Below are 576,716 nucleotides of genomic sequence, written 5' to 3' on the forward strand. Positions count from 1 at the left end.
ATTAACATTAATGACTTAGACAGCAGAGCTGCTGTCCCTTTGACCTGATGCACGAATCCAATTAAATGATACACATCCTATTTCTTTCTCAACCGTTTAGACGTAACAACTATGTTTACGAGACGGGTATTTTGATATTGTGTGTATGTGTCCGTTCAAGCGCAAGGAGATGCAAAAGAGTAGTCAATTCTGTGAAACTCGGCATAAATTGAGTACTCTTTCCCCTCTTCTTGCGCTTAAAGCAAGTGACTCACTGCGTACGAAAACGCATACTGTCTGAGTAGGTACTACATTTGAATTTGAATTTACTTTGCAACCATTAAAAAAGTATGTTCTTTATAGTATGAATGTGGGTAGCATGAATTAAATTTAGACGTACTACATCCGTCATATTGTTACTGTCATGTGACCTAGCGTCGCTTTCCTGCCATTCATAAATTATCTCCCACGTCCTCATGGGATAGTAAAGTGTCCATCGAATGCGCACTTCAGAATCTCGCCGGAAGTAATAGGCCATCTGGGGGCTTTTCGCCTACAGTTCTTCGAATACTATGTATTCAGGCATACTACTCTTTTAGTGTACTGTTTTTGCATAATATATAGTAGGGAACAATTTGATTTCGGATGCAGCGATGGTCTTTATGAATGGGTCATTGAATCATTGACTCACCTGATTCGTTCAAAAAGACAGATTCATTCATCAACGAAACATGCGCAAGCTTAGCTGTGACTTTGATGAAATGGAGCAATATCAGACAACATTGTGCCTAAGTCACTTAATATTAAATTATTGTTTATTAAACAGTTGTATAAAACTAACAGCACATTTGCAATCGTGCTGATATTTGGGTCAGCAGTCTTGCTCATGTGATATTGCTAAACCATATCATATATTATAAATATAATAAACAAGTTAAGTGGCTGTTGGTCCTTTTAGTAGCACAAAAAACAAAACTTTTCTTCAAATTCTGAATGGATTATGTATAGCCTAGAAAGCGCGTAAAGAGTCTCACAAACTTCCGGTATAATCAATGAAGTTGTCTACAATGACCCTCTTATTTACATGGTCTCTACACTTTGTTTGTTATAATGAGAGGATTGATTCGTGAGTGTGCAGAACTTAGCATTGGACAAAAACTTGTGCGTTTTGAGAAGTGCGTATTCTGAGGTGCACCCCCGTAGAACCTGGTCTGATCGGGTCAGTCGCACAATTGCTCCTATAAATTTTTACCCAGTCGCACACAGTCATTTTCAGTAGCAGATGCGACCGAAATGGTCGCACTGTAGAGCCCTGTGGCCCTATAGTAATTACGATTCCGATCTCTTTCACACTGGCCCTAGGCCTTTCCTATTGTTAAGCACTGTTATGCAAGTACGTAAAACTCTCAGTCCACTCAAGCTAAAAAAAAAAATTTTAATAAAGCAGCAGGAAATAAACAGAGATGGGAAAGGAAATGAAAACCTCTGTGGGAAAAAACTTCATCTGAATGACATCTGTTTCAATGCACACTCTCCATTCTCAGTTACAGAAACCAAACGTTATGAAGTGATACATACCGTCTTGGAGTCTAATTCGTGGTGTGGTTGAGCTAAGACTTTATCTACACTGGAAACATCTGCAAACGTGATGAAGCCAAACCCTCTGTGGAACAAAAACACAATGAAGGTCAGGAGATAATTTCACAGGAGAGGCAGAAAAATTGTGACAGCAGACAAAGCGCTCTTGTATATTTGTTGATACGCTCAGTGAAGGCGGGGAGTTGCAATCATTATGACACATTTAGAAATTTCCACTTGTTGTGAGATAATTATAACTATTCAGTGCCTTGATATGTCGCTGCTACACTTTGCCCTTGAATAATGTATCACAAATAGTATATCCTGGTACAAAATACAATACATTGTCTGAAAATTTTGGCCGGTCTGATATATTTATACAGGGAAAGTGACCCTTTAAACCCACCCAAATCTAAATTTGAAAGATTATTATTATAAATAGAACAGAAAAAGATGTTATACTCGTCTGTAATTTTAACATCAGAAACGGACTAAATTAAATTAAAGACACTTTTCAGCACCCGTTAAACTTTAACCAAACATATTTCTTGCTAAAGCAGCAAGCTTGTGAGGCCTTATAGCCCTGGTGCCTTATATCTGTATTTTTTTTTTCCTCGGTTTAAGTGGTTCAAGTTCATTATGTGTTCTGAGCACAGTGGATTCAGTTAATGCTTTTTATAAGAGACTGAATGGGTTCTTAATCTAGGTAGGTTTATTAGGAAGAGGTCAATTGCAGCCTTCCTAAGAAGCTCAGCTTGACAAAAATAAAATTTATGTTAATTAATTATACGGAGTCAGGCCATTTGTTTTTCATTTAATATGGTTACAAACACTTTTAATTCATTTCAGATGTTCTGCTGCATCTCCTTTTGAAACCACCATTCCAGTGCTATATATTCCAATACAGATCTTATAGAATATTCCTTTAAAAATATGAAGAAAATAAAAAACAGGTTGCATTTGAGTTATTAATCTCCTAATTTTAAAATTATTTTCAATACTGAGACACTTTTATCACTAGATTCTATAAAAAACATCTCAGAACAGCAAAGTTTTTATGCTACTTCTACAGTATCAGATAGAAGCAACGATTCCTGAATAACTGAACAGTCAACTGGCTCCAAACAAAAAGAAAATCAGAAAATTTTGCATTTGCTGAGAAACTATTTCTCTCATGCTTTGAATTTTTGTATTTCAAAATATAACAAAAATGGGCTTATATGGCTTGTGGCTTTATTAGGGTCACTTCTCCAATATATGGATGCTATGGATTCCCCGCTGCAGAATTATGAAGAAAAGACTGATATACACATATAATGTGCATTGCCTGGCTCTGTCACATATTTGCAAATGTACTTTGTCTTTTGAAATATAATTTAGAAAATAGGGAATCTCTTTCTAGCAGTACAGTCCTAACTCAATGTCAAATTGCATTATGAATCAGCTTTCTGTCCTGTTCTTCTTAATCTACCCTTAACGCATCATAAGACAGCAGAATAGAGACAGCAACAACAACAAAAAACGGAGAAATTGAAGCACGTGTGTTTACCTGGAGCGTTTGGTGGTGGGGTCGCGCATCACCATACATTCTCTGATCTCCCCGAATTTACTGAAATAGTCTCTAAGGCTGTCTGAACACAAACACAAGGACACAAGAGGGTTAACACCGTGTCTACACTTCAAGTGAGCGACGCGATTAAGCTTGCACGCTGCCGTTATAATCAACGAAGGTCGCGCGCTTCACACTTCGTTGATTATAATGAGAGCGTTTAAGTTTTGTCGCGTCGCTCGCTTTAATGTCAGATGACTGAAAATCACAATAACCTTGTGCGCAGTGACACACATACACACAAACAGCTTCCAACGCGTGCGATGGATAAATATGACGCAAAACAACTCCAAAACAGAATAAATTATCCTTACCTGGTGAGGTTTGCCAGCTGAGGCCACCGATAAACATTTTACTGTAAGGAGAAAAAATGGTATAAGTGACTCCAGATGTCAAAACGGCCATTTTCGTTGTAAATACCTCATAAAGAGCGAGCTACGAACAGCTTGAGCTGTGTACCGGCTGATATGAGCCTTAGATATGACCTGTCAATCAAAACATCAGCAGAACTGCGCGAGGAAGGACATGCGCTCGCTCGCGCTGAAAACAGAATCAAACTCCAAACACACACAAGGGCGCGCGCGCACTTGTCCTGTCTTCTTACCCCGGGTCGTGTAGCGAATCACTCGGGCTTCCAGAGGTGACTTGACTCGCGTCCGCTTCCATAGCTCAAAGCCCAACCAACTCCAAACACACGCATACACACACACACGGGCACTGCAGCCCCAGCTCAAGGAATATTACCGAACCGGGAGCGCTAGCGTCACACGTGGGATCAGCGCGCGCTCCCGCCCCTCTCAGGAGGAGGCGTGACTGAAAGCATCAGCCAACCAATCCGGCGGGGATCTGCGCCTACCTATCTATGGAAACCACGCCCCCTGTTGGTTAGCAGCGTTTGACAGGAACCACGAGAGTGCATTTAGATCTTCAGTAAGCTTTTTAAACCCTATAAAGTTTACATTTGCGCCACCTTCTGAATAAATACAACCAAGAGGCTTTCTGGAAAGGAAAACGAGTATTTAAAACTAAAATGAAGCACAATAGTTCACAAAATTGAACTAAAATCTAGTGTTTCATGTTTGTCGTTTTAGTTTGACAACTTATTAATAGTGGCAATGTCATAAATCCCCACATAGTTAATAAGTGAATGTACATAGTGCACAGAGATAAATACGATTTATAAATGATCAAATTTGGTTTGGAATTCAATTTTTTCTCTTAAAAGTCCTTTCATTCTATTGGCACCTTTCAATACTGAGCTTGGTTATTGTTAACTAAAAATAAAACCATTTAAAAAAATAAATAAAAAACATTTTCATTAGGCTACTTGAAATAAAATAATCATTAACTAAAATAAAGTCAAATATAAAATATATACTTTCCTTTATTTTATTTCAGCTAGTTGCCAGGGTGACATTTCTCTTTTTCAGTTAGTTTAAATAAACTAAAACCTAATAAATAAATAAAATGTAATGGAAAAAAAATCTAATTTTAAACATCAACAAAAGTAATATATAGTATATCAATACTAAAATAACACTGGAGCTTACTGTATAAAACACGGACTGGTGGGGACTTTCCAGTTATTCTGTTTTTATACTGAGCTGATAATATTGTTTATCCCTAAACATAACCCAAAGACATCATTTGGTATGTATTTTAATTTTCCTGGAGGGTTCTGACACCCCCACGCATTCAGGCAATGTATTTCTGAGCCTTTCTCCGCTTCACTTTGCTGAGTGAGCATGTAGAATGGATAGATCAGTGTTAGTGTGGCATCTGCTGACTTCATTGATATGGAAATGCTCAAATAGGACGTTTATCAAATGACTGCAGCTCTAGTTTCACAGAAGCAGATTACTGTGGAAAACAAGAGCATTGCTTCTCCCACTGTGGCCAAATAAGAACTCTTGAACCAGACAATAATTTCTTAACTCACTTAAACACAACAGGTCATTCAGAGATCATGCTGCTAACGTTCTAATAAACTTTCTCAAACCCATTCCAGTCCCGAAAATCAGACAAAAATTGATGTTCAAACTCTGATATTTGATATTACAATGACTTCTGCTGGTAAAGGGGACATTGAGGGGAGTTTTTTGATATTTGGAGTCAAGAGTATTTTTCTGTATCAAGGAAAAGGAACTGCATCAAGTCAATCTGTGAGGGAGACCCACAGTCACAGCGGCATCTGTGTTTGATTAATGAGTGGATCTTCTACTTACTGAAAGTCTCATTTTTTAATGCTGTGCATCTGTTAGCTGCCTAACAGATCACTGCGCCTCTTTAGGATAATATGCATTCATCAGGGCACTCTGGGAAATGAGAGAATTTTCTGCTTAGAGAAATAGAAATCTCAAAGTTAAGACTGGAGAATATGATACATGCAACAGTATCAGCTGTGGCATTCAGATTCCTCAGAGCAAACCAATCAGACCCCCTGCGGCAGGCAGATATGAGAGCAGGGCCAAATACAGGGGCTTCTCTGCATGTTTATTGAAGAATGTCACCACTCACTTTAAATATTCAGCCCATTTTAGCACACTTTCCCATGATATTTCATGCAAATTATTGCAATAGAAGTCACCTTTTCTCTACAAAGTGCTTTGCTGTGGGATCTTTCACATGGTTGCACAGCCATGTGACATTTATTCAAGTCAGCTAGATCCGTTTCTCTGTTGAGCACCACAGGGATAGTCGGGATAGTGGTTATTTTTAGAACCAAGGATGTAAATTAATAATAAAAAAATCTTACAAAAATTGTATTGTCTATATATATATATATATCCATGTTGATCACATCTAATGACTCTACTTGTGTGGTAAATAAACACACACATATACATACATATATATATGTATATGTGTGTGTGTGTATATTTTATATATATATATATATATATATATATATATATATATATATACACACACACACACACACACACACATTATTCTGCTGCATAACGTATTTATCACACTTGTAGTCGTTAGTGATCAACCTGCATACATATGCAGTATATATAAAAAATATGTAAATTTTTTCCCACATTATTTGTTAGAAGAATATTATCAGTTTATGATATTGCTTTAAAAATAAATACTATCCCGACCACCTACTCATAACCAGCCATTCAAAGCTTTACACTGAGTGACATCTATTGGCCAGAAGTAGTAGGTGCACGTAATTTGTTCTAAGACAGCCAGAGTATGGATTTCTTAAACTCCTTTTAACTATTAGGGAGATTTTACAATATTTTGAGGAAATCAGATATGGTTTAAAACGGGTGTCCAATCCAGCTCCTGGAGGGCCACTGTCAGTTCAGCTCCAACCCCAATTAAACACACCTGAACCAGCTCATCAAGGTCTGCATCCGAAATCGCAAATCTTCCCTATATAGTATGTGAAAAAAGAAGTATATCTGAATTCAGACAAAGCAAATACAAAGTTACCCTTATCTCACAAAATCTGTTTTGCAGGTTCTTCAGGGCAGAAAAAAAATCAGATCCTAGAAGTGGTTTGTAAACTTTTAAGCTGCATATTGATTTAAATGTAAGGCAAAGTCAGCATCAGCACAAGGAAGAGTAAAAAGCACAGCATGTTCGTGATACCCACAGACCTTTTACTCAGTGAGATGTTTGGCAGCGTCAGTGTGAGAGTACAGAGCAGTGAACCGTACAAGTTCGTTTCAGCAGGGTTTCATGATGCTCCTCACTGCCGCAGTTCTTTAAGGCTTTACAGTCAAAGAGACCCACAACAAGATACAAAGACCAAGAAAAGAACAAATATTTGTAAATTACTTCATTATCAAAATACCTGAGCACAACACAATCTTTCAAACCATCAGCATTCAAGAGACAATCTTAGAAAACAGTACAATATTAGCAACTGTTCACATAAGCAGCTGGTTTACCATATCACATTTACTCTGCAATGCATTCTGGGAAAATAACTTAATTTAATTATCCTTTAAATAACAACAAATAGCATAATATGAACCATTTAAAGAGAATGTTTAAAAAAAAAAAAAAATCACCATAAAAAAAACAAAAACAAAAAACAAATGGAAATCAATGTACTGTGCGAAGGAGTTCAGGAGAGGATAAGCGAAAAGCTGTGACATCACTGCGTCTCAAACCAGGTGCAAAACCCTTGTTCAGCCAGTAATCTGTTCAGCAGAACCACCTGCAGACACACAGAGCACACACACACACACACAAGTTAAAGCTGAAATTTTAAGGATCTAGTAAAGAAAAATTAGCCACACACACCTCATCTCCCATCTGTTTCCACATGTGCACCAGAGGAAGGCCGTCTTGACTGCCTGTCACCTGACCATAGACAACAACATCTGTCACGTTCAGAATTCTTCCAAAAAAAAAAAAGTTTTTCTCTCTGAGCTGTTTTTGATCGCCCAGTGCAGAGTTTCTCAAACTGTCAACTGCGACTCGATGAAAAGCAATTCAATTTTAAATATTTTATTTGTTAACCTGTATGTCATGTGACCATAAATTGACCGTGAAGATGTGAATGTGTTGCTAAATTACTAAAATTCAGCTGACAAAGAAGTTTGAGAATCCGCTGCCAAGTGAAATAATACAATACAGTGGAAATAATCTATATACAGAATATACAGGAATAAAATGTGTTTGTTTGTTATAACCTTGATGATTAAGGCCATATTTGCAGTTAATTCGTCCAGTGCTGCTCTGGCCTCCAGGGAAAACTCCTCTCCTATCAAAGCAAATAAATTGCTTTTCATTTTTTTTCATAATTCATTATTTATGATTTGATTGGATTCATTTAACAGTTAAAAAAATGTACATACGAATAATGATATACAAGTATAGTACATATCCATGAGCAGCAGCACATCACAGAAAGTAACACGCTTATGTTTTACCTGGCAAAGGTGTGATATTGTCCAACAGAACCTCTGCTGCCTGGAACGGTAATGTCACAAAGTCTGACCTGTGAAAACGAAATCTTCAAATATCAGATTCAGATCAACAATCACAGACAAAGGATCAAACCAAACTTGAGCGACCTGACCTGATCTGCCTGAGGGTGGCGCTGTTCACGGTGTCATAACCTCCATTATCCACATATCTGATATGAGCCATGCCAGACTCAATGCAGTACTGGATGACCTGGGCTCTCTGCCAGCCACCTCCTGTTACTGGAGCGGCACAGACCACCCCCACTAACAGAGAAAGACAGAAAATAGACAGACTTCCTCAACTAGATGACAACAAGCAATTCTAATTATTTTGGGAGATGATTGGCCTTCATAACCCTCAATTATAATTGATCTTGCCACAGTTTGAGAAACAATTCATTACATACAGCACATTTACTATCAGCGATGCCGTCTGTTTGTGTGTGTGTGTGTGTGTGTGTGTGTGTGTGTGTGTGTGTGTGTGTGTGTGTGTGTGTGTGTGTGTGTGTGTGTGTGTGTGTGTGTGTGTGTGTGTGTGTGTGTGTGTGTGTGTGTGTGTGTGTGTGTGTGTGTGTGTGTTCGTTCAGATTTGGCTATACATGTAATGGCCAAAAGTCAATAAATGTCCTTATGTAGTGAAATCTAGTGAGGACATTTTACTGGTCCTCACTAGTTAAAAAGTCAGGCAAAACATGTTTTTATTTAAATCTAGTGTTTTGCACATGTTTCTGTGAGGGTTGTGTTTAAGGGTAAGGGTTGGGTTAGGCAATAGAAAAGATCATTAACCTGATATATAAAAAAAATATATATAAAAAAAAAATCAATGGAAGTCTATGCATTGTCCTCACTGATATAGTGAAACAAACGTACATGTGTGTATATACTGTACATACACAACTTTAAAGGAATTAATGATAAGACTGGAGTAATGGCATCTGAAAATTCAGCTCCATCACAGGAATAAATTACATTTTAAAATATATTAACATAGAAATCAATTTAAATCATATTAATATTTCACAATACTGTTTTTAATACAAATTAATATAAATAGAGCTTTGGTGAGCAAAAGAGAATTATTTCAATACGGTGTAAAAAACGTCCCAGGATAGACGTGATGAAGTTGGTCACGACATAATTCCCATACTTGTGTCATTTCCTAGTGTTTTAATTTACTAATATTCAAAAAATCTGAAAGTCATGCCAGTAAAGCTTTGCTGGTTCTAAAAGAGAGAAAAAGCAAAGGAAGACCACGATAGAAAATAAAAGACAAGCTAACAAGAATAAAGACTACACTATAGTGGAGACAGATGTTGCGTTGTTCCTAGCCAAAATAATAAATGTCAATGTGAATATAAAACATTTACCCCCTGTTTCACAGACAAGGCTTAAGCCTAGTCTCAGACTAAAATGCATGTTTGAGCTGTTTTAACTAAAAGCAGCCATACCATATATGCAACAGCACCATTGTTTTGTCTTATGATGCACACCAGTAATGTTTTTTTCTAAAGCAAATTTATATAAGCCTAATCCTGGCTTAATCTGAGCCCTGTCTGTGAAACCGGGCCTTACTCTCAACATGGAGATCTGTGTGTTTAAGTAGGGGTCTATATACCTTCGACAGGGGTGGGCAGGCTGGGACATCCCGGCTGAGAGTAGCAGAGCTGCATGTGCTGAATGAGGGTGGGAAGGGCCTGATAAGATGGATGCCTGTGTTGCTGAACGAACAGGTGAAGACCCGCCTCCATCTGCGACACGATCACCTCCACAAACACATCCTGAGGCAGCAGCAGCTACAGAGACAACAGAACAACACACACAAGGCATACATTAAGATTTACCACCTCAAAACACATCATGTCAGGATATTTGATGTTACTGGCACATATTTTCCACTTAAATTTCAGTCTGTTCCTCACACAGAATTTGGAATATACAAAACTGAGCCTCACACAAAACTTGACATATAGCACATTAATCATAAGAACTTAATTTGTATGATGCTCATGATGTCAAGATTTTAAGAGTCCTCACCCAGGATGTGATGGGCAGGCAGGGCAGAGGGATACAATTACTCAGATCCAGATCTTTAAACTTCTTCCTGATGAGTGAGAGAGCATCATCCACCTGCTGCTGTGAGCCTGGGCGAACACAAACACATTAATTCAGCGCTAGGCTTTAGTATTGATTAGGTAGCCATCATCATGGGAAAACTCACCATGGATGTGGCAGATCTGAATCTCCTGAGTGAACGGCAGGGTGGAGACGTAGATCTTTGCTCCAGAGCTCTGCTTGAGGAAGTTCACGAATTTCCCCTGCTTCCCGATCAATCGACCAACCAGATGCTGCAATGACAGTTTTAAATCTAGGACAATTCTTCCTCATACAGAAAACAAGTCTTCCTGTCACTCTCCTTATATCAGTAATACAATCCTCAATGGACAAACACACACAGTATAAAGGCCTTCATATGTCCTGTAACTTGAGCTCTTCTGCAGTGAGTGTACTTCAAGATCACGTATCTTTTCTCTGCTGTGGTGCATCTCCCAACACGTTCATACACAAATGTAATAAATGGGCTAATGCTCCATCAATATCAGTATGTGGGTGTGTCTGTGTGTGTGGGGCTCACCGCTGGCACCTCTATGTCCCAAAGAATGATGGGCTGGGCCGGAGGTGGAGCCAAGCTGCTCACCTGAGTATCGGCACTGATGCAGCTTACACCTATATCACCTGAACCTGGAGACAAGATCCACATGAATGTAACACACCGAGATATTTTTACTGCTTTGTGATTGAAGCATCTGTCTGACTTAAATATGTGTTTTATATCCTTTTTTTTTCAGATAGCTGTAACAGGCGAATAAATATCAAAAAGGTGGTCAAAAGTTTGGAATCAATAAGATTTTTAAATGCAAGTATCTTATGTTTACCAAGGCTTATTCATTTGATAAAAAATACAGTAAAAACAGTACTATTGTGAAACACTGTTTCAGTATATATTAAAACATAACTTATTCCTGTGATGGCAAAGCAGATTTTTTTTTTTTTAGCATCATTACTCTAGTCTTGTGTGCCACATGATCCTTCAGAAATCATTCTAATATGCTGCTCAAGATATATTTATTTCCTATACTGAAAACAGTTTTTGCTGCTTAAGTTAATTCATTTCACTATGATCAAACAGGAGCAGAATTTCATGAGTTTGAAAGTAAATGTCTCACGTACCTCTCCAGGCCTCCTCTTCTTCCTCCGCCACTCCGTGGATGCTGGGAATCATTTTGTTCTCAATGCTGATTGTGTCCGCTTCTGTGGGGGTCATCGAAAAGCCTCTACCCTCCTCAGACAGCTCTGCACTGGATGCATCCTCTGAGAAGCAAGAACCACATCTAGAATCATCTCCAACAGAAGCTCCTAAATGGCTGAGTAGTTTCTCCCTGAATGAGACGGCGTCCTGAAGAGATGCGTCACTGCTGATGCTTTGCTGCTGAAATGGTTTTTGGGCAGCAGACTGAAATTCAGCCTCCAGAGGGCTTGAAACACCGGCAAGCTCATGTGGATCAATGGGTTCCTGGTTTTTCCAGTCCTCTGCCGCTGCTTCAATGATCTCTTGGACCGGAACAGAACTGATCTTTTCCAAGTTCTCTGGGTTCAAGCCTCTATCAGTGGAGAAATCAGACAGGCTGCTGCTATCATGACTGCCAAAGTGGACAGAACCTGGCTGTTTCCCCGTTGAAGAGTGAGAGTCGTTGGAAAGGCAGTTTGAAGAGAGACAAACCAGATCAAACTCAAGCCCAGAGTCATCTTCACTAACTTCTCTGCAGTCTGGATGACCTTCACCAGCAATGTTGTCCTTTTCTTGCCCAGTTTGGAGAGTCTCAGGGAAACGAACAGATACTTCTCCTTCTGGCTCGGGTCGAACTCCCTTGGTGAGGCCTGTTACGGGAGAGGTGCAGGTAAGGTTGCACATGTCCAGAACTGGTGAAGGATCTGTGAAGTTGCTGATTTCAGAGGATCCTGAGTTGTTGTGGTCCATTTTCAGGTCACTGTAAGAGAAGAAAAAGAAGCAGTCCAGTGTCTGTCTTCACTCTGGAAAAAGCAAATCTGTCCGTTCTCTGAAGGTGACTTACTTTGACAGGTCAAAATACATTTCAGGATAACTTGGCATAAACCAAGATTTTCCATTCTTCAACAATGGAAACATTAGTCACACTGCTAAAAGGATGATTTAGACCAGAGGTTTTGAAATATTTTGCTGTAAAAGACCCACAAATATAACCCCTTTCCACAATAAAAAGGCAGCTAGGCTATATGAACAAAATGAAGAATCTGCTTCCAAAATTAAATACTATATATTTTTTTATTAAATTGACAGCATATTTGAGATGATCATTTTCTATGCTAAAAATGTAGCTGTTTTGGAATAATGTGTATTGTGGAAAAATACAATGAAATAATCATAATTAATCTCAGGCTAGTCTCCAGAAAGCAAAATGAAATGTTACTATTATTAAATTTGGGAAAGGTATATATATATAAAAAAACATTATGTTAAATATATTTCATTAATATCTTAGGGGAACATTCCCTAAATATATATATTGTAAAATATAATAATAATCTCAACATTTGCAGACATTACACCACTTGTTGTGACCTCTTGGGGGTCCCTGGAGCCCTGGAGTTTGATTTAAAGCTCAAATAACACATATTTGTAGAAGACTGTGGCTAATCAAGTACACAACCTTCAAAAAAATAGGACTCAAGTCATGAATGCTCTGCTACTGACCTTTCACCCAAAATACTGGAGTCAGCAGGGGAGGAGTGAACAGATCTGCTTCTGTCCGAAAAACACACCTCCTCTTCAGTCCAGAGAGGAGCTGTCGTCCTCCTCCTCCTCCTAAAGCTGTACCAGCACCAGCCTAGCAGAGTCAACACAGAGACGGAGGCCAGCGGCCTAAACGACAGCAACATCCTCTTTCCACTGATCCCACTGAGAGAGAGAGAGAGAGAGGTAGAGAGAGAGAGGTCAGCTACATCTAATAACCATCCCTAGTCTTGGGTGGCACTAGTCTGTAAGGAGAGACGTCTGAGCTCAGAGGGGGAGTGAGTCTTGACACCAACACTCCAATAGAAGACTGAACCAGAGCAATCTCATTACCAGCTCAAATATCCCGGCAACACACAAACACATGCAGCCCTCTTAAATACAGCTGTCACCATGACATTCACCACACATCTTATTCTCTGTTTGTATATAAATATCAATATCAATATATAACATTAAAACGTGTTTGCAGTGTAATCTACAATGTGTCTGCAATCACAACCCAAATAGCAAAGAAATGCAAGAATAAGAAGAACATCACAATTTTTGTTCGATTTCTTTTTAAAGTGAACATGTTAATAAGAGATATTATATTACATATAAGTAGATATTATAACATTTTTATGCTCTATCAGTGAGATCAGCCATAGAAGCAAAAAGATGGGTTGAAAAAATATGAATGGGGGGTTTTATGGGGACTTTCCACAGACATAATGATTTTTATCCTAAACAAACTGTATATTCTATCCCTACCTATCATAGAAAACTTTCAGGATTTTTACATTTTCAAAAAACATATATAAAAAACATAAATAGTATGATTTATAAGCCGTTTTCCTCATGGGGACCAAAAAATGTCCCCACAAGGACAAAGATTTCAGATATTGCCCTCTTTGTGGGGACATTTTTGTCCCCATAGGGTTTACCAGGCCACACACACACACACACACACACACACACACACACACACACACACACACACAACAATCAAATTCAGAGCGAACATGAATTAAGAAAACTTTTAGGTAGACGCAGTTACATCGGCGTTTCAATCACGCTGAAATTTCAACTTTATGGGATCTAAATCTGTTTTGTGTTGTTGTTTTTTGTTTTAGTGTGAAAGCATGTTAAAAACCAATTGATGCATTTAAATCACAAGCGAACAAGTCAAGAAGGAAGAGACCTTCATTCCACATATATAATAAAAGAAGCCGGTGTTTGATGTCTCTCTGCTCACCGTGAAGCTCAGCAGCGCTGGTGTCGTGGTGTGTGTATGTGTATGACGTCACGGGAGCGCACGTGTGTTCCTGACAGATTAATGAATGAATTTATCCAACAAAATTAAAAACTTGACTAAAAAACATGTGTTTCAAGGCAATGTATAATCTAACATTCACAGTAGTTAGTACATAATAAAAAATAAATTAAAACAATTACACTACAATTACAACGCTGAACAGTTTTAATTGGTCAAGTGATTGAGAAAGTGTGTGGCCTGTTGTCATGCGATCTCCCGCTCAAGCTGAAAGGCGGGAAATTATTGATTGAGAAGGCTGTATCATTAACAAAGTAACCTTTATATTGCTGAGTTTAACATTTTGATTTCATATGTAAACAGAATGAAAAGTTTAGGCTATGTACTGTTAATGTATGTATCCATATGAATGTGAATAAGTTGTCACACTGAGGTGCCTTTTGTCTGCACGCAAGTTATTTATCTTTACTAAATATAAAAAAATACCCAGTCCAGATTTATTTTTTAAATTTCTAGAAATTACAAGTATTTTCATTTTAATGTGAATATAATTCATGTATAGCTCCACACACTACACATTCACAAGTCAGGAATCTTCAGTGTAGTCTTCAGATGTGATCTGGATATAAGCAGGGAGCTTTTTACCAAGCCATAAAACATACACAATGATGGACAGAAATGGACTTTATTAGTGTTACATCTGTGAATATGAAATCAGATGATAACAATAATGTATTATAAAGAGGGTCCGGGTCAGGACACAAAGATTTCGATCTTCAGTGCAACCCTCAACATTTCCTCCATGTTAATTGACATAATGCAGTGAACATGATTGACAGACAACAATTCATATTTTATGTTGTACATATTCAGTAATTAACTGCTTTACAAAAAGCAAAATAATACAATGTCATAGTCACTTGTATTTACAGTGTAGTAAATATACTTTTTCTATTTTTACACAAAAAAATATTTACAGAGGTGAAGCTCTCGGCATAAAAAAAGGAAACTAAAGGAGAACAATTAGGTAAAATTTTGCATAACCTCAAGTCAAGTGCCAAAAAACGTAGTGTTTGAAACCTCCATCTGTCTGCCATTACTAAACCCATTCGTCACTTGACCTTTCTGACATTAAGACGTACCAATGTGAAAGCAATTTAAGATTGAAACAGAACAGGAAAAAATAAAACTGCCCCCAATACACACATTTCAACATGTCCAAGAGTCAAAATGGCACCATTGTATATGGGGTAGGGATAAAAGTTAGGTTTCAAGCTTGGATCTAAATCGAAAGAAAAATGAAACAAAAACACAAACATCAGCACACATGGCATAACATTTACACGAACAGTAAAGAAAATCTGTTGCATTGGACGGTACAGTCTTGCGGAACCCAGAATGTTACAGTTCACCGACCAAAAGAAAGAAAACATTAAGAAATTAGGTGAAAGTAAACTTTGAAAAGAGATTGAGCATTGTCCCTAAAACAGCATTTTCTAAAATCTCTCTTTGTTTAAGTTGCCATAACATAGTGTAACCCAATGAGATCTTGGTTGTCGCTCTAGGTTCTTTATATCTGAATGCTTTTTCAGATGATTGTTATTTTTGCTGTAAAACTGTAATTAGATTTGATCTTCAAACCTTCCCCTCTAATCCAAAACTGACAGATTATCGCCACCACAAGAGTTGTCGTTGATTGAGTGGTAATAACATTTCAGATAGAACAGGCCAATCAGAATTCAGAAATTCACACAAATTAATTTGGCAAAGTAAGTGGGGTTTTGGAAAGACAGTCCACACTGAGAGATCACAGTTTGGATGGATCGGAAACTTAAAGTTTTCCCTCTGTGTATGTTTTTCTTGTACTATAAAGTCCAAAAGGGTAAATTCTTGAAATATTACATGAACGATTGTACATTTTTGTTTTAGGGGAGAGCTCGCATTAGTGCTGACTCTCCAGGAAGAAAAATCATTCCTGCCCTAAAAGAAACAACCACAAAAAAGTGAACACAGTAGGAAAACAAGATCAAATACAACTGAACAAAGGAATGGCACTTGTTTAATACTTTCATCTATTACATTTAAGAAGGAAATTAGTGCTTTTAAACATAATATACTTCAGGCCACCTTCAGGCAATGTCTGTGATTCCATCAAAAAAAAAGGTTAATGTTCTATTACACACAAAAAAAAAAAAAAAAAAAAAAAAGAGACTTCCTCCCATGTGTCAAACAGTGACTGGTTTAAACAGAGGCGTTCAGTTTATTTTGATCCTGGCAAACACGGCTGAACAGTTTTAGAAGAACCTAAAGATTACCGTAAACGCTGGGTTTAGTAGGCGTGAGGAGAAACCGCATAAAATGCAGCGTAATGCATGTCAGAGGTCCAGCAGGGGCTAAACCCTGCTGTGCTGCAGTTCTCATACAATCTTTTTGATGCTAGGTCTTTTAAAACTGCCGGTGCTGCGTTGTTTCTGGACCTGGCTGGCCGAGCCGTGGCGTGTGCGTCCGCTGGATGCCAGACCCGTGGTAGGGGACAGGTCCACCTTCTCTTTATCGATTCCTGCTCGAAGCAAAAACATACATGCATGATTAAACACATGAAAATATATAGCCTATATTTGATCAGTCATTCAAAGCTTCTGTTCCTGAGGTTATATTAAGTGTAAAAGTTAAATCGACCATACAGACCAACCAGATATACCATTAGATTTATCATGTTCAGATGATACAAAAATTATAAAAAGCACACACAAAAGGTGGCAAAGCTGTTGCTACACACATTGGCAGTGTTTACTGTCTAATATGGGACAGACATTACATTTAGAGCATACATAAACCGCATCGCAAAATAGAAAAAAAAAAAGATTGGTATGATCATACTAACCCACCAAAAAAACCAGAAGTGTGTCAGCCTGACAGGAAAATTGCAAAAGAAGCAAACTCAACTGATTTTGTATCCTCAATATGTCCTGAGTAAGGAAAAAAAAAAAGCCCAGAAGAATCCCATTAGGGGAAAGTAACGAAAAAGACCCAAATATAGCCTATTCATACGCCTATTCATTCTTTTTCTCACGTGAATAGGGTAATTGGAAGAAGTACTTTAGAAACCAGCCTTTATTAATTATTATTGCAGAGATGGGGTTTGGGGCTGGGTCCGTGGGACTGTTTCTGGGGATTCACTTTTTATTTTACTTACCTTTTGTCTTCTGGATTCTCCTTACCATTGTCTCCTGTTCTTCCCTCAGACTCGTCCCCCAGAAACAGTCCCACGGACCCAGCCCCAAACCCCATCTCTTAAAAATGAATAAAGGCTGGTTTCTAAAGTACTTCTTCCTGCCTCTATGTATTAATGCTCATGGGTAGCCTAAATGGGTTCCATTCAGACCTTAATATTAAGTATTTTACTGTTATGTGTCAACAAGATTCAACAAGACGTTTTCACCTGGCTATACCCAATGTTTAGATCTGTTGTGGTATTTATGCAAATTAGCACATACGTAATTAGATTATGTACAATTTGTCCATGTTAACAATTTAAAAAAACTTGTAATACATTTTTTGTTTGTTTTGATGTAAGTAAATCAACTCAGTAATTTTCATGATGATATCTAAAGGTTAAAATTTGTACCCAATTCACGTAAGAAAAAGAATGAATAGGCTATATTTGGGTCTTTTTCCCCTAATGGGATTCTTCTGGGCTTTTTTTTTCCTTACTCAGGACATATTGAGGATACAAAATCAGTTGAGTTTGCTTCTGTTGCAATTTGTTCAAGGTTGACCCCCATTTTGGCTTAAAATGACTGGACTAGTGGTATAATGCCCTTTTCACTTGATGTAAAATAAGTCTTTGATGTCCTCAGAGTGTGTATGTGAAGTTTTAGCTCAAAATACCCCACGGTTATTTTTATATAGCATGTCACTTTTCGAGGGTGAGCAAAAACGCACCGTTTTTGTGTGTGTCCCTTTAAATGCAAATGAGCTGCTGCTCCCCGCACAGAGGGCGGAGCTACAACACCTCCTGTGTTAGCAGCTTCAATTACCTCACACAGACAGACATGTCTGAAAATGTCAAAAAACTTTCAGCCTTTTATGTTCAAACCGGTGTCAGACAAAGATGGAGAGACTCGAGAAGAAGTGACAACATGTAGACAACATTTCTGAATGGTTAGTTGATGAATTTATGTAGCTTAAGAGTAGTTATCTTCTAGTCATTGATTAGCATATTCTGTCTTGATAATCTATAAATCGTTTTCCGGGGGCGGGGTTTATGTGAATTTTAGGGTTTGTGATGTCACTAACCCGGGAGGAATGTCGTGTAGTCCCTACCAGCCGTTTGTTGTAGTCCTTAAAAAGCAATTTCTTTAAAAGAAAATATCTCCCTTTGCTTTGACATATGAGTGTCGTAACTTTGCAGATGTTGTTTAAGCTCAAACAGCAACATTACACACTAACTAAAGTTAGAAAAATGAAATCATAATCAACCACCCCTTTAAAACAATCAAACACTTTGAACCATAACTGTAAACGTATAAAAGCAAGACAAGAAGTCATAAATGAGTTTAGTAATTAAAACATTGCTTTTAAATGTTTGTCTCTGTAGGTTCATCTCTTCCAAACCAACCACAATTGTTTCCAGTGTAGACAGAAACGTATTGCATCTGGTTACAACACTGTTTATGGGTTCCTCTGCTACAAAGTAAGGGTTTAAATATAAACTACAAAAGTTTTGAGCAGAGTGCGGTTAAAATGAAGCAGGAAGTGTCAACTTCACACTCTTTGAACAGCTACTTTTCTATAGACAGCATGCAGCCACAGTGACACTTGGAAGAACTGACATCATCATGCTTTTATCTGCGTTAAACATCTGTGAACAACAGTTGCTGACAATCTCGCAGTTGTGACAAAGAGACAGACAGTATGAGTGAGAGGCACCTTCAAATAAATAGTCTCATGTACTTCAGTACAGACCTGGTGCATGCTGGGAGGTGGCCAGTGAGGTCATTGAATTCGAGAGGTTGAGGTTGGCAGTGATGCTGAGCTGGCTCTGGGCAGGTGGAGGGTATGGAGAGGTGGGTGTTCGCAGACCCTCCTCGCTCGTTTCCTCATCGATGCCGGGCAAATAGGTGTCAATCAATCCATCCAAAAACTTGACAATCAGCTCTGCATAGTCTGGGAACTGAGTTTGCTGCGGAAAACAGAGAGCAGCTCAAGTTTATATATATATGCATAATAACAGATTATGGTCAATGTTTTTCTCTTGCATTTTGAGAACAAATTCAGTGTCACTCACCTTAGAGAAAGGACCAGCAAACCTCCAGAGTCCATTAAACCCAAAAGCTGTGGAGGTAAGTAAAAATTATATACAATCTGAGTACTTGCTCACTACATTCATTGATTACAGGATGATTTTCATAGCTTCTCATTGGACTCTGGCAATCATAGATCAGAGTCCCTCGTCTGCCCATCAGACTCTGACATTTACAGTCCAGACTCTCACATCAGACTCTAGCATTCACAGATCAAGCTTTTACATCCACTCATCAGACTCTGGCATTCACAGTTCAGACTCTCACATCCACTTATCCTGCATTGGTTTGGAATATAAAAAAGAGATGTGAGCTGCTTTACTTTGCAGGTAGGATGTTTGGTATTGAGGGGGCGACTCTTCATGATAAACTACACTCTGCACAATTCCATGGACTGGGTTCAGAAGGTTTGGGTCCTGACACAGTGACAACAAAGTATTAATCTTTGAATCCAGGAGGTTGTGACTGAAATAAAAAGCAAAACACAACAATGAGAGTCTCATTTCATCATTCAGTGTCATGTGTACTGAAGAGCAGGTACATTTGGACTTACACAACAGGAAAGACCTTTGGGAAGACAACACTGGCCTCAGCTAGAAACTCATACAGGACCCTCTGCTCAAATTCATCTGATGTGTTTTTCACCTGAGTGGCCTGAAAAATCATTCAAGAATACAGATCAGTCAAAATTCAGAGGATGAATGGATGTTTAAAGGAAATGGCAGGGTGGGGGGCAGAAAGTGACACGCAAGACTTCAGAGGAACAGAAAATGACAAAAAAATATTTCAATTATAAATGCAAATATATCTGTGAATGAGGAACTGAAAAATATCTTATTTTTCTTATTCTCGAACTTATTCCGAGAAAGAAAGAGATTACCAGCACAGTCAAAAGCAGCGCCTGGATTTTTGGATCTGTGAGAACTTCCTCATTAAGCAGGACATTGGACTCAGACACAGAGACCTTCCGCAGGTGGTGATGGGAGATTCTTGGGGTTTCTTTCAACAGGAAACAAAAAGTTATAAATGGATGCAAACATTGAGAATCATTTCACGTCTTTGTGACCCTCACCAATTTCGTATTCATTTTCAGCCACTCTCCTCATTTTGGGCGGCGTTGTGATACCCGATTCCATTTCAGGCCTCTTCGGTGCTTTGCTGTCTGATATAAGGTGGTCAAAGCTTTTTCTGGTGCCTAAGGGAAACATTTTAAGAACATTAAAACCAATAAATACTAATCCAAAAGTTAAAAGCATTAAGTTTTTTATATATATACACACACACACACACAACCCAGTAAAAATTACCCAGAAGCTTCTTGGTGTTAACCTGGGAGGGTTGCCCCATGTCCAGACTCATGGATTTGCGTGTTCGTGGGCTGACCTGCCCCACTATGGGGTACTGGGCCATCAAGTACCGCTCTGAGACCTTTGGGGATGTCCACAGCTGGCTTTCCCGCAGCAATCTGAGTGACAAAGTTCATGATTTATGAACTGGGATGCAAAAAGTTAGCATTTTACAAAAGGTGATGGTGTGAAGTCACCCTGATCTTCTAGGTGGTACCTGCAGGTGGGGTCCTCATGATGTCCAGAGTACGTATCCATGGAAACATTCTCCATGGTAACATCAGAGAGTAGCAACTTCCTGTGTTTCAGGCTGCAGCGGCTACGCACTTCTTCTGACACTGGGAGGAGAGCTATACAAGTGCGCATACACAAAATGTACTCACTATACTGAGTCCTAAATAACCAAAGTGAAGAGAAGACAGTAGGAAAGGGGAGATAGCAGTGGTTTCCTTACCTGCCAGATACGCCACGCTCTGTGTGTTCACCTCAAACTTATCACAGTTCAGGTGCTTTCCTACTAAGGCCAACAGCATGTGCAGGATACGGATGGTCCGTGCCACGGTGGTGGGGGAGGGGTGCCGGAACCCTGCAAAAACAAAACAGAAATGTGATAGTTTTCCAACCAAAACACAAAATGTTTGAATATTTTTGCATAAAACCCATTTATTTACCTTTCAACAGGTGCCCAACCAAAGCAAAATTAAAGTTGGAGTTGAAGTTGAGACCAACAAAATGGTCCATCTGTTTGCAGTGCCATTCCAAAGGCTGACGAATCTCCATAAACACCTCCTCAGGACTCTGAGAGATAGACAGGACAAATCCTTTTTGCTTTCAATAGTTCTTTATATTTGATCTTTTAGTTGTTTTAATCACATATCGGCAAAATATTGTTTGGAATTGTTTTTAGACGTATGCTACAATGTAAACTACAAAATGTCAACTTCCCACAAATCTTTATTTTCAAGTACCCAAAAGCAACCGTTAGAGCTATCCTATTTGCTAGTGTACCCATGATTCATTTATTCTGCAACCGAAGGTGGCTAATAAAAGGTGGTTTCCGATACAGAGTCGGCCTACGCATGTTTGTACTGTATATGTGCTGCAATGTGACGTGAGAGTGTTATATTAAAACCTTGTCGTTGAAGACTCGCAGACTATCGAGTGTGTGTAGGTTCTGTTCCAGCAGAGCGGTTCCGGCAGAGTACAGATTCACCTCATCCAACTGCAGCACAGCCACAGCCACCCAGAAGAGTGCTTTGTGCATCGGTGAGTCCTGGACGACACCCACACAGTTAAATAAGTCGTACACACTCTCTCTCTCTCTCATTAACACACACATTTTAGAAGAATGCTGTAATTTAACACCTTGTTGAGTAGAGGCTGTAGTTTAGTGAGCGCAATGACGGTAGCTTCAATCAGCACCTGGCTATTACAGTTATCAGGACTCTTTAGGCAGCTCTCCAAACCCTGAGGAAAAAAAAAAAAAACAGTTCTTCTTAAATGACAGAAAACATCAGTGCAAAGCTAGATGGCAACATTATCAATTGAGATGATCAGCACAGGATCATCTAATACTTTCTAGAGAAGAGCAAAAACAGTACACAATGCAGCTTATGGATTGAAACTTGACTCATTTTCATGGGTAGCCCATGTTTCTGCTTTAAAAGTAAGACAGTTTAGACAGGTTCTGACCCGGTCGATGCTGAGGAGAGGGCTGGCCTTGCTCAGGATCCGTATGATTTGTTTCATTTGGGTGTGTGTGACCCGTTTACTGATGCAGCCAAATACCACAAGAGCCCGCGGTTGCAAGGATGGATTATATTGAAAAGCAAACCTGCACATTAAACACACACATATGTGCATCATGAATCTGCCTTGAACACACATCAGTAAACTTCAACTTAGTTTATTAATAAATTAGTTCATAATTCAACTGTAAAGAGCACAGTTTGCATACTTCTGTGCGAGATCGGTCCACTGGTCCAGCCATTTACAGCCTGGAATGTCCCTCATACATGCCTAAAACACAAAGGGAAAAACCCAGTTAAACCCTATGACACACTTGTAACCAGAACGTGATGCTTTATAGCAAACACGGAAATATATAGAGAAATGAAACAGGCATTTTATCTTTATAAAGGGTCTTACAGCACTAATTAAACAACCGTTTCATGTGAACATGGAACAGTAACTTCTAACAGACCTGCTAGCACTTTGTTGAAAGAACATTGCAAAACCATCTCAGGGCTACAAGTGTCCATGCTAAATACAAAATGCTGTGCAAATCAATACAAATCTAATATTAAAGTACCCCTATTACGCTATTTTAAAGTTTCCTAATGTTGTTTTGGTGTCTCTTACAACAGGTTTACATGCATCAAAGGTTTTCTCATAATATACATTTGCACATCACCACATTTTCAATGATTCTCAAGCGACTCGTCAGAGGAATCAATCTCTCTAAATCCCTCCTTTCCGTGAGCTACTCTGCTCTTATTTGGTCAGACAGCTCAGTCTGTTGTGATTGGTCTACATGCCCATTGCCATAACAACGTCAGCTCTGCTTGTCCTGAGGCTTCCTACACCGTAAACTAAAGACAGTAACGAACAATGACGTCGGTTTTACCATATCATATTAATGTAGCGTGAGTCCGATGATGATACGTTGGAAGAACTATTCACTCAACCCGAACCTCCATCGCAAACTTGAGCAGGACGTTTCTCAGTGATACACTACTCAGTCTGAGGTACATTATGAGATGTTGCAACTGTAATTCCTCACCATCAACATTAACAAGTGCATGTCCATCCACAAACCGATTATTTTACTTGTACTTATTTATTTACCGAGTATTTTTCTAATATATTGCGGTGAACACTGTATCAATACCAGTGCATGTAGCCAATACATTAGCCGAGCTCTAGTGTGAATGATCTGATGTAACATAAACGTTGGTAAAACAAATCTTGCTCCATGCTTAATCTTTCCTCAAAGTAGTAGGAACGACAGACAATCTGCATTAATAGACAGTTATAGGTAATAGTGGCCCACAACTGATTCGGAGAAGTATTAATAATGTGAGTTAACCAGTTAGCAGGAGACCTTCACAATATAAAACTCAAAACTAAGTATTTTGAACACCATCTTTCAAGAGCAAGCGGTTTGCGAATCCTGCATTGAACTCCGAGATTTGAAAAGCAGTCGTCAGTAAAATAAAGGGAACACTGCAAAAGTTTGGGATTATACTGCTGGTATCGTGGTAAAGATTAATTTTAACCACTGATTCTTCACATGCTCGTCCTTGGGCAGTGAAAAAAAAAAAACTGGCTTTACCTTCACATTATAGAGCACAGCGTCTTCCCAACATGATGCTATCCAGTATCCACAGGAATCAGCTGCAGTATCTGAGGTTCAAGTTTTCCCTGGTGTCAGCACTCGCAATAAGTGGGCGGGCAATATGCTAATGTTTCATCTTGACGTCACAATGAAACCGCTTATAAATCGTTCGAAAAATTGACTCAGTCAACTCTTACTTTTGAAAGACAATAACTTTTTATACAGTGCACTTTCAGATTTAAAACTTTGCAGGATGTTTTCATTCACTTAAAGCTATGTTACACACTACATTTTCAAAAATCCATAATAGCCACTTTAGATAAAAAGCTATATTGAGAAGGATTTTGTACCAATGAGATTTCTCTTTAGCTGGTAAATGTACAGCTATATGAAGTTTGAAAGTCTTTCCATCTCGGGTTACAAGGTATAACGTACCTCCATGATCTCCAGCAATGCCTCGGTAACCGTCTCCAGGGATGACAGAGCAAAGGTCTCTCTCTCATAGGAGCCCGGAGAGAATGAACGATCCCTGTAGCTGGAACGAAAGGCAATAACCGCAGCCGATTTGACCTTGCTGATGCCGAACAGCAGGTAGAACTTTGGCAGGGAGAACTCTGTCAGACTTAGACGCAACACCTGCTTGGTCTCCTCTGCACAGCAGAAAACCAAGACACTTCAGTAATCAATAACTCACTGATGCATGAAGACATCTCTCTAGGACATAGACATCCTCTTACCGCTGAAGCACAGCTGGGAGCATGTGCAGAGGGAGTGGATGATGTTGATAACCAGGCCATGCGTGGATGCCCGCAGCGACAGAGGCCCCGTGGCCACCAGCAGGGTCACGACATGGAAGAGATAGGGCAGGTGGGCGGCTACATCCAGAGAGTTGTTGAAGGACAGCATGAGCATGTACCTGGCCAGGATGGCGATGTCATCCCACATCAGGTGCTGCTCCAATGTTGGTGTGGGTGACAGACACGTCTTATCGATGATTTTACACATCCGAATGATCACCTGTGGGTAAGTTATTTTTTATGAATTAAAAAAATAAATAGTTGAAAAACTTAAAAACTGAAATAAAGTAAAATAGAAACATAACACTGATAAAAATGACAAAAGCATATAAAATGACTAAAACTTAAACTAAAATGAAAATGGAAAATATAGATATTAAAGCTAATTCAAATGATATATAAATACTATAATAGAATATATAAATAATACTAAATGACAACGGACAGCTCAATCTATACAGGAACACTGAAAAAATTTAAATAAGAAAAAAAAAACCACATTTCCTGTAAATTGTTCTGCTTGAGGATTAAGAAGTTGTTTAAATGAAATATTCTTAGGTTAAGTCTGCATTGTTCACAGAACCCAGCTGAGCTCAATGAACCAACCTCAAGTCCATGACCTGAGCACCATTAACTATCTCTCATAACAAAGAGAGAGAAATAGAGACAGGCAGACCTGAGTGGTTAAAGAGAGTAAGAACAAGAGCGAGAGAGGAAGAAACCAACCAAACCACATCTGTGAGTCACACTGTGCTCATATAATTACAGCATCACATTTAACATGTTGGGTTGCAGTTTTACATGTTCAGAAACATTCTCAAATTTGGTCCTTGGCCTGTTCAAGTTTCTCCTGGTCTAAATGTAATGTAAAGAAACGTTACACTTCTTAGATGATTTGCACTTATAAAAGCTGAACTTTTTCAGCTACCATTTATACCGGTAGTCACTCTCACAAAGTGTGTGTGTGCATGAACATCACCTTGCTAGACACCAGTTTGACGTTGCCAGAGGCCAAAGCCACTGCGGTGTCTGCCATTACTTCAGCTTTGATAGATCCGAGACCTCCCGTCGCACTGGTTTTAATAAAACTGTCCAGAACTACATCAAGTAGATCTGTTATCTGTAGACACAGGAAGCTGCCATCAACTCAACATTGACATGAGTAATGCTCTCTAAAGTTAAATTAATTGCAAAAACAACAATGCAAGTATGCTACATGAATACGACTGGGAAACCACAACACCTCCCGAGCAAAATCCCAAATAAGATGCCTTCAATTCTGTGTCAAATGAATACATTTAAGATTAGTTCTGTTACCTGTCCCAAGCTCCCCCAGATCTTGGCCTGAATGGATGGATACATCTGCTTTTCATTGATCGTCATGGTAATGAGTTTATCCAGAATCGCAGTAACTCGTTGGCGCTTGCCATCGTCGCTGTGTTTGCAGAAGCGTACCAGGTTCAGCAGCCAGGGAGTCATGTACTCCAAACACAAGTGCTTTAATTCTATACCTGCATACATGGAGGAAAGTCATTGGTTACCAGAAGACTTCTTTACTTGAGCGTTCCTGGACCCTGTTGTGCTAAACACTTCACATTCTTATCTCTAGACAAACCATTCATTCTTGTAGACATAACTGAAAAAAAAGCAAATACACAATCATGATGCCTTCAAGTAGCAGTTGAAAGTAGGCACTATTAGGACTTCAAGGCAAAACAGAATGTGAGTAATGATCCGAAACAGCAGGAGGATCACCAGGGGCTTCTGAGAGTTTAATTAAGGGCTTAATGGGGCACTAACTGGACTTGCTGAAACCAGAGATACACTCCTCCAGGAACTCCAGGGTCAGGTGAGGCTCATTAGCTGCTAGAGTCTTGCTAATGGACACGATGAAAAGGGTGTTATTGGCAGGGATGCAAAGGCCAGAGGTTTCCAAAAGTTGGCCTTCAATCTTCAGGTTAAAGGTGCAAGTTAAGGCACACAGGAGGTTATAAGCGGCAGACCTTTTAACAAAACAGAGAGAAACATAAATATTCAGGCATGAAATGCCAGGAATACACTGGTAAATATTTGACCACTGTTGATTTAAGGAGGATAATTCATCACCTTAAACTGGGGTCAGAGCTGCCCAGGTTGAGGAGGGCGATGTTGAGAAGAGTTCCCGGAACATCTTTGGGCCTGATCTTGGTGTGCTGGGGGATGGAGTCGGGCTGGGAGAGCTCCCAGCGTGTACGGATGTGGATAATCGAGTGAACTATGCTTTCACACTCCTGGTGCATGAAGGTCAACGGCGTACCCTGGTTAGCGATGGTTAGCGTGAACTGATTTTCATCCACTAGGCAGATCTCTTCAATCTCCGAGGCGTAGTAGATGTCGTTGAGGAAGACAGACTGACCCAAGACTCGTGTTCGTTCGGCTGAGGTCACCTGCACTGCCGTACTGCCCACCTGGAGCAAAGAGAGAATCAAAAACATTGAGATAAAACATAAAAAGTGAAACTGAGCTGTAAGAAGTATTCATGTTTTTTCACACACCTTAATGGAGACTTTGGTGTCTTTGTGGGCCAGTTTTAGGGCATTGTGAAAGACCTTCAGGTCTTCTTCCAGTGCAAGAGTAGCTGCCGGAAGCTTCTGTTCCTCTGGTTCCACGTGCTCAGCCAGCCGTGCGGGCGAGTCGATGAACAGTAACTTCTTACTGCCCTTGAGGCCCGTCAGCAGTCTCTCATGGTATTTGGTGTATTCTCGTACCCATGTGTTACAGTTATAGATGTAGATGGCGGCCACGTTCTCGTAAGCAAATCCCGGAAAGACAACAAACCATTTGGAGAGGAAGTCGGTCTTGAAGCGATTGCTGGGGCCAGCATGCGTCAAGTCAACCACTAGCTCGTAGGGTTTAGCATAATAAGGTTTGAGGGTGAGAAGCACGTGGTAAATGAGCAAGTCCCCATTTATCTGGCCTGTCTTGAACCTGTGAGAGTAATGAAAACAGACAGTCAACGAAAAAAAAACAAAGGCCTGCAATCCCACTGAACACTGTTATTATTAGATTAATAACTAGCAAAATGAAGAGAAAACTTTGCTTGACAAAGCCAGAGAGTGTTTTCAGTTAAGCTTGCATTTTGAAGGTTACAGAAACCAAATAACAAAACGTCTAGTCTAAAATCTAGATTTTAGGGTTTTGTTACTGAATGAATCAGTCCATTTGAACGAATCAGTTGAATAAATGATTCAATGACTCGCTCACTAAGAAAGTTAAATGCTTAGTTCCTGAAATTATCAGCCTTTAGAACAATTAACGACTCAATGATTCGCTCATTAACAGTGACTTGCCGTCACCTGCTGACGGTTTAGTTTCAATTGAAAGTATCTTTTAAATTTTAAAATAATTTAGTATATCATCAATATATCAGGTTAACGGGATAGTTTAGTTTTGTTGAAAATTTTCATCATTTACCAGACAGTTGACGGTAGCCATCGACTTCCATAGTGTTTAATATTTGTTTTCCTACAATGGAAGTCAATGGCAACCATCAACTGTTTGCTTACCAACATTCTTTAAAATATCTTCTTTTGTGTTCAACAGAAGAAAGAAACTCATACAGGTTTGGAACAACTTCAGGGTGAGAAAATGATAACAGAATTTTCATTTTTGGGTGAAAGCTGAGCTGCAAAAAACAGTCTGTGTTAAATACATCTAAATGCCACTTCAGATACAGCTTCCATGTTTTGCAAAAAAGGATTTTGTTCATACTGATTTTATTTGATAGGTAACAGTTACAGCCCTGTAGTGTCTTATTATTCTAATTGAATTTAATTAAATGTAATAATTTGACATAATAAATGATGCATAGGCTAAATGTAATTAGATAAGAAAAAAAAAATGGTAAAAATGCAGATAAAAGTTAAAAAATCTATTTAAAATTATTGGAGAATTTAGTTTCCAATAAAACTTTACGAATCAGCTTTCCACGGCAGTCCTAAATCTGCCAAGGTACTAGCACAACACACTCAGCAAAATATATATCCTGATCAGCATATATATATATATATATATATATAGATAGAGAGAGAGAGAGAGAGAGAGAGAGAGAGAGAGAGAGAGAGAGAGAGAGAGATATTTTGTCACGCACACCCCAAGTCTTTACACATATTACTAGCCTTGATTAGATGTGACAAAAGCCACAGTGGCCCTAGCCACACACTGGTTAATGTTCATGTCTAATATAAGAGCCCAAGCAGAAGTGAAAGAACAGACAGGAAACTTGTAGCTGGTTAATGAGTGTGTGTGCACCTGCAGGCTCAGCTTTAAAATGACCACTTCTCAAAAAAAGTGCACACTTCTCTAGTGCTCAAATTGACAGTGTGCACACATTCACAGAGTTATTCAAGCCTCTTCAGATAACAGCACCTCAGAGTAAACCAGTAACAGACCGAAAAGGTAAGAAACCATTTACTTTTTATTTATGAGCTTCAAGCTCCACAATTTCAATTCAGTAATTTTATTAAAAAAAGCTCGAAGTCTCACAAAACTAATGAAAATTTGTAGATTTAAGTGGTAAATTGTATTTAAATTAAGATATATACAATTATATGTAATTATTTTCTTGCATACTAAGTTTCATGGACTTGTTTCTGACTTTGTGGATGTCTGAAAGATAAATGAAAATGTGTAGATTTAAGATCAATAATATACAATAGTGGCCAAAAGTGAAGTCTGGAGGGAATATTTATTTTTAATGACCCTACAAGTTTGATTAAACCATGAAAATATGAGGAAAAGACTGTATATTTAAAAAAAAAATTTAAATATGAGGGAAGAACAAGACACTAAACTTAAGGTTAAGGTATTCATCTGACAAAATTATTTGTAAAAAAAAAAAAAAAGTATATATATAAAAAAACACATACACATACATACATACGTATATATACACATATATACACGTATGTGTATATATATATATATATATATATATATATATATATATATATATATAAATAATGCATATAAAAGCATACATTGAACATAATAATTATTTTGTAGATTCTCTCTTGTTTTTGCATGTGTTCATAATTTATTTGTATGACAGCCTGGCCAAAAATTATTGGTATGTTTCATTGCGTTATTATCACAAATAAAACAATTGACTCCAAACACATCGCAATATGCTGATGAAATATCTTACACATTTTTAATAATATTTGGATAAAGAGTGAAGATGTCAATTTTCTTAGGCCAGTTTTATATATATATATATATAAAATTTCAAAGGCTTTTTGAAATGCTTTTATTTGAAAATAATTTACATACTGCATATTTTTCATATTTACATTTTTGTATTCAAAGTATGGTAAATAGTGGTAAAAATGTACGAACATCACATGGCAAACATCAGTCACGCGGCTCTTAGACGGTAAGCTTTTCTTTGACTGTTTACGTTTTTAAGACGCTTTAAGTTTGCTTTTTGCGCTCACTATCTTGACTCGCTCGTTTTATGCGAATTTGGCACCACCTATTGTTGTGGGTGTATTATTGACATGTAAAAGTCTAGACCCTGAATATAAGACGGTTGTTTTATTTGTATTTCTAAGAAAAAAACACACATTGTCTTATATTCGTAACAACATACAGAAAACTAGTATATTAAAATTAAATAATTTTTACATATTAAGATGTATACACTTGTTTTTGTCACTGGATGTCCCATGATGTAAAATATCCAGAAAAAGTGGATTAAAATACTAAGGAACACATTCATTTGATTTTGAAAATGAATTTCCCTGCAGCAACTGATTTTGGCAGAAAAATTCAAATATATATATATCAATTATGTGAAATGGTAGCCTGACGTCGTCATACTCAATTCTAGTCAGAATGTGAGTCTGATACTTTTCCATAGAGATTTGATTATGGGGCGTGTCTCAACCAAACCAGGAAAAAAAAAAACTCTGCACTCAATTGGATAGACCTACAACCAATCAGAGCAACGGAGTAAATGACGCATGTTCTTCATTCATATTTTCAACCAACAAAATGTCGCGGCTCTCTGTTCCTCTTTTAAAATGAATGCGCTGTCGATATAACAGACGCGATGGCGGAATCTACACATGATGTTTCATAAACAAAGTTCGGGAGGAGCACGTACAAATAATCAATCCAATATAAACTTGTCATCAAACAATACCATGTCTAACGTTACCCTATCTATCAGCATGAGGAAGCATATTCACTCTGTAAACTTACCTAACACTCCTTGACAGTTTTTCAGCATCCCTCCACCACCCCGAATCCTCACTCTTGTCTTGTTCTCTCACAACCAGGAATACGGGGGAGCATGGCTACCGAGCCCACAGCCCTCTCCTCGGACAGCACGTCATATACGCATTTATTCTATCGACTTATTTGTGTGAAATCTTATAAACGCATTTATTCTATCTGACTTATTTGTAAATGTGAACTCGTGAAATCTCAATTCTCCAGCAGCAGTCGTCTTTGTTGTAAACAATAGGCTTGTTCGACTTCATGCAGCTCTGCGCAGACCGATCGGCGGCTGACTTAAAGCAGTGCATGCCGGTTAGAAATTTTGTCCGACTTGATACAGCCCCGACACCACGTGACTGTGACGTATGCCATCAAAGTACCGCGAGAGGGATTCGAGAGTAGCCGGAGAACTCAGCCAGCGCAGCTTCTCAAGAGCGGCTGCACTGGGCTGCACGAGGGCTGATGACGACACAGCTGTTCCACGATTGGCCGGATTCACTGCATGACAACGATCACGTGTGTTTCGTGTTTATTCGAACAACTTTAGTTCCTCTAAAGCTCACAAATCAGTTTTTTATAACAGTAAACACTCTTCATGTCGTTGCGATGTTATATTGTGTCATGTTTATCAAATGAAAACTGATTAAAAAACGTAGACTCTACTTCATTGATAGTAGCTTATGTTGACCTTTATTCTTGTTCAAACAGACGCTGTATGAAGCAGTAGGCTACATAAAGTATTGAATGAAAATGTCTCTGAAACATCAGTGTATTATTTGGCAAATATTGCATTTATTTCACTTCAGCTGTGGTAAATTATGCAAACACCACGTGAGCGGCCACTACGGGAACCAAAAAAAGTGTCCGACTTCACGTCTCCGTTTGCAGCTCCTCCCCGCCTGCACGCGGCTGCTCTCGCCGATCGGGTGCATCCAGCCGCAGCCGATGTCGAACACACCTTAATTCAAATCAAGCGCTCTTTGGTGACGTGGACGATTACGTTGCATTGCTCATCTGTCCATCATCGTATAAAGCCCGCCCTGACAATTTGATTGGTCCGAACAATTTTTGTTCGGGCATAATAGCTCCTCAACGGAGCGAGTCCAGACCGAACTTCCCGACCAAAAAATATTGTGGGCGGGGTTCGGGCTGGCACCCAGGCTAGTGAAATGGCTTATAGCTTTAAGAAATTGAACAGAAAATCAAATATCTAAATTTCTCCTTTCTCTTATATTTCACAGAACCATGGCAAGTCCCAGTCCCAGAACCATTTGTTTTGTGTACTTTGCATTGCTCTTCGGAACGGCACATGCTAACACCACAAATACCATCACCGCAAACTCTTCACTCACTCAAGGAACATCCACGAGTGGAATACAAATGACAACTCCAATAAACAACAAAACAACAAACAAGACTTCTGAGAATACAAAACTAGCATCTGAAACAAAAACCTCTCAACCATCAGTCTGCACACCGGCCACTCCTGAACCCACTAAAGGACAGTGTATCTTCTTACTGCCAACTGGAGATAAACTGCAACTGGTTGTGGTTGCTCTCGTAGTGGGCTGCTTTGCGTTGCTGGTGACCACACTGATATGCGTCTGCCAAGTTTGTCACCTGAGAGGAATCATTTCTAGTCTCCAGCTTCATCACAACAACAACAACATTAACCTACGTGCCATAAGACAAAAGAGTGAATCGCCAAACAGGGATGAAGGCCAAGTGAACGGGCAGCCAACTGAGACCTGCCTTATGCTATCAGAGGTCATCACAGCACAAGAGGAGAGTAGAGAGGATGAGGAGAGAGTTCTGGAGAACAAGGACACAGAGCAGCCCAGTACAGTGAAGGATCCGAGTGGAGACATCACCCAGGAGAACAGTCATGAGCCTGAAGCAAAAGCACCAGAGAGCTCCGACACAGGGGTGTGATCACACTCAGACAATTAAACTTGGGTGTCACAAAACTCCCCCTGCTGGCAATGTCTGCACCTGCTTAAGCTATAACTGTTATCTTCTGCATAAGACTCAAAAAGGGGGTCTGAAATCTGAAAGTACGGTTCTAAGACTGTTAGACTGGGGACATTAAATTTAACATTTAATTTAATATTCAACAATAATATTGATCTGCCAGCACTGACGCCATTATAAGAGAACTGAACTGAGCTGGACGATGACATCACGGTTTTCTCCAGAGCGGCTATTCATATAAATTAACTAAATTAATAACTTTTTTACAACAAAAACGAAACATCACTGAACTTACTTAAGCTAGACTGTGACGCTATTTTCTTCTGGAAACAGACTTTGTTGCATTATTTTTCTGTTATCTCTGTAAAGCTGAATTGTAACAAGCGCTATATAAATAAATGTGACTTGACTTGACTTTTATTAGAAAATTATATAAAAATGACTAAATGTCAGCACTGAAAATACAGCAAATAAGCCTTTGTAAACTCTCAACATTGTATGACCATGCATGTTTCAACAGCCAAAAGCATTTATGTTGTCTGCATTTTAAATAATATGTCTGTATTTTGTTCATTCTGCCAAAAATCGTTTTCTTATAAAGTCTAAACATCCTTAAATTAGATATTTATACTTGAGAAACAAAAATATGTAAGAAAATTGTATTATTCCTAATTAAAGCTATATTCTCTGAAATCAATGAGATGCATCTAGTTTTGTTTCTCGAGTAAACATCTTGTTTTAAGGACGTTGAGATATTTTTTTTGTGGATAAAAAAAAAAAAAAAAGATTTAAAACTGACTGTGCAGTTTTGTTTTTGAATAAAAAAAAATATATATATGTTTTCTTAAAAACTGGTGTTTCTCCTCTGAATCAAAACTTTGGTAACATTAAGATCAGTTGAATCAATTACATTTTGCAGCATCACAGCACCGTGAGAAAATACATCATTTTACAGACACACCCAACACTTCTGCTGTTCATTCACACTTAGCACGATATCACATGATCTAGCGGAATATATTCTCAGCCTACTATAAATAGAAAAACAGCAACCCATCCAGGACAGTTGATGAATGGATCGCCTCATCTAACTTGTGCTGGTAGACACAGGAACAGCCTTAAAATGGTAAGAAACATTTTGTCAGAGAAACTTTAATATTTGAGAGTAATTAGTCCCAAAAAAATGAGGTTAGAAAACTTTGTAACCAGCATTGAAGTCAACATACCGTTAAGTAGTATTTTTTTTTTAATTAATAACTTTTTTTAATAAGAAAAAGAAATATAATCATTACACTTCACAAGGATAATGCCGGGAGTTTAACAGTGCTTCAGTGAAGTATTTGCAACATTGATGATGTTTAATTGATGAAAAAATGATTATAATAATTATAAAGGTTGCACTTTATTTTACAGTCCCGTTCCCCATGTACATACTATGTATTTAATATAGTAATTGCAATAACTGAGTGATAGCTAGGTACTAACCTTGTACCTACCCAAACCTAACCCATGTAGTTACCTTATATTTCTCAGTACTTTCTTAGGTAAGTGCACTGTAAGTGCCCGTACTGTAAAATAAAGTGCAACCATTATAAAATATACATACATATACAGTAGTGATTAAACTAAAGCACAGTAGTTTAAACTTATGTGAATGAACAAAGTTATTGTATACGTACTGTATTTCAGGGATAATCTCCCATAGAAACAATATTTTACTTGAAATATAAACTTTTTCAAACATCTAAAAAATAATGGAATCTTTTACAACTTTCCCCCCTCTCTCTAAAGTGATCAAATTTAAAATATTTGCTGTCACTGAGCTTACACACACATATAGTAGTAATTAAACAAAAGCAAAGTTGTTGGTTATATGAATGGACAAAGTTATTGTATATCTACTGTATTACAGGGACAATCTTAGATATTATATCTTTAATATCTAAGATATGTGTTTTACAACTGTTTTCTTTCTCTACAGTGATAAAATATCATATATTTAACATGGAGCTACTGATACGTTATTTGTTCATTTATCTGTTGGCCATTTTGCTGTCACTCAGCATCTCTTCGACCACAAACTCTGACCACACCAATGCAGGAATAGAGTGGAAGGGTGGAGATGGTGCGAAAAGGTCACGAGTGAGAAGGCAGAACTTACACCCACCAGATGCATTACGTTTACCAGAAAAGGCTTATGCTTTGTTTATTTTTTGGAGACTTTTGAATGAAGTTTCCAACGATACAAACACCATCAGAGCATTAACGAAACCAGACAAACTGGAATCTACGACATCGGAAGGGCCAAAAAACACGGAGATCGTCTTCAAATCTTCAGCTCCCACGCAGGAACAAAGCACTCATTCCACTGAAATTACAGTTATGGCATCTTTCCCCACTGACCCATCATCACCAGATTTACAAAAAACAACTCAATCAGGAGATTCACAGCTAGTCAAACAATCACCTCGACAACTCCAGACAATGCAAAAAATACCAGAACCCAGTCAAGTTACAGAGCAACTCATCCCTGATTCCACAACATTGACAATCAACATTTCCTCCAAAGCAGTTGAGGAACCCTCCTTAGATATCATTCAGGAAGAAAGCACTCGTTCTACTGTTACAAATAATTCTACAGCTATAACGTCTTTTCCCACTGAACTGCCACCACAAGAGCCACAAAAAAACACTCAGTCAGGAGCATCACGTCTATTCACACAACAATCAACTCAACATCTCCAGCGCTCCAAGCAGGAAATTTCAGATCCTAGTCATGTCACAGAGCAACACATCCCTGATTCCACAACATTAACAATCAAAATCTCCTCTAAAGCAGCGGCGGAATCTCCAACTATCATTCATGAACGAATTGGCCATTTCACTGGTATTACTGATACAAAGGACTCTACAGCCATGCCATCTTTTCCAACACACTCACCAGACTCACAGACAACAACTCAATCAGGAGATTCCCAACTAGTTGGACAATTAACAATCACTAAACAGAAAATTACTGAACCCAGTCAAGCTACAGAGCAACACATCCCTGATTCCACAACATTCACAATCAACATTTCCTCCAAAGCAGTTGAGGAACCCTCCTTAGATATCATGCATGAAGAAAGCACTCCTAATGATTCTAGAGCAATAATGTCTTTCTCCACTGAACTGCCACCACAAGAGCCACAAAGAAACACTCACTCAGGAGCACCACATCTATTCACACAACAATCAACTCAACATCTCCAGCGCTCCAAGCAGGAAATTTCAGAACCTAGTCAAGTCACAGAGCAACACATCCCTGATTCCACAACATTGACAATCAAATTTTCCTCCGAAGCAGTTGAGGAACCCTCCTTAGATATCATTCAGGAAGAAATCACTCGTTCTACTGTTACAAATAATTCTACAGCTATAACGTCTTTTCCCACTGAACTGCCACCACAAGAGCCACAAAAAAACACTCAGTCAGGAGCATCACGTCTATTCACACAACAATCAACTCAACATCTCCAGAGCTCCAAGCAGGACATTTCAGATCCTAGTCATGTCACAGAGCAACACATCCCTGATTCCACAACATTAACAATCAAAATCTCCTCTAAAGCAGCGGCGGAATCTCCAACTATCATTCATGAACGAATTGGCCATTTCACTGGTATTACTGATACAAAGGACTCTACAGCCATGACATTTTTTCCAACACACTCACCAGACTCACAGACAACAACTCAATCAGGAGATTCCCAACTAGTTGGACAATTAACAATCACTAAACAGAAAATTACTGAACCCAGTCAAGTTACAGAGCAACTCATCCCTGATTCCACAACATTCACAATCAACATTTCCTCCAAAGCAGTTGAGGAACCCTCCTTAGATATCATGCATGAAGAAAGCACTCCTAATGATTCTAGAGCAATAATGTCTTTCTCCACTGAACTGCCACCACAAGAGCCACAAAAAAACACTCAGTCAGGAGCACCACATCTATTCACACAACAATCAACTCAACATCTCCAGCGCTCCAAGCAGGAAATTTCAGATCCTAGTCATGTCACAGAGCAACACATCCCTGATTCCACAACATTAACAATCAAAATCTCCTCTAAAGCAGCAGCGGAATCTCCAACTATCATTCATGAACGAATTGGCCATTTCACTGGTATTACTGATACAAAGGACTCTACAGCCATGCCATCTTTTCCAACACACTCACCAGACTCACAGACAACAACTCAATCAGGAGATTCCCAACTAGTTGGAAAATTAACAATCACTAAACAGAAAATTACTGAACCCAGTCAAGTTACAGAGCAACTCATCCCTGATTCCACAACATTTACAGTCAAAATTCCCTCCAAAGCAATGGAGGAACTCTCTCCAACTACCATACATGACCAAACTGCAGGTTTTACTGGTAAGACTGGTAAAACTGATCCTACAGCCATAATGTCTTTCTCCACTGAACTGCCACCACAAGAGCCACAAAAAAAAACCCAGTCAGGAGCACCACATCTATTCACACAACAATCAACTCAACATCTCCAGCGCTCCAAGCAGGACATTTCAGATCCTAGTCATGTCACAGAGCAACACATCCCTGATTCCACAACATTAACAATCAAAATCTCCTCTAAAGCAGCAGCGGAATCTCCAACTATCATTCATGAACGAATTGGCCATTTCACTGGTATTACTGATACAAAGGACTCTACAGCCATGTCATCTTTTCCAACACACTCACCAGACTCACAGACAACAACTCAATCAGGAGATTCCCAACTAGTTGGACAATTAACAATCACTAAACAGAAAATTACTGAACCCAGTCAAGTTACAGAGCAACTCATCCCTGATTCCACAACATTCACAATCAACATTTCCTCCAAAGCAGTTGAGGAACCCTCCTTAGATATCATGCATGAAGAAAGCACTCCTAATGATTCTAGAGCAATAATGTCTTTCTCCACTGAACTGCCACCACAAGAGCCACAAAAAAACACTCACTCAGGAGCACCACATCTATTCACACAACAATCAACTCAACATCTCCAGCGCTCCAAGCAGGAAATTTCAAAACCTAGTCAAGTCACAGAGCAACACATCCCTGATTCCACAACATTGACAATCAAATTTTCCTCCGAAGCAGTTGAGGAACCCTCCTTAGATATCATTCAGGAAGAAAGCACTCGTTCTACTGTTACAAATAATTCTACAGCTATAACGTCTTTTCCCACTGAACTGCCACCACAAGAGCCACAAAAAAACACTCAGTCAGGAGCATCACGTCTATTCACACAACAATCAACTCAACATCTCCAGCGCTCCAAGCAGGACATTTCAGATCCTAGTCATGTCACAGAGCAACACATCCCTGATTCCACAACATTAACAATCAAAATCTCCTCTAAAGCAGCGACGGAATCTCCAACTATCATTCATGAACGAATTGGCCATTTCACTGGAATTACTGATACAAAGGACTCTACAGCCATGCCATCTTTTCCAGCACACTCACCAGACTCACAGACAACAACTCAATCAGGAGATTCCCAACTAGTTGGACAATTAACAATCACTAAACAGAAAATTACTGAACCCAGTCAAGTTACAGAGCAACACATCCCTGATTCCACAACATTAACAATCAAAATCTCCTCTAAAGCAGCGGCGGAATCTCCAACTATCATTCATGAACGAATTGGCCATTTCACTGGTATTACTGATACAAAGGACTCTACAGCCATGCCATCTTTTCCAACACACTCACCAGACTCACAGACAACAACTCAATCAGGAGATTCCCAACTAGTTGGACAATTAACAATCACTAAACAGAAAATTACTGAACCCAGTCAAGCTACAGAGCAACACATCCCTGATTCCACAACATTTACAGTCAAAATTCCCTCCAAAGCAATGGAGGAACTCTCTCCAACTACCATACATGACCAAACTGCAGGTTTTACTGGTAAGACTGGTAAAACTGATCCTACAGCCATAATGTCTTTCTCCACTGAACTGCCACCACAAGAGCCACAAAATAACACTCACTCAGGAGCACCACATCTATTCACACAACAATCAACTCAACATCTCCAGCGCTCCAAGCAGGACATTTCAGATCCTAGTCATGTCACAGAGCAACACATCCCTGATTCCACAACATTAACAATCAAAATCTCCTCTAAAGCAGCGGCGGAATCTCCAACTATCATTCATGAACGAATTGGGCATTTCACTGGTATTACTGATACAAAGGACTCTACAGCCATGCCATCTTTTCCAACACACTCACCAGACTCACAGACAACAACTCAATCAGGAGATTCCCAACTAGTTGGACAATTAACAATCACTAAACAGAAAATTACTGAACCCAGTCAAGCTACAGAGCAACACATCCCTGATTCCACAACATTTACAGTCAAAATTCCCTCCAAAGCAATGGAGGAACTCTCTCCAACTACCATACATGACCAAACTGCAGGTTTTACTGGTAAGACTGGTAAAACTGATCCTACAGCCATAATGTCTTTCTCCACTGAACTGCCACCACAAGAGCCACAAAAAAACACTCAGTCAGGAGCACCACATCTATTCACACAACAATCAACTCAACATCTCCAGCGCTCCAAGCAGGAAATTTCAGATCCTAGTCATGTCACAGAGCAACACATCCCTGATTCCACAACATTAACAATCAAAATCTCCTCTAAAGCAGCAGCGGAATCTCCAACTATCATTCATGAACAAATTGGCCATTTCACTGGTATTACTGATACAAAGGACTCTACAGCCATGTCATCTTTTCCAACACACTCACCAGACTCACAGACAACAACTCAATCAGGAGATTCCCAACTAGTTGGACAATTAACAATCACTAAACAGAAAATTACTGAACCCAGTCAAGTTACAGAGCAACTCATCCCTGATTCCACAACATTCACAATCAACATTTCCTCCAAAGCAGTTGAGGAACCCTCCTTAGATATCATGCATGAAGAAAGCACTCCTAATGATTCTAGAGCAATAATGTCTTTCTCCACTGAACTGCCACCACAAGAGCCACAAAAAAACACTCACTCAGGAGCACCACATCTATTCACACAACAATCAACTCAACATCTCCAGCGCTCCAAGCAGGAAATTTCAGAACCTAGTCAAGTCACAGAGCAACACATCCCTGATTCCACAACATTGACAATCAAATTTTCCTCCGAAGCAGTTGAGGAACCCTCCTTAGATATCATTCAGGAAGAAAGCACTCGTTCTACTGTTACAAAGGATTCTACAGCTATAACGTCTTTTCCCACTGAACTGCCACCACAAGAGCCACAAAAAAACACTCAGTCAGGAGCATCACGTCTATTCACAAAACAATCAACTCAACATCTCCAGCGCTCCAAGCAGGAAATTTCAGATCCTAGTCATGTCACAGAGCAACACATCCCTGATTCCACAACATTAACAATCAAAATCTCCTCTAAAGCAGTGGCGGAATCTCCAACTATCATTCATGAACGAATTGGCCATTTCACTGGTATTACTGATACAAAGGACTCTACAGCCATGCCATCTTTTCCAACACACTCACCAGACTCACAGACAACAACTCAATCAGGAGATTCCCAACTAGTTGGACAATTAACAATCACTAAACAGAAAATTACTGAACCCAGTCAAGTTACAGAGCAACACATCCCTGATTCCACAACATTAACAATCAAAATCTCCTCCAAAGCAGTGGCGGAATCTCCAACTATCATTCATGAACGAATTGGCCATTTCACTGGTATTACTGATACAAAGGACTCTACAGCCATGCCATCTTTTCCAACACACTCACCAGACTCACAGACAACAACTCAATCAGGAGATTCCCAACTAGTTGGACAATTAACAATCACTAAACAGAAAATTACTGAACCCAGTCAAGCTACAGAGCAACACATCCCTGATTCCACAACATTTACAGTCAAAATTCCCTCCAAAGCAATGGAGGAACTCTCTCCAACTACCATACATGACCAAACTGCAGGTTTTACTGGTAAGACTGGTAAAACTGATCCTACAGCCATAATGTCTTTCTCCACTGAACTGCCACCACAAGAGCCACAAAATAACACTCACTCAGGAGCACCACATCTATTCACACAACAATCAACTCAACATCTCCAGCGCTCCAAGCAGGACATTTCAGATCCTAGTCATGTCACAGAGCAACACATCCCTGATTCCACAACATTAACAATCAAAATCTCCTCTAAAGCAGCGGCGGAATCTCCAACTATCATTCATGAACGAATTGGGCATTTCACTGGTATTACTGATACAAAGGACTCTACAGCCATGCCATCTTTTCCAACACACTCACCAGACTCACAGACAACAACTCAATCAGGAGATTCCCAACTAGTTGGACAATTAACAATCACTAAACAAAAAATTACTGAACCTAGTCAAGTCACAGAGCAACACATCCCTGATTCCACAACATTGACAATCAAAATTTCCTCCGAAGCAGTTGAGGAACCCTCCTTAGATATCATTCAGGAAGAAAGCACTCGTTCTACTGTTACAAATAATTCTACAGCTATAACGTCTTTTCCCACTGAACTGCCACCACAAGAGCCACAAAAAAACACTCAGTCAGGAGCATCACGTCTATTCACAAAACAATCAACTCAACATCTCCAGCGCTCCAAGCAGGAAATTTCAGATCCTAGTCATGTCACAGAGCAACACATCCCTGATTCCACAACATTAACAATCAAAATCTCCTCTAAAGCAGCGGCGGAATCTCCAACTATCATTCATGGACGAATTGGCCATTTCACTGGAATTACTGATACAAAGGACTCTACAGCCATGCCATCTTTTCCAACACACTCACCAGACTCACAGACAACAACTCAATCAGGAGATTCCCAACTAGTTGGACAATTAACAATCATTAAACAGAAAATTACTGAACCCAGTCAAGCTACAGAGCAACACATCCCTGATTCCACAACATTAACAATCAAAATCTCCTCTAAAGCAGCGGCGGAATCTCCAACTATCATTCATGGACGAATTGGCCATTTCACTGGTATTACTGATACAAAGGACTCTACAGCCATGTCATCTTTTCCAGCACACTCACCAGACTCACAGACAACAACTCAATCAGGAGATTCCCAACTAGTTGGACAATTAACAATCACTAAACAGAAAATTACTGAACCCAGTCAAGCTACAGAGCAACACATCTCTGATTCCACAACATTTACAATCAAAATTCCCTCCAAAGCAGTGGAGGAACTCTTTCCAACTACCATACATGACCAAAGTGCACATTTTACTGATATGACCGGTAAAACTGATTCTACAGCAATAATGTCTTTCCACACTGATCAGCCATCACAAAGAAAGCAATCAACACAGCATTCCCAGAGACCCAAAATTCCACTCATATCCACCCCAGACATATCCACAGAATACAGAAATGAAAAGGAAACTCCACAACAGACTGCTATAAACTCACACATTACAAACCATGGCATGCTTGCCTCAACAAGGGAAAATGACAGCCTGCAACCAACTTCACTTCTACAAACAATGAAGCATGAACATCCAAGAAGAGTCATCACTGGGATGGTGAAAGGCATTTCAAGACCCACTCTACCTGCAAGGACAAAAAACCCAACTTTAAGTTCATCAGCAGTCAAGCTTGAAATTCTAGAAACTGCTACAAACACACATTCTGTAACTTGGCACAATGGGAAGCCCAACCAGTTTGTGACGGCCACAAGTCAGAGAGATCCAAAACCTACACCACCCGCATTCACACTGAAGCAACAAATCCAAGACTCCACTTCACTTCTGCTAACAGTAGAAAGCCCCATTTCCCATCTCAATGGGTTCACGTCAGATCCAGAACCTTACAAACCCACACCGGCAGAAGAGCCAACAAATCAACACACTGAACAAAATGCAATTAATACAGCAAAATCTTCAAGAGACAGTTTAATGCAACACTTTATGACAACTCGCAAATTAACAAATGGTTCATCAGTAAGCAGAAAACCAGATTCCACATCACCTCTTCCTAGCCTGACTGAGGACCATTTAGTTGACTCAAGAGAACCAGGGGACACTTCTGTGCCAACAGACATTAGTCTACATGTTTCCACATCATCTGCTGCACCATTCAGAACCTATCAGATTAATCCAAAAACACAATCACAGAGCATAACAAACAAATATCCAATCCTTGGCACAATAATGTCCCATACAAGTGTCCTGTTAGTAAAGGACACATCAACTCAAGCTCCCAAAGATAGAGTGCGTTCGTTTCAAACTATTCCAGTCTTCACAGAAAAGCTCACTGTGACATTCCCTCCAAATTCAAATCCTTCAGAAAACCATATTCTTACAACATCAGTCGTGAGACATGGATTTCTGACATTAAGAACACAGGAAATTCCATCCTGGATATCAACAAAACGGTCCAATTTACAGCCCACTGAAACAACAGAGCCTCGACCAGACTTGACAAATCAAGAACCTACAGCAGATACAGTGGCAAAGGAAAATTACACCAGTAATGATCTGTTAGCTGAGATGGAAAAACCAACGCAAAGCACAATTGGGCGCAAACTAAGTAAGACAACTCGTACAGCTACAACAAAATTTCACATGTCAAAAAAGGTCTCAAAAAATTCCAAGAAATTTATTTTTCCAACACACAAATCAGCTGATACTGCAATAGGAGATGACAAGCAAACCCGCAGAGGAAGTTTTGGATTACTTTTCACTCTTGGGTGCCTCATCTTGCTGATAATTGTAATCTTGCTTTGGGTAGCATGGAAAAGATGGCAGACCCGGCATTGGAGGAACAGCAACATGTGGGTGGCAGGTCACCCTCTCCTGCGGGGAACATATCATTCAGTCTTGCAGAGCAGCAGTCCAAACACTGCAATAGAGATGACGAAAATGAACACCCAAAAGAATAAGCAGGAAAATAGTGATGTTTATGAGAGCATCGCCCCTCAAGCAACAACACAAAGACCTTCATTAAACACAAGGATGTCACCAAACACAACAAGGAACACTCTCTAATACTTACCCTCAACTAAACAAATTCTGAATTAACAAATTCTTCAGACTCCTCTGTGAGTCAAAAACTTACAGACAACACCATCGTGTCCTGCATATGCAAACACTGCACTTTACATGACTTACATGAACAAATGAGCGATAATATTGTGTTATATAGAGATTGTGTGATTGTACTTTTAAAGGTCATTTCAGTGATTTTATTAAATTATTTTAATAACAGTTTTTTTTCCACATGTCTTTTAAGTAACAATAACCTGGTTCATTTAAACAAACAAAAAACTATTTTTGAAAATGCAAATGGAACAATGGAAAGTTGATTACATGTGAAAAGATTATACTTCATGTGGCAATAACAATCTTCTCTCGTCTCCGGCTGGCTTTCTTTTCACATCCAAATCTGCCTGACTAACATCCAAAACAGCAACAACACTGTGGTCCACTAAAACAGTGTTAGATGAACATATCATTAAACTAAGGGAAAGAAAGAATCTAGACAGCACATGTAAAATTAGAGCTGAGCACAGGTGGATTAAGCTAAACAGTTTGACTATGCCATTTCTGCATTATACACACAAACACAACACATATAGAACAACACTCACACACCGAGCAAAGCTACATTAGTAAGCAGAGGATGTGGCATTACTGGGCAGCATTAGCAGGCTCGGAAAGAATGAAGGGATTGAGGAAGAAAGAGGGATAGAAGAGGAGAGAAAGATGGAGAGTGGCACTGAAAAGGTTCTGTACTAGCGCTCTATTGTTCAAAACACACTAGCACACACACCAGTCCTGGCAAAAACATGATGGTGAGGTTACCAAAAAGCGTGCTAAGAATTGTACTACACTTAACTAAGAACTGTTCCGGGATCAGGGTTTTAAATAATGAATTTTAGGTGCATTTGTGGTAAAACCTGAATGGAATGGGTTTAATTGTTGCCCAGCACTAGTATATAAACATCTTCAGATCCAAATTACAGGTTAAGTGTTGCTTAATGAAAAAAAAGAAGAAAAAATAAGAAAGAAAGCAGGAAAGAAAGGGGGGGAGGAGAGAGAGAGTGCAGAAAAGAAAGAAGAAAGCAAAGGAAATGGATGCTGAATGAGGGAATCCTAAAGAGGAAACGAGATGTCAGCACCCCCCCAATCTCTCTCTCCCCCCCATCCCACCCCACTCTCTCTCTCTCTCTCTCTCCCCCCACCTCTCTCTTTCTCATTCTGTACCAGAGCAGACTCTACTACATCTCCCCTCCCCGCCTCTTCCTCTCTCCTCCACTATCTTAGCGATCCCAGAAAGGGACCCGCACAGAGAAAGACAGGATTTGGACTTTACTGCAGCATAAAGCACAGAAAGAATAGAAAATAAGAAATTTGAATCGTGCAGAGACCAAGCAGAAAGAAAGAGGTGAGGGATGGAGAGACACTGAAAGACAGAAAGAGGACAGGAAAAAGGAGCACAGAGTGATGACAAGGAGAAGGTAAGTAATTCACAATGCAGCACTGTTCACCTGAAGAAATATTATAGTCACAATCAGTTATTTACAGGTTTTGTGGCATGACATGAACAAGCATGTAAGCACATTAGATATAAATGCTGTTTTTGTCTAAGCACATGCTTAGAGAGCCGTGCAGAACTAGGTGCAGGCAGATCTGCAGAGACACTGCATGAAGACCTTCAACATCTCTGCTGCATGCGAATCAGAATTCATGCATGACTAGCCTCACAACTGCAAACAAATAAGGCAGAACACATAGACACATTTTAAAAATGAAAAACCAGAGATCATAATGATAAGACTCACAGCCAAATAAAATTATATAAGTGTCTCACAGCCATCACTAACAGATTCATTATCATCACTAACGATAATGAGATTACCTGATCTCACACCATTAATCTGATTAAACAGTCAATTTAATGATTTACTCTATTCAGATTCAATAAAGTTCAGACTTGCCATCATTACATAGCATCAGACTCACTAAGGTAAGGTCAGACACTAACTTTCATCTACATAATAATCAGGCACAAAATCACTGCCATTACTTATTTATCAGACTTTCTGTAATCAGACTTAATCACCCAGTATAATCAGACTGTAATCAGACACAAATTTCACTACTCAATATAGTCAGACTCGTTGTCATCCCTCACATTCATCATACATACTGTCATCAGACCCAATCAGTCACTCCATATTCAATAGATTTGCTGAAGTTTGGACGCACCGTCATTACAAAACATCAGACACAGTCATCAGACTCACTAAAGTTACTAACTCTCATCTGCATTAAAATGAGACTGTTTACACTTATTACAATCAGACCTAGATTGCATTAGTCGTCGATCGTTATTCATTGATCAGATTTCTGCAATCAAACTCAATCAGTATTATCAGACAGCGATCATGCACTGTAATCAGACACAAAATGCATTACTCCTAGTCATACTCATCTTTACATTAATCTGAATTACTGTCCTCAGACCCAATGTCACTCAATATAATCAGATTAAACTATAATCATTACACACTGTCATCAGACTCATTGTCATCTACATTATCATTAGATTGTTATAATCAGACACAAATGACTCAATATAGTCAGATATTTATAATCATCATTATTTAGACTCAGTCCTTGGTCTCTATTATCAGATCCTATGAATTTCAGATCCACTAAATCAGACACACACACCCAAAGGACACACATCAATGCCAGTCATGGACACTAGTACAATACTATAGACAAATAGCATTAGATGCATTCTGCACGCATGTAACAAACAAACCTCTTGCCGTTGTCCACAGGAACACCATGAAGATGCTCGTGTGTTCTGTGATGTCCTGCCTGCTCTTACTGTGGTTTACGTGTACATGTGTACATGCAGAATGTCCCGCTGCCTGCTCCTGTAGCGAGAGCCATAGGACAGTTGACTGTTCCTGGAGGGGGTTTCGGCATCTGCCGATGGACCTGCAGAGAAACATTCAATCCCTCAACCTGACTCACAATCGGCTATCTGACCTTGACCACCGCCTAAGCTCCTTCACACATCTGCGCATCCTGGACCTCTCCTATAACCGTCTTCTTCATTTCCCAGCATCACTGCCACGGGCGCTGTGGGAAATCAACATCTCAGGAAACCGCCTTCGTGTACTTAACAAGGATGACACAGCATTCCAGTGGAACCTCAGAGTTCTGGACCTGTCCGTCAATAAGCTGGAGCGTGTGGTCTTCATCAACAACACGCTCCCCAACCTGAAGGCTCTCAACCTCAGTCACAACAAGTTCTGGACAGTGCCTACCAACATGCCCCAAAACCTGGAGGTGGTGGATCTATCCCACAACACTCTGGTCCAGATTCTGCCGGGGTCCCTGATCCGGCTACACAGGCTGGCTCAGTTCTACCTGCATGCAAATCACTTTACTATGGTCAGTGAAGGGGCATTCGAGCATCTGCAAGGTCTGAAGCTCATCACTCTAGGGGACAATCCGTGGGCTTGTGAAGAAACTGCCAACATCAGCCACCTGTTGGTGTGGACCAAACACACTTCCGCCAGAGTGTTGGGCTGCCCCTGCCACATCTGGCACACCTGCGGAGAAGCTCACCTGTCCAGGACAGGGAGCTGGCACTTTGGCACCTACACGCTGTCCCCATATGTCTTTGGAACAGAGGAGCCAAGCCATCCATATGTACAAGCAGTCACCACACACTCCTGGACAGGGACGTCACTCCTAAACACCAGGGATGATCAAACAGGATCTCGAAGCACCAAGAAACAGGAGTCTTACAGAAAGGGTCTTCTCTCTACCTCGACTTCAGAGGTTTCCGATTCAAATATTCACTCAAGTACAGAAAGCCCAATCATACCGGTCGACTTCTTCACCACCATCTCCACCACCCGCAGGACCACCACTCTCCGCACAAGGAGCGTGAAGAGACCCAATCAGAACCTCAGCAGAAACACAAGCTCAGGACGCAGTGCCGGCTCACTCTACACATCAGTCTGCTGTCTGCTCCTCCTGGTGGCCATGACACAACAGCTCTGAGGGACACCAGAGTCACATGGTGCTTCTAAACTGGAACATACTAAAAATCAGGTTAACAAACGGATATCATACTTTGCATTTTCATTTCACTTTTGTGTTCAACATATCATGAAAACTTAAAATGAACTTCTAAAACAGAACAGTCTCACAGTATAACCTCCATCTGCTGATGTAGAGCAGCAACAAGCAGGATCATTGAACATACAAGTTTATATGGAATGGATGCAGATTTCATATGTTACTCAGATTAACTGACAATCCAATTAGTTTAAAAAACATTTCTATTAATTTAAATGCATGAGTGTTATTACTACAATAAAACTAAAACTAAAATAATAAACATGAACAAAAATAATCTTGTTCTTTGTGGGTTATATTATATTTGCATGTAAAGTTTCATTTAAACAGATAAATCAGTCACTGAAATGCCCAGAAATAGACCTACCATGTTATAACAGCTACTGACAACCAGCAGGGACACTTGATCAAGATGGTCTAAGCACCTTCAGGTCACAAATAGTTTGACAATCACTTAAACTAGTCTGGAGAAACCACCGATCACGTTCTAAAAACACAGCTTAAGCTGATGTTAACAGGATTTTCCAGATGGGAAAGCAGTTTTTTTCTCTCTCACCATAATGCATTCACTATCATGGCTGGAGACATTTTTGAAACTGATAAACTGTCAGGTTTCCCAGCTATGTAGGAATTAAACTTAACTATTTGGAAATCTTTTGCCATAAACAAAGAAAAATCAAGCCAGTCATCCGTGATGTTACCAGGATACCTCATGAAAAGCAAACACACAATTTGTTAAACAAAAGGAAATCTTGTGAACATGATCTTTCCATCACTGACCCTCCTTTTTGAAGAATCATGTGACTCCTTGCTCAGGTGTCATTATTAAAAGCATCTGCATCTGTCTAGGGACACTGCACATCACCACTCGCAGAGATAAAACATTTATGCTGAACACTGGTGAGTATGCGGGGAACGATTTCAGCTTTAAATTATTTCTTTGCAAAGTGTTAAACATTAAATTCTGATTGATGCTTAACCTTCTATGAATATAAATCTTTTTTTATCTGAAAAAAAAATTAATTTGATGATATTTGTGTTAAACACAACTGTGGAGCTAGTAAGAAAAAAGTGACATGATTTTTGTGGTTTGGCATGTTGTTCTCAGATCGGAGAAATGGCTCTAAGAGTGGACAGCTGTGTGGTGCTGCTGGTTGTGATGTCTGGCTGTATGCTGGTCCAAATGCAGACTACTAGTCCACAGAACACGACTTCATTTAACAACACCAGCAACAGCACAATCCAACAAATCAATGGTACTACTTCACCCACAAGAGTCCCCCCAAGGAACGTCACCAACCAGAACACGAACGGCGCTAGTTCAGCCAGCTTCAGCAGCAGCACAAACCAGAATGCTAAAAATGCAACGGTCAGCACCTCTCTTAGCAGTTCCTCCTCTTCCTCCATGACATGCTGCATCAAGCTTCTGCTGCCTGTGTTCATGGTTCTGCGCTTTCTACAGATCATACAATGACCATCAACCTCCCTTGTGCTTCGAAGGTAGACAATCATGTAAGATTCTTCAGAGACTTAATAGAGCCTGTTTCTGAAATGCTACAAAACTTTTAGAGATGTTGTGCAGCTTGTAACGAACAGCTTTTTGCTTAACATTATGGAAGAATGTTTCAAATATGAAAAATATTGTTACTATTAGCAACCATTATTCAGCAGGGAGTCAGGGTATTTTTAATTTATTGTTGTAAAATGCTGTAATATCTTCATAGATTTCCCTTTGTTAATTAAATGATCTATCTGTTATTAGTCAATTGGTTGTTCTCAGAAGCAATAAAACTTCGAACAAAAGAACGTTTGCTTTTCTAATTGTTTTGCAGTTTGCACCATGTCAGGTATTATGAAGGCTTACCTGCGAGTCACATAGTAAAACACAGGGTTTCCGTTCTTTGAGGTTCCCGCCTGGTAAAAGATGTTAAGAGTCTTCAATGCTTTAAACTCTTCTTTCTCATGCACCTGGTGTCTAAAGAAAAAGAAAAACAGTTCAGAACGGCATCATTTACTGACACTGCGAGAAACTAATATATAAAAGAACTTGGAAACTTGAAGGGAATCATATATCAAATGTGCAACACAATCTGACTGTTCCACCAACTTCAAAGAAATAAAATAAAACAGACTATTTTAAATAAAACAGTAATATTATTATTATTTGGTCTCATTTTCCAATAAAAAACAAGTCATGCCTAAAACAAGATGCATTTACAAAGAAAAAAATGTATATATATATCCTTTTTTTATTTTTTTACAGAAAATGTGTGTGTATTTTTCTTACTCTAGTGCCAAATAGTCATTTCTGGGGTTTAAGTATAAATGTAAAAAAAAAAAAGTAATCTATTTTAAGATTGTTTAGATGTTTTATTTACCAGAAAACAAGAAAAAAAAAAAAAGTACAAGCAATTTTTACCTGGTCATAAACTCCTCAAATTTGGAGCTGGTGAGATTCAGGCTTGACCAATGAGTATCTGCCACAGGTTTGTGTTCTGGGGGACCCAGGTAAGCAAGCAGGGTGGCCATCTTATCGAAGGGCCTCCTTCCAACAGCTTTATGATCCCTGAAGATTGTGGAAAATGATACTCTGATTGGCTGAAACTTCATTGAGAATCTGAGAATCATCAATAAGTCTATTGCTTATATTACAATATTTTACTGATGGATAAATATGAAGCATGACAGAAAACGTACAACCTAGTTTAGATTAATATTTTTACAATAAATCAAGTTCTGTTCTTTAAAGACAGCATCTTTCCAAAACAATCAGATCAGAGAGAAACAAGTTGAGGGGTAAAAGTGAAATCGAAGTGAAATTTTGAGATTTGAATGAGCCAAAAATTGATTCCAAGAATTAATTCTAAGAAATGCCCAAACTGCACTTGCACTTTCAATAACAGTCTCTTAGATGTTGGCCCTATGAGCTGGATAACAACACTGGTCACACACTGCCCTCCTTCACCTGTTACTAGACAAATACTGGCCGATTTTCTCTTGGTTGTTCCACAGCAGCCTGTGCAGGGCCAAAACGTTCCCATCACTAATAAAGGACAGGCTGTGGTTGAGCGAGTCACTCGCTGGGCAGTCAGAGGCGATGTCGAGGAAAAATCTAGAAGAAAACCCAAAGGTTACCCCTTGCTGGTGGCAGGAATCAATTCCTGAAGCCCACTGATTGCTTTCTTACCTTCTGGCTGCATCAAAATTACTCTTCACAAAGTCATTAAAAGGCCGCATGTGCTCTTCTTTTGTGAACAAAACGTGGTTGGCAATACTTTGGAGGATCTGCAGACAGGTGAAAAATGAACGTGTCTTTATTAAACAGTCCAAATCTTTTTGTTTTGTCTACAACTTTATTGTACATTGATGTCTTGCATCACAAGATCTTCAAGATCATCATGCTTCCATAAAAGTAAAGTACAGTTAAGGCCAAGCATTAAAGTCAAGTGGGTTTTAGGCATTAAACAAACCCTGCTAGAAGGTTGATCAGTTGGCTTTCATTTTGGACCAGCAGCAAAGACCATCTCTATGCCCAAAACTCTCACCTTTGACATGAGTTTGAGGCCTCTTTCTATCCTGGGCGGAGGTTTTTTGTCGAGAATCCCAGCCTCATATGGAGAGACTATAGCCGGGTTCACGAAACGCAGGAACATGGCACTACCTACAGCTCCAATACTGTTCTGAGGGAAACGCTGACTCACAACCTGAAACCAAGACACACAAACACACATAGGAACATATAAGGCTGGTATTATGGCTGGGGTAACATGGCACCATTTCATTAAGATAGTTATAAGCCAGAACCAAAATCTCTTAAATTTAAACTTAACTGTGTGATTTTAAAGTCAAATCACACTAAACTCTGGATTAGTGGAGGTCTAGTTGATCATATGATGATATCTGTTGATAACATGAGGTTCTGTGAGGGAACTATCTTAATGAAAAGGCACCAGAGGCTTTAGAGTTAAAGTGTAGAAAGCAGTTTGAAGCCATTAAACAGTCTAATGATGGCGGAGGTCTTCACCAGTGAGTGACCTTTAAGAGTGTTAGAGAAGAAAAAAGCAAAGCATTTAAAATTGCACTACAGAGAAATGCCTTTGACTCAGAATTAACGTTTCAGGTTGAACGATCAAGCATAAAATCATTCTGGCATTCAAGAAGGGGTGGACTTTGTTACCAAATTGTATTACCCACAACGCATCACTGCATTCAATGGCCTGATAATTTCCAAACCTCAGTCCTGAGAGTTACGGCCCATGCAAAGATGATGCCTGGAGCTACAGAGTTTGTTGTGTTTTTTTGGTGTTGGTGCTAAGAGGTACATTCAGTGAAATCTCAACTTGCCAAAAATCGGGAAATTAGTAGATATGATTTGATGTAATGACAGTAATGCAGGCCAGAGGTGCACAAGAGTCTTAGATTAATGAAGTGAATCGGGACAGGAAGCAGATACATCCGCCATTCACACTTACTGCTTTCCTCACTTCCTTTCTGTCTTTGACAGATGCTTTAGACAGCAGAGAGTGACAAGTAGCCTACAGGACAGAAATGAGCACAAACAAGTCACGGCACAAGCTAACACACACACACACACACACACACACACGATCCCTTACTACCAGGCTCGTATGGAATGGGCTTCTCCAACTTGAACCGCTGGCAAAAAAATGTTAACAAACTTGAAACAAACTATGTTTAAACAAAAAGCATATTGTAAATAGTTTTATCTAATTTAACAATGCTGTCAGCTATCAATGAGTATATACATTACTATTCAAACATTTGGGGTTGAACTGGAGTAAAAAAGTAAATAAATAAAAAAGGTTATTTTTGATATTTAGATTTTTTTACAGGATTCTTTGATAAATAGAAAGTTCAAAAGAAAAGCAATGATTTGGAATATAAATGTTTTGTAATATTATAAATGTGTTTACTGTCATTTCTGATTAATTTAACACATCCTTGCTGAATAAAAGTGTAGATTTCTTTAAAAAAATTAAATTAAATAAAACTGACCCCAAACGTTTGTTTATTCAACCTGTTAAAGCGTGTAACCATTTTAATTTATGCTGCAGAGTTCCACAGATTATCCTGCACAATTGGCTTCATTTATGAAACACATGTAGACTGAATTTCTTTATAAATCATTAAAAACTATACGTAAAACTATGGGTTCACGCAAAAATGAATCTGAGAATGGTTTACAAACCAAACAAATTCGTTCAGTACAGAAAATGACAAAAAGGTTTGCAGATTCTGCAAGGGCGTTCTCATCACACACTGGAAACTTACGTCAAATATGTATTTGAAATAAACCACTTCAGATTTTAAAGTCAACATGATTTGCCGTTCACATGCCATTTTAAATAAGTTATTACATTTCATTTCATTTTTTGGTCTTATTTGTGATAAAATGTGCCAGAAAAGTAAATTTTGATTTCATGTTGACTTTAAACTGTTTAATTCAACAATCAGTCTTCACAGCAAAACCGAAGCATATTTGACATTAGTGATATCATCATACACATTAACACAGACATCCACAAACTGCAAACAGAAGAAACAGCTCATCGGGTTCTTCAGTCTCACCTGAAAGAGACAGTGACAGACGCTGCGGAGCTGAGGAGGGAACTCGCCCGATGAGCTGATTATGGCCTGAAAGAAGCGATCGGTCATCCGTAACAGATTGCGCTGGTTCTCCTCCAAATTCTCACCGGTCTCGAGTCTGAGGGAAGAGCACAACCGAATCATCTCCAACTAGAAGCTAAACATCACAAGTCTGCTATATTTACTGGATAACATCACTGCTATAACTTATTTTATTCTATAATTTACTCACCCTCAAATTGTTCCAAACCCGTATGAATTAGTTTTCTTCTGCTGAACACAAAGGAAGATATTTTGAAAAATAAGGGTAACCAAACAGTCTATGGGCCCAACTGGGTTATTGAAAGGACTGGAACAACTTGAGGTTGAGTAAATGACATAATTTTCATTTTTGGGTGTCACAACACCAAAATACCAAAAAATACCAAATATTACCAAAGTACCAAAATAGTTCATTTCTTACACAAAAGTCCACCAAAAAAATCCTTAAAATCAAACATTAAAATATAGTAATAATATGCATAATTATTAAAGGGATGGTTCGGAGTAATTTCAACCTAGCCCATAAAAGTCCTTTGCAAAACTTACAAGTCTAAGGGAAAAGCTAGTGAATTTAACACTCCATACAAATTATTTTTTCTGAAGTGTTGACAACTTAGTGTTAACTAATAATTGTTGAAAACTGGTACTACCAATAAAATATTAGTGCATTCCTGGAACTGGGAGTTGTTACACTACATCCTTATGCATCGCTTTCTGCCAGGACTTTTACGGGCTTTTCCCAAATCACGGAAGTGACCTCGACGTCCGGGTTAGCGGTAGCATAAGCCATCAGGCAAGTGTTATTTAAATAAACTCCTGATGTACTTACAAACTTTCCAATGCCTTGTTTTATGAGTACAGAACCTATTTGTACCACTGTAGAAGTTTGGTACCATTCCAGGCATTATTAGTGGGGAAATTTATGAGATACAACCTTAGATCTGTTAGCGCCTGCACTAAGCCATTCGACTGATATCTCTAAACAAGCTCTAACTTTAATAATGTTCGACCAAGGGAAAAAAAGCTTCTGGGCGGTGTTTGGCTCAAGGTCATGGTGCAAAGGACCCTAGGTTGAAATTACTCCGTCCAAACCATCCCTTTTATATGCTTAATGTAGATTTCTTGAATTTCGAGGATTTTGTGGCTCTCAGCAGCCATTTATTCCCCACACGAAACACACGAAACCAGTTTATTCTCGTCACAAGTTAAACTCTATTAAAATGAGTCTGGGTTAAATTCTTTCACTTTGGCTAGTTTTGTACATGGTTTGAGAATGACACCATGTTGTGCAACCTGTACATGATGCCTCTGCCTAATTTGACTAGCTTCTATCAAGTGACAGGTGAATTTGCACCAACACACCAGTTGAGAAGCACTGATTTAAAGGGTCTGTCGGACAGATACCTGGTGGGATCCACCTCAAAGCTCAACATCTGCCACTCAGCACCAGTGATCACTCCCCTGAGCAACGGCTCCAATAACTTCTGCAGATACGTGGCCCCATACACCTGAAAGAAGGAGATTCCATGTTACTCAGAGGGAAATTCACAGATAAACTTAATCCGGATCATTTGCCTCTGTGAATGGTCATTTGACTTCAGTGCATGCCAGGTGAAGAGTAGAGGCACCTTAAAGCAGAACGTCATGATTTTACTAGCCAGGCTGTTTCCGCGGAACAATGTTTGCATGGAATCTGCCAACTCCACCTCCTTGGAGAACATATTCCACAGAAGCTGATACAACAGATGTCTCGAATCGAAGAGAGACACCAGAACACGTGCCAGTTCATCCTGAAAAGACCAAACACCAGACTAACTAAAGAAGCACTCAGAACGAGTTTACAGTAAAATCATACACAGATTGATATTTAAAAAAATAAAATGGTGTGTTGAGTGTTAATAGTTAATATTAATGCATTTACAAACGCAATTTATATTTGGTGATGATCCACTTTAGACATTCTACTACCTATAAGAAACTTTGCAACTACATGTCTACTAGCAGTCATTAGAGTATTAGTAGGCTGTTTGATTAATATCTGCTAACACTTTATGTTGATAGTTCCCCAACAGACATTATACTAACTTAAAAGTTATAAGTAACTTTGTAACTACATGTCAACTTATTCTAATAACCCTAACCCTAACACCTAGTCCTAACCTAACAGTCTATTAAAGTCAAACAATACTATATTGAGAGTTAGTTGACATGTAATAGCAAAGTTACTTAAAGTTAGTAGAATGTTTAAAGTTGACCATCAAAATAAAAGTGTAAGGCTAAAGTCTAGTCCCAGACTAAAAATTAATTATTGAGCTGTTTTAACTGAAAGTAACTTTCATTGACATATCTTAAAATATGTCAGTGCCATTGTTTTGTCTCAGACGCACACAACTAATGATTTTTTCTAAGGCATGTTTAAAAAATTCCGATTTGAACTAAGGCCTAATCCTGACTTAATTTAAGATCTGTCTGTGAAACGAGGCCTATATCTTTGGCCCTAATAAATAAATAAATAAATAAATAAATAAATAAATAAATAAATAAATAAATAAATAAGTAAGTAAGTAAATCAAAGATCGGTATCAGGGCCAATTAAGCATTTTTTTAACTGATCGGTATCCTCTATCCTAAACCTGATCCTTTATTTTACGTCAGATGTATACAAGAAGTTTATATCAGTAGTCCCATACGCATAATTGTGACCACACAGTCTCTTTACAATGTCTACCATTGTAACAGATGTTTACATCAACCAATGTTTTATTATTAGAATTGAATTATTAGAATAAACTGTAGTTATTGTTATATTGGACAGTGTAGTAATAGATGCCCCTTTTTTTACATTTGATTATCGGCAGATACTCAATGACTAAAAACTTGATTGGGACATTCCTACATTTTATAAGAAGCTTTTTTTTAAAATATTTTTCATAATAAGTTGAGCATTTTCTGGAGGAAAAGCAAGGGCTTGCAAAAAGTTTTAAAAAGTTTAAGTTACAGGTCATTTACTCTCAACTAGGGAGCCTTGACAAGAAACGATAGGTCGATAGAACGATAGATAGAACAATAGATAGATAGATAGATAGTAGAGATGTGACGGTGATAATATTCTCCCACCGGTTAATCGAATTGTGACAACACCGGTATTACCGGTTTCATCGTGGGGGTGGGGGGTGTTATAGAGTGATGTAAATTTTTTTTTACATGGCGTCAATTCATCATTCGTATTGAGTTTGATTGACATGCGATCTGACCAATCAAATTCCACCATTTTTGTGCGACAAAGCAGTCAGAAGAGTTATTGATTAACTTCGGTGGATTTGAACTTGGCTTTAACTGAGGCAATCTGTCACGACACATTAAAGAGCCAAAAAACGGTAGGCCTATTTTATTTTTGTTTGACTGACCAAATTTGAAAGTTAAGACTTTGTTTCATATTAAATATTACCTGCTCGGTCCTGTATTTCAGCGCGTTGTCAGTGTCCTCTATTTTTCACTGCTTGAGATCATGTTGAGAACAATAACGCCCGATTTGAGGGTATAGGGCGCGATTTCGGATTCAACCACAGTGTTTTGAATGGTGGGTTCGTTATTATTCGTTATTATTCATGAAAAACGCAACAACAAAACGGACATTTTGGCATAATTTGTGTGTGTTATGTTTTGTTCAAGGCCGAAAAGAGAACTCGATACTGACGCGCGTCTTTTCCGTGTGTGCGCACGTGTGTGTAATAGGCAGGACTTACAGCGCGGTCTCTTGTTTTGTCGCGCTTGAATGGTTGAGCGTGATCATATAACGCTAGTCAACTGGTGACCGAAAATACGGATACTGCGTAATTGCTTTAAAAAAAATTTTTTGCGGTGCTGCGGTGGGCAAGTGATGAAACCGGTGTTGCGACTGAACACCGTGTAACACCGGTAACACCGACTATCGTGCCAAGCCTAATAGATAGATAGATAGATAGATAGATAGATAGATAGATAGATAGATAGATAGATAGATAGATAGATAGATAGATAGATAGAGATATCAATATATCAATACTCCCAGTTTCTGTTAATAAATATCTTAGAGCCTATATGGGGGGGCCTTTGAGTCAAAAAGTTTGAGAACCACTGGTCATGGTAAAATGAAATGAAAAATGTTACTAAATATGATATATAGAGAAAGAGAATGATGATGATGATGATGATGATAATAATATAGATGGATAAATAGAGGTAGGAAAAAAGCTATTTAATATGTAAATGTGTCTATTAAAGAATAGATCACAGCCAAATCAGTATGCAAATAATCACTGTTTGGATTTGACTAGCAAACATTTTTATTGTAAGTCACTGGAAGATTTTCAAGCTTTAACGTTACAATTCTAAAAATTAAAAAGTTGACGTTTATAAAATAATAAATATATGCTGCATAGTGAATTGTGAAGAACACAGTTTGAATTGGAGCTAAATTAATTCTTCATCTTGCACAGATTTGCATAATGTACCCACCCACTGGGAACAAGGCACCACACTGGCCAGCGCCATGGCGATAGGCAACTCCCCCTGGTCCCCCATCATTGTGACAAGTTCCACAAGTCTCTCAAAGCGATCGGCCAGAGCAGTTTCTGCCAGCGTGTCAAACTCTGTCCCCTGCTGCAGGATCTTAGTGAGGACCTCCATGAAAGTAGCCCTGGTCTGAAGGTCCTTATGATAGCCCAGCCCTGCAGGAGAGCAGCAGACGCATAAAGCTTGATCATGTGTGTTAGAAAGTGCTTATTATATACCGTGAGAGATTTGTCACAAAAAGCCATTTTATGTTCGGTAGATTATAAGTGACGTGGCGTGGATTATAAGGTCAAGTATGGTAACCCATACTCAGAATTTGTCCTCTGCATTTAACCCATCCAAGTTAGTGCATACACATTAGGAGCAGTGAGTAGTGAACACACACACCCGGCACCCAGGGAGCGATTGCTCAAGGACACCTCACTTCCCCATCTACATTTTTCCTGCCAGTATTGAGAATCGAACTGGCAACCTTGGGGTTACAAGTCAAGACTAATATATATATATATATATATATATATATATATATATATATATATATATATATATATATATATATATATATACACACACACACACACACACACACACACACACACAGTATATACATATACACTGTATATATATATATAACATGTACATGTATGTATATGTGTGTGTGTATGTATATGTGTGCATATACATACATGTATGTATGTATGTGTGTGTGTGTATATATAAATTTACATATTATAATTTAGCAGACACTTTTATCCAAAGCAACTTACAAATGAGGAATACAAGCCATAGTACAAGAAGTGCTAGCAATGCAAAGTTTGAAAGATCATTCAGAATAGTGCACGCTAGAACAGGGAGGGATTAAGAAATAGTGAAACCATACACAAAGATTTATTAACTGGACTGCAAGTTTAACTAAAGATTAACATTTTGATATATGACCCTTTAAAGTGTTTAATGGGTAAAATACTTTTTTTTATTATTAAATAAAGTAAAATTATATAATTAAAAGGAAATAAAAAATAAAATAAAGTCAAAGGAAAAAAATAAAAAATAAAATAAGGCTGGTTTAGTGGTTTATGAATTTAAAGTGTTAGTTGAGAGGTTTGTGGCTCAGTTGTCCCACCAATAGAGTGCATGAGGCCGCTGTCCACATTGGCATTGAGCAGGTTGGACATGGCCAAGACGGTGCAGTGCCGTAAAGACGCCAATCGCCTGGACATCCCCCGTTTGCGTCCGACTACCTGCTGACCCTCGTCCTCCACCTCACTGCAGTCGTTCAGCAGGTTCATGAACAGAGTAAAGTACCTGAGGAGTAAAGCAGGGGGCAGGGTGAAGTACAAACCTAATGGAGGGACAATATAAGGCGAAGGGTTTGACATGGAACTTGAGAGTCTTACTTTAGGAAGAGCTGAGATTTGGCCTCCATCAGTTCCACACCGTCCCCTTCCTCTGGCTGGAGTGGCAGCCCGGCTAGAAGAGACACCACCGCTTCCATACTCGCCTGATCCAGATCCCTGTCAATCAAAACCACAGAGCTCAGAGCAAAAAAATCCATGTTTCGATTTGTGCTACACTAATGTTAATAAAGGTCAAAGTCCAATGGAAGTTGCTTTTTGTTGGGTAAACTAACTTAAAAATAATGCTGTCTGAATAAAAATCCAATGTTACCTGGTGAGGCATTTGACATCATCATCAGTGGCCTGGTTGGATGTTCCCATCACCCAGTCTGTTAGATACTCCACCATCTTATTCCTGAGACAAACAGAAATCTGATGCATCTCAAGAGCAGAAATAAAACATGCCAGATAATCTGACAATAAAAAAAAAATTTGCACCTGAACTTCATCTCTTGGCAGAAAGAGAGGTCATCTCTGCGCTCCATCATGATCTCTACCAGCTGGCACAGTTTGGTTTTAATCTGGATGGCATGAACCATGTTGCCAAGAATACGTACATACCTGCCAACATACCAATGGGCACACAGGAATCAACGATAAGGATAACATAGATGAGGCTGTCAAAATAGCACGAATGACTTCTGAAGTCTTGGTAGCATCAGTAAAAATAGGTTAGAAATTACAAACTAATCAGTATAGGTTTGTCTTGTATGCCATCATTTTCCAGCAAAAATGTATATATATATATATATATATATATATATATATATATATATATATATATATACAGTGGTTAAATTGGGCCGGGGCTCTCCGGGGCTCAGCCCCGGCACATAAGCCTGCTCGTTTGCACTCATTTGCCTACTGGAAATTATGTCACATAAAATTTGATGAAAGTGACGCTTTTGAAAACATATTTCTGATTATAAATGAACGATTTTGAAATGGCATGTCTATTTTGTCTCGGCGGAGCTGAGATGAGAACAATCGGGACACGGCCGTACTCTTGTTCAGCTGCTTAATCTCGTTGTCAGTCGACCATGATCGCGCACCGCTCGCGCATGCCATGCGCATCTACAGATAAACTACTACTCAGAACTCCGACATGGATAAATGTACGCAGCAATAATGAATGTTCCTGGGAGATCCGTGGTTGCGCGGGATGTGGAAGCGCGCAAAAGTTCCAGAACCTTCTACTGTCTTAAAAAAAAAAAAACCTAGCTGCTGACCGCTGCTGCAGCAACAGATCAGTTTTGTCAAGTTCAGCACAACGTTGGTTGTACAAAAAGTGCCCTGGCCTTGAATGACAAGGTAAGGAAAAATGTTTGGCACATTGTGGGTCACTATCATAACAAGGTAATACAGTGTGTAATCAAGCGTTTTATATTTAATATGAGGGAAATAGGCTACACATGCCGTGGACGTGACACAAAAAATCTTTAACTTTTAGGTGGCAAAATATGTTTTTGTAATTCTGTGAATTACACTGCAAACCAAAGCAATACTACCCACCGGATGAAGAAGGGTTGGCTCTTCACAGAACATAACATATTCATTTTATTTTATTTTTCATGTTCGCATTTATGAGGAAAAAACAATGTTACGGACGTGAGCGCTCTGAAAGCGGCACTAAAAGACTGTTTAAAACTTTCACTGAGACCTCAAACAGAAAGCACAAAGCCTTTCTTTAAAATGAATTTCGTTTTGTATTAATTGTATCTTAATTTTAATCAATGTTTCATCAAACAATTGCCTGTAATAAACAAGAAGTAAAAATAGTATATAGACAATAGATAATCACGACACGGACGCGCCGGCGAGTGAACTGGACTCTCGTCTCATAAATGAACCGAAACTCAGCGTATAAGGGAGCTATACTTGCCTGACAGACATGATAAATATATCTATAGAAAGCTTGGAAGGTCTTCTTTTAAACAGAACAATGCAAAACGAAAGAAAACAGACCGCTGCTTGAGTAGCCTAATCCGTATGAAATGTGCATTTCTCTCTGGCGAGTTCACTACTGCGAAGATTGCGAGGATAGCATCGTCAAATTCATCTATGCAGGGCACTGACACAGAAAACTCTTGTTTATTAATAAACAATTAAAATGTCTCCTTGCTATAATATTTTACATATTAATCATTACTTTTACCGGTTCTTTGTGACAGCTTTTATGTGCTTTATTGGCAGCGCCGCCCTCACATGTTACATGAACACGTCACCACCGCATCAGCACCGAAAACAGGACATTTTTTTCAATCCCTGTTTTGGCAGGGGAAAAACTGATCAGAAAATGTAACGAAATGTTGTAGAAATGTAGTGGAGTAGAAAGTATAATAATTGCTGCAAAATGTAACGAAGTAAAAGTCAAAAGTATGCACTATTGATTCTACTTAAGTAAAGTAGGCCTACAGAAACTTAGTATTTGTACTACGTTACTTCCACCACTGCTGATTAACAGTAATGTAAATGCTAAATGTCCTAATACCTGTTGATACTACAACAATGCAAATATGCTCTTAACCTTGCAGTTTTTCACATATCATGTAAGACTCAATTTCTCCATTTCTTTGCACAAAACTCTCCAGAAAATGCCATTTAATAGTTTATTTTTCAAAAAAATTCACGGGGGGCATACCCCCGGACCCCCCTAGGGAGAGCCCCCCCACATAATAAATCCCAATTTAACCCCTGTATGTATATATATATATATATATATATATATATATATATATATATATATATATATATATATATATATATATATTTTTTTTTTTTTTTTTTTTATATAATTTTTACAATTATATTTAAATAATTATATTACTACATACAGTACCATTTAAAAGTTCCCACCATCACAATAATAACTTACAATTTTAAAATAGAAAACAGTTCATTGTAATATTTCACAATATTACCGTTTTACTGTATTTTGATCAAATAAACATTTTTAAAATCTTACCAACCCCAAACTTTTAAATGATTTTTTTATTTTTATTAAAATCAATCAAATTATATTATATTATAGTAGAAATATAAACAAATGGTATGATTGGGCAAGCAAAAAAAAATCTGTGGGACAAATTCTCAAATTCCTCTTTCTCAGTGAAGACAGACAAACATATCTGGAAACATTAATTAAGAGAATGATCTTCACAATAAAGTTTATTATAACAAGCAAGCAAATGCCTTACCTGACCAGGTTGAGCATCATGGTCTCAATGCTGGCTTGACCTAGATGCTCCGAGCTTCCCTCCGTGTGGTTGTCCAGTAAGTTCTTCATGATGGCGATGGTCTGCTCCACAAACTGTGTGTTGGTCTCATTAATTGGCACCTAAACATAGAAGCACAGAGGCATGAGTACCAATGACGTTTGATGTTGTTGACATCCAACCTGCTCATAACTTATTACCACAATTAACTGTGGCTACTAGCTGTCTCACCGGCCCCTGGGCATCAAAAAACCTGCTGATGCTGTTCTTGAGTTTGTTGAACAGCATGGGATAGAGCGCTGGACTGAGCTCCAGCCCCACCAGGTCTTTGATGTTAGTGCGGATCTGATGGCCCTTCTCATGACTGCACACCATCAGCGAAAGAAGGCGGTCCAGGAATCTACTCAGGGGCGTCTCTGGGCTCCCCTCACACGAGGCCATGGACACCATGGAGCTCTTGCGATCGTTCAATGTGCCCATGGGAGGACTGTAGGTGGCAAGAGCAGGCGCGTTCCTCTGCTGCAAACACACACCACCCAATGCACACAGGAAGCCAGTCATATTGATCCATTCCTGAGGGATGAGACACAGGATTTAGGAGCTTAAAGGTAAAAAGCCAACATTTTGTCATGTTATGTTTTTTAAGTCATAATTTATTTGATCTTTTTCATTTCTTTGTCTAATTTGTAGTGTAGATAAGTTTTAGTTTTTCTAAAAATGTGAGTGTGGGAGTATGTTTTTTTATTTTATTATTTGAGACAATTTAGAATTTTAATTCAGTTTAATTCAAACATTTTTTAGGTTTAGCTAGTTTTTATTTAGTTATTAATTTAGGTTTAAATACATTATTTATATATAGATTTAGCTAGTTTTTATGTAGATATTAATTTAAGTTTAAGTTATTAATATATGAAAGTTTTTAAATAATAATACACATACATAATATACATATATACACATATACATATATATATATGAAGAGTTCAGATGCAAAAACCTCTAAATTCCATCTGAAATTTCCTCCTAGAATGATCATTTTTATGAAGCTGGTATATTTAATTTCAATAATTTCACTTAAATGGCAATTAATAGGTAATTTTCATTGCCATTTAAGTGAAATTACTGAACTTAAATATACCAGCTTCATAAAAATGATCATTCTAGGAGGAAATTTCAGATGGCATTTAGAGGGTTTTGCATCTGAACTCTTCATATACACATATATATACACACATATATATATATATATACACACACATACATATACATATATATATATATACACACATACATACATATACATATATACACACATACATATACATATATATATATATATATATATACACACACACACACATATATATATATATATATATATATATATATATATATACACACATACATATATATATATACATATATATATATGTGTAAATAAATATATATATATATATACATAAATATATATATATATATATATAGAAATATACATATATAGATATAGATAGATAGATAGATAGATATAGATATATACACACACTTAAATTAATAACTAAAAATACTACTAAAACTAAAAAAATTATGTTTTCACTTCAACTGAATTAAAATTCTAAATTAAAATTCTCAAATAATAACTGATTTGATAATGACAAAAAAAAAAAAAAAAAAACTCACCTTTTTGTGAAACAAATATTTCCTACAACTTTTTAACACTACAAATTTGGAAATGGTATTTTAAAAGATCAAATAAATTACACATTCTCTGTTTTATAATTAAAATAGGATTTTTTTCTTTACAAAATAACCTAATGGGACAGAAATGTCCCCTAAATTGAAGAATCAAAAATGTAGACAAAACTTTATTTTCTACTGTAAGGCCCTTTATTGGTGGTGAGTGTTAGTGTGTCTGACCTGACCGTCTTCCAGTTTTGTTTTCGGGTGGCTTAAGATTAATCTGGTTGCATGTTCCCATTTAGCATGTGTGTCTTCCCAGGCCTGAAATGACCAAACAGAGCAGTTAAATGTTGTCATCCATGTTATCTTCAAAATCAAATTAGACCAAAAAAATAAAGTTGACTTTTTACGCAAACAACAGAAAAAGCTGTTACCAAACTGTGAAAAAACAAGTTTTACATAAGCTAAAATGACTCGATTCAAAACAATAATGTTAAATAATACAATAGCTCACAATCAGAACAATGCAAATGTGCTCGCTAAACAACCAGAATGACTTTACTACTGTCCAATGGTATTAAATATGTAAATGTGTGACCTCTGACCTCTGTGTTTCCCGGAGTGGGCAGCTCAATCCTCCGAAGCAAAGCCATTACTCTCTTCTGTAGAGCCGAACGACCTGGAAAAATGAGAAAGATCACACAGACTATGCTGACCCCTTGTGGCACCCACACCAAATCTCACAAAACTAAGGCACGTATCTGAATCTCCATTCAAACTAGTTGATCAGACAAACCTGTAATCATCATGTTACTGACAGATGCAAACTCCATGAATGTGTGGTAATTTGGCAGAAGGGACTGCACAGGGATGTCTTCTGCATTGCAGCGGATGTCTGTCTCCTCACACAGGTAGCGGAAGCAGGACATGGCCACCAGAACTGCCTCCATGTCTGGACTCCACAGGAACATGTAGAGACAGACCTCCAGCTTGGTCTGGGCCTGTCGGCAGTTGGTGATGTTGCTGCCTGCGGTGGCCCGATCCTGTAGGAGAAAAACAACAGAGAGTTAGAAACCTGATATTAAAATGCTACGTCCATACTAGAATACTTAGAATACTATTAGCTATACTAATTTTACATACTATGGTTTTATAACCTTGCTAAGACAAGTTAGTATGTAGTCAATTACCTTAAATTAAATATCATCATTTTAGTAATTTTTATGTATATAGAGATGTATATATTATATATAGTGTATATATAATCTTAAATTAAACAAAACATTTACTAAAATGTGTACTATTAGCTACAATACATACTTTTACATACTACTCTATTTTAAAAATACTGTTAAATATTATGCATTAGATAATAAATATTTAAATTAGTGCTGTCAAATCTATTAATCACACCTAACATAAAAGTTTGTAAATATGTAATATATGCGTGTGTGTGTGTGTGTGTATATATATATATATATATATATATATATATACACACACACACACATTATATTACTAATATATATTATATATATTATAATATATATGAATATATTACATATTTACAAACTTTTATGTTAGATCATGCAATTAATAGATTTGACAGCACTAATTTAAATATTTATTTAGTACATATCTTAACCATTTTTCATGTATAATCAACTGAGGGGCATTCTTTTATCATATCACAAATAAATACAGTTATTTCACAATATTTTATCAAATTCTGTGTACATTTCCTGGTTGATATCCTGCTTTTTTTGCTACACTGGAAGGTCAGGTTGAGCACACTGAATTGTGGGATACAATACTCCATGCAGTTTAGTTTGGTTGTATACTTCACATTTTGGCAAATAAATGAATAATGATAATAATAATATTATAAAAATATATAATAATTTATATTTTCAATATTACCCCACGCAGTGTGGTTTGGTTAATTACTTCACATTTTAGCAAATACAGGTGAGAGTGCCGACTCACCTTGTTCCTGAGGAGAAATTTGTTTCTGCAGATGAGAATCTCTCGCAGCCACTTCAGAATCTCAGTGCTGTTGATCAGCTGATGACCATTCTTACAGATGAAGTATAGCACCTGAGAACTGGACCAACAACAAATACGCAATCAGACGGGCATTTTCATTTCTATCAGCACCAGTTAACTGGAATCGAGTCCACTGAGGAGCTACCTGATGTCCCAGAAGGTTTCCATTGGAGCGTCTGGGTTCCACAGCTCGATGCTTTCAGGCTGATGCAGAACCAAAAGAGCCTAATATAGAGATAGATTATGATCGATAACTCACACAAAGGCTAACTAAACTCACGCTGAATAAAGAAAGAGAAACAATGATCTCACCTCCATGGCCTCCAGGGAAATATCTCCCATGTTAGCAAGAGGCACAAGCTGCATCAGGCCTGTGATGAGTTCTGCTGTGCTGCTGTGGACCTCCAGACCCTGTTTACCAGGATTCTGATCACGAACACACAAAAGTGACATTAAATGTACAGAAGAGCATCTTTATAAGTATCACACTGAAGCCAGAGAGAGGTAAACATCCTCACAACTCACATGAAGCATCAATTTGGGATCTGCATGGATGAGTTTCACCAAAGCCAAGAGCAGATACTTATGAATCCTGGTGTCTAGATCAGTGGTTTTCTCTTTAAACTTCAGACTGCTCATTTTGTCCTTAAACGTCCAACTCTGAGAGGAAGACAGAGAGAAAGAAGTAGAAACGTGTACAAAAAGCTCTGAACAAAATACTTGAGATCAGTATTATTGTTGTTTTTTTTTAAAGAAATTGATACTTTCAATCAAAAAGGATGCATTAAACTGAATCATAATGACAGTAATGTTCAGTAACATTGTAATAATATTTCACAATATTACTGTTTTCAATGTGTATGTGTGTGTGTGTGTGTCACACCAAGGCTGCATTTATTTGATATATATATGAAATATAAATATAAATATAATATAATATATTATATATATATATATATATATATATATAAAATGTATTCTCAAATTAAGATAAAGTTTTTAGTTTGACATTTATATATACGTATATATGTATGTATGTATGTATGTGTATGTATATATATATATATATATATATATATATATACTGTATATATGAAGAGTTCAGATGCAAAAGCCTCTAAATGCCATCTGAAATTTTCTTATAGAATGATATTTTTTATCAAGCTCGTATATTTAAATTCAATAATTTCACTTAAATGGCAATGAAGATTACCTATTAATTATCATTTAAGTGAAATTACTGAACTTAAATATACAAGCTTGATAAAAATGATCATTCTATAAGAAAATTTCAAATGGCATTTAGAGGCTTTTGCATCTGAACTCTTCATATATATAAAAAATGTCAAACTAAAAACTGTATCTTAATTTGAGTATACATTTTATGCTTCTCATAAATTGTATTTCATTTATTTATAGCCCCCTTTAATTTTTAATGTATATGTATTATTTGCATATATTTTTTTATCTGTGATTTTTTTTAATCTCTTGAGTCATTATGAAAATAATTTTCAACTAAAACTTCTGCATTCATTTCTGAGATGACTGGTCACCCCTCTGAATTAATTATATATAAACAAAGGAGATAAAAATATTTATAAATTTATATATACATATATATTATACAACACAGTGATCACGTCATGGACTTTTTATAGCATACTGTATGCTGTTTCACATACTGTCTAAAAATAGTAGGCTACATGAAGTAAACTGTGCAGTATGCTAGTATTCCATTCCAAACGTCAGCCTAAGAAAGCTAGCAGGACACTAGAGGAGGCTCTCTCATCTCGGAGAGGTTTTGTGGGCGTCTCACCGGTGTCATACGGAGGGGGGCGTGACTGCTGCAGCCCTGCACCACTCTCCCAAGAGTCTCAGCAAACATGAGCCGCAGCTCTCCCGAGTAACCGTACACGGTATCGATCTTCGGCCACCAGTCCAGCGGGGACTAGATCATGACAGAAGACACACAGAGGACATTTGGACATCCTGGGAGTGAATCAGACATCCTATCTCTCTGAGGTGAACTAAGGACATCAGGAGCTCTTACATTAGTGATGATTCGGTGAAGAGAATTCACCAGCACAAAATGAAAGGTAGGAGGCGAGGACGGGGCCAGACACACCTTACAGAAAAAGAAAGAGATTTGGTGCATGTTCTTTGGACAGTGTATAAATGTAACAAAACATTGCAGGTTTCATAATTCTCAATATCAACTTTATCCGCATACATAAATTACACTTATTATGTAAAGCGATATATATATCATATAGCACATCTTAACTGCCTGATTTGTTATTTCAGCTTGAAATGTAACTATATTATTGCCTAGCTCTTTATAAAAAGTTATATATATATATATATATATATACACATACATACCTGTGTAGGGTGATAATACTATATAGGATATCTCTGCTTGATCGCTTGAATTGTCGCAAAATTTAAACTATATTATCGCCCGGCTCTAATCTCATAAATATAACCGAGGCAAAAAAGTTTTAAGAAATTATAAATCATGATTTTCTGTACCGCTGCTTTTTACAAAGTTGTATTGTGAAAAGTGCTCCATGAATTCATTTGAATTTGACCTGACTTGTCCACACACCTTAAACTGCTGATTGTTGTGTGGGTTGATTCTGAAACAGGAGACAAAACAGTCGATCATTAAGTCCACGTCTGCACTCTGGCTTCCTGCGCCTCTGGAAAACGGCTTAGCTGGGTTAAACAGCAACCCCTGGAGACAAAGAGACAGCCATCAATGAGGAGGACAGCATCAACAAGAAAGATTCAGACACCACACTTGGGATTCTGTGTTCGTCCCTTCTGTAATCTGAAAAGTTGAGCTGTGGGGTTTATGTGGGTGATGCAGGTTTAAGTCCTGCCTGTGACATTTCCCAAACTCCATTCCCCTTCTTACTGCTTAAGCCAGGGGTGTCCAATCCTGCTCTTGGAGGGTCACTGTCCTGCAAAGTTTAGCTCCAACCCCAGTTAAACACACCTAAACCAGCTCATCAAGTTTAGTTTGTTTATTTGTTTAGCACATGTTTAGTACAAGTACAAAACTATGCAAGGAGGGAACAAAGCCACTCTAGGCTTGTACAGAGTTCCACTCCTGAGAGTGGTCTCACTAGGCAAGGTCTCACTAGGCAAACTAGACTTAAGCCTACTGTATCTACAATATATCTGTATCTGTATCTGATATGCAAAGGCTTCTAAATTATCAACATGATTAAAAGTTTGCTGGAAAAAAAAACTGTTGTACACAATGTATTTGCATGCTTTCTGTCGTCTGATGGATAGTTTATACTTTTTTTATCAAGGAAATGTAAGAATAACTTGTATATTGTTAGCAATATTTGAAAATAAACTTGACTGAAGCAACTTAGGTTTACTTTATTATCCATACATCATTTTTATTTTTAATTGTGTTCAAACGTGAGCATCAAATATGATACATCAGGCCTTTGTCTATCTCTCAATCATCATTGTATTGCACTGCATAATATGTTTTGCCCCTACAATAAAAACTACTGAGCTTCGATCATAGAACTAAGGGGCCGTTTACACGACACCGTTTTCAACTAAAAACATACAACTTTTTATGCGGTTTGGTCATCTTCCTAAGACATATTATTGAGAGATATAGAAACTGATTTTCATATACATGTGTAAGTAGTCTCCTATAAAGATTTTTACTGATTTACAAGCTATTATAATTTCATCTTACTTTTTAGCCAAATAAATATCAGCAACTGCACCAAATTGCATATTTTTGCTCAGTTTCTTTGGACCTCTGAATCTAATTTTCCTCCTTGAGTACGAGCGCCTTATTCTCCTATAACATACTATATGGGCCATAAACGCCTGATGTGTCAAATATGAAACTCAACAAAAACACATATGCAAACTATATTTTTTATGTATAAATATATATTTATCTTTTATAAAGATTCAATAAACTGTTTTATTTTTATTTTTATGACTATATTTCATATGTCAAGTTTACAACGTTAATAATTCCCTGACTATACAAACCAACCCAAAAAAATAAATAATTATAAAATAAAAAGGTCCAAACTCTACCTTTTTTAAGAGCCATATTTGTCCATACCTTCAGATCCATGACAATGGACTGCACCAGCAGGAAAATAACAGAGTGATCCTCCCAGTTGATATACGTGGACGCTTTGCACAGTTTAACGCAGGCGATGGCTGCGCTCTCTGTCAGCTGTTTGCTTCCACCGTGGCCGGTCAAGGCTTTCCGTAGATTCTCCAAAAACAGTTTCTACAGGGAGAAAACAACAGCATATTAATAGTTTAGGAAGAATCTAATTATAGTTACTAGTCTAATATTAATTTGACAAAAAGTATGGCCATCAAACTGTTTATAAACTGTTTGAGCATGTGTGTGTGTACATGTTTTTACTATATTAGTGAGGCTCAAATTCCTGATATGGCTTTTGTCTGTGGCTGATATAATGCTATATACAGTGCTATGCATAAGTTTAGACACCCATGCTAAAGTTGACTAAAAAGAGGAATAAAAAAATCATCTTTTGGAAATTGAACTTAATGCCTTAATTAAAACAATTAGGAAAAATCCAACCTTTAAGGACACCAATTTTCTTTGTGAATGAATAATGTATCGTAAATAAATAAATGTTCTTCCTTAAAATACAGGGTGCATAAGTTTGGACACCCCTATGTTAAATTCCCATAGAGGCAGGCAGATTTTTATTTTTAAAGGCCAGTTACTTCATGGATACAGGATACTATGCATCCTGATAAAGTTCCCTTGGCCTTTGGAATTAAAATAGCCCCACATCATCACATAGCCTTCACCATACCTAGAGATTGGCATGGAGTACTTTCCATAAGATCATCTCTCAATGCAAATCAAACCAGCTATTAGGCTAACTGAAATAAAACCATGCCAATCTCTAGGTATGGTGAAGGCTATGTGATGATGTGGGGCTATTTTAATTCCAAAGGCCAAGGGAACTTTATCAGGATGCATAGTATCCTGTATCCATGAAGTAACTGGCCTTTAAAAATAAAAATCTGCCTGCCTCTATGGGAATTTAACATAGGGGTGTCCAGACTTATGCACCCTGTATTTTAAGGAAGAACATTTATTTATTTACGATACATTATTCATTCACAAAGAAAATTGGTGTCCTTAAAGGTTGGATTTTTCCAAAATTTTTTAATTAAGGCATTAAGTTCAATTTCCAAAAGATGATTTTTTATTCCTCTTTTTAGTCAACTTTAGCATGGGTGTCTAAACTTATGCATAGCACTGTATGTATGTGTGTGTGTTCATAAATAACAATATTAAAATAAAATAAAAATAACATTCATTAATTCACATTTATTTCTATAGCATAAAATGTGCCATAGAAATGAAAATAACCTAAATCATTTGAAGGTGACTAAATTTACTTTACTTTTTAAATTTGCTTAACACAATACTACAATATAATTGCATATTTAATCTGTCTATCAGTGGGTATTATAATTTAAGAACAATAAAAATCAAGAGAAGATCTTCACAAGTTCACGTTTTTTTAAACTTGCCTTGTTGTATTTAGAGTCATCTGACGTGTCTCTGGACATGTCTTGCGTGATGTTAGGACAGAGGATGAGGAGGATGATCTGCAGAGGCCAAACAGCTGCTTTCCTCTTCGTACTCTCAGCAAAACTATCCACTAGATCAAACAGCTTCTCAGCACAGTCTAAAAGACACACACATCAGATTCACACGTCCTCTCTGAAGCATATTGTTATGGTACAGTTACAGTGAGTTTTTCAGTGGACGCACCAGCCATGTCTGCCTGAGGCCTCTGGTACAGCCTGGTGAATTCATCAGGATAATTCTCCACCCAGTTCCAGAACGCCTACAAATCCAAGCGATTTTTTATTTTTATTTTTTAAAAACACATTGCAGATGTTTGCTGCACTGAGACAGGACAACACTAGGTGGCAGCAGAGTGAATTTCATAAAAACACCACCAAATCATAAAAAACACATAAACATTTAAACAAAACATTTAAAGGTGCAGAAAGCGATTTCTGAAAAACACTGTTGATATCTGAAATCAACCCCTCGCTTCATTGCTCTGCCCCAAAAATGCACACTTTTGTGTCTAGTGATATTCCTCTGACCATTTCTCTTTTGTAATGTCTCTCTTTCTATAGTCTATCTTCAAATCTCCCTCTTGCTCACTTTCTCTCCTCCATCATGAGTGGACACGCCCCCTGCTGCTGATTGGCTACAAGTGTGTTGTGGCGCTCGTTTCCGACAGCGTTTCTCAGAAATCACTTACTGTACCTTTAATTCCATAAATGTGAGAAATGTATTCATGTATCAGGTGACAGGGAAGTTGGGAGTAGCAGTTTGGACCATAATAGTAATGCATAAATGATAATACTCTTGTTTTAATATTTATATTGTTATTAAGGCAATAAAATGCAATTTATAATATAACACAATTTTAAATAGTAATTATATTGTTATTAAAGAGTCACATAGCTGCAATGTGTTTTCATTTGTTAATAATGATAATAATAATTCCACCTACCTTCTCTAAATTGTAAATGACACTCAACTGGGCTGGCTTCTTCAAGGTTTTAAATTTGAACACAGTTTCTGCAAGGAGAAAAGGTTTACTCTAACAATTTTACAGATTTTTTTCCTTCTGCCTCTAATATTTTATAGTATCAGAGCTTGAGTTTGAGTCTATCAAACCTTGCAGTAGGCGTTTGAGTTTACAACAGTCCACGTTGATGTACTGGATAAGCTCGATGTCATGCACGTCTACGTTATCCTCAGAGCAGACGGTCAGCTCCTGCAACCTGCAGAGAACCAGACAGACAGAAGTCAGAGAAAGATCAAATCCATTACGGATACATTCATTCCTTCATCCAGTCACAAGCACCTGGTGGAGATGCGGCTGAAGACAGCGCTGAAATTACTGCAGCTCAGAGAGAACAGAACCCCACAGGCTGAGTTCCTCAGCTCAGCTGCGTGCTGGTTTCCCTCACGGAACGTGTGGATGAAATGACAGATCTCGGGTAATAACTGCTTCACGAGCATCGTCTCGTCAAGACGCATGCTGTCCTTTGGTTGCTAATAGAGAAAGAGACATTTTTGGGATTCATCAACATCTAGATGTGCTTCTCAAAATGATGTTGAAAAAGCAATAATGGCACAACAGTGACAGATCACGGATGATGAGACACAATGAAAGGGTCTGCAGCCGTCTCTCACCCCTGCCAGGCATTTCTCTAGTGTGTCCATGATGATAAGCTGGGACAGGTAAAGGTTCTTCTCCGCAGTATCCCCAAATATTCGCTGTAAGAGAGAAAGATGACAAACTAAGCGAGAGAGAGATCCCAACATTCTCTGCCATAGAACTCCAGCTAACAGAAACATCTTCGACAGTCTAACAAACGCTCACAGTATCTCTGGCCTCAATATTTTTTCAATAGCCATCATAAATATCTAGAAAACTTGGAATAATGTTGATATATAGGATCAATAAAGATATAAGAAAATAACTAAAAAAAAATTCTGAAGGATCATGTGACACTAAAGACTGAAGTAATAATGGATGCAGAAAATTCAGCTTTAACATCACAGGAATAAATGACATTTTAAAATAAATCAAAACAGAAACCAATTCTTTTAACTTGTAATAATGTTTTCCAATATTACTGTTTTACTGTGTTTTTTTTACACCAAACACTGACTTTTGAACGGTACTGTACATTTTATAAAAAATGTAGTGCTGTCAAATCGATTAATTGCATCTAACATATATATATCTCAAGTCTGTTTGTAAGTGTTTATTGTGTGTATGTACTCACCATGTTATTGACGTTCTTCAGTATGTTGGTGAGTCCACTGATGACCAGGGAGAATTTGTACCTGGAGATGTTGATCAGACATTCCTTATTGTGTTCTGTGCTGATTTTAGTGTGTGTGTTCTGCAAGCCGACTTTCACAGGAAGCTAAAAACAAACAAACATGCACAGTTAAGACTGTGTTCATGAACAAACATATGCATTCGGAATGTGAGAAGTGAATACCAGAGTTAATAGTGACTTTAATTTATGGTCTTTTAATCACACAAAACTATCAATGGCTTCCGAAGATTTGTAATACACTGCATGCGTCATATGAACCACTTTTAATGGTTGTCTTTTTTTGTCATTTTGGAGCTTGACAGTCCAGTCACCATTTCTTTTCATTATAAATGGTCAAAAGTTGGAATAATTTTTTTAAAGAAGTCTCTTCTGCTCACCAAGTCTGCATTTATTTAATCAAAAATACAGTATAAACAGTAATACTGTGAATTATTATTTAAAAAAAATCTATTTTAATATATTTCAAAACGTAATTTATTCATGTAAAGGCAAAATAAATTATACTTTATTTAACAAGGATTCACTAAATTGATTCCAGACAAGTGAAAGTAAAGACATTAATATTACAAAAGATTTATATTTCAAATAAATGCTGTTCTTTTGAACTTTCCATTTATCAAATAATTCTGAAAAGTTTGGATAAGATAATAAGCAGCAAAAACGGTTTTCAACATTGATAATAGTAAGACCAATTATTAATAATTGAGCAGCAATCATGATTGATAATAATTGACACTAAATAAGCATATTGCAATGATTTCTGAAGGATCATCTGACACTGAAGACTGGAGTAACTATGCTGAAAATTCAGGTTTCCATTAAAGAATACACTCAATAAAATAATAGAATAGATTAAAATATTTTAAAATAGAAAACACAGGTATAGTGATATTTCACAATCATGTTACTGTTTTTATCCGCATTTCTGTATTTTTGATCAAATAAATGCAACCTTGGTGAGCAGAAGAGACTTCTTTTAAAACATAATTATTCCAAACTTTTGACCTCCAGTGTATGTAAAAGAGCAGCCAGGATATTCTTCAAACATTCACATGAGAGTGAGCAAATGATGACAGAATCATTTAGAAGGTGAAAATATTTCTTTAATAAATATGAAAACATAAAAAAAAAAACTTGCTTTCTGGGATACAACAAAGTAAACACTAGCAAACATCTCGATTTCAAAGAGCAAGTCTGGAACTTGCTAAAAACCAATCGGTGGCACAAAATCTCTTTTGGGGATTATCCAGAGTTTAGGCTTAGCATCACTAAACACCCCTAATCTCCGCTGAACCTCAATCAAACTGCAATGATCCCAACAGCCCACAAGCCACCCTTGACCCCTTCAACAAGACCCCTCCGTCTCCACCTGCTGTCTGAACGCCCTCTGAAACTCTCAAACCCTCTGATCTGTGTGTATATACTGTAGTACGCCACCAAATCTGGTATTTAGCACCCAAAAGTAATAAGGCTAATTTAGCTAAGACTCATGGAAAGACCGTTTTCAAAAGCGTTTGTTGTTGCAGTACCTATAGCAACCATTGAGGGGCAGAAGTAACAGCAAAACTGAAGTAAACTGATATATTTTTCATGTGTTGCCAGTTTAACCTCCTCATAAACATCATATTTCTCCTGACTCTCACAGACTTATGCTCTCAAAGAGACAGTTCGTAAAAGCTGTCAACATTGACCCACAACTTTTTGAAGAAAATCCTACCAGAAACTCCATTAAGTCACATGGGTTTGAAACAACATGAGGATGAGTAAAATAATGACACGATATCTTTTCAAAACGACATCATTCTGTTTCAAAGACGGCAGTCTGTTAAGTCTGTCAATGTTTATTTGGTGTCTAGTCGAATTTTAGTCAAAAACTTCAAGACATGTAACAGTTTCTGCACACAGAGGCCAAACTACCAAAATAAGATGAAACGAAAACATACTAGTTTAACCATTCACAGGCTTTCACCTATCTGTGGTAAACAATGGGTTATATTTCTAACTTAAAACTTGTTTCATAAGTACGATTGCAGGTTTAAACCAGTAGAATCCACACTAAAGAGGGAGAGTCATCATTGCATAAGATACTACAGCTATCACACTTAACACCACACAACATACCTCACTGAAACCATCTGAAGTAACCTAATAACTCTGAAGAGATATTAAACTGACGAATCAGCTTTTCAAATGAGAAAGTGAAGCTGTGTGGATCAATCAAGGGTCAGCAATGAGGTTGGTTCACTTGTGGGACACAAAAAGTATGAACATATACACAACATAAAGTATAAAAATAGTAGTATGAACGCTAACCTTCATCTCACACGATGTGATGACGTTCCTGGAGCAACAAAACAGGACATGTTCAAGCAATCTTAGCCGTAATTTGACCCTCTATAGCTAACGTATGTCAACAAGACATCTGTTTCATACATGCATTTTTATCTGGAAGATTTTGTAGTGTTTGTTCAGCATTAAAATAGTCCCTGACTTATGAATTAACCTTATTCACATGTTTTTGTGACATTTACTATTTAGTATGCATGTGAATACACTGTTTTTATGATATTTGTACAAAAATATAATGTTTAGACAAAAAAATCTACCAAATGTTAAACCAAAGATAAATATTAACTATCGAAATTTACCTCCTGCTCTTTTTGTGATGCTTTGTCCAAAACTATAAGTAAGAATTGCTCTCTTTAAGCAAGAATTGAATTTGTATTTAGGTACAATCTCAAAGTCTATTATAAGAAAGCAATCAAAACATCTAGAAAATGTATCATGTTTGACTAAATTTCTTCATATTTTTCATCCTCATGTTTACCCTCTCCTTTTTTCACTTCTTCTTTTCTTACTCTTCAGTAGTCATGTGCTATCATAAATCAAATTACCTTCCCCTCCCTCTTGCAGTGACATCTCTTCTCTAATGACACGTTTACTGGCGCGAGGGCGGGGCAAGCTGTCACTCACATGACATCACAGCAATAGCAAACCACAACAAACTAATAATCAAATCAATTCCTGATGGACAAAATCAAGTCCCAGAATAATTTGTTTTCTTGTTTGAGAAGCCTTTTCATTCGCTTGCTATCGCGACTTCAGTTTCATGCCGACATATTTTATTGTTATTCTTCTCACTTTTACACGACACCATTTACAACTAAAAATGTAAAACTTTTTATGCGTTTTGCCCGTTTAATTACACGACAACTGAAAACATAAACTTTTGGAAACGGGTTTCAAAGCGCTAGTTTTTGAAAACGATACCGTTATTATAATCTCTGTGTAAACTACAAAAACACGAATTTGTGAAAACGGTGAAGTCATGCGCATGCGTATTACGTGTTCAGGCGTACAGTCTTTCTATACAAAGTGACATCGCCATCTACTGGCCTGCCATGAGTAATACAGCGTTTTTAATTGTTTTCGCGGATCTGTGTGAAGGGGATCGTTTTGACGTAGTCGTCTGTACACAAACAACACAAAGGAAAAACGTTGCTGTTTTTACTACATTGTTGTCATGTAAACGTACCCTTAGAGGCAGAGTACAATAAAATGTGTCAAATTTTGGCTTGGGGGGCACATAGTCCAAGGACAGTGATTGGTCAATAAGATGTTCTTCCAATCGTTGCTCTCTGATTTTTTATAATGATTTTTTTTTTATAATAATTGGTTGACAGGCATCCAACTCTAAACCTAAAATCAGTGGTCAGTTATTGGTTGAAAGGAAAGATTTCCAAAATGAACCCTTGCCCTCTGATTTTAGCTTAGTAGGGGTTGTTTAGGTTTAGGGTTGACAAGAATGTGGTTCCAGGTTTAGAAAAGGATCCTGAGCAACATGTCCTACTAGATTAGTCCCGTCCCATGCCTTTAACGTTGTTAAGGGACATAAACATGACAGCATCAGAATGAGTTTCTGCACGGATGCGCTGCGGCGGCAGCTGCGTAAATGCGCATCCGTGCAGACGAAGCGTTCAGAGATGTTTAGATGAGCTCTGACCTGCTCGTCGAATCGGGTGATGACGGCCTGGACCCACTCCACGGGCTTCTGCGCCGCCATGGCCGCTCACGCCTGCACCTCCGCCACTGATGATGATGAAGATGATGATGATGATGAAGTGGAGGAGGAGGAGGAGGAGAGGACGCCTTTTCCGCGGTCCGCGACCCCTGCGCTCCTCGATCCGCGCCGCGCTGAGGGCCGAACGAGGGGCGGCTTGGTATTCGGTCTGGTCGGTGTCAGAAACAGCAGCATGCCGCCATGACAGTGCCGGAAGTTTGAATCCTCAGATCCAGCGAAGCAGCAGCAGCACAGCGGTGCAGATGAGAGATGAGAACACGAGTGCGCATGCGCCAGCAGAGGGAGCGAGGGAGCGAGAGAGAGAGAGAGAGAGAGAGAGAGAGAGAGAGCGAGAGAGAGAGAGAGAGAGAGATTGTGTATTTATGTATTTTATAATTTTTTATATATGTATACATATTTATATGTTTATATGTTATTACATTCTATATTTTTTTTATAAAACTATAGGCCTCCTATAAATATTATGGTATTGCCATGACTATTGTTTATAATAAGAATAACATTGGACGTGAAATTAATTAAGAGAGAAAAAAATTATACCATAAAATTCATTATTCATTAAAACTGAGACTAAAATTCAGAGAGAGAGAGAGAGAGAGAGAGAGAGAGAGAGAGAGAGAGAGAGAGAGAGAGAGCAGTCACAAACCAGAAAATGACTATTTTATTTAAATACATTTTCATAGTATTTTTTTAGCTCTAAATCTAACAACCCCTCGTTTCACATTTTCTGAGCAGTGTTTTTATAGGACCTAATCTGAAAATATACAAAATAAGTAAACAAATAATAATGTAACATGAAGCTTGTGCGTGTCATTTCTTTTTTGATGTTAAAAATAAAGTAAATGTTAAATAAAGCCACTTTATAGGTCTAAACTTGGAAAGTAAAAGATGTTTTAGTTTGAGTAAATTTAAAGCAAACACTCCAAGTCTCTTCTTTCCAGTCACATGCTGTAAAGGAAACAGATTCACGAATCTGGGGAAATGCAGAGAGAGAGAGAGAGAGAGAGAGCAGAAGAAAGAGCAGCTTGTTGCAGGCAGTGCGAGGCGCTGTGTGAGTAAAACTCAAAGAGATGCCGGAAACAGCATGGTCGATGCAGAACAGTGAATGCTCTCAGACACAGAGAAATTAGAAGCTGCCTCGAGACACAAAGCAAACCTTTGTGAAGAGCCCTGAAGCTCAAACCTCCACAGTGGAAACAGTGAATGGACAGTTTCTCAAGAGTCTCCAGATCTAGTAGTCATGGTATTCACAAGAATATGGACTGCTGGCAACAAGCTGCTGGGTTCACAGGGTTTTTGACAGTTCATTTACTCACTGACAGTTGAATGCCCCGAAATAGGCTAAACATGCAAACTTCACCGCTCTTGAATGATAGGCCATATTATTAAATAAAAACAAAACGGTTAATCAGTATACAAAACTGCAGGGTTATATCTTTCATAGAAACCGAGGGAGTTCTGTGACTGTCACCTATTTTTTTAATGTATATCAATGGCAGAACGGTCTTAAACTGATAGTTGCATCAAATTCTGAATATATGCTTAGTTACAGTCTTGAAAGAGGAAAATCCTTTTTAAAGAGCTATCAAAGCAACTTTTTAAAGAATACGTGCAAAGGCAAGGGCTTCACTATGCTAGTTAAGTTGTGTGAACTTGTCCATTGATACACTTGACCCCGTTTCCAGTTATGGAATGGACTTCCTGCAGTGAGACAGTGTAACACTGACCCCTAGAGGTCAGTACTGGCATAAACACTGTCTGTTTTCCCCCGCAAATAAAGTCTCCAACGACACGAGTTATTTTCATCATTATAAATGTATAAAACTGTCCAAATTAACCTATGGTTATGTGCTTACAATGACAGTCTCTGAGGCAATTGTTGTATATTTGTCCACCATTCCCCACTAAAATGTAGGCTCCAGATTAGTGGTTGACAAATACAGTTTTTTAACTATTATTTGGTTACACGCTCTTATATTTCATGTAGGATGTTGAAACACAAACGTTGTTTTCATGTTTTATGAGGACTTTTCATAGACAGGATTTTTATACTTTACAAACTGTATATTCTATCCCCTTACACTAACTTTACCCATCTCAGAAAACTTTCTACATTTTTACATTTTCAAAAAACATCACTTAATATGATTTATAAGCTGTATTCCTCATGGGGACCAAAACATTTCCCCAAAAGGACAAGGATTTTGGATATTGCCATCTTTGTGGGGACATTTTGTCCCCATAATGTAGGGTTTACAATATGGACGGTGGCCTACACATGCCCAAAATTGTTTACTTCAGGTGTCTACTGCGATATGAGAAACAATTTAGACTTTTCCCATTTCAAGTCTCTGCAAATCTCCGGGATCCTTTTCAAAAATGTCGAACGTGTATAGATCTGAACACAGTCACGTGACAAGCTCGATTTTATTGTCTTTCAAGGATGAGAACAGACACTGTGTACAGTAGCCACATGCAATACAAAAATATGACTGTACATGACATGTATCGACCCATTCTAAAAAAAGTTTCCATGTTTTTTTTTGTTGTTGTTGCTTTTTTCTTTTTTACATGAAAAAATATAAAGAATATTTACATCTGGGATAGCACAGCAGTACCTATTCAAAATGTCATGATGTACAGTATATATATATTTATTTATATTTATATAAAATGTCCATATAAATATTAAAAGAATTCTGTTAATTGAATGTACAATAAATAAACCATATTTATACATAAATATTTTACATTGTCATTGATATTTCCAAACCACAAAGTCCAGTCTTTCACAAAACAAACAAACACGCACCCTTCCACATACACAACGTTACAAACACGCACGTTACACACAAACACACATGAGAGTTCATGTTTACACAACTTAAGGAACACTGTTCTGCTGGGTTCATCGAAATCTCACTTTAATGCAAGCGTTCAGCATCTTCGCAGTGGAAAATCAGGACCTATAGTCTGGTGAGAAGATGCACATGCTTCTCTTTGGCTCATTTTCGCAATCTGTACTCAGAAATGGCCCTTCAATAACCCACACCACATTTTGTTAGAACCTCACAGCTCAATCATTTTTCATCAAGAACATTATCTTTTGCGAAACAAAACGTCTACTATCGGACAGCATGTAGAAGGAGTGACAACTAAAGGTGTGTTAGTATGAACCAGGCGAGCCAATCAGAGACAGAATCAGCGCATGTCACACAGGACTAAGAGGCACCAAGAGAGAGAGAGATAGAGAGAGAGAGAGAGAGAACAAGGAGAAGGAGAACATCTTCATTGCAGTGTCATTGAATCCTCCGAATCTAACAGGAAATGCGTCACGTGATGTCACAAACCGGAGCAGGATGGGAAGAGAGAACCAGTCGCACACTCCGAAAATAATAGTAGGAATAGGAATTTTAAAAAGGCAAAGCGTTTTCATTTTACGCATCGCCACGGCAGTCCCCCATCCCACCACCCACAGAACCAAAGAGAGATAGAGACGGAACAGCAGGCGATGTTAGTTTGTAAGTCCAGAAGAGGTCAGGCTTTCAGCAGGCATGCAAGGCAGGGCCAGGAATTGTGTTTTGCATTGCTCATGTTTCAGGCACGTGGCTACAACCTACGACAACAAGAAATAAACGATAGACAAAAAAAGAAAGAAGCAGATTAGAGAGAGAAAGCAATAGTTCTAGAGTTATGCATTTACAGTAGGAGAGGAAATCAGCAGTAGGACAGAATTTGATAAAGGTGCACTAAGTATGCTGGAGGGTACCGGGGGGGTCCAGGTTTGGCTCCATGGGGGGGGGTTTACAAAATTAGCAGTCATCTGCTTTCAAGATGGCAGCTACATTGATGGACCACCTTTATATACACAATACAACAGATTACAGATATGACTGGAGTCTCCATATAAAACAAGCAAGCTTCATTTTAAGTGGAAATACATTACTTAAAGGAATAGTTCACTTAAAATGAAAATTCATCATTTACTCACCCTCAAGTTGTTTCAAACCTGTATGAGTTTCTTTCTTCTGTTGAACACAAAGGAAGATATTTTGAAGAATGTCGGTTAACCAAACAGTTGATGGACCAACAGTTTTTCATCAACTGACATTCTTCAAAATATCTTCCTTTTTGTTCAGCAGAAGAAAGAAATTCATACAGGTTTGAAACAACTTTTGGGCGAGTAAATCATTTTAAGTGAACTATTCCTTTAATGCACCTTTAGGATTAATAAGGAATGTGCTGAAAGTATTATAATGATTATTATTATTATTAGCTGGCCATCCATCCAGGGTGTTTCACTGTTTCCTTGTCACGCTACATAAGCAGTTTAAAGGACGGATGGATGGATGGAAGGATTATTATTATTGTTGTAATTCATTATTATGAATAATAATAATAATTAGTATTGTTATTTAAATAATAATAATAATATTTTATCAGACGTCCCACCCAGCAAAAACTCATTTCCAGGAGATGACGACAACAACCCCCCTCCCTTGTTAATATAAAAAAATATATATATTATGTGCTAATTTAGTCATTCGCGTAAGACGCCTAATATACGTTTCTTCATTCTGTTCGTGGGCTGGAAGTGCAAGTTATGAAGTTGAGTATGACGAAAAAAGATTCCACAAAATGAACACAAGTGGTTACAGAAGATGCATTTGAAACACGTGATAATACCAGGTTTTACGGTAATGTGTCTTGGCTGACCACTTGTGATCGGGTTCACCTAAAACGCATATTAATACCATATGGAAACAGGCTTTCTGTCTCGCTTGCTCGATTTCTGGGATATTGTATTTAATTTGCAGGCGTCAGGGAGCCGCTATCAATATGCGGGAGACTCCTGGAAAAAATCTGTTTTATGATTATGGATTGATTTTTCCAATTAAAAAGTTACCAGGGCTGATACTGCTCATCTGAACAGAGACAACTGAGACATGTGCTGCCTGCTGATAAAAATACTCCTAGTGAAGAGAAGACCAGGCAGGAAGTAACCAACCAAACAACACTCATGAAGTGTGTTGTCGTTTCTGCAGACTGTGCAGGTTTCACCTGTTTGTCCTCTTTTTACAGTGTGCCACATTCTAGGATACATACTCTGCAGACTTCCAGAAGTGCCCCGGGTGAGAAAGACGGCGGTTGAGTTTGGGCAGTTTCTCCAGCATGTCGGCCACCTGTGTGAACGTGGGCCGATTACGGGAGTCATATGACCAGCAGGCAGACAGAATCTCCTGTGGGACAGACAGGAATTGAGCAGTCATGGTTTTTACAAGGAAAACTTCTGGGATACCTCATTTTGTATCCTTCGTGGCTCACAGAGCGCTGTTGTAACATGAAATTAAATATAAATAATTGATCAAACACAGAACTATTTTCACAAGGACTAGCAAGAAACAAGATGATGAATGTTAAACTAAATGTGACATGTTTGGTTCTGTGTTTCAATGTTATTTCTGATGCGGTTTACTAATCGCTTTCAGGGTAAGCTATAGTCAGTTCAAATGGGAGGGCTGAAGGGTGATATAGAAAATATTATAAAAATATTATTTATATAAACAAAGTAATGTCAAAGCAATCTTATCCTTCATTAAGAAGAAACTATGAAATCATAAAAGTGGGATAAATTAACCTCAGTGATATTTTGCATTGATTGACACATTCACCCCCAAAAAATATTTTTGATATTATTCTGTGATATATACTATTCTCTCTTTCTTTTTTTGTCAGCTTTTTTTGTTGTTGTATTAATCAAATTAATTGTATTAATCTGACTGATCAAGTTTCCTTGAGCTGTGGAAAGACACCAAATACATAAATAAATAAATAAACAAATAAATAATAAAAAAGAATAATAAATAATAATAAAAAAGAATAATAAAACAATTTTTATTGTTGTTTAATATTTTTATTAAACAATGTAATTATTAATTGTTGTTATTTATTAATTATTACTTCTGTAATACAACATACTATTCTTTCATTTGTATTGCCAGCTATTTTTTCTCTGTATTAATCAGATTAATAGTATTAATCTGACTGATCAAGTTTCCTTGAGCTGTGGAAAGACCCCAAATAAATAACTACATACAGTACATAAAAAAACAAAAAAAAACAAATTAAGAATAATAAAACAAGTTGTATTATTGTATATTATTTTTAAACAATGTAATTAATTGTTTTCATTTATTACTTATTACTTAATTATAATATGTTAATAACTATAATGATTAATTATTATAATATATTATTATTCTTTGTCCCATATGGTCTAGCTGTTACGTAACCTTATTTTCATCCAGGCAGCCTGGGTTCGAGTCTTGGCGTGGAAAGTGATGTGGAGTAGCAATTTCACTGTATCCTACTGAGCACGTGTCAGATAATAAATAAACTTAAAATGTGGCACTCACCGTGACCTCTTTTCCTAGGCTGATCTCTGCCAAGACCCTCCGGATGCCCTCTCCGCTGCCCACCTGCCAGATGGTGGCCTCTACGGGCTGACAGGTGATGGGCCAGTCTCTCGCCTGCAGCTCGTACCAGATGGTGCTGAAGAGTGCGGATGAAGGCAGAAGGTCAACGCTGCTCTGTTTGGGGGCCATTTATGTCTAAAGTCAAGTATATTTCTCACCCAAAGGCATAAACATCAGCAGCATTAGAAAACGGAAGTCTGTCCTCGTTGTTTCCGGGGCTCATTTTACGCACGATCTCCGGAGCCAAATAACAGATCCACCCGTGAGGAAGTTTCAGCTCGTTTTCACGTCTAAAAACACAACCGATCCGGTTATCAACTGATTTATGAAAACAATCCACATTATCAAGAGTAAAGGTGCGGTCACATTAGCAAAATTTCACACTGAAGTCACTTTCAAACCAAGCAGCTTTCTGTTAGTCAGTGTGGCAACTTGACCATCAGTGAAATCTGCACGGGGAACTTTTTCACATGAAACTCCCAAACGATGGGTTCCTAGTCCTACACAGTAAATGTGAACGCACCTTTAACGCAGTGACTTACCGGCCCTCCTGAACCACTCCAGAGATCCCAAAAAGGCCAAAGTCAGTGATGACGACTTTATTTGTGTCATGAAAGACATTTTTCGATTTAAGGTCTTTGTGAACGATGCCCTTAGCATGAAGGTAGCCCATCCCCTAAAATACAGGAAACACAAGCAAGACTTTAATCGTACGAAGCCGTACAGATGTACAACATCCACCAATGAACACAAACGCTACCTTCACAATCTCCTGCGCAATCTGCCGAGTCTTATTGATGTCCAGTGTGTTTTTCGTGTCCCTCACGACGGAATACAACGTCCGACCTTTGCAGAAGCTGTGGGGAAATTAAAGACATGCTTGTCAAAGATCATCTGTTGACCGGTTTGCCACCTGTATGGACTGATACTAGGGCTGTGCAATTAATCACATTTTAGTTTCTGATTTTTTGGGGCTAATTTTCAGCACAATATACTTGATAAATATCACTACCATAGACAGTAAAAAAAAAAAAAGATGGACAGCACGTCTCTTCAATATTTCCACTGCAGAAAAATGACACAGCTGTCAAGCACAGCTATCAATCATGACGTTACACACCCTTTTTAGAGCAAACTAAAACCAAACTTACTGGAAAAATTAACACATGAACATACTTCTGTGTGATAAGAACTACCTAAAATGACAGAAACGATCCTTGGAAAAAAATATTTGAAGTGGAATTGGATTTTTTTGTTTCAATTACATGGTGAGGGCAGGGTTTATGAGCTGAACTGCAGCCAGCCACCAGATGGCGATCAAAATGCTTTGGCGTCACTTTTCAGGACTTTTCGGCACACTTGATCGCTACCAGAGCCCGTCTACGGAGAGCCTGGCCACTCCCTGGCCAATTTTGGTTGTAGTTCCACCAGAGTTCCACTGGGGGCGATCGCCCATGAGTGCAAAATGAATGGGAGTCTATAGAGCTAGATGGCTAAATTTGTCTCTTTCACCCGATTGCCATTTGATTGTAGGTTTTGCAAGTTCAACATGGGTTATAGGTCGAAAGTTGAATGAACGAGTACTTACGTCCTTTCGATTTCTTACAGGTTGAGTTGATGTTGCCTATAACACGCTAGCATTCTGCTAATGAACGCTGATTGGTCAGTGAAGGACTGATTACGACCAGAGATACCGCTTGATGGCATCGTGTGTGTGTGTATTTTCGGCATGGTCTTTTAAAACAACAAAACAAAAACTCTTCTAGCACGTGTATGTACCTGTTTCAGCTGTGTTGTCGATGCCTCGAGAGAAAAGAAAGTGCAGAGCGCGAAAGCACCAAAGTGACTGAAGGATTGCCGTAAAGCAGTATCTCTGGTCCTACGATGTGCATGACGTCATTGACATTTTAAAAGACTTTTTAAAGCAAATAAGTGACTCTTTTGAAGGGTATAGCTCCATAGACCTCCATTCATTCTGCACTCATCCTGTGAGCGCCCTCATTTGGAACCAGAGTGGAACTGCAACCAGTTCAGAAGCCGGAAGTTTACTAAGAGTGGAAGTTCTCCCCTTATTAGACATTCTCTGTCGCTACCATGAAATAAATTACTCATATAAGGTTTTGGTCATATCGCCCACACATAGGGACAGATTTACCAAATGCTTGCGCCAGCACAAACCCTCTTTTGACGTTCACTGAAGATACGCAGTGAAAGGTTACCGATGAAAAGCCATGAATAGTTATTTTTGCGGCTAACCTTATTGCATATGCTTTTATAAGAGTTTCCCTTTCAGATGCAAAATTTACAGGACAGTATAAATAAATCACGCAACATGATTTACTAAGGTTTGGGTAGCCAATTTACTGGTATTTGCGCCATTATTTAATGCCGAAAAATGCATGTCTTAAAGGGATAGTTCACCCAAAAATGAAAACTGACTCTATGTATGACTTTCGTACATATTCGGAACACAAATGAAGATCACTGCTTCTTGCTGAAGCTCAAAAGTGCTGCGTAACACAAGCATGAACCTCATTGGTTCCTGGGGAAGCTCAAACATGCTGCGTAACACGAGAACGAACCTCATTGGTTCCTAGGGAAGCACAAACGTGCTGCGTAACACGAGAACGAACCTCATTGGTTCCCGGGGAAGCTCAAATGTGCTGCGTAACACGAGAATGAACCTCACTGGTTCTCACACATAAAGCAAACATGCTTGAGCTTCCGTTTACCATAACTGATGTGTGAGTTTATGAATGTCTTACGGGTTTGGAACAACATGAGGGTGAGTAATTAATGACAGAATTTTTAATTTACATTTTTGGGTGAACTATCCCTTTAACCCATCTTGCGCTGAACATGGCTGCATCTGGCCTTTAGATCACCCGTAAAACATTCCACTCCCATCGGTGCTTTTATGTGATTGCAGTGCAGTCTCAAGCCAATTTGCCCTGTTTTTTTTAATCTGACCCATAATCCTGTTGAATAATCATGATTACGATATTGGCCAAAATAATCGTGATTATGATTTTTGTCATGATCTGGCAGCCCCAACTGAGACGTTACCTAGTAATGATGGCGAGATGAGGCGGGGCCATGCAAGCTCCCATGAAGAGGACGACGTTCTCGTGGCGCGTCTGCCTGTAGTTCATCACCTCCTTTTTGAAGAGCTTCAGGTGGTCCTGGTTGTTTCCGTCAATCTCCAGGAGTCGGATGGCCACCTCTCCGTGCCAGCGTCCGCGATGAACCCGACCCCATCGGCCCTTCCCGATGAGCTCGCCGAGATCCAGCTGCTCGAAGGGAATGTCCCACTCCTGCAGGTACACGCTGGTCTGGCTGGCCTTACGGGAGATGGGACCCTTCCAGTGGGTTCCTCCTCGCGTGCTGGGCAGGTCGTCCAGCTCGTCTCCTTCATACTCTCCTTCTGAGCTTAGGTTCAGGTCTTCCATATCCTCCTCCTCTTCATCCTCGAGCTCTTCCTCTTCTTCTTCCTCTTCCACCGCTACATCCTCTTCCTCCTCTGCTTCTATTTCCTCTTCCTCCTCTTCCTCCAGCTCCTAGACAAGAGGAACCAGCCACTATGAGTTTTCTAAGCAGCGATGGGAGCATTATCATATCAGAATCAGCTCCACACGCGTCTCACCTCTCTGTCGTCATCTTCGTCTTGTTCCGCATGCATCTCCTCCACCGACGGATCGATTTCATTACTGGGCACAAAAATTAAACACTATCTGAATGCAGAACATGCAGCAGGATATTTATGCTTCTGAGCAGTACATTTCACAGTTGCTTACACTGTGTCTGGGAGTCCATCTGAATGAAGGATGCTGGGACTGCACACATCTGTGAACAACATGAAAATATTGAACAACTTTTCACATTTGAAAGAATATATTATACACGGTCACTGTAGGCAAGGCAAGGCAAGGCAAGTTTATTTATATAGCACATTTCATACACAATGGCAATTCAAAGTGCTTTACATAGAAGAAATTAAAATAATAAAAAGAAATAAGAATAATTAAAACAGTTTAGAAGAATACAAAATAAAATACAGTACAAACAGTCGGACGAACAGTGGCACAGTGCTCATTCAGTAAATGCATAGTTAAACAGATGTGTTTTGAGTCTGGATTTGAATGTGACTACAGTAGGAGCACGTCTGATCTCCTCTGGAAGCTGGTTCCAGCTGCGGCTGGCATAATAGCTAAAAGCGGACTCGCCATGCTTAGAGTGAACCCTTGGTATTTCTAGCTGATATGATCCTAATGATCTGAGTGATCTGTTGGGTTTATATTCAGTGAGTATATCTGCAATGTATTGAGGTCCTAGGCCATTGAATGATTTATATACCAGTAATAATACTTTAAAATCAATCCTAAATTTAACTGGGAGCCAGTGTAAAGACCTGAGGACTGGTGTGATATGTTCATATTTTCTGGTTCTGCTCAGAATCCTGGCAGCAGCGTTCTGTATGAGCTGCAACTGTCTTATGGTCTTTTTGGGAAGTCCAGTGAGGAGTCCATTACAATAATCCACCCTGCTGGTGATGAAAGCATGCACAAGTTTCTCTAAGTCTTGTCTGGAAACAAAGCATCTTATTCTTGCAATATTTTTCAGATGATAGTATGCTGATTTAGTTATTGCTTTGACATGACTACTGAAACTAAGCTCTGACTCTAGTGTCACACCAAGATTCCTGACTTGATGTTTAGTTGTTTGACCCCTAGAGTGAAGGTATGCGTTCACCTTGAGAACTTCATCTTTGTTTCCAAACGCAATGACTTCAGTTTTGTCTTTGTTTAACTGAAGAAAGTTTTGACACATCCAACTGTTGACTTCATCAATGCATTGGCACAGGGAGTCAATGGGGCTGTAATCGTTAGGCGATAGGGCTAAGTAGAGCTGTGTGTCGTCTGCATAGCTGTGGTAAGCAATTTGGTTCTTTCTCATTATTTGGCTCATTGGGAGCATATACAGGTTGAACAGGAGTGGTGCAAGAATTGAGCCTTGAGGGACTCCGCATGTCATGGATGTCCACTCAGACTTATGGTCTCCTATACTCACATAATAACCTCTCCCATCTAAGTATGACCTGAACCATTTTAGGACTATCCCAGAAAGCCCCACCCAGTTTTCCAGCCTGTCCAGAAGTATGTTGTGATCGACAGTGTCAAATGCAGCACTGAGGTCGAGTAGTACCAGCACTGATAATTTGCCTGAGTCAGTATTTAAGCGAATATCGTTTATTATCTTTATGAGCGCTGTCTCTGTGCTGTGGTGCGGTCGGAAACCAGATTGAAAATTGTCAAAGGATCCATTCGAGCATAAGAATTTGTTCAGCTGATTGAAGACAACTTTTTCAATGATCTTGCCTATGAAAGGAAGATTTAAGATCGGTCTATAGTTGCTTAATATGGTCTTATCCAGATTGCTCTTTTTCAGGAGGGGCTTGACAACTGCAGTTTTTAGGGAGTTTGGAAAACTACCAGAGAGAAGTGAAGCATTTACCACTACTAGAAGATCTGCTTCTAAACTGTTTAACACACTTTTGAAAAATTATGTTGGAAGTGTGTCAAGAGCGCAGGTTGATGTTTTAAGGTGCTGTACGGTTTCTTCCAAAATTTTGCCATCAATTTCTTTGAAATCAGACATAGTAACTACTTTCTCAGGTGGTTTGATCTGTCTGACCCCAGCGCAAGTCAAGGATGTGCTGATCACCTTTCTGATATTATTGATTTTCTCAGAGAAGAAAGAAGCAAACTCACTGCACTTGTTGTCTGAGAGCATTTCACTGGGAATCTGGCTTGGGGGGTTTGTCAGTCTCTCTACAGTAGCAAAAAGAGTGCGTGTGTTGTTTAAATTGCTGTTTATAATATTTGAGAAGAAAGTCTGTCTAGCTTTGCCTAGTTCCATATTGAAAGCATGAAGGCTGTCTTTGTAGATGTTATAATGGACTACAAGTTTTGTCTTCCGCCACATGCGCTCTGCTTTTCTGCATTGTCTTTTCATATTTTGCACTGCTGTTGAGTTTCTCCAAGGTGCCTTTTGTCTGCCACTCTTCTTCCTGACTTTAACAGGAGCAATATCATCAATTACACCTTTAACTTTTGAGTTAAAAGAATCAAGGAGAAAATCAACAGAGTCAGCAGATATGCTTGGTGTTAAGGATATAGCCTTCATAAATAGGACACTTGTGTTCTCATTTAAGCATCTCTTCTTGACAGACACAGATCTCGCTTCAGTGGCAGGAGAGATCAATATATCAAAGAAAATACAGAAATGATCAGACAGTGCTACATCCTTAATAACAATCGATGAAATGTTTAGACCCTTACTGATAAGTAAATCTAGAGTGTGTCCACGATTGTGTGTGGGTCCATGTACATGCTGAGTCAGATCAAAAGTTTTTAAAACAGTTTTGATTTCTTTTGCCATATTGTTTTCTGCATTATCTATGTGAATGTTAAAATCTCCAGCAATGGCAAAACAGTCAAACTCTGAGGTAATTGTTGATAACAGTTCTGTAAAGTCCTCAGTGAAGGCTGGAGAGTATTTTGGCGGCCTGTAAATAATGATAAGTAAAATGCGTGGAGCTGTACACAAATCATTTCTTTCTGAAAGGATACAGAATTACTGATATTATTATTGCTCAAATGTAAAATGCAGTGTCATAAATCACCAGCAGGGTGCAGCTCATCTCTCACAAGCACAAACTACTCTCGAGCAAAAACCAAATCAGACACCAGCATGCAAAACATGCAAAACACATTACTTTAGGCACTGCTCAGATTTGTAAAAGTCAGTTCAGTTCACTGCAGACTACATGAAAATACTCTGCTAGCCATTTTGGAGCTGCAGATCTGCTGAAAGTCTTTGTTTCTTACAGGGAATTCACAAATTTATGGAAATAAGTATAAGATACTTTTATTTAGGCCTTATACCCGCAAATGTGGTGTTAATGGATCACCAGTGACTTTTCAGAATCATTTTCGTTCAGTGTTATTTTAGTATTATTTATATAATATTATAGTATTTATTATTATGTTGAATTCGCTTTTTTTTATATTTTCAGTGTTCAATTTTTAGTAATTTTAAGCGCTTTTCTTATTTTTAAGTGTTTATTTTTTTATTTCAGTTTTAGTCATTCTAGTATTTCAACTTATTTTACTTATGTTAGTTGCTCATTTCATTTCTAATTGTCATTTTTTAAGTTTAAGTTTTTCATCCAATACGTATTTTATTTTATTTCAGCTGTATTTCAATGAACAAATGACTACACAACAATAACATTATTACTTTAAAATGATAGCTAATTAATTTGAACAATATCGGACAAAATATTTATTTATTTATTGTCCTTTTTGAATAATTGTATTTATTTAAAGTTATTGGAATATGGTTTAACTAATAGACATTTTATTAAAAATAAAAATAAACTAACATTGACTAAGGATATATTTCATCCTCTGATAGCAAAATTACACAGCAAGAATGGAAATGTACTATACTGGATATGTGCAAGAGTGCATATTATAGTGCTTTATACTGTATATGATGCATTTATATATTATGATGGATCATTTGATCACCATTTGAAGAGTAACTGCGCTGAAATATTTAACAACTGTCTATTGAATTTGCACCACTGAGTCCTCAATGTCATTATGAGGGCTGAAGAACATTACAGACTTTGTGTTTGTTAACTCACCAGGGAAAATAAACTGCTGTCGGTGCTGAAAATAACAGGCAGCTTTGCCACAGAGGAGGAAGACAGGAAGAGAGGAAGACAGGCAGGAAGCCGACAGAGAGACAGTCTGAGGTTAGAGTTGAAGTCCCATTATGCTTTATGCTGAGTTAGAATGTTACATGCAGATACAGTTCTGAATATCAGCTTTGGATTAATGCAGATGTCTTTTGTGTATTAATCAATGCATTAGTTCATTGCAGTGTCAGTGTTTACAGGTGCTTACCTGGAAAGTGGAAGCGGTTGTCACGGTGAACCTTTGGGGAGGGGTTTGGGGGCGGGGTTACACTGGGAGGGTTGCTGTGCTGGAAGGGGGCGGGAGAGGAGGGCGTAGAGGAAGTGGTGGAGGACGGGTTACTGCTGGAGTCCAGTTGATTCAGCGCTGGCGGTTGATCCTGCCAGAAAGAAACCAACTGCTTTTAATGCTCTATTACAAGAATAACTGATAAAGACTCTATGCTAGTTTGTCATTCTGTCACAGGAATCAGTACCTTCTTTGTTATTGCCTTCGGTAGTGTCCCGAACTGTGGAGCTTCAGGTGGACGGTCCACAGGGTTGTTGATGTCTGAGGGTACAGACTCCGTCCTACGAATCTTTGTGACTGAGAGACGCACGTGAAATTGTTAGAAAAACACGTCTGTCATGATCGATGTTCTTATATACGAGCAACGAATGAGATCGACTTACTGGGCAGGAAGGAGATTCTGCAGGATGGAGCTTCTTTAGTGCATTTGTTGTGACACTTTAATCTAAAAGTAGAAAAGATGACACATGAGGGTGTGATGTTTACATTTACATCCGATTCACGAGTGTGGTTTCCTTGGGTGAATCTCACAAAACTTGTCAAGAACAATTCATGTGCTCTCGTAGTCTTCAATCAAAATAACTGTCTTTTGAAATATGAAATATGACTAATTTCTTTGTGAGATTCACCACTTAGTATTTGTTTTTCTTTTTCCTCACCTGCAGTGTTTACATTTCACCCCAAAGATCATGTTTTTCTGGCACACTTGACATGTCTGGGAGAGCCAAGACTTTGTAGAGAACCTATAAAGATAAAAACAAACATCTTTATGTCTCCAGGACATAATTCAACAAACGTTTTTTTTTACACTTTATTTTAAGGTGTCATTGTTACAGTGTAATTATACATTTAAGTACTGAGTAACATGTACTTACTATAGGGTTAGGGTAGGATTAGGATTTGGTTGAGGGTTAGTTGCATGTAATTATGCATAACTTACTGTTATTACTATGGTAAGTACATGTAACATATCTAACAAGGACACTGTAAAATAAAGTGTTTATGATTGGTGAATTAAGCCCACAGGGGCGTGGTTACCTGTGAGTGACGGCCAAACCGATGTCTCTCTGCAGAGCCTGAGGTGAACTGCGGTGGACAGTAACATTATCTAGAGAGAAACAGAACAGAGACAGTTTGAATGACTTTAATTTGATTAAGTATTTCTAAACAACACGGTTTAATGCCTTGTTTACACCTGGTATTAAGATGCGTTTTAGTCGATCGGATCACAAGTAGATGAGGGAGACACATACTCACAGGTTTACACCTTGTGTTTTAATCCGTCTCTTTTGTCCACTTTCAACCACTCCTGTCCTGATTTCTTCCAGGGGAGGGTCTATGGGTGGGTAAATGTATGGGATTTTTCTGATCTTTCGATCTAATGGACAAAATAAGCTCGCGCAATTTACATATGAACAGCTTTCGTTTCTGCTCTGACAGCCGCAAGACCAGCCGAACGCTGTGAGGGTGTGTTAGAAATCAGGAATGGTGAGAGAACATTGTGCTTGGTATCATCAGATGTTTGTCATCTTCCATAAAAACTTGTTTAAATCAAAGTTTAAACCCCATCTGGCTAGTGCGTTTCACATAATGTTGGCGGTCTTTTGTGGCTGTTCGAACACGTTCGATCACATGAGCGTTCACACTACGAAAGCAATCCGGTCGAATGCGCTTTCGATTACCTCTGTAAGAGGTTGAAAGTGGACAAGCTCAAAACGTTTAAGGGGCCGCTTACACGACGCACGAAACGGCTCATTTACAATCGTTTACACGGCAACTGCGTTTTGGGAGCCTGAAAACGCAAACTTTTGAAAACTGAGAGCAAGTTTTTGAAAACGATACCGCTATCATCTCAGTGTAAACTATAAAACAGTGACGTCATGCATATTACGTGTTCAGTCTATAGGCACATGTGTTTCTTTACAAAGTGACATCGCCATCTACTGGCCTGGCAGCAGAATACAGCAATTTTAATAGTTTTCGCAGATCCATTTGATTGGACAACGTTGTCGTCTGTACGCGAAGAAAAAACGTTTCCGTTTTAAGTACATCGTTGTCGTGTAAACCTACTCTTTGACCCTATATTTACACCTATATTTAGCGTCATCCACTTGTGATCCGACTGAACAAAATGCATCTTAATACCAGGTGCAAACAGGGCCTTAGACAGAACATAACCGCCACCTCAAACACAAACACTGGTCTAGACTCAGCAGCAAATGCTCAGTAAACAGCTGTGCTTTTACAAAGTGCTGCTGGTGAATCATTTACTCCGCTCCCTGCAAACCGCCAGTGATCGCAGGAGTATTTGAGTGTGTAGAGCAGGTGAGAGCTTCCTCTTCACTCTGAGAGGTTGAACTGTGACCTCAGTCTGATCAGCATTCAGCAGGCACTTCACTGCAGTCTGGTCTATTTGAATTGAAGATCTTCTCCTCAGTCAAGAACTATGAATGTGTCTGAAATGCTGTAATTGTGCTGTTGAACTCACTCCTCAGACCGATGTGCTCTTCCTGTAGTGTGGGTGTACCAGGCAAGGTGTACGGGGCCGTGGCGGGTGCCGCCCCAGGGGTCCGTACAGAGAGAGTGGGCGAGCGTGATGGAGAGTCCTCACAATTGTTCCCATTAATTTGGACATTCAGAAACAGCTTGTTCTTCTTCACACACCTAAGAACAACAAAAGTCAGTGTGATCTCAGAGGGATCACAAAGTGACTGAGCGATATATCGGTCAGACCGATTAATCGGCTGATATCTGGCTATTCTGGGACTATTGCATTAATCTAGTTAGTATAACTGTCCTGACCATGTGCATTTCCGGTTTTAAAATATATATTTGTCAATTTAAAGGGAACAGTGTGTAAAATAAACATTTATTATAATAATAAAAACAATTTATATATTATATTATATTATATTTCCATTACTATGTAGTCAAACTCAACCATTTAGTACAATTCACGTAATCATTCAAATTCATTAATTTAATAGTTTATAAAGAAATTCATATGCAAGCATAATTTAATTCATTTATTATTAATAATTTTTATTTATTGACAATTTAAATTGATCTAATACTAATTACTAATTTTCAGCTTTAAGCATAAGTGTTCAGATCAAAAGGTTTTTAAGATTATGAGACATTTTAGTCAAGTGTGTCCAAACTTTTGACTAATTTACTGAACTCTAAAAAACAGACTCAGCTGTTGAAACACCCATATTGGGCAATGTTCATATTGTTGGTGCAAATGGTCACGACATCATCACAGATTGCTATTAGTCACTGCACAGAAAAATGCATGACTCTAATGACTGTAAAATAATTCAAATGATTTAACCCTGTAAAGTCTGACAAATGTAATAATGGCCTGAAAATTGTCATTTTTTATTGTTTGCATATGTTTTTTTTGTGTAAATTATCATATTTGATACATTTAAGTGGCACACAAAGTATAATATAGGAGAATATGGAGCTCATACACGACTCGTGAAGGAAACAGCACCTCAATCTTATCCAGAGGCCCAAACTGAGCAAAAATATGCAATTTAGTGCAGTTGATGATATTTATATGGCCAAAAATAAGAAATTCTGATAGCTTGTAATGTAAACCAGTGAGATCTTTATAACAGCATAGGAGACTACTTGCATAAAATGCATATAAATATCAGTAGTCACTCTATATCTCCCAATAATATGTTTTTGCAAGATGATTTTTAAATCTATAGTTTTATGATCAAAGCTCTGTAGTTTTTATTGTGGGGGCGGGCAAAACATTTAATGCAATGCAATTCAATGATGATAGAGAGAACATTTCTCAAAAGCCTGAAGTTTCCTATTTGATGCTTACAGTTTAACAAGAAATGTGCGTATCAAATATGATAAAGAAGGCTTTATAGTGTTAAATACTTTACAAAGTACATTTGACGTCCCTATTTGTAGTACGTCAGTGTTTGTACTCTGTGGTTCATTTCCTCATGACCTACTTGTTTGTGGTCGCGTCTTCGATGCGGTGGCCGAGCTGACTCTCGTGGCTCTTGCTGCGGGTCATCGAGATGTTGGGGAGGAGGTGCAAAACTTTTCGGGAAGGAGGAGGAGGGGTGCAAGGAGGCTTGAGGCGGTGTCTCCTCCGTGAGGGCGGGGTTATGGGCGGAGTTGAGGTGTGTCCGGTGAGTCTGACGGGCCTGGAGGTGTAATACGGACTGGGATCGGTCAGACTCTCTGCGTAACCGTGATAGATGTGAGCCTCGCCGGCTGACAGGATGTAGCGGGGGTACGGGCAGGTGGTGAGGGGCGTGGAGGGTGTGTTTGGGGGTCGAGCCAGAGGGGAAGGGCTGTGGGGTCGCAGGGAGCCACCTAGTAATGGAATCTGGTCCACCGGAGTCAAGCCGCCACTGTCCCGCCTCATGGGCTCGGAGAACCAACAGCCGCTGTCCTCTTTAAACTCCCCTGAAGGAAATAAAATTATAGTCAATTAAGAAGAAATCTATTATAATGAGATTAGGGCTGCACGATATGTCGAAATATGGCTTAGTGCAATTTTGAAATCATGCAGACTTCGATTTAATTAAATAGATATATGCGCTACCGGCTCATCCACACATGTACAGCCCATGATACAGTGCTTCACCAGACAAGAAGCTTTCACTCTGAACCTTTCAGTGTATGCATCCATTGACCGGAAACCCATCAAAATAAAAGCTCAAATGTTTAACATTTAAAAATGATGTTATTAATATTAGTATTGTAATTTCACAGTTTACTGTATTGAGCAAAAACAGTGAGAATGTGCCCTATGCAAACGTAAATGGAGAGATTTTTGTGAACTCTGTTCACTTTATGGTTTGTGTTAGTTCCTGTAAAGTGTAAACACCAAAATTACAGCCCTAAAAAAAGGGTTTCCACTCAAAAAAATGTCTTCAGGAGTTAAAACAATATAATTTTCCAGCTTTTTAAATTATTTTTATAGTCCACTCCCCAACAAAATCACCCCACTCATTTTACAACGATTAATTCTTTCCAAATATAGCTATTCAAGTAAACATTGGATTCATATCATAATTGAGCTTTTTCAATTACTTTTGTTTGATTCGTTCATCGCAAAGAGCTGAAAGTCTGTACATTTTGCCAATAAACCTGATTCGCAGTGGGGGTTGAATAATTTCGATTACAACTGTAAATGATTTATTGCATTTCATTGTATGCAATTTATATGCATATCATTATTTATTTTTTAATCTTTAATCAAAATAACTTCCCCTCCATCTTGCAGTAACATCTCTTCTCTGATGACGTGTTTACTGCCGCGAGGGCGGGACAACCTGTCACTCACATGAGATCGACCAATAGCAAACCACAACCATCCAATCAATTCCCTACGGACAAAATAAAAGTCCTACCAAAAATGTTTCCTGTTCGAGAAGCCGTTTCACTCGGATAAACGTCACAATAGGGAAGAAAAGACTATCGCAACTTTGGTTTCATGCTGACTTTAAGTGCGTGAATCTCAGGGAAAGAGCACCCACCGGACTCAGAGGCACTCTTTAAACAGTTGAGGGCCGCACACAGCCTGGTGCACTCCTCTGAACTGGAGCCCAGCCGTCTCATGGTTTCCTTCACCTGACTGATGGGCATCTGCAGCAGAGCATCCAATGACAGCTTCACGTTCACTGCCTGAAGAGAGCGGGAGGGAGAGAATGACAGTGAGTCCTGTCTAAAATACCCTCTGCGATGTGAAGAAAAACACTCTTAAAGCAATCAGTAAGATGCTGACATGATCCTAACAGACATAGGGTTATTCAACAGGTGATTTACGGTACCATACACCACGCACTCGCAGTTCATTCTCTTGTGAATAAAGCTCTCCACCTCTTCAAATTCCTAGGACACATGACCGCTTAGACTAATTAATCTGAGTGCCTAATTACAAACCTGTGTGTGATTGATTTTAAAAGAGGGACTCCTGAGACTTGACTGATATTAATATCATAAAAGCCCAGAATTATTCACACAATTATACTGTAAATGTGTGATGAATCTCACAAACTGATATTTTTTTGCCATGTTTAATGCCACTTATAATGGAGAGAGCACATGATATGATGTTGTGGAGAGGAGTCAAGGGTGATTATGAAAAGATACGATACAGCTAAATGTGTCGGATCATGTATGCTAACCTCCAGGCCACAACTTATTTTTAGTTTATTATGATGTGAAAGAAAAAATAACTGCTCTGTTGACATGTATGTGACATACAGTATCATACTGCACATATGCAACTGATCTCGATGAACAGAAAAAAATCGGAAAAGAGGAGAATTCACTTCTCCGTGAGACTGGATGAAATGTAGGAGTAGAGCAGTGTCAGAGAGAGAGAGAGAGAGAGAGGGAGAGAGAGAGGCTGACTCAGCATGTTGGGTAATTAGAGTTGGTATATCTGGGGTCTGCTGGGAAAGTGGCTGTGGCCAAACTGCCAAAACACAGCAGATTTTCTAATTCCTCAGCTTCACTCAAGGATATTGAACTACAAAGCATAAACACACACACAAACATTTCCTCGCTCTTTAACTTTATCAGTGCCATGATTACATTTTTATTTGCAAATTTCTAAGAAGATTTGGACCAAGTGTCCCGCATCAGACATTGGAAGACCTGATATTGTTTATTTGGACACCTGATCTTTTGTTCTTATATTTAATATGCAAGGAAGGTGTCTTGGTTTTGTGTACATAAACATATATATATATATATATATATATATATATATATATATATATATATAAACATATGTTAGAAATAAGTGTATAAGTGTTAAATAAGTATAAGTGCAAAATAAATATAAAATTTTAGAAAATAAATCAAATTCAAAGTCAAATATACAGTAACTTTATTCAGTCATACAACATATACACTTTTTTTTTTAATATCAAAATGTATTATGTCAAGTGATCCAGTCAAATTTGACCATTGACTGGCTTTGTGAGAGTCATCTTGTTCCATTTATAATTTGAATTTCTGGTAATCAGAAATATATATGATAGGTCACATTATATAAACAGACAATATACATTATCAAAGTACCTGATAACACCTGATATGGATTTAGCTGAAAATGTATGATTTTTTTTTCTTTATACAAAATATAAAATAAAATAAAAATATTCAGTTTTGGTGTGAAATATTATCCGAACAAATATGACCATTTATTGGCTTTGTGAGATTCAACTTATTACATTCTTGAATTGTTTTTTATGTGTCAAAAATGGGTCACGTTACCAAAGTCCTGAATATTTACAGGACAACCACCTGATAAGAATTTAGCTGAAAAGATAAATAACTATTCCCTCTTCTTCAAAACACACACACACACACACACACGCGCATAAGTTACCTCTATGAGCTCAGGTCTGGCGTTGATGGTGCGTAACCAGTCCTCCAGCCGTGGGTAGCTGTTCAGGGCCGGCGGCCTTTCTGTGTCTGGCACCTTCTGCTTACACTGCAGCTGTTTACAGATGTACTTCATGAGCTTGACCTGCAGGGGGCAGCAGAGCACAAAGCAGATGAGGGAGGGGCCAGTCAGAGCAGGGGCGGAGCCTGAGAGAGGCCTTTATTGGGTTTCACATACAGCTGTGTGAACTTAGACAACTGTTACAACATAAGCATGATGGATATCACAAAGGACACCAAGAAATGCAAAGTGCATTGAATTGTAATGACAGGCCCTAATGACGTGAGTGTGAAATCTCAAAGAATGCATGTTCTTTCAGGATGGAAGGTACGTCATTTAATCAAAAGTCACAAATACGTTGAAATCAGCACCGAACCACAGCTTTGCATTACCACAGTGTCTCTCATCAGCCAGATTTCAGCATCAGTCGCACCTGCAAGGCTAATAAATAACACGGCATCAGAGCGCACACAGTTTGAAATCTGACTGGATTTTCTCTCCCTCTTTCTTTTTTGTGCTCCCCTTCAGCAAACAGGGCTATAAATAACTGTTATTATATGGAAGGGAGCTGCAGCCCTCCTCATGGGGGCGACTGCACTGCTGGCATGGCAACCGAGTGTCATCGGAACACTGCTGACGGTGGGAGCGTTCTGACATCACAGCTCCACGAGACGCAGAGTTCACACGGAGGCTACACGTCTCGTCCAACGCGGCCGTCGCGTTGCAGTTTGCACTTGCACACGCCGCCGAACTCGCCGATTTAGGGTTGCAGGATTTTTCCCCATTCCAGCCTATAAGGATTTGGGATGTGCGAGAGATGCTGTTTCACTCGGATATCCGTCACAATAGAGATGAAAAGACTTTCGCAACTTCTGTTTCATGCCAACTTTAATGTACAATGATCATACTGCAAGACAAGAACAGAGCATGTATATGACTTATTCAGTGCATTTTCAGGAGCATTCAGAGTGGGATTTGACTATTTGACTGTTTGGATTTGACTATATGGATTGCTTATGCTACTTCTGGGGGTTACAAAATTTCTGTTTAAGCGTTATGGAAATTTGTCTTGGCACACATTCCTAGTAAAGACCGTTCTGGATAATAAACGCAGTGGGGAACGGTCCCAAATCTTGCACAAACAAACTGCACTGGCTAACGCTGGAGGAATTTTCCAGCTCGGTGTAGAATGCTGACCCACCTCAAATTCACTGATGCACTCAAAAAACCACACCTATTCCCTCGTTCTGCCTGTATCCAGCTTCCTGGATGGGCCGCACGGACACCTCAGCAGAACAGAAGCGCTGATGACGCAGTGAGACAGAAAGAAGGGAAGGGGGGAAAATAGAGGGAGAGAGAGAGAGAGAGAGAGAGAGAGAGAACGAGGGTAGGGTGAGAGGAGGGCTCACCTGCTGTGACAGTTCAGGTCAGCGGCTCACTGACGCACAGAGGCCCGTTACCATGAGGCCGGCGGCCATAAAACGAGTCATCCTTTCACACGTCCCCCTCCGCCGCCCCCCATCCCACTGCTGCCGCCTGCAATCACTGCTTTAATGAGAGCCGCAACGCTTATACATGCATTAAACAGACACTTAATCCCTCTATCATCATTACCAGATACACCAACAAATACATATAGACTATTTAAACTGATCCCTGCATAATCAAACTGATTACTTGCCTATATGTTCAATCTGATCTCTGCATACTAATATACTCCATATGAATTTAAACTGATCCCAAAATAATATTCAAATTGATTGTTATATATTTAATTTGCTCCCTCAGACACTATATGTGCAAACTGACCCACATATCGAAACTTATCATTATATACTTAAAATGATCCCCACTGATCCCTGCATACTCAAACTTATCCTTTCACTCAATCACTATATACTCAAAATTGATTCTTATATACTTAAAATTATGCCCTCATAATTAAATGGATCCCTGCATACTCAGACTGATCACTATACACTCAAATTGATCATTTTATACCTAAAGTCAGCATTAAACATAAGTTGTGATAGTCTTTTCTTCCCTATTGTGATGTATACCCAAATTAAACAGCTTCTTGAACAATAAAAAATGTAGGGCGGGACTTGATTTTGTCCATAGGGAATTGATTGGATGGTTGTGGTTTGCTATTGGTCGATCTCATGTGAGTGACAGGTTGTCCCGCCCTCACGCCAGTAAACACGTCATCAGAGAAGAGATGTTACTGCAAGAGGGAGGGGAAGTTATTTTGATTAAAGATTATGAGGGCACATGAATTGAAAAAAAAATATTTATATTTAATACGGCAAGATTCTATAAAAAACAAGAATTGTCAATTTTAATTTAATGGTGATTTAAAATGATGCCCACATATTTAACCTGTTCACTATCAGATTGATCACTATAAACTCAAACTGATCCTTATATACTTCAAATGACGTCCACATAGTCAAACTGATTCCAAAAATTCCAAAATAAGTCAAACTTATTCCTTAATTATGCTATATATGCAAACTGATTCCCACATACTCAGATTCATCCCATAATTATACTCAAACAGAAGCCGAATACTCATACTGACCCCTGCGTAGTCAAAATGATCCCCACAGACTGATAACCATCTCCTCAAATTGATGTTTATATACACATTATGATACCCACATATAGTCAAACTGATCTTGGCATAATCGCACTGATCCCACAAACTCTTTAACTTGATCCCAAAATACTACCATGTAAACTATATATCCAAACGGATTCCCACAAACTTGAACTGATCTCTACATCTTCAAATGAAACCGATCCCTAATATATTCAAAATTATACATAGGCTACATCTTCAAATCATTATCTGTTATTCCAAATGATCCCTACATTCTCAAACTGTTCCTTACATAATCGTTCCTTACCAAACTACACTCAGTATGCGCACAGTCTGAAGCCTTTTGCATTATGATCAGATCTTTGTACTGGGGAATTTCTGACTGAAAATTCTTGGTCTTTATCTCCATTACGCACCCGCACACACGTCCCTGAGAAAAACCAGCACCTCAACAGGTGAATCAGAGCTTCAATGACAACCTCTCAAGAGCCAAACGGTCTCTCTTTTGTACACATACTTCAGCAAAAAAGAAAAAGACCTTGAGTACTGTGTCGCGGCTGAAGCCAACAAAAGCCCCGCGCACTGCAGGCGAGCATCTCGTAGCAGACGGCAGAACAAACACCAGTCGGGGTCAGGGGTCACACGCGTAGGAGGACAGGGAACTGAAAACACCTTGTGGGAGGTCAGAGGCGATAAACAAGCAATTAAAGCTCTATTGCTAACAGCTAAATGCTAATTACACAGAGGACAGTGAGCACTCCACTCAGTAAAGCTCAACTGCCATTCAAAAGCTTTTAGCCATCGCAGTCAATAGAAAAATTTGTGTCAAGTGCTTGAGGTCTGCGAGTTTTCCACAGCGCTCAGATTTCAGCACAACTAAAAAGGCTTACAACGCAACGGTTTAAAACTACAAGGTCTCATCCGATGCTCACACACTGCACACTTCACACAAGAAGAACTTGAACCATTTCACTAAGCTAAAGAGCTCTATTTTATTGCCATTCTTAAGGTGTAATGCAGTTTCTGAATCTGGATATTGGGCCTACTAGCACTCTTCTGGTTTTCCTTTATTCCTACAGCTACATAAGTTGTAGCATCTATTGTTAGTGCAGATTTTCATATGCTAACATTAACATCCCCCTAACTTTAGCGCAAGGGTTCCTGTTTGGTTATTTTTGGAAACCAACATTCTAGGTATTTGGTCTCATAACCAAATAAGAACTGATCCAGAACATTATGTAATGGTTATTTTAAAACTAATTTTTTTTTTTAACCAAAGCCACAAATATATTATTCAACAATGATGGATTAAATTGATATAAAAGACATTTATAATGTTACAAAATATTTCCATTTCAAATAAATGCTGTTCTTTTGAACTTTCTATTAATCAAATAACCCTGAAAAATGCATCACGGATTCCACAATAAAGCAGCACAACAGTTTTCAACATTGATTATAATAAGCACAATGAGCAGCATATTAAAATGATTTCTGAAGGACATGAAAAACGGCTGCTGAAAATCCAGGTTTGCCATCGCAGGAATAAATTACATATTAAATAATTTACAATAGAATAGTTATTTTAAACAGTATTATTTCACAATTTCACAGTTTTTCCTGTATTTCTGATCAAATACATGCAGCTTTGGTGAGCATAAGAGACAAACTGACCACAAACTTTTGTTCTGAATGGTAGTGTATATGAAAAGTGATCAATACATTATTTATTTATCCTCTATCTTCTATAACAAATACCATAGATTGCTGCTTAATTGAAATCATAGTTATATTGATCTAATGAGGAGCCATCCACCTACTAGAATATTCAGCTTCTGATGGTTTTTACGTGATCTCCAGCTAAATCTCCAGGTAAATCACCCTGAAACAGCAACAAAACAACTACCACATCATACAAAACCACCTGATCACCTTAAGCTGCAATGACTTAGTTTGTCCAGCTTTTAACTATAGTTAAAAGGGTAATCAGGGTACAATAAGAGAAGACTATGACCATTTTCTTAGAAGATCTTCACGATTCTTGGACTAATCGTGGTGTCCACCATAACGGCCACAGCACTGGAATGATTCCTGGTTTTCTAGTCTCACAGCTCGGAGGAAAGCAGAGAAACACCCACTTTCATGTTCTTTTGTTGGTTTGTCTCTGTGAACATTGATTTTGGGGCTTGGCCAAAGCTAGATGGAGATGAACAGGACGATTCTTTGCTGTTGGTGTGAAAGTTAAGGCCGCAGTGTTTTAAAGCCAGCAGAGACACACCAACAGCCCATTTTTATTTCAGACCAAACAACAAAGCCCACCATCTCAACTCCTATCATCTCAACACAGGAGATCCTAACAATGCTAAACACTTCATTGTTGCAGGTTGTGCTAGTGATGTATGTCTCGAGACCGGTCTTGGTCTTGACTTGGTCTGTCTTGGTCTTGGTCTTGGTCTTGGTCTTGTCTTGGTCTCGATACCCTCTGGTCTTGGTAGTGTCTTGGTCTCGGTTTAGGCGGTCTTGACTACAAGTCTAGGTTGTGCCACTGTCTGATAGCAGATTTGAAATTGTGTGTTGCACTAAACGTGCAACTGTAACCGGTCATACTCGACCTGCTCCGAACGGGATTATAACCGGGGTCTCCGGCGTGGGATGCTAACAAAGACGCTAACAAGGACTCAGCCTCTAGCGCCTCTTGAGGCCAGGGGAGTGAGGTTTACACACACAGCTCTTACTGGCCTACGTCCGTTACACTCATCCCCCTAAACCTCACTCCCATTCGGGTCACGGCACCAAATGTAACCGATCCTACTAGACCCGCTTCAAGCGGGATTTGAAAGAGGGTCTCTGGCGTGGGAGGTGGGCGTGCTAACAAGGACGCTAAAGACCGCAGCCTCTAACGGACAGGGAAGTGAGGTTAACACACAGCTCTTACTGGCCTACGTCCGTTACACTCACCTCCCTAAACCACACTCTCATCCGGGTCACGGCACCAAATGTAACCGGTCCTACGGCTCTGAGCGGGTCAAGGACGCTAACAAGGACGCTAAATACCGCAGTGTATTTAGCGTCAGTCGCTAGCATGCCTCGAGGCCAATGGAGTGAGGTTTACAACCACAGCTCTTACTGGCCTACTTCCGTTACACAACTGCCATTGAGATGAATGGGAATGTCAAAGGCCAGCTTTCTCCAGGTATTATAGAGCTCCTTGGAGCAGCTACAATTAAGGTCTAAATATCTTTATACTAAATCTTCTTTATTACAATTGTCTAGCAGGATCAAATCTGTCCATTTCAGTCTTTTCAATTTAATTTCTCATATTCATAGCACATGCATGCATGACCCAGATGAAACACACTGGTTCTGTTTGATGACCGCACCAGGTCCTGAGCCTGCCCTGCTGTCTCTGCGCACACACACAAACACACATCACTGATAACAATACACTGGTGAAAGTGTGACGTCAGGTTTCCTAGCAACTACACTCCTGGGTCGTCAGTAACGTTTTTTCAGAGTGGGATTTTCCCACAGACAGAAAACATGGTGAAAGCTAGACATCTTTTCACGGCATGGTCATCTGTCTGTAGTCATAATCTACAAATCTGTATTTAGAATTTGTTGCATCAACAACTTGTTGTATCATCACATATAAACTGATAATATTTTTAGCTTACTGAAGAATAAGCAACTTGTTATTACTCATCTCATCCCTGAAGTAAATGTTCCTGCTCAGACTTAAAAGGATATTTCTCAAAAAAAAATTAAAATAATAATAATTACTCGCCCTTTATGTTATGTCAGATCTCAAAAAGACCTTAAAAATAGATCTTTAGAAGAAATAATTTTGTCCATCCAATGAAAGTCAATGGGGTCCAAAACAACACTGAACCTCATTGACTTTCATTGTATGGACAAAACAAAAAAACATTTTTCATAACATCTTCTATATTTCAACTTTCTTAAATACCTTGGTATCATGTGAATATATGAATTCAGAAAAATTACTAGAAGCAATAATTTCAAAGTACCATGATAATACTAATAGCATCTGAACCATGATACCAGACTTTTTATCGGATAGTTGCTAAGTAGATGAGGTTTTTAATCTTACTGAGGAATATCTGGGGCAACCTGTTCTCAGATAGCAACACAACATTAGGAAAAAACTAAAATGGAGCCATACTTGAATTTGTTGTTCACATGTAAAATGAACCAAAACACTGTCATTTAACGATTTAAATGTTATGGTAAGCAACACTGGTGGTATTTGGAGGTGGCGTCACACCTGCCTGACTGCAGATGAGGGTAAACACAGGGACGAGGTTGCCATGACAACGGCTCAGTGAGGTCAGCAGGCGTGATTGACAGCCAAAGGGCAGGAACACACCCAGCTGCTCAGAGAACACAGACAGATCTGCAGAAAACCGTCAAACAATGTGTCCACAGATACGAGATGCGAGGTAACCACCTGATCCACATTGATTAGCATGTATCTATGCAATTTCACCTGCCACCCTGGTGTAATGTGCTTAACGCCAATCCCTTCATCTCTTCTTACGAGCTGCCCACCGGCCTCAACTTCCTGCACAGGAGTTTAATGCCGACCTCAGACAATCCCCAACAATACGAGAGATTTACTAAAACCTACAGCTAATCCCAGCATTGCTTCACAGACGTTTACACATGTAAAGTGTCATGTCACGTGTGGGTCATGTGTCTGCGTACATGCTGACGCTGCCTGACTGATAATCTCATTAGATACAGGAGTATTAATGAGAGTGTATGAGGGATTCTTTCTAGAAGATATAAACATAGATGGACTTGCTCACCCATTCCCAGCTGCTAAATAAATAGGAAAAATAATTATGATTATAAATACTTATTATTAGTAAAAAAATCTTATTATATGTATAAAATGACATGGACATGGTCAATACGATCTGATGAAGTTCAAACTTAGCATCAGAATATGGGGAAGAAATGTGATTTAAGTAACTTTGAACATGGCAGGGTTGTTTCAGAAACTGCTGATCTACTAGGATTTTCACGTACTACCTTCTCTAGGGTTTACAGTGAATGGTCCGAAAAAGAGAAAATATCCAGTGAGCGGCAGTTCTGTGAGCACAAATGCTTTGTTGATGCCGGAGGTCAGAGGAAAATGGCCAGACTGGTTCGAGCTGATAGAAAGGAAACATTTACTCAAATAACCACTTGTTATAAAGGAGGTCTGCAGAAAAGCATCTCTAAACACACGACGCATCAAACCTTGAAGCAGGTGGGCTTCAAGAAGAAGTTCACTCCGGTGTCACTCCAGTCAGCTATGAACAGCAAGCTGAGGCTAGAATTTGCATGGGCTCACCAAAACTGGACAACAGAAGATTGGAAAAACATTGCCTGGTCTTATGAGTCTGGATTTCTGCTGCAACACTAAGATGGTAGGGTCAGAGTTTGGCGTAAACAACATGAATGCATGGATCTGTATCAACGGTTCAGGCTGGTGGTGGTGTAATGGTGTGGGAAATATTTTCTTGCCACATTTTGGGTTCCTTTAGTTCCAATTGAGCATTGTATAAATGCAACAGCCTGAGTATTGTTGCTGATCAATACCATTCCTTTATGACCACAGTGTACACATCTCTGACTGGTTTCTTGAACGTGACAATGAGTTCACTAAACTCAAATGAGCTTCACAGTCACCAGATCTCCATCCAATAGAGCGCCTTTAAGATAAGGTGGAACGGGAGATTCGCATCATGGATGATCAGCCGACAAATCTGCAGCAACTGCGTGATGCTCATGTCAAAATGGACTTAAATCTCTGAGGAACGTTTCCAGCACCTTGTTGAATCTATGCCATGAAGAATTAAAGGGTTAGTTCACCCAAAAATGAAAGTTCTGTCAGTAATTACTCACCCTCATGTTGTTCCAACCGCGTAAGACCTTCGTTCATCTTCGGAACACAAATTAAGCTATTTTTGATGAAATCTGAGCCATGTCTCACTCCTCCATAGGCTTCTATGTGACCGAAACTTGCTGGCCCAGAAAAGTTATTAAAGAGATCGATAATATAGTCCAAGTGACTCCAGTGGCTCAATCTTAAGTATATCAAGCGACGAGAATACTTTTTGTGTGCAAAAACAAACAAAAATAACGACTTTATTCCACTTTTCATTTCCTTCTCTCTGGGCCTCGTAGTGTTTTTGCGCTGCGCGTCTGTGTTGCACGTCATCACGCATCACACACATGACCGGCGTCGGCCAATAGTGAGCCTACGTGGTGACGTGTAACACAGACGCGCTGCGCAAAAACACTACGCGAACCAACTAGAGGTCCAGAGAGAAGGAAATGAATAGTGGAATAAAGTCGTTATTTTTGTTTGTTTTTGCGCACAAAAAGTATTCTCGTCGCTTGATATACTTAAGATTGAGCCACTGGAGTCACTTGGACTATATTAACGATCTCTTTAATAACTTTTCTGGGCCAGCAAGTTTCGGTCACATAGAAGCCTATGGAGGAGTGAGACATGGCTCAGATTTCATCAAAAATAGCTTAATTTGTGTTCCGAAGATGAACGAAGGTCTTACGCGGTTGGAACAACATGAGGGTGAGTAATTACTGACAGAATTTAAATTTTTGGGTGAACTAACCCTTTAAGGCAGTTCTGAAGGCAAAAGAGGGTCCAACCCGGTACTAGCAATACCTAATAAAGTGGCCGGTGAGTGTATAGGATTTTCAGGACTAGAGTTCATGGCTTGTCTCGATCTGTCTTGAACAGACATTAATGCAGCAGCTCGCAAACCTTGAGGAAATGAGGAAGGTTTTTTGAAAATGTGCCTTAAATGAAAAAATGAGTGATCTGACAATCTGGCCATGAAAGAACATTATTTAGACCTAACAATCATCATGTTACGTGATTGCTGCCAGACACGATGACAGCTCCTCATCGGGCCTCAGTGACGCAGCTCGGATGCGCTGGAGAATATCTAGGGAAGAGCTCAGCACTGAGACAGCCACGAGTAATGATGGAACATCTCTTACCTGCTCTGCTTGGCTGAATCTGTCACCCCCCTCCCCATTCCCAGTCTATTGGGAGCCCTCAAACAGGCGCAGGCTGATTGGCTGGCACTCTCCCTCTCCCCTCCCTCCCCCCCCTCGCTCATCCTCTTCACGTCATTATTTTCTTATTTAACAACCAACCCTGAAAACGCGTAGGGAGGAAGACATCTAAATATAGCTCCAGCCACGACAGCACACGACACCAATGCACTGCAAAACTCTCAAACATCACAGCGGGGGGGGGGAGCCCAGACTGATGAGGGCTTCAACAGCTGACCGCTTGAGTCCGCAAAACAGAAACCCTCTGGAGCAAAGCTAGCTCTCCTTTTTTTACCATCAACAAATGTGTTTATCCACAGAAAGATTGAGGATCTCTGCATATAAGTAGGTCACTGCTTTCCTGAGACGGCATCTAATGCTGTAGGAATCAAACATCACAGTTCATCAAAATCTGCACTAAAAGAAGATGTGAGGAGACATACGAATCTAACTCTGGAGGACACGAACAGTCCCACAGCAGCTGGGGAAACAACTGGCGCAGGAGTAACATTCCCTAGTCTTGAAGCAAGACATAGTGTATGAGCTGATTTGGTTTGGTTTGATTATTAAAGACGATTTAAAGTGATTTAGCAAATTTCACACATTTCGAAGAATATGGAACACAATTACTATTGACCTAGCAGGTATTGTTAACTAAAACAATATAAACATTTTTTGTAAATTGAAAGAAAGCTGAGATAATATAATATGTAAATATTACACACTGTAAATCCTAATGGTTTAAGTAGGGTAAAAAAATGAGTTCGATCAAATTAACTTTTATTAGTATTTAGAACTTTCTTTTTCTTTTGAGTTCACAAAACTGACACATTTTAAGTTATCGGAATTGTTTCATTGCTTTGAGTTTTATGAACTTGTCTCTTTTAATTTAGACAAACTTAAATTTAACTGAAACTGGGCTGGGATTTCTATTTCCCAGCATGCTTTGCCATGACACTCGAAAGGGAGAGTAAATGCTCAAATTAAGTGTTAATGCTAAAATTAAGTGTTATATAATGTGTGTTTTTTTGCGCAAGATTAATGTTAAGTGGGAGATTTAGTGGGAGATTTAGTGGGAGATTTAAGTGAGAGATTAGTAGTGTTTTGCTGTTAATTTAGAAGAGTTTCAGTTATGTGAGGGTTTATTTTGTGTGTGTGTGTGTGTGTGTGTGTGTGTGTGTGTGTGTGTGTGTGTGTGTGTGTGTGTGTGTCCATCACATCATGGTGATGAGTGAAGCATGAGCTTAGATAACAGATATGTGTTTAAATGTTGTATATTGTCTTTCTCATTCAGCAATTTGCTAAGCTATGATAATGCTATCAAAGCATTGTGTTACCAATTAGCAAGTTAGCATTTACTGAATTAGCTAGTTAAAGCTAACCTAATTACCACTGTTAAAAATATTTACCAACAACACAATACCGGACACTGCAGCAACAACAGATGCCTGCATTGACAAGCGCTTGTGTGAGGGGGTTTTGTGAAAGCCGCAACTTTAGTTTAAAAGAACACAAAGACATTTATATCGGTCATAATTTCTGGAGAATAATAGAACAGACACGGGACAAAGATGAAACTTTCTAGAGCGCCTGCGTTAGTAAACTTCAAAGTGTACTTTGAAAGGCTTTGCATTTGACCTTACGCATACACTGGCATATAAGCGTTAGCATATGTAAGCAGATGCATATGTAAAATAATGCGATCATCAACATTAAACAGCATATAAATCAAAACTGCCTAATTTTAGTGAATGAAATGTCAATCCAGGACGAGATACAGGCTTTGATGGACTCAGTCTACTCCCTTTATGTTTTGATCATCGTTGTGAATCCGGTCCAGACAAAGTCTTTGAGAAAAACACGGTTTTCTCAGCTTTTTGCTCAAAATGTTGCTTTTTTTAATTAAACTTACCCACATTCAAGTGTTGATAAAAATAAAAAAGCTAGAATAAATCTTTTTATTTAGTGTTTTTTTTTTTTTTTTTTTTTTTAAGCAGAGGCTCTGTTCTTTATTTTGATATATTGCATATATTGCAGATATTCACACAACAAAATATTCTGGGGGCCATGGAAAATGTGTGATAATGATCAAAAATGCTGATTAAATCACAATATATCCCACCTTTTTTTCCATATCCCGGTTAAGGTGGAACGTACACCGTTTCATGCTGACTCTAACACTAAAATCCGACTGGTTGATAACAACGTTGGTCCAGTATCAACAATAATGTTTATCCAGGAGCACGTCCTACTTGCGCAAACCAGCGCAGTCTATGCAAAATACGAATCGGAAAAAAGTGCCGATCAGCAGAACGGCAGCCGCAGGAGAGAGTTAGAACGTTCGGTCAAACATAACCACACGGTACTTCAGCCGGAGAGACCGAGAATAATTATCTCCAGGCCAGAATGGCGAGCTGTTAAAAAAAGACGTGAAGTGGTGTTATAAAGAGCTTTCAGTGAGAATCTAATGCGAGTTCAAGCGTCTCTTGATTGCGCTGAAGTGTACGGAAAGTGGTGGGGGTCTGAATGTGGCCACTTCAAATCTGTTGTTCTGTACAGGAATTAACAAGCATCCAGGGCCTGTTATACTGCCTGCGTATTGACGGGCTCCATCTGTCCCTCAGAACGACGCTCATAAGAGCACGCTTGCAATACATCAACCTGTTCAGCTGGGTTAAACAGGTACTGGCTGCTGAGGACTCAAAAAACTCTGGCGAGCAGGGAGAAACCTGAGCTGCATACCTGAAATATGAGATTGACCACCTAGTATTTATTGCAACTAATCAAAAACATGTATTAAATGCTCTGAAGGGGGAGATGCAGTCAGAAAGTTCTGCAATACATAAAGAGGAAGCAGGCCGAGCAATCTCTCGCCGGCGGTGACTCCACCATTTCCTGTAGACTTAGGCCCAGTACTGACTGATTTGGAACGCAGGTAGAACATTCGACTTCCTGCTAGAGAAGGAAGCGGAACTGAAGGAGTCAGTTTGCTGTTCTTGCACTAAATTGTTCTAGAATGATTTCTGAAGGTTCACGTGACACTGAATACTGGAGTAATGGCTGATGACAATTCAGCTTTGCGTCACAGAAATGAATTATATTTGAAAGTATATTCAAATAGAAAACCATTATTTTAAATTGTAATAATATTTACTGTTTTTTTTTTCCTGTTTTTTTTACCAAATAAATGCAGGCTTGATGAGCATAAAAGACTTCTTTCATAAACATAAAAAAATAGTACGTTTTCCAAACTTTTGACCCATACTGTGTATACATACGTACACACACATATATATTTATATATATATATAGTATATGTATTTATATATGTGTGTGTGTATATATATATATATTGCTAAAACAGGAAGTAGAATTGAAGAAGTCTGTTTCCTGTTCTTTCCCTAAATTGTTCTAGATTTTTATCTTTGGTAGAAAAAATGTCCTATACTCAAATAGAACGAACAATATATCAGCACCATATTGGTTATCAACCAATAACTTCACAGTATTCTTTATATTGAATATTTAATTGTGCATGCTCATTTCCCTACATTTACAGCCATTTAACACTCAGAAACTATTTAACAACACTATTAAATGTAATATTTGGCAAGTCTGAAAATTAATATCTATTTTTCATGTTGTGATGGTTCAATTCACTTGTAGCATTTCAATTATTTATTTTAGGTTTTTATTTTTTTCATTTATTTAGACCGTTTTTTAAATGATTTTTTAATAATGTTACCCTCGCACAAATAAAATGGCCAGTCATAACGGTTGACCAACAATAATAATTTTAAATCCTCAGTGTCATCAAGCCTTTTATTGAGGTTCTAACCCCAAATTAGGCCTAATTTCCTTTTAGATCTTGAAACACAGATCCATAACACTTCATAAAACCTCTAAAGATCTCAAAAACAATCATTCTGGTGCATGCGGTCACATTCTCACCCAATACTCAAACTACAGGCCCTCCGGGGCTGTTCGCACACCATCCACCCCCTGGATGTATTGATTCCTCATTAATTACCCATACCGGTGGAACAATGGGGCACTTTCCAGGTGGAGCACACATCAATAATGACACCTAACCGCCAATGTTGTGGAAGTTAGGGTGAGACGTTATCGGCAAAACATCACACACACAGAGCGGCAGACAGTTCAGTGAAGGCCTTTACTGTCAAAAATATCAGGACTGCTCCTGGAATGGAGATGCTGCAGGAATGCTGTGCTTTATGCAGAATCTCACTGCCAAGAATATTTCACCTAGTCAACAGAACCAGGTCAAATAACCCTCCACTGGGTTAGTGTGCTGTGAACTCCACACATAAGCCAAAGCTCAATGTTTTCCCTTACAGAAGTGCACCATGGTATTAGTGGTGTTGCTTTTAGATTGTATTGACATGCACTTTGTCAACCCTGTACAAAATTACCATGGTGCTTCCAAAATAGCATTGTTTCTACAATAAAGAAGTAACTTAGTATTTGTACTGTGGCAGCCTGTACCACTGTATCAAATGGTTTTACCATGTTGCATTGCTATTGTGCTGCTATATGATTACCATATTCAAGCATTGTGGTATTTACATCCAAGCCTACTCCAGAAACCATGGTATTGTTATCGCGCTACCTTGTCATGGTAATAGCTACTGTCATTTTTTGTGAGAGAGGTTCAAACCCCATCCCTGTGCGTTTCTAAAAATATAGCATTATAGTAGAGTCAAATTCCATTGTATTACCATGGTACCCTGTGCACACATGGTAATACCATAGTACTTTTTTTGTTAAGGATATGATCAATTGCAATAAGGGGGGTTCGTTCCAAGCCCTGTGCGCATCTATAATGCACCACAATAAACAGCTGCAGTGCAAAAATAGGAAGAAACGGATAAAGCGCGCGCGCGAGAGCGGATCCGTTCTTTCATGACGCTGCACTTCGGCCCCTCTCGTCGTTATTACCTCTAAAGTGCGGATCTCCTGCTGTGTGAGATCGTTGGACGCCGCGCATTTGGTCCGGAGCCCTTGCAAACTGGAGATGGAGATGTCGATCATGTTCTGGATCAGTTCGCACTGGTGTAGCGCGGCCATCTCTGCGCCACCGCTGCTGTCCCTCTGTTCATCACTCTCCTCCACCATCATCAGCCCCACTCTAACACCATCCATCCCACTGCATCGGGCTCGGCGTGGATGGAGAGATGAGTGCAACTACAAATAACAATTCAATCCACATGCACTACTACAGACGCATGCCATCAGACTGTCCGAACAGGACAATAGAGGAGGTCTATACTGGGATCCACAAGGGAGATGTGGTTCAAGGTAATCCCAAATCCAAGTGCGCTTTTTGAAGCCCGTCGTGCGAGATGCGCGTTCTGCTGTGAGACTCTGCTGCTCACTGTCTGTCAGCTGTGGGAAACATCGGACGACGCGGTGCGCGCTGGGAAATGAAGTCCGTGCGCACATGTCTGTATGCCAATGCACGAACGATAGATAGATAGATAGATTTTAATTTATTACAATAGGCTTATACTATAATTAATATAGGCCTACATTTTAATTTATTATAATATGTATGTAACATTATAAATATATTTTGGTTTTTATATTTAAATTTATTAAAATGTTTACCATGTGTTTTTGCTTTGCTAACTCTGATTCTGAACAGTAAAAAATAAAAATAAAACATTCATATTATGAATGATATAATAGGATTCAGGATTAGGAAAAGTGAAGGAAAGATACTTCAGCCAATTATTGTTTTTCCATTCACAAATCAAATTTTAGGTTTTTGACAGATATTACATTTATTTTGTGTAGTAATTATTTTCTTTATTCATCGCTAATTTTGTGTAAACATAACCAAAGATTAGTTTAATTATGTTTTTTTTTAAATCAATAAATAGGAACATTTCATATTATTATTGTGATTTCATTATAACCCTGTTCATGTCTTTCCAAAACACATGCAGTCCATTACAGAGGACACTGAAGAAATCGGTGTCTTTGAAAACTCATAAAATGTTTTTTGAGTTGTTATTTGAATGAAACTACTGTAAACCAATTAAATACTAATGATGAACTGCAAAATAATCCAGCTAATGTTACTCTTTCCGTACAATGTGCTGAAATGTCAGATATTTATAAAGCCACTTTATAGCAACTTCCAGCAAGTCCTCCTTACGATACACCAGGACTTCAAACTCTCTGAGAAATAAAAAGGAGAATATTTAATATCTTAGCAGATCTGGGCACATTGAGACATTGTTGAGATCTCTTCTGAAACTTCAGAGGAGACACGTGCAAGATTAGAAGGCCTTTTTTCCTTAAACAAACAGCCACATTTGTTCTAATTCAACTTAATTACTGTTTAAGAAAAACAACAGCGATATTAAAGAGATTTCATCTGTGTTTTTTCTTTCCTTAAGGTGTCCTCGCCTCAACCAGAGGGCCTTTCGCATCTTAGGGATTGTAACAAATGAAAATGGAAATTCACCCTTTTCGCCTTGTACTAAACTGTGTTTCTCCGTATGAGCACGAGCTTGTTTAATCACATTTATTAAAATAATTTGGGGGGTGTTAGAAAGATTTCTCATCTCACTGAGGGTGTGATGTTCCCTCACATCAAACGCTCAATTTGACTGCTGAGTCACTCTCCAAACCTCACCTCCTCTTCCATCTGTCCTCCATCTCAATCTCTCTCTCTATCCTTCCATCTGTCCTCCATCTCTCCATCTGGGTGCTGCATAACACTCTACGTCCTCCCCAACACACATCTCAGTGACAGAACATTATTCAAAGTGTCCGCTGAGGTCCGGTTTGCAAGGACGGATTACATAGTCCAAATCGCGTGAGTTAATGTCCAAACAATGAGAAAGTCATCGCAATTGTAAATATATGAGAAATAAAGTCGCAGTTGAGTAAAATAAGGCCTCAAATTATACATCATTAGTGTAATGCATTGAAAATGAGACATCATAATATGTCCAGATTTGTCATTCTTTTCTTTCACAAATTGTGACAATATTGTATTGATTTTATCTATATCAATTTCACATCTGATACGTTTGGAAAGCACACACATACACAACTTATGCACAGTTTTTCCTCATCTCACATTAAGCAGACTGACTCAAATAATTAATTGTGATATCAGGATTACACTTACTGATTTAGCAGGTGATTTTATCAAAAGCAAACGAGAACACACATAAGTAATATAATTAAGGTGTCAGAGCAGTACACATTTTAAATTAAAAATTTAAATTCTGTCATAATTTACTCATCTGTTGTTTCAAGCCTGTATGACTTTCTATTTTCTGTGAAACAGAAAAGAATATAATTTGAAGAATATCTGTTTTTGTTCATACAATGCAGTTGCTTTAATATTATTTATATACTTGTATATTTATTAATGCTTTGAATTAGCTTTTTACCTATGTGCTTTTGTCATTTTTATTATTTAAAAAAAATGTGTTTCTTAATTTTTATATCAGTTTTAGTCTGAATCATTTTAGTACTTCAAATTAAACTTATTTATTTCAGTTAGCTGCCAAGACAACATTTCAAATTTCAACAACACTGATCCGATGGAAGACAATGGGTTTCCAAAACAACATTGTAACGTTACCTCATTGAATTTCATTGTACAGGCCAAAAAACATTTTGTATGAGACAAATACAATACATCTTCTTTTGTGTTCAGAAGAAAGAAAGTCGTACAGGTTTGGAACGACATCAGGGTGAGTGAATGATGACAGAATTTTCATTTTTGGATAAACTTTCCCTTTAAGAGTTATCTAGAGTTGTACAAAGCTAAATCAGACGTTCAAGTAGAGATAAAAATGAAAAAATAAAAGGTGTCTAAATGTCAAATTTGAATTTCTCTCACCAGTTAGTGTGTCAGGTGAACATCCGCTCCATGCTGATGACCACAGGAACCCCATGCAGACAGAAGAATCTTTATTACCGTAACCTCTTCCAAAGCTAGCATGGCAAGTTTAGTGTTTAGCTAATCTTATTGCATTCTTAAGACTCTAAGAGTAAAAATAAATAAATTGAAAGTAAAGCAAGTTCTAAACTAGGACTAGGTCATTTATGTGAGAAAGTTTCAGAGAACTAAGCCATAAAAAATAAAAAACTAACAAAAGTCCTACTACAGACAAAGTGCAGCTTCCACCTGGCGACGGTGTCCTCAGATACTGACACTCTGTTGGTCAGACTGAGGAATCCCTTCCTTGGAGACAGCAGATTAAATTGGATTGTGGGGGATCTGATGGCAGAGATCATCCGTGACACAAGCTTTCAATAAGTACCTGAATGACTCGTCTTTTCAGTCAGACTTCAGACTGTTTGTGTGTGTGTGTGGGGCAGGTGGTGCGGAGTGTGCTTTTGTTCTATTTTTGTTTTGTGAGATCAGATTTTAGATTATTTTAGAGACCTAGGTAAAAAGGCCACCAGTTGCAGGATCTGGGAGTGGTGCATTATGGGGCTTTGAGGTAGACAGGCATGGCTATAAATAAATCCCAATCTGCAGACACCAGACAATGAGCAGAAACACTCGGACACGTGAGCACCCACAGCTACCTCTCTCTCTCTCCCAGGCCCTACAGGTATTTAGGCTGTTTCTAGAAACAAAATTGTGGTCATCTATCACAGGAATGACAGATTGCGAATGAAAAATAAAAATCAGTTTGAGATGAACAAACATTGAGCAGGAGAACTGGTGTATAGCGCCATCTACTGGACAGTTACAGCAATTTCCACAGCGTAAGCTTGTTTGTCATAATCATTTATAATAGGCTACCTGATCTAGGTCAAATATGATGGCGCAGTAAAAATAGTGTTACAAACCATCGAGTTCATCAATATACCAAAATTAATTTAAACTAAATTAGGTACACGCATTTCTATCAATAACTTTAGGCCTATATTTAATCTATGCATGTATATATACATTTACTGTGGTTTGTTACTGTTGATTTTTCCATCCGTATCTTCTTTTGTGTTCAAAAGAAGAAAGAAACTCATACAGGTTTGGAACAACTTGTAGTTGTAACTGACAGAATTTTCATTTTAAAGTGAACTATCCCTTTAAATTACATCCTTCCTCAGAGTTTACATGTCTATTAAAGGAGAACTCCGGTCAATTTTAACATTGAGCTCATTTTTTTGTACATTTGGAGTGCTGTCAGTACAGAGAACAACGACAAAAATCGGTGTTGCCTACACCGTGTTATCCTCTTTTTAAAATGTGCACCCTGTTGACTTCAATGGGGCAAGTTTTAAACCTGCTTTTAGGCTCTTAACATCCTTGATGTGTCATTACAAGTGCACAGGTCATGTGAGTGATTCCTTCGGAGTGAACGCGGGTGAATCTGACTGCAGTAGATGTGAAAGATATTAATAAAAATGATGTTTATTCAGCCAGCGCACATACCTGTATTTACATCCTGTTTTCGGTCGAAGTCCATAGTAATCGATTGTCGAGTTCACGCGCATAGGTTTAGTACCTATGATCACGCGCGTGAACTCGACAATCGACTACTGTGGACTTCGACCGAAAACAGGATGTAAATACAGGTATGTGCCTGGCTGAATAAACATCATTTTTTATATATTTCTTTCACATCTACTGCAGTCAGATTCTCCCGCGTTCACTCCGAAGGAATCACTCACATGACCTGTGCACTTGTAATGACACATCAAGGATGTTAAGAGCCTAAAAGCAGGTTTAAAACTTGCCCCATTGAAGTTAACAGGGTGCACATTTTAAAAAGAGGATAACACGGTGTAGGCAACACCGATTTTTGTCGTTGTTCTCTGTACCGACAGCACTCCAAATGTAGCCTACAAAAAAATGAGCTCAATGTTAAAATTGACCGGAGTTCTCCTTTAAGTAACGAGTTATAATTTACTTCGCCATTAAACTAGACTTGCTAGATCAATGTTTATTACTCAGTAAGTCAGTTTTAGCTTTACTTCTTAAACATTGGGTTAAAGAAGTGTTGTGGCGTCCTCTACTGGTTCTTACAGGAAATACAGAATCAGATTCAGCTGTAACAAACAAAATAAATGTACAAAACCATTTTTCATCCTAAATATTTGACTCCTGAGTAAATTTGTGGATATGAAAAGCTTTATACTGAAACTTTTAATGTTCTGGCAACGGTTTAATAATAAAAACAAACATGGACGTGTTGGTTTCATAATGTAATTTATTTAATAACAAACAAAACGATCATTTGAAAATCAATAGCAATTTACAGTGAGCAAACAGCCCTAAACTTTGAAAATTATTACAATTTAGTTTTAATATGTACTATCCCACCGTAAATACACACAACCAGATCTTACTTCACACACTAAGAATAAAATCATGAATGTTCATTTCAGGAATTAATGGTGAAATGAAGTCTTGAAGCATGATTTTAGATAGTGAGCTGGTTGAAAAACATATCAACATTGCAACTAAATCTGAGAACTAATTTTGAATCAATCACCCAGGTATCAAAGTTATATCTTATCAATCAAATAAGATCATAAGAAATGGAAAGAGCATTATCTCTAAAACATGGCATGGGCTCCGTGCCATTTAAATTCTCCTGAGATAAACACAGATTTTCTTATCAAGCTGACTAATGGGGTTTTGTGCTTGTGGATGTTCTGACTCCTGAGTCCCAGCACAGCGTGAGCACCGACCCGACAAAGCAGTCTTCTTAACACCACCTGATCTGCTACACCGCATGCCAGACAGAAACTACAAGAGAGACTGTTGAACCAGAATATTACAAACAATAGAACTACGATGATTTCATGGCTCAGGTTTAATTAAGCATTGCAGGAAACTAATGAGTAAAATCTTGATCTTCATGATGCTTTAGCTTTTAAATGCAGAGAAAATTGGCTGCTCCGGCCATTATCCATCTGTAAAAGATCATACAAAAACATGTCAATTTATTTATATATATATATATAATTTTTTCAAGATTCTTTAATATATAGAAAGTGTACAAATACAAATACACCGTTGTAATCGAAATTATTGCAAATCAGGTTTATTGGCAAAATTTACAGACATTCAGCTGTTTGCAATAAACAAATCAAACAAAAGTAATTGAAATAGCTCAACACAACAAATGTTTTCCCCAAATTCAACTTTTAATGACTTATGCAGTCTCAAAATTATTCAACCCAGAATTTGTTACATTTATACAGTGCTTTTCTCAGCACTCAAAGCGCTTTACATAGAAGGGGGGAATCTCCTCAACCACTACTAATGTTCAGCATCCACCTGCGTCAGAACGCCCACCACACACCAGCTTATTGGTGGAGAGGAGACAGAGTGATGAAGCCAATCAGTATATATATATAGGGATGATTAGGAGGCCATGGTGGATGGGGGACAATGGGCAAATTTGGCCAGGATTCCGGGGTTACACATTTTTAATGACCACAGAGAGTCAGGACCTAGGTTTAACGTCTCAAACGGTGCTTTTTGACAGTATAGTGTCCCTGTCCCATACCCTGCACCCCCTCATTAACACCTCCAGCAGCAACCTAGTTTTCCCAGGAGGTCTCCCATCCAGGTACTACCAATACCAGGTACTCAAATCCCACCAGAGATTTTCTATGGGGTTCAATTAGGGGTTCTATAGGACTTCCTGACACTTCAATGAATCCATTTTGCCTTCCACACGCTGCAGGTTTCCAGTGCCAGAGGATGCAAAGCAGCCCCAGAGCATCACCGAGCCCCACCATGCTGAACTGTAGACAAAGTGTTCTTTTCAGCAAATGCTTAATTCTTCTTTCTCCAGACATACCACTGATCCAAAGGGCTGAAAAGTTCCGAAATGTTTCATTGCTTCACAGAACAGAATCTCAAAACTTCTGTGGCTTATTTATATGATTATGAGCACTTTTCATGTGCTTTTGCGTCAGTAGTGGTATATGTCTTGGAGTTCTGACATGGAAACCGCATGCGTTAATACGGGCCTTACTGTGCAAGCTGAAACTTCACACTTCACACTTCAGCCACCAAGTCTTGCTGCAGGTCTTTTGCAGTCACTCGAGGGTTTTTCTGAACCTGCCTTCTCAGAAATCTTCCTTTTTCTGCCCTGTCCAGGTAGTGAAACCAAGGTTCCTTTCACTTTAAACTTGTGAGCTTATCTTTTTATATCCTGTTCCTTGTTTGTGAAGGGTGATGATATCTTCTCTTATCGTTTTGGACCACTCTTTTGACTTTGTCACATTTGACTGCATGTTAGAAATATGTCTCTCAATCAAACCTAGCCAGTTCAGATATTTTATGTGCTCTAACTCAAGTACACCTGTTGCAACTAATGAAGCCCTTGATTAGTTGCATCAGGTGTGCTTGAGACAACACCTGTTTTGCAGATTTGTGCTGTTGTGAGGGATTCTATTCAGGGGATTGAACAATTTTGAGACCGCAGAAGTCATTGAAAGTTGCATTTTCAGTTGAAACATTTGTTGTGTTGAACTATTTCAGAAAAAATCCAGCAAAAATGAATCAGTTTCCACAAAAATGTGACACTGAATCCGAGAGCATTGGAATAAATTACATTTTAAAATATAGAAAAATAGAAAAACAGTTATTTTAAATAACTATTACTATTTTTACAGTATTTTCGATCAAAAAATGAAGCCTTGGTGAGCATAAGAGGCTTTCAAAAACATTACAAAATCTTACTTGTTGATCAAAATAGAAAAAATATTGTTATAACTTTAATAGCAATTATCTATATCTAAAGTGTAGTGATCATCAATGAAAAATGTGTCACTTAATAAAAATGAACAACTTTCTGAGAATTTCAAAAGGGGTAAAGGAATAAAACATTTTATTATATAGCTGTAATTTATGCTAAGGTGGACATAAATATATTTTACATTTTATATATTAACTTATTATTATCTATAAATACATTTAATACCAATTATCTACAGTGCTATGCATAAGTTTAGGCAACCATGCTAAAGTTGACTAAAAAGAGGAATAAAAAATCATATTTTGCAAACTGAACTTAATGCCTTATTTTAAAAAATTAGGAAAAATCCAACCTTTAAGGACACCAATTTTCTTTGTGAATGAATAATGTATCGTAAATAAATAAATGTTCTTCCTTAAAAAACAGGGTGCATAAGTTTGGGCACCACTATGTTAAATTCCCATAGAGGCAGGCAGATTTTTATTTTTAAGTTTTTTTTTTTTTTTTTTTTTAGGATACTATGCATCCTGATAAAGTTCCCTTGGCCTTTGGAATTAAAATAGCCCCACATCATCACATAGCCTTCACCATACCTAGAGATTGGCATGGTTTTATTTCAGTTAACCTAAAAGCTAGTTTGATTTGCATTGAGAGATGATCTTATGGAAAGTACTCCATGCCAATCTCTAGGTATGGTGAAGGCTATGTGATGATGTGGGGCTATTTTAATTCCAAAGGCCAAGGGAACTTTATCAGGATGCATAGTATCCTAAAAAAAAAAAAAAAAAAAAACTTAAAAATAAAAGTCTGCCTGCCTCTATGGGAATTTAACATAGTGGTGCCCAAACTTGCGCACCCTGTTTTTTAAGGAAGAACATTTATTTATTTACGATACATTATTCATTCACAAAGAAAATTGGTGTCCTTAAAGGTTGGATTTTTCCTAATTTTTTAAAATAAGGCATTAAGTTAAATTTGCAAAATATGATTTTTTATTCCTCTTTTTAGTCAACTTTAGCATGGTTGCCTAAACTTATGCATAGCACTGTAAATCTTTGATGGTGTTTAGCGTGTATGTGTGCACTTACCATGACATCACTTCCTTTGATTCCTCCCTTTCCTCTCTTCCTGAAAGCCTCTTGAGTTGGTTGTTGTCCTCAGCTTCCAAAACACATACACATATTCACTTTACAAGGTTTCACCAAATATTATGCATCCATGCAGTGCCACTACATTGAGATAAGGAGAATATTTACCTGACAGCGGCCCCTCTATTTCATCCAGGAGATTGATGGTAGAGTTTGCAGAGCCCAGACTGAGAGGAAGTCAAGGAACAAACACACTACAGGTTTAATACTACAAACATACTAGCTAATTCTAAGATGAATTTGAAAACTAGCACTTTCAACTTCGGGCATTCGTACAATAGGCTACATGATCAAAAAATCATATTCAGACACACACATTAGCATGAAGCTAACAGCTAGACTAAGAAAGATCCAGAAATACAAATGTATGAACTCCTCCTTTACACAACATACATAGATGCTAACTTCAGGCAGCGACTGTCTGGGCTGGACATATGAGGATATGACTGATGTTTGGGCAGAGCTCGCTTTTTGGACTTCTTCCTTCTGGTCTTCTCCGAGAATGATCTAGCAATTTCAAAAAGCTTCTTCCTTGTAGCTGTGGGTAATAATACAGAGGTCAGAAGGGGGTGAGAGCTTAAGCAATTTGATAAGTTTTACGCTTTAGGTCTGCGTTCTCTTACATTTGCCCATGTGCTTGAGTTTCTCCAGGAATAAGGCATCATCAGAGACAGATGAACAGGCCTCCTCAGACCCCGAGCCACAATTATCACCTACATCAAGAGTCAGACATGAGCATGTCAACGTTTGTTCGTAAAGAAGGTTGAGTAAATGATGACAGAATTTTGAATCTATTTCTTGAACTCTTTTTTAAAGGTACAGTAGCAAAAACAACCAAACAATTTTTTTCTTTTTACACATATTATACATTGTAGCAGCACCTCTCTTCCCAGTCTGTCAGTAATGCTCTGTTTATCTCTATAGAGAGCAACAGTATTGATCATATCACCAGGAAATTGATTTTGAACAATATCTTACTAGCCTTTAAAGACAGACCTACAATGAGCTACGAGGTAATTTATCCATGGTATTTGCTTTTGGTGAATATGTCAGCCCGCATTATTACAGCTTTTTTATTTATTTTTATAATCGTATTTAACAGCAGAATTCCTAGTGAAAAACTACATTACCCATAATGCTGTCAGAAAATTTATTACAAATATTTAAGTATTTTGAGAGCTTAGAGAGATCGACTCAATTACGTCATTCGCAGTGCTTCATGGGAGTGGGTGGAGCTTAAGAGATCTTTTGGCGCATGTTGCTTTTTTCGACTCACTGATTGGTGTAATTTTCTGACAGCATTATGGGTAATGTAGTTTATATATATATATATATGCATATTTTGCAATAAACTTAATATATATTGTTTATATATATAAAAAAAAAAAAAAAAAAAATCAACATTTGTACATTTCTCCATTGTTTTTTCAATTCGGTTATGCTGTGGGATTCATGGGATTGTAGATCTTTCCCTCACTAAAGCCATTAAGTACACAGGAATAAGCCTTATTCCTTGTACCTTGATATTTTTGTCCTGATTTTCTAAAACTTTTTTGCTTCAAATCATAGGTTGTAATGTTATGATTCACCTCGTAGCTGATTGGCTTGGTTCATTGCTTATACTCTTTAGCATGACTTTTTTTTTTTTTTATGCATATGGGAAGAATTAATGGAAAAAATACCAAAGGGGGGGGGCGGGAACTGTTGAACTCTATGAAGCCCCTCTTAAGTGCCACTTGATCTGATTGCTCGGCTTAGCTGAATTAATGTGTTGTGATTGGTCAACTGCTTGTTTTGGAAATGTCACGCCCCTTACTATAACCGTGAGTTTCAACACACTACTAACGCAACTCAACCAGGCCATGCCCCTTTTGCGTACGCCTTAGGCGAGAATTACTTAAATGAGGAATATTGTGACGTGTACGTTCCTGGAAGAAAACTCAAGGCTATAATCGAGGCGTTTCAGGGAGTTCAGAAACAGTGCGCACTGAGAATAAATCCCTTTAGAGTGACTTTACAGACCTTTTTTAAGCTCAAACAGCATTACACACTAAAGCAGGTTTGAAAACGCAAAAAAGCATAATAGGTAGCATAATAGTGGAGAATATGACCCATCTAGGCCATTATCTGAGTGTTATGATTTATGTGGCGGCACAAACAGGTTGTGATGAAGCTTCCTGTCCGTGTACGTGTGGGAGAGCGTGTGGCTGATGGATGAAGATGAAGGGAATCTACCTTCGGTGGAGTTCTCTGTGCAAGCGGATGAATGACCACACTTTGTTTTCTCGCACCTCTGACGATCTAAAACACAGCAGGCAACAGGGTCACTGAGGGCAGGTGAAGATCAGCCGCTCCAGAGTGAGTGGAGACGGTGGACTGAACAACACAACACTGCACACTGTGTGTTAGGAATGAAAGCTGTTCACACACACACACACACCTGGGGTTAATTCAAAATGCATTTTAGCAGAATGACAGAAGCGATGGTTTACAAATATGAGAATGAAAAACATTGCAAATCTTTTTGCAATGAGAAGGGAATAAAGTACAAAATGTAGTACTTGATTACATTTATTTTCATTTTATTTGTATGGCACTTTTCATATTAGAAATCATTACAAGAAGCAGGAAAGGTGAGGAAGAAATCTGGTACCAAAAAATGGTAAAGACTGCAAAAAAGATGCTTGACTGCAATGTTGGCTTATGAATTCTTTACCATGAAGAAATCCAAACATTATTTCATCCTAAGTGAAGTATGTTTGAAAAATGAGTGTTTGTGTGACAATGTGTTTTTTTCTGTTGTTTCTGACCTAGTTACAATACAGCTTTTGGGTGGTAAAATATCTGAAAAATGGCCCACCTAGCTACTAGAATAATTTTTTAAAATAAAAATCCACTTTATTCACTTAAAAAATTGCTAGAAAATTTGAATTAGGTTTAGTCTATAGTAAGCATAACTTGTATTTAAATTAGAATTTAATTAAATATAAATACATGAATATTAATATAGTAACATAAGTGAGTAAAATTTAAGTATACTTTTCATTTAATTGTAATTTAAAGTCGACATGAAATTCATCCTATTTTGTAAATGCATATTATTGATCTTAATGTGAGCGATTTATCCATGCATATTCATCCATGTTTGTTTACTTCTTTATTTATTTGGCCTTGTTATTTTTTTTATTGAATGTCATATCCCCCAAAAAATCAGTTGTCACTTCCGTCACATTGTGACTTTAAGAACAATAGAAGGCAATATGAAATTCACATTGAGGTCCTCATATCATATATATATGTGTGTGTGTGTGTGTGTGTGTGTGTGTGTGTGTGTGTGTACCTATCTCCAGAGCTATGAGGAAGTCTCTGTTACGCTGTAGCTCTTTCATGAACTCCTGATTCTGCAGGAAAAGGGCGATTCTCTCGTCCTCCAAGTACTGTTTCAACTTCCTGTCCTGTTCAGATGACCAAACACTGCCTGACAGGGCACCACTGCTGGACGAGAGCTGCGTCAGGGATGACAGGGAGGAAGAGGAGGAGGAGGAAGGAGGCTGAGACAAGCTGCTCTGAGAACGCTGTGGGTGGACAAAATTCACCAAGGACATTTTTTACTGAAATGGCATAAAAAAAAAAAAAAATTCAACCATGAGATGATTGATTTGCTTTGTCTGGCCTTAAAGCTAGTGAATTAAGACATTAACGGAGGTATTAGAATCAAGATGTAGTGCTTGTTTTTGTAAACTCGTGATATTTGTGTATTTTATTGAAAGATATGGTGCATGAAAAAATGCTACAAATGTATTATATGTACTGTATTGTTGTTGAATCTGCATCTGAATCTAAATCAATATCTTTGAATCTGGATCTAAATGCCCGTCATTGTAAACATGATATTTAGCCATGATTTGCATGCTAGTAATTTGTAAATCTACCTGAATACTCTCTGACTGCTGAGGCAGGATCCGCAGGAAGTCATCGGGGAGGTTGCCTAGTAACGGTGGATTCCAGTTCCTGTATCTTCCGACCTGCTGATGCCCAGTAGGGGGATAATCATCAAACCTGGAAAAATTATAATAATAATAATAATAATTCTTCTTCTGAAACACACACCTGAAATTAGAAAGGCCTGATGGGATCCTCAGCTTGTGATTTATATAATTTATAAGACACTGTTGTTTATTGAGTTCACACACTAGTAGATAGCTATGTTTCCATCCACACTTTTTATCACATACAAAAGAACAAAAACGCTGCATGGAAATGCCAAGATGTGCATAAAAACTTGTGCACTCAATTGAGGTGGATACATTTTTATGCAATAAGAAGACATGCGCATAAATTACAACTGGAAACACATTTGCCAAATAAAACCCTTGATGTGCAAAAAGAAAAAATAGATGTGATTGGACTAACAATTGGACCAATCGCATTAATCGTGCGCACATTGTTTTAGTCAGACTTTGGCTCAGGCATTTCAGAATGTCATTAAAATGATTTAGTATTATTACCTCACAAAACTGTCTCACAAGATTATGTTCCCAAACATCAGGCATCTACCTCTGACATGACAGCATTTCTTGTAGGCTATTTCGTCTTGTATCAAGTCATTTCTTATGTAGGACATACAGAGTGACAGTGGCTTCCCCCTTTGCAGCAACTTTCAATTTTATTATTATTCATTAGTGCCAGTTTCCCAGATTTTTTGTTCTCTTGAACACATGAGAAATGAAAACGGCGCTTTATTCACAAATGATTTATGCAATAATCGAATTTTCCGCATAAATTCAGGAAGCAACTTTGAATGGAAACATAGCTAGCAATGTCAGTTTGGATTTCATGCGTAGTTACTGTAAATACCACTCTGTAAAACGTCATCTTCAAGACTTTGATGGATTGATGTAGTAACATCAAACTAACAGCAAACATAAAAACAGTTTATTCGCAAAACAAAGTGTAAATTTAAACTGTTTTTAAAACTAAACCGAACAGCAGACTAAACTAGAGAAGTAAAGTTCGTCAGGACAAACATTGAGGTTGGCTTCACAAAGCCTTGTCTGAAAGTTTAAAATATTTTTTTAAAGTTTGATGGTTATATATATACATTAAGAAAAACAGCCAACTAGCATGCTAGGCAGTGATAGCATGTTGCTAACATACTTTAGCATGCAGCTAGTATTGACATCATGTTACTAGTTATTGTTAACATGTTTTAACACATTGCTAGAATGTTTTAGCATTTGGCTAGCGTAATTTAGCATGTTTTAGTATTTTGTTAGGCATTCTAGCACATTAAACTTTAAATTAAATATTTTAGCACGTTGCCATATGTTAGTGGTTACGCTTTGCTAGTGATATGACAGCTTAAAGGGTTAGTTCACCCAAAAATGAAAATTCATTCTGCCGGCCCAGAAAAGTTAGTAAAGACATTGTTAATATAGTCCAAATGACTACAGTGGCTCATCCTTAAGTTTATCAAGCGACGAGAATACCTTTTGTGCGAAAAAAAAAAAAAAAACGTCGTGGCGCTCTCGTGAACTCACGTCAGAGGCCCACACAGAAGAAAATTAATAGTTGAATAAAGTCGTTATTTTTGTTTTGTTTTGCGCACAAAAAGTATTCTCGCCGCTTGATAAACTTAAGGTTGAGCCACTGTAGTCACTTGGACTATTTTAACAATGTCTTTACTAACTTTTCCGGGATGGCAGATATCGAGCCTATGAAGGAGTGAGCCAGCTCTCAGATTTCATCACAAATATCTTAATTTGTGTTCCGAAGATGAACGAAAGTCTTACGGGGTTGGAACAACATGACGGTGAGTAATTACTGACAAAATTTTAATTTTTGGGTGAACTAACCCTTTGAGACTCTTTATTATATAGAGGAAGTCTATGGGAATTTGGGCCTGTCTGAAAGTCCGATATGGGAATTCCATAAATCAGATCAGTTAGAAAATATATAGCACACAGAGTCAGAACAGCCTGAAGGTCTGTGGCGAGATTGGTGGTCAAATAGCTTGAAAATTTATATTAGAAATTTGGTCTCAGAAAAAGAAGAAAGGCTTAAATGGTAGATCAGCCAAACCAACATAAGCCACAAAGTGAACACAGACGAACTCTCACAGATTTGAGTCTATTAAACTATTATTAGTAGTAATTTCTTCCACCAGAAAACCCGGTTGGATGTTCTTCTTGCCTTGGTGGTGGTGTGGATGGAACATCTGCGGGATGTTTTCTGTCATAGATGTGCATGTCATAGGAGGGCGGAGCGTAGACGGGCGGAGGCTCCTCATCTGAGCTGTTCGGCTCCAGCGTTCTCCCCAGGATCTGCAGGTTAGAAGGAAAGATTATTTTGTGCATCAAGATCTAAAAATGCCAAACTTTTAGTCTCAACAGATCTAAACAGAAGTTTTTAGACTAACCTCTGGAGGAATGCTGTCCTCAGAATCCGAGCTGTCATCCGTGGCTTGGCTATCCAAGCTCATCTGCAGGAGCTGGTCAATGGTGGAGTCGACAGCACCTTGGTTAGCCCTCAAGACACACTCGATAACCTCATGCTCCATGCTGGGGAACATGGTCTTAAAGTCATCCATAGCCTGGCTAAACTCCAGACGCCGGACCTGACGTGGAGGCCTCCTGTTATTGAGCTCCCCTGAGGCAGCGTCGCCTCCTCGTGTACCGCTGCCATGGTTACTGTTCGCGTTACTCCGGCGGAAAAGGCTGGTCATCGTTTACAGAACCTCCCTTCCACTCAAAACTGCCCATCCACTGCAGTGGCTCCACCCCTTGACCTATGCACCGCCTCCGGCCACGCCCCTTATCCACTCATGATGCCCCTGGAGGTGAGCTTCAGTATATAGAGGAGCACCATTGGATAAACTTTTCTTCGGCTGCCGATAGCTGAGACTCAACCACATCCAGGACTGGCTGGGCTTCCCAGAATGCCTTGCTCTCACTCTCTCAATCCCCCTCAAGTCAAAGGACGAACAGCGGCCCACTCCTGAAGACCTACATCAGAACAGCAAAATGTTAACCACTGATATTTTATTCAGTAAAAGGATAGTATAAAGTTGCATTAAGATTTATTTATATAAATGCATAAGGGATAGTTTACATACTGTAACTGAACATAACTTTATCAATATTTTTGTTTTCACTAGTATTATAAATGGTCCAGCAGTGTGAAAATGTATTTTTTTAAGGATGCAAATATTCCATTAAGTTTAAAATATTTAGACTATTATAATTTTTATTACTATTTAAATGAGCTTTTATTTTTATATTTTCAGTTTTCAATTTGGTTTAAGTTTTAGTAATCTGGTATGTGCTTTTGTCACTTTTATTTATTTAAAAAAAAAAATTCTATATAATTTTCATTTTAGTTATTTCAGAACTTCAACTTGTTGCCAAAACAACATTTCTAATTTTCATTCTTTGTTTCCCATTATTTTATTTCAGCTTTATTTCAATTCAACACACTGTTTAATAGTTTTAGTTAACAAAAACAACACTGAATTTGATATATGTACATATATTTTATTTATTTACCTTTTGATAGATTCTACAGTATTCGTTGGTTTTAACATCACATCAGTGCAGGAGGGATTGACAATTGTCTTTGATTTTCAAATAATTTAATTTGAATGAATTCACATAAAGGATGAACAAATAATACATTCAACACATGAAATATTGTCTCAAAATTCATATTACCCTCAAATTATTTCAGGGTAACATGAACTGATTCTGAAACATTTTAATTAATGTAAGAAGATGTATTATTTTAGATCACGAAGCATAGACACACACACACACACACGAACAGCATGAGTCATACATGTGGACGGCCCTCATTGGACATTAAATGGATCAGGATCATTAACAAACAAGGCTTCCAAAAAAGACAGGATAGGTTTTAAACTCTTTAAAGAGCACATTTTTCCCTCACTCAATGCATGGCCGGACATACATCATCATATATGTGCAGTGTGCTTCACGTGCCCAAATATGTATCTATTTCCTACCTACTGTCTGTCTGCAGAGGAGATGCAGGCTCACACCAAAAGATCCACCAGGAAGCGACTACAGCCAGCAAGATAAACCTTTAGCTTCCATCACAGGCTGCGGGCTCCTCCATAAAATCCATCATCGGAGAGGTTCGGATATCCCTCGCTCCCATTTTCATCTCTCCACATTAATCTGCACCTAAAACCAAACAGGCAGCACTAAATATAGCCACAGACTCTGGCACAGTTCGCCAGCGAGCGCAGGAACTGTAGCAGCTTAGTGATGTGTCTCTGAAGAAGGGAGGCTGTGCCCTTGTGAATAACATACAGCAGAGAGCTGACGTCATCCATAGTTAATACGCCTGCTGAGCTGATATCTGTTAAGCAGGGGTCTGTGTGACCCACTGAGACGGATTAGAGACCCGGAGGAATGCCACACAGTGCCGGATCTGATTGATAACAGTGAAACAGATCTCAGCACGGCAGATGTGTCATGGTAATGGGGGCAATCATCCTTCTAGAACAACACAGGAAAGCTTGTTATTTGAAATTACGGCTATCATCAACAGTCAATATGATCAGAGCCTGCTGGTCTTGTATCCATGGCAACCCTCACGACTATCAATCCCGCTGTCGTTGGACCCTCAGAGTAAAGTGATTTGTTAAACGAGCTCAGAATAAACAACAGCAGTGGTCGCCAAAATGGCCGAACCCAATTAAACGCTTCGATCAATCTTGCAGTTAGTCAGATTAGAAACACTTGATACGAAATCAATAAAGATTCAGATACAAAACTGAAACCGAATTGAATCAGATGAAGGTCAAACCTGGGGTCAAGACGTCATTCCCACTACAGGTCATTTAAAGAGGACCTATTGTGCTTTTTTACATTTCCAACTTTGTTTGGTGTGTAACGCCTCGATTAGAGTCTTGAGTTTTCTTCCGGGAACGTACACGTCACAAAAAAGTTAGTATTGTGTTTAAATTTGTGGTTATGGTAAGGGGTGTGACATTTGCAAAACAAGCTTGAGTCTAAGAGATCGACCAATCACAATACACTAGTCTAGCCGACCAATCAGAGCACATTGCGCTTTTCGGACGTAAATAAACAGAGCGTTACTGACAGACTGGGAAGAGAGGTGCTGCAGTCTGCAATGTAAAATATGTGAAAAATAATGTCGTTTTGAATATTCAAGAATGAAAACCTATTCTTGTACACCCCCAAAATCCCCAAATCGTAGTATGTTGAAATGAGTATTCCAAAGATACCCGGATTGTCTTCTGTTTCCTGTTAGTGCACACTCTAACAGCTAATATTGCCCACAACCCTTTGAAGTTTGCACGCTGGACAAGGATTCGATTAAAACTACAAGTACATAAAAAGTGTTACAAATTTACTACAAACATGGCGGATGTGCAAGACCGATGGTGAAGTAGTAAGTTTCCTGGTTAAAAACTGGACATGAATTTACTACCATTTTTCAAGCCGTATTTACTACTTTTTCTACAACAGCTACAGTACATCGCCTTGTCTTGTTGTTAAAGTAGTGCATGATTATGTTTACATATATGAATAATAATTTGAAGTGTATTGTATGTTATATGCACAGCAGTATTTGACAGAAATAACAGAATTGTCAGCAAACTGATGATCTAGATAGAGTGTGCCGGGGGAATATTTATGGTTGTCAATTATGGGATGCTAAATATCATTTTGGCTTTAATAAGATTTTCTCAATAAACCTGGTGTCCTCCATAGCCCCTTTCACACAGAGATTCCGGGAAATACACGGATAAAGTGACGCGGAATTTGACCCGGGTTCGTTTGATTTTGGTTCATTCACACTGCCAGTGATTTTCCGGAATCAGAGAGTGCGTTCACACACAACCCAGTAAAGACACGTGACATCGCTGTGACTTAATGTCTCATCAGCGTCTTAAGTTTGCTTATGAGCTGCGATTTCTCTCTCGAGAAACCACGCTTGTGCATTTTTTTTTTCTCTGATTCGATCATAAACGAATGGGCATTACGTACATTACATTACGTAGCTGGCGAACGATCCCGGCTTCAGCGTCATCACTACGACACGGCATTATTACGGCTTTTGTTCACACAGCGCGCGTTCCGGGACTGAACACGGCATCAATCCCGGGTCGTGTTTGCGTTCACACAGAAGGCGTTCTGGCAATTTCCCGGCAATTTCCCGGGATCATCGCGTCATGATTACTGTTCTTTCCGGCAACAAAGTACTTGAATGCAATGAGCTCGTTAATCACAACTTCAGAAGTGGGAAGTAGGTCATTTTCAATCATGATGAATCGGATCGACCAATTTGACTCAAAATAATTATTCATATGACTTAGGAAGACTTGACTACTTTTATAATACTTTTATGGTGCTTTTGAAGCTTGAAGTCTCTGTCTCCATCAATCATTGTTATACTGCATGGAGAAAAAAACAAAAACAATTAATTATTCAACATGTCACATTTTGTTTTTATGAAAGAAAATCTGTCGCACATGTTCAGTTTAACATAAGTGTGAAAAAAACAATATCAGATTTTTTCATTTTTGGATGAAGTACTCCATTAAAAGGATGAACGAACCGTTCTTGGCTCCTTTTGGCAGAGGACATAACTGTGAAGCTGGCCCTACCATTAATAACAAGCTACAAACAACGTTTTTAATGAAATTTAGAAAGTTGTCCCTGCCAAAATGCCTTACTGTATTATGCCAAATTGTGATGCTTTTCTGGCTGATTCAGCATCCAAGAGGAGAGAGAAATCCAAGCGGACAGATTGTGGTGTCTGACAAGAAGAGCTGTTATCACCACAGGAGTCGTCTGTGGGTTAGTGCTTATGTCAGAACACACGCCTGCTGTCTATGTATAAAAGTAGCAGCATGTTCACTGGCACCTCTCTACACTATGCTATCATTAGCCCTAATTGGCCCAAACCTCATTGGCCTCAATTCTAGTAGTCGCTTACACATTTTTAATATTTTGTTTGAATTAATTTTATTAGAACAGAATGCAAAATTAATCTATTGCCGATTTTATTGCAAAGATGCATGCATTTCCTCCAAATATTAATAGAAGAGGGCCCAACGAAAAGGGGAACAGTTGCATATAGTGTGCACTGAACCAAACGCACGAGCAGGGCTTTGACACTGTACTTGCTCCTGACCTGGTTCTGCTGAGATGGAAGGAGAAAAGAGAAGAAGAGAGGACAGGAAGGAACAGTGCAGAGGGGAGGGGATTTGAAAGTCCACTATTTTAACAATGTCATTTAAACTATTGAAGGCAAGCAATCAAGTCACCTCAAATAAGAACAACAGAGACTTAATAGGATCTCTGATCTCAGCCGAGCTCTTAAACTAAGCCCTAATTTAATGAGACTAAATCAGATATTAGAGGCATATGGTGAGACATTTGGAAGTAAACGGATCCCATCCCAGAATCCTTTGGGAGGCCAAACATCAGTCTGCCATCAGCTAATATGACACCACAAGCAATAGTACTGTGGAAAATGTCAACGTATCACATAGAAGAAATACTGTTCGTTATTATTTATATTAACCTACTGGGTTAACGTGATTTCACCAAGTAAAATCCTTGATCCTGGAACAACATTCCAATCAACTAATCTGATTTGAGGGATAGTTTTATTTTATTGAGGGAAGTTCATGTCAAGTTTAGGCTTACAACAAGGGTTAGAGGCTTCTACACCATTCTTATCCACCTATCATTTTCCTCTGATTTTAGGGATAAATTATGGGTAGGGATCTTTTTTTTTTTTTTTTTTTTTAAGTAAAAACAACTTCACACTTAAAGAATGTAAAAAATAATAATAAAAATTAGCATGTTAACCTTTAGTAAACAAAAATGCAAAATGTTGGACAGCTAAACGCTTCATCATATAATCATATTTTTTTGGATAACATTTTGAAAGATCAAAATTCTGGCCCTGTATGATTTTAATTGTTACATATAGACATAAGTGGACCAGAGACACAGGTGAGTTTTCACAAACTATATCACTAACAGCACCTGATTTAAGAGACCTGCACTATATATGGCGTGATTATTAGAGCATATCCGCAGGGATAGATTCATTCTTGAGGCCTGACTGAATAGAATTTTTACTGAACAGCGCTTTCAGTAGTAAATGTATCTAAATAAAGGCATAATCATCTGGCAGAGACACGAGCGGTCCAGAATGAGGATGAGATCTTACCAGCTGAAGCGATCGTCTCTGATCACATTACTCGATGCTCCATTCCTCCATGTTGTGCTATAAACAGTGATAACAGCAGACGGTGTCGTTCACAGAGCGTCAGATGGCGAGTCTTTATCGGCTCTTGAGCGCTTGAGCTGTGGGCAGATTATCCTCCTCTCACCGCGCTCAAGAGCATCTAGTGGATACAGGTGAGTAAAGCAACTCAGCATTACCAAAGATGAAATCAACTCCTGAGTTTGTAATAAAATATTATATTCATACTTCGGTTATCCTCAATTTCTTAAATATATGGTTAACTTAATGCTAAGTTAATACTAAAAATATCTAAAAAAAGATTTTTGGAAAGAAACTAATATTAACATTTTTATTCAGCAAGAATAAATGAAACTTCAAAAAATGCTATTTTATGAACGTTCTATTCATTAAAGAATCCTGAAAAATAATATCAAGGTCTCCACAAAAATATTAAACAGCACAACTGTTTTCAACATTGATACAATTTTAATAATAAGAAACGATTCTTGAGCAGCAAATCAGCATATTAGATTGATTTCTGAAGGATCATGTGACTGACGACTGGAGTAATGATGCTGAAAATCTGCCATCACATGAATAAATTACATTTTAATATTATTGTATTTTGATTAAATAGACTACATTTCTTTTCAAAACATACATATATACACACACACACATCTTTAGAGATCAATTATATTTCTTAGTTTTCATTTATCACAATAACAATTTTTTTTAGAATAAGAATATTACTGTTTTTAAACCAATTAATACATCGTTAGCCTAACGTTTACAGATACAAAGCAATTTAGAGAGTTTATTGGCTATTTTATGACGGTTTCGAACGCGGCTTTTCTAATCAGGATTTAGTGTTATTTTTAATAAATATTTTTGGCTCAATTTCCAAATGTTTACACACAAAACCCCTGTCTTATTGACTTATATAGGTGCTGGATGTTGCTGAAATATCTAAATGAGATGTTTTCATGAATATGAATGAACGAACAGAAATGCTCTTCAAATACTAATACAGCTGCCTGTACTTACAGACACGGGCAGATGGTGAACAGCGGCGCCCTGAAAAAAGCGCAATTGTTCTTTCAATGGGTCTCATTGTCTTTTATCCCCGTTGTGAGGCGACAGTGAGGGGTGAAACAAAAGACCTTGAACCCGAAGCACCTGCTCATGGACACGAGATTAAACCCAGGGCTGATTGTATTGGGATCCCAGGGGCGCGTCACGCCTGATCAAATGATGCGGCAAGCGTGAGGCCGTGAACGCGCACCAATGGAGCCAATGCACATGGAAATGAGTCCTAACGACCAATTTGAGATTCCGCGAAGAAAAGAAGCAAGCATGTAAGATTAAGGAACTAGTGTGGGGGGAGGGGGGCATTTAAACAGGGCCAGATGGAGAGCCATGAATTAGAGATGAACGATTTTTTTTTTTTTTTTTGTGGTGAAGATCATGGATTGAGAAAACTTTCCTATATGGGATGTGCAATGCCTGATTGTTGAAAATGTTGAATTGACACATTATCAAGTGCTGAGCCAAATATCTGTCCCACTGCCTGAGCCCAGAGTGACTGCTGGTCTTCTGCCTTCCCATTGGCTGAACTCAGAATTCCTTGTGTACCTTTACAGATTTTTTTAGACAGACTTCCAGCAAAATATCTTACTCATGTAATCATGTGTATATATATATATATGGTCCAAATAAATAAATAATATCTCTGATATTAATAAATATCTAGGCATAACTAGAAAAACTATATTCCATTTCAAAAAAAAAAATTCCATGCTTAAAAATCTCAAACTCAAATCTCAAAAGTTTTCCATGACTACAGGGAATCAGGGACAAGGGGCGCAAATTAGCTTTATGCTATAGGCCTATGTACACGGCATCGGTTGTCTGTGTAATAATGCCTCGTGTATTGTCCCTGTTAAATTAACAAACAAAATAAAACAAGGTACATTTGTTGTTCTCTTCTTTTTTTCATGAATCCGATTGTTGATGGAATATATTTCTATATATGTGCATTATCTTTCATTATGTTTGAAAAACAATAAAACATTTTGGTCATAGAAAACCCCAAACAAGGTACATATGTGTGAAGAGGCCAAGAATGTAATAAAAGATTAAATGTTAACATTAGGTATCAGTTAAATATTCATAATTATTGACAAACGCTGGTAGATCTCGCTTAAATGCACATACAGCAATCATGTTTTACAGTTTTTTATTTAGACAACCCAAATAAAAAGGCACATAAAACATTGCGCATGTTTACATAATTATTTCTGACAAACTTACATTAAAAAAAATGTAGGAATGTTTTTCTTTCTGCTACTCAGAAAGCCTAGCCTTCGTATATACAAAATTACCATTGTTAATGTACTAATACAAAAGTTTTTATAAAAGGTTATTTTGCTTTTCTTCGCTCACATGTCTATCGGTACTCTAAGATCCTCTGAGCTAAACACTTCTGTACAAACATATACATTCAACCGCTTTCACAGGGGCTCCAAAAATCATCCAGTTCATCAACTGAATCAAAACAACATTAGACTCAATTCAAATATCTTCACTTCATTGGATTTCATAATTGGTTTGAATTTGGCAAATAAAAGGCAATTATAATGCATCTACTAAAGAAATGCATAAACGCTCATTCTGACTCTCCCCCACAAACTAAACTATGGAAACATGCTTTTGTTTGTTCTAGTGTGACGGGAGAATCAAACGGCTCACGCGCACACACACGCACGCACGCACACACACACGGATCAGGGATTCATTGTGTCTGATCAGGATAAAGCATCCCCTTCCTGAGACTCAGTGCTGGGGTGGACGGAATCCATTCAGACACTCCAGATCATCACATCACAGGCTGTGGCGGGAAAACTACCCACAAAAAATTGCATACAAGTCGAATAATTAGTGTTTTCACTACAGCAGTCTCTTCTCTCTGGCATCTGCTCCATCCACAGGAAGCATATAGAGGAAGTGGCCGACATAATGTACCTAAATTTCCATCACATTGGCGGCAGATCCGTGTAGTGAGTGGCAGCTCACTCTTCCTACTTATACTGTTAAGTAAGTGTGTTCTCATTAACACAAAATCATAAAACTCTTCAGTTTGAACAGATCGGCATGTAACCACCCACCACAGTGTAGAAATTTCCAGAAGCAGTCTGTAAACATTCTTCTTTATTTCAGACTGAAGACGTGCTTTTATGGTAAATGGTGCTTCTGGGCTTTAGCTACAGCAAAATACAACCAACCTACAGAGTCCAAACCACTGAAAAAAAAAAAAAAGATTCAATATTAATCACCGGAAGCAAATAAAATGAGCAGGATGGTGCCGCTGTGGAAATAACAGGTAAAATAACTACAAAACAAAAACAAACCTAATATATAAATAAAAGAAAAAACTAAATAAAACCTAAAACATACAAAAACATTAAACAAAAAGATCAAACTAACGAATCAAAAAGCAAAATAAAACCTAAAACATACAAAATACACAGAAAAAAAACAAACAACAAAATCTAAAAACAACAAAAAATAAAAGCTAAAATAAAGTGAACTATATTTACAAACAAACATGAATAATTCCCAATCAGTTTCCTGGAATTATTCATGTTCATTTCCTATTCTCAGCCTATTTCTAGAACAGGGATCTTACAAAAATCATATAAAAATACAAAAAACGAGGTTATAAAATACTTTTAACGACAAAATCAGGCAACAAAAGTCCAAATTAAAGGGTGTCAATGCGTGACTCGAACCTCTAGATGGCTCTGTTTTGAATGAGCTGGTTATCTACAGTTCATAAACCCTGTCCCAAATGGCGTACTTGACTCCTCAGAATCCACACTTTGGTGAAGTAATGCTCCACAGACTTAGTGGTATGCTTGGAAGTCTGCACCAGTGTGCAAACGGGGCGCTCTTGAGCACCTTTCTCACCCATAAAATTACAAAGGGGACACCCTACGGTCTTCATGGACTTCACGGATGCGTGCAAAAGAAACCGCAGCATCCACATCAAGTGCGCAATTTTGGACAGGGCCATACTATCATGATATTTATATTTAGATAATACTGCCTCTTCAGACTAGGGATATGCTTTCAGTGCAAGACTCTCTTTCCTTCCTCCAAACGTTTTCTTTTGTATGCAAAAGCTAACAATGGCGACGTAAACAATAAGAAAAGGAAGCTGCCCTCCCCTCAGACAAACTAAAAAGTCGTAAACCGTGACCTGCCGAACACTATTAATAAAGAAAACAAAAATTGTTCTCGACCGTACCTCTTCAAAGTTGCTACACGGATGTAAATAATACAAAAAATATTTTTAAAATCCTCCCTCCCAATGGAAGCTAAAGTCACTTTCTAATGAATTTTCTTAAATACTGATCACGCCTCAACATCATTGAAGAACCCATCGGCACTCTGCTTATTAAAAAAAAGTGTTCGAAATGCACATCGATTATTGCATTTGTCCTTAAAAACATCCGTCGGGGTTTTGAAGTGCTCAGAGGAGCTTGCGAAATGCCCCGCTACCGAGCTGCTCACCTTGTGCGCAAAATGCAAACGTATCCAAAAGGCCAGAGAGAGTTGGGTCGACCCGTGCTACTCTTCCACCAGAGCTGCCACGGGATGGGTTTGTTCACGCCACACAGGTGTCAGTCACACAGAGGTCAGGGCTAAAAAGGCTGGTCAGGGGCCGGTTCTACCAGGGAGAAGACGGCAAGACTTGGGACAGGAAGGACATGCTGTCCATTGATCTCATGGCGATGTTGAGCGGGCCGCCGATGTTCATGGACATGGGTGTTGTGATGGCCACCGGGTGGGCGATGTTCATGGGCGCTGTGGCTGGGATGTTGACGGAGGCGATGTTCACAGGGCCGGTGATGGTGACCGGGTGCTGCAGGCTGACGGGAGATGTGATATTGACCGTGTTGGTGGAGATGTTCATCTGGGCTGCTATGGTAACGGGGTTGCTGGTGTGGCCACGGTTCATTGCAGTGGTGATGGGGGACGAGACCGAGACCGGTGTGGAGGAGGCAGAGTTGCAGACTTCAGTGTTGTCTGTAGAGCATGGAGAAAGAGACAGGAGAAGCGTTTAATACGTGTGTTCAGGGTTCGTGTGTATTCCGCTCCCAAACTCTCTGGGTGTCTAGACTGGTGTGTCAAATGATGTAAAGGAACCTGTAGACATATGTGAGCATTTGTGATCGAACTTCGTTTGGTAACAGCGGAGACGGAAGAGAGCAAACTTTTAATGTGTGTGTATCTGCTTTTCCACCTTTTTGGTTTTGTTTCATTTTTACCTTTTCGGAGCCCTGAGTGGTTCCACTGCCAGTCTCCTATTTAGAAATAGACAGAGGGTTATGATGGGCAGGCAGCTGCCTGCAGTGATGCATTATGGGACTTTTAGCAACGCAGGGTTGCAGTATTTATGCTTAGTGTGAATTCAGACAAGAGATATTTGTTCATTATCATCATAAACAGATTCAAGCCTTTTTATCCAATTCAACAGAAACAGAAACAATTTCATGTAAACGTTGCAGGTTCAAAACAGGTTAGACTCTATTGACAGCATGAATGGCATGTTGACATTTAGCACAGAAAAAAATAACTCGTCCATCATTTTGCAAAAATCCTTCGTAGAAAGCCTTCAAAATGACTTGCTCCACAGATGTTCATTGTAAGGGCATTACAAACAATTATTTAAAATGTATTTCTATTAAATATACAATAATAAAATAAATATATAATATAATAAATTATATTATATTAATAATATATATTTTTTAACTGAAAAACAAAAGGCAAAAATATTTGTAAACGGAGGTGTAATATAATTACTATAATATAATAAATTATATAATATTATCAATATGTCTTTGAGGCAAAAGACAAAATTATTAATATACTCATATTAATTACAAAAAATATATAAAAATGAATATATATATATATATATATATATATATATATATAAAATTTGCAAACAATTTGAGGTGACAATTTTTAAAATATTATAAATATACTTTTTAATATAATAGAATTACAAAATAATATTATGTGGTAATCAACAGCATAGTCACAGATGCTGTCAATAAAATGTGGCAATTTGTTTTGAAACCTGTACAAATTTACCTGTAAATAAACCTGTACAAAAACAAGTTTTGGCTATTAAAAAAATTAAATAAAAAAATCTACAAGAATCACAGTAAAAAATGTTTTGCTAATCACTTTCAAAGCAGTCAGAAATGTAAAAATAAAATGACTAAAACTACATGACAGAGATGGATCATGGAATGGGGATCAGTGGGTTAATTCATGAAAAAGATCCTAGCAAACATAATGGCACCTATCACTAAATAGCACAACAGTTCTGAGACAAACTGAGACCACAGGTATCAATTTGAGGTCCACTCCTTAAATACTAAGTAAATGACAGTACAAATTTCCCGAGTACTGCTGACTGCTTTACATCCTTGCATTAGATCTAGATTAGACCTTTTCCTGACCCTGTTGTCCTCAGAAAGGATCCGGTTCTGTCAGAGCAGTTTCTGCCTAAAGCAAAGCATTGGCCTCCTCCACTGATATGCTTGACTAATTTAATCTCTGAACATACAAATCAAATGCCATGACCAATGAAATATGATGGAATGCACAACCAAAGTTCAAAAAACTTCACAAAAATAAACGCAATATTACTGGGAAAAGGCTTCTGGCTCAAGAAATCACATCAGCCATGTTCAAGTATCATTCCAAACAGAAGTACTCAAAAATAATTGCTTTAAATGCCCACTTTACAGAGACTAAACTCCCACGATTCTTTGTGCCATTTTCCACCAACCTGAACCATTCCTCCATCTCAGAAAGAGCTCTGGGCTTAAAAATGGACTCCGCTCTAGCCCCTAAAGTATGTTGTTTCTCAAACCAAACTCAAAAGTAAAAGGACCAAGCAAAAATGTTTTCAGAATAACCTGTGATATCATGAAAACACTGAATTAAATATACTTTGGATGTTAAAATATGTTCTGAAAGAAGTGTAGGACTCAAAAAAAATTACAATGGGGTATAATTTATTGTAGGCATTATTGTAACGTTGTCATTCTGGCCGGTTCTCAGTTTTTCAGAGATTTTGTTAAAAACACTCTGAGCAGGATAAAGTCACCTCTCACTAGTGCACTTGAGTTATGTGTAAGAGAGTTTGGGAGCTGAAGGGACATAAAAGAGCTTGGAGAAGAGAAGAAAGGATGGTACAGAGTATTAGTAGAAGGATGTTGGTGCTAGAGCAACATGAGTCACCCAGAGAAGCTGGGAACGTCCTCGTACAGACTACAGGCTGATTGGCTGTTGGGGCAACCAATCATGTTGCACTTACCTTTATTACAGGCATTGTTAAAGTTGGTCTGGCCGTGTGTTTTTAAGTGGCTGGTGATGTAGGCAGCGCTCAGCATCTTTCCGCACACGTTGCACGTGACTTTACCCTCGTGCCGAATCATATGCGACCGAAGTCTGTCTTTGGTGGCAAAGGCTGATGTACAGGCCTATTATGGACACAAGACATGTAGATTTACATCATTTACAGCCAAAATTCTAAGTGTTCCTTGAATCACTTGTTACTAATCAAAATTTACATGTGTGATGTTTTAACTTCAAGAAGTCCTCGTTATTAACCCTTTATGAGTACCATGTTTGGGTACCAGCAACTAGCGGCGCATTGTTAGATGCCCAACTGCATAAATGGGATGAATGGGTTCTGGTTCTTACCGTTACTTGGCATTTGAAAGGTCTCTCTGAGGAATGAACATGCTTTACGTGGCAGCTGAGATGGTCAGGCCTGAGAGGAGAGGGAAAAATTAAAAACATGGCAAAGAAGAAAACAGCATACTGTCTGCTGTACTTTGCCTCTGAGAGACAGTTTTGACGAGTTTGTCTCTAAGTTGCAGATTCATCAGATGCCGTGACCTAGAAAACCTAATGCAGGTGTGGCTTACAGTAAACACTGGGCTACAGCAGCACTACTCACAGTTAATAGAACGCAAACTGTTGTTGCTTTACCACTAGAGATTTTGGTTTGGATGCAAGTTTGATTGCCTATAACAGGGATGTCCAAACTCGGTCCTGGAGGGCCACTGTCCTGCAGAGTTTAGCTCCAGCTTGCCTCAACACACCTGCCTTCTAGTGTGTCCCAGTAAGACCTTGATGAGCTGGTTCAGGTGTGTTTAACTGGGGTTGGAGCTGAACTCTGCAGGACAGTGGCCCTTCCAGGAGCTGGATTGGACACCTCTGGCATATAATATTCGGTTTATTGATAGATGTGAATCATCTTCCAAAATCGAGGTGCACGGCAATGAATTGTGCTGGAGTCCATACAGAATTCGGTTCATGTGAAGTGCAGTGCAACTTGCGATTGTTGTGAATGCAATCTGAATATTAACAGATTTTGTGGGGATACACTACAGCTCCAAAGCTTGGGGTCAATACGATTTTTTTTTTTTTCAGCAAGGATGGGGTCATGAAACCCTAAAACACTTTTCTTTTTTTATTGAAATAATAACAAATTAAAAAGCTAGAATAACAGCACAAATACTGGAAAAAACAACAACAACCTAAAACACATTTTTTAAGATGTTGACATATGTACAGGCTCCACATAGCACTCATGTTTATTATACCGGGAAAAGAAAAAGCCATTTCGCTATTCCGGTTTAAAAAGCAAAGTTAAACCAACGTCACGAAAAGTGAGGTATATGCGTTCATTTGGAGTGGTGATTGACTGCCGTGGCTGGAGACTACGTGTCTACATCATCCGTTTCTGAGCTTTCCTCCGCATTATTTCTAAGAATTAACTCTTTTAATCCAATCATTGTTCTGCATTATGCATGAGATCGCATTACAGCGGAGAATACGAATAGCGTTCAGCTTTGCATTTGGATGCGTTGTAAGTGTGTTACCTCAGAACAGTAACAAAAAAGTGTTGTTTGCATTCTCCCCACGATGCGGTCAGAGCATGTGTTTGACTACCAACACATGGAAAATATGACAGCGCGTCTTCAAATGTAATATATGTTCAAATAAGAACACTTTGAGGTATTTATTTCTATATATTTCTAAGAATAATTCATCACAACGTATTTGGTTTGTTCATGATAGTTGTTAATGGTCTCTAGTGGCACTATATCAGCATATTAGAACAATTTCTGTATGATCATGTGACTCTTAAGACTGGAGTAATGATGCTGAAAATTCAGCTTTGACATCACATTTTAAAACAAATGGAGTTTTGCTGAGCATAACAAAAAAAAAATCCTACCAACCCCAAACTCTTGAACGATAGAGTTTCTCCAATAATTTGTTTGCAACAACAAATCCAAAGTAACATAAAATCTAAGTAAAACAAACACTTCTAACCAGGGTTATTATAGTAACAAACTTAAAACTATAAAAAAAATGTGTTCTTGAAATAAAATTACCTGAAATAACATTAACAAAAAAAAAAAAAAAAAGAATTTTTATATATATATATATATTTTTTTTTTTTATATATATATATATAAAAAATTTCATTTTTTTTTTTTTTTTGTTAATGTTATTTCAGGTAATTTTATTTCAAGAACACATTTTTTTTGTAAATGTTTTTTGTAAATATAATATATATATATATATATATATATATATATATATATATATATATATATATATATATATATATATATATTTTATATAAGCTAGTTGCCAAGGAAAAATTTCACATTTTCATTTAGTTTAATTTGATGTACTAAAATAACTAAAAATAAAACAAAAATGAATGAAAACTATAGATAAAACAAAAAACTAAACAAAAAGAAAAACTTTAAAATGAAATGGAAACCATACAAATAAAATCTAATTCAAACAATATGAAAACTAAAAACTATAATAGTATCTCGATGACAGTAAAATAACCCTGCTTCTAATGTTTAGACTGAAAGTTTTGCTACCTCAGTCACAACTTACAATTATATTACACCATTATAACAAAAAAATATTTTTTGCAATCGCACTTTTGGAACAAAATCAGCAGCCTAAAATGGACATATGGAGGAGAACAATTGAATTCGGGTTTACAAAACACTAAATATGAACGTGACAACCTGCCAGAGGAGACTGGGACATTTTGTTTCAGGTTATGTTCTCAGGAACAGCCAGAGCTCTAAAAACAGCTCTTTTCATCTCTATGCTTTGACTTGTGTCAGTGCGTGATTAATAATCCGAGGATTAATTTCAGGGATAGTGAGGCCTCTCTGATGCTTTTCTGGATATTCAGAGACATTATAGACGAGACTCCTAAAGCAGCCGTGTGTCTGTGGCCCCTGAGTGACTCAAAGGAAACCCCAGCACTGATCCTCTAAGACAGAACAAACAGGAGGGAATAACAGAGGAATAAGAGCACCCCCTCCTCCTTCTGTTCACGCAGACCCTCGGCATGCTGGGCCCTACAAAGGAAGCCAGTCAGATCCATTCACAACAACTATAAATCAGCCAGCGGCAGCCAATAGGAACGAGATGAAATTAACATCATCAGAACAGCAGATGGTGGATTCAGCTCGAGCCTTGAACACATATTTCAACAGACAGTATTAAATGCACTGACATCATCAGAACCCACAAACAGCATCATTTTATGCGGTATGGAAAGGAGTTATTACTACTTTTAACATTTGCTATTAATGTATAGTACATTTAAGCATTGTTGAAAGCGAAAATATGGTGTTATTTGTAGAGATTGGAATCAAGAAATGATATTTTCATAATCATATTTAAAAATGATTTCATGATGTTCCGTTTCATTATAGATTATACTGAACTACTAAATCTACCATGTAAAATTATGCTTTTTTTGTCTCTTTTTAGCTTGTAGTCTGATTCAAATACGGGTTGAATTTATGCAATGAGAATTGAAAAACAACAACAAAAAAAATTCGTAGAAAATTACAGTGACCAGTAGGCCAATACGCAATCAAATGAGCCGGGTCTTTTCAATCAATCAGTCAAAAAGACTCTAACCAAACCAGTTTATCGTATAAATCTGTATTTTAAAATGTACTTTATTCCTGTGATTTATTCCTGAATTCTGATATGCTGATTTAATGAAAACAGTTGTGCTGTCTAAGAAATATTTGATGACTAGAAAGTGCAAAAGAACAACATTTATTTGAATTAGAAATCTACTGTAAGATTATAAATGTCTTTACTGTCACTTTTGATTAGTTAAATGCATCCTGGCTGAATAAAGTTAATTTATTTAAAAAAAAAAAAAAAAAAAAAAATCGTACAATCGTACTCTTTCGATTATCAAAAAGGAATCGATAATTGTTCACTGGAATATGAACCAGAATCATTAAATTCATTATAATTCTGAACCCCTAACTTCTAAATCAAACACACTGATTATTAAATCTAAGCCAATTTACAAGAAATGCAAAAGCCCCACATACCTTGAGAAGCCCTTTCCGCACACAGAACAGACGTAGGGTTTGTGGACGCCTCCGTCGTGTGAGCGCACATGGTACGTCATGCGATCTTTCCTCTTAAAGCGCTGCTGGCATATATGACACTCGAACGGTTTTTCGTCCGAGTGCGACAGCTTGTGACGGTTCAGATGGTAAACGTCCCGGAAGGCTTTCCCGCACATTTCACAGCCGTGGTTCTTTTTTACGGGCTTGGGTGGCTTTTTGGGAGCACTGTGCTGGGTCACGTTGGACATGGACGTCGGGGACATGACCGTGGAAGCGGAGGACGTGGAAGTGGTCGCCGTGGAGAGGATGCCAGCGACGGTCGAGATGTAGGAAGGATCACCCGTGGTCTCGCGGGGCAAGGTGGAGATGAGCGAGACCATGGTGGGCGCCGCCTGCGCCGTCTTCTTGGGTCTGGACACCATTTTGATGCCGGTGTGGCAGGACTCATGGCGGCGAAGGTGGTAGCTGTCACGGAAGGCCTTGTTGCAGTAGCCGCAGATGAATGGCGTCTTGCTCTTGTGCTCTTTCTTGACCACTGCCATCGGACCGCCCCCTCCAGCGTTCCCACCCCCTCCTCCCCCCGTCCCGCTGGCTACATTGTCCTTGAGGAGCTCGGCTGCGCTGACAGGGGGCTTGTGGTCCAGCGGAATGGGCATCACAGGCTTCTGGTCCTGTGGCTCAGAGTTCAGCAGTGGCAGCAGGCTGTTTGGGGCCACCTGGTGCTGGTGGTGAAGGGCTTCATTAGCCTGCTGGAAAGAGAAGACAGGACCGGGGCAGGGAGGTTAAAGACTGTGATGTACTGACAAAAAAAAAAATTTAATTACAGCATTGGCCAAAATTATGGCGGATAACAATTGGGATGACATTATAAATACAAATAAATGCAATTAAAAATAATAGTATAAAATACTAAAAATAAATAAATAAATGAGATAACATCATAATAGTAAAAAATAATAAAAATAAAAATAAAATGCAAAATGATAATGAGATGAATTAATAAAAATTATATAAAATATAAATGTCAGTATAATAAAATAATACATTAAATATTAAATAAATCAATCAATCAATCAATCAATCTCAAATGTCATGTGTGCCGAGTCCCGACCCCCCCCCAAAAAACATAAAAGATAAAAAGATTAAAAAAAAAAAAAACACACACAAAAAAAACCATGTCATCCAGGGACATTATAATCTATAACTGTTTTACAACAGGTTTAAGTATTCCCAATTTACATAAAGAATTTTACATGCTATAATTAAAGTCAGCCAGCAGCAAACATGGCATAATCTTAAATTAGAAAAAAAAAATCTATATATTATTTACTATAAATAATAATATATAGCCTAATAATATAATAGGATACATATATGCACATATTCGCAATGCAGATGCACAGATGTGAAAGCTGTCTCATACACCGGTCTTCACATTTATTTTTCTTTTAAGATAAAAAAAGAATTCTCGAGAGAATTTTACTCTGGGGCTCCAGTACGTTTGAACAGAGATGAAAAACTCTGATCTCAAGGATACATTACAGACGATATAGCCTGAGCCCATCCTGCACAGAGTTGCTGTGTGTGTGTGTGTGTGTGTGTGTGTGTGTGTGTGTGTGTGTGTGTGTGTGTGTGTGTGTGCGTTCTTCTGTGTTCCCATCAGCCCTTCAGCAGCCTGTGGGGTGACTAACGATGAGCAGAAGTTCAGGAATGAACACACACACGCTCGCGTTACATACATACAAACGCACACTGGACACGACAGCTGGCAGGAGGAAGAGGCAGTCCATTGAGAAACATCTCATTAAATCAAATGAGTCAAGTTTCTCCTCTTCAAACACAGAAATTCATGCTGGGCTAATGACTGGATTCAGAATTCCTGATTCAGAATGATTCACAGTGTTATCAAAAGTGTCATCTAGGCCCCAAACTAATGACACAGATTACGCTGCAGTCGTGATAGAGCACATGCTGGCATGAACACAGGGTACAGGACAGAGCCTGTGTGTTCTGCTCTCTCTGATTAACTGAACTCAAAAACAACGCCGGGCCGCTGAGGAATCTAAATCTGTCCGGCGTAAACCGATCTGCCGAGATGCTCCCGGTCCTTCATGTGACTGCTAAATTAACCGTAACGCAAGAGAGATGATTCAGCGGGTCAGGAACAAACAAACTAAACCTGTGAATGAGATGACAAGGACTTGGGAGAGATAGAGATTCAGCACTTAGACAACTCTTGATTGGTGGACGGGAATATGAAACATTTATTTCGAAATTGATAAGCAACACACTGACTGATATTAGATAAACAGATCTCTATGCATTTCAAATGACACCAAGCTTCATGTACCATGGCAAACTGCTTTTATGCCAAACTGCAGCAAATGTAGCACTGTATGGGTCAGTAAGATTTTTTCTTAAAACAATACTTTCATAAATAAATGATTAAAAAAAATATTTCTATTTCAAATAAATGCAGTAATGGACAAAATCAGCACGTGACACTAAAGACTGGAATAATGGCTGATTGCCATTACAGGAATAAATAAAATTTTAAAATACATTAAAATTTAAACTGTTTTAAAAGCGCTTTAAGAGGAATAAATATTTTACAATATTAATGTTTTTACTAAATTTTTTATCAAAGTAAAGGCAGCCTTGGTGAGCATAAAATATTGTAAAAACATTTAATTTAATTTAAAATGTAACCCCAAATAGTAATGTATATTATAGAAATGGAAAACATTACTTTCACATATACAATAAACAAAGAAATGGATGAATTTTCAAAGTCTAAATTTTGGCAAATATTACCCTTAAGATGTATAAGAACAACAAGGAATGCAATCCAGAGTAGTTAAACATATGATGCAATTTTATGACGTGCGATACTGACGTACAACATTCTTAAAAAGCGCATACTTTCCTATTATAAGCAAATTATTTACTTTCACAGAGTAGAAGTGTGTGAATTGGGATGCAGCCAACATGAACAACACACAGGGAAACCCAGCTCGCAGGCCTGGAAACAGAGGTGGATGTTTGTTTGTTTACTGAGGCTTTTGGGAGGCTGGACACACTCCTTCAGTTCTCCCTTACACACACACACACACACAGCAGCATGAGGGATTTGTTTACACGGCCAGGGGCAAAAGCTTACAGACACTCGCTGCTAACCTACATCACAACCACCTGCCCCGGCAGACACTGATCTTCTCTGAGCCACAGCATCAGCACAAACGAATATACAGCAATCACAAACACGTACATTGAATTAATCTATGAGTGAACAGCCCAAACGAACTGATTCGCTAAAACGAATCAGACTTCTCAATGCTCCCACAGCCTGAGGCCCTTAGAAGACCCAATAAAGTGCGGCGAACACACTGTTCACCCACTATTGATGTTCAATGGAGCATCTAAAACAGGCACAGCCCCCAAAAACTGAGAAACAGCCCCAAACCAGCTCTGTTGAAAAAAAAAAACACAAAAAACTCACTCACTGCACACAACTAATGAGCCAAAATCGTATGTAGATTTTAAACCAGAACAAAGTCAGCAAAAGGTCAAAGGTGGCATTATTAGGGCTCGGGCCCTGAGGGCACGTCTTCCCGTCATGATAAAACAACAAGGCCTGTCAATTCTCAGAGGCCAAGGAAACACACACACACAGCCTGAGGGCATCAGGAAGGAGAATGGGTTGATTAGTCGTCCTACAAGCCAATTGATTAGTGAGGCAGACTAATTCATTGACAAAAAAATATCTTTAACATCATAAAGACAGTTTCAGCATGCGCACAGTGGGGAAAAAGTAGAGAGTAGGGCTGCACGATATATCGAAATTATAAAAATATCCCAATGGTATCACTTGACACTTAACACTCCAAAAGATTACTAAAAAAGTCTAACGCTGCGCCCGAAATCGAATACTTCCCTACTATATAAGCTAGTATGCCAAAAACAGTACGCCAACAGAGTATGTCCAAATAGCATCCAAAAAACAGTAGACGAAAATTTCCCGGATTATACTACTTCCGGCGAGAATCTGAAGTGCGCATTCGATTGACACTTTACTATCCCATGAGGCCACGGGAGAGGATCTATGAATGGAGGTGAAGGGACACAACTGACGCTGGTAGGTCACATGATAATGATAACATGGCGGATGTAGTACGTCCGGATTACAGTCATACTACACACATTCATACTATATAGAACAGACTTTTTTTAACGGTCGCAAAGTAAGTTCAAATTCAAACGTAGCATGTATCGATTTCGGACGGAGCTCTAGTTTTAGGTCGTTGCAGACAGCAGAGAGCAGATTGGACACATAGCTGTTACATAAGTGTGACATGCGTAATGCTATTAAACCATAGACTGTAAAAAAACATGGACGTAGTGTCCGTGACGTCACCCGTAGGTTTCTGAAGACCGTTTTTGAAGCCTAAAGTGGGCGTGGCCGACCGTCGCCATCTTGGCAGCGCGTCACTCCCGAATTTATTTATTTTTACAGTCAGACAATTAGCTGAGGTAACGTGACGGCTAACAGACAGCAGACAAACGGCTAATGATGACTAATGACCACAGCAGCGGGAATCCACCCGTCACTCTAAAGTGGACACCCTTAATTATGCAGAAATTTTAAGGCTTAATATAATTTAAACGGATGAGTTATAAAAAAAATAATAAAAAAATCACCCCCCTCACAGTTGTCATGAGGGGAAAAATAAGCTATATAGACCAAAGCCACTTTTTGCACAAGGCTGTAAACATGTTTTTTTTTTGCTGTAAAGTTGGGCATTTTAACATGGGGGAGATACAGATTTGACTCACTTCTGCATCCAGCCTCAAGTGGCCAGTCGATGAATTGCCGTTGAATTCACTTCCGTGTTGGTTTCAAGAGAGAGACAGGGAGGTTGCCGCTTGTATTAAAACGCAATAAACGAAGTACACGAGCACACAGGAAGCCGCCTCTCGGGCAGTGCGTGATCCCTAATTCAGTTCTCTTACATAGCCAAATTTATGTCAAAATGTCCGTCTTGGTGAGCATTCATATACACAGTCAGTTATGTCTGAAGTGGACCAAACAGTTGAGAAAGACAATATCAATATATTGGATCCGTGCAGCTCTTAAAGTGACAGCAGCCTAATAAACCTGCTGCCGTCTGTGTGCTTAATGTTAAACAAACAACAAAAGACAAAGAGAGAATCACTCACTGCTCTTGACTGAATAACTTTTGTAGCTTTAATAAGAATCAGTATATGAATTCATACAGTGAAGACTAAGCAGTGTTTTATTTTTACATTTGATTATTCAATTTCTGTTGTTAAATAAACCTAATATAGGCCTAGCTGAAAGCCTAAACCCCCTGGTTTACACTGACATTAAAACTGTAACACATACTTTTTATGTAATGCTGCAGTAAAAAACTGCTGTTCACTTTCAGAAGTTGTAGGGACGCTTTCCTCTCACAAAAAGAATGTGAAACATGTATGTTGGTTTGGTTGTATCATTTTTTAAATATATTTAAATATAATTGTGCAGCCCTAGAGACTGATTGCGTTGGTCAGAAGAGAGAAAAATGTCAAAATTGCCATAACTCCCCCAGCTGTTGTGTTAGAGATACTCACACAGCAGTGTGTTTTATTTAATGGCAAGGTAATATAATACAAAGTATAGTATTATAAATGTACATACCATTTTATAAAACTGGAAAAACAACTTGGACTAGTTTTATAATGTTAAAAACTGTGGAAATGCATTATCACAGTCAGTGAAAATATTAAAATATTTCATTTTGCATATGCTTAATCAAGAGCAAGAGATGCTGTTGGTCTCTGCAGACACAGTGAAAAGAGGACACTGCAATTAAGATGCGTGCTTTCCTGCAATCACGAAGAGGGCAGGGTTAAATACCTGACCTCTCGCATTCAGCGTCATCCATCCATCTCGCAAGACTGACCGCGACGCAGGCAGACGCAGGACAAGAAAAACGAATGCTTCTTTCTGCTCCTTATTTCATCTGCTCTATTGTGATAGACACAAATCGGAGCGGGGATGCCCTCACGGATCCGCAGGGGGTCTTTGTACGGGAGTCTTCTCCGATTTGGTTCCTCTATTCATGAGGAGAACTGCATATCTCCACACACACACACACTTCCTATAGCATCCCAGTCATCATTTTACTGGGTACGTCTGGGGATGCGAGTCTAGACTAGGCCGCTGTGTGTGTGTGTGTGTGTGTGTGTGTGTGTGAACTTCACGAGCATGTGACGCAGAATGACTGTAGCCCTGCTGTGTCTTCACGCCACTCTGACAATTTTGATACAAATCGGCTCTGAAGGCTGAGGTCAGTGTAACGTAAATAACAGAGAAAACGAGTTCAGCGAGAGAATAAGGAGTTTTGAAAAGCCAGCGGCCGCACAATGGAGATCCGCAACGGGCCAGGGCTGGATGCTGAAACACATGGTAATTCATTTTCGAGTAAAGCTTTCTTAAATTTGAATTTGAAAAGAAACAGCAAAGAAGAAAGAGTGATTAAACGGGCAAAATAAAAGTACAAAAGGAACAGGGTGCTTGTGGGAAGGCAAACAGCTCATAACACCACACAACCCAGCTGTTTACAACTATTAGACCCTAAAGGACAAATCCCACAGCATAATCTCCCTGCAGTTCACACATTTTCACAGACACATGAAGGTTGCGTTTTACTGGGACTAGGGATGGGCGGTATGACCACAATCTTACATCATGCTATGAGTAATTGTATATCACGCTAACTGTATACATTAAAAAAAGAACATGTTGTTTTGTCTTTATAAACGCATTTATATAAATAGATTCATATTTTACATTTAATGCTGAAATATACATTATGGGGTTGAGTATAGAGTATTTTACATATCTTTATATAAAAAATTGTGTTTGTGTATGTATGTGTGTGTGTATACATATACATATGAAGAGTTCAGATGCAAAAGCCTCTAAGTGCCATCTGAAATTTCCTTCTAGAATGATCATTTTTATAAAGCTTGTATATTTAAGTTAAGTAATTTCACTTAAATGACAATAGGTAAGGGAAATTATTGAACTTAAATATACGAGCTTGATAAAAATGATAATTCTAGAAGGAAATTTCAGATGGCACTTAGAGGCTTTTGCATCTGAACTCTTCATATATACATAGATTCACACATAAAACGGCGCGAGGCCGGTGGCGTGATTGATAACGAGCGACACCTGTGAGACGCACCGGTCTCGTATCTCTCAAGCGGAAGCATAAAGGATCATAAAATCTGTTATTTAAATAACATACACACACACATACATACACACATATATTAGTATTGAAGTCAATAGACCATTAAAATATAGGCTATAAATTGAAATTTTATTTAAAAGGAATTAAATTCTTTTTTTTTTTATAGACTTCACAAACAAAAGATGAATGATAAATTTGGCACCAGTGCAAATGCAGTTCCACATCATGTTTCATCAAGTTCAACAATTAAAAACAGAAGACTGCAAAACTGAAAATACAAGACATATTTAAAGTCACTATAAAACAGCTGATTATTTGATGTTGGATTTTAAAATCACACATTTGGATAAATCGTTGCATGAACAATAAAACAGACTGGTGTGTTGACACATTTAAACCATTTGCCGATATAAAGCATCATACCACCCAGCCCGTAACTGTGACGCCGCAAGAAACGCATAGAGTATCCCAGCAAACATTTCCACTCCGGTGAGTCGACAGAGGCACTGACTCCAAAAACATTCTCGAATGAGCAACACTCTCATCCCAGACGGTCGGACGTCAGCACATTCATTCATCATGAAAAGTTAATCTTCCGTACAAGTAAGAATGAAAGTCTAAAGCTATTCTGAACACCGAAGGCAATGTGATGATGGGCCCCGGGGATGACGGAGCAGGTCTGTGTGTCTGATCAACAAATGAAGGACCTTTTAGGAGTCAGTCACTCATGATGAGTCACAAACTTACATCAGCTCGTGATAAATGGATTACAGGAATTCTTCTTTCTCTAGGCTAGCTGTCGAACAAACGATCAGTGGTCAACTACTTTATCAAGAGTCATGTTAAAAAAAACAGGTCAGCTTCTAAAAAGAGCATCTTGAGACCTGAATGATTTGCTCTGTCACTAAACACCTACTGAAGTGATTCACCCTCAAACTGAAGTTTACTATCAGAACAGCTTCTGCAATCTCACCAAGTCCATGACTAAAACCCAAAGTCACCACATTCATTCACTATGATGCTCTACCAAACACACAATCAGAGTGAAACAGCCGCCACAGGTTTCAGCCTGATCTATATCAATCGCAACCTCTTTTCATTGAGAAGGAGAGAAATAGACATTACAGAAAGAAACAGGCTTTGTGTGGTGGCATGTGTCACATTAGAAGGATCGAACTTGTCTAATCTCACTTTCCAAGTAATGACTGCGAAATGACTCAGTCAGTCGTGCAGAACTTCAAGGGCAAAACAGGCCTCCAAACATCCATTGCTTATGGAAATATTATATCAGGTTTGTTAAAGCAAACGTTATAGCAAAAATGTTTCATATATTAATGTATGTTTCACACTTACAAGCACAATTACATAGGCAATAAAAAATAAAAAAGATAAAGAAGGCCTGCAGAACTAAACTCATCCACCAGGCAGCCCACATATGGCTCAACATGTGCTGAACACAAAGCATGTAATCAAACACACAACTCTTTCACTGACATGTTGCCCTACAGTAATTTATAGTAGAAGAACATACACGGACATCAAAAACACATGATATGATTTTCAACAATAACACACAGAGGAACCAGGTGCAATAGTCAATGCACATTATAGACTGTATAGGCTAATGAAAAGCAGAAAGTTAAACTTAAGCCTGGAGGATACAAGTGACTAAGAAAGCAATCCAACTGAACACCTCATAAAGTGAGTTTACATGTGAACTAGTCCTCAGCATCTGAGTCATCAGAGCAACTCATTATACTCAGATTTACTGCTACCCCAAAGCTGATGAGATAGACACGTTTACACACATTGTCCAAATGAAATGTATAAAATATTTGTATTTAAAAATTAATAACATATAGACATTTCATAACTTTTTCAGATATTAATTTCTGTAACTTTTCCAGAAAATGAGAGAGAGAGAGAGAGGAATTGATAATTGAGAGATGATAGACAGATCTAGAGAGGGAGAGTTAATGGAGAGATGGATGGAGGTAGAGGGACGAACAGAGATAGTGACATATAGGAGCAAACAGAGTGAAAGATCTATAAAGGAATGAATACAGAGATGGATGAACAGATAGAGAGACAGAGGAAAATATCCACAGAGGGAACGATAGATAGAGGACAGAGACAGAATAACAAGAGAAATAGAGCGGGATAGATGGAGTAAAGACAGATAGGGGGACATAAGGAAAGATCAAAAGAGAGAGAGATAGAGTAACAAACTGTTTGATAGAAGGCTACATCTAAAGAGATAAGAGGAGGAAACAGGGATATGGTGTTAGATCTACAGAGATAGATGTGTAAACACTGAGATTGAGTGTTACTACTACTACTACATCTATAGAGGGAGCGCAGCTGGGCGCCCGGGACTCATCTACTATTGTTTTGCTCCAACTGCTCTGTTTCAAATATCTCAGTTCATAAAGCAGACTGAAGCAAGCTGGCCGGCAGCATGAGTGAGCGGCGCGCGGGCTGCGTGTGAGTGTGAATGTGCGTGTGTGCTTAAGAGAAAGAGTTTCTCACCTGGAATAAGAAAGAGCTCCAGCTCTGCTCCATCATCGCGTCTCACTCACAGAAACAAAGCGCTCAACATGGCAGAGCGAGACTTCCGCCACCCCGCGGACCGTACCACTCGCGGGACGGGGGAATACAACAGCAGTCTGAATTGTTTCATCAATAAAATACCGTTCAGTTCTACACTATGGTAATATATGAACATATCTATGTACACTTTTCGGGCCAAGGCACTCTGTCTATGCTCTCGGGGGCGAATGTCATGAAGTTCTGAATTTAGTGGTTTTCAGAACACCCCTGTTTTTCATCTCCATCTCGATAAACTCTCGGGACGCTCCAAAAAACAGGATTGATGAAGTTGATGAATAGCGCGGAACTGTCGCGAGACTCGTCATAACTCACTGCGCGAGACTGACTGCAGGGTTTATCTGCATTTATACGATTGAACATGCTACATCTGCATCTGTACATTTAATATACATTTTTATACTTTTAATGCAGCGTTATGCATTTTAATGGATTAATCTAAAAGACTTGACTCTTTTGAAACTTTCAGTAAAAAGATTTGTTCATAGTTCCTTTCAGTGTCCCTAGCTGTGTTTGAAATCACACCCTATACCCTCATTAACTATTATTCCCTACATGAATGCACTAATATAGTCCACTTGAGTGAATGCAAGCGTGTGAGTGCTTAAGGGCTGCCGCTTTTGCATAGTTTGTGCTGAATTATTTGAAACTTAGAAAACTGGCAGCTCCAGTAGATTTTTTTTCTTGTACTCTGTTATGGAAACTAGCATGTATAAACCTTAATTAAACAATTTAATAATCCATTAAAAAGGTATTTATACCTGTATGATATTACGCTTTACACAACATTGGACAAGCGGTTTGGAAAATTGATGGATGAATGATTCTGAGGGCGCTATCTTCTGGCAAGATACGGAATTCATTCGGCATGACCCTCACAGTGCATTATGGGTATTCTCTAGCTGTTGAGTGTACGTATATCAGTTGTACACTGTTTATTGCAGTTGTACACTATTTATTACACCACTACAAATGTTCCCTCAAATAATTCCCTATGTAAAGGCCAGGACACACTAAGCTGACGGTCGGCCATCGGGCAAAGTTGGGTCGTTTTTGAACATCGGTCGACATAGTATTTCCGATGTGTTCCCTACGGTTGGCTCTAGTCGGATGCCGTCTGGGTTTTTGGGACTGATTCAGCATGTTGAATCGGCGTCGGGCCATCGGTGAGAGAGTGAACTCTGATTGGCTGTTCAGCTTAGCGAACAAGTCAGTGCACGAAAAAAAAGCCAAAGTGAAGCAAAGAAGTCAAGATGGTAACAGACTGTTATCATTTTACGTCATCTTACCTGAGCATTCGAATGCAGGAATATTTTTCATAATAACATGGAACGACTGGATTGAAGAAAGTGATCAGCATGATTGATTTTCAAAATGGTTTAGCGCTGCTTTGTTTATGGGTTGTATAACTGCAGTCCTAGTTTCGGACTCATCATTCCTTGGTGTGTTCAAGCCTTTTGGTGCGTTCAAGTGCAGCTTTTTCTGGCTGAGACGCAGCCGACAAGAGGCTTTGAAGTCTTTGACGTCGGCTTGGTGTGTCCCTGGCTTAAGGGTATAGGGGGCGATTTCTGTATTAGTTAGTGGCAATGAATAGGTGTGTTCGACTTAAAGCGGCACTTCACGGACCTATCAGTGCATGACATCAAAGTACAGCTAGAACAATTAGAGAGCAGACGGCTCTGAATGCTTTCGAATCACTCTTGCTGTACTTTGATGTCATACACCGATCGATCTGCACAGCACCGCTTCAAGTCAAACAAACCTGATTCATTGAATCATTCACTCAACCGAATCGACCGAAACAAGACCCCGCAGGATGATGCATGCTATGTGTATTCAGTTCATTCGTGAACGAGATGTCCTGGCTCAGTTCGTTCACAAACAAGATTCGCTGAGATGTAACTGCGTAGAAGTTAACAAAAAGGCTCATTCACTTAAACGATTCATTCAAAACACTGAAACACCAGATATAAGTTGTATCTGCCATTTTACCTGCTAAAGGGGTTGTGCAATGAAACTCTGGTCAATGTTGGAGGTTTCACACCATGGATGGGCAACTTTGGTCCTGGAGGGCCACTGTCCTGCAGAGTTTAGCTCCAACCCCAATCAAGCAGACCTGAACCAGCTAATCAAGGTCAAGAAAGCTATAGGTAGGTGGTTTTCTATTCAGGGTTGGAGCTAAACACTGCAGGACAGTGCCCCTCCAGGACTGAAGTTGGGCCCTGTTTCACGCCTTTATATGCGCAACCTGGTGGCCAATCTTCACTGATTTTACATTCCATTCCGTCTCACTGGCTCGTCTGTGACCAAGACAGCAAGTCTTTGTGGTGTATCGAGAGCTATTTCCAGGGTAATGTTGGCATACCACCATTTAGGACGAACCACATCCAACAGTATTAACTGCCGACGCAAGAGGAAGCTGTCTGAAAGGGATGTGTCCAGGTACTAACCCTGATTGCATCCAAAAAACGTAAAACTACAGCTCCCCAACTCACAGCAGAATTAAAGGTGCACTAAGCGATGTCACGCGTTTTTTAGGCCGAAACATTTTTTGTCACATACAGCAAACATCTCCTCACTATCCACTAGCTGCCTGTCTCCTGAACACACTGTAAAAAATGCGGTCTCTGTAGACAGCCCAGGCTCCACAAACGGCAACAAAAACAAACTGGCCCAGCCTGGACCACGAAACATAACGAACAGTGTTCCAGCCAATAACCGACAAGAATGATTTGGGGATGGGGGTTGAGGGGTTAGTGCGCGTGCACATGAAGGGGGGTGTGGGGAGTGGAAGAGAGAGAAGCATGAAGAGGGAAGTTAGCTAGGAGAGATGTCCTAGACAACGACTAACGTTAGAATTATATTCTCTTGAATTTTGATATGGCCGACACACGACCAAAGAGACGACGTTCCGATGAACAAATAGCAAAGAATAGGGAAAAGGAGAAGGAACACGCGAAGTCCCGAATTTACATTCGACTCGTTCATGACTGTTTCAGGAAGCACGGAAGGGAGGGGGGTGGGGTGATGGGATGAGGAAGAGGGAGGGTCGAGCTAGCCTCCGTTTTGTTTGACAATACTTCGAACATCAACAAGAAGTGACGTCACCCAACATCGCTTAGAGCACCTTTAAATGCACACCTTGATTCTCCTGTTTTCACCAAAACAATTTCTCGGGAGCTTATAGCTCCAAAGTCAATATTCATTGTTGGGCTGTTATACCCAAACATTTTGTCACTCGTGTCAATGGCAAATGTCAGTTTCATTGGTGCCAACAGGGACAATCTTGAAATGTGAAACATGTATTGTTCTTTGATGAGTCCACCTTCACTGTCTTTCCCACATCCATGGGAGTTACGGTGTGGAGAAGCCCCAAAGAGGCGTAACACTGGACTGTTGCTGCCCAGAGTGAAGCATGGTTTCAGTGATGGTTTGGGCTGCAATATTATGGCCTTCCCTGGGCCCACTACTTGTGCTTGATGGGCACGTCAATGCCAAGAACTACCGAACCATTCTGGAGGACCATGTGCACCCAGTGGTTTAAATATTGTACCCTGAAGGGGATTCCGTGTGTCAGATAAGTTGAACGTCTCCCATGGCCTGCACAGTACCAGATCTGTATATTATTGAGTCACTTTAGGGTGTCACATCGTGACCTGGCCACTTTTCTGGAAGAGGAATGGCTCAAAATCCCTCTGGCTGCTTTGAAGGACTTATATCTGTCATTCCCAAAACAACTTGATACTGTATTAGTTGCCAAAGGAGACCCATCTACACCATACTAATAAATTATTGTGGTCAAAATCCAGGTGTTTCAGTTTCATTGTCCAACCCCTGTATTTCTATAAATCCCCCTGCAGACACACAAGAATGATTAGCTGAAGACACAGAGACAGCTTGGTCTCCTTTAGGATCGTTTTATAATGAAGAGCGACATACAGAGCGAGTCCTGAACTGAATTAACCTAATAACCCGATTTATTATCAGCGGGGTTCCCATCTAAGGTCACCGTCACAGAGAGATTAAAAGGTCAGGCTTTATAAGGGTGTTTTTTCCAGAAGTAGTGTAACAGTTATTTTTGTGTGGCTGTCAAACATTAAACCCTGGTTTCACAGACAAAGCTTAAGCCTAGTCCCAGACTAAAATGCATGTCTGAGTTGTGTTAACTGAAAGCAACTTGCACTGGTATATCTTAAAATCCGTCAGTGCCTTCGTTTTGTCTCAAGATGCACACCAGTAATGTTTTTTTTTCTAAGGCACGTTTATAAAAGATACTTAAATGTCCTAATTAAACTAAGGCCTAATCCTGGCTTAATCTAAACCCTGTTTGTGAAATGAGGACTATACAGTATGTTAAAAGATAAAATAAGTTTTAAAGATTACAATATATCAATCTATAATGTACAATAAATGAATTAAAATAAATAAAATAAACATTATAAATAATTAAATGAAATTAATTAAAGGGATAGTTCACCAAAAAATGAAAATTCTGTCATCATTTACTCACCCTCAAGTTGTTTCAAACCTGTATGAATTTCTTTTTTCTGTTGAACACAAAAGAAGATATTTTGAAAAATTTCGGTAACCAAACAGTTGATGGACCCCATTGACTTCCATAGTAGGAAAAAAAAATACTATGGAAGTCAATGGGGTCCATCAACTGTTTGGTTACCGAAATTTTTCAAAATATCTTCCTTTGTGTTCAGCAGAAAAAAGAAATTCATACAGGTTTGAAACAACTTGAGGGTGAGTAAATGATGACAGAATTTTCATTTTTGGGCGAACTATCCCTTTAAATAAACATTAATTATTATTTTGTATTAACTATATTAATTACATGTTTTACTTTTAATAAAGCAAGATTTTCTGGTATTTTCTGTTTTGAAGGAAATGACCTATAGCTGTTTTTTCAGAAAGGATCTGTTATATTTTACCAGCTATGACACTGTGGTTGCATCAGGATCAGATGATTCGTACAGTATGTTCTTGCAGTGAACATGATATGAAATGTGACCTGAATGTAACCCTCATATAGGCATTTTAGTTGAAAAAAAAAACTCTTCTGCCATGATGATCCTTGTGTATAGGGACCTTTTAAACTGTTGGGATTGAAGGAAGTACAGTGAGGTCAGGTGTGAAGAAACGGGCAAAGCTGAATTTCACACATAAAAAAAAAAAAACACTCTAGTAGTAAACCCAGACTGGTTGCTATAATTATGATGTAGGTAATTATCACGAAAGACTTACATTCTATATATATATATATATATATATATATATATATATATATATATATAACATTTCTTATATTGAACACAAAAAGAATGTTGGTTAACCAGACAGTTGATGGTAGCCATTGACTTAGTGGGGGGAAATGGAAGTCAGTGGGTGCAGTTCTTCAAAATATATTCTTTTGAGTTCAACAGAAGAAAGAAACTCATACAGGTTTGGAACAACTTGAGCGTGAGTATGATGACAAAACTGTAATTTTTGGGTGAAATATCCCTTTAAATGCATGGACCCACTATTTTTTTATTGTAATTTATGCCACTAAACCCACTAAAGCTTTGTGCTTTATGGATTTATTCAGGCTCCAAGACAAGAACAAGAGACGTTGTATTAATATGAATTTAATATAAAATGCATCACAAATGTGCAACAGATGGAGATTTTGTAGATTATTGCGTAACAGGAGAATCATAAAAACATGCAGGAGGGATTAATGCTGTCAGAGAGTTGGTCCATAGGAGGGCGCTATGGCCATGCAAACGAGTTTGAACCACTATCACTATGCCATGTTCAATAGAATAATGCAATGCAATTTTTTTTTTATAAAAGGGGATAATTATATGTATATATAATATATATATAGGAATAACATTTTAAATATATTTAATGCAAATTATTGTCTTTTCAAAACAATCATGTCCTTTACATGAATTTATAGAATATATATAATGTAGGCCTATATATATAAAATAATGATAATTTGTTTGTAAATTTATTTAATATCATATTATACAGTATTTGTATACAATGTGAATAGTGTGCACTCTACTCTTATGGCCTATTTATACTTTTTATTATTCTTTTTAGGGCTACTTGATTACTACATAATAATAAATCGTATTCAAATGATCAAATTCAAATAATACAAATTATTATCTTTATCTTTTTATCTACTATTTGTTTAATTTTTATTTGATTTGTTGCATTTTTAAAGTGCTATGCTGTGTACACCAGACAAATTAAACTTTTAACTTATTCTAAGTATCTCTCAAGCTAAAAGTCTCTTAGTCATGCAGAAGGGGATCCATTGATTTGTTCAAATCTTCTTGAAGGGATCATATCCAGCAGGGCTCAGTGAGCCGGGAGCGCGCTCAGCTGGTGCGCGCGTCCCACTGACAGTCCAACACTGTTTCCACAGGACCGGTGCTGCAGTTCAGTGCGCACCGGGGATCGCCAGACTATTTCATCAGTTTCAGCGGTAAGTATGTTTATCATTAGCGGTGTTTGTCTTTAGTTCACTGTACAGGTGAACAGACTGTCTGTTTGCTTTTATGCGGAATTAAGAGGCTTAGTGAAGCGCATTACGCGAGCCAAAACATTCACCTTAAAGCCATATGATGTGTTTCACTTTATACAAGATTAAATAAATTATATAAATGCAGGCATGAGTATGTGGTGTAAATACTGCATCAAGGGGCAATATATTAAAGTCACAAATATATTAAAAAATATATATAAAAAAAAACAGGTTTACTTTCAGAGCTGAATCAATGAGAGTTTCTGCCGGTAGTTTATTTATAGAGCCGAATTCATCATTACATGATAGACACGATTCTGCAGGCGAGGTCAAGTGATTTCGTATCATAAATAATGTGTTAAATAGTTTTGAGATTCCAAAATAGAGTTTAATTTAATTCAAAGAGGAAGCGTGTAGGCGGAGATGAAATGAGGAGTTTCAGGAAGTGGTTCATTCTACTCGTTTTGTTTGGATAATCGGGAAAACTGATCGATTTAAGATCATCACGAATTTATGGTTCTGTGTTTTATATCACGTTTATGTCATTGTTTTATTAAATGTATAAAATTGTATAAACCGTGATATAACTGTTGTCGATGATTAGAAGCTATACGACTCTTTTTTTTGTACCTGTCAGGAAAGGTAAGAACAGCCAATGAGAGTGTGTGACGTCACACAGTGGTCCTCCGTCACATGTCCACTTTTTTACTCTTTTGATTAATAAATTATGTGGGTTATTAAGCTGAGTTAACCCATGAATTACTGAAATGACTGACATGAACATTGTTGCTGTCTTGTGCACAATATCATACTTATATATATATATATATATATATAGCCTAAAATAAAGTAGGCCTATATACTATATGCTTAAATTAGGCGTACTAATATTATACTGGAAGTAAATCTACAATACTTTTAATATATAGTGTGTACAGTATCTAACAAAAGTGAGTAGGCTACACCCCTCACATCTTAGTATATCTTCTCAAGGGACAGTAGGCTACTATAGAAATTAAACTTGGATATATTTTAGAGTATTTTAGTACTCCGTTTTGTTGCCAGCTATTTTGACAATAATGGCTGTATGTTGAGTTACTTTCAGAGGACAGTAAATACATACTGCTATACAAGCAGCACATTGACTGCTCTAAAATATATCCAAGTTTAATTTCTATAGTATTGTCCCTTGAGAAGATATACTAAAATGTTTGCTGAAATGTGAGGGGTGTATACTACACCCCTCTGTGTACTACTAACTGTAGTAACTACTACTACAGGCTACTGCAAAAGGAAGGAAGCCTTAAAAATGTCTTGTGTTTGTCAATCTGTTGTTTTAGAGGAGGGCTTCACCTGTTGCTGAGGTGCCCTTGGTGCTGTGGAACTGCTGCTGGTCATGACTGAACGCTTTTATTGATCTCTATGGTGTGAAGAGAACAACATCTGGCCCAACCATGTTCCACTTGATCAAGAAAGATAAAGACAAGGAGAAGGATGGATCAAAAAAGGAGAAAAAGGAGAAGAAGGAGAAAAAAGAGCGAATGTCTCCAGCCGAGCTGAAGAGTCTAGAGGAAATGAGCGTGAGGAGAGGTTTCTTTAATCTTCATCGGAGCAGCTCTAAACGGGAGTTGAAAGGGAAGCTGGAGATATCCAGCCCCATTCCCATCAAAGTTGTCCGAAACACAGAGCTCAGCCTGACGGATGCGGACCTCAGGAAACTCTACACTCAGGGTACCGTAACGCCCTCAAGCTCAAGCGACGACATTAAGGTGGAGCAAGATGTCCGCCGGAATTCCGTCAAAGAACAGGTGGCCAAGTTTGACTCCATGACGAAGCAGAACTCCCAGGTAGAACAAGTCTTAGAACCTTTTTCTTTCTCACAGAAGAGCAAAGAGGAAAGCCCCTCAGGGTTGACTGCACCATCAGGCCAGAACTCCACCGTTCCCTCGCCTCAGTTAGAGGTCAAGGTATTCAGTCCATCAGCCCTACATATGCCCCACCAAACCAGCCCTGTAAAGAATGTCCAGGTCCCAGAGATAGTGGACCGAACATTCCCTGCAGACTTGCGCTTGCCTGCTTTGGCGCCTCCTCAGGTTCCTGCGCCAAGGGAATTGGAACTTCAGCGCCGCAACACTGGCGATTTCGGCTTTTCCCTTCGCCGTATCACCATGGTGGACCAGAAGCCCGATGGGTCGCCCTACCGAAAGGTGGTCCACTTTGCTGAGCCCGGCGCTGGGAATAAGGACCCGACTTTGGGGCTGGTGCCAGGTGACCGTCTGGTAGAGATCAATGGGAGGAACGTGGAAAGCAAAAACAGGGATGAGATCGTGGAGATGATCAAGCAGTCTGGAGACATGGTGCGTCTGAAGGTGCAGCCCATCGTGGAACTGAGTGAGCTGAGCCGCTGCTGGTTGAGGAACACCAGAGGCCCGTACCATGAGGTGAGATACGCAAGTTTGTCACTTATGTGGAATAGTTGTGATGTGTGAAATCACACAATGAGGACTTTAACACAATGAGCCATGGAGCCAATGTGGAAGGCATGGGTTTGAGTCTGGTTTGCATTATGTGCTTCTTCTTCACATCATTTTCTGTTGTCTCCCCACTATCCACTTAGGCCAATAAAACTCAATGAAATTGTGTCAGTATAGTCTGATAAATAAAGTGTTTTTTAGCTAAAAGTGCAATTTGGATGGCATGTGTTTGCCGTTTCTCAGGAAAACCGAAGGTACATACTGTTTCAGCACATTTTCAGATGGAAGATCAGTTACAGCCTTGAGGTATTCTGTGAATTCAGAGCAATATGAGTGTTTCTGTTGACGTCTGAAAAGACCGTTGTGCAAAGAGCTGGTGATGATGTCAACAGTTTCAGTGAGACAGCTCGGGGGGGTTTAATAACCTGTCTTATGGTGTTTTGTCTTACCCATAATGCATCTGGATTTGTGTAGAGTTCCATCTGAGTGGAACGAATAGCAAACAAGCCTCTGACGTCCATACTGTTATGATGTTAAATGAAGTTCCAAGAACGAGAGAGTCTTTTATTTATTCACTGCATTTTTTGTGATATTTCCCCTACTTAAGAAAGCACTCCTGTAGCTCAAACAGTAGAGCATGACACTAACAACGCCAAGGTCATGGATTCTGCTCACAGAGAATGCATGATCTGATAAAGAGCATACCTTGAATGCAATGTTAGCATCTGCCAAATGCATAAATGTAGAAATGGATTAGACAATATTCCTGTAGATCTCATCTTCTGAAATGGTAAAGATCTTTGTTTCACTGTTTGCAGCAGCTTTGTCTGCTCTCTTGGCTTTGCTGTATTCCCCAGTTGCTTTCTGACACATTTTCATCGCTGTATCCTGGCACAGCTGAGAGAACGGCCCCGTTTCAGAATGTGGGCGACTCTGTTGGCCCTACAGCCCTTTTAGTATATTTCAGTCTTATGTCGTAAAGCGTTGATGGGTCTTTTGATAACAGAGAGGAAAACACATAAAGTGAATATTTCTGTTAAGGTCAGGTGACACGGGTCAAAGCAGAAGCGGTCAGCAGCGATTGTTTTCTCTTAATTGTCTGTCATTGTGATTCCTCGGATATTTCACAACATCAGCTGCCATTATCTCCGACAATAAATGTCACAAGCACGAAGTCACAATGATGGTTACATTTCCCCAATTATTACATGCTTGATGTTTAAGCACAAAAAGACCAAACCCTTATGTAATGTAGACTGCATTCAGTTGTCTTAATATAGCATATTATTTATATTCATATATGTATATGATATTTTTTCTCACAGGTTTGTTTTGTTTTGTTTAACTTATTTTCTACACATTTCCATTCACTACAGAAATAAAGCCCTTATATATATTTAAGTGTAAGGCCTTTTTTAGATAACAACATATTTTTTTAGATAAAAAATATTTATATATATATTGTGTAAAAAATACTTTTATTTTAAATAACATTCATTTAAAATAATTATTTGTAAAAGTTACAATTTAAATGATTAAAAAAAAATAAAAATTTTGGAATGAAATATAACCTCGAAATATGTTTTAACATCGTTATTTCCAATGTGACAGCAAATGATTTTGTATCAAATTCATCGTAACAAATTGAGAAAAAAATGGCCAAAAACAAATACTTTGTTTAGGCTGACGTCCAAAATTTGATCTAGCTCAGCACGGAAACCAGAGCTCAGTGAAGAGATTAAAGTGCATTGAGTGATTTATTCGTGATGTAGAATAATGTGGGGGAGGTAAAAATATAGAATATTGTGTTTCTGCACTGTAACGTTTGGCTTTTTAAACTGTAAGAGGTTTATCCTGGTGCAGCTAAGAGCATCTGGCCTGATCCCACAGAGCAGCTCTTCACACAAACAGCATTTCATCTAATGGTGCGAAAATATGAAGAGACAGGTGTTTACAGAGAACGTTTTGGTCAAGCTAATCAAATGAGTGTGGCGTGGATCACATGAGTCAGCGATCACTCCTGCTAAACCTGTTGTTCTGTTTGAATAGGAGTGTGTGTGGAGAGAACTCAGCCCTTTATATGCTTTCTGCTAATGGATAACCAGAAAAATCTCAGTGTCAAAGTCTAAATGTGTTATTTAGGAACACCATTAACAAGTATGCCAGACCATTAGAAAAATGTTATAGCCAACCCAGTGAAAAAAGGCACTTTTTATAGTAAAAAAAAAAAAAAAAAAAGTTTTAGGGGTACAACTTTAGAATAACTTTCTTCATGGGTCCTCTTTAAAAATCACTTGTTGATATCGGTGGGCCTAGTTGCCTACATGCATAATACATTTATGCAGTCTAGATGCCTCTGGGCAAATTTGCCCCGACAACACTGAAAAATCGGAGCGCATCAGTCAGAGGAGAGGCTGAGAATCTGGGGCATTCAAGTTATCTTGACCAAGTTTTCTCCTAATTCCTGCTACCAAATACCAATAATACTCGATTTAATGATACCAAATGCTTATCCTCGTGCAAGCCGTCTCAAATTATAATGTTATCAGATCTTATCAGGTTACCTGCTGTAATGAAGTGCACCCTTTGTGATAAAGTGGCCAGTCTCACCCACTCCTGCCCCCCGCAGGAGTCCCACCGGGGTTTTTACTGGCCCACTTTAAGCCGAGTACAGAAAAAGATATGACACATTTGGGATTGGCCTAGAAGCGATTATTCTATATAAAGATTGTGATACAAAAATCTAGACTATGCCACTGTGGAGAGCTCTGTGTTGAAATGTGTTGCTTGTTGCATCTATTGATGAAAAAATGTTAAAATATTGACGTAAAAGTTTTTCAGTATTTCAGTACAAAAAAAGTTATTTTCATTGTAATTCTTGTAATCCAGTTTAACCAGGTGCTAAATGTGCTAAAATAGCGCTGCTGCATAGTCACTCTAATTCTTCACACTGCAAACACTCCTTTCAATGCAAATTAGGATCTATAGAATTAATTAACTAAAATTATCTCTATTTGCCTGGTGCAACTAATTTGACCTTATTCAAAAGCAAAAACAAAATTAAAAACTATTTTTTCCCCATTCATATGATATGCATTTCATTTGAATTGGATGCTAAAATGAATTGGATACAAATAGACAACATTATCAGCAGTGTTATTTTAGTATTATTTACTATTATAGTATTTATTAATATTTTGAATTAGTTTTCCATTTTTATATTTACAGTTTTTATTTTTGTAAATTTTATATATATATATATATATATATATATATATATATATATATATATATATAACAAATTTACTAAAATGAAAACTGTAAATATAAAATGGAAAACTAATGATTCAATAAATTAAAGCCGATAAGAAATATATATATATTTATTTATTATCGGCTTTAATTTATTTTAATTTTAGCATTAGTAATTTTTTTACTTTAACTCAAACTTACTAATTTCAATTAGTTTCCGAGGCAACATTTATAACTTTATTTTGTGTTTCATCTTGTTTTTAACTTAATTTCAGTTTTATTTCAATTATTCAATTATTATTTTGAGATAACCAGTGTTAGGGATATTTACTTTTAAAAGCAATCCGTTACAATATTGCCTTACTCCCTATTTTTATGGAAAGTAATGCGTTGAAGTGTCTTTTGCATTACTTTTTCTCACCTGGGCTGGGCTTGCTTGCTTGTATAATAAAATAATAACAAAAAAAGTTCTAATGTAAAGAGAAAAGCAACCTTTCAGCTGTGCTGCTATTCTGGATTACAGAAGATAAAGCATACGGGAGAAGAAAGTTCAACCAGAGATGGTTTAATTGGGAGATATGAGGGTCTTGAATCACTTGTGCCTTTATAACCAATCACATTACAGCCTTGACGTCATTAAATTTCATTCAGAGTTGTGCGACAGTCAATCACTGTTGACGGATAGTACCATAGAAATGAATGAGAAACTGAATGTAAACTGAGCTGTTGCGCAATTGTCTCTGACTTCTCTTATAAAACAGCATTTTTCAGTGTAAAATCTATGAATAGATCAATCCAAAACAAAAGTTTAAGAGCAAACATGTTGAAGATTAGCCAATAGGCAGTAGATTTATTAAATATTAAGCTGTTTTCCCACAATTCAACGTAGTGAAGCCTCTCCTCCATTGACATTGACAATGGCCTCTTGTCTCCTTCCCTTTGTATCGCAGCGTTACACTATTTTTTGCAAACTTTCGAGGCTTGCCTTAAAGTGGATTTGGTTCAACACTCTTCCTTCAGCAATAAAAACTAAAAATGAAACACAAATGTGATGTTTACAGTATCTAAAGTCATTTTTGCTTATTAGTATGATTGAATTGGATCATTGAAGGTCAGCAGCAAAGACATTGGTTAATAAATTGAGATTAAATTCATTTGTATTATTTGACAAGTTTAATTATTGCAGGTTTGCATACAATTCTGATAGTCTAAAACTAGTCACAGCACACACAACACCTCTGCACTTACACCCAATTTCTCTCAACATGGAGACAAAAGAGGCATTAGTCAATGAATGGGAAAACAAAGTAACTTGCATTACTTATTTAAAAAGGTACCTCAGGTATTTTGTTGTAAATTTAAAAGTAGCGTGTTATTTTTTTTAAAGTAATCTGATTACTTGTAATGCATTACCGTCAACACTGAAGAAAACAATATCAACACGTCACTGACTATCAGTTGTCAATTCCCTCCATAACTGAAATGCTCAGGGAAGGCAGATACTCTTATGTCATGCAGCATGTGTGCCTTTTTTTTAACAATAGAATGTTTGGCATTTGTTCAGTCATAGTGTCTGTGAATGTGACAGGAAGTCCTTGTACATTTTTTTGACAGGTATGATTGTTTGTGCTGATAGTTTTCCAGATAGACAGGTTTTGGCTGCATTACTGTACTGAGAAGAACAACACTTAAAGGCACACTGTCACCTCACACCCTCTCCGGTCCTCTTAACTGAAGGATTGGCATCTGAATGAATGAATAAATCAATCAATCAACATGCTCTTCTTAACCTTTTGTGTGTGACTTCTGTTGAGAAATCTGAACACACAAATGCTTTCAGGGCTTTTTTGACTGAGAGTTACTACATGAGCATGCTTCAAAAATGCAAATAAAGGCAAAGTTTTTCCTTGCTCTTTTGAAGTAAAAGAGTTAAATGTACAATGTAGACGTTTGCTAACCTAAAACCACCCACGCTTTATATATCGAAACCTATTCAGTATCAGTATGTCTTGGCCTGCCCTGATGAACTGTGCTGATACATAAAGGTTAGCCAATCATAGCTAAGCTGATTTACATTTACATGTAGTCTTAAAGTGTTAAAGGTTTTTTTTTTTTTTTTAAGTGCTATTATGTATTTTATGGTCAAACCTTTTAAAATATGAAATACACTACAATTTCAAAACTTTGGGTCAGTAAGATTTTTTTATTTTTTTTGGAAAGGAAATGAATTCTTTCATTCAGCTAGGAAATACTGACTTAATCAAAAGTGAAAGTAAAGATATTTACAATGTTATGAAAGATTTCTATTTCAAACTAATGCTGTTCTTTTGAAAAACTCTATTCATCAAAGAATCCTGAAAAGAAAAAAAAAAGTATTACGGTTTCCACAAAAATATAAAGCAGCAAAAACTTTTTCAACATGACAAACCGACAGTCGATCAGTCTAACAGTTAATTATCTGCATGGCTTTGTCAGTCAATGTTTGCATTCTAGTTCAGTTTTGGCAACACTGTCCTGTATTTTTATTTATTTATATATTTTTGGGCTCAATGGCTCTCTTTTTTCGTCTGCTCTGCCTCTGATAGGGTTCAACAGCCTGTGGACTATTAATGTCCTCTGACTGCTCTGAAACAATCTGTCTGTGAATGGCTTCATTAACTAGTATCAGATTAGATTATGTAATAGATTAAGTTGGCTGCACATCAGGCACTGAATACAGGAAGTGTCTTTCGTCTGTCATCAGTGTCTGCCGTCCCTCCGTCCTCTCTGTCAAATCTCTCTTTATGTCTCCACTTTGTTTCCTGGCCGATGACCCAGAAGTCTTTCTCGAGCTGTCAGTGTCGCCCCAGTGCTGTCGTGGGATTGAGAGGGCCTTGAGATTGACGCTGGTCATTGGACTGACTTGGCCCTCCACAGGGGTCCAGGAAGTGGCTTTATTCAGGCTGATAATTATGGACTGTTGGGTCAGTGTGACGACCAGCTGTGGTTTTTGGGCTGATTTGCACTGGTATTTGGCAGTAGGATTGTGTGAAGCTGTCCAGTATTCAAGCTCTTACTGTGAGCATGTTGGCACAAGGATGATTCCAGCTCTGCCAGTTTACCAGTCCATTAAATGTGGATTGGTTAATGGGAGCAGCCAGTTAGTCACTTACCTGCCGGATAGTCACACCCTCAGAATACGGCACAATGCATAGAATCAAAACAATGACCAAAACAATGAAGTTGCGATTAGTCTTTTCTTCTCCACTGTGACATATCTCCAAGTGAAACGGCTTCTCTAACAAGAGAAAATGCTGTTGTGACTTGATTTTGTCCACCGGTAATTGATTGGATGATCGGATTATTTCTATGATCTCATGACAGGTTGTCCCGCCCTTGCGCCAGTAAACACATCATCAAAGAAGAGAAGTCGCTGCAAGAGGGAGAGGAAATTATTTTAACTACTTGGGTATATGAATTTTAGCAAAGAAAAATAATAGTCAATTTTGATTGCATGGTGACTTTAATGCTTTATGGAAGTGAAATGCATTTTGAATGACACTTTTGGTGTCGTCATAGCATACGCAATTTGATTTGGGCGTGTAGCTTTAGTTTTCATAAAGGTGAAAATTGATTTATTTTTAATAAATAGGTTTGGGAATGTTTCATTTTATTTACAGAATTTAATCCATCCATAATTATTGTGGCTTTATTGTATAATTTCCTTAAGATTCTGTTTACGTTGAGCATGACACTTGTATTCTTACATTTTGTAGGACCTTTTCCCATAGCCTAAACATTATGGAAATCACTATGCAAAGAGAAGCAGCAAGACCAGACATGCTGCTGTTTCTGTCCGCAGGGCTCGTGCCTCGTGCCTCGTGCCCTCTGGATGTTTCTGAATGAGAGAAACATCTGTTTTTTTTTGTGCATCTTTGCAATATGTTATGAGTTTGTGGAGCAGGTGTTTAAACCAGCCTGTAGTTTGGCCCGTAGAAGAATGTCTCCACCTCCTCTTGTATAGTTACAACCTGTGTTTTCCAGTTTTTAGAAATTTGTAGAAAGACATATTTTCAATGGCAACTGAATGATACGACATATTGAACATTGTAAATACAGTATGTCTTATTCTTTAACTAAGATCTATGGCTTGGATTCACCTCAGAGATCAAATTATGCTATGCTAATCATTTACATGCTAGCTATGCTTTAATCCTAGATTTAATCAAATCATTTATGTATAGCCTATATATTATATATAAAAATACAGCTTATATGTATTTAAAAGTAGGTGAAATGCACAGTTTTCTGCTCCATTAGCACTTGGTATTAACAAACATAGGATTAGCAAGAAGAGCTAAGAATAACCAGGCTTTGAAGGAAGGAGGTGCTACGTTTTCTAACCATAGCAACGAATAGGCTTCTAGGTGGGGCTTAAAAAGTCTTTAGACCTCCCACCATGTGACATTGTGTTCTTGTTTGGAGACCCTCCTAAACTCCGTATTCATCATAACAATAATGTAAGTTTTGATGTGTGTTTGTGCGTATGTGTGATGTATGCCATTTAGTCCTGCCCCCTGTTTATGCATACTCTAATCATTTGCTATAGTTAAGAAATGAAAGAATGTTGGATAAAGTTAACATCAGTCTTTCATTGTGTCCATTTAAAGCATTGAAGTCCTGAATGCAGAAGAGTTGCTTTCAGTGAAAACAGCTGATAAGATGAAGAAATTCACTGATCCATGAGGATTTTGTAGAAAGACCACACAGAGACAAGGGATCCATCTGCGTCGGGGAGCTAATCAGATTAAGGAGCCCACCGCGTCCTCCATAGACAACTCCAGCCTGTTTGTGTCCTGTTTGGGAGTGCTGATATGATACAATATGACAGGCATGGACTGGTCTACAACCCCACCAGAATAAAAGGCCTCATGGTGGGTTTGTAGCGGTGTTGTAGTTAGTCACAATAATATTGTGTTATTTCTTCTGTGAACATTCATGCATGTTGACGCAGAATCATTTAATCAGAATATGTTTTAAATTGATTAATTTAGTTGCAGCACATCCAATCAGAAATCACCCCGTTCCCAACCTTGGCCAATCACAGAGGCTCATTGCAGCTCTGTAAAGTTAATCTGATAAGTTTTTACCAGAATGAACAATTACTTTTACTGTTTACTTTTGAGCTGAAGACTTTTTAATCACAGTGAATCAGTTAAGCTTGCTATTTGTTACTGAAAATAGATCTGCACATTTTCTGGAAGCAAAACTGGTCATTACCGCAATGCTAGGATGTTTGAAGTGGTTGCTAGAATGTTTCTTTCAGTTAAAACAGCTCAAACATGCATTTCAGTCCGGGACTAGGCTTAAGCCTTGTCTGTAACTAATTAAGTCAGGCTAACAAAAATGAACTCATCAAGAAGTGTGCACAACGTCTCTCTCTGGTGGATCTGTGTGGAACAGCAGCATTTTGTTTAGTCACATGTTGCTGCCCCCTTGTGGTGGGATTCAAACAATCATCAACAGAGTTGTCTCTTGATGAAGTTTGTGAATTGAGTTTGACTGGATTTTCTGAAAGGACAGTTAAGCTGTTTGAATCCAGTTTGTTATGTGTGTGTTTATGTATATGTGTGTGTGTGGGGTCAGGGGGTACTGGGGTCTACATGGTTATTAATATCCTCTGTGTCCTGCAACAGCTGCTATCCCCCCCTCCCGAGCACGAACTCCGGCTCGACGTCTATGTCGTAATGTCCTGTCCCACGTTGAGCTCCGCTCAAGACGTCTGCCCATGGATGCCTACCTGACTAACTGGTTAACATAACAGAGGGAATCCGATGTGTCTGCTTTGTGTTTGACAGGTATAAGAATCAGGGTTGAAAGCTTGCGGGACAGCTGTGTGTGTGTGTGTGTGTGTGTGCTTGTCACTTCACATCGTGACTTCTTCACATGTGCTCTATTTATAGTGACTGTGTGTCATGAAAGCTCTGTTGCCTTAAACTGCACTTTCACTTTCAGACCGGTTCTTTTTGCATTACAAATGTGCTCTTTCAGCATGGTTTTTTTTTATCCATGAGAAGCTTGATGCTTTATTCTTTATTTAGATCTTTGTTTGTCCATCTGTCATAATTTACTCACCCTCATGCTCTAAATAACAACTTAAATTTCAATTTTTTAGAAGGCTTGGAATATAGCATGAGTCATATGATTGAGCCGTTTGTCATTTTTGAGACTGACAGCCCCAGTCGTCATTCACATTGATTTGTTTCGGAAAGCTGCATCATTGATCTCTAGCCTTGTTGTTTGACTAAGCGAGTGTCATGCTGTAAACCTAAATTATGCTTCTTCTTTACTCTTTACTCTTTACTCCATCTAACAGATTTGATGTTCATCCTTTTTTCTTCCCTTGTAGCTGTTCATTCTACCCATTCACCGCAGGGTCCTAGTACCCCCAAAACTTCAACCGAGAAGACTGCCTGCTTCTTCCCGATCCTGTATTCTGCCTCTCATCAAAAAAGCCTTTCTTTCCTCCCCTTTCCTTTCCTCTCCTCTCCTCTGTCTGTTTCTCCATGGCCTTCTCATCTCGTTTCTCATTTTGGGAGAAAAAGGGAAGTACAGTTTTATGCTGTTTGTTAATTCATAATTTATTAATTTATTGCCCGCTCAGGACAGGTGAAATATTGAAAAATATTGACCAAACAATCAGATATCTTACTCTGTAGTAAAATCGTCTTAAAGTTTAGAAGATACAGTTTAGACTACAGAGTAAGATATATGATTGTTTGGTCAATATTTTACAGAGCCCCTAAATGGGACTGCAAAAACTATAAAATGGGAGGAAAAACTATATTTCAGTGCTTTTACATTCCCTGGCAAAATGTTTGTGTTCCGCAAGAAACTTTACATTTGCAAAAAAAAAAAAAAAAAAAAAAATTCCCCATCACCATGTTTTATCTTGTCTTAAATGTCAGTCTGAGTTATATTACAGTAATAATGACAAAATGCTAAAAATAAGCAATTTATTTGAAAAAAAAGGGATATTAGTAAACTTCGAAGGCCGTCACAAAATGTATTTTTCAGTTAAGTACTAGTGGAAAAGGAATTATACATTGTACCTTTAAGATTTCTTCTTTGTCGACATTCAGTGACTTGCTAGTTAGGTCCATGTATGTGATAAATTAGCTGTACCATACTTTAGTAAAGTAAAGACTGGCATTAGAATGTATTCTTACAGAGGGATAATGAACTGTCTGACCTCATCTCCGCCTCTATGAGAATCCCCATTGCCTAAACTGTAGAATGGGAGAATAGAGAGAAAGCAGGGTCAGAGGTCACATAAGACATCAAGCACAATGTCTCAGGTCAGAGGACCTGATCTTTAATACTGTCTCCATCTGCCTCCCTTCAGGTGAAAGATGAAAATGTCCCAGGTGCAAAAGTAAGTGTTTGAGCAGCGTCGTATTTCTCGTATTTCACATGGGTGTCTGTTCTGAGATCAGACGAGATCACATCTCCCAGCACTTAGCATTTGTTATTGTGGCTGTGGTTCACTCTAAAACACATTCTGTGTGTTTACTTCACATATATCATCAGGAGGTGCTAAAGATGGGGTTTGTTTGGAAAATGTTGGACTTTTTCCTTTAGGACAGCTGTTGGCTTCCAGCCTTACACTTTGTCTATAATTACCGTATGAAAGGAATTCAACTGTTTCTGATGCTCAAAAGTGAAAAGAAGCAGGAGTTAAGATAATCATTGCAGTTGGAGGTGAGAGTGATTGTATGTGGATGTTTGTTTGGAACTGTACTGCTGCTGTGCTCGAGTGGGCAGAGTTTGCTGACATCACACCTTGCCCTTTTTGTCCTCCAATCACTGTTGTAGTGGGAGGGGCAGCTGGAGGGAGAAAGAGAGGGAAGGAGCATGAGAAGGATGCTGAGCTGAGGATGTGTGTGTGTCTGAAGCAAATGTGTGCGAGGTTTGCAAGTCATCATGGAGGTGCACAGCTGGAAGAGCACCAGTATCATCACCTTCAGGATAGACATGAAGGTCTGTCTCCACATAAGAGCTCATTACTAGTATCTTATAACTAAATGTGCACTTTAAACTGTCATTTTATAGTGTGAGGTGATTGTGAGGTCTTCGCAATACACCGGTTCTGAATTGTGCATAGTGTGCAGAAGAGACTACAAAAAGGCTGTGCGGTTGATCCTGTAGAGTTGTGTTTTAGGGATGTAAGCCAGCGTTACACTGCAGTGAGCTTAATTACAGGGTTTGTCTGTTAACCTGCCTCACTGTGCTGAGAAAACAACTGCAACGTGCCTGACCATGTGGAAGAGAGCAAATCAAAGTGTGTTTCAGATTAACTTTCAGTACTTCTTGCTTCTGGGCTGGAGAGCGTAATGACCCTCTGATATTCAGAACGGCACCCATTTGTTGGCAAATTCAGGAAACTCCAAAAGATTGTTGCTTGTTGAACTTCGAAATAGTACTGTTGTAGGTTACAAGGGATGTGAACCTTGCTGCTAGTGGGGTTATTTCACTGGTGTTTACTTTGTGGTGACCTGTACATGTGTGTTTTGGGTTGTGTGAACAGTCGGACAGTGAGGACAGCATGAGTCAGTCTCAGACGGCGGTAAGTGGCCCAGCTGAGAGACACGGAGGTGAACCGTCAACAGCGGTGAATCCAGAGCGGCCACTGATTGTAGACCAGAGAAGCAGTGGCTCCATAAATGGACGTCATGGCTGCGTGGAGTCGGACACGTCGGCAAGGAGAGGAGTGAACCTGGCGCACAAAGGTAGATCAGAGGAAAAGCCATCGACAGCCACTTCTGTTCCCAAAACAAGCCGTCCCCAGCAAGCCGGCAGCTCAGTGGATGGAGATGCCCTCTCCTTTGGGTTGACCAGCCTAATGGGCCGTGCAAGGACTAAAGAGCATCGCTCCCGCTCGAGACCTGCCGAACGGAAAGAAAACCAGGAGGAAAGCAAAGAAAGGATTGGGGAAAGTGAGACGCCCTCAGAGGAACCCCAACCATCCGCCCCTGCAACCAGTCCATCTCCTAAAGCTGACCCTCTTGCCCCTCCTGTTGGCTTTTTACCTTCTAAGCCGAATCCTCTTACCCTTCTTGCTGGATTTATGCCAGCTGCCAAACCCAACCCATTGGCTCCACCTGCTGGTTTCGTCCCAGCTCCTAAACCAAATCCTTCCACTCAACATACACCCAAACCCGATCCTCTGGCACCACCGACGGGATTCATTCCGGCTCCTAAACCAAATCCCTCCACTCAACATACACCTAAACCCGATCCTCTGGCACCACCGACGGGATTCATTCCAGCTCCTAAACCAAATCCTTCCACTCAACATACACCCAAACCTGATCCTCTGGCACCACCGACGGGATTCATTCCGGCTCCTAAATCAAACCCTTCCACTCAAACTATGCCCAAACCTGATCCCCTGGCACCTCCAGTGGGATTTGTTCCTATCCCAAAGCGAGACCCGTTTGCCCCGGTGGCAGGATTTATCCCCAAGCCCAAAGTTGACCCATTAGCACCCCCCGCAGGCTTTATTCCTGTGCCACGGACTGCTGCTGTGCGAAAGCCAGAGGTACAGATTGCATGTGTTTCTGAATGATTTGCAATGCATGTAATTGCTCAGCAAGCCAATGGTGTGAAACTCCTCGAGGCTCACGGCAGAACTAATATCTCGCCATATCTAATGTCAAATGCTTTTTCTCACCCTTGTGTTAAGACTTTGACTGCTGTCTCACTTTAACTCTCTGAAGTGGATTGCAGCTATAACTCTGAAATCAGCTGTCGCCTACAAGAATTCAGCATGGCAAATGATGATTGCTGGAAGCAACTTTTTGTGTCAAAGCTTTTCCTAAAGCACACCATCTCTTTAAACTCCCCATTGGCTTTAAAACAAGTAGAAATCCTATGGAAATATTAGAAACTTTGCTGGCTGTATAATCAGACTAACATTGCATTGGTGCGGATCATGTCAGTCGCAGAGTTGTAATTCCTGACTGTGGTGGTTCCCATCTTGCTCATTTTTTGGCATGATTGTAGACCGTCTGCTTGCATACAAGGACACTGATTAGTGCTGTGTCTGTGAAGGTGAAGGGAGTGTCAAAAACTTCTACGGCTCCTGCTGAAAACCTTCCATCTCAGATTTCTACCGTCGCCAACCAACAGGTGTGTGTGTGTGTCCCGCAACTGCCAAGATGTTTGTGTAATACAAAGGTGTCCAACAGTGAGAGTTGGGTGTTGAAAGTGGATATGTCATTGTTGCTTATGTCTCACTGCTGATATTCAGATTTGACCGCTGTTAACAGTTGTTTGCTGTTACACTATTGTGTCAGACTTGGTCTTGCAGTGAACTTAGTATGAGCAGGCCTGTAGGTTTCAATGTTAGTATAATTTTATTTAATCTGAAGCAGGTGGTTTGATAATAATCACCTTGCTCAGGGCCACTTGGACTCTTCACTGATCCTATATGATTTCATCTGTAGGGGTCTCCAGTGATGCCAACCCCAGAGATTCTTTCTTTCTTTCTTTCTTTCTTTCTTTCTTTCTTTCTTTCTTTCTTTCTTTCTTTCTTTCTTTCTTTCTTTCTTTCTTTCTTTCTTTCTTTCTTTCTTTCTTTCATGAAGTGTAATTAAAGGGTTAGTTCACCCAAAAAATGAAAATTATCCCATAATTTACCTACCCTCAAGCCATCCTAGGTGTATATGAGTTTCTTCTTTCAGCCAAACACAATCTGAGTTATATAAAAAAAATCCTGGCTCTTCCAAGGTTTATAATGGGAGTGAATGGTAACTTGAATTTTGAAGCCCCCAAAAAACGCATCCATCCATCATGAAAGTAATCCATACGGCTTCAGAGCCTTATATAACTGTATAAACTATCATCTCTAGCTTCTGGTAATGACCATTCGCAAGTCGAGTTCCGGCACAAGAGTGACCTCTGACCTGACGTATGATGTAGGATGTAGGATGTAGGATGTAGGAGTAGCGTAAGCTTAGGTGAGAGTAGATGCATCTTGCGGTTCAAACAAATAGTGCTGGGCATCAAACTCAAGCTCCTCTATAATTTTTCTTTAAACATTCTCATTTTAGACTTCTAATTTGTGACTAGAGTTTTGGTTTGCTCTATACTCTGCAATTCTGCCGTCGTCAATACGTCATGCGTCGGGTCAGAGGTCTATCTTCAGCTGGAACTAGACTCGCGTATGGACGTTACCGGACGGCAGGGATTATAGTTTATAAAGCTATAAATATGGATATTTTTCTTACAAAAACGCATCGCTTCACCCCTTTATTAACCCCCTGGAGTCGTATTGATTACTTTTATGATGGGTGGATGCGCTTTTATTGGGCTTCAAAATCCAAGTTACCATTCACACCCATTATAAAGCTTAGAAGAGCAAGGATATTTTTTTTATATAACTGAAAGAAGAAAGTCATATACACCTAGGATTAAAAAGGAGTAAATCATGGGCTATTTTTCATTTTGGGTGAACTAACCCTAGTGAACTAACCCTATATTAAGTACATAAATATGTAAATGTATTTGTAGTATACTTGGCATAAAATAAATGTATTTCAAATACATTTTAGTATATTTTTCACTAGGGACCCCTTTAAGACCTGTTGATTTCTCTTCAGTTCACAATAATTTGGGGGTTTGACTAATGTTCATGTAAAATATAAATCATATAAGGTGCATTATTACCTGCCTCTTTCCCTCTTGTTTATTTATCTTTTGAGGATTTGTATTTACGACATTTGATCTCTTGGTTTTCCCGGCCCTTTGCAGGCCAAGGCAGCCGAGGACCCTGTGGCAATCCTGCAGGCTGCACATGAAGCTGCCTGTCTGTCTAAGGTCTGGCCACTGCATTGCCTGTGTGAAATTCTGCTTATGTGTACAGCTTGGTAGAGTCCCATAGTGCCATTAGAGGAGTCAGATCACCTCAGAGCTCCTGGTTGAACCGAAGCATGTTTCCCATTCAAATTTTAATTTGATCTATGTGTGCACATTTGATAATTCGGTTAATTTTGCCGTTTCTGTGTGTTATAGATTTTATTTGTGGTGTGTGAAGAGAACTTTTTATAATTTTTCTCTCTTGACGTAATGGGTGGAGTTTGACTTAGTCCAGCGCCACCTCTGTGGACCAAATGGGTGGAGTTTTTGTTTAGTGATAGGGTTATGGGTTGGGTGTGGTTGAACCATCTAGCTCCACCCATTACGTCCAGCGATTGGGTGCTGGATGTCAAGCTCCACCCATTGGCTCTGCAGTGAGCAGCCTCTCTATAGACTTCAACCTAATGATGTGCATTGCTCTGCTGTATTCTTTTTTTAGGTTAGATGTGTTTGTCTCCCTCTATTATGCACATCTCCAGCAGTTTTGTTGTGTGCAGATGCTTCACTATAATTATATTCAGATGCTTTATTACCAATATATTCATCTCAGAATTGTGCTAGCAGTGTTCACTTTATAATATCACAAACATAACAGACTGAAAAGCTGAACTGAATCACAATCAATCCAACACAGAGTTACGGGACATCTACATTACTCGCAGTTTGTGTGTGTTCTGACTATCTCTCTCGCTCTCTACTGCAGGTGAAGACGGAGGAGCAGCTTGCTGCAGAGAAGGCCTGGTACAACACTGAGAAAGTCTGGCTTGTCCATAAAGATGGCTTTTCTTTGGGTTAGTGAAGTCATAGTGTTCATTAAACACTCCTATTATGATCTAGATCCTCAAATGCCCAGTAACAAATGTTCATTTTGTCTATATAGCTACACAGCTCAAGACAGAGATGGGCTCTCTCCCAGAGGGGAAAGTGAAGGTCAGACTGGAGCATGATGGGACTTTACTGGAAGTGGACGAGGATGATGTGGAGAAGGTGGGTGAAGTCACTAATCACATGGATGATGGTGACCCATGCAAAACCCAAGCAACCTGTTTAAATACTGTCATCTATCGTTTTATCTGTCTCTCATCAGGCGAATCCTCTATCATATGATCGAGTGGAGGATCTCTCGTCTCTTCTGTACCTCAATGAGTCCAGCATCCTTCACACATTGCGTCAGCGCTATGGTGGAAACCTCATTCACAGCTATGCTGGGTCAAATCTGCTGGTGATCAATCCTCTCAGCACCCCTGCCATGTACTCAGAGAAGGTACGAACTTCACAAAAAGTTATGGTCACCTCAGAGTTATGTTCAAAAGAGATGGAGTGACATGGTCTCTTTATATCAGGTGATGCAGATGTTTAAGGGCTGCCGGAGGGAGGAAACAGCCCCTCACATCTTCGCTGTTGCTCAGTCGGCATATCATCAGCTGCTGACAACGCGTCAGGACCAAACCATCGCGCTACTGGGCAGGAGCGGCAGCGGAAAGACCACCAGCTGCCAGCATGTGCTGCAGTACCTGGTTACCATCGCAGCCGGCAGTGGAAAGGTGTACTCGGGTGAGGAACAAAATGAGGACCTCAAAAAACATTGTTGCCTTGTTGTACACTGCTTCTGTGAATATGAAGCAGCATGGCCTGCTTTTTTCTGTTTGTGCTTCTTGTACTTTAAAGCCTTAAACTTTGGAAGCTTGTTTCCGCCACAGAATAAAAATATTTGTAATAAAAAAAAATTGGTTAGTTTTAGTAATTTTTGTACTTCAATTAAACATTTATTTCAGTTAGTGACCAACATTTCTAATTTTCTAATTTTCTTTTTTAAATGTAAGTTATTCTTGTAATATTATCGTCCATATTATGAGTTCCTCAAGGCTCAATTCTTGCGCCACTCCTGTTCAACCTGTACATGCTCCCACTGAGCCAAATAATGAGAGAACAAAATTGCTTACCACAGCTATGCAGACGACACACAGATCTACTTAGCCCTATCGCCTAACGACTACAGCCCCATTGACTCCCTGTGCCAATGCATTGATGAAATCAACAGTTGGATGTGTCAAAACTTTCTTCAGTTAAACAAAGACAAAACTGTCTTTGCGTTTGGAAACAAAGATGTTCTCAAGGTGAACGCATACCTTGACGCTAGGGGTCAAACAACTAAAAATCAAGTCAGGAATCTCTGTGTGATTCTGGAGTCAGACCTTAGTTTCATTAGTCATGTCAAAGCAATAACTAAATCAGCATACTATCATCTGAAAAATATTGCAAGATTTAAATGCTTTGTTTCCAGTCAAGAGTTGGATTATTGTAATGGACTCCTCACTAGCCTTCCCAAAAAGACCATAAGACAGTTGCAGCTCATACAGAACGCTGCCGCCAGGATTCTGAGCAGAACCAGAAAATATGAACATATCACACCAGTCCTCAGGTCTTTACACTGGCTACCAGTTAGGTTTAGGATTGATTTTAAAGTATTATTACTGGTATATAAATCATTCAATGGCCTAGGACCTCAATACATTGCAGATATGCTCACTGAATATAAACCCAACAGATCACTCAGATCATTAGGATCACATCAGCTAGAAATACCAAGGGTTCACTCTAAGCATGGCGAGTCGGCTTTTAATGGAACCAGCTTCCAGAAGAGATCAGACGTGCTCCTACAGTAGTCACATTCAAATCCAGACTCAAAACACATCTGTTTAGGTGTGCATTTACTGAATGAGCACTGTGCCACTGTTCATCCGACTGTTTGCACTGTAGTTTACTTCCTTTTTATTCTAAACTGTTCTTATTTCTTTTGATTATTTTAATTACTTCTATGTAAAGCACTTTGAATTACCATTGTGTATGAAATTGCCTTGTCTTGCCTTGAAATTGATCAAGATACTGTAAATTCTATGATTTTTACCGAGCATCATGAACTATTCCCTCCCCACAGCTGAGAAATGGCAGGCGGTCTATTCGGTTCTAGAGGCGTTTGGAAACTGCAGTACAGCAATGAATGGGAACGCCAGTCGCTTCTCACACATAGTCTCTCTTGACTTCGACCAGGCAGGACAGGTGGCCTCTGCATCCGTCCAGGTAGTGTACAGCGAGGGCGATTATTCATCATTTCACTGGGGGATTTATCTTTGATTTGCTTTACTGTATGTCTCCCATACAGACCATGTTGCTGGAAAGGTTCAGAGTGACCAGGCGACCAGAAGCGGAATCCAGCTTCAATGTGTTTTACTATCTGATGGCCGGAGCAGATGCATCTCTAAAGTGAGTGAGAGACTGTTATTAAAAAACAAAAAGCGTGCATACTAAGTGCATACTTGTGGCATAAATCAATCCAGCCATCTTTTGTCACAATAAATAGTAAGAATAGTGTGCAAACTGAGATTCATCCATAGCAGGAACATATGTAGATTAAAGTTGATCGTCATTCCTTTCAGGACTGAACTTCATTTCAATCACTTTGCTGAGAACAACACGTTTGGGCTCCTCCCTCACTCGAAGGTAAGAAATGCCACACATGCAATCATAAGGCAGAGCTAGACACATATTTTATCTCTTTTATCTGTACACATTGTATCATATCATCTTTTCTGTAGCCCGAGGACAAGCAGAAAGCCACTCAGCAGTTCACTAAGCTGCAGGCTGCCATGAAAGTCCTGGGCATCTCTGCTGAAGAACAGAAAACAGTGTGGCTGATTTTAGGAGCCATATACCATCTCGGTGCCGCTGGGGCCACCAAAGGTGAAGCTACCAGCTTCTCCAGTGCCTAAACCAACACTAATATCTGAATGCATGAGAACACTGTAGAATACAGAATGCCTGATTGCACAGAGTGTATTTTAACATCTGTCCACTAAGAGTCAGTAGAGTCTTTTCACTCATGTGACTGAGAAGTGTATGTGCTTGATGTCTAAAAGACATTTGTCAGTGTTTAATACTGTTTGTACAACAGTTGTTGTGTTTGTGTTTTATTCGTTGTAATCATGTGTTTTTATTGCATATTGATGTTGCATGCTGCCCCCATCATAACACAGAAACAGATGCAGGTAAATGCAAGTCTCTCTCTCTCCCTGTTTCTGTTTTAGACTGAAGGCAGGTGGTTTTATTATTTTTATTTGATTTATTTAGCTTCTTAATAGAACTGTGCCCATCTTTCATCTGCCTGTGTGCTTGTTTCTGCTCTCTGATGTCGAACGCCAGAATGAAAATGTTTGTTCTCTTTGATCATCAATCCAGGAGATGAAAGTTTCTCCTTGTTCTTTGGACATTTGACCAAAGAGCTTTCACAGTAGCTGGAAAATCTATTCTAGTTCAGCATAATGTGACGGATGTTTTGTGGTAACACTGTTTTTCTTTCGCGAACGCGGCTTTTGACGCTTCAGCGGGCCGAAAGCAGTTTGCCAGACACGAGTGGGCACAAAAAGCAGCGTATCTCCTGGGCTGCACGCTGGAAGAGTTGTCGTCCGCCATCTTTAAACAGCAGGGAAAGAGCACCCTGCCCCGCTCAGTCAGCGTCCGGCAGAGTACGGATGATACGGACAGCTCGGGTATATTTTTTTGTTTGTTAATATTCTTAAATATGTCATAAATGCTTTCCTATTTTATGTTTAACCCTCATCCTTCCCTTTGGTGATTTTGACCCGAAACTCATTTAGAAAAAATTTTTAAAAAAATTGAGTGTTCATCAGAGGGGTCCAAGACCCTGGGACTTTTGTCGCACTTGAACCACGAATACACACAAAAATTTTAATGGATTCTGTGGTTGAAATTTAAACAAGGAAGAAATCCTTCCCTCGCGGGTCAATTTGACCCCTTAGGAATGAATGGAATGCGAGGAATGCTTCAGTACGCATAGAAAAACCTAAAAATGCTCAAAATTCTAACTAAAATTGCTAAACTTTACCAAAAAAAATATAGTTATAATGTCTACATTTGTATCTGAATGCATACTGAAGAGAAACTGACTTTAGGACCCACCGGAACAGCTCATTTGCTCTAAATAGAGCTATAAGACCATCTAGTGGCAAGAGTCATGAAATATCATGTTCAATTATTATTTTTCCACAAGAGGATGGCAAAGACACCCAATGTAAGAGATTTTGAGCTGAATTAAAAGGGTTATGCATGAAATTGTGAGGTTTTTTTATTTATTTAAGTTGAAGGAATGTGATGAATGTGCTTAAATATATTTATTTATTATTTATTGATCAAATCTAGTAATTTAAAGGTAAATAAAATAAAAAATCTCCACCAAAAAAATGCATTAAAAATAGAAAAAATATGATCAAAATGAAATAAAATAAGCTTTCTGGACAAAAAAAGAATAATTTGTAAGTATAATTTTAGGGCTTCAGGTCATTATGACCCGCGAGGGAAAGATGTGTCACAAAGTGCGAGGGAAGGATGAGGGTTAAAAAGAGTTTTTGTGTGCGTTTCAGTGTCTAAAGCAACAGCAGCAGAGTGTTTGGAGTCCATGGCATCTGGTTTATACTCTGAGCTTTTCACGCTCATCATCTCTCTCATTAACAGGTAATCAGTGATTACCTAGTGCAGTATGAACTTATTTACGCAGCACATGTATCTTTCATAGCACATGTGTTTTTCTCCTTTCAGAGCACTGAAGTCCAGTCAGCATTCTCTCTGTTCTCTGCTGATTGTGGACACACCAGGGTTCCAGAACCCTCGTCAGGTGAAGAACCAGCGCGGTGCCACGTTTGAGGAGCTTTGCCATAATTACGCTCAGGAACGTCTACAGTTGCTTTTTCAGGAGCGGACATTCGTAAAGGAACTGGAGCGTTACAAAGAGGTGCAGAAAAAACACACATCCTGAGCCAATGACAAGTCAAAATCTCATGACACTCGACTTCTTATAAAAGCTCTACATGTTAATATACTACAACTTAAATGTACATTTACAAATACATTTTTTATTTATTTGCCATTTGCCTGTATTAGATGGGTCAGTGGAGAAATGCACTACTACTCTGACAGGTTAATAAAATAATTATAAAAAATAATGCAATAAAATGTTGAGTGGTTCCAATTGAGTGCCTTTTTGAAAACTTTAAACTACTATTAACTTGACATAGCATCTTAAAAACAAAGCTCATGACACAAGATTACCAAGATGTCTGATGCATTTGTACACAGACAAACAATTAATCACAATCGATTAACGATCCTATATGAATGGCCTTCAAGTCTATCTCAATACAATACACAATGTTCAAAAGTTTGGGTCAGTAAGATATTTTTATGTTTTTTATGCACACCAGGACTGCATTTATTTGATCAAAAATACAGAAAAAAATGTAAAATTGTGAAACATTATTAGAATTTAAAAGAACTGTTTTCTATTTGAATGTATTTTAAAATGTAATTTATTCCTCTGATGCAAAGCTGAATTTTCAGCATCATTCTATCAGGAATAATTCTAATAGGCTGATTTGTTGCTCAATAATTATTATTATTATTATTTATTTTTAAATACGTGCTGCGTAATATTTTTGTTGAAGGATTTTTATTCAGAATTCTTTGATGCATTGAAAGTTCAAAAGAACAGCATTTATTTGAAATATTTTTTTTTTGTAACATTATGAATGTCTATACTGTCACCTTTGATCAATTTAATGTATCCTTGATGTGAAATGGGCAAAGAATGGGCAAAGAATTTCTTTAACAAAAATGTGTACTGATTCAAAACTTTTGAACAGTGGTGTATATTGATTTCTCAGGCCACTTTTTGCCATTTCTATTCAATGTTTTATTCATCTTCCACAGTAATATGATGTCTTATTATTTTCATTTTTCACGACAAACATTGGCATATTCAATTATTTGCAGTTAAATTAGTTTCATTAATTTGCAATCTAATTGAAGCAATGCATTATGAGTCAATGTTCATCCAAACAAATGAACCGTCTCTGTGTTTCCATAGGAAAACATTGAGATCACACTGGATGACCTGGAGCCCAGCCCTTCTCGCTCATTGGCTGTGATTGATCAGTCCTCCAGTCAAGCCCTGGTGAGACGCACTTCCAAAACAAATCAACTGCTATGGCCAATAATTCAACTAATGTTTAAAGTTTGTGTGATTTCTATCAAAAAGAGCTCTCTGGATAATAATTATTTAATGTAATTCCCATCTCTGCATTTGTGTTTAATCAAAAACACATGATGTTTTATTAACAAAGTTCGGGAGGAGCACGTTCAAATAATCAAGCAATCAATCAATCAACTCATCAAACAATTACCATGTCTACCCTATCAGCTTGAGAGGAAGCATATATATATTCACTCTGTCAACTCACCTAACTTCCTTGACAGTTTTCAGCATCCCTCCACCACCCCGACTCCTCACTCTTGGCTTGTTCTTTCACAGCCAGGAATACGGGGGGAGTACTCTGGGTTCGGGCCAAATACCGAGCCCGGAGCCCTCTCCTCGGACAGCACGCCAAATACGCATTTATTCTATCTGACTTATTTGTAAGTGTGAACTCGTGAATTAGATGTTGAAGATTGAAACTGGAAATGACAGACTGTCAATGCAGGGCAAATTTAATCCTACATTAAAAGTCATTGTTTGGCCAGTCTTTGTGATACACTTTTTTAACCGTGTTTATAAGTACAAGTCAAGAACAGAAGAGCTCAATGTGAGAGATCTGAAGGAAAAGTGTGTGTATTATTTCTACGATTGTGATTATTTGACAGTGGATATTCATGTTTCAGGCACGTACTCTGTCCCGTACAGATGAGGCCAGAGGTCTGTTTTGGCTGATGGAGGAGGAGGTTTTACAGCCGGGAGGGTCCGAGGAAACACTCCTGCAACGACTCTTCAGTTACTACGGCCCTGCGGAGGGAGAGAGCACAGGTCACACACACACACACAAACATGCACGAACACAAACTCACACACTTACATTCTGCCCAGGACCAATTTATGTCTTGTTTTTCTGCAGGTCGCACAGTGGTGCTTAAAAGTGAAAATGCACATCACTTCCTGCTCGGCCACAGTTATGGGACAGATTGGGTGGAATATGACACACGTGGTTGGCTGAACCTAGCCAGGCAAAATCCCAACCCCCAGAACGCTGCCAATCTGCTGCAGAACTCCCAGAAGTAAGACCTGCCTTCAACCATTTGCACTTGTCACTTTAGCAAATTAGTCAAAAAACATATTATACCTATTATGCTTTTTTTCATTTGACCTTTCCTTTATTGTGTAATATAGTTGTTTGTGCATGTAAACAGTCTACAAAGTTACAAAGCACAAAGTCCACGACAAAAGGCACTCCACGACTCCAAGAGAAAACACCTGCCTTAAAGGCCTTGTTTGTATTCCTGCCATTATTTCCGTGTCATACCTATGCCACCATGTAACACATTTGCATAATCCCCGCCTGCTGGCTATTTTATATTTTCTACAATGGTAGTTATAAGGCTAGGAAGAGGTTATCACTCCTCTATTTGAAAGAAAAAACATGATTACATGGACTTCCAAAGGCAGTGGAACTGAAGAACCAGTGATTTTTAACAGCACAACTACAACCTTTGTATAGTAGTGTACCTTTTGGCATTAAAAAAAAACACTGTCAGGATTTACTAAAAACATGCAGTGAAAAATTAGCACTGAAAAGGTGTTATTTTTGCAGATGACCTTATTGAATATGCATTTGTAGGAGTTTCCCTTTCAGACGCAAAATTTATAGGAGGAGAGTGTTTAAATGAATCACGCAAGGTGATTTACTGAGGTTTGCTCTTGTCAGTTTACTGGTATTTGTGCCATTATTTACCACCCAAAAAAAAGCATGTCTTAAACCAGACGCTAATTTGCGCTGCTCTTGGTAGATTGCGTTGGTCATTATGGAAATGATCCGGCTGTGTTTGCGCGGCGGCGTAAGTAGATCAAGCACAGAACTTTCTTGCCCTGTTTAGTAATCATGTAAACTTGTTCTATTAGACCTCCTAAACAAAATTATGAACCTGTAAATGCGGATAAAAGGGGCGTTTTTCATTCAAGAACAAACTGTCTTTCCTACAGAAAGAGCATCAGCGGGATGTTTGTAGGCCGCTCCAGCAGTGCTGCGGTTCTGACCGGCTCAATCGCGGGACTGGAGGGCGTTTCTCAGCTCGCCCTGCGCCGGGCCACCGGCATGAGGAAGACCTTCACCACAGGCATGGCAGCGGTCAAGAAGAAATCTCTCTGCCTTCAGATTAAACTCCAAGTGGTGAGTTTTCAAGAGGATCCTACACTGAATAGTAGTTGTTGGATTGGATGTTTCTTCTAAAATCTTTGGGGAATTGTTCAAATTCCCCATTAATTCGAAGAAATGGCTAATACTACTCATTATATGTTACCTCTTTCGATCAGGATGCACTGTTGGACACCGTTCGCAGATCCAGGGTTCACTTTGTCCACTGTCTGCTACCCCGAGCAGAAGTTCTGAGGGCCGCAGGATCCTCAGAGGAGAGTTGCGACCCTGGACTCATGCAGATGGATGTGGCTTTGCTCAGGGCCCAGATCCGTGGCTTCAAACTGCTGGACAGTTTGAGGATTTACAGACAAGGTGAGAAAAGAGATTGAAAGATCTAATCAAACAGATACATTGAAGTACTCTCTGTTATTTCCTGCTGAATACCCGCTTGCTTTGTGCAGGTTACCCTGACCACATGGTCTTCTCTGTGTTCAGAAGACGCTTTGACATTTTGGCCCCTCACTTGACCAAGAAACTGGGCCGAAACTATATTGTGAAGGATGAGAAACGAGTGAGTAGCTATTTAAGAGAATAATGAGCATGGAAATAATAGTACAAAAGCTTTACAAATGACTGAAATTAAGTTTTGGGCTCCTCTCGCTCTTGTGTTTCGTGAGTCCGAGACAGAAATGAACTCTGGGTAATCAGGGTTATTGTGACAGCTTAATCAAGAAACCCCAGCTGGGTCGCTGACTTGAATCAATACGCAGAGCAGACAGGAAAAATGTAGTAATTGCTCTGGGCTTTAGTGCTTACTTAATGCCCAAATGTACTGTAATTATCAGCTAGAAAAATGTCTCCATCCAGGGGCCTCCTAATCTCTTTTTGGTCCTGTGATTAGCCGGGTGGAAAGGAGAGTTTTATACAAAACATTTGCACTGTGGTCCTGGGCATGTAAATGGCAAAGTTAACATTCGCCAAGTGCCAAATGCAAGTACAAATGGGCTTTGTAAAGTAAAAAAAATATTCATGAGTTGAATTCATGAGCATAATGCATAGTTTAAAAATGACACCGTGAATCTCACTGATACAAATAACATGAATATTCAACTATTGAAACATATTCTAACAACTTTCCCTAAGTGGAAACATTGTAATAGAAAGTTGCAATTACAATAAAGTCGTACAATAAATGACAAAAAATATACATACATCAAATGGGATATAACATCAAAAAGTTCCTCTCTTCTGCTGAGACTTTTTGCAAGCGTTGTGACAGAATTGTGCACTGTTGTGAGAAATGAAGTTGCAATTGTGAGATACAGTATAACATTGTATATTAAAGGGATATTTCACCGCTGGAAAGATGAATGTGTATTTAAATTGGGTCATTTATGGAGTAGAAATGTGAAATTATTTTAGAAGTTGGTGCATTCTAGACTGAGAAAAGCCAGAAAATGTATTTTTGGCTCATGTGAATGAAGACAACAACTCCCAGAATGCACTTGCTTCGCTGCCCTACAAGACCACTCCCAAGCCACGCCTACCGGTTACAGAGGGCAGTATCGGAAGAAATGATACAACTAGGCTACTAGTTGACTCGAAACTGAAAAGACACCGTTTTATCGTGAGATCCCCCTATGGGCGGGTTGAAAATATGCGGAACTAGCTCCTCCTACTGGCTGTAGTCTCTCGCCTCTGGCCAAAAAAGCCTCCGATTACGCAAAATTATGATATTTGCGTCGTCTGAGGTTTTTTTCCAGACACACAATACAGAAATCTCTCATCTCAGGCGGACATGAGGGAGGGAAGCACGGTCATTCGAAAATACTACCGGGTTTCTACTGATACAAAGCTTAATGCTAATCGGTGAAGTATCCCTTTAAGATAAACGCAATTGTGAGATAGTCATATTGTGAAATATAAAGTCATACTGTGAGATTTTAAGTTGACTTGTACAAACCTATGCTGTAAAGAATGAACAGCTAAACAGTCACATTGTCAATGGGACTAAATATATATTTTTTTGCAAAATACAGTTAATGCCCCGTCTAAAACATTAATTGCTGGTAAATTGACAGGTATAGCTAAAAGTCCATTTTAGACACCTAACACCTTCTTTTAGAGTAAAAAGGGTACAGAAAGATGCCCAACCTCTTTTTGTAACACAACAGAGAAGGTCAGTGGTGTTTCAAGTCCCAGAGAAAGTAGAAACGATGCAAAATTGGAGATCTAGAGAGACACAACGAGAAAGAAAAAGACAGAGGGAGGTAGAACCGTGTCTCAGAGGAGAGTTTTTTGTGAACCAATTCAAACAATGGCCCTTTAGTTGTCAGGGGCCAGAGCCCCCTTTACCGCTGTAATCTAGATGAGCCTTTTCAGATAGATCGAGTTCTCAAGACCTTTCCGCATGAGAGAGACAGTGTCAGTGTCACGGTGAGGGCTGATGGTCGCCTGGACAGTCTGGGGACTGTATAACCAGTGAGAGTGTGTCCTGTAGGCCTACACAGGGGTCAGCAGTTTTTTTTTGTAATGTACACTGTGTGAACTAGACATGACAGTGTGTGTGTGTCGTTGCAGGCAGTAGAGGAGCTTTTGGAGTCATTGGAATTGGAGAAGAGCAGCTATCACATGGGTCTTAGCAGGGTGAGTACACAGAAACACACATTTCTGTTCAATCTATCACTTTAGAAGCATTAAAGGACGCAGGTGAGTCAGATGTTGAATCTTAAGCGGCGGGTGGTATTACGACTGTGTGCATTTTTCATCATCTACTGCGTGGTCCGTTGGCTGGACGCAAGACACTCTCTTCTCAGCATGAGCTGCTTTGTTTGTTTGTGTCTATCCTAGTTCTTCATGCCGTCCTAATCAATGCGAACAGACGCTGGCGCTCAACAGTTTAATCCCATCAGCTGGAAAATCATTGCAAGCCAAAAAGACCCCTGAAAAAAATGGTGGCGCGTGTAAACAAGCCCCGCCTGGTGCGTTCCCAGAAGAATGGAGATTTATTGGACCGGATTATAAATTGGAATAGTTAGTCATTATTTTGTGGCAGCTGCAATCGGCGTAAAGGTTTACGAAGGCTGAACTGCGCTCCGAAATAGATTACAATGTCAGGGGCCCTTCATGAAGGATTCGAGCAACAAAACAAACTGATTTACAACTCTACCAGCATCTCCTGTCAGTTCTGCTCGACTTGTGCTCTTACGATTACTGGCAATGAAAAATAAACCAAATAGGCGTTAAATGGACATTGATTTACTTGGTTTGTTCAGATTGTTGTGGTCAGTTGTTGACACTAGATAAGTGAGTTGCATGAGTGTAATTAGCATTCGATTTTTTATTTGAATAAGTAAAAGAGAACTGATACTGAAATGTATATAACAGCCTCTTGCTGTTAAAGAAATATATCCATATTATTTTTCATATTAAATTGATTGAAGACATAATTCATTACAAAAAACATCAATGTGCTTATGAATCTTCATTACAGATAAAAGCTGCATCTGTTTAAAAATATGACTCCATATGAGTTTATTCACATCTCTTTTACTACTATGAAATTTTAGGAGCGTCATAATATGCACTTTTAACATGCTCCCTTTGCTGTTCTCACAATTATGTTGGTGTGTGTGTTAGGTGTTCTTCAGGGCTGGAACAGTGGCTAAACTAGAGGGACAGAGGGATGAACACACCAGACAGAACATCACGCTGTTCCAGGCTGCCTGCAGGGGCTTTCTGTCTCGACAGGCCTTCAAAAAGAGGAAGGTAAAGTCAATTTTCTGTTTTGCTTCAGTCCTGTGCTGGAATTGCAATGTCAATCATACAGAATCTCAACATTTATTTCTCCAACAAGATTCAAAGGTTTGGTGTGAGTAAGATTTTTAAAATGTTTTCGAGTAAGAAATCTCTTATGCTCACCAAGGCTGCATTTATTTGATAAAAAATTCAGTAAAAACAGTAATATTGTAGCCTGGTTAAAACCAGACCATTCTCAGTAGTAACTGAGTTATGGTCTGGCAAAGCTTCATTAATAACTCATTTCCAAAGGGGCGTCACCAACGGACCTCTGGGCGCAATTGGATAGACCTAAAACCAATCAGAGCGATCGTCATCGTGTAAAGCCATATGCTGCGTCCCAATTCGCCTAAGTTACACTACGCCATAAAAGTATGTACTTTTTTTGTGAAGAAAAGGTATTTACTTTTGAATGTGTAGCAAAAAAGTAGGCAAGCTTTGGGACATACTACTTCGTCATCTTTATCGGACGGAACTGCCCTGTCAATCATCTTGTCACAGTTAAAATCCTCTATTATATCGAATTTAATTTCCCACTGTTTTGGAGAGAAATGTAGTAGCACGTTCATCTGCCAGTGGGTCTTTCATGGAGACTGTCCTCATGTGTTTGCAATTTGAATATAATAATGCATTTAAAAGTTGGTGCGCTTCACTAATGGACGTCGCTCAAATTGGATAGACCTAAAACCAATCAGAGCGATCGTCATTGTGTAAAGCCCGCCCCAATGTTTCTGATTGGTGCCGCGATTTCGACGGATTAGAAATGGGCTTGAATGAGCTCTTTGCCAGACTACTTGCAGAGCAAATCTAAATTTGCCGGAAGTTGTCTGGGTTTTCCCAGGCTAGTAATATTGTGAAATATTATTACAATTTAAAAATAACTGTTGTTTTCTTTTCTAATATACTCCTGTGGTGGTAAAGCTGAATTTTCAACAGCCATTACTTAGAACAGATTTTTACTTGAAAATATAATGTTCTGTTCATTGACATAAATTACTACCAGATAGTATTGAGTAGGTGATCATTTATAGAGTTGATTAGATTTAATTTAAGGTAAAACATGTCTTTTCTGCTCCACCAGTATCACAGTATCACAAAAACACTCCCCTGTCTCCCATTGGTCAGCCAAACAGATAGTCCCACCCCCAATTCGCACCAGTGGTAGAGCCAATGTTGTTGTTGGGCAGCTCAAAAAAGCTACATAATGTTTTGAAAGCACCACAAAATGTACAAATCACTCGTTTATAGTTGTCTCTGCATATAAACTGTGGTAGAAAATATTTCAACACTGAAAATATTACACTTCAGCTTTAAATGCTTTCCTGTTTAGTTTCTCTAGAAGTATTATAATTATTATCACGCCATCTCTGTATCATTATAGTCGAATCACTTTGAGATCATGACATGCAATCAGGCCTCTGAACAAAATCCTCTAAGTGCATTTTATTCATTCCAATCAAATTTACAGTTTTGGTTGACAAGTCTTTCAGTACTTTTTCAAAAATGACATATCAAAGTCATTCTGTGGCTTTTATGTCTGTGTTTGCAAAGGAACATTATTAATTTCATGCCACGCTGTTAATGCGACTGTCATGTCATTCACAGATGGAGATCTGTATCATCAGCCTGTTTGTTCTGAACTCACATATTGCAGAAATTAAGGAATAGTTGAATATTCTGTCATCATTTACTCATCCACGTGTCATTCACACGTCTTTCACACTCACTCACACTCATGTCAGTAAATGGGCCAGCAAAAAAACAGCACAAAAGATTTGACTTAGGATGACTTATGTGCTATAATTAAACAACATTAGGGTGAGTAAATGAAGACAGAATTTAAATGTTTGTGTTCCTTTCGATAAATAAAAACCCCTCTCTATCTCTCAGATCCAGGATTTGGCCATCCGTTGCGTCCAGAAGAACATTAAGAAGAATCATGGCGTGAAGGACTGGCCTTGGTGGAAGCTCTTCACCACCGTACGGCCTCTAGTAGAGGTTCAGCTCACCGAAGAACAGATTCGAGGAAAAGACGTGAGTCTTTCCATATTACTCTTTATTGCATGTCCCAGTTTGCTCACTATGTAAAGCTTCTTTCAACTTACAATGGACTGCAAAGGTTTATCTGTGTGTGTGGGTGCATTTGCCTTAAAGATGACATGGTCTGAGAGCTTTTGTTGCATCAGCGTCAGAGCTGAGAAATCTCTTTGATTCCTGAAGCCGTCATCTCAATCCGAGCTCAAAGCATTTGCAGCATTGCTGTCTGGCCCCTTCCTGAACTCACCTGAAGGCAGATAGATCATACAATATTAGCCCAACTCAGACCAAATATGTTTTTTTTCTTATCTAAATATTCAATTTTGTTTTGTGCTTGAGATTTTGCTGGTATTTTGACTCGTAGGAGGAGATCATGCATCTGAAGTTGAAGCTGGAGAAAGTGGAAAAGGAAAGAAACGAGCTTCGGCTGACCTCGGATCGAATGGAGAGCAGAGTAAGACGTGCAAGCCTCTTATTTGACCTATTTGAAAACCGTTTTGATAGACAATAAATGTAGTAAGTGATGTCTTAATGAAAATGTAAAAATGCAGGAAGGTTTCTGTGACTGTTAGGTTTAAGTTGAGGAGTTGATAATACATGAGTAGAAGTCAATTAAAAGCCTCGACCATATTAGAAAAACCAATGCATATGTGTGTTTATGTAGATTACGGAGTTGACGGCAGAGCTTTCAGATGAGAGGAATTCTGCGGAGTCTACATCCCAGCTGCTGGAGACGGAGACAAGCGAGAGATTGCGTCTGGAGAAGGACATGAAGGATATGCAGGTACATGTCCTCCATGCTTCAGGAAGACAGATGCTACTAAGTTAACTGTAAATTCAGTAAAATAGTGTAGTTTTTCCCAATAATGAGCTTTTTCCAGTGGTATAGTTTACAAAAACACTTCATCACTATATTTTGTCACATTATATTGCATGTGCAGTTTTACTTCCAAGCATACTGAGTAGATAATTGAACACATTCATCTAAAATGTCTTTTACATGTAGTGTTGGAAACGGATTCATATTAGTAAATTGGTTTATTCAGACCAATATGAATTTGGATTTAAATCATAGAAATTGCAAAAAAATTAATTTAACCCCAAATTTTTAGTAAAAAAAAAAAGTAAAACCTTTTATGGATTTTTTGTAGAATATTTAAAGTGCCCCTATTAAAGGTTATAAAGGCTTTTTTTAGGTTTTCTAATTTAGTTTTGGAGGTCTTCTACAATAGATTTACATGTGTCAATGGTAAAAAAAAAAAAAAAAAACGTAACTTTTCTCATAATCTACATTACACATCATCTCATTTCTCGAAGAGTCTAAAAATGGTTTGTTCGACGATTTAGTCTGTCTAAACCCCCTCCTTTCCGCGAGCCTACTCTGCTCTGATTGGTCAGATCTATTGGAGAGATCTTATAGTTAAAAAACTTTCTTTTATAATCTGAGGAGGTTGTGGTAGGAGTGTATTTTGTGAGTGGGCTGCTGTAGAACACACCGTTTTCTTGTCTTTTTCTGAAACTCAGGTGAAGTTTGACTCTGTGAAGAAACAGATGGAGTCCATGGAGATGGAGATCATGGAGGCCAGACTCCTCCGTGCATCAGAACTCAACGGCGAGATGGACAACGATGGCGATGATGATTCTGGTAAAAAAACAAAACAACAAGCTAGATGACCAATCAGATAGCAGCAGAAGCTGACTACCAAAATGTTTCATTTTAATAAGAACATATCAGTTTTTTAGAGAAGTAGGAATGGTTTCCCTGGCTGCTGGGACAGAAAGAGTGCTAGTTTGGTAAAAAAAAAAAACTGCTCAAAACACACACACACACACACACACACACACAAAAAAAACTTTCTGTCTCTGTGTGTTTGTTCACATCAGGAGGTGAATGGAGGTTAAAATATGAACGTGCCATCAGGGATATGGATTTCACAAAGAAAAAACTCCACCAGGAGATGGATGACAAGCTGGAGACAGAACAACAGAACAAGAGACACCTGGAGAGAAAAGTTAGTATAACAAGGCAAATACACACACGCACAATGCACACACACACTAGGCTTGCCAAACAGACTATACACACAATGTGAAATGTATCTGAATTCAAACTCTGCTACAATACAGTAAATAACTCTCTGACGATGGAAACCAGCAACACTTCAGAATCTTTAGACTTTTATAAACTTCACTTTCCTGTCTCTCTCTGTATGTAGTTTGCAGAGTTACAGGCTGACCAGGAGGAGTCCCAACGATCTGTCCAGCAGCTGAAGAAGAAATGCCAGCGGCTGGCGGCTGAACTGCAAGACACCAAACTGCACCTGGAAAATCAAGAGGGGCGAAACCATGAGCTGGAGAGAAAACAGAGGAAGTAAGAGCCAATCACACACACACACACACACACACACACACACACACACACACACACACACACACACACACAAACCAAAAGAATCAATCAGCAAATGAACAGCCCAAACAATCAGAAAGTAAACAAACAGCTTATACAACTAAATGACAAAAACAAAAACAAACCGTAAACAAACAATCATGCAGTAAAGAGATGGGTCAAACAATAAACTGTTTTCAATAAAGTCTTTACTGTATGAGTAAACAAACGTTTGATCAAACTATGAAATCTTGTCCTTTATATGAACAAGGAACTGTATTTAAATAAATGGGGACTTTCCATAGACATCATGATTTCAATATTGTACAAACTGTATATTCTATCACCTGAACCTACCCCTAAACTTTCTGCATTTTTACATTTTAAAAAAACATAATTTAGTATGATTTATAAGCTGTTTTCCTCTGGGGGGCCAAAACAAGTCCCCCAATGTATGGTTTACCAGGACCACACACACACACACACACACACACACACACACACACACACACACACACACACACACACACACACACACACACACACACACACACACACACACACACCAGTCTCTGTTTTCAGTCTCAATTGTTTACTCTGTGGTTGTTTCGGCCATTTTTTACTGTTTGTTTGTATGGGCTGTTTGTGTCTAATTTGAAAGGTTGAGCTGTCTGTTTAGTTTTTGTTTCTTTGTTTACTGTTTGTTTGATTAAACAGTTCCTTTACTTTCTGATTAGTTGGGCTGTTCGTTTATTGTTTGGGCTGTTTGTTTACTTATCATTTAATCACACGTTTGTTTAATCATACAGTTTGTTTAATCAAACAGTAAGCAATTTATGTTAAACAATTATATGTTTAACATACGGCTCTTGTATGATTATTTGTTTACTGTCTGATTAGTGTATTTTGTTTGTCGTTTAGTTAAGCAGTTTTTTACTGTCTTAATTACTTTTGTTTGTCGTTTTCGTTCGTAGATTTTTTTGTTCAGTTAAAGCATTTAATTTACTGTCTGATTTTTGCCTTTTGTTTGTTGTTTAGTTAAAGCAAATCGTTTACTGTTTGATTACTGTCTTTTGTTTGTTATTTAGTTGTTTAAGCAGTTTGATTAATGTCTGATCACTCTTTTGTTTGTTGCTTTGTTTAAAGCTGTTATTTTCTGTCTGATCGCAGTCTTTTGTTTGTTGTTTAGTTGTTTAAGCTGTTTGCTTACTGTCTGATTGCTGTTTTTTGTTTGTGTATTGCTAGACTGCTTGTTTTTTGTTTCATGTGGCTGAATTGTGTTTAGTATTTGGCTGATGTTGCTCATAACTAAAGCTTAGCAGATCAGACTTAGAGCTGGATCTAAACCTTAAAATGCATGACATTTTCAGCATCTGTAGAATTGGAGATGGAAAAGGAAGATCAGATTACTCAAATCAAAAAAATCCACAAGATAAGTAGCAGAAGAGGAAATGTTTGCTCTGGTGCCTACTGACTGAATCTCTGTTTGATAGTTTATGCCCATTGTAGATATGAGCAGACTATCATGTTTTTTCCCGTCATACTGTGGTTGAAATTACTTTGCTCAATGCTTGTTTATCTTCTGAATTTTCTGACAGGTTTGATGTGGAGAAGAACCAGGCTCAAGAAGAACTACTGAAGGAGAGGAACCAGCGGGAGAAACTGGCCCGAGAGAGAGATATGCTGGCGGGCGAGATGTTTACACTCAGACAACAGCTAGAGGTGAGAACTAAGATCGAAAAGTGTGTGTCACTCTCTCTTGTGTCCTTAAGCAAGACACTTAACTTCAGATTTCTGTAATAATTCTATGGCATGTTGCTCTGAATAAAAGCATCAGCTGATGTGTATAATTTTAAATAATAGGAGAAGGACACAGAGCTGTGTACGGTCAGTGTGAAGGTAGAGCAGCTGGAATCCGAGGTCCAGGATCTCTCCTCTCAGGAGTCCAAAGAGGAGGCTTCACTTGCAAAGGTTAAGAAGCAACTGCGTGACCTGGAAGCAAAGGTCAAAGATCAAGAGGAGGAGCTTGATGAACAGGCTGGAACCATTCAGATGCTGGAGCAGGTACAAGCTAAAAACGAAATTAAAAGGCGGATAGCGACTCTGAATAGCAGTCTGTGTTATTGTAACTATTACAATAATTTCCGTTAATTGAAATAAAGCTGAAATAAAGTAAAATATTAATAATAGATGAAAATCTTTAAAACAATCTTACATCTTAGACACAAATCTTTCTGACTTCCAGCTTGGAAAATTGCAATTAGGAACTTGGAAGCAGTTTTGCAGAGGATAATATCAAGTTAACCTCATGTAATCTGTGTGTGTGTGATTTAGGCTAAACTTCGTTTGGAAATGGAGATGGAGAGATTGAAACAAACACACTCTAAAGAGCTTGACAGTAAAGATGAGGAGGTGGAGGAGATCAGACTGTCCTGCAGTAAGAAGGTGAGCACACAGGATCTGAACACTATCATAGGTCTCTCACAATTTGAGACCTCCATGTTTCCTAATGGCTCTTTTGCTGTGTGTGTGTGTGTAGCTGAAGCAGATGGAAGTGCAGTTAGAGGAGGAATATGATGATAAACAGAGAGTTCTGAGAGAAAAGAGAGACCTGGAATCCAAACTGATGACTGCACAGGAACAGGTACTAACACAACACAAATATTGCAGATAGCATACAATACGCTCAGCAAAACATAACACAGTATTACACCATATAACAGGTTGGCCAGAAGGATGTAGAGACAGAGAAACGTCTCAGGAAGGACCTGAAGCGCACAAAAGTTCTTCTAGCTGATGCTCAGATTATGCTGGACCACCTGAAGACTAACGTGCCTAGTAAGAGAGAGATCGCCGCACTCAAAAACAAGGTAGAATCACAATCACAAGCTGCGGAAATTACAATTTATGTCCTTCACTGGATTGATAGATCAAATAGGACTAATTTCTTCATGTGAGCGAATGAGTTTTTATGTTGTATCTGGTTAAGTTGGAGGAGTCCGAGTTTGCCTGCGCAGCCGCAGTTAAAGCACGCAAGTCCATGGAGCTGGAAATTGAAGACCTTCATATCCAGATGGATGACATCACCAAAGCCAAGATGTCTGTGAGTTGAATTCTGTTTTACTTGGAAACAGTTCCTTGCTCATGAACAGGACAAGATTTCATCGTTTAATCATACGTTTGTTTAATCATGCAGTAAAGAATGTTTTGACCTGTCTATTTACTGCATGTTCGTTTGTTTACTGTTTGATTATTGTTTAGGCTGTTCGTTTGGTGATTGATTCTTTTGGTTATTTGTTTACTGATTGATTTTGTTAGTTATTTTTGTTCATTTTGTTCGAACCGTTCATTGTTCATAAACGGTACAAGATCTTCATAAACACCATTTATCACCTTTTCAACCACATTTTCAGATGTTTCACTAGTTTCATTTAGTTCCTCCAGTTATTGAGCAGTTAAAGGGGCTATATGTAGAATTCAGAAACCTGTGTTATTAGTGACACCAGTGGCCATTAAGTGAACTGCAGCCAGCAACTTACCGCTCGTGCTCGCACTCGTGCACATGTAACGTACTAGAGACTAAACGAGATTCAAGCCCCGATATACTATGGTGAAGTTCTTTTTCCTTCTTTCCTTAGAAATAAAAAGAAGTTGGATATACCTTTGCAGCGATATACTGTTAACGAACATTTAGATGCCGTCCACGCTGCTGAGAGCGACAATTAGATGATTATTTAAAGGAGCCGTATGGAAGATTGTGGCCAAAACTGGTACTGCAATCACTTTCAAATTACTGTAGAGCGGTGTATCCCCTCCCCCCTGACTCGAGGTTACCAGATAGGCTGCAGGATCCAGCAGGAACGTTTGTAGCTGCAGCAGTGGTAACTAGAGCAGAGCTGGCAACCCGGATGCCGAAACACTACTGACTTTGTGATTGGTAGATAGGTGGAGGGTGGCGCTTCAGGCCAAAACACAACATGACAACATCAACATCAGTTGAGGGCTGCAACTTCACTTTTAAATGACAATATCCTGGCCGGACTACCGTTGTCAGTGATATAAGTATTTGAAATGAACATGATTTCTTAATGTCTAGTGACATATCAGGGCCATTTTATGATTAATTGAAATACATTTCTTACATACGGTTCCTTTAAATATGTTCTGCGCGCTTTTAACAATAACAAAATAAACGCTCAAGAAAAATGACAGCGGTGAGAAAACAGCAGTTAAGAAAGCATCTAATCATAGTGATGTGGGTATGTGTTATGATAGTTTAATTATAAAGTATGTTTGAGACTATAGACTATAGTTCGTTCTGGCTGTGTGAATGAATCCATTTTCTTTGCATGACAAATTTACATTACACTACAGAATAGCCCTTTCTGCATTATCCTGAACATTAAGCATTCATTTAATGTGTCATTGAACTGAAGAGAGGCTCTCGGGAGCGTGTGTAAACGTCAAATCCTTTTGATTTTCCCCATCGAAACCGGCCAGAGTCCTTAACATAAAAACCAGTCTACAGGCTTTCATAGACAACCTAGGAAGTCAGGGAAGGTCGAGTTTTTTAAGTTTCATTACAAGCTGTTTGGCAATACAAAAAGCAATTAATACCTGAAGATTCTTACATATATCCCCTTTAACTACGTGATATTGATTGATTAGTCATTATATGCGACAAATTCATCACCGTTTCTTTTAGAAATTTATAGAGGAGAGATTGTGCCATTTGAAAATATGTTTTCCTATGTAAGAAAGCTAAAATTTTGTCCAACAGATCTGTCAGAGCTTTTGTCAGGCAATATATTTGTTTTGAGTAATATGTGAACAGAGCAAAATAAATGTATCAAACTGCTGGGTAGAGAGAAGTAACGAGCATGTAGTCATTTTCCTGCTCAGGCTGATGGAAAAACCATTTAGAGTTTAAACTTTAAACCTCTGGTAAAGAATCATGGTGTCCTAGCCAAGCACAACATGATAAAGCGTTAAATCCTGTCTCCTCCATGTTGATCTGAGTTTTTGCCCTAACAGACTGTGGCCGGCAACAAGACTTTTTTACAGTTGCTTGGTTTTCATTCCTGCAGTGTCTTGCTCTCTGGCCCCGCCCACTGTAAAATCTCATTGATCCAAATCCTGCTCCACATGGAATTTTAAACATCAAATATGTTCTGATTGGCTGCGATTTTGTCACTTCACATTTCACCTTGCTGAGCACAGAAAAAAGGGTGGAGATGAAATGAAAATCAGTGCAGCTTTACTCCTCTCTGATTACTCTTTCTGAATCTTTCTTCATTTGAAAGCACTCCCTTTCTCTCTCATCACTCTACAGGCTCTTTCAAGAACCCAGAAACATGTTACTCAGTCAGAATTAAATGCTCAGTTGTGGTGTGCTTTTGATTTATTTCTTATGAAGAAGAGGAGATGATGTCAAATAGGAGAGTTTAAGGGTATAATCTCCTCGTCACTGTCTTAACCAGAAATATGCAATTACTGCGTGTAATGACAGTGTTTTAGTCCCACTCTCGTTCTTACTCTAAAATGGCATAGTTGTTAAAACGTTGCAGTGCTGCTGTGACAGTATTTCCAGAAGTGTTCTGTTATTAAAAGTAATGTTTGTTTTTTTGGTCAAAAAGATCATTCTGCTCTAAAAAGGGTCACAGAGAGCAGGGAAAAACAAATAATAAAATGCTAAATAAATAGGATTTGTAACTTTTAAAAGGAATGAAAAGACATAATTTGTTGTTGATGTCAAAAGCTGTGCGTCTAGTCAAACTGTATTTCGGTGCAGTATTTATCTGTCACATGGTAGAAGCTGTCAATTCAGACGGTTGCCAACATTGACAGGATGTGTTTCCTCATCCTTGAAAACCTGTGAATAAACTATTTAAGGGACTCACCCAACCCTGTCTGTTCTGTCTAACTCAGTTGGAGGAGCAGATAAGTCGTTTGCAGAGAGAGAAGAATGACCTGCAGTCTCGCTTTGAGGAGGATCAGGAGGACATGAACGAACTCATGAAGAAACACAAAGCAGCAGTGGCTCAGGTGACCTCACATCCTGTTCATACATACATGCATACATACATATACATATACATATACATATACATATACATATACATATACATATACATATACATATATATATATATATACAGTACAGGTCAAAAGTTTGGAAACATTACGATTTTTTTTTTTTTTTTGAAAGAAGTCTCTAATGCTTATCAAGGCTGCGTTTATTTGATCAAAAATACAGAAAAAAAAAACAGTAATATTGTGAAATATTATTACAACTTAAAATAATAGTTTTCTATTTGAATATACTTTAAAAAATAATTTATTCTTGTGATGCAAAGCTGAATTTTCAGCATCATTACTCCAGTCTTCAGTGTCACATGTGACATCCAGTCTATCACATGATCCTTTAGAAGTCATTCTAATATTCTGATTTATTATGAGTGTTGGAAACAGTTCTGCTGCCTAATATATTTGATGAATAAAAGCTTAAAAAGAACTGTATTTATAAAAAAAAAAATCTAATAATATAAATCTTCTTTACTATCACTTTTTATCAATTTAACTCATCCTTGCTGAATAAAAGTATTTATTTATTTCAAGATAAAAAATGACTGACCCCAAATTACTGACCAGTAGTGCATATTGTTGTTACAAAAGATTTCTATTTTTAAAACATTTTTTTATTTTATTCATCAAAGTATCCTAAAAAAGTATCACAGGTTATGAAAGAATATTAAGCAGCAGAACTGTTTCCAACTTTGATAATGAATCATCATATTAGAATGATTTCTAAAGGATCATGTGATAGACTGGAGTAATGATCCTGAAAATTCAGCTTTGCATCACAGAAATAAATGATAATTTAAAATATAATAAATTGAAAACCAATTATTTTAAATTGTAATAATATATCACAATATTACATTTTTTTCTGTATTTTTGATCAAATAAATGCAGGCTTGATGAGCAGAAGAAACTTCTTTAACATTAGTTAATACTTTTATTCAGCAAGGATGTATTAAATTGATCAAACATGACAGTAAAAGATTTGTATTTGTCAAATCAATGCTGTTCTTTTGAACTTTCTATCATCAAAGAATCCTGAAAAAATATATATCATGGTTTCCACAAAAATCCACATCAAATCAGCATATTAGAATGATTTCTGAAGGATGTCTCATACTCTGATTTGATGCTCAAGAAACACTGAAGACTGAATGGAGTAATGATGCTGAAAATTCACAGGGATAAATTACAATATTCAAATACAGAAAACAGTTATTTTAAATTGTAGTAATATTTCAGAATATTACTGTTTTTACAGTATTTTTGATCAAATAAATGCAACATTGGAGAACGTGACAGACAGAGATATATATCAACATTTATATCAGCCATTAAAAACATTTAAAGGTGTAGTGGAGGATCTTTCCGAATTTTAGATAAGACCCGCCCTCTCCACTTTTTGAAAAGTTTGATTGATTCACCAGAATGATTGACAATTAGGAGGACCAATAGTATAGGTGATCCACCCGGAAGTAAAAAATCCTCTGCTATACCTTTAAGATACTATAGCACAGATTAAGAATTAAAATTAACTCTTTGTGTTACATTATGTGTGTGTGTGTGTTTAGTCTACTAGAGATCTGGCACAAATCAGTGACCTGCAAACCCAGGTGGAGGAGGCCATGAAGGAAAAACAAGAGATCCAGGATAAGGTACCAAAAAATTCCTCAAATACACTAAAAAAGCAGACGCTCTCTTCCTTTTTTGGATGACACAGTTGACACAGCCCGAAATCGACCTCTATCCCCTCATTTACCATTTCCTTCACTATAAAGTGGATATTGATTAGTGGCCAAAGCAGTGAGAGAACTGCGGTGGGTCGGTCACTTGTGCTCTTGAATGTGACCTCATTGTGTGTTTTTATTCTTTTCGGCAGCTTCACTCCCTGCAGTCACAACTTGAATTTCAGGAACAGTCTATGGTGGAGAAATCTCTGGTCAGCCGTCAGGAAGCCAAAATCCGCGAACTGGAGACCAAACTAGAATATGAGAGGACCCAGACCAAACGTCTAGAGGTGAGTCATGTGTGCGACTCACTTTGTATGACAAATTCAATTAATTCATAGCAAGACACTGAACCAGGGCTATAGTTCTAGTTTCTAAAAAAATAGTTTTTTAGTTGTAAATTTCCTTTAGTTTCAGTTCATTTTAATGTTAATTTTAGTTTTCATTCAACGACCGAGCACAACAAATTATTCCATGCATAATTTTCTTAGTGAATTGGGAGCTAAAACAACGTCCACAATGGCCATCATTCATTTACAGTTCATTCTTTTAATGAGCTCTCATCTTTGGCTTCTCCATCTGTCCATGTTCGACCTCCAGTCTCTTGTAACACGGCTGAAGGAGAATCTGGAGAAGATGACTGAGGAACGAGACCAGCGTGTTACCAGCGAAAACCGGGAGAAGGATCAGAACAAGCGCATGCAGCGGCAGATCCGGGACATAAAGGAGGAGATGACCGAACTGTCTAAGAAAGAAACCGAAGCCAGCCGCAAAAAACATGAGCTGGTGAGTTCCAGAGCAGGATGGAGATTGCTTTAGTATCACTATAGCAACTATAATGAAGAGAAACTGCCACAATGCAGCCTTTTATTGAAAATTGACATAGTTCTTGCATAGCAACCATAGCTTAAAGGGATACTCCACTTTTTTCGGAAATAAGCTCATTTTACATCTCCCCCAGAGTTAAACAGTTGAGTTTTACCGTTTTAGAATCCATTCAGCCGAACTCCGGGTCTGACGGTACCACTTTTAGCATAGCTTAGCACAGATCATTGATTCTGATTAGTCCAGTAGCATTTCTTTCAAAATGACCAAAGAGTTTCAATATTTTTCCTATTTAAAACTTGACTCTTCTGTAGTTAAACCGTGTACTAAGATCGACGGAAAATGAAAAGTTGCGATTTTCTAAGCCTATATGACTAGGAACTACTCTCATTCCAGCGTAATAATCAAGGAACTGTGCGGCTGTACCATGAGTGCAGCAGGCGTAGTGATATGACGCAGCGCCTGAAAATAGGTCTAATAGGTTAGACAAACTTAGTCCCGGTCACGTTGGAAGAAGTTACCGAGCTGGGGACTATTTTCAGGCGCTGCGTCATATCATTACGCCTGCTGCACCCATGGTACAGACACACAGTTCCTTGATTATTACGCTGGAATGAGAGTAGTTCCTAGCCATATCAGCCTAGAAAATCGCAACTTTTCATTTTCCGTCGATCTTAGTACACGGTTTAACTACAGAAGAGTCAAGTTTTAAATAGGAAAAATATTGAAACTTTTTGGTCATTTTGAAAGAAATGCTACTGGACTAATCAGAATCAATGATCTGTGCTAAGCTATGCTAAAAGTGGTACCGTCAGAACCGGAGTTCGGCTGAATGGATTCTAAAACGGTAAAACTCAACTGTTTAACTCTGGGGGAGATGTAAAATGAGCTTATTTCCGAAAAAAGTGGAGTATCCCTTTAACTGTGGCATTTGTTGTAAGGACACAGGTAAAACCCATGGATGGCTCCTCATTACTATAAAATGGTTTCTATAAAACACACTATGGTTACTGTATTAAAACCGCAGTCATTTTTCATAACTTTGATTGGTTGGACCTTTAACAGGAAATGGATATTGAAAGTCTGGAAGCAGCCAATCAGAGCTTACAAGCAGATCTGAAGTTGGCCTTTAAGCGGATTGGGGACCTGCAGGCCGCTATGGAAGATGAAATGGAGACGGATGAAGATGACGACCTCATCAACAGGTATGAGGATTAGTCTCCTGTCATGTTCCCATGGCAACATTTTCTCTGAAGTTGATCAGGATGTCCACTGCATGTTACTTTCGTTGACGTGCACTTTTTTCAGTTCTTTTGCTTTTCTTTTTCTTCTTTTGTTTCCTGTCTCCAATTTTATTTTAATGGATCAACAATGTACTCATTTTCCATTTTCTCCTTTATTTTCCTCTTTTTTCCCCCCCTTTTTTTTGGAAGTTTACAAGACATGGTGACAAAGTATCAGAAAAGAAAGAACAAAACGTGAGGATACTAAATGGTCTTTGTTTCTCATCTGTTGTTGGTTTGAGTTTGTAATTGTAAAAGCATGTGGAAAATGTTGTTGTGTTAATCTGCGGTACAACAAACCATATGAAGTCTTACATGGAAAATATTATCTTTTTTTTTTTTTTTGCTGAAATTGATTCATTAGTCCAATAAGTCATTTGATAATACAGCAGCATTTTCCTGTCTTCATGAGCATGTGCTGTACATGTTTAACACTATCATTATTGCTCATCTGATTTTACTCATAGCCATCTTTTCATAATTTCATGGAAATATCTATATATATTTAAAAATTGGGATTTCTAGACTTATTTAGAATTTCTACTTTTTTTTTTACAAAAATATAGATTTTTTTATAGTGAATAGGATTTTTTTTTCTAGTTATGCTCAGCTCTGACATATTTAATCAGCTACAAATCGCTCTTTGTGAGTGCAATCTTAAAAAAAATAATAATAATTCACATTTTTTATCCAATTGGTAAAGTCATGGAAATAGCATAAAAAAATCAGGGAAATTGGTAATTTGTCAATAGATGTGGAAATCTATATATAGTGAAAAACACAAAGAAACTAAATGAATACCAAATGAATGCACTTAGAAGTTTCCACTCCCTGAATTATGATTCAGCATAAAGTTTCCCAGGTGCTCTATGAATTCCTAGTGCATCTTGCTACTTAACTGTGTTTAGCACATTGTTACGTGTTTATGTGTGTTGGTGTGCAAGTGTAACTGCTTGGATTTGGGAAGGGGGGAATCCACTGCATTCGGTTGATTTGCTGTAATTGGGTGGAACTGCAATATGCAACCAAAAAAAGCTGATTGTCACAGTCGATTAGCATCAGAATGTGAGCTGTGTGTGTGCTTAAGCTTTAAATTGTGCGTGACGGTAAGTTGAAATTCTCCACAAACAGCTGCAGCCTAAATCCAATGCACTCATGACATCCCTGATTGTGCATTTGTGCAATTTTTAAACATTTATGCTTGAATAAGCTTTAGTGTATATTCTTAAAAGTAGAGCCTGGTATAAACAGTAATATTTACTGCAAAGGCTCATGGTAGTGATATGACATGTGCCACTGCATTCACAGATCTCCACAGAGAGAATGCAGTAAGAGATCTGACTTTGAAGTACGATGTACTTTTTGAATCCACTTGTTGTGGCACTAACAACTAACTGAAGTATCACAACCTTGTCTTGACCAGCCGAAATGACCTTTATGTCAGCTGCTATGTCTGATTGAGCTTCTCTTGTTATCAGTGGAGATGAATCCGATATGGACTCTGAGGTGGAGGACCGAGTGGATGGGGTGAAGTCATTGCTCTCCAAAAGCAAAGGATCCACTAAGACGCTCACGGATGAGGGCACCCAGAAAACCACCAGGTCAGTATGGAAACCCCTTTAGTTGCATATTAGAGTTTCATTTCAAGGCTTTAGATCATTTTAGCAGGCCTCAGAGTTGGATAAATTAAACCACATTTAATGATGCTGGGGAACTAGTGACAAGTTTGTTTACATTTAATGAAGGCTGTGTTGTTACTTTGGAAGTACAGGTGAATATTTAATTGATCATTTGAAAGCTTTAAACACTTAAGCCCCTTTCACACAGTGCGTTGGTCCTGGGAAATTACTGTAAAATTGCTAGAGTGCCTTCTGTGTGAACGCAAACACGTCCCGGGATTGATGCCGGGATCGATGCCGGGATGGCGACCTAGTAACATTGCCGGGATCAGTCCCGGAACGCGCCCTGTGTGAACAAAACCCAGGAACAATGCCGTAAGGGGTGTGTCATAGTGCCATCGCAATGACGTAGTTATCGTGTGACTCTGTTGCTCTTAGAAAAAAGTTTGTGTTCGTCATCAACAAAGAAAGAACGAAAAAATGTCTGCAAACTGGAATGAAGCAGAGACCAGGGAGCTCATTTCTATCCGCGCTGAAGCTGAGATGCAAACAAATGATCCCGGGACACATTATCCGTGTATTTTCCGGAATCTGTGTGTGAAAGGGGCTTAAGTGACAAAAAAATGTGCTTAGTGATTTTTAGTGTGCTAAACGTTATCTATATGCTAGTGAACCCCTGTCAAGTTATACAAAATATTTTTTTAGCAGATATATGCATTTCATTTACAGACTACAGACTTGTAGTGAGAAATTCTCCATAAGTGCATGTAAAGTGTCTTCATTGGTTTCATCCATAGTAAAAGCTGTCAGTTTTTGCTGGGCGCTAACTAATGTAAAAACTGGCTATATTAAGAACAAGCTTTTTACAGTATATCCCACAGTATATGTATATAATGCAGTATATAATACAGTATATGTTTCAAAAGGAACTGTCAACACAGAAAACCTTTTGTCAAACCATTTATGTGTTCTTTAAGACTTGTTTATGATATTAATATTATAACATATTTCCATAACTACAGTCAGGAGTGAGCAATAATCATCTAAACTTTCATGCAGTTTTCAAGTTCCTAGAGTATTTAGTCCAAAATGTGCAAACAGAGAATTATTGATGTGTTTTAGTTTGGTTAAATCACTTTTCTTGTCTATTCTTTAATGAACTCTAAATTAATATTATCATGGGTTACACTTTATTTTAAGGTGTCTTTTTTACAGTGTAATTATACAATTAAGTACTAAGTAATAGTAATTAACTACATGTACTTACTATATAATTAGGGTTAGGGTTAAGGTTTGGTTTAGGGTTAGTTGCATGTAACTATGCATAATTTACTGTTATTACTATAGTAAGTACAATGTGTAACAGGGACTGTGTAATAAAGTGTTACCTTATCATGTTTGTTAGTTTTATGACCAGAATAATCCCTGCCTCAAAGTTTTCTGTGCAGAGCTGATTGAACATTCGTTCAAAGAGAATTGGCGGCTTTTTTACAGGATAAGAACATTGGGGGGGGGGGGGGATACTGATGTGGTTTACCAAAGAACCAGCCAAGACTTGCATATGACCTCTCCATCTGTGAGAAGTGCTAATAAGTTCAAGACAGTCTTGGATTCATGACTGTCTCACCAGGAGCTGCTGTTACTGTTCTGTTCCTCGGTAGTATTAGTAGGGAACTGTTACGTAACTGCCATTAGGAGTTTAATCCTTTTAAGTTTATTCCTTGGGTTAGTGTAAAATATGCTCCTAAATTACCTCTCAAATCTCTTTCATTCTTTGAATTCATGTTTATCTCTTTCACGGGTATCATCCTGTTTCATTCATTGATCATCTGCAATTCTGCCGCTTTTAATGTGTTTTCTGTTCGTCTCAGACACCCCAATGCCGCTAATGCTGATGTGAAAGATATAAAAGAAGTGAAAGAGGGAAAAGAGGGGAAGGAGGAAGTAAGAAAAGAGTCAGACGAGAGCCGTTCAGTGTCTGTGATGAGCTCGCTCAGCTACAGGAAACGCTCCCATCAGAAGGATGAGAGTTCCCTCTTCAGCGCCCTTCGGGAGCAACCGGACATGCCTGACCGATTGTCGTTACGCAAAGCTAAAAGCAAATCCGTCGACAGGCCTCAGACTGGTGATGACCTGGATGACCGGGGTTCAGTGATCTCCCAGGCTTACTCAGAGGCTACCAGCAGGGCCAGGAAAGGCCTAGACCGTCGATGGACCAAGAGCAGTCCAGAATTTGACAAGGAGTCCATGGTGTCCTCGGTGGCCCCCAGCCGAGCTTCCACCCGCCGCGGGATGGACCAAGATGATGATGCTCGGTCTGGTGTGAGCAGCTTCAGTTTAAGACGTAGTACTTCTTGGGTGGATGACAGCCGCAGCGATTATGGGTCAACGAGTGTCAGTCTGAGGCAACGATCTAGAAGTCGTAGTCCTGGGAGCACTAGCGTCGGGTCTCGAATCTCCCTGGCTCACAGCACTCGACTTAGTGAGTTCGGAGTTCGTTTGAATAATGATGATGTTGATGAGGATGATGATATTGACTCTGTGAGTGTGGCCGCATACAGTCCACGCTCAGTGGGCCGTAGTCTGTCCACTCCTGCCCAACTACGCTCCTCTGAGAACCCACTGGACACCTCTGATGTTAAACCTGTGAGCCACCGCAACTACCTGGACCCCGAGCTAGAAAAAGCTATTAATGAAGTCTTGAGCTTCAAGCCAATCAAATTCAAACGTCGTAGCTTAGAAGACTCAGATGAAGATGAAGAGGAGCAAGGTGGTGGTGCAGGAGAGAAAGAAGAAAGGAAGAACATCAAGAGTTTGCTGCAAGACAAGGACGATGAAGGTCTGGGCCACAGCGGGTCGAGTTTGAGACGCTCCGCTTCAGGTTCTGCTGTAGATTCTGGACGTTCTGGAAGCTCGTTAAGTTCCTTTAGCTCCAAGAGCAGCAGGAAAAAGAACAAGAAGAAGAGCAGGCGTTCTGAGTCCGACAGCTCCTCCAATGAGGGTCACACTCGGCGGCGTTCCGGAAAGAAAGAAAAGAGAGGTTCCAGAAGCTCAAGGAAGAAAGAATCTGGATCTTCCAAATCAGAATCGGAGTCTGAATCATCATCTTCAGGCTCTGCATCAACCGTTTCGTATCGCAGCTCGAACAGCGTTAAAAGAACCCCGGGTAAGAAAACTTCTGAAGGGGGTCCGGAAAGTGATGATGAACGACCCTCCAGCAAAAAAGAAGTGAAGAAACAGAAGAAGAAGATGGACAGCCTGGTTATGAAGTATCTCTACAAGCCTGACAGTGAATAAGGATCATTATTAGGTGACTCTGGATGGGCCAGTCAAAAGAGTTGATGTTCTCAAGAAGCTCCAAACGCATGATGTGTTCTGCAGTGTGTTAAACTCTAAACTAGAGCCCGACCGATTATCAGTCTGCCGACGTTAACGACAAAGTCATTAGTGAAGATTATGCAAAAGTATTTAGAATATAATATAGAATAGAACATGCAATGCAAACTAGTTTGGATACAGCTCAAATGTATCATTCTCATTCTATCATTCACCCTGCCTCCATTATATATTTTTGAGTGATCATTGCAAAAAATGTGTTTACATATATATTCTGTTTATGTATACTGTATTCTATATACAGTACCAGTCAAAAGTTTTTACACACGAATGGGAAAGTGTGTCCAAACTTTTGACTGGTACTGTACTATAATATACACATACTATTGCTCCTGTATTATAATATACACACAAATAATATCGGCCGATATATCGATATCGGGCTTTTTTTACTCCCTAATATCAGCATCGGTCGGGCTCTACTCTAAACAGTGTTACAGTTTTAATAAGCTCTGTCAATAAATGAAATCTAATGATCTCGTTTGTGCCGCTGGATGGAGAAGCATGCCCTGTCATTGAAGCTTAAGCATGGTTTGGGGTTAGAATAATGTCACAGCCAGATTCAAATTGTGCCCACATACAGTAGAGTACTAACACAAGAATGCTTGTCTTGATTTAACCAAGTAGGACATGTTCCTTGTTGGTTCTGGAACCACATGCTATCAATCAGATCTTTGCGGTAAGTTAGACTTAGACATTTATTTTGGAGCTTGCAGAACCTTATGAACCTTATCATTATCAACCATTTAATTTTAGGGGTAATGGTTAGGAATATGTTGGGTACTTAGGAAAGGATAAGTAAAGGGATAGGGTTAGGACTTTTTGTTCCAGAACCAACAAAAGGTGTTCCAGGAAAACGTAGCAAGCCACCATTAAAGTACACAAAGTTTTAGAGATATTGCAAGAGTTTAAACTGATCATTCAGCAGGACCTTATTAAAAACAGAGTGATATTTTGGGCACTACTGCAGATGTGCATTTGTGAGCAGTCTGGGACATTCACTCATGACCTTTGTCCTGCTATCGATCTGTGCATGGCATTGAGCACATTTGACCTCTCGCAAGGAACAGGTCTGCACTGAGTGTGTGGCGGTAACCTTCTCTTTATCTTCTGCTTATTTCCTGTTTCTAAAAAATCTTTTGTCTTTTTTTCCTCCAGCCCCCCTCTCTACAGACTGCACTCAGTGCAAAACGACGAAGACAACACTGGACCAGAGAAAGACACTACACAAACTGGAAGAACTAACCTTAAAGACAGCAATGGTGACAGCCAACCTTCAGAAAGCGCTGCGTAGATCTGATCTGCTGCTCACATGCACTGAAAAATGCCTCTGTTTACCTCTCATCTACCCTAGTACGAACTCACTTCGGACAGTTCATCACCGCTGGTCTCCATATACCATGTGTTTTACAGTATTTTCTCTGCAGCTGTGTGGCACATGTATTTATTTAGATCTCACATCTCTGTCGACAACCACTCAAAGAAAATGAAGTAATATATTGTGAAAAAGTGTAATGTGTAATGTTATTTTGAATGGTTAGAGCAGTGGTTCTCAACGCTGGTCCTGGCACCCCACCCCCAACACTGTAATTTTGTAGGTCTCCCTTATCAAATACACCTGATTCAGGTCATCAGCTCATTAGTAGAGACTTCAAGACCTGAAATGAGTGTCTCAGACAAAGGAGATCCTCAAAATGTGCAGTGTTGGTGACCCAGGACCGGGGTTGAGAACCACTGGGTTAAGAGTGACTGCTTCATGACATAATTTTGCCTTGAGTTTGCTTGAGTGAACTGCTTAGCAGAGCTTTACTGTAGTTTGCAGTTAATTAAATAGGGTGTTTATCTTTCTCTCCTTTGTTTCTTTATGAGCTGATGAGCTTCTGTTAACCAGAGTAAGTTCATTTAGCACTGGTTTTCTTAATGGCAGCGTTTGAGTTTATTTTCATATGGGGGTGCATCATGTTTGGGCCTTAAATGATATTTATACCCCTTAAGTTAATATAATAATTTAGTACTATATAATTTAATTCAGCCAAAATGTATTATTAATGGGAGTTTAATAATTTCTGATGTTTTGTCTGTGGGTATGTGTGGTGTGTGCATGTGTGTGTGTTTGTGTCCACCTGTTTTTCTATGCATAAAATAAGACTTTTATTATGAAAATTCACGCAAACAAGAGACTTTTTGTCTATGCAGTGGCTTATGCAGTAAAATAAAAATTATATATAAGAGCAATATATATGCAAGAAAGAGTTTTGCATTCATTTTATTGTAAATAAAAGATGTTGATCCATTTTCATGGCTGTGAACTTGATTTCTGACAGAGAAGGCTAAAGAGTGTCAGTAGGGTACAGATTCAGCCGTATACCTGGAAGTACAATAGAGATGGATGATTCAGCCAGTTCTTGCCATTTGTTGTGTAATATGCAACAGACAGTTAATGTGTTCTAATATGTCTAATAAGTTCTAATATGATTGATCAGTCACATGGCAATTACAGCTCAGGTGATTGTTTCTCAGATTTGGCTGTTCAAGATGGCAGTATCCATGTTGTGTACTTTCTAAGCAACTGTTCTCCAGGTATGTTACATTTCCTTGATCTAATCCCATCCAAAATTCTTATGAAAGCTAATAAAATAGCATAGGGCATCATAACTCCTCTCCTTTTATCACAAACTGCCTGAAACATTTACGTCTTTTAAACATAAGGTTTAGAATCCTGGCATATACAGAAAGTATAATGGGTCTTATTGACTAATAATTGTGTGAACGTGTTGTTTTCATTATATATGTGTGTGTTTGTGCGTGGCCTAATGTCCTCATTTTTATAGTGAAATATTATAACAACCGACTATTGAGGACAATTCACTGGTCCTCACTAATTAAAAAGGCTTGTAAATCAGCCAAAACATGTTTTTATTTAAATCTAGTTTTTTGCACATGTTCTCTGAGGGTTGTGTTTAGGGGTAGGGGTGATATAAAATATCATTAACCTGATATAAAATCAATGGAAGTCTCTCCTCATTGATATAGTGAAACAAACGTGTGTCTGTGTGTGTAAAATTGTAAATAATTTTAAATTCATATAAAGATATCCTCATTCACCATTATGATAACAGAAGGGTTACTATTTTGTATTAAGAAAATGTAGCTTATTTTCCATGGTTTAAAAGAACATCTGTCTAGCAGAGTAGAATGAACACAGTGTGCAAACACAAGAATAGTATTTAATCCCTGGAGTCTCCAGGGGGCCCTTAGATAAACGGCGCTGTGGGAACGCACAGCAGAGGCATGCAGGGATTTCCCACTGCTTTGTGTTTGGGCTCATTCACAGTATATGTCTTCTCTGTTCTGATCCCTGTTCACTGATATGATACTCTTCAGTGGAAAAGTTAAACCTGCAGGACACTACGGTTCAAAGCCTCCCCTGCTTTGTCTCTTGGTGAGTATTAAAGAAAGTGTATAGCTGGAAGAAGCTTATGGAGCATTGATTTCATCTGTCAGAGGAAGTTCTAGATGTATACCGCTCTAGAAGAGTGCTGTTGTCACTCTGTGTAGGCCTACTGATGTGTGATGCATGATTTGTTTTGCATGCTTTATTCTGGTTCCCAGAAGTGAAATGTTGGCCAACGGGTTGGTTTGATTTGCTAGGTTTTTAAATTCTTCCTATACTTTTTTTTAGTAATTGTAAAATAATGCATATTTCAAATTCCAATTGAACGAATAATAGTCAGACCTTCGTTTCTTAATTTGACAAGCGAATCGCATAGAGATGCCATTCTACAAAGGCCAATCAGATTGGAGGACGTGAATTAAAAGCCCGTACACACAATGAACGAGAACTACAGTAACTATAAGCATAAAGTTTTAGAAAAATCGTTAACGAATTCCACACCACGACCGTAATGATTTTTATTTTATTTTTTACAGGTGATGAACGCTAAAAACACAGCTAATCATAATCCATGTGATTTAAAGCGTGCTGCTGTTATCTTAAAGTCTGCATGAAACGGAAGTTACGAATTCTTCGTAAAACTGCTCCTGCTGCTGCCTGCGTTTTTCGCTTGATATTTGCATTAAGTTTAGAACTGGCCAAACTTTTGACGCTCTCGACCGCTTTCAATTTCTTTCTTCTGCTGAACAAAGATATTTTGATGAATTGTCCATACTATGGAAGTCAAAGGGGCCCATCAACTGTTTGGTTACGACATTCTTCAAAATATCTTCTTTTGTGTTGAGCAGAAGAAAGAAATTCATACAGGATCAACATCAGGGTGAGTAAATTATGACAGAATTTTCATTTTTGGGTGAACTATCCCTTTAACTGTTATATAATGAGTTTTATGTTATTCTGGCAGATGCTGGATTGTTTCATAGATCTTTTAATATCACATATAAAATCCCTAAGTCTCAGCGAGTTTAAACTTCTACTAGAATCCCGTGATTTAACACCTCTCTGTTGCTCTGCTGATCACGGCAGTCCCGAAGCTAATTAACATAGCTTCTCTCTGGGTTGAGGATGGATTTCTTCTGCTTTAGATAATGGTCTTTTAATGTGTCCATTGTCAGACAAAGTCAATATAAATTTACTTTATTATTCCCCCAATAAATACGCGCTGATCTTCTTGCTGTGTAGGTCCCGTTTGGATCCCCATTTGAAGTGCAGGGAATGTGTGTCGTCTGTTGACTGATGTTACCGTTGAGAGGAACGTGGGAACTTCAGGAATCATGATAAAAAGAGCCTAATCGTTTTTTAACAGCTTTCTTTGTTTACAACCGAAGGGATGGGAGACATAAACTATTTGCAATATGTGAAAGAATTATTCTTAACTAAAAATACTCCATTTGTATTATTCATGTCTTAATGGTCTCTACAGTGTTGAGATCATAGATTCCCCCAAAGACATATGTTTCAGAACTTGAAACTGCTTAAAAGCACAAATTAATTAGCCATTTAATTCCAGAGTTCATTAGCAGAGCAGATGGAATGAATACTGTAGGGTATATAGACAAATGATCCTTCCATAGATTACCAGGACTGTTTCAGCACCAGTCTTCAGAAATTCTCCACTATAATAAATTCAAACACTGTATCCACAGGAAGATTTAAGTGAGTCAGTGAGAATTTTGTTAGTCGCCCTTGGCAATGCAATATATCAGTGTGCTCACCTGGTATGACGCTTCTTTCATATTTCATGTTCAGATTGAAAAATAAGATTTAATGTGTACATTTATTATTTATTTACAAATGTCCATGAACCCAATAGCACTATATACTTAGTGTTATATCACATTGGCATTGACAGCAACACAGAAACATTGATGTGATCTTTGCGTCCGTCTCAATGTTATTGTAGATCTACCGCGTAGAACGCAGAGACAATAAACCTTGACTCTCTGCAACCTGTTCAAACTGCTGACAAAATGCATCAGCCAGGTCCAGTCCAACCCTGCAGGCCAGCTGCCAACCCTTTCCCATAAAGATCAGCTAATGAAAAAAGCTGCTAAGATGGTTCCTATAGACATATTCTTAAATAATAAAACCCGAGGCTTAAATGAAACATTTATAGCCCTTTTCAACAGAATTTCCTCCAGTCCAGCGATCCTGCAGTGTAATACTGTGGGTGTGAGATTTCTGAAGGTGTGAAGGTCAGTGATGGTTTAATAGAGCATGATTCTCTTGGTAAGTGAATTATCAGTGCTGTGCCATAAATCACTGGAATAAATCAGTCAGGGACCCCGCAGAGACTCGTTTCACTAATGCACGTCTACACAGTCAGAATGACCTCTAACCTTTATAAGGCCTGGTACTTGTTTGATGGAAGGTCATATATTCTACTTCCAGGTGGTCATTTGGCGGGCGAGCGACTGCCATTAGCTTTCTAGCTTCAGGTTTTATAGACCTCCTAGGTTTTAGGCAATATGGGGTGCAACAATAACCAACCACTTTTTTCTAGTGGTCTTCTTGATTCAAATTTTCCACAGTCATTTGTCTCCATAAACATTTATAAATGACGCCGTTGAATCAGTATTATGATTGGACTAGAAAAGCAGGATTTTTATAGATATTTGCAGGTCAGAGATTATTTTAGCAAAAAAATTAAAAGTACATTGCCAGAAGATCATAATTTAATTACAATATTCTCAAATGCGTACACATTAAAAGATAACAAAAAGCTGGTTTCTAGATTGTATGGAAGTATGCAAGCTTCCAAGAATCATTCATCAATATACATTAAACAAAAATGGGAGAAAGAGTCTGGCTCACAAATAACAGATGAAGACTGGACAGATATATGTGTGATACAGGCAAATACCACAAACTCAAGATCCTGGAGGGAATTTGGGTGGAAGAATTTAGTAAGATTTTTTATAACTCCCAAATTAACAGCACTTCATACAGGCTCACAGAGCCGTGGCTTTTGCTGGAGACAATGTGAAACCCCGATGGCTAATCACTATCATATTTTCTGGGCATGCCCAAAAATAAAATTATTTTGGCAAGGAGTAGTGGCAGAGATTGGGAAAATATTGGGAGTAGAGGTTGATTTTTCGTTCACTACTATATATTTAGGTAAAATACCAGGAAATGTTTTAGACAAGGATAAATATTTATTAAAAATATTGTTAGCAAGCAGTAGGAAAGCAATAACCCGTAAATGGTTGCAGATTGACCCTCCAACTAAGGATCAATGGCTAGGGATCATTAACGAAATATACAGTATGGAGAGACTTACATTTATATTAAGGCTCAAACTGGACAAATGTAACAAGTTGTGGGAAAAATGGATTATGTATGTAAACCATTGAGGAAAGTGTGATATTGTATATAAAGATGTTGGAATTATTTTGTGATACTGTCTGATATTGTAGCATCCATGATAACTTTGTGTTCTTTGTTCCAATAAAAAAAATAAAAAAAAAAGAAAGAAAAAAAGAAAAGAATCAGTATTATGAAACTATTGACTATTAATCATTATATAAAATACCATTTTATTTGAGGTTTATTGCAAAATATTCAAGTATCTTAAGTTGACTGAATGGGAGTTTGAATCAATCACATAATTCGCAATGCTTTATAGAGTAGGCACTAACTACTAAGCTCTTGTACCGCAATGCAGAATGATTTAGAATCAAAGAACATTGTGTAACAACCTCGGAAATCTGTCGTTTTCTATGTTATCTCTAACAGTCAATGAGAAAATTTATGTGATTTTATTTTACCAACTTTACTGTTGCACTAGCTTCTTAAAGTTTGAGTTCAGGGTAGTGACTGATTAAAAAAAGGTTTGTTGTGTTTGATCAGATATCTGAGCGCTCTACATGTTTGTGTGTCAGTCTCTGTACAACCAGGATGAAAACAGAAAATGAGCAATGCTGGATCAAACAGCAGACAGCAATATAATCAGTGAGCCCGGGGACTCTGTTACCGCTGTGATATTTGCTTGTTTGGCTGTGCCTTGTGCAACATTTCAACCTTCCACACTGTCACAGAAGATGTTGAGAAACTCATTTTCATGCACTTGAGAGTTGTGATGTGAGCCGATGTTTATGTAGTCTAACCCCCGGTTTCACAGACAAGGCTTAAGCCTAGCCCCAGGCTAAAATGCTTGTTTGAGCTGTTTTAATTGAAAGCAACTTGCTCTGGAATATCTTCAAATATGTCAGTGCTATTGTTTTGTCTCAAGATGCACATCAGTAATGTTTTTTTCTGACTAAGGCAATTCTATAAAAGCTACTTGTATGTCTGAATTGATTAGTTATGTGAACTTTTGTTAGTCTATTACTTGCTCCCTGCATTAGTGAATGTTTATTTATATAGCGCTTTATACAATACAGATTGTTTCGAAACAGCTTTACAGTGATAACAGGAAAATTATGGATTTCAGCTGTTGTTCACCTGAAGTCATTGCAGTGTTGATTCAGTTCCGTAGTAAAGATAATCAATTATTAAATTTGTTTATTTCATCTATAAAGCAGTCCTGCAAAAAAAATTGTCACCGTCCAGCTCAGTTCAGTTCTCATTTAACAGCGTCAGTACAGTCAGATCAATAATATTGTTGAATATTAAGTGTCCCCAAATAAGCAAGCCAGAGGTGACTGGCAAGGAACCCAAACTCCATTAGGTGACAGAATGGAGAGAGAAAAAAACTTGGGGAGAAATCAGGCTTAGTCCTCTGGCCTACGAATGAACACAGTGTGATTATGATTCAGGCTGCATCACAAGTCATAATTGAAGTTAAAGCTTTATTTCTTGTTAATTTATAGCCACTGTTTCAAATAAATACCTAGGGTTGTGTTTGTTCTCTTCTAAGATCATTTTTTAAGGCCTTTCTGTATGCAATAACACTTTCCTTCCACGAAATGTGAAATACCTCTAGTTTTGTTTTCTTCCAGCTACGCTTCATTTTTCTGGCTGCTCTCTTGAGGGACCGAGTGTGCTCGTTGTTATACCAAGGTGTCGGACTATTTTCCTTAATCTTCTTTATGTGTAAAGGAGCAACCATGTCTAAAGTGCTGGAAAAGAAAGAGTCAATAGTTTCTGTATGACGAGCATACTGCTATCCAGTATGACGAGATGTAAAAACTGATCAGGAAGATTATTTATAAAGCAATCTTTAGTGTTAGAAGTGATAGTTCTACCATATTTGTAACGGGGAGTTTGTTTTGCAGCCTTGGATAAATGGAGCATTCACGAGACTAGATATTGATCTGAGACGTCATCGCTCTGCTGCAGAATTTACATTTACATTTATCTGACGCTTTTATCCAAAGCGACTTACAATTACTATATATGTCAGAGGTCGCACGCCGCTGGAGCAACTAGGGGTTAAGTGTCTTGCTCAGGGACACATTGGTGTCTCACAGTGGATTTGAACCCGGGTCTCTCACACCAAAGGCATGTGTCTTATCCATTGCGCCACACCACCCCCCGCTATTTAACGCTATCAACATAGATTCCATGTGATAATTTGTTTGACATATCTGTAGCCAATACTACTTTCAATAGAAAATCAGCAAATTCTTTGATTAAGACTGTATGGTGCCCTGGTGGCCTGTCAAACGGGATTTATCACTTACACTAGATGACGTTACATAAAGCACCATCACTTCTAACGAATTATACTTGAAACTAGATCTCTGAGTAATACTGTAAAATGACTAAATTACAGCAACCCCTTTTCCTTTCAGACGAGGCTCATGTTCATAACAGATGTGAGAACCTCCTTATCCTTATCTTTATAGATATTAATCATTCTAATATAAGACATAAATCATTTTAATATGCTGATTTGCTGCTCAGGAATTATTTCTTATTATTATCAATGTTGAAAACAGTTCTTCTGCTTAATGTTTTTGTGGTTACCGTAATACATTTTGGGGATTTTTAGTTAACAAATAGGAAGCTCAAAAGAACAGCATTTATTTGATAGTAGAAATATTTTTTAACATTATAATTGACCTTACTGTCACTTTTGATCAATTTAATGCATCCTTGCTGAATAAAAGTAGTAATTTCTTACAAATTTCTTACAAATCTTACATTCGCCATTTAATACGGTGTGTGGTAATAAAATGCATTAAAATTGTGTTTAAAATAGTTATAGATGTAGTATAGCCTCAGGACACTGCTGTCACTGCTTGAAATGTCATTTCAACTACCCATTTTCTGTTAAAATGACTTATTAGCAGTCTGAGCTTCGGTCCCGGCCTCATGAATATTAATATTACCACCCCAACATGCAAACAGAGTAATGTTTGTTCTTGCCTGATGAATAATTTACTTGGTCTTAGAAGTGGTCACAGGTGTAGAATGTGTTCTCAAATCACAGTTTAAACCTGAGGGTCAGACTGTACCAGTTTCCTCCTGAGGTGAAATCCTTTGTGTAAAAGCATAAAACTCTGTTATATAATCCCATGCTGATACAATCTCAGCAGCCATTCTACAAACCCCCCAAGGCTCAGAACATGAAATACAATGTCATGAAAGTATAGGAGGAGAGTTCAAATATGCTTAATCTCAGATGTGTGGCTTTCTTGACGATTTGTTTTGGCTCACACGAGTGATTTCATACCTTGAAAGAAACGGAATAAGACTGCATGGATTGTGTGGGTCACGTTTCATATTGTGGACTCCGAATGTGGAAGGCGTTCTATGGTCTGCGATACTGTACACTGGGTCTCAGTCATCTCCGTCATCATTCACATGGAGATATGAAGGTCACAGGAATTGTGGGGTGGCTGTGAGTAGGTGGAGCAAACCAGGTTGTACGTGATATTGGAGAAACCTTGGAAAGATTTCTTTTCATTCTTTCAAATCATATTATCTTATTCATGTTGTTATTGCAGCTATTATGAGAAAAGCAATTTCAGAAACATCAGCTGCTATTGAGATGAATGGCAATGCTAACAGATACCACTCAGGTTTTATAGACATCCTCACTGCATAGTCAACGCAGGGTGCTTGGGTACGAAAGACATTGTTTCTGCTCATGTTGACAGAATGACTTCATCAGTACAGGCAGAGCTGTCCAGTCCTGAGTGGAAATGTTTTCAGGGAGAAAGGCTCATTTAACAGAACAGAGGGAGGCCGTGACATCAGCAGACTGAGACAAAAATATCTGGCAGCTGTGAAAGGCTTGGTGCCTGAATCACACTTTTCACAGCAGTCTTCAAACCCTCAGGCAGATACACATGCACTCAAGTAGGTCTACATTTAGGATGTGAATTTCACCTTTCATAACCGTATAATACTAATACTGAAAGTGACACTTTCGAAATGATATATTACAGGTATCATTAAGAAATGCCTCAATCTCAACAAATTAAACTACTAGAAAAACTAAAAGTATATATATAAACAATTGTAAAAATGACATATTTATTTTGCATTATTTTTGTATAATATATTTATATGTAATGATTACACTTAAAAATGCTGGGTTGTTTCAACCCATGTTTGGGTCAAAGACCCAGAATGGGTTGAAACAACCCAGCATTTTTTTTTAGCATGATTAATTATATGTTTGTTTTATTGAAAATAGTTTCTTTGTTAAAATTGTTTCATTCAAATTCTTTCCTAATTACTAACGCAGTTTGATTATGGCCAGGCCCTATACTGTCATTGATAAGGGCAAAGTACATCTTTCTACTGATAGTGGAGGCTATAGATTAACTTCTCAATAATAATATCTAAATGGCTGTTTAGTCAGCAACCCATCCGAAATGAATTTAGAGCCCGTGAAGATGATGATGATCGCTTCATTACCTCAACACATTGGTCAGTCTATTTCACGGCCGTGATTTTCATTAGCTAAGCGGACAGAAGTGCTGTGCAGCTGAAATCTCTGGCTGAGGTTGTAAGCAATGAGATACAAGCATTAAAAAAATAACTGTCTGGCCAAATATACAGTAGCCTACAGGATGTATAAAAAAAAAGATTTAAAAAAAGAGCCTGGGGCCAGTTGCATAAACTTAGTCATCATATTTCTTTTCTTTAAGACTGCTCATAACTTTTGTTTATTAAAGTCAGTTACATAAAAAATGTAGCTTGGTCTAATTTGATACCGAAAAGTAAGACTAATTACCCCTGCTAGTTGGTCATATACATAATAGCTATGTTTATGCAACTGGCCCCTGATGTTGCTGCTACAGTTGCTGCTTCAGTTTTTATTGCTGTTTTTGTTATAGGAGATATACAGTAGCTCTAGAACTATTTGGACATTTAACCCCCACTTAAAATGTAACAAAATATTCAACCAAGTGGCATCTGCAAATAAATGATTTTCTCAGAGTTAAGTCAGAACTAACTTCAGAACATTTTATACATTTTTCTATTTTAATCTGGACTAAAACATTCCCTAGACATTGACTGAAAGTTCTGATTCTTTATTATTGTTCTTTATAGTTCTTTTGCCCTTTAGTCTGAAACATTTTTTTACTTTATACAATTTAGTTTGTATTGTTTTATTGTATTTAAATGTTCAGAGTTGTAAGAAAAAAGTTATTAAACCTGTTAGGAGGATGACATTTTATGTTTTGTAACTTAATTCAATACTGTGATCAAATCTTAAGGAATTATTGTGATAATTGTGAACATCACAATCCTCTTATGTTTTATGTGTTCTGAAATGTAAAACCCAATTAAGTTTTTCTTTTAATATTGCAATTATTTTACCCACTAAAACCCATTTACTCACTGTCCCCACACCCCACCCCACCCCCACATGCCTTTTAAATGTCTGTATTCCCCAGGGTTAAGTTTATATTAGCACTTGTTCTCATTGCATTAGGATGATATGTCCATCCTCATTCATCTGATGTAATTTTCCTCTGCCTCTCCTCTCACATACAAAAGCTGCTGCTCTAAATAAACCCAATGCTACTGGATGAGCGCCAGGCTGCTGTCCAAAGTGTCCAGGCGCGCTGAGGTTGATTGGAGCTGTCCGCGGTCCTGAACCTCCACCGCGCAATCCGCTTATAACAGCCCCGTGAGTCGAGCTCTCTCTCTCTGCGCGAGTCACCGGGAAACACGAGTGTAGACCATATGCTTACTAGACCTTACGGACATTTTATTTGACAATCGAGTTATTCTCGCTGGATTGTTTAACACAAGGACAAATTATAGTGTGTTCTGAGGAGTCGTTTCAGAATGTGCGTAAGGATCGAGCTCCAAACGAACTGGCTCTTTCTGCTGCTCATTCTGAGTCTTTCAGTGATTCACACGCGTTGTCAAGGTGAGTATTTTTAAGTAGACTACCTAAATCTACTAATGCTGCTGTATGTAGTAGCCTAGAGTTAGATATTCATCTCGGGAACACGATTGACTGGAATTGTACCTGCTATCTGGCGCTTTACTGGCAAAGGATTTCTTAGTTAGCGCCCCACGATTGCCATTTACCTTACAAACGCATATAAATTGAGACGATATTAAGAGGTTCGTTGATCACGTGTTATACTTTGACAGAAATATCGCAGGACTGCACGAAGCTGTCACGCATAAACTTAATCTGTAGAGTGTTGAAAGAGAAATCAGGGGCCGTTCACATTGAGGCGATAATGGATTCTTAAAAAAAAAAAAAAACCCCGCAGAATTAGAATCGGTTCTCGAGACGCCTAACTTTAAACTCTGAACGCCCAGAGCGTTCGATCGTCTGCGAATAACTTGAAAAAGTAAGTCAAAACAAAATGTTGGGCTTAATATTTTTTGAGTTTCAGCTACCACAAAAGTTATATGAAACGTTGGTTTTAGCGCGTATTTTTCAATACACACAAATAGACGTTTGCGAACATAAGTCGCGTTCTGTGGCAGTGACCATAGAAACAGTAGTAGCCTACGCAGTTCGAGAACTAGTTTCAGACTGAATGTTGACAAAACATGACGAATACTTTCATTATCGTGTCATATATATAAACTTGTTTAAAAAGTATTTTAGATATTTGATGCCCGTAGCAAATTGCGTTGCTCGAGAGAGACGAACCATAACATATTGCGATGTTATTGCGAGATATTATATCGAATCAGTAGCCTAGCCTCAATTTGCACCATTTCACAAGTCAAATTTCGGCGCAGTGTTACAACGGGACAGAGTGATTGTGCTGTGGGTCCCTGCAGAAGAAGATAATGACACTATAATCCTGAAGATAAGATTACCACCGTCCCGAACAGACCTGTTTATGAAACCAGCAGAGTTGTGTTGTTTCTACGAGTCTAATAACAGACTCGATCTCAGCTTATTCAGGTCATTTTAACAGATACGGATAGACTGCAGATGGCACTTTTCATAATAAAGCTGCTTCATAAGTCAGTACGTATTGTTACTGTTTATATTTTAGTTTTTGAGCATGTTATTTGAGCATGTTTAGCAGCCATATGTTGAGTTGTGATAATGAGATGCATATCTCCTGTACTATCCTGTGGGCTCATGTTTGATTTAGAAGTACAAATTCTGCAATGAGATTTTAATGAGACAGTTGGAATTGCACAAATGAACTTTATAATTTAAAAGGGTGCATCTTTTATTAATGTTAATTTATGCAAGATTTAAAGAAATCATTGAATGAAAGCACAAATATATAGTATTTCAAAATAAACAAAAAAAGCGAGATGGTCAATAGTCTAAATACTAAAATAAATAAATGGAAATAAAATATCATTGCCTTTCTATAGTGCTGCTTTGCTCTTTGTTGTAAAGTGCATCTACTGTACACTAAACATCACTAAGAAACTGACGCTTCTGTTTACAAATGTAGCATTCAAATGAAACTTCCGGTGACTTTTGTGTATCTCTCTGACTTGCAGGCAAGCACATTACATAATGTAATTTTCTGATTGGTCTTCAAGATTTTTGTGTTTTTTAATCATGGGGAATGCACATTTTGATATTTATCACATTTATTTGGCTAGAAGCTAAAAAAAGTGAGCGGTTACTAAACTTTGCATGTTTTTATGCTTTGTAATGTAGATTCCTCCATCAGTGTGCTTTTTAATGTTATGATTCCAAATTATTAATTGAGTTATAATGGTTTAGGGGTGTAACAATACCCTCATGTCACGATTCGATACATATCACGATACTGCACGCACGATATGATATTATTGCGATACTCCGAGACATATGATAAAAGATTAACAAAGAATGTACTGTTGATTAAAATGCTAAATTTGGTAAAAATGGGGTGCAAATGAATAGGCTTGGAGTTGGTGCTGGTAACCCAATGCACAGGACAATGGTGACACCAGAATAAAAATATTCATGATTCTGAAGCTGAAAATACAGAATTGTTTTAGACGAATATGCTTGCACTCTGTCACTGACTAGATATATTTAAAATAATGCAGGCCACTTTCTACCAAGACATTTGGCATTATCAGGACCCACAAATATTCCCCCATTGCATTATTATACATTATATTCAACATTATAGTTTAATGCAGTACCGACACTAAAAATCTGTAAACTTGAATTTTTTCTCACACAGTAATTTTTATTTTGGGAACTATACACAATACAGATTGTCACTATCCGCGATACATATTGTTGCATTTTTGTATTGTGATATATTGTGACACCCCTAATGGTTTTATGATTTGAAAATATGGTTTAGGTGGTAAATAGTTAATGTCATTATGACTTTTTGAGCTATGAATGAAATTTTGAAGTATTTGAGAGTGAATGAGTAATTTAGGCAGCTGAAGGAAAATGTGTTTCTATGCAGGCAGAAGTAAATGAAGTCATTTTGAAGTGTGCACTAGGTCTATTCAAATGTCTATTTCTGAATTCATTTTTGCTGCAGCTTTCTAATCAGATACTTTCATAATTCTGTGGAAGATTCATGGTCTTGTATTCTGGCTATTCAAAAACAGAAGCATGGGAACAGTCTGAGGGCTTCAATTTCTGCCTTTCATACCTCTGATTTCAGGGGAGGGTTTAAAAATGTTCAACACCTGTTTTTTGGATTGCTGGTGATTAGCTTGATCAAGGGCTATTCAGAAGCTGCTAGTTGACATAATTAGCCTGGTGCTTTGTCGGTTTATGGCTTGTAAATGAGTCATTATGGCAGAATGCTCTCTAATACCTGCTACAGACTGCGGTTTCAGCAATCCTATAAGATCATTACAAATCACAATGTACGACATAATAAACTTGGGTACGACATGTATGTAGACTGTGCGATGATGACGCCTATTGAATCGTAGGCTACGACGCAAGTTACAATAGAAGAATAGAATGTCATCAGTATACGCTAGTGGTAAACAAATAGAGCAAGATGAATCGCACTTTGGCGCTTGTGGATTTTATTATGCGTTGAAAAAAAGGAGTAAGCGAAAGAGGATGAATATGGATGGGTCATTGCTATAGGGAAAAAGGACATTTGTAAATGGAGCTTGAGGAAAGTAGCGCCATGCAACGTTGATCAATACGCCATTTCATGCAGCATTTTTATTGGGAAGTCAGTAAACGTAGGTTGTAGCAGCAAACACACTATTGAGATGATCATGCTAAAGAAAATTATCGCAGGCCATCTTTGGTCGCAATATCGTCACAATGGACGTCTTTGAACCTCTCACACTGTATGACGTAGACCACCGTTAGGAGCCACGAACAGCCCAAAATCGAACAATGTGTACCGGGCATAATATCCTCATGTTGTCTGAACTCTGCAGGTGGGACCGAGATGAGTCTTTTGGGTTCTTCTGTGATAACTTTTTCTCTGATGATGGTTAATGTACTTCATGTGTTTCTAATTTACACAGAAAAGAGCATAAATCTACCAGCAGATAGCCATCCTAACCAAAATCACGGCTGATGTTACTTCCCTTTCATCCATCAAATAGAAATGGGAGGTTAAGTTGGTTGCATTGCTTCGTGGCGTACAGCTTTGAACCATAAGCAATGGCAGGCCGATCTGAGATGGCCTTTTCTCATAAAGAAAGGCAGCAGATTATAGAGGAAAGACAGTAGCCTATAATGTGCCTGGAACCATTTATTGTTGCGTTTTAAACTGTGTGACCATACAAAACCCGTCAAGTATGCCACACGCATGTCCTTTTGTGTCAAAAAGGCATTTATTTAATCAGCACACTGTGATGGTTCTTGTATTGATTTCAAGTGTTTTTATTTCATCCTAAAGGGCGGTGACATCGACTTCTTAGGCATCAATACTTGCTGATCCTCTAGAAAGTGCAAGGCTGATGCTCTTTACATGCAAGGCACCTGCAGCCACACAACCATAAAATTGGTATATTTAAGAGGAAGATTACAAGTTGACTTTTTGACTTTTAAAATGCCAAAAAGTCCATTGGCCTCCTAATCCCTCTCTTATTATGTGTGACATTTCATTATTTAGCATCCTGATGGTTTCCTCGGCCTCTGATTCAGAATGCAGAACAGGGTACATCTTAACCTAGCACTAAGGATATTTGGTTACACTTTATTTTAAGTTGTCATTGTTACATTGTAATTATATATTTAAGTACTGAGTAATATTTAGCAACTACATGTACTTACTATAGGGTTAGGGTAGGATTACGTAGGTTTTGGTTGAGGGTTAGTTGCATGTCTATTAAAGGGCAATATTTTTTTTAGTTTTATTTACTATTTATACAGACAATTTTTAATGAATAAATTATTATTTATATTTACAATTTAGTGTTTTGTTTTTTTGTTAGTTTTTTTGACCGTGAAATTACTTATTTTATTTATTTTAAGTAGGCTACTTAAGGGTAACCGCAGTAAACTTTTGAGTACACAACTAGTTTGGTTAATTTGTACTGCAAATATACTACAAGTGAACCTACAGGTATACCGATAGTTTACTAGTTAAATACTCTTTGAATTATACTCTCAGTAAACTACTAATTTAGTAGTTTTATACTGCAAGTACTTTTAAGTTTTATTTAAGTGAACATAACATCACACTTAGTTTACTATTTATATTATTTTTGCACTTTAAGTATACTACTACGTCCCAATTAAGATATACATTTTTATACTTATTATATACACTAATATACATTTAAAAGTTCTTTAACTCTTTCCCTGCCAGAGTTTTTTTTTAAGTTGCCAGCCAGCATCAGCATTTTTGATCATTTTCACAAAACTTTCATGGCCCCCAGAATATTTTATTGTATGAATATCTGAACATACAATACATCAAAAGAAAGAGCCTCTGCTTTTAACCAAAAATCCATTTTATTCTAGCTTCATGCATTCTTTTTTTTAATCAACACTTGAATGTGGCTAAGTTTCATAAAAAAACAATATTTCAAACAAAAGGCTGAAATTTTTTTTGTTTTTGTCAAAGACTATTTTAGGATCAGATTCAGAACGATGATCAGAACATAGATGCAGTATCGAGTCCATCAACAGCCCCAAAGCTTCACACTCTTATACCTCGTCCTGGGTCGACATTTCATTCAGTAACGTTAGGCATTCGATTTATATGCTGTTTAATGTCTGATTATCACGTTAAATTACACACATCTTTTAATTAGCATGTTCTAGATCTGTTTTCTTTATAAATCAATATTTTCAAACAATGTAAGTTTATAAGACAATATGTAAAACAATGTGAATAAAGTATTTAATAGGCTACTCAATAAAATGAGTAAACGCAACTAAAAGCCAAGTATACTTGAAATACTTAATTGTACTTTAAGTATATCTCGATCAAAGATTGAGTACAATATAGGCTAAATATACTTAGACTTTTCTGTCAGTGGTCAAGTATACTCGTGTAGTTTTAAGTATATACATAAAAAGTAGACTGACAGTATACTTTCTTATTTTCTGTTTAAAAGTATAGCCTAATAATAGCACACTTCAATAAACTTCTTTTATAAGAAGTATATATATACATTGTAATATATATATATATATATATATATATATATATATATATATATATATTACAAACTGCATGAAAGGTAATATTTAAAAAAACATAACGGGGCCCTTTAAGTGATTTGAAATTGGGGGTCAAGTGTCTGGAGTTTGTGCAATTATTTGAAAATGTAATTGCATTTATGCTAATATCAGCATGTCAGGTATAACACCACTGCCCAGTGTCTTTAAATAAGTGACAGGGAAAGATGTCTGTAGATCCTTGAGCACATTTGTTAAATAAGAGGCTCTGTGTTTTGTCAGGATCACAGCAGAGGACACTGGGCTCTCAAAGGCATCAGGACAAACAGAGGTTTCATGGTGTCTCTCTGTTGCAGCGTTCAGATGCCACTGTATTTGAAACGGCTGCTGAGATCGAATCCCAGAGTGAATTCTGCATCAGAGACTGCATCTGTCATGCTGTAATAAATGCACTGTTGATGTTCTCCGGTTTTGAGACTTTTCTCCCTGCGTTCCTCCTTCAGAGGCAGAAACGCAGATAACTGATTGCATTTTTTCTTGTTATCAGTGCATCAAACTTGAATTACTTTCAGATCTGAGGAATATGTAAAGTTGAACTGATAAAAACCAATAGACCCTCACTCCTGGAGACTGCTTTAGCCAGCCAATCAGGGCAGAGCTTGCTTTTTTGAGAAAACACTTGGCCTTTTTGTATGCAATATGTGTCAGATAGTCAACGAACTGTTGGTTATACTATGTAGATATCTAGATAAAGGTGTGTGAGTCAGAGTCTTTATGATCATGCTAGTGACTTTTTCTAGCCTCTCTAATTTTAATCTCTTAGGTTTGACACCCTCCCTTTGGCTCTGAAATTCTGACACCAGATACAATAAAAGAGGACTTACCAATCAAAATCTCAAGGGGCGTATAAGATGTTAAGAGATATCTGTGCTAAAAGTAATTACGCCCATTTAATTGCAGTAATTAGTCCAGTTGAGGAACTGTGATTTAGCCGTAGCTGCTGTTTGTGAGGTTGTTTAGGTGTTGTGCTGTTTACTTTGCGGTGATTTGACAAGGTGACAAAGCCACGGTTGGACTTTAAAGCTCTTCTGTTGCTACGGGAGACGTATCTTCGGATCTGCCATGCCGACAGAACTGTTCGCACCACCCCGTCCTCTCTCATCCTAAACAGAAGAGAAAAACCTGTGTTTTTAGAGGAGAATAGTGAGCTCAGTACAAACACATACACACTACTTAGACAGACACACAAACAATCATTCATTTGCAACACAGGCTGTCAATAATGGGTGTCTTACAATTAAAAATGAAAGATGAAATCACTTCTATGGTGAGGTTTGGACATTATAAAAGCAAAGTTTTTTTAAATAGATTTGTTTGTTATTATAGTGTTTGATGCATTTGACATGAATTCGAATTTTTTGTATTAAAGGAGTCATGACCTCGTGTTACCTTGGATACCCAACGCTCTATTATAGTCTTTCAGGCACTTCTAAAAAAAAAAAGTGGAAAAAAAATAAACACAGAGCTCCTCAGACCCTTATTTCTAAAGGCATTATTGTCTCGCGAGATCTGATGCGATGTTTTGGCTGTCGTGGACGGTCATTATAATAATGCAAATGAGGGGCGCGTTGATTGGTTGCAGGAAGGAGGGGGGTTGACAGCGTTGCATGCTCATAGTTTCTTTTGCCCTTGATCAGTGAGGCGATACACAGCGCGGGCGCCTCCGCATTTACGCGTGTATTGAGTGTGCGCTCCGAGCACAGGATAACGGCTGACAGGACAAGAAAGTCCGTTTTTCTGAAGTGAAAGACTTTATTTCAGCGTACACTAATGTCACTGTCTGGTAATTCCTATTGTGCTGGGGTTTCTGAAGTAGTCATAATTCATCTCTCATAACATAACATGCTCTAAACACGCACGCAGAGTGGAAAAGGAAGAGCGGAGGCGCGGGGAGCAGAGCGCAAATTTGAACTATATCGATATATGCGATATGGTCTAGCAAACAGTTTTAGCCACTGACCATGGACTCCTGTACCATCACTACTGTTGTGTAAAACAAAGTGGAAAGATGTGGATAGCATTCGTAGAGTCCATTCACCGTGTTTATCTCGAAGCTAACGTTACATACAATAGCTGCATTAGCAGTTAGCTGATGTTTGTTAACGTACACACAGTAGAGCAATAAAAACACAGTCTTACCATTTCAATTTCAGGCAGGTCTCTGATGGTGGGGATGGCACCTTTTCCCAAACGGAGCTTCGAGGCCAACTTCGCCTGATATTGTCCCAAATTACTAAATGAATCCTGTGTAAAATGTTTAGCGCAGACACCAAACGTTAGGCCAGTTGAAAGGGTTGTTGGGACAGCGTCATTAAAAATGAATTTCATCCACTGATCCCTGATAGTTTCGTCCGTTTTGGGTAGAGAAAACACATTAGAATGCTGTTTATGGCAGTCAACCACAGAGCAACGCAGGTGTGCACTTGGTTTCTCCATCTTTCTTTGCCGAATGAAATGAATATGAGGGGGAGAGGGGTAGGGCGTGGCTTCCTGCTGCGCTGTCCATATAGAGAGCCTAAGTCCCTCCCCTTCCGGTCGACCACCATGGGACCTTATTTCGGAAAAATATTGTATGGTAGTCAATGGCGAGAGACAACAAATATTTTGATCTTGTTTGAATTGTGCCCTGATTTACACATATGATGTTTGTCAATTTAAAAGATACATTTTAAAGTCAAGAAAGTCGCAGCTTGATGTAAAACTGCTGAGGTATATGACTGTGAAAATACGTAATTACAAAGACTACAAACCCAGAAGGCGCACATGCGACGTCATACCTTTTCTCTCAATGAATGAAGCTACCTTTACTGAAGCTAACGTCTGTCATTTTTTCTATAGTCTTACATTATAATCGTAACGTAACGCCGTCATGCCTGAGTGTTTTGAGCCAGAATACACACATACGAGCAACGGATCTTGTGACGTACATAGTGCGAGACGAGAGATGTAGTTCATTGAGCGATTTTCACATAAAACTAAACGTTACTCTTCTGTTTTATGACAAACTGCGACTTTCTTGACTTTCATAATTACCTTTTAAATTGACAAACATCATATGTGTAGTTCAGGGCACAGTTCAGACGGAATAAAAAGATAAGTTATCTCTCGCCATTGACTTCCATACATATTTTTTCCGAAATAAGGTCCCATGAGCCAGAAGCGGAGGGGCGGGACTTAGGCTCTCTATATGGCATATCCTCCACCGTCGTGACGTCAAGCCAGGGTAGAAATCAAAATCTAGTATTTGAGTGCGCGTGCACGTGGGATATTTTACAAACCCTGAGGTAAACAAACGCTTCACTTTTAAATATCGGCTACCCGGCAAGTGTATAATCGTTAGGCAATCATAACATACATTGATTCTCGTGGAAAAATGCAAAATGTGGGTCATGACACCTTTAAATTTAATTTATGAAACTTGTACTGTAATAATAAATAATGAATTTTATATTTTTTTGTTATAAACTTAAATTTCTGTCACTTTAGGGTCGAATTCTCACTATTAATTAACTGAACTACGATTTTTGCCTCAATAAACTCCTAATTACTGCTTATTAATAGTTAGTAAGGTAGTTGTTAGGTTTAGGTATTGGGTAGGATTAAGGGAAGTAGAATATGGTAATGCAGAATATGGCATTAAGATGTGCTTTATAAGTACTAATAAACAGCTAAATGTAGTAAAGACACAAATATCTTATGTAGTTTAGGCTAATACAAATATAATAAAACAATGTTTCTGTATTTTTATTTTTATTTTTTTTTGGTGCATACATATGAATTAGCAGTGTGTATATTTAATTTGTTCAATTTAAATTAGTGCTTTGCAGGAATTTGAAATCTCAACTTCCACTAAACATTGAAAAAAATCTGAAAGGTGCATTAAACCGATATGGGTTTGACCCTTTGTGTGAATAGCTTTTTGCTTTGCTATTCCCTGTGCGTTTTCTTATTTGCTCTAGAGCAAACCTTAAATCCAGTAAACCCACAAGAAACATGGCCTGTGTGGATGACAATTCTATTAAGTGTTCCCACAGTTCATTCACCTTGCATAACCGCTCTAACACAAATGAGATCAAATAGTTAAAGTGGTGCCTGGGCTGCTCTGTCAGAGTGTGAATTGGTCATTAGAGGTGTAAGGTTAATACATCAGGACTCCTACAGGGAACAGCTGTCCTGGATCTGTTCACACTTCTCCTAGGCCTGACTGATTATACACACAAGAGAAGCTGATTAGAGAACAGGTCGGAGCCACAGTCAGTGCTGCCAATCATAGCTGGGGTTATCACACTAAAGTCTCACATAGCCAGACCTGCAAACTGACTCCATAGCAGCTTTCATTGGCCAAGGACCGTTCGATGGCTGCCTGACTGACATGTAAAGCAACCAATCACAGTTCGTTTTGGTCTGCGTCATGTTTAGGGGGGTGAAAATGTAACGTCGATGTCCTTGCAGTAACACACTGGTATGTAAAACTCTTGGACATTTTAAAGAGACTATGCCGCGAAGTTTACATACTTCACATACTTTTGAAAAAACAGCGTTTAGTTGATCCTCATTGTCACAGTTGTAAACAACAGCTTGCTTCTTCCATAAGGGGGTTTGGCATCACGGCATCTTTGTTTCCAGGTGGACGGTTAAAGAACGTGACACACGTCTCCTGGAAATCCTGTAGAAATACATAAGACTACATAAGATGATGAAAGAAGATTTCTTAGAAGGATAATTATGCGACCTACCTTTTTGGGACAGTTTTAAAATGCTTTGTAGACATCTACCTTTGAAACCATGCTAGAGTGTGATTTTTGTTTGTATCTGTATTTTATGTACTACACAGTATTTAGCAAAAAGTAAAAAAATTGTTTTGTGTGCTAATAGCTTCCATTTGTTTTCAGAGGAAAGTGCAAGAATATCTTAAACAAGGCCAAATCAACTTGCTTGCTTCTGTTTTTCATGGTACTCATGAGCTGAAAAAGTGTTTTTCATGCTTGAAAGCATCTTTATTCCACTTCGAATACATCTGACCTGGAAACAAACAAAGTATTCTCGATTCTCCAAGTTCAGGGAGTGTTATGAAATGTACTGCTACACTCAGATTAAGTCCAGACATTCCGAGAGATCTTCAGAGGTCTGTTGTTGCTTGTGAAACAATCCATGGTGTTAAGAAGTCAGTTTCATACAGCGCACGTCTCGCTGCTCTGTTGCCCCGTGTCTGTGTGTTTTTCCAGTCAGAGCAGAGCAATATCTCTCACCCTGTTACATATTCATACACTTAAAAAGTCCTCTGTGTTGACCTAGACAGACAGCCAGGGAAAAACCTGTATATTCATTACTCATCATTCATTGCATAAATTGAAAATATCCAGTGGGACGTATCTAAAAGTTGTTTCCATGGTAATTTGCTGGAGAAGCGGCACCCAGCGGGAGCTTCTAAATAAACCGTGCAAAACTTGAGAAGTTAACAAGACACAAGGGGAATCCAGTCTACACTATTAGCATCACGCATTTCTCTCTCTTCCTTTCTTTCTGTCAGTCCATGACTTGCTGTCTCAGATGTTTCTCGTAAAATTCCTTAGGATAAATAAATTAAATTGTTTGCATGGAGAATATAACATTTATATGAATCACTCATATGATTTTTGATTGCAGCACATTTTGAGATTCTGTAACACATTAAGTTTTGTTTGCACAAAATTACACAAAATTGTTTGCATTTTATTAATCAATGCTCTATTAATCAATGCTCTAATCAATGCTCTATTATTGCATTGTTTTTCTAGAACCAGTTGATACATTAATTTTTGTATTTTTCTTTCCTATATCCCTAACCCTAATGTACCCTAAAATTATGGTGCGGGGACTTGTTTTTATACTAATCTAATAATATTTTATATTCCCTAATATTTAATATTCCCTAGCTTACAGAAACCATATTGCATTTTAACATTTTCATTAAGACATTATTTTATATGTATATTAAGCTATTTTCCCATCTAAACAAAACCTGACCCAGAATGTGCAGAACATTCGTTAATTCAAGAGAAATAAACAAAATGAAAAAAAATATATAATTATGTATAAAATATAATTATGAGATAATTATATGAGATAAGTATAGCACATTTAAAAACAACCACAGTTGACCAAAATGCTTAACAATGTCAGGATACACAAACAAAAAAACAAAAAACAAACACAGTAGAGAATGTCACAATATAAAAACTCAACTCAGTTGAGCCTATACCTAATATTAGCCTACACCTAATATAGGCTTATATTTATATAAGGTATTAACTTCACGCATTTTTTCTTGATTTTACGCTCTAGGTTGATGGGAGACGGGCAGATATTGTGCAAAGGCTTCTGGGGGACTTCTGAGCTCATCACAGAGCATCTAATCAGCCCCCTCTCTCTAAGTTTTTAGCAACCTTGACCTTTCCTTTGCAATAAAACCTGCCTGTCAATCACAGATGTCTATCAGGACTGTCTTCTCAGAAGAGAGAAGCAGACAGAATAAAAAAAAGAGCAGAATACCAGGATTTAACTCAGGCTTTTCAGATATTTTAAAGAATGTCAGTAACCAGTTGACACAGTAGCCATTGATTTCCATAGTATTTTTTTTTCTTACTATGGAAGTCATCAACTCTCTGGTTATCAACATTCTTCAAAATATCTTTTGTGTTCAGCAGAAGAACAAAACTCCTACAGGTTTAGAACAACTTGAGGGTGAGTAAGTGATGACAAATTTTTTCCCATCTCCATATGTGATCATGGAGCTCAACCAGAGTGACCATCAGCTTCTTGGTCACCATTGTAACCAGGGCCCTTCTCCATCTGTTGCTCAGTTTGGCCAGAAGACCAGCTCTAGGAAGAGACCTGGTTGATCCAAAGTTCTTCCATTAAGGATTATGAAGGCTACATGCTTCTGTGAACATTCACTGCAGAATAATAATTTTTGTAGTCTTCCCTAGATCTCGGTCCTCTACAGGCAGTTCCTTTGACCTCATGACTTGGTTTTTGCTCTTATTGCACTTTCAGCTGTTAGACCTTTTATTGAGAGGTGTGTCTTTCCAATTCATGTCCTTTCAATTGAATTTTCCACTGGTTAACTCCAATTAAAGTGTAGAAACATCCCAAAGATAATCCAGTGTAACTGGAATGCTCTTGAGCTAAATTTCAAGTGTCCCGAAAAGGGTACTAATACTTAAGCAGTGTAATCCTATATACAGACCTTTTCCAAAAAATTAGAATATCATGGAAAAGTTTATTTATTTTCATAATTCCATTCAAAACGTTAAACTTCCATAGATTATAGATTCAGGGCCCACAACTTAAACGATTTCAAGTATTTAGTTGTTTATTTGTACATAATTTGGGCTTCCAGCTCATAAAACCCACGAAAACAGGATTTCAAACAATTAGAATATTACATGAAATCACACAGTAATTACACAGTGATACCATGGTCATTGAACCAGGTTTTGGTTATTTTGGCAGTGTGGGCAGGTGCAAATCCTGCTGGAAAATGAAGTCAGCATCTCCATAAAGCTTGTCTGCTGAAGGAAGCATGAAGTGCTCTGAAAATGTCCTGGTAGACGGCTGCGTTGAGTGGACAGCACAGTGGACCAACACCAGCCGATGACCAACACAGACTGTGGAAACTTCACACTGGACTTCAAGCATCTTGGATTGTGTGCCTCTCCATTCTTCCTCCAGACTCTGGGACCTTGGTTTCCAAATGAGATGCAAAATTTGCTCTCATCAGAAAAGAGGACTTTGGTCCACTGTGCTTTATTAAATCCAGAGTCAACGCAGCCGTCTACCAGGACATTTTCAGAGCACTTCATGCTTCCTTCATTTTCCAGCAGGATTTGCACCTCCCACACTGCCAAAAGAACCAAAACCTGGTTCAATGACCATGGTATCACTGTGTAATTACTGTATGATTTCATGTAATATTCAAAAAAATTGAAATCCTGTTTTCGTGGGTTTTATGAGCTGGAAGCCCAAATTATGCTAATTATGCCATAGACTGCATGATAATTTACCCCAAGAAATGTAAGAAATAAAAAAGGCATATGTGAGCGCACAGATAAACCAACGTCTGTTTACTTTACCTCTGTTTGTTTGCTTTTATGCCTCGTGTTGTTGTCTCTTCTCTACCGTGGCTTTATTTTTTTCTGACAAGCTGTCATTTCCTCGCAGGCCTTTGTTCTTTCAAATAGCATGAATTATGCTTTCTCTTTTTCTCTCTCTCTCCTGTCACTTTGATCAAGTGTTTTCTGAAGAGTTTGGTGCAGAATGAAAGTGTCTTACTGTGAGGCTGCCTGTGAGATTTTATTTCACAATCCTCTGAGTATATTCGCACATACGTCTCTGTGTTAGAAAGATAAATAAAGATCTTCTGTGTGACTCTTCTTTCCACTTGTAGAGACACTATTGATCACAAGAAACTTAGAATTTATTTTAAAGTAATTTTCACTTTTTTTAAGCTATACGTGAGCTGTTTACGTGAGCAAAAGTATGTTGATTCAGATATTGTGTTTGTATAAGGAAAGTGCTCCACTTTCCTGCAATGCTGCAAACCTGCAGCTTTAAAGTTTCTTACTCAGTTACTCTGAGATGTATTGGTCTTCTATTGGTCATGAATATACATTTTTTTTTCAAACTTGAACTTTGTACCACAGCAAAATTGGCATGAATTAGCATTTCCAGTCTCCCACTTTTGAATGAGAATGAATGTATAATGCTGTATAATAACATATTTCAAATATAATTTAAATATACTAAATTAATATAATACATCATTTTTATATATATATATAAATGAGGCATTATATTACTTTATATTATATCTTTTAATGCTGTTTCATAAAATGTATATATAATCTTTGCTATAATATCGGTGGTGATTATCTTTTGTTTTATTACCCCAAATGCTTTGCTGTTTAATCTCACTGCAAAAACAGTGGGCAAGTGATGGTTTACATCATAAGAGGACAAAAAGAGAGAAAGGTAAATGGGGAGAGAGATACAGAGAGGGAGAGGTGAATAAAAAACCTATCCATTATTTAGAGTGTGCAGACTATTTCTGATCTTATAACGGCGTTCCTCTGGATTTACAGCATTCCTCAGGAGGTGGATGATATCATTATTATTTTCTTGGGCAAGTTCCCTCCCTCCTTCTGAGCAAACTGTCATGGGATAGCCTCCTAAAGAATCAGCCTCACTAAACCTACAGGAGTCTGGTGCAGTTTGAAAACACAGAGCTTTTCATCTTGCTGAATTTTCTTTTGATATCGTACATGCAGTGATGCTGTACTAATCATAGAACTAGATTTGATTTGAACGGATGCAACGCTTAATTCAAACTCTGTCTGATGAAATCCAGAGAGAGCAGAGATGCCTTAAAAGAGAGGAAAGGGTTTTGTTGTTTATCTCTTTGATGAAATAAGTTGTTTGTTGTGAATAAGCCCAAGAAGTTTGTCTGCAGCTCTGTGTTCCAATCCTCAGGGTCCCTATGTAGAGTTCAGTGCTCCCTATACACAATCAGCAAGGGATATTTGTAGAAGTTCAATTAACTTTTGTAATTTGGAATGGTCTGTAATGTATTCAAACACTTGAGATAACATAATATACCAACATAAAAAAAAATTAATAATAATAAAAAAAAAAAAATATATATATATATATATAGACACACAGTTGTAATCAAAATTATTCACAAATCAGGTTTATTGGCAAAATGTACAGACTTTGTTTGCAATGAACAAATCAAACACAACAACTGTTTCAAGTGGTTTCCCCAAATTCCACTAAAAATTCAACTTTCAATGACTTCTGTTGTCTAAAAAATTTTCAACTCCCTGAATAGAATCCCTCACAACAGCACAAATCTGCAAAACAGGTGTTGTCTGAAGCACACCTGATGCAACTAATCAAGGGCTTCATTAGTTGCACCAGGTGTGCCTGAGCTAGAACACATGAAAAATATGAACTAGCTAGGTTTGTTGAGTGTCTCGTTTGACTGCATGTTAGAAATATGGCCAGTCAAAATACCAGTACCAATACCAGTCAAAAGATTGGTCCAAAAAGTATAGAGAAGATATCATCACCCTTCACAAACAGGGAACAGGATACAAAAAGGCACAAAATGTTCCTTGAGACACCGTTGGAAGCATAGTTTGCAAGTTTAAAGTTAAAGGAACAGTGGTTACACTACCTGGACGGACTTGGTGGCAACAGTGACCGAGGTTTTAGTTCGCACAGTAAGGCGCGTACTAAACGCATGCGGTTTCCATGCCAGAACTCCAAGATGTACACCACTACTGACCCAAAAGCACATGAAAAGTGCTAAAAAATCATATAAATAAGCCACAGAAGTTTTGGGATTCTGTTCTGTGAAGCAATTAAGCAAAACTGTAACTTTTCTGCCCTATGGATCAGTGGTATGTCTAGAGGAAGAAGAATGAAGCATATGTTGAAAATAACACACTGTCTACAGTTCAGCATGCTGGGGCTCGGTGATGCTCTAGGGCTGCTTTGCATCCTCTGGCACTGGAAACCTGCAGCGTGTGGTAGGCAAGATGGATTCATTTTTACCATCAGGAAATCCTAGGAGAAAACGAACCCGGTTGAAGCACGCAAACCAAAGAATATTGCTGAACAGGAGGCAACTGCATGAGGAATGGGCTAAGATTCCTCAGAAACGCTGCCAGAAGCCGGTGTCTGGTTATAGATCTAATTTGCAGCAGATCATAACAGCAAAAGGGTGTTCTACTAAGTACTAAAGATGTTTGCCATGAAGGGGTTGAAAAATGTAGACTGCAGAATTCATTAAAACTTGCATTTTCAGTTGAATTTGGGGAAACCACTTGAAACATTTATTGTGTTGAGTTATTTCAATTACTTCTGTTTGATTTGTTCATTGCAAACAGCTGAAAGTCTGTAAATTTTGCCAATAAACCTGATTTGCAATGGGGGTTGAATCATTTTACAATTCATATATATGAATGATAGTATTACCATATCGTGATTTGGTTAATTTCATATGTAGAGTAAGTTCATACCCTGTGTATCTTATTTCAGTTTCCTTTGACAAGTGTCATTCATCTTAAGACGAATCTTAAGTACAGACAGCAGTATATGTGAGACAATATTATTAACAAACACGATGTATCAGCCTTCATTTTCAGGTCCAGAAAACAGCCCATTTTTAACAGGTTTCAGCAAGACAGAAATGCAGTGACCTCTCCTCCATGTGGGAGGGAAAGCTGTCTGAACGTCCACGCTTTAATACATTCCACAAGCTGCCAACAATTAAATCATGAGCTTTCAGGTATAACGACACTTTTTCCGCCCAGCTAAGCTGTGTGTCAGAGAAGAGCTGCTAATGTATGAGCTCAATAAATGATACATGATGTTCACTAACACCTACACAAGTACGCTTTACTTTGTTTGTCGCTGAGCACAGTAAGTCAACTTTCACTCTATCGCTGCTGCCCAAAAGTGGTTTATTATAGAATTTAAACTTGAAAAGTTCTCCGCCCAGTGCTAATCAATTTAATGAAGTTGTCTGTATGTATGTAAATGTGTGTGTGTCTTTTTAATAGTATGTGAAACTGTATGCAGTAAGCAGCAATTAATGTTTTAAACAGTGATATGCTACATTGCCGCATGTCTAATTGCATACTTAATTCAGCAAGTTAAATACATATTTAAATATATTAATTTATAAATGTATAGCTTTACTTCATTCAAGAATTATATAAAAATGTAAAATGTCTTAACATTTTTGACAAACAATTTTGATAAGACTTCCAAAAATTAAAAAGTGCATTCGATATTACTCCCAACAGTAAATGGAAGGTCAATGGTGCTGGTGAGCTTGTGCGATTGATTTGATATCGTCATCTTAGTAGTTCGTTCACTGTCCACTACAGAAATAATTACATCAATTACAGTCTTTTTACACAAATTAGTACATTCAACAGAATGAATTCAGAAACTGCTACGGCTGAGATAGTTTAAAGGTGCACTAAGGTTTGATGAAAGTTAAAGGTGCACTAAGGTTTGATGAAAGAGTGGAGATAGGAATAACTGCATGATTTCTCATCTGTAAAGGTCCATCTCAAATCTCAGGGTCACTGTCATCTGTATCCTGGGACTAAAACAAATTACAAACATTCTCTATCTTTTAAGAACCGAGAGTTTCATCCATCAGTGTCAGCTCTAATATTGCGTTTGTCCGTCGGGCAGGTATAGGGCACCTTTTGTTTTGCCCGTTTATGTTTTTAGACATGTTGACTCGCAGCATGCTGCACTCTGACACTTGCCTGCCAAAGCGAATAAAAGCAATTTCAGACTATTTAAACACCTCACCGCTCTCTATGTCTCAGTGCGGGATTCTCACAGGCAGGAAAAAACATGCTGGATACTTCAGAGAGTAGCATAGCCTGATTTTAGGCTTGTGGCAAAACAGGAAGAAACCGCCTGATTGACATGTAAAGCGGCCAACTACAGTTTGATTTGTTTTTTGAAGTGCCATTAGGGGAGGGGGTCATCTAAAATAGATCTTAGAGCATGTATCATATTGAGGAGATGGTCGATAGGGTGTATTGTGCCTTTAAAGGTGGTTTTATTTGCAGAAATGCACTGGGATTAGTCTTTCCATGTCACAGTCTATAAAGCACGGTTGAATTACCTCTTTAAGAGATTAATGTCTGTCTACAGCCTCTGGTTTAATCTGACTGGATGGTCTGATATTGTGTGGCTTTGCAAAACAGCTGTTTATTGCCACTAGAATGATCTGATCACACTTCCATTACAAAAAGTGTCATCTTGATAAATGGGATTCACTCTGGAGTGACATGTGCTCTGCGTGTTCTTAATAGGAGAGAGATTGTGAGGTCAGTGCTTGATTTACAGCTATTTTAAGGTGATTTGAGGATTAAATGAGGCATTTGGCTTCAATACAGTTTATGCACCCAGATTTATTGTGGGATTTATGTTCTCGGAGAACACAATACATTATGTTTTTATGTTTAAATTTAAAATGTAGTTTTGTTGTGCTTTTATATCATTTTTATAGGTCAGTTTTTATTGTTCTAAATATTTCTATATAGCTTTAATTTAAATAACTTATTTTATTTCAGTTAGTTGTGAAGGCACTTTTCATCTAATATTTACATTTTATTTTATTATAAAATATAAACTATTTTTTATTTTATTTTTAGTTAAAGATAACACCATTTTATATTTCATGACTTTAATGGCTGTCAATGAAGAATGGCAGATGGTGCAGTTACAATATTTACTAAATGGCTCATGCTATATCCTTCTGAATAAACCTGGTTTAGCCTAAGCTGGTTTACTAGTCGCAGTTACTTTAAGCGGGTCTCCCAGCTGGGCCAAGCTGGTTTTCAGCTGGACTTGGTTTGTGATAATGGACCAATAAGACAAAGAAACACCCCCAGATGCGCCCAATGGAGATTTCAGCTTTCTGGCCTCTAATAACATTTCCCACTAACAAAACTATTACAATCCACAACTGATTATCTTCATTCAGCCTTCCACCGATGTTCACTGGCAACTCACTATACAGGCTGATTACATCCAATAATAAAGCAGAGCTGTAGCTCCTGCTGAGAGTTTAACTGTGAGCTGGTCTTCAGAAGCCGTCTACAAATCCTGTGTCAGTGATGTTCTTTTTATCTCTTACTGTCTTCATTGTGTCGCCAAGCTATATCCTGTTAGAACACACTGTCATCTAGTTGCCCAATTAGGGAGTAAAACATACACTCGCGATCTCATGCTGTTTGAACGCAGAAATAACAGAAGGTCTCAGAGGTATCTGCTCTTCTGGGGTTCACAATCTGCTTAGGACTTTGTTTTGAAGCCGTTCATGAGATGTATAGGAGGTTCTATGAAAATATACAGTGATGATTGTCTCTGGTTGCCACAAAGCATTTTAAAAATAAAAAGCTGTCCTCATTTACTCACCTTCATGTTGTTCCAAACCCCATATGATTTTCTTTCTTAATGTGGAACACAAAAAGGATGATTTTGAGATTTGAGAGCTGTGTAAATCAAAAAAACTCATGAGTTGGGAATGACATGAGGGTGAATAATTGATGACAGAAGTTACATTTTTTGGCGAACTTTCTCTTTAAGGGTACGTTTACACAACAACAATGTATTAAAAACAGAATTTTTATGTGTACAAATGACAACGTTGTCAAAACTATCCCCAATTCACATGGATTCACGAAACTAAAAACTCTGTATTATGAATGCCAGGCCAGTAGTTGACGATGTCACATGACTGAACCTATGCCTATAGACTGAACGGTTGCACTTTATTTTACAGTACGTGTACTTACAGGTAATAGGGTCAAGGTTAGGTTTAGGGGTAGGTTAGTACCTAGTTATTACCCATATTGTAATAAATATAAGTACATGTACATGGGGAACAGGACTGTAAAATAAAGTGCTACTGACTGAACACGTAATACAAATGCGCATGACGTGACAGTTTTCACAAATTTGCATACCGTACATGTAGTTTACACAGAGACTATAATGGTATAGTTTTCAAAAACGTGTACTTTGAAACCCGTTTTTAAAAGTTAGCGTTTTCAGGCCCTCAAAACACATAAAAAGTTTTCAGTTTTTAAAACGGTTTAGTGAAAACTAAGACTTATTTAGTAAAAACACAATTATAAGAAGCTGAATCAGGATATTAGTGCACTTGCGTGTTTGTATAAGAGGGAGTCTGTACATCTGTGTTTGAATTTTCCTCAAGCCAGACATTGTTAACGTCCCAGTGGAGAGCTTCTGTAATCCAGTAGGAATGATTATAAAGAGACAGATGATCTGACAGCAGTTCAGTGCAGCGTTTCCCTCACACGTCTCAATAATGGAAGCACTTCTTGACAGATAAAACACAACTCCAGATGTTGTTTTCAGCACAGCGATGTCGCACAAGCAGATTTTTTTTTTTTTTTTTGATGGGTAACAGGAAAACAAAAGGATTTCCTTCACACCTGAAATATTATAAATATCTCAACAAGACAAGCAGAAAGATGCCAACATTTGCAGTGATAGGAAATGCTCAATAGCTTCTTCTTTTTTGTAGCCAAGACTTTAAGGTATGTTCCTATACAGAAAGTGACTCTCAACAATAAACCTATACCCTAAGAAATATTCACTGGTGAAAAAAGTGTGAAAACTCTCCTATATTTGTTTTTATATTATTACAATTAGACTTTCCAGCCAGTGATTACCAAGCATTTTCAATGTATGGAAAATAACAGATTTGACATTTTGATAATAACTAACTTTCATATTCCACAGAAAATAGGTTATTCAAGTTCTCCATTAGACTTGATGATCTTTATAAAGGTACATTATTTTCTTTTTTGCTTTCTTTTTTTATCAATCAAGCAACAATTTTGTTTGGATTTTAGAAGTTTAAAATCCACTTGGCTCAAAAATCTGAGTTTGAATGGCATTAAGCATTTAATAACCAAAGATTGGTCAAAAACAGTCCCTGACATTCCCATAATTACTGTTTTTGATCAAACTGGACTTTTTATCTTTTTATTAGACATGCTTTTAAGAATCTTTGTGTCTGAATGACATTTAAATGACTCACTTCCTCTCAGTGGCGAATGAGGACTGTTTCTGATTACAGTTTGTTTCTGATCATAAGCATTTGTTGAGATTTTTAGGCCTGAAGTGCTGGCTGTCATTATACAGCTCGCTCTCTTGCTCTATCTCTCTCTCTCTCTCTCTCTCTCTCTCTCTCTCTCTCTGTCTCTCTCTCTCTCTGAACCCTTCTGAGAGCTCTTCTGTCTAGTGAGGTGTGTTAATCTTGAGATGAAAGATGTTCTGTAATTGCCTCACACTTTCTTTTCCCTGAAAGATGCTGCTGTTCTTCAGCACTGAAGATCACATATTGAACCTCTTGTGTCACTACTAGTAAAATAATTACTTTGCAGGGAAGCATTGCCTTAATATGCTCAAAAATAGAATATTCAAATAGAGTCACAACTTTATGTACAATTACTTATAAAGCATCTCAAGAGCATCAAGCATTCAGCTGTCATCCTGAAATAATTGGAGAATAAGCAAAAGAAAAAATGTGTGTATATATATATATATATATATATATATATATATATATATATATATATATATATATATATTTATGTATTTATAACACAAATAAACAATTAGTCTACAAAACAAATATTTTAACAAATCTTCCAAAAGGGCCCTTGGGTCTGTGGAGACCAGTTTAAAAAGCCCTGACTTAGACTAGACTAGGTTGTCTAGTACTAATTTTCAATCTGTTTGGATTTTTTTTGCAGAAGATGGAACCATACAAACTCAGAGAGGAGGAGAGTCAGAATCAGAGAAAGAGTTTGACCCTTTCACCAGTAAACAGGAGCCACCAACTGACATCCAGCAGCTCACAACAGATGCAGTACCAATCCTCCCCAACCTAAGACTGCTTAAACTCCACTCAGCTCTGCTGACCAAGAGCTTCGAGGGAGATCAGCAGTTTTTTAAAGAGGCACCACACACTGTGCCAACAGTCTCTACCTCTACATCTAACACTGAACATTCACTTCTGGTGCCTCAGGAGGATTCAGCAATCTTCTCAGACCTTGCGACCACATTGACCATGACTGCGGCAACATCTGTGGAACAAAGAAGACCCAGCAAAAGCCGTAGTAGAACATCAGAGAAGATAGCAGTCACCTCTCAACCTCTCACAAACCCCACCGTTCCAACCAGCACTCCCACAAGCACAAGTCAAATAACAACTATCATCACAACAACAAGGGACAAGGAAACTACTTTGCCACCACTGTCTCTGTCAACTTCACTTAAGAAAGAATCACAAAGGCCAGAAGAGAAAACCACATCAGGGTACTCCTCTGAGACATACTCAGGTACTTTTATGATGGATGGATGGATGGATGGATGGATGGATGGATGGATGGATATATATGGACGGATATATGGATGCATATATGGATGGATGGATGGATGGATGGATATATAGATGGATGCATATATATGGATGGATAGATGGATAGATATGGACGGATGGATATATATGGATGGATTGATGGATGGATGGATATAGATGGATAGGTGGATGCATGGATGGATGGATATAGATGGATGCATGGATAGATGGATATGGAAAGATGGATGGATGGATGGATGGATGGATAGATAGATAGATAGATAGATAGATAGATAGATAGATAGATAGATAGATAGATAGATAGATAGATAGATAGATAGATAGATAGATAGATAAAATAATACTAGATAGAGCGATATATATATATATATATATATGGAGATAGAGATAAAGATTGATAGACAGACAGATACTGTAGACAGAGAGATGTGCTTGACGTGTCTCTACTTTGAAGCAATGCATTGAACTCTATGACAATGCACAGGCGTCAGAGCTAATGAAGGATTAGTGCACAGCCAACCAAACATAAGACAGCTGTAAAAGGGGCGATTGTTTAAAATGATGCTCTTTCTCTCGCTCTGTCTTTCTTTTTCCAGCTCACTGCGATATGAACTTCACAGAAGCTGAGGGTTATATAGAGCTCCCTCTGGATGTCTCATTTGATTCCCACATGCATTGCACCTGCCTGGTTACTGTATATCTGGGTTATGGTGTTGAGATTCAGGTCAGTACCTTTTCATCCAAAGCTTTTATCATATGCAGATTAGGAGAAGTGTCTCTCTCACACATCTTTGTCTCTCAAGGGCAACAGAGTGTCATTTCCATCTGCTTTACACTTAACATTGAAATTTCATAAGTGCACACACAGAAATTAAAAAGTCCCAGCCTGTGCCTGAAGGCTCAGTATATGACAAGATATTTATCTTCTGTGCATTCTGCATATCTACGTGGTTATGAAATAGATGTTTGACTTCCTAAATTGCAAGGGTGGTTTGAGTGGCCTGACAACTGCAAACAGGGCATAATGCATATTTATATGCAAATAAATTGCTATAGATAAGACAGACAGTGCTTGATTGTGTGCCAAAAATATAAATACAACAATATTGAGAATAAAAAGAAAAGAACTAGCACAGTTAAATCGTTAAATAAACGAAATAAAAATCAATGATATTTGTGACCTCTAAGTTGAGAAGTATAATTAAGACATTAAGTGTACTCGCATTTAAATCGCAGGATGATATCCTTGTTAAACTTTTATCATGAACACCAGAGGAAAACTATGTGCTCTTCTAAATGCTTCTTGGAAGAAAGCACTTGTTAAAGAGGATTTAGAAAATTTCTTACTTCATTACTCAAGCCAAGAAAGAACCAACCGTTAATTTTGAGCAAATGAAGCACCATAGACACTGCGCTTCATGCAAGATGGGACTTATCATTCCTGTCAGCCTGCCAACTCGATACGGTTCGATCGACTGCACTGAAATTTCTCAGACCTCTAATTTTGGATTGATCAGAACAGAGAGAAGCGCATTTGAAAAAATGATTGTGAGGAGACAGAACATCGCACGTAAAAGTTTTAGAGACACGCAGACAGATGCTGCCAACTCTCTCAGGCATTAATAAAGGCCCCTAGTGTGAAGTTGTGAAAGTTTCCGTATGGAGTTCCAGGAGGATAGTCATATTCGTGTGTATCAGTGTGTTTGACTGCAGCGCAGCTGCTCTGTCGTATGAAACAATTTCCCTCTAAAAGGCCCTACTGTACAGCGGTTATGTTGGCTTTCTGTAAGGAACACGAGGATCTGTTCTGTACTGAATCATACATGTGATGCTTACTTTTTTTTTACATTTTAGATGTCAGCTGATCAGCTGATCGTCTGTTTGCTTTTTGATTTCCTGCAAAAAAACAAGACTTCTTAAAAAAAATAAAAATAGCTCTTTCCTGACATTTTTCATTCTCCAGGTGGCCAATTTAAACCGATGGTTTTGAAATGTGCATGCTCTGTGAGGGATGCTAAAGGCGCACTGGCCGCATGTTTGTTTGAATATTGATGTGTTTCTCTGCAGATTCCGAGTTTTAGAAATATGCTTTGGATAGTGACTGTTTAGAGGTTAGAATGTCTATAACTGCAGGTGTTCTGATGCTGTAGTGTGATAGAAAGAATTGGCAGAATGTTAACATGGATGGTATAGCCTATGGTTAAAGATCTGGACAGCTAACCAAAAGTCTGTGGGTTCCAACCCCAGAAGAGGGGAAATGCATTATACCCATATTTGTCTAAAAAGGGATGCAATTCCATTGACAAATGATGCAATTATTTCAGAAAGAAACACATTTAAGTCTTTTTTGACAGACTGTTTGGATGTGGCATGATTTAATCTAATTGGACTTAGGGATAGAGATTGTAAAACCAATTCATATGAATTGAGCGGTTTAGTCCACATTTTCTGAAGAGACTCGATCGCTTTATATGATTTAGATGAATTTAGGCTTTTATCTTTTATTCACATTTAAACATTGATCAGTGAACATAAATAGCTCAACCAAACCTGTTTGACGCGCAAGAACAAACCTCAGTGATTCTTGCAGAGGTTCAAACGTGCTGTGTAACACACGAGAATGAACCTCATTGTTTCTTGCAGAGGCTCAAACATGCTGCGTAACACAAGAATGAACCTCAATGGTTTTCACCCGTCAAGTGAACATGCTTGAGCTTCTGTTTACCACAACTGATGTGTGAGCTGATGAATGTTTATATGCAAATAAAAGCCTAAATTCAATCTGTTCATCATATAAAGCTTATTTCTCTTCAGAAATTTTGGAAGTTTGGTAGTTGCGTAGCTGTCAATGGAGGGACAGAAAGCTCTCAGATTTCATCAGAAAGATCTTTACTTGGGTTGTGAAGATGAACGAAAGTTTTTACATGTTTGGAGGGTGAGTAATTAATGAAATGTTTTTTGTTGAATTTAGTAAAGTACTACTCACAGAACGCATGTGTATCATTAATCACAAGCTTCCATATGAGCAACCAGTGATTAACTGAGTGACTCTGATGAACAACATTAGTAGCAAGCCGTTTATGTGTTTAATTTACTGGAAAAAAGCAGCATTCATTCAAGAACTTTTGGAACTACACTGGTTAGGTTGTATGGTTTTGATTCACTAAAAAAACTACTCTTAAGAGTTATTCTTGGGAATCCAAAGAGGTTGGAAGAGTAGTCCAACTTTCAGGAATTGGATTGCACTGGTCGCTATGTTTTGCGCTGTATTTGAGGTCGTGCGGCGTCTCTGAATAGTAGTGTAGAAAATCCAGTATGTCAGTATCATATTGTCAGAGCAGGGTTTCTGCCTGCATCAGCAGAAGAATACATGTGCAAGAACGGTTAATGGAGTTTAATTAAAAACAAATTTAAACAGATGTGTATTTTACCTCTGTTTTATGTGTCCTGTGATGCTGCTTTTATAGCTTACTGACATTTATAGCTTAGTTTGTGTTTATTTTTCTCCATAAACCATTATGGTTTTGATTTGACAAACATTTTGCTGTGATAGGCCTTTGTGGAAACTAATATAGTATGTATACTCTTTCACAGAATGGTTGGAAAGTTTTTAGCAGTTTGGGATCTAATTAATGTTTGTGTGCTGATAAATTGGTGGACAGTGTAGTAAAATTGTATTTAAGACCAATTCATACTGCATCGACAGACTGCGATCAATGGCAACAATCACCAGATTACAGGTTGTCATTTTTTAGACATTGCACGACCTGACAAAACTGAAAAAAGGCGCCGATCAATGCCGACAAAACGCAATGAAACCAATTGGCCTTTAGTTGAGCTGTAATTGGAGGTACCTTTTATTCACACTGCCGTCTCTCCAGGGTCCAGAGCTCTGTCGGCTAGACCCTCATTAACTTTCCACAAACTGTTCTGCTGGAGTCCACAAAGGGTCCTGTGAAAGGCCACAAACCATTAAGATTCTCAACACCATTTTATTTTAATTGCGTGTTGACCATGACAGTGCTCATATTATTCCATGCGCACTGCCTTGATAACTCTATACCAGCTCAGGGGTCAGGAAGCCTCAACCGATCATCTGATGACACACTTTTAGACCCAGATTATAGAAATGAAGGCCTTGTACTTTTCCATAATTTCAGTTTCTTAAACTGAACGAGCAAATTAGCTAATATTCACAGAAAGGAGTCACTTGAACCTGAGGAGAGTTTCGGGGTCTAGCCACCACATCTGAAATTAGTTTTTCAGTCATGGTCGCAGTTGGAGAGATTGCTGTCAGCTAATAATAATTTCACCTCCAAAAAGTGTCATAAAAGGTAGGGAGACATAAAGCAAGCATATCAGGGATGGTTATAGGCTACCTCTCAGTGTGCGAGACACATCACAAAGGAAAGCTAAATGCAGAGGCTTTGGAAATCCAGAATGAACCTAAATTTATCATACATGTATTCTAATCTAAGCAAATTTGTTACAGCAAATTTATCAGCTCCTTCATTCACTGTCAGATGATCGTTTATGTGGCTTCATTTGTAGCCTAACTTACACAGAAGTGAAGGGGGTCTATGTAAACTTTTTCTTTTCTTTTCTGAAGCTACCACAGAAGTGAATGATGGAATAAAGTTGTATGTTTTAAAAAAAAAAAAAAATTTATACTGTTTTGTGTTATCGTGCTGTGACAGTTTTCAACACAGTGGCAACCAGAACAGAATAACAGTAGGTCGTCAAAATTACCTGCAATTCGTCCCCATTGTGGTGAGAACCAATTTTCACCTTTTCACCTGAATTTCTTTCTTTCTGCTAACGGTTCTCAAACGTGTATTCTTCCGGCAATGCGAAACTACTAGCTTAACCGCTCCTAGATGTACAGCACAAACAAAGCGCGCGAACAGTTTGTTCTGATTCCAGCACGAATGACTCCTTTCTTTTTAGTGAATCAAAACAATACGGCGCGCCAGTGTAGGCTACTCCATTACCTTGAAGAATCTTTTATTTTTAGCCGATTCTTTTCAGTGAGTAGAAACCGTTCAGCATAACCAGTGTGGTCCGATTCCTGAATAATTTTTTAATTAATGAATAAAACATTTTTGTTTTAGTATTTTCATTTAATAGCCTACTTAAAGGGATAGCTCACCCCAAAATGAAAAATCTGTCATCATTTACTCACCCTCAAGTTGTTCCAAATCTGTAAAAATTAAAATATTTTTTTTCTTCTGCTGAACACAAAATAATACTTTGAAGAATGTCTGTAATCAAACAGTTAATGGACCCCATTGACTTCCATAGTATTTTTGGAAGTCAATATGGCTATGGAAGTCAGTGTGGCCCATCAACTGTTTGGTTACCCATATTCTTCAAAATATATTTTCTTTTGTGTTCAGCAGAAGAAAGAAATTCATACATGTTTGGAACAAATTGAGGGGTGAGTAAATGATGACAGAATTTTCTTTTTTTGAGCAAGCCATCCCTTTAAAGGTAAGCCTGTGTGAAAAGTTATTGAAAATTCCTTTACTAACCTTTTCAAATAATTTATTTCTGTTTAGCCCATCTGTTCTGTTGATATTTACAAACTGCAGAGGGAAGAGGGAAGTAAATGCATTTGTTTTCCCCCAGATAGCCTGTATTGCTCCAAATATATCTTCAATACAAATACTCATTAAGTGAATGAATGTAATGTAACAAGAAAACTGTTTCACCTGTGTAGCTCCTGTGCAGCTCTCAGTTTGTAAAAACATATCAGTGTGTGTATCTGTATCAGTATCAGTATCAGTATCAGTAGCTCTGATACAACTGGACAGCTCAACACTTCACACCAGAACAGAGCTGCACACATCGCTGGTCAATAAGCTTATCTCAGAGACACATGCAACGAAACCGATCAGAGGAACCTCCATTTCACTTTCAAATTCTGGACCCACTGACCATCAGTTGAGCTGATTCTAGAAAGTATCTTCACAGATGCAATCATGCAAGTCTGTAATATCAAGGCCTACATTCTGATCTGCAGGTGCTGAACGTGAGTTTGGATGATGGGATGGAGGCGGTTCTGGAGGATCTGGGTGGACCTGTGACCTCCATCCTGGCCAACAACTCAGTGTTATCCAGGGGTCTGGTGATACGGAGCTCCAGTAACCAGATCTCAGTCCGGTTCAGCAGTGAATGGCCCGCTCGGCCTGGCTTATTACTTCTGCGGTATAGAGGTACAATCTCACTGTTGTGATACCCTCCTCATTTTTGTGCTAATAGTGTTAATGATTTGCCTTAATATTAAGAGATAAAAATTCATTTGCAATAGGTTTGTGTACAGACCAATAAACAAATATTAGTACTGATTGGTTTATATAATGTCATGGAAATAAGCCCCAGGAATAAAGCACATCTCTAAGGCTGGAGTCCTTCAGGGGTTTGATACTGATGGTGGTACTCAGTGTAAACATGTTGAAGTGTGTGTGTGTGTGTGTGTGTGTGTGTGTGTGTGTGTGTGTGTGTGTGTGTGTGTGTGTGTGTGTGTGTGTGTGTGTGTGTGTGTGTGTGTGTGTGTGTGTGTGTGCGTGTGTGTGTGCATGGGCAAAGAAATGTCCTAATGCACACTAGACATTTATTTTCAGGCAGATAGATCATTCAGAGAGACAGTATTGTTATATGGGCAGAACTCAGAGATATCACTGTCAGCGAGACAGCTTTCATGGAAGCAGCCTGGCTAGAGATACTAGAAAAGACAGGTATTGTGTACTTTTTAACGCTATGTAGCTAATAATAATCCTTGTGTCGTTGCTGAATAAAAGTATTCATTTCTTTAAAAAAATAAAAAAAATGCTGACCCCATACTATATATAAACTATATCTAAGATCAAACCATTTTCAAAGTCATTTTGATGCCCAGAATATCCCAGCATCCTTTGGGTTTGGCAGGAACCACCAATGGAGTTGCTGGCCAAAAGCCTGTTGAGTATAAATGCATTTAAAAGCGCACGTGAACTCCGCTCCTGCTGCTAAACCGAGATCAATAGCGTTTCTCTCAGAGAGAGATTAAATGAGAGAGAGCTATAATGCATCACTGTGCTCTATTGATATTTATGCGCTGGGGTTAAATGCTCTGTTCAAATGGTCAGGGGCTCAATAAAGGCAGAGAGATGCAGAAGCCATGAAGAGCACTGATGCACTCGCAAAAAGCGGTTAAATTAATGGACCACTCAGCATATGATGACCTCCCCGTGATGTGATGATCTTTGGCCAGTATTTTACACACAACATCTAGCAGAATGAAGCAATTAAGGGATGATTTTAGTAAACAGTTGCACTATTTCAGCATGCGGTATGTCAATGTAAAAATATATTAATCTTTCCAGCGTGCTTGCTACTGTTGAAATAGTGCTGGGATATTTAAATCAAGTCACTGTCCTTATTTTCACTGCAGACGTTGTGTTTCTATGCAAATAAGGCTTGTTTAAGATATTAGTTATGTTCAGATATTATTATATGCTTGCACTAATTGATATATGTTATTTTTAAGCTAATGTATAAGAAGAAAAAAATAAATAAATTGTATATTATATTTATTTGATCTTCAGACTCAATTTACTTCCATTAAAGATTCTTTTTTTCAAGCAAAAATATAATTTTTTTGGTGATATACTTTTGTACTTATATTTAAAAATGATCCGTTATGTTTCTTTTTTTTACACTGACCTGAACGCTTTTGTTCTGCCATTTTAATTCCCTTTCCATTGTATGGAAACGTCTGTCAGTGGCTCTCTTTCCGTTGATAGACAGATTGGATTAGTGTTAGATAAAGCCCTGGCATCTGTTGGTCGTAACCCCTAAGCAACAAATCTGCCCTGCTGTGCTTGAACTGAGTCATTATTAATAATAACTAAACAACTGGGCATTATGGAACATTAATCGCCATGGAAACAGATACAGCAGGGCCTGATATTCACAGCTGGCGAGATCGGCTGGACATTAAATGTTGCTTCCGAACATTTAACCATGCAGCACCTGAACGGTTTAATGGCAGAGGAAGGAAGTCTGGGTCAGATTTAAGCATACTTTCTGTTCGTTTGCTGAACTCAATGTTCCTGCTGCTCAATTGCACTAGCAGAGCTAAGATCAAAGGTTCAATTCCCTGAAAGCACGCATAGTCATGAAATGTGTATCTTTAATGCACTGTATGTTGCTTCAGATAAAATTCCCATTAAATGTAAGTACACTCTAAAAAATGGTGGGTTGTTTTAACCCAATGTTAGGTCAGATATGGACAAACTTAATTTGCTTTTTTTGATGATATACTTTCTGTTTAAAACATGATCTATTAAATAAAAAAAATTTAGACTCTGAGCTGACAGTCATCTGCTATGTATTTCTGTTTCTCTCTCTCTCTCTCTTCAGCCTTTGCTCTGAGTTGTGCATCCCCGACGGCCCCTGATAATGGTGAAGTATCGGTCACTAGTATTCAGGTTGGGGGCGTGGCCTATTTCTCCTGTCTGAATGGCTATCAGCTCCAGGGCCCCGCCTCCCTCACGTGCCGAAATGCCACCACACCCTACTGGAGTGGCAGAGATCCGAGGTGTCAAGGTACGAGAGGAAACACTAACATTACTGCCTCAAAATTGCTCCACATAAAAAATTACGACTTGTGTTTTATTTCATTTAAATGCACCCATGTTATTCCAGTCTGCAGTCTGTTGGAAGTCTGTGCCATGCATAATGAAAATGAAGGGAACTGAATGCAGCATATTCACAGCAATTTCTCTCTCTCTTTCTTTTTGTCTTTCATGCCTAGTTGCTTGTGGGGGGACGATGAGAAATGCCACTCAGGGTCGTATTGTCTCTCCGGGGTTTCCTGGAAACTACAGCAACAATCTGACGTGTCACTGGGTACTGGAGGCCCCTGAGGGCCATCGGATCCACGTTCACTTTGAGAAAGTGGCACTGGCTGAGGACGATGACAGGCATGTGCTTATTGTATTTTTACTTCAAATATTTTTACTAAATATTCCCCAAAATTAACATCCTTATTTAGACAAAACTCTTTAATTCAAATTATTTTATTTTATTCTAAAAATGTGAAGCGTTTTATTTTAGTTGGCTGTTGCCAGCTTATATGCCAGATTTATATACACTTCCATTCAAAAGGTTGGGGTTTGGTTGAAAGGAAATAATCTTTCTATTCAGCAAGGACGCATTAAATTGACCAAATGTGACAGTAAATACATACAATGTGGTTCTTTTGAACTTTCTGTTTAAGTAAGAATGTGAAAAAATGTGTCATGATTTCATTTTCCACAAAGATATTAAGCAGCACAATGGTTTTCAACATTGATAACAATAATAAATGTTTCTTGAGCAACAAATCAGCATATCAGAATGATTTCTGAAGGATCATGTGACACCGACGACTGGAGTAATGATGCTGAAAATACAGCTTAACCATCTCAGGAATACATTGCATTTTAAAATATAGTAAAATAGAAACCACTTAATTTAAATTGTATAATATTTCACAATATTACTGTTTTAACTGAATTTTAGATCAGATAAATTTAGTCTTGGTGAGTATATGACTTATATATATGAGTATATGACTCTGAGTATAAAAACGTTAAAAAATCTTTCCAACACCAAACTTTTGAAGTAAATATACAAAGCTTACAAGGGAAATATGTTCCAATATCATCAGGCCCATTCATCAAAGTTTCAAATGATCAATATGATATAATCCTTTTTTTTTTCTGTTCACACATTTACTCTTTAGTGATGCAGACTTCCTTTTGTTTGTTTTTAGGCTCCTCATAAAGGATGGGAGTAACATTGACTCTCTGCCCCTGTATGACTCGTATGCAGTGGAGTATCTGCCCATTGAGGGGGTCACCAGCACCGACAGGCATCTGTTTGTGGAATTCACCAGTGATGAGACGGGCACATGCACTGGCACTGCCATCCGATATGAAGGTACAAGTATCCTCCTGTATTTCCTGGACATGAGCCGATCATGTATTCCAGTCATTTAACAAAAAAAGCTTGTTCTCTTCTGAACCTGAACCTGAACAAACTTGTTACAGCAAAAGAAGAGAGGGCCAGATACAACAGATGTAACCTAGAAACAACAGATTTCTGGGTATATTTATAGAGTTACATGTTAATCATCACCAAGGACTAAAGATAACGAACATCCCACTGAAATATCACTATAAATACTAGATTTCTAGGGAGTGAAAGAACTGAATTTTTTTTTTTTTTACCTTGATTGCAATTTAAGGATAAAAGCTCTACCAATTACATAAATGCATACATGTTTTACTGTCTATGAGATTATGAACAAAATTATGAACACTGTTGTATTGTTGCGTTAATTATATATAAAGAGACTGATACTGTATTAAAGTTTTATTTTTCTGCATGTTTTTCAGCGTTTGCTCAGGGCAGCTGTTACGAGCCGTTTGTGAAGTATGGGAATTTCTCCACGAGTGATCCTGCGTTTGGAGTTGGTTCTGTGGCGGAGTTCACCTGTGAGCCGGGATACACGCTGGAGCAGGGCGCTGTTATTTTGGAATGTGTAAATTATGAAAATCCACAATGGAATGAGACGGAACCAGCATGCCGAGGTGAACAACATGTCCGATTGAACAACAGTCTAATCTTTAGTTTAAAGTCCCACTGTAGTCAATAATCTTATCCCTTAAAACTCATCTTTGATCACCAAAATTACATATTTAAATGTTTTTTCCTTGAACAAAAAAAATCTTCATACCGTAAAATAGCTTGAATGTACTCTACACCATATACATTTAGTATATGCGGTTCTATGTATATGCAAATGAGTCCCGCCTCCACTCACTCACACTAGCTTAGAGATCCACTCGTTGACATGATTGGTTACAAGGTAGTTTGTGACATCAGAAATACTCAGAACATACTCAGTTGTTCCAAAACTTTACGACTTGCTTTCTTGTGGATGAAAGTCAAAGGACTGAAATGTTGTTTGGATCTTCTTCTTTTTTGCGAAGAAGAAAGAAAGTCATACAGGTTTGAAAACATGTGGGAGGCAATGGATGCAGCGTCTGCATTAATGGTACATTTGTTCAAATAAATTATTTATACTTTTCATTTACAAGTGCAACTTACAAGACTAAGTTGCATGTACAAAATCCATAGCATTGTATAAATATGATAGAATATATAATGGTTCCATTAACAAAAAAAACGAATCAATCAAAAACACACCCAATGCACATTCTTTATTCATCATTTTGTTAAAAAATCTTGTTGAATTTTATGTAGAAAAGGTACATCGCCATTTTGCTCCAACCAAAGTGATTTTAACGCATCTGATGTCATTATTATGACTTCTTATTTTGCAAATACTAACTTTCCAGGAGGACTTCAATGCATAATTTGTGTTTTACAGCGGTGTGCAGTGGAGAAATAACAGATTCGGCAGGTGTGGTGCTTTCTCCCAACTGGCCTGAAGCGTACGACAAAGGTCAGGATTGTATCTGGGGTCTACATGTGGAAGAGGACAAGAGATTAATGCTGGATGTCCTGGTGTGAGTATCTGAACCTAGGATAGATGGTTATGTTTTAGGACTGGCTTTGTGTGTGTGGCTTTTTTCCTCTAATGAGAATGCTTTCACTTCTCTATTAGCATTTGGTACTGTTCACCACCTTCCAATTACAGAGGAACAGTGTGTGTAATGACAAATGATTAATTGATTGAGCACAGACATGGAGGCCACCCACGGACTCATTAACACAGAGCACTAATGGGCCAGCAGCTTACAGGTGCCAGGCTGAACACCTGGGTAGGGTTGCATCAGCCGTTCGTAAGTTCTTTCTTAAATTGGAACGTAAAGTCCACACTAGAGGCTTAGTAACTACTAGCTAGTTTGTAACTAACTCTGTACTTTATTCCGTTGCACCATTTGTACGTAAGGCAGAACGTTGCTAGTAGGTCGTAAGCTCTCCGTAAAGTAATGCGTAGTCGCATAATATGACGTTTCGCCTCGATGATCCAATAGCAGCCTTCAAATACGTGAGCAGAAGTTGTGTTGAAATGCCGTGAATTTCAGTTTATCCTTCATTCTAACTTCTTTTGCCTCACGTTACTAACGGTAAAAATAAGTTTCCATTAAATACGATAGTCTACTTGATCATTAATAATAACATAAGTGTTTTTATATGTAAATAACATTCAGAAACTGTATTTGAAATGAAATGAATAAGGATCAATAAATAAATATTGATACAAAAAACATTACGTTTATTGATTATGACTGATATTTGACATGCACAACATGGACAGATGCTCACAGCAGCGGGCTGTTCAGGACGGGTTCGTGTTAAAGAGCCGCTAACAAAGTAATCTTTTCACATAATGTTCTCTCTCTTAAAATGTAAGCGAGTGTAAATGTCAGCATTATCATATATGTCTAAAGAATTGAAGTCTGTCAGGTAAAAGAAGAGCTTATTGATGCAGTTCAGTCTGTCTGATATTTTATTCCAACCGCTACTCCTGATCGGAGGCTGCCGTAAATATTTAGTTTATACTTCGAGTTACGCTTCAACTAACTTTAATGGTGCAACGCAAAAATATTTAGAAGTGCGTAAGTCGTAACTTAGTGTCCATTTACGTGAAAACTAGGCTAAGTTGTAACTTACGCACAGTTGGTGCAACTGGCCCCCGGACAGGGATCAAACCTGCACATGCTACTTCAAGACAGTGGAGCTTCTTCAATATCTCAATGACTGATTATGGGATGTGCATTTTACATCTTTCAAAAGTAGCATAGACAACATCAAGGCAATCATTTTTGATGGACCCCATTGACTTCCATAGTAGGAAAAAAAAAATACTATGGAAGTCAATGGGGTCCATCAACTGTTTGGTTACAGACATTTTTTAAAATATCTTCTTTTGTGTTCAGCAGAAAAAATAAATTCTTACAGGTTTGAAACAACTTGAGGGTGAGTAAATGATGACAGAATTTTCATTTTTGGGTGAACTATCCCTTTAACAGAAAACCACAGATATTGGTGGGTTTTGGGAGTTTGGAGTTCTGTGGGTGGGTATTAGGAAAGCATGGGTTGGTTTTTGCAAAGTATCGGTAAGTTTGAAGTGATATTGTTGGGTTTTAGGATGGAATTGTTTGGGTTTTGGAGCGGTTTAGGGTTGTGTGGGTGAGTATTAGGATGGTATGGGTTAGTATTTTTAAGGTAAGTTTGAAGTAATATGGCTGGGTTATAGGCGGCTCTCGGTTTAGGTTTGTGGTGTATGAGTGGGGGTAGTATGGATTATTTTTAGTGGTGTAGGTAGGTTTGGAGGTATATGGGTATGGTTTGTGGTGGTATGAAATGGTTTTGGGTGGTGTAGAGTGCATTAGTGCCTACCCCCTTTTTCATCTGCACTGGTTCTGGAAGTATTTTTTCATTCATTTTTCCCATAGGGATATTTGTTAAAGAGTTATAAGCCATGAACCAAGACAATAAGCTACGAACTTAATCACAACACTACGGACTTGAAGCAAGAAAAAGTATTTGAAAATCTGACAAAAATACAAAGGTACTAGGTACAAGCATTGCAAACGGCATAATCAAATAAAAAACAATGGAGAAGCTAAATAATATAAAAATTATTAATTTACAAATCTTGATTATGATTATATGTAAAACCAATATATTGTAAGTTTATTGCAAAATATGCATATATATATATATATATATATATATATATATATATATATATATATATATATATATATATATATGTGTGTGTGTGTAGCCTATATATATATATATATACACACACACATATATACACACACACATATATATATATATATATATATATACATATATATATATATATATATATATATATATATATATATAAAAGCATTTAAATATTTTGAGAGCATAGAGAGATCGACTCTAATGGGAGTGGGTGGAGCTAACAAGATCTTTTGGCACTTGTTGCTTTTATCGACTGATTGGTGTAATTTTCTGTACAGCATCATGGGTAATGTAGTTTTTCACCAGGAATTCCACTGTTACACTTGATTATTTTACAAATAAGCTGAAATAATATGCGCAGACGGCTTCAGCAGAAGCAAATACCATTGATTAAAAACCTCGTTGCTCGAAGTAGGTCTGTCTCTGTTCAAAATCAATTTCCCTGTGGAGTTTTTACTTCTGAAACCCGACTATTCCACTCTATATAGGTTTGTAGTGAAATGAGTTGGTTTTGTGGAGTTATTGGTGGTTTTTACGGCGGTACAATTGGGGATTAGGGTTGGTATAAATTGGTTTTTGGTGGTATAGGTAGATTTGGAGTGATATTGGTGGGTTTGTGGAGTTATTGGCGGTTTTTGTGATGGTATGAGTGGGTATTAGGGTGGTATGAATTGGTTTTGTATGGTATAAGAAGGCTTAGAGTGATATAGGTAGGTTTTGTGGACTTATTTGTGGCAGTATAGGTAGGTTTGGGATGGCATGGTTAGGTTTTAGAATGTATTGGGATAGACTAGAGGAAGGTTATCTGTGATTGGTGGGTTTGGCTTGATCTCAAGAGATTGCTTTGTCAGGATGACAAAAGAGGTTTTGCAGAGGCCCCTGATTTGGAAAGACTGTGGAATTTCAAAACCAACCTACTCAATTTTATTTATAATATTCAGAAGAAGTAAAATGAACTAACATTTCGATTGTTCTGACATTCTCCCCTTTGTACTTCCAAAGAGACCAATGATCCACCAGTCATCAAGTGTTCCTGAGGCTGAGTGTGACACACTATCTCTGAACCCAGAGCCTCTGTGTCCCAACATGCGTCATTAGCTCAGCTTTACTGGTTTCTGCTCAACAGCATCTTCCAAACTTGCTCTCCAAACACACTCACACACACAGACCTGGGTGAATAGTCTTAACAATGAGCCTGTTTGTTGGAAGAAGCGGACAAAACATCTCAGTCCATATCAGCTGATCATCAGGATGTGTATATCCTTCTTAATTTATAACTCTGCATTGTACCCCTGGTTTTTCTTTCAGGCTGTGAGTGTGAATATTAACATAGCTCATCTGTGACCTTCCCAAACAACAGAACCCGAAGGGCTGACAGCTGTGTGACGGCCCTGAGGGTTCTGCCTCTCTGCTTTCCAACATTACACGAAAAAAAAATCTAATTTCTTTTCCGAAATGTCACTTCCCCACTGAAGAGGTAAATGCAACCTCCCGATAGATGGAGGAATCTAAACATTGACCTTAATTGCCATTTAGCATGACAGAATGGAAAACATGATTGATTCCCAGCAAGGATACTGTTGTGGAAAAATATGCCTAGGCTGTGTAATTTGTTTTTCCCTTGCATTACTCATGTTAGTTCAGGAATGAAGATGAATTGCAGAATGGCGTCAACAAACCATCTGGGGGAAAATGTGGCTGGTCAAGTGACAGCTTCTTATGTTAGGATGGCAGCATTCTTCTTAATTAAAGGGATAGTTCACCAAAAATGAATTTACAGTCCTTTTGCTTTAAACCAGTATGATTTTGTTTTGTGGAATACAAAATAAACAGCAAATAAATAGCATATTTAGCATTCAATTTAATCACTTTAAACAATCAGATGAAGTTTTGCAACTGTTGGTTATTTAACAGATGAAATTATATGATTTTATATTATATTATTACTATAAAATAATATTAATGAATATGCTGGTGTAAAATTATGGTGGGAGTTTGTCAAAACAATGAGCTACGAATTATCACAAACAGACCTGTGCTACATTAATGGTGTGCATTCATGTGTGTTGTTTTATTAGTCTTCATCTGGGGAAGAATGACCTGCTGACCTTTTATGATGGTGATGACCTCACAGCCAACATCTTGGGCCAGTACAGTGGTTTCCTCCCTCGATTCAGACTCTACACCTCTATGGCTGACGTGACCATCCAGTTTCAATCTGATCCAGCCTCCAATGTCTACGGATACAACAATGGCTTTGTAGTGCATTTCTTTGGTAAGTGTATATTAGTTGCAGTTACAGTAATGCAAAATTAATATGTCTGTTCATCTAGTGCTTGTATTCTCCTAAATGAATCATGATTGGAAATAATTTTTCTCCTTCTACTAACCAAATACTAGAAGTGCCACGTAACGACACGTGCGCAGAGCTGCCAGAAATCCTTAATGGCTGGAAGAGCACATCTCATCCTGACCTGACCCATGGAACCGTTATTACCTATCAGTGTTACCCAGGCTTCCATCTGCAGGGCTCAGAGATCCTGATGTGCCAGTGGGATCTGACATGGAGTGGAGACGTTCCCCTCTGTGAAAAAAGTAAGAGCTAACGTCACACTTAAAGGTCACACCAGATCATTAGTGCTTAAGTCACTCAGGGAAAACTTAATTAACTTGGTGTTAATGACTGCATAGGTTTAAAGCTAGGTCTGTTGCCACCTGCTGGTGAATTAAGGTTACTACATATAGTAGCTAAACAGTGAGCACCCTATCAGTAGATGCAGTCAGTTAACAGTACCCTGATGTGTACCCCTGATATTTGATCATAATCAAAATTCCAAGTAGAAACAGTGAAAAACTGCAATAAGAGAAATTTATATTTTATTATATTTTAAATAATTCCCATTAAAACTTCCTCAATATAATGATGTGCATCACAGTAGAATGGGCCACAACATATGCGCATATCCCTTATTTAAAAAGGATTAATAAAAAAATATTATATATTTTTTAACCACTTAAAGAACTTGTGAGATATTCTATATATATAAAATTGTATATATATACAGTGCTATGCATAAGTTTAGACACCCATACTAAAGTTGACTAAAAAGAGGAATAAAAAATCATCTTTTGGAAATTGAACTTAATGCCTTAATTTAAAAAATTAGGAAAAATCCAACCTTTAAGGACACCAATTTTCTTTGTGAATGAATAATGTATCGTAAATAAATAAATGTTCTTCCTTAAAATACAGGGTGCATAAGTTTGGACACCCCTATGTTAAATTCCCATAGAGGCAGGCAGATTTTTTTTTTTAAAGGCCAGTTACTTCATGGATCCAGGATACTATGCATCCTGATAAAGTTCCCTTGGCCTTTGGAATTAAAATAGCCGCACATCATCACATAGCCTTCACCATACCTAGAGATTGGCATGGTTTTATTTCAGTTAGCCTAATAGCTAGTTTGATTTGCATTGAGAGATGATCTTATGGAAAGTACCCCATGCCAATCTCTAGGTATGGTGAAGGCTATGTGATGATGTGCGGCTATTTTAATTCCAAAGGCCAAGGGAACTTTATCAGGATGCATAGTATCCTAAACAAAAAATACTTAAAAATACTTAAAAATAAAAATCTGCCTGCCTCTATGGGAATTTAACATAGGGGTGTCCAAACTTATGCACCCTGTATTTTAAGGAAGAACATTTATTTATTTACGATACATTATTCATTCACAAAGAAAATTGGTGTCCTTAAAGGTTGGATTTTTCCTAATTTTTTAAATTAAGACATTAAGTTCAATTTCCAAAAGATGATTTTTTATTCCTCTTTTTAGTCAACTTTAGCATGGGTGTCTAAACTTATGCATAGCACTGTATATATATATATGGAAGACTTTTATATAATTTATATATATATATATATAATATTTCTGATTAATATTTATTTTTATTTATAATACGTTATTATTAAATTTCATGCAATAAAAATGGTTTCGCACAAAACATTTCAGTTACAATATACTTCTCTTCTCTAACTATCTTTTTCTTATTCGCTTATCTTGTCTGTTTTGGGGAAATGTTCACACTTTTGTGGTGTGATTTCATTTTCTCCTATGTGTTTTTATTTGTGATATTTGCCTAGTTATGTCATGTGAGGATCCGGGACTAGTGGACAACAGCCGCAGACTGGTGACCGGCTCTCGGTACGCTGTGGGCTCGTCTGTGGAGTACATCTGCAACAAAGGATACTCACTTTCTGGCCCTGGAGTGCTCACATGTTACAGCAGAGAAACCGCAGACCCAAAGTGGAGTGAAAAACTGCCTAAATGTGTCCGTAAGTATCGGTCAGCAGCATAACAAGAAATGCAACCTAAAGTGATCTGTTCTGACTTCAGTTCTTACGCTCTATTGCCATCTAGTGGATTTCAGGACTACTACAATGCATTCCAGCAGACTGATCTGTGTTTTTTTCTTTAGCTGAGAGATATGAACCCTGCAGTAACCCCGGCGCTCCCTCCACGGCCATCCAGAGTTCAGAGAAAGCTTTCTTCCAGGCAGGAGAGACTCTGAGCTTCACCTGTCGTTCAGGTTATGTGCTTCAGGGTGAAGCCACTATCCACTGCATCCCGGGACATCCCTCTCAGTGGAGCGGTGCGCCTCCTATGTGCAGAGGTAGGAACTGCACTCTTAAAGTCCTCATCGTGACACACATCTTATATGAGATTGCTTCAAGTGTCTCAGAAGCTGTTTCTGGTGTTTTTCAGATTCTTCGAGAAACATTGAGGAACACAGGCTGAAGGGTAATACTATTTTAGCATTATCAAAACACTTTACAAACACGGCTTAGATTAAGCAAGGATTAGGCTTTAGTTCAATTAGGCATTTAAGTAGCTTTTATGAATGTGCTTTAGAAAAAAAACATTACTGATGTACATCTTGAGACAAAACAATAGCACTGACAGGTTTTAAGATATATCAGTGCAAGTTGTTTTCAGATAAAACATGCATTTTCAGTCAGGGACTAGTTCACCCAAAAATGAAAATTCTGTCAGTAATGACTCACCCTAATGTTGTTTCAACCCCATAAGACTTTCGTTCATCTTCGGAACACAAATTAAGATATTTTTGATTAAATCTGAGAGAGCTTCTCTGTAATTGAAACTTGCCGGCCCTGAAAGTTAGTAAAGACAATGTTTAGAATAGTCCAAGTGAGTGACTACAGTGGCTCAACCATAAGTTTATCAAGCGACGAGAATACTTTTTGAGCGCAAAACTCCTAAAAAATAACAACTTTATTCAACTATTCATTTTCTTCTATGTGGGCCTCTGTAACAGCGCAGCGCTTCTTGGTTGTACTTCAGACCGTAGGCTCACTATTGCCCGACACTGGTCGTGTGTGATGCGTGGGATGCTGGCCAATAGAGCCTACGTTCTGACGTACAGCCCAGAAGCGCTGCGCTGTAACACTACGTAAACTCACTCAGAGGCCCACACAAAAGAAAATGAATAGTTGAATAAAGTTGTTATTGTTTTTTTTTCGCACACAAAAAGTATTCTTGTCGCTTGATAAACTTAAAGGGATACTCCACTTTTTTCGGAAATAAGCTAATTTTACAACTCCCCCAGAGTTAAACAGATGAGTTTTACCATTTTAGAATCCATTCAGCCGAACTCCGGGTCTGACGGTACCACTTTTAGCATAGCTTAGCACAGATCATTGATTCTGATGAGTCCAGTAGCATTTCTTTCAAAATGACCAAAGAGTTTCAATATTTTTCTATTTAAAACTTGACTCTTCTGTAGTTAAACCGAGTACTAAGATCGACGGAAAATGAAAAGTTGCGATTTTCTAAGCCTATATGGCTAGGAACTACTCTCATTCCAGCGTAATAATCAAGGAACTATGTGGCTGTACCATGGGTGCAGCAGGCGTAATGATATGACGCAGCGCCTGAAAATAGTCCCCAGCTCGGTAACTTCTTCCAACGTGACCGGGACTAAGTTTGTCTAACCTATTAGACCTATTTTCAGGCGCTGCGTCATATCATTACGCCTGCTGCACTCATGGTACAGCCGCACAGTTCCTTGATTATTACGCCGGAATGAGAGTAGTTCCTAGCCATATAGGCTTAGAAAATCGCAACTTTTCATTTTCCGTCGATCTTAGTACACGATGTAACTACAGAAGAGTCAAGTTTTAAATAGGAAAAATATTGAAACTCTTTGGTCATTTTGAAAGAAATGCTACTGGACTCATCAGAATCAATGATCTGTGCTAAGCTATGCTAAAAGTGGTACCGTCAGACCCGGAGTTCGGCTGAATGGATTCTAAAACGGTAAAACTCAACTGTTTAACTCTGGGGGAGATGTAAAATGAGCATATTTCCGAAAAAAGTGGAGTATCCCTTTAAGGTTGAGCCATTGTAGTCACTTGGACTATTTTAACGATGTCTTTACTAACTTTTCTGGGATGGTAGATATCGATTGCCTAGCAGCCTATGAAGGAGTGAGCCAGCTCTCAGATTTCATCAAAAGTATCTTAATTTGTGTTCCGAAGATGAACGAAAGTCTTACGGGGTTGAAACAACATGAGGGTGAGTAATTACTGACAGAATTTAAATTTTTGGGTGAACTAACCCTTTAAGCCTTGTCTGTGAAACCGGGGGATAATTTTTTAAAAATGTTCTGTAAAATGTCCACATTATAGCTGCCGATTCAGAGTTTGATGTGGAGGGCGTCAACATTGCCATCGCAGTTCTGATTCCTGTTGCAGTGGTGCTGATGCTCCTCTTGGTCTTTTTCCTCTGCATTTCAATGTAAGTTCCAAGGGCAGGGAAAATGACATGGTGCTTATTGTTTTGGGGGTTGTTTTTCCACTAATAAAGTTGTGTCTCTGCAGAGCTCAAAGCAAGAACATCCAGCTCCCTGGGCCGTCTTCTCCACCGTACGACAACATGACTGAAGAATCTGCGTTTGACAACCCCGTGTATGAGACGGGAGTAAGTATGGATGCCATGAACCTCAGAGACGTGGGATCTCACAACACCATCGTCCTGTCCTGATCAACCCTGCCATTCCATCATTCCACCTGTCATCTATTACTTTGACCTGATCCGCAGAACAAATAAAAGGAATCTGAACAGTTATATGGCTAAACAGCAAACAGAGACATATCATTTTATTTTAAAGGCCAGTATTTATACATGTAGCAGTATCAGTACCATGTAATGGCGCTGCTTAAGAACATAGGACCAGATATATCATAAAACTATCTTCATGATTTAATGAGCTTAATGTTGCATAAACAAAATGTTTCTTGGGGACTCTTAATACATTTTTATTTTTATTTTTTTCTAATAACATTTTAACATTTTCAAAGAAGTTCAAAAATGCTGCTGTATATTCATAACATGCACATGAAAGGGTAAGAATAAATGCAATTCAGTGGAGAAGGAAAGACTCTGGGTCCCTTCACAAACATGAATACATCATTTTAGATGTAAAAAAACAATTAGGCTTGAAGCCATGGGTCATGGGTAGCTAAAACTCAGCAGATGGTGTGTGTGTGTGTGTGTGTGTGTGTGTGTGTGTGTGTGTGTGTGTCTCAGTTTACACTCTACATGTTCTCTAATTAGATGTTCTGATACTGGTTAACACCTCATATTAACCAAAAATGCATCTCCTAATCATACAGCATCCAGGATTATGTCATTCACTGTTATCTTCTGAATGTGAAAAGTTCAGACCAAATTCCATTTGAATGATTGTGTAATTATTAATGTTTAGTTAAATTATATTACCTTTACTTGATTGGATTGTTTCATGACTCTCACAAGACTTATTTTTTTATGTTTTATGTTAACGTCATTCATAATATTTGTGTTTCAAGTTTTCATGTTTCCTTTCTTTTGATTCAAATAAGGATACTAATGAAGCTCTTGAATTTGCTAAGTTATGCATTATTGCATAAACATGTCTGAGTTCAAAAGTTTTTGGTCTGAAACATTGTTTTAATGAATTCTTTTCAGCAAGGATTCATTATTGATCAGTAAAGACATTTACGTAAAGTTTTCTGTTTCAAATAAATGTTGTTTTTTTCACTTTCTATTCATCAAAGAATCCTAAAAAAAATGCATAAGGATTTCCAAAAAATATTAAACAGCACAATTGTTTTCAACATTGATAATAATACTGTTACATTGGAATTTTTATATAGTTAAAATGTAATAAAAATAATAGTAAAACATTCATAATAATAATAAATGTTTCTTGAGCAGCAAATCAGCATATTAGAATGATTTCTGAAGGATCTTGTGACACTGAAGACTGGAGTAATGATGCTGAAAATTCAGCTTTGCCATTACAGGAATAAATTATATTTTAAAAAATATATTCAAACAGAAGAGTTTTTAAAATCATAAACAATATTGCACAATATGGATGTTTAAAAATTCTTACTGACCCTAAACTTTTGAACGGTAGTGTAATTAAAGATGTAAGCTATTCTAGGATATATGACTTCCAAAGCTTTGTATTTTTTTATTGAAGTGCATTTTATTTGTCTTAAATATAACTTGGATCACCAGTTGTATTTAAGGGGGCTCTGAATAAAGACAATAAGACAAAGAGAAACCACTGTACTGTTCTGAAATCTTATTTGTTTATCTTTTCAGGATGCAAGGCAATACGAGGTGTGTATGTAAAATCCATCAGTCTTTTTTGGCATCTCCTCTTTTTCTGCTGGGCTCCTGTAAAAGGTTTTTTTTTTTTTTCTCTCTAAGACTTCTTGCCTGCACTATGGTGGACAATAGGGTGTTATTTCTGTAGCACATTAGAGCCTGAGGTTTGTGTTGTACTTTTTTATTTGTCCGGTAAAACATCCCAAGGCTCGCAACTTGAGGTTGGACTATTTCAGAGTGCACCAAGAAGGTTCCTGGTTTCACATTGAGGAACAACAGAGATGGAAACTGTTTTCTCCCACATGCAGCAAACCTAGAAGACTGAGAGTGTGAAGGTGGGAGAGTGTCTGAGGGTCTTGAGATCCAGTGGTGCTTCAGTTGCACTAGTGATGGTGATAAAGCCAATGTATAACACACTGTCTCTGCATGGGGGCTTATTTGCAGAACACTTTGTAAATAAACTGTCCAAAACTATAGTATGATGTTGTGTTTATTATGCATTGTGTGTAGCCGTGTAACTTTTATTTTACCAAGACAACAGTTATTTATTTAACAGCATCTCTATATACTATATAAAATTATAGAATATATATTCTATTATAATATACTTTGGATATAAATATGAATATTAACTTATCTAAATATTTCATATATATAGGATATATCTAATAACACATATATAACCATTAATGAATGAATTCACCGCCATTGTTCAGTGCTCACTGATGATTTTATAGCTAGTCATAAAAAAATTTGTTTCATCTCTTCCGTTACGCGCATTGGTTCGTGTTACGCCGGCGACGAAACAGTCCAATCAGAGGCCAGAGAATTCCCTCACAATACAAAGAAGCTCGAACACGTAAACAAACCGGATAAAGCATCTGCTTTCTAACCCTCACTGGTTGAGGTACTGAACAAGCTCCTCACACCTACACAAAAAATATATATACAGGAGATTCCCACAATGAGCCCATCGACGGAGAGGCTTTATAAACGGAGGAAAAGAGCAAGATGGCTCCACTGTTGAGTTGACGGGTAGTGATGCCTGACCGCGAACGAATCATTGTCTTGAACCGGCTCTTTTTAAAGATCCATTCGAACCGATTCGCAAAGCGTTTGTAAAACACTCGAATGTAAACAACGCACAGTTCACCCAAAAATTAAACCTCTGTCAAATTTTTTTTTCACCCTTGTTGATTTTAGATGCATGACTTTATTTCTTCTGTTATGAAAGAATAATGGCAGAATGGCAGATTTAGTAACCATTCACTTTCATTGTAAAGAAGGAAAATGCAAGTTAATGGTGGTGACTGAGGCTGTCTTGGCCTAACATTCTGGGTGAGAAAATTATTTCAATTTTTATGTGTGGGAGGACTATCACTTGTTAGAGAAAACGTTGGTTATAAAATTGTGATGTGTGTGACATGACCATAAACAATGCAATAAGTCATAAACGACAGTATTTAAAATGTTTTATAAAATACTTATTTAAATATTGAATAGTACTTAAATATTAAACACGTATTAGATAATAAATATCAGTGATGGCAAACCAGTGAATTGATTCTACTACACCGGTTCACCAAAATGAACCGATTCTCTAAACGAATTGGATTCCCAACTCAACAAACTGGCCCACGCATGCGCACACAGGTTTGTGCGTCAGTTAGCGCGAGCGTTCCTTCATCACAACAGAGACGCTCTGCCGTTAAGTCGCTCTTTCACCGGGAGAAAAACGTCTGTTTTTCGCCGCTGCCAGTTCCTCGGAGGAGTTGTTCTTCGGGGGGCTTGATGTTTGACGTCTTCGCATCATGGACTTAATGATAATTGCTGTGTCTTTATTATTCCTTCTCATACCGGGCCAGAGTCTCGCACAGCACCGGGGATAGAGGCCTCCGCGCGCCTGCTCGATTAACGGAGAGCCCGCGCGGAGCCATATCAGACACGGGCGGGATTTCTGAGGCGATTTTGATAGAAGTCAGAGGCTACTCAGCTGACAGGAGTCGGGGTGTAGCGGCTAAGAGAGTCAGAAACAGTCCAGGCCTGTGTTGATGTGGGGTAAAATGGAGACCCCGACGATCGTGTACGATCTGGATACCTCCGGCGGGCTGATGGAGGTAAGACAAACACACTCATACACCCGTTTATTCCTCTCGTTACTGCCTGGTTAGTATTCTCAATGTAGCCGCTAATTGCTCACTAATGTCATCCATAGGCTCCCTTCACGTGAACGTACGTGCGCGCGCTCACGGTCACGGCCCAACAATGGTTTGAGCGGCTGATGTGATGTAAGACGCGTGCAGATGTTTCACTAATGAGTTTCTGAACCTCTCTCGCTTTTCTCCTGCAGCAAATCCAGACTCTGCTGGCGCCGCCCAAGTCTGAGGATGGAGAGAAGAGGACCAGGAAACCGGACAGGAGCACCAGGAGAGCCGGCAGGGCCACCAATCACGACACCTGCGACAGCTGCCGGGAAGGAGGGGACCTGCTGTGTTGTGATCACTGCCCCGCTGCCTTCCATCTACAGTGCTGGTGTGTGTGATGATGGAGCTGGGACAAAATTGGGCCCAGGACCAGGACTGTGATGCTGGTTTAGCTGGAGTGCAGAAATCATTTGTGCTGCATTTTTTGCTGTGACAACTAGATGTTCATCAGATTTGGCTGATGTTTCTTCTTACATCTTCAGATGGAACATTATAGAGGCTGTGGTTTATTTATCTGGTGTTTCTTGAGCAGGGAGCTAATGATTAAACTACGGGCATCTGAAGGCCACCCACGATCACGTCTCCATTATGATTGCGATGGATTTTCCTTAATCATCTCAGTCAGTTTGTCAGATGTTTGAAGATCTGTGATCGCTCGGCTTTGTTTACTACAGTCGGCATGAAATGAAAATGAAATCTTTTTTTCTAAATGCATGTTTTAGGTCTTCTTGTGATCAATTCGTCTGTGCTTGTTTTTTTTAAAAGAATTATAAAGGACAAACTTCTCTCTGATGATATATGCAGGACTTATGCAATCATTTAGTGCGCCTAAACCCTGCAAAAAAAAAAGTCACGTTCATCGTCTCCGCTTATGAGTGCAGCACCCAAATCTCAAAATCCAATCAACAGCCGATGCATAGAACCAAGTTACCGCCCTACATTTTTTTTCTTTTTCGATAATCCATTACATGCACGGTATGGAAGAAAAGATCTGTCGCTATTTCCATTTCATAGCAGCTTTAAACTCACTTTGTGCTGCTGTCAGCTGGAAAGAAGGATGTTTGAATTTCGATTTCCCCTCCGTATTTTCTCATTGTTCATTCTTTGTGTTTGGGAGCTGAACTGATTCCATGTGTGTTTGAGGAGAAACACATGCAGCTGGTTCTGTGCGGCCCACGGGCCCCGGGGAATCTGCCACACTGACCTTCGTTTGTGTAGTCTCGGAATAGAGTTTCTGGGATTGATCCTCAAAAAGGATCTCCTAATGGGCCTTTAGTGTTTTTAGATGAATCAGTTTTGAAGTTATTTGAAAGAACTGTGGCAAATTAGAAAGTTAAAACAGTTTTCTATTTGTTTGATGTTTTTACCCAGTTGTTGAAGTAATATAGAGTACGAGCTTCGTGACTGATTTCTTTTAAACCATCTGTAGAACAGAAGCGTTTAGTCGTAATCTGTTTGCATGTGTGCAGTGCATTAGAGAAACTGAAAGTCCTTACAGAGTAAGCTATTGATTTAGCATCTGGCTGGGTATATCTCTTGTATTCATGTTTAGCGTAGGCCTTGCTTTAGAAGCAGCCGAAGTTGTAGTATCATGTTTGATTTTGTTTGCTTCATTTGAATGACACACTCAGAGTAGCCTGGAGTATAAAGCTGGTCTGCCGTCCTATGCTCGTTTATTGTAGTTTTGAATGGCTGTTCATACTGTAACTGTTTATGTTTGCTCTCTGTTAGATGAAGCCTGTAGTTTCACCTCTTGACTTTGTTTACATTTCCTCAGTAACCCGCCAATGAGCAGAGAAATGCTGCCCCCTGGTGACTGGATGTGTCATCGCTGCAGCGTTCGCAAGAAGGTTGGTGTCCACTCATGTTGTGCGAAGTCTTAAATTTGACCCTTTTTTATCTATCCAATTTTTGCATGAGAATAGTTTATAAATTGTCAACAGTTGTCAATTTGTTATCATTTGAAAGAAAATAAATGAAGACTGACATAAATATTAGTATTTATACTGTTGTACTGTACTTTACTTGTAAAATGATTTAGGTATTATGTAGTAAAATAATTTAACTATTATTGCAATAGTAATATTTCTTTGATTTTACTTTTACAATTTAAATAATATAATATTATTAATAGTATTTATAGCAAATAATATTCAAAAACTAAAATAATTAATGTTATTATTATTATTATTATTATTATTATTAGGGCTAGTCATATTAAAAATAGAACATAACTGTTTTTTTATTTTTTGTCCTATATTTTACTGTGTATTGTGCCTTGTAGGAAATGCAACATTTTTATTTTGTTTAAAAATGTAATTGACCTAGAATGATAGAATGTAAGGCATGTAGGTATATATATTTCTTTCATTATTTATTTGTATTTATTTTTTCAGAAAAGGGAACAGAAGAAGGAGCAAATTAACGGTCTGTTGGAGCGTCAGCTGGTGAAGCAGACGCCATCCCCTGAGCAGGAATGTGGGACATTACGTCTGGATCCCTCCATTGGGTCGGGCGGCACAGGGCTACGGGCCGCCGTTGCTCAGGTACGGCTCTTGGAGGGGCGACCCAACAGCCGACCAGTGACCCCCAACTCCAACACTTCTTCTACTGACACACCCACACCGTCCGAGCAGAATGACATGGAGGAAGACCTCCTGGATGTGGAGGATGAGGCCCAGGGTTCTGAGCCTGAGCTCTTGAATACCACAAACACCCTCAAAAGACCATTTGACCTCCTAATTGCCGCTGCCATGCAGAGGAACCCCACGCAGTTCCAGCTTCCAAATGACCTCACCTGCACGTCTGCACTTCCAGGTACAGGACCTAAGGCTGCACGATGTTTCAAAATAAAATCGGTATCGCGTTACGGCTTAGTGCGATTGTCAAATCTTGAAGGCTGTGATTTAATTAAATAAATAATGCACTACATGTGTAGTTTATGAGACAGTGTTTAGGCATTTCAGAACGGCTCGACTCTTTTACTGACAATCGAGCTGTTCTGAGACACTGATATCATGAGCTGCGTGTGTGTAAACGAACACGGCTCATCGCTTCACTCTGAAACTGGCAGCACATTTTTATTTGCTGGCGACCTAACAAAATAAAAGTCCATGGGTTACTGTTTGAAAATGAAGAAATTAAGATGTAAATATTGATATTATTTATTTTACAGTATAATAGTGTTACAATATATTTCTGTTTATTGTTTAATAATTTTTATTTAATAAAAAGCACATTAAAATCATAATTATTATTTTATAGTCATATTAAATTAAAAAAACTGTGAGAATGTGGCCTTTGAAACATTTTTCAACACTAAAAATATATGGCGTAGGATTTATTTTGAAATCATTTTAGTAGAAAGACTGAAATAGTGTTTTCTTGCAGATGTACTCCAAAACAAAATCACCCCTCTCATTCTAGAATGATTCATTCTTTCCAAATATACAGTAGCTATTTAAGTTATCTGGTGAGTTCCTGAATTAAAAGTAAATAGAATAGAAATAGAAAAGTATCATGTCTTTTTATAGTTAATTATAGACAAAAAAAATATTGTGCAGCCCTATCCTGATCTCACTGTAAAATTGTATGAACAACAGATTATGTGTGATTCTAAGATGTGATGCATGTATCCTCTTCTTCTCAGGCACCAGCAAAAGAAGACGAAAAGACGAGTTATCAGGAAAGAACGTTAAACGGCCACAGCATGAGCTGGACAATCATGGACTGGTTCCACTGCCAGTGAAAGTGTGTTACACATGCAGCAGGTACAAGATCTAGTATTATTATATATTTTGTTTTTATTTTAATTAATAGGACTACTTTTTTAAAGTTTGAAAATGTCATTGACTCAATGTTCATAATCGAACTGACGGTGCTGTCATTTGCATATTGAAGTGTGTTTTGGCTGTTAGGGTTAGGTTAGCCGTCGTTTTTTCGTGCAAGCCTTCGTTTTTTCTTCAGATAATCCAAATCTAATTTGAAAAATATGTGATTGATAATTATAGTGGAGTTATTTAGAAGCAGTTGAACTGCTGGATTTTTCTCTGCTGTTACTATAATCAGCAAAAGGAGGAATCAATAAAATTCTTTCCTTTTGAAGATTCTGCTTCAGTCAATTTCAGTATAAACTTTTGTGAATATATTTTAAAAAGTATTTTTTTCCTGTGATGGCAAAGCTGAACTTTCAGCCACCCTTACTCCAGTTTTCAGTGTCACATGATCCATCAGAAATCAACCTAATTTGATTAACCCTCTGGTCCTCTTCGCGTGTCGGTCAAAAATGACGTTTTTAAGAAATGTTTGTAATTTCAATTAAATGAATGTACTATATTTTAGTTCAAAATGTTTTTTATTTAATATTTTGTATTTTTAGGGAATTTTATGGTACAAAATTATATTTTCCCTGTATTTATAATCCATTTATTCACTTTTTGAACGTAGACCTGAAAATGTAATTTCCAACTGTCGTAAATCTTGAATGCTTTAGAGCACAGACTTAAGTTTGATCTCTTTTCAAAATATGACACTTGGCAGATTATTGCTTAAGTGAAAAAAGTTTTAAAAAAGGAACGTAAAAAAAGTTACAGAATTTTACGTTTATTGTTATGAATAATATATTTTCAAAAACATGTTTTACTCTAAAACTGTGTGAAAATCAAAGCCATAAATCTAAACATATTGTGTTCAAAATTTGAGCCTAATATCTCAAAAAATTTGCTTTCAGTAAGATTTTATTTGGCTGCAGTACCAAAAGTTTTCACTACGTGAAATTCGTCTCCCATTCATTTCCTATGCGGATTTTTGACCATTTTCCTATCCTTTTTTTAGGACCATTTAACCTGTTCGAATCATGTCCATGATTTTTTGTGTGTGTGTGTTTACACAGCAAGTGCCAAAACCTTTACCAAGTTTCGTACCATTCCGATGAGGAAAAATTTAAAAAAATAAAATAAAAATGTAAACTTTTTCGATCAAAAATGACCGAAGAGCAACAGAGGGTTAAATCTGATTTAATGCTCAATAAATATTTCTTATTATCATCAGTGTTGAAAACAGTTGTGTTTTTTCAGGATGCTTTTATGAATAGAAAGTTGTAAAGAACAGTATTTATTTGAATTATAAACATTTACATTATAAATGTGTCGATTTATTGCATCCTGGCTGAATTAAAGCATTGATTTCTTAAAAATACTGTAGAAAAAAATTACTGACCCCAAACTTTTGAGCAGTAGTTTAATTCCCACCTGATCACACTGTATTGACATTAGAGACATATTAGAAAATCCCTTCATGTTAACATCAAAACAAAAATGAATAGTCTTTTATTCCGTCTTTTTCTCACAGGAGCTGCCGAATGGCTCCACTGATCCAGTGTGACTTTTGCCCTCTCTTGTTTCACATGGACTGTTTGGATCCGCCTCTCACTGCCTTCCCTACAGGCAGATGGATGTGTCCCAACCACATCCAGAACCTGGTTGTAAGGAAGCTTGCATAAAACAAAAATCAACACTTGTTATAGCTTTTAAATTTGGGCATTTCCATATCCTAAATTGAATAAACACCATTACCAACATGCCACTCATTCATTCTCTTTCTTTCCTCACAGCTGAGCCAGAGAACCTTGACCCTCAGCAACCGTTGCCAGTTATTTGACCAGTTTCAGGACCGCATATCCCAACATGCCATCAAACTTGACTTCCTGCAGAGGATACATCGGCAGCACACCCCTATACGGCGGTCAGCTTATGCTCAAAGCAAAAAGACTCTGAAGGTGATCAGTCTTTAAACTCACTGTATGACACCAGTGAATGACGCTAGAGATGTTGTTGAAACTCATTAGATATCGATTGGTTTTCGCAGGTTCCAGATGCCATAAAGTCACAGTATCAGAACCCGCCCTCTCTGATGGCCCCGGCAGGGATCCGTGAAGGGGAGCTTATCTGCACCGGCCTTACAGAAGCTTATGTCCCGCAGCACTTAGCCAGTGAAGATGAACAGTGTCAGGTGTGTATTAGGGCGCCCACTGTTTGCTGCTGCTTTTGGATTCAGTATTGTTTCTGAACCAGTGATCTTATTCTGTTTATGCTTTGGTGTAGTGGCTCAAAGACGTCATCTCGCTGCAGTGCAGCATTATGAGGCATTTATGGAACAGACAAACATCTCCTTGGGATTCAGAGCACACAGAAAAGACTGATCTGAAACTCAGAGATTCCTGCCAGAGTGCCGCCTCACAGGACAGCCAGAGCGTAGCGCCAAAAGTTTCCTGTAGTTCATGTACTGATGGAATGTGTCAGAACTGTAAGACCACAAATGGCCCCATCGAACGATTGGTTCAGTCCAATGGAACACTGTGTCCTGTTAGAACCCAAGAAAAGACAGCTGACCATGAAACGCCTGGTTTACCCATACCCGCTCCACCCAAACCTACAAACTCTGGTGCCATTATCAAGACAGAGGATGCCAGTTTAAAGCCCTGTAGTGGCACAGAGGTCTCTGCTCCTGCTTGTGTCAAATCTGAGCCCAGCACTCCATCATCGGACCATAAAAAAACTCCATTAGCTTCAGACGCAGCAGCAGCAAAACTCTCAGCCTCTACTGTTTCTACAGGAGCACATGCTGTTAAACCGCAGAAAATCACCTCAGACACTGCATCAAAAGGTCAGAGATTACATCCTGGTGCTGTGGAAACGTTTTTACTTGTGTAGTCATGTGCTTTATTATTACCTGGCTTGCAACCCTTTAAAATATTGAATGGCTGCGTTCTCTTTTCAGATGGAAAGGTCGGCTTGGACTCTTTGATGGCAGGCAGGGGGGACGTCTTTTCTTGCACAGAACCTAACATGTCAGAGCTGTCCGGTCGAATAAAGGACATCATGCCTGGCAGCGGAGGTGGGTTTGTGTGTTTAAGAGAGGACTGTTGATTCTGAGGAACTTTCAGTTTTGGTCTTTAGGTTAGATTAAGAAGATACTGTAACTTTAAGAATTTGAAACCTCTTACACTTCTAAATTAAGCATTATTATAGCAAAACATTGGATTTAACTTCTGATAGACTACATCATGATTTGGGGAAAAATATAATTGTGAAATTTTTTCTCTGATAATTTTTTTTCATTTTATAAAAAAAATTGTTATATCAATATAAAGTATTATTACTACTAAATAGAAATATTAAAGAAAATAAATATTACTGTTCTAGTGTGCAAAATACACAAATTTGTATTTCACTTTGAAACACATAGCACATATATTTAATTAAGTTTATTTAATTTACTTATTTAAATAGTAAACAGTCACTAAACACTAAACTGTGTTGTGATTTCAGTTTTATTTCCATTAATTGTGCAGCTTTCACATCAACAGCAAAAAAAATTGTATTGTATTGCAGAAGTTGAGCTTGGCTCATTGGACGAGAAGTTTATCAAACTCTTGGCTTGGCAGCGGATTCAGCAGCTCTTTGAGTTAAAAACCTCTCCTGTTCAGAGCAGTTCTCCTTCATCCGTGTCACCCGCTCACAAGAAACACAGTGAAGGTATGAGATAGTATTCATTATGCTCTTATTGAAGTCTTTGTTTCCTTTAGAAGCGCATGAACTCTTGATGTTTCCGTTCACAGCCCAAAGCAAGGAGGTACAAGCGAGAGCTTCGTTCTGTTCGGTCTCGGGGAAGGGAACGGCTGTCAGTATGTGCTACAGGAGTCTGTACATCGGGACAGGTGATTATCACCCTGTGACTGCAGGAAATGCATCATCCTACAGTGTTCCGTACAACTGTCTTTTCTCATTGCAGGTGCTGATATGGATGTGTGCCTTACAAACTACGGGCATTGTAACTACGTTTCAGGGAAACATGCCTGTATATTTTATGATGAGGTATGCTATTTTAAACAATTAACATAAGGACAAAGGTTTCATCTCTTGATTGATTAAATTTGTTCTCTCTTCCTCCAGAATACAAAGCAGTATGAACTGCTGAACTACAGCGAACATGGGACAACCGTTGACAACGTATTATATTCCTGTGACTTCTCTGAGAAGACGAGCCAGAGCCCATCCAGCAACCTGCTCACCAAAGTGCAGAACATTATCCGTGAGTTATATCTTCCAGTCACGAGGAAACTGAAGTTATGACAGGTCTTTTCTTCCCTATTTTGATGGACATCCGAGTGAAACAAACTATTGGAAAAGAAAAAAATGTAGGACGGGGACTTAATTCTCGGCTGAATGCGAGCTTGGTTTAGAGAACTGATTAGAGAAGTCTGGCGTTTCACCAGGAAAAAATGCCTTAAGAAATTAAATTAGTGAATTTCTATTTCATGCCAACTTATATAAAAAAAAAAAAATGTAGTAAGCATCAGTATTAACTCAAGTGTGTTTGCAGGACGCTGCAGGAAAAAGGAGCAGGAGTCGTCCACAATGGCCGTGGCCTCTACAACCGAGGGCAGAGTTATGAGCTGCCAGTCCCACGATACTCCCATCACTCCCTGTAACTGTAAAAACAGCGGCTCCAGTTTGATCGGAGGCAATGGTGCGGGATGGGAAGGCACTGCGCTCCTCCATCACGGAAGCCATGTCAAACTCGGCTGCCTGCAGTTTATATTTAGCATCACAGAGTTCGCCAACAAGCCGCTTAAAGAGGAGCTCACCACCTGCAGCCTCACTCCCACACCTGGCCAACAGGGGGAGCACCTGAGCAAGGCCACGCCTCCTTCGCTCCAACACAACCTTGTCACGTAACCCTCAAGCACCGACCTGTACAGTTTGAACGGTTTCCTAATTATTTAATTGTTTATACAATTGCATGAGGTGAGTTTTTTTTTTTTTCTAATTTCTTCAAGACTCTTTAGGCAGATTGCACATTTTGTGTCTCAATGCAAGACTTGCATTTTTAAAGGGAAACTTTGATCATCCTCAAAGCTCTAAGAACCAATGAGCAGTTTTCACGTGTAAAGAAATCAAAAACATGTTCTATTTTGTGCCAGTAACAATACTTTTTATACAAACATGCATTTTCTTTTATTTCCCATAAAAACGGATGCTTTTATTTATGTATGTCCTCTGGAGCGCAGTCAGACCTGTGTTCCTTTAGCCCGACACGTGTAGAGAGACTCATGTACATATGTGTATGTATTCATGTGAATAGCCAGAGATCCACACGATTCAGTGTGCAAAAGTGCTCCAGTTTGTATTATTTCGGTCGTGCACCATTTCGTTGCTGTTCAGTCCTTTATGTGTCTGTTTCATGTGTTCTGTAATTAGTTTTCACCAGGTTTCTTGTGTCAAACTATGTAAATACAAAGCAGATTTTAAATAACATGCTTTAGAAATCCACCAGCTTGTGTTCATGTGTCACGCTTACTAATTCATTCACTCTTCTGTAAGATTAGTAGTTTTCTAAAGTTAGCATTACTATTGCTTATTTAGACTAAAGGGTTTTTGAAAAATCTCCAGTGCAAAGTATTTAGACTAAAGGGTTTTGAAAAATCTCCAATGCAAAGTATTTAGACTAAAGGGTTTTGAAAAATATCCAATGCAAAGTATTTCGACTAAAGGGTTTTGAAAAATATCCAATGCAAAGTATTGAAGTGCCTAACCTGTATGTGCATGACACAAATGATATGGTTGGTTTAAAGGGATACTACACTTTTTTTGGAAATAGGCTCATTTTACAACTCCCCCAGAGTTAAACAGTTGAGTTCTACCGTTTTCGAATCCATTCAACCGACCCGGTACCACTTTTAGCATAGCTTAGCATAGATCATTGAATTGGACAAGACCATTAGCATCTCTTTCAAAAAAATGACCAAAGAGTTTCGATATTTTTCCTATTTAAAACTTGACTCTTCTGTAGTTACATCGTGTACTAAGACCGACGGAAAATGTAAAGTTGCGATTTTCTAGGCTGATATGGCTAGGAACTATACTCTCATTCCTGCGTAATAATCAAGAAACTTTGTTGCCGTACCATGAGTGCAGCAGGCGTAATGATATGACGCAGCGCCTGAAAAAAATAGGTTAGACAAACTTAGTCCCGGTCACGTTGGAAGTTACTGAGCTGGGGACTATTTTCAGGCGCTGCGTCATATCATTACGCCTGCTGCACTCATGGTACGGCAGCAAAGTTTCTTGATTATTACGCAGGAATGAGAGTATAGTTCCTAGCCATATCAGCCTACAAAATCGCAACTATTCATTTTCCGTCGGTCTTAGTACACGATGTAACTACAGAAGAGTCAAGTTTTAAACAGGAAAAATTTCGAAACTCTTTGGTCATTTTTTTGAGAGAGATGCTAATGGTCTTGTCCGATTCAATGATCTATGCTAAGCTATGCTAAAAGTGGTACCGCCAGACCCGGAGTTCGGCTGAATGGATTCGAAAACGGCAAAACTCAACTGTTTAACTCTGGGGGAGTTGTAAAATGAGCCCATTTCCAAAAAAAGTGGAGTATCCCTTTAAGAAAAGATGTGCTACTTTTCTCTAAGCAACCAGACATTTTCATCTAGTGTATGATCAAATGAGAATCTGATCATTTTACAATGGATTGATTTAAACAAGGGGTTTTCAATCTTTCAGATGCCATGGACACCCAAATATGACCATCCTTGTGAGAGGGCCCCCCATTCTAAAATATAAAAGGCAGCTACTGTATATATTTTCATTTAAAAAGACCCAATTTATACTGTGTAATAATAATAATATAATAAATGTGGAAAACATGGAAAATATTTAGTTTCTATTACATCACATACTAAGAGATGGATCTCTCTCAAAATCCTAGCTACAGAAGCCACTTGGCAACTGCATAGCAGTGTGGTAGTGAGTTTTGCATGGGCAAGGAACACTCACATTTTTCCTCAGACAGTGTAACAAATAGCTTCAGTTTCCAGGTGCAATTTCAGTGTGGAGTTAATAAGCAGCAGAACAGTAGTGTTATTATCATTATGATGTAATGTGGACAAGAGGGCGGGATTGGCTTCAGCAGCACGTCTTCCTGTTCCAGTCGAGGAAACCGAGCTATTTCATAATCAACTAAAGCCGTTATTGCTCTGTTCTTTTGAATATGTTGTTTACCGTTCTGCTTATTTGCGGAGGACTCGTGGGGTTTTACCTGCTGCTGTGCGTGACGGTGTTGCAGCTGCCAAAATGTAAAAGTACAGCCAAACTGCACGGGAAGACGGTGGTCGTGACTGGTACGTGTTTCGGTTTTAGTGCGTTTGTTTATTGTCCTTAAACAGTTACACGTGTCTTCATTTTATTCATTAGTCGGCTTAAAACAGATTTGATGGATTTTACGCTTTTCGTAAACACATTTTAGTCGTGTTACATATCGCAGAAGTGACAGCTGAGCTAGTGCACTGACGGTTCACACTCCACACAGGCGTTCGAGATAAGCGACTGAACAGATATGATTGACATTTGAGCTGGTTTACTTCCAGGAGCAAACACGGGTATCGGCAAAGCCACCGCGCTGGACCTGGCGAGAAGAGGAGCTCGTGTGATTCTAGCCTGCAGAGATGAGAGCAGAGCTCAGGCTGCTGTCACAGACATCCAGAGGGTGAGAGAGAGGGACCATATATGTCAACTGTTTGTAACTATTGTCGTTGTATACAACTGTGGGATAAGGACCGTTTCTACTAAGATATATATAAAAATAAAGTTCCATTAGGGGAAGTATGGTGGTTCACTGCTGAGCTGCGTCGAAATCTCAGGACTTGTCTGGTTTCATTAGACATTTGTATACAACATGTTGATATTTTTTTAATATATTGGGATTTTATATGCAGATGCAAACCCGCAGCACTAGAATAATAAAATAATGGTTAAAATAGTATTATATGAAGTGTACGTAACGTGTGTGTAATGTATATATAAACCGTTATTGATGATCACAAACGGCTGTGATTGGCCTATTGATCTGACCAGCGCTCAGTAAAGAAACTGGAAGCACGTGACAACGTTGTTTATATAATGCTTGTGTAGCAGTTTCTAGAGAGCACGATGCCCGGTTAATCCATCATACTAAGATTCTGAAACAGTTATTTAATAGAAAATATACAAGGAGAAATAAAATGCTTTAAAAAAAAAAAATTATTCGATCGTTCTGGACCAATTACAAACAATTTGAGGGCACTTTTTCAGCGGCCTTGGTTCCAGAAGTATTTTTACTAATATATATATACAGTGCTATGCATAAGTGAATACACCCATGCTAAAGTTGACTAAAAAGAGGAATAAAAAAATCATATTTTGGAAATTGAACTTAATGCCTTAATTAAAAAAATTAGGAAAAATCCAACCTTTAAGGACACCAATTTTCTTTGTGAATGAATAATGTATCGTAAATAAATAAATGTTCTTCCTTAAAATGCATGGTGCATAAGTGTGTACACCCCTATGTTAAATTCCCATAGAGGCAGGCAGATTTTTATTTGTAAGTAGGCCTAATTAAAAAAAAAAAAAAAAAAAAATTAGGATACTATGCATCCTGATAAAGTTCCCTTGGCCTTTGGAATTAAAATAGCCCCACATCATCACATAGCCTTCACCATACCTAGAGATTGGCATGGTTTTATTTCAGTTAGCCTAATAGCTAGTTTGATTTGCATTGAGAGATGATCTTATGGAAAGTACTCCATGCCAATCTCTAGGTATGGTGAAGGCTATGTGATGATGTGGGGCTATTTTAATTCCAAAGGCCAAGGGAACTTTATCAGGATGCATAGTATCCTAAAAAAAAAAAAAAAATAATAAAAAAAAATACTTAAAAATAAAAATCTGCCTGCCTCTATGGGAATTTAACATAGGGGTGTACACACTTATATGCACCATGTATTTTAAGGAAGAACATTTATTTATTTACGATACATTATTCATTCACAAAGAAAATTGGTGTCCTTAAAGGTTGGATTTTTCCTAATTTTTTAAATTAAGGCATTAAGTTCAATTTCCAAAATATGATTTTTTATTCCTCTTTTTAGTCAACTTTAGCATGGGTGTATTCACTTATGCATAGCACTGTGTGTATATATATATATATATATATATATATATATATAGTATGGTGTTGTGTGGTTGTGTCCACAGCAATGACACATTTATATGCAAACACCATATAAAGGTGATTTTTTTTTATTTTATTTTTTTATCCGATGACCCTTAATTAAAGTGCTTGCTCACACCTCTCTGCTGATCATATTAATATATCATCCTCAAGTCTCTGTCACATTTTTTTCTGACTTTTTTTCTCAATGAACTACTCACTCTGGCCTATGCTGTTTCCTTTTATGTTATCCTGCTCTGTGACTTCAATATCCATTTGTCTGTTCTAATGCCAGTGACCTTATATTAACTTTGGATAATTTCAGTCTTGTACAACATGTCAACTTTCCTACTTACTGCCGCGGTCACACTCTTGATCTTGTTTGCACTTCAGGATTTAATAATATCTCTAGCTCACAAACTGGTATTTCTGATCATAAGCTGATAACAGTTAGATTTGATTTCCCTCTTCACAAAACTACTATTAATTATCGCAATGTTAAATCTGTTCCTCTGTCATTCTCAGACTCCATTAATGCATTTTCTTACTTGTGTACTTGAATGTCTTCTTACTCTGATTTCTCTTGTCCTTCTGCTGTTCTCTCAAATTACAACTCTGCTATCTCTGAAGCCTCGGACAATCACGCCCCTATGATAACTAAGCTGGTACCTTCATCTCATGCATCACCCTGGTATACACCTGAGCTCCGACTACTTAAACAAATTGGAAGACGTCTCGAGCGCCGATATAGGAAAAGTGGCCTGGAAGAGCATTATCAAGATTTCTGCTCACCAGCTGAAATACAAGTCTGATCTTAATGCCACACGTACAGCATACTACTCCTCCGTAATAAACACTGCTAAAGGTAGACCTAAGACATTATTTTCAACTGCTAACAAACTTATATTAACCCTTCAACGCAAACTGGCTCAGTTGACCTCTGCAACTGCTTCCTCCACTTTTTTGAAAATAAAATAAAATCTATTTATGAAACATTTTCATCTAACTCATCAGAAGTTTCCTCTAACTGGTCCTCACCTCAGCCCATAAAGCACATCCTCTCTAGCTTTACTCTCACCAGCCCATCCTCTGTTAGTGGCCTAATTGCTCAAACTAGCTCATCTACTTGTCAGTTAGATCCAGCACCTACCTCACTTCTTAAAAGCTGCCTATCTCAGTCCCATCTCCTATTGCTCATTTGATCAACTGTTCTATTTTTTCCGGGTCTGTCCCGCTATCATTAAAAACGGCTGCCGTCACTCCCATTTTAAAGAAACCAGGGCTAGATTCTTCTGCTATGAATAATTCCAGACCTATATGTAATCTTCCTTTTGTTTCTAAGCTGCTTGAAAAAGTAGTCGCCTTGCGGTTACAAACTCATCTCTATGCCAACAATCTTCTTGATCCCATCAATCTGGCTTTCGGCCAGGCCACAGCACTGAAACAGCATTGGTAAAAATTACAAATGACCTCCTAATATCTGCTGATTCTGGTTGTTTTACTGTTCTCATCATGCTTGACTTAACAGCAGCTTTTGACACTGTATCTCATCACATACTTACCTCAGCTATCAGCTATCGGCATCACGGGTAGTGCTTCATCTTGGTTTATATAATATCTCACTGATAGACAATTTTTTATTACTCTCCATAACTTCAAATCTTCTCTGTTCTCTCTCTCTCTCAAGGTGTCCCTCAAGGCTCTGTTCTTGGACCACTTCTGTTCAGTATTTATTTGTTACCTCTTGGTCACATTATCCATAGTCATGGTCTCAGCTAATTTACATATCAGCTCGTTCCGTCGCTGCTCTTCCTCTGGACTAAATCTGGTTACATAGCAACTTCCTAAAATTTAAGAATGATAAAACTGAGGTTATTGTTTTTGGTCCACCATCCCTTTTAAAAAAAGGTCTGAACTGAGTTTATCTATTGATGGAGCCACATTAATTCCTTCTCATATTGATAAAAATCTGGGTGTAACATTTGATTCGTCTCTTACATTTCAATCTCATATAAGTTCTATTACCAAGACTGCATTCTACCACCTTCGCAATATTGCCCAACTGCGACCTACTCTCAGCACTAAAGATACTGAAACTCTAATTCATGCTTTGATAACCTCTCGTCTCGTCTACTATATCTCGGTTCTTAATTGGGCTGCCTGCTAAAACAATAACTAGACGCAGAGGCGGACAGAGTACACAGCTTCATTACTTGAGTAAAAGTACAGATACCCCTTGCTAAATTTTACTCAAGTACAAGTAAAAGTACTACAGTCAGATGTCTACTTAAAGGGACATTAAGTAGGAATTTCCCCCATCTAGTGGTGAAACTGTATTTTGCATTCAAACGAATAATGCTCTCCGCCTCGCTTTTTCAAATGCGCGTTGCATCTACGGTAGACGTTATGTACCAAAAAGCTATGACAGGATGTCTTATAATAGCACTTCGAGTTTTTCTTCGGGTGAACAGGTTTGTTATTTAAAACAAACTGAAACTTGAATCAACGAAAAAAAGAATGTTACAGTATAAATTACTGACTGTGAAAAACATTAACTATGGTAGTTAGTAGTAATGCCGCCTTTATTCGTTATATTTTTGAAGTACGTGCATTGTTAGATATCATCATCATCATCCGTGCCTTCTCTAACGTTACTTTACTCAATAGCTGCTATTCATCAAAGAGCCTGTTTAACTTACTATGAATAGAATAGATAAATAGATATAACTATAAATGTTCTACTATCTATATAATAAAGTTCACAACCAAGCAATGAAAAAAAAGCTTGTAATTAAGACCGTAACATTGACTTACCTGTCGAGAAGAAAGCAGGCAACTTCAGCATCTCTTTTGAAAGCTTTCTCCTGCATTAGCAATCCCGACACTAACCCTTGTTTTTGTAATCTCCGGTCACGTTTCCTTTTACGGTCTATTTTGGACTTTTTCGATGACGAGGACTCATCCTGTGACTCAGCATATGTATGAATGAACGGTGTATAAATAACCGTGCAGTGCAGCCTTTTAAACTTGCCGCGGCAGTGACAAGCGCCTCTCACTGCTCTGCTCCTCCGCTTCTGCTGGCTTCAGTCGTGACGCTGGCTCTGAACGAAACGCGTTGTGGAAACGCGTTGGCCTAGTACTTTTTGTCCCTCTCTGCTATTATAGTTTTTCAAGATGGCGGAACTACATGGAAGCCTCCGTGGACCTACCCGTCCCATGTATATAAAGATAATAAATTCTTCGTTTACGAGGATTAGTCTGATCATTGGCATAGGTATTTGTACACCATTGAGGGCATATTTATGAATAAAAATATTGATTTTAGATAATAAAATACCTAAAAAGCTACTTATTGTCCCTTTAAGTAAAAGTACTGAAGTACTTGTTTTTAAAAGTACTTGAGTACAAGAGTACATTTTCTAAATATTGCATTACTACTGCCACAGTGCTTACATTGGTAAACACAGCAAACACTTGAAGCGAAAACTATCATTAACTTGTTCAGAAAATTGAAATAGTCTGGCGAGTGGGGCCACGGGTTGGCACATTCCCGGGATGGACCTGCTGCGTCTTCATCCATTGTTTCGTCCATGGTTTCGTCTCTTATCTAAATCTGACCATGGAGTTGACTTTGGCGGAAAGCTGAAGGTGATTGCTGATAGGCTGTCCCAATCAGTGGCGCCTGCACAATCCAATCACGTTTGAGAGGGAAACAACAAATTGAGGGTTTTTTTTTTGTATGTTTTTTTAAGAAGTAACAACGGGTGCTCACGGTTATGGATAGAAATGTAGCGGAGTAAAGAGTACAATATTTGCCTCTCAAATGTACTTGAGTAAAGTCATGAGTACTCCCCAAAAATGATACTCGAGTAAAGTACAGATCCCTCAAAATTGTACTTAAGTACTGTATTCAAGTAAATGTACTCCGTTACTGTCCGGCTTTGACTAGACTACAATGTGTTCAGAATTCTGCTGCCAGAGTCATCAATAAAGTCAAGAAATTTGATCACATTACCCCTTTTCTCTATAATCTAAATTGGTCACCTGTTCCTGTCTGCATTCAGAATAAAATTCTCTTGTTAACTTTTAAATGTCTTCATGGACTTGCTCCCGATTATTTATCTGAACTTCTGCACTATTATTCACCCCCCTCGCTCTCTCCGGTCATCTGACTTAAAACTGCTTACTTTACCTCGCTTTCGTCCTTCAACAATGGGTGGTAGATCATTCAGTGCTGTGGCTCCGAAACTCTTAAATTCTCTTCCTCTAACTCTTCGTGACACTTCTATTATATCCTCATTCAAATCTCAACGAAAACCTTTCTTTTCTTACAGTATTTCCAACCCTCCTCTGTTTAGTGTTCTGTTGTTTTGTTACTGTATATTTATATATGTACTATGTGATGCATACTAATGCTTGATGCTGTGTTTTTGTTATCTTCTTGTACAGCGACCTTGAGCTTGGAAAGGTGCTTTATAAATAAAACATTTTTATTATTATTATTATTAAATCTGTGATTCTGTTATATAAGTTTGCTGAATTAACATTTCATTGCCATCATTTAATGCTATATTGTTGTGCATTCATTTGGAACACAGGAAACAGGAAACAAAGAGGTGGTGTATATGCACTTGGATCTGGGCAGTCTGAAGTCTGTGAGGTCTTTTGCCGAAAACTTTCTCAAGAAAGAATCCAGATTAGACATTCTTATCAACAATGCAGGTAGCTCTCAAATATATGCAATTTTATTTTATGCATTGTTACAATCAGTTACTTGAATTTTCAACTAATTCAAAATTTACATCGGGTTTAAAAGCCTTAAATTTGTTTCCGTGTTTGTAGGACTTGTAATAGCTGGCAAGACTGAGGATGGCTTTGGAAGGATCTTTGGCGTCAATCACCTCGGTCACTTCCTGTTAACCATCCTGCTGTTGGAGCGGTTAAAGGAGTGCGGCCCCAGCAGGGTTGTGACTGTGTCTTCAATGGCCCATTGGTGGGGGAAAATTGACTTCAACTGCATCAACACTCATAAAGATTTGGCTTTAGGAAATTCAGCAATGGACTTACTGAAGTTGTACAGTCACAGCAAACTCTGCAATGTCCTCTTTACACACGAGCTGGCCAAGAGACTCAAAGGCACAAATGTCACCTGCTACAGTCTTCATCCAGGTCAGTAGATGTTCTTTATTCTCTGAAAAGCAGTACTTGATAAAGTATCATAGGTCATATGCAGTTAACGCTGATTTATTTATTATAGGGGCCATTAAAACGGACATCGGTCGTCACAGCAATCTATGGTGGCGGCTGTTCATGGCACCAATTTTGCTGCTTTTCTTTTCGGATGTGGATTCTGGAGCTCAGACGTCTCTTCACTGTGCAGTTCAAGAGGGCCTTGAGCCCCTGAGTGGACGCTACTTCTCTAGCTGTGCAGTGCAGAATGTTCCTGCTAAAGCCAGAGATGATGCAGCTGCCAAAAAGCTTTGGGAAGTCAGCGAGAGTCTCGTTGGTTTAGCATGAGAGCATCAGCTTTATTGCATCTGTCCTTATTGCACAGTCTAGTGGCACCTGTGGTCGACTCAACCGTATTGGATAAACCTTATAAAAAGCCTGTGTAGAAGACGTGTGGTTCATAACATGCTCTGAACGCAACAAAGGGGCTGTTTAATTCCTCTAATAAATATGCTCTTTGATTGTTTTACAAATTGTTCGTACAATATCCCAATATCACTTGTGTTTTATGTAATAAAGTTACCACTACATCAATCCTGTGGCTTTGTCATACCAGAGTAAAGACGTAACACACAAAAGGCGTGTCTGGGGATGATGAGGCCTTTAGTGTGTTGAATGTGTCACCTCTCCCAGTTAAAATATGTGATTGCTTTAGTAAAGGAACAACATGCACAATCACCTGTGGACTGCATGTGTCAAAAGTACGTCAAGAGATGTCAACAGTTCTTCTTTTAACCCAGTTAGATAACTCATAATAGTTTGCCTGAATGGTGATGTCACTTTTACTAAGATATCAAACAACATTCAAGCATTTTCTTAAATTTTACCAATAGCTACTACAAATTTAATGTGGTACTCAGCTACACATTTTTAGTAATAATAATGTTATTTTATCAAATATATATATATGTGTGTGTGTGTGTGTGTGTGTGTTTATTATATATATTGTGTTCATTTAATTGTGATGTTTATTTGATATTTGTTGCAAAAAAAAAAAAATTCAGGAATTAAAATTGTATTGGACTGTGTTTGTAAAATAAAATATAATACAAAGACAATAAAACAGCTGATATAAAAACTAAGAAACTTTATAAATGTAAAGGCATCTTCACTGATCTGTTGTTTAAAAATTATCGTATCCAGTCGTTAACAAAAAAATTATGAGATGTACAGATTTATCATTTAAATCTTTTGGCATTTAACCCTAGGCCTATTGTTCGCTTGAGCACACGCAAACCGGTCTGGTGAAACCCATGGCGGGGGGATGGAGAGAAAGCCCGGACCGGTTTCTCAGGTTCTCGGCCGGGCGGAGTACATAAAAACATCCTGCAGATTCTTGCAGGTCACAATCATGTTTCATCTCATCGTCGCCGCTGCTCTCATCGCAGGTCTTTATGTCTTCTTGGTGGAGACGTTATTTAAGAAGTCCAAATGTAAAGGAACCGCTGATATGACGGGGAAAACGGCCATTATTACAGGTGAGGTTTGTGATCAATGTTCTCATATTATGGTAACTTAAACCTGTGGAAAATGCCGCGTTAAATGCGTTTTTGTCGTCTTTACGTTTGCTTTCTCTTTTAAATGTGATCTGAAACACTGGGGAAAATATTTCGTACTAGTAGCCTATTTTTGTCTGGTTTTCCAGTACAAATCTAAACATTTCTTAAATCAATAACAGAGAAGCAGAATGACTGATTTTTTTTAGTCAGGTTTACTAAAAAATGTATCATGAAGGTAGCCTGGAGGACCTATTACCAGGGTATCATGAAGGATGGGTATCGTAAAAAGTTTTAACGGTATTACTAACGTTACTCTTACCGATACCGCTTATCGATCCGGTAACGTTACTTTAACGGTATTCCTATCGGTACTTTTTATATATATTAAAGATAAACAATTAAACAAAGGTACACATTATATAGGCCTACACAGTGCTTTAATTTCATGAAGGTCTCTAACATTACTGTTCAGGTATGGTCTAAAAAGAAATATAATAAAGTAATCAAATGTAAAATAACACTGTCTATCATAGTAGATTAATGCTTATTAAAGCTGAAGTTAATAAGTGAGTTTATGCTTAACCTTAGTTAAAACAATAACAATTAAAAAATGTCAGTACAAAAATAATCTCGATATTTGTAATAGAAAAGAAAAGAAAACCTCTGAGTAAGAAAATTATCTTAGCTTTCTGTGAACCTGGAATTTGTTTCAGGCGGGAATACAGGTATCGGTAAAGCCACCGCTCTTGATCTGGCTGGTCGTGGAGCAAGAGTAATTCTAGCCTGCAGAAACCAGAAGAAAGCTGAGGCAGCTATAAATGACATCAAGAAGGTGAGGACCATCACTTGAGACCACTGATTCAAGAGTTTAGAGTGTTTATTAACCCAGATTTGTTGTTCAGGACACAGGAAGCAATGATATACTGTACATGAAGCTTGATCTTGGAAGCCTCAAATCTGTGCGAGCTTTTGCTGAGAACTTCCTCAAATCTGAGTCGAGACTGGATGTGCTCATCAATAATGCAGGTAAGCCAAACCCTCAAAACTGTTTCAATATGTTCAAAATGTTCAAGATTGGGGGAACCAAAGGTTAAAAGTTTGGCCATCTTGATTGACCACTTATCTGAATATTAGGGTACAAGGTATTAGGGTACAAACATGGCACTGCAATCAAAGGCTTTTTCTGTTCAGGTCTTGTTGCAGATGGTCTAACTGAGGATGGTTTCGGCATAGAGTTTGGAGTCAACCATCTTGGACATTTCCTGCTCACATGTCTTCTGCTGGACCGTCTGAAGGAGAGTCCTGCTGCTAGGGTCATCACTCTATCCTCCATGGCCCATCGCTGGGGCAAGATTGATTTTGATTCTCTTATCGCCACCAAAGACCTGGGGTCAGGGAGATACAGCTGGCAGTTCTTCCAGGCCTACTGCAACAGCAAACTCTGCAACGTCCTGTTCACTCACGAACTGGCCAAGAGAATGAAGGGCACAAACGTCACCTGCTACAGTGTTCATCCAGGTAAAAATACTTGATATGTATAGTTTAGTTAAATTAATGTTCTGGCATTATTTACCCACCTTCCTGTTGTTCAAAACCTGCATGATTTTTTTAATTTCTTTGTACGTCATGTGAATTCCATTTTTTGCGTTCCACTGAGAAGTCACACAGGTTTGGGATGACGTATTACATCTGCCACGTTTTTACTGGCACATAACCTACCAGAGTCAGTTGTGTCATTTCCCTGTTATTCACAACTGGTTTCATGGGCTGTGTTCGAAATCGAAGTTCGGAAGGGCTGCCGTTTTTGCATAGTTTGTGCTTTCTGTTTAAGAGTCATTTGAAACTTGCAAACGGGCAGCTCCAGTAGTAAAATAAAAAGATTTATCTTGAACTAACGATAAACCTTAACTAAACAATTTAATATATCAAGTAAAAAGGAATTTATACCTGTATGATATTACGCTGTGGCCACATTGGACCAGCGGTTTGAAAATTGGATGGGTGAATGATTCAGCTGTGGGCGCCATCTTCTGGTCAGATGCGGGAATTCATTCAGCACGACCCTCACAGTGCATCATGGGTATACTCTAGCCGTTGAGCGTACATCAGTTGTACACTAGTTATTGCAGTGCATTGCGGGATTGAGTGAGTGCACTCGATAATGTCCACTATGGTTTCGGACACCACTACAAATGGCTGTCCCCTCAAATAGTGCCCTATTTAAGGGTATAGGGGGCGATTTCAGACACAGCCATGGAGTTTCCATTGATTGGAAGCAGTAGGTCATCCGGGTACTTTTCGCCTGTTTTTCTATATACTATTCTAATACTTTGAATTCGTCATACTGTTTTGACGTACTGTTTTTTGCATATAATATATAGTATGGAAGTTGGCATATTCAAATGCAGCGAGAGTCTTGTTCACTAATCGTGCATACGCACTTATTTGTACATAATATCTAAGTGTGTTTACAACCAACTGGAGACACTCAAATGCGAAATCACATATTTCCGTTAATAGTTTGTCACTTCAAAAGTTTGTAGGCAATTTTTTTTAGAAATGCAATAAATGACTCTACGAAAGTTTTTATTGAAGACATATTGCAACTGAAAAGTCCGAAATGTGATCACATGTAGGCCTAGATTTAGGGTACGTTTACACGACAACAATGTACTAAAAATGGAAACGTTGCGTTTTTCACGTACAGACGACAACATTGTCAAAACGATCCCCGTTCATACAGAAACTAAACTAAAACTAAAAATGCTGTATTCTGCTGCCAGGCCAGTAGTTGGCGATGTCACTTTGTAAAGAAACTCTTCACCTCTATAGACTGAACACATAATACACATGCGCATGACATTGTTTTCACAAATTCGTGTTTTTGTAGTTTACACAGAGACAAAAACGGTATCGTTTTAAAAAAATTGCACCCAAAACGACGTTGTCGTGTGAATGAACGGCCAATACGCATGACAAGTTTTCTCTTAAAGGTTTAAAGTGGAGCATGACCAAAAAAGTTTGAGAATCACTGGTACTGGGTTAAACAAACGCTTAATATTGCATGATCCCTTTTGTAGGTGTTGTAAAGACCGAGCTCTCCCGCCATGTGAGTCTCTGGCAGAAAGTGTTCATTGAGCCAGTGGCTAGACTGCTGTTCCTGGACCCAAACACCGGAGCCCAAACAACTCTTCATTGTGCCGTTCAGGAAGGAATTGAGCATTTGAGTGGACGGTATTTCTCATGCTGCGCTGTGGAGGAAGTCAGTGCCAAAGCCAAAGACGATGCGGTGGCCAAAAAGCTTTGGGAAGTCAGTGAACGACTGAGCGGCCTTTCATAAAGCCAGAGAAACTGTTTTATTTCTGGTGGATGGAGACCGTCTGTGAACTTATTTACCCCTAGAGAAAAAAAAGACGAGTATGAAGTGACGAAACTGATTGTGGCATTTTCGTGTTTATGGACGCACAATTATTTACAAGGTTTACAGTGTTTTTTAGTTGTTTGTTGACATTAAATGCTGTATGCTAGGGTGAGTTTATTTTTTTACTGTGACGGAATGACCTTTATCCTGGTTGGTTTTTTACTGTATGAAATTATATTTGATTATAAAAATCAAAATCAAACAAACATGAACAATATAGTATTTATTTCTTAACGCATGTGATAATACCCAACAGAATGAAAGTAAACTGAGTCAAACGTGAACCTTTTGTTGCATATGGCAGCAGGTCTTAATCTAAGACAGGGTTTTCAAACTGAGGTCCAGAGACCATGAAAACATTTACAGAAAAACAAGATTAAACTGTATGAATAAATATGAACTTTTTCCTTTTGAATTTTAGGAAGGCCGTCCCTTGCATGGGAATATTTGGGATCTGTGGCATCTACAAGTTAGAAAACTCCTACTATACATCACTAAATAAGAAATTGGTTAACATAATTGATAAAAATAAATACATAGATTTAAATAATACATCAAACAGAAATAGAACAGCACTATAGTAAAAACTATAGTACAGTACTGTATACAATTTTAGAATGGGGGTCTCTCGAGTCACATGACACTAATCATATTTTGGCTAAGGAGTCTGTGGCATCTGAAAGATTAAAAAACCCTGATCGAAGAAATTGTAGCTCTCAAAATTTGTGACTTGTTTGAGAAAATATCTTAAATGTGTTTTGATTGATCTAATTTCTACATTTTATTAAATAACTACCATGCAACATTCTGTGAACGTTATTTTATGGTTGCAAAATAATAACCTAAAATAAACATTAGGGAACGTTCTGTAGTTTTTTTTTTAGGTTATTTAAAAATAACTACTCTGCAACGTTCTGGGAACGTTCTTTTATGGTTGCAAAATAATAACCTAAACATAACCATTAGGGAGCGTTCTGTACAAGTTGTTTTTAGTGAGTTTAACACTGAAAACCGCTGAGAATGCACGTAGCCTTCCATCAGATTCTCTTCCCGCGTCATTTACGGGCGGGCACATACTGTACAAGGAGGTAGGCCTACGTGTTTCTTAGTGAATAATTACAATTTTCCTACCTTTGTTAGTCATTTTACAATATGTGTTGATTGAAATGTTTTTCACTTTCGCTTTTTATCTTACCGTAGCAGCCTTTGAACAGTCATGATGAACGACACGAAATCTGACTAGAACTGAGAACCATTATGAGAGACATGAGGTCAAAAATACACAAAACTATGGGAAATTATATTTGTAAAGGCCACATTTTTTACTTAATGAAGAGTCTGCCGCAGAAAAAAAAGTCTGTCATCATTTTACACGTTACAAAATGTTTTTAAAATGTCGGCGACGCTTTCCCACCATAGACTGTAAAAAATAGTTTCCCACGCAATTATAGGCTATGAACACGTGACTGCTATTGTGTTCCCTTTTGAATTCCACAGAAGAAATAGTCAAACAGGTTTGGAAGAAGCTGATAGTGAATAAATGACGCCAAAAGTTTCATTTTTGGGTGAACTATCTCTTTTAACTTGAATGCACCGAAACTAAAATGCATAAGTCTCACAGCATCTCCACATGTCTCTTATAAAGATTATAAAGAAAGAAAATGACAACAAAAATGAAACAAAATACTGCAATGCATTATAAACTACATCTAAAGTGCTCAGGTTGAGTTTAGCCTCCTGGAATTTACAATAGCTAAAAATATCTCAAAATTCATTCAAATAATGGCTGACAGACCAGACAAGTAAAATACTGACAAAGTTTAAGCTAAAACTGTAATATGCCCCTAAAAATGTTTATGGACGGAGTCATACACACAAATTCTCACAAGTCAACACTGAAATTGCCACTTTTCCCTTTAAAGTCTCTTTGTAGCTCTAGTAAAGCCTTACTTGAAATTGCCCTAAAGAAGAAGAAAGCGTGGGACCACATTAAATAATGGTCAACTTGTGCATCCATGTCTTCAATAAAAAGTTCCTGAATGTCCACCCCTGCACGTGATCGAATTTACACGGCGCATTCAAGCATGAATGGTCACGTCAATCTTGTAAATTGTGCTCACACCAGTGTGATCTCCACCTCTTCTCTCTTCTGCACCTGACCCTGCGCCTGCTGTTTGGGTGGAGGAGGAGCAGCTCGTACCTGCAGAAAACAAAAACACCCATCAGATTCCACATATAAGTGCCCATCACTGGCGTAGCATTAGGAGTGCAGGTCTCACAGGTCTCAGGGTGCCTGACCCGCCCTCTCCTGGGGATCTGGGTGATGGGGTGTGGGCGTGGCCTGTGGAGGAGACCACACAGATCACTGGGATTCGGATATTTCCCAAAAGCATAAATCTAATAACAGAACAATGGCCTCAGCAGTGTTGTTTTAGTATCACTGATACTGTTATAGTGACAAAGGTGTCAAGCAACGAAGTACAAATACTTAGTTACCTTACTTAAGTATACATTTTGGGTATCTATACTTTACTGGAGTAATTATTTTTCAGCCGACTTTTTGCTTCTACTCCTAACATTTTCACGCAATTATCTGTACTTTCTACTCCTTACATTTTAAAAATAGCCTTGTTACACCCATTTCATTCCGGCTTGTTTTCATTCCGGCCTGTCATCGTAAAAAAAAAAAAAAACATTGCCCTCACAGATTCCTGTAGCTAAGCTTGGATGTGCATTTACATTCCAATAAAGGTTATTGATAACATGCCTCTGAAGTTTGACTTTTTGCACCATTACAATACTTATAGGCAACTAGTCATCATGTCTTCCGCTCCATGAAATACATGTTAATGTTCAGTAGTACACATAGGCTATATGGTTCTTTAATGAATCTGCATTGTACTAAAATGCATTCATTTTCAATGGGCATATATGCGACTGAAACAGGCAGCCTAGTGCATCCTACATTTTTCAACATTAACATTTTAATATAACATTATAGTCATTATGGCCTTTAGAAAAATGTTTTTTTGAGGAGGTGGGGTAGTGCACCATGGCATCCTTAATGGCATTTTTTCCCTTACATTACTTTTATACTTTAAGTAGTTTTGAAACCAGTACTTTTACACTTTTACTTGAGTAAAAAGCTTGAGTTGATACTTCAACTTCTACAGAAGTCTTTTAAACCTTAGTATCTATACTTCTACCTGAGTAATGAAAGTGAATACTTTTGACACCTCTGTATAGTTTTTATGAATATTTTATTTTTTATATTCCCCTTTTTAAAATTTTAGTAAAAGGTTTAGTAATTTGGATGTGTGGTTTTGTAATTTTTAGTAGATTATTTAGGTTTTTAAATATCTGTATAATTATTACTGATTTTTATTTCAGTTTTAGTTACTTTAGTACATCAAATTAAACTAAAATGAAAATGAGAAATGTTGCTTTAGCAACTAGCTGAAATAAAGTAAGTTTAAGTTTTTAGATTTTATTTTACATCAGTTAATGTTTATTTTATTTCAAGAAACAATTTTTTTTAAATGATTTTAGTATAATAATAATAATAATAATAATCCTGGGTCTCAGTTTTGCTACTGTTAACTAAAACAAACTTCTTAGAAATTTGATCATAACTTATTAAAAATGTTTTTGTTAGAAATAAAATAAAACATAAATATTAGAAGAAAAACTTTAAAAAAAAACACACATTTCAAATTTTCTAATTAAAGTACTAGTATGTACTAGTATGAGTACTAAAATGACTAAAACAAACAAAAAGAAAACTAGAAAAAAAAAGCACATAAATGACTAAAAATAAAAATGAAACAATATATTAATAACATAACAAATATACTAAAATATTATAGTATAATAGTATTTATATAATATTATACTATAATATTATTTATATAATATATAAATAATACTAAAATAACACTGGTAGGCCTACTTACAAAAAGTTTTTTATTCAACATTTTTAAGATAGACAATCAGGTTGTGAGATTGAACGTCACTAAAATGTTAACAGTCGTGTGAGGTTTACTATAAAGCTTTAGGGTCTGCCGTGGTGCTCTGTGTCTTACTGTGGCTCGAGATTTTGGGGGGTTCTGGGGTTTGATAGCCATTTAAAGGGAGTGTGCCGGTTAAAGATGGAAGTGAGATGGACTCTGGACTGCTACCGGATGAAAACGCAGCGGGTGGACAAGCCGCTTGATCCAGAACTGACAGAGACACCTGGTGGTAAGAAACAGCTATTACAAAAAAATATTCAACATGGGCTTACTATAAACATGAACAGAAACTTTTTCAATGAGGCTTGTGTTTCCCAGTAGTATTTGTATAAACCTGAACGTTCATGCTCTTGTGTGTTTGTGCACCCTCCGGTCCGCACAGATCCTCCACTAATACTGCGGGAAAGACGCCCACTGCGCCGTTGAACTCGCCCTCCCAGAACCCATCATCTTCCTGGTTGTGTTTGCTGAGAATGCAAATAACAGCTCCCTCGGGGAAGGACAACTCGTCCTCTGTCTGAGCCTCATAGGCATACAGAGCCCTGGCTAGATTTATGGCTGTGCAAAAGAGGAAGAGGGCAGGAAATGTTTGTTATTAGCAAGGTTTAATACTATACGTGTATTATATCAGATATAATGCTATAGCGGGTGGTCTCACCGCTGACGGGACTGTTCGGGCTGCTCTGGGTGAGTGTCTCGATTTCTGGCTCTTGTTCTGCAGAAGTGCTGGAGGTGTGTGATTGGGCGTCAATGCTGGAGAGAGACTGGATCATGCTCAGAAGAGAGTTGGAGGTCGGAAGCTGCAGGTATTTCTCCGGCACGTATCCCACCTGCCCTGTTTGGTTCCTTGCCTAAAAAACAACAAAAAACTTGTCCAATAAATGCCAACATATTTATTAAATAAACAATTTAGTTAACATAATGAAATAAAATCCAAATATGTACATAGTTTGTAAATATATTTATATAAAGAAAAAAATGTAAATCTAAATATAATTTTAAAAATACCATTTAAAATAGTTTCAATATTTTACTAAGCAAATTCTCAAAACTGATGAAACTTTTATATACACTAAACATTTGTATAGTATTGTGTAATATATATATATATATATATATATAATTAGAGTCAATAAGATTTTGTAAGATGTTTCTGAAAGAAGTCTCACAAAGGCTGCGTTTATTTGATCAAAATACTGTAAAATCAGAAATATTGTTACATTTTAATTTCTATTTTAATGCATTTTTAAATGTAATTTATTCCTGTGATGGCAAAGCTGTATTTTCAGCATCATTACTCTGGTCTTCAGTGTCACATGATCCTTCAGAAATCATTATAATATTCTGATTTGCTGCTCAAGAAACATTTATTATTATTATCAATGTTAAAAAGCAGTGGAGCAGCGCTCAGGAACTAAAAAATATTTTTGCAACATTATAAGTGTCTTTACTGTCACTTTTGATTAATTGAATGCGTTATATTTTATTAAATATAATTTTTATTATCATTTTGTAAATAATTAAATAAATTATATTTTTCCTCACACAGTATGAATGGGTCTGTATATATGAAAATATATAATTAATAAATAAATGAAAATATATGCATTTATATTCTAGGGAAGAGCAAGGCAAGGGAATCATATGTATTGAAAAATGTAAAAACCCCTGATGTAGTTGAGTGGGTGTGCGTGTACCTTGACCCAGTCCTCCATGTCTCCATCATCAATAAGCTCCAGTATTTCCTGTTCCTGGATGGTGAGCTCATCAGGCTGGGATGCCTGTGGAAGTACAGGAAATGACATCACAAATGCATGAATAGAACCCTGAAATCCAGGTGAATGTCAGGCTAGACCAGGCAAGGTATGTACCTGATACGAGTACAGCACAGAGCAGGTGAGCGGGTAGTTCCTGTGAGTGCTGGACGGACTGGAACTGCTGTCGTCCAACGTCTCTGTGTCCTCATCATCCTCTCTGTCCAAATCTACAGAGTGCTGAAGACATTTGTCATAAAAACATGATTATAATATGTTATAGGGGTCTACGTGAATCGGGCTTTGACTGTGAGCGATTGAGACTTACAGAGAATGAAGCATCGTGGGCATTGAGGGCCGCCCATCTCTCGTTCTCCAGTTCCTCCAACACTTGGTTCATGGCACTCTTCAGCCAGACGTCTACAGCTACACCCACGTCTCTGAGGAGGTTCAGACGCACCTCTGCCTTCTGTTTCACCGTCTACAGGAAGAGTGGACTCATTATCTACTCACTTCCTGTTCTATAACATATTGTTTATGCACAACTATTCCAACAACTATTGATACAATAAATGGTACTGTTTCATACCATTGACCAAATGTGCAGCTTCTTTTAATAACCAAAATAACGAGTAGCGACCAGCAGAGGGAGTGTGATGCCATTGAGCCGATATTTTCTACGTTTCTCCCAGAGGTGACAGACAGCTTATGATCTGGAGTTTTATACTGTACAAACACAGGAAAAAAAACTCTTCACCTCTGATTTCCGAATGCATTCTCTTGCATCGTCCATTTTCAGTTCCAGCTCGTTGTTATTCTGGTCCTGTTGGTGCGACTCTTCATACTCCGACAGTGTCTAAAAAAAAAAAATCTTTTTTCTTACTGTACATTGTTGCAATGTTGTAATGCCTAAATTCACTTGCAGCACTATTGATATTGTTTTTATTTTTTATTTATTGAAACAAAATGTAATTATTATTAAAAATTAAATTTAGTTTTTATTGTTTTAGTTTTTTTGTTTATTTAGACAAAACCATTTTTATATTATTATTTTATAATATTTGATTGAACATTGTTATTTTTGACTTATTTAGACTAAATAGATTTTATATTACTTTATTTTATTACATTTAGTTATTGTTTTATTTTTATTTAGACAAAATTTAGACAGATTTTAGATTAGATAATAGCATTATTAATTTTAATAAAATAATCTTGTATTATTTTTATATGTTTTTTAATATTGGCCATTTAGAAAAAAATATTTTAGATTACATAACATAATTACTTTTAATAAAATAATATTTTATTCATTTGTATTTATTTTAATTAATTAATTTTATTTTAGATTAGATGAACGAATAATTTACTTTATTTTCATAAAATATATTAATAATATTTTATATTTATTTTAACATCAGACACTTTTTAGTGCAACCCTAAATATATAAATGAAAAAGAAACAAATATATACATAAATTATAGAAATAAATATATAAATAGAAAAATATATAAATAGAAATAAATATATTTATTTTTAATATCACAAATCACAATCATATTGTTTCAGTGACCCCTCACCCGCTGTGTGAGAATGATGTTCTTGTGTTCTCTGGCCACACGTGTGGCCCATTTCCGTGCTTCCTTATTCAGACTGTGTTCTTCAGCCGTGCCACTCTCCTTCAACAGTTCGCTGACCTGAAGAGAGAAAGAGAGAAAAAGAGAGAGTGTTTTCTGCACATAAAACCTTGATAACTTCTTAGTGCACGCGTTAAAGTCACAGCACAACTTGGAACAACATCAATCTCCGAAATCAGATGAACAAATCTTTGCTTCACGAGACGTAAATATTGACAGACTAAATGTTCAAGTGATGTAAGCTCTTGAAGAATGATCCTTCCAGATGCTGCTTTACAGAGCAGCTCCTGTTCCCCAGAAACGAAGTATTACGACAGCTTCTTGACAAAATGCATGCATACGTGGATGGTACAGCATGCTACTCATATTTATAAAATCCACTGAACGGGATAAAACTATTTCGAAATAATTCCCATTATTTTTTATGTAAATACAATAAATGCATTTGTACTTTAAATTTTTTTTTTATAATTTTAGGAAGGGGGGAATGGGAGGTGTTTGTTAGGGGTGCAAGAGGCAGGGCAGGTTCACTTCTCAATGCCCTCTTTTCACAGACCTTCCTGCCTGCACTGACGCCCAGTTTTCCCTGATCTTTCCGCCTCACCAGCGCTCAGGGCTGCATCTCTAATGTTTTCTTTAGGAACAGACTAATGCTTGTTAGACTTGCAAACAAAAAGAGGGTTAGCGAACAAACGGGCCACTATGCTGGGGTGATGAGGGGCGAGATGACGTGCGGGCAGCAGGGGGCGCTGTTGCACATCTGAAAAACAGCTGCGCAGTCAATTAGAGCACTTTTCCTCTTTGTAATGTACAGTATTACATTTATTTTGAATAACATTTAACAGTGTTATTCAATTATTAGTGTTTTTAATTATTAACTTAAAGTGAGTGTTAGATAAACATCGAAAAACATATCTTTCGCATATTATTTAGTTGAATGCAACTTACCGAATCATTTTCACAGGGCTGGTACTGGAAGGGGGCGGCTTTCTGAAACACTGGGTTGTCCTGAATGAAAATCTGTTGGTGGATATCCTGTGTCACCTACAAAGGGGCCAAACACACACACACAACACAGGGACAATTTAACTAATGTAAACCAATGTAGACTAAAGTCAAAATGTCACATTAACAAGAATAGCACAGTTAACAGAGGAGGAACAACAGACCAGAACAGGTAATTCATGATCAGTATGTGTCTGTGTCTGTGTGTGTGTGTGTTGCTGTAACCTGATGCTAGATAGAGACATTAAACCTGACTCTCAAAACTGAATGGAAACACTGTGAGAATCATCGAATTACAACAACACAAGACCACATAAGACCTAATGACACATACCGAAGGCAGTCACACTGTTGAAAATGAGCTGATTTTCTTCAAATTACACATTTATAATAATGAACAATCATTCTGTATTTCTAATCTCAACATTATTAATGTTCTACCCAGTTACAGCCGACTTGAAACATCAATACATCTTTAAAAAAAGCCATTCCATTCTAACATAACATAAAAATGTCATTCCTTAACCACTGCAAACTCTGTAAAGCAGGTACATTTTTCTCTTTAAGGTCAGCATTAAATGCTTGAGCTGGGATTTGATCCAATAACCCTCCAGCGGCAGATCATATTACCTGCTCTACATTCGGCCACTGTGGTTCATGTGTGCTTTTCAGTACCAGTATATGCTCAAATGTGTGTGTGTGTGTGTGTGTGTGTGTGTAACTCACCCCACTGGACGTCTCCAGCAGGCACTGGAAAGTGTCCTGAATGCTTTGAGACGTCTCAAGCTCCATCTGACACAGTGAAATGAGAAAACTCTGTACGTGGTCGCAGAAACTGCCATCTAGAACCTGGACTCAAAAACAAGGAACAATAGTTTTACTTTCAGCTGAATTTTAGGTTGTTATATATATATATATATATATCGAATATATATAGCGAATTATAAGAAATTCAACCTGCCAAAGTGAAACACACAAAAGATTATGCTAAATAAAAAATGAATAGGCCAAAAACTGATGAAAACATCCATCCTCACCGTGATGCAGCTGATCAGATCTGTCTCATAATAGCGGTCCTGATGAGCGTTAGTGGCTGACAGTGTGAGCAAGTAATCGTTCCTTGCTTGCGTGGCTTTGCACTTCCATTCGTTCTTCTTTGCTTTCAGCTGAAATCAACAGGAAATGTTCATATGTACACTTGACTCTCAGTCACCATGATTTATTAGGAAATTTTACAACATAACTTTAATTGAGTGTTAGATGATGGCAAATGTAATCCATATGCAAAAATAGGACAAAAGAGCATGCACCATTAAATATCCAGTATAGACCACTAACCAGTATGGGACTGATATACTGTGCTAATTACCTTCACACTCGCCCTCTTCAAACTGGAGCGTGACTGAAACAGGCTGAGCTTTGACCTTGTGTTGCATGAGCCAACAGGAAGAAGGGAAAAGAGGGAAAAACAGCAAAAAATGATGAATCTTCATTTAAAACTGAAAACCATGATAACCCTATGCCCGGTTCTGTAGACAGCTGATGTCTCTTCCTTCACATGTGACAGGTCAGCGAACGTACTTGGCCTCCATATCAGCTTTCTCTCTCACAGTCTGCGCTGTTTGTTCCGCCTCCTGGTAGGCCTTCCTGCTCTTTTCCAGGTCTCTGATGGTGACCTGCAGATCGGCCTGAGCTCTCGCCAGATGTTCGCAGCACTGAGAGGACAGATGAATAAACACTTTCAAAAACTGCCACTCTGACGCTTTAGTGCATTTTATCTGTTAATGTGTTCACCCTCTTCAGCTGCAGGTCCTTCTGCGCTCTGAACGTCTTCACAGGATCCGAGATCTGGCTCCTATAGTTCTCACATCCGTTTATACGAGACTGGCTCACTTTCGTCACACCCTCCAAGTAAGACCTCCACACGGCCCAAACATTTCTGTACGCATATTCACAGATATCTGTTTAATGATGAAGACAAATGGACAATGCAATTGACAATCAATCTCTCCTTTTACCTGGAGTCTCTCAGCTCCTCTGATGGGGCTCCATTCCACTCTCGCTTCAAGTACTGCGAGGCAAGCTTTTGCAGAGCCTACAAAGTCAAGTAACATTTATTTATATAGCGCTTTGTGCAATACTGATTCTTTAAAGGCAGCTTCACAGTAATGGACAAGAAAATAACAGTATTAATGTTGCAAAGTTCTTCAATTATGAACAAATACAATTTCAGCAGTAAAGCACCTCTAAAAAAGACAACGGTGTCATTTTTTTAATCACAGGTTAGTTCAGTGTTGATTCAATGACAGTGTCAATGTTACAAAGTTCATTAGTCATGAAGCGAACTCAATTCAAAACAGAAGATAATAGTATAATTATTCAGCTTCAGTGTTGATTCAGTTTTTAGTTCAATGATAGTTCAAAGTTCATCAAATTATGCAACAAGCTTAAAGTCGGCATGAAATAGAAGTTACGATAGTCTTTTCTTTCTTATTGTGACGTATATCCGAGTGAAACGGCTTCTCGAACAAGAAAAGACGTAGGGCGGGACTTGATTTTGTCCATCGGGAATTGATTGGATGGTTATGGTTTTCTATTGCTGTGATGTCATGTGAGTCACATCCCTGTCCCTGTTTGATTCAACTATAAAGCAAATCTACAGAAGACAATTGACATTGTCCAGTTTAATTTAGTTCAAGTTTTGTTCTCAGTGTAGTGTCAGTGCAGTCAAGTTGATAAGATTACTGTAAATTAAACGGGTAGTTCACCGAAAATGTCAAATTTTGTCATCATTTACTCACCCTCAAGTTGTTCCAAACCTGTATGTAATGACAAAATCATTACATGATGACAAAATGACAAAATTTTCATTTTTGGGTGAATTATTCCTTTAAGTGCCTTTTAAACAAACAAGAAAACTACGCTTTAAAATCATTTTATTAAATGTTTATGACAGTTTAGATTCAGAACCTCTAAATAGCATTTTAAAAACTCAACTTCAAGAGTCAGCACAAAATAAAATAGACGCCTTAAAGGAGAAATATTCATTTATCCTGTCACTCCAGATCAGTGCAAATGTGGAAAACATGGAGGACAATCTGTAAAAGCAAAACTGTCTGCTTGATACTTAAATGCCAGACAGCGGTGCAAATTGTGCCCATGTGTAGGTTTACAAGTGAGTGAATAACTGGCTGCTTGTGAAACAGAAGAAAGGAGAAATTACCACTCACTTTCCATCCTCAAGTCAAGCGAATGTCACTGTATTGGACTGATCTCCAAAAGTCACAAAAACATGGCAAAATATCAGCAAAAAAACACGCAGTTTTTAAAAAAGGTTAATATTTGTCTACCAAGGGTCCTTTCATTACTTCACCACTACTGATGATAATGAACCATAACAAGTTTTACGAAGGCCAGAGAGTGACCAGCATCCCTTCAAAACACAGAGGATTCACTTCCTGGCCCTCAGACCACAAGCTGGCATTGTCAACCTAATCCTATGAGCTGCCAGCTCTGATGAGTCCACTCAGGAAGAGACCCTGAGGAAGAGAGAGATTCCTGTGTTCATGAGCCAATCAGCACGCAGCAGCCCTGCAGGTGCACAAGCTTCTGAACCAACAGTAAAGAATCTCTCACGCACACACACACGCACCGAGCGTCATTCAGACAGCTGGGCTCCCATTCACCAAATGATCACAGAGATCTTATAGTATCAGGATGAAGATGATCAACATGTCAGGCTGTAAATATAAACACTTTGTGTGTAAATCTGTTAATGCACTATACACTACAGTTTCAAAGTTTAGGGTCCGTCATATTTCTTTATGTTTTTGAAAGATCTGCATTTATTTGATAAAAATTAGGTAAAAAAAATGTGAAATAGTATTAAAATTTAAAATAACTGTTATGTATTTGCATATATTTTCAGCATCATTCCTCCTGTCTTCAGTGTCATATGATCCTTCAGAAATTATTCTAATATGATGATTTGGTGCTCAAGAAACATTTATATATTATATATATATATATTTATTGTGGAAACAGTGATTTTTTTTTTTTAAGGATTCTATGATAAATAGAAAGTTAAAATGAAAAACTTTTATTGAACTTTTTTAACATTATAAATGTATTTATTGTCACTTTCAATCAATTTAATACTTCCTTGGTGAATTAAACTGTTAAAATATTACTGACCCCGAACTTGTGAATTGTAGTGTAAGTTGTATAATTTGTATAGAAAGTCAAAACCTTTTTTAACTTCAATTTTGTGGTTTAAGAAAAAATAACATTCTGATGTACATCCCAAATATATGAAATCATACTCATAGGGCCCTATTTTAACAATCTAAGCGCATGGTCTAAAAAGCGCACGGTGCAAGTGTACTTAGGGCGTGTCTGAATCCACTTTTACTAGTTTAACGACGGGAAAATGGTCGGCGCGCCCGGCGCATGGTCTAAAAGGGTTGTCTCTATTCTCTTAATGAGTAATGGGTGTGTTTTGGGCGAAACGTGCAATAAACCAATCAGAGTCTCATCTCCCATTCCCTTTAAAAGCCAGTTGCGGTCACACCATGGAGGATTCGCTATTTACATGACGGAATTTGATAGTGGAAAGACCGAACGTGTCTCCAGAGCGCAAACGGATCTGCTAGTGCGCGAGGTTAAAGCGCTCAAGCAGACAATCTACGGGACAAGCCGGATTCCACCATATATTTATGCACACGATAATAATCTTTTACATAGTAGTCCTTTTATTTTTTATATTCGGCATGTTTGTGTGCTGCTGCGTAATAACCCACTGTGTGTAATAAGCAGAGTGTTTGCGCATTGTGCACCCGCCTACAGGCGCACATTACTAACGCGCCCTTTAAATAACAAAAAAAAAAATTGCGCAATTGACTTTAGACCAGGTTTCAGTTGGTCAATGGCGCAGTCTATTTCAGTTGCCTCAGAGTATCAACGTACCAGCAATGCGCCTGAACACACCTCGTTTTCAGACCAGCATGTCCATGGGCGCACATGCATTGGCTATTTAAACCACGTGGCGCAGGGTGTTAAAATGATACCTGCGTCAGGCTGAAACTAGCAAAAAACACTCGCATGGCGCTGCATTGCGCCGGGTGTATGATAGGGCCCATAAAGTGAGATAATGTTGAGATCAGCAGAAATTAGAGATCACAATGCAGTGTCCCATAACTGATGTCATGTAGATCTTCTCAGCAATGTAACAGAAAGAGACAACAAAAGCAGATTTGAACCAGAACGCAACTGGTAAAAACACGACCACCTGCAAATCGTTAACAACCACAGTTTTTTCCACTGAGTCACGAAATGTGCTTCTCTACAAAAACAAATGCACACATAAAACATTAGTGCTTGTTTACATCAGAGGCAGACACATTTTTTTATTATTCTGACCAAAAAAAATCTTAGCTGAATGAGATTTTATATTAAATTTTTTGTTTTTTTTTATCTCGGAACACAAATCGCCATACATTATCAAAACTAAATGCAATGTAAATTATGAACTCATGTAATTGAACATGGTGGCCACAACTCACCTGTGAGTAATCTTTCTCTATTAGTGCTTTCTTCTGGCTGTAAGTCCTGAGGATGACATACACACACACACACACACACACACACACACACACACACACACACACACACACACACACAGTCAAACAGTTTAGCACTAACATACCAACAAATAGACAGAAAATAGATTGATTGACAGTTACATAGCAATGTAAAAGGTCAATCAAAGGTGAATTACCTCAGATCCTCCAGGAAGTCCAAGTCTGTCTGGTGTTTGAGATGGAGTCTGTTCAGCTGCTCAGCGTGAGTGTGTTTCACCTCTTGTGTAACTTTTACCTGCAACACACACAATGACAACCTATGGAGAAGCAACTCTGACACCGATCACACCAATGTGTCTGGCATCCTCAAGTCAACTTATTATCTATCTATCAATTATCTGTCTGTCTGTCTGTCTGTCTGTCTATCTATCTACTATCTATATATATATATATATATATATCTTTCTATTATCTATCAATTATCTGTATATCTATCTATCTGTCTGTAAATCTACATGTCAATCTATCTATCTGTATGTATGTCTATCTATTCATTATCTGTCTGTCTGTCTGTCATCTATCTATCTATTTATTGTCTATCTAATCTATCTATCTATCTATCTGTCTGTCTGTCTATCTATTATCTGTCTAGGCTATTTATTTATTATCTATCTATCTATCTATCTATCGTCTGTCTGTCTATATATCAATTTATTATCTATCTATCTATCTATATCTGTCTTTGTCTTTCCATCTATCTATCTATCACCTAATTTATCAATCTATTTATCTGCTATTTTGTTCATTAATACGGACATGACAACAAAAACATCTTATTAATTAAAGAACAGGTCGACTCACCTTTCTTGGAGGAGGTTGCATGTCTAGATCTGGATATACAGGACAAAACTGTTGGAAATTCACCCTCGAAAACCAAACACATCTGCGGGACGGAGCAATTCTATATTCTATATTCTATTTAAATGGCAGAAAGAAAGAAAAAGGAGCAGTGAAATGCTTCTAGACCCCTCCGTTGAACCGCTCACATAAAAACACAGCTGAGAAATGAAGTAAACTCTTGTGAGAACTTCAGTCAGTGGAGCAGAAGGAAGAAGAACAGCGGCCTCCAGTGACCGAACATAATAATAAAACATGTTATCAAGGCGTTCATGAAAAATGGCAATTATGTTTATGTGTGTATGTACTGTTGTGCGTTTATGAATGTGTGTTGTTGATATAGGCTATGTTTCCGTTAGAATATGAGGCTGTGTTGATAAATGTGTATAGATTCCAGATGTGGACAGGTTTACAGACTCTTTCTGTGCCGCTCTCATTCTACATAACGTTATAATTGCAGTGATGATAATAAATATTTTCTCTATTGTCATTTTTCATCATCATCAAGTGATGAATCTACTATCTACGGGGTGTGGTGTGAGAGGCCCTGCTTCATTTGTTGTTAGTGAGATGAGGCCATCTAGTGGTGGGCGTATGTCAAACTCAAATTCAATATCCTAAAAAAAATAATAGTGCTTTTTTAGTTTAAAATAGTAATAATAACAACAATATTATTAATATAGTTGTTATTATCTAAATAAATATTATTTGTAATTATTTAAATGATTTATTTTTAAATTAAATGACCGTGCATCATTTTCGATATACATTTCTAAAAGTACACTGCTACTAAATGTGTTACTACAAGCAGTGTGTAAAAATTCTAACACGTTTAAGGAGTCTGCCTGTAAAAGCCTGTAAAATTAGCATGGCTGGCAGTGTTTACTAGAGATTAAGGGTCATTCCTGATTTATAAAAAATGACACCCTCATGCAATGATTCACAGCTTCATTGATGAATTTGTTTATAGGTCAGTTGTTTAGATGGTTTAAAAAGAGATAATTGGCTTGATATGACTACTCGAATTACTCAATGTTTGCTAAATTTAGCTAAAGGCGAGATTAAGGTATGTGAGTGAACATGATTTGCTGTGCCTGTAAGGATGACATGAAATTAAAATCAAATCAAATCTGAAAATACAATAAGGTGCATTTTAGGTTTAAGGTTAGTCTGTTAGTCCAAAAGTAAGATTAAGATGAGTGTGTTTGAGTATGCATAGCCTGCATTAAATCTGAACAGGTTTAAAATTGTATGTGAACCTTGCTACACTGCTAAGAGCATAACTATAAAGACTTAATATAATACACAAAAACATGAAGAAGAGATTGAGTAACGCAGGAAAAGGAGAGAATATTCCACAGACAACCAGTACTAACTCACTGTAATCTGTAATCTGAGATTACTGGCCAAGTGAAGCTTCACTTTGGCCTGTTTAAGGGATTAGAGAAAGAGTCATCAAACTATTCCAGCAGAACAACCCCCTCTGACTGCTGAGACGTCTTACAGTCACTGTCATCGCTCACAAACAAAAGCACAAACTCCGCCGTCACGTCACAAGCACCACAACATTAGGAATACTGCTATTGCTCTTGTGGCAGCTGACTGATCAATGGCTCTGCTCAAATCTGGCTGGCTCTGGAGACAGTGTAAGTAGAAGATTATTCATTTAGGTATTTTTATATAAGTCTTCTTTATATAAGTAATAAGTTATATAAGTTATATAAGTAATCTGCTCAGTGCACCACTATGAAAGTAGTTTATGTTTTTAGCAAAAAAACAACCCTATAGTGTGAATATTTTGTCTTCAAAAATAGAAAACAAAGTGCAGTTGCTTTTGATCATAGGGTTTCCTGACATTTAAATTCATGTAAATTAAAGTTAAATGATCTAAATTGGAAAAGCCTAGATATTAGGATGTGAATAAGTACTGAACAGCACAAATATAACACAAAATTGTCAGCTCTGTTGGGTGCTTTTTTGACTGTACATTTCTGCTGATGTGCAATATTTATATATATATATACAGTATATGTGTGTGTGTGTGTGTGTGTGTGTGTGTGTGTGTGTGTGTGTGTGTGCTGTCAAATCGATTAATCACGATTAATTGCATTGTTTATAAAATACATGTGAACATTATATATATATATATATGTGTGTGTGTGTGTGTGTGTGTGTGTGTGTGTGTGTGTGTGTGTGTGTGTGTGTGTGTGTGTGTGCGCGTGTTTGTATATACATGCAGTATATACATACATACATGCATACATACACACACACACACACACACATATACATATACATATATATCACTGTAGTATGTGTGTGTGTGTGTGTGTGTGTGTGTGTGTGTGTGTGTGTAGTTTATGTATACTGTACTGTATGTATACACACACACACACACACACACACACACACACACACACATATTATATAAACAAATTTTATTTTACATGTGATTAATCGCGATTAGTGATTAACAGCACTTATATATATATATATATATATATATAATTAAATAAACGACTGCTCCAGAAGGTTATGAAAACTGTTATGAAACTCAGAGCCTGACACTGTTTGCAGTAATAATCCTCTTACGGTCAGTGTTACAGAACAGTACAGTAGCTGTTATAGACTCTAGGTTTGTTCTGTATACTCACCTAGAGAAACCCCAAATGATACATAAAAAGAAATGTAACACATTTAAAACATAAAACTTCCATAAATACATTTAAAATAACAACTTCAGAATTAAATATTCTCCCCTTCAAGATCGCAAGCTAATTGTCTCGATTCTTAAAATAAAACATGCAATATAAAATAATGACTGGTAATATAAATAATTAAGTGACCTTTATATTCTCTATTAAAAATAAATATAGGTCTATTCTTTGTCAGCACATAGTCTAGTAACATCTTTGAGAAGTTTGAGTTGCTAATGCTAACTGAAGCCTTTGTGATAAAGCATATGTTGTTATGCATATTTATTATGTTCATTTATAAATACACAAGAGTCGCTTCGAACAATCAGGTACTTATGATCATTTAGCTGCACGCTTTTAAATCTGTATTACTGTTATGGTGTCTTGAATGTGAACAGCTTTTTGAACAATCATTTTGAACATATCTGTTGATCGAATGATTCAATGGCTTCCTCAATACACGTAAACGCCTCCTGGTTGCCACCTACTGGTGTAACCTACAGAAAAGGTCAAATAAATAAATCAATGAACGAATCTAAACTGAATCAAAAGGCAGCTAGCTAGTAGCGCCCATTTCAGTTCATTACAGCAAACTGAATCTTTTGATTTCATTCAGATTAGTTCATTGAAGGCTATCTGGGATGGTGTTGACTCCTAAACTCTTAAAAAAGTAATTTTTTTCATGATTATTTTGTTAAAAACGTTCACAGCTTCAATCCTCAAACGCTGGAAGCTGAACTGGTGTGACCTGTGGATAGATGGGAGCTTTGTTTTTTACACATCTGAATCCAGAAGAGACTATGAGACCAAAGCGAATCTAAAGAGCGCCTGTGTGAATGTGAAGTCTGGTCTGGAGTGTGCAGGTATGAAGAAACTTATCATGTAGAAAGTGCATGTTATGAAAATACTTTAATGCCCTTACAATAGTGACTTTGTGTCTTTGTGAGCAGGTGTATGTCCACCTGAGAGTCACCCCAGAGAGAATCTGCTGGTTGTTTATCTGAGGGATGGTGCTATGCTGATCCTGTGTGCCAACAGTGAAGATGAGGCACTGTGAGTCTTGACCTTTGACACTTTTACGTAACCCCTCCCACATCAACTGAAGCCCCACCTGTTTTGCCCTCTAATTTATTCCCATTCGGTCCCTTTTCAGGGCCTGGAAACTCACACTCATGGAGGCGAAAAGAAATCCAGTGAGTGTTATTTTTGCACATGCAGGATGATTTTCGGTTTTTGCTTTAATATTTATTCAATTCACATTTCTTTTCACTCTCACAGGTTTTCACATACAATCCCTATGACGACACTTACCAGACCGTTCCGATTGACAGTCATAATGCAGTTTACATCATGCCAGGTACAGGTTGTGGAGGTAATGATACAAACACGTCCCTTATTCGGCAGAAAGCACAGAGATAGGGTTATTGCCATTTGTTGTTTTTTATACACTGATATAATACATTGGTATTATCAGTAGTATTATTGTAAGTATATATTGCTCACTCATTAATTTCCTTTAGGTAAAGCACTTAACAAATTCTTTATAGCTCAAAGTGCTGAACAATCATGGAGAATTCAAAAGACAGAAAAAGTCATTTTTTGGACATTTGTCTCCAAAAGTCTGAGACCACTATTTAAAATATTTAATTATTTAATTACAATATTTGTATTGAATGTTTTTATTATCAGCTGATAATATGACTGAAAAATATAATTGAAAAATATACTTTAGAATTTGTGCAGGATATTAAATATTTCTTATTCATTTTAGATATTTCGTTAACACTTTACAATAAGGTTCCATTAGTTAATGCATCAGCTAATTTTAACAACAATGAGCAATACATTCATTACAGTAGGCTATTTATTATCCTTTGCTAGCATCAGTTAGCAGTGTTAAGAAGTGAGTAACGTGAGTTACGTAATCAGATTACTTTTCAAGTAACGAGTAAAGTAACGCATTACCTTTAAATGTAACCAAATCTGACCATTTTACCATGTTACCATTTTTTCTTAGTCTTAAATGTAAAACTTTATTTATTGCCTGTTTTAAATGACAAGTTCCAATTAACGCAGACACATTTAACAACGGACGTACCCCTAAACCTGATGTGCTTCCTTGTAGGAACCCAGCATGTCTGGGTGCACAGAAACTCTGATGAACATTTCGGAGAGCAGATTGCTTTGGGACTCCTGGCTGGAATGGCTGCGGGTGCAGCAATGCGTTCACTTCTATGGATGCCCTTCTGGTTCTGCTGAGGGCCAGTCGGATAGCGGGATGGTCACTGGAAATCCAGCGGGATGAAAGAATATAGGCCTACTGGAATTGTCGTCCACAAAGCTCAGCGATAGCAAATGCTCCTGTTCCTGCATATAAATATGCAAATATGAGAATAGCTGCAGCTGTTTTACACTCAGTGGGCATTAAGAGGTCAATGAAAAATAAGGTCATGTTAAAGAGGGATTAGTTTGCTTTATTTAAAGGTATAGGCTATGTAGAAGAACAACATTTTTGGTTGTGCTTCGGCTCTGTAACTGTGCGGATGAATATGGTTATCCTAAAGAAAAAAGCTATCCTTTTAAAGAAAAACGTTACACGATAGTTTAGCTGCACAAATGAATCAGAACAGACTTGTTTTTCTTTGATTGGTGAAATATCAACAGATATTTATAACATATCTAGAGAATAATTCTGCACATAACGAAATGATTGTATTTTCTTGCTGCTATTATTCTGCTTTGTGTATGTACACGTAGAGCTTTGCAAACTTGTTCATTTTTATCCATGACTTATCTGTTATTTTGTCAAGATACAAGATCTATGTATTTATAAATAGCTCCAACTATAAACCACTGGAACCCTGAATTTATGATGTCCATATAGCATGAGGTTTGGGAGTGACCGTCAGACCGTTGACTGCTCTATAGCCTACATACTCTTTACAAGAATTTTCTATCCACCTTTTCCTACGCCCCATGACGCCTTGCACGAATTTGGGAGTAACTTCCGTTAAACTGTAAACAATCAGCGAAAGGTTCACTCTATGACCGCAATAATGAGCATTTTCAAAAACTGTACGAGATGACATTATCATCACTCTACGACCACTGAACAGATACCTCAATGACGAAGCTGCATAATGGAACCAGTTCCCATGACTAGCCACTAGAGGGAGACATGGCCTGTTTATGCACTAATGTACTACTTTGGAAATGTAGAAAGTTATCAACTTGATATTGTTGTACACCACTTATAAATAAACAAAACGCTGAAACCACCTACACAAGTACAAAACATCAGGAATTTCATTTTCTGTGTTTGCAATCAAAGTGCAATTTCTGTACAGATCCAATAAAAGCTTACTATATTTTTAATTTCCTGCCCTGCACATTTACCAACTTGATTTACAGAGTTATACATTATCCATCAATCAAAAAATACATACTGTTGCTAAATAAAGATTTTATTAGGGATGTCTCAAAGATGCTGATCAATTTTAGCAGTGCAAATAATGAGTATTGGCGTCAAGCAACACCGCCAGACGAAACTGGTTAAAATCAATCTGAAATGTATGAGACAGTTTCAAGAAAACAACCCCAAGAGAAATACACAAAATGCACTAAAACTTAGAAACGTTTAGATCAGTCTGGGGACAAAATATCACTGTACATTTAAAAACAAATGTGGCAGCTGCTTTGAGCCAGAATATCTTAACGTCTCCATCTATGAATTATGAAAACCAAACAAAAGACATTACAAATAAATATTAGGGTTCATGGTTGATTCAACAAATCAAAAAGAAAACAAACCACATCTAGCGTGTCATTATTAAAATAAATCAAACTTTACAATGCTAATAAAATAAAAAAAAACAGTGGAAGCTCAATAAAACAAACCATTGAAGGCAACGGCTGCATATTATCTGTTAAATCGGATCTGATACTTCCCTTAATATACATATTTCTTTACAATAACTGTATCTCTCTTTGACTAAGCTATTGGCTTTCTAATGCTCAAAATAAGATGGAAGAAAATCAAATAAAATGACATTAAGCAGAAAAAAGCGCAATGCTTGAGAAGCAACAGAGCTAAAGCAGCACTTGTTCCTCACAAAACTCCAAAAACATTTGTTTTTACACTTTCCTTTCTTCCTTCTGAAGAAGAGACATCAACAGCGTCACAGATTCGACGCGCTGTAGCCACATATGATGAAACCTAGACACTCGTCCATCTCTGCGCCGTTATCATAGAACGACATTTAGAGAATCATCGCACATTCAAATCTGGATAGCCTTCTCCTAATAGTTTTTTTCATTTATTTATCTTGCTTTGCTCCTATTCATGTCGTGATTACAGTAATATAAGTGTTATTTCACATAAAACGAAACATGGACAAAAAAAAAAACACTTTATAAAGCGTTTTGAAAGTGAAAAAAAAAAAAAAAAAACCACAAAAGGTGTACGATTAACGGAAACAATTAGAAAAGCAACATCATACACAACCACGTTGTGCTTTCCAAGTCATTTGAGTGGGTGAGTGGTGACGAGGGTGATGGGTAGTGTTCTACTTCCTCCGCTTCTGCAGAATATCCAGAGGGATGCTGTGAGTGCAACTAAGAGCGTTTGAAAGAACGACAATAAGAGACACGGCACAGAAATGACGACTGAAGCCTTCAGCATGAACACCCGCCTTCGTTGACCGGCTGCTCTGGCGGCTTTTCCAATTTTATGTCGATCACTGAAGGAAAAGGGAATTAAGGAAAAACACGATGCTTTTGTGGTGCGTTTTGTGCGGATTTACACAGCAACACTTATTCAGGTGGACAATAAAGTACTAAAGCGACTGCAAATGCGAAAAGCCCGATCACATAAATATGCATATATTTGTGTAGGATACTGTCCTCTCTGCTCTTGTCTTGTGTGCTCTCCATACCAGGAAGAGCTGCTGCTACACGCCGGAAAAGCTGGAAGAGACAAGCACGACACCGGGATCAGGAAAAACAGGGTGTGTTTGAGATGGTTTGCATTCAGAAAAGTTGGATATTTAATCATCTGGATGCTTCTGAAGACACCACTATGAGAGAAATGTTCAGTAATGCTCTTTTTGAATAATCATGCAAATACCATTTAATAAAGTTTGTGATTCAGAGTTTGATTCTCAATCATTAAAGGGATACTCCACATTTTTTTGGAAATAGGCTCATTTTACAACTCCCCCAGAGTTAAACAGTTGAGTTTTACCGTTTTCGAATCCATTCAGCCGATCTCCGGGTCTGGCGGTACCACTTTTAGCATAGCTTAGCATAGATCATTGAATCGGACAAGACCATTAGCATCTCTCTAAAAAAAATGACCAAAGAGTTTCGATATTTTTTTTTCGTACCATGGCGTAATGATATGACGCAGCGCCTGAAAATAGTCCCCAGCTCGGTAACTTCCAACGTGACCGGGACTAAGTTTGTCTAACCTATTAGACCTATTTTCAGGCGCTGCGTCATATCATTACGCCTGCTGCACTCATGGTACGGCAACAAAGTTTCTTGATTATTACGCAGGAATGAGAGTATAGTTCCTAGCCATATCAGCCTAGAAAATCGCAATTTTACATTTTCCGTCGGTCTTAGTACACGATGTAACTACAGAAGAGTCAAGTTTTAAATAGGAAAAATATCGAAACTCTTTGGTCATTTTTTTGAGAGAGATGCTAATGGTCTTGTCCGATTCAATGATCTATGCTAAGCTATGCTAAAAGTGGTACCGCCAGACCCAGAGATCGGCTGAATGGATTCGAAAATGGTAAAACTCAACTGTTGATCTAAACTAAACAGTAAAATGAGCCTATTTCCAAAAAAAGTGGGGTATCCCTTTAAAAGCACGTATTTCTACTTTTGATTCAAGTCCGATCTCAGTCACACTCACCTGTTTGACGTTGTATCCGGCTTTAGCACTAGTTTCAATAAACATTACATTCAGTTCTTTGGCTTTCCTTTCTCCTTCCTCGATAGAAACTTGCCTGAAATGAGCACAAAAACACATGGAATCATTACTATTTGCCCATAGATTTCTTTAATACTTGATAAAACAGCCAGACTGACTAATCAACAGATAATTAGCCAAAATTAAGCATTAAGTTTTAGTTTGCGCAATTTTTGGGGGTCTGAATGATTTTTATATGTTTTTGAAAGTCACTTATCCTCACCAAGGCTGCATTTATTTGATCCTTCCATACACATGATCCTTCAGAAATCATTCTTATATGCTGGTTTGTTTATTTATTTATAACAATATCAGGTGGAAACTGTTATGCTGCTTAATTTATTTGTGCAAACTAAAATAAAATTTTACAAACTACATCATAATGTTCCTAAAAGGTTGCAACTATTTAAACGAACCGTTTATCTGCAAGATCCGTTTTGTTTCCCACCAGCATGATTATGACATCACTTCCCCTTTCTGTTCGGACATCATCGATCCATTTGGTGGTCTGCTGGAACGAGTTGACATCTGTCGAGGGGATTTCAGAGACACTGGGTTAATACTTAAGATGAGCCTTAAGGGGTCTATGGGGGGAAAAAATCACAGGATCACAGACAGGGAGAGACAAAACTCGCAGGTAGGTAGAAAAAAACACAAGGATAAAATAAGAGGAAAGAAAGAAAGGAAGTTCTAAAGCTGGAAGCGACTCTGTGCTCATGAATGCGTCACAGGAACTCGGTCTGCAGAAAAAAAAAGAAATCATCTTTCATCTACATTTTAGTCTGTAAAATGGTGAATTAATGCATATTTTCTTTTTTAGAAATAATTTAAATTATTTTATTATATGAACAAACATAAAAAGAAAAATATATCTTGCGAATATAAATTTTTACTGTTGTAAATAAAAATGTATCATTCTTTTATGTGAATGTTATTCGTAGGAGCTTAATGTTTAGTCCATGGCCTGTTATCCTTTAATTGCAAAGATATGCATGTAGTCCATAACAAAGGTGTCTACCCAGTTTTAAGCACTGAATTGCAAATGCAAAGCAAAAAACGAGTTACAAATGTGACCCTGGATCATAAAACCAGTCACAAGTCGCACGGGTATATTTGTGGCAATCGCCAACAATACATTGCATGGGTCAAAATTATCCAATTTTCTTTTATGCTAAAAATCATTAGGATATTAAGTAAAGATCATGTTCCATGAAGATATTTTGTAAATTTCCTACCGTAAATATATAAAACATTTATTTTTGTGAGTGAATGCAGCACAATCGCGAACATAAATGGACAACTTTAAAGGCAATTTTCTCAATGTTTAGATTTTTTTGCTCCCTCAGATTCCAGATTTTCAAATAGTTGTATCACGACCAAATATTGTCCTATCCTTACATCAATGGACAGCTTATTTATTCAACTTTCAGATGATGTATAAATCTCAATTTAAAAACCCATGTTTTACCCATGTGACTGGTTTTGTGGTCCAGGGTCACAAATAAGAAAGAAGACAAAAATAATGAAATCACAGAAAACTCAAAGGATGTGAAAAAAAAAAAAAAAAAAAGAGACTGCGTTGAGATGACAGACAGCTTTCCTCTTCCTTAAGTTCTCCTGCCGAGGATCCACACTCACTTGTGATGTCAAAGACTACCACGGCAACCGTAGAGTCCCGGATGTAGCTGGGAATCAGACTGCGGAAGCGCTCCTGTCCTGCTGTGTCCCACAGCTGCAGCCGCACCTGACCAAATATTTTAGCACCAGAGTTCCAGCAGAGAGAGAGAGAGAGAGAGAGAGAGAGAGAGAGAGAGAGAGAGAGAGAGAGAGAGAGAGAGAGAGGGGGAGAAAGGGGAAGAGGAAGAGGTAAGAGGAGGGGAACTGGACGTGGAGCGGGTCTCAGATACCTACTTGTGATGTCGTAAACTACAACAGCAGCAGCAGAGTCTCTGATGTAACTGGGAATGAGGCTACGGAAACGCTCCTGTCCTGCTGTGTCCCAAAGCTGCAGCCTGATCTGTGTGAATGGAGAAAAAAAAAAAAAAGAAAAAGAGGGGAATATAGGGAAAAAAGAGGGGAAATTAAAAGTTCAAAGGGGGGAAAAAGGTAAAAAATAAATAAATAAAAAAAGGCGTGGAATGAAATGTAAGAAATAAGAAAAAGCAAAGTGGATCGAAAAGATTTCTCAAGCTCAGGATTCGGGTTGGGGAACGGCTTAAGGTCTTTAGATGGACTCACGTTAGTAGATTTATAGGGCCCTATGATTTACACAATGCGAAAAACCAGTAAAACCAGTTCTAAAAATAGAATTTACTGTATATAAAGTGGAACGTCATGGAATTTGGCAGGCTTTGGATGAATATACCCTTGTGGTCAGAATTAATGGCACCCCTGGTAAATATGATCAAAAATGGCTGTAAAAAATAAATCTGCATTGTTTATCCCTTTGATCTTTCATTTAAAAAAATTGGCAAAAATCTAAACTTTCATTGAAGTAAATGAAAATGGGGGGTCTAAATGGCTAAAATCCCCATTTTGACCATCAGGGCAATAATTAAGTAGTTCCAATCAACTAAAGATGTTACGAATCTGCCAGGAAGAGGACGTGTGTCTATACTGTCTTAATGCACGGAGAGGAGGAAAGTTTGAGTGGCCAAATACTCTCCAAGGATCACAGATGGAGAATTGCAGAGATTAGTTGAGTCTTGGGGGTCAGAAAGCCTAAAAAAAATATATCAAACAACCCCTACATCACCACGTGTTGTTTGGGAGGGTTTCAATAAAAATCCTCCTCGCTCCTCCAAAAATAAACTCCAGCATATTCAGTTGTCAGACACGACTGGATCTTCAAACGGCACAGGGTTCTGTGGTCAGATGAAACAAACAAAAAGGGCTTTTTGGCAGCAAACCCACCAGATGTGTTTGGTGCAAACAGGGATAAAAAGTACCCCTTGTCCTCGGTTAAATATACTGCTTGATCTTACATGTTGTGGGTCTATTTATTTGCTGGTGGTCCTGGACATCTTGTTCAGGTATTATGAATTCTAGCAAATAATGGGCCGTGGCTGGATAGATGGGTAGATTTTTGCAACAACAAAAAAAAAAAATTCAGAAAGATCAGAAGGATAAACAATGCAGATTTATTTTTTACAGCCATTTTTATCATATTTACCAGTGGTGCCATTAATTCTGACCACAACTATATCAAAAGTAGTGCTGTCAAATTGCTATATGGACTAGTGTCAGTGAATATTACACCGCATAAAGACTAATAATAACAAAATGATTCATTTAAAACTTAAATTAATACAATTATTAAACATTTTTAAAAGATTAAATAAACTTAATCTTTTATGACTTCATTTGATTACCAATGTTTTTGATAATAAATTTGTATTAAATCATAAATACAGAAAACACAATTTGTTAAAAAAAGTTGTTATATTTTTGTAAATTCAATTGATATATACATGCTTTTTGATTAATACAATTTAATTAAACTATTAAAATAGAATTCAGGAAACTAAAATCTATTTTAACTAAGTACTTCTTTTAATTGTTGCTGAATTCAAGCTTCAAGGATTTTAATTAATTAGACATGCTTTTTGATTACACTTCATTTAACCAATAAATCAGAGTCCAGAAAAATTCAAATTGAGGGTGAAAAAATGTAAAAAATTAAGTTGAAATTAATAATTAAATGGAATTAAATGGCCCTAGGGTTATGGTATGGGTTATGTTATCAGGACTGCAGATCTTCAGAGTGAAACATTCCCACTCAAATCCAATCAAGAAGAACAATTCTTCACAGAAAGAAACATACAAATGTGAACAAATTACTAGAGAGAGAGAGAGAGCGCGAGCAAGAGAGAGAAAGGGGCTGAAGCAATAGACACACCAGGTGGAGAGAGGCACTGGATTTTCTCATGGTGGTTTATATTGGGCTCTTACAGACAACATCTCACTAAACGTTCGAATCAACATTCAACAAAGCAAATAAAAATACTAGGGCTGCACAATATGGAGAGAAAAATCTGAGTTGTAGACATTAAAATATCATAATAAGAATTTCCATAAAGAAAGAAAATGAACAATTTAACAATATGGATCTTACAACACTAAAAAGAAATTGCAATTACATTAAAATCATTATATCAACTACAATAAATTCGACACACTGTACAGCAATAAAGCCAATATAAGCTATAAAAAAATCCAATCAAATCCCTCAGTCATTAATCAAAAGGATCCCAGACGTTTGTGTCATTTAAACACTGGTAAAATAATTTCACAGCATTTATATTTTCATGCATTTCATTCCTTCAAATCATTGAAAGAGACGTGCATTTATTGGTAGAAAAAAAGAGAAAAAAAAAAAGTACTTACTGTTCTGTCCTCAAGATACATTGTTTTCGACAAGAAATCGATTCCTATTGTCGCCTGAAAATGAAAAGCAACAAAACAAAACTAAGGAAAGGGACACTTATCCATGCAACTCATCAGAAACATCCAAAATAGAAACCAAACAAATGGGAACACTGTTTAAACTTAGCCAATGAGTCAGAAAAAGATTCACTTACCTGGTAGGTATTATCGAAACTGTCATACATAAATCTGGTAATCAGTGATGTCTTTCCCACTGCAAAACCAAATGAAAAATTAAATGGTTACCATCAAAACAGATCTCTGAACAAAAGCTGGCATAAAGATCACAACTTCACAAAGGGCATTTATGCATCACTTTCAAAGCCAATACATTTTCCTTGAATGCAGAAGGAAAAGATCCAATCAGTTACACAATTAAATCTATTTCACGCGTGTCCATCTATCAGGTGACACTGACATGCTAACATTAGATTTCACAAAGTCATTCCAGAAGCATAACTTTTTAAAAAAAAACGACCTAAAGCAAAGGTCTTCATTAAAGTGCATGAACGCATAAACCTGTGCACATACATTTCTGATTCAGATCAGATGATCAGCCATGCATGTCTATGTAAATATATGCAAATAGTTTGAACATTTGCTATGTTTATTTTCCTACTCAATTTTTTTGAAATCCAAGAAAAGGCCAAACTATCGTACACAGGTATAGTCTTACTAATGCTTACAAAATAATGTCACATGACCCTTGTTTATGCTTTATACTGATTGCTGATTTGCATAGGCCTGAACTGCTGTTGAATTCTGGGAGCAGTGATTTTTTTTTTTTTTTTTTTGGAGATTGACAGACCACCTGTGTCAGGGCCAGATATTTCGGAAAGAGGAATGGATCTTCACACTGAGACTTCAGGTAATGCTGGTGTTTATATATTATGAACACATGCAAGTTCTCCTAAGCTTAGACATATGAGTGTTCAATAGCTAGAAGATCCAGAAAATCCCATCATGTCAGCAAAACATGATATTCTCATGTTTACACGGGAGACAGACAAAAATATACTGAGAAATTAATATGAAATGCAAGTCCAGACAAGACAGCCGAAATTAATGATGGCATCTCATGAATGTTGTATGTTTTATTTGGCGGTGATGAAATTTCCTAAGTCTTTAACCCTCAAAACCAAACCCTCACAAAACTGTCGATATTAAAAGATTAACTTACAAGAAAACCCCGTTTTGGCTGATGTGATTAAGTTACATTTGAAGCAATCACTATCATACATGTTGTTCTTTGACATCTTTTACTGGATTTGTGAGCATATAACAAGGTATAACTAAGACATATTTCAGCACACATACATGTATTTATACATTTTCCATTTAGATATCTATCTAGCATCCAAACTCAAAAACACACACATAAAGAAAGAGAGGCAGGACCAGTATGAACGGTTCGGTTCGGAACTCACCGCTCTGTTCTCCCAGAAACACCAGCTTGAATTTGCGGAGCGGGTTGCCGAAATCTCCTGCTGCAGACATGCTGCCGGTTCCGCTGGGTCTACTGTGGGTGTTAATGTGTTGCTATAACTTTCAGATTGCTCTAAACAAGAAAATAAAGCGGTTATTCGGTTCAGTTTGAGACTCTCAGCCGCCTATTCAGGCCCCGTTCTGCGCCGCAACCTAGCATGATACTCACAGAGACGTGATTGACAGCTGAGCTCAGCCTATAGAGTTAGAGAGAATACAATAGCATGCGTCACAGGGTTCGGTCAAATTGATGATGACATATTAGTATACTAAATTAGGTAAAGTATTCAAATATTATCTCAATATCAATATCATTTAATATATAATGTAGATCATTTGAGTATTGCATTTCCTGCGACGTCTTTACATAATTAAATATAAATTAAGCAGGCTTCATTCGCATCAATATTCAAATATGAACAAATATGTTTAAACGTATTTTTTTACTAGTGGAAAATGTTATAGTGATTGAGCAAACGAGCGGTATCCGGAATGTTGTCTGTAGAAACAAGGCGGGACTCCATACAAGTTAGATTGAGCTCTGTAAGCGCCACCGGCGCCACGTCACATTCCCCCTGCATCATTGCATTCCGTTAACCCTTGAACTGTGAACAGGGAGACTCTTCCAGAATTAAATATTCTAATACTTTATACAATGATATTTAAATGGGGGTATATTACAGTAGTGCTTACTTTCTGTGCCAGTGGTTATTTATGATTATTTCAATAGCTAGTGTAGAACAGTTTTGTGAATGCTGTCTTTCAAAGTGATATTTTTTATATTTATTATTTTCAAATTAGTATTTTATAATGTTTTCTAAGCCTAATGATAACTTCTGAATGCTAAACTAAATAAATCAAGCTGATTTTAACCTTTTAACTGCATGTGACATGACAAAACCAGCATCAATCTGAAAACTAGTCCCACGTGTGACGCTTTTGTTCCAGCAGGGGCAGCAATGTGCCGAACGAGCGTAAATTCATCCTGCTGGAATCCGTGAAGAAGATCGGGCGCAGTACATGCGCTTACCTGAATGATATTTTACGCGTTTGACTGCTTGTTTTAAAACGTTATTAAAGGATTCATATATCAACGTGAAACAATGAACAATTTCCTGAATAAGGTGAAGTATTTAGAGAATGACATATTAATTGTCAGTTTGTTGCAGTAATGTATGTATGTTGTTGACATGCCAAGGTCGTAGAGGAAGAGCAGAACTGAGTTGTGTACATTTACATGAATGATTTCAGTATTTTCCAAACATAATTTATTTACGCTTTTGGTTTGTGTCATTCTTTTGCATCAGGTTTTTCTTCTTCAGAACACACGGGCGCTGGTGTGTGCAGCATCATCGGTCCAGTAAGTGACACACACACACACACACACACACACACACACACACACACACACACACACACATATATATATATATATATATATATATATATATATATATATATATATATATATATATATATATATTAGTGGTATATTATTAAAACTGATCATTGACTTTTCTCTTAATGTCACAGAAGTCAACTGTTAACTGCACAGATGCCTTTGGGTAAGAGCAATAAGTCTGTTGTTCTCTGTTTAATTTTCATTTATGTATGTGTGTTTGATGCAGTCATGAATAAAAATGATAATAAGTGAAGAATAAAATTAATAATTAAAACAATGAATGGTTAAATAAATGTGTAAGTAATAATCAGCTTTTAGTTGTAAAGACAAAGTAACAACCAGTCTGATCAGATCAGATAAGGAATGGGTACACATTAATCATGTCAAAAATATCCTTTCTAAGAATCAGCTCTGGCCTCATGGTATTATATTCTGCAAGAGTAACTAACTAAACATTGTGGTTTTAACAAATAAGCATTTTCATCATGACTAGTCCTTATGATAATACTCACTGTACTTTAATTCCAAGTAAGAAAACAAACTCATGCTACATTTGATATAATACAGGATTTCAGACTTCGCAGATGGAAGGGGATAAAGTAGCATGTCTCAACCTTTGGAGAAGTGGCAACAAAATTTAGACGTACATTTTCAGAGCGGAGTTGAACTCAATTTCTGAATAGAATAGATGAATATGAGTATATGACATGAAAATATATAATGGATCATTTAGATTCATAAATTGATTGATAAATGGAAAATATTTTTGAAAAGAGTAATCATAGATCATAAAAAAATAATCATAATAATCATAAGCATTCTTTTTTTTTTTATTACACACCAGTGTTCAAATATAATTGTTAACTTACAGTAATCAAATGTTTTTTTTTTTTGTTTAATGTGTCTAACCAGGTGTTTTGCTGACTAACAGACAGTATAGATCAATGCCCACACATGGTATCGGAAGATACAGACATCTTCTTCCAAAAGCATCGGTAAGACCTAGTTTTGTACATCATCAGTATAAAAAGTTTTCACTGCCAGTTAATAGAATATGCTAAATTATTTTCATTCAGCCAAAGAAGAAGAAGGACAAAATTCAGGCAAAGCAGATCAAAGCAGCGACAGCCACGGAGTTTGGCGTGCTTAATGTGTGTGTTTCCGGTTATGACATGACTCTAGTGGAACATTATTCCCAGTACATCCACAATCTCTGCAGTCACTTGGACATCAAAGTCGATGAATGGTGGGAAAGAGAGAGATATTTTATTATATATTATACTGTTATGTTTAAAAATCACTTTGCACACAAACCAAGACATAAGCTATTCTCAAAATCATGTTGGTTTTAATATAAAATGTGTCATGATTAACATTCTGTGAATTATTGTAAGGTAACAGTGAAAATAATTCTCTCTTATTTGTGTTTTAAAGCTTTGCCCTGCCTACGAAAAGCACAGAGGTCATGGTGATGCAGGAGCAAGGCACAAAGATGTATGTAGATGGAGTCCTGAAAACCCATGAGCGTGTTGTTCAGGTAGAGTGAATGCAACATGTGATTGGTTGTATGAATAAATTATCTAATTTTATGATTGCATGTAATTATGATAGGTGTCCTGTAGCCTATAACTGATTTATTGGTGATGTGCATTTAGATCAGTGAAATGAAGGCAACACTTTTTCCTATTCTTGCGGAAGTTCTTCTGAAGAACCAGCCTGAGGGAGTGCAACTCTGTGTAAAGCAGGTTAGAGAATTACACTTCATAATCATTGACATTGATACTGCTCTTATATTAATATGTCTGGCTGCATTTATGAAACTACTATCAACTGTTATGGGCTTCATTTGTGTGTGTGTGTGTGTGTGTTTTCTTTTTTTCAGCACAACGAAGCAGATTATCAAGCCCGGTTCAAAACAAGACCTGAGCTTGAGGGGCTTATTGCAAAAATTAATAATTAATGTATTATTTTTAAATGTTTTTCAAATTAAATAGTGTGTTTTTCCATGACAGACATTTTCTACCTGGTGTGTGCTGTGCAGGGTTATTATAGTTTTGCATTTTTCAGTATTTTTTATTTTTATTTCGTTTTGACTTTTTGTTTTCAAATTCAGTTTAGTTTTTATTAGTTTTAGTGTTAGTTTTAGTCTTTTTTTGTAATTAGGGTTATTTGTCAGGGCCAGGGGCAAGATTAAAAAAGGTCAGAAAAAGTATTGTGTAATAATAACTGAACAAAAACATCATACAATTTTAGAAATAAATTCACACCCCATTGAAATTCCTTTACCTCTTACAAACTCCACACGCCGTATCAAAAATCTACACATCTTCTATACAGAATTCACACAAATACCACAGCTGTACAATTTTCACACTCTATACTAAATTTACCCTATACAGTCAATAGTCTGCTCATCTGGATTGAAGCAGCAAACATTCAGTGTAAAAGTAAAAAAATGGCATAACAGAAAAAAATTGTTTGCCGTCGTAATCTTTAATCAAAGTCTGAAAAGTTACTTCCGGTCTGAAATGGCGTTCCTTTTCTGATGACATAGGCTTGATGACTTGGGTTGAAAAATGCTTAACCACTCCCCTCAAACCGCTAGTCTGCTATGAGCAGAGATGGAGAGGAGGAGCGCTGACACTAAAACCCTGCCCTCTGTTCAATATTCCGTTTCACTTGGAAATACGTCACAACACTGAAGAAAAGTAATTTGCAACTTCCGGTTCACACGGACTTTAAAGGTGCTATAAGCGATCTCGGTTGGCGTAACCTCTTGTTGATGTTTGAATTATTATCAAACAAAACGGAGGCTAGCTAGACCCTCCCTTCTCCTCATCCGAGCACTAACCCCTCAAACCCCACCCCAAATCATTCTTGTCGGTTATTGGCTGGAACAGTTTATGTTTCGTGCTGCGTGTCGCTCTGTTTGTTGCAGGGGGTCAATCCAGCGCTGGAATTCCGTACCACCCCCGGGAGCCGCCATAGGCTAACAAGCCTTCACCTGCTGTTAGCATCCCATTGACTCCCATTCATTTTGGCGTCAATTTGACAGCGAATAACTTTACATCTGAGGTGTTTAAAGACTCCATTTGTCCATTGTTTATTTCTAAAGAAACACGACAGTGTATAAAAGGCTCCATTACATTGTATCTTACGTTATGGCCCCGTAAAAACAGTTTTTGTAAAAGTAGGCTAACGATTGCGTCATAACCACGCGACTCTGGAAATTACCGTATAGACAGGAGGAGAAGCTCGCAGTCAATCGGGGGGACGTGGAGGCATAAAGTCAAGGGAGAAGCCCATAGAGAGTCATAAAGTTGCTCCTGCTCCTAGCTCATGGACAGCTCCTACTCATGCTCTCCGTTTCTGCAAGATTCGGATGGGATTGATTCAGATTTCGCTTGGCACAGCTACTAGAAGACTTACAAATGTCAGACAGGCTGCTCACGTCACATCTACGTCGTCAAGCTCAGTTTGAGTCTGCGCAGTACGCTCAGCCATCAGGAAGTGAGTGCTTCTAATGTGCTTCACTTTTCTCCGTTGAAACCTATGGGGTCGCTGTGTCCAGTTTATATACTGTCTATGGTTTGTTGCTCAGTTTGTTTTTGCTGCAGTTTGTGGAGCGTGGGCTGTCTGCAGAGACCGCGTTTTTTTACAGTGTGTTCAGGGGACAGGCAGCTAGCGAATAGTGAGGAGATGTTTGCGGTATGTGAAAAAAAAATGTTTTGGCCTAAAAAACGCGTGAGATTGCTTATAGCACCTTAAAAAGTTGATGTGAATGCACTGGAGAATGAGGAGAGTTGAAATTCATCCTCAGTGTGACTGCTGTAATGTTGTTGACAGTATCAGAATATTTTCAATCTCTGGGATTAAATAATTCAGCAGCTGTTTCATGAAAGACGGCATTACCCAGAATAGGTTGGTTTCACGTGACGTCACGCTGCTGCATCGCGAGAGTGCAAAATTCAGATGGAGGGCAGGAAGTGAAATAGCTGAATAACTCCCGTCTGAAAAAATGCCAATGTTTTGTGTAGTTTACGGCTGCTCCAATCGTTCTAATCGAGAAAAGGGAAAGGGTTTTATAGAGTACCGAATATTGTCACTCATAAAGGTGAGAAATGTAAAAAGCTCACAGAACAACGCCGTAAAAAGTGGATTTTTAACGTAAGTTACGTCTGCGGTCGGGAGGAGCAGAGCAGAGCCATTCTCTGAGCAGAGTCTGTTAACAGCCTCTGGTGGAACCGTTAATATACTGTCTATGGGTGGAACGGCAACAGCATTCTGGCGTTGTATTGCGCATGCGCAAATTTAACTGCTACTTTGCGACGTTCTACTGTAACGGTCTACTGTCTACTACGGGAGAACAGCTGATTTGCTACAACGTGAGAGATTAGGTAAATAAATGTTATGTTCTCTTACGAGAGGTTCTCTCGTATTGCGTAAGTTAGCTTACGCTACGGTAAAGTCATCTTTTCTCGAGATATGAAGCCAAAAAATTATCCTTAATTTTTTATATATTGTCAACGCAGTGCAGCAGCTAGCAGACCTAGATCGGGCTATCTAGCGCGCTCATTGGCTGCTCCGCAGCAACTGCAGCAGCCTACCACTGAGCCTGGCGTGACGTCACGCCCAATGAGGCTTCAATGAGAGAAGCTGCCGTCGAAGCAAGCGACAGAGCAAGCAGAGGACAGCGCCTGAGGAAGCCGCTGCGACACACACTCTCGCTTCTTCTAAAAGAGAAATTTCCTACGAGGCGTTGTTTCAAATGTTTCAGGCTATTACAGCCGTTACTTCCTCGTGCCCAAGAAGGACGGAGCTCTCAGACCTATCTTAGATCTGAGATATTTGAACAAAGCTCTCATGAGGTGAACGTTCAAAATGTTCACAACCAGGCAAATTCTCGCGCAAATTCGCCCGAGGGACTGGTTTATTTCTCTCGATCTGAAAGACGCATACTTTCAGATTCAGATTATACCCCGTCACAGGCCATTCTTGAGATTCGCCTTCGACAGTCAGGTATATCAATACACCGTCCTGCCGTTCGGCCTGTCTTTAGCACCCCGTAACATTCACGAAGTGCATGGATGCGGCCTTCGCTCCCCTGAGAAGTCAGTTTATGCGAATTTTGAACTATTTGGACGATTAGCTGATTTTAGCACAATCGGAGATAGAACTCATATCTCACAGAACAGTGCTTCTCAGCCATCTGGAAAGCCTGGGTCTCACAGTCAACTGGACCAAGAGTTCATTGCTGCCCCATCAGTCAACCTCTCTTCTGGGAATAGAGCTGGACTCGGTGGCTATGGCGGCCCGCTTGTCGACACAGCGCGCGCGCCGTGTTCGGCATCTGGCCGCGTCTTTGCAGAAGGGCAGCGTTGCTCCTCTGAAAACATTTCAGAGAATGTTGGGCTATATGGCTCCAGCTGCAGCAGTACTCCAGCTGGGTCTACTGCGATATGCGCCCTCTACAACGCTGGCTGAACACTCGAGTGCCTCACCGAGCCTGGGCTGCCGGCGGCTCGCGAATCAGAGTGACTCAGAGCTGCATTTCAGCTCTGCAGCCCTGGATAGCGGCCGAATGGTACCAGTTGGTAGTGACAATGGGAGCCGTCTCATACCGAAAGGTGATCTCGACGGACGCTTCCAACCTAGGTTGGGGCGCTCTTTTCGAGGGCAGACCGGTCATAGGTATGACAGCGACCATTCTCGACCGCTGAAACACTTCCTCCCATACCTGCGGGACCACCACGTACTGGTCCGCATGGACAATATGTCAGTGGTGTCCTATGTGAACCGCCAGGGCGGTGTCAGATCCAAGATTCTTTGCGCCCTGGCGGGACGCCTCCTCGTTTGGGCTCAGCACTCACTGCGCTCGCTGAGAGCAGCGCACGTGCCCGGTCACCTGAACGATGGTCCAGACAGACTGTCCAGAGACAATGTTCCCCCGGGGGAGTGGTCTCTGCATCCCCAGACAGTCCAGCTTCTGTGGCGCCTTTTCGGCAAAGCGAAAGTCGACCTCTTTGCGTCAAAAGACAACGCTCACTGCCCAAGGTTCTTTTCAAGAGCGAGGATGCGCTGGCCCAAGCCTGGCCCAGCGACCCGCTGTATGCCTTCCCCCCAATCTCACTGTTGCCACAGGTCATCGGGAGAATCAGGGAGACGCGCCACTCGGTGCTCCTTATAGCCCCGCGCTGGGAGAACCAAACGTGGTTCCCAGAGTTAATGCGGCTGGCAGAGTCAGCCCCATGGCCGATCCCGGTGAGAAGAGACCTTTTCTCTTAAGCCCGCGGTTCGATCTGGCATCCTCATCCAGAGCGCTGGTCTCTGCATGCGTGGATAATCAACGGATACCCGTTTACTTGCCAAAAGGGGTCGTGAACACGATCACGCAGTCTAGAGCTCCCTCTTCGAGATGGCTCTATGCGTCTAAATGGTCTGTGTTTAACAAATGGTGCACTGTCAAAAATGTAGACCCACAAACGTGTGGGGTTTCGTGGGTGCTTTGCTTCCTTTAAGAGCTACTGAACATGGGCAGGTCCCCCTCCACGCTCAAAGTATATGTTGCGGCCATTGCAGCGTTCGCCGAAACGAGTTCATCATCCGCTTCCTCAGAGGAGCCAGGAGGATGAATCCCCCGCGGCCCCCATCGGTTCCTCTTTGGGATCTTTCTCTGGTCCTGGAGGCCCTGAAAGCTCATCCCTTCGAACCTCTAGAAACTGTGGATTTGAAATACCTCACGCTCAAAACCGTTTTTTTTCTGATAGCCCTGTCATCAGTCAAACGTGTGGGTGGACTTACACGCGTTATCAGTTAACGCCGCGTGTCTCGAGTTCGGACCTAATGACTCTAAAGTCATTCTCAAACCGAGGCATGGTTATGTCCCCAAAGTGATGAGCTCTCTTTTCAGAGCGCAGGTCATTTCCCTCTCAGCCCTGCCGGCATCCGGCAGCGAGGTCGATAGTAACCTCATCTGCCCTGTCAGAGCACTGAGAAATTACATCACGCGCTCCACCGCTATCAGGTGCTCGGAGTAGCTTTGCGTTTCGTTTGGAGGGCGCACCAAAGGTCTCGCCGCCTCGAAACACAGCCTGTCCAGATGGATAGTGGACGCTATTGCAGCAGCTTATGCGTCTAAAAACCTGCAGTGCCCTTTGGGCATCAGGGCTCATTCCACCAGAGGCATGGCCTCATCGTGGGCTTGGTCCAGCGGGATTTCCATTCATGACATTTGTACGGCGGCAGGCTGGGCCTCCCCCTCTACATTTGTTAGGTTTTACAACCTGGAAGTTCCCGCCCTGCAGGCTAAACTTCTATCAGTCTAAGTCGTGTGTGTGCCCTGCCCAGATTCATGGTGCGCGGGCCACTTTACTCGATTTAGCTCTCCTGGTTGAGCTGCACTATAAAGGGTTGTGTTAAGTCAGTATAGACCGGCCGAGCCGCTCTACACTCCCTACTGTGTGCTTATGAACATGTGCTGGCCCACTCTGTTGGCCGCCTGATTCCCACTTTTCTGTGTTCCCCGGGTTTCACCTAGGACTCATGTAGTGGATGCTAGGCGCGCACGGCATTGACAAGGGGTTCCCGTAGTGTAAGCTAACTTACGCAATATGAGAGAACCTCTCGTAAGAGAACGATACTCTGTTACTAACGTAACCTCGGTTCTCTCTAGAAGAGGGAACGAGTATTGCGTAACCCGCCGTGCTCACGCCACGAGCTCACTTCGCTTCAGTCGACAAAAAGCAGGTTAGCAGCCCCCGAGCCCTTCCTTAAATACGCTAAGCCACTCCCATTTTGGCGGGCTATGACGCGTGAGGGCGTCACGATGTCACGCCAGGCTCAGTGGTAGGCTGCTGCAGTCGCTGCGGAGCAGCCAATGAGCGCGCTAGATAGCCCGCTCTTAGCTGCTGCACTGCGTTGACAATATATAAAAAAATTAAGGATAATTTTTTGGCTTCATATCTCGAGAAAAGATGACTTTACCGTAGCGTAAGCTAACTTACGCAATACTCGTTCCCTCTTCTAGAGAGAACCGAGGTTACGTTAGTAACCGAGTATCGTTTTATGGCATATGACACTGTAATTGCATCAGTTTATGATTGTACCACTAGTCTTTTATGTAATTTGTGTTACATTGTTTTAAACTTAAGCTAATTCTAACGATTTTTTAAAACACGAAATTAATTTAAGCATTCGTCTTCCTCCATGTACTCAAGGTTAAAAGGCAAGTATTGCTTACACGGTAAATCTAGGTTTTTAGACTTATTTACACCATACAATAGTAAAAACTCCTCTTCTGACAAAAGATTGTCATTTAATGCCAAAAACAATCCTTCTCTTGCTTTTTTAAATGACTATGAATTAGTGCCGTGTTGCGCTGTCCTGTTTACGTTTGCTTAGTGATTTTTACGTTCTTGGCTATGGCGGTGTGACAGCATACTTCTGGTCGCCGTAGCCGTTCCATTCGCAGCTTTTGCTTAAAGTCCCCAATGCCCGTGTCTGCAGCGACCACTTCATCGGAGGTATGTTCAGGCTTGGGAGGGTTACTTTAAAAATGTATTCCGTTACAGTTACAAATTACTTCATAAAAAAAGGATTCAGTAATGTAATCCAAGTACTATAATATGAAAGTAATGCAACTGATTACTTTTGGATTACTTCAAGGTCACGTGTATAAATAAAGTCAAGCAAGAAGAAATAATTTTTTTTTTTAAAAACTTTTATTTATTAAGAATTTGGTCCAGTGTACAATATTTGCAAAATATAAAAAAAAAAACACAAGCCTGAATATATATTTATGTAAAGGGCTATACAGACATCTAGTGGCTAATGTATGGTATTACAGATTATTTTGTTTTATTTTTAACTAATTTTTAACTAAAAAATAAAAGCACAACATTTAAATTTTTTACACAATCTACATATTAGTTTATTTTAAAATAGGCCTACATGTTGACTGAAGCCGTGATCTTTCTTAATTTGCACTTAATTTGCACTTAATTAACCTGGGGCGTTGGCACTGCAGTGGGAGTTCCCCTACGTTACCTAGACAGCGACATTTTGGCTACTAAAAAAAGCTACTCTCCTAATTTCTACAAAATAGCAGCGGAATTTCCATGAATTAAAATCGATTTTACCCGCAGGCAGCATCGTTTTGCGTCTGAGGAGATTAAGAAGTCTGGATTAGTTTTGATGAAAGGGCTTGTTTTAGAAGCTGTTTCTTTTCAGCCGAGAGCTTCTCTGGAAAATGTGTAACGAAGCGAATGATCAGGTCGCCTCTCTTGGATGGGTTGTTGGCTAGTGGCATTCCCTCCCCGGTCACAACGTTGGTGTACTGAGGGCTGTAGTGCAAAGAAATTAAAACGAAACTGTCTTAAATATGAACTTTGTTCAGAAGTTCTGCTGAGTAACATATAAATGTGCTTGTTAAAAAAGATAAATGTTTTACTCACTGCACAATGTCATTAATAGGGATGTTGAGAAGCCTGCCATCTAGTGTCTCAACTTCTACTGAGAAACCAGTCAAAGCCTGTAGAGTTACATATATTCAAAGACATAAAGTTAGATTTATGAAACTTAAACTGACAATTCAATTTAAAAATTTTACATTTAGAGTGAAACTATTCATTTTTAACATGTTGGTCCAATTGAGACCCCATCACATATTCAGCATGAAAACTTGACGGAAAAGATGATACGCCTCTCTGGTCATGATCTGTTAGAGTGTGAAAACGTATATTTAAATCTGCTGAAATATGCTAAAACAAATGTTTCTCACCTTCTCAAGTGAAATATTTGCTGTGTAGTACAAATCATCATTTTGGCGGACAAAGCGTGGGTGATGCTTTTGGCGTATGATGAAGACAATATCTGCTGGGATGTTGTTTGGTCCCTGTGGAGAAAAAGATTAAATTCTGTTATGACCAAGATCTATTTACAACCACGACAAAACAAAATTGTGATAAAAATGTGTTCTGTCATGCCTGGTCTCCCTCTTTTGGAAACGTGATCTGTGTCCCTTCGTTCCATCCTGCTTTTACAGTGAAGGTTAAAATTTTGTCTCTGATGCTGGATGTGTGTCCATCCTCATTCATGACCTGTATCAATTTATGGAATTAATTTCTCATGAGTCCATATGTCTATTTTATCTTTACCCTTGTCTGCAGAACTTACCCTACGGGATATCTTAATTTTTTTAGTGCATCCATAATAAAGGTCCTCCAATGCAAGATGAAGGTCTCTCTCTATTGATGGATCCTGTAACTTTTCTTTTTGCCCACGCAAGCTCTGAAAAGCTGTGTTGACCTCACTGCCGTTACCAGTGAAGAAATCTATGGAGAATGAGTTAGCAGATATTACTAATCAGAGCTTGGGTTCTTCAAAACACCATGGCATTATGAACATTGATTGAACCAGCTTGTCTTTTAAAATGTCAATTAAAATCATACAAAAAAAATAATTAAAATCATACTATAAAAATTACCTGCAAAAGGATTATCTCCTCCGAAAAACTGTCGGAATGTTTCATCTGCATTTCCATGGTAGACATATCCTGATGACCAGGCGCCATTCGCTCCCAGCTCAGATGGGATTCCTCCTTTTAAACCCTCCTCTCCAAACTTATCATAAGTGGCCTTTTTATGAGCTGCATTGCATGAGAAAAGCCATCACCAACTTACCAGGAAACAACAAATTGAGGCCTGAACTGTGTACTATGTGCTGTTTTCCTTACACAATACAGTGACAGTAGCATAGTAGTATGAAATAGTGTACATCCCAGCAAAAGCAGAACATTGCCCACACGTTAGTGGATGGTTCCATTTTGGTTATGTTTGGGAGCCAAAGCTTAACGTTGTATGAACGTTCTTTTTTTTTTTTTTTTTTTTTTTTTATAACAAACAAACATTGCAGTTTTTGTGTGATACATGACGTTCTCTAAATGTTATTTTTAGGTTGTATTCTTATAAATATAAACTAGCCTGCCAGAACTTTCTGGGAACCAAAACCTTAAAATACAGCTGGGAGACACGTCGCAAAATAGTTGTAATGTAATATAAAAAACGTTTAATAACGTTATGTCGAATACTCAAGTGCTGCTGCAAGGTGTTTTTTGTATTTTGTGGATGTATATGAGTTTGTATAGTGATCTCACGGTCGCTCAGCACGTCAAACGCCTCCGCGAGCAATGTGAAGCGTTCGGCGGAGCGCGCGTGGCTGCTGCTGCGCGGATGATGCTTCAGCGCGAGCCGCCGATACCTGATTATACCGGAATAAAAACAATCTGCTGCTAGCAAATGATTCCTCAAAATGAACGTAAACCACATTGTTGACTAGTTTATCTGCTTTTAATTGAATTTATATAACGTTATATTTACAAATCTACTTAGAAATTAAACAAAACGTAACTTACGCCTTCTTTATGTCAGCATCAGTGGCGTTTCGGTTTATTTCCAAAATAGCGTAATAGTCTCTGCCCATCGCCCAACTGTTTATCTAACTCTCCTAATGTATGTTTCTAATATTTACACTATAAACGTATCAGGGCACAAATGCAAACCGGGGTTTAGTCAGTAGGAATGAACATTAGTTTACTGTTGTCAAAGGAGGTTGTTATGGAAGCAGAGAACGGAATTCTGGGTAATGCCGTCTTTCAGCTGCTGAATTATTTAATCCCAGAGATTAAAAATATTCTGATACTGTCAACAACATTACAGCAGTCACATTGAGGATGAATTTCAACTCTCATCTGAAGGGGGTGGATTGGAATCCACTGCTGCTTCAATGTATATGTAATAAGTGATTATAATTAAGGTATTAATCAATATTTTTTTTGTTCTAAATATCTAATGAGTTGGATGACTTCTCTGGAGATTTTACTTCGTTATAGAAGTTACCAGTGTGATTACTGAAATGTTATTTTCATGTATTCTTTAATGTCAGTATTTGATATCTGAATGCAGTAACAATGCTTGCCTATTTATCCCAGCTACAGAAATGAAATAGGGACTGGTTTTGTGTTTGAGAAAGGTCTTAAACGTGTTAAAACATATAGGGGTCATTGAAGTCTATAGTTTAAAGGACCATTTGTCATTTAAAGCCTATACTTTCCATTTAGACTAAAGTGTCCTATCCTGAGAGAAAGAACTTGTTATCTTGATGTTTTGAGACGAGATTCCTGATTATAGTTAGAGCCTGGCCAAATCCAACCTTGGATTTGGTGTGTGTCGGTGTGTGTTAGTCTTCTTGCTTACAGGTTAAGGAACCACTAGCATTGTAGGAGATTGACTGAGTTGTTGTTCGAGACATGCTGTCACCCAGCAACCCAAATCTGCGATCTGGAAGGTCACGGCGTGCCTAACTTCAGGGTCCGAGTGTCAGCTCCATAATCTATGGAGATTTGCTTCAGTCTATCTATATGTGTGGAAAATTACTATGTTTATCTATTTCTTAGCCAATGTGAATTATTCAACCTGTAAGCAATGACGTAGCTTAGACCTTGGAAATGGTATAACTGCTGTAACTTGTAACTGTAAGTGGGTCGGCCTACGAACTCCTGTGTGAGTCTTGAAGCTGACTTCTGCTGATGAAACTGCAAACTATATTCAGTAAAACTTTTCTTCAATTTTTTACAATTCTGACTCCGGGTCTTCTTTCAAACATCTGGTCCTTGGGTCCTAAACTGTTAACCCCTAACACCTCATACTCCAGTGAATTCACATCAACTTTTAAAGACAGGTCAAGACAAAAATTACTATATGGAAAACAATCATGAGATAATTTATTCATCACAGCACACACCAGGTAGAAAATGTCTGTCATGGAAAAACACACTATTTCATTTGATTTTTTTTTTTTTAAATAATACATTAATTATTAATTTTTGCAATAAGCCCCTCAAGCTCAGGTCTTGTTTTGAACCGGGCTTGATAATCTGCTTCGTTGTGCTGAAAAAAAAAGAAGAAAAAACACACACACAACACAAATGAAGCCCATAACAGTTGATAATAATAGTTTCATAAATGCAGCCAGATATATTAATATAAGAGCAGTATCAATGTCAATGATTATGAAGTGTAATTCTCTAACCTGCTTTACACAGAGTTGCACTCCCTCAGGCTGGTTCTTCAGAAGAACTTCCGCAAGAATAGGAAAAAGTGTTGCCTTCATTTCACTGATCTAAATGCACATCACCAATAAATCAGTTATAGGCTACAGGACACCTATCATAATTACATGCAATCATAAAATTAGATAATTTATTCATACAACCAATCACATGTTGCATTCACTCTACCTGAACAACACGCTCATGGGTTTTCAGGACTCCATCTACATACATCTTTGTGCCTTGCTCCTGCATCACCATGACCTCTGTGCTTTTCGTAGGCAGGGCAAAGCTTTAAAACACAAATAAGAGAGAATTATTTTCACTGTTACCTTACAATAATTCACAGAATGTTAATCATGACACATTTTATATTAAAAACAACATGATTTTGAGAATAGCTTATGTCTTGGTTTGTGTGCAAAGTGATTTTTAAACATAACAGTATAATAATATCTCTCTCTTTCCCACCATTCATCGACTTTGATGTCCAAGTTACTGCAGAGATTGTGGATGTACTGGGAATAATGTTCCACTAGAGTCATGTCATAACCGGAAACACACACATTAAGCACGCCAAACTCCGTGGCTGTCGCTGCTTTGATCTGCTTTGCCTGAATTTTGTCCTTCTTCTTCTTTGGCTGAATGAAAATAATTTAGCATATTCTATTAACTGGCAGTGAAAACTTTTTATACTGATGATGTACAAAACTAGGTCTTACTCTTACCGCGGCGCTTTTGGAAGAAGATGTCTGTATAGGGCTGCACGATATGAGGAAAAGCTGCGATGTGCGATAACATTGTTTAATATTGCGATGACGATATGACTTGCGATAAATATTCAAATGTGAATGTTAGCTATACTGTTCCCATGTCTTAGTGCTTTAATAGGTTCTTTGCGTGATAGGTCAAACGTTTATTACCTGCCTGGTTCAGATTACACGATTTTAGCGCGATTTTGGCACGATATGTTTGACCTATGTGTCGTGGGGATTCGTAAACAACAACGGGCGTCGGGACGCAAGATTCGATCGTTTCATCTCGTATAGTCAGTGTGTCTGGGCGACAACCTACAGCGCGTCTGCGAAAGAGCATGTTTAATTTTTTAACGGTCCTCCACGGGTTGAGTGTGAGCGAGAGTGAGTGTGCGCGAGTGAGTGAGAGCGCGAGCAACAGTGCCCTTGTTTATATTACATTGTGGGGAGTCTGGGGACCAAATGTCCCCATAAGAATAGTAAAACCTGAGATCACCTACATTGTGGGGACCAGCCAGCGGTCCCCACTTTTCAAAAGGCTTATAAATCACATGAGTTGTTTTGAGAAAGTAAAAATGCAGAATGTTGTGATGGGTATAGGTTTAGGGGTAGGGTTAGTGTAAGGGGACAGAATATACAGTTTGTACGGTATAAAAACCATTACGTCTATGGAGAGTCCCCACAAAGATAGTGAACCAGACATGTGTGAGTGTGTGTGTGCGCCAGTGAGCGTGTGTGTGTGTGTGTGCGTGCGAGTGAATGTGTGCGTGTGACCATAGTTCGAATTACAGGGGGCCCCCAAAGGGACAGAAATATCAGTTTTGGGGGGGTCAGATCATTTTTCTGATATTGTGAAAAAATATAATTACAGTTACAATACAAGTCAACTCCTGTTTTCACTGTAGGAACATTTTAATGTAAAGCGATTTCAGACACCCCTATTGTGGACCGTACCATTTTTAACCACCGTGGCTAGAGGCAACGGAGATAGAGAACGACTTCAACTTCTCAAGCAAGTGTCAACGTTGAATGACAAAACGCTAGTTTCATAAAGTATTATTTGTATATTCAAAAATATTTAAAATAATCTACTTTAATAGTTATAATTTTTCAGTGTAAATTATTTAATTTTATTGGTAACAGCCTAATGTCTAATTATTTTAATTGAATTTATTTATCAAATTTAAGAATTTGAAATGAAAGATGGAGCATACATTTAATACAATTAGGGGAAAATGCCCTTTATAAAGGTACAAAAAATTATTCTAAGTGTTTTCAAACAGTGATGTAATGAAACATTGACAATTGAAGGGATCAAGCCTCTGTTTAGGCTAAATAAGGAAATGTAGGCTAATTTTGCCAAAAGAAGAACTTTTATTTTAAATAAATGTTCATTTTAAATCAGCCTACTTCAGTGTGATATGTTACCATATTATCATGCTTAACACTAAGAATTTGAATAATTGTAATGTGATGATCAGATGCAGATATCTAAATCAAAGAATATAGGCGGTTTGAGGGTGGATTATTTATTTTTAACAGTGAATTCGGGTGACTCAAAGTGCACCAGATTAATGAATTTATCTTTAAAATGTACAAAATTTGCACCCGGACCCCCCCAGAGATACCAAGCTCCACCAACAAAAAAATGTGGGAAACACATTAGGCTATATGATGATCTACAAAAAAATACACATTTTATTATCTTATTATTAAAATACATTATTATGATTTTACCACCTCCGCCTCATTTTGAGCCAGGAAAAAACCTGAAATAGGCAATAGGCTTCTTGTAAAGGTATTACTTTTACTAGTTATTAGAATGGTATTTCAGTGCACTTAACTTCTAAATTTTGGGAGTTGATCAAAACAGTTCTCTTTTGGATATATAATAACAATGAGATATTCATAGCCTACTGATTATCAGTTTGTCGCATGTTTAGACCTTGTATGTGTGTTGCACAACACATGTTGCACTTGGCGATCACGGTGGGGATTGATATGGTAGTGGACCATGATGGTCATAGAAGAAGTGAAGGAGCAGTACCCCCCAATATAAGTGGGGTAATTCGCACTCTGCGTGTGACGGCACGCGATGACTGGTCGGAAAGCAACGTGTAGTCTGACATGTTTCTTGTCCACGACACGACAAGATTTTAGGAGTCAAAATCGTGTAATCTGACACCGTGACTATCATAACAGGCACAAAAATCTTGTAATCTGAACAGGCATTATTCATCGTGTCAGGCTGTCTGTTGCGATGTGTTCATCGCGCGAGTTCATATCGCGATGGCGATGAAAATTCTATGTATCGTTCAGCCCTAGTCTGTATCTTCTGATACGTGGGCATTGATCTATACTGTCTGTTAGTCAGCAAAACACCTGGTTAGATAACAACAACAAAAAACATTTGATTACTATCAGTTAACAATTATATTTGAACACTGGTGTGTAATAAAAAAAAAGAATGCTTATGATTATTATTATTATTTATGGTCTATGATTACTTTTTTTTAAAATATTTTCCATTTATCAATCAATTTATGAATCTAAATGATCCATTATATATTTTCATGTCATATACTCATATTCATCTATTCTATTAAGAAATTGAGTTCAACTCTTCTCCACTTCTCCAAAAGTTGAGACATGCTACTTTAAGAAGTCTGGATTAGTTTTGATGAAAGGGCTCATTTAAGAAGCTGTTTCTCTTCAGCCAAGAGCTTCTCTGGAAAATGTGTAACGAAGTGAATGATCAGGTCGCCTCTCTTGGATGGGTTGTTGGCTAGTGGCATTTCCTCCCCGGTCACAACGTTGGTGTACTGAGGGCTGTAGTGCAAAGAAATGAAAATGAAACTGTCTTAAATATGAACTTTGTTCAGAAGTTCTGCTGAGTAACATATAAATGTGCTTGTTAAAAAAGATAAATGTTTTACTCACTGCACAATGTCATTAATGGGGATGTTGAGAAGCCTGCCATCTAGTGTCTCAACTTCTACTGAGAAACCAGTCAAAGCCTGTAGAGTTACATATATTCAAAGACATAAAGTTAGATTTATGAAACTTAAACTGACAATTCAATTAAAAAAATTTACATTTAGAGTGGAACTATTCATTTTTAACATGTTGGTCCAATTGAGACCCCTTTGCTCCTATCATCCGATCGTGGCTGTATCTCTCTATTAGTGTTACTTGATCTAAGTGCTGCATTTGACAATATTGACCACAACATTCTTTTAAATAGACTCGAACATTATGTTGGCATTAGTGGAATTGCACTAGCACGGTTTAAATCATACTTATCTGACCGTTATCAGTTTGTAGCAGTAAATGAAGAGATGTCTCATCAATCACAAGTTCAGTATGGCGTACCAAAAGGTTCAGTACTAGGACCGTTGCTGTTCACTCTGTACATGCTACCATTAGGAGGTATCATTAGGAAACATGGAATTAGCTTTCACTGTTATGCCGACGATACTCAGCTGTATATTTCTTCAAAACCCAACGAAACTTACCAATTCACAAAATTAACGGAATGCATAGCTGATATAAAAAACTGGATGACTTGTAATTTCCTACTACTAAATTTTGAAAAAAAACAGAGATTCTAATTATTGGACAAAAAACTTCTACACGTAATAACCTAGAATACTGTCTAACACTTGATGGCTGCTCTGTCAAGTCTTCGTCATCGGTTAGGAACCTGGGTGTGCTCTTTGATACCAATCTTTCATTTGAAAGTCACGTGTCTAGTATATGTAAAACCGCATTCTTCCATCTTAAAAATATATCTAAATTACGCCATATGCTCTCAATGACAAATGCAGAACAATTAGTTCATGCGTTCATGACCTCAAGGCTAGATTATTGTAATGCTCTACTGGGTGGTTGCCCAGCATGCTTAATAAACAAACTACAGCTAGTTCAAAACGCAGCAGCTCGAGTTCTTACCAGAACCAGGAAGTATGACCATATAAGCCCGGTTCTGTCAACACTGCATTGGCTCCCTATTAAACATCGCATACATTTTTAAATATTGCTGATTACTTACAAAGCACTAGATCCCAGAGGTCATAGATCCTCTTCTTAATATCATTAATTTGTCTTTGTCTCTAGGATACGTACCAAAAAACTTTAAGCTGGCTATGATTAAACCGCTTGTTAAAAAACCGCAACTTGATCCTACAGAATTAGTCAATTACAGGCTGATCTCGAATCTACCTTTTCTGTCAAAGATATTAGAAAAAGCAGTATCCTCACAACTGTGTTCCTTTCTTGAAAGAAATGATATCTGTGAGGATTTCCAGTCTGGATTTAGACTGTACCATAGTACCGAGACAGCTCTCGTTAGAGTCACAAATGATTTGCTCCTATCATCCGATCGTGGCTGTATCTCTCTATTAGTGCTACTTGATCTAAGTGCTGCATTTGACACTATTGACCACAACATTCTTTTAAATAGACTCGAACATTATGTTGGCATTAGTGGAATTGCACTAGCACGGTTTAAATCATACTTATCTGACCGTTATCAGTTTGTAGCAGTAAATGAAGAGATGTCTCATCGATCACAAGTTCAGTATGGCATACCAAAAGGCTCAGTACTAGGACCGTTGCTGTTCACTCTGTACATGCTACCATTAGGAGGTATCATTAGGAAACATGGAATTAGCTTTCACTGTTATGCCGACGATACTCAGCTGTATATTTCTTCAAAACCCAACGAAACTTACCAATTCACAAAATTAACGGAATGCATAGCTGATATAAAAAACTGGATGACTTGTAATTTCCTACTACTAAATTCTGAAAAAACAGAGATTCTAATTATTGGACAAAAAACTTCTACACGTAATAACCTAGAATACTGTCTAACACTTGATGGCTACTCTGTCAAGTCTTCGTCATCGGTTAGGAACCTGGGTGTGCTCTTTGATACCAATCTTTCATTTGAAAGTCACATGTCTAGTATATGTAAAACCGCATTCTTCCATCTTAAAGGGTAACTAAACCCTAAACCAACTTTTTTTAGTTAATGATCTGTAAGAATGGGGCTTTATTAGTGCTGTTCATTGATTCGAGTAACTTTTTTTACATTTGCGTATAAAGTGTTTTAATTCTACAATATATGGTATAAAAACGTCTGAGTGCTGCCCTCTTCAGGTTGAACGGTGGCTACTGCAGTTGAATTTTCCTATTGGATGTTGCGGTACTGTGTGACGTAAGCGGTACTGCGTGACGTAAGCAGGTTCCAGCTCACCACGCCCTCCCTTGGTACGAGCTACCACGCCCTTCTTGGTACAAGCTACTACGAATAGTATTGCATCAGTTAGGATAGCTTCAAGTTAGTGTAGAGATTTATCTGTCTTTAGTACAGTGGTCAGTGTACTGCATAGCTTTCCAGCAGACTTGGGAATTAGGCACCAGTGGAGCTCAAGTGTGCAACTTGAATTTTACGTGGGATTGCTTCTGCAACGCATATGTATCTATGAACGCAATAGAGGTGGAAATGGGCTTCTCCACACAGCTCGCGCTGAAAAGCAACGCAGTGCCAAACGCTGCTCCTCCTGCATGGACTCCACCACCGCAGCGGTGTCTTGATGTGAGTGATCATTTATATAATCACAATTTATGGTTAGGCTAAAGTTAATCCTCTGGGGTCGACAAACGCGTCGGCGCATTTTGCTGGATTTTTTCACATAGCGGCAAAATATGAATATGCCTAAAGAGAGCGCGAGCTATTGACATCAACTCGATAAAACTCATCAGATGCATGTACTTTACGTCGTCTTGCGACCCTGTGAGTCACCATTTTAGAGTCTGACAGCAGCTGTCAATTAATCCGTCACTGCGGGTCTCAGGTGCCCCGCCCTCGTTTCGTCCCCGTATATCCGCTGGGGTCTGCCCACTTTTCCAGCATTTTTCAAATATTGCCAGTGGGTGGAGTCAGGCTCTGACCAGGGGTTTAGTTACCCTTTAAAAATATATCTAAATTACGCCATATGCTCTCAATGACAAATGCAGAACAATTAGTTCATGCGTTCATGACCTCAAGGCTAGATTATTGTAATGCTCTACTGGGTGGTTGCCCAGCATGCTTAATAAACAAACTACAGCTAGTTCAAAATGCAGCAGCTCGAGTTCTTACCAGAACCAGGAAGTATGACCATATTAGCCCGGTTCTGTCAACACTGCATTGGCTCCCTATTAAACATCGCATACATTTTTAAATATTGCTGATTACTTACAAAGCACTAGATCCCAGAGGTCATAGATCCTCTTCTTAATATCATTAATTCGTCTTTGTCTATAGGATATGTACCAAAAAACTTTAAGCTGGCTATGATTAAACCGCTTGTTAAAAAAACGCAACTTGATCCTACAGAATTAGTCAATTACAGGCTGATCTCGAATCTACCTTTTCTGTCAAAGATATTAGAAAAAGCAGTATCCTCACAACTGTGTTCCTTTCTTGAAAGAAATGATATCTGTGAGGATTTCCAGTCTGGATTTAGACTGTACCATAGTACCGAGACAGCTCTCGTTAGAGTCACAAATGATTTGCTCCTATCATCCGATCGTGGCTGTATCTCTCTATTAGTGCTACTTGATCTAAGTGCTGCATTTGACACTATTGACCACAACATTCTTTTAAATAGACTCGAACATTATGTTGGCATTAGTGGAATTGCACTAGCACGGTTTAAATCATACTTATCTGACCGTTATCAGTTTGTAGCAGTAAATGAAGAGATGTCTCATCGATCACAAGTTCAGTATGGCGTACCAAAAGGCTCAGTACTAGGACCGTTGCTGTTCACTCTGTACATGCTACCATTAGGAGGTATCATTAGGAAACATGGAATTAGCTTTCACTGTTATGCCGACGATACTCAGCTGTATATTTCTTTAAAACCCAACGAAACTTACCAATTCACAAAATTAACGGAATGCATAGCTGATATAAAAAACTGGATGACTTGTAATTTCCTACTACTAAATTCTGAAAAAACAGAGATTCTAATTATTGGACAAAAAACTTCTACACGTAATAACCTTGAATACTGTCTAACACTTGATGGCTGCTCTGTCAAGTCTTCGTCATCGGTTAGGAACCTGGGTGTGCTCTTTAATACCAATCTTTCATTTGAAAGTCATGTGTCTAGTATATGTAAAACCGCATTCTTCCATCTTAAAAATATATCTAAATTACGCCATATGCTCTCAATGACAAATGCAGAACAATTAGTTCATGCGTTCATGACCTCAAGGCTAGATTATTGTAATGCTCTACTGGGTGGTTGCCCAACACGCTTAATAAACAAACTACAGCTAGTTCAAAACGCAGCAGCTTGAGTTCTTACCAGAACCAGGAAGTATGACCATATTAGCCTGGTTCTGTCAACACTGCATTGGCTCCCTATTAAACATCGCACATTTTTTTTATATATTGCTGATTACTTACAAAGCACTAGATCCCAGAGGTCATAGATCCTCTTCTTAATATCATTAATTCGTCTTTGTCTCTAGGATACGTACCAAAAAACTTTAAGCTGGCTATGATTAAACCGCTTGTTAAAAAACCGCAACTTGATCCTACAGAATTAGTCAATTACAGGCTGATCTCGAATCTACCTTTTCTGTCAAAGATATTAGAAAAATCAGTATCCTCACAACTGTGTTCCTTTCTTGAAAGAAATTATATCTGTGAGGATTTCCAGTCCGGATTTAGACCGTACCATAGTACCGAGACAGCTCTCGTTAGAGTCACAAATGATTTGCTCCTATCATCCGATTGTGGCTGTATCTCTCTATTAGTGTTACTTGATCTAAGTGCTGCATTTTACACTATTGACCACAACATTCTTTTAAATAGACTCGAACATTATGTTGGCATTGGTGGAATTGCACTAGCATGGTTTAAATCATACTTATCTGACCGTTATCAGTTTGTAGCAGTAAATGAAGAGATGTCTCATCGATCACAAGTTCAGTATGGCGTACCAAAAGGCTCAGTACTAGGAACGTTGCTGTTCACTCTGTACATGCTACCATTCGGAGGTATCATTAGGAAACATGGAATTAGCTTTCACTGTTATGCCGACGATACTCAGCTGTATATTTCTTCAAAACCCAACGAAACTTACCAATGTACAAAATTAATGGAATGCATAGCTGATATAAAAAACTGGATGACTTGTAATTTCCTACTACTAAATTCTGAAAAAACAGAGATTCTAATTATTGGACAAAAAACTTCTACACGTAATAACCTAGAATACTGTCTAACACTTGATGGCTGCTCTGTCAAGTCTTCGTCATCGGTTAGGAACCTGGGTGTGCTCTTTGATACCAATCTTTCATTTGAAAGTCACGTGTCTAGTATATGTAAAACCGCATTCTTCCATCTTAAAAATATATCTAAATTACGCCATACGCTCTCAATGACAAATGCAGAACAATTAGTTCATGCGTTCATGACCTCAAGGCTAGATGATTGTAATGCTCTACTGGGTGGTTGCCCTGCATGCTTAATAAACAAACTACAGCTAGTTCAAAACGCAGCAGCTCGAGTTCTTACCAGAACCAGGAAGTATGACCATATTAGCCCGGTTCTGTCAACACTGCATTGGCTCCCTATTAAACATCGCATACATTTTTAAATATTGCTGATTACTTACAATGCACTAGATCCCAGAGGTCATAGATCCTCTTCTTAATATCATTAATTCGTCTTTGTCTATAGGATATGTACCAAAAAACTTTAAGCTGGCTATGATTAAACCGCTTGTTAAAAAACCGCAACTTGATCCTACAGAATTAGTCAATTACAGGCTGATCTCGAATCTACCTTTTCTGTCAAAGATATTAGAAAAAGCAGTATCCTCACAACTGTGTTCCTTTCTTGAAAGAAATGATATCCGTGAGGATTTCCAGTCTGGATTTAGACTGTACCATAGTACCGAGACAGCTCTCGTTAGAGTCACAAATGATTTGCTCCTATCATCCGATCGTGGCTGTATCTCTCTATTAGTGCTACTTGATCTAAGTGCTGCATTTGACACTATTGACCACAACATTCTTTTAAATAGACTCGAACATTATGTTGGCATTAGTGGAATTGCACTAGCACGGTTTAAATCATACTTATCTGACCGTTATCAGTTTGTAGCAGTAAATGAAGAGATGTCTCATCGATCACAAGTTCAGTATGGCGTACCAAAAGGCTCAGTACTAGGACCATTGCTGTTCACTCTGTACATGCTACCATTAGGAGGTATCATTAGGAAACATGGAATTAGCTTTCACTGTTATGCCGACAATACTCAGCTGTATATTTCTTCAAAAACCAACGAAACTTACCAATTCACAAAATTAACGGAATGCATAGCTGATATAAAAAACTGGATGACTTGTAATTTCCTACTACTAAATTCTGAAAAAAACAGAGATTCTAATTATTGGACAAAAAACTTCTACACGTAATAACCTAGAATACTGTCTAACACTTGATGGCTGCTCTGTCAAGTCTTCGTCATCGGTTAGGAACCTGGGTGTGCTCTTTGATACCAATCTTTCATTTGAAAGTCACGTGTCTAGTATATGTAAAACCGCATTCTTCCATCTTAAAAATATATCTAAATTACGCCATATGCTCTCAATGACAAATGCAGAACAATTAGTTCATGCGTTCATGACCTCAAGGCTAGATTATTGTAATGCTCTACTGGGTGGTTGCCCTGCATGCTTAATAAACAAACTACAGCTAGTTCAAAACGCAGCAGCTCGAGTTCTTACCAGAACCAGGAAGTATGACCATATTAGCCCGGTTCTGTCAACACTGCATTGGCTCCCTATTAAACATCGCATACATTTTTAAATATTGCTGATTACTTACAAAGCACTAGATCCCAGAGGTCATAGATCCTCTTCTTAATATCATTAATTCGTCTTTGTCTATAGGATATGTACCAAAAAACTTTAAGCTGGCTATGATTAAACCGCTTGTTAAAAAAACGCAACTTGATCCTACAGAATTAGTCAATTACAGGCTGATCTCGAATCTACCTTTTCTGTCAAAGATATTAGAAAAAGCAGTATCTTCACAACTGTGTTCCTTTCTTGAAAGAAATGATATCCGTGAGGATTTCCAGTCTGGATTTAGACTGTACCATAGTACCGAGACAGCTCTCGTTAGAGTCACAAATGATTTGCTCCTATCATCCGATCGTGGCTGTATCTCTCTATTAGTGCTACTTGATCTAAGTGCTGCATTTGACACTATTGACCACAACATTCTTTTAAATAGACTCGAACATTATGTTGGCATTAGTGGAATTGCACTAGCACGGTTTAAATCATACTTATATGACTGTTATCAGTTTGTAGCAGTAAATGAAAAGATGTCTCATCGATCACAAGTTTAGTATGGCGTACCAAAAGGTTCAGTACTAGGACCGTTGCTGTTCACTCTGTACATGCTACCATTAGGAGGTATCATTAGGAAACATGGAATTAGCTTTCACTGTTATGCCGACAATACTCAGCTGTATATTTCTTCAAAAACCAACGAAACTTACCAATTCACAAAATTAACGGAATGCATAGCTGATATAAAAAACTGGATGACTTGTAATTTCCTACTACTAAATTCTGAAAAAAACAGAGATTCTAATTATTGGACAAAAAACTTCTACACGTAATAACCTAGAATACTGTCTAACACTTGATGGCTGCTCTGTCAAGTCTTCGTCATCGGTTAGGAACCTGGGTGTGCTCTTTGATACCAATCTTTCATTTGAAAGTCACGTGTCTAGTATATGTAAAACCGCATTCTTCCATCTTAAAAATATATCTAAATTACGCCATACGCTCTCAATGACAAATGCAGAACAATTAGTTCATGCGTTCATGACCTCAAGGCTAGATGATTGTAATGCTCTACTGGGTGGTTGCCCTGCATGCTTAATAAACAAACTACAGCTAGTTCAAAACGCAGCAGCTCGAGTTCTTACCAGAACCAGGAAGTATGACCATATTAGCCCGGTTCTGTCAACACTGCATTGGCTCCCTATTAAACATCGCATACATTTTTAAATATTGCTGATTACTTACAAAGCACTAGATCCCAGAGGTCATAGATCCTCTTCTTAATATCATTAATTCGTCTTTGTCTCTAGGATACGTACCAAAAAACTTTAAGCTGGCTATGATTAAACCGCTTGTTAAAAAACCGCAACTTGATCCTACAGAATTAGTCAATTACAGGCTGATCTCGAATCTACCTTTTCTGTCAAAGATATTAGAAAAAGCAGTATCCTCACAACTGTGTTCCTTTCTTGAAAGAAATGATATCCGTGAGGATTTCCAGTCTGGATTTAGACTGTACCATAGTACCGAGACAGCTCTCGTTAGAGTCACAAATGATTTGCTCCTATCATCCGATCGTGGCTGTATCTCTCTATTAGTGCTACTTGATCTAAGTGCTGCATTTGACACTATTGACCACAACATTCTTTTAAATAGACTCGAACATTATGTTGGCATTAGTGGAATTGCACTAGCACGGTTTAAATCATACTTATCTGACCGTTATCAGTTTGTAGCAGTAAATGAAGAGATGTCTCATCGATCACAAGTTCAGTATGGCGTACCAAAAGGCTCAGTACTAGGACCATTGCTGTTCACTCTGTACATGCTACCATTAGGAGGTATCATTAGGAAACATGGAATTAGCTTTCACTGTTATGCCGACAATACTCAGCTGTATATTTCTTCAAAAACCAACGAAACTTACCAATTCACAAAATTAACGGAATGCATAGCTGATATAAAAAACTGGATGACTTGTAATTTCCTACTACTAAATTCTGAAAAAAACAGAGATTCTAATTATTGGACAAAAAACTTCTACACGTAATAACCTAGAATACTGTCTAACACTTGATGGCTGCTCTGTCAAGTCTTCGTCATCGGTTAGGAACCTGGGTGTGCTCTTTGATACCAATCTTTCATTTGAAAGTCATGTGTCTAGTATATGTAAAACCGCATTCTTCCATCTTAAAAATATATCTAAATTACGCCATATGCTCTCAATGACAAATGCAGAACAATTAGTTCATGCGTTCATGACCTCAAGGCTAGATTATTGTAATGCTCTACTGGGTGGTTGCCCTGCATGCTTAATAAACAAACTACAGCTAGTTCAAAACGCAGCAGCTCGAGTTCTTACCAGAACCAGGAAGTATGACCATATTAGCCCGGTTCTGTCAACACTGCATTGGCTCCCTATTAAACATCGCATACATTTTTAAATATTGCTGATTACTTACAAAGCACTAGATCCCAGAGGTCATAGATCCTCTTCTTAATATCATTAATTCGTCTTTGTCTATAGGATATGTACCAAAAAACTTTAAGCTGGCTATGATTAAACCGCTTGTTAAAAAAACGCAACTTGATCCTACAGAATTAGTCAATTACAGGCTGATCTCGAATCTACCTTTTCTGTCAAAGATATTAGAAAAAGCAGTATCTTCACAACTGTGTTCCTTTCTTGAAAGAAATGATATCCGTGAGGATTTCCAGTCTGGATTTAGACTGTACCATAGTACCGAGACAGCTCTCGTTAGAGTCACAAATGATTTGCTCCTATCATCCGATCGTGGCTGTATCTCTCTATTAGTGCTACTTGATCTAAGTGCTGCATTTGACACTATTGACCACAACATTCTTTTAAATAGACTCGAACATTATGTTGGCATTAGTGGAATTGCACTAGCACGGTTTAAATCATACTTATATGACTGTTATCAGTTTGTAGCAGTAAATGAAAAGATGTCTCATCGATCACAAGTTTAGTATGGCGTACCAAAAGGTTCAGTACTAGGACCGTTGCTGTTCACTCTGTACATGCTACCATTAGGAGGTATCATTAGGAAACATGGAATTAGCTTTCACTGTTATGCCGACAATACTCAGCTGTATATTTCTTCAAAAACCAACGAAACTTACCAATTCACAAAATTAACGGAATGCATAGCTGATATAAAAAACTGGATGACTTGTAATTTCCTACTACTAAATTCTGAAAAAAACAGAGATTCTAATTATTGGACAAAAAACTTCTACACGTAATAACCTAGAATACTGTCTAACACTTGATGGCTGCTCTGTCAAGTCTTCGTCATCGGTTAGGAACCTGGGTGTGCTCTTTGATACCAATCTTTCATTTGAAAGTCACGTGTCTAGTATATGTAAAACCGCATTCTTCCATCTTAAAAATATATCTAAATTACGCCATACGCTCTCAATGACAAATGCAGAACAATTAGTTCATGCGTTCATGACCTCAAGGCTAGATGATTGTAATGCTCTACTGGGCGGTTGCCCTGCATGCTTAATAAACAAACTACAGCTAGTTCAAAACGCAGCAGCTCGAGTTCTTACCAGAACCAGGAAGTATGACCATATTAGCCCGGTTCTGTCAACACTGCATTGGCTCCCTATTAAACATCGCATACATTTTTAAATATTGCTGATTACTTACAAAGCACTAGATCCCAGAGGTCATAGATCCTCTTCTTAATATCATTAATTCGTCTTTGTCTCTAGGATACGTACCAAAAAACTTTAAGCTGGCTATGATTAAACCGCTTGTTAAAAAACCGCAACTTGATCCTACAGAATTAGTCAATTACAGGCTGATCTCGAATCTACCTTTTCTGCCAAAGACATTAGAAAAAGCAGTATCCTCACAACTGTGTTCCTTTCTTGAAAGAAATGATGTCTGTGAGGATTTCCAGTCTGGATTTAGACTGTACCATAGTGCCGAGACAGCTCTCGTTAGAGTCACAAATGATTTGCTCCTATCATCCGATCGTGGCTGTATCTCTCTATTAGTGCTACTTGATCTAAGTGCTGCATTTGACACTATTGACCACAACATTCTTTTAAATAGACTCGAACATTATGTTGGCATTAGTGGAATTGCACTAGCACGGTTTAAATCATACTTATCTGACCGTTATCAGCTTGTAGCAGTAAATGAAGAGATGTCTCATCGATCACAAGTTCAGTATGGCGTACCAAAAGGCTCAGTACTAGGACCGTTGCTGTTCACTCTGTACATGCTACCATTAGGAGGTATCATTAGGAAACATGGAATTAGCTTTCACTGTTATGCCGACAATACTCAGCTGTATATTTCTTCAAAAACCAACGAAACTTACCAATTCACAAAATTAACGGAATGCATAGCTGATATAAAAAACTGGATGACTTGTAATTTCCTACTACTAAATTCTGAAAAAAACAGAGATTCTAATTATTGGACAAAAAACTTCTACACGTAATAACCTAGAATACTGTCTAACACTTGATGGCTGCTCTGTCAAGTCTTCGTCATCGGTTAGGAACCTGGGTGTGCTCTTTGATACCAATCTTTCATTTGAAAGTCACGTGTCTAGTATATGTAAAACCGCATTCTTCCATCTTAAAAATATATCTAAATTACGCCATACGCTCTCAATGACAAATGCAGAACAATTAGTTCATGCGTTCATGACCTCAAGGCTAGATGATTGTAATGCTCTACTGGGTGGTTGCCCTGCATGCTTAATAAACAAACTACAGCTAGTTCAAAACGCAGCAGCTCGAGTTCTTACCAGAACCAGGAAGTATGACCATATTAGCCCGGTTCTGTCAACACTGCATTGGCTCCCTATTAAACATCGCATACATTTTTAAATATTGCTGATTACTTACAAAGCACTAGATCCCAGAGGTCATAGATCCTCTTCTTAATATCATTAATTCGTCTTTGTCTCTAGGATACGTACCAAAAAACTTTAAGCTGGCTATGATTAAACCGCTTGTTAAAAAACCGCAACTTGATCCTACAGAATTAGTCAATTACAGGCTGATCTCGAATCTACCTTTTCTGTCAAAGATATTAGAAAAAGCAGTATCCTCACAACTGTGTTCCTTTCTTGAAAGAAATGATATCCGTGAGGATTTCCAGTCTGGATTTAGACTGTACCATAGTACCGAGACAGCTCTCGTTAGAGTCACAAATGATTTGCTCCTATCATCCGATCGTGGCTGTATCTCTCTATTAGTGCTACTTGATCTAAGTGCTGCATTTGACACTATTGACCACAACATTCTTTTAAATAGACTCGAACATTATGTTGGCATTAGTGGAATTGCACTAGCACGGTTTAAATCATACTTATCTGACCGTTATCAGTTTGTAGCAGTAAATGAAGAGATGTCTCATCGATCACAAGTTCAGTATGGCGTACCAAAAGGCTCAGTACTAGGACCATTGCTGTTCACTCTGTACATGCTACCATTAGGAGGTATCATTAGGAAACATGGAATTAGCTTTCACTGTTATGCCGACAATACTCAGCTGTATATTTCTTCAAAAACCAACGAAACTTACCAATTCACAAAATTAACGGAATGCATAGCTGATATAAAAAACTGGATGACTTGTAATTTCCTACTACTAAATTCTGAAAAAAACAGAGATTCTAATTATTGGACAAAAAACTTCTACACGTAATAACCTAGAATACTGTCTAACACTTGATGGCTGCTCTGTCAAGTCTTCGTCATCGGTTAGGAACCTGGGTGTGCTCTTTGATACCAATCTTTCATTTGAAAGTCACGTGTCTAGTATATGTAAAACCGCATTCTTCCATCTTAAAAATATATCTAAATTACGCCATATGCTCTCAATGACAAATGCAGAACAATTAGTTCATGCGTTCATGACCTCAAGGCTAGATTATTGTAATGCTCTACTGGGTGGTTGCCCTGCATGCTTAATAAACAAACTACAGCTAGTTCAAAACGCAGCAGCTCGAGTTCTTACCAGAACCAGGAAGTATGACCATATTAGCCCGGTTCTGTCAACACTGCATTGGCTCCCTATTAAACATCGCATACATTTTTAAATATTGCTGATTACTTACAAAGCACTAGATCCCAGAGGTCATAGATCCTCTTCTTAATATCATTAATTCGTCTTTGTCTATAGGATATGTACCAAAAAACTTTAAGCTGGCTATGATTAAACCGCTTGTTAAAAAAACGCAACTTGATCCTACAGAATTAGTCAATTACAGGCTGATCTCGAATCTACCTTTTCTGTCAAAGATATTAGAAAAAGCAGTATCTTCACAACTGTGTTCCTTTCTTGAAAGAAATGATATCCGTGAGGATTTCCAGTCTGGATTTAGACTGTACCATAGTACCGAGACAGCTCTCGTTAGAGTCACAAATGATTTGCTCCTATCATCCGATCGTGGCTGTATCTCTCTATTAGTGCTACTTGATCTAAGTGCTGCATTTGACACTATTGACCACAACATTCTTTTAAATAGACTCGAACATTATGTTGGCATTAGTGGAATTGCACTAGCACGGTTTAAATCATACTTATATGACTGTTATCAGTTTGTAGCAGTAAATGAAAAGATGTCTCATCGATCACAAGTTTAGTATGGCGTACCAAAAGGTTCAGTACTAGGACCGTTGCTGTTCACTCTGTACATGCTACCATTAGGAGGTATCATTAGGAAACATGGAATTAGCTTTCACTGTTATGCCGACAATACTCAGCTGTATATTTCTTCAAAAACCAACGAAACTTACCAATTCACAAAATTAACGGAATGCATAGCTGATATAAAAAACTGGATGACTTGTAATTTCCTACTACTAAATTCTGAAAAAAACAGAGATTCTAATTATTGGACAAAAAACTTCTACACGTAATAACCTAGAATACTGTCTAACACTTGATGGCTGCTCTGTCAAGTCTTCGTCATCGGTTAGGAACCTGGGTGTGCTCTTTGATACCAATCTTTCATTTGAAAGTCACGTGTCTAGTATATGTAAAACCGCATTCTTCCATCTTAAAAATATATCTAAATTACGCCATACGCTCTCAATGACAAATGCAGAACAATTAGTTCATGCGTTCATGACCTCAAGGCTAGATGATTGTAATGCTCTACTGGGCGGTTGCCCTGCATGCTTAATAAACAAACTACAGCTAGTTCAAAACGCAGCAGCTCGAGTTCTTACCAGAACCAGGAAGTATGACCATATTAGCCCGGTTCTGTCAACACTGCATTGGCTCCCTATTAAACATCGCATACATTTTTAAATATTGCTGATTACTTACAAAGCACTAGATCCCAGAGGTCATAGATCCTCTTCTTAATATCATTAATTCGTCTTTGTCTCTAGGATACGTACCAAAAAACTTTAAGCTGGCTATGATTAAACCGCTTGTTAAAAAACCGCAACTTGATCCTACAGAATTAGTCAATTACAGGCTGATCTCGAATCTACCTTTTCTGCCAAAGACATTAGAAAAAGCAGTATCCTCACAACTGTGTTCCTTTCTTGAAAGAAATGATATCTGTGAGGATTTCCAGTCTGGATTTAGACTGTACCATAGTGCCGAGACAGCTCTCGTTAGAGTCACAAATGATTTGCTCCTATCATCCGATCGTGGCTGTATCTCTCTATTAGTGCTACTTGATCTAAGTGCTGCATTTGACACTATTGACCACAACATTCTTTTAAATAGACTCGAACATTATGTTGGCATTAGTGGAATTGCACTAGCACGGTTTAAATCATACTTATCTGACCGTTATCAGCTTGTAGCAGTAAATGAAGAGATGTCTCATCGATCACAAGTTCAGTATGGCGTACCAAAAGGCTCAGTACTAGGACCGTTGCTGTTCACTCTGTACATGCTACCATTAGGAGGTATCATTAGGAAACATGGAATTAGCTTTCACTGTTATGCCGACGATACTCAGCTGTATATTTCTTCAAAACCCAACGAAACTTACCAATTCACAAAATTAACGGAATGCATAGCTGATATAAAAAACTGGATGACTTGTAATTTCCTACTACTAAATTCTGAAAAAAACAGAGATTCTAATTATTGGACAAAAAACTTCTACACGTAATAACCTAGAATACTGTCTAACACTTGATGGCTGCTCTGTCAAGTCTTCGTCATCGGTTAGGAACCTGGGTGTGCTCTTTGATACCAATCTTTCATTTGAAAGTCACGTGTCTAGTATATGTAAAACCGCATTCTTCCATCTTAAGAATATATCTAAATTATGCCATATGCCCTCAATGACAAATGCAGAACAATTAGTTCATGCGTTCATGACCTCAAGGCTAGATTATTGTAATGCTCTACTGGGTGGTTGCCCTGCATGCTTAATAAACAAACTACAGCTAGTTCAAAACGCAGCAGCTCGAGTTCTTACCAGAACCAGGAAGTATGACCATATTAGCCCGGTTCTGTCAACACTGCATTGGCTCCCTATTAAACATCGCATACATTTTTAAATATTGCTGATTACTTACAAAGCACTAGATCCCAGAGGTAATAGATCCTCTTCTTAATATCATTAATTCGTCTTTGTCTATAGGATATGTACCAAAAAACTTTAAGCTGGCTATGATTAAACCGCTTGTTAAAAAACCGCAACTTGATCCTACAGAATTAGTCAATTACAGGCTGATCTCGAATCTACCTTTTCTGTCAAAGATATTAGAAAAAGCAGTATCCTCACAACTGTGTTCCTTTCTTGAAAGAAATGATATCCGTGAGGATTTCCAGTCTGGATTTAGACTGTACCATAGTACCGAGACAGCTCTCGTTAGAGTCACAAATGATTTGCTCCTATCATCCGATCGTGGCTGTATCTCTCTATTAGTGCTACTTGATCTAAGTGCTGCATTTGACACTATTGACCACAACATTCTTTTAAATAGACTCAAACATTATGTTGGCATTAGTGGAATTGCACTAGCACGGTTTAAATCATACTTATCTGACCGTTATCAGTTTGTAGCAGTAAATGAAGAGATGTCTCATCGATCACAAGTTCAGTATGGCGTACCAAAAGGCTCAGTACTAGGACCATTGCTGTTCACTCTGTACATGCTACCATTAGGAGGTATCATTAGGAAACATGGAATTAGCTTTCACTGTTATGCCGACAATACTCAGCTGTATATTTCTTCAAAAACCAACGAAACTTACCAATTCACAAAATTAACGGAATGCATAGCTGATATAAAAAACTGGATGACTTGTAATTTCCTACTACTAAATTCTGAAAAAAACAGAGATTCTAATTATTGGACAAAAAACTTCTACACGTAATAACCTAGAATACTGTCTAACACTTGATGGCTGCTCTGTCAAGTCTTCGTCATCGGTTAGGAACCTGGGTGTGCTCTTTGATACCAATCTTTCATTTGAAAGTCACGTGTCTAGTATATGTAAAACCGCATTCTTCCATCTTAAAAATATATCTAAATTACGCCATATGCTCTCAATGACAAATGCAGAACAATTAGTTCATGCGTTCATGACCTCAAGGCTAGATTATTGTAATGCTCTACTGGGTGGTTGCCCTGCATGCTTAATAAACAAACTACAGCTAGTTCAAAACGCAGCAGCTCGAGTTCTTACCAGAACCAGGAAGTATGACCATATTAGCCCGGTTCTGTCAACACTGCATTGGCTCCCTATTAAACATCGCATACATTTTTAAATATTGCTGATTACTTACAAAGCACTAGATCCCAGAGGTCATAGATCCTCTTCTTAATATCATTAATTCGTCTTTGTCTATAGGATATGTACCAAAAAACTTTAAGCTGGCTATGATTAAACCGCTTGTTAAAAAAACGCAACTTGATCCTACAGAATTAGTCAATTACAGGCTGATCTCGAATCTACCTTTTCTGTCAAAGATATTAGAAAAAGCAGTATCTTCACAACTGTTTTCCTTTCTTGAAAGAAATGATATCCGTGAGGATTTCCAGTCTGGATTTAGACTGTACCATAGTACCGAGACAGCTCTCGTTAGAGTCACAAATGATTTGCTCCTATCATCCGATCGTGGCTGTATCTCTCTATTAGTGCTACTTGATCTAAGTGCTGCATTTGACACTATTGACCACAACATTCTTTTAAATAGACTCGAACATTATGTTGGCATTAGTGGAATTGCACTAGCACGGTTTAAATCATACTTATATGACTGTTATCAGTTTGTAGCAGTAAATGAAAAGATGTCTCATCGATCACAAGTTTAGTATGGCGTACCAAAAGGTTCAGTACTAGGACCGTTGCTGTTCACTCTGTACATGCTACCATTAGGAGGTATCATTAGGAAACATGGAATTAGCTTTCACTGTTATGCTGACGATACTCAGCTGTATATTTCTTCAAAACCCAACGAAACTTACCAATTCACAAAATTAACGGAATGCATAGCTGATATAAAAAACTGGATGACTTGTAATTTCCTACTACTAAATTCTGAAAAAAACAGAGATTCTAATTATTGGACAAAAAACTTCTACACGTAATAACCTAGAATACTGTCTAACACTTGATGGCTGCTCTGTCAAGTCTTCGTCATCGGTTAGGAACCTGGGTGTGCTCTTTGATACCAATCTTTCATTTGAAAGTCACGTGTCTAGTATATGTAAAACCGCATTCTTCCATCGTAAAAATATATCTAAATTACGCCATATGCTCTCAATGACAAATGCAGAACAATTAGTTCATGCGTTCATGACCTCAAGGCTAGATTATTGTAATGCTCTACTGGGCGGTTGCCCTGCATGCTTAATAAACAAACCACAGCTAGTTTAAAACGCAGCAGCTCGAGTTCTTACCAGAACCAGGAAGTATGACCATATTAGCCCGGTTCTGTCAACACTGCATTGGCTCCCTTTTAAACATCGCATACATTTTTAAATATTGCTGATTACTTACAAAGCACTAGATCCCAGAGGTCATAGATCCTCTTCTTAATATCATTAATTTGTTTTTGTCTCTAGGCTATGTACCAAAAAACTTTAAGCTGGCTATGATTAAACCGCTTGTTAAAAAACCGCAACTTGATCCTACAGAATTAGTCAATTACAGGCTGATCTCGAATCTACCTTTTCTGTCAAAGACATTAGAAAAAGCAGTATCTTCACAACTGTGTTCCTTTCTTGAAAGAAATGATATCTGTGAGGATTTCCAGTCTGGATTTAGACTGTACCATAGTACCGAGACAGCTCTCGTTAGAGTCACAAATGATTTGCTCCTATCATCCGATCGTGGCTGTATCTCTCTATTAGTGCTACTTGATCTAAGTGCTGCATTTGACACTATTGACCACAACATTCTTTTAAATAGACTCGAACATTATGTTGGCATTAGTGGAATTGCACTAGCACGGTTTAAATCATACTTATCTGACCGTTATCAGTTTGTAGCAGTAAATGAAGAGATGTCTCATCGATCACAAGTTCCGGGCCGTGTCCGGGCCGAGGGTGTTTGGAGGACTCAACAGGTTTTGACTCTGGAGCAATAAGGGTGCACAGTAGGGTGCAGCAAGCCGTTAGAACCGGTACTCACAGTGCTTCTACCCGTTTAGGGCGAGAACACGGGAGGACACAGGCTCTACACGTAGGCTATAGAATCTAGCGAACGTGTTAGGTGTCGCCCAGCCCGCAGCTCTACAGATATATGTTAGCGAGGAGCCACGTGCCAGCGCCCAGGAGGATGCAACGCCTCTCGTGGAGTGTGCATGCAACCTGAGCGGGCAGGGCACGCCTTGAGCTTGGTAAGCCAAGGCGATGGCATCCACTATCCAGTGGGCCATCCTCTGCTTAGAGACAGCCTTTCCCTTCTGCTGGCCTCCGTAACAGACAAAGAGCTGGTCTGAGGTCCTGACGCTTTGAGTTCTGTCCACGTACATACGCAGAGCGTGAACGGGACAGAGCAAAGCCAGGGCTGGGTCTGCCTCCTCCAGGGGCAGCGCTTGCAGGTTCACTACCTGATCTCTAAAGGGAGTGGTAGGAACATAGCCGGGCCGGGCTCTCAGAACAACATGGTTGTCACCCGGCCCGAACTCTAGGCACGATTCATCGACCGAAAATGCTTGCAGGTCCCCTACCCTCTTGATCGAGGCCAGTGCAATCAGCAGCAAAGTGTCCCAGACCGGCCTCTTCGCCGACGCGGCTGAGAACTTTGCCCAGCAGTTCTCGGCTGTACAAAAGCAGACTGAGGAAATCAGACATATCCTGCCGCGGCGGCCAGCTGTTTTGTTTTTGTTCCGCCGCTGGCCTCAAAACCAGTGGTACCCAAATTTTCAATAATAGAGCAGTTTCTTCCGTCTCTAGGTCCAACGAGGGCCCGGAGAGCAGTGGGGGGAGAGAATCCTCCCCACTCTCATCCGCCTCTTCTATCGCCAGCAGGCAGCAGTGTGCAGTTCAAGAACGCAACCAAGCCGTCTCCTGCACCTCCGGCCTCGTGGAACCAGGTAAGTGTTGCACAGCACACTCAGACTCCGCTACGGGCCGCCTCCCAGAGAGAGCCTCCCGAGCCGAGCCCCTGTGTTCCACCTCACTGCCCCACTCCGGGTACGCCTACGGTCCCTTTGGTCCCGCTTGTACGGTCTCTGCGAGCCTGGCTAGCGCTCCCCAGTCCGTCTCGCTGGCTCATTCGGACCATCAGGCTCGGCTATGCGATTCAGTTTGCCCGGTGTCCCCACAAGTTTTGGGCCATCCACTCCACTACAGTGAGAGCAGCCGATGCCCATGTTTTGCGCGCGGAGATCGCAGTCCTACTGGCGAAGGACGCGATAGAGCCGGTCCCTCCAGCCGATATGAGGTCAGGGCACTACAGTCCCTACTTCATTGTACCCAAGAAAGGTGGTGGGTTATGACCGATCTTGGACCTGCGAGTTTTGAATCGGAGCCTTCACAAGCTACCGTTCAAAATGCTCACGCAGAAACGCATTTTCGAATGCATCCGTCCCCAAGATTGGTTTGCAGCGATCGACCTGAAGGACGTGTACTTTCATGTCTCGATTCTTCCTCGACACAGGCCGTTTCTGCGCTTTGCGTTCGAGGGTCGAGCATATCAGTACAAGGTCCTGCCCTTCGGGCTGGCCCTGTCTCCCCGTGTCTTCACGAAAGTCACGGAGGGGGCCCTTGTTCCCATGAGAGAACAGGGCGTTCGCATTCTCAACTATCTCGACGACTGGCTCATACTAGCACACTCTCGAGATCAGTTATGCGAACACAGGGACCTCGTGCTCAGGCACCTCAGCCAGCTGGGCCTTCAGGTCAACTGGGAGTAGAGCAAACTCGCCCCCGTGCAGAGGATCTCTTTTCTCGGTATGGAGTTGGATTCGGTCGCACAGACAGCGCGCCTCACAGAGCAACGCGCTCAGTCAGTGCTGAACTGCTTGAACACGTTCAAAGGCAGGACGGCGGTCCCACTGAAATTCTTTCAGAGGCTCCTGGGTCATATGGCAGCGGCAGCAGCGGTAACTCCGCTCGGGCTGCTCCATATGAGACCTCTTCAGCACTGGCTTCACGGCCGAGTCCCGAGATGGGCGTGGCATCACGGCACTCACCGGGTGACAATCACACCGGTGTGCCGCCAGACCTTCAGCCCGTGGTCAGACCCCTCGTTCCTTCGGGCAGGAGTCCCCTTGGAACAGGTGTCCAGGCATGCTGTGGTATTCACCGGCTGGGGTGCCACATACAACGGGCATGCAGTGTCAGGGGTGTGGACGGGCCCCCAACTGCACTGGCACATCAACTGCCTCGAGTTTGCTAGCAGTACGTCTCGCTCTGAGCCGCCTAAAAAGGCCGCTACAGGGCAGAGACGTGCTGGTCCGTACGGACAACACTGTGACTGTTGCGTACATCGAGACAGTTGATGTGCCAGTGCAGTTGGGGGCCCGTCCACACCCCTGACACTGCATGCCCGTTGTACGTGGCACCCCAGCCGGTGGCAGAGGCATCTGTGAATACCACAGCGTGCCTGGACACCTGTTCCAAGGGGACTCCTGCCCGAAGGAACGAGGGGTCTGACCACGGGCTGAAGGTCTGGCGGCACGCCGGTGTGATTGTCACCCGGTGAGTGCCGCGATGCCATGCCCATCTTGGGACTCGGCCGTGAAGCCAGTGCTGAAGAGGTCTCATATGGAGCAGCCCGAGCGGAGTTACCGCTGCTGCCGCTGCCATATGCCCCAGGAGCCTCTGAAAGAATTTCAGTGGGACCGCCGTCCTGCCTTTGAACGTGTTCAAGCAGTTCAGCACTGACTGAGCGCGTTGCTCTGTGAGGCGTGCTGTCTGTGCGACCGAATCCAACTCCATACCGAGAAAAGAGATCCTCTGCACAGGGGCGAGTTTGCTCTTCTCCCAGTTGACCTGAAGGCCCAGCTGGCTGAGGTGCCTGAGCACGAGGTCCCTGTGTTCGCATAACTGATCTAGAGAGTGTGCTAGTATGAGCCAGTCGTCGAGATAGTTGAGAATGCGAACGCCCTGTTCTCTCATGGGAACAAGGGCCCCCTCCGTGACTTTCGTGAAGACACGGGGAGACAGGGCCAGCCCGAAGGGCCTCGAACGCAAGACCCTCGAACGCAAAGCGCAGAAACGGCCTGTGTCGAGGAAGAATCGAGACATGAAAGTACACGTCCTTCAGGTCGATCGCTGCAAACCAATCTTGGGGACGGATGCATTCGAAAATGCGTTTCTGCGTGAGCATTTTGAACGGTAGCTTGTGAAGGCTCCGATTCAAAACTCGCAGGTCCAAGATCGGTCGTAACCCACCACCTTTCTTGGGTACAATGAAGTAGGGACTGTAGTGCCCTGACCTCATATCGGCTGGAGGGACTGGCTCTATCGCGTCCTTCGCCAGTAGGACTGCGATCTCCGCGCGCAAGACATGGGCATCGGCTGCTCTCACTGTAGTGGAGTGGATGGCCCGAAACTTGGGGGGACACCGGGTGAACTGAATCGCATAGCCGAGCCTGATGGTCCGAATGAGCCAGCGAGACGGACTGGGGAGCGCTAGCCAGGCTCGCAGAGACCGTACAAGCGGGACCAAAGGGACCGTAGGGGTACCCGGAGTGGGGCAGCGAGGTGGAACACAGGGGCTCATCTCGGGAGGCTCTCTCTGGGAGGTGGCCCGTAGCGGAGTCTGAGTGTGCTGTGCAACACTTACCTGGTTCCACGAGGCCGGAGGTGCAGGAGGCGGCTTGGTTGCGTTCTTGAACTGCACACTGCTGCCTGCTGGCAATAGAAGAGGCAGATGAGAGTGGGGAGGATTCTCTCCCCCCACTGCTCTCCGGGCCCTCTTCGGACCCAGAGACGAAAGAAATTGCTCTTTTATTGAAAATTTGGGTACCGCTGGTTTTGAGGCCAGCAGCGGAACAAAAACAAAAGGAAAACAAGGATTTTCCACCCGGCCCTCTTCCGGGGGATGGAGCGATGCGGTCATCGTCTCCTGGAGAGCAGTCCCTGCCATCTCTGGGTCGCCTGTCCTAGGGCCGCTTGTTCCTGGCTTTGCCGCCCTTCTTAGCGGGGTCCTGGACGGGCGGGGCGGCCTGCCTGCGACTGGCTCTACGGCGCCGTTTAGATGGAGGCTGCTGCTGCGGCGCGGGAGCAGGGGCAGACGCAGGAGGCCGCCCTCGGCGATGAGCAGACTGAGGGGCCGCAGGCGGTGGGGTGGGGGCAGCAGCTGGCCGCCGCGGCAGGATATGTCTGATGGCCACAGTCTGCTTTTGTACAGCCGAGAACTGCTGGGCGAAGTTCTCGACCGCGTCGCCGAAGAGGCCGGTCTGGGACACGGGGAGTTAAGGAACCGGAGCTTGTCGGCCTCCCTCATGTCGGCCAGACACAGCCAGAGATGGCGTTCCTGGACCACCAAGGTGGACATCACACGACCCACAGACCGCGCGGTCACCTTCGTCGCACAAAGCGCGAGGTCCGTTGCGATGCGAAGTTCCTGAAGAACTTGGGGATCGTGACCACACTCGTGCAGGTCCTTCAGTGCCTTGGCCTGATGGACCTGCAGCAACGCCATGGCGTGCATGGCAGAGGCAGCTTCCCCACAGGCCTTGTAAGCCTTGACGGTTAAATCCGTCGAGTACTTACAGGCCCGGGAAGGAAGACACGGTTCTCCACGCCAAGTGGAGTTAGGGCACAGTTGCATAGCAACGGCCCGTTCCACTGGCGGGATACGCGTGTATCCCTTAGCCGCCAATGGGGGCTCAACTGGCTGCGGAGCGTGAGAGGGGTGAGGGCTCCTAGGGGGTTTGCTCAGTATGTAAATCAAAACAAAAAAGACAGAGAAAAAGAAGAGAGAGAGAAAAGAAGACTGCTCGCGCTGCCGTGCTGTAACGCCCGCACCGGGAAGGAGAGGTCCAAAAAAGGCTTGTCTTTGAAAGTCACTCTCTTTAGAACGCATCGAAGTGCTTGGCTCCGAAGCAAAAAGCTGAAGTGCAATCGCACCAGCTGCTCGTTAAATACCCGCGCTGCGAGGCTGCGCAGCTAATGCAAATGATTGCACACCAATGTGTATTGGCTTGTTTTAGTTTCACTCGAAATAGATTGGCCTCTCTAGCGAGATTCCTATTCGTCGTTCACCACGACGTACGTCGTAGTGACCGGACGATAGGGAACCTAGAATACTGTCTAACACTTGATGGCTGCTCTGTCAAGTCTTCGTCATCGGTTAGGAACCTGGGTGTGCTCTTTGATACCAATCTTTCATTTGAAAGTCACGTGTCTAGTATATGTAAAACCGCATTCTTCCATCTTAAAAATATATCTAAATTACGCCATATGCTCTAAATGACAAATGCAGAACAATTAGTTCATGCGTTCATGACCTCAAGGCTAGATTATTGTAATGCTCTACTGGGTGGTTGCCCTGCACGCTTAATAAACAAACTACAGCTAGTTCAAAACGCAGCAGCTCGAGTTCTTACCAGAACCAGGAAGTATGACCATATTAGCCCGGTTCTGTCAACACTGCATTGGCTCCCTATTAAACATCGCATACATTTTTAAATATTGCTGATTACTTACAAAGCACTAGATCCCAGAGGTCATAGATCCTCTTCTTAATATCATTCATTCGTCTTTGTCTCTAGTATACGTACCAAAAAACTTTAAGCTGGCTATGATTAAACTGCTTGTTAAAAAAACGCAACTTGATCCTACAGAATTAGTCAATTACAGGCCGATCTCGAATCTACCTTTTCTGTCAAAGATATTAGAAAAAGCAGTATCCTCACAACTGTGTTCCTTTCTTGAAAGAAATGATATCTGTGAGCTTGAGCTTATCTGCGCTTGAAGATTAAAGAAAATAGTCCAACGCCGTGGTACAACGAGCACACTCAGGCCCTTAAGAGAGCAGCCAGAAAAATGGAGCGCAACTGGAAGAAAACAAAACTAGAGGTATTTCGGTTTTAATGGAAGGAGAGCTTGATATATAAGAGCATATAAGAAAGCGTCATGCGAGTCTAGCGGGGTAGCACCGGCGTGGGCTCATATGTTTAAAAAACGTTCATAATGCTCGAGCCCTGCCATATGTACGGGAGGGCGCGAGGGGCGGGTTCGCTTTCTGTACGTAAGAAAGCTGGCCGCGAGCTCACGATGCACACAGGGTGCACTTGGAACGAGGCATTAGAATCAACGCCACGTTTTTGAGGCGGACTCGGTGGAAAACAAAGCCTGTCGAGCCTGCAAGGAGAGAAAACGTGTGTGTCGCAGCAGCGAACACACACGGAGCAGTGAAAGGATATAAGCGCCGGATGGCGCAGCAGGTACGGCAAGGGAAGGCGGCGAATATCCAGCCGGCGTCCTCAGAACTCGAGCTCGTCCTGCTGAAAGTGCCTTTCGACGACGCAGCTTCTTCTCTCAGAGATCCAGCGAAGTGTAGTCACTCGCTGAAAGAAGACGAAATCATAGTGCAACCTGAGCGATGAGTATTTATAGGCTAAGGCCACACCCATCTTGGCAGGCCACGACGTAGCTACGAGGGTACTTTCGTAAGAGAACATGTATATATTTAAATCTGCTGAAATATGCTAAAACAAATGTTTCTCACCTTCTCAAGTGAAATATTTGCTGTGTAGTACAAATCATCATTTTGGCGGACAAAGCGTGGGTGATGCTTTTGGCGTATGATGAACACAATATCTGCTGGGATGTTGTTTGGTCCCTGTGGAGAAAAAGATTAAATTCTGTTATGACCAAGATCTATTTACAACCATGACAAAACATATGTGATAAAAAATGTGATCACAATTGTGATAAAAATGTGTTCTGTCATGCCTGGTCTCCCTCTTTTGGAAATGTGATCCGTGTCCCTTCGTTCCATCCTGCTTTTACAGTGAAGGTTAAAATTTTGTCTCTTATGCTGGATGTGTGTCCATCCTCATTCATGACCTGTATCAATTTATGGAATTAATTTCTCATGAGTCCATATGTCCATTTTATCTTTACCCTTGTCTGCAGAACTTACCCTACGGGATATCTTAATTTTTTTAGTGCATCCATAATAAAGGTCCTCTAATGCAAGATGAAGGTCTCTCTCTATTGGTGGATCCTGTAACTTTTCTTTTTGCCCACGCAAGCTCTGAAATGCTGTGTTGACCTCACTGCCATTACCAATGTAGAAATCTATGGAGAATGAGTTAGCAGATATTACTAATCAGAGCTTGGGTTCTTCAAAACACCATGGCATTATGAACATTGATTGAACCAGCTTGTCTTTTAAAATGTCAATTAAAATCATTAAAAAATAAATAAATAAATAAATAAATAAATGAAGAACCAGAGGCACAGAGAGTGAAAACGCCAAACTGTGGCTGTCACTGCTTTGATCTGCTTTGCCTGAATTTTGTCCTCCTTCTTTGGCTGAATGAAAATAATTTAGCATATTCTATTAACTGGCAGTGAAAACTTTTTATTCTGATGATGTACAAAACTAGGTCTTACCGATGCTTTTGGAAGAAGATGTCTGTATCTTCTGATACCATGTGTGGGCATTGATACTGTCTGTTAGTCAGCAAAACACCTGGTTAGACAACAAAAAAACCATTTGATTACTATCAGTTAACAATTATATTTGAACACTGGTGTGTAATAAAAAAAAGAATGCTTATGACTATTTTTATGGTCTATGATTACTCTTTTCAAAAATATTTTCCATTTATCAATCAATTTATGAATCTAAATTATCCATTATATCTTTTCATGTCATATACTCATATTCATCTATTCTATTCAAAAATTGAGTTCAACTCCACTCTGAAAATGTACGTCTAAATTTTGTTACCACTTCTCCAAAAGTTGAGACATGCTACTTTAAGAAGTCTGGATTAGTCTTGATGAAAGGGCTCATTTAAGAAGCTGTTTCTCTTTAGCCGAGAGCTTCTCTGGAAAATGTGTAACGAAGTGAATGATCAGGTCGCCTCTCTTGGATGGGTTGTTGGCTAGAGGCATTCCCTCCCCGGTCACAACGTTGATGTACTGAGGGCTGTAGTGCAAAGAAATTAAAACGAAACTGTCTTAAATATGAACTTTGTTCAGAAGTTCTGCTGAGTAACATATAAATGTGCTTGTTAAAAAAGATAAATGTTTTACTCACTGCACAATGTCATTAATGGGGATGTTGAGAAGCCTGTCATCTAGTGTCTCAACTTCTACTGAGAAACCAGTCAAAGCCTGTAGAGTTACATATATTCAAAGACATAAAGTTAGATTTATGAAACTTAAACTGACAATTCAATTTAAAAATTTTACATTTAGAGTGAAACTATTCATTTTTAACATGTTGGTCCAATTGAGACCCCATCACATATTCAGCATGAAAACTAGACGGAAAATATGAAACGCCTCTCTGGTCATGATCTATTAGAGTGTGAAAACATGTATATTTAAATATGCTGAAATATGCTAAAACAAATGTTTCTCACATTCTCAAGTGAAATATTTGCTGTGTAGTACAAATCATCATTTTGGCGGACAAAGCGTGGGTGATGCTTTTGGCGTATGGTCAACACAATATCTGCTGGGATGTTGTTTGGTCCCTGTGGAGAAAAAGATTAAATTCTGTTATGACCAAGATCTATTTACAACCACGACAAAACAAAATTGTGATAAAAATGTGTTCTGTCATGCCTGGTCTCCCTCTTTTGGAAACGTGATCTGTGTCCCTTCGTTCCATCCTGCTTTTACAGTGAAGGTTAAAATTTTGTCTCTCATGCTGGATGTGTGTCCATCTTCATTCATGACCTGTATCAATTTATGGAATTAATTTCTCATGAGTCCATATGTCCATTTTATCTTTAACCTTGTCTGAAGAACTTACCCTACGGGTTATCTTAATTTTTTTAGTGCATCCATAATAAAGGTCCTCCAATGCAAGATGAAGGTCTCTCTCTATTGGTGGATCCTGTAACTTTTCTTTTTTCCCACGCAAGCTCTGAAAAGCTGTGTTGACCTCACTGCCGTTACCAGTGAAGAAATCTATGGAGAATGAGTTAGCAGATATTACTAATCAGAGCTTGGGTTCTTCAAAACACCATGGCATTATGAACATTGATTGAACCAGCTTGTCTTTTAAAATGTCAATTAAAATCATACAAAAAAATAAATAAAATCATACTATAAAAATTACCTGCAAAAGGATTATCTCCTCCGAAAAACTTTTGGAATGTTTCATCTGCATTTCCATGGTAGACATATCCTAATGACCAGGCGCCATTCACTCCCAGCTCAGATGGGATTCCTCCTTTTAAACCCTCCTCTCCAAACTTATCATAAGTGGCCTTTTTACGAGCTGCATTGCATGAGAAAAGCCATCACCAACTTACCAGGAAACAACAAATTGAGGCCTGAACTGTGTACTATGTGCTGGTTTCCTTACACAAAACAGTGGCAGGAGCATAGTAATATGAAATAGTGTACATCACTTTGGGAGCCAAAGCTTAACGTTGTATGAACGGTTTTTTTTTTATACAGTGCCCTCCACAATTAATGGCACCCCTGGTAAATATGATCAAAACTGGCTGTAAAAAATAAATCTGCATCTTTATCCTTTTGATATTTCATTCAAAAAATTTGCAAAATTCTAACCTTTCATTTAAGTAAAAGAATTGAATGTGGGGGGGGAAATCACATTATGAAATAAATGTTTTTCTCCAAAACACGTTGGCCACAATTATTGGCACCCTTTTATTAAATACTTTTTGCAATCTCCTTTTGACAAGATACCAGCTCTGAGTCTTCTCCTATAATGCCTGATGAGTTTGGAGAACACCTGACAAGAGATCAGAGACCATTCCTCCATACAGAAGCTCTCCAGATCCTTCAGATTCCCAGATCCATGTTTGTGCTTCTTCTCTTCAGTTCAGCCCACTCATCAGGTCAGGGGACTGGGACGGTCATGGCAGAAGCTTCATTTTGTGCTCCGCAACAAATTTTTGTGTTGATTTTGATGTTTGTTTTGGATCGTTGTCCTGATGGAAGATCCAACCACGGCCCATTATAAGATTTCTAGCAGAAGGCGTCAGGTTTTGATTTTTTATCTGTTGATATTTGATAGAATCCACGATGCCATGTATCTGAACAAGAAGTCCAGGACCTCCAGCAGAAAAATATGCCCACAACATTAAAGATCCAACAGTATATTAAATTGTACACATGGGGTACTTTTTATCCTTGTGTTCACCAAACCCATCTAGTGTGTTTGCTGCCAAAAAGCTATTTTTTTAGTCTCATCTGACCACAGAACCCTGTGCCGTTTGAAGTTCCAGTCATGTCTGACAATTAAATTTGTTTCTGGAGGAGTGGAGATGTGGGGATGTAGGTTTTTTTTTTTTTTTTTTTGGCTTTCTGACCCCAAGACTCAACTAATCTCTGCAATTCTCCATCTGTGATCCTTGAAGAGTCTTTGGCCACTCAAACTTTCATCCTCGCCGTGCATTAAGACAGTATAGACACACGTCCTCTTCCTGGCAGATTTGTAACATCTTTAGTTGATTGGAACTTCTTAATTATTGCCCTGATGGTCAAAATTGGGATTTTCAATTCTTTAGCTATTGTCTTACAGCCACTTTCTATTTTGTGAAGTTCAACAATCTTTTGCTACGCATCAGAACTAAATTCTGTGGTTTTACTCATTGTGATGGATGATTAAGGGGATTTGGCCTTTGTGTTTCCTCATATTTAAACTCCTGTGAAACACGAAGTCATAGCTGGACAGTTTTATGTTCCTAGTCACCCTGGTGTACTAAAAAAGGTAAATATTAATGGGAATATACTTCAGAGATATTTTACTCGTAAAAAATTCTAGGGGTGCCAATAATTGTGGCCAACGTGTTTTGGAGAAAAACTTTTTTTTTGTATTTTCATTGTATTTTGTGGATGTATATGAGTTTGTATAGTGAACTCACGGTCGCTCAGCACGTCAAACGCCTCCGCGAGCAATGTGAAGAGTTCGGCGGAGCGCGCGTGGCTGCTGCTGCGCGGATGATGCTTCAGCGCGAGCCACCGATACCTGATTATACCGGAATAAAAACAATCTGCTGCTAGTAAATGATTCCTCATAATGAACGTAAACCACATTGTTGACTAGTTTATCTGCTTTTAATTTAATTTATATATATTTACAAAACTACTTAGAAATGAAACAAAACGTAACTTACGCCTTCTTTATGTCAGCATCAGTGGCGTTGCGGTTTATTTCCAAAATAGCGTAATAGTCTCTGTCCATCGCCAAACTCTTCATATAACTTTCCTAATGTATGTTTCTAATATTTACACTTTAAACGTATCAAAAAATGCAAACCGGGATTTAGTCAGTATTGAATGAATATTAGTTTACTGTTGTCAAAGGAGGTTGTTATGGAAACAGAGAATGGAACAGCTGGGTTTCAGTCACGTGATTATGATGACGCACGAATGCGGGGCGATTTCAGATTTTTCTTTTTCTTTTTTATTATTCGAAGAACTATAACATACAACAATGTTATCAAGAAGCAAAATAGTAAAAAAAAAAAAAGGAACAGAAAAAAGATGGAAATACAAATTACAACAAACAAAACAATTGCCAGGGGGAGGAAAGTATTATACACGCTTATATAAAATCAATTTACAAATGTACAAATTTTCAAAGTTCTTACAGCTTTCTTAATCACAGAGTCTCTGACACTGTCAATATAAATACATATTTCAGTTAACAAAACCATAAAATTGTTTTTTTTATTGCTAAATTTACACTTATGAATATGAAATTTGGTCACCAGAATAAGTAAATTAATTAAGTAAAAGTATTGTTCTTTTTGGTCAGGATAGTCAGTTAAGCCAAAAAGTACATTTTCCCATAAGAGTGAAAAATGTTTTAAACACTGAATATTCTCCCTAATAAACTTTTGGACCTTACCCCATAGTGTAACTGAGTATGCACAGTGTCAAAATAAGTGCAAGGCAGTTTCCTCATATTCATTACAAAAAGTACAATTTACATTTATTCCTTTTTTAAATTTTTGTAAGTAATGACTTGCTGGATAAAATCTGTGAATAAGTTTATAAGAAACGTCTTTAATCTTATTTCTAAGATGATATTTTTGTGGTAACAACAACCACACTTTCCTCCAGCAAATCAATTTTCCATTTAATAAGGAGGCCCAGTGAGACAAGATACAGTATAAGGCACAGTAACAATTTCTCTTTGGAAAAGAGTACGAATGGGTCTTTATCAATACCTCTAAATAGCACTTGTGTACCAGAAGGGATTGAACCAAAAACCATTGCAAATTCTTTTTGAGTGACTGGTATATTATAATAAGAAAGGAATTCATCATAAGAGAAGAGTGTTCCTTCTTTATTATAAACTGACTAACCAATTTAATATCGTTGTCAAACCAGTTCTTTAAAAAAAGAGATTTGTGTTTATAAAGAATGTTTCTGTCATTCCAGATGAAACAGCGATGCGGAGAAAAATTGTGCTTATATATTAATGACCAAGATAGGAGCATTTGTTTGTGGAAAGCAGATAACTTAGCTGGAATTCTATCTATATTATAATTACACAACAAAACAAAACTAAGACCACCAATATTTGAAAAAGCATAGTGAGAGATAAAATTCCAGACAGAAGTGGGTTTTTTAAGTGATGCTTAATCCAATTAATCTTAAAGTGGTTCATTGTGGTGAAATCTAAAAAAATAAGGCCACCATTCTCATATGTGTTCATAATTACAGTATTTTTTACATAGTGTGTTCGATTTTTCCATAAGAAATCAAATAGCATTTTATCAATATTTTTACTAGTAAGGTTATCAAGATACAAAGATAAGGAGGCATATGTTAGTCGGGCTATACCTTCAGCCTTCGTAAGGAGAACTCTTCCCTTTAAGGAGAGATCTCTTTGAAGCCAGAAGTAAAAACATTTTTTGGTTTTATCTATTATGGGGTTAAAATTCAAAGAACATCTTTTCAGCTGGTCTTTAACAATAATGATACCCAAGTATGTAACACTCTCCTTGACAGGAATGTTACTAATACCTGTTAAATCACAGTCTTTAACAGCCATTAGCTCACACTTACTGACATTGAGATAGAGACCAGAGGCATAAGAAAACTTATTTATAACATTAATTGCAATTGGAATTTTATCACTATTTTTAAAAAAAAAAAGGGTTGTATCATCGGCTAACTGGCTTATAATAATATCTCTATTTGCAATTGAGATACCTTTAAGAATACTTTTTTTAACATGCATAGATAATAACTGAGTTACAAGCAGGAAAAGATACGGAGAAATAGGACAACCCTGTCTAATACCTCTGTTTAAATCAAATCTAGACGTAGTTCCATGTTTGAGTTTGATTGAGCAATTTGCATTATTATACAGGGTTTCAACAGCTGCACAAAAAAACTCACCAAACCCAAAAATCTTTAAAGAAGAAAATAAAAAAAGATGCTCCACAGTGTCAAAAGCTTTGCGAAAATCTAAAAATAAAATAAAACTATTTTCATCAATCAAATATGAATAATCTAATGTATCTAAAACCAACCTTACATTATTCGAAATGTGCCTGTTTTTCATAAAACCTGACTGAGTTTCATCTATAATATATTCTAATACATACTTGATTCTTTTAGCAAATATAGAGGCAATTAATTTATAATCATTATTCAAAACACTAATTGGCCGCCAATTATCAATTATAGTCAAATCTTTTTTAGGCTTAGGAATAAGGGTAATTAACCCCTGAGTCATGGTAGATGGGAGGCTGGACTTAGACAAGCTTTCACAAAAAACTGAAAGAAGAAAAGGGGCTAGTTGCTCAGCAAATAACGTATACAATTCTGAGGTTAGACCATCAGTTCCAGGAGACTTATTATTTTTTAAGCTATGAATTGAATTGGTTATTTCTTCTAAACCAGTGGTTCTCAATTCCAGTCCTCGTGACCCGCTGCTCTGCACATTTTGTATGTCTCCCTTATTTAACACACCTGAACCAGATCATCAGCTCATTAGGAGAGACTCCATGAACTGAACTGAGTGTGTCAGATAAGAGAGACATACAAAATGTGCAGAGCAAGGGGTCCCGAGGACTGGAATTGAGAACCACTGTTCTAAACTAATAGGTTGGTCACACACAGCCTTATCTAAAAAAAAAAATTTTTATTCACTTCCACTGAATTTAAGAAGTCATTTGAGGCTTTAGCATCATATTGTGACGCATATAGATTACAGTAGAAGGTGGAGCAATACTCTGAAATCTCTTTAGGGTCCTTGGATATTTTATCATTAATTTTTAATTGATGAATAGTATTTAACGTAGCATGATTCTTTTCTAATCTAAAGAAGTAGGAGGTATTCTGTTCACCTTCCTCCAGCCATCTTTTCCTAGACCTTATAAAGGCTCCTTCAGCCTTTTTTTTTATAGATGTTGTCTAGTTTGCTTTGTAATTCTGCCATATTTGTTTTATCTATATCTGAAAAGTTATTAGACCCTTTGTTTAGGAGTGAGGTAATTCCAAATTATATCTTCCTGTTCTTTATTAACTTTAGCAAGATGACTGCCAACATGCCTTAAATATTTTGAAGCCTCAAATTTAAAAAGTTCCCAATTAGAGCAATATAATTTTTCTGTAAAGTATTCGATTTTCAGTAAAGAATTATTGAGTTTCCAATAAGATGATTTTGCAGGACAATAATAAGTGGATATCTGCATATTGAGAAAAATTGCTTTGTGGTCAGTAAGAGGGGTTGGAATTATATCAACAGAGTAAGTCAACATTCCTAGACGTAAGCCAAAAATCTATTCTTGATTGCCTGGAGAAATCAGTATTACACCAAGTATATGTTTTTTTATTTGGATATTTTTGTCTCCAGATATCTATTAAGTTATTAAGTTATTTTTAATAACAAGTTACATGGAGTGTTCTTTGGTGGCATACGATCTAGCATATTATCTGGAGCAATGTTAAAGTCTCCTCCAATACAAATTATACCAGATGGATATTTGTTTAGCCATAAGGCAATTTTGTTTTCAATCACCTCAAAAAGAGCCCTGTTTTCATTTGAAGAGTTGTAACCATACACGCTAATCAAAAAGATGAAAATGTTATTAGTGTAAAGAACCAAAAAAAATAAAAATGCCCGCAAGGGTCACAGTAATAATGTAGAACATCACCAGCAAACTTATTCTTTAGTGTTAAAACACCTGCAGAACGTTCAGATCCATGAGAAAACCATGCATCTTTTCCCCACTGTGATTTCCAGAAGTTACAGTCATTAACAGTTGAGTGAGACTCTTGAAAGAAACAGAAGTCGGTATTGTATTTTTTCCCAAAAAGAAAAAGAGCTTTACGCTTCACAGAATCTCTCAAACCCCTGGCATTTAGAGAGATAACAGAAATAGAAATAATGAACAAAGAAAGTTAAAGCAAGTGCAAAAAGAGCACAACAAGTAGTAAATATAAACCTGAGAAACGTAGCTCAGCTGAACATACTGAGAGAAAGTCCTTCCGTCAAGACATGACAACTGGTTGCCGAAAGAAAGTAACATATGTTAACAAAAATACAAGCCGTAATAATACAGACGCATCATCCGTAGATGTGATGGTAGCTGGTAATCGAAAACTTCGATAAAGATTGTAAAGTTCGTCGACGATAAACTGGTCCGCTAAAGGGAGTTATGATCGTAAAAGAAAGTCTGAGTCTTCTTTTTTAAATTTATTTTTCAGCAGATGCAGGCAAACGGATCTCAGTACCATTAATGAAGGCGCGTGCACCAACGTAGTAGGCAGCTTTTCCAGCTGCGCGTGCTTCTTCTACCATAGGCAGGGGGGAAGGAAGTCGACCGGAAGTTGAAGTCGGCCGCGTGCCGCCATCTTGTAGCAGAACTTCACCTGCAGTTAGCATCCCATTGACTCCCATTCATTTTGGCGTCACTTTGACAGCGAATAACTTTACATCTGAGGCGTTTAAAGACTCCATTTGTCCATTATTTATTTCTAAAGAAACACGACAATGTATAAAATGCTCCATTACCTTGTAGCTTATGTTATGGCCCCGTAGAAGCAGTTTTTGTAAAAGTAGGCTAACGATTGCGTCATAACCACGCGACTCTCTGTCGCACAGTAGAGAGATTACCGTATGGACGGGAGGAGAAGCTCGCGGGCAATCGGGGGGACGTGGAGGCAAAATGACAATATAATTAATCAGAATACCTAGCAAAAGTTGCTCCTGCTCCAGCTCATGGACAGCTCCTACTCACACTCTCCGTCTCTGCAAGATTCGGAAGGGAATGATTCAGATTTCTCTTGGCACAGCTACTAGAAGACAGACGGGTTGCTCACGTGGTCCGTGTAACGCTTTGCTCGGTTTGAGTCTGCGCGTCAGGAAAGGAAGTGCTTAGAAATCGCTAAAAATGGGCTTCACTTGTCTCAATTGAGTTCCAATGGGGTCGCTGTGTCCATTTCTTTTACTGTCTATGACCATAGGCCACAACTTCTTCCGTCTTTCTCTGTCCAGTGGAGTAAGGTCTTCCATAAACCGCATCCCATTGTCCTTTAGATAAGCCGAAGACTTCGCTGCCTTCCATATAGCATCCCTGATAATGCGTGAGGTAAATTGCACGATTACAGCACGAGGGACAGACTTGTTGCCAATTTCACTTTGCTTTTTCCCCAATCTGTGAACTGAGTCTATAGCAAAGGAGAATTTGCCCTTCCCTTCAGGATATGTTTGTTCACATGACTTCATCCCTGATGTTCTCCTTCTCCTTTTCTAGAACCCCTCTCAGCCGAAGATTCCAGCGCCTTGAATATCTCTCCATGTCAGCTAAACGAGTTTCACACGTCTCAATTCGCTGCTCGCCGAGTTGCAACCGAGAAGCTAGGTGGTCAACCTTCACTTTCATATCTTTGACTTCAGCAGAGACAAAGTCCACAGTCTTTTTCAAGCCCTCAATTTTCATAGCATTGTTACTCACCAACTTTTCAAGAGAATCAGAGCGCTTGTTGATCAGTGATGAAATGGATGATAGCATCATGACCACATCTTCCAAAGTCTCCATTTTTCTTTTCTTAGAAGCAGGCTTAGTTGGCGTGTCGGGAAGATGAGTTAAGCAAAGAGTATCCAGAGTATGTCCAGGACCAGGATCAGTAACAGCAGAAAGTGCGTAATCGTGCATATCTACGGATACATCCATCATACTTTTCGCCCGTTCTTTACGTTTTCCAGCACTTTTTGGCATAATTATTCCACAATTACATCATTAATAAAACACACAATGGATGTGTAAGGTAACCAGTTGAAAGTAGACAGTTTACATGAGTTATAATAGTTTTTTGTCAGCAGAGCTACTAATAGTTCCCTTTCGAACGGTCACTTCGTATTGCGTAGCTATACGCAGTGGGGAAAACTCCTTTTCCTCGATTTACTGAAGCTTTTATGTAAAACGCATTTGCAGCTGCACAGCTAGCACATTGAGCGTCTGGCTCGCTCATAGGCTGTGCTAGTCAATAGGAAGAAATTATTTGGTGGTGCGGTTGTTGAAGGGTGCGAGGAGAATCAACCCCTCCAGACCCCCTTCTGTGCCCCCTTGGGACCTCTCCACGGTCCTGGGGGCTTTAAAGGGCCCGTCATTTGAACCGCTCCAGTCGGTTGATCTTAAACCTCTCTCGCTAAAGACTGCTCTCCTGTTGGCACTGGCATCTATCAAGCGAGTAGGAGATCTGCAGGCTCTCTCAGTGAGCCCTTCATGTTTGGAGTTTGGTTCAGGTGACACTAAGGTCGTCCTCAAACCTAGGCATGGTTATGTACCCAAAGTGCTCTCAACGCCGTTCAGAGCACAGGTCATTACATTATTAGCTCTTCCCCCTTCTGCTGAGGATGGGGAGGTTAATCTTCTCTGCCCTGTCAGAGCGCTGAGAATCTAGTATCTGGAGCATTCTGCGTCTTTCAGACAGTCAGAACAGCTTTTTGTCTGCTTTGGTGACCGATCCAAGGGTGATCCAGTCACTAAGCAAAGGCTGTCCAGATGGATTGTGGACGCCATATCTATGGCTTATGCCTCGGTGGGTCAAGTCTGCCCCATAGGTATTAAGGCCCATTTGACTAGAGGCATGGCTTCACTGGCGGAGCTAGGGGGTGGCCAGGTGTGGCCGTGGCCACCCTTGGTCTGAGCTTGGCCACCCCTTTGGCCACCCCTCACAACTGCTGTTTCTGTCTCTTTTTTTATTGACAAAAATTGCGTTTTTTTAAAACGCTGAACCGTCTCTTTAAGACCACAAAAAACGTGAGACTTTTCAGACGCACACTCCAACTTCACCTCAGCGCCAGGCGCAAGTCAAACGAGTGCGGAAATGTGCAAGTGCCGAGTGAGCTTCAGCAGAACATCAGACAGTGATATGCACATAGTAAATATAGAGTCAATCTTTCTCAACTGGTGGGTTGCAAGACCGTTTTGAGGAAGTCGAATAGTGTGAAGGCAACAACAAACGTAATTCTCTTTTTTTTTCTGATGCTACTTTTATTTTAGAAGATGTGTGTGAAAGCTTGTGACACTTCTGTCAGATGCTGAGGAAAGGGCGTTGTCCTTGTTCAGTTGGCTATCTTCGTTAAGATGAGATGTTGTCAGGAAAACTAACTAACTTTTCTGTCATACGGCTGACAGCCGTTGTAGGCTACTGTCCTTGCGCAGATCACGCGCAAATGCGGCGTGCTGTAGCCGTAGTAGTCGTCAATTAACTCATGTAAGAATCAAAAAGGCGATTAAAGCTGTCAAAACTGCATGCATGTATTTGTTATATATGCGTCACATGTCTCTGTATTAAAATATTATGCTATGTGAGATCACAATATAAGGTACAAACTGATATGTAATGTTTTAATGTCCAAATAAATGTGAGCACTGTGCATTTGTAGGCCTACTAGACGATAGGCATTCATTTTGCGTTCATTTGTAAAGGACAAACAAAAATGGATAATTTTTAAATCCATAAAATAACTAATTTTACATTCTGCCAACATTACATTATGAAAAACATAACATTTTACATTATGTGCTGTTGACTTCCGCCTTGTTCACATCCTTGCACTTGGGGATTCAAAAGAGAACTTTTGTTTTCCTTTTTAATTTAGGTATGATAGAACTGTTGCAATTATTTATTTTGACAACTAATATAGAAAGTTAAACTTTTATTTGACAAACTCAGAATTGGTTGAATAGTTCATTGATTATATCAAACGCATTGAAGGTTGAATAATCTTTGGACTACAGTATTTATCTGCATGTTATCTCATCCATGAAGATGCAACAATGTAGAACAAGCTATTGGAGATTTTGAGAACCAGAACCAAGCTAACTGAGCAAGTTGAACTTTAGCTATAGTGTGTGCCCTTTTATTACTATTTAGTTCATTTTAATATGAGGTGGTGGATAACAATAAAAAAATATAAAATTCACTCAGCATTCCATGATTCCTAATTCACTATCTCAATTACAATTAAGTACAAATTAACTTTATTCAGTTGTGTAGGCACTAAAACAGTCCAATACATAAATCATTTTTTATGATAAAATAATTAATATTTCTGTGCCACCCCAGACTGGTTGCTGGCCCTTGCCTGGCCACCCCTATGAAAAAATCCTGGCTCCGCCACTGCATGGCTTCGTCGTGGGCTTGGTCATCTGGCTTTCACATTCAAGATATTTGTGATGCGGCCGGCTGGTCCTCGCCCTCCACATTTATGAAATTTTATAATATGGAAGTGCCTTCTCTACAAGCAAAGGTACTTTCGGTATGATAAAGGCCCGACGGTGTCTGGTCTTGTCTACATTGTTACTGTGCATAATCATTCATACACATATATAAAACCCGCTTGCTGGTTATATTGTATTATACTGATAGCCCCGACGGTGTCTGGGTTCATTAGTATATTATGTTGGTTTTGTTACTGACACATATATATTTTATAAGACCTGACCTCTGGTCTGATATATATATAATGGTTTTGGGCTTGTCTATGGGCTCAGGGGTCCTGAGTTCAGTGGCAACCAGTTACTTCTGGTGCGGCGTTTTGCATGGCATCCCCACTGCATATAGCTACGCAATACGAAGTAACCGTTCGAAAGGGAACTACTCAGTTACTATCGTAACCTCAGTTCCCTGAGATAAGGGAACGAGTATTGCGTAGCCAGCCGCACTATAGTAACCTGGTGAGTTGTCGGTTCAGTCGTGAAACCTGCTATAATGGTGAATTCAGGGGATTATTATAGGCTAAGGCCACGCCCCCTTGGGGAGCTCTGACTGTGATGTAGTGCTGGCGCAGCGCGTCTGTGTTGCACGTCACCACGCATCACACACATGACCAGCATCGCCCAATAGTGAGCCTACATGGTGACGTGCAATACAGACGCGCTGCGCAAAAACACTACGTAAACTAACTCGAGGCCCAGAGAGAGAATGAAATGAATAGTGGAATAAAGTCGTTCTTTTTTTTGTTTTTGCGCACAAAAAGTATTCTCGTTGCTTTATAAACTTAAGATTGAGCCACTGGAGTCACTTGGACTATATTAATGAGGTCTTTAATAAATTTTCTGGGCCAGCAAGTTATAGTGTCCATAAGCCTGTGGAGCAGTGATCCAGCACTCAGATTTAATCAAAAATATCTTAATTTGTGTTCCGAAGATGAACGAAAGTCTTACGGGGTTGGAACAACATGAGGGTGAATAATTACTGACAGAATTTTCATTTTTGGGTGAATTAATAACCCTTTAAGCGCTGCTTGATTATACAGTAGTTCCTGGTTCTGTTGCCAGTAATGACTCACGTGTGCCACCCGCTGGTGCATGCGCAAATAACAGCTGTCTAATAGCCTAATTTTATTTCACAGATTCTGAAAGATAGAAGAACCATGTATAAGCCAAAGATCAAGTTTAATAGACATGTAAAACAAGTCACAGAAAATCTAAAGTCAAGAGAAAGTTAGAACCACATCAGCAAAGCTCAACTAACAGCATTCTATGCTCTTAAAGAGGAGTGACATAGTTATGGCGAGCTGCCATCAGGGCCCGTTTCAGCTGTTCATAGGTGACAAACATAACCACGTTCCAGGAGCCCAGCCTCAGAAACGATGGCATGAATCTAAAGAGAAAACAAACAGATGTCAATTCTACATTAATCCTCCAATCATTACAGTAAAGCTGTAGTTGGTCAAGAAAACCGACCCCTTGTAAAAAGCCTTTGGTCCCTCTTTAGCGAACATGGCTACAGCACAGTTGAGGGCGCTGCTGTACTGGCCCTGGGCGGAGTTCATGTATCTTGTCTTCACAACATCAACAGGAGAAGCAATAACTGTGGTGCAGAAACCAGCTCCAAATGCAGATGTGAAGTGGCAGGGAAGATCATCTGTGAAGAAGAGCAGCTATAAATGTTTCTGTTTTAGTCTTACTCAAGTTTGCAATACTTTTTTTGCAGCCTCATCTTACCAGTCATCAGCATTGATTTTATAAGTGCATCTTTGATGAGGTCATAGGTCACCAGCTCAGTGCAGTTTACAATGGCATTGCGGGTGATGTTTGGGCCAGTTCCTTTAAAAGGATAGAAAGGGTAGTATAAATTAGAAGGGAGAGAATAAGTAAACAACAACAAATGTATAACAAATTACACAATATATTTAATGCACTTTAGGTACATAGTATTTTGTTTATTGCTTATAAATTTTTTTTTTTTTTAAGTTATAAACGCAACTAATAAGCTTAAAATAACATTCATTAAGTTATGTTATTACATAGTATTATTAGTAGTAATAAAAAAATCTATGCATTAAAATGTATACATTTAAAAAGTATTATTAGTAGTGGTAATAGTATAATAAAATTAAAATATTTATAGAAGTATTATTAAATGTAATGTAATGTTTATTAAATTTAAAAAATAAAAATGTATATTAATAATTTTATTTACATTAGTAAAATAAACTGCATTAAAATAATTGTAGTAAATTTAAATGTATAAAAAAAGTGCAATTAATAAACTTAAGTTGTTTATTAATTACACTTTAATAAAAAAAAAAAAAAAAAAAGTGTAACTACTTTTGTTAAATTTATATAAAGAATTAATAAACATTTAAAAATGTATAACAAGTTGATAGAGATATAGATATATAGATATATACACACAACATTGACATAATTGGGCCCCACGCTCACCTTTCCACAAACCACGAAACCCTTCTTCCTTTGCAATGGTCCGATATGCATCCATCGTGCCATGGTAACGTTTATTGGCCCCGGCGCTGATCTGAGCCTGAAATCGTACCTTCACCACATCTGTGGGTTGGGCCAAAGCCACTGCCATGGCTCCAGTTGTACAGCCGGCCATCAACCTACTGCCAATCCCGATGTCTAATAAAGGAAAATGCATTGAAATGGGGTTAATATGAGAGGTCTTGCATTAAAAAAAAAATATATATATATATAATAATTTCCTATTATCTCTGCATGGAGCACATGGAATGAACTTACGATCTGAGCCTTTGGTGTAGAACTGCTTGACTGAATCATAGAGGCCAATGCGTACAGAGGCAAAGCTCATCTGACGCTGCAGTCCCGCAACCAACCCGTTGTAGAGACTTCGTGGCCCCTCAACACGCACCATGGTGCTGATCGTGCCAAACACTCCACGATATTGCACTGGACCATGGCCTGTGTTCGCAGGACCTTTGGTCTCCCCTTGAATCTGTACAGAACAAAAGGTGGATGGAGAAACTTTACAGAATCACAGGGGAGGGAAGCAGCATCTTCAGGTTAAAAAGGGTCCACAGTGATCCTGGGGCAGCAAAGGACAATCATCAAGGCCTGGACCTGCTTACGTTGCTAGTGTAAAAAGAGTCAAAAGAAATATAGAGCTGACATCAGTATGGGTGTGACTTTAAACAATCCAACTGAAATAAAAGATTATTGCTGCAAATTGACCTGGATTGAGTCATCACACGTGTCTGTTGTCTCCAGACTCAACCGCTGGCTCAGCTGTCACTCAAGCAAAGTTTTGTCATTTAAACAAGTTCCACACAACAAAGACTCACCTGAAGTCTAACTTTTGCTGTGTCCAGTGGAAACGTGAAAAGGTCTGCGATGCAGGCTGCGGTTCCCGCACCAATAAACTTCACAGTGGCTGTAGGAGGCACATCACCAGCTCTGAATCCAACCATGTTTAATTGAAGTCAGAATCACAGGAAGTCAGGAACGTAAAAGATGAAACGGAATGTGTTGTTGAAAACCAATGAAGTGAACACAAGATAGGTGGACTCCACCCTAACCTGGATAAGGAAGGCACATAATAAGGGTTATTATGCAAACTTAAGCCATTTTCGTTGGAACACATTTTTTAATTAACTTAGTTTTAGATATTTTTAAGCCATTTGGACTGGCACAACACATGTACTGAAGACATTTCTCTCAAACAGTCAACAGACAAAAACAGGAACATCATGTTCTTTCTGACATGCTAATCTATAAGCCGACGTCATCATCCTGTTTGCATCTGCGTGGGGGTTTTGTTGACTTTCTACCACACAAAGGAACTTCAACAAAGGAATTGCGGACACGCACAAAGTGCGAGATTATATAATGGTTACGAGATATTAAATCAACGACATCAACTATATTGGTTAAAACAAACGAATAAACGCTTTTGGAAAACTTACCGGTTTGGATGAGAACTTCAAGATTCTCTAAAAGCATCTCTTTGGTTGAAATTACTTTCAACTTGAATTTTGTTGCCGTGTTCTTCCATAAAGAAACGTTTATCCCCCGTACAAATAAAAAACATACTCTAAAGTCTGAAAGACAAAAACTCCGTATTACATACAGCTCAGCATCACTTAAAAAAAAACAGAAAATACTTTCGCTAGCAGAGAAGAAAGTCTGTTCGTACTATGTAAGTTCACAATACTCACCTTGAACAAAAATGTATAAAGTGACTACGAATAAAAGTGTTTACTGAAGAAAAAAAAAACCTCCTTCGGAAAGTTAACAGTTAAAAACCACAGGTGCTCTGCTCTGTTCCGAATGCGGCAGCGACGCTTTTAAACTCCTTCGAGGAAACCACGTGACACATGTAACGCGTCATTCGGCGCATAAGTAGTTAACGCCTCTTCTGGCTTTGCTGATAAACACCTATTTCCAACGTTCATTAAACTAGAAACCTATGTGTTATTTGAAGAAGTTTATCAGCATACGAAATATGACCAATGTTTTAAATGGCAGGTAAATTCTGCTAAACGTTCACTTAAAAAACACGACGGACAGGCGTCACGCTACTTTTAAACACACCGGGGTTTGTTGTCACAAGGGCTTTATCTCAGTAACTGAGCTGTCGAGTCAAAATACTAGTATGCAGTTGTGCATTTGCTCTAGTTTAAATGTGTCGAATGTTAGTTTAATAGATGTTGGTGTTTCATCCTAATTGTTTTGTGTTTAGGAATTGTAAACTTGGTCCAGTGACAACATGCCAATATTTCAAAGTATGCTTATACACATGAAATTGACTTTCAAAAACAAATATATCCTGAGAAATATTCCTTAAGAATTAAAGTGTGACAACTAGCCCCAGACTGCCCATGTGAATGAAACGCTGAGTCATTCTGAATCATTATGCGATGTAGTTGCACATATGTTTTTCATAAAAGAGGACTTTCAGTTCTCCCTTTTTTCAAGACACATCCCCTGGATTTGCTTTTTCACATAGATTGGTATTATTTGGTATTAAGTTAATTTTTATGAATTATCAGTTTCATGTAAAGAATTCATCTTAATCTATAACCAAAAGCATCTTATACATACTTTTTTACATACTGAACTCCCTCTCACCATTATAGAAGAAAAAGCTGCCGGTTAAGTTTCATGTTATCGCGGAACTATGTTGGAGAAAGTTCAACTTCAACGCAAAACAAAATAATTATGTTCACCTGAGACATGGGTTAAAACCCACAGTGACGCGTGCTTCATGAACTGCACACTGTTGCTTATTATTGTGTGACCATCAGGCCTGATCTCAGGTCAATTCAAGGGTCACATACACAGCAGTCTTCAGAGAGCATCAGGCATCTCTTCTGTCACACATCCTTGTCTTCCTTTTTTGTCACCCACTTCACAGATTTGCATTTGTCTTCTGATTGTTAATTGGGCAAATGCACTTCCTCTTTCCCTCAAGTGAACTTCACAGCTCCGTTCTAATGAAGATTTTGTTTGTCTGTCTTTTATAGGTCAGCACGAGAGCTCGGAAAAGCAGTTTGAAGACACTTCCTGATCCTTTGTCATGTGAAAGCCATTTGTGATGTGTTCTCTGTTGATTTGATCATTGAACCTGATTAAATGACTCTTGGGTTCAGGGGAGTCAAATGCATGTGATCTAAATGAGTTGTATGTTCATGGTTTGATACTTTAAAAAGTTTAGACCTTTTATCAAAAGAAATAGGTATATTATTAAAAAAAAACTTTATTTTTCAATAATGTACAGTTTACAGTTTATAGTATAAATATTCATTCAGTTATTAAAACTATGGACCCGTTTTCATGACATTTTAAAAGCGCATACATAAACAGTGAACTCTAATGCAAATACCACCTCTCTCAGTGTACCATGACACTGAAACTAAGACAAAATATGCACATTCTGCTTTATCAGCCATGCATCTCATGATATTTGGTGACTCATCTCTTTCATTTTTGATGAGCTTGACCTTTGGCCTTTAAAAGTTGCAGCATTTTTTCAGGGATAAGACTTAACCGTGAATCCCTCTGTTCTCTGCTCTCTCTGTTCAATCAAAATCAGATACTGACAATGTCCATTCAGAAAGGTGACTCCCATGAGCGCTGCATTTTAGTCATACATCTCTTGATTTGCTCGTAGGAGACGAACATCACAATGTTCCAGGATCCCAGGCGCAGGAAGGAGGGCACGAAGCTGTTGGGGAAGATGAAGATGTCACACTCATGGTACTGAAAATAAGAATGTGAGCATTGTTCTGTGTAAATAACACATCATGATTGGTTTACAGCAATGATTTTTCTTACCCCTTATAGAAAGCTTTTGGTCCCTCTTTGGTTAGCATAGTGAGGGCACAGTTAAGTGCACTGCGGTACTGGCCTGTAGATGAGTTCATGAAGCGGGTCTTTACCACATCTACTGGAGACGCCACAATCGTGGTGCAGAAGCCAGCGCCGAATGCAGCAGTAAAGTGGCACGGTAGGTTATCTAAACAGGGCACACATGTTAGACAACAAGTACATCAAAATAACCATAATGAAAGCATATTCTCATGGTAGCATACCTGTCATGAGGTCGTATTGTAATATGAGTTCCTTGATGATGTCGTAAGTAACCAGCTCTGAGCAGTTCACGATCGCGTTCCTTGTGATGTTTGGCATGCAGCCTAAAATAGAGAAAAACATGCATGTTTATCTCCACTAGAACACGTCCACTTAGAATGGCATGTGAAAGCTGAAGTTAAGGGATAATGCATTGAAAAATGTCATAGTTTACTCACCCTTATGTCGTTTCAAGCCTGTATGACTTTATTTCTTCTGCAGGACCAAAAGAAGATATTTTGTCTCAGTGTATTTGTATCCATACAATGAAATTCAGTGGCGCCCAATGTTTTATACAGTGCAATTTTGGTATTTATTAATTTTTTCAATTGGCTTTTATTTTTTACTTTTTCAGGTTTCATTTTGATTTAGTAATTTTGTTATGTGTTTTGTCAGTTTTACTACATTTTAATTAGCTTGAATTTATTTTTATTTCAGTTTTAGCTTTTGTAATTTTTAGTACTTTTTAAGTGTAAGTTTTTCATCTAATGTTTATATTTTATTTTATTTCACTTACAGATTTTTATTAGTTTTATTTTTAGCTATAGGTAACAATAACAACACTGGCTTGGACCCCATAAACTTACATTGTGTGGAGAAAAACAACGGAAGCATTCTTCAAAATATCTTCTTTGTTCCCAAGAAATTCAAACAGGTTTGGAATGAAACGAGGGTGAGTAAATGATGATAGGATTTTTTGGGGTCTTTTGCTCACCTTTCCATAGCCCTCGAATACCCTCATCGCGGGCGATAGTCCGATATGCATCCATTGTGCCGTTGTATCTTTTTAATCCATCAGACTGACGCACTTGAGCCTGAAAACGCACTTTTACGACATCTGTGGGCTGTGCAAAAGTGACAGCCATGGCCCCGGTGGTGCAGCCAGCCAGCAGGCGAGTCACAATGCTTGCATCTGAGAAGAAAAGAGCAGTGTTAGTCTGTCTATAATCATTTCTGTCTCTATTTAAACATACAGTCTGATACTCACTCTCAGATCCTCTGGAGTAGAACTGCTTCATTGAGTCGTAAAGACCGATACGAACAGATGCGAAGCTCATCTGACGTTGCAGTCCTGCCACGAGGCCGTTGTACAGACTCCTTGCGCCCTCTGTACGCACCATAGTGGTGATGGTGCCAAATACTCCACGATATTTCACCACGGCTGATCCTGATGTAGCTATAGACTCTCCCTGGATCTGAAATAAGATGTACTGATGAAAGCCATGACAGATGGATCAAAATGCTTTTTTTGTGTTATTTGATTGTTACTGCAACTCTTACCCCCGGTTTCACAGACAAGGCTTAACTCTAGTCCCAGACTAAAATGCATGTTTGAGCTGTTTTAATTGAAAGCAAGTGGCATATCTTAAAATATGTCAGTCCCATTGTTTTGTCTCAAGATGCACACCAGTAATGTTTTTTTTCTAAGGCATGTTTATAAAACCTACTTAACTGTTCAAATTACCTAATTGATCTAAGGTCTAATTCCGGCTTAATCTAAGCCCTGTTTATGAAACCGGGCCTTAATGTATCAAAAAGTATATACTTTATGCAATGCTTTTTAATAAGTCCTCACCTGAAGTCTCACTTTTGCTGTGTCCAGGGGGAAAGTGATCAGGTCAGCAAAACATGCTGCCGTACCGGCTCCAAAAAACTTCACAGTGGCAGTTGGTGGCAGATCGGTAGGTTTTATTCCAACCATTTTTCTGTGCTTCTGATACCAGCAAGAGAATTTGACTCTCTTTTACAGAGCTACTTGTGTTTCCCTACCTGAGGGAGAATAAGAAGCAGACCAAAAGTAGTTAAGATTCATCACCTCAAATGAATGTTGATTCAGATTAAAGAATTCTAAATAAACATTTACCTCAGCTGATTCACGATCAAGTTTCTTCCAAAAGGATAACTCTCTTGCCTTTTGTTTTAAATGTTTCAACACATTTGGCCATAAAAAATTGTGGCTCAATGTCCCAAAGCAGCATTCCAGCAGCACAAAACTACAGAGAAACATTTAGGATCAATACCCATCATATGTTGATTGCTGTTATAGAAAAAGCCTGACTGTAAACTCAATATCTCTCATTACTTCAGCTCTGGGTACCCAGAAACATATAAATTAGTATACAATATTGTGTGAAATATAAGAAAATACAGTGTGCTCACCAACCTTGCGGTAATATGAAATTGTTAGTCCAAATTGTACTGACAGAAAGCAGAATAATTATTTCCATCTGGGGGTTAATCCAGCGAGTGTGTTTTCCACCTGAGTATGATGGAAACGGTCTGTCAAACTCTGAATTTATAGGCGCATGTGCCGGTTGCAGCCAGTCCCATGTATTCCTTTCATCACACAACTCTAATTTTAACTTTGTGCGGTGGGACAATGTGTACACTTGTTTACTAGTTAGTAGTTTACCGATAGGGTTGTTGTCTGTTCTCCATATTAAAGGTACACACATATCAGTAAAAAAAGACATATATATATGTATTTGTATATATATATATATATGTATATATATGTATATGTGTGTGTGTCTGTGTCTGTGTGTCTGTGTATATATGTATGTATCAAATTATATAAATTGCACGTAATATTATTAAATTATGAGAATTGCAGATTGTTATTAATTTTATTATAATTTATATAAAAATTTTTTTTATAAATAACAGGAGCAAAATATCATTTTGGAAATATTTTCTTGTGCATGTCCATTTAAAATGATTAATTTAATTGTTTATTGTTTTCCACAAAGATAGATGACATGGGCCTCAGTCATGTGTTGCTGTACCATCGCTTTGTCACCTTTCCCCCACTTCCCAAAACACCTCTGGGGGAATTTTGCACTGTAATCTGAGTGCGTTCTCATTGGCTGCTGAGATTGCCATGGTATATCCTATCAGAGAGGGGCTTGTCAGTTTGACTTAAACACTTTGGGATCATTTTCATTTCTGCTCTTTACAGAAAAGAGATCAGTGTTTCAAGTAATGTTGCCACCAGTTTATTAAAAACACAATGGTTTTTCCATCCATCTTTTCTTTGCCGGATAAAGAGAGAGGAGCGGCTTTACGTAAATATGCCTGACACCCGTGCCAGAGGAAAACAATATGTACCAAGATTCCTGCTCCGCCCCAAACTTGTTAAAGTTGTATAAGCTGTTTGGGGAACGCCACTCTATACAGCCAATCTGTGCATGTCTCTGGGAGGGAGTGAATGTGTGCATCTGCTAACAGTAAATCAGGAACCTCTGTAGTCCGGATGAATGCGGATCAGGTCTAGACCTGATCATATTGCATAAAAAATAAAGTATATTTTAAGGCCATTTTAAGGTCATTACAATGAAAAAAAAACTTTATCATATGTTCATAGATTTTATATATTTATATAATGCTGTGATCTAAGAGGAATAAGTTAGCAAAAGAGTACCCTAAAAAAAGATTTAGAAACTGAACTTAAAATAGTCTATGATAATCATTTATTATCATTTGGCTGTTACGTAAATGCAGTGACGTGACAGTGGCATTATCATGTTTCAATAAATGCTGGGAAATATTTGCTGTCTTGACCTGCCGTCTTAAAGCTGCAGTAGGTGGAGGATCAGAGGAAAAATAAAGGCAAAACATCCATCACAACCCTGTTTGTTTGAGTACATGAGATCAGGACATTCAAAGTGCTGCGTTATGATATTTGAAAATGAAATCTGAACTGCCACAACCTGCTGCTGTTTGCTACCAGCATTCCCAGGAATGTGTGACAAATGAGCTCAATGGGTTTGCATCACTGGCTAAGAGGCATGTGATTTGTACCTTTGTAAAACTTGATCACTGGCTAAACAACCTTGTTATAGTCTTACCTTCTGTATTTTCAAGATTTGTTTGTGTGTGTGTGTTTTTCTACTCTTGAATCACTTGCACCCTTTTCTGCATTGTTTGGTCTGTAATCTTGATGCCCTATCTCTGCTGTCTGCATCCAGCTAGAACCAGTTTCTTCAACGTACCCTATGATCTTTCAGCTTCTGAAAGAGGTAAACAAACCCCTGTGTCCTACCAGACACTCAGAACGCCCACTACTGAAAGCAGATACATCCTCGACTGACGCAGACGCAGACATGAATTCATGCCTACCATAGACAGCTGCCACTGAGAACTGCCTTGTGTATAAATACATATTTCCTCCGAAAGGAACAGGCACATCTATATATATCCGCCCTGCATTAAAACAAAAGTCAGTAGGTCACACTATGGAAACACAAGTATCTCATCAAAACTCCATGTGTGGTCATTTATCAGTGGCCCACAAAAAGTATTTGGACACTTAAAATGTCTGAATGGTAGATAAAATATCAAATCAGGTGGCATCAAGCTAGATCTTTTCTACTAATTGAATTTGACTTTAACCATCGATTTCCAATGTTTGGCAACCATAAAATATCCAAATATTTGAACTGTGTATTTATTGTTTCATGCACAAGCAATTAAATAGTTTTTTCTTTAAATGGCACTTGGTTTTGTTAATGCAAAGGCATAAAATAACATTTTAAGCATGCTAATCACAAGAACAAAGGTTTAGACGGTTAACACAATTAAGATTTAATGCACAGGAAAATTTCAGGTATGTTTTTACATTACAGGAATTTGAATTTTGTAGCTCTAGTGATTTTCTTGACCTCCTGAAGGTCCTAAAAGATGCATTTATTATCCTGAAGCATGTGTATTTGCATGTGCACATTAACGTCACTGCTGACTTCACTGCTGGATTGTTTTCTTTTCCTCTCGTCATTCTTAATATGGCTGTCCCATCATGCCACATCATTCTCTGCATGCTATTGCTGTGTCAGCTGCCAGAGTACATGGAAATCCATGGCACTCTTGTCATTCGTGCCCTCTTCTTTATACATAACTAATTTACTATATAAAACTATATATATTATAACTATATAATTTATCAAATTACTTCCACAGAGAATTGCAACAATTCAGTACAATGTAGCTGCTGTCCAAAAGACATTGCTGAATTGTTTGTTGGTCTACTTGTCCACGTAGTTTAATTTTGCGTTTTTACCTTATTTTCAGCAAAAATCAATCATGAGACGGTTTAAAATCACAGATAATTTCATATCAGTACATGTATCTTCCTTAATGAGTGAAATACAAGGAAATATTTATATTTGCAGTAAATGATCAGTATTAATTATAAGTGTCATTAAAATATGAATAACAAAACAAATGTGTATTTCTCTAAGTCCAAGTTCCTGCTAGTGTGAGCTGGTGTGGGTAACACTTTACAATAAGGTTCCATTTGTCAACATTAGTAAGCTTCCTTATCACCCAATCCTATTGGGTGTTTGGGATGGCAAGGAACAATGCATTGTGTTCTATTCAATTTGCATGTGTCAAAGGAATGAAGAAATGAGCAATTGCCTGGAGTTTTGAATGGGAGATCTGGCTTAACTGGTCTAGAAAATAGACAAATAAAAATCCAAGTTAATATCCAATGCATATGCAATGAAAAAAAGAACACTAAAGTTTTTAAACAACAGAAGGAGATATGACTATGTTTCACTGGACATTCAAAGCAACCAAAATGTTACATGATTATAATTTTCAGATTGCTTGCCTATCATAAACTTACCTAATACGCCCTGTCATGACTTTTAGCAGATTTTATGATGTGGTAATTCACCTAAATAGCTGCAATTTTAGTCAGTCCACAATTCTTGATAAAAAAGAAGACTGTACATCTGCTTTTATTATTTAAATGACTTACAAACCTACATGTCAAGCTCATAAACTTATGTAATACTGGCACACAGCATCTGGAATGATTTTGGCTCCAGCCAATAGGCTTTTTTAAACACACTCTGCCCTCCTCATTATCCAAACTTCATTGAAAGGAAAAAGACCACCTCAGTACACAACGCATAAATAGGTCCACTTTAATAGCTGGTGCTTTTTTCTTAGAACTTCACAATCTGAATATATAAAGTGCAGCTCCTTTATGAATGCACAATATAATATGCATGAAATTATCACTAGCATATTCAGACACAAGGGGTCAGTGTGTTTCTACTCTGAAGACACTATTTCTACCAACCTGATCTCATGAGAAAACAGCTTTATCTATCAGAGCGATTTCGTATAAATTTATACAATGTGACTCTTATGGAAATGTATGATTTTTAGGAAAAAAATAAACATGAAGCACCCCTAAACCCAAAGATGGGACCAAGTCACACATGTGCAAGTCTCAAGTAAGTCTCAAGTCTTAACCTTCAAGTCTTAAGTAAGTCCCAAGTATTTTTTTCTTGGGCAAGTCAAGTCAAGCCAAGTCACAGGCTATGTCAAGTCAAGTCAAGTCAAGTCCTGTAGTAGGTCAAGTCAAGTCCAAGTCAAGTCACCTTATTATTGTAATTTTACCTGCAGAATCTGATCTTAATAAATTGAAAAGACCAGATATAAGTAACTGTCAATAAATTACAACAATTTGGATTTGCATTGTAAATACTCATGTTCAGTAAAATACATCATGGAATCAAACAAAATTGTAACTTCATAAAATTATTTATTTTTCACTTCTGCCAACAGTGTTTAAAATGTATCGAAGTTGTACGTAAACTGTGTTTACAATAAGTGTATTGTGATTGTCAAAACATTTTAGTAACTAAACTGAATTGTATTCGGTTTAGTGACAACATGTTACAATGTTTACATAGTACAATTTCTGGTAAGCTATGCTTTTTTATTATTTCAATTCAATTCAATTATTGTGATCTGATTTAATATTGACTCATTTGGATAAATATTAGGTAGGCAAGATAGCCATTCATTTTTCTCAAGAAAAAAACAACTCACCTAATGCTGTAAACATACAGAGAGATATATAATGTGTTTTTTTATTATAATAACAACTTTATTTAATGATATATGTAAAAATATAATAAATATGTAATAGTACACATAGGCCTATTTAGCAAAATATTTTTTTTCTAGCCAACTAACGTGCTATAGCCATATTATGGTCATCAAATGGCTTTCCTGGGGTAAATGTTATGTGACATAATTGTTCTCCAGCTGTTTTATTGACCCATTTGTTTGATTGATTGGTCGATATTATGTATGAGGAATATACATTTCGGTAAGTTGTACTGTATCTTTCAACATTGTTCATTCGTGTTTATTTACTAGCTAGAGATGATCGGTTCACCTGCCGCTATAGGGATCTGTCGCATCACATTTACAAGCGCCAAAACGGTATTTATTGTTTGAATTTCGTAATAAAAGTGACAGAATCTGAGAGCTGAGATTTTTTTATATCATAAGTAACCTGCTCTTGCGTCGCGATTTTTCTGTGCGTGAGAAAATGAATGTGTGGCGTGAGAGCATGTGAAAAGTGTCGCGTGTCTCTCACGGTGAATGCGTGAGTTGGCAGCTCTGTCTGGCTGTCCGCGATGTTAATGTTGCATGTCTTGCAAAGCGCTGTTCGTCTTTTGCCATCTTGTGAATAATTCTTGAAGCCGAAAGCGATGACCCTCGGAGTCAGTACCCCTCCGGCTGACATGTTGATATGATATCTGATCTAAGTGGGCGTGGTGTGCAAGGTACGAGACGGCGCGTGCGACTGATGATAGTGTCGTGATCCAGTCATGACAACGCTATTCTCGGCCTGCGCTCCAGCTGGGTAATCAACTTTATTTAAAAAAATAATTTATATATTTTATATTCAAACTGAAAACATGATGTGATTAACACTCAAGTCATTCAAGTCATCGTGTCTCAAGTCAAGTCAAGTCCCGAGTCTTTAACTTCCAAGTCCGAGTCAAGTCTCAAGTATTTAATTTTTTGTCAAGTCAAGTCACAAGTCATAAAAATAACGACTCGAGTCGACTCGAGTCCAAGTCACCAAGTCACAAGTCCCCATGTCTGCCTAAACCTAACCATCAATGGGGCACTGAACAAAAAGTGCGTCCCATACCGCCACCACTTCAGCCCCAGATCCCACAGCGGATAAGGAGCCTGAGCCCACCGCGGGCCGAAAGACCCAGCAAATGCCGGATACGGACCCCGTGCCTGAGCCAATGCCCGCTACAGAGCCAGCAGCTTCGTCCGTCCCGGAGGAAAAGCCTGATGTCCCATCTGACCAGTTGTGTGAGGTGGTCACATTACATCCGTGTAATGAAGAGGAGGGTCAGATCGACTGGGAAGTGGAGGAACAGCTTCCCCCCCTGATTCCCACCCACAAACCTCTTCTGCCTCTGGTCCAGCACAGACTTCTTCATCGCCACTGGTTACGTTCAACACAGAGTTGTCTTTGTCGCAACTGGTCCAGTCCAACACCAAGCCTGTTTCCTCATCCTGCACCAGTTCTATGGCATTGATGTCCACACTCAGTCTTCCTCTCCTGCCTGCTCCACCGAAAGCCAGCCATTCCTTTGGCCCCGCCTCCACTGGCTTCCTTCAGCCTATAGGCTCCGCCATGCAACCCGAATTCGCCTTGGGGCTTCCAGTCACCAGCTCTGCCATGGTGTTGGGATTCCCTGGCTCCGCCTCACCCCTCTGAGCCCTCTGCTCCACCTCGGCCCATCAACCAATCAGTTCCGCCCTGGCTCCTCGGCCCAACCTGAGACCATCGTCCTTCCGGCTTCACCGGGCTCCCTCATCCCACCGGCTCCACCTTGGTCAGTAGTCGCTCTACCGTTGCCACGGACGGACTTACAGGCTTTCAGGTGCGCCTCGTCCCTTCACTCCTACGGCTCTGTCTGGCTCCTGCTTCCCTTTGGTTCCACATCTGTCCTCACTCACACCTTCGTCGCCCCAGTCCTCCGGCTCCCCTTGCTCCACTTCGGCCACTCTGCACCACGTCTCTGCCTTGTTATTTATCCTGGTTCATCGGACTTCGCCTGGGCCTCCACATCTCCCGGCATCACCGCTCTTGGTTGAGCTAAAACTCCACTATGGGTCCTTCCTCCATCAGTTCCGCCATGGGTCACCTTCCTCCTGGCTGTCTCCTGGGTCACTTTGTGTTCTCATCAACCACGTACTTCCTCTCACCATCAGCTCCTCATTGGTTCCTTCCACCGTCAGCGCATGGTTTCTCCTGCCAACGTTCCTGTTATTTATACTGCTAAAAGGTGTACATTTAACAGTATTTTACTGTAAAATATATACTGTATATAATAAGGGAACTTAACAGGTTTTTCCTGTAGCATCTTTTACAGTTAAAATTACAATATTTTTTACAGTTAGGCCTTATGAAACAAAAGTAGAACGAATTTCTGTGTAAATCATACAAATAAATAATATAAAAAAATGTGTAAATTGTCCATTCAATGGATTTATAAAAGATTTACAAAAAATCATTCTGCTCCAGTATCAATTTGAGTGTGTGCGCAGGTAAGTATAGTTAACTGACAGCGCCCTCTGCTGGTAACCTATGACATTAAATCACCTGTCCTATGAATGCATAATGAGATCTGTCATACACATTAGTTAATTTTGTTAGTGAACTTATTCAATACATTTTTTTAAAATATAGTTTTTTTTTTGGAAGTTTCCAAATAACAGGAGAGATCATGGCACCAGTGTCTGGATTTCTCTCACTCTTTCTTTTATGTTCACTGTTGTCTCTTTCTTCCAATTCTTCACTCTCTCACTTTCAAACAGAAAGAGTCCCTAAAAAGTGCAGCTTACGGCAGTGACAGAATTATTTATTTATATTTTTGGTCTCGTATTTGCTTCTAGTCTGGAGTTTTGTGCCATTTGAGGTTTTGGTTTATGGGCCTTTGTTTCTTTTCCTCTCGAGTTCTCCCGCTTTCTGTCTCTCTGCTGCTGCTGCTGGTTTGTTTACATCAGTTCAATGTCTCTGGCGCAAGGGGTTCTGGGCCATGTGTCTGCCATAGTCGCGGTGCATTGTGGGGAGGTTGTGGTCCTCCAGTGGCTCGGTTCGGAATAATGTCTGCCTCGGAGGCAGCGGACGGTTCTTCCACGGGATTATGCCCGAGCTTCGCCGTGATCTGCTCGTTTCTGGAGCGGTATGGAGCTCTGCTGGACCTGCCGGAGGTGTCGTTCCCGATGCTGGAGCGCAGTCTGCAGGAGAGCAGCGCGGGTGAGCCGCTCCTCCATTGTTGCTCTTTAGCCGCTTTACATGCGTTTAAACGAACTGCTCAGTAATCCAGCAGCGAGTGTTGGTGTTTTTGTCGCTGTTTGCGTCTTTAATGTGCCGTTTCTGCTGTTGAATTCGGCGTTTTGAAGGACGGGAGGTTTTATTCCGCTTTATTTGCTCATCACAGCACACATAAACACATTGCTGCTTTATTAACGTTTATATGCGACCTTTTGCACTGGGAAATCACTTGTATTTGCATTTAACAACGCACTTGTTGCGATGAACGAAATATTCGTGTTTATTCATAGTTAAATCATAATTTGGCATGAATTGGTGCGATGCGAGCAGCGCGCATGCGCAGAATGTGTAAACTTCCTGCTCCCGCTGCTTGGAGGGAGAAATTACAATATGGGATTATTTTGAGTGTCAAACTTTAGTGAAAGTTGTCAATAAGACTTTTTATTTTTATCTATGATGGTTTTGCAGCATTATAAATGTATTAGGTATGCAAGCCGAAGTGACTCGATTAATTGTTACGAAAATTGTTATATCCACACATTTCCTTACAAATGTGTACATGGTAACCATAGTTATTCCCTAAAATGCTGCAGTTGTAGTTATTGTTACTACACTAAAACTGTAATAAATGATTACAGGTTTTTGATTAAACAGTGTAAAAACCCTTCTGAATAGTTTGTTGTTGTTTTGTTGACAGCATTGAGTAATATTAAACCCAGAAATTAAATTAAAATCTCATGCTCTTCTAACCTGTATATCTTGGAGTTATTAAAATAAAGTACTAGTTTTGTTGTGGTAATAATAAATGTAGTTGTTATTGTATTTTGGCAGAAACTATCACTGTTATGGTACATTTACAGTAGAGACAGACAGATTCTTTCACTCATAAACATATTTAAATTAATACATGATTTATTGAAGCATGATAATAAACTTGGCAGGTACAAGAACAACAGCAATAGTAAATGTCCAGTAATGTATAACACTGTGTTGTTGCTTTAAGTGCCAATTTAATGTGCATATATTAATAGTACAGTGTACAATACAATAGTAATAATGTGCAGACCAGACTGATAATCTTTCCTAATGAACATTATCGATCCTACTGTTGCTGGCTTGGACCAAGCACTTACATAAACTGCTGTGTTACTGTCAATGTATTTTACTAAATGAACAGAAATATTAAAACAGTCAGTTAAAGCCTGGTTATGAATTGATTAATCAGTCACTTCATTCAATGCTGGTGCTCTTTGTCATTTTGTAATGTGTAATTTGTAATTATTTAGTTAGTTTTTTATTTTTTATTCCGCAAACTGAACTGCAGACCAGTCGGACACACAGTAGTTTGAGAACCACTCCCCTAAAACGTACAAAAACATGCGTGTGTCAAACATGGCTGTGTAATTGTGCTGTGCATTTTGCTTAAATATTGAAATACTTTTATGTCCCCAGTACCCAAACTCCTCGTGGACCTTCACGTGAAGTTGCTGAGGAAAATTGGCAAGTCTGTGTCTGCAGACAGATGGGAGAAGAATCTCATTAAGGTAAGTGAATCAGTGTTAACAATGAATTTATGCATTGAATGACTTGTCACATATTCTGCTTTTAACAATCAAATTTAAACAGCTGTGTGAATTATGGATTATTTCAGCAGTGATAAATATGTAAATAGCTGTGAGCACAAAAATCCATTGACCGTGTTAAGTCAATATTGGTCTAATCAGTGTTTAATTTTTGATGGCTTTATTATGATCTGATGCTGTAGATCTGTCAGGATTTTAACACCACATGGGCATGGGAGCTGGAAAAGAAGGGTTATCGAGAGATGACAGTGGAGTGTAAGACTGGAATACTGAAGGTAAGATGGGAAAATCTGTTTAATGTCTAACCACTGGATTAAGTTGCATTGGGACCTCACATCCATCCATGAAAATTGTTGTGTTAGTAACACATTTCTGTTTTTACACAGTATAACCTATCAATGTTTTGTTTTTCAAACAGTACTTGTGTGAATGCCAGTTTGATGACAATGTCAAGTTTAAGACCGCTATCAATGAAGAGGACCCGGATAAAATGCGTCTTCAGCCAATCGGCAAAGACAAAGATGGCCTCATGTACTGGTTTCAGCTAGACCAAGACCATAATGTGAGGATCTATGTGGAAGAACAGGATGATCTTGATGGGTCATCCTGGAAGTGTATAGTAAGGTAGGCCTTCTGTGATCAGTTTCCAGTGGAATTAAATCCACTTCTTCATAACATGCATAACAGGTTTTTTTCCTTCCTGTACTGGATGGCTGTTAAATTGTGATTAAAACATTGATGCCAAATGGCAATAAGAGATAACATTCACTTGCACGATTTTGTTGGGGAAAATCCATTATTTTCCATTGCAGAAATAGAAATGACCTGGCTCAGATACTTGGTCTGTTGAAGACTCAGATTGATCCAGCGCTCCTAGTAAAGAAGGATCAGGAGGGCTCGTCTAGTAACAGTCCCAACCCAGACGATGAGGAGAACAAGAAGAAAGAGGGAGCTGAAGGTATGTAAATATTGAGTATTGACTAGGGCTGTGATGGTGGCTTTTTTTTTTACTACCGCGGTTGTATAATGGACCAACTACCGCCAGTGGTTGGGGGGAGGGGGGTTGTTTATAGTATCAGTGCCATGCAGTGGTGTTCTGAAGTCCTCACAGGTTTATATATATGTATATATGTATATATGTATATGTATGTAAATTCATGTCCCAGGTACACTTAATGTTGCCAAATATTTCTGATTAAATAAACACTACATTACATAAAAAAGTTTATTTTATTTTATTAATATTCTATTTATTAAACCAAGGGTAAATATAATCAAGTTAGTGTTTTTAAGCATTTTTACATTTATTACAAAATAATAACTAAATGCAGTAATAATTTAAACAATATATTTTATTTGTAAATTGATGTTCAGCTGTTCTTTTTAATAATCAACTTATTTTCGGATCATCATTCATCAATCATTGGTAAAACACTGGTCACAAACACTTAAATTTCACCAAGCTGATTGCTCACTAAAACCCCCCCACAGTCATCATGTTTTCAGAGCATTTTAAATTTGTTTTTGACTTGACATAAAGCGGTGATATCAAAACAAATTACTTTTTAATTAGTCTTCCAAATAACAGCATCATTTTCTTTGTTCATACTGATTTGTGAACAGGAATCTCGTGAAATCAAGAGGCAGGATTTCTCACATGAATCAGTCATATCCAATCCAGTCATAGCGCCATGGAGGCATTGCCTCCTTTTATGTGACTTTCACCCACTCAATCTTCACCCCCACCAAACCCATCGCATGCTTTTGGGGGTCTGTTAAAACTCAATGTGCTCAGCGGAGGCAAGAGAGACGCGGACTCTCGCTGTGACTTTACTGCTGGTGTCAATATTGGACAGTGTTACTTTAGAAAACCCAGTGATTTATACACTTTTTAATGTCCAGAGACTATCTTTTTTTTTTTTTAAATGTAAGATTTTTACTTTTGGCATTTTTGCCTTTATTATGACAGGACAGTTAGTTGATAGGAAACGAAGTTGGAGAGAGAGAGGGGGACGGGATCAGGAAAGGTCCACAAGCCGGGACTCGAACTCGGAACACCCGTAAGCACAACTACGCTATATGTCGGCACGCTGCCCACGAGGCTATTGGCGCTGACGACTGATACCATCTTGTCTAATATCTTCATGTCTTCTCCTGATGTTCCAAAGTGACTGACACTTGTTGTAAAAGGTCTGAAGAGCAAATTTAATTTTTCGTAGGGGAAAGACATTTAGGCTATATTTGATGTTGTGCTGCTAGAGGAAGTGAAACAAAATTACCGCAGTGTGAAATGCGCTATTTAAACTTGACGTCCCTTATCAAGTCTAACAAGCACAAACTGTGTTAAATAAAATTTGATCTGCGAGTAAAAAGGTTTATGTCCTACTGCGTTTTTTTTTTTTTACTGAACCACTGTAAAGAATGTGAATGTGAATATAGAAATTAAAAGTGAACGAAAGGAAGAAACGTTTATAATTCCATGTGAAAATGGGTGAGTCAGGACTGGAGTGTAGATCTGGGAAAAGAATCAAGACATTCCAAAATAATAATGGATTACAAGGGTGACCAGATCGCAAAACAGTATACAAAGCCGACAAATGGGTTAAATGTATGGGTTCATCTACCTCTTTCATTTGGCATGAATCCAAATGTTTCCATGGTTCGATGTAACATTTAATTGCTAACCTATTATTTATTTTGGAAACAAAGCTTTGTGCTTCACTTTGTGCCATAATATTCACGTAAAACAGCATTTACATACCAAAAATGTTTTGGTGAACCACTGCCGGTGCTACTCGGCCACTGTATTGCCCTCAATACGCCCTAGTATTGACTGAACACAGGTTGAATTAGGTATGAATGTTTTTTGATTGGTTTTCATTGTTTTTCCTGTGTGTTTTGGCTTCTAGAGGAGATCAGAGATGAGAAGTCACAAGACGACTTATCGACTTCTGAAAATAAGGAAAACATCTTGGAGAAAGAAAATGCTAAGCAAGAAGATCCAGATGCCACAGATGCTTTATCGGAAAAGGGCTTGAAGGTGAAGGAAGAGTTGCAGAAACAATCGGAGACGTCAAATTGCACTGGTGTTATTGCTGGATCTATCAAAGAAGAGCCACAGGATGAGGAGGAGAAAGTCAAGGACTTGTCAACACCTTCACATAATGCAGAACAGATCGATGACGTGAAGAGAAAAACTTTAGAAGAGACTCAGAGAACTTTGAAAAATGACCATCAAGCTAAAATCCCTCTAAAAAAGCGAGAGATGAAACTAACCGAAGACTTCGACAGCAACAGTGCAGGAGTACGAAATGCACCTGTCGCTTCGGTGAAAGAATCACGGACGTGTTTTGATGACAACAGATTGAGTGCTGAAAAGATCAACGGCCACGTCCCTCACCTTAAACCATCTGAAAGTGAAACGCAAAAAGGTTCAGAGAGTTTTCAAAATGAAAGAACAGAGAATGATTCAGAAAATACCCCATGTGTCTCAGATGAGTCCAATGAGAGAAAAAAGCATACTAAGGATGACCAAACGAAAGATAAGATGGACACGAATGAAACCAGATTGTGTGCTGAAGAGCAGATGGAAGTGGAGAAGCCTGGGAAATCTTGTGAAGCCACCGCAGAGGAGAACAAAGCAAAATCTGAAACTCCTCAACCTCACGAAAAGATCCCTGGGGAAGAAAAAATCTCAACAGTAAGTGAGCAGTCAGAAAAGACACCTGGTTCTGAAGAAGTACCTGAAAATAAAAAATCCCCCACTAGTGAAAATATGGAAACTACAGAAGCAAATACATCAGCACTGCCTGAAGAGTCAACAAAAGATCTCTCAAAAGAAGAATGCAAGAAAGATCAATCAATGAAAGATCTCCCAAACAAAGAGTCAATGCAAGATCTCTCAAAAAAGGAAGCAACAAAGGATCTCTCAAAAGAAGAAGCAAAAAAAGATCACTTAAAAGAAGCAACGAAAGGTCTGTCAAAACAACAAGCAGTGAAAGATCTCCCTAACAAAGAATCATCAAAAGATCTCGCAAGAGAAGAGTCATTGGAAAATCTTCCAAAAGATCTGGCGAAAGAACAGGCAATGAAAGATCTCACAAAAGAAGGGTCATCAAAAGAAGAGACAATAAATAATCTCCCAAATGAAGAATCAAAAAAAGATCTCGCAGGAGAAGAGTCACAGAAAGTTCTCGCAGAAGAAAGTCAAAAATCTCCCAAAGACTCGGACAACTCCAAAAAACAAGATCCAACTGCTTCCACGGCAATGGAAACCGAATCATTCCAGTCATCTAAAATGGAGGAGTCCTCTTCCCGTGAAGTAATCAAACTGCATTCTGGCACAGAAAAGCCAGAGAATGCTGGCGAAACAAAAACTCATCACAGTTCTGCAGACACCACCATAGAAAAAGAGTATGCTGCTCCTGTCTCAAAAACTGAAGAACAGTATATGTCTGAAGCAGACAAATTCTCAACCAATGGAGAAAGGCAGTCCATTGCCTCTAAACCTTCTGAAGATACAGATGGCCCTCAAGCCAAAGCACAAGAGCAGTCTGCCTCCCCCAAGTCGGCATCAAGGGATCTTGAAAAATCATCTGTTTCTGATTCAACAAAGAAGCCAAGTATGCCAAAAACCACAGAGAAAGTTGATGGTGAGGGCAAATGTGACACAGCTGAAACGGATAAAAATGAGAATTCAGAAACGACAAAAGAAAATGATGTAAAGGGTGAAAATGCAAACAGCTCTGAAGAATCTTCAGTGAAAAAATTGGTTGAAGAAGTTAAAGCTACAGAAAAACCCAATGAATCCAACAGTTCTGAGAAACCTTCTGAAAGAGAACATGAAAAGGAACCAGTTTCAGAGGAAGGGAACAAAGAGAAGCAAATGGAAGTTGATTCCGAGATCACTAAAGCTGATGAAGTACAGTCGGCTGTTGAGGAGGTATGTGAGACTTCAAGAGCAAGTAAGAAGGAAACTGATGTTCCTGTGGATCAAAGCACCACCTCAAGCAAACAATCTGAGCAAGACGCAACTTCTGAACAACGTGAGGCTTCCGGTGATGTTCAAGAAAAGAGCAATGCAGCTGTGAAAAGCAGTAAAAGACTTGGACGGCCTCCAAGGAAGTCTCAGGAGAGTCAGGATGAGGATAAAACGGGAGAAGAACAAGAAAAGACCAACTTGCGACAGGAAGGAATTCGTCTGAAGATCAAAATCCCAGCTCACAGACGGAAGGCCAAACTCCAGGAAGAGGTCAAGGGAGATTCAGAGTCTGAGACGACTGAGGGCAGATGCTTGAGGAGATCTCCAAGAATCTGCAGGCCCACTGCTAAAGTTGTGGAGATCCAAGATAGGAGGGCAGAACGGAAGCAGGCGACTCCAGTGTCGGAAAAAGAAAAGGATGACGATGAGGAAAAAGAGGATGAGGAAAAGGAGGATGAGGAAAAAGAGGATGAGGAATCTGTACAGAGGAAACCGAAGAAAGCTGAGACAGATGGCCAAACGAAACCAAAGGTACCTGTCAACATTAAAATACATTAAACTATATAATTTAATTTAGTGGTTTCAGTCAGGATATTTACAGTGGTCTCCACAAATATTGGCACCCAAAACTGACTGTGAAAATTTGTTTTTGCAATTTCGCTTCTTAGTCTTTCATTCAAAATATTCACATACATCTAACCTTTGAAGTCGAATAGTTGAAAGAAAAAATCTTATCATTATATGGTTTTTTTTCTTTCTTTTCTGAAATGTATGATATATGTATTCCACAATTATTAGCACCTCTTCATTTAATAGTTTGTGCAACCCCCCTTTACCAAGATAACATCTCTGGATCTTCTCCTATAATGTGTAATAAGGTTGATGAACATATGGCAAGATATCTGAGACCATTCCTCCATACAGAATCTCTCCAGATCCTTCAGATTCAGAGGTCCATGCTTGTGTACTGTTTTCTTCAGCTCATCCCACAGGTTTTTTTTATGGGGTTTGGGTCAGGGGACTGTTATGTCCATGGCAAAACATTCATTCTGTGGTCAGTGAACTATTCTGTTGTTTATTTTGAGAGGTGCTTTGGATCTTTGCATGCTGGAAGATCCAACCACAGCCCAGTTTAAGCTTCTTGACAGGTTTATGATACCGGCTGTATACTAACAAGTTGTCCAGGTTCTTTGGAAGATTAAAGATACACCACCATACTTCACAGTGGGGATGTAGTACTTTTCTGCATGTCTATTTTTCTGTTTATGTAAAACCCACCTTTGGTGTTTTTCCAAAAAGCTTCTTTTTTTTTTGGAGACTTTCTAACACCAAGACCCAAACTAGCATCTGCAGTTCTCCAACTTTGATCCTTACAGTTTCTTTGGCAACTCAAACCATCCTTCTCAGGGCATGACATATGGGGTCAATATAGACACTCATCTTCTTCCAGGTAGATTGTTTCCATCTCCAATTGATTTAAACTTCTTAATTATTGCCCAGATAGTGAAGTAAAGTATTATCTTATAGCCATTTAATGATTTGTGCAGCTCAACAACCTTTTGTCACACATCATTACTGTCTGTCTGTCTGTCACTTTATATTTAGAGCCTAGTGAAACAGGAAGTCTTCACTTATCACTTGAGTGTTCCTGATCACTAAGGGGAATTAAAAAACATACCATATGAATGGGAATATACTTAAGTTAAAATTTGACTCGTTAGAATTTGTAGGGGTGCTAATAATTTTAAAATGTAATTTATTCCTGTGATGGTAAAGCTGAATTTTCAGCAGCCATTGCTCCAGTCTTCAGTGTCACATGATCCTTCAGAAATCATACTAATATTCTAATTTGATGTCCCTGAAACATTTCTTCTTCTTATCAATGCTGAAAACAGCTCAGTTGCTTTATATTTTTGTGGAAACTGATGCATTCTTTGATGACAGTTCAAAAAACAGCATTTATTTAAAATAAAAATCTTTTGTACCATTATAAATGTCTTTACTGGTTGCTTAATTTAAAATGTATTTGTTGCATGAAATCAAACATCTTACTGACCCCAAACTTTTGAACGATAGTGAAAGTCATTTACAGTGTAACACATCTTTCGCCAGGTTGGGAGACGTCGAAAACGACAACCATGGTCTCGCACGAGACGTAAAAAGAAATGTTCTGAAGATGACGATGATGAGGAGGAGAGCGAGAGTGAGTTCGAGGAGACGGAGGAGGATGACAGCGATGAAGACTATAAGGTGGAGAAGTCCAAGAAGAGAAGGAGAAACCGAAACCGAGAGCGGAACAGCTCGGACTCCTCTACCTCTTCATCAGACGATGATGTACCCAATGACGACCCCTGCAAACACTGTGGCCTTCCCAATCATCCCGAGCTGGTGCGACACTTTTCTGCAAAGCATCTTCATCTTCAACTCGCAGTCAAAAGTTCTGCATCTAACCTCTCATTTCTGTTCACCTAGATACTCCTGTGTGATTCCTGTGACAGCGGCTACCACACTGCCTGTCTGCGTCCTCCGCTCATGATCATTCCAGATGGGGAATGGTTCTGTCCCCCCTGCCAGCATGTGAGTCAATTCAGATTTCATGATTCTCTTTACAGAAATACACAGTCCTGGCTATTCAGATGCTGATCCTCTTTATTTCTCTTGCAGAAACAACTTTGCGACAGGCTCGAAGAGCAGTTGCTGAATTTGGATGCCGCCCTCAAAAAGAAAGAGCGTGCAGAACGAAGGTGAATAAAGAGAAATTTAGACCAGCTCAAGTGAATTAGTTTGAAGCTGTCGCAGTAAAGTTCCTGAATTATTCACAACTATTCCACAATATCAATTTGCACTATTTGTGCTGATGTCTGCCTGTAGGTTATCTGTTCAGTCCATTTGAAGAATTATTTTCAGGCCTGAAACTTAGTCATTTTTGTTTTTTTCCTCACAGAAAAGAGCGACTGGTGTATGTTGGCATCAGTTTGGAGAACATCATCACACCCTCTGTAAGTGCCTGCAATAGTAGTGTAAAGTATTTGAGTAAATGTAATTGGTTTCTGTACTATAGTATCTTTTTGGCTACTTTGTAGTTTTTCTGAGTATCAAAGATATTAAAGGGTTAGTTCACCCAAAAATGAAAATTCTGTCAGTAATTACTCACCCTCATGTTGTTCCAACCCCGTAAGACCTTCGTTCATCTTTGGAACACAAATTAAGATATTTTTGATTAAATCTGAGAGTTGTCTCACTCCTCCATAGGCTTCTAAGGAACCGAAACTTGCTGGCCCAGAAAATGTATTAAAGACATCGTTAATATAGTCCAAGTGACTCCAGTGGCTCAATCTTAAGTTTATAAAGCGACGAGAATACTTTTTGTGCGCAAAAACAAACAAAAATAACGACTTTATTCCACTTTTCATTTCCTTCTCTCTGGGCCTCGGGTCTTTTCACGTAGTGTTTAAGCGTAGTGCGTCTGTGTTGCACGTCACCACATAGGCTCACTATTGGCCGACGCTGGTCATGTGTGATACGTGGTGACGTGCAAACACATAAACTTAAGATTGAGCCACTGGAGTCACTTGGACTATATTAACGATGTCTTTAATACATTTTCTGGGCCAGCAAGTTTCGGTTCCTTAGAAGCCTATGGAGGAGTGAGACAACTCTCAGATTTAATCAAAAATATCTTAATTTGTGTTCCGAAGATGAACGAAGGTCTTACGGGGTTGGAACAACATGAGGGTGAGTAATTACTGACAGAATTTTCATTTTTGGGTGAACTAACCCTTTAACAACTTTTATTCTCTACTCAACTACATTTTTGAAAAAGTATATGTACTCTTTACTCCAATACATTTGTGATGAGTAATACAATTACTCATTACATTTTGCATGGCACCTAACTTTTTCTGCAGCAGTTTATTTCTGCTACAAAAGAAGCGATATCGGCATCTACAGGGCATTAAAGGTACTATATCATGTGTGATTTGCCCTTACTCACTCAAACTTGTCAATATAGCTACTTTACGTGAATGCGAGCGCATTAGCAGGTAGTTATAATAGCAGGTGTTTTATAGATGAGGACATGAAAGCAGCCGGTGATGAGGCTGAAACCAGCACGTCCAGTGCAAGTAGCCCTTGAATATTTATTTTTTACTTAACATTATTTAATTATCATTAGATAGAAGAGACCTTTTTGAAGGTTGTTGGTTTACTTATGCTCTTTTTGAGCACTTGAGCTTGACTGTTTTTAGATGTTTAAGAGGCTGTTGTGTCGACCTTGATTTTTGCAATTTTGGGGTGTTCAGTTTTATTTTGATTTTAGAAAATTAAAGTGATCGCTCTCTTCACAAATCAACTGTTTCATGTTTTTCACTGGCATGTCTCTCAGGTGTTGAGGACTAGTGCATCTTTGAGCCTACATTCAGTACTAGTAAAATCTTTCACTCAATTCGTATTGGAATTCGTAACTTGTAATGGAGTCATTTTTGCTGTAAAGTACCAGTATCTGTACTTTTACTCAAGTATGGTTTTCAGGTACTCTTTACACCTCTGGCCTGCAATGTTTGTTGAAATTTGTGAATTCTTTAAAATGTTTATATTCCAGAAGAACCATATTAAACAAGTGAATGAAATAATGCTTTTAGATCCCAAAACTTGATCCGACTTTTACACCAGATAAGGTGGCCGAAAAAAACCCTGCTTAATAGTGTGAAAAGTAATCTAATCTGCTGTCATAAAGCTGAACAATTTGTTTTAAGATTGTAGAATAGACTTGAAAAAATTATTAATCACATGAGAAGTTAGTTTTTTCCTTTTAAGCTTAATTAGAAGTAATATTTGGAGGTTTTTCTTTTAATTGTCATCACATTTAACTTTGACATTTAATCATTTAGCAGACGCTTTTATCCTAAGCGACTTACAAATGAGGAATCTCATCATAATCATATTTTTTAATAATTTGTAATCATAATTTACACTGCTGTACAAAAGTTTGAGGTTGGGATGATTTTAAAGGTTTATTTTATTTTATTAAAAGAAGTCTCTTATCACCCAAGGCTGCATTTATTTGATTAAAAACTGTAATATTGGGAAAAATTATTTCAATTTAAAATAACTGTTTTCTGTTGTTATACATTTTGAAGTGTAAATTATTCCTGTGATGAAAAAGCTGAATCAAGAAGTTTTTTTGTGGAAACTAATAAATTTTTTCAGGATTTTTTTATGAAAAGAAAGTTCAAAAGAAATTTGAATTTTCAAATTTATAATTTGTAAAATTCTAAATGTCTTTACTGTCACTTTTAAGGTCACTTTTAATCAATTGAATGTGTCCTTGCTGAATTAAAAAAGAAAGAAAAAACTCACTGACCACAAACTTTTGAACAGTGGAGTACTCTAGTAAAAGTAAAAAATATTTCGTTGAAGGTTGAAGTGGAAGAAGAAAAGGAAGAGGTGGTGGTGAAAGAGAAGGAGATGAAGAAGAGCAAAAGTTGGGGACGTAGATCAACCAGGGCAAAGAAATACATAAGCTACAGGTATGTCAATCTGTCCGCTAGGTTTACATAATCTTATGTACGTACGATTTTTACTTTTTCATTATCTTATGCTGTTTTCACACTATCTTTATTCATTGTTTATTGTTACATCTTTGTCAGATTTGATGAGTTTGATGAAGCGATCGAAGAGGCAATTGAGGAAGACATCAAAGAGGCAGAAGGAGGAGGTAGTGAGCATTTCCTTCAAGTGCTTGTGCTGCAGTTGTCATTACATCTCGCTAGGGTTTATCATGTTGATATTTGAGCTTGAACGTGTGAGTTTAGACTGATCAAACAGTCTGTTGGTCACCAACAGGAGCAGGCCGGGGGAAGGACATGGCGAACATCACAGGCCACAGAGGGAAGGACATATCCACCATTCTACAGGAGGAAGGGAAGGAGAACGGCCGGCCGCAGAGACCCAGTGCAGCTCAGAAGAAGAAGCGGCGGCGTCTCAACGATCTGGACAGCGACAGCACTGTGGACGAGGAAGAGAGCGAAGACGAGTTCCGTCTTAGCGACAGGTTCTGTTCAACAGCATTTCATTTTAAATCACAGATCACAGAATCCTGTGGTGAAATGACACTCACTGTGCTCTGATTGGTCTGCAGTTCAGAAGAGGAGTTTGTGGCTTCTGATAATGAGGCGGAGAGTGAAGCAGAAGCCCGGTCCTTGGAGGACAGTGACTTCGGGAGCGATGGGGGCGGCCCGCGGATAAGACCTTCAAACAGAAAGGCGGCAAGCCGGTGTCGAAACAGAAGGCAGCCGCCACGCAGGAGACGCAGACCCAGAGGATACTCTGATGAAGAGGAGGAGGAAAGTGATGAAGAGGAGGAGGAAGAGATGGGTGAGGCATTTAGTTTCTTAGTATTGACTGCATTGGTCAGGCTCAAGAAAAATGGTTAAATAAACATAAGAAATGTTTAGTTTATCAATATCTACAAGCCAACATAGGAGTTGTTTAATTGAGGTATTCTGTTGTGTATTCTACCAACTTTTATTTATATTATCGAAATGTTATTTTTCATTTAATGTTTATTTCTTATGTTTATTTAATTGCTAGAAAAAGACCTAGACCTGCTGAGGTTTAAAAAAAAAAAAAAAAAACATTTTTGTTGAAAAAGATATAAAATGTGAGTTTTAAGCCATAATTTGTACCATAATTGTGGTTTACACTCTATTCACTGATATATTTCTCTGTTTGACTTCCCGTTGTGTGTTGTTGTTTGCATGCAGTGACAGAAGGCTCTAGTGAATACAGTGACAGTGATCTGGACATCCGCTTTCGACGGTCCCATCGGAGCCGTAAGCAGCAGGTGAATTACTGTGAAAGTTCAGATTCTGATGGCTCACAGGCCAGCACCAACAAAGACAAAAAGAAGAAACGCAGACGTCTTTCCAGCTCTGACAGTGAAGGTCAGTGCCATTTACACCCATGCATATTCACAGCATAAGCCTGAATCATTAACTTTGACCTCTATACAGTATATAACTGTAATGTCTCTATAATCTTAAATAATATTGCTAGAATTATTCAGGGTTGAGTGATATAAGCACAAATATAGTGAACCAGGTATGTGTGTGTGTTTTCTCAAAAGTTTGGGATCAGATGGGTTTAATTTTTAAAGAAATTATTACTTTTATTTAAAGGGGTGGTATAATGCCCTTTTCACAAGATGTAAAATAAGTCACCAGAGTGTGTATGTGAAGTTTTAGCTCAAAATACCCCACAGATATTTTTATATAGCATGTTAAAATTGTCACTTTTTGAGGGTGAGCAAAAACGCACCATTTTTGTGTGTTCTCCTTTAAATGCAAATGAGCTGCTGCTCCCGGCACAGAGGGCGGAGCCTCAACAGCTTGTGTCATTTTACCTCACACAGACATGCACTGAAAATTTCCAAAACTTTTAGCCTTTTATGTTCAAACCGGAGTCAGACAATGATGGAGAGACTCAGGAAGAGGTGACAACATGTAGAATGCAACAGGACATTTCTGAATGATTAGTTGATGAATATGTAGCTTATGTGTAGTCATGATAATCTATAAATCGCGTTCCCGGGGACGGGGTTTATGTAAATTTTCGGGTTGGTGATGTCACTAACCCGGGAGGAATGTCGTTTAGCCCATACCAGCCATTTGTTGTAGTCCTTAAAAAGCTATTTCTTTATATTGCTTTGAACTTGGAGCATTGTAACTTTGCAGATGTTGTTTATGCTCAAACAGCAGCATTACACACTAACTAAAGTTAGAAAAATGAAATCATAATCAACCACCCCTTTAACAAGGATGCATTAAACTGTGTCTGTAAAGACATTTATAATGTTACAAAAGAAAATAAATGCTTTTCACAGTGTCCTCAAAAATATGAACTGTTTTTAACATTGATAAAACTTAACTAAAGTATTAAAATACTTAATATACATTCAAATACTTCACAATATTACTGCTTTTACTGTAAGTTTGATCAAATTAAGCCAGTCTTGGTGAGCAAAAGACTTCTAAAACATCTTACCAACCCCAAACTTTAATTATTAAATATAGTATTATACAGTATGTTCTTATATACACATAGTATATTATTATATGTTCAGTACATATAAAAATATAAAATAATATACAAAATATAGGTCAACTAATCGGCCTGGTCGATATATCAAACTGCAGCCAAAAATGCTGTGATTTAATTGTGAGTTTAACTCGAATTGTTCAGACTGATTTGATGCGTACTGTTGTCGTGATTTAACTGTCTCCTCCGTGTGTTAACTTGCTCCTCCAGTTAGTTACCAGTCAGCTGAATCTGATGAAGAAGACAGGAAGCCCAAGAAGCTAAGGGCGGACTCGTCCGAGGAAGAATCCAGGAAACGGCGCAGACGCTTGTCCCTTAAACGCCGGAGGGAGTCAGAGGATGATGACGAAGACGACGACGATTCAGACGAATCCGAGGAAGAGGAACGGCCCGTCCGGAAGCGTGTGAACCGCATCGACTCTGACGACAGCGAAAGTGAAGTAGAGGAGGTGAAGAAGAGCCCACAGGAGAAAGAATCAGAGGAGACCGTTGTCAAAGGGCCCAGCCCACTAGACTACAACTTGGTGGAGCTTCCTCCCACTAACGGACAAAGCCCAATGAAGGGTTTAGAGGGTCTCATCCCACGACCCGAGGTGGGAGTGACACCTAAAAATGGCAATGCCCCATCGGCTGTATCCTCAGCGCCGAATGGCCTGGAGATCCCTGCGCAGGACGAAGATGAAGACGACCTTTTGGGCGTCACAGACCTCGTAGACTATGTCTGCAACAGTGAACAGCTATAACTTGGTATTCTTTTTCTTTCTTTTTTTACATTTTTTTTTTTTGCCCTTTTTTCCCCCGACCCTCATCCTGTTTTCAGCACCGTCAGCGCGGATCATGTCAACAGTCCCTGTTAAATGTGCCAGCGGAGCAGATCAGGGACAGCTCGGCATCGGTGGCACATTAATAATAGCTGTAAATATTTTACTGAGCAAGAAGTATCAAGGGAAGGAAAACGCAATCCTTCCGAGAGACTCCCCGAGATATTCCTTTTAAAGTATTGTTTTTGTTCGATAAGAGTGATCGTTCTCAAACAAACCCTCTCTGGAAACAACCTCTGAAACCTCTTTTTACACTAATCACACAGCCATGCTCGCGCTCACCCGTCTGACATAGAGACATTTGTCCAGTTTACATGCGTTTTGATCTCCACTGCTGTCAGTTGCACATTTCAGAGAGAACCGGAAGTGGGTGGAGTCAGTACAAAAGGGGCGGGGCCAGAGACAAACCAGATTTCAATGAAATTCCACACATTGCTAAATACCTTAGCGTTCGGTTCCACTCAGATGCCATTTTTAAACGTTCATATTTTATAATCTAATTGGAGTGGAAGTTGAATTTCTAGCGATTGGTTTCATAGTGTCATTTGGTGGGGAAATGTTTTTATTAAGTGATGTCATTATAAGCTTTGTTTTGTTATACTATTTATTACGGAAATTGTAATTTGTACCTGAAATTATCGCTTGGTCGTAGAGCTGCTCGCACCATTAGAGCAAAAGATTCCTGGAAGTTTCTAAGAAATGTCTAATAGTGAAAAATTGCTCATTTTCTTATGCCAACATACTAACAGCGCATCAAATCCTGTTGCTTTGGACTGTTTTAGCACCATGTTTTAATTTGAAGTCAAACACTATTTACTCTGGCAGCTTTTCAATGCGTCAAATGCCAAATCTTCCTCTCAAAGTTGATCAAATGCTGAGGACTCTCACCCGCACCGGTGTGTTTCTCTGAGGGATTCCTTGACGTTTAGTGCTGTTCATCTCATTTTAGTGCAGATATTCCATCAAAGGGATTCTATTTTGCCCATCATGTCCTGCTTATGTCTGTGTTTCGGTGCACTATATTCATTTTCTTTATATAAATATATGAATATACCTTTTTTAAAAACATACTAATGATGTATGACATTAATGTTTTTTTTGTTTTTCATCAATTACAAGCAATACATTTTTCTTACAAGACATACAGGAAGAGATTCATCATCTCCTGGTTTCGTCTATTTTTAAATATTTCATGACATTAAAATGATTTCCGACCCTTCCGAGAGCAGCGTGATGTGAGACGCCCCTCTGAGATGTATGAACACGTCTGAGAAACATGGTATAGTCTTGCATTATCCTGGTGTGTATATCTGTAGTTTTTGCTGTAACATATTAGAAGCATTTTAAAATCATTTAAAGTATACATAGCAGTCCTTTTATGATTGCATCTGTTTATAATTTGTTTTGTAGGTACATTTGTACCACTTCAAAGTGGGTGCGTCTGTCTCATTTTCATCAGTGCATTCTTTTTGTTTTTGTCTTTTCTTTGAGGGTTTTCAGTCTCTCTGTCCCATTTCCACTGATTGCTAAAACATTTTCAAGAATGATCTGTTCTCAGAGGGAAAAACATTCGATAAAAAAAGCCCAACAGACAGTATAATTGTTTTGATGTCAGCATTGATAGACAAAAGCGGTGTAAAAATGTCTTGTACATTAATGTTTTTTGCTTGGCATGCACATATCTTCTAGTCTGATTCATTTGCTCTTGCAGCATTAGGGCATCAGATTTTGAGAAATAAAACTTCCCTTATTTTTTACAAATATAATTTGACATGCTGAGATCAAGAGCATCATTAGGTACTAGACCACAGTGCATTTTTGTCTATTAACAGTATTGGTTTCTTGTGTAATATAAAAATCAATGGTACAGACATCGATTTAAAATTGAGGCCCAGCCTATAATGACACAGTATATATTTGTATTTCACATAAAAAAATAAAAACTGATATTCTGTTATGAGGGATGTCGACACCAGTGTTTGAAGACAATTGGCAGATGTAGTTTGACATCAGATGGACAGATGCCGTCTGGTTTTAGCTTTTAGAAACGTCCTTTGTGTTCGTCTGTTCTTTTTGATGTTTTTGTTAACTGTATTGTAATTTCTTTCATATGATTTACTATCTTGTACATTTGTCATAATAAAAATGAAATGAAACCTGTTTAATGACGGTGTAATGCTTTTATATGTGCCGAGATTCGCTACCTTTTCTATTTATTAGAGCTGAATGACGTGACCTCGTGGCAGGCTGATGTAGCCTACTTTTGACATCGATGTTTTAAGAGCTAGCCATTTGGTTACAGTGTTATATTTTAACCGTCGATATCTTTTTCTAGTTTCTTCTAGATATCAACAATAGACCAAGAAGAAGAGAGGGGAACAATTAAAGGGATAGTTCATCCAAAAAATTTAAGTTTTGTCATCATTTACTCACCCTCAAGTTGTATGAGTCCAAAACCTGTATGAGTTTCTTTCTTCTGTTGAATACAAAACAACAAAAAACACAAAAAAGAATGAGTGATGAATGTAACCAACAAACTTTTGTCAGTAGTAGCCGTTGACTTCCATAGTAGAAAAATAATAATAATATGGAAGTCAGTGGCTACCGTCAACTGTTTGATTACCAACAGTAATTGTGTTCCGTTGAAGAAAAAAAACTCATACAGGTTTGGAACAACATGAGGGTGAGTAAATGATGATGGAATTTTCATTTTTTGGTGAACTATCCCTTTAACTCGATGTGGAATTTGAACTGTTGAGGTCAATCTGACACTATTCTCATTGTGACCACATGGTGGCGTCAAATTTGTGAAAATAGAAGAAAACACATTTATTTTAGACTTCGGTCTGTAGTTTTATTACGAAATGAAATTGTATTAGCTAAATTAGTTTAGCTAAACAAATAGATGTTTAGCAAAAAAAAGTTACATCACAAGTGTCAGTCACCATATGTTGGTATTGATATTTTTTATTTTTACACAATATATTTTCATAAAAACAGTGTTCAGTTTTTTTTTTTATTAGTTTTTTATCCTTCTTCAACTTCAACTTTAAATAGAGAAATGTTGCCTTGGCAACTAGCTGAAATAAAATAAGTTTAAAAAAAATATTTATTTATTTCAAGTAGGCTTATGATTTTGTTATATTCTAGTTTAAGTTAAAGCCCAATCTATGCTGGTTTTAGAGGGGTTTTGAGCACTTTTCATCTGGAAGACTATCAGCTAAGACCAGCAAATGGCTTAAGCAGGGAGAGAGAAGTCTCACTCTCCAGTGTGCTGCTTTCCTCTTCAGTCAGTTCATGTTTTATTCTCTCTGAGTTTCTGGCATTGACTTCAAAACTCTCTGCAGGAATTCCTGTTAGTTGGAGACTTTTCCCTAAACCGTCCTGTGTCTCTCATTAACTTTACCCATCTGATCCCAAATTGCAAGTGGCATCACCGTGACAACACCAAAACTAGAAACAGACAGCACCTTTTGCGTTGTCGCATTTCTCGCATCTTCCTCTCAGAATCTCCGTTTGGATCAGACGGAGAGTTTTTGTTTAGCATATTATTATGAGTTCTGCTAACATGGAGACCAGCTGTGAAAGAGGGTTTACTCGTTCTGAACTCATTACCGCAGAGGCTGAGCTGAATACTAATGCTGCTCCTCTCTGCATGTTAACAGTCCTCACATATTCAAACTTTCAAGTTTGTATAGAAGAATGAGTGTTAGGGATGGAGAATAGATGAGGGTGATGGGAGGGAACAGATATAATGCCTCGGGTGAGAACCCTCTGAATTTGGCCTCTTCAAAAAAGCCCACTTGTTTTGGTGAAATACTCTAACTTGATGATTAAATACACATTTCACAGTCTTTTCTTTTGGAGACAGTAACCTCCGTTTCATTTAAAATGTTTTTCTTTTTTAAATTACATTAAAGCTTACACCTTTAATATAGCCTAACTTTTAAGAGCTTAATGTAAAGTTACATTTGAAAGTAACTTTTCACATCAACCAAATTATCGCATACTCTAAATCTAAACAGAGATGATGAACAAGTGGTTTTGCAAAGGGATTTTGAGACAGTTTTTTTTATACAATAATAGAAAATCTCTTAAAGGGATAGTAATTTTGTTGTTCCAAACCTGTATGAGTTTCTTTCTTCTATTAAAAAGAAGAATGTTGGTAACCAGACAGTTGATGGTAGCCATTGACTTCCATAGTATTTTCTTCCATGGAAGTCAATGGCTACCGCAACCTGTTTGATTACCGTAAGTTTGGAGCAACTTTGGCTGAACTATCCCTTTAAGATCTGAGCTTCATTAAGGTCGGTGCTCCATATTAGTACCATTAACGTCTTCAGTCCCTTTTGTGACTGTCTGCTCCCTATCCGATGAACCACTCCCCAAGTGTGTGAACTCGGAAGTGTCTTTTGTTTTCTTTTGATTCTGGTCAACCCAATGTCCTTAAGCGAAACAGGCAGCAAAATGCTTTCAGAGTGAATGTTCCTTCGTTGAATAGTGGTGTGAATGTGTGATGGTTATGGGGGAGTGATTACTCATGGTCACAGTGAGGTCACGTGAAGTGGGAAATGTCCACTCAAGTTCACCAGTGCAAGAATTGCAGGCGTGGAAATTCCCTTTTGCCCTCTGAATGAGATGCAGGAAATTTTGTTAATTTAATTATATTTAAGAACAAAACACACACACACACACACACACACACACACACACAGACACAGACACACACACACACACACACACACACACACACACACACACACACACACACACACACACACACACACACACACACACACACACACACACACACACACACAGACTGTCTTTTTCATCACATTAAAGCTTACAGCTTTAATTTAGCCTAACTTTAAAGAGCTTAATGTACATTTTGAAGTAACTTTTCACATCTACTAAATTATTGTGTGTTTAAGTATTTATGTATTTTGAAATTAACCAAATTTATTTTATATATATATCATTTAAATAGTTGTATTTAGTTCATCTAGTTTTCTTTTAGTTTCTTAAAACGTATTAAAATAATTTTAATTTAAATAAATAAATAATACAGTGTAGAAAATATTATTTAAAGAGTATTTAGTGTCTGTCAGTTAGATAGAAAGTATAATTCAAAATGATACATTTTTTGGACCTGTGTATATCCAAATGAACTTGCATTGGATAGAGTGTAAAACCGTAAGCACATTATTACGGAACCAATGCTTTGAGCAAGTATTTTGCATGAAACTCTCATAAATAAAGACACAGTGACACATATGGATTATTCTCTTCCTGCTTCCATTTTGATCATCTCGTGTTTTTTCTAATATGATGTTTTGTTTTGTGAGGCCAAAGAGCCTCTTTGCACAAAGCGGCATCCCTGCGGACCTGCTGAATGTGTGGTGAATGAGCAGAATCTCTGCTAATGGCTTGAATGGTTGCTGGGTGATAAGCCATTGATGTCGGCAGACTCACTGAGTTTGCTCATCGCAGTGGGTCTAAAGCCCCTGATCTCACAGAGACCCAACAGCCAGCTCAGTGCTTCCTTCTGTCATCCTGACACTTTTATCTTACATCTGGTATAGACTATCAAATGTATTTTGCCTAATGATGAATAAAATGGTGTTTCTCAATATATATTTAAAAAGAAAACCAAAAAGAAAACATTTTTTAAAACATGTTTCTTCAAGACAGAAGTGAGATTGAATTGTCTTTCACATCCCTCGTTTAGAGTCTTTCAGGGGAATATGCAACCACATTCATTTTCTAGCTCTTTACTCTTACTGGCATTGATGGTTCAAGAGCCTTTGACATCCATGGAAACATTCCATTACACAAAATGTTCTTTATAGTGGGAAAGGGTTTGTTGAAATATTAATATGTTCTTCAGACTAATATTTTTACTAATATATATATATATATATATATATATATATATATATTTTTAAAGATCTGGTCACAGAAAGGTTCTTTGGAGAAAACAAAATGGTTCTATTGCAAAAAAAAAACAAAAAAAAACCTTTGGAGCCTTTATTTTTGAGAGTAACCATTTTGAGCAACCATTTCTGTGGGTATTTATTCTAATAATAAAAATACTTCTTAAAATATTGATAATAATTTAAAATTATAATAATTATTGTTTTTATATATTATATAACTAATTTAATATATATATATATATATATATATATATATATATATATATATATATATATATATATATATATATATATATATATATATATATATATATATAAAAGTTTTAATCTAGACAGAAACAGCACCTGATCGCTGATCCCTAGCAGAATGGATTCTGATTTGCTGTTTTTATCGTTCATCAACTGGAAAAAAATCCTTCAGAGTCGTCGGCGCACCCGCCATCTTAATAGCTGGAACGGTCAGCGTGTCTTCACTCACAGTAAGAATAAATGATGTCGCTACATTGCGCAGCTTCTGGTTGTTAAGAAAGTGTTGGTTTCATAGGTTGGTTTTTGTTTTTATTGTAACTCAATATTATAGGTTTTATGTCTTTGTCTTGTTGTATTGTGTTAGTTTAGCAAAATCATCTGCTGAGGTCTATTGCAGATAGGTCTATAGATATTCATACATGCGTCTAACTACGGTTGCAGATGCAGACGCACATTCTAGAGTGTTCACGGACCTGCTTTGACCGTTCCAATATGGCGGATGAATTGGGTCAATATCACTATAAAGTGCCTTTGGTGTCCTCATCAGAATCGTTCAGTCATCATGAACATAATGCAAAATAATGAAATTCTGAGGTTGTATTATAAATGGCCAAACACTTACACACATACAAGAACAATGATACGTCTCTTGAAATGTGTTTTTCTGATTTTATACCATTTTCTTTGATTGGATGTATGCGATTTTGGCATGTCCCACACGCTGCTCAGCTAAATTCAGTGAGTGTAAAAAGTGGTTAAATTACATAAAATTAAAATACTTTTTTAATGTACTTCTTGTCCTCAGCAAGCTATTTAATAAAACAAGTCATTTTGATTATTTATATTTTATGTTCATAATAATATTAAGCAGTTTGCATGTGTCCCTGAAATTGCTGTCCACCCTGTCATTATGGGGTAAACGCCCCTTTAAGAAACCAACTGATGTACTCAGTGACATCCCCTCCCCCATTTGGTCTTTTTTCAGTGGATGTTAAAACATCTGCAACACACACAATAAGTATCTACACTTATATTTCCTAATTTTCATCATATTGTGTTTGTAGTTGCGTGTTGTCAAGCTTAACATGTCCACCCTGTCATTGTGAAATATTAATTAATATAAAAACTTTTCAGAAATTCTAAATATACATTTTAAACAGTGCACAGTCAGCTTCAACAGTGAATCACTTTGCTAACTGCTGTACACCATGTGCTCATTAAATACTAACTTTAGCCAAAAAATGTCCACCCTGTTCCATGACAGGGTGGACATGGTTCATGACAGGGTGGACATTTGCAACTCCTGAAAATCAGCCTGAGCCAGGCCCCTCCTTCTTCTATATTGGTTAAGGGTTTCTTGAAGGTCCTGTTGTTTTTCTAATGTTCCCCCGTTCTAGTTCACCCATTAAAGCATTTGTCCACCCTGTCATGCCAAGTTCCACCCTGTCACTTTGTTGTCCACCCTGTCATTTTCAACTTTTATGATGAAAATAAACTAATAATTTTAACAAGTTAACAAAACCTTGTGTGTGAATTTATAATAAACAAATGAGGGCCAGTTAGTATGGTTTTAAATTTTGACTAAATATCTTTATTGTTAGATTTGATTTAGAATAGAATGTGCAACTATCGCATATTTTATTGGGCAATACATATTTAAGCAGTAACTTCATTATTATCAAAATACTTTTACCATTAACTAAAATGTTTTGTTGGGAAAGGGACACATTCTCTTTGCTCAGATCTACATTTTATAATCACTATGCAATGAAAATGTATTTATTCTACTATGAGTTTGTCCATGACAGGGTGGACATATTTTATGGTTTGCTCGTATATTGTCAGCTTGCAGTTAATTTATAAAAAGTGCTGGAGCTTGACCAATATGCATTTCTAACAGCCTAATGTCTCCTTAATACAACACATATGAAGTTAAATGGAAAATCTCAGATTTTTTTTGGGAAATTGTGAAGTCTCAAAGGCACTTTATGGTGATATTGACCCAATTACGTATCGATAGATAAGGCAACTATGTAGCATAATAGGCCTATATGATTCCAACGATATCTTTTCTCTGTGCCAGTATAGTTATATTTGTGGTGTGAGGACTCTGCTATTCTATTCTATTTAAAACGATTTTTAGAACTATATCTTTATCATTACTGCTTATAATTATCGTCCTTGGTGTGAACGGGGCTTATGTTATGCTTGTCCTAGTTACATGACTGATGGTTGAAGGTCAAGAGGAAATGAGCATGAAACAAGTGATATTAGATATTTTGAGCGAGTTAAGATGTTTCATATGGACTGTAAAACTGATAACTTTAGGCGCTGGAGCTCCGTACTATTCTACTCCATCCAAACTCTCAGACTCAAGTTCAGGGAACCCAGTGCACTCACCCAACTGCCCTGCTTCCCCAAAAACTATGATTCTTCAAATACTCTCCCTCAATAGAACTGTAATCAGAAAGGCTGAAAGCTTCTTTTGTGCTTCATCTCTTTGTCGACTGGAAAGAGAGAGAGAACGGGAGGGTGATGGGGATCGGAGAGGGGGGTTACTGGAAGTGTTTGGTCCAAATTACACATTCAAGGCGAGCACTGTTTATGATTACTCTCACAAAGGCCAGAGACATTCCAAGAGCCCAGTGAAGAGGACAAACTCATTCTGAGAAAGACAGATACCTACATCATAACATCATTCATATGCAGTCCTCTGAACTCAGGCATGAAGAGACCGTATCTGTGAAGAAACATGTAAAACCTTCATATGCCTCTGTATCATTGAGAAGTCACATAAAAATGCCATTATAAAATGGATAGGATAGTTGCTCTCCTGGATGCTGCTGGTCAATACAACATTACAGATCTGAATAAAATTACATAACTTTATAAAATAAAATATGTCCAAAATAATTTGTCGCCTGTTGTAATTTTTGTATGCACGACGCATAAAACCTTTAATTGGGTTAAATCACTGAATATGTAAATTACACAGGGTGACGTCACCCAACGGGACGGGAACGGTTCACAAATTGAATGAAGTTCTGTTTGTCAGGCCTGTGGGAGAGGTGAGTGTGTGAAACAACTCTCACCCTTCAGGAAGTCCCATCACGAGTGTCATCTGAATAGCTCAAAGACCTGCCGAGAGTCAAGTGTTTATTCTTCCCCTGATTTAAAATTATCGTTCTCGGCCATTGAAATCATCTCTCAGGATGAAATGTGAAACACGATGTGAGTTTTGATCTCTTATAGTTGAAACAGAACTAAGGTTCACCTCATGTGTCTTCTCAAGGAAAGCTTGGAAAGCAGACAGCATCTGCTTTTGAAGATGCACATATTTTTTGTGTGTGTTTCATGTGAGAAACAAGCAAGGACCCCTCCTGCCATTCCATCATGTACCACAACTGGGCCCCCCTTTAAATTGTCTTGAGCATCTCCTATTTGAAGTTTTCAAGCTCCTCCCCCTTTGAGATCCTGAGTATCAGGAGCTTCTTACTGGTGGAAGGTTATTAAATTCCCAGCTCAGACTGGCTCACTCAGGGCATCTCTCAGCACAAGAGCTCACTGGAAGCAGGTAAGCAGCTCTTGTTCTCTCAGCTACTTGTAGCTAGCTATGGAGGACTTTTTTTATAGTCTGAGGAGCATTTGCCTGGAAAATAATTAGACAATAAGTTATCTGTGGCTAAAATATTTAATGCAAATTGACATATATCCTGTACCATTTAAATGCATAGTGATATTCATGTGGTTCACTGTGAATTGATGAACCTCAACTGCAAGCTACAAGATCAAATAACTATGATGGAGGAAATTTACTTGTTCATCTCTAAAATAAAAACCTTTCATTTACTTGAAATGTAATATTGCATATACATTGCATTCGTATTTAATAGTGTATATATAATGCATTAGAAAAATATAGGCACGGTATATTTATTTATTTACTTTGTTTTATTTTATTGCATTGATAAAAAGCTTTAATTTACAAGAAATTGAATTGCATATCATATATTTAAATATATCCTTTCCCATTTTAACGTTAGGATTTGGGATTTAGGTGTGCTAGAGTTTGTCTCATTCTCTCTTCTATTAGTGTAGGGTCTCTTTTGGGTCACCGGTTCAGCCCAGCTAGCTTGATCTCAGCGTGTTGAGTGACACCGCCAGCATGACCAAAACCACTGGGGAGAAGCCGCGGTCGCGCAGTCGCGTGCAGCAGTTCCGTGAGAGAATGCAACTGCGTTCCCTAAAGGCGAGGAAGAAAGTCGAAGACATCAGTAAAGATGACGTGAAGTCCTTTCTGAGAAGAAATGCTTTTGTGCTGTTCACCGTTGGAGCTGTGGTCTTTGGTCAGTGCACCTGGTTAACTGTACATACATTCATTTATAGTGTAAAAGTTTGTTCTAACCATCTAAACTGAAGTTAGTTTCTTGCTCAAGGGACACACTCCCATCGGTTACCACTCCAGATCTTTAACCACCATATCACGCCACCAGTTTGCAGTCAAGTTTAGATGCCTTTTGAGAATGGATGACTTTTGATACATGACAGAAAAGGGGTTTTGACAGATCTCTGCATCTGAATTGGTTTTTTATGCTTTATTCAGGTATCGCGCTGGGATTTGCCCTGAGGCCATATAAGATGTCATACAGGGAAGTGAAGTATTTCTCCTTTCCTGGTGAACTATTGATGCGTATGCTGCAGATGCTAGTGCTTCCCCTTCTAATCTCAAGTTTGGTTACAGGTATGATGTATTATTCTTTTGAATAAATTTTTTTTTTTCAGACATGTAACAGTTCGACCTCAGGTTTTGAATCAGATGTTACAGCGATGATATTAATTAAAAATGCTTCATACAAAAACAGGAAATTTAAGTTCGAACTCTTAGGCCTGGTTTCACAGACAGGGCTTAGACTTAGTTTGATTAGACTTAGTTTCAATTAGGGTATTTAAGAAGCTTTTATAAACGTGCATCTTGAGACCAAACAATGGTACTGACATATTTTAGAATATGTCAGTGCATGTTGCTTTCAGTTAAAACTCAGCTCAAACATGCATTTTAGTCTGGGACTAGCTTATGTCTGTGAAACAGTTAATGAAAAGTATATAAGTGAAAATGGGGTGGTAGGAAGATCCTCAGTATCTTCTCATTGGGTCTGAGCTGATGGGACCTACCCATAAAAACGTTGTCCCAGGCCTTGTGAATTTTACTGAAAAGGGCAAATCAGTGAAGTAAGGACATAGTAAAGCAAGGACATTGATAGAATGAGAACGATGTGAATTTGGAATTGTGGGAGTGGCTGGACTTTTGAAGTAATTCTATAGGATGTGAAAGAGAAAAGGGATTAAAAGAGGCATGGAAAGGAAGGAAAATTACTGGCCAATTAATGCCAACACAGAGAAAAAACAGCTCAGTAATTAAAGGGCCATGGAATTCAAATAACTGTATATGTAAGAGAATCAGTCACAGAAAAAACTTAAAGGCTTGGTTTCACAAAAAGGGCTTAGGTTAAGCCAGGATTAGGCCTTAGTTCAGTTAGGATATTTAAGTAGCTTTTATAAACATGCCTTAGAAAAAAACATTACTGGTGTGCATCTTGAGACAAAACAATGGCATTGACATATTTTAAGATATGCCTGTTGCTTTCAGTTAAAACAGCTCAAACATTTATTTTAGTCTGAGACTAAACTTAAACATTGTCTGTGAAACCGGGGGACGTTTATAGAACAACAATAAAGAAAACATGACATTATGCTGGACTCTATTCTCTGGTTCGTAGACAGTGACCTCTTTGTGCTTCTATTAAAAGTGGCAATGAGAATGAGGCAGAGGTTGTAATGACAAGTTCAGCCCCATCCACCCCTGCTGCTTCACATACACATACACAATTTCTACTCTATAACATATTTTGAGCTTGGCATAACTAGAAATATTTGTTTCATATGTATATATATATATATAAAAATAAAAAACAATACTAAGAAATATCTAGATTTTTTGTTGTTTTGGCCTATTTTAATGCTAAGACTGATGCCTATGCAAACTCTAATTGGTTAATAATAATTTGAATAATAATTATTTAAATGAAGTTATTACATTATTATGAAAATTATTATTATTATTTTTATTAAATTATTTGTCGGGCATTTTATTTGGTTATTATGCCACACCTGAGTGTAAGAGGGTGCCGTTTTATTTATTCACTTCTTTGTAGCTGTACAATATGAGTCATTTCTTTTGTTTGATACAAGTGCATTGGGAGACTGTTTGCTGTTGCCCTGGAGACATAGAGAGGGTGGCATGGCCGCTGAAACACAGGCCAGTGGAGGAATTTCCCAGGCCTGTCCAGGACAGAGAGAGATGAGTGAATGCCATTTAAGAGAGAGAGAAGTATGGTCGAGAGACACAGAGTGTGAACAGAGGAAATTGTGAACTGAGAGGCTAAACTTAAAAGGCTGTGGAGTTTAAAAGATTCTGGAGTTTGGGCCCCCAGGAGGATGAGAGGACTAAACAATGGCTGCTTTCTCTTTCTGGTCTGTGGATCAGGACAGCAGAAAGGACTCACTCAAAATTTTAACCTTAATTTTTTTTGCCAAGTCAAAGTCATCTTGCCTAAGCAAATTGACTTCTGCTGAGATTTCTATCAATCCCAAGACTTTTAAAGTCAAACGATATAGTCCTTTTCAGCTAAATTAAGATTATAACATGAATTTGTCATTTTTCATGTCTGTACAAATTCTGGTTGGGTTTTTGTATCAAAATCTTAGTACATTTTGTTTTTAGCAGGGATGGTACATGGAACCATCTATTTATTGAAAAGTTATTTGGATTCATTCTCATAGAAGAAAATGCTAAAATCGTATTCATTCTGTCTAGGCATGGCAGCGCTGGACAGTCGTGCCTCTGGAAAGATGGGCATGCGTGCAGTGATATACTATATGACCACCACTTTCATCGCGGTGTTTATCGGCATCATTATGGTTCTGATTATCCACCCTGGCAAAGGCTCAAAAGATGAATTCGCCAAACAGCAGAAGATCGAGAAGATCAGCCCAGCTGATGCCTTCCTGGACCTCATCAGGTAACGGGACAGGTGTAGCCCATCATTTACTCCAAAATACTGATATTAACCAATTACTTTATTCAACACATATGCTGAATTACTTTTGCAGAAACATGTTTCCACCTAATCTGGTTCAAGCCTGCACTCAACAGGTATGAATGTTTTCCCTTCATCCTATCACTCAAAATTTCTCAGTTCTGTTTTATCATAAAAAATAATCATAAACAATGATAATATATTAGCTGTTTGCATGCATTATGAAATTAGCAATGGTAAATTTTCTTGCCTAAAATGACCTTTATCACAAAAAAAACATTGAATTGAATTTAACTTAAAATGTAATTTAAGTGAATACTAAAGAGGTAGATCATTAATTTACAACAACTTCTAAACAAATAATGAATGATACAATAACATCTAAATAAAAGCATAAAATATAACTGCAATATAAATTAATATAAATATTTGGCTCCATATCGATTACACTGTCAATGTTGTTTCTAGGGGAATTTTATATTTATAAAGGAATTTTATATAAATAAATTATATAGATAGAAATAATAAATGTTCATGTAACTAAATTTAGAAATCTTGGGGAAAAAATGTTTACAGTAAATGAATAATTATTTAAAATGTAAATATTTTTGATGGGTGAATTTTTTTTATGTTATTGTGTGGTGCACCTTGCCAGAAAATGAGAAAATATCAGAATTGCTGACAGGACCAAACCCCCAATCCCCCCAATAAAATTATTATTATTATTATTATTTCCATAAATGAAAATATTGAATATAGACAGATAGACTCTCTCTCTCTCTCTCTCTCTCTCTCTCTCTCTCTCTCTCTCTCTCTCTCTCTCTCTATATATATATATATATATATATATAAAATATTGTGAGGTTTAAGATGTTCAGGAGACAATTTGGGGCGAAGTTCTAATATGTTTCCCTGTTCAGCTGGAAATCAATTCATCATCAAGACTTGATGAGGCTTTATGACATCTCAAAGGACAGAAACTTGTAATTTATCAGTCTTGGATCAAAAAGTTTGAGGCCTTGAATTTATAATTGTACCAATACTGCTTACAAGTGTGACAATGTTTCATTTTTCCTACCGCTGGCCCAGTCTAGTTAACTTAGCATGTAAGGAATAGACTTTTTCCATTTAGGATTTTGAGAGTCTGGCTTGATTTCGACCCACAGCTGTGCTTGGCCCGGCTGAGAGCTTTGGCAGAGCTGTGATGGTGCCACAGTCGGATATAATGGGACAGAAATGGTCAGACAATAACACTGAAGAGCCTGACAGTGGCTCACAGTCTGTCCGGACACACTCCACAGGGCCACCCTGTAGTCAACCAGATCTAAAAGAATATAATAATAATTAAATTAAATTAAAATAATATGAACAGGATCTTGTCATATAAAATTTAAATCAGATTGATTCTTGCTGATTTTTTCTTCCTTCTCTTTTTCCTCCTGTAGTTCAAGACCCAATATGGCAAGAGGATCATTAAGGTGAAGATGATCGTGAACGATTCAATATTCAACCTAACTAACGCCACCCAGGAGATTTCCCAAGAGGAAGTGATTCCTCTCCCAGGCTCCACCAACGGGGTTAATGCCCTCGGGCTGGTGGTGTTTTCAATGTGCTTCGGCTTGATCATTGGGAGTATGAAGGAACAGGGACAGGCTCTCAGAGACTTCTTCGACTCCCTCAACGAGGCCATCATGCGACTTGTTGCTATTATTATGTGGTGAGTGATCCAAGACACACAAACTTTTGAGAGAGAAAAAAACGTGCTTAAAAAGTAAACTCATTTAAAAACTGTGTTAATGTAGCCTAGGATGGGTTTTCCAATATTCGCTCCTAATTTGAAACATATTAATTTACAATAAACCTCAACAGGGAGCATAACATTTTATCAAGCGTTTCTTAACCGGTAGCATTATATTTACCTTATAATCCTGCCAAATATTATATTATATTATTCAAAAGTTTGGGATCAGTCATTTTATTATAAAAGAATGAACACTTTTATTCAGTAAAAACGCATTAAATTGATCAAAAGTGATTGTAAAGACATTTATAATGTTAAAAAAGATTTTTATTTTAAATAAATGCTGTTCTGTTGAACTTTATATTCATCAAAGAAAATAAATATATTACTGTTTCCACAAAAATATTAAGCAGCACAACAATGTTTTTAACATTGATCATAATGAGAAATATTTATTGAGCAGCAAATCAGCATAAAGAATGATTTCTGAAGGATCATGTGACATTTTTTTACTGTTTTTACTGTATAATTGATCAAATGTAGCCTGGGTGAGCATGAGCCATATTAACCATTATAATTTCAAATAGGTAATAAATATTTATTCAAATTTATTGGTGTTTATTTGTTTATTGGAGTAGTAATGTATTGGAAAGAGTAGCTTATTAGGAGGCCTAAAAAAAAATCTGCCTCAAGATTAACTTTCTGGCTTGTAATGTAAGTAATTTACAATAAGACACTGATCATAATTCATAACAGAAATGCCTCATAATAACCTTCACCTTACTGTAGAATTAGATTAATTTCCTCTTTGTCTGGACAGAAATGTGCCCTGTGCTCTCATTTTTTGTGACCCTGTTTCATGACCTCCTTTTCATCCGCATGTTTAACTCATTGACATTTTAGGAAACCTTATTAACAAGTGATGCTTCTGGATGCAGATCCATCCCTGATCCTTAATCTGTTTTCTTTCCACCGTTAGAATTTGGTAGTTTACTTTTGTGACTGAGAATGAATGGAGGTAAATGAGTGCACCGTGTCTTTAAACTCCATATCCTGTTCCCAGGTATGCACCTGTTGGTATCCTCTTTCTGATTGCTGGAAAAATCGTGGAGATGGATGACATCACTCAGATGGGCGGTCAACTCGGCATGTATACGATAACAGTGATAATCGGCCTCATGATACACGGCATGATCATTCTACCGACTTTGTACTTCGTCATCACCCGGAAAAACCCCTTCATCTTCATCACGGGTTTGCTGCAGGCCCTCATCACGGCTCTCGGCACCTCTTCCAGGTAGGACCTGCAAAGTCAAGCTGTCGAAATCATGAATATTGTGCTATCGATTCACTTTTACATTTTCCATCCCCCAGCTCTGCCACTCTTCCGGTTACCTTCAGATGCCTGGAGGAGAACAATAAAGTCGACAAACGCGTGACTCGATTCGTGCTGCCCGTTGGAGCCACGATCAACATGGATGGAACAGCACTGTATGAAGCCCTGGCAGCCATCTTTATCGCCCAGGTTAACAACATGGAAATGAACTTTGGGCAGATCATTACCATTAGGTGGGATTTTAAAATATAAATAACTCATTAAGAAAACAGAATGATATATACATCACGATTTTCTACATATGATTGATAATTTTTTTTTTTATGATGCAGCATCACAGCCACTGCTGCAAGTATCGGGGCGGCCGGAATCCCCCAGGCTGGGCTGGTCACAATGGTGATTGTGCTGACCTCTGTCGGACTCCCAACCGATGACATCACCCTCATCATTGCAGTTGATTGGTTCCTGTGAGTGACCTCTTATAGAATTGTGATTTGATATGGTTTAAAAAGGGAAAACAATGCAAAAAATAGATTAATTTGAAGTGTTTTGCAAAACTAGGCAAAATCTTCTGCTAAAATGACTGTGTCTGGCACATATTTGGGACTCCCGTCTTTTCTTTTTTTTTTCATTATCAACCCAGGTGACACACTTTGATATGTTCCCATTAGACTTGCTCCATTTTTTCAATGCATTTCATGTAATTCAATAGGTTTTAACATAGAAACGTAATTAGGTTGGCCAAATTAATCATTCCAGATAGATCCCCTTTCCCACAAGTTACACAGCTAAAAGTGCTATTTAAACTAGGATAAAAACTGAGCTGAAAGTAGAAAACTTTTTGACAACCAATCAAGTATCGCTGATATTTTACTGTCTCGGGGTGAAATATACAGGTAAATAAATGGATTGTTCATCCATTCACTTTCTGTTGCACTTACAGGGATCGACTGCGCACAACGACTAACGTCCTGGGAGATTCTATAGGAGCTGGAATTATAGAGTTCCTGTCCAAAGATGAGCTTCAGGGCGGTGATGTGGAGTTGGGGAGCTCTGTGCTGGAGGAGAACGAAGTGAAGAAACCTTATCAGAAGATCCCTCAGGAGAACGACTATGAGAATGAGAAACCACCAGACAGCGAGACTAAGATGTAGACAACGCCCAACCAAGGATTTTGTGTGTGTTTGTGTCTGTATATGTACAGTGGCCCCAGAAAATATATGAACGCTTAAGATACACTAAAAAGTGTAAGAATTTAATTGCATAATCAAACTAAATGCATTTATTTTAAAGAAATATTGCATAAGCATGCTATTCAAGCAAAACAAAAAGTATTTGGACACTTTCTGATTGTGGAAATTTGGGAAATGAACTACACTTGACTTAATAACATACATATACATATACACATATGTGTTTGTGTGTATATATATATATATATATACAAATTCTGTTGCTATGAAATAAAATTCATACATTTGTGAAGTGTTGCTTACGTGTCAAAAGTGTCCAAATATTTGTTAGGGCCCATGTACATATATATAGATATATATATATATATAGTATATATTTGTTTTGTTTTTAAATCTTTTGTTTTCAGCCTTCTTTTTTCCTTTTACTGTTGTTGTACTTTGGTTTGGTTCTCCAGGTCATACTGATTGTTATTTTGATTTGGCAGGAGAGTTTTACCTTTACAAAAACATAATAACCATTCCTTTTTTGAATTGCTTTTTCGTTATTTTAATAATTAGATGAAATGTGAATCTTTGTAGGATATGGGGGGCATTGGTATGTTGGTGACCAACGTTTGACACACGAGCTACAAGAGTGTTAAGACGAACAGGGTCATGGATGTACACAAGACTGATTTTAAGCAGAAATGAATGTCAGTGCTTCATCTGATGAACAGACAGAAGTTCATTACACTTTGCTTATGCCAAGTTCTGCACTAGGTGTTCAACATGAGCAGGAGACCAAGATTAAAAACTTATGGGCTCCGTTTGTGATCATCTATAAGTGGAGTATAAAATATGTATTACTGTAAATATCAAGAGAAAATTATGTTTAGCTTTGAAAGCTGCTTTACACATCTTTATGTATGAGAAGACTCATCGATATTCCTCAGTGTTTCAGCAGCTATTTGACTTTTCTCTGCAGCTCGCACAACTAATCCTAACTGAACAAATACTTATGCGTTTATGAGATTTTTTTTTATTATTGTTTTCTATTTTCCTATAGTTCATCCAATGACCCTTTTATTGCCATTTGCTAACATTAATGATACATAGAAATAATAAGTGCTACTGAATATTAATAGTAGGAAAAAAAGGACTGAATGTTTACAGTCTTGTGATTGCAGTGACACTGAAGTCATTTTGAAAATGTAAATCTTTGGAAAACATGCTATAGACACAGGTTGGACTCACATGTACTCGGCTGGAAACTGTGATCTTATATTTGCCTTTTTTAAATCCTTAGTTTTTTTCATGTTGCTGTATATTTCCTGTCTCTAAAGCAAAATGGGTGATTAGAACTATAGAGAAAGAGCATACGCATGTTGTGTGTTAAATATAGTTTTGAATAAAATGGAGAGTGGTGATGCATTGTGTTGGAATTTTGATTAATTATAGATGAGTAGCTGTGGTTTATTATATTTTTCACACAGCCCAACTTTTTCAACAAACTCTTTTGATATTGGAGAATTACTTTTAATTAAACATGAATAGAATGTGGAATATAATTAATGTATTCAAATGTATTTATTTTAAAAAGGCCAGAAAATGTTGATTAATGGTTTCTGCAAATAAAGGAAAGATTAAACCGATCAATAGACAAGAAACAAACTTCTAACCTAGTGGATAATTCTAAATGGACTCATGCTGCCATCTAGTGGGCAATAATTTTCTTCAGGCAAAAAAATGTTCATTAGTAGATGATAACTGTATTTTAATGCATTATGCGCTGCATTGTTATTAAAAAGCTCTAATGAAGGTGCATTTGTGCTATAGTTAAGGAAAGGGTGTGCTTGTCTCTGTTATGATGTCTTAAAGAACATCTATGTGCCTTCATTGAAGTCAAACTACACTTCACACTTCAATGAAGGCACAAAGGTGTTAAGACGTTATGACAGAGGCAAGCAAACTTTTTCCTTAAAGGGATAGTGCATCCAAAAAGGAAGATTCTGTCATAATTTACTCACCCTCAAGTTGTTCCAACCCTGTGTGAGTTTTGTTGAACACAAAAGAAGATAATTTGAAGAGTACAGTTGAAAGTAGCCATTGACTGCCCTATTATTTTTTTTCCCATACTGTGGAAGTCAATGGCTATCGTCAACTATTTTGTTTCCAACATTCTTCAAAAAAATCTTCTTTTGTTTTCAACTGAAGAAAGAAAACCATACAGGTTTTGAACAAATTGAGGATGAGTAAGTGATGACAGAGTTTTCATTTTTGGGTGAAATATCCCTTTAACTATAGCACAATGTTCCTTCATTAGAGCTTAATGCATTTAGCCAATTTAGTCAATTGGACATAGTCACACATGACCATTTTTTTACTGTTCAAATCAGGCTAAAAAAATGTTAACCGTTATTTATTTGCAGGTTTCATGGTGACAATTAGCCCCATATATAGTGTGACAATATGTCTTGTCTTTGGGGCATGTTGTCACAGAAGGCCAACGGGTGTTCAATGAACTGCATCTTTTTGTCCCAGGTGGAAATGTTTAAAAGCCTTTTTGTAGCCAAGACATTAAGGTATGTGCCTATACAGAAGCTAACTGAGAAATATTCAGAGTGATGTAAAAACTATTATGCCTGAAATATTAGTTTAGTACCGTGAGGTGGCGATATTGAACTCATATCCAGATGCCTGTACACACTACCATGAACAATGTCACGTTGGTTCAGTCAAATCTTTGTGTAATATCTACGTTCACACACATTTTCATTCATCAAAACATTCTGATTTTAATTAGTTTTATCTGTTGAAAAAGTTAAAAAGTTAAAGCCAAGACACCACTGGTGAATATGTTTAACTAATTGATATCATACTTCCCCAGTTAATTAGCCTAATCGCAAGAAATTAAGACATTCAATTTTATATTACACGTTTTCTGAACTGTTATGTTAAACGGGCAAATGGGGCGTTATTTAATTTAAAAAAAAAGATGACTCATTTGCATATTTACAGACCATAAATCTGATTATTGGATAAAGCCAGGTTCAAAATTAATTTAGGTGACATACTAGAGTTCAAGGTTTTTACATAGGGGATTTTAGATAATGCTTTAAAAACAGTGTAAAAAAAACCCGTTATTAGGAATAAAATGTTATAGAAATCAGGAGAATGTCATGAACAAACTCCTCTAAAAACCTTTCAAATAAAACTGGAAAGTCTGGTGCATAAAAGTGCAACTGAAGTTTAAATTTCTGGATCACTGCATGAGAAAAACATAATTTTGAGAAAATATATGTGTTGTAATTGAAATGCAGGCTACAGACACAAAGAGATCAAGTGTGATAGGCTATTGTAATAAACACCTAAATGTGTATTTTGGATGTTTCCTTTCCACTAGTCTGAAAGAATGTTTATGGAAGCAAACATGTTATGGAAGCAAAATAGCCCAAAATCTCTTGTGCATGAAAAAACAATGGTTTGCTTGTATAGTCTTAATTACCTTCATTAAAAAGGTGTATTTTGCTTATAAAGCTCCACGTTAATTGTATACACGGGATACAAATGTATACACGTTGAATGAACACACACCTCAGATATTTGAATTTCAGTGAGAAGAAGAGAGGAGGGAGATGAAAGCAGAGTGGAGGATGATAGAGGAGAGGATGGGAAGCAGCGGATGGGAGAAGGAGGGAAGGGGAGGAGAGCAGGCAGCGGAAGTCGGCGGGTCGCTGCTGGTTGGTTCGGCGCCGGTGGAGGGAGTCATTCCTGCAGCAGTGCTTCCGGTCGGCATTTTGTTCTGCGAGAGAGAGAGTGACTCTGTGTGGATTCTTTTATGAGCGCCCAGGAGCCTTTAGGAACCGAATCCTTTCTGCCATCGTCCGGAGTAAAGTGCGAGCTTCCGCGGGCGCCTACGAGAGGAATGACCGCCGCCCGTCCGTCTTCATGTTCGCAGTGAGAGGAAGCGGTGCGACCCGGATTATTGTTGTGAGAGGGACACAGCGAGCCCGAACCCCTCCACCTTCAGCTTTCAACAACAGAGCCTCAGGTAAACGCGCCGGACCCGTTTCGCTTGTTCCGAGTGGGGGAGCACAGTAGCCAAGTGTCGGGGTGAGACGTGCTTCGGACTTTTCGAAAGGTTATCAGTGTTGTGCAGCCCTCGCTCAGTGTTAGCATACGCGTTAGCTCGGTGCGGGCCCGCAGGCGAATCCGCGGTTCGGATGGTTCGCGAGCGAAAGGCCAAAACGGGCCGTTTAAACGGACCCAACCGGTCCAGGGGACTCGTCTGGAGATGCAGGTGTGGAGCTGAACCCGAAGCCCGGAGATAAGAGTCATACAGGCCTGCAGCTCCGCAGACCAGAGTAAACAATACTGTCCTCTCAGAGTAAACCTCATTCACCTTCTATCAGAGTAAACAATACTGTGCTTTTAGAGTAAAACCGCTTTCAGCGTCTGTCAGAGGAGGCAAAATCATACCAGAACCATCCTTAATAACTTTAATTCAGAATAAACAATACTCTCATATTAGAGCAAACTTGTTAGCCATCAGAGTAAACAATAGTCATACTACAGCAGCCCTCATTAACTGTCTGACAGAAAAAATGCAATACGCTCAACTTATTTACCTTCTAGCGAAGTAAACAATAACATAAACATCTAGATTAGATAGCAAACCTGATCAGCTAACTTATCCATCAGAATAAACTAAACACACTTCTTAGAGCTGCACTTATTGGACATCAGAATAGTTTCATTAATGAGTATCAAAACCTCGCATTATAGCAAACCTTTGAGCATCTGTCAAAGTAAAGAGCAAACAATACAGTTCTGTATTGAGTAATGCTGGCCTTTAATTAATCAGAGACAATTTATAATCAGAAAAGAATGGTTATCAAAATATTCATAACTAGCTGGTCGCATGAAGGGAATATAAATGAATTACTGAAATGTAAAGGCCTTTACCTGCAGCTCAATATTCTTTTTCATTTACAAAGGCGAAGGGTTTCTATGCTCGTTTACTGTTAATTAACTCTGACTTGAAGAGAATGTAAAAGGATATTCAAATTAAGGCCCTTGTGAGATTAATATGATCATAAACAAATATCGTAAACATTTGTAATGCTCAATCTTTGAATATGGATATAGCTAGTAATATTCATATAGCAGTATTTCTTTATAAATAATAGAATGAAACAACCTCTTTTATAAACAAACAAAAAACTAATATCTTAACAATTATTTTAATATAATATTAAATAAATAAATAGTTAAATATTTTGTGTTTTAAACAGAACTTTTAAGATTTGGAGATGGAGATTTGTTAATTTAAAAACATGGGTTTGAAAAATAAGATTATTTATTTTGACAGCTAGGAATGAAGGAAGGAATGAATGAATGAATGAAGGAAATGCTGCTTGGGTTAGCTTTAGCGGTTCGTGTCGCATATATGTGCACAAATTGAAAACTGAAAGTAAATTCAAAGTTTTGTGTCTGTTGACAAGATTCTGGATTCATTGCAGCAGATTCTGAGAAAGGAATACAGTTGAAATCGCTCACATTTATGACAAGACTGTCAGATTTGGTTGTTTAAATTGCTGTGGTGTTTTATTGGAGCAGCTAGTGCTGGAGAAACATTGAGCTGTGGCTGTAATCTATGAATGAGTTTTCACATAGCAGACCAATATTAATGTATTAGCCTAACCTTTAATAAAAAAACAGGTGATGGAGATTGTCCTGAACTGAACTTTAGTGTTTTTTAATAACTTACCAGTTCACCATCATTTGATACTTTTGCTGTTCAGTTCACTTTATTTCATTTGTACTTGGATCAATGTTTGTGTAATAACAAGTATAGGCACTCAAGAAAATATTTTTTTGTTTAATTGAATCTTCTTCTGTACTGTACATAACTTCACAGTCACACTTTTCCCGAGTTTTGTTGCACTGTTGTCTAGTCTATAAGGCACCATGAAATGTCATGTGTATTTATATATTTATTTATATAGCCAGTGCTGGGTAGTAACTGATTATAATGTAAATCTGAATTATGTAATCAGATTCCAAAAAATAAGTACTTTTTGAAATACTCATAATCAGAATGCTGATACTTTTTTATTGATTACATGGTTACTAATATTCACAAAATGCCAGTAAATTATTCAAAATTAATTGATTCTCCCTAATTCTTCATTTTTATTTTTTCAATTTTCCTTTCTCAAAAGTTGTATGAAATTGCTCACACAGTCCGGACTCACTAATCAGGCGACTATAATTAAATGGAAAAGGAGAGGCCGCACAGCATAAACAAATAACATATTTAATCTTTTTTTTTTTTTTAAATAATGTTTTTATTTTCAAATAAAAAATAAAAAATCTTTTTTATGATTTAATTCATTATTTGCTTTTCGTAAATGTATGAACCCTCTGCAGTTTCTTCCCAAACCCTGATGTAATGTAATTTTTTATGCACTTCAGGTTGTTGATATTTTTCTTTCTCTCTATTTTTTTATCAATAGAATCAAGATTCTATTCAAGTCAATATTATAAAAACAAGTCGGGTCAAAAGAAATCTAAACGTAATCAAAAAGCAGTCAGATTACATTACCTAATAATTGTACAATTTAATGAATCTACTCAGAACTGTAGCTTTAGATATCTAGAACTGATCAGAGTCTGTGTTTGTTAGGAGTATCAATACAGCGGCCCTCATATTTGAGCTATATTGGCGTATATACTACCAGCCTAGAATGTAATCCAAAGACAGACAAAATGTATACGAGAGCGCTGTATCCTCTCATGCACGTCTGAGTTTGTGTTGGACAATGTATGATCCTTTTTGATTTGTTGTTGTGCAATTATGGTCTAAATATTACTTTATTTTGTCCCTCAATAAGAGAATACCACCTGAAGAATTAGGGGCCATTTACACAATACTGCTTTCAAGTAAAAACGGAAAACTTTTTGTGTGCTTTGGCCGTCCATTCTCACGACAACGTAGTTTTCAGGGCCTGAAAACTCAAACTTTTGAAAATGTTTCAAAGTGCAAGTGTTTGAAAACGATACCGTTATACTCTCTGTGTAAACTACAAAAACACTAATTTGTGAAAACTGTGACGGCATGCTCATGCGTATTACGCGTTCAATCTGTAGGAGCGTACTTGTGTTTCTTTACAAAGTGACATCGCCAACTACTGGCTTGGCATGATTAATACAGCGTTTTTTTTTTTATCGTTTTCGCAGATCAGTGTGAACGAGGACTGTTTTGACAATGTTGTTGTCTGTACATGAAAAACACCAAGAGAAAACGTTTCTGTTTTCAGTACATCATTGTCGTGTAAACGTACCCTTAGAGGATTATTTTTTGTCCTGCTATTTATATAAAAATTGTACCTGATGTTATCGAATGCTGAAGGTTCATCATAATAAATAACCTAAAAGTGCAGATTCTACAAATCTATCTCTAAATGCAAATAATAATCATCCATTCTCTTCAGATTACAATTTTTTTTGAATATTATGATAATAATAATAATTATTACATAATATATAATATGCATAATAATAATAAAAGTTCATTTACAATTTATTATTATTAATAGTATTATTATCAATAGTAATAATTTATTTACTTTAGTAATTATATTTATTTTATATTTATATTTAGAATATCATTTTTTTATTATTGTAATTAAAAAGCAGAAATAAGACATGAAAAATGATCCTGATCCCTAAATATCAGTTATTGAACATTTAAACAATATAAAAAACAAAAAGGTCCATCTCAGTTCTTGTTTACATAGGCCATTATCATCAGAAAAAAATCGTTTTTGCAATTACTCGCAAGTAATTTCTTCCTTCTTTGGTTGTATTTTATGAATGTTTTCTCCGTTCTACTGCTTCCAGTTGCTGTTATAGCAGTAAAACGCAGGGCATCCACAGGCAGCTGCATGCCTTTTATGTTTTGGAATTGATGTTGGAGTCTCACTGAGACTCCGGTGGTTTACAGTAGAGGAAGCGATTGGCTCTTGAGCAGCTGAATGCAGCTGAAGCCAAACTCCGGCTTCTTCCAAATTTGTTGCAGCCGTCTGGGGAAGACCTTCCTGTTTCAACAGGACAGTGTCTCCTGCAGCCTTTCCCAGTGCCTGATGGGAAACCCTCCTAGAGTAGTGGAGGCAGTTCTAGCAGCATAGGGGGAGGGGCAACTACAAAATAAAGCCCATTTGATGAGCAGATGCGCGTGTAGTTTTGGCCATGCCTGGTACCTCTTTTGTTCTGAGCATAATGCATATGGTAAGTTTAAAATTACGGTTTTTGTTTTTATGTATATGGCTATGGTAACATTGTGTTCACAAAAGTAATGTATACCTGACAATGATCAGAGTTTTACTGAACACAAGACCTGATACTCTTTTTGGTGGATAGTTATTTCTTTTAGAAATTCCACATTTTAATTTCCAGATGTCAGTGCTAGCAAACATTATCATGTTGATCAAAACATTGAGTTATTTTGAGCTAGTAGTCATGCTGTGAGAAAAACGAGGGGTTTGCAAAGTTATTGCTATTACACTATTATGAATGCAAGATATACACTATCGTATCGACTAGAGTCTCTTATGCAGAATACTGTAAAAACAGTGATGCTGTGAAATATTATTGTCATTTAAAATAATAAAGTATCATTTATTCCTGTGTTGGCAAAGCTGACATTACTCAGGTTGTTAGTGTCACATGATCTGTCAGAAATCATTCTAATATGCTGATTTGGTGTTCAAGAAACATTTCTTATTATCAATGTTGAAAAAATTTGTTTTGCTTAATGTTTCCGTGGAAACCACGCAACATTTGTTCAGGATTCTTTGATGAATAGAATAGGTGGTTCAAAAAGAACAGCATTTATTTGAAATAGAAATAGTTTTGTAAATTATTATAAAGGTCTTCACTGTCACTTTTGATCAATTCAGTTAATCCTTGCTGAACTAATGTATTCATTTCTAATAACAAATCTTACTGAACCCGTACTTTTGAACGGTAATGTAGAAAATTAGATAATTTTTCAAGGATTTAAACAATAAAAAACATTTATGAACAATTACCTAAACCTGTTTGTGGAGCCTTGCTGTCCTCATCTTAAGCATTTTAGTATCATAAGATTTAAATAAAATATTTTTAAACGTGTTGTAATTATAATACTATCACTGTATTATTGTTTCCATATCTCCGAAAGGGAAGCAGTGTTATTATGTTCGTGGATGATGATGATGATGTCATCATGTCCTCTTCTTCTTCTTCCTCTTGCAGCAAAAGATGTAAAGGTGGATCAGTGAGCAGCGACACTGAGCGACCTGTGCATCCACGCGAGCTCCCTGCCCTTCTTCAGCATGAATGGGGATATGCCTCATGTTCCTATCACCACTCTCGCTGGGATCGCAAGCCTCACCGACCGTAAGTCATGCAAACTTTTTGTTAACTGAACTTGTATGACAAATCCAAAGCTTGTGTAATAAATTAATCATACACATTGTACCTTTTAAATATGCATTTAGAAGTGTAATATAGGATAAATCATTTAATATTTATACCATACTTGAAAGTATCTTATTATTGGAGTGTTACCAAAACATAGTGAAGAGTGTTCGATTGATCATGTGACTTCAACTTGGTGGCAACCGTTAAGAGGGAGACCATCATTCTGTAGAATAAAACATATTTTTGTCCTCCACTGAAATGAGTTTTTATCTCATGTGAGTTTACGTCATTGTAAAGACATTTTTTTGAAAGTAGGGCTGCACGATATATCGTTTTAGCATCGCTATCGCAATGTGCGCATCCGCGATAGTCACATTGCAAGATGTGCGATGTCAAGTATATTGACCGTAGTTGATCCGTTCAGACCAGGCACCACGGTTCGAAACGCATGTGATACTCATTAATTGCATAATAGAGCGAAAGTTTATCATTTGCATGTGTTTAACATCCTGTCAGTTTAAACATTTAAGCGATTTTAAACCATTTGAGTGCAAGACGACACGAAAGAGAACTCAATTCGGAACTTGCTTGTAATTTGTTTATTATTTTCTATGCAGATTTACTCCCCCAAGAAAATCACCTCAATCATTCTAGAATGATTAATTCTTTACAAATAGAGCTATTCAAGTAATCTGGTGAATTATAATTTTTTTTTTTTTTTTTTTCATTTGATTCGCAATATATATCGCAGAAAAAATTACTTCAAAAGTCAGTTGAAAAAGTATATACTGATGAATGCCCTCTTTTGGTTGGCTTTTGAAGATTTGGATTAAATGTCTGTTCGTACCTTTCAAATCAATTGGACTTGATTTGTAAAGGCAATACATTTCTTTGTGCCTGAATCGAAATGGAAAGTCCCGAAGAATGAGTTAAATATTTCATGTCTCCTGTTGTGATAAGGAATAACTCATGTTTTTGTGTTTATTTCTTAGTGTTAAATCAGCTGCCTCTCCCCTCCCCTTTACCTGCCACCACCACTAAGAGCCTGCTTTATAATGGGAGGATCGCCGAGGAGGTCAACTGTCTGCTTTCCCGGCGGGACGACACTCTCGTGTCCCAGTTGGCTCACAGCCTCAACCAGGTGTCCACTGAGCACATGTGGGTACCTCACCAAATGAGTTTATCTTGCATGATATGTTAAATATCTTGTGTCTCATTCCGTCTTTGTAATTCTGCATGCAGAGAGCTGAAGGACAACTTGGGCAGTGATGACCCGGAAGGAGATGTGCCTCTACTGCTACAGACGGTGCTGTCCAGGAACCCCAATATCTTCAGGGAGAAAAGTACGCCCACCCGATATGGGGTTCAGGGCGGTAAGGAGAAACTGCAGAAATAAAGCTGTTTAGTCTGGGCATGCTTTTACTCTGTGGCCTCTGTTTGAGCTCCCTGGATTAGAAATCCCATTTTCCTAGTTTCCAGACTGTAGTTAGTGTTATTTAGTGGTAACATCAATTATAATTTTAGACAAATTAAATCAAATGCCTTTGAAACTGCCATTATGTAATCTTTTTACATTTTGGCTCTATTGCATGCACTACCGTTTAAAAGTTTAGGGTCAGTAAGATTTGTAAAATGTTTTTAAAAGAAGTCTCTCATGCTAACTAAGGCTGCATTTATTTAAAGCCGCAGTCCGTAACTTTTGGCGCTCTAGCGGTTAATAAACCGAACTGCATGCTCCTTGCGGAAGAACATTTTAGCCAGAGCTACTTCTCTCTGTTTATGTCTATGACGAGTCACGCAGTTACTGGGCTACTCCGCTGTGGTACGACCCGAACCAGTCTAAAATAGTCTGAATATAAACACTTATTAAAGGTGTACCGTAGTGATTCAGGATAAGACAAAAGCACGATTTGGAAAATGGATTCATGATGTACTCGCTTATTATATAAATTGTTCATTTTGAACAGGGAAAAAAGTTACGGACAACAGCTATAATAAAAAAATGCAATAAAAACAGTAATAATGTGATATATATTTTTTCTATTTTAATATATTTACATTTTTAAAATGTATTTTATGTGATGGCAATACAACATTTTTAGCAGCCATTACGCCATTCTTCAGTGTCACATGATCCTTCAGAAATCATTCTAATATGCTAATTTGGTGCTCAAGAAACATTTCATATTATTATTATCAATGTTGAACAATTGTGCTGCCTTATATTTTTGTGAAAAACGTGACAATTGTTTTTTAGGATTCTTTGAATTCTAAAGTTTACAAAAATCTTACTGACCCAAAACTTTTTTACTGTACTGTATATTGTTTTATTAGTTTACATTTGGATCACAAAATGTAATTTTATTTCATTGCTGACCAAGATAAAACAAATTTTACTTGTTATAGTTCTAGTCAGACAGTTTGCCACATGAAGTCAACATTTTAAACCATGGTTTGTTGACTCTTTATTTTATGTTTCGAAGGTTTAATGCAACAGCCAATGATTCCACCGTACAAGATGCCTCCGAATTCCATGCATGGAAGTCCGGCGCCAAACTACCAGCAAACCACTATCACTCCAAGCCCTCCCAGGTACTGTTCCAGTTTCCTTTTTATTTGGGTTAAATAGGTAAATGGCCAACAGCATACCATTTTAACTGCAATCATTGTGAATAAGGAAATTAAAATAAGCAGAAAAAGAAACTGGTTCCATTTCCACCCAAAATACTGACCAGTTCCACTCTCACTCGACAGCCGATATGTTCAACCTCAGGCGGGTTCTGGTACCAGGTACATTCCCCAGCAGAACAGCCCAGTGCCCAGCCCATATGCACCACAGAGCCCCGCAGGCTACATGCAGTACAGCCACCCACCCAGCTACCCTCAGCACCAACAGATCCAGCAAGGTAAGTCCACGCTCTCCTCTCTGATGAGAACCTCAAGAGGATTGTCACCATTTTCAGTGTCTGTAGTCTTAAAACACCTCAAGGCTCAAGGAAAAGTGGTTTTAATAGGATTTGCTAGTAGTGAATCTTCTTTTATCCTATCCATTTCTGAATGATACGACTGAAAACCATCCCTGGCTGTTAAAATCGAAAAATGAAATGTGTATTTACTTTCTTAATGCATGTTCCTGGTCTTATTGTGAACGATTAATCAGTGGAGATTTTTCCGAATAAAAATCAGTGAATGAGTTTTTTTTTGTGTGTGTGTGTGTGTGTGTGTGTGTGTGTGTTGCAGTGTCCGTATCCAGTCCAATAGTTCCTAGTGGCATGAGAAACATCCATGACAACAAGGTCTCTGGTCAAGTGTCGGGCAACTCCAACCACAATGCGAGGCATTGCTCCAACGACGAGTACATCAACATCGTCCAGAGACTCGGAAATGAAGTGAGTGCTTGCCAACAAGAGTGCTTGCCTAAAAATATTTCAGTCTCCAAATTAATTTTTCTTAATTCAATTGGGCCCGGATTGGCACATTTTTCATGTTGACAGCTCATGTTGTCTGTGTTTTCACAGGAGAGTGACCCCGCATTGAGAAATGCCTCCTTTTCTGTACGCTCCGTCTGCTCTCCTGCTGGAAGTGAAGGGACTCCGAAAGGTGGATTGCACCTCCATTTTTGTACATATACCATTTTTTAACTCTTAAGCTTCTCCTTCCTCCCCATTGGTCTCTTTTCACATTGTACTTTGGGTACATTTGCGTCATCGTGTTTACTAGCAGCAGCTGTGTTCCACAGTAAGTAGGTAACAACTCCGGGTGAGATAATGCAATAATTTATGTTATTTTCATTTTGAATGTACACACGTTATACGTACACTTGTGCTTGTCTGTCGTGGATGTATAGCATAAGTGTGCTTGCTGTTCCCAAAGAGAATATATTCAGAGACAAGAAGCTGTGAGAAATGATACCATTGACTTAAGGAATACTGTGTCTGGTCAAAGCCTCTACTCGTTTCAGTTGAGAACAGCTGTTTATGAGCACTATTTGTTTATAGCACACATTTAAGCTAAGCTTTAAAAAAAACTAAGGTGTTGTAAAATCAAGCGTAGCGTTAGTTCTGGCAGGTCACGTTAGTCAAGCTTGCATCAGCTGACTCTCAGCTGATCCATGTCTACCTATAGGAATACGATGCCTATCACAGCATCCATATATAAGCTCCTTAAGTATTATCAGCAGCTATCGCGTTTCTCAGAAGCTAATTACCCTCATCCATCCCCAGCTTCTCCTCTCGTCCAGTCAGGATTTGGTATTCTGATTCCCCTTTGAATCAGACTAAATTCTCGAATGATGTTGTACATTAAAATATTGTCATTAATGATATCTGCAATAAATTCATGTTGGTTCTGCTTACCCTAAGGGGAGTTATTGCTGCTCTATCTGCTCTTATCCATGCTAGGCTGCATGGATTCGCAGGGAGTTCTTGCCCAGAACAGAACCAAACCGCCAATCCAAACTGTATGCTAATTGTCAATCGTATTTGACGATAGTGGTCCTGACAGAACTAAAGTCTTCGGGCATATAGTGTCCCAGACACCAGGGTGAGATTACCCCCAAAAATGAAAATTCTGTCTTCATTTACTTACCCCCATGTTGTTCCAAACCTGTAGGACTTTTGTTCATCTTCTGAACACAAATGAAGATATTTGAGAACTATGAGTGATTTCTGCCTCTCCATTGACAGTTACACAACAACCACTTAAATTGAGCAGTCCAAATTTTATGAAGAGACAGGATTGCTTTATATGATGAACAGATTGAATTTATGCTTTTATTCCCATATAAACATTGATCAGCGAACTTAAACAGAAGCTCAACCGTACATGCTTGACGGGTGAGAATGAACCTCATTGGTTCTCACACGTTAAGCAAGCATGCTTGAGCGTCCGTTTACCATAACTGATGTGTGTGTTGATGACTGTTTATATGTGAATAAAAGCTCAAATTAAGTCTGTTATGTATGTAGTGATCGTGGCTCTTGGATTAAACCGCTCAATTCATATGGACTAGTTTTACGATCTCTTTATGAACTTTTTGTTGCGTCAAAGTGGTAGTTGCGTAGCTGTCAATGGAGGGACAGAAATCTCTCAGGATTTATTAAAAATAGCTTTCATTTGTGATCCGAAGATGAACAAAGACTTACGAGTTTGGAACGACATGAGGGTGAGTAAGAGTAAATAAATTTTTGGGTGAACTAACCCTTTAACAATTCGTGAAAGATGAATCACTGTTTGGCCAACTGAGATTTTGGTATGTAGATAGTGTTAGGATCATGATTTTTGGGTACTATTACAGCACACGCTATTACAGTGTATATTCATCACGTATTCATCAGTGTATACAGACATCAGGGTTTTCTCCAGAACGGCTATATATATAAATGAACTAAATTAATAACTTTTTTACAACAAAAATTAAGCATCACTGAACTAACTTAAGCTGGACTGTGATGCTGTTTTCTTCTGGAAACAAACTTTGTTGCATTATTTTCCTGTTATCTCTCTAAAGCTGCTTTGAAACAATCTGTAGTGTAAAAAGCGCTATATAAATCAATGTGACTTGACTATATTAGCTCTGTATGTTGTTTGCTTTTGGGATCTGGTGGAGTGTTTGGACCAGGAAACTGAGATGCGAGTGTGATAGGGCGTGCAAAGATGCAGAAATTGCACCAACCCTAAAAAAAACACAAAACAAACTCTGACAAAATGTTTTAAACCAAAACATTTACACTGAAGTTTTTCTTCTTTGTTGTTTCAATTTCAGTTGGATCTCGGCCACCCTTGATTCTTCAGTCTCCTCCACCCTACACCTCTCCAAGAGATGCTGCTCCTGACCTCCTGTTGGACTCGCCTGAACGGAAAAAGAAGCAGAAAAAGTTAATGAAAGAGGAGGGGGGGAAAGGTGCCATGTATGACATTGTCAGCTCGCCCACTAAAGACTCCACAAAGCTAACGATAAAGTTGTCTCGAGTGAAGTCATCTGAGACGGAGCAATCAGCTGAGCCGTTGTCGGCGCTAGAGCATGGCTCAGACGCTGAGAACGAGCTATCGTGCAATAGCTTACCATACCATCGGAACCCCCAGGAGCGGCTCTCTGCTGGCCAGTGTCTTTCGGGGGAGCAGTCGGCCTACCAGCAGGTTCCTGTATTACAGAACACTGGGGCACTTGCAGCCAAGCAACCTGGGGTCGTTAGTGGAACCCCCTACGACGAGGCAGAGCTGGACGCTCTTGCTGAGATCGAAAGGATTGAGAGGGAATCCGCTATAGAACGAGAACGCTGCTCTAAGGAAGTTCAAGATAAAGGTTGTGTTTATTTTCTTTTTATCACTTGACGTGCATGCTTTTGATCAATTCATCTAAATGCATGAATCTGTATGGAAGCTTTTATTAGTGGTGCTTGTAAAGATGTAACTATCAACGCTCAGAATCACAACTGTTAACAGCAAGTAACACCTTAGGCCGTGTGTCCACCAAAGCATTTTTTCCTGAGGCTGGCGTATTTTTTTCAATTTCTCTCAATGGTCGTTTTTTGAAGAATGTTAAACTTCGGGTAAAACGCAGCGCTCATCGCTGTCACTTTTTACTAGGGCTGCACGATATTGAAGAAAAATTTGATATACTTTATCTTGTTTAATAATGCGATATACAATATGATATTGCTTTAAGTGTGTAAAATTTATTTATATAAATTAACCAATAAATTCACATTCTTTCTGGGAAAAGAAAGTATCACTTCAACTTCTGAAAGTGAACAGCAGTGTTTTAACATTACATAAATCTATGTCACAAATCTGACAATGTCATCTGAACATCAATGTAAAAAAAAAAATTAAATACCAACAACTCTTTGCTCAACTTTGTAATATATAGTTATATAAACCTGAAAACTTTACATCAAGAACATCCAGGTAAAACTAGGGGTGGATGATTAGTTATTTTTGGTATTTTAATTTATATTTGTTATTAAAAATAAGAATAAAGAGACAAATTACAAACAATTGGACAATTGGAAGTCAATGGGGTCCATCAGTCGTTTGGTTACCGACTTTCTTCAAAATATCTTCTTTTGTGTCCAGCAGAAGAAGGAAAGTCATACAGGTTTGGAACAACATGAGGGAGAGTAAATGAGGACAGTATTTTCATTTTTGGGTGAACTATCCCTTAAAGTTTGTCAGGTAGGACTACATTAGTTCTATTTAACAGTAGCATTCAAGTGAGAAACAATACAGAAATTGAATAATCAAATGTAAAAAATAAACTACATACAACTACATACATTAACATTAATTAAATACACATTGATTCATATTAAAGCTATAAAGTTATTCAGTCAAGAGCAGTGAGTTATTTTTATTTTTTATTTTTTTATATGTTATAGGTATACTGTATTAGGCTGCTGTCACTTTAAGACCTAATGCATGGATCCTATTGACACACATCCGATTTCTTTCCCAACGTTTACGTTCTCTTAAGACATTACTGACTGTGTTGGTGAATACTCGCCAATACAATTCTGACATAACTGTGTGTATTCGACCGTTCGAGTGCAATAAGCCGCAAAAGAAATTGAATTTGGGATCACGCTGTCTGAGAGGTGGCTTTCTGTGTGTGGTGTCAGACAGCGCGAGTACATCAATGAGCTGTTTTCTGCAGCTTATTGAGCTTACTAACTCTTTTTAACATCAAGTAGAAGTAGCCTATTAAAATCATTCAGATATCGCAAGCCATTCGCTTATGTACATTTGCAATATTTCAATAATTTCAATATATCGTGCAGCCCTACTTTTACTCAGCCGTCCAATCACAGTGGAGGAGCGGCAAAACGAATGCCAAATCCTGCTTGTACAGCGGCAATGGACGACAACAAGCAGCACAACAACGGAAACAAAATCATTTAAAACAAGAGCCAGAGCAAATAATTTACATTGTATTGACATTCTAGCGACCGAATAGTAACATATCATCAACAAATCAGAACACATTAGGGACCACAAAGTAGGGCCCTGGTAACGTCCCAGAACATCATAATGACAGCATATTAACATGTTAATAACCAAACAGCTTAACAACCACATAGCAGGGCCCTTGGAACCACATCAGGGCTGGAATAAAAAATAATAATCAATTTAAATTAAATAAAAAAAAGGGAGGGGGGATTTCCCCCCATTTTCCAAAACGAAATTCAGGCCCTGCACATAGTAAAATGCTAATAACCATTCAAAATAGCTTAACAACCGCATAGCAATTATTGCAATTTCAGAAAACCTTAGCATAGAGTTAGCAAGTTTTGCGCTGGCAAACACCACTCAAATTTCTTGATGAAAGTGTCAATAACTAGTATTGAACACTGCTTCTTATCTGTTTGATTGTAACTCTACAGATAAACCTCTGAAGAAGAGAAAGCAGGATTCAGGAGCTGCTGGCACTGCAGGAGCTTCTGGAACACCTGGCGTGGGTGGTGGATGCAATGCTGGGAACAAATTGGTACCTCAAGAGGCTTGTGCTGCTAGCAATGGAGCCAGTCGGCCAGCCTTGATGGTCAGTATTGACCTGCAACAGGCAGGCAGGGTGGAAGGGCCAGTGGACTCCTGTCCTGTCCCTGCAACTGAGGCCCAGCGCTGGCCAGAGGAAGGCTCTGAATCCACCGGTGTCTTGAGGCTCAAATTGAAAACAGATGGAGAGGTGCAGAAGACACTAGACGGTCGGCCAGAGGTCATCAAGCAACGAGTAGAAACCACTCCACAGAAAACCGCTTCAGATGGACGACCAGAGACTCCTAAACACAAGCATGAAAACCGCCGGGAGATCTCAAACAAAGTGAGTTCGGAAAAGAGATCGGATCTCTCCAAGCACAGACATGATGGTAAACCTGACAAAGTGAGGCCTGAGGGAAAAGGTCACGAAACTTCTCGAAAACACGAAGGACGATTGGAGTCAACTCGAGAGGGCAAAGAGGAAAGGCACAGAGATCGAGACAGTGAAAGCTCTAAAGTCCGTCGATCAGACACATCTAAGTCCAACCGGGTAGAGCACAACCGAGACAGGGATCAGGAGAAGGATCTGGACAAGGAGCAGGAAAAAGATGGGGACAAGGAGCGGGAGAAAGATCGAGATAAGGAGGTGGAAAAAGATCAGGACAAGGTGCTGGAGAAAGATCGAGATAAGGAGCGAGAGAAAGTGCGGAACAAGGTGCGGGAGAAAGATCGGAACAAGGAGCTGGAGAAAGATCGGAACAAGGAGCTGGAGAAAGATCGGACCAAGGAGCTGGAGAAAGATCGGACCAAGGATCTGGAAAAAGATCGAGACAAGGATCTGGAAAAAGATCGAGACAAGGATCTGGAGAAAGATCGGGACAAGGAGCGAGAAAAAGATCGGGACAAGGAGCGAGAAAAAGACAAGGAGCGAGAAAAAGATCGGGACAAGGAGCGAGAAAAAGATCGCGACAAGGAGCGAGAAAAAGATCGCGACAAGGAGCGAGAAAAAGATCGCGACAAGGAGCGAGAAAAAGTTCGGGACAAGGTGCGTGAGAAAGATCGGGACAAAGTGCGGGTGAAAGATCGGGACAAGGTGCGGGTGAAAGATCGGGAAAAGGTGCGGGAGAAAGATCGGGACAAGGTGCGGGAGAAAGATCGGGACAAGGTGCGGGAGAAAGATCGGGACAAGGAACGTGTAAAAGATCGGGACAGGGAACGGGAGAAAGATCAGGACAAGGAACTGGAGAAAGATCGGGACAAGGAACGGGAGAAAGATCGGGAAAGGGTTCGGGACAGGGATCAAGACCAAGAAAAGAAACGCCCCACAGAATCAACAGAGCACCGGGACAAACGTTCCCCTGAGCAGCGCTCGCGCCCTGACAGCCCTCGAGTGAAGCAAGAACCCCGTATGGGAGCAGAATCCAGAACAAAACCTGAGCGGTCAGTCCACAAAACTTCCAACAACAAAGATGAGAAACGGAACGGCGACAACAAGAACCGACTCGATGGACACAAACCTCCATCCTCAGACAGTAAAACCGCAGAATTTCCCAACTACCTACTGGGGGGCAAATCGGGAGCATTAAAGAATTTTGTCATTCCCAAGTTAAAACGGGACAAAGATGGTAATGTCATGCAGGAAGTGCGAAGAGAGCTGTTTTCCGAGCCATGTGTGAAATTAGAAAAATTGGACCTGGTGGAGGACCTCAATAAGGGTGTTAAACCTGTTGTGGTTCTGAAGAAACTTTCCATTGATGAAGTCCAGAAGTTGATCAGTAATTCGCGCAGCTCTAAATCAAGCAAGAGCAAGTCGTCTTATGGCAAATCATTCGGAGGTAAGTCCCTGTTTTCTTGCTTTTTCGTGACCGGAGAGTGTTTAGTTTATTGTACACATATTTGACAGACTGTCTGAATATGCATTTGAAGTTTGAGTAGCCCTCTTTGTAGGGGGATTCGATGATTTAATGTTGATGGAACTTCGTCATGTCCTGCCAGAAATGGATTCCCGTATGCCACTGTGTGAGAGGGTGAAAATGAATAAACGCAGACGCAGCGCCACTAATGAGAAGCCCAAGTATGCCGAAGTCAGCTCAGATGATGACAGCAGCTCTGTAGAACGTACGTAATTATGCTGAATCTAATGTAGTTTTCAGACTTAGTCCACTTAGATATCAGGGTTTCATCATTATTGTTAGTACAACTGGAAGCTGTTTGCACTAGTTAAGAATCTTGATGAAGAATCAAAGCTGTGTCTGCATTAAAATCCTTACTGTTAAAGTGACAGTTTGTCTGGCTGTCAGCAATCGTTCTTCTGAATTATAATGTCTCCTCTGCTTAATTATTTGAGTTGAGAACTTCATAGATATTAGAGATTTATGTATTTCCATTGAAATTTTCTTCCTTCCTGGCTTTTAGTGGCCCCAAAGCGGTCAAAAAAGGACCGAGACAGAACGTGGGAATGTGAAGAAAAGGACCGGAGGGGTTCTGGAGAGCACCGGCGGAGTGGCGGTCATCACGACAGTCGGAGAGGTTCAGGCAGTCGTTACAGAGAATGCAGTCCTGTGGACTCAGAAGAAGACTCGCCCCCTCCCAGCCTGAGTGATCGTAAGTGACTAGATAGAAGCGTTAGCATTTATTATGTTGGTAATGTTGGCAGTTTTGTTGCAAAAAATGGGTCAAAGTGTGGAAATCAAATAACTGATCTCTGACATCCTTCAAATCCAGTCGCCAGAAAGTTGAAGAAGGAAAAGCAGAAAAAGAGGAAATCCTACGAGCCCAAACTGACTCAGGACGGTACGTTTGCAGTTCGTAATCAGCTATGAGCGATCTGAGATGCTAAGATTTTTAGTAATCCACCTTGTGCTTCTCAGAAATGATGGACTCCTCCACATTTAAGAGATTTTCCACCAGTGTTGACAACATCCTTGAAAACCTTGAAGATGTGGACTTGACATCATTAGGTAAATGTGCAAATATGGAGAAATTATTACATTTGACATGGAGAGTTTGACAGCAATTGATTTAATGAACTTTTCTGCGGCGGCAGATGATGATGAGATTCCTCAGGAACTGCTGCTAGGAAAACACCAGCTCACAGAGTTAAGCAGTGAATCAGCCAAAATAAAGGCCATGGGCATCATGCATAAGGTGGGTACTGGAGAGACTGAGACCAGTTTTAAGAGACAGGAGACATAAATACCCAAAGCAGGTTTATGTGTACCTCATCTTTTAATGCTTACTGCTTTTATCCTCAGATACCATCTGATAAGATGGTGAAAGTCCAGAGTATTTTGGAAAAAAACATTCAGGATGGTGCAAAGCTCTCCACCCTCATGAATCATGTAAGTATCATTGTAGTTTCTATTGGCAAAATGGCTTTGCCGTCAAATCTCGCTGACAGCCTCCCTGTCCTTGTGATTTCAGGGCAACGACAGGGATGACGAGGAGCGTTTGTGGCGTGACCTCATCATGGAACGTGTCACCAAATCTGCTGATGCTTGTCTAACGGCTCTTAACATCATGACCTCAGCACGAATGCCGAAGGCCGTTTACATTGAGGATGTTATTGAGAGGGTCGTGCAGTACACCAAGTTCCATCTACAGAACACGCTGTACCCACAGTATGACCCCGTCTACAGGGTGAACCCTCATGGCGGTCAGTGCAGCACCTTGATACATTGTCCTAACGTTCAACATCCTTTCTATTCCGTGCTAACTTCAGTTTTTGTCCTTGAGGCAGGGCCACAAAGTATTTCTACAACCAGACGTCTTGTCAGTTGCTTTGTTTATATTTTTGTATCCCGTCAAACTGTGTAGTCCCACCTACCGTACAATTCAAAATTCAAAAATCCCTTTCCATTTAATATGTTCTCATTGGCTGCAATTTTATTGTATTGCTTTCATTGTGGACTGAAAAATTGCTTGATGCTGGAAACTTTACTGATTAAGACAAGATAGATGTTTAGTCAATTTACCATCTAGGGATGTGATTTATACTAATTTCCGTATTTTCCAGGCCTGAACTATGACCCGCGTAAAATGCGTAAATCTGAAGAAAATGCATTTTTCAAATGCTTTTAAAATAGATGTATTTTAGAGTGGCATTTAGCTTTTGACAACACTACACAAGCTAGTAGCGCTATTTACCGGCTATGCACAGAACACCCTTTCTCTGTGTCTACACCAGACATAAGCGGCACAACATGACAAAAGAAAATAGAACCCATTATAATCAGTGATGCTCTCCACACTGGATGCAGATTAATAGTATCATTGTAATAATAATATATAAAGATTTAAGATTGATAAAGATTTATATCAGGGCTGTCAAAATTAACGTGTTAATTTTGCTGGAGTTTTTTTCAGTTTAACACATTAAAAATGTTTAACGCAATTACCGCATTATCTGTTTTTTCTGTCTTACGTGCTATTAAACCATTCAAGCATAAGACTCAAATCTGTTCTGACTCAAATCTGTACTGGCGCGCTGTGCTGCACTGAGTTCTCTTCCACGCTTGAATGGTCAAAAATACACAAAATTATGTCAAAATTCCCGTTTTGTCAAGTATCGTCGTGAGCACAGCCTTAAATTAATTTAAAGTGACAGTAGCCTAATAAGCTTGCTGCTGTCAGTGTCATTAATGTTAATAAAAAAAAAAAAAACAGACAAAGAGAAAATCAAGGATTAATCTATATTCAATTTATAATTTATGCTGTGAAGTGATTATTTAATTTCTGTTAGACCTACCTGAAAAACTTAAATCGCTGTTTACAAGGTTACATGGGTCAAAAACAATGAAAACAATAACTTTTTTTGTGAATTTTAGCAGGGCCGGTAAAAATCTAAACTGGCCTGACTGGGCCAGTAGAAAAAAAACCTTAGTGTTGAGCCCTGATATATCACTCGATTATAAGGCACTCGATTGACAGCACTAATTTATATTAAAATAAATATTTATATTGGAATAATCATAATAAAATACAATAAAAAAAAAATTTTATAATAAAATAAATAACAATTATTATTATTATTATCATTGTTCTTTTTTTGTCCATAGCTCCTCAGCTGATCACATGCCTGTCATCACCACAATTTTCTAAATTCTTGTATATCCATTCTTGCTCTATTTTAGGTGGAACACTAAGCTCAAAAGCCAAGCGAGCAAAGAGCTCAACGCACAAGCAAAGAGTTACTATCATGCTCTACAACAAAGTTTGTGATGTTATCAGTAACCTGTCTGAACTCCTGGAGATTCAGTTGTTGACTGACACGACCATCCTTCAGGTGAGAGTCTGATTCCTGACTGCTGCTTCTTCTGGATAACATCCTCATGTTCTGTCCCAAATGCTGCCCTCAACCCTGCAGTTACAAAAAGAAAAGTTTTTTCAGAGGAGGAGCAAGTTAGATTAGTTAGTTACATTTTCACAAGATATTTCGAAGACAAACATTTCATGCACCAATGAATTGAGCAGGGAAAGATGTATTTAGAATATAATTGTAGTAAATTTTAATTTCACGCTGACTCAAAAATCAGCTTTTCCATTAGCAAAATTATGAAATCTGCACCTGTATTTCTCTCCATACAGATCTCGTCTCTGGGTATCACTCCATTCTTTGTTGAGAATGTGAGTGAACTGCAGCTTTGTGCCATTAAACTAGTGACAGCTGTAAGTACCAGTGCAGTTCAGATTTCTTTATGCTATGCTTTCCTGTGCTAACTGCGTCTAACACTGTAATGTTGTACGATTCCCCAGGTGTTCTCTAGATACGAGAAGCACAGGCAGCTGATCCTGGAGGAGATCTTTACCTCACTCGCCAGACTGCCAACCAGCAAGAGAAACTTACGAAATTTCAGGTATCTGCTGCTGTCAAGTCAACCAGTTTTCAAGGGTATGTTTTGAGCGTGTGGATTGACTTTATTGTGTGTTCAGACTGAATAGCAGTGATGTGGATGGGGAGCCCATGTACATTCAGATGGTGACGGCGTTGGTTCTGCAGCTCATTCAGTGTGTGGTCCATCTGCCTTCTGATAAGGACTCGGATGATGATAATGACAGAAAGGTAAGAGTATAGTTTATCTTCAGATGTGTTGTGGCTCTGTAATGACATTTTGCTCTTGATTTAAGAACATGGCACTTTCTTTAATGGGGCCATATCATGGAAAAGTGGATTTTCCCTACTGTTTTGACTTACCCTGATTTTCACCGTAGCTTCCACAGTCCATGTAGCTTCTACAGTCCATCCAAAGCATTTTTGAAAACTATGTTGCAAAAATTCTGAATATGTCACAGGTATGATGACCAAATGTTTGGGTTCAGTAAAACAATTTTTTTTTAAAGAAGTCTCATACGTTACCCAAGGCTGCAGTAAAAACAGTCATGTGAAATATTATTACAATTTGTGAAATATTATAAATAAAGCATCATTACTCCAGTCTTCAGTGTCACATGATCCTTCAGAATTCATTCTAATATGCTGATTTGCTGCTCAAGAAACATTTCTTATCAATGTTGAAAACAGTTGTGCTGCTTAATATTTTTTTTGTCAAAGACATGATACCTGTTTTCATGATACATGAAACTTGATTCTTTAAATTGAAAGTTCAAAAGAACTGCATTTAGAACATTTTGTATCAAAAAGTCTTTATAATTTTTGATCAATAATGCTGAATAAAAGCATTAATTTCTTTTAAAACAATCTGACCCCAAATATTGTAGACCGTCATAGCAGAGGTCATTTACATATTGAATGTTGTCGTATTTAATATTGACTGAGGTATTAAAGTTACAGTAGCAAGAAAAGCCTGTTTAAGGGATTTTTTGAGCACATTTAGTTTCTGGTTTGTAATCTTGTCTAATAGCAATATGTGATTGTGAGTCTCTTTGGTAAGAAAGTTCTTTCCAAGATTGTTTCATATTTGATATTTATACCTTTTAGGCATATGGTATACAGTTATTACATTTTTATATATTTTTTTCAGGTTGATCAGGATGTACTGATCACAAACTCATATGAGACTGCAATGAGGACAGCACAAAACTTCCTCTCCGTTTTCCTCAAAAAGTAAGAAAATCCACCGACATTATTCCAGCAACACACCTCAACCCATTTATATTGGGGGGAAAATTAACCCTAAGTCATTTATATTTAAACAATGTCCTTCTAGAATCAGTAAAGTATGTCTTTTTGTCTACCCACCATGGCTTTAAGCTGAGTATTTACAATCTCTCAGGAAACACCTGGTTTACTCTTATCTGATGCTTTTAAGAATGCTTAACCTTGCCATCCTAGGACAAACAGCACCTGCATCTCTAAATTATCATTGTTGTAGTTTTACGACACAATTTTTTGTACTTCGTGATTTAAATTAATACATTTTTATCTATTTTTCTATTTTTATTTAATTTTCTTCATAGATTCTGTATGACATTTATTTATTTTTAAAAATGTTATTGTGTATTTGTCAGGGACAATACTGAATAACATTACTGCACAGTTTCAAGCAGCAGATGCTCTGATAATAGCTACATAATAGAATTTTTCATAAAGAAAAAAAAAAGAAAAAAAGTTGAGAGTTTCATTTGTCTTTTTTTAATTTAAGGTGTGGTAGTAAGCAAGGTGAGGATGACTACAGGCCACTCTTTGAGAACTTTGTTCAGGATCTGCTGTCCACGGTGAATAAACCTGATTGGCCGGCTGCAGAGCTGCTGCTAAGCCTTCTGGGAAGACTGCTGGTGAGTTTCAGATTGATATTTCAGAGGTAGAATGTGACAGGCTTTGCAATTGATTGCAATTTGTCCAGTTACATCACTTGAAAACTCTAATGAAGTCCTGTTTTCTCTTGGTAGGTTCACCAGTTCAGTAATAAGCAGACGGAAATGGCTCTGAGAGTGGCCTCTTTGGATTATCTGGGCACAGTGGCCGCACGTCTTCGCAAAGATGCTGTCACCAGCAAAATGGACCAGCGTTCCATCAACCGCATCCTCGGAGAGGTAAAAGGCGGAGTCCGGCCATCTGTGCATCACATGGACGAATCCCTCCTGGTCTGAATGAAACTGATGTTGATTTGTGTTTTACAGAGCTCAGGCAGTGATGAGATTCAGCAGTTGCAGAAGGCTTTGCTGAATTACCTGAACGAGAATGTAGAGACTGACCCGTCACTATTGGTGAGAAAATTCAGACAATATTGCAAGCAATAAAAAAAAACTAAAGCCCTATCTAGACTAGTTTTCTAAATGATGTTTGAGTTGCAGTTCTTATCACCCAACTTCTGTGATTTTCATGTAACAATTCAGACGGGACTAACGTCTCTGTGTCTATTACAGAGGTGGGAGTGTGTGTTTTTTGTACATGTAGGCTTTACAGAAAGTCATGTGCTGTGCTTGTGAGCATTACGTATGATGTCTTTTAATGAATTATTTATTGATTATAATTTTAACTTATTATAAACACACTAAGTAAACTTCACATGAGTTTATAGAAGTGGCTGTTTATAATAAACCCACATAAGTGAAGAGAGAAATCTAGACAATTAACTTACCTGACACTGATATTAAAATGGGCAGTCCTAGCAGTTTCCTCGTTTTGACTCTATTTATTAATTTTATCATTAAATGTTTTTGTCGGATACCATCCATATTGAAATGAAATGAAAGCATGTGGAAGATTGGTGCCCAAACGGTAGCTCAGGTCAAAAAACACATGAGGAGAAGCGTTAGGATAATACAACATCAGCAGTCACAGACATTTGCATTCGGATGGGATTAGATTTCTCAGAGGACAATTGAGTTGGCTAAAAAACAGTAGGTAATTTGCTCTGGAATTTTTACTGAGGTTGTGTGAGAAAAACACAAGACTTGGCACATTTAGACAGGATCAAAATCACAAAGCCTGCCTGTGAAACTTGAATTTCTGACATTCTCTGGGAAAACTAGTGCCTCTGGTGGTTTTAATGTTGTTGTGATGTCTTCATCTCCAACAGTTTGCACGGAAGTTCTACATCGCGCAGTGGTACAGGGATACCAGCACTGAGACAGAGAAAGCCATGAAATCACAGAGCCAGAGGGACGACGATTCGTCCGATGGGCCGCACCACGCCAGAGATGTCGAGACCACTGGTGAGATCTTGCAGAAAGCCGAAGCACGCAAGAAGTTCCTCCGGTCTGTTATTAAGACCACGGCATCGAAATTCAGCTCACTGAGGTACAAACGGCAGCGATTTTTACTATGACAAAAACTTTGTTAAAGAGGACCTATTATGCTTTTTTACATTTTCAACTTTCTTTAGTGTATGTTGTTGCTGTTTGAGCATGAAAAAGGTCTGCAAAGTTACAAAGTCACTCCAAAGGGAGATGTTCTCTTTGTCTGTAAGCACTGTTTCAGAACTCCCTGAAACGCCTCGATTGCAGTCTTGAGTTTTCTTCCGGGAACATACACGTCGCAATATTCCTCATTTAAATAATTCCAAGGCATGCACAGAATAAAAGAGGTTGAGTTGCATTAGTAGTGTTGAAACTTGAGGTTATGGTAAGGGGCGTGACATTTCCGAAACACGCTCGAAGCAGTTGACCAATCACAACACACTGGTCCAACCAATCAGAGCACATTATGCTGTTTGGAAGGAGTGGCTTCATAGAGACTGGAACTAAACAGGGGTGCGTTTCCCGTACAACGACGTAACTCGCTACTTAATAGTACGATGCATCGTTGAAGAAATCAACTAGCTAATCACGACTGATTCCCGAAACCGTATTGTCGCAAATTGGTCCTTCAACCACGTTGGTTAATGATGTCACGCATGTGGTGGAGTAGCCTAATAACTACTTTTGATGAATCTGTTTGAGATTCTTGTACTAGAGCACGTTCGCACATGCGCACTCTTCGAACATGACGGAACTTGCGACCATAGTTTGCCAACGATGCTTTTTGGAAACGCACCCCAGAGCGTTACTGCCAGACTGGGAAGAGAGGTGCTGCAACAATGTAAAATATATGAAAAATGTGTTTTTTTTTTTTTTTACATTTAAGCATGAAAGCCTATTTTAAGTAAACCCCAAAAACAAAAAAGACTTTGTATAAGGGCATAATATGACCTCTTTAAATAGTCAGTTAAAAAACTTGTTTGGAAGTGTTTTGAAACCTTCTTTGCGTTTTTCTGTAGAGTCAACTCGGATACTGTGGACTATGAGGACTCGTGTCTTATTGTGCGATATCTGGCCTCCATGAGGCCGTTTGCACAGAGCTTTGATATTTATCTCACACAGGTTAGAGGTCTCCACATCTCTCAGTATTTCCCATTGTATTTGCATCTCAATAACACGTCTCCCCATTTGTGTCTGTAGATCTTGAGAGTTCTTGGTGAAAGTGCCATAGCAGTGAGAACTAAAGCGATGAAGTGTCTTTCTGAAGTGGTTGCGGTGGATCCGAGCATTCTGGCGCGGGTGAGTGCAGGTTTTGTTTTTGTTTTACTCTTGGAAAAATCGAATGCTTTTTAATGTTCTCATGTGCATGTTTTTAATGCTCTCGTTTGCAGTCGGACATGCAGCGGGGAGTTCATGGCCGACTGATGGATAATTCCACCAGTGTGAGAGAGGCTGCAGTGGAGCTGCTGGGGCGCTTCGTACTGAGTCGACCCCAGCTAACCGAACAGTATTACGACATGCTGATCGAGCGCATCCTGGTTTGTGCTTTTTCTTTGCACATATATACTTCAGCATTGTAGCATGTTTTTCAGGTTTTTTTTGTATAATAGTGGCAAAAATATTGATTTGACTTGACCCATGTCTCTAGTAGTAGTCAGCAGTCTCATATAAAAAAAAAAATATTTTAACTTAAATAAATGTTTTTTTTTTTTTTTTTTCTTTATACAAGAACATTTTTTCTTTAGGAATTATTTCTACAATAATTTTTTTTTTATATTAACGGTTACTTACAATTTTGTTAACAGATTCTGTATGTATGACATCAACCTTAGAAACAATATTCTTTAATTTTCCAAATGTTTTGTATTTCTCCCCCTTTTTAACAACAGCTATTTATAAATCAATATTTCACATCAATTTATTTATTTATTTATTTGGCAATAGTCATGAAATAAACCACTTCAGGATGATACGAGACCCCTCCGCTTCACATCCATCACTCTGTCTGGGTTTATATAGCGATAATTACTGTTTTGTTTTTGTGAATTTAATACATAATGTTATTTCCAGTTAGCAATGTAGGCTGATTTGTGCTGGCTAATGTGTTTTCTTCAGGACACTGGCATCAGTGTGAGGAAGAGGGTTATTAAAATCCTGCGAGACATCTGTCTGGAGCAGCCCACCTTCAAGAAGATCACAGAGATGTGTGTAAAGATGATCAGGAGGGTAAATGATGAAGAAGGCATCAAGGTTTGTGATGTTTTCTCTTATAAATGTTTTATTTTATTTAATATATACATATGAAAAAATTGTAGGAGCCTAAATACACAAAAATACAAATATGTAACCCCTACATTTTTGTTATTTTATATATTATTTTATTTTTAATTTAATTTATTTTTAATTTTATTTTTGTGCAGCCCTATAACCGAAAAAATATATATTAGGGCTGTCGATTTAACTCGTTAATTTAATTAATTAGTTACAGGTGAAAAATAACGTGTTAAAATGATTAACGCACCTGCCCCGCCCCGTCCCAGACCTACGTATTTCATCTTACATCTTACATTCAAGTTGATTGATGAAGAACATGAAGCAGGGCAACAGCTCACTGCGTGATGTAGCCTATAGAATGCAGTTAGAATGCCCCTAAAATTCAAGATATCAGGGCAAAAATGCCCCTGTATGAGTTTTTGCCTCATCATGATAAAGTAATCTCACATGAGTAATGTCACACACGAGTAACAAGCACAATATCACACAAGTGCTGTTTTTGTCCCAAAAAGCACGAGTGCAAATGTGATATTAAAATTTGTATTTTTAATATTGTTATATTTTAGACACAATATTGTTTGCTTTTGCTCAAGTTTACCAACAAAAATATTACCTATAAAGCCAGAGTAGAACTGTTGTGCATCTTTGAGCAACACACAGCAGTGTTTCGCTTCTGAATGAATCCGCATTATGAACCAATGATTCAATGGCCCATTCATAGAAAGAGCCATTTATGAAAGAGCCTGAATGAATCAGCCGTCTGAGCGAATCGAATGAATGAATGACTCAATGACGTACTCATTTAGATGTTTAGCGCCTCCTACTGGCAGTTTTAATTCCGTTTCATATTTCCATAAAAAAATAAAAAACAATTCACCCACAAATTAAAATTCTTTAATTTACTCAACCTCATGACCATTGAAGCCTAAAAGTTTGTGTAATAAATTGTGTAATAAATAAAATGTTGAATCAAATAAAATTCTTTTTTTCTAAATCTACTTTTTGTAAAGTCTATTTGATGCTTTTCTTACTTAACACAATAATGACATTAAATTATCTTTTGGGGGTAATTACTGCCAAATTGGTTGTGCAATTAATTAATCGCCACATCATGTAATTAATTAGGGTTAAAACATTTCAGACAGCCCTTTTATATACTAGATATACTTTTATTTATTTATTTACTTTTTCTGTCTCTTGTTCAGAAATTGGTGAATGAGACGTTTCAGAAGCTCTGGTTCACTCCTACACCTAATCATGATAAAGAGGCCATGACTCGCAAGATTCTCAACATCACAGACGTGGTAAGGATCTGCAGAGCGGGCTTAAAACCATCTGATCCCAAGATGTGTGCATTTAATACGTTAAGTTTAAGGTCACATCATGTCTCTCTGACATGAATCTTTGTCTCTCAGGTCGCTGCCTGCAGGGATTCTGGTTACGACTGGTTCGAACAGCTGCTTCAGAATGTAAGTTGCCCATCTATGGTTCAAGGACAATTTTGATTTCTTCAAAATGTTTTGACTCTTTTGCTTAGTTGTTAGTTCATTCAGAGCTTCTCAGAGATCTGGAGGTGCGTTCACGCCATGTTGTGATTACCGTAACGATTCTGAACTGTAAAAAGACTTCACATACTTGTGAAACTTTAAATTACATAGTGTAATTTCGTGAGAGCTATGACTTGTACTATGTGGCCGCTGTACCACCTGGCCACTGCAGATTTAAGGTGTGTTTGACTTGAAGCGGCGCTGTGCAGACCGATCGGTGTATGACATCAAAGTACCACACGAGGGATTCGAAAGCAATCGGAGCTTTGTTTACAGTAATTATGACATGGCGTGAACACAGCATAGGATTGCAACGGGAAAGGATGTAGGTTTGAACCTCAAAAGGTATGATGCATAAGAAAAATACTTTAAATTAATTCCGTTTCTACACTTTTTGAAGTATGACTTTCTAAGTTGAATTAAATGCAGCATTAAGCTGCAGTCCAATGAGCAACTTTTAGGTGAAATTTCACAGGAAAAAGATGTCTGCTGTCAATAGCGTAGCCACGTATAAAGCACAAAAATGCTTTCTGTTGGTCAGTGCAGCAAATTTGTTTGACCAACTTAAACATGAACTAAATCTGCCTGGGGAACTTTCTCCCTCTCACAAAACTCCCTTTGTGCGGATTCCTATTGAAATGACTGGATTTCGCCCATGAAATTTACTTTTATTTGGATAAAAATTATATCCTAACCCTTGTTGTGATCTATGTCTTCACAGTTGCTGAAGTCAGAGGAGGACGCCTCATACAAACCGGCCAGGAAGGCTTGTGTTCAGCTGGTGGACAGTCTCGTGGACCATATTGTGAAATACGAGGAGTCACTCGCTGGTAAGACCTGTATTGAATTATGAAGCAAAAGTTTTACCTTAGTTGAACTTTTGTTGAGTTGTTTTTCTTGTTATGCAGACTGTGAGAACAAGGGGTTGACGTCCAATTGCCTAGTGGCTTGTATTACCACGCTGTTCCTGTTTAGCAAGATCCGACCCCAGCTGATGGTAAAACACGCCATGACTATGCAGCCGTACCTGACCACAAAGTGTAACGTGAGTGTGCTGTAGAGAAACTCTGGATCAACTGCAATGAGTGGTGTTGTGTTGCCATCTAGAGGCCAGAGAGTGAAGGTGCTTATTGTGTCCCTACAGACTCAGAGTGATTTTATGGTGATCTGTAATGTGGCTAAAATCTTGGAGCTTGTTGTTCCTTTGATGGATCATCCGAGTGAAAACTTTCTCACCACCATGGAAGAAGACCTGATGAAACTCATCATCAAATACGGCATGACGGTCAGTTGAAGTGAGAGTATCAGCAGCTCTGATGTCCAGCATTTTTGTACGGCAGCAGCTTCACGATGCCATCTCATTTGTTTTCCGCAGGTTGTCCAGCACTGTGTGAGTTGTCTCGGTGCGGTCGTCAATAAGGTCACCCATAACTTCAAGTTTGTGTGGTCTTGTTTCAACCGATACTATGGTGAGTACATTTCAAAACCTATCGGGATCCTTTTGCTCTTCTCTGATCCTGAGAGTGTAAATCACTCAAAAATTCTTCTTCTTCCATGTGAAGGAGCACTAAGCAAGCTGAAGTTGCAGCATCAGGAAGACTCCAACAGCACCGTACTGGCCTCTAATAAACCTGCACTGCTGCGTTCACTCTTCACTGTGGGGGCCCTGTGCCGACACTTTGACTTTGACCAAGAGGAGTTCAAAGGCAGTAATAAGGTTAGATCCTCAGTCACAGGACATGATTTCTGGATTATAAAAGTCTTAAGAAATATTGAAGAAATATTTGTATGCATTAATAAAAGTAGTCAAGTTTTAATAATTGACTTATTTATTTGTTTTTTTAGATCAAGGAATGCTTTAGTTAATCGTTAAATCAAAATTTTTCAGTTAATCTCACAAAATGTTTCAAGAGTTTTCTTAATTCCAAAATCTATTTAAAACAAAGAACAGGTCTTATGAGTTCCCAAAATCAAAACACATAAATTCTATTCATATAAATATTAATAAATGCAAACAAATAAATTATAGCATATTATTTTAAATATAGATTATAATTACAATGATTAATTTTTTTATTTTATTTTTTATTTAAGAAATATTTTATGCGTTAATAACCGCTATTTGTAATACATCAATGAAAGTAAGTAGTCAAATTTATGTATTCATTTATTTAAATGATTTCAGTCATATTTCATTTAAAAACATATAAGTAATTTTATTATATTCAAGGATGAGTTTTATTAATCCAAAAATCTAAATAAATATATTCTACTCAGTTTATATGTATTATAGTTAGTGTTATTTTTTTAATCAATTATCAGTTTATTTTTTTTAATTTCTCAAAAAATCTCTCATTGCTGTTAATGTTATTAATAAGTTGATAAATGTACATGTTTATATGCATAATTTCTGTTTCTAATGCTGATTTAAATAACTATATTTTATTTTATAATTTAATAAAAACCATGACAAGTACCGTATTACAGAAATGAGAATCTAATAAGAAACAATTGACAGTAATGAGAATAATTTTTTTTAAATAATATTAAAAAAAAAACTGAAACATCGACACATTATGGTAATGAGAATTTGGGATAAAATGTGCTTAATTGACATCTTAATCTGGTCCTAAAGTGTCTTTTATTTTCTATCAAATGTAACCTGGGCATGTTTCATGAGATTCACTCCTTTACCTTTCTGGTTAATGGTCTTCCTCTCTTTTAGGTGGTCATAAAGGACAAAGTGCTGGAACTGCTGCTGTATTTCACTAAGAACGATGATGAGGAGGTGCAGACCAAGGCCATCATTGGTCTAGGTAAATATTTGCTCTCCATGATCACTGAATTTCCTGTATTGACTGGATATATTGACTGCTCTCATGGTCAACATAACGGATCTTTTGGTTCTCCAGGGTTCCTGTTCATCCAGCACCCAGACCTAATGTTTGCTTCAGAAGTGAAAAACCTCTATAACCTCCTCCTGGCTGACAGGAAAACGTCTGTAAATCTGAAGATCCAGGTGCTAAAGAACCTGCAGACCTACTTGCAGGAGGAGGACTCGCGCATGCAGGAAGCCGACAGGGAGTGTGAGTGTCGTTTATAAAGGACATTCTTGTCTGTGTTTAATTCAGTTTGGTAGTAGCTATCCAATTAGCCTTTTCCATTCTCATTCTATTTCTTTGGATTGCAGGGAAGAAGATGTCTAAGCAGGAAGACCTGAAGGAGATGGGTGACATCTCTTCTGGCATGAGCAGTTCTATCATGCAGCTCTACCTCAAGCAGGTGCTGGAGAGCTTTTTCCACACGCAGTCCAGCGTGCGGCACTTTGCCCTCAATGTAATCGCCCTGACGCTCAACCAAGGCCTCATTCATCCCGTACAGGTACGTATCCACTGCACAAACTCTCCCAAAACCAGCCTGAAAGTGTCTTTAGTTTAATATCCTTGTTTCCTTTTCCTCCATCAGTGCGTTCCATACCTTATCGCCATGGGAACGGATTTGGAACCCACAATGAGGAATAAATCCGATCAACAGCTGGTGGAAATTGATAAGAAATACACAGGATTCATTCACGTAAGTAGATTTAAGCAACTAACGTGCATTTGTCTTGTGTGATGATGCAAGTAAGGGATAATCCATGGCTAGCTGTGCATTAAACTATTTTAATGCATGACGTGGAGAGAGAGACAGAGAGAGAGAGAGAGAGAGAGAGAGAGACGTTCATTTAAATTACCTGTGTCTGTGCAGCATCTCTCTACTAGCAAGTAATCTGTGAGTTTATAGCAATGTTACAGCCTCCGTGTAATATAATATAATGTTGTGATTTAGTAGCGAAGCTAATTTATTGATAAAAGTCGCAGGGCAGCGTTGACCAAGTTTTTGTGTGAGATCTCTGATCTCTGTGTGCAAGTGATGTATGTTTTTGCGCTTAAGTGAAAACAGTGCATTAATTTAGAACGATGATTAAACTGACTTGGAACTACCTGTGCATTATACATTTTTTTTTATTGTATTTTTTGCACACCATCCAGCCAATCAGAATAGGGTATTCAGACAGACCATGGTATTATAGTTGATAATGCATTAGGTGTATGCAGGGTTACTTATTATAGTTAACTGAAACCATAAAAAAGTGCTGTTCATTTAAATAAAATAAAATATAAAAAAACTTATTTCAGCTGTTTTCCGAAGCAACATTCCTCTTTTTCATTTATTTAGTACTAAAATAACTAAAACTAAAAAAGTATGAAAACTATATAGACATTTAACTCTCTGGTGCTCCTCATTTAGGGGTCACAATCATATTCCTCCCAATCAAAAGTGGCCCAAACAAATTCCAGTAAAATCAATGTTATATTCTATAAAATATTCTTCATTTATTTTGTATTTTGAGTGAATTTGATGGTTCCTAGTATTTATGCAATAATTATGATACAATTAATTATCCATAATAATAATAATAATCCATACAAATTTTTTTTTTTTTACAGTCAATTATTTTTGATTACTTCAATGCTGGTTTTTCCTGCATTGTGGCTGATTTGTAGATTGTGCCTCCAAAAATCTCTATTTTTGTTTTCTTTCTTTTTTCCCCTTTTCATTTCTCTGGCGGTCATTTTTTCACTGCGAGGAAGTACAAGTTTGACAATTTTTTGTGTTCACATAACAGTGCCACAAAAGTCACCAAGTGTCAAATCGTTTTGTAGTAAAAATAAAAATATAAAATTACAAAGAGCACAAATAAACCTATTTTTTTTTACAAAACCACACAACACAATTATAAAAACTACATTTAAGGTTAAAATGAAAATGGAAAATTTTATAAAATAAATTCAAACAAATAAAAATGAATTCAAAATATTAATAAAAATCTCACTGATAAAAAAATGTACTCAAATTTCATGATTTGATTCGATGTACAGGGAGTCGTCGGTTGGTACTACCTTACTATTGAAGGTTCAAATTAACTGATTTGTATACAAACACATTAATTACACACAAGGAAGTTTAATACTAACTTTATAATTGCATAATTATATATATATACTCCCTTTTTTTTATTTTATATATAATCATTTAAATGGTGGCTGTCATTAAAACTTGGATGGATTTATTCATACATGCATTAAATATTGAAAAACAGTAAAAAAAAAACAAAAAAAATTATATATATATATATATATAATGAATATGTAATATGGTGCATATATTTAGCAATATATTTCATCAGTTAATTTTTCTTGCTGACTAACAAGTTTATGGACATTAAATGGCTTTTCTGAGGAAAATGTGACGAGACATTGTTTACAAGCTGTTTTATTGACGTCTTTCCACGGTTGAAACACTGATCAAACGATTGCATGAGACATGATACGGATTTCGGTTAGTTGTACAGTACTGCATCTTTCAACATAACTTCTGATGTTCATTCACGTTTATTTTATGCTGTAACTAGTAGTAGAGCGGAAGAATTGACCAGTTCACGTGCCACTCGAACTGAGGTGGTACAGCTATCCGTCATGTCACTTTAAACGGCGCACTTATTGTTAGAATTTCATAATAAAATGGACAGTGTTTAAAAGACTTTGTTTAATATCAAAAGTAACAAAGCTTATTGTGATTTACTGGATGGGAGGCGCTCTATGAATGATGAATGTTCTATTCATACATCATCTGAAAACAACATAGAATAAAAGATCGATTCTTGGGATTTCATAAGAAATCAATATTTATTTACCCAGCCCTATTAAACTAACTATGTGCTATCCAAACAGATGAAGGCTGTGGCGGGGATGAAGATGTCCTATCAGGTGCAGCAAGCCATCGTGGGTTCAAAGGACACGGTAATCAGGGGTTTCCGACTGGATGAGACCAACGCGGCTCTTTGCTCCCACCTCTACACCATGGTGCGCGGGAACAGGCAACACCGAAGGGCTTTCCTCATCTCGCTGCTCAACCTGTTTGACGACAATGCAGTTAGTGACCTTTTTTTAATGTTTTGCATCATATGTTACTCTTGTGTGTTTTCATTTGTAGTATCATTGGTAACTACAGTTTACGCTTCCCTATAGCGTTAGCCTTTTTGAGTGGTTTGTGTTTTGGAGGCCTTTAATAATGCTATTTTGTTTTCTTCTCATGCAGAAGTCGGACGTGAACATGCTGTTATTTATCGCAGACAATCTCGCCTGCTTCCCATATCAGAGTCAGGAAGAGCCGCTGTTCATTATGCACCATGTAGACATCACACTGTCTGTGTCTGGTAGCAACCTGCTGCAGTCTTTCAAAGAGGTGCGTTGCTTTCTGAACAGTAGATTTATGTTGGTCAAATTTGAATCCAAACTCTTTTTTTTTATTTTTTATATATATATATATATATATATATATATAAAGTGTGTTTAGATTTTGCTAACAGGGTTGCTGCATCTTTCACTCTGACTTTTTTTGCACCCTTTTTTTTGTGAGCTGAGCTGACATTTATTTTTCTAACAAACCTGCCTCGTATTGCAGTCTTTGCTGAAAGAGCCAAGACCACGGGAAAAGAAGGAAAAGAAGAAAAAGAGAGGGAAAAAATATGGCTCTGAAGAAGAGGATGAGAGTAGCAGGGAAAGCAGCAGTGATAGCAGTGATGACGATGTCATTCGTCGGCCCAAGAAACCCAAGCGAGCTGCTGCAGTGAACTCAGACTCTGATTCAGACCTCGATTTAGAGGATGTGGACAAGGTGATGCTGCGTCTTCCTGACAATCCCAATCCCTTATTGGACTTTGCCAATGCCTCTCAGGGCATCCTGCTGCTCCTGATGCTCAAGCAGCACCTTAAGAACCTCTACGGCTTCTCTGACAGGTGAGCTTTAACTGCTAGTCCAAATGCTTTCTGCTCTGGAAATAACTAATATGTTAATGGTCACTGGCTTCATAACGAATGCCTTTTTTCCTCTTCCTGCAGTAAAATTCTGAAGTACTCGCCTACAGAATCTGCAAAAGTTTATGACAAGGCTGTAAACAGGAAGGCCAATGTGCATTTCAACCCACGGCAGACATTGGACTACCTGACGAACAGCCTGTCTAATGAAGATCTAACTTACGATGTCAAGAGGAGAGTCGTCAGACAATATTTAGATGTAAACATTCCGATTTTCCTCTTTTGATTTGTATTTTGCCTCATAATTAGGTGCTGTTAAGGTGCAGCTAAATGATTATGTCTGAATATATTTTAAATGTTTTGGTATTTTTAAAAATGTATTTTATTATTGCTAATATTTTTTCAGTCTTTTTGATCATCTGTTTATTGATTTGCTCTAAAGTGGCTCAAAAATGAAATGAATAGTTTTTTTCTTCTTCAGTCAAATGATCAAGACTTGTTTTCATTCAAACACTAGAAAGAATTATTTAATAATTTAACATATGCATAATATGAAAATATGGCTTAATGTGTAGTTTTATATACGAGCATAACAATTTTCCAACATTTAAAGCAAGTGTTGATACTAACTATAACTATTGAAAATCATTTTCGCTATAAAGATAAAATAAAATATATTAGATGAAATGTTAGATGAAAAACTTATCTAAATGAGTATTAGAAATGTTTCTTGGCATCTAAATGAAAAAAAGGTTAAGTTGAAGTACTAGTATTACTAAAACTAATAAAAAAATGGCAAGCAACTGAAAATAAAAAAATTAAATTATAATTCAAAATGTAATTAAATGCTATAATACTATATAAATAATACTAAAATAACACTGTTTGCAACAAAGAAAGACTTTGTTTTATTAAACTGACTCGCAACAATGAATCTAACTCACCATCTCTAACTTGTTTACTCTCCAGTTTAAAGTACTGATGGAACACTTGGACCCAGATGAGGAAGAGGAGGAGGGTGAGGCTTCAGCCCACGCAAGAAATAAAGCCATCACTTCTCTACTAGGAGGCTCCAGCCCCAAGAACAATGCTGCTGACTCGTACGACGACGACAGTGATGCGGACGAAAAGGCTCCTGGGGTAAGAAAGCTTTTTATTTGACTGTTGACGTCTTGCATCTCGGTGTTACCCGTCACTTTAAAACTCCATTTGTTTGTTCAATTCTAGTCGTCACGGAAATCCAGGAGAGGCGGAGATTCCGCAGAGGCATCAGGTCACATGAACTCAACGGTAAACGCCAAGGACGTCATCGCTATCTGCTGCCCCAAGTATAAGGACCGGCCGCAGATAGCACGTGTTATTCAGAAGACAAGCACAGGCTACAGCATTCGCTGGATGGCCGGATCGTACTCTGGTACCTGGGCGGAGGCCAAGAAACGCGACGGACGTAAACTGGTGCCTTGGGTGGACACTATAAAGGAGTCTGACATTATTTACAAGAAAATTGCCTTGACGAGCGCGCACAAACTGACCAACAAAGTAGTGCAGACTTTACGTTCACTGTACGCAGCCAAGGAAGGAACTTCCAGCTAATTAAATCTGTAATAACTCCCAAACTGTTGCACCCTACAAACTCTCAGCAGCCAAACTTCATCAGGATTCAACGTTTTGTAATCTTAAGTTGGAGAGAAAAGTACTACAGACTCACAGGTTTTAAGATCCAGTGCGGAACTGGTCGAATTAAGGACCGACGGTTTTAAAAGGGTGGTCTGTTTTGGAAAATGTAGATGTGAATCCTGTACATCTTTAAGTTAAACGGAAAAGAAAGAAATGGAGCTCCTTCGCTGTTCTGCAGCAACTTGGTTGTTTGAATTTTTTTCCCCCTCCACTGTATCATAGTTTAACACAAAACAGAAACAAAAAATGTTTATATCTCTGACAAAAAAAAAATCTGTTTAAAGAAATAAACCTAAAGTGAATGTTGGAAATTAGTCTGTTGATGTTCTTAATAAAGTGACCTTGGAGTTTAACCTAGCACCGGATGGATTTCTTTAGCTTAGCTCCGTTTCCAGGGAAATAAACTTTTAAACATCTCCTCTGCTTTATGTTTTACTTCTTTTGTGCTGTAAAATGGAGTTTCCTGGACATAATTTATTGAGTTAAAGCAGAGCATGCAGTATCTGTTGCCGACATGGAAGGGAGTTTTTTTTGTAAATGTAGATTTTGATGTATTGGATCAGAGTTTGGGTCTCTACACCCCACAGCGGGACAAGGGAACCCCAGCATGTGTGGAGGAGCAAATACTGCAATAAATTTTTTACTTCTTTGTTATTTGTCTTGTTTGCATTTGACTTTGATTTTTACATCTTCGGAATTATTTTTAAAAGATAAGGTAACCTTATAGTTGTTTTTTGAAATGATTAAAAAACACAACGTTTGTAAAGGTGCTGTTGGCTTGTCTGTGCATTTTATGACTTAATGTTAAGATTTATCGTAGATATCTGCATACGTATACACTACTTAGTGTTGGTAAGTTTAAAAAAAAATTTTTTTTTGAAAGTCTCTCATGCTCACAAGGGCTGCATTTATTTGATCAAAAATACAGTAAAAACTAATATTGTGAAAAATTACTATTTAAAACAACTCTTTTCTATTTTAATATATTTTAAAATGTAATTTATTCCTGTGATGGCAAAGCTGAATTTTCAGCATCGTTACTCCAGTCTTCAGTGTCACATGATCCTTCAGAAATCATTCTAATATGCTGCTTTCATGCTCAAAAAAACATTATCAATGACAACAACAGTTGTGGTTTCATAACATTATAAATGTCTTTACTGTCACGTTTGATCAATTCAATGCATATTTGTTGAATAAAATTATTAATTTCTTATTTTTAAGTGTCCTGACCCCAAACTTTGAATGGTGTTGTACCTAGTTATTGATCATTTAATAAGAAACCGAGTTTACCCAATGGTAATATTTTACTGGAAACAGCAGGTCATAACATTCTAAAATGTGGTCAATCTGTTCAAGCTGTGCTGTGATTAACCAGGTCACATGGCCTACTAGCTCCTCTGTCTTGTAGTTTGTTCAACCATCTAAACCAGCTGGAGTTGGAACAGCTTGAAATTGTGGAAAACCTGCACCATCATTGCCTGCCTTGAGTAAGTGGGAAATTATGACTAAATAAGGGGAAAAAATATGGGTATTTTGTATGGCTAATGTATAACTGACACTGTAACTAAGTTAAAACAATCAAACAACTATCAATATACTTCTTTGGATGATCAAATACATGTTCCAGCCTGGCCAAACTGGCGTTCAGATGGGTATTTCAGCCTAAAACGCACACAAACTTCTCTAAAACCATCCACACATAAGCTTCGTAGTCTGCAAAGCATCTTAGACTGGTTTAAGCTGTTTTTTCCTGCATGGGAATGACTTATATTTTCCGAAGGTAACACACTTTGTTTTGTACCTCAGTCTGTTACTGACCTGAAGTGACTAATGGAAATATGTACTAAATCACAAAATGTACCCTGATTTACAACTTTGTTTGCTGTTTAAAAAGAGAACTGGGTTAATTAACCCAGCTATTTATCTGAATGACACGTGATAAAACACTGAGCTATGACTCAAGTTCTTTTGATGCCCACAGATTCATAAACCAGCTCCACGCCCACCCACCAAACGAACCAAAGCAAAGGGCGACTCATGCGCTGGACGATCACTCGTTCTGTCCTCAAGAAGTTATGCGTCAAAACACCATTTCGCGGTTTGTTATGGACGTTATCGAGCTCGAGTCTTTTTTAAACAGCCCTCCTCATGGATTCAGTGCCGAGCGTCGCGCGGGCTGCACAGTCGTGAAGTGGGATCAGGAGAACAGCTGCGTGTTCATCGATGAAATCCAGTCTAGCAAAGGAAACATCATTTTCTGTAATTCTCCAGGAAGGTAAATGGATTCAAATAACGTCATATGGCAATATACATGTTTAGATATAGCTTGCATTGTGTAACTCTTCTTGGCAATTTTAGGGAAATCACGGTACGTACTTTGGGAGAGTACACCGATTTGAGACGAAAACTTACCTCAATGACAATATACATACTGGTGTCTGCATGCACCAACACGACGGTCGAAGAAAAGAGAAACAGAGATGTTCCAGGTATGATTTATTATTGCTATTAATATTTCACACAGTGAAAGTCTTTGACCTGCTTCTGTAAATTAACTCAGCAATTAAAGGTAGGGTAGGCAATTTCTTAGCGGCTAGGCAATAGCAAGTTAGTTTTGAAAGCATGAGATCCAGGGGGGTAATCCAGCATCCAGAAAGTGTACCATCCCTGAGGGCCGCCATTGGCTAACAAGCCATCACCTGCTGTTAGCATCCCATTGACTCCCATTCATTTTGGCGTCACTTTGACAGCGAATAACTTTACATCTGAGGCGTTTAAAGACTCTATTTGTCCATTGATTATTTCTAAAGAAACACGACAATGTATAAAAGGCTCCATTACCTTGTATCTTACGTTATGGCCCCGTAGAAGCAGTTTTTGTAAAACTAGGCTAACGATTGCGTCATAACCACGCGACTCTCTGGAAATTACCGTATAGACAGGAGGAGAAGCTCGCAGTCAATCAGGGGGACGTGGAGGCATAAAGTCAAGGGAGACGCCCATAGAGAGTCATAAAGTTGTTCCTGCTCCTAGCTCATGGACAGCTCCTACTCACACTCTCCGTCTCTCTGCAGGTTTCGGAAGGGAATGATTCAGATTTCTCTTGGCAGTTGGCACAGCTACTAGAAGACTTACAAATGTCAGACAGGTTGCTCACGTCACATCTAGCTCAGTTTGAGTCTGCGCAGTACGCTCAGCCATCAGGAAGTGAGTGCTTCTAATTTGCTTCACTTTTCTCCGTAAAATACATAAATCTTGAGTCTGAGGACATGAACAGCTCCGGGTAGAGCGTCACTTGTTGCCATCTCATAATTACGGTTACAACATGGTTTGAATGCAGCATAAGCTCTACAACAGGCTGATTACATGTGACGTCTGCGTGAGCAGGTGCATTGTGGTATGGAAATACATATGTTGACAGGCAGGTAGGACATCTTTTCAGACCGAATGCAATGATTGGATGAACATTTTTTGGTCCTGAGACCAAGTTTTAATATTTAGACCACTTCTATTATGGATTGCTATCAGGATGTGAAGAGAGTTTCAACAAGAATAAAAAAAGTGTTTATAAAACAAATTGCCTACCCTGCTTTAACTTAAAAAAAAAAAAAAAGGTTTCCTTTTTAATATGAAACAGTGATATTTATGGTCTTATTGATATTAACATTACTAAAGTGGTAAAAATGAGTCAATAGGAAATGCAATGTAGCTATATGTCACAATGTTATCAGCAAAGGCATCATTAAACTTTGACATAGTTGCATACTGTATTTTGTAAAGTCAAATGCCTCACCCTTCTTATTATTGTCTATAGCTCTCAGATATTACGTGGTGGCGATCAATGGCAGTCATCCAATGATCAGATGGGAGATGGAGAGAGGTTTAGACCGGACTATTTCATCTGTTGCTGGAGAGAGCTATGCAGTTGATGTGAGTTGTGGTGGAGATTTGTTTTCAATGATTTATGATGTACAGGTTCAGTGTTATTTTACTGGCAAGGTAATTTTTTTTAAAAAAATACTGAAAAGTAAATGCTTTTTTTGTACAGGTTGATGTTAGTGCTGCACTACAGGGATGGATCAGTGAGAACTTTCAAATCCTTGTTGATGCAGAAAAGGTGAAACCCACCTGGAAAGACACGCATTTCACCATCAAGTACCGTTCGGATGCCCTTTTTGACATTCCCTACTGGTTTGGCTTCAGCAAACGACAGTTTAAGGTGTGTTTTAATAATTCAGCTGGTCTCTCTGATGGGTGTATAGTATTGAGAATGTGACTGGCAATCTGATTTTACAGATCTCTTATCATGGGAGATGAGGTCAACGCCCAAAATGTTGTGTGAGACTGCAAACATCTACTGAAAACTTCAGTCTGTGGAATTAAAACCCAAAGATACCATGAGAGCTATGGAACTGTATTTCATTAAAGCACCTTAAAAGACAAGGTTACATTTTTTTTAACTCTTGTTAGCAATAATACATAAGATCATAAAGAAATGGAGATCATAGGAATTTAATCTTAATTATAATTCTGTTGAAGCAGTAAGGTCAATTTCATAAATACTCACAAACTCAAGGTAGTTACAGCACTTTTTAAAATGGGTTACATTCGTTACTTCACAGTACATTCATTGCTTTAAATGGGTCATATTATGAGGCGTGTGATATTATCAACGAGTGGATCTTTGACCTGATGTGAGTGAGTGGAGGCGGGGCTAATTTGCATATTCATAGAACTGCATATACTAAATGAGGCAAGGGTGTAGAGTTCCATTTAAGCTATTTTAAGGCATGAAGACATTTTTTTCAAGGAAAAAACATTTAAATATGTCATTTTAGTGATTAAAGATGAGTTTTAAGGGATAAAATTATCGACTACAGGGGGACTTTGAGCAAGCTGGATAATTCTGCATATTTTTGATGACACACAGAGCAAAACATCACATTACCCTCTGAGTTTACACATTTCTTGTGCTGTTTCTGGCTGTGTGTAGCAAATACTGCTCTGCATGTACTTCCAGAGAATCGTTAGAAACTTGCAAAGTTTATATTGAACAAGGACCCTTATCATGTCAGTCTGATCTCGACACATTTCAGCTTTTACTATTTTGTATTCCTGTCATGCAAATGCAGACATTGCAAAGAGGCTGTTGATTTTGCTGAACTATATTTCACCCCACAGGAAACCTGCAATCCAGTGCATGAGCAGAACTTGGTACGTTTAAAGGCACAGTACCAAAAAACTGAACAATTTAAATCTAAAGTTCAGAGAGAGGTGTGAAAATGGTCATGAAAAAATGAAAATAAACTAAACTAACCTTGTAAGTTGACTCCAGAGGGACAAAAACATTATATGACCCCTTTAAAACATTTCTTCAAAAACCTTTTACTAGGATGGTACTAATAAAATCAACCTTGTGTTTTTTTTTTTGCATCCTCTTGTGTTGATTAAGTGTTTATAATATGTATATAACATTTTGCAATTAAATGCTTTTGTGACTATCAATGTGATCAGTGCGTTAATCTTTTCTTGTCACATCCTCTGACTTAAAGGGATAGTTCACCCAAAAATTAAAATTCTGTCATCATTTACTCCCCCTCAAGTTGTTTCAAACCTGTAAGAATTTCTTTTTTCTGCTGAACACAAAAGAAGATATTTTGAAAAATGTCTGTAACCAGACAGTTGATGGACCCCATTGACTTCCATAGTATTTTTTTTTCCTACTATAGAAGTCAATGGGGTCCATCAACTGTCTGGTTACAGACATTTTTCAAAATATCTTCTTTTGTGTTCAGCAGAAAAAAGAAATTCTTAAAGGTTTGAAACAACTTGAGGGTGAGTAAATGATGACAGAATTTTCATTTTTGGGTGAACTATCCCTTTAACTGACAAACCCTTAACTGAAATAGTTTATCTACACCGATCGATGTACGATAGCCAACATTTGAAGTGGACCAAAACCTTTCATCAAAGTTATACATGAATTTTGAACAATACCCAATCTTGTCTTAGGACAATTTTGATGAACTTTTTTGATACACTTTAAATGTTGACTACTGCATTTCCACTCTACTGTTTGAGCTCAGGGGAAGTTAAATCTGTCTGGTTTTCGGATTTCTAAAATAGTTCATGGCAAAAGCAGAAGGGTTGATGCTGCTTTGGTGATGGTCTGAATGTATTCTTTGTAGTCACTGCTTCCATAGGTGAGCATCAGGTGATTTATGATTCCCACAATACACATGAGTGACAGGAAAAAGAGAATTCGTTTCCCGAACAGGAAGCCAGGAGTGCTGTTAAGCAAACAAGGAGAATATACGTCAACAAATCTGGTGTGTAAAAATACGGTTGGGTTACACAATTTGGTGAATGAACATAGGAAATATCCAGGGTTGAAACTGTTTAGACCCACTGATCTTATCAAAGTTCAGCCCATTGGCATTGATTCAATAATGTTTGTACTTAGATTAGCTAATGATGAACATCTAATCGTGTTGGAATGCAGAACAGCCCACATTTGTCTTATGTAGTTTTAAGGTTAGTGTCTTAAGAAAAGTTTACTGTACAGTTGTAATCCAAATTATTCAACCCATATTGCAAGTTTACTGGCAAAACTGACAGACGTTCAGCTGTTTACAATGAACAAATAAAAAATGAGTAATTGAAATATCTCAACAACAAATGTTTCTAGTGGTTTCCCCAAATTCAACTGAAAATGCAACTTTTAATGACTTCTGCAGTCTCAAAACTATTCAACCCCTTCATGGCAAGCATCTGAACACCCTTTTGCTGTTATGACCTGCTGCCAATGAGATATATAACCAGACACCAGCTTCTGGGAGTGTTTCTGAGGAATCTTAGCCCATTCTTCATGAGCAATGGCCTCCAGTTCAGCAATATTCTTGGGTTTGCGTGCTTCAACCGCCTTCTTCAAATCCCAGCAGAGATTTTCTATGGGGTTCAAGTCAGGTGACTGTGATGGCCACTGTAGAATCTTCCTGGACTTCTTCTGCAACCAAGCCTTGGTGGAATTTGATGTATACTTGGGATCATTGTCCTGTTGGAAGGTCTAATGACACCTAAGCTTCAGCTTCCTCACTGACGGCGTGACGTTTTCTCCTAGGATTTCCTGATACTTCAATGAATCCATTTGCCTTCCACACGCAGAAGTGTTCTTTCCAGCTTTATTCTTCTTCCTCCAGACATACCGCTGATCCATAGGGCCGAAAAGGAAATGGAAAATGCATACCTTTAGTACGCGCCTTACTGAAACCTCAGTCATTGTTGCCACCAAGTCTTGCTGCAGGTCTTTTGCAGTCACTCAAGGGTTTTTCTGAACCTGCCTTCTCAGAACTCTGGTTGCAGCCATTGATAGCTTCCTTATTCTCCCCCGTCTAGGTAGTGTAACCACTGTTCCTTTCAAATGTGTCTCTAGGAACATTTAGTGCCTTCGCTATCTTTTTGTATTGTGTTCCTTGTATGTAAAAGGCGATGCTATCTTCTCTTAACTTTTTGGACCATTCTTTTGCCATATTTCTAACATACAGTCAAACGTGACATTTAACAAACCTAGCCAGTTCATATATTTCATGTGTTCTAGCTCAGGCACACCAGGTGCAACTAATGAAGCCCTTGATTAGTTTCATCAGGTGTGCTTGAGACAACACCTGTTTTGCAGATTTGTGCTGTTGTGAGGGATTCTATGCAGGGGGTTGAATCATTTTGAGACAGCAGAAGTCATTGAAAGTGGAATTTTTAGTGGAATTTGGGGAAACTACTGGAAACATTTGTTGTGTTGAGATATTTCAATTACTTTTGTTTGATTTGTTCATTTTCAACAGCTGAAAGTCAAAATTTTGGCAATAAACCTGATTTGCAATGGGGGTTGAATAATTTTGATGTCCAAAAGGGCTTATTTGTTCACAGTTATGGATTTAATTGTACCTCTGGCAAGTCTGCCCCATGTAGCCAACAAAATACTTCTGCCGGACCACAAGGTAGAGAATGCCAGCAAAGGCAGCTGGAGCTGTAACAAAAATAGTTTATTGTTATAAAATGACAAAAAAAAAGTTCTTATTATAGTTACATGCGCTACCCAGCTAACAGGGAACGTTCTCAGAACTTTGAATAATGTTCTGGAAAAGTTATAAACAAACTTTCTTTCAGTAACATTAACAGAACTTTCTTTCTGGTATTTAATAATGTTCTCAAAATATTAGCACAGAAACATCATTTATACATCATTCATGGAATGTTTTTTTGCCTGAAACATTTTAGTTGGACATTCATCTAATGTTTTTTTACTTTTGTTACTTGTTACTTTTAAATGTTTCCAAAATGATACGTTGGCAAGAAAAAAAAACATTCTAAAACGTTTTTATAACTTAATAGGAACATTAGTAAAACATTCTTAGAACATGTCTGTTAGCTGGCTTATTCCCAAGAAATGAATGTACAGTTACTGTACAGGTCATTTCTCTGACTCATAGAATTTTTATTGGGGCTGACTCGCAATCTGTATGTGTCGGTTGGTTAGTAACTAATTTGCTTTTTATTATGATGACAAATATTTGCATATGGGTCATAGCATGAATTATTAGCATAGAAATGCAAACCATTTCTACCACATTACAAAAGGGGTAGTTTCTGTTATCCTTCCACTAGATAGTGAACATTCATGATAAAATAACAAAAGCACTTGTTAATTTAGTCAGAATATGCTGAAGAAATGTTACATCTTTTATTGATGAAAGTGTTGGTATGAATTAAATCATGTACCTTGGCTGAGGCAGATACCAGCGCACCACAGTACTGCCAGAAATGTGGGGTATGTATCCATGCAGTTTCGACTTAAATTGTGAAGAAAAAAACAATTAGTACATAAAGCATTATGAAGCAGTTCATTCAATTATAATAGCAAGCATAACTTTTTATACAGTCTCAAAAAAGAACGCCACATAAGTCACACGCAGCTGGTTTTCCATTTGACCAAGCACTGATGTACCAATGTGCAATCAGTTCTTACATCAATGTAGCTTTGAGAAATATTGTGAAAAAGTTGTTACTTCCTCTCTGGCGGTGGTTAATGACACTTTTATGATTGCATCTACATTGAGGCAAAAAAACAAACCAGAACCCAACACTCTAGATATGCAACTAAGTGCTTTTAGTTTGGTATATTCTGCATATGTGAGATGTGCAGAAAATGAAAAATATGTAGGAATAGGGCCAGATAACTTTTTCTGCCTTTTTTTTCCCCTTATGTCCACATTAGCCCAATTTACTTTCATGCAAGAAATGTTTTGAGAAATAAACGTACATTTATAGGCTCTCAATTACAGACCACTGCAACCCTCTTGCAACATTAAGATGATGTAAATAAAGCAGGAAGTGAGTTTCACCAACAACAGGAAAATGTGGAGCGGTTATGCAAAAGAAGTCACACCATCACTATTTCACAAATGGATTCTTCATCTGTGTGTGTGTGTATATATATATATATATATATATATATAAAACACTCTTTTTGGTGTGCTTAGTCATTGATCATCTTAAATTATTTCAGTCAAATTCCATAGTGGATGAACAGAGTGAAGAAACTTAAATCAATACTCACTTTGCACAGGACAAGCGCTCAAAAGCTGTAGAATGTTGCTTAGAATTAAGCCCTGTGCACTCTTTTTCAACCTTTAGGGCGAAGAACACTGAAGGAGAAGTCAATAAGTTAAAGATTAGGTATTATGGGTATTTTAATGAATTTGCATGTTTATGTATAGGCTACATTTTGGACTAATTCCTTCTAGATGTATAAACGCAGCACAATGTTTTCAAAGATGATTTGCATATACACATTCTGCATAAACATCATTCAACTATACAACTAAAAAGAGTAAAATCTAAACGTCTTACCATTCTGAACAACGCTGAGAAGAGTGACCAGCACTAACAAGATAATGTTTTCCATCACTTCAGAATCCATGTTCTCCGAGTACAAACTGGAACAGGTCTGTTTCAGCACTGTTGGTCTGACTGCCCTCTGATAATTTTAGTATCACAGATAACGCCACCACTAAACTGATGCGTTTCCTGGTGGGAGGGCCACTAGAACTTCTAGAACTCACTTCTGCTTCACGATGGTGCATTTAGTCACTTTTGAAACAAAATATCTCAGTGTGAAAAAACCTTTCCTGGTATAGCTGCATTTCGTTTCACAGCTCATCCTATCAGCTATTTCAGGACAAAATACAGTTTAACCAACACACTGAATTTAAAGTGGAAACTGACAGTTTGTTGATCTTACTGTAACAGACTGCCTTGGTCTAAATTGGTTTGGTCTTAGCTCACACTCTAAATCCCTGAAACTTGGTTCTGGATGTCACCAAATACAGCATATTTTGGGTGTCCTGACATGGTTGTGCCAAATAAGGGAAACATCCAAAATGTGCATTTTCAGAGGACCTTCTTGACCAGGAGTCCAGGACTGATGACATCTGCTCCAAACCCAGCCAACAGACCAACTGGTATTGTCACTTCTATATTTAAACAATAAATATAAGTAGTCAACTTCATGCAGTTCACCTGGGGCCTGTTTCAATAAGGAGGTTTAACCAACTCTGAGTTAAAACTTGAACTCTGAGTTGACTTACCCTGAGATGGGAAACTCTGAGTTTTCGGTTACAGAACAGCTGAAATGAGTTAGTTCAATCAACTCTGAGTTAACTGACTGAGTTAAGCGCGTGCACCACAACTATAAAAAGCCATTATCAATGGAGCGCAGATATTATGAGTCACCATGGCAACAGCGCCAGACAAAAAGAGGAATTACTGTTATACAGTGTTGGGTGTAATTAATTACCAAGTAATCTAAATATTGTGATTTAATTAAAGGGATAACTCTTAATTCTTCTGTAATTTAAAATAAAATCTGATGTAATTACATTAAATAGGCTACTGCATAGACTATAGAACAATTCTGTATAAAACAATAGTGGATTTAACATACATTTTTAAAAGGTATATTTTTTATGTAACCTTCTCCCTCTACACACTTTGGTCAATTCAAGAATAGTTCATGCAATTGTATATTGTTTATTTGAAAGCATTAAAAGTGCAGTTTCTTGTCTCTCCTTGTATTGTTCAAGTGGTTGAGGGTGATATGGGATTTAGTAATTAGTAATAAGTAGACCAATACTTTCTAAAGATAGTAATTATTACATTAATCTAATTACATTGTTGAAAATAACATTAATAACTATTTTAGAGTAACTTGCCCAACTGTTATAATATCTGAGGTGAAACTGGAAGAACATTAATTTTCATGTGGAGCAATCCTGCAGGCATTAAAAGAACATGGCAGCAGCTGAAAATTAAATATAAAAACATAATTCAATCAAGTAAGGCTTGAGCCTATCATGGGTGTAGGCTACCTGACTTCACAAACATTTGACATATTAAATAACTAAATAGCATCCAGTGTCTAGCAGTGCAGCAGCATTTTTGGCTGAGGGAATTCCTGGACGGACTTCAGAGCCAGTCACTCCCGAAGATCCAAGGGCCTTCATAAAATGTAAGAGGTTTACATATGTGTTATTTTTTAGATAGGCTATTTTTTATATTTCCATTTATTTTACTTTGAGGTTGGGTTTTTTGTTGGTCCCAAAAGATTCTGATGGTAATATCTGTCTTTTGGAGCCTCCTGTCCCAACAGAACCCCCGGCAGTTGTAAGTACCAGAAATTATGACAAATAGTGTTATAAAGTGCACTCGACCAAATGCTCATCTTCACAGGACGATGAGGATAAATAGTTTCTGCTGCCACAGAGAGGCCTACAGAGGTAATGTTAATATTATGTGTCTAGACATCAAACAATCTACACATTCAGATTTTTTCAAATTTTTATGTGGATAATCTAAGTTTAAATCTAAGTATAAACGGGTATTCTTATCTCTCCCTCCGCCCCATAATGTGGAAGAACAGCTGGAGGACGGTCCATCAACTTCTGTTGCACAGATGAACACAGTTCAGTGATTTCCAGTAAATGCCACAGTTTAATTCTGTAGTTTGTTTAGAACTGCATTATGTAACTCTAATCTACTACTGTGTTTTCAGTTGCCAGTTAAGGAGTTATATAGACTTCATCTTATAAATTTTTTTTTGAAAAAAACTGCAGTAAAAATAGCAATATTTTATTTATTAATAAAAGATAAATTTTATTAATAAAAATGTACTGAAAGAATGAATGAGGTGTTTAAACACCGCTTCCCCTTTAAAAAAGGGGAGGAGACCGATAGAAACTCTGGGTTTACCGAAGAAAACCTGCTCCCGACCAGGGGTGCGTTTCCCGAAAGCATCGTTGGCCAACTATGGTCGCAAGTTCATCGCAATGTCCATTGAACTCTATTGGTAACGACGGAACTTGCGACCATAGTTGGCCAACGATGCTTTCGGGAAACGCACCCCAGGTTAGGTTCACAGAGTAAGTTACCATGGTAACTGACTCTGAGTATAAGTTACCTCTCTTTCTGAAACAGGCTTGACTTACTCTGCTTTCTCAGGTTTAACATACCTCCCATTCTGAAACAGAAAACTCAGAGTTTCCCTCATTTCAGGGTTAACATACTCAGAGTTTTCACTTAACCTCCTTTCTGAAACAGGCCCCAGGCCTGGTGAATTCAGTGTACAGATGCACAATACAACACCATTGTATTCAATTTGTCAATACAAGATCTTAACCAAAAATTGATGCACCTCTAGATGGAAACATCACAACATTAATTTCCTTCAAGAGGTGCATACATTTGTTTCATTTTTGTGACATGGTCTCAATTTACTTTCCGATGTTTTTTGTGAAACCCAGACTATTTCAATATTGCATTATCAATCATAATGATTATTTTAATATTGATTTGAATATTGCTAAAGGGCAGTTAATGAGGAAATGGATAACTTATTGGTTCAACTGTATTGTGCACGATTTGTATTTCGCAGAAAATACTTGATTAAACAAAACACACTCCTGCACCAGACAAGGCAGATTTCAGTGAAAACATGAACATTTCTTATTTGTAGAATGACCGTATTCCTGTTTTTATTGGTAAATGGAAATGTGTAATATTATAATTGCTATATTTTTTTTATTGGCTAGAAATTGGCCTCATATATTCGTCATTGTGGAAGTAAAATTCACTTTCCCCTTCAAAAAATAAACATGTCCAGGACAGGCATTAATGTTGAGCCCTGACACATAAAATCATGTATTAACAGTAGAAAAGCCATGATCAAATTAAAACCAATTGTAGGATTTCAATATAGAATCATTGTGAGGCGCTTTTAACTCAAAAGCAAAATTAAATGTCATTAACCACACTGTATTCAGTTTTTGAGAACATTTAATGTGAACTGCTTAAATATTGTGATAACCATAAAAAAAGACAACTCAAAAAACATTTATAAACAGACATCTGTACAATGCTGTACAGACCTTAATTACCTTGTTCACAATTTGATCTTCAAACATGGCATACACTGCGCCATTTAAATGTTCTTTAATCTTCAAGTAGATCAGGCAAAATATGAACTGATTTCAATTAACTGATGTACCACACGCTTTCCAAAAACAACATTTCTTTCCAAATAGAAAACTACAAAGAACAGTTCTTAGAAACAACTTGAGACACCAGACCAATGTCATGTTTTTTAAAGTCTAAAAGTCTTTTCTTAATCAGAAAAATATATCTAAGCCATTAAAATCAGTGCTCTCAATGGCTGTCTGGCCCATTCCCGATTGTATATATTCATCAAATATGGAGTCATTAGTAGAAGAAGAATAGTTTAAAGTTGCTTCTGGAACCACAGTTGCTACTGAAGAATTTTGCTGTGCGCTTCCATTTGTTGTCTCGCCATTTTGGCCATTGTTCAACATCTCCAGGAGACCCGTGCTGTCAGGTGAGAGGTTACTGGCGGTCGTCACAGGTGACAAAAGCTCAGCGAAGAACTGGTCATAGGCCGGGCTGTCGTAAGCCGAAGTGCTAGAGGTGACGGAGTAGGGCGACGAGAGGGCCGTGCTGTCCGGTCTGGGTGCAGCTTCTCCTCCGCTTCCCAGAATCTGGTTTAGCTTGGCCAGTTTCTTTTTCTTGGCCTTGAGCTTTTTCATTAACTTTAGCCTGAGGGCTTCTGTAGTGTTAATGGGCTGCTGGTCTGCTGAAAAGCTTGGAGTTTTCTTAACAGGTGGACACACACCACCAGGAAGAGTGACTGGTTTGTGTTGAGGCGGTACAGCAGGATTCGCACCAATTGAATTTGCCAATTTCTTGGTTATGAAGCCACCAAACATGTCGGCCGGCTTTGCTGGTAGAGCTTCACTGTCGCATTTCAGACTGAGTTTTGGTTTTGGAGCAGGAGGAGGAAGTCTCACTGGTGTAGAATGGAAGGATGGATGCCGTTGAAGTAATGATGACAAAAGTGGTGAAGGTGCATGTACTTTTGAAGCCTCTGATGATTTCACCACAACTGGATCGGCCACAGAAGGTAGTTCCTTCAAACCAGAAGGTTTTGAAGGTTGACAACTGGACAAACTAGATGCTACTGGAAGACTAGGGAGAGTGACCGGCACGACGGCCGGGCTCTGGGAAATCTGAAGATCCTCAGTGACTCCGTTCACATCAACTAGAGTGAGGGTCACAATGTCTGTGTGTGACAGACCCTCAAATGTGTCCAGTAATGTGGTGCTGCCAATGGATGCATCCAGAGTGCTGACAGCAGTGGAGTCTCCCACAGTGAGCGCGCTGATGACACAACTGTCATTGGCCACAGAGTCTGACAGGTTGTCCGAGAGTTTATCATCGACATTCGTGACCGCCGAGGGAGCTGTCAGTGAGCAAACCTCTGAAGCTTCATCTTTAGTGGAGTCTGCCTCCCAGAAAAGAATGTGAATTTCACTGGCAGGAAATGGAAACCTCTTGTGGATGTTGCAGTGAGGGTGTTTCAAATCATCGAGTTCCACCCACAAGCCTTCAAGACAGAACACAGACATGTAAATTAACTAGGATTATATCCTGTCAATCAAAAGGGGGCGGAAAAACGTGTCAAACTGCAGCTCATACTGTGTGTGAAGAAAACCTCTCTTGTATTGAATTTAGGGCAAGTTAACGTGATAACGCATTAACAGTTAAAATTCGAGGACCCTTAATAATAATATTCAACAATTTTATTGATCTGACTGTACTGACGAGAACTGAACTCAGCCGGACGGTGACATCATTTTATGAAGAACTGCTTTTTAGAAGAAATGAACTTATTTAATAATTGATGATCTTTACAACGGAACTGACTTCAGCTGAACAACAGCCGCAATGCATAATTTTCCTGTTATGACTGTAAAGCTGCTTTAAAACAATCTGTATTGTATAAAGCGCTATAAAAATAAAGGTGACTTGACAAAAGCAGGCTCTATTTGACCCTATGAATCACTCAGTTCAAGCGCAAGTCGTCTCTTCCACTTAACGCAAGCAACAGCAACATGCATGAACATCAGAATGCTATGATGAAAGATACAGTACAATTTACCGAAATGTATCACGTCTCATGTAATCACTCAATAAGTGTTTCAGCCACAGAAAGATAGCAATAAAACAGCTTGTGAACAATGTCACTTAACCTTGCATTTACCTCAGGAAAGTTATCCAATGTTCACAGTTCGTTGGTTAGCAATAAAATACAATAGAGAGGAGCTTATTTACTGTTAATTATACATGCATGTTTGAATAAATTTGAAAGACAAGTTACTGAAAACTACCGTGTGTGCAACCAAGATAAATACAAAAATTTCTGTTTTTATCTGCGTGTAATTATTATATCTGAAAATAAATAGTAATTGAATTTAATAGTTTGGACACTGTTGTTAACTGAGTAAACTGAGAAATTTATGATCTGCGTATGTATCAAATTAACCATTATTAAGTTCAAATCATACATGTTTGGGATAAACATTTCCATATTTTCCAGAGCAACTAATCAGAGATAACCAGAAAAATTGTCTGTAAATCCAAGTTGATAACAGTAGATCATTTTTTTAGCTTATTGTTTATTAGCAACATTAAAATTAAATAAATAATTTACTACCTTATAGATACCAATACCTTAAGTCAGTTGTGCTGGAAAAAATGCATGTGTGAAATATAATTACAGTTCAAGAGAAGTGTTTTCTATTTTAATCCATTTTAAAATGCAATTTATTCCTGTGATGGCAAAGCTGAATTTTCAGCATCATAACTCCAGTCTTCAGTGTCACATGATCCTTCACAAATCATTCTAATAGGCTGATTTGCTGCTCGAGACATTATCATAATCAATGTTGAAATTAGTTGTGCCGTTTAATATTTTTATGGTAAGTGTAATATTTTTTTTTCAGGATTCTTTGATGCATAGAAAGTTCAAAAGAACAGCATTTAATTGAAATATGAATACCTTGTAACAACTTTTGGCTCCAAACTTTTGAATGGTAGTGTGAGTAGATCTGCTAATGAACTCACAGAATCAAACTGGAGACTCACCATTGTTCTGATCATGGATCCAAGTGACGAAGTGCTGAAGATGCTTTTTGTACTGGATAACAGTGCTGACATTGTAGTGCACGTCCTGGAACTCAAACGAGTATTTAGAGAGGTCTTTCCTGGGCAAGCCCTCCACGAAGTGCAGTGCAAACACAGGGGACAACCTGCAAAAAATTAACAGAAAGACAATTATCAATCAACCACAACGACCAACAGAGTTTCAAATATTCAGTTGTGATGAAGTAAGGTGATAAGGAAGAAAGAAATAAGGAAATTTATAGTTATTCCAGCTCTTACCGTTCAAGCACCATTTTCCTCCTCTGGTTTTTACGGTTGCAGTTACTGCACTGAGTGCGGTGGATGGCTTTTAGTGGGTGCCAATCATTCAGAATCTGAGTTAATGTTGTAAGAGTCTTCTCAACACTGCAAGACAAAAGGAGGGTTGTGTTACATGTGTGTGTGTGTGTGTATGTATGTGCTTGACACCAAAACAATTATCTACTCAATCAAAAACCGTTTAATCACCAAATACAAATGGTAAATCCTTACCTGTCGCTTACAGTATGACTACAAAAAGTGCACTTAAATTCCCAACGGACAGTATGCTGGAAAAGATCCTGAGCCCACTTGTCTGACCGTAGAAGGAGAGGGAGCGCAAACACAGGTGTTTCCTGCTGACCTGCATGACAGACAGAAAGATTATCACTCAATACAAATGCCAAGCAACACATTGAAATAAAATTATTTTATGAGCAGATGTTTTTACCAATTTCACACTTCAGTTTAGGCTGGAGGAGTTTGAAGAGTGACTGACGGTACGCAGACAGCTGCCGCTCTGCCTCATGCACGACATCAGCAGGGAGTCTAGTTACCTTATCTGCCAAGAGAAAAACAGGTAAGCTCTAAAAATATTAAAATTAACTAATAAAACCTTTTAGTTTCATTAAAAATTATAGTTTATTGATATATGGGAACATAAATCATTTTAATTTGAAAACAACTTTTAAATGTCATTTTATATCAATATAAATTTATTAAAGTGCAACTCTTATGCTTTTTCTAATATTACATTTCATGGAGTATGTAATATAGCTGTTTGTAAATGTAAATATTTTTAAAGACCAAAGTGCACGACAAATAAAGTTGTTGTCTCCTAAAAGAAAGAATTGATTTTGAACCGCCGAAACGAGTCATCAGCAATTCCAGTCTCACTTCCACTGGCACTTCCGGGGCTTGATCGGGCCTCGTCTGAGCTTCCTCGGGGCCAACAGCCAGGGTTTTTTTGGCCCGCCTTGGCCAAAGCGGGCCAGCTTGGGCTTGAGGAGTAGTCATGAACAGACGCGGAGTTTATCTGAGTCAGGAGACGGCAGCGCCGGATGATTTCATAAACCAGCTAACATCAGCTTTAAAAAGACTTTTAAAATCATTTTAGCTCAAAACTCACTTTCAGACAGCAGCAAGTGTTTAACATAACTTCTGTTTGTGATCCGATGTGGATTCTGGTCACTGTATAAGGCAGAAATAATTATATGCGATGCAAAAGACTATGCACGCTAACCATAGTAAAAGTAAATACGACAGCTTGAAGAAATCAGACAAATCACATAGGCTATCACGATCGTGTATTTATTTTATCTGTCAGTACGCCTCATCTCTTTATACCGGACTCTCTAATATCCATATTTGGCTCTGCATACGTCAAAATAAAGCAACTCCGGTTTTTCGGGAGCCTCCCGTGTTTCTCTGACTGAAAATATAACTGAATTGGGATTGCTAAAGCTCCTCAGGTCTTATTTTTGTTGGAAAACTTGTAGAAATTATCGTTCTTTCTAAATGTGATATAAACATACTGTCCTGTGACTACAAATAAACAGAAACAGACGCAACTGAATAAGTCTGTCCTCTTTCCTTTGTGAGATAACGGTAAATAACACTTTATTTCTGTGACTAATGTGCAATCTTGACAAAAAAAAAAGTTTTGTGGTCAACGTATCACTTATTAGTATAAAACTGTGGTAAAACATCGATGCTTGGGTTTTAATTATTTAGGTAAACAACAAAAATGCCAACAAACGTCGACTTTTATCATATACGTTTTACAATCTCGCTAATTTCCAGTGATTTCTTTCTGATTAGTTTTCTGATAAAACTTAAATTTTGGGGTGAAATGAGTTTGTGTGATGTTGTTCCAGGAGCGTGTTACTGGCGTTTTATTTAGTGAAGCACTGCTGATCTTTTGGTCCGACTGTGGAAACGCAGCATGGTTTTTGGCTTGGCGCTATAAGTCCGAGGCTATTGGTCCAGCCCGGCCTATTGAAAGTCCTGGCTCGCACTGGCCTGACAGTGGAAAAGCGGCTATTGGCTGCCCGTGAAGAACGTCTACTTTGACCCAGTCTCGAACACTGAGGAGAGATTTAATCTTCGAACAAACCATTTTTAGACTCTTCTAGAATTAGGTGTTAATTGTAGGAGACCACGACAACAAAATTAAAAACCTTTAAAATAGCATAATAGGGGCTCTTTAAATATATAATAAGTATTTTTATAAATATATTATGATTGGTAGAGGTGGACGATATACCAGTAAACACAAACCAGCAGAAATTTGTCAACCAGTAGAGATTTTGGATGTCTCTCTATCGCGGTAACGCTCATGTCACACAGCTGCGCTGCGGCATCACAAAAGCTTAACATTTGAATGCGTTTTTAAGCCTTGAGGTTGAAAAACAAGATATTTTAGACCATTCAAGCACAATAAGCAGCGAAAGAGCTCATTTACACTTATGTGGCATCATGTCCTCGTAAACATGGTAATTTATGTCTTAAGTGTATGTAAACAGTTGAGAAAGAAAATGCCTTCAGTCTATAGTATGGCCCTAGCCTGGGTGCCAGCCCGAACCCCGCCCACAACATTTTTTGGTCGGGAAGTTCGGTCTGGACTCGATCCGTTGAGGAGTAATTATGCTCGGCTCCCAGAAGGCCGGGCCAATTAAATTGCCAGGGCGGGCTTTAATCGATGATGGACAGATGATCTGCGGTTACGTAATCACCCACGTCACCAAAGAGCGCTTGATTTAAATTAGTTTACAACAAAGAAGACTGCCGCTGGAGAATTGAGATTTCACGAGTTCACACTTGCAAATAAGTCAGATAGAATAAATGCGTAGATTTCACGAGTTCACACAAATAAGTCAGATGCGTATATGACGTGCTGTCCGAGGAGAGGGCTGTGGGCTCGGTAGCCATACTCCCCCCGGTATTCCTGGTTGTGAGAGAAAGAGTGAGGATTCGGGGTGGTGGAGGGATGCTGAAAAACTGTCAAGGAGTGTTAGGTAAGTTGACAGAGTGAATATGCTTCCTCATGCTGATATAGGGTAACGTTAGACATGGTATTGTTTGATGACAAGTTGATATTGGATTGATTATTTGTACGTGTTCCTCCCGAACTTTGTTTATGAAACATCATGTGTAGATTCCGCTATTGCATCTGTTATAGAAGATATCCACAGCGCATTCATTTTAAAAGAGGAACAGAGAGCCGCCACATTTTGTTGGTTGAAAATATGAATGAAGAACATGCGTCATTTACTCCGTTGCTCTGATTGGTTGTAGGTCTATCAATTGAGTGCAGTTTTTTTTTTTCCTGGTTCGGTTGAGACACGCCCCATAATTAAAGTCCTATGGAGCAGTATCAGACTCACATTCTGACTAGAATATGAGTATGACGAAGTCAGGCTAGTATGGCCCCATACTGAATTACTTTCATAACATTAATAAGAATAAATGTATATTTAATTTACACAGTGAAGACTACATAGTGTTTTAGTACATTTGATTAGCAGTACATATTATGTAGTAGCTATTTCTTATTTCAAATGCTTTAAGATTTTCAGGTAGGTCTATTTCATTTTTGTGTATTCAATCTATTTAAAAAATCATTTCATTGTAATTATCAGTTTCTTTGTTCTTATTTTATAAGGTTAGTAGGCTAGTATTAGTTTGCGATATTGGAATTGGTGACGAGAATTATGAAATGATGGTATAATTTTTTTTTTTTTTGAAAAAAAGAACTATATCATGATCTATATAGTTATCGGAAAATAAAATTAATCATGACATCTCTTGATATAAGATTTTGGTCATATCGCTTACCCCTAATCAATATCTATTTATAACAAAAATCGTGTGTTGATATACATGAATACATATAAATAATTTAAATTTGCAATATAACTATATATTAAACTCACATAACATTATACAAATACATATATGTGGTAACACAATCCCTTAAGTAAATTTTTTCTTCCTTTTACCTTCACACTGTTGCTCCTTGGCTTTTAGATATGCACATGTCTTATCATATGTAGAGCAAAGGTTCCAGACGGCGGAGTTGCTGCAAAGCTCTGATGTCAACTTGTCTATGAGCTTTACATTCTGACACGGAGTCTCTCTGATGGTCTTGCAATTCACGAGCATCACCAACAATGAATCCAACCAACACAGGTTGTCCTCATTCTTCCAGAAGATATGAGGTTGCACAGGAACCATCTCTGATGATTCCATATCTACATCCATTCCGAAGATCTCCTCGACCTCATCTTGAGTACTAGATACACAAATATCCTTCTTGTCACACAGATCTAAAACCTCATGGGTAGTAGCAGGTAGATCTTTAGGATGTTGTTCCTCAGTGCCCTTAACAGAGACAGTCTTTCCAAGTATTGATTGTTCACCAGCCTCCTTTGGAAGGGTGTCGTCAATGACATCAGCATCACATGGCTCAGGCTCAGCAGACAAAACGTCCAGTTTCTCCTCTCTCGATCGCTTTAAAGGGGAGGATGCATCATCGACATCGGACAGGGAAGAGATGTTCCTCTTGCATCCATCTTTAGACAAACCAGCACGCACATCTTCCAGAGATCTACTAACCAATGGGTAAAGGCACTGCAAAACGACAGAAAAACACACCACAGATGTAAATGACCATTTTACTGGCCCATCAGTCTTCTTTAAAATGAGTCACAAGCATCAAATATACAACAAATATCATATTACCAAAAACAATAAACAGTTGGTCAATATCACAAAACTTGTCAAGAACATGTTCAGCACCTCATACCAAAAGGACAACAATTATATTTTGCATTAAGTAAATAAAGGCTAATTTTAGAACAATAATTTTTTTTTTTTGCCACGTAAAATGTAATTAACAATGTTGACATTTTCATGACAAATTAGGCACATTTTCCCTCTCACTGTAAAGCAATGTTTTACTGTAATGTGCACATGCATACGAGTCACAAGATTTTCAGGGGTGATTGTCATCACTTACCTCTATTTTATTTTATTTTATTTTTTTATCAAATCAGCAGCATAAATCAAACGAGGTACAACGAAAACATTACCTTACTGTGAAAATATAATTTGAAATGTTTTATTTTCCCCAGTCTTTTAGAACGATAAAATAAAGCGGCGACAAATGGTGTTCACACCGATCGCGAAACGATTGATTGCTTTAGTCTAACTCATGCCTGCACGATAGGTGGCACTGACCAGAACCAAATTATTCAGCTGACCGTCTTTGACCACTGAGAAGAATCACTGAAATGTTGGTGCATAGCATCAACCATGGGCAAATTTCAAACAGCGTTTTTTGCACCCTTGAAGGGCACTTCGGGGAGGGGACGCCATTTGTAGGAGCGTTCCAAACGAAAGCGAACAACTGAATCCCTTCACGAAGGGCCCTTCCACAGGTCCGTTAGCAAAGGGAACATGCAGTGGTCACTTAAGGGAAGTAATTTAATCATTTATGGCCATGTTCTGCCCTTCGGAGTGAGTAGGGCATAGGGATGCTCACTTCTGATTGGAATTTTCCCCATAGAACCACTAAGACATCTGTGGGGGAAACTTCAAGACACTTGTAAAATGTATTTCAACTCCACTGCTGATTGACAGTATGAACATGCCAATTCTCTTTCTTCCGGAATGCTTTTCAAAAGAGCTTTCTGTGCTATAGCACCACCAATCTCATCCTTTTGTGCAAAAGCATTGGCTCCGGGCATATGATCTAAAGCTCAACTCTAATTGGACAGCCCATTTCATTGGACACCGGGGGAAAAAATGATACTGGTCGGTAAGAAAAAAAAGAAATCCTGCTGTTGCGCATCGATTATTTGCGCCCGGTATGAATAGCTCCATAGAGATATATAGTTTCGATTCATCGTGTTGCACAGTCACGTCCCTTAATCGCGCTCAGTGTGAAATAGTCTTAAGTTTCAAAATTATGAATTATTATTTATTCAATAAAACAATCATTTAGTCCTTTTGATTTTAGGGTAAAATGACCCAGATATATTCTTGACAGGTTTTTGTGAGATTCACACGATTATCTATTAAATGTCAGTTCCTGATAAGCAACAGGGGAAAAAAAACATTTGTAATGTTGTAGAAACTCAAGTGTTAATGGATAACCGGCCTCACCACTGGATTTGTACAGAGCATAACAGTCTCCTCCAAGTTGAGAGCAAAAAAGCGGAGGGCATTTGTCTGACCTTTTACCAAGCACCAAGGACAGTTCCCAGGTGAGGCATTTCTGTCTTCACACTGTAAAAACCAAAAACAACAGATGAGAAATCACAGAAAGCTTTAAAACAATCAACAACACTCCTTACAGAAAATAGAATACAAAGACATTAGTGTACAGTACATAACTAAAGTGCTTCTATGACTATTCTTTCGCCTTTTACATCACAGATTTCAGTGTTGTTTCTCGTTTGTGGTGGGCATCAAATCAATACTTTGTCCATACACTATAGAAATAATTTTGAAGGTGACAGGGGAGCTTTGCACGAGTGACAGAGGGAGAGAACTGAGCATAACTGACTTTTCCCAAATACCCCACCACTGCTGGGGTCGGAGCCCCTATACCAGTGCCTTTGCTGTTCATTTTCACGCCACTGAAGTTTCCATTCTTTGATGAGTCCTGCTGCCATAAACTTGACATAACCTTGTCACCTGGCTCACCGCCTGAATACGCTGCAGTGAGAAAGAATATTTCATTTCTGAGACATCAACTGACCCATTTCCAGGCTGACAAACAAAGCAAACATTTCAAACTACATCCGCATTTACAGAAGGAAATACAAGTGCATGCCAGTCAGTAAGAGAACAGCATTTAAAGTCAAGATAGATATCACAATATGGAAGAAAAGATTACAGCAACTATTAATTTGCTATTGTTTTTTCTTCCATATTGTGATATCTGTATATCTGATTGGCTTCTCAAACAAGTAAAAAAAAATAAATAAGGCAGGACTTGATTTTGTTCATTGGAAGTTGATTGGATCGTGGTTTGCTACTGCTTCAACCATAGATATTATATAGAGACTATATGATGTCTATGGCTTCATTGCAAGTTATTTTGATTAACTATTTAGGCTCATTAACTTTATTTATCCGTGCAAATTCTTAAATTTTTTTTTTATTTATAACAAAAACTGAAATATTCCATAAGGAAAAAACAAGAATTGTCCGTTATGATTTCATGGTGACTAACTTTGAGCTTGGTTTCAGGGTTACTTTACAATCAGCGCGCGACTTGTTTTCAGGCCAATCACAATTCAATATGCAAATATATGTTAAGACGACGACCATTCCAATTCAGCATGCATTGCAAATAAATAATTTTGAATGCTGAACGGTCCATCAGCAAGTTTATTAAAAAAGTTATCTAAAATTTCTTAAATTGATCAAAACAAATTAAACACACCACCCAAGACTGAAATAATCTGTAAAGTAAACAGTTTGGGCTGAACCAGTGTATAACTTAATGTTACGGGTTTAAAACATACCCTAACCAGAATGCTGAAGGAATAGCATGCTCTGCCTTGCAAATACTGACAGCCAAATCAATAGGTTTTCAATCGATCTTATGACGTCAGTACTGTTTTCTTACTGACATTTGAGTTTATGAACAAGCGTAGCTGCAATGTCGAATACGCAAGACTCTTCCGATAACTGCCTTATTAAATACATATACAAAGTCTTTAGATATTTAATGATGTTTCTTTGCTGGCTAATATCAGGCGCTAACAACCACGGCAACAGTGAGCTAAGATGACAAGCAGATCGCCTCAATCTAAAAGATTGCATTCACAACAGATTCCCGGGGCGCAAAAATCTGGACCAACACATACCTCAAACCCGGTTCGAATGTTGAAAATTTCCACACAGGATTTCATACACGCATTTGGTAGTTCCAGCACGCCGGTAGGAGACATTTCAACGTGCATGCTCTCAGTCGTACGCTTAACGTACTACTTCCGGTTTTGTAGGAAGAAGTAATAAAGTTTTTACAAAGCTTCTTTTACAGCACAAGCGCGCCATCATCTGGAGAGTGTGCGTGCATTATCGAACGATTGTCGAAATTAAATTAGGCAGGGATTGAATAAACAACAACAACAACAACAACATCAAAACACTCAAGCCTAGACTATAATTAACAGTAGAAACACGCAAATAGACAAACAGAAACGTGTTAAATGAGATATAAATTATTTAGAATGTTGATTGTGTTTATAAAAATAGTGTAGGCTAAATAAAGCATTTAATATATTGTTACCCACAGTTTCTCTCAAACCTTGTTTGTATTTGCACCGTGCGAGTGTAATTATATAAACGAATGGAGAGAGCAAATATAGCTTACATAATAAGTTAATAAATAAACATACAGATAAGACAGGAACATGTATACATTAGCCTCATTTTAAAAGCAGCTGTTTTAGGGTTCAGTTTTCATATTTGGGTAACACTTTACAATAAGGTTTCATTTGTTAACATTAGTTAATGTATTAACTAACATTAACTAATAATGAGCAATATTTGTTACAGTAGCCTATTTATTAATCTTTGTTAATGTTAGTTAATTAAAAATACAGCTGTACATTATTTTTTCATGTTAGTTCAGTGCATTAACTAATAAATAGTCTACAACTTTTGATTTTAATAAGGTGTTAGTCAATGTTGAAATTAACATTAACAAATATGAGCATAAAATAAATACTGTAGGTTATTGTACATTCTTAGTTCATGTTATGCTATACCAATGAAACCTTACTGTAAAGTGTTATCCATATTTGAAATTAAAGACTTTCAAAACAAAATAAGATTACATCGATATCATGATCATTTGTTGTCGTGTTCACTTTAAAGTCTATTCAAAACGAGACAGAATAAGGGCAATGGAAAAATAATAAACGGAGGTGTTACAGAATGCACATTTATCACAAATAACGTATATGCTGGTGCCTCATTTTCTGGATATTAATTCAATTGCTTGGTAAATTAACTTTTTGTATGCCAATATTTTGATTAGCTTGTCGATTAAATTAAATCAACCAGGAGTCGTTAGATTTCTATATAAACTATTCTTTTATAAACGCTTCTGCCCTAATTAAAACTTTTTTTCTTAAACCTTGTTCTTTTAAATGTGATATTTCAACAAAAGTATGCATGCCACATAATTCATGCAAGCAAATTTTATATATCAGCATATCAAAAATAAACATCTTCGTATAATGCATTTCTTATCGATAATACCTTTTCAATAGGTAACAGTAACAGCGCCTGTGACCTGTCTGCTCAGTAGGCTACCTATTTTTTACAGTCTATGCTCAGTACATCATATGCCTGTGCGTCTGTGAGCACCTTTTTACAGTCGTGCTCGAGCGGCGACGCGCCTGTATTGAGGAGTCGTAGGGCGCTACAGCTGCTCTCTTATGAAACAATAGAAGGCTATATGGGCATCAATTCCCCATCAGGCTCCTTTGGCGGTTTATCTGCGCCCCTCCGTCCTACACAATACGAATTTGCATAATTTCCCCCCAAGATTTACCCATTAACATGCATAGGCTTCGGTTCTTTCGTGTGCTTATGGCATTACATTAATTTGGTTTCTAAATTATGCCCTAGATAGAAATGCATTATGTTAAGCTATTGCTGTCTTTTTTTCAGGCCAAACAATTACTATCAGTGTAGCGTTTCTATGTCTGTGATAGATAGCTAGATAGATAGCTAGATAGATAGCTAGATAGATAGATAGCTAGATAGATAGATAGATAGATAGATAGATAGATAGATAGATAGATAGATAGATAGAAATATTAATCGTGCACCATATTTGCTCTGATTTCTACTCTCTATATTTTATCTGCTCAAATTACTATTGTAATTATGAAATTTAGGTAAATATATCAGTGGTCTAACTAAATCTAAATGCATTGACAACGAGATTAATGTTTTGAGAGTGTTAATCTAACACTTGTAATAAAAATATCTTTACCATTGTTTTGGGGTGCTGTCATTGAATTATTCAAATCAAAAACTAACTAACAGTCTGCAGAAAGCGCCTCTGACGTTGTTTCATGTTGATTCATATCGAAACGTAGTAATTAATCAGCTTTTGATACTCAAAAACGAATCCCGTCGATTAAGCCACTCTAATAAATATAACTCATAATTGCATATTTTCGTTAAAATCTGACTTGGATGTCCATATAGTGTTTGATCTAAGTGGGGCGTCGGCTGGACCGACCACTTTTTCATTCAACGTTTTCCACCTCACAGCAACGCCGACACTCCGCATTGACTCACTCATTCATTCAGCACTCCGCGCGCAACACATATAACACAGTACGGCTACAGCCAACATAGTACACACAGCCTTTGCTTTAGCTGAGACAAGAAACACACACATACACTCCGTATTTTGTATTAACCCGCCATTTAAAACACTCGTGACGTTTCACAAAAGGCAGCCAATCGCAGCCCGGCTGTTATTAGGACAATGGAAAGCGCTCAGCCAATCGCAGGAATGTTCGCCGTGGCGGCAGCCAATGGAATGGAAGCCCTATTGAGAGTATGCTAGAGGGTTGAGAGACCAGACTACTGCGTAGCGCTATTACATCCACAAACAGCCATTGCAGTACATTCACTATCCAGACAAGACAGTGGTAAGTGTCAAGCTTGTAGACATTTCAAAGTGTGAGGTAAGTACAAAAATTGCGAGAAAAGGTCAGGAAACCATACGGAATTGAAATTTACCTTGTAAAAAAGCTATTTTATTGGTGAGGGGATTTTTATGAAACGTTAAAAAATATGGTATTATCCCCTCAGAATAGAATAACCGTTTTTATTTCATTTGTCTTGATGTACACCTTAAAAAAATAACGGAAAATAGTCGGTTTTATTAGAGGTTGAAATACTGAAAATATATTTAAAAAAAAAAATGTATTCAGACTATTCGAAATGTAACGTTAAGCGGACAACTAGATGACAGAATTGCGTACAAACAAGGTCTATGGACGGTGATAGTGCCAGCAAGCAGCCATTGCAGCGCTTTATAAGGGATGTCTGTCAGAAGAAGACAGTGAACTATGAGAAATGATAAGAAAGAAAAAAAACTGACCAGCGAAAAAATTAAAGCATAACGCCATTCGTATGTGTATGGATTTATACGCTCGGTGATATTGAAATGACAAAGATACGGGCGGAAAAAAATTACCTCAGAAGCTGCGCTTTACTGTAATGGCTGACTGTACTCGCATAGGAAACAAGGCAAAGCCATAGAGCCATAGACAGGCGCAGTTCGCTTCAACTTTTTCAAATGGTGTTTTCTACCCCACCAAGCTCAATGTACACGTTTTTTGAGGCGGAAAATAAAAATTCTATCTTTTGTCATTCCAACCCTGGTATTTTGATATTTCTCCGTGCGTGAGAAGGGTGTTAAAATGAGAGTTGAAGTGAGGTAGGTAATGCGGTCGCGCGGCTCCCCCTTATTGCAAAGCAGTGTAATGGCTGAGCGCTGACACAAAGAGAAGGAGCCATATTCTCAGTGTTAGTGCATGAAGACAAGCGGCCATTGCGAGCCTACTGCAACTCTGCACAGCACAGACCCAATGTATTACTATACACCAGGCGAATGCACTGGGCATTTTGCGAAGGAAACAATTTTCGGTCAGGAAAACTGACCCGCGCCGTTTGTTTGTCGTGTCCAAAAGCGAGCAGGAAGGCGGGTGGAGACATTTTAGAGGGACTTTCTTTCATGAAGACGGCTTTCTCACAAAATGGAAGAAGAAATATTGCTGTCGTTGTTGACCTCCTTTCCTTCAGCGAGACAAGAGTGTGCGCCATTGCTATTTCAACGGTACATATAGAGAAATGGGCTCTTTTCAACGGAGAACACGGCAAAAGTGAACTTGAATATTAAGAAATTTTACGAGTTTTTCGATGTCTCGCGTACTTTGGCACATTTAATAACTTAAATCAACTTACTTATTTTTACAGTTTTAACCCTTTTTTAACTTTGAAAAAATAAGATTTTGGAAAGTGAGTATTTATAACAACTTTTCAAATGTTTCAAAAGTGCAAACAAGACTTTATTTGTTAATGGAATAAACTGGAAGGGATGATGTTTACATCATAAATCGTCAAATTCGTCGCGAAGAAAAAACGCTTCTTATAGATGCTAAATACTAGAAAAAAATAACTAGTTCAAATATGTTCATGTTTTCATGTCAACAGAACAATTTCGCTAGTCAAGTTCATTTTTAAGAGCACAGGCTAGAAATTTAAATAGGATATTTAGGAAGTAGAATTTAATACCAAGTAGATTTTTGATATGCATGTAAAAAAAAAAGTAATTATGAATTTTAATTTAATTTTAATTCAATTATTTTTTTATTTTTTTTGATCAATTCAGGATATTTAGGCCAAGATGGGGAAGGATCCAACAAAACCAAGAGGCAAAATGTCCTCGTACGCATACTTTGTCCAGACCTGCCGAGAGGAGCATAAGAAGAAACACCCTGAGGCATCGGTCAACTTCTCTGAGTTTTCCAAAAAGTGCTCTGAGCGATGGAAGGTAAGTCACACCTTTCATTTACATTGTGTTAATGTAATTTCCCTCTCTTTCCAACTATGATTTGTTTTCATCCCTTCCTCAGACTATGTCAGCTAAGGAAAAAGGGAAGTTTGAAGATATGGCCAAACTTGACAAGGCACGTTACGAGAGGGAGATGAAGAACTACATTCCACCTAAAGGCGAGAAGAAAAAGAGGTTTAAAGACCCCAATGCTCCCAAGAGACCCCCGTAAGCATCTTGCTTGTTCATTAAGATGCATTGACATTTGTGAAGCATTCAAAGTTTATAATTTTTTTTAATCCTCTGTTCTATCAAAGGTCAGCATTCTTCATTTTCTGCGCCGAGTTCCGACCCAAGGTAAAAGAAGATACCCCTGGTCTGTCTATTGGAGATGTGGCCAAGAAACTGGGTGAGATGTGGAACAAAACAGCATCTGAGGATAAGCAACCATACGAAAAGAAGGCCGCCAAGCTGAAGGAGAAGTATGAGAAGGTGAGAAAAGATGCCATGCCTAATCAGCATCATGCCAAAAAATAAATAAATAAATAATAGAATGTTAACCAAACATCTCATATTCCTTTTAGGACATTGCCGCCTATCGCTCTAAAGGAAAAGTGGGAGGCGCCACAGCCAAAGCCCCTTCCAAGCCGGACAAGGCTAACGATGATGATGACGACGATGATGATGATGAGGAGGAGGATGACGATGATGATGACGACGACGATGACGAGTAGATAAATAACGTTTAGAGCTTAGCTTGTTGTCTATAAAGCATTTAACCCCCCTGTACACTTTATTGAGGCCATAAAATGGGTAAATGAAATAAATAAAAAACCTGAAAAGCAAAAAAAAAAAAGAGAAAGAAATAAGGCTGTGTATATGATATGTTTTTAAGCTGTACAGTTTCTTTTTTTTCCTTTTTTGTATAGTTAACACTACAGAAGTGTCATCTGTGTTCGTCCAAATGCCCCAAACCTTAATTTAGTTCTTAGTTTAATTTCTTAAAGCTGGTTCCAACACCACTATCCTTACCTGGTACAGTAAAAAAGAAAAGGGGGTTGTAAAATTGTCTTGGGGTCAGTGGAGTTTTAGACGTGCGCAGCACACAACCTAGTTTCATGTGAGGTTGTAGTTCATATCTTAATGTACTTTTGTTTGTTTACTCTTTTTCCAGATCAAATATTATCATCATTAGTAAATGGCCGTATCAAAGTTATTTTACTGTATTTTGAATACCACTGTAAGTGCAGAAATGATAAAAAAAAAAAAAAAAAGTAATTGTTTTGTTCTGGTATGCTTCTGACATCAATAAAAACATTTTTTTTTAAAAACAATTTTCCCTACTTTTCTTCATAGAAGCGGATTACCATCTAATCACCACCAATTGTGATAAAAAGCTTAAAGGCATTTGGAGCTCATTGTATCAAACTTAAAATGTAAGTGGATTTATTTTAATAGATCATAATATAGATCATTTTTTCTATTTATCTTGCAGCTTTTCTAATACTGCAAGTGAATGGTGAGTTTCATGGTTTGTCATGTCTAGTCATGTTCATGTCAAAATGTCAGCATCATGTACTAATATTAAATACCTTTTATTTGTAATTTAACGCTATTACTGAAGACAGTGATTCCAAGCTCAAATATCTTCATATGTTTATGTTGATTTCCTCTTTTGATCATATTGATCGTTTTATTAGGGCAGTAGATTTGAATGTATGTTACAGTACACCAATCAGTGAGTCTGTTTTGAGGCCTTCATGTTTTTCTTGACAAACATAGAGGCTTAAAAAGAACACATGAGTGTATCACCAGATGAAAATCTCGATTAATCCGAGCCGCCTGCTGTTCATTTGGTTAAACTGCATATTACGGCGGTATACAGCGCCATCGTATGATTATTTTGTGGTACTGTCATATGTTTATACAGGGCATGACACTTCAATCAGATTATAATAGAGATCAGCAGCTCTACATTCATGCTTTTCATTCCCTTATCTTTGAGCTTGCGTTTTCAGTGTTTAATATACAGCCGTCTCTCTGCAGGATGGATTTTATTTAGTTTTTTATTCTTTGACATGACAAAAAAACTTAATATGTTTTTGGAAAGTCTATGATGCAGAGAACTAAACATCAGTGAAAACTTTTCAACAACCTCTTTCAGTATCATGAATTTTTCATTTCTATTTACTGGTATGTTATAGAAGAGACTGGGGCTAGCTGTCACACTTTTTACTCCAGTGGATATTTTTCCCTACATCTTGGCTACAAAACCAATAACATGATTAACATTTATGTAATTACCCATGTAAAAAATAGAAATTTAAAGCAATTTTTACCGTTACTTAATAACCCGTGGTGGTGACATAAAAGACATAAAAGTTGTAATAAATAAATAAAATGTGTACTGTTTGCTACATGATTCCCATGATTCCCATTATTTCATGATTCCTCATATTTGTACAGGCTTTACATTTTTATTTTAATGTTATAATTAGCAATTAATTTACCTGTGAAGCATATTTTTTTACGTGACAGCATTAATTAAAGTTTCTTATGGGTGGTGCCGGTCCTAGACTTCTGGGAGTCCTAGGCAAAAGTTTGTAAGGGACAAATGAAATAAACAATTTACCCTACTAATCATAATAACCAGAAATTGAATAAAGCAATCAAATGTAAAAAATGAAACACTGCAGTCTTCACCGTATGTCGTTTGATTAACATTAAATGACAAAGACAGGTTTATTGGCTGCTGTCACTTTAAGACCAAATGCACAGATACACTGACAAGCATTCGATTACTTTCCCAACTGTTTATGTTCACTTAAGACATAACTGACTGAATTTTGACATATTTTTGTGTGTATTTGTAAATAAGCACACGCCCGAAGCTATAGGCTACTTGTACGTGTTTCTCTGTCTCGGATCGAGCCGGTCTGGGGAACAACCTCTTTCACAGCTCAATACTCTTTTAACTCTTTTTTTCCGGGAGGAGACTGTAGGCCCTATATTACGACTATGATTTGAACTACGTAGGAAGGGAGACAGTGCTCCGCTTTAAAGGAAAGGAAAGAAATGCAGCATCATGTTTTCATAATCATTGGAAGCCAAAAATTCAATTGCTCGCTCAGCCCTAGTCATTAAATCATCATTGAGAGAAAGGGGCCCCCTGGTGGTTCTGGGGCTCTACGCAACTTGCGTACTTTGCGTATAAAGACCAGGGGCCTGTTTCAGAAAGGAGGTTAAGTGAAAACTCTGAGTATGTTAATCCTGAAATGAGGGAAACGCTGCGTTTTCCGTTTCAGAATGGGAGGTATGTCAAACCCGAGAAAGCAGAGTAAGTAAAGCCCGTTTCTTAAAGAGAGGTAACTTATACTCAGACTCAGTTACCATGGTAACTTACTCTGTGAACCTAACCTGGTCAGGAGCAGGTTTTCTTCAGTAAACCCAGAGTTTTTCCTATGTAGTAAATGCATCTTGATTTAAGAATTTTTTGATATTTTGACTGGAAACAACAAGACAATAAGGCTAAGTAAGAAAAGCATTTTTGCAGTGCAGTTCATTCATTCATAGCACATTTTTCTATATAACATCGGAGATGCAGAGCACATTAGTAAGGCCACTGTAGGCTATCAGAGCGGGAAGGAAAGTGTGCCTCGCTCTCACGCTCTTTCTGATTCAGTTTTTGTGTTGTTTCCTGGACACAAACCCGTATGAGCCATCAGAGAGGAGATTCACAGGATTGCAGGTCAGTGGTGGAGAAATCGGTTTAAATGAGGTAATCTGATAAGTGATGTTCACTTGATAACATCTTGCTGTGACCTCTGAAAGTAACCGAATAATTAGAATTTCCTTTAGGAGATTTCCAGTGTGGTTGGATGCATTGATGACACACATATTCCCATCATTGCACCTTCCGAAAATGAAGCAGATTACTGTATGCATTGGGGGGATGCCAGATGGAAGGGTAGAGATATATGCCGTAACCACCACAGTTATAAACACTAATTATTCACAATTTATTTGGTATTTTTTATTTCCTACAAATACAAAAGCAACAGTAATTATTTTTTCCTGTTGGATTTTAATATTCTTCCAATTCTTCCAATTGTGTATCTCCTCTTCATCTATCAGAGGTGGTGCAGGTCCTCTGCCTTCTTGCTGTTGGCGGAGGAGAACTCACATGTTAATTTCATTAGCCTTATTAAAAGATGTAACAGGTTGGATTAGAGAACATTTAATTATGTGAAAAGAGCATTACACTACATGGAAACCGCTGCGGCACATTGAAATAGACACTGAATTATATTTATTTAATATGTCAAATGTTTGTAAAGTCATTTAGCCTACAGCCATGAACCTTTTATGCTTAACGATTTAACTGATTGAATTGTGTTTTTTGTTTTGTTTTTTTTTGCCTGTGGGATACCATGAAAATGAGTATTAGTTCAATAACTTGCCGTTCTGCCATTTTTCACCTCTGATATTATAACAGTGAATAAGAATTATACTTGCGTATAGACCAAGCGGCAACCTCTCCGTCTCTCTCTTGAAACCAACACGGAAGTGAGTTAAACTGCAATTCGTTGACTGGCCGCTTGAGGCTGGTGTCAAAAGTGAGTCAAATCTGTATCTCCCCCATGTTAAAATGGCAAAAAAAAATGGCAGCCTGGTGTCTGTATGTGGCTTTGGTCGATACAGCTAATTGTGCCCTTCATGACAACTGTGAGGGGGGTGAATTTTTTTATAACTCATCCGTTTAAATTATATTAAGCCTTAAAATTTCTGCATAATTAAGGGTGTCCACTTTTGAGTGACAGGTGGATTCCCGCTGCTGTGGTCATTAGTCATCATTAGCCGTTTGTCTGCTGTCTGTTAACCGTCATGTTACCTCAGCTCATTGCCTGACTGTAAAAATAAATAAATCCGGGAGTGACGCGCTGCCAAGATGGCGGCGGTCGGCCACGCCCACTTTAGGCTAAAACGGTCTTCAGAAACCTACGGGTGACGTCACGGACACTACGTCCATATTTTTATAGACTCGGAAGTATGCGGACATCTTTTTGTCGAGTTCTGTTGCCATAGTGAATCGTAATTTCGGAGCTCCATTGATCATGGCTTTTCACAGTCATGGTGCACACGCTTAACTCAGAGTCAACCTACTCAGAGTTGACTGAACTAATTCAATTCAGCTGTTCTGAAACCGAAAACTCAGAGTTTTCCATCTCAGGGTAAATCAACTCAGAGTTCAAGTTTTAAAGGTGAACTAAGTAACTTTTTTACCTTAACTGAACAGCTTCGGAGTCATTGGAATGGTTATATTACTTATTTCGGGTTGAATGGTGGTCGTTTCGCACCCCCCTGGTGCCCGTGAGCGGAAAATTCGCACTTGCAACTTTGAGCCGGCGGGCCGCCGGCCGCCGCGGCAGGAAGTATCGCGTGATATCAGGTCTCGCGATGTAAACAATTGCTTTACGGCCAAAAGAAATCTGCTAAAATGCTGTCATTATTGCGCTCCCTCACGCTGTTCGAACCCGAATGAAGAACATGTTTTAAAGAATGTCCCATCTGCTTTGATGTCGTTGATCTACTAGCCTCTGGTGTCTGAGAATCGCCAACGAGTTTTTACAACAGTGTTGTCAAATATCTATACCGAAGCTGCGGGGGGAGCTCTAGAGAGAAACCTGCGAGCAAAAAGCGAGAATACAGCGAAGAAATCCCGAAACTACTGAGCCCTGCTTTAACGCAGAGTTGGTTGAACCTCCTGACCTTATTGAAACACAGGCCCCTGCACTGCTTATGTTTTTTTTGTTTTGTTTTTCTAATGGCACATCAGACCGGTTTTTTTTTTTTTTACTAAGTTATCTGCATCTCCTGCATCTCTGCATAAGCCACTCCCAATAGGGGTCACCATCTCCAAAAACATAAGACTCCAATAAAATTATTATGTAATTAATTCCTCACAAATACATCTCTCAGTGAGTAAAACTGTCTGTGCATATTATGGTAGACAACACAACATTATAGTATTCTTTTCAGATTAAGATCCTAACAATCCTGGATCAAGTCAAACAGTCAAGAAAACTGCAGTCTGAGTAACCCACGTACGAAGAACGGGCCCCCGGTCTCACCTTCAGTTTATCAAGCGGTTTGAGTTGTATTTGCCCAGGCCCCGCCTACAACACATGCACTCATTCATTAGTCAGCGTCTTTCCGCGGCCATGGCAACATCAGTGGGCAACGGACTGTGGACCGCTCGAATGTAAAAGTGCCTCGAATAAAGGTAAGACATTTACTCATTCCCATGCAAACGTAGAATTAAATGTAGAACATATCTGTCAAATCGCATGTCCTTAGAGGATTCATAAACTAACAAATGGACTTCGTATTTTGTTTCCTTGCAAATCCTTTTTGTTACCAATGGCCTACATCTTAAGCATCTTGCACTGTTGCCTTATGGGTAATGTAGTTCCCTATTGCAGTTTTCGCTGTTTGTCTCTACTTTAAGGCAAACAGAAAACAACTACAAGTCCCGTGCAAAGGAATATGTAAGAGCGTTTGAGCTGTTTTTACATACAAACACGACTTGATCAATTTGATTTTATTGGAAAAAATGATTGAATGGAATCATTCATGGTCGACTGTTGGGTTATTTAAAAAAAAAAGAAAGAAAAAGAAATGTATATTATTCAAGCATTTTGAGGTGTCCCGATCGGTATTTATTATGTGGTTTTACGTCATGTGTCCAACGAACGAAATTGTCTTATTTCTGACTGTGTGGTCAGGGCAAAGGTTAATAAACCAAAGTGTAGTACAGCAGTAGTAGTAACTGCAGCTTTGCATCCACACACGTTGATAAATATTGTGATTGTTATCAGTGAATAAAGATTCAGTCACAGCGTTTTAAACCGATGCAATAATATTACTTTATATTTATAACCTGATTTGATAGGTCCTAGTTTTCTACAGAGAGCAAGAAAAAAAAAAACATTTTACAGAGGCTGAATGGACTAACATTGCAACCTTTAATATAAGATTTGTATATTAATAAGAAACTATTGGACATCTAAAACTAGTAAGGCATCATGATTGATATCTTACATTTAAGATTTTTCTTTTTTCTTTTAAAAAAAACCTAATAATTTTAAGAAAAAGACTATTTAGTTATTGGCACAATTTATCTACTACCATCAGCTTATGTCAGTATTTATAGTGCATGGATGTTGCTTCCATAAATGTGCCCATACACACATTTCCCACTTACTGTACATACACTCAATTTTATAGTTAACTATTATCAGTAAAAAATACAGTGGTTTTTTTCCCCCACAAAACAAAAATTTTACAGAAATTTAAATGATTAAAAGTAATTCTACATAGAAATGTTTACACACTCTACATAAAAGTTTAGTACAGAATAGTAACAATGAATTGAATTTGCTTGTTTTTTAATGTTATAAACATTTCTTATTCTTACACCGACAAATCCAACTCATTCTATCTGAAAGTTTTGCTGTACAGATTCCCTGGAACATTTTACTCAAGCAAAATAGTTTTGACAAAGGTTGACTTTTAGCATAACAGTTCTTTAAATAGCTTTTGGGTTTGGGTTGTATTTTGTTAAATATTTAAACAAAATAAAAGACGAGACCTGACTTTACACTCAGTGAGTCTGGAAATGTGCAGACTGCAGAGACATTTTAATGCTGCTCTAGATGATTTGCCAGAAAGTGATGTACTGTACCCAACTTCTCCCCTCTTCTGTTACTATTATTATAAATGTTTGATTTGGCTCTGCATCATCTCATCAGATTCTCTGTTCTCTGACATGTTTAGGACTCATGGCCTTCAATCAACCGCACTCAAACCAGCTTCTCTAATGACGCTGTGAACTCCGGTCACATTGAAGCACTGAAGCAACATTCAGTTTGATTTCTTTCTCATCATGAATCTGACTGAGATTTGCGACAATGCTAAGAAAGGAAGAGAATATGCACTACTGGGGAACTATGACTCGTCCATGGTGTACTACCAAGGTGTTATACAACAGATCCATAAGCACTGTTTGTCCCTCAGAGATCCTGCCCTGAAAGTCAAATGGCAACAAGTAAGGCTCTGATTTAATCTGATATGTGTTCGTTCATGACCATTTATATTTGCTCGAACAGGTTTTAGCTAAAGAATATAGGCTAGTTGTGTTGGTACAGTATATGTATATGTTAGACTCAATCCAACGTTGATTGATGGATCAACCCGCTTTGAGTCCAGATTCGGCAGGAGCTGGCAGAGGAATATGAGCAGGTGAAAAGCATTGTAAACACCCTGGAGAGTTTCAAGATGGACAAACCAGTTGATTTCCCCAACCCTTTGCCTGAAGGGAGCCCAAGGGACCCTGATGTCTGGCCTCCCCCAACCCCAGCGGAGCACAGGTAGAATAGGCAGCTGATTACATAAACCCCTGAGGAGTTCTTGGACTCCGATTGTGTTTGGCTGAGAGAAGAAAGTCATATACAACTTTGTATAACATATAAAACATTGTTTAAACCTTTTCCGATTAAAATCTGTAATAGTTATTTGGATTTTCCAAAATAATGTTTAAAATACAGTATCCTGAATTTTTTTTTTTTTTTTTTTTGCTGAGTTCAATATGATGATTTGGTGCTGGAAATATTTTTGTGGAAGCCAGGATTTTTTCAGGATTCTTTTTGTCTAATTTAATGCATTCTTTCTGAATAAAAGTATTAATGTCTTTCAAAAAAATCTTACTGACCCCAAACTTTTGAATGTTAGTGTATACACATGAATCAGTTCATCTGATTGATGTGATATAAATTAAGCACCAAAAACTCCAAACAAAATGCACTAACACAAATGTAGTGTATCTGTTTGCACATGTGGTCACATGGACCTGATGATATGACTCTGTCTGGTTATAGGGGACCTGTCCAGGTGAAGAAGCCGGTCCCTGTATCAAAGCCTCAGAGGAAAGAGTCACCTGGGATGCAGCATCGCGGACCTGTGGGGAGGGGTCAGCCGAACGTCAAATCAGATAGACCGAACACCCGTGACGGCCGTGGAAATAAAGCTAAGGAGGATAAAGTAAGTTACCCAAACTATTACACCGTGTCTAGACCGAACGCGACCGTTAATGGGTTGCGTCGCGCTGCAACAGCTAGAAGCTGTCTACGCTGGATGCGACAAAGTGACCATTGCAAATCCATTTTGTCCTTCCTATGAGAAGTATCACGAGTGCTTACATCATAAATAGGACAAGGCATCAATTTACTGTCGGGATTTGTCATGTCTCATCACTTATTATAATGGGCTCTACTGTCTTTTGTCGCGTCACATCGTGCCGTTCGCGTCCAGTGTAGACACAGTGTTAGGCCTAATGTACAAGATGAAGAAATGAGAATTGGAATTGTGGTTGATTTCATTTCAGACTAGACCATTTAATTTGTCTTGGTACCTATTATCATGTGTCGTATCTGTCTGTGTTTTCAGAGTAAGAAGAATTCCCAGGAGGGTGCTGCTGATGTGGAACAGAGGAAGTTTGATGGCACAGGCTATGACAGCGATCTGGTGGATGCACTGGAGAGAGATATTGTGTCCCGGAATCTCAATATCCACTGGTATTGTGCCATTTTACTACTAGTTTTACTTTTCAAGTACTTATGATCATATAGTTTACAAAATAAATGTTTTTTATGCAATTTCTATAGATCATTTATTATCATTAAATTAAGTTAAATCTTGGTCTTTAATCTCACACTGGAGCCCAGCAAATCTCAATAATATATGATACATTTTGTGAGAGAACACAAAAGGTTTGTGAGCTACAGAGCCCAACACGTCATGTATAGTATATATATATATGTATGTCATGGTCATGTATTAAGAATTCATTCCCTTAATTCATTCTCTCGTTTCACTAAATTGTGGCCAAGTTATACTAATTTGTTCTTTTTTTTGATTTAACTAAAACAAGGGAACAACTTATTACAACATGGCCATCATTTTACTAAAACGAGGAAACAAATTCCTAAATTGAGGGAACAAATTCTTATTGGTGGCATTTATATGAATATTTTTGTCTTTATGTCATGTGTGGGGCTCTGTAGTGAGCAAATACAAAAGCATTCAAATATAATTTTTCTACCCATCTCATATTGTTTTTCATCACCATGTCCCTTTAGGGGCTCAATAGAACAACACCCGAGTGAGTAAAGAACTGAATTTCCCCTTAAATAATGGTTTGATGTTGTGCCGAAATCTGACTCCCTTGCTTTTCCCTACCATGCAGAAAAATGAGACGCAACAGCATTTTCTTTATATGCCTAAATTTCCCAGCCTGGATGCCCGCCGAACTTGGCCCCGCCCACAACATTTTTAGGTCGGAAAGTTCTGACTAGAATCTGAGTATGACGACATCAGGCTATAAATTTCCCTTATTTTAATTGAAAAATTTGGTGAAATTTAAACTGCACAATTATCCCAGTTCTCTCAAATAATTGTGATTAGATCAAATAACCACGATCAGACAGTACATCAATAACTGTTAACATTTAACCTATAACTCTTAAACACTACATACTAAAGTACAAAATGTGTCAATATGTAAATGCACTTTCGTTTGCCTTCGAAACACAAATAAAGATATTTTAATGAAATCTGATTGATTTCTGTCCCTCAATACACACCTACGCAACTACCACTTTGACGCTTCAAAAAGGTCATAAAGAGATTGTAAAACCAATCTGTATGAATTGAACGGTTTAGTCCAAATTTTCTGAAGAGACACGATCACTTGATATGATGAACAGATTTAATTTAGGCTTTCATTCACATATAAACATTCATCAGATATGGTAAATGAAAGTTTGAGCTTCCGCAAGAACCAATGAAGTTTTTTTTTCTCATGTTTCAAGCAGGTTCGGTTGAGCTTCTTTTTACGTTCGCTGATCAAATAAAAGCCTAAATTAAATCTGTTCACCATATAAAGTGATCGTGTCGCTTTAGAAAATTTGGAGTAAGCCGCTCGATTAATTAGTTTTACGATCTCTTTATGAACATTTAGAAGCGACAAAGTGATAGTTGCTTGGCTGTCAATGGAGGGACAGGAATCTCTCAGATTTCATAAAAAATATCTTACTTTTTTTGTTTTCAAAGATAAATGGAAGTCTTACGGGTTGGGAACGACATGAGACTAGTTTGAATATCCTCTCAGCATCCATAAAGAGTTGGTACTTTCTGTTCGCTGTAGCACATTTTTTCAGATTCCAGTCCATTCTGCACATTTGAAAAATGTGAAAATGTGAAAAAAGCTCAAGTTCCTTCTGGACCTAGGCACTGGCTGTATAAATAGCGATGCAGTGAGTTTAGTTTTCATACTTCTTCAGAGTGTAGTTGTTGTGTGTTGAGTCAGCGACAGCTGTCAGTCACAGTGGCAGTTAGTGATTCAGTGTTGGACAGTGATTCAGGCAAGCTGTCATGTGTTACTGTTCATACAGGGATGACATAGCAGATCTGGAAGATGCCAAAAAGCTGCTGAGAGAGGCAGTGGTCCTGCCTATGTGGATGCCAGACTTCTTCAAGGGGATCCGCCGCCCGTGGAAGGTTAATATGTTAGATGACACCTAATGCCAGAGTTTGACATCTGAGCATACATGCATATGGATGCATAATCTGTCATATTGTTTTTTGCCAAAATGTATTTCTATTTCTTGTGATGATAGTTTTTTAGTCCACCAGGGGGCGCTGTTAAATCAGTTTATTATGTAGGACAGACTGAACACTTTTCAACACAAGCTTTCGTTAGCACCGTAACATTCGTCACAGATTGAGTCGGGTTGATATATCTCTACTTCAGTTTGTTTTTCACATACCATCTGGTCTACTGAAGTGTTTTTTTCCACAAACCATCAACTGCATCGTTGTTGTTTTTAAAATATGTGCCCGTGTGAAGATGATACCAATGCATGTTGTTCTTAAACTGTCAGGGGGTGCTGATGGTGGGGCCTCCAGGTACAGGGAAGACCATGCTGGCTAAAGCGGTTGCGACCGAATGTGGCACAACATTTTTCAATGTGTCGTCCTCCACGCTGACCTCAAAGTACAGGGGAGAATCTGAGAAACTGGTGCGGCTCCTCTTTGAAATGGTGAGTGATCTCCAAGGAAGCAATGTAGACACTGTGATAGTGTTTGTCCATTGTCCACTTTCAAACAACATCAAAAACTGAAACAGCTATTAAATACAAAATCTACATGGATCGACAGTAGATTCTAACATGGGGACCAATTATTTCAAACACATTTTTGAAGTGTATTTTACTGTGCCATGATATCTTTAGTATTATTTACAGGTACTTTTATAGCTAGTTAGACAACACTATAGCAAAAAAGGTTAGTTAGTTAATTATAGAAAAAGCATATGCCTTTACTAAAGGCAAAATCAATTTCAGGGCTCAAATATTGCTTCTTTAAAAAACGTTTTACAAATCCTGATTCTGACCCACTTTACAACAAAACTTCCTGAAATTAATTAAAGGGGATATAACACACAGTTTTTGCCAATCTCAGGTTAATCTTGAGTTCCTATAGAGTAGTATTGCCACCTTCATATCTCAGAAGAGTCTTTAGTTTTATCAGATTTATAAAAGACCGATACTCTGTACCGATTCTTTCCGAAAACAGTCGAGCTCCTGGAGGCGTGTCGTGGGCGGAGCTATAAAGAGTCACGTACACATTATCCCAGGATAACACACTGATTTCGTGGTCTAAAAACAAAATGACAGCACTGCCGACGGCTTCCGTAACCCGAACGAAGCACGTTGATGTGCGTGCTCTTGCTCTCGCTCTGGTTGATGTGTGCACGCTCTTCCAGGAGAAGTGCCCATACAAGTAATTCCGCCCTTTATGACATCATACAGGGCCATACTCAGAGAAAAAAAACAAAACATTCCAAAACTTATACGAATCCTGAAGTAGTGTATTTGGCACAGAAATACTCCGTCATATGTCCAACTCATTTTTTTTTAACTTTGCCCATGTTTAGCATGAGAATCCAACTCTTTAACAGTGTAAATAAGCCAGAATGCATGAAACAGCATTAGACATCCCCTTTAAGTACATGCATGATAACATGTTAATACAAGATCTGATCATTAAAAATGTTGGTCTTGTTATAGTCTTATTTTTTGTTTTAACAGGCTCGTTTTTATGCTCCCACAACAATTTTTATTGATGAGATCGACTCTATTTGCGGGAGGCGGGGCACATCAGATGAACATGAGGCCAGTCGCAGAGTGAAGTCCGAAGTACTTGTGCAGATGGATGGTGAGTTTTGTGTAGTAAACGACCCTGTTATGATAGAATAATGCTGCCGTATTTTAACGCCTACCCGTGTAATGGCATCAGGTGTAGGAGGTGCTCAAGAGAGTGACGATCCCTCTAAAATGGTAATGGTCCTGGCTGCCACTAACTTCCCCTGGGACATTGATGAGGCTCTAAGGAGACGACTGGAGAAGAGGATCTACATTCCACTGCCCACTGGTAATCTAACACCCTCACACACAAACGCCCATCAACAGGACAACATTCTCCAGGCAGTCACGGCTCCTCTGATTTCTCCATGCATCTCACCCACTCATTAATGAACCTGCCTGACTAATTTCTATCCATTCACACTGTGCTGTGTAGTTCAGTTAGTTAGTCATTACTCATGAGCTTTCATTGTCTGATGCAACTCTTTTGTTATAGTTAAAGGGCCTGGATTTTAGAATTTCAAATATGTTGGGAGACAAAAATGTCATATTTCAAAAAGGTCATATTTGTCCCTGAAACCAAAAGGACAAAATTAGAAATTGTATAAATAAAATGGAGATTATTTTTAGGATTTTTGAAACTCGCATTTGTCATGACACTTAAGCACATTTTGAAATATGAATTATTAGAAGTTTCATTGCTGATTTAAAATAACTTATATTATAACATTTTATTTAAAAATATATATATATATATTTACCAAATTCTACGGAAAATAAGTCGTACCTGATTATAAGGTAATCGCACTGGATCAATATTGCATTGTTGAGAGAGAAAGAATACATTGGTCACATAAGTCACATTTGATACATTTTCAGAAATAATGTAAAATAACAGTAAATAAAACAAAACATTTACAGACATTACAAACATGTATTAGTTCTCCTCACTCCACAAATCCTTTAAATTTAACGGTATTCACAGAACAGGAATGAGAAATATAAGTATAAAACAAACATTATTGTTGAATTCATTGTAAATTACATTTATTAAAGGCAAATTAAAAGTACCAGTATGTGGGGAAATGCACTATACAAATAAACTTAGGCTCACACACCACTGTCATTCAGCTGGAATCCAAATGGATTGGCTTTGTTTTGCTTTACTTTAATAGCATTATACAAGTTGCTTTGGAAATATAAGTCTCAGCATGTTTCAGATTATTAAAAAAACGTGATTTATATTCCAGGAAATATGGTAGTCAAAATAATATTTTGAACACAAGCTGTCTATTTTTTTAAATTATTTTTTTTAATCAAAACAGGAGAACAATAAAAAATAAATAAACAAAGCATAATCATTTTTTTTATAAAAAACATGGTTTCATCAAACCATTACTGAACTCCACAGCTGAAGGACGGGCAGAACTGTTAAAGATCAACCTACGGGAAGTTGAAGTGGAATCTGACGTGGATCTCACCCTCATCGCTGAGAAAATTGAGGGTTATTCGGGAGCTGACATCACCAACGTCTGCAGGTACAGTATGTTTTCAGGATTACAGATAACACCTTGTCCAAACTGAATGCTTCAAGCATCGTGTCATTTTTCTGCCCTTGGTAAGAATGTAATACAGTGCAAAGCGACAAAATCACAGCCAAACAGACTCAAGCCCAACTGTGGCTGCCTGGGGCCCTTTAGTATATTTTCCATTCATTTTTTCCTTCAGCATTGCAGAAAATTCCTGAATGGAAGAGTTATCTTGAACCAAACCAACCAGCTCCAGCTGCTTCAGCTAAAAGGACAAAGTGTGTTTTAAGAGGGACCAATCTCAAATAGCACTGAAAAAGATTTAATCAATTCAGTCTGGGTTTATATGTTTTATATTTGCATATTAAAGGGTGAGAGAAAGTATTTTAATATATTTTATTTCATATATATAAAATAAGGCCATATTATACCCTTATACAAAGTCTTGATTTTGTTTTAAGGGTCTACTAGAAGTGTTTTTTTTAACATTCAGGCATGAAAACCTATTATTACAGTAATGTAACTTGCTGATTAACTACCACAGTATGATGCATTGTTGGAAAAACGAACCAACTAGTCACCACTGTTACCTAAAACCGCAGTAACATGGTCGCACCTCTGTCGTCTAAACCACATTGGTTCAATTATATAGGACTGTTGTTAATCATGTCACGCGCAGGTGGAGGAGTAATGCTGTAATGAACGTGGCAACTAATGGCCTGGTTTCACAGACAGGGCTTAGATTAAGTCAGGATTAAGCCTTAGATAAATTAGGACATTTAAGCAGCTTTTATAAACGTGCCTGAGAAAAAAACATGGTGTGCATCTTGAAACAAAACAATGGCACTGACATATCACTGCAAGTTGCTTTCATTTAAAACAGAACATGCATTTTAGCCGCGAGAATGACTACTTCACTGAGTTCCCTCATGCATCATACTCCGGGGATCCCTTCTGCATTTACGCCACTGATTGTTGACATGCTAAAGCATATTAGGTCCTCTTCAAATGAAGCTGTGTAAGCTCTAAACATGTTGATTTGACTGATGAACTTGTGTTTGTTCTCTCAGAGATGCATCAATGATGGCCATGCGAAGGAGGATCCAGGGTCTGAGTCCGGAGGAGATCCGTGCTCTTTCTAAAGATGAGCTGCAGATGCCAGTCACCATGGAGGACTTTGAGCTTACACTCAAAAAGATCTCAAAATCCGTCTCGGCTTCAGACCTGGAGAAGTATGAGTCCTGGATGTCCGAGTTTGGGTCTGTGTAAAAGACAAAGACACCTAAAAGACAAGTGTGAATGTGGGAAGGCACATTGTGGACCAATACTTGAAAAAAAAGGCACGGTTTTATGTTTCAAGACATTTTAACATTCAAATATGCTACTGAAAACTACCAGTGTTCAGATGTGTTGGGACATGTTTGGACTGAGAAGAGTTGCTTAAATGCACTACCGGTCTGTGTATGGCACTGAGCCACTTTTATTTGTTTCTAGCATCTCAGTTTCAAGTCATTTCTAGCTTCATTCTCTTCTAACAGATGGAAATCACATGAGTTGCTAATGATCTGTTTTAAGTTTCAAAAACTGAAAAGCTTGTGAAAATTGTGTTTGACAAGGGAGACCAGCATAATCCTGGTACTGTACTGGATGTTTTTTAATGTTTAATAGACACTTAGGTGCTGTGTACTTTTATTTGCTTTACTTGGTAGTTCTAATAAAATGAACATTTTATTCTCTACCTATTACATGTGTTTTGGCCAGAAACAATCAAAATGTACCTTATTTACTTTCTCGATACACTTTTTAATTATAGACCTTTAGCGCCAGAGCAATTTTGTGTTTGAACTTGTTTATGGCATCGCTGTCGAAGAGTAATTACCTGGTGAAGTGGATATACCTACAGTATTGTAAAGTTGACGAAAGTTATCATGAGCATTTTAATGTTTGAAGCAGATGTCATAAAAAATGTCATTAGACCGGGAAGATTTTAAAACGATCGTCTCATTCATAAATCCGTAAGATCTTACCTTCATGCTGTGGAAATACAAACCAGAGGACGGAACACAATGAGCGCAGTGCTGAAAAGGGGCGGGGCTACTTAAGGTTTATAGCACTGAAGTTTACTTTGAAACAATTTACACAGTACATTTTACAAATAAACTATAAAAAAAATCCTCAGTTGAATTAAATGTACAATTTTGAAGTAGAAAGAATGAAATAGTGTTTTCTTGTTTTGTTTTTTACAGTGTGTACATGTTTTATCAGTGCATGTTCTATAAGAGAGACATTTTTTTGTCTTCATAATCTTTCATCAGAATACAATAACTTGCTCCAGCTCTGAAACAACTTTCTTTTCGGCTGATGTCGCCAAGACTGTGCAGGCTATTAGATCATTTTAGCCGATTAATTCAAACTCCACCCACTTTTTGTGATCTTATAAATTTCTGGTGGATAAAATCCCACCCCGCTTTATGTTTCTCCTGTTTCACTGAGAAATATACTTACATTGCAGAACTAAAATGGTTTGATTTGAGTGTGATATTCTTTTCTTCCCTTTTGTGACGTACACTCACCTAAAGGATTATTAGGAACACCATACTAATACTGTGTTTGACCCCCTTTCGCCTTCAGAACTGCCTTAATTCTACGTGGCATTGATTCGACAAGGTGCTGAAAGCATTCTTTAGAAATGTTGGCCCATATTGATAGGATAGCATCTTGCAGTTGATGGAGATTTGTGGGATGCACATCCAGGGCACGAAGCTCCCGTTCCACCACATCCCAAAGATTCTCTATTGGGTTGAGATCTGGTGACTGTGGGGGCCATTTTAGTAGAGTGAACTCATTGTCATGTTCAAGAAACCAATTTGAAATGATTCGAGCTTTGTGACATGGTGCATTATCCTGCTGGAAGTAGCCATCAGAGGATGGGTACATGGTGGTCATAAAGGGATGGACATGGTCAGAAACAATGCGCAGGTAGGCCGTGGCATTTAAACGATGCCCAATTGGCACTAAGGGGCCTAAAGTGTGCCAAGAAAACATCCCCCACACCATTACACCACCACCACCAGCCTGCACAGTGGTAACAAGGCATGATGGATCCATGTTCTCATTCTGTTTACGCCAAATTCTGACTCTACCATCTGAATGTCTCAACAGAAATGAGGCAACATTTTTCCAGTCTTCAACTGTCCAATTTTAGTGGGCTCGTGCAAATTGTAGCCTCTTTTTCCTATTTGTAGTGGAGATGAGTGGTACCCGGTGGGGTCTTCTGCTGTTGTAGCCCATCCGCCTCAAGGTTGTGCGTGTTGTGGCTTCACAAATGCTTCGCTGCATACCTCGGTTGTAACGAGTGGTTATTTCAGTCAAAGTTGCTCTTCTATCAGCTTGAATCAGTCGGCCCATTCTCCTCTGACCTCTAGCATCAACAAGGCATTTTTGCCCACAGGACTGCCGCATACTGGATGTTTTTCCCTTTTCACACCATTCTTTGCAAACCCTAGAAATGGTTGTGCGTGAAAATCCCAGTAACTGAGCAGATTGTGAAATACTCAGACCGGCCCGTCTGGCACCAACAACCATGCCACGCACAAAATTGCCTAAATCACCTTTCTTTCCCATTCTGACATTCAGTTTGGAGTTCAGGAGATTGTCTTGACCAGGACCACACCCCTAAATGCATTGAAGCAACTGCCATGTTATTGGTTGATTAGATAATTGCATTAATGAGAAATTTAACAGGTGTTCCTAATAATCCTTTAGGTGAGTGTATATCCTGGTGAAATGGCGTCTCGAGCAAGAAAAATGTAGGCCGGGACTTGATTTTGTCCATCGGGAATCGATTGGATTGTAGGATCTTTGTGGTTTGCTATTGCACATGAATTAAAAAAAAATCATAATGTGCACGGATTTATAATAAATACTGCAATATTCCATAAAAAGACACAGAATCCCTTTCAAACCAACTTTCTGTTGGCCATCGCAACGAATCAACGTGACCGTGAAATCTTTCACCTTCATGCCAAATTCCAGATCGCATGAATTCCTTTTGAAATGACTGGGTTTTGCCCATGAAAATTCACCAAGCAACGGTAATTGTGACCGGATCTTTACACATTACGAATTGGAAACATTGTCCTAAAATAACAAATACTTAATTAATACTCATTAATTATTGTATTAGATTACTAACAGAAATATAATTTCAACATTGGAATGGGGCATCAACACATCATCTTTTCAAAAGAGGCATTTACACTTTGTATGACTCCTTCATAGCCAGATCTGGATCCGTGATGGGCGATGAAGTTGTGTCCTACAGCAGCAGAAGGGTGTGACTCAGTGGTCAGGAGGGAGGACAGTGGGCGGAGAAGATGACTCTGTTGTTGTGTGGGTGTGGGCTGTGTGTGGAATTTATTGTTTTCTGACTACTACTGAGTTAATACGGTCACGTCATGATGTGTTGTCAGCCCGAAGGGAAGTATTCATGATTGTTATGAAAGTATTTATGTTCTGCTTTTTTATTATTTATATACCAGCATAGATGGCATCTGATTAAATTCGGTTTGTCAAAAAGATGCAGGTTTTGTTCTGTTATGTGAATTCATCCCAGAGGGTTTGTGTGGACACAGATGGACGTGGCAGCTATAGTGTATATACAAAGAGAGTGTGAATGAATCATAAGTGGACAACAGTCCGGCCGGCTGACGAGAGGGCCGGAGATGGCATGACGTGCCATGTGTGCAGTGGAGATCGAGGAAATAGTCAATACTTGTCCTGAAGCGTGGCTTTGTAAAGGCCACTACACATGGCTATGAAACAACCCAGCTGCTCTTATTTATTCTGATGATTTTTCTCCACCGAGCATGTTGTTCAGGAAAACATGACATTTATATAAAACAGCAGTACACAGTATTTCATACACATGCTCTTAATTTGATGGTTTAATCAAACTTGTCGGGTCATTGAAACCAAATCCCCTCCGGACATCACTTTTGGCCACTACTAATAAAAACAACACATATTATATATATATATTGGATTAAAGGCAATACATTTAAGGTGTTGGATTAAAGGCATATGTTCCGGATGGCGTCAAATGCAACTATTTTTACCCATAACTGCCCGTTCATAAATGCATTCTGGGGAGATTATCTTTAGTGGTATAGATTATATCGTATGTAGACTTGAAGATTTAGTGGCACAGACTCAGATCAGTCACTCCTCCACAGCATCTGGCCCCAGACAGATGTAGATGTTTTAATGGATTTTATCTATTTAAAAACTGCGGAGTAGTTACATCTGTTGCATTTAGATAGCATGATGTGCACATGACTACATGAATTTGTTCTTTCACTAATGGCACCATATTTACACGGAAACATTTGATAATGTTTGCTGTTGGACAGGCACATGTAAACTAAATATAAATGCCTTTGATGTGAATATTTGTGGTTTTTGTAGAATGGGAGTTGGAGTATTCACAGTTTTAGGTACTGCATTCTGAGAATCTCACATTCAGCAGCAGCATTTGATTTTATGCTGTTTCTGAAAGTTATTCTGGTGGCTTTTAGAGGAAGGAAGCTACTGCGATGCATTTGATACTTCTTTGCATTGAGTGTTTCTACTCTCGGTTTCAGACCTCAGCTGTGCTGCAGTTTCTAATGTGTTCCAAGAGATTATGCTTTTGTTTTAATAGACACTGTAATATGACCTGCTTGAAACCCTGCGGGAAGAGTTTAGAAAGGCCTACATTAGTAGTAACATTCAATCTTTGTTGAATTTTATTGAAATTGAGGGCATCTGTCTGTCTGTAGATAGATGGATGGATGGATGGATGGATAGATAATTGTTTTATTTGTGATAACGCAATGAAACGTCAAATTTTGCGGTCATAATCTTTGGCCAGGCTTTAATTCAAATAAATTATGAACACACTTTTCGTCACTATTGTATACATATATTCATATACACTCACCTAAAGGATTATTAGGAACACCTGTTCAATTTCTCATTAATGCAATTATCTAATCAACCAATCACATGGCAGTTGCGTCAATGCATTTAGGGGTGTGGTCCTGGTCAAGACAATCTCCTGAACTCCAAACTGAATGTCAGAATGGGAAAGAAAGGTGATTTAAGCAATTTTGAGCATGGCATGGTTGTTGGTTCCAGACGGGCACAAATACTGAGTATTTCACAATCTGCTCAGTTACTGGGATTTTCACGCACAACCATTTCTAGGGTTTACAAAGAATGGTGTGAAAAGGGAAAAACATCCAGTATGCGGCAGTCCTGTGGGAGAAAATGCCTTGTTGATGCTAGAGGTCAGAGGAGAATGGGCCGACTGATTCAAGCTGATAGAAGAGCAACTTTGACTGAAATAACCACTCGTTACAACCGAGGTATGCAGCAAAGCATTTGTGAAGCCACAACACGCACAACCTTGAGGCGGATGGGCTACAACAGCAGAAGACCCCACCAGGTACCACTCATCTCCACTACAAATAGGAAAAAGAGGCTACAATTTGCACGAGCTCACCAAAATTGGACAGTTGGAAGACTGGAAAAATGTTGCCTGGTCTGATGAGTCTCGATTTCTGTTGAGACATTCAGATGGTAGACTCAGAATTTGGCGTAAACAGAATGAGAACATGGATTCATCATGCCTTGTTACCACTGTGCAGGCTGGTGGTGGTGGTGTAATGGTGTGGGGGATGTTTTCTTGGCACACTTTAGGCCCCTTAGTGCCAATTGGGCATCGTTTAAATGCCACGGCCTACCTGAGCATTGTTTCTGACCATGTCCATCCCTTTATGACCACCATGTACCCATCCTCTGATGGCTACTTCCAGCAGGATAATGCACCATGTCACAAAGCTCGAATCATTTCAAATTGGTTTCTTGAACATGACAATGAGTTCACTGTACTAAAATGGCCCCCACAGTCACCAGATCTCAACCCAATAATAGAGCATCTTTGGGATGTGGTGGAACGGGAGCTTCGTGCCCTGGATGTGCATCCCACAAATCTCCATCAACTGCAAGATGCTATCCTATCAATATGGGCCAACATTTCTAAAGAATGCTTTCAGCACCTTGTTGAATCAATGCCACGTAGAATTAAGGCAGTTCTGAAGGTGAAAGGGGGTCAAACACAGTATTAGTATGGTGTTCCTAATAATCCTTTAGGTGAGTGTATATTGGAACTGTATTACAATCATACTATGTTTATTACTTGTATGTGTAATATTAATATATGTTATTTATAATAATTTGCCATCCAGTGGTATGTTATTCCCCAGAAGGCTACAAACCGGTAAAAACTGATAACACATGGGCTCATCCGGGTAACTGAAGTCAGTGCTATACGCTTGCTATAGGTTTTTCTTCATGGAAGTTTTGCGTTTGGTGAGCTAATAAAATATTAAAACTCGAATCAATAATTTGTGTACAATAATTGAATTATGTCATCGAGGTATCATGTTTCATACAAATGCAGCTGCTACCATTTTGCAACGATTATTTTGTACACTGAAACAGATTATGAGATAACAAACAGGCAAGATTTTAAAACAGTTTCGTCAAAAATCAATATCACTTATCCCCATAATTATTCGTGGTAAAATTCCGGCTGAATGTACATTATCCTTTACATATAGGCTATGTAATTCATTGGAAAAATATTTCAATAATTATACAAATTGGAAAGAATTAATGTATGTATTCTCACTGGTTTTCTTCAGCAGACAGAACTGCCGTTTCTGGGCTGACCGTCATAATCAGTGGCAGAGCCAGAATTCAAATCGCATAGGTCTCCCTCTCATCACACCAACCCATGTTCTGCTCTGTTAGTGAGATACAGGATATCCCTGAAGGGGAGAGACGGCTAAACAATATCAGACCTAATCAACATTGTTTAACAGTAACCCAGACATCCTTCTCGGTGATATAACACCCCACGCCCAACAGACATAAACAATACGCCGTGAGCCCCCAGGCAACATTTCAATCCCTAAATATGGACTTATAATGTGTTTTAATCACAAATAGTAGCCTAATATTAAATGCTGGCAGTATACTTATGCCAAGTTCAGAGTCAAGCCTTCAGTTCTTCTGTCATGCACCTATTAATGGAGTGAAGAACATATAAATGTAAAACTGCTGTTCAAACAAACCACATAGGCTAATCATCAAATATTAATAAACGACAATGACTAAGTCAGTCGGAAGCCTTGTTTACATCAGTATCATGGACACTAGTGTTACTTTAGTATTATTGAGATACTATTATAGTTTTTTATTTAATTTTATATTTTGAATGTTTTATTTTTGTAGTTTTAATTTTAAAGGTTTAGTAATTTTGTTGTGCGTTTTTGTCATTATGCTTATTAATTTTTAGGGTTTTTAATTTTTAGTTTTCATTATTTTAGTACATCAAATTAAACTAGATAAAAATGAGAAATGTTGCTTTGACAACTAGTTGAAATAAAATAACTTTAAGTTTAATATTATTTATTTCAAGTAAAGAATTTTTTTATTTGATTTTAGTATACACAACGAGTACAATACTCCCTCTAAAACGTTGTTATGCCTGTGTGTTTCTGTTGTTATGCCTTTCTTTGAGTTTAACGCATGAGGTGCCATCTGCCTGAATAATGTTCCCGATAATAATTGCAAATATTTCTTTTGATATGCTTCCCAACCTGAATCCTAATCCTGACTTGTCTGTCTCGGATCAGTTTACAAGAACAACTTTGACCCCTTGGTGAAATCCAGAAAATCCTCACTTATTTGTGGCCACACGTGACTTGAGGCCTCATTTAGATAATGATCGATATTAGACCTGTGAGAGGATTCTCATTATGCCAATGCTAATTGAGGTCCTGCGAGGGTGGTCTGATTATTTGCGGCTTCCTGTCACCATCAACGATGTCAAAATAACATGAAATGGGGTGTCAAGGTGTTTGGTCACAACAACAAACCCTACAGCTGTGCAGAATGATGTGGGATTTTTTCCCCACAAATGAGACGGGTTTAAGCGGTATTAGAGAGGGCTGGCCACATGATGTCAGCTAATGATGTCACAGCTGATGGAAAAAGCCTCATGGAGAAACATCTGAGGAGTTGAGGAATATTTCTGGTTAAAGGTAAAAGGTTGATCACTTGTGAGAGGAGACTGTTTGCAAGACACCATTAAAACCACTGAGGATTCATGGGAAAATGGAAACATGAGCCCTCATAGGGCTCCGTTTCAAACAGATGAAACATACACTGTGTGTCTCCACCCTTTATAATACAGTGTTTTTATCACTGTTGTTGTGTTGAGGTAATACTGCCATTATGGCCACACCCGACCTTGAATGCACTAATCTTGTGTCTGGCTGGACTTTACACAGGCTTTACAGTAAGCTATGTTATGAAGCCGAATGGTTAAAAACTGTGCGGTCACCAAGATTCAGTGAAGCTCCCTTGTATCACAGACTCTTTTAAAAGGCAATGTATATAATCTTATGATCCGAAACACAGAAGTGGTGCAAAATGAAACAGTCATTAATAGTCTTCCTGTGTGTTTGTCATCATTTACCAACCCTTATGTCATTCTTATGACATTTTTTTCTACAGCGGAGCACAAAATTCTCACTGAATCTCTGGGCTGTTCTCAGTATAACTGGTTGTGAATGGGTTGTCAAGCTCTTAAAAGACAAAAACACACCATGAAAGTATTATAAAAGTTGTGTACGTGATTTATAAATTATATTCCAGGTCTTTTGAAGACACATGGTAGCTTTTTATGTTGTTATGCTCTAATGTTTGTACTTTGATGGTATTCATATGGAAATGAGCAGCGTGAACATTCTTCTTAACTTCTCCTTTTGTGTTCCATGGAAGAACAAAAGTAACACGGGTTTGGGACAACGTGACGGTAAGTTTATAATAGCAGAATTTGTATTTTCAGATGAATTATACCTTTAAGGAGCATTATGAATGGCCAGTTTCAAAGCTGCGACTGAAATGGTGGAAATGTTTAGGGAGTACTCCAGAAAGTTTTGCTCTGAGCTGGAAAGAAAAACAGAAAATGGTGGCTGCCATGGCGATTTGGGCAATAGTCACACACAGCAAAACCTGTAGTACTTGTGCTTCAAATGATCATTCAGACACAGACCAAACTGACACAGTAAAAAGATTAATGGAAATGTTCAGACGTGTAATGTGGAAGGTACAAACAGGTTTATGTTTAGAAATAATGTAATGGGAGACTAACCACAGTTTCACACACACATAACCACATGCACACCTCTATAAATGCATAAATTAAATCTAAATTAGTTCCTCACTATTTATTGTTAATCTCAGACTGAAGTAGAAACTGGTTATATGATTATTGTGTTTTCACCATAAATATTGAGTCAAGGATCAATGTTCAAGGCAGTTTAAAAGCAGACTTTTAACATGTTAATTATCAACCAGAAACACGAGTGCAAATACAATGTTATAGAATTTTTCACGTCCAATATACTACCGTTCAAAAGTTTGGGGCCAGTAAGATTTTGTTGTTTAAAGAAATAAATACTTTTATTCAGCCAGGACACATCAAATTTATCAAAAGTGTGAGTGAAAACATTTATAGTGTTACAAAAGCTTTATATTTCAAATAAATGCTCTCCTTTTGAACTTTTTTAAAGTATTAAGCAGCACAACTATTTTCTTTTTGAGCTGCTGTACAGCCGAAACTAACTCTGTTTGCGTCATTGAATCATTTTCCTGTTATCACTGTAAAGCTGCTTTGAAACAATAGGCCTATTGTACATTGTAATAGAGCTATATAAATAACGGTGACTTGACTTGACTTGTTAACTTATGTTTACCACAGAAATTATTTTACTCACATATTGAAAACCCCCATTATTAAAACCCATAGGAAAATCTTGAGGGAACCAGTGGCGAATTAGTATTCCGGGTTTTGACGTCATCCCTGCACCTTACTATTATGTATTATTAATGGTCTGATTTGATTGATCATATTAAGAGAGGCATCTGAGATCTAACGTTTTAACGTTTGAACCCCTGAGCAATAACATTTTCCTCTGGATTATGTCTTTATCTGAAAGGGCATTGTGACTAATGCATATAGAACTTCTCTCAGTTGTGAGAGCTGTGAGAATGTCATAAGTTGCAAATACAAAACAACAAACACCAGAAGGACCAAGCAGCATGTCGATAATGCATTCAGAGGGCTCTTTTTGTACTTCGAGGAATGCATGTAACTCTAACAGTAGTTTGGAAAGTCTTTGTTTATCAAAGGCAGTCATGTAAAACCCTCTGGTCTGGTCTCACAACACTAAGCTGCCATTCAGACAGCCCGTGCTTATTCTGGACGTAATCTTACTTTAGCTCACTTTATACACTCTTATGTCTGCAGCATAGAGGGCTTCCTATGTCATTCAATCCCAGGACCTTGTCGCTAATAATCCACAGTAATTGATTTCTGTGTGTGTATATGTGTCCCAGCCTCGTCTGAGTTTGTACTCAATGGCTTCTATGTAAACACATATTACACAGATTAACATTCACAATCAAACAAAGGAAGTAGTTACATGTTTGTCTGAACGTCACCACAATCACAAACAGATTATGATCTCAGTCTACCCAACAGACCAACACACACACACACATACACACATGCGCACAAAAACACACCTGTTTCAATCTCCCTTGCATATTCATATTTATTCACACATTGTGTGGTTTTAATGCCATTTGTGGCAATATTTTGTTCTGACAGGAGACTGAAATGGCACGCAGTAGAACAAAGGCGTATTTGGAGGCAGCATAGAAGAATCAGTGACAGATTAAACAGTTAATCCTCTTGAGTATCTGTGGGTCCGACACCCCATGTCAGGATGAATTCCTCTCAACACCGTGCAAGACAATAGAGGCAGAGTCAACAGCACAGATAAAGACCTCATGCTTCCAAGACAAGGACACACACACACAAAGACATATAACTCACAGTGCTTAACTTTCTAGGTAAATTAATTCATGAAATATAGCTGAAGTCATGTTAAAGTGCCCCTGCCAAGTTACATTAGAATATTGTAAAGATGAGTCCAAAAAAAAAAAAAAAAATTGTAGGCACACAAAAGTTCAAATGTAAAAAAAAGAATTGAGGTGCTTGATAACCCTATGTTAAATTAAATTAGACTAAAAGCAAATCAATGTCTTGTTGTGATTGTGAGTGGTAGTTATATTGTTTTTATACTTCCTGTAGACATGAAATTGCATTTGCAACCCATTTTAATCTGTAATTTGACAAATGTGCTCTTTTCGATTATGTCAACAACGAAAACAAGATAGGCTATCCATTGAGAAAATTGACAATGGTTTATCTTTAATAACAATTCTGTTTTTTGAGAGAAATTATAACTTACGTGCCGTGAAAATCTCAGAAATGATTAGCTTCTGATTGGTCAATTTTATATACATTTATTTATTTAGTTAAAATAAAGTGGTTGAAGACCGCTTTACTTTTCATAACATTCCATATCTTGTTAAAAACAGATAGCTTAAACCATCTTACCATGGTTTGCTGGTCCATCACCATCAGCTGATATTAGAAGGATTTTCGAGGCTTTTCAGCTGGTTAGGTTAGGGTACCAGCTTGCCGGCCAGCTAGGCCAGCTAAACCAGCTGAGTAACACTTGGTAAGACTTGTGAGACAAGCTTAGAACAGCTTAAACCAGCAAACAATTGTAGGCTTTTTAGCAGGGCTTTTTATAAACCATTAGTTACATTGATCTAACCAATGAGGAGCCATCCATGATTTTACCAGTGGTTACTATGGTCTTCTTAGTAAATGCCACAGTTAAACTGGTGAGAGAGCTAGCCTATGTGGTAAATTACTATAACAAAATGTTATCACACAAAACAAACATTAGGCTGATTATGATTTAAAAAAATATTGCCCTTGAAAAGAATTAAGCATAAAGGATTATGCTAAAAGTTCCTAATTCCTAAACCCTTCCAACTAATTCGTTTATAATGAAACGTATCTGGGCGCGCATGGATTCGTGGGCTCGCCTCTCTCTCCGCCTCTTCCTATAACTGCTGGGGGGCGTATTCATCCGCGCACACACATACCGATCGACAACATCGCGCCGTTTTTATCTGCCTCACCAGCTCCGGTTTCGTTAAGCCTTTCCCCGTCAACTGCCGCCATGTTTTTTCTGAGGCAGGATGACAGCAGAGTGTGAGCGCAGACGAAGACGGATATAAGACTGAAAAACCGTCGAATTACAGCATTTTTTTTCCCTCTGCCAGGCGATTGTTTTTTATTGCGGAGTCCGAGGAACTAATTTCTCGGTATATTTGCAAAAACCAATGGCTTTATTGTAGTGTGGTTTTGTTTTCGTATGGCGTAGGCACATTTTCCTAATATATATCCTTTTTATTTCAGGATGGGAGGGGGTCCTCCCACATAAATATAAAATCCAGAAAATATTATTTTCTCCGTTTTGAAGTTTATACCATGAAAAAGCAAAAACACAGAAGCCTATCTGAAGAAGAACCTATTCCTGCCTGCGCTTAACTACCTCGACCAGCGAACCTACAGGAATAACCAGACGAGTGATCTCTGCGTGATTAACTGCTTTACCACGAGACACCTGCGGTCAAAACTTTGCTTCTTAAGCAAACTGAAGATAGAAAAACGACTTTTAATCTAATCTAAAGTGAAGATCCGACAGAGCACATTTCAAAGATGACGGGCAACATCCCTGTCGACATGGTAAGAATACTTATATTGTAAAGGATTTAATGGTGTAACTTACGTTATATGGTAAAATATTGTATATATTGTAAATGTTGTGTTCCTTGAAACTAACTAATTTCTATTTTGTGTTACCAGTTGTTTTCTGTTGTTACTAAAAATGATTCCAATAATGATCAGTATCTGTTTATGGTAACTATTCTTGAGATGCCATTACTTAGGCCTATTCTTACTAACGTTAATTCGAATACTGATATTTCAGTTAGTAAGTAGTAGTACTTATTCAGTTGTTACTAGTCACTATACTGACAAATTATTCTTCCACTGTTACTGACAACAAATTGCTATATTTTGCCAAACAGTTTATTAAACGAAATAATACTTTTACTGTATATTTTGGTTGTGAACTAGAATAGTTATCTGCAAAAATGTAAATACATACTAATTAGAAGTTGATAGTTCATATCTAAACCACATTCAATTAAAAATTTGTTACTAGTATCAATGGAATAGTTACTTGTCACTATTGGGATTCTGACTAGTAGCCAAGGAAGGTTGACTGAGTACTACAATCTAACGAGTATTACTATTGAAATTAAAAATAAATATAAATAGGCCTACTAGTCATTATTGGATTATTTACTAGTAAAGTACTTTAAAAACGAGTACCTCTAACATAAAATTTGATAGTAGATAGTTTTAAGGAATAAATATGTTAAGATAAACAAGTGTTTGTCAAAGATCAGAGATATAGATTAATAGATTAATCCAAGATAGACACAAATGACTCAGTGTTATTATTAAATGCCTTGGATCTCTTTTTGCTGTTTGGGCAATAGCCCCATCAAAATTCCACCTCTATCAGGAAGGGCAGTAGTGTAAAGATATCCTATCAGATGACTTACATAGTGCTGTTCTGACTGATAATGAGGAAGTGTAATCAGGGAGACTTCAAAACAGTCACTCTTCCATTTGCACAACTGAAAATATCTCGGAAATGTGAATCAAGGCAAATGATCAAAACGAAACTCTAACATTGGAATCTTGCTGTCCAGGGGGACGATTTAATATAGGTTCTGTTTAATCCTCATTACATGCCTGTAGAATGACATTTCAAGCTTTGCACTGTGATGTAAGATTGAGACTTCTAAACCCGTGGGTGGTGGTAATGCTGCTATTCGCCAGTGTAAGTGGTTTGTATCCAAGGATGTGGGCAATCTGCTTATCAACCATAAAATACAGCCCTGATTGTGTATTAAAACATTGAACCTAATATCAAAACAAATATGAACTCCTTCTTTTGGCACCAAGCTGTAACACTGTTCCTGCTTGTTAGTCAAGCATGCTTTGGATATTCCAAACAGCTGATCTGGCTGTCAAACTCAAGAGATGCCGACGCTCTGACATTGCAGAGACTCTGTTTGATGTAATGTGCGCTGAGGGCTGATGTGATTGGCCTTTACAGTGCACATTGACTGTCCTTCTGTTTCTGCAATTGAGTAGCACTAAAATGTAAATCTGGCCCTCAGAAAGGCTTCCTCGGCAACTTTAGATTAAAAGAGCAACGGCACGTATTGTTAATTGATTTTAAGTGCAGAAATGTGAGCCGACCCTGATGATGACGATGCATCTCTTGACGTCTCTACAGGAAGAAAGGTTTTTCTCACATTATGCAAACAGGGACCAAACAGGGAACAAAGTGCTATGTTATAGCCTAAAGTCAGGTATTGATTATCTAAGATAGCGTTAGAAGGCCGGCTTTGAAAACTTTAAACATTCAAACCTCACGGGAAATAATTTTATATGGATTTGCAAAGGAACGATAAAGATAATCCATTACTAGCTTTAAAATTAATCAAGGGTTTTTAATGCGGGAGCTGCGTGACTTTTTTCTACGTTGGGTTTAGCTGTCTATTTTTGGTCTCTCGAAACAGCCCGTTCAGTTTTAGGATGAAATGTCCACTCTGTGAAACTTTGAATCATTGTGTGGTCTCCAGCTGAGGGGCATTCATTTGGGGGGTAGGGTTGTCAAACAATGGGAGTGTTTGTGTATGTATGTGTGTGTGTGTGTGTGTGTGTGTGTGCATACACATCTTGTGGGTGGGCATTTTAATGAATGGGCTTTTTTTGTAGAGAGCTCTCACTGTTTCAAAGCAACGAGATGTTGTGGAAGCCTATAGGTGCTACATCAGATATGCTCTTTTAAAAGAGTTCGCTTTGATCAGTTGTGAGACAGAGGTGTGAAGGAGAACTCAATACTCCCTGACAGTACTGTGTCACTTTGTGAGGTGTCATGTGGTATTGTGTCCTCTATGTGTAGGGGTGAATTAGTTGGGGATACCATTGGGAGAAATGTCAAGGAGAGACCTCCCCTATGGCTATTGTCCACACTCCACACACTTGAGTAGCGTTGCCCAGCACTTTCAGAAGTTTAAATTATGTAAAAAATGTACATGTTTAAACTTCCTCTAGACATGAAATGGCATTTTATTTCCGTAAATGTGACGTTTTTGAGTTGAACAGGATATTTGATGTGAAATCAAACCAGATTTGTCATCGAGACTTTTACAAAATTATGTAACCAAGCTCAAATCAATAAAGCTCATCAGGGAACCAGATAACAGAAGGATGTGGCTACACAAATCGGTCCCTTTGAGGGAATTACAAAATGTGTTTCATGACAAGACAGACCCTCTTCTGAACCCAAACAGCCACCTGCTACGAACAGGCACCTTTGAAATGAGAGGTAGCCAAAGTGCGACATAACTACAGGAGAAATGTACAGGGTATAGATAACAAAAGGTGTTGGTTTGCATATGAGAGATGGAAAAGGTGTAGAAAATGTGAGTAACACTTTCTGGCTAGCAAGTAACTTAGTTCAAATTCACTTGCATTTGCGTCCTTCTGTGCAGATATTTGTAGCAAGTTGTAGACAGAGTTGCATTTATGTTCTGTATTTAGGCTATCTGATCAAAACGGACATTTTGGCGTAATTGTGTGTGTTATTGTTCATTCAAGCACTAAAGAGAATTTGATTCTGTGCATACAATACTGCCGCGCGTCCGTCAATTTTGTCTTGTCGCGCTTGAATGGGTTAAAAGCATTTGCTTGATTAAGAGAGTGACGCTAGCCAAAGAATGGCAGGAAAAAAAACAGATGCCTCTTTAACTGTGTTAAATATTTTATCGTATATTTTATTTTATATAATTTTATATAATAATAATATTTATATAATTTTATTGTATCGCAGGTGTTAACGCATTAACGTTGACAGCATTAATCTGTATATATGTATATATGTATATATGTGTATTGTGTATGTGTGTGTGTGTGTATGTGTATTGAAACACATATATTGAAATATGGATGTCACTGTCAATCTCATAGGATGTGTCGTATAGAACAGGCTTCAGTTTTCTGCTGTTCGTTCACTGTGTTTAGCTTCACCTCATGCAGTTATTCCTTTTAGATGTTTCTTTTTCAAAAACATTGTTATATTATTGATCTAGCAGTGTTATTTTTCTAGTCATATTTTGATAGACATATTTTCATGTCATAGTTTTATTTGTCAACATTAATTTTCATAACAGTGTTTTATTTAAAGTATTTTCATTATCTCAATTATGGACATGGCCCGCACTCCGCACACGCCCCCAGAGTACTCGTTTTTGAGACCTGCCAGTACTCAAAATCTATTGTGAGAAAAAGAATCACAATATATTGATTAAGCACAGTCCTAAAATGAAGAACAGCATAAAAAGACAGAGAGATACAGCTCAAATCTGTTTTAGCATCTGTTGTAAGCATGTGTTTGTGTGAATAAATGTGACACATATAACATGGTGAGTACGATTTGCATAAAGTCCAGAGAGTGCTTATGGGTCAGTAAGGGTTAAAAGGCTAAAGAGGGAGCGAGAGAGAAAGGAGGAGGAGGAAGTAGCTCAGACTCACTCAATAAAGGATCCTTTCAGTAGAGTGAGGAACAATTTACAACAGCTCTGAGAGAGAGGTGCTCGCTCACACGCTCACACACACACACACACACACACACACACACACACACACACACACACACACACACACACACACACACACACACACACACACACACACTGTCATGGAAAGTTGAGTGATTCAACTTCAGTTTGTGTAAATAGTGCTCAGTGCCTTATTATAAGTTGTTTTAACTTCTCTGCGGTGATTCTACATATTCATTACTGGACGTGAGTCAACATATATCTGTTTTTATATGTTTCCAAAGGTGGTTCTGTTCAAGTTTTGTGTGAGTTGGGCAGAGACTGACTGCAAGGGTTGTTCCACTGTAAACACTGGCTCTTGCTCGCCTTTATGACATCATTGCACAAGCATTCTCTTGTAGTTTAGTGAAGTCACAGATTGAAATCTCAGGCCAGACTTCCCTTCTGTTCCTTCATACCTTTCCCTCTTTCTCCTCCAAGCCAGCCAAATGTTTTTTTTTCTCTGATCATAAGATGTGATCTAAACAACATTTTGACTTCACTTCTAAGGCAACAGGTGTGAACTATAGCTAAAAAAATAAAATATTTGATATAAATCATCAGAGCCATTTCAGAGAATATATATTTTTTTCCATAGTCATTTTTTTTCTTCCAAATATCATAATTCAATCTTTCGGTGAAACGTCAGACTTGTCTCTGGTGATGTATGACTCCAAACATTGTGTCCTCATAAACCCCACCCCTAAAATCAACTGCAAGCTCACATTCAGATCTGCATCCATCCAATCAACAACCGATGGATTGAACCGAGTGCCTGCACTGCATTTTTTTTGTCATATTTTTCTACAGTCCTACATTTTTTCTTATTTATTAATTCTGCTGTGGACTGAAATATAGGACATTTGTGTTTGCACAAATTAATACAAGGCACAAGGATTTGTATCAATACAGTGTTGTGTAAAAACGGATCATACACATATTTAAATTAGTGCTGTCAGTTAAACGCGTTATTAACGGCATTAACGCAAACCCATTTTAACGGCGTCAATTTTTTTATCGCGAGATTAACGTTCTTTTTGGCCTTGCAAACTTTGTAGTTTTTTTCACATGCTAGACCGGAAACAAAACAACAGGCACGCCGCACACGCTTGTTTGGGCTTGCGAAACGGCCAAAGAGTCGTAGGTGCGAAACTCGTAAAGAGTTTTAAAAGTTTACTTTTAAAAAAGTTGCCAAATGATTCCATTGACAAGACCAAAGTGATCTGTGTGTTTTGTCGTTGTGAACTGAGCTATCATCGCAGCGCGTCCAGTCTGAAATACCACTTGATGGCCAAGCACACAACTGATGCGAATTCTCTGACACGATTATTTGCTCCAAGTGAGAATGTTAGTGTGAAATTGAACATTACAGTATATGTTGTTTTCAATAAAAAAACATTTGCACAAAGCAAGCCGATCAACTTTTCCATGTTGATAAGAGCATTAAAATGAGAAAAATAATGGGACAAAAAGAAATCAAGGGACATTTAGAATAGATAAAAATGTGCGATTAATTGCGAGTTAACTATGACATTAATGCGATTAATCGCGATTAAATATTTTAATCGTTTGACAGCACTAATTTAAATACATCAATATTGAAATACAGTTGTACTGCCACATAGTCTGCTTGCTGTATGGTGCTTATTTAATACCATTATGCACCCTGTTTGGCAAAAATAACAAGGAAAAAGCTGTAGGACAAACTAGAGTCATGACTTTCAGTGAAAAATCTTCTCTGGGCTCGCCCCAAAGAAAAGATAAAAAAAGATTTTCAGTCATGAAGTTGGTCTGTGAAGCTTTGTCTGCAGTGCTGCAATAATTCAGCTTGAGAACATGTGCATGATAGTAATAAGTGATGAGAAGGGCGTTTTTCAGGTTTGTAATACACGACTGTAATACAATATCAAAAGGCCATTTCTATCAGACGGCCAGCCTCCCCCACTCTCTCTTTCTACAGATGTCTGCCCTTTTTCAGCAGTAGCACGTGGACAGGGCCTGCAGGGTAGAGGCTGCCTGCCTTCATCTGGCTACAGGAGATGAGATATTGTTCTCTCACGCTCTGCTCGTCTTGCTTCTTTTCATCTTGAGTGTTTTTTCTGTTCTCATATTTCCCCATAGCTCCATCAGGAAAATTATATATATATAGAATTGCCTAATCATTCTCATGAGGCGGAAATCTGGTTGTATTTTCTGGCCATTGTCTATTGTAGAATGTGTTTGATTAACAGAGATCACCTAACATTGTGACCTTCAAGATGTGTCACATTGTCCTTAAAGCACCTTAAAGGAATCTTGTTTCAGTTCTAAAAAGGTCAGAGTTCTAGGTTTGTGTTTATTCAGCGCCCCTGAGTGCACATTGCTAATGTGTTTATAGAAGGTGAGTAATTAGCCTCAAGATCGGAAAGTTTGTACGAAGATGAGTCATTCTCAGATTCAGCATTTATTAACACCAGTGTGAAGACATGTCCACTTTTGTGATTGTAATTGGCACGTCATCAGGCGGGCCTATATTGATTTCAGTGATATTTCCACCCTTGTACCCTTTCTCATCCGGTGAGATGCATCGTTTGGGCCGGTTGAGTGTGTGTGAGTATGTCTGTGTGACTGATTGTCCTTCAGGACTGCTGATGGGGCATCTGGACAGGCTGAGACTGCAGTTGGTGGTGTGCTGTGGCCATGATTAATAAGTACGGAAGCGGAGTGAGTGAGTCGGGGAGAAGACCAAGCACGATAATGGGAGTAAAGGAAGTTCTAGACATCTTGAGGAAATGATTGCAAAATTATCACCTTTTACCGTATCTATTGAGACCAGTCCATTGTGGGGAAAATCTATCAAGGAAGTGAGGAATTTATTTGGCATCTATCTATCATGTTCTGGGAAATCCTTCACATGTCCTTTCCCTCCATTTCTTGCTTTGTTATAAGCATGACGAGGCAAACGCAGCTGAGAGCAAAATCAATCACTTTATATTCAACCTACCGCACATCAACTCATGCAGGGAACATCCAGTTTCTTTTTGTGTTGCTCGTACATGGCCATTTTGCCCGTGTGTGCGCACAGCCATGGCTGTGAGTCAGTTCTCAAATTCCTGCAATAATTTGTCCCATCATCCACAGAGGTCTTGGAAATAGACAGGGAACCATACAATTTCTCTATATCCCCTCTTGCAGTTTAATTTCCCACGTCTAAAATGTGCCATCTAATTCTCAGATCTCATGTCATTTAATGCTGTTATCTCTTTCTCATGTGCCGCGGCTCTTCATAATGAGAATTTAAGTGTCTGACGCTCATCTGAAAGATATCACATATTAATAAATGGCCGGGTCTCTTTTTCTCAGATTTTGGGTCCCCTAACAGTCTGTCCAATATCATGAAAAGACGATTTTATATGAAACAGTAAGGAATCATTTTGTGGGCTGGAATCTATTCATTTAGAAGCTTTGCCTTGAGACTAGTGGCCAAATGAGCTAGCTATTATCAAACCAATGCCAATGGCCATTGTGTTTTTGACCCTGGCTGAAGTGAGACATTTATCCTTCCAAATGCATTTCAATGTGTCATCTTGGACATGTTCATTGCTTTAACCCCTGCTAATGCAAATAGGCCAAACCGTTTTATATTCTGTTCAGAAAGAAGTCAAGGTGACCTGTAATGTTGAATATCTATGCAAATCCCTAACAAAGGGTGGTTTACCGTACTCAGTGGTTTTAACTTTCTCACCAGAGAAAGAATCAGATCGCCACTGCAAAGCGGAACAACCTGTTCTGTCTCATGCTGAGAAATAAAAAAAACTGGATTGCACAGACTGTACCGTACCTGACCGAACTTTGTCCTATATTTGTTTGAAAACATGCTAAATAAACTTTGTTATACTCATAAAACTTTAGCATGTTGTTCATTTTATAGCAAAATCATTCATTTTATGGATAAACTTTTGCCGCTCTGAATTACGTAATTAGCAGACAGGAAATGGGATTCAAAAATTACTTCTGCGCTGTGACGTATTTCTCAGTGAAACCGGATGTTCTGTATGGGGTGGGAATTAATTTCATCTATTGGGAATTGACTGGAATATAAATAGCCAAAAAACAGTTTGATGATGTCATTTGAAAGGAAAATTGTTTCAGAGGTAGAACAAGGTACATTACTATTTAAAAGTTTGGGGTCATTAAATAAAAAAATAATGATAATAATAATCTAAGTAAATACTCACTAAGGCTGCATTCATTTTATTATAATACAGTAAAACAGTAATATTGTGATGTATTATTAGAATTTAAAATAACTTTTCTATTTTAAAATTACATTTATTCTTGTGATGGCAAAGCGGAATTTTTCAGTGTCACATGATCCTTCAGAATTCATATGCTGATTTGGGGCTCAAGAAACTTTAGTTTTTATTTAATATTATCAGTGTTGAAAACAGTTGTGCTGCTTATTATATTTGTGGAAACTGATACATTTTTCTTCAGGATTTAGTGATAAATAGAAAAATCAAAAGAACAGCTTTTTGTAACATTATAAATGTCTTTACTGTCACTTCTGATCAGTCTAATGCGTCCTTGCTGAATAAAAGAAAAGAAAAAAACGTACTGACCAAAACATTTGAGTGGTAGAGTGTTTCTTTTAAAGGAAATATTACAAAGAAAAAAAAATTTCTTTGGAATGACATGCATTGATAAATCATTCACAATAAGACCAGGAACGTGTATTAAGAAATTAAATGGGGTTAGTTAGTTGTGATTGGTTGACTCTTTGTTTATTTAAAGCATGCAGACAGTCAGTTTAGGTATAGGTACGGTAAACCCCAATTTCAAACCGAGGAAAGAAATGACACTTCCATTCTTAGAATGAGATGCTCTGAGAAGCTTTTTCACACTCTCTCAGATATGCGGGCAAAATCCCACCAACGCCCTGACTGATGAAATAGAGATGAGTGAGTGTGATCACAGTCTTCAAAACCACCTCGGTCTCAACTACATCACAGCCTCCTGGAGACATAGACAGAGATGACACTGTTTGAACCAACACTGTGCTGTCGGGGAAGATGGATGGCTTCCCTTTTCTGTCTCGTCTGTTTATGACTGAGGTTGAGTTCGCACACAGAAGCAGACTCCGAATACACTGAGCAGAGTGAAATGGATTTTTCAGAACACAGAAAGAGAAAATGTTAATCTTCTGTTGAACAGTATGATCATATTTTCTCAATTCTGTGTTGATTCTTTGTTTATCTGTTCTGTCTGATTACGACATGCTTAAAGCATAAAGACCTCGTCATGATATTTATATGATTAGTTAGTTTGTGTGAGTGACGCTTGGATATATTGGGTATTTTTTCATACACATTAGCAGTGCTCGACAATAAGGATGTTCTGATCACACCTGCAAACTTAAGTTGCTGATTCGGCTGGTTTAAATATGCCACCTTGGTACAGTAATCTACAGTAATATAGATTAGGTTAGTCAAAACTAAGTGTAGATAGATGGGTTGCAACAAATCGCGGTTAAAAAGTGTTATGAATTTATATGTAAAATGTAAACATATATATATATTTTTTAAATGGTTATAAAACAAAATAAATATTTTTACAATAATATTATTATAATTGTTCTGTATAATACATGGTTTATTAGCGGTGTAACGATACCCTCATGTCACGATTCGATACACATCACGATACTGAACTGACGATACGATATTATTGCGATACTCCAAGACATATGGTAAAAGGTAATCAAAAAATGTACTGTTGATTAAAATGCTAAATTTTATATTACATAGTGGGTGTAAATTAATACGCTCATTTTTTTTAGACGAATATGCTTGCACTCTGTCATTGACTAAATATATTTTAAATAATGTAGGCCACTTTTTACTGTTAACAGAAGACATTTGGCATTCTCAGGACACACAAATATTGCATTATTATACATTATATTCAACATTATAGTAGTTTAATGTAGTACTGACACTAAAACTCAGTAAACTTGAATTTTTTCTCACACAGTAATTTTTATTTTGGGTGAATTTATCACAATACATATTGTCATTATCCACGATACAAGTTCTTGCATTTTTGTATTGCGATATATTGTGACACGATATATTGTTACGCTCCTATGGTTTATACATTTCTAACACAAAATATGTGTAAATAAAAATGTAATATTTTTTGCAATGGGGTCTGTAAAAATATCAGCTAAACAACTTAAATTCTGTATTATTAAGCTTGGCTGATTAGCCACATGTAATCATAATATACTGTACCTTTAATTTTACAGTATAATAAGGCCATAGTGATTTTTACAACTGTGTGAAACTTCATTGGTATCTTTACTAATGAAGAGTGGAATGATTATTATTTCTGGGCTAAGTGGTTTTCTCCTAGCATTTTTTTCCCCTCTCAATTTTTCTTTGCCATGTCTAACTTTGTATTTTTACTACTTATTACTTTTTACTATTGTGCGGCTTAATATATTACAATTACTATTGTTGCGGCACTTAATATAGGTATAAATGGGGTCCTATTTTGGAGACGCTTCATGATCCAGTCACTTGAAGTCTCCGTGGTGTGAACTTGAGTGGTGTGAAGTCCTGAGTTTGTTAACCGGACGGGGATCAACAATCCTAAACTTGCATTAGGCTTGTGTGGTCTTTAATCCCTAATGGCTCTTCCTTGTTGCAGGTGACTTGTTTTCGTATTGGAATGCTACATCATTGTTCTTTAACCAGCTTATACAGACATGACCGATCTCGCCATAGAACTCACTAATTTCCTCTCTCTCCAAAACGGACAAATCCCTGCTGGAGGCAACGGTTCTAATATTGTTTTCATTGATGTGTGGTTACGTAAGTGCTGTGAGTGTGTGTCTGTTCCCTATTGCATAAATGTCATTCCCAGAACAATCTGGCAGACCTCTATTCTGGGATGGTCAAAGCCGGTCGACATGTCACATCCACTGTGGTCAGCATTTGTTGTGGCTGCTTTTAGTTCAGACGTCCTGTCTGACACACTCATTACTGTCAGCATATCTCTCTCTCTCTCTCTCTCTCTCTCTCTCTCTCTCTCTCTCTCTCTCTCTCTCTCTCTCTCTCTCTCTCTCTCTCTCTCTCTCTCTCTCACACTGTCTCTTGGCAGAACCACCGAGTTGTTTATCCTTCTAAAGCAGAGAATCTCCTGCTCAACTTGTGATACCCAAAAGCTGCAACCCTCAGAAAAATCTCTAGTACTTCACGCTCGGTTTGTAACTATAGCAAACCTGAGACACCTGCTCTGGATGACATATCTGTTTTCAACATGTCAGCTATGGAAAGACTTGCAGGTGTTATTTTAGTACCTTGCAGTGCCATATAACAATACAGGTGTCACAAATTAATTCATTGCAATATTGCAGTTAAATCATGCTATCTACTAAAATGCATGATCGTAATGGCAACAGACCAATAAATCTTCAGTATTCAGCTAATATTTTAAGATTATCAGCATCTGCCAATAACCGTGCCTGATAAACAATTTCTAAATCTAATGTCTGTATTGGCAGAGCCTTTGTTGTGCTTTACGTGTTTCTGTTGTATACATTTTTCCATCACAGTGGAGATCCCATGGGCAGCCTGTATCCTCACGAGGGAATGCTACGTGTCGTCTGTGTCCCTAAGAAAGTGCGTTTGTTTGTGCAGGAGAGCGCTAGGGGGTGATTACATCAAACATTACATCAAACATTCCCCCTGAAGGGTTGGTTGCGGGGAGCCGGGGTCTTCCTATGCTGGGATTGGTGAACATATTCTGTTAGGGATTCAGTTGTAGAGATAAATATTGAGTGATATAATAATGTTTAGCATAGCAACTGCTGTCTTCACTCATAGGGATCCACCTGCTCCTGGGTAAGACTAGTACCAGCGTTACCCTCACCTATGAAATCATTCCCCAGCGGATGTTTTTTGCTGAGCTTGTTGTTGTTTTAGTTCCTTGGAGGCAGCGCTGCATGCCATATTACGTCATAGTGAGATTTTGTCTGCTCACCAAGGAGATGGATGGAGGAGGAATGTTTTAAGCAGACGTATCCCAGCATAACACACATTTCTGCGGTTTGGGCGGCTCTTCCTCCTTTCTGCGTATGTCTGGAAACATTGTATAAATCAGCTTCCTCCGGTTTTTGCTCATTGGCATTCACCAGGTGGAGATGATATGTCATCTTTAGACAAAGATGTGGAAAAGATGGAGTGACATAGTGAAAGATGAGATACGGCGAGAGAGAAAGAGACAGACGAAGAAAGACTCTGCCTGCAGGTGATTCAGGTCAGCGCTCTCATAGAGGAGCCGCTGCCACGGTTACCATCTCTATGGAAACTAGGAGGTGTTCCATTGTGTCAGAACCATAGAAATAAACATAGATGCCTCATTAGCGGCTGTTTCTATTAGCCGCTATACGTAAGCCTTTCGCCATATTGAACGGTCAAAGCGGGTCTGTGAACACTCTAAGTTTACTGTGAGTCTGCTACTGTAGTTAGAGGCATGAATGAATATCTATATCTGTAATAGACTTCACCAGATGATTTAGCTTAACTAACAAAATAAACCTTATTTAACAGCAGCGCCATCTTTGATTTTTAAAGGGAATGAAAGGATGGATATGATACAACTCATCAGTGGGTTGAACTGTTATTTAATGTGTTTTTGGATTGTTCTACAGACGGAACACTGCAAAAAATATCTTTCCAAGAAACTTCAGTAGACATAAAACTCCAGACAGCATAAGTTGTGGAAAATCATAAGTGATCTAAGAGCTTTATTCAGCTTTTTACAGCAGATGCCATTGAAAACACAGTAAGTCTATCCCTCACAGCCCCGCTTTCATATCTGTCATGGCGCTGCTCTGTCTGAATAAGGTCTATACAAGAGAAGACAAAGCTGTCAGCTAACACAACATTAAAAAGTTACCATATAGCATAAAAACCTGTAATATTGAGTATACAAATAGAAACACAAACCAACACATTGAGTATTGTATAGTGAGGACTTTGTGATGTCGTTGGAAAAGGAAAGGTGGAACAGGTGGAGCATTTTTTTATTAGAAAATGGTTTTTTTTTTTTTTTTTTTTTTTTATGTTCACAGCGAATACAAAAAAAGTGTGTTTTCATTGAATTTTTAGTTTAAGCACCAATACTGATAACCAATGTAATAAAGTATGGGATAGATGCAATTTAAATGGGTAATTTTCTTTAGCAAAATCAGTATTTCTTTGAAATTCACAGCAAATATTTGAAAAAATAATGTACATTTATTAATCACTAAAGCTGTTAGTAAATGTAAGATAATCAATGTTTAATCGATGCATTATTTGCCTACATTTTGGTCTGTTAATCAATGCCAGTAATGTCAAACAAACCCAAATATCAGCCAATTGATGCTTAAATATTACATTTATGCTGCATTTATTTGATCACAAATGCAGTTAAGACTTCTGCATAATATTTTTGTGGAAACGGATACATTTTATTTATAGGATTCTTTGATGAAATGGAAAGTTCAAAGGAACAGCATTTATTTGAAATGGAAACAGGAAATATTTTTATTTTTATTTCATTTCTTAGAAGAAAACTTACTGACTCAACCTTTTAACGAGAATATATATTTGACATATTTACCAAAATAATACTATTCACAATATATAGATTTTTTTTTTATTGAAATATAAATTTCATTCATCTCTTTACATTTGGAGGATACGAATACTAATTTGAGGAGTAACGGGTCTTCTTTGCACCTTACACTATTTCTGTTTTCTGACATATATAAATCAGCATAAGTATTTTAAAAGCTCTGAAATGGAGGAGTGAATTGGCAACAATGTGTACAGAAATATTGCGATAAGTAGATATCCTCTGGTATTTCCTTCCTGTGTGGTGGCTTCATAAAATAGCTAATACTAATCCGAGCCTAAATTAGATTTGCATGTGTGTGTCTGCGTGATCAACCAACCATTGTTGTGCATGAATGTGCGTCTGTTTGTTGACTGATACTCTTTCCTTTGAGGAGACTTAGGATTGTGTGTGTGTTGTGATCTTTAGATGAGTTGTTTCGAGTGTGCAGGCTCTTGCTCCTGGCTCTAATCTGATTCTATAAAGTGCTTAGGAGGATCTTTGTTTCCATCTGCTGGTTTTCACTCTGTTACATCACTGCAGCTGGCAATGTGTGTGTGCGTATAGAGGGAGGAGCTTAATACTGGATCTTCTTATGACACTCGCATAGTAACACACGTGCATTGAACATGCACTGCCCCGAGTCCTGTCCGTCTCTCTCTCTCTCAGCTTGATACATCCTACTCTTTTGTTTTTAAATGGGCGACACCCTGGGACGTCGAATGTGAATGAGTATGATAGTGGACTTTTTGCAAATTTTGCACAAAACAGCATAATTGTGCTGATTGAATCACTGGTGGTTCGCATTTGCAAGGATAAAGTGGAGGATTATATAAAAGTCTTATGAAATAATTTCTCAACCGCCCATCTTCATTATTTTTATTTATTTATTTTTATTTAATTTTAAACAGTTTTCCCCTCAATAATGTAAACCATTGTTTTTTTTGCAGTTAAATGAAACTGAGAAAACCATACTACATTATTGGTAGCTAAAATCATTATCAAATTAGTCAATGTATTGTATAAATGAATATGCAAGGAGCATGAGATTGGGAAGCTTTGACACTGACAGGCTTTTTAATTCTGTGAAAATATGCTTACTCCAACGCTCAAGTATTTCTCCATCTGATAAACCTCTCAAAAATGTACTATGGCAGTACCATGCAACAGTGACAGTATAATACCATGGTGTTTTTGATATATATACACTACCGTTTAAAACTTTGGGGGTGGTAAGATTTTTTACATTTATTTAAAGAAGTCTTTTAAACTTACAAAGGCTGCATTTATTTGATAAAAAACAGTCATATTGTTTAGCCATTACGCCAGTCTTCAGTGTCACATGATCCTTCAGAAGTGATTCTTTAGAATAAAAAAAAAAGATCCTTTAAAAAAAATATAAACACTATACTCTTATTTAGAGCCCGACCGATATATCGGCGGGCCGATATTAGGCATTTTCCAAACTATCGGTATCGGCATTTATAATGGCAGATAAGTGAATATTTAAAAAATAAAATAAAAGCGGGCGTAACACCCTTCAACCATGTTATGAGTGTTTGCGCTGCATAGTTTGTCCACCAGAGGGCACTCTACAAGGAAGACTGGTAACATTAAAGCTGCCGTCGGCAACCCTGGAAGATTGAGTGGACTTAGCCAAAAGTTTGAATGTTTACAACTCTCATGCCCCTCCCCCACTATCAACTAATACCCTCCCATCGAGTTCGTGAGGGTCAGTGCGTGTGCACCAGATTTTCTGTGAACGCGCCCGTCTCATCAGCATCGATCAACACCATGGAGTACTCATAAAGTAAATGGTTGATAAAGCACAATTACCTGTCGAGAAGAAATGTTGCAAGCTCTGACCTCCTAGCTCTTGAGGTTAACCGAGGAATTGGAATCTTTTCCACCATCACTCTTCGTTACTGCGCGAACTTCAGGCGTGTGCATGTGATTGTAACGTGCACGAGGGGGGAGTGGGATCTGTGGCGTGTGCACGACTTGTGATTGACAGTCAGATCTCACACCCCCCTGCGCTGATTGGACCCGATGATCCGGGAGCGGTGGATTTTTGCAAAACAAATAACACGCTCCAGGTGGAGTTAGAAGCTCGGGTTTTTTTTCTAAAACCACCTTATGTTGTTCTGTCGGATTATAGTGTCGATTTCACTGAATATGATTAAAAAAATGTTGCCGACAGCAGCTTTAATGAGCTTGGAAATCACAACGAACTTATTCTGCCTAAATAAAGTAATGATTACTGTATTTATAACTAGCATATCTGTAGTTCCAGTCCCTGCATTGTAAAACGTAAGTTATGCACGCGAGGAGTGAACATTTAGACATTTAGAAAAAGTATCAAACCTGTGCATAAAAGTTAGCTTTTCTTTTACAAGTGTGTGAAATCCAAGTGTGCATTGCTGACTTCGTTTAGCCGCAGAATTAACGAGTCACATAATGTATTTAGTGCATCACTAAGTAGTAGATTTTAGAAGGCAAATTATGATTGAAAAAGGTTTGTTGTAGCTTGATGGATAGAATTAAAAGAGTGCAGGTAAAGGGATAAGCAAGTTGACATTGTAATTATAAGGTAGCTTATAAGGCAATAGGGATACACACACACACACACACACACACGCACACAAAACATTAGGAGTGACCTTTGTCTTGTTTAATAATAATACAAATGATGATGATAATAATAATAATAATATCATCATCATCATTGATTTTTTTTTTATTATTACTGTCAATATTAATAATAATAGTTGATTTTTGTTCAAAGGACTTTTAATTTCACATCTTAAGGTTTTATTTTTATACATTATATTTATCAGAACTTTAATATATTTTGATGTTCCTCTGTTCTGTTGTGACAATAAAACAAACAAGTTTAGTTTTAAACTGCATTATCATATTATTTTAGTGAGGCTGAGGACTCATAAATAACTACAAATAACTAATGTTAGCGAGATCTGTTTATGTTTTGTTACGCGTTTCTGGATTTTTAAAAATATATATATATCGGCCGATATATCGGAATATTGGATTTTTAAATCACCAAATATTTGTATCGGTATCTGCCTTTAAAATCCTTTATCGGTCAGGCTCTACTCTTATTGGTAGCTATAAGAATAATTCAATTAGTCATGTTTATAAATGAATCAAGGGTCATGAGATTGTGAAGCTTTATGTCTGACAGGCTTTTTAATTCTGTGAAAATATGCAGATCTTTCTCCAAAGGTCTGTGTGCACAGATTCCATGTAGGCCTGCGAATAGAATAATAGCTATTTAGGCATTGTTTTAGCAAACTAACATTCAGTTCTGGCTCCATTCTGGTTATGAAACTCAGAAATACATCACTCTACAAGTTAAAATGGGTTGCAAATGCCATTTCATGTTGATGAGGAAGTGTGGTATGGATTCTGACCGAGCTTCTAACGGCTATATTGTTTGTGTTTGTGTTTCAGATCAACTTGAGGCTCATCTTGGTGAGTGGAAAAACAAAAGAGTTCCTGTTCTCGCCAAACGACTCCGCGGCCGACATCGCCAAGCACGTATACGACAACTGGCCAATGGGTGTGTGATGATCACATCTTAAAACACTCACATATTGTTTTGAATGCATTCCCCAGTAGAAACTGTTGGCTCTTGTGAAGGAATTTGAGGCTTTTGTTTCCTGCCATTGAGTAGATTCCTCTTTACAACCTTTTTCTGTTTTCAGATAATCTGTGCCGCAGACAAATCTGAGTCTGACTGAGTGGTAATCCCATGCAGAGTTAGATTCCACTCACTGTACACTGACCTAAAGTCAATGACATTATTCAGGGGAAAAACAGAGCATCTGAGTTTGTGCGTTTATACATCTGTCTGGCTGTCTTTCCGCCTGTGCCCCGAGGACTATGTGGTGTGCATTCAAATATTATTTACATACAGATTATATACACACACATACTGCTATCTCTGAATTGTAGAGAAGAGCAGATGGTATAAAGACTCTTTCATCTGTTTCTACACTATCTTGGCAACCCATCTGAAACTGCAAGTGCTTTCAGGGATCTGGCCACAAGCTCAAGTTTAGCTTTTTCCACCTGACTAACCTGTTAAAAACGTACTGTTGGAGTACCATGGTGCAGTGATGGTAAAATACCATGATGTTTTGATATATATATATATATATATATATATATATATATATATATATATATATATATATACTACCATTCAAAAGTTTGGGTTTGGTAAGATGTTTAAAGGGGACCTATTATGCAAAATTCACTTTTGCATGCTGTTTGGACATAAATGTGTGTTGGCAGTGTGTGTACACAACCACCCAATAGTGATAAAAATCCACTCACTCCTTTTTTATTAATCCCCATAAATCATCAGCTGTGTCTCCCAACGACCTGTTTTCAGAATGCTGTTTTAGTGACGTCACTACAGCACAGGCCCCGCCCACGAGTGTTGACAGACACTGCCGTTCTAACATAGACCCGCCCTGATTGAGTTCACAGCGAGCATTGCTGCACTGAGGTCTCCCAAGCGGTGTAGGTGTTGTGTGGCTGGATGTATTAATCCACATAGCTCTCTCTATTTACTCCCGAAATCTGAGGCAGCCGCTGAAGACGAGGTGGAAGTATTTTGTTTTTAAAGAAAATGCTCCCTCAACTCTACCAAAATTCGTTTATGTACTTGCGCACTTCTTATAACTTGCTGTGTTTACTCAGCTCTTATGGTGATTTTCTGAAATAAAACTGACGCTTCATCTTTTGTGTTATGTACAATAAACCTTATTAAACTCATCAGTATATGTTTGATCATCATTCGGACCTGGTCCGAAACAGCAGACTTGTAGGCTATTAATAGTGGATACATACAAGCAGATGACAAATACGTTATAACCGTAATTAAACTACTAAACTATACCTGTTCCATCTCCATACAGCACTCTGACTCTGTAGGCATTATTGTCCGACTCCGGGTCAAAATGAACACCGTTACTGAGAGTTTCTGATATTATCATCATTCCGTGAGATGAAATTGTCCTGAGAGACTGAGCGCGAGCTCGTGAAGCTCCGCCCCCTGTGCCGTGCAGCAGCAGCTTATTTGCATTTAAAGGGCACACACTAAAACAGCACGTTTTTCTGAGCCCTAAAAAATGACAATTTAAACATGCTGTAAAAAATGATCTGTTGGGTATTTTGAGCTAAAACTTCACATACACACTCTGAAGACATCAGAGACTTATTTTACATCCTGTGAAAAGGGGCATAATAGGCCCCCTTTAAAGTCCCCCCGTAGTCAATCATTTTATCCCTTAAAACTCATCTTTGATCACCAAAATGACATTTAAGCGTTTATTCCTTGAAAGAAATTCTTCATGCCGTAAGATAGCTTGAATGTAACTCTACACCCTTGCCTCATTTAGTATACGTGGTTTATGAATATGCAAATTAGCCCCACCTCCACTCACTCACACCAGCTCAGAGATCCTCTCATTGACGATCACATGTTGACCTGATTGGTAACAAGGTAGTTTGCGACGTCAGAAACACCAACGATTTCAAACTGCGATTTTGAGACTGTCTTTGGTTCACTGCAGTTTTAAAGAGAAAGGACTCAGCAATGGTTTTGACTTATGAATTTGCACATGGTTTGCCTTAAAGCGTATTAAAAACACCATATGGATGGATAAACAACATTTAAAAACTTGATATTCACCACAGGGGGACTTTAATTTTTTCTAAAGTATTTTTTTTTCTGACAAAGGCTGCATTTATTTGATAAAAAACAGTAATGTTGTTTAGCCATTACGCCAGTCTTCAGTGTCACATGACATGAGCCTTCAGAAATCATTCTAATATGCTGATTTGGTGCTCAAAAGCATTTCTTATTATTATGAATGTTGAAAACAGTTAATATTTATTTTTATTTTGATTATTATTAACTATTTATTAGCAACTTAATATTTTTCATGATTCTTTGATGATTCTTTGAAATAGAAATATTTTATAACATTATAAATGTCTTCAATGTCTTGATTATAAAAGTATCAAATTCTTTCTTTTATTAAAAAAATCGTACTTACCCCAAATTCTTTAACGGTAGTGTATGCTACCTGAATGGTTAGCATATTCATATCCATACTCCTATTGTATTTAGTTATATGGAACTCCAGAGAGCCTTGGAAAATAAAAGGCCATTACTTTGGTAAATGTCTAAAAAACAAACAAACATGATTTTACCATGTTCCAAAAAACAATAGCATATGTTTTTACCATTAAATACCAATATGTGGATATCTGCTCTCTAAGTCTGGTCAAGCTAGCTAATGTGCTTGTTTTGTAGTTTTTCGGAGCTAACTGACCAGCTAAACCATCTTAAGCCAGTCTGAGACCAGCAAGCCAACTTGGGCTGCATTTTTAGCAGGAATGATACATTTTTATTACCATTTATTTGTCCAATCAAGGGTTTATTTAAGTTTGTCATTTTAATTTAATTATTGCTTTGAATAGCTCTTATGAAAGTCATCAGCCCTTAATTCTAAAGAATATTGATGGAAAAAAAGAAAAGGAATACTGTGAAAAGAAAGGCTTTCTTTGTTGTACAGTTCGTAAACTCCATCGGGGTGGTCTGGGATTGAATCAGAGTTTTATTCATAGCAGACGAGCACAGCAGAGCTCGACCTCACGAGGACACAGAATGACCACCACTTGAGTCTTGTGATTGAGCCTCCATTTGGATTGAGTCAAGAATGAGAGAGATCGGTGGGTCATATTAATGGTTAAATGAATGACGTGAAAAACGAAGGAATGAGTAATGTGAAATACTTTTTCTTCATTTACTCATCATATACTCACCCTCATGTTGTTCCAAACCTTTGACTTTCTTTCTTCTGTGCGTAATAACTTACATTTTGGTCTGTCTCTTGTTGGGTTCGGATTTGTATATTTTGTGTACAACACAAATATGAATGCCTCTCATTCGTTCTGCTCTTCAACAGACTGGGAAGAGGAACAAGTGAGCAGTCCGAACATCCTGCGCCTCATCTACCAGGGCCGATTCCTACACGGCAATGTGACGCTAGGAGGTGAGCTGCCGTCCCTCACTCCTCATTACCATTATTTATATCACATCACACATGCTCTGTTACTGTTGATTATTCATTAAATCATTCTTATCAGTCCCGAACCACGAGTCTGACCGATAAGAAGTTGCCTGGTCTTTTCTCCGCCAGGTCAATTCGCTGTGTCCCATTGGAGTTTTATGACTGCACAGATATTTATTTTGGCTGTCTTGGTTTATTTCGGGCCAGGGTGCAGTGCGGTTTCATTCCATCACAGTTCAGCTGATTGTAAGGATGTACCCAAAAATTCAGCTCCCAGTCCCAATACACCTAAAAGTAACTATTCTCAAGTCATGAAAAAACTCACTTCATGAAATGAACTTAGAAATATTCTTACAATTCAGTTTTTCATTTAGCTTTGAGGGAAAAGAGCAGTCTATGAAAGTAGGAAAGCATTGTCCGACCGACCTGTCATCAAGGAAAGAAAACAGGGAGGAGAGGAAATTCTTTGGGCGTGAACAGGAAGAATTTTTTTATTTGTTTGACCATGTGGCCAAACAGGGTTTGTGAATGTGTAAGAAAATATGCTTGCTTTGTTATAAGCATGACGAGGCAAACGCAGCTGAGAGCAAAATCAGTTACTTTATATCTATCTATCTATCTATCTATCTATCTATCTATCTATCTATCTATCTATCTATCTATCTATCTATCTATCTATCTATCTATCTATCTATCTATCTATCTATCGTCATCTCTATGTCTGTCTGTCAGGCAATCTTGGCTAAATTGTGATTAGTTAAGACTATAAAAGTATGTTTTCCTCTCAATACACTAATAAATTAGGTCTATTTTGTCTTTTATAAATATTTGTGATGTGTGAATAGTTTGTAACTTTACTATTTACTCATATCTAATGGGTTTTGCAATGTTTTGCCTGGGCAAACTTTTCCCAGAGTTGAGTAAACTCACAACCAGCTACAATTTCTGAACTGTTTGGCTGATGATGTGATGGTGGTGCGCAGGGAGGGTTTGCCAAAGAAGTGTCACTTTGATAATACATGCTGACACCTTCTTGATTCAAGAGAACCAAGGCATGAAGACAGAGTCTGTCTGTGAGGCAGAAAGCAGCAGCAGTGGTCTCAAACTCAGTGACGGCTCGCAATAAGGCACAGGCTTAAATGCTGCACTCTCATCCAGGGGTTTACTTTTCATCTTGTTCCTCTGTCCTATGACTTTATCCCCTTGAAAAGTTACTTTGGTATCATAGATGTACAGCTGCATTAGTCTCTTGTTTGTCCATTCAGTCTAACACTTTTTTTTTCTCGTGTCTTGCAGCTTTAAAACTGCCTCTCGGAAAAACCACAGTGATGCATTTAGTTGCCAGAGAGACGCTGCCCGAGCCAAATTCCCAAGGTAACCATTCTGCCCTTTCTCTTTTCTGTCCAGTCCTCCTTCACTTTTTCACACGCTCCCTGCCTAACTGCAGCCTTCACTTTCTTCAAAAATCACCAGTTTATATGAGGATCATTCTCAACCTCTGGCAATGTCTTTCAGAGGTTTTAAATTATTGTATCACCAAAATATAAAAGACCGTCACATGACACTGTTGGTGATAAAATAGGAAGACAAATAACTGAATTTAATGTTTGCTGAGTGTATTCTGACAGATTAGAGTTTTAAGCCTTTTAACCATTTTTATTGAAATACTGAATTGAAGGCACATTTTCATGAAAAAAGTGATGCACTATATATTGATGTATAGTTTCAACATAGAAAGAAATATGAGAATGTATATATTATATATTTGTGGTTATTAATTTAAGTTTGAGGGGACACTTTAAATGAAAGATAGTTAACACTTTACAATAAGGTTTCATTTGTTAACATTAGTTAAATACATTAGTTAACATGAACTAACAATGAACAATACTTCTACAGCATTTATTAATCTTAGTTAATGTTAGTCTCAACATTTACTAATACATTATTAAGATCAAATGTTGCATCTGTTAACATTAGTTAATGCACTGTGAACTAACATGAATAAGAACATTTATATTAACTAACATTAACAACGGTTAATAAATGCTGTAAAAATATATTGCTCATTGTTAGTTAATGTTATTTAATGCATTAATTAATGTTCGCAAATTAGACCTTATTGTGAAGTGGTTATAATAATTTTCAGGTGAATTCATTGTTGATAATGATGAACATTAAAGGGTTCTTTTAAATATTTCATTTTCTAATTTGTATTTATTTAAGAGTTACTTGTGTATACACCACTTACAATTACATAGTACCATGTTAAACTATTAGGCCTAATATTACAGTGTGAAATAAAACAAAATATACATAAATAAACCCCACATAAAATAAAATAACAAAATAAAATATTTTTTTTTTATTTAAGTCTTCAATTGTTCCTTTAGTAATAAGGTGCTGTAAATGTATATTTTTAAATCCAATGTCTTTTCACAATCAAATATCATTATTTATGTATGCTGAAGCACTTTGTCCATTGACAAATTTGTTGCTGGGTCCTGCGGTCTTATTTATCAGTACTGAAGATAATGGCTCTGCTCCAAACCCCAGTGAGCTTCCATGCTGCCTACATGGGTAGCTGCCTTTCAAGTCACTGAAAAACTTGAAAAACCTGTATTTGAGTCCTTAATACGGTTACGTTCACACACAATTCAGTTGTTTATGAGAGTGACAACCACATTCTATAACCAAACTCACACCCGTAAACCGTTAAAATAGTCTTTTTAAACCGTTTTGAACAATACATTTTTATAATTGAATGAGATTAACTTGCTTTTCTCTCACTTTGCCCATCATCCTTCACCAAGCTTTTCAAGGATGCATTCTGGGATTGTGTTCTGTGTAAAAAAATATATGCAGAATAAAATATGAACTATGTTGCCTGCCTCTCTAAGAACAAAACAGAATGCCTATGATGCCTTAAAATAATGTTTAGGTAGGCAGCTATGGTTTTGGAACAGAAACATTGTTTTGTTTTTGTGCAGTAGTATTAACTGCATGTGGTTTCATTTCAGGTCAAAGGAACCGGGAAAAGACTGGAGAGAGCAACTGTTGTGTGATCCTGTAAATACATCCCTTCATCCCTCAGAATGAGTGTGTCCTGTCCCCCTTCGCCCATGCTGCTTAAACACAACTACTCACACCTGACCAGAACGAGAGCTTCACTTCACCTGGAAAGGAAAGAAAAATAAATAAATAAATAATCACACCCGAGAGAGGACGAGACCAGGCTCGGGGAACGCATAGTCCTTATTGAAGCCAAAAGATGTCAAGAAAATCCAACCTCAAGAGCAGCAGATAATAAAACGCATCCCGCCAACACCCTCACACACACATTTCTGGCCATTCTACCTTCATGTACACCCAGCAGACCTGTAACTCGTTTCATCACGCTCACTCTCACACACAGACACTCGCTCCTACCCGTTCTACCGGTTTGCACACGGAAAGAGGCCCTTGTTTCTCTGTTTTTTTATTGCACATGGTAAACATGAATGATTCAGTGAGGAAGAAGAGACCTTGATTCTTCCTCTCAGGAGGGAGACGTGTGAGGGGGAAATTAATTTACACAGGGTCTGATGAACTTTTCACGTTAAACGATGCACCACGTGCTCACCAAGCTTGTCTCGGATCCGGTGCGGAGGCGGAAAGGCATGCCGTCATCTACATCTGAAATAATAGCACACGCTTCACTGGGGGTTTAACCTCCACTACACGCGCCCTCCCGATAAAATACTAATCGCCACATGTAGTGTATTGATTTCAGCGCTGGAGAACAAGTATTGATGTGCCTGATGAACGTTTTAGAAATGTTTATTATACGTTTCCATGTGTTTTAAATGCCCAATTCTGGTCATGGAGATCCAGCGTCCTGCTTTAACAAGTTCTGGTGCTCGATTAGCCTGTCCAGGTGTGTTTTGAGCGCAGGAATCAGGAATTTGCAGGAAGGTAGATCTCCAGATGTTGGTTTGATTCACTCATGGAAAGTCTAAATAATCCACAATGAGTAACAGTGACATTTGCGGCTGTGTTTTGACAGTCAAACAGTGTTGCGTCTGCCCCCTTTAGATAGATCTGAGCTGCTCTCTTTCAGGAAGGGTAAGATTTATCCCTTTATTTTCTAAGTGTGGTGGTGTAAATTAATGCTTGCGTTTGGAGCCAGAAGATAACTATGGAATGAAGTTTGGCTTGGTTTCTATTTCCCCATCCCTGTTAGATATAAAATTTGTTTGCACAATACAGAAACATGAGCTGTTTCATTTCTAAATCTGTGTAATTTTTCTTTCTCCTTCTCCCTTTTTAATATTTTTCCAAATGGGAATTGTATTCGAAGGTTACATAAGTGTAGAGTATATTTAATATGAATCTTGTAGAGAACATAACTATAGATTGTTGATATATATTGGTGTCTAGTGTATGATAGTCTAAAAACAGTTAGCACATTAGCATTTGGAGCAGTGAGATGCTGACAATGTCATATACTTTAACAGCAGCAAACCCCTCTCTAATGGCTGAAGAAATTACTGTGCTGTTTTCTTTCTTTTTTTCTTCAAATGTTCATAATTTGGTATCTTTTTTCTTCCTTTGTCTTTTTCTGTTTATGTGGTCTTTGCTTTTTGTGTTTTAACACCGCACTAGGTCTGAAAAATATTGGTCCTTATCAGGGTTCAAATCTGTACAGAGCTGAAGTTTTTAAAAATATAATTGTAAATAAAACTAATGCTTCTCATTCTCTAAACTACAAATGGAAATACATATATAAACTGAATAAAGAATCCAGAATATTGAAGTGAAATGCTTATTGCTTGATGTGTTTACAGATTGCTTATAATGAATTTGAGAGGGCTATAAATTCATTCAAGGAGTTGAAATAACTGTTTGGCTTTAGCTCTATATTTGTAAATAAAAACATACCGTCTTTCTTGCTCTATGCGATACTATTGCGTTCCAGAAAGCATTTTAATTAATTAAATTATTTAAAAATGTCCCCACACGGACAAAGATTTCGGATATTGCCATCTTTGTGTGGACATTTTGTCCTCAAAAATTAGGGTTTACCTGGACCACACACATTTACTTAGCTATCTAAATGGGGACATTCCATAGACGTAATGGTTTTTATACTGTGCAAACGGTATATTCCATCCCCTTACACTAGCCCTACGCATCACACAAAACTTTCTGCATTTGTACAATTTCAAAAACTTTTAATTAACTTTATTTTTATACCACATTTACAAATGAGGATGTTCCTAAAGGGAGGTATTTGGTCACTTCTGGGTACAAATTGGTCCCCAGAATATAGTTGAGAAGGTAGGTACACACACACACACACACACACACACACACAATCTTTGTGAGGACATTCATTGACAATGCAATCTCTAGCTCCTTACCCTAACCCAATTCATCACAACCAAGTGCCTAACCCGAACCCTTGCCCTAAACCTTAAAAAAAAAAAAAAATTAGTGTACTCTAAAAGGGACTATATAAAAATATAGTCCTCATTGTTAGCTTCTCTTTTATATTTTATTAATAAAATATACAGCACACAGCTCCGTTAGGCCATGAATGTCAAACATCGTTCTTACTGTGAGCTTTTTGCGCCACCTTGTGGGTAAAATGATAATTACTCTTACACCTCCCATTCACATAATAGATTAAAATCACATAAAAAAATTATTGTACTTTTAATCTATATCTATTTATAAGTATTTATTAATGTTAATATTTCTCATTGTAATTGTGTTTTTGTGCAGAAATATCCCAAATTAGACAAAAAACGAAATAAAAAATAAATGCGACTAAATTAAGGATCCGATTGATTCATCCGCCATGCGCCCCCTAGTGGAAACACATTTTTGATCTAAAACAAAACACTTTTTATTGACTTTATTTTAATGTAGTTAAACCAAGACACGCGATTTATAGTTATTCAAAACATGGATTTAATCATGAGAAGCTAGTAACATTTTTTAACGGTCCCTTAAATTACAACGATAGTCTTTGGCAACTATCAAGTTTAAACCAAACCACGTGTAAGCTACCATGGGAATCTAACGAGCACACAACCCACGGTCTTCCACAGAAATAAACTGCACACGGTAAGAATCAACTTTTTTCTCTCTGTTCAGCAGGCACTGTCATGTGCATCAATTAATCTTTGTTCAGATTTGAATTCTTTTCTTTTCTTTTAGCATAACATGATGTAGCCTAATTTTAATTAGTTTGAAACACTAATGAAAACCGGTAAGCTCCACTCCGCCTTACAGATAATCTAAGAACCGATTATTAATATCAATGTTACCAAAATAATAAAAATTACGTAGGGAAGAGATGTCACTTTAAAGCTTTCCTGAAAATGAATTGATGATGGTCACTTATTTATTTATTAAAATATATAATAAATTATATAGGCTACTTTCCATGATTTTTTAAAAGCACAAATATTCCATGTAGTATTTTAATTAAACAAGTAAAAAAAAACCTGAACACATAATAAAAATAAAAAAAGTTTTACATGGGCAGCAGGACATGCAACTTTCCGTATGTCTCTATTCAGTCTTGAATCTTCTGAGTATTTTTTGTTTTGTTTTGTTAAATCATCATTGAGGGCTAATAACCCACTGTGATTTACTGTGCTGGTTAAAGGGAGAATAACTTGTCTATTAGTTGTGAGTGATAAATGGCCTTCCACATTTATTATAATACAATTTATTATTGATATGCAATCGAAAATAACTATGATATTAGCAAAAATTGTAAATAAATAACAGTATGCATGCATTAAAACATATAATAGGCAGATGATTTCATTTAGAAATAGTTAACCTATGGACTTTTAGACTTTTAGACCATTTGAGAAAGAACTGTCTGACTTCTTTGATCCTGATGCAGTAGATGAAGGGGTTCACTAGTGGTGGAAGCAGACTGTAGAACATGACCAGGGCAATCCTCTGACTGCTGTTTATCTGAATGTTCGGGATGTTAGAACCGGAGTAAACAACGAAACGTGGCACATAGTAGATAATAATGATAGTCAGCTGTGTGGCACAGGTAGAAAAGGCTTTCATACGACCCTGTGCATTTGCTATACGAAGCACAGACACCAGGATACATACATATGAAAAGATGATGAAAGAGAATGGCCCGAGAAGCACAAACATTGCTACACCATAGGCAACAAGTTTCTGTTGGCTGATATCTGCACAGGCGAGCTGGTTTATAGACCCAGAGTCACAGAAGCAATGAGCGATCATATTTGGCCCACAGAATGGCAGTTTCACTGTTTGCATTAAGCCGATGGTTGGGGCAATCATTGCAGTAACCCAGGAAAGCCCTATTAAAAGGCTCATAGTGTGGTTAGTCATTAAAACAGGGTATCTTAGTGGGTAACAGATCGCCAAGTACCGATCTAGAGCCATGATCATCATAATAAGAGAGTTTAGGGTCCCAAAATAGTGAATCAGCTGCCTCTGAAACAGACAAACGTAGAAGGTAATATAACCGTCATTAAACCAGTAGCGAGAAATGACTTTTGGCAGAGCAACTGTGCAAAAACCAATATCAGACAAGGACAAACTCAGCATGATAATATACATAGGCTTAAAGAGGCTGCGTTCAGTCACAAACAGGACCACAATGAGAGAGTTTCCAGTGATTACAGCGATGTAGATGCAGAACAAAAGTGCTGCCATCAGGCTGTAGTATTCGGGCTGAAGTCCAGGGAAGCCCACGATGAAAAACTCGGTTACAACAGAAGCTTCAGTTTCGTTTGCCTGTGACATACTAAAACATACAGTTAACATCTGTTTACAAAAGAACCAAATGTATCTGCCTTTTACACATGACATACCTTGTAAAAATGGCTTTGATTTGCTAATAAAAAAACATTTTAAGTTAAAATTATTCTTGGCAACACTTAAAAATACAATATAATAATGATAATATAAAATTATTTAAATAAAGTTCACCTATGAAATTATAAATTATTGTAAATGATAAAATATATCATTTATAAAACATTTTTTTCGTAAAATATACATTAATTATAAAACATTATTTAGTTAGGCTATTAATTTAATTAAGATGAAAGTATTTTCCTTAAATTATTTACACATTCTGTAATTGCAAATATTTGCAAAAATCTAAATGTTATTTTGGTTTGTATTTCAGCTGATCACATGATTACCTTGATTATTCCGCTGTTGAGTTATGTGACATCTGCTAAGAATATTCCTGGCTCAGTGTGTCTCGTTTCTCAGTGATCAGTGCAGACGCGTGTGGTTTCATTGTTTTATAGGCGTAGAATCAGCGTTAAAGCCTGTAGGGTCCAACACGTCATGAAGGATCATGTTTTGAATTATTTGATGTCGTGAAACTGGGCTGACCTTTGGTGTTTAGGGAATGGGGAATGTGTTTTGCTAGAATATAACTATGGAATGAAGTTTGGCTTGGTTCCTCTTCCCTGATAGATTTAACATTTATTTGCACAACACAGAAACATCAGCCGTTTTATTTTTTCTCCAGCGCAAAGTATCTTAGGCCTATTATTAAAAGTCAGTTTAGACAGCAGTTGGACAGCAAACAGTTCCTTTACATCATGAATGTGAGCTTTTTGTGCCACCTTGTGGGTAAATGATAACTACACACCATAACACCAATCAAATTACAAGAAGCATTTATTGCATTATTTTTTGTATTATTTATTTTAATTTAATGTTATTAATATTATGTACTATATTTTAAAGCAAATATCTAAAATAACGCAAAAATGTTAATATACTACAGTTGATGAATCTGACTGGAGGATTCCGCATTTTGAGCCTCCACATACACCTTTTAGGGACATTTTATAATGAAAAAATAAACGATAATGGATTTGATAATGTTTTTAAAAAGATAGAAATGTTGTTTAAACAGACAGAAACTGAAAAATTACTAAATTGCACATGATTCCAGGAAAATGTGACAAGGTCTAACACACGTCACAGACTTTAAAGGCCGGACATTTGCAAACAGCTCTTCATCTCTGTCTGATGAGTTCAATCTCTTCTATGCACGCTTTGAAGCCCTGAACACAGAGGCCTGGACAACGCTGGAAGTGACTCCTGACAAGGTGGAGCAGGTATTAATGCTAAACCCTACTCAGGTTTACAAGTCACTGAGTAGAGCAGTGGTTCCCAATTCCAGTCCTCGTGACCCACTGCTCTGCACATTTTGTAGGTCTCTCTTATCTGACACACTCAGTTCAGTTCATGGAGTCTCTCCTAATGAGCTGATGATCTGGTTCAGGTGTGTTAAATAAGGGAGACATACAAAATGTGCAGAGCAGTGGGTCACGAGGACTGGAATTGGGAACCACTGGAGTAGAGTGAACACATGCAAGGCAGAGTCTCGCCAAAAAACACATTCTGAGCATCATGCCAGCAAACCTGTATCCACAACAGTTTGCATATAGGACAAATAGATTCACTGAGGATTATGTTTGGGAGACTTTGACTGTCTGGATCTGATTTGTAATTAGATGAGTGAACCCTTCTGGGTGCCTATCAGAGCACAGTTTAATATAAGGATGAGGAGACAGGTATGCAGGTTTAGAAGACTTTGGCGGGACAAAAATTCACTTTGGCGGGCGCTAAAACAAGTTCAATGCAGGAAAATTCATGCGTGAATTTAACTGAGTAGTAGGCTACATGACCATGCACTCGCACAAATGTGACCACATAAAATTTTAACTCGCACATTCTCAAAAAATGGTCGCAGTCTGGAACCCTGGGTTAGGATCATCCCACTCTCTGTTGGTTCCAAAGATGCTTTACGATCACTTTCACACGGGTTGTGTAAGGAAGGAGCAATCCCAAAGGGTCATACTGTGTAGCAAGGACCCTATAAATATTCCGTAAGGTGGGGGTCTCATAGTTCACAGGTCGGTGTTTATAGGACAAGGTATCATAGGCGATCAATCAGACTCTGGGCTGCATCAGCAGTAGGTAGGCTCTGGAGGCAATTATCAATGTAAAAACATCTCTCCACAGAGAAACGTATCTCCTCATCCGTCAAGTGAAATGTATCTCCTCATATGGCAGATCTCGCCAAAGAAAGCGGAGTAGAGGACGAACTTCAGGCAGGAGGCAAACCTGGTGGAACATTGCCTTAATATCTCCGCTCACGGCTACAGGATGCTCTCGGAAACGAAGGAGGACACCTGGAATGTGGACACGAGGCTCCAAGGGTAGGTCCGGGCAATAAGTGCTGATTAAGGTTCTGACCTCTGTACCGATGGGAACAATTAAAGACAAGCGGGACTTTCTATTGTGGCTAACAAGGTGGTGAGGAATGTACCAGCACTCATTAGTATCAGGACCAGGATCAGGAACTTCACAGACAGCTCCGGTCTCCAGAAATTTACGCATCTCTGTCTGGTAGGGCTTGGCTTTCTCAGGATCCTTCAGCAGACGTCGCTCCCTGCTGCGGAGGGTAGGCAAGACTGAATCTCTTTGAGTATTCAACAACAGCATGTCTCTACGATGAAGAAGGGGAGTGGCGAGGCGACGAACCCCCTCTATCTCTAGGGTAATAGTCTTGAGGTCAAGCAGCTGAAGGGCTTCCTGGTCTTGCTTGGAACGAGTAACTTCGTTACACTCACGGTAAGGAATTGTATCCAACTGCCACAATCTCTGAACGTGGTGAAGGAGCTCATCTTGGACAGAAACCAAACAGGTAAGCAGGCACTGGGAAGTGGTGGAAGGACAACCCATAGAAGGAATAGGACCCTAAAGTGTCCATCCCAAGCTGGTACGAACAGCAACTGGTACTCCCAGGCCACCCCATCAAACAGGCTCAGTAGGGGTTATAAGGTGGGGCTGGTCGGAACCAATAAGGAGCAATGGTTGGACATCAGTAAGGGCACAACAGCAGTGGAAAGCAGGATCGTTTGCTCCAATCTGTCATCCAGGAGGGCAAAGGTATCCAAAGTATGATCTTCATAATGCAGATACACTGGAACCACCTTAAACATAACACGGCCGCTAATGGAAGGCTTATTGCAGAAGAACCTATCTGAGGAGAAATTCGAAAGGCAACTCTTCTCCACAGTAGCAGGATCCTTTGTAGAGGTAGGACTGACATTTACATCGTGCAGGGGGTGAAGATGTAAGCCACGGCAAAGACGGCAGGGCTTCTTCACATCGAGCAGCATGGTGGATCTGGCACAATGCCAACAGCGATCGTGCCTACGGATCCAGGTCTTAACCTGATCAGGGGTAAGCTGGGTGAAGGAAGCACACTGACTCAGGTAATGCTCTGATGCGTCAAAGAAAGGACAATAGCGCTTCCCTCTAACAGGCTTGGGCTGGCTGAATGGAACCTCTACGAGGCATGGAACTCAACTGGGTAAGGGGACAGGGTTGAGGATGGTGCTGAGGATGTTCCAACTCCATGCAGGATAGCAACGGATCTCTTGCTAGCATGTGAGCTCTTAGATATCAACTCTGCATCTAACTATGACACCAGGTCTCGTAACAAAGCCAATTAGAGAGGTCAGTTAGGTTAGGGTTAGAACCAGGTTGACGAAACATATGGCGACGGAAGTCTGCTCTGGGGGGAAGCCTGCTCAAAAGGCGTGCGACGTGGGAACCACAACTCAACTCCCCCTCTTGTCCTAAAGTTCTCAACAGGCCGACTAGAGACTGGACTTGAAGAGCGAATCTCTGAAAGGCTGGGACATCACCTCATCTAACATCAGGACTACCAAGTACACTAGCTATCCTCCTCAAAGCTAACTGATGTGGCTGGCCATACTCTTCACAAAGTGCTGACATGGTATCCGTGAAGGAGGTAGGGGAATTCAAGTTAGCATCAGCTATCATCTTAATTTCCTCGAGCTTAAGGTGATCTACTAAGATCTGGTACTTAAAAAGCTCAGTACCATCTGGGGGGAGCAGGTTCTCTAAGGATATGTAAAGACGAGCGAACTCACTAGGATCTGGACGAGTAAAGGGATCATAGGAGGGGGACCATGATACACAGACTCAGAGGAAGGGACTACAGGGCGCAGCCTTGGCTCTGCCTGAGGAAGAAAAAGTGGGTGATAGGATAGGCAGGCGCCGACTGGTGGTGGGCAGGCAAGGGCATGGCATTAGGAGTGAGCAACTCTCTAAGGTCCTGAGGAGTAGGAGGCAGAGGGAACTCACCAGCCTCTGAAAAACTAGGCCAAGACAGGCGTGAACGAGTTTGTAGGGAGCACAAAGGGATACTGCTGAGACTCTGAGACCACAGGCCGATAGGAAGTGGCTGCACCAGGCTGAAGGGACAGGGACCAGACTGAGACAGGCATCTCCATAGGCCTGGGTCTACCTCTGGGAAACTGCACCTCATACTGCTCTAGGTAGGCTGGAAGACGAGTAAGTCGCTTAGGGCGAGCTCCAGCAACAATCTCCGCATCAGAATCCATCATGTCAGAAAGAAACGCTTATCCGGCTCGAAGGACCATAATGTTTGGGAGACTTTGACTGTCTGGATCTGATTTGTAATTAGATGTAAAGAAATACAATAAAGGATAATGAATAACAAAATTAGCTGGGTATATACAATAATAAACATCCATTGTACATTATAGACCATGAGCAATCATCTACATGATAAACATCACTCTAAATATTGATAACGCGGCACATCAGATTGTAATGGCTCGTTTGGAATAAACAGCTCAAAATGTCTAAATCACATCACAGGAATCATCGAAAACCAAAACAATGATATACATCTCAATAAAGAAGAAATAATCACATATGGAACAGCGTCATTAAGCTAGACTAACAGAAACAACAGCTGGGGGCGTGTGTGACACAGTTATAAATAACTAATACCGATTTCTATAAACTCAAACATAAGGCAAACATGCTTACTTGTAGGTCAATGACTAACACCTCAAGGTAACTTCTGGAGCAAATATCACAGATAAACAGCAATAAATGTCCTCTCAGCAATCTGCACAACATAACAGTTCAGCAGGCAGCGGCAGCTTAACTCACGAGAGTGCTCAGTCCGAAGATGATGCACGATGTCAGAATAAAAGTCCTCTCTTAAAGGAGCCTTTACAACAGATGCTATTTCATTTGCCATTCACAAAAAAATTCGGACTCACTAGGAAAATAAAGATAGCTATGTCAGACTACTCTTTATTGATTATAGTTCAGCATTCAATGCTATCGTCCCCTCAAAACTGATAACCAAGCTGCATAACCTAGGGCTGCCTTCTGCACTGTGTAACTGGATAATAAGCTTCCTCACCAGTACACAACAACATGTTCATATTTGGAAAAAGCTCCTCCAGCACCATCATAATGAACACAGGCACTCCTCAAGGCTGTGTCCTCAGCCCCATGCTATACACTACTTTTTCATGCATGACTGTGTCGCTACCCAGCACAACAACGTCATCATAAAATTCACAGATGACACCACAATCATTGGTCTTGTCACAGGCAATGATGAGACTGCTTACCAGAAGGAAGTGTTTGAAACTGTCACATGGTGTGAGGCTATTAACCGCACACCGAACTTCAGCAAGACCAGGAAACTGGTGAAGCTGGTAAGGAAGGCCAACCAGAGAATATACAACCCCATACTGCATTAAACTGATAAGCTTGGACAATTTAAACCCCAACTTTACACAGACACTTGACACTTTAATATTAATGTCATTTTATTGTTACCTGCACTGCATCTGTCACAGTATGTTCATTGTGTTTACTTTTCATGGACTTTCAGTTTATTTTCATTCATCTTCTGTGTTCCTTGTTCAGATTCCCGCCACTCGTTTGTCTCCATGGTCACCATCATTATGAGTTTGTTTGTGTCAGCTGTGTGATTAATTATCAGCATTTGTGTTCCTACTTAAGTTGTACCTTCTCCTGCACTCCTTGGTTTGGTATTGATCATGTCTGCACGCTGTTTTGCATGTTGACTGTTTGGATTATTCTAATAAACCTTGTGTGCTACATTCCTTATCTTAATATTTATTGAACTTAAGCGTGACAGAATCATTATAATGTAAAATGAATTTTAATCTCTTATTCTTTTATTTATATATATAGCATTAAAAAAGCAAACAGCGTTAAAAAAGCTTATTTTTTTCAGGCTAGACCAGCCAATGCGCAGGTGCAGTCCTAAGCTGAGTTTAAGGTTTCGATGGGAACCAGAGCTTCTAACGGCTTCTAAGGTCAGAGCCGGTGATCTGGCCGCTCCGCAGTGGCTCAGCAATTGTGGTGATGGGACGTTATATCTCTGTTCCCTCCTGCAAGAAACGGGGGTTACATACGTAACTTAGAGCTTGCTTTTTTCCCAGTTGACCCAAAGTCCCAACTGATTGAGGTGGAAAGATGCATTGGAAAATGCGTTACTGTGTTAACATTTTGAACGGAAGCTTGTGAAGGGCCAGATTTAAAACTCACAGTTCCATTTTTCTGGCTGCTCTCTTAAGGGCCTGAGTGTGCTTGTTGTACCACGCCGTTGGACTATTTTCTTTAATCTTCTTTAAGCGCAATGGAGCAACTGTGTCTAAAGGGCTGGAAAAGAGAGAGTTAAAAGTTTCTGTCGCAATATTGAGTTCTTCTAGGATGCTGAGATGATGAAACTGATCATGAAGATTATTAAAAAAGCAATCTTTTAGTGGCAGAAGTGATAGGTCTAACATATTTGTAACACGGAGTCGGCTGTATACAGTAGCCAGCACAAATCTCAAACGTGATTTATCATTTACACTATATATTGCTACATTAAGCACCAACACTTCAAAAGCATTATATTTGAAACTAGACTTCTTAGTAATTCTGAAAATATTACTATAAATTACAGCAACACCTCCCCCTTTGCCTTTCAGACGAGGTTCAGCACATCTAGATTATAGTCTGTAATCATATCATTAACAGTAAGTGCTTTTGACGTAAGGGATCGAATATTCAGCAACCCAAGCTTTATCATTTGCTCATTTGTATTATATCTGTTTTTTTATTTGTTGAACATCAATTACATTTTTACCCTTAGATGGGTTTGGAAGTTTTTTGTATGTCCTAATTTGGGGAACAGACACAGTCTCTATATGATGATATCTTGGTGAAAGAGGCTCTATGTGATGGGATTTATCTGACCTTGGTGATGTGAGACAGCTAGCAGACGGTCGGTTTAGCCAGTCTGTCTGCTTCCTGACCTGAGCCCCAATTCATGTTTGAGCTCTAAGGCTATGTGCCATATTAGTAGCGAGAACAGCAGCACCATCCCAGGAGGGATGAATACCATCTCTTTTCAACAGGTCAGGTCTGCCCCAAAAACTTTTCCAATTGTCTATGAATTCTATATTATTTTGCGGACACCATTTAGACAACCAGCCATTGAGTGAGGACAGTCTACTAAGTATCTCATCACTCCTGCGAACAGGAAGGGGGCCAGAGAAAATTACAGTGTATGATATCGTACTTGCGAGTTCACACACCTCTTTAACATTAATTTTAGTGATCTCCGACTGGCGGAGTTGAACATCATTAGTGCAGACGTGAATAATAATCTTAGAGAATTTATGATTAGCATTAGCCAGCACTTTTAAATTTGCTTTGATGTCAGGCGCTCTGGCTCCCAGCAAACATGTGACTATGGTGACTGGTGTCTCTTTTCTATTTATATGTAATAGAATCGCCAATAACTAGGGCACATTCAACAGGATTCTCAGTGGGTGTTTCACTGAGTGGGGAGAATCTATTTGAAGTTGTAATCGGAACGGAAGAACTGTGTTTTGTCCTGCGACTACAGCGTCTCACCGTCAACCAACTGCCCTGCTGCACAGGCTCTACAGCCAGAACCGAACAATGTACAGAGTTCACTAAGCTAGTCGCATCCAAAGCAGTATCTAAAGCCCTTGCATGCTTACTATCCTCGATTAAAGTTTGGATGCGTGTCTCTAGTTTTTAAATCTTCCCCGTCAGCTTGGCTATCTCCCTGTATTTATAACATGTAATTCCTGTGCTAACAGAGAAGGCTATGCTAAACATGTTACATGAGGTGCTAGTAACAATAAGAGGAGAAGATGACATGACTCACCGTGTTTGTTGACTGATCCTACTCACCTAAGTTGTTTGATGAACTCGTAAAAAGGCGCGTGCGAGAAAATAAATAAATAAAAATAAATAAAGAGTGGACGGATGGCACGCAATATACAGTATACAATATACAATAACAGGCTAGCGAATTACTAGCGTGTTGTGCAGTGATTCAAAACAGAAAGATATACGAAGCTAACAGACGCAAACCAATGCAACATCTGCAGCAGGAGCAACGAGGCAGACAAGCACATGCAGCAAATGCCTAAAATGAAAATCAGGTGCACTGTTGCACAGGTGCAAATGATTAGAAGCTCATTCTACTCTCTCTGGAGTAGAGAGAGCACAATGAATTGTTCTTCATGCGCAAAGTAACTAAAATTTTAAACTGTTTAAAGAAAAGGCTCAATCTGTTGCATAGATATGATACACTACTCATATCTCTTCAACGTTGACTCCATTGTCTTCCAACGTTGCTTCAAGCGCATCATTCTGCGCATGGGATGTGCATAAACCACTCTGTATTGGACCCTTTCATATTAGGCCTATAAAACTTTTGCGCAATGAAAGATTATAAATAGCCTTTCATGTTCTGTCCTATCTATCATATGTTGTTGCCTTATTAAAAAGCTGTGCTATACATTTAAATTCATTATTCATTTCATAGTATATATAAATACATTTTTCATTAATGTATTTTATAACAATACAGAGATTTGTGTTTTATTTGTTCCCCACTAAATGTTTTTTCCCCCCACTATAATAATAACTATAAGAATAACTTTTGCTGCTGAATTATCCACTAACCTCATTTATAATAGTATTTTTGCCATAGATTATGAATATAGCCTTCTCTTACTCTTGCTGTTTAAATCTTTGCAAATAAATATCTTCTGAAATTTGTTTTGACAGAGATGGTTGGTTCTTTTAATTTTTCAATTCCTCAGAAAATGGCCCGAGATGTTTTAAAATCTTATAAAACTGAGATGTTTATACAGTAGTTAAATTTTTATAGTATACAAAACAATCGTCCAGACAAGATGATCATTACCACAGTATTATATTAGTATTAATACTAAAGTCCTCTGATTTAATTTCCATCTTGCAGACGGCAAGGTGCATTTTAACGAAACGAGAGACCGCATCTGCGGTGATACAAGAGATGTGCTGTGTTATAATGTGTTGCTATTGACGACGGTCATATAATTTAATGTTTATGCTTTAAAAAAAGTGCATAGAATTGCTAATTTTATTTGTTGTTTGTTGATTTTCAAATATACAACTTGTTGAAATGTTTTCAGTTCTTTTTGAACATTTTCATCTCATTTGATCAAAACTGTGATAATACTGATAATCGTGATAATTTTGGTCACTATAATCGTGATATGAAATTTTCACACCGTTTCATCTCTGCGTCGAATGTGACTGACTGAAGGGGAACCATCTTTCTATACCTATAGTCTTTGGTAAGAATCTAGCTCAGTAATTCATAGCTCAGCAAGACACTGAGCATCAATTATCAATGAATAATATTTAACTAAAATTAAGTGTAACATTATTTTAAATTTACCAGTTCGATAATGTGACTTTTGACTAAGAAGTGAGTAAATGATCACAATTTTAACTGGCATTTGCTTTTTTTTGCTTTTTTTTTATGAGAAATACTAATAAAAACATGTAAAATCATTCGTAGCCAAGACCTGTGTAAATAAAATAATAGAACATATTACTAATAGTAATCTAATGAAACAACCAAAACTAGATGAACATTTAGTAGGAAATGTATGATTTATTTATAATTAAAATATATTAGAGTTGATAAATGTGCCTGCAGTGTGACACATTCAATTTCCTGTTCTGAGGTATCACATTACATGCTGTTTAAATGCATTTACAATATTTGGTAATATAGTTATATATATAACTATACTAACTATATTAACAAATATCGTAAATGCATATAAACAGCATGTAATGTGATACAGTACATAAGAACAGGGATAGGCAGAGGATCTCATTTAGAAATAGTTAACCTATGGACTTTCAGACTTTTAGACCATTTGAGAAAGAACTGTCTGACTTCTTTGATCCTGATGCAGTAGATGAAGGGGTTCACTAGTGGTGGAAGCAGACTGTAGAACATGACCAGGGCAATCCTCTGACTGCTGTTTATCTGAATGTTGTTGGGGATGCTAGAACAGGAGTAAACAACGAAACGAGGCACATAATAGATAATAATGATAGTCAGCTGTGTGGCACAGGTAGAAAAGGCTTTCATACGACCCTGTGCATTTGCTATACGAAGCACAGACACCAGGATACATACATATGAAAAGATGATGAAAGAGAATGGCACGAGAAGCACAAACATTGCTACACCATAGGCAATGAGATTCTGTTGGCTGACATCTGCACAGGCGAGCTGGTTTATAGACCCAGCGTCACAGAAGCAATGAGCGATCATATTTGGCCCACAGAATGGCAGTTTCAGTGTTTGCATTAAGCCGATGGTTGGGGCAATCATTGCAGTAACCCAGGAAAGCCCTATTAAAAGGCTCATTGTGCGGTTAGTCATTAAAACAGGGTATCTTAGTGGGTAACAGATCGCCAAGTACCGATCTAGAGCCATGATCATCATAATAAGAGAGTTTAGGGTCCCAAAATAGTGAATCAGCTGCCTCTGAAACAGACAAACGTAGAAGGTAATATAACCGTCATTAAACCAGTAGCGAGAAATGACTTTTGGCAGAGCAACTGTGCAAAAACCAATATCAGACAAGGACAAACTCAGCATGATAATATACATAGGCTTAAAGAGGCTGCGTTCAGTCACAAACAGGACCACAATGAGAGCGTTTCCAGTGATTACAGCGATGTAGATGCAGAACAAAAGTGCTGCCATCAGGCTGTAGTATTCGGGCTGAAGTCCAGGGAAGCCCACGATGAAAAACTCGGTTACAACAGAAGCTTCAGTTTCGTTTGCCTGTGACATACTAAAACATACAGTTAACATCTGTTTACAAAAGAACCAAATGTATCTGCCTTTTACACATGACATACCTTGTAAAAATGGTTTTGATTTGATTTTCTAAATTGTGAAATACTAAAACATACAGTTAACATCTGTTTACAAAAGAACCAAATGTATCTGCCTTTTGACATACCTTATAAAATAACTTGTGGCTTTGATTTGCTAATTTAAAAAATATATATTTTCTTGAAGTTAAAATTATTCTTGGCAACATTTAAAAATACAATATAATAATAATAATAATATACATTTATTTAAATAAAGTTCACCTATGAAATTATAAATGATTGTAAATGATAAAATATATCATTTATAAATATTGTTTTTCATAAAACATGTAAAATATACATTAATTATAAAACAATATATTGAGTAATTAAGATGAAAGAATTTTCTTTAAATTATTTACACATTCTGTGATTTCAAATATTTGCAAAAATCTAAATGTAATTTTGGTTTGTATTTCAGCTGATCACATGATTACCTTGATTATTCCTCTGTTGAGTTATGTGACATCTGCTAAGAATATTCCTGGCTCAGTGTGTCATGTTTCTCAGTGATCAGTGCAGATGCGTGTGGTTTCATTGTTTTATAGGCGTAGAATCAGCGTTAAAGCCTGTAGGGTCCAACACGTCATGAAGGATCATGTTTTGAATTATTTGATGTCGTGAAACTGGGCTGACCTTTGGTGTTTAGGGAGTGGGGAATGTGTTTTGCTAGAATATAACTATGGAATGAAGTTTGGCTTGGTTCCTCTTCCCTGATAGATATAACATTTATTTGCACAACACAGAAACATCAGCCGTTTCATTTCAAATTTGGTGCAACATAAATATTTTTTTTCTCCAGCCCAAAGTATCTTAGGCCTATTATTAGAAGTCTCTTTTATGACTCGTCAAGTTGGACAGCAAACAGCTCCTTTATGTCATGAATGTGAGCTTTTTGTGCCACCTTGTGGGTAAATGATAACTACACACCATAACACCAATCAAATTACAAGAAACATTTATTGCATTATTTTTTGTTTTATTTATTTTAATTTAATATTTTGTACTATATTTTAAAGCAAACATCTCAAATAAGAGAATTTTTTTATATATATTACAGTTGATGAATCCGAGGATTCCGCATTTTGAGCCAATACATACACTATTGATTGTCTCACACAGAACACCTTTTAAGGACATTTTATAATGGAAAAATAAACGATAATGGATTTGATAATGTTTTTAAAAAGATAGAAACATTGTTTAAACAGACAGAAACTGAAAAATTACTATATTGCACATGACTCCAGGAAAATGTGGCAAGGTCTAACACACATCACAGACTTTAAAGGCTGGAATAATAAATCATAAATACTGCTCTGATTTACACCTGAGAAGACAATGACCCACATAATGAGCCTTTCATTCAGGTGCGTCACACAAGAAAGAATGCGAAAAAAAATGAAATACAATTATATATATATCTATATCTATATATCTATCTCTATCTATCTCTATCTATCTATCTATCTATCTATCTATCTATCTATCTATATATATATATATATATATATAGGCCTTTCTGTACCTCAGATGCCACTCAGAGGGACTGCCAAGATGGGCCGGACCCTACCTGGATCAAAGCCAGGACAGCGGAATTGTTAGAACATAACCTGAGATTCGGGAGATGGGTGAAAAGACACTTCAAGAGGCCGTTAACATCTCACAATAGTACATCACTGCGTAAATATGGCCTCCCAGTATAGAACTGGAACTAAATTTGCAACACAATTGTTATAGATTATATTCCACCCATCTCCTAGACATGAACACTGAACACACAACTCCATCACTACACCCGCACAGCATCATCACCTGGAATAGATCAAGTCTATCCAGGCTGAACACTACACATCATGAGAAGATAAAGATGATGTAGAGTCCAAAAGTGTCACTTCACTAAAGATCTATTGTCCATCTTCACACTAACAGATCCAGATAGCTTCACACACATAGGATGGTACAGCCGATCCCATGATCACGGTCTAACAGAGACACACATAGCATATGCTATCCACAACACACTGCCAACTCATGGGAAAACACTGTAATATACATATGAATGGCTAAAGTCAGAAGTCAGTGATGAAAATTATAAAGCAGAGACAGACCTGCTATTACATTTCAAAATGTTTCAACTTTCTGACCGTTATTAGAGTGGTTGGAAAATCAGAGGGCCCCTGATTTCTCAACATACCACTAATAACAGAAACATCATAAAAATGGATAGATCTGAAGTGTGAGCGCTTCAATCAATTACAAAATGTACAATTTAACCCTGTCATCGACTGTGACTGTGACACAAAACACACACACACGGTTGCAAGGAATGAACCATCTCCATTCTTGTATGCCTAAACATGTTCCAAGTCACTTAGATCTGCATAGGTGGCTTGCATTGGAAGATTCATGAACAAACAAAGTGATTATTATATATACATGCATTTCTTCCTAATTGTGATTGAATATAAATTACTGTTATTACAAGATTTATTGATGCCTACCATTGATTTGATTATTTAGGTTACACCAGAGAATGTCTAATAAGGCGAGAAGTTTCATTCTCAGTACACTTCCGGCTTCTGAAATGGTTGCAGTTCCACTTTGATTCCATATGAGGGCGCTCACAGGACGAGTGCAGAATGAATGGAGGTCTATGGCGCTATACCCATCAAAATCCACTTTTCTCAGGATATAATTTTTTGTCTAGTAATTTGAATATTGTATTCGAAAGGAGATGCAAAGAAATTACACATTGCTGGGTGTTAGATTTTTTAGAGTCACTTATTTGCTTTAAAAAGTCTTTTAAAGTGTCAATGACGTCATGCACATCGTACGACCAGAGATACTGCTTTACGGCAATCCTTCAGTCACTTTGGTGCTTTCGCGCTCTGCACTTTCTTTTCTCTCGAGGCATCGACAACACAGCTGACACAGGTAAACACACGTGCTAGAAGAGTTTTTGTTTTGTTTGTTTCTGGTCCCGCTTCGGATGCCACGATGCCATCAAGCGGTATCTCTGGTCGTAATCAGTCCTTCACTGACCAATCAGCGTTCATTAGCAGAATGCTAGCGTGTTATGGGCAACAGCAACTCAACCTGTAAGAAATCGAAAGGACATAAGTACTTGTTCATTCAACTTTCGACCTATAACCCATGTTGAACTTGCAAAACCTACTATCGAATCTGAGATTTCTCAACGGCAATCGGGTGAAAGAGACAAATTTAGCCGTCTAGTCCATAGACTCCCATTCATTCTGCACTCATGGGCGATCGCCCCCAGTGAAATTCTGGTGGAACTACAACCAAAATTCGGTACAATAGGACTTAATAGGGAGTGGGCAGGCTCTCCGTAGACAGGCTCTGGTTACACCGACCTCTTGCTGCATTTCCTTTGAATAATTCAGACTAAGAATATTTAAATTCCATTACCATTTAACATCACAGTGGTAGTGAAGAATTGGTATTTAAAATTAACTTAAATTGCATTATGTGTTTTTTACTTTGCTCCAATGTAGGCTATATCAAACTAATGAATCCTTAACTTTGAAATATGTATGATAAAATGTATACTTAAAAAGAAGATTACACTTGAAATATTATTAAAATTGTAATTGTTGTTGACTTACATGTGAGCACTTTTTAATAAAAAAAAAACAAAAAATATATTTACAAGGTAGATGTAAAAAAATATCTTAATAGGTCAATATAAGCCTTCTCATTAAATTAGTTATTATTGTTTTTTATTAGTGACACATTTGGGGAGAGGATATATTCCAAAACCTTCTGAAAATACAGTATGAGAATTAACTGCACAATTATTAGAAATGTTTACCTTGGATATTTGTGGAAAAAGAAATAAAATGGTCAAGATACTTGACAACCAACTTTGAACCAATTCTGTAGAATGGCCCGTATAGCCTATTTGAACAGGATTTGTTTCCAGGTGTGACTATGTACTAAAAATGTGCTTTTGACTTTCATTTATATTTGGATTATTTATATATATACTATAACATTTCCTGTTCTGATGTATTACATTATATGCTGTTTAAATGCATTTACAATATTTGTTAATATAGCTATATATACAACTATACTAACTATATTAACAAACTATGTGGGTAACAGATCGCCAAGTACCGATCTAGAGCCATGATCATCATAATAAGAGAGTTTAGGGTCCCAAAATAGTGAATCAGCTGCCTTTGAAACAGACAAACGTAGAAGGTAATATAACTGTCATTAAACCAGTAGCGAGAAATTACTTTTGGCAGAGCAACTGTGCAAAAACCACGCCCCTGTAGCACAAGATCCCGGGCCCCATGCATAGGCAGTCCTGATGGGCCCCCATGTTCCCATGTCCATTTAATTAGGAAATGAAAATATCCAGGTAAAATAAGATATATTCCAGGCTTTTCAAGGGCCCTCTCTCCCCTTGGGGCCCTGGTAATCTGTAATGGTTGTACCCCCAGTCCGACGCCCCTGTTAACAAATATTGTAAATGCATATAAACAGCATGTAATGTGATACATCAGAACAGGGATAGGCAGATGATCTTATTTAGAAATAGTTAACCTATGGACTTTTAGACTCATCCTGTTTCTCTGGACACACCATTTGAGAAAGAACTGTCTGACTTCTTTGATCCTGATGCAGTAGATGAAGGGGTTCACTAGTGGTGGAAGCAGACTGTAGAACATGACCAGGGCAATCCTCTGACTGCGCGGGATGTAAGGACTGGAGTAAACAACGAAACGTGGCACATAATAGATAATAATGATAGTCAGCTGTGTGGCACAGGTAGAAAAGGCTTTCATACGACCCTGTGCATTTGCTATTCGAAGCACAGACACCAGGATACATACATATGAAAGGATGATGAAAGAGAATGGCACGAGAAGCACAAACATTGCTATACCATAGGCAATGAGGTTCGTTTGGGTGACATCTGCACAGGCGAGCTGGTTCATAGACCCAAAGTCACAGAAGCAATGAGCGATCATATTTGGCCCACAGAATGGCAGTTTCACTGTTTGCATTGAGTTGATGGTTGGGGCAATCATTGCAGTAACCCAGGAAAGCCCTATTAAAAGTCTCATAGTGCGGTTACTCATTAAAACAAGGTATCTTAGTGGGTAACAGATCGCCAAGTACCGATCTAGAGCCATGATCATCATAATAAGAGAGTTTAGGGTCCCAAAATAGTGAATCAGCTGCCTTTGAAACAGACAAACGTAGAAGGTAATATAACCGTCATTAAACCAGTAGCGAGAAATGACTTTTGGCAGAGCAACTGTGCAAAAACCAATATCAGACAAGGACAAACTCAGCATGATAATATACATAGGCTTAAAGAGGCTGCGTTCAGTCACAAACAGGACCACAATGAGAGAGTTTCCAGTGATTACAGCGATGTAGATGCAGAACAAAAGTGCTGCCATCAGGCTGTAGTATTCGGGCTGAAGTCCAGGGAAGCCCACGATGAAAAACTCGGTTACAACAGAGTCAGACGCTACGGTTTCGTTTTCCTGTGACATACTAAAACATACAGTTAACATCTGTTTACAAAAGAACCAAATGTATCTGCCTTTTACACATGACATACCTTGTAAAAATGGCTTTGATTTGATTTTCTAAATTGTGAAATACTAAAACATACAGTAAACATCTGTTTACAAAAGAACCAAATGTATCTGCCTTTTGACATACCTTATAAAATAACTTGTGG

At 38.2% G+C, this 576,716-nt stretch overlaps 34 protein-coding genes across 63 annotated transcripts in view; 16 read left to right on the plus strand and 18 right to left on the minus strand.

Annotated features, from left to right (window-relative positions):
* Window positions 1-3,998, minus strand: part of msi2a (musashi RNA-binding protein 2a) — a 163,295-nt gene extending 159,297 nt beyond the window's left edge. For 2 of the 4 annotated variants that reach the window (XM_084400908.1, XM_084400907.1), the window contains exons 1-4: window positions 3,771-3,965; window positions 3,481-3,521; window positions 3,107-3,188; window positions 1,558-1,642 (exon numbers count right to left, since the gene is read on the minus strand). In XM_084400908.1, the coding sequence (XP_084257034.1) occupies window positions 1,558-1,642; window positions 3,107-3,188; window positions 3,481-3,521; window positions 3,771-3,832 (270 nt within the window). In that variant the 5' untranslated portion in view covers window positions 3,833-3,965. Of the gene's footprint in view, window positions 1-1,557; window positions 1,643-3,106; window positions 3,189-3,480; window positions 3,522-3,770 lie in introns of all 4 variants that reach the window. The other 2 variants (XM_084400909.1, XM_084400910.1) reach the window with 2 other exon arrangements.
* A 2,680-nt stretch (window positions 3,999-6,678) lies between these two features.
* On the minus strand, window positions 6,679-14,232 carry akap1a (A kinase (PRKA) anchor protein 1a). 2 transcript variants are annotated; one of them, XM_084400905.1, is made up of 12 exons: window positions 14,169-14,232; window positions 12,893-13,096; window positions 11,332-12,149; window positions 10,736-10,842; window positions 10,322-10,448; window positions 10,138-10,244; window positions 9,719-9,896; window positions 8,212-8,367; window positions 8,068-8,130; window positions 7,828-7,898; window positions 7,436-7,495; window positions 6,679-7,349 (listed from the first exon to the last, which is right to left on the minus strand). In XM_084400905.1, exons 2-12 carry the CDS (start codon window positions 13,075-13,077, stop codon window positions 7,287-7,289), a joined length of 1,935 nt encoding a protein of 644 aa, XP_084257031.1. In that variant the 5' UTR covers window positions 13,078-13,096; window positions 14,169-14,232; the 3' UTR covers window positions 6,679-7,286. The 2 variants fall into 2 exon arrangements, with proteins under 2 accessions (XP_084257031.1, XP_084257032.1); XM_084400906.1 differs by having other exon boundaries at window positions 14,115-14,171.
* A 1,820-nt stretch (window positions 14,233-16,052) lies between these two features.
* On the minus strand, window positions 16,053-79,110 carry nf1b (neurofibromin 1b). Of its 3 annotated transcripts, XM_084400897.1 has the most exons (57): window positions 78,915-79,110; window positions 74,852-74,995; window positions 74,253-74,336; window positions 73,921-74,111; window positions 73,731-73,837; window positions 73,564-73,631; window positions 72,804-72,879; window positions 72,560-72,717; window positions 71,094-71,267; window positions 69,588-69,716; window positions 69,030-69,104; window positions 68,796-68,927; window positions 67,505-67,639; window positions 67,292-67,405; window positions 67,125-67,204; window positions 66,920-67,037; window positions 65,730-65,976; window positions 65,539-65,612; window positions 65,171-65,254; window positions 63,488-63,829; window positions 63,239-63,378; window positions 60,480-60,602; window positions 60,313-60,396; window positions 60,042-60,158; window positions 59,768-59,949; window positions 58,588-58,799; window positions 55,719-55,880; window positions 55,495-55,598; window positions 54,031-54,166; window positions 52,914-52,976; window positions 51,987-52,145; window positions 51,629-51,726; window positions 51,407-51,553; window positions 50,861-51,007; window positions 50,306-50,416; window positions 27,507-27,939; window positions 27,079-27,419; window positions 26,773-26,975; window positions 26,290-26,483; window positions 25,952-26,092; window positions 24,913-25,192; window positions 24,611-24,825; window positions 22,796-22,857; window positions 22,531-22,672; window positions 22,204-22,305; window positions 21,971-22,111; window positions 21,510-21,636; window positions 21,293-21,424; window positions 21,056-21,188; window positions 20,800-20,957; window positions 20,565-20,687; window positions 20,373-20,491; window positions 20,046-20,146; window positions 19,815-19,957; window positions 19,477-19,523; window positions 19,155-19,371; window positions 16,053-16,746 (listed from the first exon to the last, which is right to left on the minus strand). In XM_084400897.1, exons 1-57 carry the CDS (start codon window positions 78,972-78,974, stop codon window positions 16,604-16,606), a joined length of 8,274 nt encoding a protein of 2,757 aa, XP_084257023.1. In that variant the 5' UTR covers window positions 78,975-79,110; the 3' UTR covers window positions 16,053-16,603. The 3 variants fall into 3 exon arrangements, 2 of the variants coding, with proteins under 2 accessions (XP_084257023.1, XP_084257024.1); XM_084400898.1 differs by lacking the exon at window positions 52,914-52,976; XR_014626334.1 differs by lacking the exons at window positions 16,053-16,746; window positions 19,155-19,371; window positions 19,477-19,523; ... (21 more) ...; window positions 51,407-51,553; window positions 52,914-52,976 and adding an exon at window positions 53,058-53,097.
* LOC311285233 (uncharacterized protein) lies at window positions 29,188-44,319 on the plus strand (the record flags this gene model as incomplete). Its single annotated transcript, XM_084400797.1, has 3 exons — window positions 29,188-29,409; window positions 32,475-34,330; window positions 35,186-44,319. Exon 3 carries the CDS (start codon window positions 35,209-35,211, stop codon window positions 44,317-44,319), a length of 9,111 nt encoding a protein of 3,036 aa, XP_084256923.1. The 5' UTR covers window positions 29,188-29,409; window positions 32,475-34,330; window positions 35,186-35,208.
* On the plus strand, window positions 45,621-50,237 carry LOC311285234 (oligodendrocyte-myelin glycoprotein). Of its 2 annotated transcripts, XM_084400799.1 has the most exons (4): window positions 45,621-45,791; window positions 47,124-48,414; window positions 49,291-49,341; window positions 49,550-50,237. In XM_084400799.1, exons 1-2 carry the CDS (start codon window positions 45,778-45,780, stop codon window positions 48,361-48,363), a joined length of 1,254 nt encoding a protein of 417 aa, XP_084256925.1. In that variant the 5' UTR covers window positions 45,621-45,777; the 3' UTR covers window positions 48,364-48,414; window positions 49,291-49,341; window positions 49,550-50,237. The 2 variants fall into 2 exon arrangements, with proteins under 2 accessions (XP_084256925.1, XP_084256924.1); XM_084400798.1 differs by having other exon boundaries at window positions 45,687-45,791; window positions 47,124-49,341.
* On the minus strand, window positions 79,018-116,064 carry ksr1a (kinase suppressor of ras 1a). 3 transcript variants are annotated; one of them, XM_084400902.1, is made up of 20 exons: window positions 115,617-116,054; window positions 100,904-101,044; window positions 99,039-99,186; window positions 97,500-97,962; window positions 96,008-96,183; window positions 94,558-94,627; window positions 94,179-94,262; window positions 93,903-93,964; window positions 93,707-93,816; window positions 93,442-93,610; window positions 93,180-93,221; window positions 89,263-89,311; window positions 89,112-89,175; window positions 88,535-89,025; window positions 86,229-86,325; window positions 86,011-86,144; window positions 85,627-85,758; window positions 85,409-85,544; window positions 84,099-84,232; window positions 79,018-79,196 (listed from the first exon to the last, which is right to left on the minus strand). In XM_084400902.1, exons 1-20 carry the CDS (start codon window positions 115,818-115,820, stop codon window positions 79,151-79,153), a joined length of 2,952 nt encoding a protein of 983 aa, XP_084257028.1. In that variant the 5' UTR covers window positions 115,821-116,054; the 3' UTR covers window positions 79,018-79,150. The 3 variants fall into 3 exon arrangements, with proteins under 3 accessions (XP_084257028.1, XP_084257029.1, XP_084257030.1); XM_084400904.1 differs by lacking the exon at window positions 79,018-79,196 and adding an exon at window positions 81,401-82,608 and having other exon boundaries at window positions 115,617-116,064; XM_084400903.1 differs by lacking the exon at window positions 93,180-93,221 and having other exon boundaries at window positions 115,617-116,043.
* A 4,791-nt stretch (window positions 116,065-120,855) lies between these two features.
* On the minus strand, window positions 120,856-137,969 carry cuedc1a (CUE domain containing 1a). 6 transcript variants are annotated; one of them, XM_084400597.1, is made up of 13 exons: window positions 137,830-137,969; window positions 136,765-136,942; window positions 132,548-132,728; window positions 130,946-131,531; window positions 130,720-130,850; window positions 128,460-128,586; window positions 127,868-128,102; window positions 126,763-126,828; window positions 125,151-125,240; window positions 124,921-125,065; window positions 124,636-124,694; window positions 124,468-124,540; window positions 120,856-121,580 (listed from the first exon to the last, which is right to left on the minus strand). In XM_084400597.1, coding segments are annotated over exons 4-13 (1,233 nt in total). In that variant the 5' UTR covers window positions 131,252-131,531; window positions 132,548-132,728; window positions 136,765-136,942; window positions 137,830-137,969; the 3' UTR covers window positions 120,856-121,579. The 6 variants fall into 6 exon arrangements, with proteins under 6 accessions (XP_084256723.1, XP_084256726.1, XP_084256725.1 ...); XM_084400600.1 differs by lacking the exon at window positions 137,830-137,969 and having other exon boundaries at window positions 124,972-125,065; window positions 136,765-136,909; XM_084400599.1 differs by lacking the exon at window positions 137,830-137,969 and having other exon boundaries at window positions 132,552-132,728; window positions 136,765-136,905.
* A 1,037-nt stretch (window positions 137,970-139,006) lies between these two features.
* vezf1a (vascular endothelial zinc finger 1a) lies at window positions 139,007-158,151 on the minus strand. Of its 4 annotated transcripts, XR_014626342.1 has the most exons (7): window positions 158,096-158,131; window positions 148,284-149,050; window positions 144,574-144,643; window positions 144,185-144,350; window positions 142,116-142,151; window positions 141,358-141,873; window positions 139,007-140,083 (listed from the first exon to the last, which is right to left on the minus strand). XR_014626342.1 is itself a non-coding variant. In XM_084400959.1 (6 exons), exons 1-6 carry the CDS (start codon window positions 158,129-158,131, stop codon window positions 141,515-141,517), a joined length of 1,437 nt encoding a protein of 478 aa, XP_084257085.1. In that variant the 5' UTR covers window positions 158,132-158,151; the 3' UTR covers window positions 140,447-141,514. The 4 variants fall into 4 exon arrangements, 2 of the variants coding, with proteins under 2 accessions (XP_084257085.1, XP_084257086.1); XR_014626343.1 differs by lacking the exon at window positions 142,116-142,151 and having other exon boundaries at window positions 139,975-140,083; window positions 148,284-149,053; window positions 158,096-158,151; XM_084400959.1 differs by lacking the exon at window positions 139,007-140,083 and having other exon boundaries at window positions 140,447-141,873; window positions 148,284-149,053; window positions 158,096-158,151.
* A 6,396-nt stretch (window positions 158,152-164,547) lies between these two features.
* Window positions 164,548-216,967, plus strand: myo18aa (myosin XVIIIAa). 2 transcript variants are annotated; one of them, XM_084400261.1, is made up of 44 exons: window positions 177,822-177,842; window positions 178,995-180,008; window positions 180,521-180,598; window positions 182,222-182,287; window positions 183,030-183,117; window positions 183,207-183,313; window positions 183,414-183,590; window positions 183,670-183,880; window positions 185,265-185,407; window positions 185,490-185,590; window positions 185,764-185,827; window positions 185,923-186,067; window positions 186,709-186,873; window positions 187,765-187,855; window positions 187,940-188,132; window positions 189,264-189,350; window positions 190,055-190,196; window positions 190,285-190,444; window positions 191,367-191,553; window positions 191,697-191,892; window positions 191,982-192,091; window positions 194,101-194,166; window positions 195,160-195,288; window positions 197,209-197,352; window positions 197,720-197,809; window positions 198,020-198,139; window positions 198,880-199,000; window positions 199,240-199,367; window positions 199,572-199,726; window positions 201,343-201,466; window positions 201,608-201,808; window positions 202,079-202,189; window positions 202,284-202,388; window positions 202,468-202,614; window positions 202,734-202,847; window positions 205,673-205,789; window positions 207,397-207,480; window positions 207,705-207,842; window positions 208,153-208,338; window positions 209,443-209,582; window positions 209,811-209,855; window positions 211,139-211,261; window positions 213,151-214,589; window positions 215,834-216,521. In XM_084400261.1, exons 2-43 carry the CDS (start codon window positions 179,013-179,015, stop codon window positions 214,574-214,576), a joined length of 7,521 nt encoding a protein of 2,506 aa, XP_084256387.1. In that variant the 5' UTR covers window positions 177,822-177,842; window positions 178,995-179,012; the 3' UTR covers window positions 214,577-214,589; window positions 215,834-216,521. The 2 variants fall into 2 exon arrangements, with proteins under 2 accessions (XP_084256388.1, XP_084256387.1); XM_084400262.1 differs by lacking the exons at window positions 177,822-177,842; window positions 178,995-180,008; window positions 180,521-180,598; window positions 182,222-182,287; window positions 213,151-214,589 and adding exons at window positions 164,548-164,663; window positions 166,043-167,143 and having other exon boundaries at window positions 215,834-216,967.
* Window positions 216,968-227,142: 10,175 nt separating this feature from the next.
* Window positions 227,143-272,993, plus strand: sez6a (seizure related 6 homolog a). 2 transcript variants are annotated; one of them, XM_084399739.1, is made up of 18 exons: window positions 227,143-227,412; window positions 249,474-250,061; window positions 250,699-250,826; window positions 256,125-256,317; window positions 258,506-258,691; window positions 258,900-259,068; window positions 259,902-260,068; window positions 260,527-260,721; window positions 261,525-261,663; window positions 265,924-266,120; window positions 266,246-266,440; window positions 267,990-268,181; window positions 268,325-268,519; window positions 268,612-268,647; window positions 270,555-270,663; window positions 270,747-270,846; window positions 272,521-272,538; window positions 272,629-272,993. In XM_084399739.1, the coding sequence occupies exons 1-18, from the start codon at window positions 227,328-227,330 to the stop codon at window positions 272,656-272,658; spliced, it is 2,922 nt and encodes a 973-aa protein (XP_084255865.1). In that variant the 5' UTR covers window positions 227,143-227,327; the 3' UTR covers window positions 272,659-272,993. The 2 variants fall into 2 exon arrangements, with proteins under 2 accessions (XP_084255865.1, XP_084255864.1); XM_084399738.1 differs by lacking the exons at window positions 272,521-272,538; window positions 272,629-272,993 and having other exon boundaries at window positions 270,747-271,009.
* Window positions 272,994-274,183: 1,190 nt separating this feature from the next.
* Window positions 274,184-284,064, plus strand: phf12a (PHD finger protein 12a). The gene is made up of 15 exons (XM_084400192.1): window positions 274,184-274,643; window positions 274,877-275,058; window positions 276,508-276,580; window positions 277,127-277,547; window positions 278,380-278,500; window positions 280,080-280,212; window positions 280,342-280,506; window positions 280,596-280,739; window positions 280,832-281,393; window positions 281,508-281,624; window positions 282,122-282,265; window positions 282,349-282,447; window positions 282,522-282,604; window positions 282,683-282,821; window positions 283,113-284,064. The coding sequence occupies exons 1-15, from the start codon at window positions 274,578-274,580 to the stop codon at window positions 283,466-283,468; spliced, it is 2,805 nt and encodes a 934-aa protein (XP_084256318.1). The 5' UTR covers window positions 274,184-274,577; the 3' UTR covers window positions 283,469-284,064.
* Window positions 284,065-285,415: 1,351 nt separating this feature from the next.
* Window positions 285,416-293,535, plus strand: dhrs13a.1 (dehydrogenase/reductase (SDR family) member 13a, tandem duplicate 1). The gene is made up of 5 exons (XM_084400349.1): window positions 285,416-285,922; window positions 286,169-286,287; window positions 292,371-292,494; window positions 292,615-292,941; window positions 293,030-293,535. The coding sequence occupies exons 1-5, from the start codon at window positions 285,793-285,795 to the stop codon at window positions 293,287-293,289; spliced, it is 960 nt and encodes a 319-aa protein (XP_084256475.1). The 5' UTR covers window positions 285,416-285,792; the 3' UTR covers window positions 293,290-293,535.
* A 614-nt stretch (window positions 293,536-294,149) lies between these two features.
* On the plus strand, window positions 294,150-298,334 carry dhrs13a.2 (dehydrogenase/reductase (SDR family) member 13a, tandem duplicate 2). The gene is made up of 5 exons (XM_084400348.1): window positions 294,150-294,479; window positions 295,214-295,332; window positions 295,403-295,526; window positions 295,692-296,018; window positions 297,581-298,334. Exons 1-5 carry the CDS (start codon window positions 294,266-294,268, stop codon window positions 297,838-297,840), a joined length of 1,044 nt encoding a protein of 347 aa, XP_084256474.1. The 5' UTR covers window positions 294,150-294,265; the 3' UTR covers window positions 297,841-298,334.
* Window positions 298,335-299,484: 1,150 nt separating this feature from the next.
* Window positions 299,485-313,358, minus strand: LOC311284989 (F-BAR and double SH3 domains protein 2). Its single transcript, XM_084400347.1, has 20 exons — window positions 312,769-313,358; window positions 312,105-312,202; window positions 311,890-311,935; window positions 308,347-308,423; window positions 308,123-308,267; window positions 307,910-308,043; window positions 307,698-307,752; window positions 307,366-307,494; window positions 307,055-307,177; window positions 306,272-306,367; window positions 305,267-305,383; window positions 304,443-304,541; window positions 304,014-304,166; window positions 303,803-303,925; window positions 303,629-303,712; window positions 302,590-302,782; window positions 302,266-302,489; window positions 302,004-302,154; window positions 300,201-300,262; window positions 299,485-300,121 (listed from the first exon to the last, which is right to left on the minus strand). The coding sequence occupies exons 1-20, from the start codon at window positions 312,787-312,789 to the stop codon at window positions 300,038-300,040; spliced, it is 2,214 nt and encodes a 737-aa protein (XP_084256473.1). The 5' UTR covers window positions 312,790-313,358; the 3' UTR covers window positions 299,485-300,037.
* Window positions 313,359-314,253: 895 nt separating this feature from the next.
* plekhb1 (pleckstrin homology domain containing B1) lies at window positions 314,254-318,735 on the plus strand. 2 transcript variants are annotated; one of them, XM_084400743.1, is made up of 6 exons: window positions 314,254-314,450; window positions 316,211-316,363; window positions 316,451-316,553; window positions 316,654-316,693; window positions 316,779-316,872; window positions 317,626-318,735. In XM_084400743.1, exons 1-6 carry the CDS (start codon window positions 314,414-314,416, stop codon window positions 317,757-317,759), a joined length of 561 nt encoding a protein of 186 aa, XP_084256869.1. In that variant the 5' UTR covers window positions 314,254-314,413; the 3' UTR covers window positions 317,760-318,735. The 2 variants fall into 2 exon arrangements, with proteins under 2 accessions (XP_084256869.1, XP_084256870.1); XM_084400744.1 differs by having other exon boundaries at window positions 316,779-316,857.
* A 208-nt stretch (window positions 318,736-318,943) lies between these two features.
* Window positions 318,944-327,631, minus strand: rab6a (RAB6A, member RAS oncogene family). 3 transcript variants are annotated; one of them, XM_084400738.1, is made up of 8 exons: window positions 327,330-327,631; window positions 326,058-326,116; window positions 325,864-325,917; window positions 323,116-323,221; window positions 321,894-322,005; window positions 321,421-321,514; window positions 320,399-320,465; window positions 318,944-320,239 (listed from the first exon to the last, which is right to left on the minus strand). In XM_084400738.1, exons 1-8 carry the CDS (start codon window positions 327,397-327,399, stop codon window positions 320,175-320,177), a joined length of 627 nt encoding a protein of 208 aa, XP_084256864.1. In that variant the 5' UTR covers window positions 327,400-327,631; the 3' UTR covers window positions 318,944-320,174. The 3 variants fall into 3 exon arrangements, with proteins under 3 accessions (XP_084256864.1, XP_084256865.1, XP_084256863.1); XM_084400739.1 differs by lacking the exon at window positions 323,116-323,221 and adding an exon at window positions 323,389-323,494 and having other exon boundaries at window positions 327,330-327,564; XM_084400737.1 differs by having other exon boundaries at window positions 323,116-323,494; window positions 327,330-327,554.
* On the plus strand, window positions 326,649-330,795 carry mrpl48 (mitochondrial ribosomal protein L48). 2 transcript variants are annotated; one of them, XM_084400741.1, is made up of 9 exons: window positions 326,649-326,770; window positions 328,336-328,511; window positions 328,695-328,747; window positions 328,921-328,952; window positions 329,702-329,784; window positions 329,866-330,035; window positions 330,224-330,326; window positions 330,445-330,534; window positions 330,672-330,795. In XM_084400741.1, the coding sequence occupies exons 2-9, from the start codon at window positions 328,491-328,493 to the stop codon at window positions 330,747-330,749; spliced, it is 630 nt and encodes a 209-aa protein (XP_084256867.1). In that variant the 5' UTR covers window positions 326,649-326,770; window positions 328,336-328,490; the 3' UTR covers window positions 330,750-330,795. The 2 variants fall into 2 exon arrangements, with proteins under 2 accessions (XP_084256867.1, XP_084256868.1); XM_084400742.1 differs by having other exon boundaries at window positions 326,667-326,770; window positions 328,339-328,511.
* A 5,977-nt stretch (window positions 330,796-336,772) lies between these two features.
* Window positions 336,773-340,910, minus strand: LOC311285351 (dnaJ homolog subfamily B member 13-like). The gene is made up of 8 exons (XM_084400964.1): window positions 340,200-340,910; window positions 339,942-340,045; window positions 339,273-339,434; window positions 338,963-339,120; window positions 338,773-338,886; window positions 338,568-338,681; window positions 338,242-338,318; window positions 336,773-338,130 (listed from the first exon to the last, which is right to left on the minus strand). Exons 1-8 carry the CDS (start codon window positions 340,265-340,267, stop codon window positions 337,959-337,961), a joined length of 969 nt encoding a protein of 322 aa, XP_084257090.1. The 5' UTR covers window positions 340,268-340,910; the 3' UTR covers window positions 336,773-337,958.
* A 727-nt stretch (window positions 340,911-341,637) lies between these two features.
* LOC311285350 (large ribosomal subunit protein mL48-like) lies at window positions 341,638-342,618 on the minus strand. Its single transcript, XM_084400963.1, has 4 exons — window positions 342,366-342,618; window positions 342,084-342,186; window positions 341,876-341,965; window positions 341,638-341,733 (listed from the first exon to the last, which is right to left on the minus strand). The coding sequence occupies exons 1-4, from the start codon at window positions 342,437-342,439 to the stop codon at window positions 341,656-341,658; spliced, it is 345 nt and encodes a 114-aa protein (XP_084257089.1). The 5' UTR covers window positions 342,440-342,618; the 3' UTR covers window positions 341,638-341,655.
* A 2,482-nt stretch (window positions 342,619-345,100) lies between these two features.
* Window positions 345,101-375,305, minus strand: LOC311284774 (dnaJ homolog subfamily B member 13-like; the record flags this gene model as incomplete). The annotated part of the gene is made up of 14 exons (XM_084399986.1): window positions 345,101-345,478; window positions 345,590-345,666; window positions 370,632-370,745; window positions 370,859-370,972; window positions 371,049-371,206; window positions 371,563-371,584; window positions 371,954-372,065; window positions 372,177-372,253; window positions 372,505-372,618; window positions 372,710-372,823; window positions 372,900-373,057; window positions 373,209-373,370; window positions 374,986-375,089; window positions 375,238-375,305. 14 exons carry the CDS (start codon window positions 375,303-375,305, stop codon window positions 345,340-345,342), a joined length of 1,533 nt encoding a protein of 510 aa, XP_084256112.1. The 3' UTR covers window positions 345,101-345,339.
* Window positions 375,306-384,974: 9,669 nt separating this feature from the next.
* On the minus strand, window positions 384,975-388,179 carry ucp2 (uncoupling protein 2). Its single transcript, XM_084399935.1, has 8 exons — window positions 388,017-388,179; window positions 387,765-387,899; window positions 387,144-387,377; window positions 386,584-386,797; window positions 386,269-386,463; window positions 385,546-385,647; window positions 385,285-385,465; window positions 384,975-385,201 (listed from the first exon to the last, which is right to left on the minus strand). The coding sequence occupies exons 3-8, from the start codon at window positions 387,267-387,269 to the stop codon at window positions 385,087-385,089; spliced, it is 933 nt and encodes a 310-aa protein (XP_084256061.1). The 5' UTR covers window positions 387,270-387,377; window positions 387,765-387,899; window positions 388,017-388,179; the 3' UTR covers window positions 384,975-385,086.
* Window positions 388,180-389,539: 1,360 nt separating this feature from the next.
* On the minus strand, window positions 389,540-392,700 carry ucp3 (uncoupling protein 3). The gene is made up of 8 exons (XM_084400263.1): window positions 392,594-392,700; window positions 392,294-392,423; window positions 392,006-392,199; window positions 391,418-391,625; window positions 391,145-391,342; window positions 390,393-390,494; window positions 390,136-390,316; window positions 389,540-390,025 (listed from the first exon to the last, which is right to left on the minus strand). Exons 3-8 carry the CDS (start codon window positions 392,129-392,131, stop codon window positions 389,911-389,913), a joined length of 930 nt encoding a protein of 309 aa, XP_084256389.1. The 5' UTR covers window positions 392,132-392,199; window positions 392,294-392,423; window positions 392,594-392,700; the 3' UTR covers window positions 389,540-389,910.
* A 7,502-nt stretch (window positions 392,701-400,202) lies between these two features.
* Window positions 400,203-418,185, plus strand: rsf1b.1 (remodeling and spacing factor 1b, tandem duplicate 1). The gene is made up of 16 exons (XM_084400605.1): window positions 400,203-400,525; window positions 401,996-402,087; window positions 402,309-402,401; window positions 402,545-402,750; window positions 402,939-403,084; window positions 405,036-407,638; window positions 409,220-409,495; window positions 409,580-409,684; window positions 409,772-409,851; window positions 410,052-410,106; window positions 412,526-412,635; window positions 412,756-412,823; window positions 412,952-413,159; window positions 413,247-413,482; window positions 413,872-414,051; window positions 415,415-418,185. Exons 1-16 carry the CDS (start codon window positions 400,372-400,374, stop codon window positions 415,945-415,947), a joined length of 5,145 nt encoding a protein of 1,714 aa, XP_084256731.1. The 5' UTR covers window positions 400,203-400,371; the 3' UTR covers window positions 415,948-418,185.
* Window positions 418,186-425,697: 7,512 nt separating this feature from the next.
* On the plus strand, window positions 425,698-434,988 carry slc1a3b (solute carrier family 1 member 3b). Its single transcript, XM_084400887.1, has 10 exons — window positions 425,698-425,787; window positions 426,307-426,559; window positions 426,817-426,954; window positions 429,088-429,292; window positions 429,384-429,426; window positions 430,756-431,027; window positions 432,115-432,348; window positions 432,426-432,620; window positions 432,720-432,854; window positions 433,331-434,988. The coding sequence occupies exons 2-10, from the start codon at window positions 426,379-426,381 to the stop codon at window positions 433,539-433,541; spliced, it is 1,614 nt and encodes a 537-aa protein (XP_084257013.1). The 5' UTR covers window positions 425,698-425,787; window positions 426,307-426,378; the 3' UTR covers window positions 433,542-434,988.
* A 2,235-nt stretch (window positions 434,989-437,223) lies between these two features.
* Window positions 437,224-473,655, plus strand: nipblb (NIPBL cohesin loading factor b). 4 transcript variants are annotated; one of them, XM_084401165.1, is made up of 47 exons: window positions 437,224-437,610; window positions 442,860-443,003; window positions 444,020-444,185; window positions 444,270-444,370; window positions 445,511-445,619; window positions 445,782-445,933; window positions 446,268-446,416; window positions 446,546-446,627; window positions 448,792-449,331; window positions 451,409-453,337; window positions 453,450-453,620; window positions 453,918-454,106; window positions 454,227-454,295; window positions 454,373-454,462; window positions 454,549-454,649; window positions 454,757-454,843; window positions 454,926-455,157; window positions 456,635-456,786; window positions 457,089-457,169; window positions 457,257-457,357; window positions 457,434-457,563; window positions 458,483-458,565; window positions 459,104-459,236; window positions 459,351-459,494; window positions 459,582-459,668; window positions 460,484-460,704; window positions 461,663-461,765; window positions 461,844-461,942; window positions 462,035-462,181; window positions 462,759-462,893; window positions 464,123-464,221; window positions 464,333-464,386; window positions 465,186-465,294; window positions 465,373-465,509; window positions 465,609-465,749; window positions 465,840-465,933; window positions 466,027-466,181; window positions 467,190-467,280; window positions 467,377-467,550; window positions 467,655-467,845; window positions 467,930-468,037; window positions 470,239-470,439; window positions 470,606-470,752; window positions 470,972-471,306; window positions 471,409-471,583; window positions 472,294-472,464; window positions 472,552-473,655. In XM_084401165.1, exons 2-47 carry the CDS (start codon window positions 442,940-442,942, stop codon window positions 472,915-472,917), a joined length of 8,595 nt encoding a protein of 2,864 aa, XP_084257291.1. In that variant the 5' UTR covers window positions 437,224-437,610; window positions 442,860-442,939; the 3' UTR covers window positions 472,918-473,655. The 4 variants fall into 4 exon arrangements, with proteins under 4 accessions (XP_084257291.1, XP_084257293.1, XP_084257292.1 ...); XM_084401167.1 differs by having other exon boundaries at window positions 453,498-453,620; XM_084401166.1 differs by having other exon boundaries at window positions 437,317-437,610; window positions 444,270-444,400; window positions 453,498-453,620.
* Window positions 473,656-474,364: 709 nt separating this feature from the next.
* medag (mesenteric estrogen dependent adipogenesis) lies at window positions 474,365-478,509 on the plus strand. 2 transcript variants are annotated; one of them, XM_084401272.1, is made up of 6 exons: window positions 474,365-474,491; window positions 474,986-475,279; window positions 475,363-475,493; window positions 476,819-476,934; window positions 477,053-477,223; window positions 477,301-478,509. In XM_084401272.1, the coding sequence occupies exons 2-6, from the start codon at window positions 475,080-475,082 to the stop codon at window positions 477,319-477,321; spliced, it is 639 nt and encodes a 212-aa protein (XP_084257398.1). In that variant the 5' UTR covers window positions 474,365-474,491; window positions 474,986-475,079; the 3' UTR covers window positions 477,322-478,509. The 2 variants fall into 2 exon arrangements, with proteins under 2 accessions (XP_084257398.1, XP_084257397.1); XM_084401271.1 differs by lacking the exon at window positions 474,365-474,491 and having other exon boundaries at window positions 475,004-475,279; window positions 477,053-477,426.
* alox5ap (arachidonate 5-lipoxygenase-activating protein) lies at window positions 477,501-483,077 on the minus strand. The gene is made up of 5 exons (XM_084401273.1): window positions 482,911-483,077; window positions 482,618-482,705; window positions 481,780-481,850; window positions 480,946-481,027; window positions 477,501-479,294 (listed from the first exon to the last, which is right to left on the minus strand). Exons 1-5 carry the CDS (start codon window positions 482,978-482,980, stop codon window positions 479,132-479,134), a joined length of 474 nt encoding a protein of 157 aa, XP_084257399.1. The 5' UTR covers window positions 482,981-483,077; the 3' UTR covers window positions 477,501-479,131.
* Window positions 483,078-486,372: 3,295 nt separating this feature from the next.
* On the minus strand, window positions 486,373-497,874 carry uspl1 (ubiquitin specific peptidase like 1). The gene is made up of 9 exons (XM_084399936.1): window positions 497,751-497,874; window positions 496,439-496,590; window positions 496,036-496,158; window positions 493,869-494,499; window positions 490,319-490,429; window positions 490,102-490,231; window positions 489,850-489,975; window positions 489,553-489,716; window positions 486,373-488,011 (listed from the first exon to the last, which is right to left on the minus strand). The coding sequence occupies exons 2-9, from the start codon at window positions 496,556-496,558 to the stop codon at window positions 486,723-486,725; spliced, it is 2,694 nt and encodes an 897-aa protein (XP_084256062.1). The 5' UTR covers window positions 496,559-496,590; window positions 497,751-497,874; the 3' UTR covers window positions 486,373-486,722.
* Window positions 497,875-500,454: 2,580 nt separating this feature from the next.
* hmgb1a (high mobility group box 1a) lies at window positions 500,455-503,330 on the plus strand. Of its 3 annotated transcripts, none has more exons than XM_084400264.1 (5): window positions 500,455-500,564; window positions 502,313-502,474; window positions 502,557-502,702; window positions 502,792-502,966; window positions 503,059-503,330. In XM_084400264.1, exons 2-5 carry the CDS (start codon window positions 502,328-502,330, stop codon window positions 503,206-503,208), a joined length of 618 nt encoding a protein of 205 aa, XP_084256390.1. In that variant the 5' UTR covers window positions 500,455-500,564; window positions 502,313-502,327; the 3' UTR covers window positions 503,209-503,330. The 3 variants fall into 3 exon arrangements, with proteins under 3 accessions (XP_084256390.1, XP_084256391.1, XP_084256392.1); XM_084400265.1 differs by lacking the exon at window positions 500,455-500,564 and adding an exon at window positions 500,907-501,757; XM_084400266.1 differs by lacking the exon at window positions 500,455-500,564 and adding an exon at window positions 501,451-501,939.
* Window positions 503,331-508,673: 5,343 nt separating this feature from the next.
* On the plus strand, window positions 508,674-519,010 carry katnal1 (katanin p60 subunit A-like 1). The gene is made up of 11 exons (XM_084399835.1): window positions 508,674-508,757; window positions 510,311-510,581; window positions 510,743-510,903; window positions 511,411-511,573; window positions 511,979-512,106; window positions 513,985-514,090; window positions 514,474-514,632; window positions 515,683-515,809; window positions 515,891-516,025; window positions 517,148-517,274; window positions 518,336-519,010. The coding sequence occupies exons 2-11, from the start codon at window positions 510,420-510,422 to the stop codon at window positions 518,532-518,534; spliced, it is 1,467 nt and encodes a 488-aa protein (XP_084255961.1). The 5' UTR covers window positions 508,674-508,757; window positions 510,311-510,419; the 3' UTR covers window positions 518,535-519,010.
* An 11,386-nt stretch (window positions 519,011-530,396) lies between these two features.
* On the plus strand, window positions 530,397-556,607 carry ubl3a (ubiquitin-like 3a). The gene is made up of 6 exons (XM_084401048.1): window positions 530,397-530,630; window positions 530,725-531,054; window positions 548,169-548,277; window positions 551,702-551,788; window positions 553,103-553,180; window positions 554,827-556,607. The coding sequence occupies exons 2-6, from the start codon at window positions 531,028-531,030 to the stop codon at window positions 554,877-554,879; spliced, it is 354 nt and encodes a 117-aa protein (XP_084257174.1). The 5' UTR covers window positions 530,397-530,630; window positions 530,725-531,027; the 3' UTR covers window positions 554,880-556,607.
* Window positions 556,608-558,625: 2,018 nt separating this feature from the next.
* Window positions 558,626-559,600, minus strand: LOC311284775 (olfactory receptor 2AT4-like; the record flags this gene model as incomplete). The annotated part of the gene is made up of 1 exon (XM_084399987.1): window positions 558,626-559,600. One exon carries the CDS (start codon window positions 559,598-559,600, stop codon window positions 558,626-558,628), a length of 975 nt encoding a protein of 324 aa, XP_084256113.1.
* A 10,321-nt stretch (window positions 559,601-569,921) lies between these two features.
* Window positions 569,922-570,899, minus strand: LOC311284776 (olfactory receptor 2AT4-like; the record flags this gene model as incomplete). The annotated part of the gene is made up of 1 exon (XM_084399988.1): window positions 569,922-570,899. One exon carries the CDS (start codon window positions 570,897-570,899, stop codon window positions 569,922-569,924), a length of 978 nt encoding a protein of 325 aa, XP_084256114.1.
* Window positions 570,900-575,544: 4,645 nt separating this feature from the next.
* LOC311284777 (olfactory receptor 1500-like) lies at window positions 575,545-576,525 on the minus strand (the record flags this gene model as incomplete). The annotated part of the gene is made up of 1 exon (XM_084399989.1): window positions 575,545-576,525. One exon carries the CDS (start codon window positions 576,523-576,525, stop codon window positions 575,545-575,547), a length of 981 nt encoding a protein of 326 aa, XP_084256115.1.
* Window positions 576,526-576,716: the final 191 nt, after the last annotated feature.

Source organism: Rutilus rutilus (genome assembly GCF_951802725.1).
Source record: "Rutilus rutilus genome assembly, chromosome: 25".
Classification (NCBI taxonomy): Eukaryota; Metazoa; Chordata; class Actinopteri; order Cypriniformes; family Leuciscidae; genus Rutilus; species Rutilus rutilus.

Excerpts from the sequence above, each read along its gene's own strand:
- ubl3a (XM_084401048.1), top strand. The coding sequence starts at position 531,028 with ATGACGGGCAACATCCCTGTCGACATG. Across the intron at positions 551,789-553,102 it reads CGGCAATGTGACGCTAGGAG|CTTTAAAACTGCCTCTCGGA; the intron begins GTGAGCTGCCGT and ends CGTGTCTTGCAG. Across the intron at positions 553,181-554,826 it reads GCCCGAGCCAAATTCCCAAG|GTCAAAGGAACCGGGAAAAG; the intron begins GTAACCATTCTG and ends GTTTCATTTCAG.
- phf12a (XM_084400192.1), top strand. The coding sequence starts at position 274,578 with ATGTGGGGTAAAATGGAGACCCCGACGATCGTGTACGATCTGGATACC. Across the intron at positions 281,625-282,121 it reads CATCATGCCTGGCAGCGGAG|AAGTTGAGCTTGGCTCATTG; the intron begins GTGGGTTTGTGT and ends ATTGTATTGCAG. Across the intron at positions 282,605-282,682 it reads CCTGTATATTTTATGATGAG|AATACAAAGCAGTATGAACT; the intron begins GTATGCTATTTT and ends CTCTTCCTCCAG.
- sez6a (XM_084399738.1), top strand. The coding sequence starts at position 227,328 with ATGTGCGTAAGGATCGAGCTCCAAACGAACTGGCTCTTTCTGCTGCTC. Across the intron at positions 258,692-258,899 it reads CAGAGATCCGAGGTGTCAAG|TTGCTTGTGGGGGGACGATG; the intron begins GTACGAGAGGAA and ends TTTCATGCCTAG. Across the intron at positions 268,648-270,554 it reads TGAGGAACACAGGCTGAAGG|CTGCCGATTCAGAGTTTGAT; the intron begins GTAATACTATTT and ends TCCACATTATAG.
- LOC311285351 (XM_084400964.1), bottom strand. The coding sequence starts at position 340,267 with ATGGGCAGAGACTATTACGCTATTTTGGAAATAAACCGAAACGCCACT. Across the intron at positions 339,121-339,272 it reads AGGAGATAATCCTTTTGCAG|ATTTCTTCACTGGTAACGGC; the intron begins GTAATTTTTATA and ends CATTCTCCATAG. Across the intron at positions 338,682-338,772 it reads TTCCAAAAGAGGGAGACCAG|GGACCAAACAACATCCCAGC; the intron begins GCATGACAGAAC and ends TTTTCTCCACAG.
- dhrs13a.1 (XM_084400349.1), top strand. The coding sequence starts at position 285,793 with ATGTTGTTTACCGTTCTGCTTATTTGCGGAGGACTCGTGGGGTTTTAC. Across the intron at positions 285,923-286,168 it reads GAAGACGGTGGTCGTGACTG|GAGCAAACACGGGTATCGGC; the intron begins GTACGTGTTTCG and ends GTTTACTTCCAG. Across the intron at positions 286,288-292,370 it reads CTGTCACAGACATCCAGAGG|GAAACAGGAAACAAAGAGGT; the intron begins GTGAGAGAGAGG and ends TTTGGAACACAG.
- rsf1b.1 (XM_084400605.1), top strand. The coding sequence starts at position 400,372 with ATGTCTGCCTCGGAGGCAGCGGACGGTTCTTCCACGGGATTATGCCCG. Across the intron at positions 402,751-402,938 it reads TCCTGGAAGTGTATAGTAAG|AAATAGAAATGACCTGGCTC; the intron begins GTAGGCCTTCTG and ends TTTCCATTGCAG. Across the intron at positions 413,483-413,871 it reads AGAGGAGGAGGAAGAGATGG|TGACAGAAGGCTCTAGTGAA; the intron begins GTGAGGCATTTA and ends GTTTGCATGCAG.
- ksr1a (XM_084400902.1), bottom strand. The coding sequence starts at position 115,820 with ATGGATGGTGTTAGAGTGGGGCTGATGATGGTGGAGGAGAGTGATGAA. Across the intron at positions 94,628-96,007 it reads AGAGCACATCGGTCTGAGGA|ATAATGTTACTGTCCACCGC; the intron begins GTGAGTTCAACA and ends GTTTCTCTCTAG. Across the intron at positions 79,197-84,098 it reads CACTTCTGGAAGTCTGCAGA|GATTCAAACTTCCGGCACTG; the intron begins GTATGTATCCTA and ends GCTGGATCTGAG.
- katnal1 (XM_084399835.1), top strand. The coding sequence starts at position 510,420 with ATGAATCTGACTGAGATTTGCGACAATGCTAAGAAAGGAAGAGAATAT. Across the intron at positions 515,810-515,890 it reads AGTACTTGTGCAGATGGATG|GTGTAGGAGGTGCTCAAGAG; the intron begins GTGAGTTTTGTG and ends TAATGGCATCAG. Across the intron at positions 517,275-518,335 it reads GACATCACCAACGTCTGCAG|AGATGCATCAATGATGGCCA; the intron begins GTACAGTATGTT and ends TTGTTCTCTCAG.
- vezf1a (XM_084400959.1), bottom strand. The coding sequence starts at position 158,131 with ATGATGGAGCAGAGCTGGAGCTCTTTCTTATTCCAG. Across the intron at positions 144,644-148,283 it reads TGCGGAAAGGGCTTCTCAAG|GCCTGACCATCTCAGCTGCC; the intron begins GTATGTGGGGCT and ends CTCTCCTCTCAG. Across the intron at positions 144,351-144,573 it reads CTTTCAAATGCCAAGTAACG|GCCTGTACATCAGCCTTTGC; the intron begins GTAAGAACCAGA and ends TGTCCATAATAG.
- alox5ap (XM_084401273.1), bottom strand. The coding sequence starts at position 482,980 with ATGGATTCTGAAGTGATGGAAAACATTATCTTGTTAGTGCTGGTCACT. Across the intron at positions 482,706-482,910 it reads TCTCAGCGTTGTTCAGAATG|TGTTCTTCGCCCTAAAGGTT; the intron begins GTAAGACGTTTA and ends CTTCTCCTTCAG. Across the intron at positions 481,028-481,779 it reads TGGTATCTGCCTCAGCCAAG|CTCCAGCTGCCTTTGCTGGC; the intron begins GTACATGATTTA and ends TTTTTGTTACAG.
- cuedc1a (XM_084400597.1), bottom strand. The coding sequence starts at position 131,251 with ATGACCAGCCTTTTCCGCCGGAGTAACGCGAACAGTAACCATGGCAGC. Across the intron at positions 128,103-128,459 it reads AGCAGTCAGAGAGTATTCAG|CGTTCTCAGAGCAGCTTGTC; the intron begins GTAGATTTACAA and ends GTCCACCCACAG. Across the intron at positions 126,829-127,867 it reads CCTCATAGCTCTGGAGATAG|ATCGTCAGAGGTGCGAGAAA; the intron begins GTACACACACAC and ends GCTGTGTTTTAG.
- LOC311284989 (XM_084400347.1), bottom strand. The coding sequence starts at position 312,789 with ATGCAACCTCCTCCAAGAAAG. Across the intron at positions 300,263-302,003 it reads CCCCAAAATCTCGAGCCACA|GCCACGCCCACACCCCATCA; the intron begins GTAAGACACAGA and ends TCTCCTCCACAG. Across the intron at positions 300,122-300,200 it reads GGTCAGGCACCCTGAGACCT|GTACGAGCTGCTCCTCCTCC; the intron begins GTGAGACCTGCA and ends TGTTTTCTGCAG.
- akap1a (XM_084400905.1), bottom strand. The coding sequence starts at position 13,077 with ATGTTGCTGTCGTTTAGGCCGCTGGCCTCCGTCTCTGTGTTGACTCTG. Across the intron at positions 9,897-10,137 it reads GCCTGCCCATCACATCCTGG|CTGCTGCTGCCTCAGGATGT; the intron begins GTGAGGACTCTT and ends TTGTCTCTGTAG. Across the intron at positions 7,496-7,827 it reads ATATGGCCTTAATCATCAAG|GTGACAGGCAGTCAAGACGG; the intron begins GTTATAACAAAC and ends GTCTATGGTCAG.
- nipblb (XM_084401164.1), top strand. The coding sequence starts at position 442,940 with ATGAATGGGGATATGCCTCATGTTCCTATCACCACTCTCGCTGGGATC. Across the intron at positions 459,669-460,483 it reads AGACTGACCCGTCACTATTG|TTTGCACGGAAGTTCTACAT; the intron begins GTGAGAAAATTC and ends CATCTCCAACAG. Across the intron at positions 461,943-462,034 it reads ATCCGAGCATTCTGGCGCGG|TCGGACATGCAGCGGGGAGT; the intron begins GTGAGTGCAGGT and ends TCTCGTTTGCAG.
- LOC311285350 (XM_084400963.1), bottom strand. The coding sequence starts at position 342,439 with ATGACTCTAGTGGAACATTATTCCCAGTACATCCACAATCTCTGCAGT. Across the intron at positions 342,187-342,365 it reads GACATCAAAGTCGATGAATG|CTTTGCCCTGCCTACGAAAA; the intron begins GTGGGAAAGAGA and ends TGTGTTTTAAAG. Across the intron at positions 341,734-341,875 it reads TGCAACTCTGTGTAAAGCAG|CACAACGAAGCAGATTATCA; the intron begins GTTAGAGAATTA and ends TTTTTTTTTCAG.
- myo18aa (XM_084400261.1), top strand. The coding sequence starts at position 179,013 with ATGAGTCAGTCTCAGACGGCGGTAAGTGGCCCAGCTGAGAGACACGGA. Across the intron at positions 183,118-183,206 it reads TAAAGATGGCTTTTCTTTGG|CTACACAGCTCAAGACAGAG; the intron begins GTTAGTGAAGTC and ends TTGTCTATATAG. Across the intron at positions 194,167-195,159 it reads ATCACATGGGTCTTAGCAGG|GTGTTCTTCAGGGCTGGAAC; the intron begins GTGAGTACACAG and ends TGTGTGTGTTAG.
- plekhb1 (XM_084400743.1), top strand. The coding sequence starts at position 314,414 with ATGGCTCTGCTCAAATCTGGCTGGCTCTGGAGACAGT. Across the intron at positions 314,451-316,210 it reads TGGCTGGCTCTGGAGACAGT|CTTCAATCCTCAAACGCTGG; the intron begins GTAAGTAGAAGA and ends AAACGTTCACAG. Across the intron at positions 316,873-317,625 it reads GCCAGGTACAGGTTGTGGAG|GAACCCAGCATGTCTGGGTG; the intron begins GTAATGATACAA and ends GCTTCCTTGTAG.
- rab6a (XM_084400737.1), bottom strand. The coding sequence starts at position 327,399 with ATGTCTGCAGCAGGAGATTTCGGCAACCCGCTCCGCAAATTCAAGCTG. Across the intron at positions 322,006-323,115 it reads GGTAGTCTTTGACATCACAA|ATGTCAACTCGTTCCAGCAG; the intron begins GTGAGTGTGGAT and ends TCCCCTCGACAG. Across the intron at positions 321,515-321,893 it reads ACGGATCTTGCAGATAAACG|GCAAGTTTCTATCGAGGAAG; the intron begins GTTCGTTTAAAT and ends TGCTCATTTCAG.
- medag (XM_084401271.1), top strand. The coding sequence starts at position 475,080 with ATGCGTCAAAACACCATTTCGCGGTTTGTTATGGACGTTATCGAGCTC. Across the intron at positions 475,280-475,362 it reads TTCTGTAATTCTCCAGGAAG|GGAAATCACGGTACGTACTT; the intron begins GTAAATGGATTC and ends TGGCAATTTTAG. Across the intron at positions 475,494-476,818 it reads GAGAAACAGAGATGTTCCAG|CTCTCAGATATTACGTGGTG; the intron begins GTATGATTTATT and ends TATTGTCTATAG.
- ucp2 (XM_084399935.1), bottom strand. The coding sequence starts at position 387,269 with ATGGTTGGATTCAGAGCTGGTGATGTGCCTCCTACAGCCACTGTGAAG. Across the intron at positions 386,798-387,143 it reads CAGCAAAAGTTAGACTTCAG|ATTCAAGGGGAGACCAAAGG; the intron begins GTGAGTCTTTGT and ends TGTTCTGTACAG. Across the intron at positions 385,648-386,268 it reads GTTTCGTGGTTTGTGGAAAG|GAACTGGCCCAAACATCACC; the intron begins GTGAGCGTGGGG and ends ATCCTTTTAAAG.
- hmgb1a (XM_084400264.1), top strand. The coding sequence starts at position 502,328 with ATGGGGAAGGATCCAACAAAACCAAGAGGCAAAATGTCCTCGTACGCA. Across the intron at positions 502,703-502,791 it reads AATGCTCCCAAGAGACCCCC|GTCAGCATTCTTCATTTTCT; the intron begins GTAAGCATCTTG and ends GTTCTATCAAAG. Across the intron at positions 502,967-503,058 it reads TGAAGGAGAAGTATGAGAAG|GACATTGCCGCCTATCGCTC; the intron begins GTGAGAAAAGAT and ends TATTCCTTTTAG.
- uspl1 (XM_084399936.1), bottom strand. The coding sequence starts at position 496,558 with ATGTCAAGTTTATGGCAGCAGGACTCATCAAAGAATGGAAACTTCAGT. Across the intron at positions 490,430-493,868 it reads CAAGGAGCAACAGTGTGAAG|ATAAGGTAACTAGACTCCCT; the intron begins GTAAAAGGAAGA and ends TTCTCTTGGCAG. Across the intron at positions 488,012-489,552 it reads GATCCATGATCAGAACAATG|GCTTGTGGGTGGAACTCGAT; the intron begins GTGAGTCTCCAG and ends TCTGTCTTGAAG.
- ucp3 (XM_084400263.1), bottom strand. The coding sequence starts at position 392,131 with ATGGTTGGAATAAAACCTACCGATCTGCCACCAACTGCCACTGTGAAG. Across the intron at positions 391,626-392,005 it reads CAGCAAAAGTGAGACTTCAG|ATCCAGGGAGAGTCTATAGC; the intron begins GTGAGGACTTAT and ends ATCTTATTTCAG. Across the intron at positions 390,317-390,392 it reads ACAATACGACCTCATGACAG|ATAACCTACCGTGCCACTTT; the intron begins GTATGCTACCAT and ends TGCCCTGTTTAG.
- mrpl48 (XM_084400741.1), top strand. The coding sequence starts at position 328,491 with ATGAACAATTTCCTGAATAAG. Across the intron at positions 329,785-329,865 it reads ATCTTCTTCCAAAAGCATCG|CCAAAGAAGAAGAAGGACAA; the intron begins GTAAGACCTAGT and ends ATTTTCATTCAG. Across the intron at positions 330,036-330,223 it reads GACATCAAAGTCGATGAATG|CTTTGCCCTGCCTACGAAAA; the intron begins GTGGGAAAGAGA and ends TGTGTTTTAAAG.
- slc1a3b (XM_084400887.1), top strand. The coding sequence starts at position 426,379 with ATGACCAAAACCACTGGGGAGAAGCCGCGGTCGCGCAGTCGCGTGCAG. Across the intron at positions 431,028-432,114 it reads CTTGTTGCTATTATTATGTG|GTATGCACCTGTTGGTATCC; the intron begins GTGAGTGATCCA and ends TCCTGTTCCCAG. Across the intron at positions 432,855-433,330 it reads ATTGCAGTTGATTGGTTCCT|GGATCGACTGCGCACAACGA; the intron begins GTGAGTGACCTC and ends TTGCACTTACAG.
- nf1b (XM_084400897.1), bottom strand. The coding sequence starts at position 78,974 with ATGGCGGCGCAGAAGCCCGTGGAGTGGGTCCAGGCCGTCATCACCCGA. Across the intron at positions 69,105-69,587 it reads ACAACAATCAGCAGTTTAAG|GTGTGTCTGGCCCCGTCCTC; the intron begins GTGTGTGGACAA and ends TTTTTCTGTAAG. Across the intron at positions 26,484-26,772 it reads CTCTGGTTTCAGCAAGTCCA|GTATAGAATTAAAGCACTTG; the intron begins GTTAGTGCCCCA and ends CCATGTATGCAG.
- dhrs13a.2 (XM_084400348.1), top strand. The coding sequence starts at position 294,266 with ATGGAGAGAAAGCCCGGACCGGTTTCTCAGGTTCTCGGCCGGGCGGAG. Across the intron at positions 295,527-295,691 it reads TGTGCTCATCAATAATGCAG|GTCTTGTTGCAGATGGTCTA; the intron begins GTAAGCCAAACC and ends TTTTCTGTTCAG. Across the intron at positions 296,019-297,580 it reads CTGCTACAGTGTTCATCCAG|GTGTTGTAAAGACCGAGCTC; the intron begins GTAAAAATACTT and ends TCCCTTTTGTAG.